The sequence below is a fragment of the Parambassis ranga genome, chromosome 15 (assembly GCF_900634625.1).
Source record: "Parambassis ranga chromosome 15, fParRan2.1, whole genome shotgun sequence".
NCBI lineage: Eukaryota > Metazoa > Chordata > Actinopteri > Ambassidae > Parambassis > Parambassis ranga.
Window position 1 is genome coordinate 8,079,499 of NC_041035.1, and position 576,716 is coordinate 8,656,214.

At 40.2% G+C, this 576,716-nt stretch overlaps 26 protein-coding genes, 1 long non-coding RNA gene and 1 pseudogene across 58 annotated transcripts; 14 read left to right on the forward strand and 14 right to left on the reverse strand.

The window, feature by feature from the left end:
• Nucleotides 1-10,158: 10,158 nt before the first annotated feature.
• On the forward strand, nucleotides 10,159-37,201 carry LOC114447336 (inactive phospholipase D5-like; annotated as a pseudogene).
• Nucleotides 37,202-41,295: 4,094 nt separating this feature from the next.
• Nucleotides 41,296-49,093, forward strand: cfap36 (cilia and flagella associated protein 36). 3 transcript variants are annotated; one of them, XM_028424251.1, is made up of 12 exons: nucleotides 41,296-41,639; nucleotides 42,028-42,092; nucleotides 42,225-42,326; nucleotides 44,490-44,604; nucleotides 44,746-44,833; nucleotides 45,975-46,134; nucleotides 46,365-46,454; nucleotides 46,899-46,992; nucleotides 47,144-47,292; nucleotides 47,411-47,575; nucleotides 47,736-47,837; nucleotides 48,123-49,093. In XM_028424251.1, exons 1-12 carry the CDS (start codon nucleotides 41,534-41,536, stop codon nucleotides 48,204-48,206), a joined length of 1,320 nt encoding a protein of 439 aa, XP_028280052.1. In that variant the 5' UTR covers nucleotides 41,296-41,533; the 3' UTR covers nucleotides 48,207-49,093. The 3 variants fall into 3 exon arrangements, with proteins under 3 accessions (XP_028280052.1, XP_028280054.1, XP_028280053.1); XM_028424253.1 differs by lacking the exon at nucleotides 47,736-47,837 and having other exon boundaries at nucleotides 48,123-49,092; XM_028424252.1 differs by lacking the exon at nucleotides 46,365-46,454 and having other exon boundaries at nucleotides 48,123-49,092.
• Nucleotides 49,094-49,378: 285 nt separating this feature from the next.
• On the reverse strand, nucleotides 49,379-57,163 carry ppp4r3b (protein phosphatase 4, regulatory subunit 3B). 2 transcript variants are annotated; one of them, XM_028422988.1, is made up of 16 exons: nucleotides 56,713-57,163; nucleotides 56,099-56,154; nucleotides 55,558-55,656; nucleotides 54,841-55,464; nucleotides 54,384-54,461; nucleotides 53,961-54,077; nucleotides 53,688-53,804; nucleotides 53,430-53,561; nucleotides 53,109-53,211; nucleotides 52,986-53,027; nucleotides 52,666-52,824; nucleotides 52,241-52,410; nucleotides 52,014-52,153; nucleotides 51,783-51,928; nucleotides 51,557-51,696; nucleotides 49,379-51,414 (listed from the first exon to the last, which is right to left on the reverse strand). In XM_028422988.1, exons 1-16 carry the CDS (start codon nucleotides 56,852-56,854, stop codon nucleotides 51,310-51,312), a joined length of 2,370 nt encoding a protein of 789 aa, XP_028278789.1. In that variant the 5' UTR covers nucleotides 56,855-57,163; the 3' UTR covers nucleotides 49,379-51,309. The 2 variants fall into 2 exon arrangements, with proteins under 2 accessions (XP_028278789.1, XP_028278788.1); XM_028422987.1 differs by having other exon boundaries at nucleotides 52,986-53,211.
• Nucleotides 57,164-57,488: 325 nt separating this feature from the next.
• On the reverse strand, nucleotides 57,489-63,982 carry pnpt1 (polyribonucleotide nucleotidyltransferase 1). The gene is made up of 28 exons (XM_028422990.1): nucleotides 63,864-63,982; nucleotides 63,611-63,671; nucleotides 63,095-63,169; nucleotides 62,873-62,978; nucleotides 62,741-62,790; nucleotides 62,585-62,648; nucleotides 62,456-62,503; nucleotides 62,205-62,318; nucleotides 61,849-62,035; nucleotides 61,680-61,731; nucleotides 61,447-61,504; nucleotides 61,255-61,351; nucleotides 61,061-61,163; nucleotides 60,875-60,945; nucleotides 60,631-60,667; nucleotides 60,473-60,539; nucleotides 60,305-60,394; nucleotides 60,144-60,197; nucleotides 59,786-59,895; nucleotides 59,574-59,645; nucleotides 59,286-59,349; nucleotides 59,116-59,199; nucleotides 58,957-59,040; nucleotides 58,743-58,849; nucleotides 58,521-58,576; nucleotides 58,284-58,362; nucleotides 58,143-58,190; nucleotides 57,489-58,066 (listed from the first exon to the last, which is right to left on the reverse strand). The coding sequence occupies exons 1-28, from the start codon at nucleotides 63,980-63,982 to the stop codon at nucleotides 57,911-57,913; spliced, it is 2,313 nt and encodes a 770-aa protein (XP_028278791.1). The 3' UTR covers nucleotides 57,489-57,910.
• A 5,040-nt stretch (nucleotides 63,983-69,022) lies between these two features.
• ccdc88ab (coiled-coil domain containing 88Ab) lies at nucleotides 69,023-117,188 on the forward strand. 6 transcript variants are annotated; one of them, XM_028422966.1, is made up of 39 exons: nucleotides 69,023-69,566; nucleotides 69,682-69,782; nucleotides 77,317-77,425; nucleotides 86,961-87,030; nucleotides 92,124-92,182; nucleotides 92,883-92,966; nucleotides 93,098-93,238; nucleotides 93,757-93,929; nucleotides 96,737-96,818; nucleotides 97,274-97,432; nucleotides 97,598-97,744; nucleotides 97,816-97,960; nucleotides 98,444-98,622; nucleotides 99,406-99,543; nucleotides 100,417-100,600; nucleotides 100,686-100,816; nucleotides 100,942-101,235; nucleotides 101,528-101,710; nucleotides 102,138-102,416; nucleotides 102,561-102,685; nucleotides 102,904-103,042; nucleotides 103,535-103,711; nucleotides 103,834-103,995; nucleotides 105,931-106,208; nucleotides 106,339-106,482; nucleotides 106,558-106,744; nucleotides 106,925-107,070; nucleotides 107,152-107,244; nucleotides 107,449-107,648; nucleotides 107,842-107,889; nucleotides 109,257-109,334; nucleotides 110,754-110,990; nucleotides 111,127-111,180; nucleotides 111,921-112,007; nucleotides 112,564-112,653; nucleotides 112,941-113,221; nucleotides 113,370-113,823; nucleotides 115,505-115,608; nucleotides 116,189-117,188. In XM_028422966.1, the coding sequence occupies exons 1-38, from the start codon at nucleotides 69,504-69,506 to the stop codon at nucleotides 115,558-115,560; spliced, it is 5,757 nt and encodes a 1,918-aa protein (XP_028278767.1). In that variant the 5' UTR covers nucleotides 69,023-69,503; the 3' UTR covers nucleotides 115,561-115,608; nucleotides 116,189-117,188. The 6 variants fall into 6 exon arrangements, with proteins under 6 accessions (XP_028278767.1, XP_028278766.1, XP_028278761.1 ...); XM_028422965.1 differs by having other exon boundaries at nucleotides 115,505-117,188; XM_028422960.1 differs by having other exon boundaries at nucleotides 113,370-117,188.
• A 4,004-nt stretch (nucleotides 117,189-121,192) lies between these two features.
• On the reverse strand, nucleotides 121,193-163,379 carry camk2g2 (calcium/calmodulin-dependent protein kinase (CaM kinase) II gamma 2). 16 transcript variants are annotated; one of them, XM_028423375.1, is made up of 23 exons: nucleotides 163,198-163,379; nucleotides 162,111-162,205; nucleotides 143,364-143,423; nucleotides 140,223-140,277; nucleotides 139,708-139,773; nucleotides 138,184-138,256; nucleotides 135,570-135,672; nucleotides 135,152-135,235; nucleotides 134,751-134,845; nucleotides 133,397-133,519; nucleotides 132,825-132,908; nucleotides 132,703-132,745; nucleotides 132,071-132,130; nucleotides 129,839-129,879; nucleotides 127,113-127,193; nucleotides 125,638-125,682; nucleotides 124,828-124,882; nucleotides 123,702-123,809; nucleotides 123,293-123,397; nucleotides 122,639-122,714; nucleotides 122,427-122,521; nucleotides 122,074-122,325; nucleotides 121,193-121,313 (listed from the first exon to the last, which is right to left on the reverse strand). In XM_028423375.1, the coding sequence occupies exons 1-22, from the start codon at nucleotides 163,260-163,262 to the stop codon at nucleotides 122,093-122,095; spliced, it is 1,845 nt and encodes a 614-aa protein (XP_028279176.1). In that variant the 5' UTR covers nucleotides 163,263-163,379; the 3' UTR covers nucleotides 121,193-121,313; nucleotides 122,074-122,092. The 16 variants fall into 16 exon arrangements, with proteins under 16 accessions (XP_028279176.1, XP_028279177.1, XP_028279178.1 ...); XM_028423376.1 differs by lacking the exon at nucleotides 132,071-132,130; XM_028423377.1 differs by lacking the exon at nucleotides 127,113-127,193.
• A 6,024-nt stretch (nucleotides 163,380-169,403) lies between these two features.
• LOC114447641 (arylsulfatase I) lies at nucleotides 169,404-177,562 on the reverse strand. The gene is made up of 4 exons (XM_028424029.1): nucleotides 177,486-177,562; nucleotides 171,834-172,184; nucleotides 171,105-171,437; nucleotides 169,404-171,021 (listed from the first exon to the last, which is right to left on the reverse strand). The coding sequence occupies exons 1-4, from the start codon at nucleotides 177,560-177,562 to the stop codon at nucleotides 169,947-169,949; spliced, it is 1,836 nt and encodes a 611-aa protein (XP_028279830.1). The 3' UTR covers nucleotides 169,404-169,946.
• Nucleotides 177,563-178,880: 1,318 nt separating this feature from the next.
• On the forward strand, nucleotides 178,881-187,658 carry synpo2la (synaptopodin 2-like a). 2 transcript variants are annotated; one of them, XM_028423338.1, is made up of 4 exons: nucleotides 178,881-179,310; nucleotides 181,509-181,660; nucleotides 181,866-182,584; nucleotides 183,989-187,658. In XM_028423338.1, exons 1-4 carry the CDS (start codon nucleotides 179,248-179,250, stop codon nucleotides 186,589-186,591), a joined length of 3,537 nt encoding a protein of 1,178 aa, XP_028279139.1. In that variant the 5' UTR covers nucleotides 178,881-179,247; the 3' UTR covers nucleotides 186,592-187,658. The 2 variants fall into 2 exon arrangements, with proteins under 2 accessions (XP_028279139.1, XP_028279138.1); XM_028423337.1 differs by having other exon boundaries at nucleotides 178,881-179,305.
• A 3,579-nt stretch (nucleotides 187,659-191,237) lies between these two features.
• Nucleotides 191,238-195,830, forward strand: myoz1a (myozenin 1a). 2 transcript variants are annotated; one of them, XM_028424255.1, is made up of 7 exons: nucleotides 191,238-191,515; nucleotides 192,645-192,868; nucleotides 193,095-193,181; nucleotides 193,566-193,753; nucleotides 194,019-194,286; nucleotides 194,788-194,953; nucleotides 195,034-195,830. In XM_028424255.1, exons 3-7 carry the CDS (start codon nucleotides 193,097-193,099, stop codon nucleotides 195,266-195,268), a joined length of 942 nt encoding a protein of 313 aa, XP_028280056.1. In that variant the 5' UTR covers nucleotides 191,238-191,515; nucleotides 192,645-192,868; nucleotides 193,095-193,096; the 3' UTR covers nucleotides 195,269-195,830. The 2 variants fall into 2 exon arrangements, with proteins under 2 accessions (XP_028280056.1, XP_028280055.1); XM_028424254.1 differs by lacking the exon at nucleotides 192,645-192,868 and having other exon boundaries at nucleotides 191,243-191,515.
• Nucleotides 195,831-196,199: 369 nt separating this feature from the next.
• Nucleotides 196,200-206,656, forward strand: hhat (hedgehog acyltransferase). Its single transcript, XM_028423479.1, has 12 exons — nucleotides 196,200-196,302; nucleotides 196,910-197,034; nucleotides 197,121-197,185; nucleotides 197,340-197,453; nucleotides 197,521-197,715; nucleotides 198,076-198,288; nucleotides 198,571-198,748; nucleotides 198,883-199,033; nucleotides 200,386-200,421; nucleotides 202,890-203,091; nucleotides 203,249-203,393; nucleotides 206,070-206,656. The coding sequence occupies exons 2-12, from the start codon at nucleotides 196,914-196,916 to the stop codon at nucleotides 206,153-206,155; spliced, it is 1,506 nt and encodes a 501-aa protein (XP_028279280.1). The 5' UTR covers nucleotides 196,200-196,302; nucleotides 196,910-196,913; the 3' UTR covers nucleotides 206,156-206,656.
• A 4,374-nt stretch (nucleotides 206,657-211,030) lies between these two features.
• Nucleotides 211,031-236,591, reverse strand: kcnh1a (potassium voltage-gated channel, subfamily H (eag-related), member 1a). Its single transcript, XM_028423205.1, has 12 exons — nucleotides 236,519-236,591; nucleotides 232,005-232,128; nucleotides 229,201-229,307; nucleotides 228,685-228,813; nucleotides 227,007-227,125; nucleotides 226,476-226,868; nucleotides 221,371-221,528; nucleotides 219,707-219,975; nucleotides 216,787-216,986; nucleotides 215,276-215,528; nucleotides 212,927-213,123; nucleotides 211,031-211,900 (listed from the first exon to the last, which is right to left on the reverse strand). Exons 1-12 carry the CDS (start codon nucleotides 236,589-236,591, stop codon nucleotides 211,031-211,033), a joined length of 2,892 nt encoding a protein of 963 aa, XP_028279006.1.
• Nucleotides 236,592-238,793: 2,202 nt separating this feature from the next.
• mrpl57 (mitochondrial ribosomal protein L57) lies at nucleotides 238,794-240,637 on the reverse strand. 2 transcript variants are annotated; one of them, XM_028423607.1, is made up of 2 exons: nucleotides 240,502-240,637; nucleotides 238,794-239,365 (listed from the first exon to the last, which is right to left on the reverse strand). In XM_028423607.1, the coding sequence occupies exon 2, from the start codon at nucleotides 239,348-239,350 to the stop codon at nucleotides 239,039-239,041; it is 312 nt and encodes a 103-aa protein (XP_028279408.1). In that variant the 5' UTR covers nucleotides 239,351-239,365; nucleotides 240,502-240,637; the 3' UTR covers nucleotides 238,794-239,038. The 2 variants fall into 2 exon arrangements, with proteins under 2 accessions (XP_028279408.1, XP_028279409.1); XM_028423608.1 differs by having other exon boundaries at nucleotides 240,497-240,618.
• A 249-nt stretch (nucleotides 240,638-240,886) lies between these two features.
• On the forward strand, nucleotides 240,887-244,840 carry LOC114446957 (cytochrome P450 3A40-like). The gene is made up of 13 exons (XM_028422869.1): nucleotides 240,887-241,043; nucleotides 241,131-241,224; nucleotides 241,407-241,459; nucleotides 241,644-241,743; nucleotides 241,991-242,107; nucleotides 242,655-242,740; nucleotides 242,834-242,976; nucleotides 243,069-243,193; nucleotides 243,501-243,585; nucleotides 243,676-243,836; nucleotides 243,955-244,181; nucleotides 244,258-244,420; nucleotides 244,497-244,840. The coding sequence occupies exons 1-13, from the start codon at nucleotides 240,976-240,978 to the stop codon at nucleotides 244,569-244,571; spliced, it is 1,497 nt and encodes a 498-aa protein (XP_028278670.1). The 5' UTR covers nucleotides 240,887-240,975; the 3' UTR covers nucleotides 244,572-244,840.
• A 106-nt stretch (nucleotides 244,841-244,946) lies between these two features.
• desi2 (desumoylating isopeptidase 2) lies at nucleotides 244,947-256,934 on the reverse strand. Its single transcript, XM_028422871.1, has 5 exons — nucleotides 256,366-256,934; nucleotides 250,878-250,950; nucleotides 250,626-250,719; nucleotides 249,661-249,802; nucleotides 244,947-247,592 (listed from the first exon to the last, which is right to left on the reverse strand). The coding sequence occupies exons 1-5, from the start codon at nucleotides 256,411-256,413 to the stop codon at nucleotides 247,314-247,316; spliced, it is 636 nt and encodes a 211-aa protein (XP_028278672.1). The 5' UTR covers nucleotides 256,414-256,934; the 3' UTR covers nucleotides 244,947-247,313.
• A 667-nt stretch (nucleotides 256,935-257,601) lies between these two features.
• On the reverse strand, nucleotides 257,602-261,277 carry mtrf1l (mitochondrial translational release factor 1-like). Its single transcript, XM_028423490.1, has 8 exons — nucleotides 260,371-261,277; nucleotides 260,154-260,233; nucleotides 259,959-260,063; nucleotides 259,708-259,786; nucleotides 258,953-259,116; nucleotides 258,742-258,859; nucleotides 258,297-258,433; nucleotides 257,602-258,120 (listed from the first exon to the last, which is right to left on the reverse strand). The coding sequence occupies exons 1-8, from the start codon at nucleotides 260,786-260,788 to the stop codon at nucleotides 257,908-257,910; spliced, it is 1,314 nt and encodes a 437-aa protein (XP_028279291.1). The 5' UTR covers nucleotides 260,789-261,277; the 3' UTR covers nucleotides 257,602-257,907.
• Nucleotides 261,278-262,274: 997 nt separating this feature from the next.
• On the forward strand, nucleotides 262,275-265,376 carry fbxo5 (F-box protein 5). Of its 2 annotated transcripts, none has more exons than XM_028423566.1 (6): nucleotides 262,275-262,417; nucleotides 263,099-263,712; nucleotides 263,893-264,063; nucleotides 264,224-264,314; nucleotides 264,663-264,872; nucleotides 264,990-265,376. In XM_028423566.1, the coding sequence occupies exons 2-6, from the start codon at nucleotides 263,141-263,143 to the stop codon at nucleotides 265,251-265,253; spliced, it is 1,308 nt and encodes a 435-aa protein (XP_028279367.1). In that variant the 5' UTR covers nucleotides 262,275-262,417; nucleotides 263,099-263,140; the 3' UTR covers nucleotides 265,254-265,376. The 2 variants fall into 2 exon arrangements, with proteins under 2 accessions (XP_028279367.1, XP_028279368.1); XM_028423567.1 differs by having other exon boundaries at nucleotides 262,275-262,412.
• Nucleotides 265,377-270,447: 5,071 nt separating this feature from the next.
• vip (vasoactive intestinal peptide) lies at nucleotides 270,448-274,742 on the reverse strand. Its single transcript, XM_028423424.1, has 6 exons — nucleotides 274,591-274,742; nucleotides 273,831-273,935; nucleotides 273,210-273,314; nucleotides 272,523-272,648; nucleotides 272,340-272,451; nucleotides 270,448-272,042 (listed from the first exon to the last, which is right to left on the reverse strand). Coding segments are annotated over exons 1-6 (459 nt in total). The 5' UTR covers nucleotides 274,593-274,742; the 3' UTR covers nucleotides 270,448-272,033.
• Nucleotides 274,743-281,332: 6,590 nt separating this feature from the next.
• On the forward strand, nucleotides 281,333-313,576 carry anapc1 (anaphase promoting complex subunit 1). 2 transcript variants are annotated; one of them, XM_028423412.1, is made up of 53 exons: nucleotides 281,333-281,506; nucleotides 282,120-282,359; nucleotides 282,522-282,686; nucleotides 282,854-282,896; nucleotides 282,986-283,083; nucleotides 284,105-284,187; nucleotides 284,377-284,450; nucleotides 284,556-284,701; nucleotides 284,776-284,933; nucleotides 285,124-285,255; nucleotides 285,349-285,567; nucleotides 285,993-286,088; nucleotides 286,215-286,305; nucleotides 287,041-287,106; nucleotides 287,220-287,357; nucleotides 287,674-287,817; nucleotides 288,694-288,754; nucleotides 290,415-290,470; nucleotides 290,859-290,990; nucleotides 291,172-291,246; nucleotides 292,608-292,730; nucleotides 293,265-293,434; nucleotides 294,403-294,494; nucleotides 294,734-294,882; nucleotides 295,799-295,877; nucleotides 296,548-296,584; nucleotides 296,784-296,857; nucleotides 297,250-297,428; nucleotides 297,864-297,950; nucleotides 298,067-298,206; nucleotides 298,364-298,482; nucleotides 298,585-298,715; nucleotides 298,844-298,984; nucleotides 300,466-300,618; nucleotides 300,711-300,792; nucleotides 301,215-301,306; nucleotides 301,664-301,798; nucleotides 301,875-301,957; nucleotides 302,368-302,446; nucleotides 302,543-302,617; nucleotides 303,179-303,231; nucleotides 303,318-303,465; nucleotides 303,571-303,764; nucleotides 305,366-305,452; nucleotides 305,700-305,817; nucleotides 306,278-306,355; nucleotides 306,482-306,549; nucleotides 306,725-306,863; nucleotides 307,614-307,700; nucleotides 310,072-310,167; nucleotides 310,590-310,785; nucleotides 312,330-312,464; nucleotides 312,942-313,576. In XM_028423412.1, the coding sequence occupies exons 2-53, from the start codon at nucleotides 282,144-282,146 to the stop codon at nucleotides 313,082-313,084; spliced, it is 5,955 nt and encodes a 1,984-aa protein (XP_028279213.1). In that variant the 5' UTR covers nucleotides 281,333-281,506; nucleotides 282,120-282,143; the 3' UTR covers nucleotides 313,085-313,576. The 2 variants fall into 2 exon arrangements, with proteins under 2 accessions (XP_028279213.1, XP_028279214.1); XM_028423413.1 differs by having other exon boundaries at nucleotides 310,590-310,779.
• A 4,459-nt stretch (nucleotides 313,577-318,035) lies between these two features.
• Nucleotides 318,036-364,103, forward strand: LOC114447209 (uncharacterized). Its single transcript, XR_003671819.1, has 4 exons — nucleotides 318,036-318,308; nucleotides 331,416-331,465; nucleotides 356,223-356,320; nucleotides 362,897-364,103. It is a non-coding gene; the product is annotated as an uncharacterized LOC114447209 (long non-coding RNA).
• A 17,911-nt stretch (nucleotides 364,104-382,014) lies between these two features.
• Nucleotides 382,015-398,746, reverse strand: bcl2l11 (BCL2 like 11). The gene is made up of 4 exons (XM_028423085.1): nucleotides 398,443-398,746; nucleotides 395,829-396,190; nucleotides 391,787-391,908; nucleotides 382,015-383,607 (listed from the first exon to the last, which is right to left on the reverse strand). The coding sequence occupies exons 1-4, from the start codon at nucleotides 398,457-398,459 to the stop codon at nucleotides 383,449-383,451; spliced, it is 660 nt and encodes a 219-aa protein (XP_028278886.1). The 5' UTR covers nucleotides 398,460-398,746; the 3' UTR covers nucleotides 382,015-383,448.
• A 16,944-nt stretch (nucleotides 398,747-415,690) lies between these two features.
• Nucleotides 415,691-421,386, reverse strand: LOC114447180 (monocarboxylate transporter 12-like). Of its 2 annotated transcripts, XM_028423300.1 has the most exons (9): nucleotides 421,256-421,386; nucleotides 419,671-419,863; nucleotides 418,243-418,346; nucleotides 418,025-418,168; nucleotides 417,774-417,869; nucleotides 417,432-417,588; nucleotides 416,584-417,306; nucleotides 416,254-416,513; nucleotides 415,691-416,163 (listed from the first exon to the last, which is right to left on the reverse strand). In XM_028423300.1, exons 2-9 carry the CDS (start codon nucleotides 419,805-419,807, stop codon nucleotides 415,982-415,984), a joined length of 1,803 nt encoding a protein of 600 aa, XP_028279101.1. In that variant the 5' UTR covers nucleotides 419,808-419,863; nucleotides 421,256-421,386; the 3' UTR covers nucleotides 415,691-415,981. The 2 variants fall into 2 exon arrangements, with proteins under 2 accessions (XP_028279101.1, XP_028279102.1); XM_028423301.1 differs by lacking the exon at nucleotides 417,774-417,869 and having other exon boundaries at nucleotides 417,432-417,656.
• Nucleotides 421,387-421,932: 546 nt separating this feature from the next.
• pank1a (pantothenate kinase 1a) lies at nucleotides 421,933-440,081 on the reverse strand. 2 transcript variants are annotated; one of them, XM_028423275.1, is made up of 8 exons: nucleotides 439,192-440,081; nucleotides 431,389-431,535; nucleotides 431,086-431,291; nucleotides 430,214-430,467; nucleotides 429,148-429,324; nucleotides 428,434-428,557; nucleotides 427,229-427,354; nucleotides 421,933-427,017 (listed from the first exon to the last, which is right to left on the reverse strand). In XM_028423275.1, exons 1-8 carry the CDS (start codon nucleotides 439,466-439,468, stop codon nucleotides 426,958-426,960), a joined length of 1,371 nt encoding a protein of 456 aa, XP_028279076.1. In that variant the 5' UTR covers nucleotides 439,469-440,081; the 3' UTR covers nucleotides 421,933-426,957. The 2 variants fall into 2 exon arrangements, with proteins under 2 accessions (XP_028279076.1, XP_028279077.1); XM_028423276.1 differs by lacking the exon at nucleotides 439,192-440,081 and adding an exon at nucleotides 438,513-438,725.
• Nucleotides 440,082-441,248: 1,167 nt separating this feature from the next.
• On the reverse strand, nucleotides 441,249-442,619 carry LOC114447317 (C-factor). 2 transcript variants are annotated; one of them, XM_028423524.1, is made up of 4 exons: nucleotides 442,285-442,619; nucleotides 441,877-442,054; nucleotides 441,681-441,775; nucleotides 441,249-441,610 (listed from the first exon to the last, which is right to left on the reverse strand). In XM_028423524.1, the coding sequence occupies exons 1-4, from the start codon at nucleotides 442,609-442,611 to the stop codon at nucleotides 441,419-441,421; spliced, it is 792 nt and encodes a 263-aa protein (XP_028279325.1). In that variant the 5' UTR covers nucleotides 442,612-442,619; the 3' UTR covers nucleotides 441,249-441,418. The 2 variants fall into 2 exon arrangements, with proteins under 2 accessions (XP_028279325.1, XP_028279326.1); XM_028423525.1 differs by having other exon boundaries at nucleotides 441,424-441,548; nucleotides 441,681-442,054.
• A 632-nt stretch (nucleotides 442,620-443,251) lies between these two features.
• nphp1 (nephronophthisis 1) lies at nucleotides 443,252-447,822 on the forward strand. Its single transcript, XM_028423515.1, has 20 exons — nucleotides 443,252-443,411; nucleotides 443,680-443,741; nucleotides 443,840-443,900; nucleotides 444,024-444,154; nucleotides 444,263-444,461; nucleotides 444,692-444,793; nucleotides 444,878-445,005; nucleotides 445,155-445,200; nucleotides 445,299-445,386; nucleotides 445,458-445,552; nucleotides 445,632-445,760; nucleotides 445,848-445,922; nucleotides 446,009-446,119; nucleotides 446,193-446,275; nucleotides 446,415-446,491; nucleotides 446,581-446,674; nucleotides 446,756-446,868; nucleotides 446,931-447,004; nucleotides 447,130-447,174; nucleotides 447,455-447,822. Exons 1-20 carry the CDS (start codon nucleotides 443,346-443,348, stop codon nucleotides 447,731-447,733), a joined length of 2,058 nt encoding a protein of 685 aa, XP_028279316.1. The 5' UTR covers nucleotides 443,252-443,345; the 3' UTR covers nucleotides 447,734-447,822.
• A 5,433-nt stretch (nucleotides 447,823-453,255) lies between these two features.
• On the forward strand, nucleotides 453,256-458,150 carry LOC114447224 (myelin and lymphocyte protein-like). The gene is made up of 4 exons (XM_028423364.1): nucleotides 453,256-453,444; nucleotides 456,326-456,490; nucleotides 456,678-456,833; nucleotides 456,943-458,150. Exons 1-4 carry the CDS (start codon nucleotides 453,358-453,360, stop codon nucleotides 457,015-457,017), a joined length of 483 nt encoding a protein of 160 aa, XP_028279165.1. The 5' UTR covers nucleotides 453,256-453,357; the 3' UTR covers nucleotides 457,018-458,150.
• Nucleotides 458,151-458,696: 546 nt separating this feature from the next.
• LOC114447240 (myelin and lymphocyte protein-like) lies at nucleotides 458,697-462,402 on the forward strand. Its single transcript, XM_028423399.1, has 4 exons — nucleotides 458,697-458,940; nucleotides 460,680-460,847; nucleotides 460,940-461,062; nucleotides 461,363-462,402. Exons 1-4 carry the CDS (start codon nucleotides 458,848-458,850, stop codon nucleotides 461,435-461,437), a joined length of 459 nt encoding a protein of 152 aa, XP_028279200.1. The 5' UTR covers nucleotides 458,697-458,847; the 3' UTR covers nucleotides 461,438-462,402.
• A 344-nt stretch (nucleotides 462,403-462,746) lies between these two features.
• On the reverse strand, nucleotides 462,747-476,850 carry mrps5 (mitochondrial ribosomal protein S5). Its single transcript, XM_028424009.1, has 12 exons — nucleotides 476,781-476,850; nucleotides 475,833-475,982; nucleotides 474,280-474,405; nucleotides 473,815-473,928; nucleotides 473,341-473,460; nucleotides 471,488-471,522; nucleotides 466,283-466,373; nucleotides 465,762-465,808; nucleotides 465,585-465,642; nucleotides 463,694-463,756; nucleotides 463,425-463,561; nucleotides 462,747-463,218 (listed from the first exon to the last, which is right to left on the reverse strand). Exons 1-12 carry the CDS (start codon nucleotides 476,827-476,829, stop codon nucleotides 462,994-462,996), a joined length of 1,215 nt encoding a protein of 404 aa, XP_028279810.1. The 5' UTR covers nucleotides 476,830-476,850; the 3' UTR covers nucleotides 462,747-462,993.
• Nucleotides 476,851-486,932: 10,082 nt separating this feature from the next.
• LOC114447451 (G-protein coupled receptor 4-like) lies at nucleotides 486,933-489,212 on the forward strand. Its single transcript, XM_028423720.1, has 4 exons — nucleotides 486,933-486,993; nucleotides 487,628-487,952; nucleotides 488,423-488,610; nucleotides 488,701-489,212. The coding sequence occupies exons 2-4, from the start codon at nucleotides 487,671-487,673 to the stop codon at nucleotides 489,209-489,211; spliced, it is 981 nt and encodes a 326-aa protein (XP_028279521.1). The 5' UTR covers nucleotides 486,933-486,993; nucleotides 487,628-487,670; the 3' UTR covers nucleotide 489,212.
• The last annotated feature ends 87,504 nt before the right edge of the window (nucleotides 489,213-576,716 follow it).

A 576,716-nucleotide genomic window follows, 5' to 3' on the forward strand; every position in this document is an offset into this window, starting at 1 on the left:
GTGAGGAAGCTGACAGGAATCAGTCTAATTAACTTCTGTACAGCTCTGTGGAGCAGAGAGGATGAGACAAAGCGAGAGGGGGAAAAAGTGAGACAGAGAGGAAGTAAATAATTAGTGAGGCAGTAAGCTGGAGGATCGCATTAGCAATCATCCAAGCTGTTCAGTTTGCACAGTTTTACAAGCATCACTGCATCAAAAGCTTCAAACAGAAATGCAAAAAACATTACAACAATCCCAATTACATGACCCGAGCTGCATTTTAAACAGTGTGTGAGTGCTGAGTGCTTTGGGTGATTGGTCACAAATAAGAAAGTGAGAGTGAATGGCAGAGTCTGCAGTCACAGTAGGCAAGAAAAAAACTGAGAGCCAGAGAGGGCAAGTATTAAAGACTTACTAGAGAACATGAGTTTATTCCCAGCTGACAGAGTGAGAGGAAGAGACTGAAACTGCAAGAAGGAACAGTCTGTAAAGGTTTCTGCTTTGGATTATTCTGGACACAACATAAATGATTATTTAGACAGAACAGAGAGTCCACTAACCTTTCGTTATCTAGGGTTAATGCAGGACTGACACAGGCAACTGTATTTAAAGGTCCTGGAATGAAACTCTGCATACCTTTGCAGTAGAAGAACCACTGGTCACACACTTCCCTGGATTGCAAGGAACAATGGAGGTAAGGTGCCTCTGATATTCAATGCTGGTGATGATTTAGGGGAGGGTTATTGATTTTGGCTGGGGCATATTTGGCTGACTAATCTTTGGACGCCTCTGTAAAGAAAAGGTCACCGAAGCTTACGGTGCAATCATTACAGTGGTGTGCTTTGGAGAATGTGTAATCACGTAGGAGCAGACAGTGGATTTATGTTTGGATTGTCAGCTCAAGTTTAGAAGTGCAGGGTAACGATCGATTTAAATGGCGTAAGGTGTTGAAGTGTTGAAGGCAGCTGTGAAATAATTCTAAAATTAATAATAATAAATAAGTTTTATAGCTAGTGGGAGTTCATCTTTTATTCAGCCTTTTATACTAAGAAGGGATTTGTATTAATATGCACATCAGTAATTGCAAGTGTTGTTGGTGCAGGATTTGGAGTAAGCTTTAAGCAATGGTTAAAAACTGACTCCCCAGACAAAAGGTTTGGAAATGTATCATTAAACCAAATGATCATTTTGGTTCCCCTCATGATGAGAGAAGATCCTGAAGATGTTCAAATGAGAGGTGATCACACACTGATCTCACAGCAGTCTCCTCTTTGATGTTTACTGGAGCATATAGATCACTTCTTTGCAGAAGAAACCTCCACGGGAAAACTTGTCATCATCATCACTGAAAAAAAACAGCTTGTCTTCTCATTTTAAATATCACACACAACACAATCTTATAGTCTAATCCCTTAGACTATGAGATTGTGATATTAAAAATCACATTCTGAATGACTACAGGAAGCCCGGTGTTATCCATTTTCTCAGACAGTGAAGGCGTTTAGAGTGTTTTGTTCTTTATTGTCTTACTTTTCGGTCTGGCTGCCCCTCAGGATGGTTTTTGATCCAGTTTAATGAAGTGAAAGTGTTTCATCAATCACCCCTTGTAGTGCGCCTGATAAACGTGATGCATTTCTCTGTGCTTTAGACATAAAAGCCTTTCGGCAGAGTGCAGTGTTTTTGTGGGCTAAGTTGGCCGGAGTTCAGTTAAGTTTCCTCGTTAACCTCAGTCTTTAGTATTCAGCCAGTGTTCGTGCTGATGGAAACCCGATACAGTGCGCTCTGCTAGGAGAGAGAATGTGACTGGAAAATAACATGGGTGAAAAAAGACGGGTAGGAGGATGGAGATGCTTCCTCATGAATGTGCATGAATCAGCATTGTTGGTGCCATCCAAGGAAGATGAGGACAAGCATTAAATTAATTGAAATATGGATTCCTCGTCTCATTAAACAGACGTCCCACATAGCTTCAGAGACAATTTTTCAGAAATTTGAGATATGAGATCACATTTTATGCAGAACATAGACGAGGAATTTTACAGTGGATGACTATGTGAGCTGAATATAAACTGTAGCTTCTCTGATGCCAGCAGACACTGAAAGGATCCTGCCATGAACTGTCTGCTTTTGAAGCTGTAACCCAAGTTAACCTGCGTGTGAAAAGCTGCATTCAGATTTATGCTGGAAACCCTTTTTAATATCTCAAATAGAGACGGCAGATTGAGTGAGTAGCATAATTTTTGCTGAACTATCTTCATGAGCCTAGTTCATCAAGTCCAAGTCAAAAAGTTAGCCTTTCTGTTAATGTGGCGGGTAGCAAGAACTGTATGGTTTCCACCAATAACAAGCACTAACAACACTGAATAGATTACTTTATTCAAGGCTTTAAAGCTAGAGTATTATTTATACCGCGGGTGATCAGAGGCTTATACTCACTTTGACAGCACTATGAATTCTGCACACGGGTTTATATTTTCTTTTCTTGTGTGCACTCTGCGTATGAGAAATTGCAGCCCAATTATGTTTTTCTTATAATAAGACGAGAATGTACTGTATATGTTCTTAGTTTATAATGAGCAACAGTAGCTGAGCGTCAAGCAAGGCAATTAAAATGATTGTTTCCGTTCAGTGAGTTAAGGTGCACAGCGTCTCTGCCACTAATGGTTTGAATGTTTACATCGTATGTGTGTATGACAGAGAGAGAGAGAGAGAGAGAGAGAGATAAGAGAAAACTTATATCACCAGTGTTGTGGGGACATAAATCTGTTTGTGAAGACTTGGTTCAGTGTTAGGTTTAGGTGTGTGCAGCTGGCATGAGTGTGCCAGATGCCAGTTATAAGCCAATTAAAGGTTTTAAGCTCTGTTGCCTCTCTGGCAAGGTAAGAGAGGTACTGCAGCTTCACTGCACCACTCTGCTGTGATGTGCCAAGGTGTGTGTCTGTGTCTAGTGTGTGCAGTCACAGCTAGGTATGTGTCATATAGGAAAGGAAGGAAAAACAAATGTATGAGTGGAAAAGTTGTAAATTTTATGTTAGGTGTGACAGAAGACAAAAAAAGAACATGCAAACAGGAGGGCTATGAAAGAGAGATATACTGGGGCATATTATACTGGTTAGGGAATAGGGAGTGTCCATTTACTTTTTGCATCATGGTCCTTTCCCTCTGTGACCTCCCTGATTCAGCATCACCACAACTGCCCCCTCTCTCTCTCTCTCTCTCTCTCCTTCTACCTTCTTCTCTGTGTCTCACCACCCCTCCCTTCTCCTCTCTCATCCCTTCGAACACATACACACCAACACTGGGGATGCCTGAACCAGTGGAAGTCCTGTCGGAGTCCCTGGTCTGCTGAGAGCTCAGTATATAACAGGTCAGTGCATGTGTGTCAGCAAATACTACAGATTGTATCTCTGCATTTATAATAAGACGCTTTCTGAAGACACAGTTGAAGAGGATTTCCTTCAGCCGGTGGACTAATGCCAACAGTGGTGAAGTCATGGATGCTTCAGCTTAATGAACACAGGTTTAGAATGACAGTAAATCAGTGATGCATTTGCATCGTGTCAACATTTGCAGCTGATAAGTGGATTTACTTCCTTCACGACGTGCAAATGAAGTAACAAGTGCAGTCAAGGAAGAAGTCCAGGATGTGAAGAGGAGACCGGGATGTGAATTGACTGTTTTTTACAAAGACTCAGTGACGGTTGTACCATGGAGCCACGAGGGAGCCGTGGAATAGTAGGTGGCCAGGACCTGAGGGGTCAGGGGTTAGGCTTTGGCTACACGGCCACTGCCATTCCAGCCAGCTCCATCATAACAGCAGTTCAGCAACAGGATTACTCAGCCAGCGTCTGGCTTCGCAGGAGGGATAAACTGGAACATGTAAGTTGTGAGTGCTGTTGCTGAGGTCTGAGAATCAGGAATGCGGAGAAAACATAAAATGTGTGTGTCTGTGTGTGTGTGTCTGTATCTATGTAGTATTTAAACAGCTGCTTAAAGTTAGAGGGACCCCAAAAATGTAAATGTTAAGCCTCTTTGCCATATTGCAGAGGGGGTATTCAGAACACACAGCTGATGGAAATTCAGTCAATTATTTTGATCCTTTCAGCAAATTTTCAAGCTGAAAAAGTCAATATTCATTCACTGGTGTTAGAATCACTCCTGTGAGGACGATCTACTCGTTTATGGCTTGTATCAAAGCAGTTTAACAATAGAACCACTGTCAAAGTCAATTTAGTGCTTCATTTTAGTTTTGACTACATTTATTTTACTTTATTTTATTTTGCCCATGCATGCTTCTTATTATTATATTATTATGTGTTACTTCCTTTATGTTCTTTGTATGCACCAAATCACTAAGGCAAATTCCTAGTAATGTGAAACCTCTTCACTTACATGGCAATAAATACAATTCTCAAAGCTTATATGTCTACAAATGTGCCCATGAGCATCAGAACCTGGCCATGGAGCAATGGAAGAAGCTACCATGTTTGAAGGATCACATTCTTTTTGTAGGGTCTGGTGTGTATGTGCATCATTTTTTATGGCGAGGAGGTAGCAGCAGGATGCACTGTGGGGAGAGGATGAGCTGCCAGAGGCCATGTGATGCTCTGGGCAATGTTCAGCAGGGAAGCCTTGTTGTGGCTGATCAGTGTGTTGAGTTGTGGCTGTTGGGCAAAAACAAGACAGTAGGAATGTAGAATATGTAGATATTGTAAAGAAAACATCTAAATGTATGAATTCACAGGGGCACCCTGACACTAAAGTTAAAAAATGAAATTTTATTGTAGTGCAGAAACATTAGAAAGTGAAGCAAATAGCGAATCTGTGGAACTTTAGACAGACACACATCCGTTTCTAAATGTTTCATATTGTGGGAGATGTGTGCTTTTGTAATATTTAACAGCCACTTTCATTTTCTATTGGAGGAGTTACAGTGATGTCAGGAGACTCGGTGCTCACAGGTAAACAGTATCAACATTCTACAGAGTTCTTCTAGGTGTTTAGTGTCAAGTAAAGGAGTGGAAAAGGTGTGTGTTGAATATTTGATACTGGAGGGGGAGCAGGGCCCCGATCAGAGAGCTGCTGCTTCTGAGTCAGCCTGCATAACCAACCAGGATGATAAAGCAGCTCTGTCTGCAGACCCACACATAGCAGTTCACAGAGCCACACATACTGTAGTGTGAGTGTACAGACAGGCACACACACACACAGTCGAGCAATTTCTCAGGTAAGCCTGAGCAGTGACAGCTTATAAGAAAAACAATCTATGCACTTTAATGCCACACTAAACACAGATCATAGAGAACAATTGCACAAAAGCTAAATCCTACATATAGCTGAATGACCATGTAACATTTAGCCATTACATAATGGACTATCCCCCATCAGGTGCAGCTTAGGCAGCTGACCGTGGTGCTAAGGGGAAGTAACTAGGAAGCTGACACAGCATGAACTCAGGCACATTGAGTGCTGGTGTCACAGCAGTGATTCAAGTCGCAAGTTTAGTGTCAACTTGTCAAACTTTGACTCACTTATAACACAGTCCAAGTGAAAGTCAAAACTGATTACCACGTCTAACCTCAGCCCTCAGACGCCAGTCAAACATGCTGTTATTATCCAGCCTCTACTTCCTGTTGCTGAGATGTATTTGCAGTGTGGCTGCTGTGGGTGCTTTTAGTGCCATTAGATGTTAGTGGTTAATGGCATTGTCCAGTAATCTAATCTCTAATTAAAGCTTTTATTTCATGTGCTTCAGAAAAAAAACATTAAACTAGCATTTAAAATGTGTGTGTGTGTGTGTGTGTGTGTGTTTAATACAGGCAGTTAAGATGGTGCTAAAGAGGGTGAATCAGCAGCCGACAGCTAGGCAGACTAACTGAATGAAATGCAGAGAAATCTCCCTGAAGATTTTGGAGCTGGTGCCCCATGCTGATTGCCTTCTCAATTTCATGGTGCTGATGTATAGACCCTGATCTGAGGTGAAATTGGTAAAACTAGAGTTCTCTGGCTAGAAAGTGGCCGGGGAGCATTGTGTGTTTTCTCTTAGCTTTAAAGCTTGAGCATCATAGCATGAGACTGTTACTCTGTTCAAACTGAAGACAAAGGAATTCATTTTTGCTGTGGATTGTTATTGTATGGTTAGCATATGAATCTAAAATGTTGCCTAATAACATGACAAGCAACAGTTTTCATACAATAACTGATAAAGATATTTACAGATTCACAAAGGAGCAGTGTGGTCCTCTGCTTCCTTTAAACTATCTTTAGAGGTTTCCTGTTATCACATCTAAACCTGACAAATCTCAGACAAAGGCTGGGTATCTGCTCCGTGCAGAAACCAGAGCCAGGTAATGCAGCTGTCTTTAACAGGTATTTTCTACAAGCTGAACAAAGCTCAGCACTTCATCTCCATTATTTTGGTGAAGGCCTTGGGTTTTGTCTCCCTCTTCCTCTGAATACTGTTAGGTGGCTTTGATCTAAAAGGATCGTCAGCTTACTGTCAGGCAGTTACTGTATGTGTCAGAGTAAAAAGGTTTCTGTGAAGACAGTGATTGGTTAATTAAAGTTGTCTTCTTGTACCAAGCTGTCATTGTGTGATAGGTGGAACAGAGCAGGTGAAGAGAAGCCAGTAAAACAAAAGTGGTCTGTGAGGGATGATAAGTCTATCTGAGATTTCACATGTAAGAGTTGCTTTCCTATGGAGATTCTAGGGCAGAGAGGCAAAGAGAAAGATGATGGTGTTTCTTGAGCATGTGCAGTCAGTATTTATAGTCAGAAATAATTTAGATGGAATAATGTAGATGGCTTTGGCCAGGGGCTTCCCATCATCAATCACCTACTCTCATGCCCGGGGTATTTGGCAGCACGTTCGACAGCTTGGCACAAATTCAGCTTCACTTCACTTCAGTAATAGCAGAAGCTTGACTTCGGCTTCCAGCGTTAATTAAGTTTTCCTCACACAGTGCTATGGCTAAAAATATGTGATATGAATATAAATATAAATATACAATATGTGTAAAATGATGATTAACTCGGTGTCCAACAGTTGGATCAACATAATGCTCAAATGCAGGCACAAGATTTGGGTTTCGTTTTCAGTTTAAAGGATCTTTAAAGTGAGTTGACTTTTTATTTTGTGTATTATTGCTAGGACTAGTACTAACTATATAATACTACTATATTGTAGTATTATAACAAGCTTTGTTATCCATACTTGCTCCCAGTGTTGGGATGACTTACAGGCTGTATAAGGATGCTGAGATATACCAAGACTTCAATGCTAGGATTGATTATTATGTATATATGTAAACTGGTATAGTAAACGTATTATTTCAAACTGTACAGTAGAGGGAGCTATTGGCCAATAGGAAGATCTTTAAAAAAAACATGTTAAGCGTGTCCCATCTGAAGTGACATCTGAAGTGACATCTGACTGTGTGTGTGTGTGTGTGTTGTATTCAATCAGTTCCATAACAGAACATAACATTTTCATTTTTTCTTTGATGAGTCTGTTTTGTGTGTAGCATCTCAGACATGTCTTCATTTATACACACACGCCCACATGCTGAGACAGATTAATGGAAGAAATTCTCTGGAAGCTGTGGCCATTTGTTTCCAAAAGCTAATTAGGCAATTAGCTGAAAGTCATTAGACACTCTGTGTGCTTAAAGAAAAAAAAATACTAGAAAAGTGTTAGATGAGTGTGATCACAGAAATTTAATTGGAAACTTTCAGAATCAAATTTAATATTCCCATTACCCCATGCTAATATCTTTACTTGTATATGTTTCATGTTATATTCAACAGATGAAAAATCTGCAGCTCATTCTTTGTTGAAACATAAATCTTAATCTTATCTCATGCTTCAGAAAGAAAAATCAATAAAGCAAAAGGGAGCCTGCTAACAGCTCATGTAACCAAGTGTGATATCTTTGCATGTGCTCTTAGGGATTATTTGATGGTTTATTGTGTGATGTCTCCTCTATACCATCCTGTCCTTTCAAAGTGTGCACTGGCTGTGTGATGATTTATGCAAAGATTCATCCAGACAGAATCCATTTTACATCACATATAAATAATATGTTTTTAATATAATTAAAAACTGAATGTTTAACATCCTGAAAACAACTTTAAAACAGCTAGCTCATTGATTTAAAGTCTGTCAGACTTTAATATAACATAACTTATCAATTCTTAGGGGATAGTCCTGATGGTTTTTCCACCTTTCAGGCTGTATGTCTCACTCATTAAATTGTTCCAATCCATGAGCAGCTGATTCTTGGAGCAACTTTGCAAGATGTGTCTGTCCCATCACTCCAATTAGTGTCTGTATCTCATCTTCACACCCAGGAGATCCTGCTCTAAAAAAAAATGAGAAACCCCCCCCCTCCCAAAAATGGTTGTTTTATAGGACGCTTACCAGCACATTCTGACAGCAAACCTCTTCTGTACAATGACACATTTATTTAACATGTCAGTCATATCAATTATATTGAAAATATATTTCAATAAACATTAAACACAAACATTAAAGTTGATTAATCATGTAATAACCACACTCAGCAGCCCACTGCTTTGTGCCCAGCAGTAGTAGCTGACACTGACCAGAGAGAGGCAGTCTAACACTTCATCAGCATCTACTCTGATGGCGCCCCACCAGCTCCCAGAGACACCGGCAGACTGGCTGTGAAATGATGTGAAACACACCAGACTCAGTACACAATATGAGACAGAATCAAACAAGGTCTCTTATATTTATTTATTTATTGTCACATTTAATAGAAACTCTCAGTTAAACAAAAACTAATACTAATACTTCCTCTGCAATGACAAATACATCAGCTGTTTGGTTGTATGTAAAGAAAATGACACATTTCTCTACACAGTGTGTGTGTTAAATGCTACTGTACTGATCGGCCTCAGGGGTTAAGACGTCACTGATGCGGAGCACACTGTGAGGTTAGGCAGTTCAAGCTGGTAGAAATGCTCATTAACAAATCATACACTCTGACACCAATAATGAATCAGCCTCTGAAGAGCAATCGACAACTGAACTTGTTAAACACTATACACACAGATATAGAATAGATCAGCACAGATCAGAGATGAATGCATTTACACTGTGGCTGATGAGGCTTTAAGCAGAGCCAGTGAGCTGGCTGTGGTGATTCGAGTGCTGAAGGAAGGTTGACACAGCTTCCATATAATCCATATAATAATTCCAATTTTATATTGTTCAATTTATATTCCCAGCACCAAACAGTGGGAATAGGTGATGATGTGTGCAAGTATAGCACTGTTATAAAATGGTTGTGTAGTCTTGCCATTGACTTGTCTGAGTAATGGTGTCTGTTTATGAGCTCTTATTGCCAGGGCTGTAAAGCTGCTGTAACAGACGGGCTGTAAAGTTCTGTGATGTTTTCTCTGCCCCTGTTTAACCTGCATTATGTTCATCAGTTACTTACACATAAGATGATATCTGAATTTATTCTTCCTCATGTCATGCCATCTCCTCCTTGCTGTTATGATGTCGTGTACGAGCACCCTCTGTTGGTACTTCCCTGTCTGCACAGAGCTGCAGGGCAGACAGACTTTAAAAGATTTACTATCCATACTCTGTATCCGAACAGGAGCTGCTCTGCATTTCAATGTGCTGCCAACAGTGCCATCGTATGCTAAGAGCTATGAAGTTGAGCTCCAGGAATTACTCTGACTTCAGTGACTCTATCTGTCACTGAAGTCACTCACACTGAGACTCACTCTTAGCATCTCTTTGTTGTTTGTTCCCTGTTCTGCCTCTTTATTAGCAACAATGATTTTCATCTGAAGCAAATAAACAACAACAGTTGTACAGAATGAGTGCTGTAATCACTAATGATTAATGAAGCTGGAAAAGGAGCTCACTATCATGCACAGTAAGGTGAGAGGAGACAGCGAGGACAGGGGAGGGGATGGACAATGAAAAAAGAGGAAAGAGAGACCAGCTATTTATTCCCTATTCCCTCCCTCTTTCTGGGTCTATGAGGGAGAACAGAGAAATGTGAGCTTTCTATTAGAGGGAGAGGGTGGTGAGAGAGAAGAAGGGAGGGAGAGGGAGAGTTAGAAGGAGGTGGATGAACATGCGATACGGTGAGATGAGAGGAGAGGAGAAAAGTGAGACAGAGAAGAGAAGGAAGGAGAAGAAGGAGCACTGGAAATATGAAGATGATGGAGAGAGTGTGAGAAATAGATAGATAGATAGATAGATAGATAGATAGATAGATAGATAGATAGATAGATAGATAGATAGATAGATAGATAGATAGATAGATAGATAGATAGATAGATAGATAGATAGATAGATCAGGATTTAGGTGTGCCCTTTTTTTGTTTTCATTCATATAGTAAAAGCTAGGAGGAGCAGCACTCTCTAACATACACACACACGTGCATTTACAAACACATACATTTTGCTGCTGAGAGGGATGGACTCAGGCAGCCAGGGGTAGAGGCAGATTTTTCAGCTCACTCACACACACCCAGGCTCTCTTTTCTGTTTCCTTTATCACAAACACTTAGAACAACATGTGTTCCAGAGTGGACTAAAGGGATGCAACATGAAGGTAAGCTGTATTATGAATATCTATCTATCTATCTATCTATCTATCTATCTATCTATCTATCTATCTATCTATCTATCTATCTATCTATCTATCTATCTATCTATCTATCTATCTTCTCACAATTGCTCTGTGAATAATGTTCTGTTCTTGACCTGTGTGCAGCTGTAGTTCAGAAGGAGGTGTAAGGTGCTCTGGCTGTTCTTTGGCAGTTTTTCACCGTGTGTGTGAGTGTGTGTTGAGAGGGAGTCTTGAGTGTAGTGTTTAAGTACTGAGCATGCTCTAGGGTGTCACACGCTGTTCCTAGGAAACATAATGAGTTGTATGAATGGGCAAAGTTTTGCATTTCGGTCACTTCTCATAAAGAATGCAAAACTGTCTTGACATATCTGCCTGTATGAGTTTTTTGTGTCTTTACATCTGGAAGATAGTGTAATGACTTGTGCATGTTTCATTCAGTTGCTATGTGAGATAAGACAACAGTAAGGCCAGTGAATTAGACACTGGATATATTATTGTGTAATGCATGCAGGATGATGATTAGCCTGAAACATTTAGCTGTAAAAGCAGAATGGAAAGTCTATGGTTTCATATAACTACTCGACCCAAGGTGGAGAAATACTTTGCTTCTTTTTCTTGCACATAATTGGAATTTAAAAAAAAATCTTTGCTGACATTTGCTTACAGCTCTAATTGCGTTTTTGGGCGTTTCAATGCTGCATTACTTATTTATTTTAAAGAGAGTGTGAGAGTCTGCTTCATCATAACACAAATCAAAGAATGCTGCAGGAAAGCCAGGCTCACCTCACTGTGAACCGGGCACCTCCCACTGGCTGTTTTACAATGAACCATTGATCAGTGCGCAATACACGACTCAGACCCATGCAGATATCCATCAGTAATCTATTACTGCAACTTTTATCCAATGAGTGCAATTGGAAAATCTTCAGTGACTGAGATTCTCTCGAGCCAGACTTCCCTTTTCCATTACTCCCTGTTTTCCTCTGTCATTGTCTCTGATCCCTCCTCTCCATCTCCGTCTCCTGCTGCCATCATTCTTTCAGCCTGGATGCACAGCCTGACAAGTGGGCTGCTGGACCAAAACGGCTGGCAAAGTCTGACCCGCTACAATCAGACTGTGGGGAGTAAGAAAAAGATGAGAGATGGTAGTGATGGCAAAGGAGAGGAGTCAGGGAGGGGAGAGGAGGATGTGGCAGAGAGAGGATTGCAGGGAGAAATGTGTCATGGCAGAGAGAAAAGAGTTTTGTAATTCTGCTCACACAGAGCATCAGTATGTTGGGTACACACAGTCCCACGTCCACATGCACACACACACAGGCTTCTGCAAGGACACACAAACAGATCGAGAAGCCATCAGACCATGGCGCAAAGCAGTAGCAGACAGTAGAGCCCAGTACACCTGAAATGGTATCCATGGCAACCAAACTACTGGCTCCTGCGTGATAGTCCAAAACACTGGGACAGAGATCAGTTGCTGTGTGTGACACTTCTTTAAAGGCGGGTCACTCCAGCCAGATCTCACTTCTAGAGGGAGAATGTCTACTCTGAAGGTCAGAGATTCTATTAGCTGGACTTAAAGCAGTCTGACCCAGTGCATGTTGTCTGCAGGGACGGCTGTATGTATGTATGTATGCTCCCCTCTGCTTCTCCTCTCAGTCATTCTCTGTGAAAAGAGAAGGTGCACATTAGTAATCAACATGATTTTAGAGCTGTGTATGAAAGTTAACAAATTACTCTATGGCAGCACCAAATATTTGTATAAACATTTGAAATATTGAACTTAAAATGGAAGATAATGCTACTATATGTTGTGAAATGATGAACAAATGTATTATGAGCATGTGAGGATTATTCAGCGAGGTCTGGGAAGCTTGATGTCTATTCCTTAGGCTGCTACCTTACGGTAACGCCTGTTTTCAAAGTTTGTTTGGAAGGAATAAAAAACTGAAATGAAAATGCATTATGCATGGGTTGATGGTTCATACTGTCTTCGCTGTTGCTCTGACAGCTGTCCAAAATTTGATATTCTGCAGTCTGATGCAGAACTGTATGATAACTCTGCAATAAAACATCATTGAGCTCCATATGTCTATATGCATCCACACTTATAGAAGTCTATGCTATCAAGTAATATATTTATTTAATGTATTACAGCAGTATTGTGGTATAAATACAGGATGCAGTGTATGTTAACCATTACAAACAGTCAAAGTAAAAAGAACAGATAAGAAAACAAAATCATAAAACAATATGATAAATGTTAATAAATGTTATAATTTTACATTTTTTGGTTGCCTTACTCATAGAGCTCTCTTCTATCACCAAGACACTGAAAGGGATCTTTGAGCTGAGCAGCAAACACCTGATATCTTATACACTATATCAAGTAAATAAATTGATGCAAGCACCTGTTTACCGGCTTTAGTTCAGTCTTGCGTGTAAATCATTCACAGAGGTGTGAAACTTTAAATACAGATGATACATTGTCCACTTTACCCCAGGAAGCCACATAGACACATTATCCATCATCCTGTGCTAACAAGGGTTTAACCAGGCACAACAAATGACACGTCTCTGAACATCGCACAATCTAAGCAGAGAACACACACTCTGATTTATCAAAGCATTAATTATGGATGGGCCTGGAGAGGAGAGGAGAGGAGAGGAGAGGAGAGTTTTCTTCAGTGACTTTTGTTTCCTGTGTACTGATGCATGTTAATCCTTGATTCACATCTTAGATTTTGTGTAACAGTGCGACAGCTTCCCTCTGCATCAGTTCTGATTAAGCCCCTGTCACTGTTGAATTAAGAGCTACTTTAATTTCCCTTCAAAGGGATGATCAATTTGTCAAAAAGCATTTGTTATTGTCTTGAAAAAAAAATCATTAATGGAAACAGTGGTACTATGTTTTAGACCTTTGAGCAGCTACTACCACTACTACTACAACTATCATGAGGGAAAGCATACAATTAAAGCATCTGCAGTGAAAGGCCCTTTGTTCCTCATACTATTAATTATTGATATACCATTTGTTTTTTTTTTACTGTAGTGTCTTTCATTCACACAGGTAAACTAAAATGCTTTATAGCCAGCCAGTGAATAAACACACACTAGTGTCTACTCAATGCCATTGTGTCTGCTGCTTCATGTTAAATTAAAGGACTACAGCTTCACTCTTTGAGAAAGGATTGCAGAAAGTTTGTAAAGTCAGTATGTTGTATAACTTCTGTCTAGGCAAATGGCAAGTCAGAGAGGTCTTCTGCCTGTTTAGCTAAACACGAGGAACACTCTTCCACCAAGCTCCACAGGAGTGATGGCTGCCAACCAGAAATGTGGATTTGAACTGATTTTGACCGCTGTGTGTAGATGTAGGAGGGGACCGTCTTGAAAAATATATGTGCTGGGTTTCTAAAATTGCCTCCTTCTTCCTTGGTCCACAAATCAGCCACCCCATAAAAAAAGAATGATTTCACCTGTATGTACCCACGGGCAGGACGGTTTAATGACATGCTGTTAAATGGCCACATCTGTGTGTGTTGCAGTTTTTGTGACAGTGTTATCATCCGTGTGGGGAAAAAAAGTCTGGACTCAGTGGTTTTAAAGTTAGCTGCTTGTCCTGAAGTTAACTCTGCCACTAAACTTTTGAGCTAACTCATTACTGTGAGCATCAGCATCCCTGGAGCTTGCATGAGAGCTAGAAGGCCAGAAACACAAAAGGCTGACAGACTGTCAGGGCCATACACTCAATAACCTTCCTGTCATGCATTCTGCACCGAGTAAAATGTGCTGTCGACTGTATGAATGTCAAACAGTATCACTTGTCCTACAGTAAAAGATGGACAACTCTGTCTTTATTTGTTTATTTTATGGAGACAGTTCGATTACAGCCGGTTTTGAGGCTGTAAATAAGTGCATGTTTTTAATGTAAATGCTGCTGTCAGTGGGACACACACACTCTAACCTTTTAGCACTTAACATGGCTGGCAATGTGTACATGTAGACAGATGTGATTGTATTGTGTAACTGATTGTAATTGCACAAATATAGAAGAGAGCACACATTTAGAAAGTGCTACACTGTGTGAAGCTGTTTTGTGAAGAGGCAACAGGTTTATTAAAAAGGTCATGACGAAGAGTTGTTGCTCAGCTGTATTTTAGCTGCACTGCAGATTTTATCCTGAAGGCCCTTCTGGAGAACAGTTTGTCTCTCTCTGTCCCCAAGGTGACAACTTTATTTCGGCCATAAAAAAAAGGAAAAAGAAAAAAAAAGAATTTGATGCAAGGAAAAGGTTCAGGTTATAAATTAAGTTGGAGTATGTTATGGAAATTCAGTGATCAGTGACTCTGCATTTCAAAGCTGTGTCAAAAGTGCAGATAATTTAAACAGGGCTCTTATTCTGAATCAATTCATGACCGCCTCCCTCACTCGCTTCCTGTCTTTGTTCCCTGCTGTTGTCGTAATTTAGACCAGGCCTGTGGCTTGTCAAGGGATCAAGAGCAAGCAGATCTACTGGCAGAGCTTTAATGAAACACTTTTGGCTCACAGCATGTGCGTGCTTGAGTGGATATACAGTATGTGTGTGTACGGGTACTCGGTAAACCATCCTCTCTGTCTATATACACCAGCTGAGCTAGTGTAATTGAACATCCTGCTGATTCCACCACAAACTCAGTCACACACACACAAGCAGTGAAGTGTAGTGATGTGACCAGTGGCAATAGGATACTGTGGCTCCTATAGACATGCAGAGAAGAGCAGTGGCAGGAAATGCCATCGGATGGTCGGAAGTGTGGAGAAAACTGCAGGGGTCTGCAAAAACATATACTTTATGGTAAGCTGAGAAGACATGGGTAGATATAGTACTGTAGTCAACAAAAGCACCAATCTCATGTATCGCTACACCAGCAAAAGCTTATTGTTACAGTGATATTATGGTTTTATTATTGGTAGCTAGATTGAATATCTTTGACAAATCTGGTTTGGGCTTATGTGTGAAGATTGTAGAGGAGTAAAAAAAAAAGAAGAAAGAAAAACAGATCAACAAAGAGCAGATGCTACGTGGATTTACTGGAACCAAATCTGAACCTAAAACAAACGTGATAAAATCCCGATACACACATTTTTATTGCTCAATCAGCAAAACATGTCAAAACCAACTCAGTGCTGTAAAAGTGTCTAAATATTTACAGTATTACCCCGACAGGTGCTGTATGTGTGTGTGTTACACATCTGACCTGACAAAGAGGAACGCTGGAGAAGATGACTGGATACAGAGACAGAGGGCTGGGTTGAGTGGACTCATCATGGTCAGCAGGCTTCTCATGTCATTTTAATGGGACGATAATTGACGTATTGACTGTGAGAGCACAGCTGGGATCAATGGGCACAGCTGCTTTGCAAATAGGAGGAGACAAAGAAGAGACAGATGACATGAGAGCAGCTGAGAAGTGACGATACAGCAAACGTTTTATCATCAATATATAACATGATATGTGTATATTCTGTATATGGTATCAAACTGTTGCTGCACAAGTTGAAAGAAACACGTGCTTTACCCAGCAGAGATCTGAGATGATTATCTCCACCTAAATTCAGTGGAGGTGTAAAAACATTCAGTGATGCTGCATCAGTACTTGTCAGAACTTGTTCATCAATATCATTAAAAAAACACACTCCTCTTACATCGCTTTACTCCTCTTGCTTCGTCGACCTCTTCTGTCGAGCTATAATGTTTCTTACAGTAAAATGTAAAAAACAAAAATCTGCTCTTTGTTTGAAGTGAAGCAAGCCAACCCACAGATGCATTTTAGAGAGACTGAAATGACTTATTGTTGGCATTATTACAGCGGTTTGTGAAACTTTGAATGAGGTTTTGTTATTTCTGGAACATAATCAGGGATAATAAGGATGCCAAGAAGTATTTAGTCAGGCTCAATTTTTATTTCTTTGGCGCTTGATATGAAATGCAAACACTGTTTCTAGTTTTTATATTGCGATAATCGTAATCAGTGACTGTGAGTCATGACAGGAGTAAAAGAAGATCTAAATGAAAAAATTTACAAAAAGTTTACAAAATAAATAAGATAGTCAAACCATGACTTTTAAAGTGTGTTGTGCCAAATTATAACTGAGAGCAACAGAACAATGGAGTCACGTCTACATATGTGTTTCTGTCTTGACTAATTGACACTGAAAGCTTGAAAGAAGTAAAACAATTTATTTTCACATGTGGCCCCTTTCAGCTCAGACTCTGTAAAATGATAATGTGAAATCTGCAGCCCTCATCACTGCAATTTTATTTTTTGTGGTGTCCTAGAAGTGTCCAAGAAAAAGGTTGATAGAAAGCATGTCTGGTACCTGCTCATGAGGCGGCGATTTGTCCTGATGGCACCCGAAAATGACATTTAGAAACTGTCTATTCACCAACCCCTTTACCCCGTTTTTAATGCCTAAGCTTTAACCAATAACCTTTTACTGCTAAAGCCAGCTGTGGCAATAAACAAAACTTAACTGTGTGTAAACAAAACTAAAGAAATGAGGAGGGAGCAGTGGGAGTCGATCCTGGGACTACTAGTGAAAGTCCTCTGCTTTGATGTTAGCAAACAACATAACCATGAGTCGTATCTGGTGGGTGTATTATCGACCAAATGTGGCATTTTTGTGTGAGGATGCATTGACTCGTAAGCATGACCCGCAAATCACTGAATAAAATCACAACCATCTGCTAATATAACCAGTCCAGATAAGATAGAACCAGATTTGTTCTCACAAGATCACAGAATCTAATCAGCTGAAGTGTTCTCTGGACAGCCACAGTCCCTCAGGCCTCAATTCCTCTCCAAACTGACTGTCAGTCTGGATATACTTTGCAACCAGTGTACTGCAATTGAACTCATAAATTACAGCTGCATAAAGTTTTGGATACACAAATCACACACACACAAACACACACACACACACACACACACACACTTTAGCACACCCTCTGTATCTCATGACACACTGGATTAAACCTGGTGATGGATAATTTCAACAAGATTTTGTGCAACCTTCAGCCTCCCTGAGTGGGAATCGGGGAATAGATCCAGAGATGAAGGGTGCGAATGGAGACATGGAGCGAACGAAATTGAGAGTTCCCAGCTGAACTGGAATTGATGAGGTTTTTCCAGCATGTAGGTGTGAGGGTGCAGTACTGTCAGAGTAAATCTGTGTGGGGGGATTGGAGCCTTGAGAAGTGATGGATGACCTTAAGTTAAATACACAGAAGCAATCCAGTTTTTATCAGCTTTATTTATAAGCCTCATAGGTACAACAACACAGGGATTCAAAGCAGAAGAATAAGTCACAGAAATTAAATCTAGAGACACAAACCACATTAAAAAAAAACAATGTGTCAACCTGAAGACAGAAGATGACTGTGTGTGTGTGTGTGTGTGTGTGTATAAACGTCTGCATGTGTGCTGCATATGAATTTGTGTCAACTGAATGGTTTGCACTTGTGATGCGCAGTGTGAAGCAGCTCAAATCAGCAAATCTGAGTCTATGGTTTCCTGCTGGGAAAGGACGGCAGCTCCCTCCAAGGGGATGAGGGAGTGTCAGAGGCCATGAGGTGGGATGATGGGGCCACTGACCCAGAGTTTAAGTAACTGGCACCCAGTTATGGTGACATGATTATAGTGCATGTCAAATGTGTTACTCTTCACCATGGTAACCAAAAAAATAGTGGAAAAGTTTGTTGCCATTGTAGAAATATTGCATTAAATGATTTCAAAGGGTCAGTTCGAACTTAAGCCCCAATGGATTAAGGTTGTTGTAGAAGATTGTTACACATGAGCCCAAGCCTGATTTGTCTGGCGGTTCTGGCAATCTGGCTAAACATGACTGTGTGTCATTTTTGGAGTGGGTGGAAATTGACCCATTGTGACGTGTGTGTGTGTGTGTGTGAGGACATGTTGTTCTCAGCAGGCAGATGATTCAGCAAGATGCATTCTCCAAGACATGAAGCTGGAATGAATGTAAATGTTGTTCTGTATCTGCTGTGAACAACCAACCTTTCTGCATGTGATTTAGTCTGTTTCATCTGGCTGTTGTGTTTACTGCTTGTTGTACAGGGTGCTATAAAACCTTTTATTGCAGGCTTAAGACTGAGGTATTGCCAAGACAAATTAAATTTATAGATGATATGTTTGTGCTTCTGCTTTTCTTTCCAAAGACCTTCAACTGTCAATGAAAGCACAGCAGTTTACTCAGATTCATCTCAGTGGTGTTAGCCGAGAGCAGCAGCTGGATGTGCTGTGTTAATGCACCGTACCAGAGAGCAATGCAGATTTACACCTTTTTATTGGCACATTCAAATCATTGAATGTCACATTTGGGAAAAAAGAAAAGAACAACATCTTATTTCTGCTGAAGACTTTAAATATATATGAAGCTTTGTCTTAATCCCAATGACACTTCAAGATGTGAGCTATTCCCTTTAAAGTGTAGGGGAATATGTGTGCACATGTAGCTGTGTGGAGGCCGAAAAGTGAAGAAAAGCAAATAATATTTTTTTTTATAGTCTTATATTTGCTCAAGAGAAACTGTAACCAACATCACAGCGTACACAGAAATCTTCTTAAGAAAGGAGAAAAAGGAAGAAACATCCAATCATCCATTTTTCATGCCGTATAAGCAGAAGGCCATCTGGACCCTTGGGTGCATCGCAGTGTTTTTAATCACATCTGAGCATGCAAGTTCAAAAGCATCAAAATGCTACGACACACTGTGTAATTACCATAAAGCAAAGCCGAGCAATAATAGAGCCACAAAGAAGGGATGTGCGATATGTAAGTGTCAAACACTTCTACAGAGAGTGTGTGGTAAAATGTCATCTTTTGGGTTAAAAACCACATACACAAAAAACTTAGGCAAAGCTGTATAGGTACTCATCACTGCATGTGATCATCGTCAGGCTACAGAATGAATGTGAGACTGATGTCTTCCTGCCATCATTACAAAAAATCTAAACATCCTAAGCGCCCTGGCACAGGTCTGTATATGCATGGCTTACATCTGGCAGGTTAAATGAATTAAGGCAACGAAGTTTTCGAGTAACAGTTCCTGCTCCACAGTCATCAACAAAAGAGAGAGCGCGTCCATAAATGCACAAGACTTGACAGAGCTGTCAAACAGACTGATAGTGGAAAATCTTCAAAGACATGCAGCTCTGGGATTCCAGCCATCACAAACCTGGTCATCCATTCCTTTCTTTGATTTGACCAGTGGTGTCAAGCAGCGGTGATCACTAGTCTGCTTTTTAAAATTAAGCAGAGATGGAAAAAGGGCCCCCAGCCAAACAGCTACTGCACTCTATGATTCAAAGGTAACTCAGTTTACTTTGTAGTCATGAAGATATTTCCTACGCATCCACAAGATTTTATCATCATCTGTAGTGCTATCTGTAACTCTCAGGCTTTTCACAGCATGGCCAGTTGTATTTATCTCACTCAAAGGAAGAGGAGCTGTGTAAAGCTTTTGTGCTCCAGTCTAAGGGCAGAGCCGTGCACAGGTTCACTCGGGAGACCCCTTACAGACAGTCTGAGATCTACTAAGAGCACACCCTGTCTCTGGAGAGGTGCACTGTATGTCACTTTTCATGCAGTACGAACAGACAGTGGCTCAGAGGTGACAAGCTGTGACAGCATGAGTGGAGCAGCACACTGTCATTTTTTTTAGAAATATAGAAAGAGCCAGATAATTTGTTTTGCTGATCTGTTCTGCTCCCCTGTAGCTCATTCAAAGTGAAATATAGTGCTGTCTGTAATGACGCTGACTAATCTTGGTTAACAAAAGCCTTTGAGAAAAATCAATTTGAACAACAGCGGTCTCCTCGGTCTCACGTGGAGCAAGATAGAGAGCAAGTGACTGCATATGACCATCCTGCTCCCTGTGGGAAACACACTAATGATGGAGAGAAAATATTGTATCAAAGGAAAGTATATTTACCAGTTAAGGTAAAATGGTTAACCATCGACTATCTCTTCAACATCCTGCCGTTGAGCTTTGATGAATTTTCAGGGGACCATAGTCTGAAAAAATAAAAAATACTTGTGACAGGGTGATCAGCGTCCTTACAATCAAACTTCACATCATAAAGATTTGAACAGAATCTTTTCGTATGATGACCGGTAACAGCAAACACAGGTTTATAACTGGCTAAAGAACACAACTTTTACTACAGACATCTATACCACTTAAAGGAAGACAAAAATAGCTGTGCCAGGACACAGACACTAACTCTGACAGTAAACATAATGATTAGCATGAATGCAAGAAACCTGGCTTATCTCAGCACTCAGAGCTGAAGAGAAACGGTGAGTGAGAGAGCAGCCTGACATCGTTTTGGAAACTACATTCCCAGCACACACACACACACACACACACAGACACACAAAGAAACCTGCCTCTTCAGCACTTACTTGGGGAGCATGACAATACACTGTCTGATATTGCACTCTTACTGTCAGTCATGCTGCACCTCTGGCATTCAAAAGCTACGATCCATAAATATACACATAGACACACAAACACACTGACTTGCTGTATGTGTGTCGAGATAGAAATCCTGGGTTCACAGAGCTGTGATATTCACAAATCACTTCCAACCAAGTGTGGGTATTGTTGTTATTTTACAGTTTAAAAAACAAGCTTCTCCTCTATTTTCTTGGTTACATTAACGGCTCCACTGCTGCTGCTGTCTTCTGGTTGAGTTTGGGCTGCAGTGTTTTTTTCATCGTTTGACGTTTGGATTGTAAGGCACAAGAAACATGGGGCAATATGAAAGTATGTTCCCAGGACACAGAATATATTGCAGCACGTTGCACAAAGTACACTGTGGCTCAGCAGCCTTATTAAAAATACAACATTGCTTTATTGCAAATGTGAGTTTTGTTTAGATTTAGTGAACTTTGTATCTCTGCCTCCAGAGATACATCTCTGCTAAAAAAAAAACAAGAAAATACAAAGGTGCTGTTGGTCTTCAAACTCATGAACTGACATTGAAGTTTGATCTGCTGCTCAACAAAAACTCAAAAAAAAACCAATGTGACAGTTTTGCAGGGTCTATTCAAGTGTGCAGTATCGTTGGCTTCCCAGCATGTGTAGAAGAACAAATAAGGCAGTAATTTACATTTAAAATACACAGTTTAGCCTCCAGTAATCCAGTACAGTATTTATGTATCATACTGTACAAATAGGCACCTGCATGTTTTTGTCCCAGCATGATGACACCTTGCATATGACACAATCGTCACCTTCATAGTACAGGTCGTAACATAGTTCATACCTATCAACACAGTGTAAAAGTAAAACAAATCCCACATATGTGTGACTACAGCATTGTGTCATAAGTTGTTGTCACATTTCCAGCAGCTGTGTGACCATCTGTTTTTTGCCTAAAGCAGAGCAGCAGGTGTGTTTTTTTTTCTCCACCGAGGACACTATGCTCATCTCTGATGTGATTAAACATGTGATGGATGGTGCAAAGCTGAGGAAACGGCAGCAGAGAGAGTGATAAAAAGGTGACAAAAAAAGTCATCAGCAGTCACACTGGAGGATAGCAATAAATCTGTGTATGAGAACCTGTCCCACTCCAGGTGTCACCCTCTGTAGCTGAGAAATGAATCCAATTGTGGCATCCAAAAAAATCCACCTCTTCGAGTTGAGGCTGACTCTAAAAGAAAGTCAAACCCCAAAGACCTCCGTGTAAAAATGCCTAACTTTAGAGCAAAAATAAGCATCCTGACAGCCATGTGAACAAGTGCATATAAGGATCGGTAGCTAAAAAAATGGCAGAGAAGGTTGTTACAGATCTGGGTCTATTTTAACACTTTCAGATGCCATCAGATTAATGAGAAGCATTTCAGGATCAACAATTGATTGAATAAAACAAAAACAAAAACTTTGACTTTGACTGACAATTCAATGGTTGTGGTTGTCCATCCTTCCATATATTGGGCAGCTATAAATCAGTGTTTGATCAGCAGCTTGTCTCAACCCATCTTGACTCATCCAAAATATTCTCTAAATCTCTCTGCATTCATGTATAGAAACTTAGCTGCACTTGGCTTGAAACATTTACATGAAACTTCTTACATTCACACAACATCCGCTGCAGCGGCTCATTATATATGAATATGTTGTTTATGGGCATGGGCAAACTGCCCGTGTTTCTGTTGGTGCTGGTGTGATGTAACCCTTTCATGAGCAGGACGGCTCCTTGCCGTCACCATCCCCTAGTAAAGAGGAAACACTCATAAGAGGATAATTAGGCCCCTGACATCTTTCAGCTATGAGGAGAAATTCTTTCTGCTCCTCTGTAGACTTCAAGATTTCCTTAAATGTGCTTCCAAAGCTGCAGGGGCCATTTGCTGTCTGCATCATCTTCATAAACCATCTGCAATATTTTTAGTGTCTATCTGCTTTACATCACGGAGTGCTATATGGTGACATGGCAGCACAAAACAAAGGAGGACATGTAAAAACGAGCCTACTTTACACACTGTTAGAAAGTGAAAGCAAAGTCTTCATCTCACTTGTAGATGAGTAGAGACAGAGAAGGGCAGACTCAAAGAGTTGGCAGTGAGAAGGGAAGACAGCCTCTGTTTAAAACTTCTGTGTCTGATCTCAGCGTATAAACATCCACCTTCTGTGGCCTGGCCTTCACCTCTGTGTGTGTCCCTATGCAAAGAACACACAGCTGTAGTGTGTGTGTGTATACCTGGCACTGTGCCTAGCCACCTTGCACAGCCTTTTTTAGATGGACTCCTGGGAGCTTTTTAAAACAGCCAGCAAGCAATTTCACTAAATCACGTTATTTATGACTCTTTTTTGCAAGTCACTCACTCTTCTCTGTCTCTGATAGAATTTAGTTATTTGCATAATGATGCCACCAAAATGATCTGTAAATATAAACAACCAAAAATCCTATTGACAACAACAGAGAGCTGTTATATTGCCTTGTAGCCATGATAGTGGTTTTACTTGCTCTTCAGTGTCAGCAATTTTTGTTTCCAGATACAAAGGAGATGATTTAGAGAGTTCTTATTTTGAAAATTCAAAATCATCTAGGGTTTGGTTTGTCCAAGACCTCACATTGTTTGCAGTAGAGCGGTTAAAGCTGTTTGCAGTAAGTTCTGCCAAATTTGCACTGAAAACCATTGACAGATGTTATTGCAAGAACACAAAGGGAGTTTGCACAAATGTCATTCCTCTACATCATTTGGATTAAGCAGCAAAACAACCAGCAACAATACTGCTCTCAGTACAGAACACTGCAAAAATGGGAGTAAAACAGACAATTAAATGCTAAACTTAAAGACAGCTGGACTTAACAGTGGTCCTCAAAACTTACCAAAGAAGCAGCCATCGATAAACATTGAAGTGTGGCTAGGAATTGGGTGTCCTGACATTTATGTATTTCCTTCATACCAGGAAAATAACAACAAGTCTAAAGCCTCAAAACTAAATAAACACAGCACAGAGTCAGTCAGCATTTAACCAAAGATTTAACCTTCACATATATATCAGAACATATATTGGATATTCTGTGAATTGTAGCAACAAGCTTTTTGCCACTCAATGGCTGTAACCATAGTGACTTCTGTAACCCATGACGTCTATGTGAGTTTTTAGTGCTTTCAAGAGACTTTCATATTTTCAGGAGACTGGGCGTCATGTCTGCCCTTTTTTTGGCAATTAACCAGTACGTTGTATTGGCTGTAAATTTAACCTCTAAAGCTGAGAAATGGTGCCAACATGGATGTGACATTTGAGCAGCACAAATCTAGTGATTTAATATTTTTAAAGATGGGGCTGATAGTCAGTGACGCAGTACAGTAGATAAAGGATCTTCTGTGGACTTTGAGGTTGTCCTCACTCTTCCTTTGCTGCTGATGTGCTGCAGATTTGACCCAGTTACTGGGAAACGCCCCAGCTGTTTGTAAAACAATAACAAATGTAGCCTGATCCCTTTGAAACCAGCCAGAAGAGCCAAAAGTAATTATCCTTGAACACATCATTAGCACAGTCAGCTAAACTCATTATCCTCAGAGACAAATCTCATCTCACACACCATCGACCTCTGTGAGCCACTCATACACAAAGATTTAGTTTTTTTATTGTAGCTAAAGAGATTCATGCCCATAGGTCCTCATGTGGGAATTAAATGAATCTACTCTCCAATCAATGGACTGTCTTTAATGGCCCAAAGAGACACTAGAGGAGATTGCTTTCACAAACGTCTGTCTGAGCTGTTACTTGTTTCATACCTGCAACAACTCCCACTGCTCTGTACCACACTCAGAGTGGTGAGGGTGACACTGTAGAATAAAGGTTAGAGTGACCTCCTGACCACAGAGGTGCACATCTACTGACCTGACTGGAAAATAGCAGGTGAAGGAGAGAAAAAAAACATTCACTTCTGCACTTAACAAAAGCACACTCAGCACACACTCACAGGGTACCAGAGGTTAACTTAAACCTGTCATTCATCAGCTGAACCTTATATTACCGGACCACACTGCGATAAAAGCAATCATAGATGAATCATAGTCTCCAGGAGACTGTACACTTCTCACATTTCCAGTGTTTGTCTACAGTTCACATGTGGTTGGATGTGTATGTGCATAATGACATATATAAAGAGGTCAGAGTCAAAGTGTGCACTGGGGACGGTGTTATTTGACACTGGAGCGCGGCGTATAGGGATCAATACGCCTTCAATTACAGGAAGTAGTCTGCAACACAATAACTGGTTGGAAATAAAATGACTCTGTTTAAATGGTGAAGTAACTGAAGTAAAAAGTCATTCATCATATTTTAATATAATAATATGAATACAGCTTAGCATGTGTCTAGCACTAATGATATATAAAGGATGGTTGAGGACATGTTTTTGTGACTGTTTTACCAAACGTTCTGCTCACATGAAGTTCAATTTATTTAATTTCCAGGGAACAGCGATGGGAAAATGTGAAATAAACGCATAACGAAAGAGCATGTCAAATAAGTCTGTTTTATAGCTCTCACTGCATCAAATGCTGTATTTGTATTTTTACAGTATGAATGTTTAAAATGCAGCCAATGCAAAAAAAGCCTTTTGTTTCTGCTGTAGTATACAGTTAAGGCTTTTTAGTTAAACCTCTGCAGGCATATTTGTTTTATGAACACAATGCAACAGAGAACTTTGCCACCAGGTCCTCCAACAGTCAACATATCCCTTAGGAAATATTCTTAGTCCATGGAAACAGCAGTGTGTTTCTGCCTCCTGTCAACAATAATGGATAGTGTTCTTTTTTCACTGTAGTTTGCACCCAGGGGGGTTTTGTTTGGCTGATGAGTTCCAGATACTGTATTTTGTTTTTCATATAATTGGCTTCCGAAAGACAAGACAATAGCCAAAAGCCCATTGTAGAGCAGCACTATCAGTACTACGCAGGTTACACACAAAGAAAACAAAGACACCCCAGAATATTTCTCAGCTGAAGCTGCAAAGAGTTGAAGAGATCACACCTATTTATACAGATTTATATTTATACCACTCAAAGGGGCTGTATAAAGAGATCAAATGAATTCCGTCAAGTACATGTGTACAAAGAATTTGACAATAACATACGTGTCATAACACCACATATGTAAATGTGGAGTAACATCTGTAACTTCTTGATATCGTCACTGCCCTTACAGAGCACAGTCACCTCTACTTCCTTCTCAGACAAGTGGTATCATTTGGACTCAATGTTGATGGTTAAAAATAGCATCAAAGCCGAAATAAATTGTCTCCAGTCTTTTTGATCTCACTTCTTTAACATTCCTTCCTCCTCTCTTTTCTTTTCTGCATCATGCCTGTATGAACTTGTGAGGTCACACCTTCCACATGTTTGTGTTAAATTCTCCTCTATCATGTTATGACCTGCTGAGCTGTGCATTAAATCAGTTGTGTCGGGCTGCCTGCTAATGGGAGCCAAGGTTGGACAACTTTGGCCTTGTTTCTACAGTGCAGTGTTAAAGAGCAGAAAATATACCTCAGTAATCAATGCTGTTTCCCTTTCTCTTTCTTACAGTCTCAGCAGAAGTGTATTGTGATCTTTGCCTTGGTGTGCTGCTTCGCTGTTCTGGTGGCGTTGATTTTCTCAGCTGTGGACATCTGGGGTGAAGACGAAGACGGGATCACCGAGGAAAACTGCAGCAAGGAATGCAGGTGAGAACCACAAAACCACCACGTGCAGTGCTTTGTTACTGGTTTCCAGGAAATTCCAGGAAAAAAGTGTTTAAGAATTATGACTTTACTAAATATTTTAAAATTTTTTTTTGCATGGCAGTTCAGCCCTTCTTGTCTTTACATATACATTAAGTATTAGAGTTTAGATATTTTACCGTTTTATACTTATTGCTTATACCTGAATCTGAAGGAGTCTGTTCGTTTATAGAGAGTAACACCAGTACATAGATAGATTTTCCCTCCGCCTGGTCCAGTCTCCTTTACTGAAATGATTAAAATATTGTTCTAAAAGCATCTTTAACCCAGCAAGCTTCTGTTCAATTTTTTAGAGTAATGTAAAAGAGTCTGAAAAAAAACACTGCAGTGTGTTCTGGTGTTCCAGAGTAAAAATGGCTGATCAGCAAGCGTTGGGCTGATGCAGCAGTGCTGTTCTCCTGTTCCCCTCCACTTCCTACTGGTTCTTCTCCATTAGACTCTTATCATCCAATTTAACATTCAGCCTGGAATTACTTCCCTCTCTCTCTTTCATTATGTCCATGTCCATCCAATCTGCCTCGTCTTCCTCAAATCAGCTTTTTAACAACCTTTCAGAGAACTCTATCAGGCCTCCCTCTCAGGCTGAAAGTGTGATCCTGACTTGTAAAGCTGAATTGGACTCCTCTGCTGCTCTGAAGGACCCCTGAAGCTCAGGGGTAGAATGAGAGATAAATAAGAGGCTGTGGGTGAAGGATGATTGAGGCAGATGGAGAGAAGAAGAAGAAGAGGATATCATGGTAGATTTGTGGTTGTAACGAGTGAGAGATGAATAGATTCATCAGCTGTTATTGGCTTGACGTCCTCTTAGATCAAGACATGAAACAAATTACAGAGATGTGTGCTGTCAGATTTCCAGTGTGCACGAGCTATTTATAAGCATAAAGATGAACTGTAACATGCATCATATTAGAGCTAGTAGGTGTGTAATTAATGACTTCATAAAGTATTTTGCCTATAGCAACACAGAAGATGTGATAGATTGCTGTGGAACTGACACGTTTATAATGGGGGTGCAGCACAGCTTGCTCGTGCTCAATTCATTTTGTAAAGGTTCTTGTAATTCATCAAAGTAAAAGCACATAAAGCTCTTTTCAGTGCTGGTATTTCTGAAGGAAAACTATCCAGTGATTAGAACGACTCCTACTGAATAATCTAAACACAGCAGGCCGGCCTCCTTTGTGTGTTGTCATTACTGTCTTTTCACTAAAAAGAACTTTCTGAGCCTTTAAGCTGCAGCAGCTTTTTGTGTGTGATGCTATAATTCAGACATGTCAGCTGATTGTTTTGTTAAGTAGATTTCCTTTTACTGTGTTGTTAAATTGGAAGACCTGAGTCTGGTTCCTGCATAGATATAAAGTACATTAGCTTCATTCATCTGTCAGCAGCAGACATAATTAATCAGATTTATGCTTTTCCAACTGATGATAAACGATATAATTTATGAGTCCTCCTTGGTCCTCGTTTCCTCCGACAGGGTGTGAGGAGCAAAGTGTTTATATCCACTCATCTGATCGTATCCAAATGTCAGTCTGATGCACACGTGTAATTGCCTGGTGTCAGACAGCTCACAAGAAGGTTAGTATTGATCTACAGCAACTTTGTGAAAGGGCAGAAATGATGAACGGAGACTTGCCTCATCCCCAAAGCCCATGAGTAGTTGGTTACTTCAGGTCATGACATTTGAGTGCTTCTCGCAGTCTTTACTGAAGTCACATAGGGAAGTAGTGATCACGACTTTATAATTTTAAAATTTCATTATTTAAGAAGACAGTCATGGGAAGTTTACAGTCATTAGATTATTAACATGTGGTCATATTTGAAAACGTTACAGCAGTGAAATGGGATGCAGTCGTGAAGATGTGGTGTAGAGTCAGGGTTTAATACAGTCATTGTTATACAAAGCAATCAAACAGTTGTTTCTATGACAACAACACTATGATATATTCATTCACCAATGGCCAGTTCGTGGTTAATCTGCTCCCACAGTCAAGGTTTGTCTCTTTGTTTTGGTAATTTCAGTATTAAATATCATAGAACTCAGGATAGACAGAAACAACCAGAACAAGCTCCTCCTCCATGTTCTTGGATACCAGGGTGATAAGGTAATATGTACAGAACATCTATTATTAGTTTTTAACCCATGCTGTTACTAACCTCCCCAGCATCATGAAAGAAGTGTGTTGCATCAATCAGGCAGTTTCAGATCCTGGAATTTAGTTTTTGCCACTAAAACTTAATGCATGCAGTCCAACTTAATTCTTTGTAAACACCTGTTTTACAACCAGACTACGTTCCAGCTGCTGCTGTTTCCTACAGGGCTGAATCACTTTAATATCAGCCTTCAACAACTTCAAACAGAACATGTAAAGCTGCTGGTAGAATGAAGAAACTCAGCTTAATCGGTGAAAAGAATTACACAGCTAAACTTCATAAAACCATTTCAAAGATTCAGCACCGATCTGCAACAAGTAAGCATCAATATATTCACTTAAGAGGTCAGGCAATATTGATGAGACTTATCAATCAAAACAAACAACCAGCCATCCGTCAAAATGTTGTGTAACATCTGGAATGGCATGTGACAAAAGCAGCTTTGGTCTCCACTCAGCTGAACTAAACACGGGGCGTCATGGTGTATTGTAATATGCTTCAAGTGTGGTTGTACCTGATGAAAATATATTGAACAGGGCACAGGGAGCAGCAGCAGCTACTGTGATCCACATATTAATGTCCACGCTGCTGTTCAGCCAGAGCTCAGGGCAGCTTGTTCGAGGGGGATTATTTATATCAGATGTCAGACTGTGATTTTCAGTATGATCCGAGGTGTTAGCTTCACCTGGCACATTGTCTAAAGCTTTTGCATGTAGTCGGTATTATTACATAAATTCTGTTGTAATGTGACATTTCAGGCGTTTACTGTATGCTTTGAGTTCCTGACACCTCTGTGAAATGTGCTGCTATGTTTGAAAGACGTGGCAGAGGCATTCAGAGGGAGCAATTTAACATTCAGACACACACCCTGTCCCTGTATTTCACTGCATCATGTATGCACTCACACATCATGAAGTTTACACCACTTAGGTATTGGCTGCCAGGGCTGAATCACACTCATGAGTGCGCAGATGGGTTACAATGGTGAGCGGACAACACACACACTGCATAAATCGATTAATCCTCTGCAGGAAAAAGAAGCAACCACTGCCACTTCTCCACTTTTCATACAGAGATCAGTCTGGCTGTTTGAACAAGTCAGAATCACTATTCATCATACCTCACAGCCACTAGAGTGGACTAAGAGGATTTCTTTCAGAGTCCCCCCTCCTCCTGTTCTTACAGCTCTCCATCCATCCTTGTTTTCCTCTTTGTGTGGTGTTTACTGCAGCCGTCCTAGTTTCTGCTGTCTATTCTGAACAAAGAGCGATACTCTACCACACTGTGTAATCATAAATCTTCTCTATAATTGTATCGCTGCTCAGTACATTGGTTTCTTTGTGCCTTTTCATTTTACTCGAACTCTGTGACTGACGGATGGGAGAACGTCCACTGCACAATAAAACCCACCCCAGCAACATATCAGCAAGCTTTACCCGGGATTATCACAAACACACTGACTGTCATTTCCATGAGGAGATGCTAGCATGTTAGGATCACAGAGGGTGTGTGCATCCTACAGTCTGACCCTTGGACACTTTCCAAAATCTGACTTAGCTTTTACATCAGCCAGGAATACATTTTGAGGCTGGAAGCTGTCAACGGGCTCTCTGTGTGATACGACTACATTATCACCTGCAGCACATGCTCCCGCCACTGTGCCCCTGGAGCAAGCACTAGCTGGACCCTGAACAGTCACTCTTTGGCTGACCCTGCAAATGCTCAGACTCTTCTGACAGACAGAAATCTGAAAAACAGAAATGTTTAGAAAATGACTGATGAATGAACTACATAACACAGACAAAACAAAAGCACCCTACGCTGCTACACACGATCATTTTAAAAAGGCTGTAATTAATCATTTGACAAGAGCTGGAACTCAAGTTGCCTAAAATCAATTTATGCTAATTAAATTATTTTCATATTATTTTAAATTGTGTTATGCCTCATCGTTCAGCAGCCTTTAATCTAATTTGTCTGCATGCACTGACTATTGACTGCACAACCTTTTTCCGTTTTTATTAGACCATGCAATCATGATGCATCATTGTTTACACATGAATCGAATCAATGTGTGACCAAGCAGTAAATTTAAATATACACTCAATCATGACGGCATCCCATCCATGTCCGATTGCCATTAACGGGGCATTAGCATTGTAGTATTGTGCTTTTAATTCAAGGCTTACTACATATACTACAACATTCTTGTGAAGACTTATGTAGCCACATAGGTGCAACAGAATTTCTATACATTCTTCTCATTCTCACCCAACAGCTTCTACCTCCTTTTAAATTCTCCTAAAAATCCAATGGGCAGAAATCGATGTCAAAGCCAGATGCAGAGAGCACTGGAGCCTGATAATAGCCTGGTTCTGAGTGGCTGCAGATCTAGGCCTGCCACGGCTAATTCAATCTGTTGACTGCAGTGCTAATGGCCCTGTCATTTTCAAGCTTCCTGGTAAAATAGGAACTGGAGAGCACAGTGATGTATACAAAATACAAAATCACTGAGAACATTATCTCCCCCTGTTTAATTTTCATGGTATGGAGAAATAGAGAAATAGCACTGAATAACCACTGAGAGCCACATGCAAAGCAATGAATCTGACAGACAGTAGATTTATTTGTGCATGATTTCATTACAGGCTGCTTGCTGCAACACAATATCCTACTCCAGACTGCTGATGTTAAAGTGCACCATGTGATTGCATTGGAGAGTATGCATGTTAGAAACCAATCAGAATACAGCATATAAATGTCTTTTTTCCATGACTAGATGTAATTGAATCTACATTGTTGACTACTCTGCACATCAACCTTCAATTATTCCCTGCCACAGGCAAACTGTGCAAAGATTTAATGACACTCGATGGAATCTAAGGGCATGTGCGTTCTTGAAATCTTGATTCTCTCATTAAGCTAACAATCCAGAGAAAAATGAAGGATGAAGTTAGCTAATTTTTCACAGAGTAGTAAGAAGCACGGAACATAACCTCATTTCTCTGAAACCAGTGATCTCATAATAATTCTGCCAGGAACGCTAACAGGTAATTGCTTTGTGAAAGACCATAAACCTCACATTAATTTCTCCTGCAATCTTCCATTAGCAGGTCTCTACAGCAGAGCCTAATGATGCTTCTTTTTTTTCACTCAGTGAATACAAATGTATGGCATCCTCATCTTCTCCTTGTGGTTACTTTCTACAGAGTAGTGCTTGCAGAGAACATTCCAGAAGACGTCTCCTTTTCAGACAACAGCACATCCCACCTCCCTCTCTCAGACGGGTTATACAGCTTACTGGACCAAGCTATCCGGGCTGTAGAGATAGTCTCCCCGCTGTGGTTCCTCAATGCCTCTGAATATGAAACCAGCTTCCAGCCTGCTGCCAGACAGGTAAAATCAGAGCAAGCCAACAGAGACTCAACTCTATGAAAGTTGTAACTTCAATATACTTTTTGGGTCTATTTAACATTTTTCCTGCCTAAGAGTGAATGCCTCCTGTGCATAACAATCAGTGGTGTAAAAGTAGGCTACAGTTCAAGTATAACAGTGTAAAAAGTTCACTGTTAACAGAGTGGAGTTGTTACTCTTTGTTTTTATTGTGTTTGAAATGACAAAGTCGGACAGGTTAATTAAAAAAAATAATGTTTAGTGAAATGGTTTACAATAAAGTGCTGTGAGCAGATCATTACAACACATTTACTCAAAAAGGTTGGTCTTATCTTTGACTTATGATGTGCCTGCTTAGTAAATAATTCAAAAATTTTACTCAAACTATTGACTAGTAGCTGGTCCTGGCTCTATATTGCTTCAAATGGAAGACGTGAATCTCAGAACAGCAATAATATTGGAACATATTTATTTTTTTATTAACAGATCAATAAATGTACTTGTACCTAGTTCAAAAGGAAGTTTTTAAAAAAGGCTATCCAAATAACTTTTACCGTACATTTACTTCCAGTTTCCATTAGTGCAATGCATCATGTGTTATCTTCCTGCATCAGCATCACCACAGGATACAATAAAAAGCCACAAATGATGATAAATGATTACATCAGTATCAATGTCCATCCTTCCAGAGCCTAGTCCTTCTGTTTGGGCTATTTTCAAGTTGCTACTGCTACATATTTAATCTGGGTGTTTGTTATTGACCACCACCACCACCACACACACATACACAGTATGTCAGACATAATGACAGCCTGAGGCAGATAATCAGAAAGTAATAGCTTTTTTTAGAGTTCCCTGGCCAGAGTGGAGCTACAGGCCCCCTTAGCCTGCAGCAATCTAAATTTAATATACAGTGTATTAAATATTAAATTTAACTGTGAAAAACACTGTGAAAAACACTGTGAAAAAAACAGGTTGTGATCATCAGCTCTGCTACATTAAAATGATAAACATTATTATCCTTGGTTTTGTGTTTTGTGATGTTTATTGAAAAATTCTATATCTTTACAGTGAATGTCATGTGACAGCCTTGGTGTGTTTCACAGGGCAGGGCTCTGCTGTCCAGGCTGCAGGGGCTGAATGCCAAAGGAATCCAGCTGAAGATCACAAGTGGGATGACTGAATCGACTGAGCTGAGAACACTCACCAAACACAGTCAGCTCAGCTGTTTTATACAATTTACCTGTTTGTCCCTGCTCAGTTCTTTCAGTCTCTTTCCATCTTACCGCTCATCTGTCTTTCTGTTTCATTCTCCTGGCTGATCTATCTCGCTTCCCCCTGTGGTTAGATCTGCCGTCATCTTTCTCCCTGTCTCACTGTCTCCTTTATTTCTATATTTCTTTCCCATGCTGCCCTTTGTGTTTTCTTAAACTCTTTTCTCTTGCTCGCCATTTCTAGAAGCAGAAGTCCACTATGTAAACATGACAGCACTGACCAAAGGCAACCAGCAGTCCTCCTTTTGGGTGGTGGACAGGACACATTTCTACATCGGCAGTGCCAGCATGGACTGGAAATCTCTTGCCACAGTATTGTTTACATTATACTACATTTCATCACATGCACAAAGAAACACAAATACTTAATCAAGACCAGTCAGATGCCTCCCTGACCTGAAGTACCTAAAACATTGAGTTTATTACAGAACATCCTTGTTTGTTCTCTTTCTTATTTTTATGAATGACTGTGAAAAATGTACATGACAACACTGCAGGGACAAGTGTGTAGAGACAGAGACATAAATAGAAAGAAAGGGCAATTTATATAAAAATATATTGGAAAGAAGCTGAGAGGTTCTTCTTTGATATGAAAGAGCTGCAGAGAGCATGAAAAATGAGAACAGTGTGTTCATGCTGTTGCTGTGACGATGGGTGAACACTCATGATTAGATGAGACTTGTGGATGACATGGTCCGACAAGGTGTGTGTGTGTGTGTGTGTGTGTGGGTGTGTGTGTGTGTGTGTGTGTGTGTGGCGAGAGACTAGTAGACAGATTGTAGCTCTGAAAGGAATCATTGATGGAGATGATGGACAGCACTTTTGCTGACAAAGGTTAATGTAAGGAGTAAGGAAGACGGACAGTTATGAGTAAAGTTACATATATGCTGATGTAAATGTTGGCTGTCTGCACCATACTCTAAAAGGGTTTTGTTTTGTTCTCCAGAGGAAGGAGCTGGGTGTGTTGGTGTACAACTGCAGCTGTCTGGCTCTGGACCTCCACAGGGTGTTCAGCCTCTACAGTGGGCTCCAGAATAAGGAGTTCATCCCCTCCTTCTGGTCCAAACGTGTCTTTGCCCTTTACAACAGGGATACCCCACTGAATCTCAACTTTAACAGCACTAAAGCCGAGGCCTACTTCTCTGTAAGTGACAGCAAAATTGAAAAAAGTTATACAAAATTATGCATCGGTTGTCATGCTGTCTGCATGCAGCTACGGCACTGTGGAATTGTTAGCAGAATGTACCATAAGAGACAACTGATCTGGATAAAACACAGTCTTAATTAATGTTATCCTTTAGAATTATAGGTTTATGTGGTCTAATACAGGTTATCTAACAGAATGTTACAAATTACAATAAAGAAATGCATTAGGAGTTATCGGTTGGCAAATTTTTAATACGACCCTACCAATGCTGAAGGTATGAAGGTGACAGCATGGTCAAGAAGGACATTTTTCATACAGAGTGACTCTGCAGGAAGCTGTGTCATTTTTTTTTCTGATGAGTGATGGTGATGCCATCTTGCAGGCAGCAGGAAAGAAAACTTGATTTGGCCAGTCCATTTCCACAAGATTAATACTAAGCTCAAGAAAATCATTTTCACTACCTGTCAGCAAAAAAATGAAAAATGAAACTTTTCCAGACCCAGACGCAGGTTTCCTGTATTCACTATATTACTCATACTGCTTTTTGATTCACTCTGAAACAAGTAGTTTAATAAAAATCCATCAAGGTTATAGCTCCCATAATGTCTATTTCATCATATAATTAGTGTCTTTTCCTCTGCCAACAGAGCTCACCAGATGTTTTCATCCCCAAACATCGTAGCACTGATCTGGAAGCGATATCCAGGGTCATCCTGGGAGCCCACCATTTCATATATATCTCCATCACAGATTACCTGCCCCTCCTCAACAGCAGCAGACACAGGTCAGAGCCCCTCCTCTGCACTGTCTCTGGACAATGACTGGGTGTTTATCATCAAAGCCTGAATGCCTTGCTTTGATTTGAGTGATTAAACCCTATGCATGCCCCTGTATCCCTCTGGCTCTGTGCCCACTTTGGTATGTGTGTATCCGTGCCAAGGTACTGGTCTCGCATCGACGATCTCATAAGAGAGGCTCTGATCCTGAGAAAGGTGCGGGTGCGTCTGCTGATAAGTTGCAGGGAAAACACTCATCCACTTACTTTCAACTTCATCTGGTCCCTGAGGAGTCTGTGCATGGAGCAGGCCAACTGCTCCCTGGAAGCTGTAAGTTCAAGGCCGCTGTGTACTATTTTCAGCCATACAGAGACACTTTATCAATGGTCACTGCACCGTCTGTTTGTGCGTCCATGTGTGTATGTAGAAGTTCTTCAAACCCAGAGTGCTGAGAGATGGCAGTCTCCAGGGAATAAACCACAACAGGTTTATGGTTACAGACAAAGCCGTTTATTTGGGTGAGCTCATTGACTAGACTTCATGACTCTCTGTCCAGCATGTCTCTGCTCACCTCTGCCCACCTGATTAGAAAATCAATACTGGCTTTGTGGAAGGATCTAGCTTTTAAAATGCATTTGTGTCTCATTTGTGTAATCCTTTCACAAAGTAAAACAGGAAAATTAAAATTTCATTAAGAAACAAGACAGTTCAAATTACATTTGTTCAGATTCTGACATATGGATCTCTTATAGGTGAGCTCTAGAAATGTTGGTATTCTTGTGTGTTTTGTGTTCTCCTATTCACTATATTTTATTTCCTGACAGGTAACCTCGACTGGGTGGGGGAAGAGTTTACCTTCAATGCAGGAGTGGGCCTTGTGATCAGTCAGTCAGAGGGTGTGGAGGACAAGAACTCCACAGTGGTGGAGCAATTACAGGCTGTGTTCGAGCGGGACTGGTTTTCCAGTTACACCCTCAAGCTGCAGCCTAATAAAATTCCTGTTTGCAACAAACATCAGATCAACAGGTTGGTGCCTGACAAAGGCAGCCACCTAGACAACGGACCGGTGCCTATCAGAAGAGGCCCACATGATAAGGGACCTGCTCTACTGCGGAACCATCACAAAGTGAATGGGCAGACAATCAGACAAAACGAGACGTCATGACGACCGACTGGGCAAAATCAGTCACCAAGACATGGCCAATGGACTGGTGCCATTTCTGGACAGTTACCAAGAGAGGGGTCAAATAAAAAAGAGTCACAATGAGAACAGACATGCTCCTATCAAAGGTAATAACCACGACAATCCTGTGGATCTACACAGCCAGTCAGCTGAGAGCAGCGGGAACAGAGAGATCTCCAATGGGGGTCCACTGTGACCCTAAAGCTTGATGCGATTGTCTTCAGAGACCTGCTGTCCTTCCACGACAATGGACTGGATCTTTGTAGCATTTTATTACAGTCATTTTGTAAAAAACAAAAACACTTTAAAGATGTATGTACTATGTGGTTTGTTGATAGTATTGAAGAAAGAACTCAGGAAAGAAAGTAATGCTTCGCTGCAGTCTGGCACTTTGAAAGGAAGATTGAAACCAAAACATTTTGGTTGAGAAGAAATACTAATGATAATTATATCTTACAACATTGCTACTTACTTAATGTTTTTCTGTCCTTGTTGAAGACTTTGAAGAAAAAGAAACATATAAAGTTGCATTGATTGCCTGAATGTTGTGGCGGTCAGAATTTACCACCCTTTAAAAGGGATAAAGACATGTGCATGCATATGCAGAGACAGGGGGCTCTGCAGCATGTGTAGCTACAGTTGTGGGCATCTTAATGCCTCTGTTCTCAGACTGATAGTGTCGACGTGATCTGCCTGTCCTCACCAGGGAAATGTAACATGAGGTCGATATAGCTGTGCTTGAAAACAGAACATGTGTGTGTTTTCCAGCTGAATCTTTACATGTGACCAAATGTGGTGGTGACTCGTCTTGATGGTTGCCAAAAATGGCGACCGCAAAGGTGAATACCTTATTTTAATGTAAAAGCCATGAACTTGTGAGACAAATTCTGATCGTTACCAAACCCTTTACCTGTTGTTTAATACCTAACCTTAACCTGTAGTTTTTAACAGCTACCTTCAACCAAAAGTCAAAACAAAACAGCAGGTGAAAACCATAGACAGTTTACAACTATGGATTAAGCTTCTGTGAAATTACCAGTAGGTTCTGACTCTCACCATGCTGCGCCACAGTCCACCAAAGCTCTGAATACAGGCAAAGACATGGACGTGAGTGGTGCTGAGGCAGGCTGGCAGCTGTGGAAGAAGGCAGCTTGTGTTGTGATTTGCCACCATTATAAGACTATTATAATGTGCAATTTTTGGCCCTTTATAATTAGGCTAAAACAATGGGGTTTAAAAAATTATCTTCTTTACAGTTGTAATAAAAAGGATCAATAGAGACCCAAACAGTTCTTGTACCAGGCTGTAAACATGTTTATTTCTGCTGTAAAGCTGGACATTTTAATGCCTGATTACGATCTATGGGGATTGAATCACTTTTGGTCCTTTGAGGCTGTACTGGTCCCATGATTAGATGGCGTTGGCCAATATGATCATCTGTTCCTTTAGCATTAATGTAACCTTGTGTCAGTTTTTTTCATGAGGACGTATTACGTGGATGCTGATGTAAATACTTTTCCATTAAAATAATACTTAAACTGCAGCATTAAGGAGAAAAAAACTTTAAACCAATCAGAAACTGGTTTAAAGTTAATGAAATGAATGGAAAGAGACATCCTGACAGTTAATTCATTAAACTCTTCATTTCCATTCATCTTGTAATAGAAACAACCCCACAACTCATCTGAAGTACTGTCCTAAGATTAAGGAAGCATGGCTCGAAAGAAATTGATTAAATCATGTCCACCATGTTTTAATATCATTACAACACGTATAGGGAGCAGCTGCATAACCTAGGACATGATGCACTTCCACACCACAGGATATCAACGTCTTATTTTATGGAGACCGTGAATAAATTAGATGAAGCACGCTGTCGTACATAGTTAATCACAACTTAAAGTCAAAGGAAGGTGTTTACTCCCTGGATGGAGATGGGTTATTGATCCAGTCCTTCCAGATAATCATTACCATTTCCGCGCACAAATCTTTGCAGAAGAGGAGACCTTGAGTGGACATCCATAACATCCTTCCAAATGCAATGTTGAACAAATACTGAGTAGCAGTTAGAAGAAGGGGCTGGAGGGTCTCCGCTGTCAGCCCAATCAATACAATGAATTTTTAACAGAGCTCTACAGTTGCTGCAGTTTAACCTCGATTACGCAGTGGCCTGTAATGCCATGCCTGTGACTGAATATATATTCCCTTTACTGTGTGGGGCTTACACTATAGGACTGTTTATACTTGACTGTAAGCTTGTAGCAACTTTGATTTGCATTTTGAATGATTGCATGGCAGTTTACACACTCTTTAATGAGTGCAACCTGGAGCCCATGATGCCTGTTGGGTTCATAATAATGTTTTTAAACGTTCAAAGCCATTATTTGACAAATATGAACACTTAACTAAAAAGAGCTATACATGGTGAGGTCTTTACAACCTATTTACAGGCTGCTATGGTCAGTGTTTTACTGTAAGAGCAGCAGCATGTGTGTAATCATTGTGGCATCTGAATTCAGCCTTTGAAAATTGCAATTATCAAGCTACAGATAAGTCAGCCAAAAGGCTGATTTGTCTCTTCTGCTTGACAGATCATTAATTGACATCTTGTGATTATTGGTTAGTAATCAAAGTTATTTTAAAACAAGTATGCACCGGTTCAAAGCTGCTTCATTGCTGTTTTTTGGAGGTGGGTGAGGAGATTCAATGGATTCAGAAGTTTTCAGTGCATTTACATGTACAGTTTGCACATGCTCTGATTGTCACATCATATGTTTTATACAGACCTAATGTGTCAAACATCTATTGCCAAAAACACCGGTGGAGACACTCTTTATCATGGATAAATTCTGCCATCTAGAGGACGTCATCAGAAAGAACTTTCTTCTCACTAAATCTGTTGCAAAGAAATCAGCCTTAAACATACATTATACAGTGGTGTATTAAAGGTGGTTTCTGAAAGATTATAGCAAATATAACACATTAAAAATGAATGTTTTTTTGCTGCTGTGAGTGTTTCCACAAATTCATCACTAATTATTGATAACAGAAATAATGCAATTGTTTCTTGATACAGAGAGAGTGTATATTTGTACATGTAAAGCTACTGTGTGTCACCACACTGTATTATAATCTGACAGCCGGGAGTCAGGTTGTTCACACTGTTGATGTCTATGATTGTCATATGGGGAGGGAACCTTGTGTGTATTACTTGTTTACTTGTTTGCACACCATTTAAAAACAGTGACTGTTTTCCAATTATAGGAACGAGAAGTATAGCTTTAATTTTATGGGAGATTCTTTTGGCTTTAAAAACTGGGAACACAGATGTCAAGGTTTGAAATAAGCAATGGATTTCAAATCCAAGCCAAAAAAAAACAATCTCCATATTGTGTGTCTATTTGAACAATAGTGACTTTCAGTCAACACTAATGAAAATATTATTTATGAATGTAGAGCAACATAATAAAACAGATTGAAGCGAGGAGGTTCACTTTAAATACTTACTGTTAAGCTTTTTAATGTCGCCTACCTTTATTCTGTTGTTTCGGCATGACTGCTGCCTGCATGCCCTGCCTTTATGACCTGTGCACAGTAGCTATATGGGCCTTTTTAGAAATGATGCTATGATGAAAACTTATATACCTTTAAAGATACAGAAGGAATGTATATTTACTGATTATCCTTGTTAATGCACAATACTGATCACGCAATTTGTACTCTTAATAAAAAATATATATCTTAGTTCATTGTTTCTCTGTGTGCTCACATGTAGACAAGACTTTCCTCAACACAAAGGCTGTTAATTAAACCAAGGTGGCTCAGCTCAGAACTTAATCTTTAGTACATTACTAGACTATACCTGTCCTCTCACAATATTAGTGTGAGAGGACAGGCCTCAGTTAGCCAAACATACTCAAGAACATACCGAATTTGAGATTGAATAAAAATAATATCAACTTGTGTACATGTGTTTACTGTAAGGTTAAAGCAGCACTGGAAATAACATCAAACAGAAATATGATGCAGATTGGAATATAGCTATAGGGATCCCATTACAAACAGCTTCATACCCAAATAATCCACCAATTACAGCCGATCCAAGTTTAATATAGCTGCCTTACTACATTTTTGTAACACTAATTTTCATTACCAACATGATCAATGATGCATTCATATCCACCATGTCAACACATGCGCAAAAAGGAATGGCATGAAGGACAGATTGTTGTCAGGGCTGTTTATCAGTAAGAACACCAGGGAAGTGATGTTGATGCAAACTTTTACTAGATATCATATTAGCAAGTGTAGTAAATATGCTGACAGAATACAAAATTTGGTCTTGAAATGTGTATGAGTTGAGAGTTTTGGTTGCATGAATGTAGACAGCCAGCAGCAGCAGCAGTAGTCTTCCTGTGCCTACCTGTCTTCAGGAGCAGCGGAATGACGTAACGGTTACCCTAGCAACTGATTAGGCGTCACCACCCTTCTCGACTCTCAAATTCATGACTGCGCATTTCTCCTCGCAGACAGTCCCGTCTCGAGAAGTAACCACTCATGAGGACTAATTCATGACGGGCAGTAACCCAGATGTTTTTCTCCATCTGCTCGGGTTGTGTATGTTCGTGCTGTAGCGCAGCAGAAGGTGCCGAGCTGAACAACATCGCCGTGCCAGTGCTGTTGTTATTGCTAACGTTACCTAGCGGCGGCCAACATGGCTGAGGATGATAGTGAATGGGTTTTAGAGAGCATCGTTGGCTACCTGGGGAGTCCCGAATGGGTCATACCTGTCACGGACTTTATGGAAAACAGATGCACAGGTAAAACACAAGTTATCTGCCAGTTTTTCAGTCTTTGACTTCTGACAGCCTTTTTGGAGCAGGGTACAGTTAGCGCGGCGGCTAAGCTAACGCTCACTTGTGGCTGCGATGTGTTTATTTACGTAGCTGGTTGTATTTGTAATATGTAGTTCCACTGTCTGCGCTCCACTTTACATGTGTCTTTGTGGTGAGTTAGATAGAATATTACCTGGATTTCACTCCCTTTGTCCCAACACAGGTGAGGATAAAGGTGACAAGGCTGCTAGAAGGGAGCCAGATAGCTAACCTTAGCAACACAACATGAGTATCGAGTTTTGTTGTCTGAAGATGCTTCAGGAGGTGTCCATCATCTATCTACTGTCCTCTATTTGTAACTTTTATTTTTCAGTTTTCGACGATGAGGACGAAAATAAGTTATCATACACAGAAATCCACCAGCAGTATAAGAAACTGGTGAGTATAAACTAAGTTTTTATTTTTTCCACTGTTCTACTTTCATGCATTGCCTCATCAACATTACTCATTACTGGTTTTGTACTGCTGACTCGTCGGAGTGGCCTGCTGTAAGCTGCTTTGCTTTTGTAGGTGGAGAAGCTGTTGGAGAATTACATGCAGGAGGTTGGCATCAACGAGCAGCAGTTTCTGGATGCATGCTCCTCGCCTTTTGCCAAATCCAAAACTCTGCAGGTACTTTAATCTCTCCTGTTGGCTCACCACTGGCAGGCTGCCAGCTAACCTGCCTTTGGGGTATCAAGGATTGGATTCATTTACACAAGTCAGAAATAGTGCCGTCTTTCCAGCTCCAAACATACTTCTTTATTCTGCAGCTTTTGATTCCCACTTAGCCTTTAAGCACATTTGTCATTAAAGCTTTTTTATTTTCTGTCGGCTCTCTCTGTGTAATTAACAAGAGGGTTTTATCTAAAGCACAAGGGAATTCTCCAGTTCTTTTAAACTAAAGAAGGATCAGCAGTCTCTGGATCGGTTTATATCATTTATGATACTGTTTTAATTTAACATGATTTTTGGATCCATGCTAACACTGGATCCTCATCGTTTACTCAGTAGAGAGAATCTCACCTGCCCATGTTCTTATGTGAATAGATTTATTGCTAAGTTTTTTGTTTTGCTTTTTAAATGATATTGAGTGAATACAGATTAGTTAGTGTTTCAAGTTTTACAGTTTATCCACAAAATGTCATGCTGTGCCAGATTGGCAGAGATGAGGATCTGGATTTCACTTTGACTTTGATCCCATTACTTACATCTAAGATAAATAATGTTTGCAAAGAAAGTCAAACTCTACAAAACAACTACAAAAACAAATATTAAAAGTAGTAGAAGTTGATGTTTGCAGGTTACAGTCATTTAGTGTCTGTTCATGCAGAAATATGACTTCTTGCATTCCTATAGTGATGGATAGCTGGCCTCCTAGCTGCAGTACACACCTTGTGATCCATCAGACATCATGTTAAGTTCATTGCTGTACTGCAATGCAGCAGCACCACATGTAATACAGAACCTAGTTAATGTAGAGTACACACTTACATTGCTACTACATATAGAGCATGGGACCTACAAGATTGTTTTTTTTTGTGCGATAAATCTTCTTATGTTTTTAATAGCACACAAAAAAGTCATCACAAAATAGATATTTGGATATTTAAGCCTTTTGTTGAAACTGTTTTATCAAAAACTAATAGGAGGACTTGATTTTCAGTCCTAGACGACTAGGATACAGCAGCTTGACAAAAAGGGTTGTAGCTAACCTTTAGATAAAATAAATAAACTGTTTAACATGTAGGTACCGTAAACAAATGAAGTACGAAACACTGTCTAAGAGATGGAAGCACAGTATAGAGACTTGGAGACAGGTAACCCAGTTATATTACACTAACACTCATTAAAGCTTGGTCAGAGACCTACTTAACATAAGCCTAAAAGGGAGGCAGATCTTTGAATAGAGACAGGAAGCGAATGTGAAAGATTAGCTGTAGGTACCACTGTGTTTGCAAACTTACTTTTTTGAAGCTTGAGTTGATTCCTACTATGTTGAGGTACATCCTGTCCTGATCTATAGGGGTCCAAAGGGGAAATTCCACTGTTTATGGAAAGAAACTTCTGTGTTAGAGAACTTGTTACTACTTAAACTTCTCTTTAAATTTTATGTTTTTGTTGTAACAATATGATAAAGATCATCCGATTGTAATGGGTCTTACTATTATACAAATGCAGCTTCAGATTAACAACATAACACTTTTTTTACCGTGCCATTAAACCATTTTCAAAAAGACCTTCTTACTGCTTCCATAGACCATGCAGTGCTCAGACAATTACATAACAACCCAAGAGCTACATCTCAGAGCACGCAAGGCTGCATGGTGGTAAGGAGAAAGCCTCTCCTGTCTAAAAAGCACATAGAAGCACAAGCGAGGTTCACGAAACTGGATCTGAACAAATCTTCTGCCACTATGTCTTATATTACAGATGAGACCAAAGTAGAGTTGTTTGGCCTTAATGCTAACAGTCATGTCTGGTCAAAACATCAAACAGAAACAGAAACACCTCCTACCCACTGTCGGGCATGGTGGTGGAGGGGTAATGAAGACCAGGAAACCATTATGTTATTGCTGCTTAAGGCGGATCTACAAGCTGCCGAATCATAAATAGTGGCATGGTGAAAAAAGTTTTATGTTGTTTGTCTGCAGTTGTATTTGCCTAATACTAAGACCTACTACAATCAGAACGAACAAAACTAACATGACTGTAAAGCTAAATGGATTCCGTAGATTTTAAAATGTTTCAGTAAAATATTACTATGTGGTTGTACGTGATGTTTTTGTTGTTCAGGCGGTGTTCCGGCCAGTTTTGGCTACAGATGACTTTCAGATGTTTCGCTCACTGATGGTTCAGAAGAACATGGAGCTGCAACTTCAAGCCCTCAGGGTTATTAAAGAAAGGAACGGTAGGCTGAGTTAACATTCATATATCTGTCACAACACAGAGAGAGTGGCAGAAACCTTTATTAGTCCCCCATTGTGGGACTAATAAAGGTTTCTTAATCTTAATCTTAAGATAGTAGTAAAATGCCTGTTTGTTGTTGTAGGGGCCCTGCCAGAGTGTCTGACTGATGGTGTGGATGTGATGACGGAGCTGCAGCAGCAAGAGATGAAAATCCTGGAGGAGGTTCTAAAGTAAGTCTCTGCTGTGTTCTTACAATGTCTCACAAATTTAAACACAAAGCTGACTGTGCATATTTGTATTTTAAAGACTAAATACAAATAAATATAATTATTATCCAGTTATCCCGGTCTGTAGTTTCCACATTTTCTTTATGCATCCATTAGTTGTATTTGGCCTGCCTGCTTAAAGCGCCTATCCCTGCTTTCTAATGGGATTTTGCCTGGCCAAGTAGAACACACAGAGGCTAATGGGACAGCAGTTAAGCTTCTTAGGGTCCAGCTAATTTAGATTGGAGGGACTGACACTCATCAAGCAACTAAGAAATGCTGTGTTTTTATCCTGTTCGTCTTAACGGTATCATATCAGTACATGACCTAACAAAATCAACTTGGAGAGATTTTAGGGAGTCTACAAGATACAAAGATATATTTAATTTGTTTCCCATTGTCTTCTGAGATGCATTTCTAGGCTTCTTTGCAATCACCTGAATGCATCATAAAGGAAATGTTTTTGTTTCTGAGCTGCTGTTTACTGTGACTGATTTAAAGTTGCACTTCATGCATGTTATTTCTGCACTGACATGACATGGAGGCCAGTTGTTTGTGTTAAACCAAATAAACTGAAAGGTGCTTAGTTTGGTTTAAACATCATCTTGATGCATTTCTAAAGTACTGTAAACAGTACATTCATGATTTCAGGCTTGATTGGCCTTTTAAATATATTGCTGTCTATCACAGTGCTTCAAAACTCTTTGTGACCGGCACAAGTCCAGAAGCTACAGCTCTCTGCGTATCAGTACACCTACTGGTTATTGGTGTGTGGAAGTCTCCACTAAGGCAATTTAACATATTAAATAAATTCAATTAAAGGATCTACAGAGTGTGTGGTGCCCTGGTAATTTTAGGGCACAGAGTGGTTATCACACAGACGTCCCTGACATAGCTGGGTTATTCTAGTTTCTAGTAGTTGGCTAGTACTCTGTGCCAAGAGATAAATAGACAATAGAACTGGCTTACCTCTAGATTACACAGGCTCTTATAATGACTGAACTACTAAACATACTCTGAAACAGTCCAAATAGCTGATATAGGAAGACCAATTCAGAGGGAATGACTGATGTTGGGCTTTTTCTCTCTTGATATTTATCCTCAGAAAGTCTAAAGAGGAGTATGATGAGGAGATGTCCAGGAGGATGCTATTAGAGGAAGAGACCGGCTCCACCTCCAGTGGCTGCTCTGATAAGCCAATAGCTGAGAGTAGGGAAGCCCAGAACGTCTCATGTGCTGCCAGCCAACAGAGCAGCACTGCCAAGGTAAGATATGAGCTGTAGGAGCCAAGTAAGACTTGTGGACCAGCCAAACTGTGAAAACCTCAGATAAACCCTGTGGGACTTTTTGTGCAATACACAACGCCCCAAAGTTTTATAACTTCTTTTATGTGTAGTTCCCGATGCCATGAATACTAATTATGCACATTCCTCTTCACCTTAAAACCAAATCTTTCCTTTATAACTCTCAAACGTGCCATGTATTTCATGCTAAGGCCAAAGCCAAGGAGAAGGGTGACAACAGCAGCAGTAATGGTCACCACAATCCACTAACGAATGGAAACTCTACCACTGAATTTACTCTGGTAACTAGACCATCCACGCACCTTAGTCCTGCTAGTACTCACTCTTAAAGGATGCATTAATACCATGTTTGAGTGAAAATGGTGGTGAAATGTAAGCCTGAATAATTTGAATGTAGATGATTCTTAGATTCTGTTTTTAGTGACTTACTCCAACATGTGGTGCAGTAGTACTGGCATGATATTCAAAACCTAGGTATCAGTGCATCCTGAGGGCGCATAGTAAGCTTCGTAACTTGCATAGTAGTTTGGTTCACGCTGTAGCAGTGTAGACTGTAATTTGGGTTTGCTCAAACATTTGCTGGCAGCACTATAAAGTGCGCTTTTCTTGCTTTGAAGTAATAAACTGTGCTATTTAAATGTACATACACAACTATTCAGCCGTCCACAGACCGGTCAACTCCCTGACTAGTGAGTGTTTTAATGCCTGTGGCTTCCAACCTCCAGGTCAACGGCAACCCTGGGAGAAAAGAAGAAGCCAAGATGGCTGCCAAAGAGAAAAGCTCAGCTAAGAGCAGCTCCACTTCTAAACCCACACCAGGTAATTCAGAAACAAAGAAAACATGTTAATAAAAAATAACAAGGACAACAAGGGGATCATATGTTATTTACTAGCTCCAGTTAAACTTTGCTGGCTCCTATTTTTTGTTATTTAAGAGTTTTCACAGTGGTTTGAATGTGTGTGTGTGCAGATTGTGGCAGTAATGGTGTGGACATCAGAGTTCTTTCAGCAGTGAGAGCTCCAGCAAAGCTTCCTGAGACCTCCATCAGCAGCCAGACTGTAGCCGAAGCATGGCTGGCGGAGGCACACAGAGAGGCCGGCTTCTCCAAGCCTTATACTGTGAGTCTAAGCCTGAAACGCACTGTTTGTCATTACTGAGGCGACCATATAATTTCACTACATGACAAGTGAATACACAATACATGTTGCGCTTGCAGTCACTGCCATTTCCCTGCAGGAATTGTCAGCCTCACAGCAGGAGCAGCTCCAGCAGAGGGCAGCGTACCTGCGACAGCAGCGGGACAAGTTGCACGCTCTGAAAAAAGAACAGCAGAAAACCAAGCAGACGACCACACCAGAGGAGGCGCCCGCTTGTCCCATACCAGCATCCACCACCCCTCTGGTAAATACAGCCTCTTCCTACTCTCCTTTATTTACTTATTTATTTCAGTTTCTGTTCTGTTTTTTTATTTAAATTTTTTTTCCCTCCTGAATTTTCTTGCATTTTCTTATTATTTTGGTTGTCATGATTCATTTCACACGCCTGTATCTGGTCTGGTCAGGAGGCAGTGGGCCAGTCCCAGAGGAATGGGGCCTGTTCCCCTCCTCCTGCTCCTGCTCCTGCACCTCCAGCACAACATTCTACTAACACCACCAAACAGAAGGTGATCCATCAGTGCCCTCTGTCTGATGTGAAGACGTGCACTTTTTCACACCTTGTGTGGAGATCTAGTTTTATGTGTAATAGTTGCTCCTCTCTGTATACCCACAGAGTGCATGTTTTGATGCCACTTTGAAATAGTAGTATCACATTCCCCTCAGTAGCTGCTTTTGTTGCTTGTGCTTGATTGTATTCCACTAGTCATTTCTGCTGATTTCACACTCCCTCGATAGTTCATCTAATGCTTTCGATCCCTAACCTGCCTGCCTGGTTTGGCCTCTTTGCACAGGAGGTATCTGCTGAGGAGAAGAAGAAGCTCCAGAAGAGAAAACACCTGGCAGAAAAGCTGAAAGAGGAAGTGATCAAGAAGTGACTTTTCTTCCCTTCCAAATGCGATGGTGTTGTTTATATATCTCTGCTTTGGTAATCAGACTCATGGCTTCCTTTACACTGCCGCATAATTGACTTTAACACAGATAAGGGTTTTTTTCTCCAAAGAATTTTAAAAACCACAAGATCTTCCTTCTTCAGTGTATTTTGATTGCTGTCTACAGAGCAAAAAAGGTGTATCCCTGTCTTTAATACATGGTCTCTATTAATAACAAACCACAAAAGTATTGGAAGAGCTGTTTGGTAGTTACAGTACAGTTATTGAGTGAGTTCTGAAAATGTCGAGCAATCTGAAAAGCAGGGAGGCCATTGTTGCATTTTTATATCTTATAGACAAAACGAGAAAATAATCCTTGTTTTAAAAACATAGTGGTTTGTTGGCCTAAAATACTGTATGCATCACTGAAGATGTGAACATTACAATTATGCAACACTGCATCTGTGAGTTAGTGAGGCACAAAAAGGGTCAGCAAATACCATTATGTATGGAGGAGTGATTTTGGGCGGCACTGGTGGGTTTCTTGATAGACAGCAGGTAAAACAAAGAAATCATATATGGGTTGTGTGGTCAGTGAGAGTCTATCTTGAGGACAGATTTGGGGAGTATCGGGTACAAGCGAGGTTGGATCAAGCGCAGGCTTGTTTTCCATTGTTTTAACTATCCTGTTTTAATATCCTGGTATATCATTTCCACTGCACAGCTTGTGCTAATTAAGTGTTGTGAAAGTTGTCAAGATAAATACTATGATGTGTTTTCATAAAAGGGGCCAAGAGAACTGTGTTGCTTTCTGCGAGTGCAGTTTTTATCTTCAGCTGGGGAGTCTTCACATTAAGCAATCATGATGCACCAGTTTTTGTGTTATATTATTGTGTATGCTGATAAATAAATCAAGTTTTACAGAAACAACTTGGACTCCAGATTGAACATGCATAATGGGAGTGTTGACAGACGCATAGGGATCTGTGAGTGAGTCACCTAACACATTTTCCTGTCAATATGCTAAAATATTTAATAATGTCTCCAGCAACAATTACAGCAATGTAATGATAGAAAAGTCATATTTGCTGTATTAGACGTGCAGTCAAAAGACTCATCTTGCCAAGTATTTGTAGCTCATGTTGGCCAATCAATTAAAACAAGGATAGATCCAAAGGTTCAATGTCAGGGTCACATTTAATTTCAAAACTTATCAAATAAAATTCATACAAATGTTAAGAATGGATAGTGGTAGTAAATGCACTTGGTACAAATTCATCAAGGGTTAACAGAACAGTCATATTGTTTGGGTGATGGTGACAGGCAGGAAGAAAGACAATTCACTGCGCAGGTACTGCTGAACTCCTGAAAAGAATGTTTGGCAATAATAGTTCACTTTTGACCCTATCCTGTCACTGGTAGCAAGTCTAATTTTTATCAAGTTTTGATTCCCTTCATCAGCCTCAGTGTTTGTGGTGAGACCAACACACCTGAGATGATCTAACCTGACAGCCCTCTGATACTCACCTGTGTTGTATCAGAAATACTTCTCATGAACAACACTGACTTAAAAGCTGAATTGCATTAACTGGTTAAAGTCATGTTCATTCTGACTAACAACCATTATTTCAATTAACTATAAAAAATCCTTCAATTTAAGAGATTTTAATAGGCCAAAAAAACTTGAAATATGCCATGAATTGTTGGTCTAAGCAGATCCCAACTGATATGAACATTCTGGACCTTCAGCTCTGCAGAACCATTACCCATTCAGAAATAAATTAGACTTCACCAGCTAGCAGTGTTGCAGCGCACAGGTGAGGCGAGTGAGAAATGTTGTTTCTGCTGCAAAATAAAACTGCAAACCTGAGATCTGTCTGTGATGGGGATACTTGTGTGCACTAAATCAACCTGGAGCACACCAACAGCTCAGGTTCACTACCTAGCTGAAACCAAAACTGGACTGATGGAGATGTGCATCATAAGGAGGATGCTTAATTCTTTGATTAAAATACAAAACTCCAGACATCCTCAAAATGCTGCAAAAATGACTTTACTGCAGTGTTACGTTTTTTTAAAACCAGCATTTGCGACTTCTCTGCATTTTACATTGACTCAAATGAACTGGACTGAAAGGGTGAACAGTGACTCCCACCTTTTTGTGCAAACAACAAAAAAATACACAGGCAGGTAGGCATCTCTATCCCCTTTCAAAATCACAACAGGGGCAAATGATTAAAAAGAAAAAAAAACTGTACAGTACTTTTTAACAATTCATGAAATACAGGATTTCTGGCTAACGCAGTCCTGTGTGAGACGTGTGTGTTTTTTTGTGTGTGCCTTGACCAAACTGATGCCATGGCTTTTGAAGGTTTGAGTCCTGCTCCTCTGGATCTAAGAATTGTTTCTGTCATGTTTCCATCCCTTCCTTGTCTCTTCAACATTTATTGTTATTTGTATGTTGCCTAGATCCATCTATCCTCATCAAAAGTTAAGTTCCCTGGCAGGGCGGCACACATGGCTTCAGCCAGTCAAGCTTTCTATAACTATGATGGCTAGTCCTGCTAGCCTGACTGGCCTGCTGAACGGTTCGTACACTGGCTGGTTGTGTTCTGGCTTCCTCCATCTCTGGAGCTCATTGGTTTGGGTTTGAAAGGGTCAGATGGGAGAGCTCAAAAGGTGAAAAGGATCCCATGTTGCTGTAGTGCCACATCTTCCTTTGCTGCTGTTGCACCACAAGCTTGGCACTGATTTCCACTACAGCCTCTGTTGGTGGATTAGGACAGTGATGAGAGCATGGGGAGTTTACAAAGAGTTCTAAGGTTCTCCCCAGGAGGAAGATTAGAGATGTGGGTCCCCCCCAAGGAGAAGAGGAAAATTCTTCGGCCCAAAGGAACAGATGGATCCGTCTTTCCATCTCTTTCCACAAAAGAAGAAAGGAAGAGCAGAGATCAGGAGGAACTGAGTAAGGTGGGAGCTCGTCTTTGTCTGTCTTCTTAGAGAGACTGACAGGTGGCACTGACAGGCCAAGAACCAATGAGACAATCAGAGGAGGAGGGAACTGGAGGGACTCAGCATCCATCCACCATGACCATGAAGAAAATCACCCTTAAGAGCTCAAGCGGGGCCGCTTTCTTGGAGACTGCTCTTCCTCCTCATCTTCTTCCTCTTCATCCTCATCGTCAGGGTAGTCCACTAAACCAACTAGCGCCGTCTAAGAGACAGGGAGAGTACAACAAAAACATAAAAAACACATGGCAAGCACAAGCTTTGTAGTAAGTACACCTTAAAGTTTCTACACAAGCAGAAGGGGGGCTTCCTAAACACACTTTGATATAAAGTGATTTGGACTGTACCTTTACAACTGGTGTGGCAGGAAGAGTGACCGTTTTAACGGAGGAAGCAGAACTGTTGTTTGGAGTGACGGTTGGTGAGCCAGGTGGGATTGCGGCAGCTTTCCCGTTGTTACTGGCACCATTAGCTCCATTGGCAGCTCCTGTAGTAACAGAACATTGTAATGGTTCAATCTGTGGGGGGAAAAGTTTGCAAAAGATGTATTTAATGATACTGCGTGCAGGTTACCTTTTTTGGCTTCCATGTACTTGCCATAGCTATCGGGGAAGTCATCCTCCATCCTCTTCTCCACTGCCTCTGCATCATCATCTTCATCGTCATCATTGAACCACAGCTCCTCATCCTCATCTAATGACCGTGCGTCTCTGCGATATCTACAAGGAGGAATAAAGTTTCATTAAATGCAGTTTTCTACACCACCGTTTTCACTTGTATCTTGTATCTTATCAGGCTACTGACCTGTTGAGTCTCTGACTCTGCCGGTCTTTTTCCTGCTCATATCGGCCTTTCAGGCCCTTAAAGGTCTGCACATACTCAATGGATTCAAGTGCTTTATAGAAGTTGTCCACAATGTGAGCTATGAGAGATTTGATGTCCTCCTGGAAAAACATGGTATAAAAGCATGAGCTTTGTGCACAGAAATATGTCCTTTTTTGTTAAAAGTATAGTTTTATGTCTTTACACACCACTTTAATGAACTCAAAAAGTTCTATGATGGCTGAGTTGAGAAGGTTGTATCGGGTGCCGTTGTCCAGCAGGGCATTGATGACGGGCTCAAACAAGTTCCCTTTGATGATGTAGCGGTTGTAGTATTCATCTTTTAGACCAATAATCCTGCGCATGAAACGCAGGGCACCTGGAAAAAGATAAAAAACAAAGAAAGCTATTTGTTAGAAATGGTGGTGCATTTGTATCTAGTGGAAGTAAAACAAGGATGAATAAGCACGGGTGTTGATTGCTGCATATAGCATAGCCAGGGATCAGATATGGTTTACAATGTTTACAAATGGTTTACCCCAGATGCCAAGTTAAGAGTCTATCTATAAACCGCAGTAACCAGTAACTTGCCGAACACTATGAAAATATTAAACAAGATGTTTAGGTGACTTACAAAGAGCAAGAAATGTGTGTTTGGAGTTCATGAGCACCAGCACTCTCCTGAGCAGGTCTTTGTTCATGATGTAGGTCTTGATGTGATATGTGTGATGCTCCACACAGAACGTCAGGAGCTCCAGGATCAGCGCCAGCAACTGAGCTGTCTGGAAGTTGTCTAAAAAAAAAAAGAACAAAGTCCTGTTTAAAATGCAACATTTTTTTACAAGTACATTTAAGCTGTACAGTGCAGATACCAGTCCAGGCATTTTAAATCTAACATTTGCCATAATATATACTTCTGCGTGTTTAATGGTTGACATTAAATGTAACACCCACCTGGACAGACAGGGTTGATCTTTGTTGATCCCTCCTGCAGATCTGAAAGGCCAAGACAAGGAATAATGAGGGAAATTTGCATATTCTTAGTCTGAAATCCTCTGGTGCGTCTCTCAAGCTTACCTTTTGAGATCTTGTCATGTGCAGTGTTGGCCAGTAGTGGAGCAGTCAGAACGTGCATGCAGTACTTATAGAAGAAACTCAGAAATTCTGTCTTCTCAGTTTTCTAAAAAGAAAACACACAATGACACACTGATTGCCGTTTCTAACATCGGGGATATAGCACAGAAAGAGACTGTCCTCCTCTTTTTGCTGCTGTAACACTGGGTTTATCTTTTTTAACCTTTACTGTGTGTCCATTTACATGTGAAGTTTCAAAATAATAAGCTTAAATACAAGTTATTTTTTCAGCAATATCTACAATCTGTGTTGGTTTTTGCTTACATTGGTGGAAGCCAGCATGTTCTCAGGGTCAATGAGTGTCCTGAGCAGACCCATTAACTGGACAGCCCCTCCTAACTCTGGGTCGGAGTCACAAATCATCTGCTTGATTACGACATTTATTAGCAGAACATCCTGGAAAACAGACACAGGAAAGAAAGGTGGTGCTATCAGTTTGGGTCAATTGATGTATATAGATTAAATCTAACACTGGCATCTATGCAGTGCAATGATGCCTTATACTGATCTTTAGATGCTTACATCATCTGTCTGCTGTGGTTCCTGCATGACAAACTCCCTGACCATGGAGGGGCTGAATTCCACCAGGTAGGAGAAGATGTCAGTAGCTGCTGCCCTCACCTGCAGGTCATCCATTCCCTAAACAGCAACAACAAACAAAGACAATGTTTACAACAGAGACAACAATATATATCAGATAATATAAGTATCAGTAATTCAGAGTAATCAAAGAAGAATGTTAAACCAGTTATATTAACACAGCTTTGATATTATCGTGCAATACCGAAAACATACCATGACTATTTCAAGAGCAGGTAAAATGCCTAGATTTGCCAGCGTTTTGAAGAAAGCATCCCTGTTTTGTGGCTGCAACGTCTGTGAAAACGCACAGAATTCCTTCACAAAGTTCACCTGAAAAGGAGAGGGGAGAAAGCAGTCAATTTGAGTCTTGGCTTTTACCCCCATAATGCATGGACCCATAAAAGGTTTTTTTTCATTTTAAAGCTATAAAAAAAATCTCAGAAGTAGTCACAGAATATTTCACCAATAAGAAAAAAACCTGGCAGCACATTCGGCAAAATCAACTTGTATTATGTTATGATACTGATCAAATTTCACAGCAACAACAACAACAACCTTTTACCAAACTGCTTTTATTGAAACTGATTTTATTAACCACAACATCTGACCACAATATTTAATAAATTATGAACTTACAAGCTCTCTTCTTTTACTGTCCTCTGTGGCTTCATCTGTGAGCTGTGCGAAGACCTCGGTGAGGAACTTTTCATCTTCCTGTAGCACGATAATAATTAAAAAAAAAATTAAAACCAACCAAAAAAAGACTAGATAAATGAATCAGATATTAGATACATGGCATGGACATAATATTAGTGTTCATACTTACATAATTTCAGATTTTCGTCGTGTCCATGAAGTTTTTTTTTTAAACACATCACAGTCCTTATCCACCCAACCTTCTCAAACATTTCATTTCACCATTAACTTTTCACTTTTTCCCTCCCTGTTTTTCTGTCACCAAGATTCATCATCAAGTTAAGAAAGATTTAAAATAAAACAAACACTGCAACCCATTCAATTCACAATGTAATCTGGTCTAGGAAACCTCATGAGTGCCATAAGTCCAACTGTGTTGCCTGGTTAGGCTTCTTACCTGCAACATACTGACAATCTCCACTTTGTTGAAGAAGATGAAGGAGTTGAGTGTAGAGAGAAAGTTATCCTCGAAAAGTGATGGCGTAGGCAGGATGATGTCCTGGATGTACTGAACCCGGTAGGTCTGGTGGATTTTCTGCCGCAGTTCAGAGTCTGTTATAGGAATCACCTCCTTAAACTTTGCTGTCTTGGTCAAGAATTCCCGGTGTCGCTTAGGCTGAACCAGTGCTGGGTCATACTCAAGGCAACCCACCACATCCATGATACAGTCATCAGAGAACATCACCTCAAAGAGGGCAGCTTTATTGAGGAACAAAACACCCCGGACAATCTCATACAGGTGATGCAGGCCTTCCCTGTTGTCCAGATCTTCACATACTCTGAAGAGACCAAGGAGTTTCTTGATGTAGCCCTCGCTCATCAAAGCCAAGGCAAGTTTTTCCCTTCGGATTGGCGAAGACAGGACAGAGGTAACCAGATCAGCAATTTCCTCCAGCCTGCTTAGCTCGCATGGAGGAAGCTCCACCAGGTGGCTCGTCTCTGGAATCTCCTCAAAGCGCTCCTCTTCAGACTCATCGATTGGGTCCTGGGTAATGTCCAGAGCAGGGTCCTTGCCTTGAACCTAGGCAAACAATGGTTTATAGTTATTAGCTGAAAAAACTGGATATATCAGTGTTGTCCTTTGTGGAACTCTGGGTCACTGGCTTGAAAGTACCTGGCAAATCTTCTCCCAAATCTCATCGCAGCCTGCCTTTTCTTGAAAACTTAGGGCAAGGTCATAGTTATCTGTTTCAGACCAGACAATCAGTGTGTCCTGAGGAAAAGAAGGAAACATGAAACTTTATTCAAACACAAATTTAACAGGATGCAGTCGCATAGTTACATAATACACTAGTTGTATATTCAAAAAATGATTCACAAGAATAAGAGCTTATATATTTGATGTACAACCTTTGATTATCCCCAAGGGAAAATTTAGCCTCTTGCTGATCAAGCTACAGATGTGCATAACAAATAAAAGGGCACCCAGAGATAAACACATTCTATTGCTTTTATATAAGGCTACATAAGAGTCTTTCAGACAGATGAACACGATAACACTGCAAGTGGGAGACAATCGATTACTATTGTCTGCACTGCATCACTGTAGGGTTTCGACAGCAACAAGTGTTAACTCAACATTGAACTGATTTAATAAAAATGTATCATTTCAATAAGGCATGCTTTTAAATGGTAATGTGATGAGCATTACATACCTGTTGTTTCTGATATGCAGTGTTCGGGCTTATCTTCGACTCCAACAGTAGTGATCCTGAAACACACATAACGATAGCATTACTTTGACTGCAATGAGAATAATGAACACATTAATCTATAGATTCTTAGGAATAAAGCCAATTATTCCGTCTAAACGTAAATAGCTACGGCCAAACTGAAGTTTAATTAATCAAATAGCATAAATACAAAGTTACGTTTAACAACTTTGCGTACTACTCGCCTTTTCTACAGTTTTTAGATATGTGGAAATTAGATGGAAATGTAATTGTTCACTATAACAAGTTTGCACATTGTAGATTAGCCTTTTAGGGGGCCCCGTGCAACTGAGATCACGTCGTCTGTTATACTCACACGCATGCTAGCTCCAGCAAGTCAATAAATTACTTCTTAATTAGGGTCAAGAATAATGTTAACTCTTCCAAAAATGTGAGAATGTTGATTCACACTGCTACAGCAATTGCATAAATAAAAACCTAATAAGTTATCCATATATACAGTGGCCACTTAAAGCGTTCTGTTCGAACAACCAGGAGCTAGCATGCTTGTGTTAGCCAATGTAACGTTGTCGCCGCTATGCTAACGGGGAACTTACCGTCCGACTCGGCCCGAACCAACAAAGATATTCCCTTTAGCCGTTCAACAAATGTCGAAGAAACGTGTCCAGTACCCCGATCGTCCCACTGCCTGTCTTCATTCAGCGTATAGACTTTCACTCGCCGTCGAGTGTCCGACATGGTTAACTGAGTCGGAGCTAGCAGGCTAGCTGACTGCTAACAAGCTATCACCTCACCCCGTCTAGTGTTTTCTTCGACCTGTTAACTTTGTTTCCTTCTGCATGGTATAAAACATGCGCGTCTGAGTGAAATTCACAACAGCAGTAAAATCAATGGCGGCTATCTTATATCCACATAACGTTTACGCCGTAAATAAACTCAACAGGAGGCCTAATATCAAACAGTAAAATTCACAGAGAACACATCAACTCTAACGGCCTCCTTGCTAACGTCCACAGACCGCCATCTTGTAATCCGATCTTGTGTTCTTTTTCTTTTTCGACGTCAATCAAGCGCTAACTGCCGCGGGGTCTCCTCCTCCGGGCGGTATCATCCAATGGCAGACCTGCAGCGTCAGGAGGTCCAGCGCCACCGTGAGGCGGGAAAAGGTAACTGCTGCATGCAGAGGTAGTGGTCTGAGCTGTTTTTAGCTATAACACCACTGGACATACTATTGCATCGCTGCGATTTCACTACATTGCTTTGTATGGAAAATAATAAAATCGTTAATTAATTAATTTATGAATGGAAAATTAGGCATAAAGGTTTTTACTCTAAGCATTTTATAGCAGTTGTGAATTATTACATTATGAAGCACAGTGGTAATTGTTTTATTTTCAGATGGCTTATACTACATCTGTGACACAACATAAAGGAAAGAGAATATTAAGAAAACAACACTTCTCTTGTCCTCATTTTGCTTTCTTAATGTGCCAATATTTGAATCTTGGCAGACATACTGTTGTAGTGGATACACAATGTGCCACACAACAGCATTATCACACATGTAAATAACACAACCATTGTTGTGCAACCGCTGAACTTCTTGATGAAACAGTGAGCAGAAGAAACATGGTGTACACATTTATAAATGTTGGAAATGTCCTTCCTCCTTGTTATCATCAGTCTCTCAGTTTGTCCATACAAATACTCACAGCAGCTGAGTAACCTCCTTTCAGTACAGCACACTTAACACAGTTTTTAGAAAAATCTAATCCACTTGGTCATGGTAGTGTGTCATGAATCAGTATTTGTTGACTGGATGTTGTTTACACCCATGGAGATGCTCTGTTTGTCACTCAAAGTCTTGACAACTGTCGCAGCAGGAGACTGGAGCACCTTCCTCGAAAGCCGCATTCGTCCATCTGTGGGGTCCCTTCCGAAGTATTTGACCTGATGGCAGAATAGCAGTTAGAGACAGGCTGCCCAGAATGTAAACACATCAGGCAATTTAGAGGGTGAAACATACCTGTATCTGCTGCCCCACCTCTAAACCCAAAGCACTTGGATGTTTGATCTAAAGAGGAAAAATATAAAGCAGCAACTATTATGTAGTATTTGACTTTTGTCTTCTGTCTCCTTCTCAACAGATTTACAGAAGTTTACTGACCCGTTTGTGATCCAGCTGTGAGTTGTGCAGCAGGACAGCACTCATGTTGGGATAAAGTTTCACCATCACACCAATGTCCCTAAAACAGAGACCATTCTTTAAGACTACAAAAAGCTCTTCATTATAATTAGATTATTATGTTATTGATGAATAGTTTTCCCAATGTGGCTATGACTATATATACTATATAGTCTATATTCCTAATGATAAATAATGCACTGGATTACCGTAGTTTACCTTATTTCTGTGATGGTAGCAGTGTAGATGGCACCAAACTCCAGCTGCTGTTCTTGCTGTAAAACAAACAAATATACACACATATGTTTATGCACATAATGTGTATGTATCTAATAGCACTTAATTTCTATCATTTCATTCTGATATAAAGCACCTGCAGCAAAATGTACCTCCCGTTATACCACTACATTTCAAAAACAAATTGAAGAACTGTTTATTTACATCATCTTTGCAGATATCACCGATGAAGTCCTGGGCTTCATGCATGGCTCCAGGTGTTGGAGCGAACACAGAAAATGTTTCCTCATCCATCTGACTTATTGTCACACCTTAGTAAACAGAAGGGGGGGGGGGGAACAAGATACTTATATAGTAAAGCAGAGGTGCCTTTTTGATTCACTGAATTTTAATAAGTTGAACTAAACTTGAATATTACCTGTCTGAGCTTGGAGCCTGCGAAGGTTATAACCTCCTGGACCTACAAAGCGAGCTCGTCTGGACACAGGCACTTTCACATTTTCTGAGAACACAATGAAGCTCATAGTTTCAGTAACTCTGCCTTTAAAATATGCATTACTTGTGTGTATTCACCTACCAACAACAGGTCCATTCTCCTTCCTGCTTTGTCTGGGTTTTACTATGCACTTGTTCATGATGCCCAAGATTTCCCTCTTTGCCACTAAAACATGAGAATATTGAAACAATGGGCATCAAACCACCACAAACGTCCCTGATTTGTGTGAAATATTTAGCTTTGTACGTTACCTGTGGCCTGTTGGATCGCTTCCATGACGACCCGCAGAGGCAAACCGGGAATCTTCACGTCAGCCTGGAGGTTAAATCAAAGTAAAAAGGAAACTGAAATTAGAATAGATAAATAGGCCTAACAAACAATGCACATTCAGTATCATTGAGTGATCTTTGACCTTATAATCTAATCTAATCTCTAATACTTTACAAATCAAATCAAATTTACACCAACAGGTAATATAAAAAAAAGTTTTATTACCAGAATCAAAAATAAATCTTGTTATGGGTCATCAAATAAAGTACCTGTAAAGCAGTGATGCCTTTGTTTGTTCCAGCCACTTTAAAGTCCATGTCTCCAAGATAATCCTCTATTCCCTGTATTGAGAAATACTATTACTTACAGTATAAAATACATAATCATTATGTATAAGAATACATATTCAAACTGTCACAATTAAGCAGCAACATCAGCCAAAGACTGGATAATCGGACACCAACAGCTGCATTGTATGTACCAAAATATCTGTTAGCAATCTGTAGTCCTCTATATCAGCCGGTTTCTCTGGGTGGGGCTTAGAGATGAGGCCAATGGCTACACCTGCCACAGCAGAAGAAATGGGCACACCTGCCAACACAGATTTATACCGTAGATGAACATTTTAGTAAAATATATTATTATATCCCATCATGTAATTAGAACTAGTTAAGAAAATCCTATTTACTGGTAACCACCTCTAAAATAGTTGTGTCAATTTAGCTTTCACCTGCAGAAATGGCTAAATAAGTTTTTTTTTTTAAATTAAACAACTGTTAATCTGAAATAAAAAACCTAATATATATATAAAATATATTATATATTTCCCTTCTCTGTACCTGCATCCATAAGAGCAAGGCTGCCCCCACATGCTGAAGCCATGGAAGAGGATCCTAAGCAGGAGGTAAAAACATGGAAATAGACAGAGGTAGAAAAAAAGGAACACAACACAGTCAAATACTGGCAAGTGTCTGTGTGAGACTGCTGGCCAGTTCCTCACCATTTGACTCCAGCACCTCGGCTGTGACTCTGATTGTGAAAGGGAAGTCTTTAGGGATGACAGGTCTCAGAGCCTTCTCAGCCAGAGCTCCTGCAAAACACACACACGATAACACAAAAGGTTTTTATGGGAATGTGACTCTAGCAGATACTAAATATGTAAACACACCATGTCCGAGCTCTCTCCTGTTAAGGCCTCCCATCTTTCCAGTCTCATTGGTTGCATATGGAGGGAACTGAAATTAAAAGGAAAGGCAGATTTTAGGTTTATCTGATATTTAATAATATATGCAACCTTACAAATGTTTCACTCAGGATTTCACTCACTTCATAGTGAAGCATGAAGTTTTTGTCTTTGATTCCACTGCAGAAACAAATTAAGAGATCAGTGTAAATTGTCTTTAAATTTCTTTCAAATATGACAGAAGTACAGTTTCATGTTATCCTGTCTAATAACATGAAACTGCACTTCTCTGTCATAAATATCAGAACACCTGTGCAAAGACCAACAGCCTTTTGCATTGTACATTAATTAACAGTAATAATAAAAAGATGTGTGTGATCGTTCTACCTCAAGGCTGTAGTGATAATATCTGTTTTGATACTGGATTCAAGGGAGTCAAATGTGATGCTGCACAGCACCTACAAGAAGGAGGGGACAATGCGGACAATGTTACAACACTGTAACCTTATATACGACTTCTTTACGGCTATGACATTGATTGTCAGTTTTACAAAATTTTTTAGTGGTCTTCACCTGTGTCTGTCCTCTCTGAAACAAAGCTGAGCCATGGAGTGGTTTAAATAGGTCCACCTCGCAGGAAATGTTCCTTAAAGATGTCAGCTCCCGCCCATCACACCTGAAAACACAGACGAAAACTTTGTTTGCACCATTTTAAAAACTCAAATTGAGCATTGCAAGAATATACATTCACTACAGTCCATGCTTACCTCCTGTACTCATTGAGCACTAAATTGCGGAATATTTCTTTGCAGACAGTGTTGAAGGATTCAATAACCTCAAAGGGTTCAGCCTGAGGGAATGTTTCTAAACACAGAAGGCAACAATTGATAAGGTGATTGAATTCAAATGATAAAAAGTTAAATCTCTAATTAGTGAGTTAGCTAAGCTTGAAATCTTACCTTTCAAGTTTTCTTCAGCTTCTAGTCGAATTTTGTTGATTGCTTCATCTCTTGAAATCTTGAAAACAAGATAATGAGGTTTGATAATAAAGGTAAATGGTAATATCAATAAAAAATTAACGTGACAGAGGAAAAATGTAAATTCAACAACAGACAACAGATTAGATATGTTGACGATCACAGGACAGGAGAAAGCTAAGAAACAGTTAACTGTTTGTAAATATAACACACACCTTATCATGAGTGTAATCAGTGAAAACAGCATAGATCCTCTCAGAGGACAATCTAAAATAAAAATAACAAGGAAACAACCAGGTCATTATTCACATCCACCAAAATGCCCCTTATTTTTGAGAAGTAAAGCTGAGGTAGTAATAAAAAAAAAGTTCTCTCTGGTCTTACCTACGGACATGTTCCACCATGCCAGCCGGGGCAGAGAACATCTTGATTGGGGTGCGTTTGGTGACTTTGTGTTCTCGCACAAGTTGTTGGATGGCCAGTATGATCTGCTGGGTGTGTTTGACTCCCACCTTCACCGCATGACAGAAGTCTTGCTGCAGCACATTTTCAGCTGATGCCTCAATCATCACTGGAGGACACAGAGTTAAACAAGTCAGGCCAAATAGTAAAGTAATAGTAAAGTGATGCATTCTAAGAACAATTGTGGTGAACACATCAATGGCTTACAGCGTAACAGAGCTCTGCTCACTAGCTAATGATCCCATACGACACATTTGATAGTATGTTTGCCAACTTACCCACTTGACTGCTGGGAGCTCCTGCCACAACCAGGTTAAGAGTGCTGGAAGCCATTTCTGCCCTAGTGGGGTTAACCAGCATTTCTCCATCCACCATGCCCACACGGACAGCACCTGTTAAACATGCAAAAACACAGGTAGGCTGGAGGCAGGCAAATTATTTTTACAAAAATAACCCCAAAACAAACAGAAACTAAATAAACAAGTGATGAAGGGCCAATAACTCAAGTGTTATTATAAATATTCCTCACCGATGGGTCCATTCCAGGGGATGTCCGACAAGGCTAGAGCAGCAGAAGCTTTAGTGACAGAAAATAAGGTTTCAGGAAAACATCCAAAAACAGTATGCTCTGTGTAAACATGGATGACTGAGATTGTACCTGCATTGATTGCCAGCACATCTGGATCGTTGACACCATCAACTGCCAGCAGGTTACAAAGGACCTACCGGATGAAAAGAAGACAGGCTGAACACGTCTTCATTCCGAAAGGAAATGAATGATATTATGGTGAAAAGTGTGCCCAACTGAACTGACCTGAGTGTCATAAAAGTAACCAGCAGGAAAAAGCGGTCTTATCGATCGGTCTGAGAAAAAAGGAGAGAATTAGAGCGATAACAAAACAAAGATGTGTTACAAGTCAAGGATGACACGCTCTTATCAGCTCACCAATGAGTCTGCTGGTCAGGATCTCGTTGTCTGTGCTGCTCATCTCTCGCCTCAGATAGTTGGTGGGGATTCGACCTGCAGCGGCAGCTTTCTGTCTGTAGTCCACCTGTCAAAACATATGGATACTTATTCAAGAGAAACATTTCTCCTTGTCAGCTGACTCTAAAAGACCTATTTGGAAAGCACACAGATGTAACAAAACAAAAACGATGGAGAACATACCACGAGTGGCATGAACTGAGATGGAGAAGGTTTGGTTTTGCTCACAGCCGTCACCATCACAGAGGTATTTCCAAGCTACAGGCAGAGGAACAGATACAAGAAACAAGAAATACCAGCTTATTTCTTTTAATAGACATACAACAAGAGGTTTGCATTATTATCTAGTTTTCCTAGATGTTCTTTTTGGAGGTAAACATTGTAATTTATATTCCTAGAAAATCCACATGTAATGATGCTATCACAAATGTAGTTCTGGACTAATAATCTAAGAATGTTTACTAAAGAATTATAAACTATATATAAAGCACCAACAACAAACCCACAGTGACAGGAAAAACAGGTGTTGTACATAATATTACATTACTTAATATTTTTTACCTTTTGTTCTACCGAATACATTGCTATCTACATCATTTAGCAAAAAGGTTTGGTTTGATTTGAGAGAAAAGTAATATGACCAATAAGTGCAAAAATGTTAGTGACTCTCTGTTGATGAAATATTAGTATATATAGTACCTGTACTACAGCAGCTCCATCAGCAAATCTGGCAAACCTTCCTGTAGAGATTTCAAGTTTCCTACAACAAGAGCATTAACATTTCTGAGATTCATGCACACTAAAAATAGGACTGTGTTCCTTTACACTTGTCTGTTCCTAATTTACACAGATGAGAGTGTAAGCTTGTATTTTCACAGTGGACACTGAAACGTTTGCAATCATATACTCTCCCTTCACAGTTATGTGAATGGACAAGAGAAACGAAACTCACTTTTCTCCAAGGTCCACTCCAACTTTCCGTGCCTTTGCGTGGCTGCTGTAAACACTCTGGTGACATAAACGCACCTGTAGGCGGGCGAAAGAGCGCCCGAGCCGCAGCAAATACATCATATCTGAGGAACACGACCCAAACAAGAGAAATAACGGCGTACAGTCACAGTCCTCTACAGTTTAGACACACGCGTAAGGGGGCTTCCATGACAGTACGTCATACGTAAGGAATTACGTATTGAAGTCGCGCCCTCTGATTGGTCTGACAAGGGTAAGGTGCGTAACATTAAAAGCGTCCTACCAGTCGCTATTGAAACGTTCCTATTTTTGTATTCTAAAAATTATTCATCCGTGTCAGGAACTGTGGAGAAATGTTTAATAATTGAAACAAAGTATATGAATATATTCTGGGAAAATATTTATTTATTTTAGATATGGTATTTGTTTAAATTTGTTCTAATTTTTAAAAAATAATGTGAAAATGACTCTACTCTTTTTTCATATTATACATTTTCAATGATAAGTGTGCAGATGTTTAATTACAGTATCTTTATAGGTTTGTTTTAAAATTATTATACAATACAAATTTTCACCGCTAGATGTCAGAATTGCAAAGATAATGTTTGATTAGACAAACCAGACTGATCAATAGATGCCCTTTTGAGATTCTGAGAAAAAAATATTAATAGTTTGCTTGGCTCAATCATACAGGACAATTTGTCAGCATACAAACAGTTGTAACATAGTCTCATGTGTTTCACAGTGTGAGATATGCATAATGAAAAGTTGCCTTTGCTCATGCATGCCGTGTTGCTGTTGTTAACATTGAAATGTTACTAAAACACATCTGTCTCAAACATCTGTCAGTGATCTTGTGTGCAGATCAGACACTCAGTTTAGAAGTTAGTTTATCAGCAAACAGCCCCCCCAGTCACTCAGTAAGCCAGCTCCCTAACAGTGGGGCGGCAGCAGTTGTTATGGTAACAGATGAGCATTAACAGCATCTCTGACACTCTCTGGATTAGTTTCATCGCGCACACACACAGAGATACTCACACACACAGCAACTAATTGCAGGGGAGAATAGCAGTACCATTTACACTCACTGAAACATACAAGTACACATTCCCATTATCACCACTGTTTCTGCTATCGTCTTGTTTCCATGGCTCCAGGACACACTGAGCTCTCATTAATACCAAGCAGAGCTATGGACTATTAAGTTGTAATGGACCAGTCAGTGGTTTGTGCTGGACCAAAACCGCTCCATGGAGGATGCTGTGCTGCTTTGTAGGCTACTGATGAGACTTTACTCTTCTAAATGTAAATGTCCATTGACTGGCATAGAAATTGATTATTTGTCAATTGTCAATGTGCATCAATCCATTCCTTAACCTTCATGTTACAGAGGTCTCTGTGACCCTTTGAGCAATTTGAACTGTGCACTGTTAAGAAGCAAGACGACTATAGAATGTGGTTGTAGCTGACAATGCATGGGTGACATTAAAAAGGAATGCATGTGTGTCTCTGTTATTTCAGGACTCAAGAGGTATAAGGGATTTTGTGATTTTCATGTGGTGGTCTTTCAGGAGGCAAGATCTCTGCCACACACACACACACATGAACACACACATGTAGAATCCACAGGATTTTGTATGTGGGTGAGATCTGAGGGGTTTTTTTCTGGGTCTCTGTCAAACAGACAAGGGTTTAAAGGGAGATTATCCCTCATCCTAAATATCCAGTGACAGCTCCACTGAACAGAGCAGAGTTTTCTCTCATGTAAAACTGGAACCCATGTTTATTATAACACCTATTTGTATATTTGAATAAAAGTTTTCTTATTTAAATGCATTTAATTTCTTGACGTTAAACAAATCTCAGCATTTCTTTTTGTCAATAGGACACAAGTAATTGATCTGACTGACATGGATATGAAGAAAACACAGTTAGACAGGTGGAGACTTGAGCTGGTCAAGCACAATCTTCCTTGTCATAAGCATGATAATTACATTATGCCCCATGCAAGGCTCCTTGAACAAAGCAGGGCAGCAACAACCAGAGGCCTATCACAATGGTACATTGATAAAAAATATACAAATGTATAGCTGTAAATGTATTAGCTCAGGAATTGTTGTAGTTGAGGTGTTAAGATATACCTGCAACTAACTACTTAATTCAAAGAGTATACTTACAGCTCCTATGTCAACATGTAGAATCTTTACTACAATATTATGAAGGATTTTTGTACTAATGTGAAATTAAACCTTTGTTTGATCTCTGATCTGTGCATTCCTAAAATATTGACTCCCTGAAAAGCCTCAGTGATTTAAAGCCTGAGGTCTGGACTCTAGAGAGAGAATACCTAATGGTCTCAACCCTTTAATGCACATTAATTAGCCATTAAGTCTCATCTTGACAGTATCAGACTCTGCTGTACTCATGCTAAATGATCTGCATACAGCAACAAAAACAGACTACAACCAAATTCACCATCTTGGTAAACCGAGGGAAAATCATATCATAATGTATGCTGTATTTAGATGGGCACATCTTATCTTATTTCATCTTAGATTTATATTTTGCAGGAGATTTGCAGTGAGGTTTGGGACACATGCCTTTACTCCCCCCGCTAAGGTTCTGCTATTAGAGTTTGCTGGTACCACAGGGATCTTAATCATTTAAACTCGAGGCTTTGAGCATTGATTTCCCATGGCAGGAAACAAACAGAGACAGAGTGGACACTCAGGGTGACCTCCATTGTTGAGCCAGAGACCAGACTTTTAAATTGTTTTGGCAGGAGTGTTCAATGATTTGTGTGCTGTTGTTTTTTTTTTTGTCCCATTGAACAAATACTATTGTGTGTTCGATGGTCATATTTTCACGTTTGTGGCTTATTTAAATCTGAATGTTCATCAAAAATACTTAATTTTAAATACATTTCATTATAGAATCTTCAGTTACCTGGTCTCATTTATAGCAAAATATTTCAACGACTACAGATCAACTAGTCATTCATTACCCACCAAGCCTGCTGACTTGATAAATAATTAATCACAGAAATAAACAACGCTTAGGTTATCTTTTACACAACATGTGTGGCCTGTTGTTCACTCAACTCAACTCAACTGTCTTTTATCCTGTTGAATTAGTCACATTACATTTGGGGGAGGTCATTGGAGGTTATATGTTACTTGAATAGAGAGAGAATTCTGTGCAGCATTAGTCAGCTCACAGTCAATGCTTTTATGGCTGCATTACATGAGCAGCCGTCCAAATCAAAATGTTTGTGGTGACTGGTAAATTCCTGTGAAATAACTAACAGGAAACTGCAGCCATCTTAGAGACTGCTGTCTCATAGTCAGTGAATATTTTAATCCAAAATTCCAACTGCACACCGTATCCTCTGTCACTCAGCATTTCAATGTATTTGTTGGGTTTCCGCTTTGTAATCTTGCCTCTTTCATTAGTGGCTGTATTGCTGCTCTGGTTCTGAGTCATCCAGTGGATGTGGAGGGCTCATATGTAACAACAAAAAACAACAACAACAACAAAAATTCTTCAAAGCATCATGAATAATAGATACTTTTTAATACATTCCAGCTTAACGAATCCCACACAAATGCAAATAAATGCTAACACACAATTACAAACCAGCTGAGCTATAGAAAATGACATGATGTCTACTCCTCCATAATAAGTGAGCAGTATGTGTTTAGGCTGCTGTGCGGGGAAGCAGGCGCTACACGAGTATCAAAAGGTTTTCATTATCTGCGTCAGGGTTTGCTGTTTGTCTGCTGAGGTGACAGGGTTAGTAGAAATGTGTGTGGGTCGCCTCACAAAAAGATCTGAAGACGTTTGCGTGGAGCAAAATCCCTCTTCTCACATAACCAATACCGATAAGATAAAGGAAGTTGAGTTGTCAATTTGAGCTTTGTGATCAAAGGGAGGAGGACAGTTCCAATCAAATGTGGTTAGTTTCTGTTTGTTTACATAAGAGATTTAAATGTATTTGTTCACATAAAGGCTGTTTTCACTTGTTTTGAGGAAGCTGTTGTATTGCAGGTACAGTTACATATAGAAAACAAACAGTTGATATCATTAGGCTACCACTGAATGACAGAATTGGATAAAGCTGTGATGGTTTACAGTCTACATTTTATTTTCAAGAAGCTGCTCTCCTTGGTTTAACCATCTGATGTGCACTCACCTGGCTCATATCCCAAAAACATGTTTTGCTTGAAACAAGACACGGCAGGTCTAGTCAGGATCCATGTCATTATTCCAAATGTGAACATTTCCTCTAAAACATGCGCCTTATACATTTTAGGAGAACATAGATAATCTATTCATTCTTGCTGGGTTCCTGAGAGGTGAGGCAGGTCCCCAGTTCCCAAATCACTGATTGTATTTTAATTGTCTATTTGGCCTGCTCCCTATTCACAGCGTCAGAGCCATTCATCAAATGTTGATTAGGTGTCTCTGACCACTACGGTAAATGAATGTAGGTCCGGGCTTATCTTTCATTAGCTTGCTGCTGATGTAGTAAAAAAACACTGTGTGTGTAGAATAACTGGTGAAATGCTCAGAGCTGTTTGATTTAATACATCAGCAAGTTATTATCACTGTTATATTTTGGCTTAGAAACCACACAACCACATGACTATTCCATTGTTTTTATGCATTAAATATGTGTGTTGTTCTGCTTAGATAAATCATCCCGAGTGTGACCCCTGTACACAATACTGTGCATTTACATTAGTCTCTTTGTGTACCCAGCAGGTGTCAGTAGCCTACATGATTTGACATATGTGTGCTTTACGTGTATAAAGAATGTGCATCAATCATTAGTTGCTTTTAACCTGTCATTAATTTGAACTAGAAGCAATATTCAATATGCATATAGAATAATTAAAACAACAAAGTATTGTAGTTTCATTATTTATTTTTTTCCCAGAATGTTATTCTTGTAATTTAAACTGCACTGCATAATTAAATGTTTCCAAGAAACATTCCCGAAGAACTGCGGTCAGAAAAGGATGCTCTGGTTAATGCCCTACTTTTCCTTCAGAGGAGAGGAGGCGGAGGGAGATGCAGCGGAGAGGGAGGCGGTGCTATGTGTCCTCCAGTCACTCCTGTGCTCAGTAGTGTGCGGCTTTTGAAAGGAGCCAAGCACCGGGAGAGGAGTCACCGACATGAAATGACTTTTTTTTTTAAATGTGAGGCGTCAGCCATCCCTTTCATAACCAGGATTTAAAGCTCTGGATTTTTTTTATATTGGATATTTTCGTTTATTTTTCGGATTTTTTCCATAAACCGTACCTGGCACAGTTCTCATGTAGTCTCGGTTTTGCAGACAGAAAGCCCAGCTGAATTACAGACTACAATCTAAGTAAGTGTCTTTAGCAGAAGATGTGATTTCCCGGCCTTGCTGTGAAGCCAGGCCCCGTCGTTGGCATCTGAAACAGCTGGCTCGTGTCGAGAAGAAGAAGACTGTGGATTAACGTCTCCTTTCCCCCTCTCGGACGTCCTTTAATGGTCAACATGAGCGTCGATTTAATTGTATTGGAGTCTTAAACAACACATATAGTCATTTTGATATTGTTTCCATATCTGCGGAAATAAACGGCGCCGGGGAAATATGGAAAGCGAGGTTTTCACCCCTTTGCTGGAGCAGTTCATGCTCACGCCTCTGGTCTGCTGGGTAAGATCCCTAATTAACTATTCAAATGTGTCACTAATCAATCACCCCATGCTCTTCTTTGAAGTGTGCATTGATTATCTTAACACCTATTTTACATTGTTCTATTCATTTTCAGGTGAAGACAGTCGGCCAGAAGACCGTGAGTGACGGCACCAAATTATCGGAATACATTGAATTAGTGGATGGGATTTACCTGAACGAGATGATGCTGGAGATGTGAGTGATTTCACACATTTAGAAATCTATGTCTCCCCCTGCTGCTTTGGCAACTATATTGTAAAAAGATCAGACAAATGAGGGCATAGGAACCGTACAGTATCCATGCAATGTGCTCAGTGTACAGTGTATAGGTGTGGAGGAGGGTGATACTCAGCCTGGGGCTTTTTGTGGGGTCATCCCCACATGAGCAAATTAAGCAACTGCAGCCTCTGTCCAGCACTTGAAATTGTCTGCTGAAGTGAATGTAGGCTACGCACAAAGGGACTTTGTATTGGGGGCAGTGACTGGTTGCACTGTCATATATCTCTGCAGACAGTTATTGTTAAGAATAGTCTCTTTGAGTTGTGCAGATTAGCTGCAGTCATCCTAGGCGCATGGGTGCAGCATACTCCACCGTTACTTCCAGTTGCTCTTGTTTTGTTTCCAGTACACTGTCATCTGCAGCAGACTGGAAGAAGAACACCCCGCCCCTGGAAGCTGCAGCACGTTTTCCTGCTGTGCCGTAGATTAAACTAGAAATAGAAGCCTTAAAGCTTTGCAGCACTGAATCTGGATGTGAATTTAGCAGCAGTGCACACATTCACATTTTGTTGTCTTCCTGACCTCTTGATGCTGAAAGATATTGGAGGAGGCAGAGGCAATACATGTCAAAACGTCCTGTCTTTCCAGTCACCTACAAATATATATATATATATAGCATGGCAGGAGACAGCTTTCCATTCCTTTGTCTGGCTCCAGGGTGTTACTTCCCGCTTGCGGGACAATTTTTCACATTTTCCGCTAATGCTATACTTCACACTGTCAGCATGTATCCTACTGCTTGTCTGCATCTCAACAGTTAGCTTGAAAGACTTGTGTGGATCAGTGGAAACTGGTCTTCCATGCAGATCTATCAGTGCAGATTTTATTTTAGGTAACCCGTGTGAGTTGTTTTAGAAGGATTACAGAGAAGCTGCATTGCATGAGGAGCTGCTTAATCAGACTGTTTCTTCTTCTGTCCTTGACCTCTTACTGCTCTATCAGTCCTAGCTGACTGTCTTTCCCATGCTTGTTTCCCTCTTCCTGATCCTCCAGGATGTTTCTACTGAAAGCTGTGCTGTAGGTTCAGTTGAACAGGGCTGTCCTTCCTTTTAGACACATAGGCTCTTTGAAATAGTCAGCATTATTTTCAGTGCATTTTCCCCTGTGGGACACAATATAGTGGAAGGTAGACTGGAAGGATATGAGGGGTAAGGGTTGGAGGATGAAGAGACTGAAGTGTATTTGCCACAAATCATAAAATTACAAATCTTGACATGATAGATGCAAAGACACGGCAACTGTGTTACACCTTTTTGAATCATGTGATGTTCCTCATCCATACATTTTAAGATGTAGGTGTTTGGCTGCTCAGTGGGATTTATGTCTGCAAATAAATGGAATGAGTTGGAATGGGAATGTTGTGTAGCTGCTGTGCAGTGCTCCTGTAGAGAGCAGCCTGCGTTGAGCTAAAATGAACTGTGACTGGCTTAGTGATCGCCTGACAGGATGTCAGGGATTGCCAGTCACAGCCAGCTCTGTGTGTTTTTATGTTTATGTGTGTGCGTTTTCTGCAGGGCTTCTGTGCCTGTGTGGGTCTGTGTGTGTGTGTAACTGTGGATGCTTTTTTTGTTGTTGGTACGTTTGGTTTTTGGACTGAGGCAGCTGTTGGTAGTCATCTTGTTCAGCCAGCCTCCCACACAAAAGGGCTACAGTGTTGGTCAGATCTAATGTTTCTAAGACTACTCTTTGTCTGCTTGTCTGCTTTACCAGCAATGTGTTCTTGCTGCTGCATAAACCTATGAATGGTGCCGTTGATCAAACATTGACTTGAGTTTATTCAGTGTCAGAAAATCAGGGAAAATTAGTTGAAACGGCACATGGCTGCTTAGTAACGCTTCCCTCCCCTCTCAGTGTTTCCCCTACCACTATATTAGGGGGGCACCCCCAAGAAGGTCAAGTCAATTTTATTTCATTTTATTTTCTATATAGTGACCAATCACAACTAGCGACTGCTGTTTAGATGAAAAAAAAAACACACAGGAGTAGAAGGAAGCAGATGTAGAAAGGGGAATTCATCAAATGGGCTGCAATTATGTCCTGTGCACATACCTGCAGTGGTAATATGTAGATTCAAAGAAACTTGACCTTTTTTATAGTTTAACTGGTAATATCAGCAGCTGCTATAAAAGCTGTAGTGTTTTTCTGTCTTTGAATGTCTCTATCCAGCACAAAGCTACAGGCATGGCAGCAGTTGTCGTCAGGGCAGCATGTGAGAGCGAGAGAGAGAGAGACCGACCCCAGGATTATCTAACGGTTTGCTGACAGACACCCAGATGGCACTACGCCCCCTCCCCCTGCCCTCCTCTGACTGACATTACCTAGCCAATTAGATTGACTCCATAGAGCTGTCAAACCAATTAGTTTCCCGCTCAGCAAGAAGGCGCCAATTAAATTTTTGTCAGAGTGACAACTGTCCAGTTGAATGTCTACTTTTCTGCCAGTTTTTGTAGACCCATACCAGCTCATGCCAGCCCGTTTGTCCTCTGCTGCCTGCTGGGATACAGTAAAGTGAAGGACACATTATTTACTAATTTTGTTGAAGAAAGTGTGAGGTAGTGAAATGCCTGTGGATCATGAAAAGAATGTGGTTACGCATGTTTAACAGGTTCATGTTTCTGTTGGTTTGAATATTCTGACAAATCCATGCATGCCTGTAAATCAGTCGGAATCATTGCACACGTTAGGATGAGAGCAGGAATACAGTGAACATGCCAACGTTTTCATGCAAAGGTATACCTGTGAGATTAGGCCTGTTTGTACTGAATGCAGATTTAAAAACACGATTCTATTCAGGCTCTCATACAGAGGATGTTAGCATCACTACAGCTGCCATTGGTTAATGACAGAATTGGCTTTTCAACACATCCTGCAAACACAAACACACAAGAAAACTGGACCCATCTGCTCAGTGAAAGCTTTTCTAAAACACTGAATGATGGTTTCAGCTGTTGACTGTTATTGAACACTACCATCTTTTATTATTGACTGTCAAATGCTTTATTTGATTTATACCACCATATGGAGTCTACATTCTGTTTATTATTTGAAAGTCTTTGTTGCTCTGTAGTAGCTTTATTCTGAGGTTAGACAACCATCTTGCAGTGTTTTATTACCACCAGTAGAATCTAAAAAAGACCACATTTAAAGAAGCACATGAGTTAGATCTTATTTATTTTAATGTTATTCATCTTCATAATGATTTTAAATTGTATAGAACTGCTATGGATGATAATGGATGATAATGAGCCAATGAGTGGCATATACATTTAGCACAACTTAAAAGACTAAATAAAAGTAGGATGAAAATAATTTTAATGCAGCCTCAGATTGGGGCTACACTTGTTCGTTAACTTTAATCTAATTTCTCTCTCTTCACTGAGTCATGTCCCATAACCTACTGCGGTTCTCTCCCTCCCATCCTTCCTCCTGCTGATGTCTTCATCATCTCTGTGTATCCTATGCCACACTCTCCTGCTCCGTCTCTCCATTCTCTGTTCTGTTTTCTTTTGAGCGGCCCGGTAAATCCTTTGTTGGCTTTCTCAGAGGCTAGTTACAGCAGACATTGCTGGGATTCCAGCTGGAATCTACTGCTGGCCTGTCAGTCTGTCCGTTGGTTGCCCCCACTGCTTCTTCTGCCAGGACTGTGGGGGTCTAGCTTTTTTGCATCAAAGTGTGAAACTGGACGTTAATCTCTCAACTCTCATAATCATCTTTGTGTCACACCAGTCCTTTTATGTCAGTCTGGCAGGAGGATGTGTGTCATGTTAGACAGGAAATGGCAGATGTGACCTTGAGAGGACAAAAACTTTTAACAAGGCTGTGTTAATGTGAGGCTCTCAAACCTCAGAACCAAGGACATGCTTAAACCTCCAGGGACCATTTATAGATTTTTCTCAGGTGTAAAAAATGCAGAGCCACTCTGATTTGCAGTAGATTACTTTTAAAGCAATATTTCTCAATTTTGCATCCAGCGACCAACCAGTTACCCAGTCAGTGGTGAATTTTATTGCTACTTTATATTTGGTTACATTCAATCATTTGTATCTGATCAGCCCCTTCCTCCATCTGTTTCACATTTTAGCCTTCACTGGCTCATGGGACATACAGTAATCCCTTCTGTTCCCTGGAAGACTTGTTATGGAACATCTGCAGGAAGGGGTGATTTTTATTCAGTAGCTTAAAGTTAAGAATTAACAGCAAAGTGGAATTAATTATTTACCAGGTTCTGTCCAAGGGAGGAACTCTGAGACTTACATATAGTAAGTCAGTGAACAAGGCACGATTATGTTTTTTATGCATTTTTTGAAACACTTGATGTGATAAAGTGCAAAGTACTCATCAGGTCACATCATGCTTGACAGCAGTGAGTTTGGCTGCAGTTCCTATGGATACAGTGGCAAAGGAGAGGAATGGGAAGAGGCCCAGTGGGAACAGAAAGACAAAGACAGGAGAGAAATGCAAGGAAATGGGTTGATGAGAACTACACACCAGTGGTCCCACCCTCGCTGGCCTGTTTGTGTACTAACAGTTCCCATGCGAAAAGCACAGTGGGTGAGAAAAAGGGGATGCAGTCCTTGACCATTACAACAGATTTCTGTTGTAAAAAATAATGCTGGAAAACAATGTTAACATTATGTCTTTGTGTCTGAGCATCGATGCTCAGATTTCCTTTCTGCCCCTGTATATATGTGGCCTTAGCTCACATGGAGGCACACATAATTCCCTTCGCTGTGTTTGGACAGCACGCTCATAAGCTCCATCTCCAACACGTGGCAAACTGTAGCTAGCCTGCATTTTCTCTTTGTGTGTCTGCATTTTTGTGTGTGTGCATGTGTATGGGCATGTGCCTGGCTGCCCATGCTGACTGTGATGTAGCCTGTCATATATAGGTTACCACTACTCCCTAACCTATCTAGCCAATCAAAGCCAAGAGATGAGAGGAGAATGCCCAGTGGCCCCGGGCTCTACATAAGGCTGCAGAGCCTATCGACAGCACTGACGGACCGGCTTATTGACTGGCCGTCTGGCTGACTCGCTGGCTATTTGTCTGCATTGCTAGCTGTTGAGCTGGCTTTGGTTGTCTATCCCTAATCTATTTGCCTAGTTAAAGACTTAGGTTTACTGTATCAGCAGGAACAGGGAGGGGGGAGGTAATACAAAGGAGGATTTTTACCACTGTTACTGTTTTAAGTCGTCGTATTCATTCACTTGCTGATCCTGCACATATGCAAGCAGAGATCGGGTAAATGAGGATGGTTGATATGGATGTTGTTGTCGTCACCATGTGCTCAGCAGACGATGCTGATGATGGAATTAGAAACTTATTCCTTGCTGTTTTTCTCACACCTCATTTAGGACCTCACCCTCCTCGCTCTGACAGGATTACAATCTCCTTTGTGCTTTTTAATTAATAGGTTAAATAGACCCCCGCCCACCATGGGGCTCGAAAGGGGCTGTGTGTGGGTGAAGGGGGAGATGGGGAGATCACATGACTGTTCATTCAGACCAGTATTAAAAAGAGCCCTCTGTCCTTCCTATTAGCATAAGTGTGTGTGTCTCTCTGGGCGGAGGCTGATCAAAAGGCCAATTAACACATCCGCACTGCAGCCGGTTGACCTTAGATTTGGGCTTTTCATTTAACCAGAAATTCTACCCCTTTTTCTTGTGTAACATCAAACTTGTCTTGCTTTATTTAATTGATATATTTAGGGTTCAAATTGGTTTATGTGAAAAGTAGAAACATAGTAGTAGCAGTGATTAGGAAGATACAAATCAACCACAAGTTTCCCTCCAGCAGAAAGGCTTGAATATGTTTTTGTAGCAAATCTGGATTAAGTCCTTGTTGAGCTGTGCAGACATGGTTGTGCTGTTCTGTGTAGAGATGCAGTCATTCATGCACATGGATGACTACACATGTGCAACAGACTACTTGCATGCATACATTTATGAGCAGCCTGCACTCTCCTCCCCCCTCCTTACGTCCCGTTGACCCTCATACTGTATATAGGTCATGAAATGTACATGTCTTTGAAGTGTGAAGTGTGTGCACCATATTCTGTGTCTATAAAACCTCTTAAAATCTCAAGCACATGAATAGTGTGTTTTTCTTAGAATATTCCAATTCTGAACAAATATGTCTGGGACGGTGATTCACAACTAATATGGTTACTGAGAGACAGTTACCATCCTCCATGTGCAGTAAGCTAACTTAAAAGATAAAACATTGCGTTATTTCTTTGTGTTATGGCAGGCCCAGCAGAGGAAAAAATGCCAACCAGAACACCTAAGAGGCAGCGTAGACTGAAGCCAAAAAATGACAGCATGTATCCCTCGGCAGTAGGGTTTTGTCATCAGCTTTTTATGCGAGTCAAGGGAATTTCCTTGAGGGCATAAGCAGATATTACATTATTTCCACAGGTCTTGCATAGTATTTAACATTTGAACCTTTAACTTTCCATTTCATCAAGCCTTTTATCAGGAGCACACACTCTGTCACAGAACTTTAGAGTTAAAACACAAGAAAGTCATTAGCTGTTAAGAGGGATTCCTGACAGATAGTCGGCATGTCAAGCATTCCAAAGAAAGGCAAAGACACAAACTGCTGTAAAGTAGTCACCTTTAGTCAGTTACCACATCGGTCTTGTCAGCCAATGTAACGTGAGGAAAGGCATTTGATAAAATTGAGTTTGATATTCTGAAGGTAATTTCCATAGATGTGCATCTACTATGGTATTTTATGTTATTGTTGATGTGAGTTTAGGGAGGAGGTATTTAGTGTTTATTGAGGAATGTCTGACGTTCAGTAAAACGTGTTGAAACCTGCGATAGCATCATTTGTCATGCATGTTCCTTTTAACATCCCTTGGGCAAGAGTCAACCAGATAATCATGCAGCCTCTGTATTCTGCAAGAAGCCTCCTATCTATTTTAGACAGATGAGAAGAACTAAAGATTGTGAACTTATCGGCATACATCACTTCCTGAGTGCCTTTTTCTGAGCTGGGGCAGAGCCCGTTTGTGCATTTTAAGAACTGGTTGTCTCAAGAGGTTCGAGAACCAAAGGTCATGCAGAGTTACATAGTGGTGGGTGTAATTTCCATGGGAAGATAATCATGGTGGGCCAAATGAATCTGGTTTGCTTATGTTTTGTAAATTTGTATCCATACACCCACAGGCCACTGCTAGAGCCAACTCTGTCTGGAAGTCTGGTGCCAGCAGCATTTTTATGCATCTCTCTTTAGCATGGTTATGGCACTGAGCCTACTTGAACAAGGGTTTGTCACTGTCCTGCTAATGTTTTTAGCCAAACACACACCTGGTCAGTCACATAAAGCAACATGGTGTCAAGTTGATACATACTGTAGGTGTTTCAAACTGTCCATGCTCCAGTTAACAAAGGCTTTAGCCAATATTTCTCTTTATAAACAACACTATTTCTTTGTCATCTACAGAAATCCAAAGACCACGGTGCAGAGGACCAACAAGAAAGTGAACAATGACCCAACACTGCGCATCCAGAACCTTTCTATTCTCACCAGGCAGATTAAAGCGTTCTATCAGGTAAGGCTTTCCTTTTGAACTTAATAGAATGTAAATAGTTAAGAGCTGTTTGTTGCATTTGTAAAGAGAAAGAAGATCAACAAATGCACATATCGTTGTACACTGGAACACTGGTTCCATATACTCTTATGACTTTGCTGACACCGAATGTCTTTATTCAAATGATGGGTTAGGTAGCCATACTTAGGTATCACTTTGCTGTAGAAAAATATCAGGCTACACACCCCACCACTGATGTGGTATCATGAGCCCTGTCCAGATGTCAGAAGGCACAGTCAGAAATGTAAAATGCACTAGCGTGGTTATGCATCTACTAGGTATTCTGATGAATGTCTTGTATTCATTCTAGCTTTAGTTACTTATTTACCTAAAGAAAGTATAGGTACCTTTTGCACAGATTCCCTCTTGGACAGGGATTCTGTTATAAAAGGTCAGATCAGAGGTGCCACAAAGTGAATAACATTGGAAGTGGCTCACAGCATAACATTAATTCCAAGACAGACTTAGAGCTCTAGTCAAAGATATGAATGTGATACAAGTACGCATGTAGTGAAGTTTTATCTCGTGTTCAGTATCAGCTAATCAGGCTGCATGTCAGTTTCTGTTCTCACCACAGTTACTCATTACAAAAAGAAATAATTAAAACTTCCCTTCTCATCGAATGAGCCCAAGAAGAGCAGAGGATTAAAAGATGACAGGATTGATTCCTTGATATCAGAAAGGCCAAAACCTCTCACATACAGAATTCCAATGCATATTTGATGATCTGAAGAAAAGCTGTAATCATCTCTGTAACTGGGTACATTGTTGTCTTCTTGGATGTTTAAACTCAACATTCAAGCTGTCAACATGACTGGAGATCCTGAACCCTAACTGACCACTCCACATCCCTGGAAATGATATAACAAAGCCTGGCTGGCCCGATAGCACCTCCCAGCACTTCAGTCTGCTCCCATACAGCATTGCCTAAATACACTGTGTCAGCTTCTTACTGTGTGCAACTGTTATGCCAAGTGTGAAACTAGCAAGCTTAGCAAAATCAAACATTCCAGGAGAATATGATTCTCTACAGTGCATCAACTGTGTTTATGAAAACCAGGAGCTGGGTGTGATCCAACATGCTGCTGTGACAGTGCAGCGGGTTGAGGAATGCTGTCATGACAGAGCGACACTGACACACACACAATATCCACACTCATGGCCTGTATCCTCGTGGGGCTGTGGTAATTATTACCTACAGTGTAGCACCTAAAAAAGCATGAATTTATTTCTCTGTATTTGCCCCTGGGCAGTCCTTAAGATTCTTAGTTTTGAGCATGTGACACTGAATGGTTAATTACTTTGTTAGTAGGGCGTTGCTTTGTTTCTGATCATCTCGTTAATCACACCAGGGTCATCTTATTTAAACAGTCAGCCTATTGTGTAGACTTTGGCATTATAAGCCTACAAAAGCTCCACTAGGCAGCTTGAAATGGCTATAATTATCTGTCACAGTGTTGGTAGTTAGGTCAGTGGCCACTAAGGGTTAAGTAGTGACCATTAGAGTCTGTGGATGATGAGATGACGGGAAAGGTTAAGGACATTACCTGGGTGTGACTCTGTTAGCAACCTGACATGCTCTGCTGTTACTGTCTTACCTTGTTTCATTTGATCAATTACTGCTGTAAAGAATTATTTGGAAAATGTGAGCTTGTAAAATAAGATAATGGCTCACATTTATTTGAGACACTGGGATTAGCTGTCTGACTACTGGGAGATGAGTGGCATTTAAGAAAACAGCAGACATAATGTGGGGAAACTGGTGCTGTTTTGTGTTCATGCCACTGTGTAATCTGCATGGTTTTAGCTTTAGGAGGGTATTGTTGGCCAACAATGAAACTCTTGTTCGTCCGCTGCTTTTGATTAATCGTACCTTTTTGTCTGGTGGTTGAACTCTTTGTCACACTATTGTGCAGCCATTTGTGTCAGGCTCAGACTCACAGACCACCTACAGGTTTAAATCCTTCACAGTTCTCCTTTGTCCTTGCTTTGTGTCCGATTGTCCCAAGATGACCTTTCAGGGACTGAACCCATCCACTGAGAGGTTCATATTAAGATACACTTGGTTAATTAAGAGGCCATTTCAGTCCATGAGTAAACAAAAAAACTGTGATACATTACCGTCAAGGATGCTGTTGTATGTGCTGTAAATATGTATTAATGTGGTCTTGGTCTGCCAGGTTTACAGTATAGTCATACTTTACTTTGGTTGTGTACTCTAGCTCAATACATTTTAAATAATATTAGAGACTGTGCTTTCCACAGTTTAAGAGGTTGTTTCTGAATATCCATGATCAGACAGATCATAAAAAGTTTTGGATATTTGTTTCTGTGGTCGTTTCCTGTGGCTGTTTTCGGGCTTACTGGCTTCACATTTCCCGAGCCATATGGATGACAACAGGACCATTCAGGTCTTAGGCTGATGGATTTAGCAGGTTTTAAATTTACTGTACCACTTTAAAAGAGGTAAGTGGAAGTCTTGTATGGTTGGCTGCCTTTTGTGATTCAGTAGATTGATCTCACTCTTCGAACTCATTATTTTGATTAAATTATTTGCAGTGGTGTTTGATGCAGAATCCAGATTAGGAGAAAAAAGACAAAAAAGCAAGCGTTTAGTGTTAATTAGAGCATAAGAAGAAAAGCCCAATATAAAAAAAAAACAGAACTCAAGGCTTCTGTGTGCTCCACAGATGTGTTAAAGCTTTATATTCTGTGTCTAGAGGGAAAAAAGGAGAGGGCTTTATTAAGTTTGAGCCCTTGCTGACTTGCCAAAAGATAATTGTGGTGTCAAGAGAAAACTAATTCATTAACCTTAATAAACCATTAAAGGCAGACAGCGAGAAACTCTCCCGGTCCCTCTCCTTCCCCTTCCCTTACCCCTTTTCTTCTCGAGAAGGTGTAATCCTGGAAGCAAATGTTGTGGAAGTTGTGAAAAATGTCAAGTTAAACAAGACATTCAATAATAATGGTTTCCATTTCATAGGATGAGCTCTCTTGAGCTGAGCTTGGTGTGTCTGCCTTGCTGTATTGTGTGTGTTTCTCTTACTGTTCTGGTAAAGTAGATGGTGTAGGAGGAGGTCAGTGTCTAGACAGGCTTCAGACTTTGATTTCAGAATCTGGTAAACGGATCAAGGCTGAACTGCTGTAAGCATGTGTGTGCCTGTCCGATTGAACGCGGCATGCATTTTAAATGTTGCACCGACATAACAGCATGCGAGGGGGAATTTGAATGCTGGCATATTACTGCATTGCAGCTGAGTGGGATATTAACTTTGTACACAGCAGATTTCACTGGTGGTTCCATTGCTCTGGTGGTCAGTCCAAATATATGCAGGGCCTCTTTTTAATTTAGTGGTCTTGGTTTGGCATTCTAAAGCGGGCTGTATGACGGAGCCTTGGCCAGCTGAACTAAATTCTTTGTGCCTTTACTGGCTTTTCTTAAAGCTTGCTAAGTGAATCCCTTTATCCTGGTTTATGAAAATCAGGCTCGGAGAGCATCTGGTGTCATTCAGTGTCACAGCTAATCATTCAAAGACAGGGGACGGGTTAGGAAAATATGCTTTGTAGTAGTTTTTGCAAATTGTTGTGAGCACCAGTGGATGTGATTAAATGTTTGCTGTTTTTATATAGTCTGACATTTATTCTCTGCTTCTATCCTTAAGGCATTACTTGAGGAAATAAGAGCACTTCTGTCCTCTCGTTGCCACTGCTTTGGTTTGGGGTGTGGCGTAAAGGCTGGAGCTCTGTTTTGACTGTTAAAAGTGTAACAGAGGCCACCATTCATGCAGAGGGTGCCTGGCCCCAACTGGTCTTCGGTATGGTTCAGATCATCCGGCCCTCCTATGTGTTTTATTGGTTATCATCCTAAGGCGAGAGACCAGCCAGAGAATATTTTCATACAACAGGACAAGACACTCTGATACAGACAAACCCTGACTATCAGTCATGTACACACATGATCCCTGTCTGCTGTGATTATAGCTAATGTAGGTTGTTTTTTTTTATTGACTTCATCAGAAATGGAAAGATCCACCCTTGTTATTACAGGTTTTGCCTGAAGGTGGTGGTTATTTTTTTATTGGCTTCTGCAGATCAGTCAAATTATACAGAAATATCCATTTTTATAAGTCTGGAATTCCCCCTTTCTTTTCAGCATCCTTCATGAGCAGATTAGTTTATTAGAGCATGTGCTGGTAGCTGCCGGCCAAATGTGTGTGCTCATGCAGACTCATACTTGTCTGAATGTCCTGACGCTGTTGGCTTACTGGATAGAATTTCAACAATCGCACAGGTAGTTAGCAGTTGGACGTCACTTCAGGGACTCTAATTCACTTTAGAGGAAGCCTAATTTCCTTTTTTATCATCTTTCTAAAACTGTTTCTGGGTTTAGGTTTGAGTTACATTTGAAACTGACAACTTATAGAGTGAATCTTTTTTAACTTTTTTAACACCAGGCATTGAGTGGGATGTGAACTTTACCTCACTAAAATAACATCTCATAAACATGTTGTTGTAGTTATTTGTGTGGCTGTATGACAGCCCAGTGAGGACATAGTACATGTGAAGGGAAATTTGTATCAGTTATGATATAGAGTAGGTTCCCATATGCGAGGAGCTGGTTTAGGTAAAGGGGAAGTTAGAAACTTTGTTCCTCTTTTCCATCAGAGCCTGTGGATTATGTCTGCTGGAGTCTGTGCTCTGTGGAAAGACAGAGCATCATTACAAAAACATTATTGCAACTCCATTTGTCATTTGTCATTTGGATCAATAAAAACAGAGGTGCAATAAGGGCATTGACCTAAATGGTGTGTATGATCCTGTGAACTTTTCAGCCAGTTTGAAGCTCAACCCTGAGGTGATAGGGTGGAGGGTGGTGGAGGGGGTCGGGCTGTTTCCAGCCCACCTGCCTCCACCTTTGAGAATGAGCAGCAGGATCAACCCGTCCACTCGTTCTGCCTCAGGGCTCTATTGTAAAAAGCACTCTAGATGACAGATAACAGAGAAAGAAACAAAGGAACACCGTACTAACGACACGTTCCCTCCTCCTCCTCATGTAAGAGATGATCTGTCCATCTGGCCGGCAGCAGACCCAGACTGCTGTTCTTTTCACTGCTGTTTTTATTACCAAGAACAACTGTTGATAATTAACTAGACAGTGTTGTTGTTTATTTGTTAAATTTTCATTAATATTTTACATAAAGATAGAAAACATTCTGCTTTATAAACCTTTGCGTTACCATTTGTGGATTGAATCATAATTTTGCTGCATATAGCCAGCTGGCATCTCACACAGTCTCTCTGTGGGATCACTGTTAGTTTCTACCGGAGTGTTTGTTTCTTGAACTGCAGTGCGCAAACCCCTTTTTGTGGTCCTACGGGCCTATTAGAGCACTGCACAGCAGGAAAAGCTTTCTTTGCATTGATTAACTACAGGGGGATGTAGTGTGATCTGCTGTTAAGTGCTTTCTGTGTGTGTGTGCTTGTGATGTGAGGAAAAGAGGAAGCATGCTCCTTCCCATCGTTGGTGGTAATAACCTTTTCAAGTTCATAAGCTCTGCAGTTTTTCAGCAGGAGGGAAGTCCGCAGAGGGTAGGAGAACGCGTGTGTGTGTGTGTGTGTGTGTGCGCTCTCGAACACTTTACTGTACCACGTTCATCAGGGAGGATAAACCCATCTCCTCGTTTCTATGGCAACACACCATGTCTGCAGAATGGGTGTGAATAAGGCTTTCAGGGTTCAGGCAGCATGTGTGTATGGACACACGCACATCTCATCACGCTCGTCAACACATACGCAGTTGCAGCACAATTAGCCTCCTGTTAAAGCTGGGGTGGTAGCGGAACTTGAGTGGAGAGGTGGGAAAGGGAGGTGCATGTGTTGCAGAGGGCCAGTTTAATAGACAGAGCTCCTGTAAGACGGAAACACAGCAGCCTTATAACCTTTCTGCTTACACTACTTTAGCACAACCATGTCCACATACACACTTACCAGCTGTAACAGTTATTGTGCTGCAACCTTTGCAGTGTATTAGATTTGTGTGTGTGTATGAGCATCAGCAGATTTTTATTTCTATTGTCAGCAGACATCCATTCACCCACGTCTAGCTTAGACAATAGAGGAGATGCAGAGCTCAGAGTTATTTAGGTGCGATATGCTTGCCTGTAATTCCTTCTTAAATGTGTTGTTTCGGGTGACTTGAGGTATATTTTTTGACGGGGAGCTGCTCTTAACAGACCTGCAGAGTAACTTTGAAGATTGTTTTGCAGACAAAACATATTCGGTGAGTAAATTTAGTTGTGGACAAGCACTTCATTCTATCAGTCTGTCTAAATGTCTCTGTGGGATGGAAGAGGAGCCGGCATTGAGGAAGTGTGAATCCAGCTGGAATCAATAATAAAGCCATATAGTATCAGGATAGGGGGATGGTGAGGGAAGAGGAAAGCTGAGAAGAGAAGAAGAAGCAGTTCAGCCCTGTGTGCCTGGAGTGAGGAGTGATAAAATCAAAGCTGCATCTCTCTCATTTTCTGCCATTTCTCCCTATATTTATCCATTTTCTCTCTCATCTCCCAGTCGCCCATTTCTGTCTGAAAATTGGCTCCTTTGAAAGTTTAAATGACTGGCTACTTCACATTCTCTGTGTGTGACATGAAAATGATTAGATGTATGAAATATTGGAAACTGTCAATTTGACTCAGCCAAGGACTTTTCTGCTGTCACAGCTACATTAAAGCAGTGAAAGCTTTTCATTTGAAAAGTGCGTGCGTGCACGTGTGTTCACATGCATGCCTCACAGTGTTCGTAACACATCGCCATGACATGCTCGGTGTGGATGCTTTTCTCGCTCCTGCAGTGTCCATCATGATTTATGTATGAGAGCTAAGCCTTTGCCAGCTAATCCAAGAGGCGTATTAGGCTACTGTAGTTTAGCTTTGTTATTAGCCTCCAGCTAATCCTCAAAGCATGTTATTACCCACATCCCTGAAAATGCAGTCCACATGACAAGCAGCATATTGAAGGTGCATTATCAATGTTATCAACATGGCACAGAAAAGTTGGTAGAACCTGACCTATAGGGAAAACCAGGTGAACCCAACCATTTTGGGTTGGAAGAACAAACCTGTGTGTTATGTCCTTAAACTAAACCCTGTTTTCCTTTGTTAGGAGTTCTCTGAAAGACACTCTGTGTATAACACTGAGTTGTTTTTTTGGATGGTATGAAAGTAGTCTGTCAGAAAGTGCAGCTTAACATGTCATGCTTGCACAGCAAACACATGCAGCCATTGAAGGTGACAGGCGTGAGTGTGAATTGACAGGGACCAGCAGTCAGGAGTGGGACAGGTGGTTGTAGGGCGAGGAGAGTTGTGAGTGTCAAAACAGTGATCCATTATTTCTCCACAGCCATTTGTCTTTAAAAGGTATTGTATGTTGTTAACAAGTCTCTGGATAACTATCTACAACACTATATGACTTTTCCCATGACTGATCATTATGTATTGGATGAAATAATAAAGTAATTGAACTGATGTTTCTTTTTCTCTCTGAAGAGGCCAGGAAACCTAATCTTACATCTTTTTTTGGTCTCCTCCTCTTCACTATTCAAAGTCTGGTTTTGCCTAAAGCTGCTGTCATGAGACCTGCATGGTGAATTAGCCATCATGCACGCCAAATGCTTCTCTGTAAGACACCAACTGGGGCTGTTTAAGCGACGCTGCTTATTCTTAGTGACACTTCTTGAGTCAATCTGTTTGATCATCTTAGTCCAGAACTCCCTCATTAGTCATCATTATTTCTCTCTATCAATAGTATTTTGTTGCTGTCAGCAGATTTTTCACTATGTTTTTTATGTCTCTACACTCTCCCTCTATGCTTCATACCCTAGTGTTGACTGAAAGATAGACAGATAGGCCAAGTGGGGTCAGTGGTCTTATCACCACCAAGGGGAAACCATGGCAACCATGCTCTTAACCTAATAACCATGACTGTCCATACTCTGACCTTCACCTCAGGTCATAGAAGGCTGTCTGTGTGTGTAAATGATGGATGAAGTGCAGATCTATTGGCTAAACTATTGTATTTGTGTGTGTCCAAATATATTAGTGGTTATTATAACATGTTCAGTTGATTGTGGCATTGTGTGTGTATACAACATATAATATAATACATATAATAAAAGAGTGTGACATCTTGTCCGTCTGTTGGACGGTGCACTTATCTTTTTCAAACCAGATGTGAGTAATGCACAGGAAATCTGCCATCCTATTGCACCACATCTTCCTCTGTACACCGCTGGTTTTCTGTTTCTGCATTAAATCAAAAATCCAGCAAAGGTTCACCACAGACTCAGTGGCCTCGGCTGCAAGATTCTGATAAGACAAATATGTGAAGTTGGGTTTAAAACTTGATGGATAAACATTCCTTGATGAACCGTACATGTTCTTTGTGCCACAAATTTAGATTAAACTTTTTAACCAGTCAAAACCAATGACTGATGTCAGATTACCTACCATCAACCCCCATCACCTCCACAGTGAGGTAATGCAATATGTATAGGGCAGATGGTTACAGCAGGAGGGAACTTTGTCCAAACCCCTGCTTATATAAGCCTCTTTGTCATGACTTCAGCAGTAACCTGCATAGAAGAGTTGAACCGTCGGGTCAAATGAGTTCAAGCTGCTCTCTGCCATCAGGCAGACATAAAATATTCAAATTTCCTGACCTTCATGTCCTTTCTGCTTAAAGAAACCAGCCTTCCTTTTCAACACAAATGCGGTTTGGAGTTGGTTTATACTGTGCTAAAGGTTACAACTGTAAAAATATTTTGGCAGGCAGTTGACTCATATGGTACAATTTATAATGCAACAACCCACCAAGTGGCTCCATTTGTCATCAGTTGTGACACACAGGCAGAGACTAAGCACTGTAATCATTTAAAGATCTGTTGTTGTTGCCAGCTTGTTTACCCATAATTTGACATAAATGAATGAACTAAAACCAGAACATCTCCACATAGTCATACCCTGCCAATCTCCACATGTTTAGTGTCAGTGTGGTAGTATTGGTGCATGTGCCTACATGATGCTAGTAAATTGCAGTTCATGGTTTCATTTTGGTTTCCATGATTGACATGTGAACAGAGGGGGCCCTGCAGCATAATCCACACCAGCAATTTAACCCACATAAATGCTGCTGTCACTAGCATCGTCTCTCTCTCTGTCTCTCTCTCATACACACAATTCCCACCAATGTGTAAGACCATCACCTTGGCTGTCTACTGTATGCAACTTACTTTTGATGTTAACACCCCAGCCCATAGTTATGCCTCAGACCTGCCACCTATTAAATTGAAGATATTACAGTCTGATAGATATCTCCTCACTTTCAAAGAGCCCAAAGGATTATATTTGGATACATACTGTAATGCTTACAGGACTACTGACACAATCTGATGTCTGTTATATTCCCGACCACTCTCATGAAATTTTTCTCTGTTAAACAGGAGACTCTGCAGCAGCTGGTGATGATGCCTTTACCAAATGTGCTGCTCCTTGGCCGAAACCCGCTCTCTGGTAAGTGTCGGTGTACTAAACCACTCATTCACTACTGTGGAAGATTTCCTGTTGTGCTTCAAGGCCCCTCAAGCTAAGTGACGTGGGCGGCGAGTGTGCTGACAGCCGCAAAAAGAACACATGCAATTCTGCAGAGCTTTTGGCACTTTTATCAGAATGCAGCAGTAGACCTGCTTTAATTAACCAGTGCGGACAACATAACAGAAATATTTTTATTGTTGAGGTGATTGTTGGTGTTAAGACCACAGAGATGTCGGGGGGGCTAAAAGTGTAGTGTTTCTATTTCCCAAAGTGTTAAACTCATTAAACCGATTTGCAGCAAAGCTTTGACCTTGAAAGTCTTGGATGTGATATCTGATATGTCTCAGTGGCGTAAAAGCAACAGTGATGCAGAGTCAAGTTTGAAAAAATGTTTTTGAGCAGCTTGACCTATGCAGCCCTAAGTGCTACTTGATATTCCAAGGGGGCCTTGATGGAGCTGCTGAGGAGAATGTCACTAGTAGCAGGTTACAAGTGGTGCAAAAAGGCTTCTTACCAGTACCTCAGATAAAACCTTTGTCAAAACCAGTACAAGGTTAATGCTTTTCGTGGTCACACTAAGGTGTTCATAGCTTCTGTGTACATCTCTGCAACTATAATCACCAGCTCTTACAGTTAATTCAGCTCACAGACTGCACTGAAAGATACCTCTACCTTCTTAAACATATTAAATTCCCTGTCCTCCCTCTACCACCTTTGTCATACTTTCACCACAGCCACTGCTGTTTATTTTTCAGTTTTCATCACTTTTTATTGGTCATAGTCACCTCTTGTAATATTCCACAACCCCCACCAGCACGAAAAGGTAAATAAATGCACAATAAGAGGCTTCAGGGAGTACACACTCATCATCTGCACCATCCCTTTCTGTGCCGCTTCCCATAATAACTCAAGTCTAGTCAATGTGAAACCAAGAGGGACTCTACTAAAACAGAACTCCCAAAATAACGTCTACTGTCCGAATATGTCACAGCCAGTTTCACAGAAGCACATTTCTGAAGATCTATTATGAACAAAGACAATTGTCTAGATCTGCAGTGTTTCAAGTGAATATTAAGTGAATACCAAAGTCAGACAAGACTGCAGGGAAGCTCCAGGGAAGTGGACCAAAGCAGGCAAAAAGCATTAGAATGCATTCCTCAAAGTCTCTTCTGCCCTTTACCCTGTAGCTTGTCAGATAATCAGTCAGCAAGCCAGTCAGTCAGGCCAGTGGTGGCTGTGGAGTCTGCCTCTCTGGTTCAGCAGCCGCCAGCTGAAAGTCATTGGCCATGTGGCTTTTATTATGCTCCCATTAGGGGGCAGGGGCGACGCTGCATGTGTGTGAGTGCATGCACGTGTGTTAGTTGCTTGGATGGGGGAAGGGTGTCTTCACGACAGTGAACAGTGGTTATGCACTGTAGTACCCCCACAATCCCCGGGCTCTGACTTACCCCAGTCCGCCTGCATAAACACGCAGTTAGATGCACAGACACACTCCCTTGTGCATGCAAGTAGTGTTTAGCCTGTACGGTTGTATGCACATGTCAGAACACACACATACAGAGCGCCTCTTTTGTTTAGTCTGTCTCATAGCCTGTGAATTATCAGTAGTGATCTGGTTTGAGCTTCTAAAAATGTGCTCCACAATGTGTGGAGATTCTTGATGTATCTAAAGCTACTTAAGCCATTTCAAGGGTTTTTATTAGGCCATACACACTATAGTAATGAGCCACAAACATAATCCTCTCTCTATATACTTCCTACTGTTGGAGATTTACACTCCATATTCTATTAATAAATATGCCAAACATATGGCTGACCCAAGGCTAAACATGGTTTAGGAGAAGTACATCTCAATGGGCAGAAATCCCTTTGATAGCAGCAACAACAGGAAGGGCAACTGTTGGCAACTGACAGCTGACAGAAGATGTAAACTCAAAAAGTGGTGTTTGTGTGAAGCCTTCAGAAAAGTGTTCAGAAAAGAAAAGAGAAAGGAGATTTTCTTTTATTGTGGTAAGAGCAGAATACATACAGTACAATAAGATTTATATTATTATTTCAGATCAAAAACGCATTAGGTTATTAGCAGCATTAGCATTAGCTCAGTAAAAATGAAACGTGTAATTTTTGGCAGCAGCAGTAATATATAAGAAAAATGTTGCAAAAATAAACAATAAATCAAGCTAGAGAAATCTAGAAGTGTGACCAATAATATTTCATGGTAACTTTCACCTCAGCCTGTGCTGCCTGTGACAGCGACCTCAGCTCTGGGCTGTTTTTGATGACGCTCTATCTTGTCACATAAAGTACAAATGCCCTGAAATAATCCGAAGCCATGCTTCAAACAGCTCTGTCCTCTGGTTTGCAGTTCGAGGGTTGAATGCACTCTGGCATGCTGTCAACGTAACATCAGCTTGTGTGCACCAGTTTTTTAATTGATGTGCGATTCGTCAGGCCATGAGCAGATCTATTTGTCATGGCAGGAGAGGGGAGTAGTAGTTGCACATGCACACATTTCTTTTTTCTTCCTATTTACTCATATCCTCACACACACACACATTAACAATGGCAGTGCAGGAAGAAGGGTTAGTCACTGTCCCTCTGACCTCTTGTTTCCTGACAGGAGGATAAAACGGGAAGGGAGGAAAGGAGGTGAAAAGGAAGCTTAGATGAGGAGCAACAATGTTAAAGGAAGGAAGGAAGGAAGGATGGGTGGATGTGTGTTGCAGAGAATAAATGGATGGATGAAGTGGGTGTATAAGAAAGGAGGAAGAGGACGATGAGGCTGGTACAGAGATGGGTCGCACCTCCTTGAAGCCTCCTTGCTGCTGCTGGAGGGAAATTTCCTTTTTCTATTTTCATCCCTGCCTCTTTGCTGTCCTCCTGCACCCTCTCTCTCCCTAGTTGCTCTATTTCTGCATTCTTCCCCAGTGTTTGTGTTGCTTGTGCTCCGTTGGTGCTCTCCCTCTATTGTCTCTTCTGCTTTCATCTCTCCCTCTCACCGTCTCTCCCTCTTGTTCTCCCTCTCTTGCCATATAAATTATTTATCCTATGAGGTCCCTTATCTTTCCTACATTGCTCTAGTAGATTTGCTGAGCTAAATCCCTTTCCTGACTAGAATAGGTTCCTATGGCTCAGACACAGTATTGTTAAGCTCTGCAGCTATGGAATTAAAGTTTTATCTGGTGTCACCCTTCTAGACCCAAATTTGCTTAAACTTCTCTTTTCTTAATATTTCTTTTTATTTCATGAAGTCGTGTTGTGAATGATGAATTGTGACTGTCAACTCACAAGAAAAGCACACCTTCATAAACCTGAAGACCTTGGTTGACTTGAAAAATAAATACATTGATCAGCCTTAATATAATTTTACCACCTGCCTAATATTCTTTGCAGGTCTCTGCTAGTAAAACACGTTTGATCCATTAGGTCATAGAGACAGGACCACTGGGTGTGTACTACAGTGTCTGGTACCAGGATGCTTAAACAGATCCTTTGGGTATTGGCGGTACAGGATGGGGCCTCAGATTTGTTTTGGCACATCCTGCAGATGCTCAATTAGATTTGTTCCTCCCTGGGAGAGGTGGCTACTGTTGCCATGGTGAGAGGTGCATCAGGTCTGTAACAATTTTTATTGTTGGTTCCTTGGCTGCTATAACACATATACTTTGATTTTCTGTACTGTGTGTGAAACGATCAATGTTCAACATGATCAAAATGATCCCAGTTAATATTTTCTTTTACAGCTGTGAACACCTGGTATGGGCTTGCCATGGGTTTAATATTGGATTTCCACTTTAAAAATGCTAATTCAACCTGTCACATTATAACCACATGGACGTCTCAGCTGGTCAATACCACATTGACTTGTGTGCTCTTATTGATTCAAGAGGAATGTGAGGAAGGAAATTGATTTAATTTAGTGGAGGATTCTGTAAAATAGATGAATGGCCTCTGTCAACTGATTCTGTTTTGGTATTTTAAGGAAGCCAGTGAGTCTGTTGGAATCTAAATTGTTGCTTTACTCATACTGTCATACTGCTTTTGTCCAGCAGTGTTGTTCTATAATTTGCAAGGAAGTGCTTTTAATCATCCGAATTGTTTCTCATTTATGATCATTTGGAAAACCCCAAAAAGAATACAGTCATGAATCAGAAGTGTTGTTCTTTGTGTCTGCCATTTAGCTGCTCCTGCTGTGACGACTGGCCCATTAAACTGAGACAAACAGGCCACCCTACGCAGAAATTATGCTGTTGCTAATCTGGATTTATTATCATTAGAGCCGGACAGTGTTAACGCTTGTTACCCCCTGGGCCACATGATGAGCTGGCTTATCACACAAACACACACACACACACTGCTGCAAAAGAAAAACACACACTCCCAACACAGACAGACAAAGATTCACGCAACTTGCTATACCATTCAGTCTGTGTACTGTGACACACATTCACCACCTGGTTTAGCGTTATTCAGCCCCAAATCCCACAGATGAGCTCAGGCCTGTTGAGCAGGCAAGCAGCTGTTTGTGGGCTTCAGCCGTTTCTGACAATATGTCCTGACATGTGGGAGCATACTGGAAGTTCATTCTGCCAGCTTACGTACACCATGGAAAACATTGTGGCACTGTAACTAGAGGAAGGCAGTTTTATAAGGGGAAATTGTAACAACCTAAGAATTTAGCTAATTGGAAGTAAATGTGGGAAGAATAGAGGATGTATTCTTCCCTTTACCATGACATACTGATTCTTTACAGATTTGAGCAGGAAACACATCCCATCTGGACAGGATACACCACCATAACCTGCATCATTCTTTAATTCTAAATGAAAAAATGACAAAGCAAGGCTTCATCGCAAATGAGTCAACTCTTTATTTCACCAGCTTCTAACATGTAATACAACGTTTACTACAAAACCTATACACCAGCCTTTCATGTATAAATGTTAAGGCTGACTGAGACACATTTAGATGGTTAAAAGACCATCTGCTGTTTGTCTTTGTTCTTTATGCAGACATGTTTTAAGTACTTTGTTGTATTAAGTCTCTGTTTTCTTTGTGTCTTTTTTCTTCAGAGCAAGGCCTGGATGAGATGAAAAAACTGTTGCTGCTGCTGCTAGGCTGTGCGGTCCAAGTAAGAGTTCACACCTAGACGTTTTACATATGTCACAGTTATCAATACTATGAATCATATTTCATGATGAATGTATTTTATAAAAAAAAAAAATTAACAGCAATTCCATTTCCGTGCCACAGCATTAGTTGTATAACACAAGTCCCTGTTTCCGCCTTCTTTAATAGCAGCTGTTTGTTCTCTTTGTTGGATGAATTAGCTCGATCATACAGCTAACTCTGCATAATGAATGTCATCACACACCATTTCCTGTCTTGTTACAAAGCCCCCCATTCAGCCCCTACTTCTGCATTTCAGAGACAACTCACCGACTCTTTTGTTTTACTTAAACAGCTCCCCAGTTGCATTCATTAACTCTGGCTTCTTTTAGTAATGTTCCCACATCAAAGCTTCTTTAACTACAGCCACACTGAGAAGTCAGTGAAACTTCAGTGTGTATCTCATGGTCTGCCAGCACTTGAGGAAATTTATCTTGTTCTGATCCAGAAGATTGAGTCTTGCGCTTTTGAAGACTGCATTCCTCAATGCAAAAAGTTCTGTAAACGTTTCATATCAGATCTGCTTTATGTTCACAGTGTCGATCTACTAACCTCCACTTGACCCCATGTTCACCTACAGTTTTAACACATTTTCACCACTCTCTCTTTTGGAGAGTATTAGATTTACCTTTACCCTTGCCTCTTCCTCCCTCTGTTTACAGTGCGAGAAGAAGGAAGAGTACATTGAACGTATCCAGACTCTGGACTTTGACTCCAAAGCTGCCATAGCAGCGCACATCCAAGAGGTATTTCTCCTCCACAGTAAACTAAACTGATAAACTTGGCTCAGTGTTTCCTGCCTCCATTACATGATGTGTGCTGTAACTTATGGACATGAGATGTGACTTTATGGATGATATAATGCTGTTTATTTTAGGTGACTCACAACCAGGAGAATGTAGTGGACCTGCAGTGGTTGGAAGGTGGGGAAATGCCTCCTGATGACTTGGACAGCCTCTGCAGAAACCTGGCCTTCCATCTCAAACGTGTGGTGGATGAAAGGGACACACAACTGGAGGTATTACTGTTTATATAGTGTGTGTTAGTATTTTAATGTGGTGCATTTGTGTTTGCTAATGAAAATTGCTGGCTGTTTCTTGCTGGGTTATGTGGAAACTTTTCTTTTTTTGCCACAAATAGAAACCTCAGGAAGGAAGGGTTGGAGCTGTTAACTGTCTCACTGATGCAGGGTGTGTGTGTGTGTTTTTACTTAGACTATATGCGTCATTAATTGACTTTTCCAACTCATGGGGTGTAGATCCCCTTGACTGATAGATAGATGAGAGAGTGTGTGTGTCAGGGGTTCTAATAGCCTCCAGATTATCACTGTGTAGTCCAGCCGGTCTCAATTAAAATCCCATTTCCTGTCAAGGGTCCTACATCAAAATAGGCTGTGTGCGGGACCCTAGTTTAGGGGTGGTATTGATCTACTATCCTTTTGGTTTTTAGTCACATTGTTAAACCACAGCCTGATTTAATTTAAGTCTTTTGCTGGCTTTCATTTATCCTGCACCTCACCTGCCCTCCTCTTTTCAGACTATAGTGGAGCTTACCCAGGAGAGGGACTGCATGCAGCTGTCTCCCTTGGCTCCCTGTCCGACCCAGTCTCCTGGTGACTCTCCCAGTATGAGAAGGACTGAAAGCAGACAGCACCTCTCTGTGGAGTTGGCTGATGCCAAGGCCAGGATCAGACGTCTTCGCCAAGAACTGTGAGTGTCCCAACCTTATCAGCTACAAAAGAAGAGATTCACATATTCATATGAACATACATCTGTTCCTTGCTGTTCCTTCAGTGGTCAAGTATTGTATTAATTAAGGATTATCTGATAACACTATGTGAGATAAACATCATGAAAGAACAACAGTGCTGAGGAAGAGTCCGCAGTCCATTTCCTCTCTCCTTTATTATTCACATGAGACGTTATTGTTGCATGTGTCACGCTGATCTACACAAACACACACAAGACTAAACTGGCTCTCACAAACCTTAAAGAGGCTTTTTAAAGTCGACTATGAATAATGGAGCTTCCTCTTTAAAGTGCTATAATCTCTTGTCAGACAAAGGGCTAATGGCCAGTGCATATCAGTCAGGAAAGGAGGAGGCCCTTCTGACATTTGGAGAAGTGTTTCAATGTGGCACAAACATGGTGCATAGACCGGCTCTTGTGTTGTCTTGTTGTATTGAATGCTAAGACAGGAATAGTTTGTTCTAATGTTCTGATGATCAATCTAGTATATAAAAAACCATGAATTGGTATTTATTGGTGGTCTGTGTTGTCAAAAATTGTGCTGTTCTTACTTCAAGACAAAAGGCTAGAAGCTAAACCTGTTCCCAAAGGGTAGAAGTATTTTTGTGTATTTTCTGTTTATAAAGCTTGGGTAGTATTTTGTCCTGTACATTGCTCCATCATTCAGCCACCCTGTATTTAGCAAACAATGTTGTTTTGTGTCTTTTGTCAAGACAATGTTTTGTTCAAGGGCCAACTGTAGGTCTAAATTATGTTTTTTCTTTTCTTCTTTTTAACATTTGGCTGTAACTCTAAATGGAGTGCAGGCCACCCTGTGCTTGGTCACATGTTGCTGTGGTTTTGTTTACTTGTTGCTTTGGTGTCTGTGATAGAACAGTATTGTCATGTGATGAGCAGGACAAGGAACAAAAAAGCCGTGCTGATGTAGTCTGGTCACATGATTGTTCTCTAAGGCAGAGGAAGAGTGTGTTTGTTGGTTAGGGCACATGCACAAACTGTGTGTCTGAATACTAATGTGGATGTGTGTGTTCACTGTGTGGTGTGTGTGTGTCTGAAGGAGACCAGGTCAGAGCCGGGGGGTATGGTTCACTGTTCCCACAGCGGTCTGTTTGCTAATGTTTCTGTTGGAGCTACTGCAGCTGGCTTGGCTGAGAAGCTCAGACTTACTAACTTGTTTTCCTTCAACACACTCTTAAAATTATGTGTAGTGTGTAATTGCATTTATCAGGTCTTGGAATGTAAAATATCACAATAACAAACAAAAAACAAATGTACTTGGCAACAGGTAAATTGTTAAACAGAAAGTGTTAGTTATAATAATAGTAAATCATTGTCCATCATTTCAGTAACCTACAGGAAAGGCAGGGTTGTTAATTTTATGTGCACATTTAGCTTGCCAAATGTTCCACTACCACCTGTAGTTTAATGCCATAAACTCGGGACATGGTGTGATTATTGCAGAAAGGTCAGTAGTGTTTATTTTTAGTCTACATTTGAACGTTTTTTTTCTTTTTGTCAGGACAGTGGATAAAAGTTGCTTTTGTGTTTTGACTTTTTAAATATAAGTGTTTATGTCTGCCCTTGCACAGATCCTAACCATGTAAAACCATTAACAGAGCCAGCTGCACCCATAATATGAACCCAGAGCTAATCTGCCACACTGGAGTTGACAGGTGTTTGTGATTTTGGATGGGTGGAGGTTTTCAGGGGGAGGATGGGTGAAAAGAAAACAGAAATGTATGAAGGAATATCTCTGTCTGAATACTGACTTCCTTTATAGCTGTAGCTTTGGGAGGAAGGAGTAGGAAAAAAAAGGGGAAAACAAGAAGCAAGGATGCCTTTCCTTATTGAGATGCACTCCAAGACTCCAGAGAGCTGTAATCAAATAGGCCATCAGATGTTCAGTAGAGCAGTTTCATGCAAACACGCGCAGACACGGAACAGCATCTCAGAAATGCAGTTGTTTTCCTTCAAAGTAGTGTGACACATTTTTCCCTCTGTGGCTGGAGCCCAGTGAATGTGCACACACACACACACACAGACAGTTACACAGACCACAAATGTCAAGCTGCCCTACTTCATTCCTGTACATGAAGCATGTTCAATAGTAAGACTGTGCAGTTGAAGGTGGAGGATTTTCTCTGTTGCAGTTGTTTCCTTAGGGTACAGGAAGATGAAGGGGTCAAGCCTCAGGGGAAGATTTGCATGCACTGACCCCTGAAGCTGTCGTGGGGTTCTGTCTGTTTTTCAGTTGTTTGTTTTCTTCTGCGTGATGTCCTGCAGCATTGTTGTTCAGCAGCCAAATGCAGGACAAAACACTTTACTAACTGTGTCCCGACTGAAAGAGCTCATACACATCGACAGTCGGCTATTTTTACCCAGAAACTGGGTTAGTAGGTTTACTGATATCTTTAAATCATCCGTTTTTTCCTACATGTCCCTGCTGTGTGTCAATGCACACAGTAAGGACCATGAATGAATCCAGCACATGAAACCCTAAAGCAGTTGATTGAGTCTAGTGGCAGCCCTATTCAAATCCTGTAAAATATATCATTTTGCAATTAATAGGTTGTCACCATTAGATGACCTAGCTGAAAGCTTTGAAATGGAAACAGCCCTAAAGGAATGTCCCTGTTAGTTCCTGATAGACACTCAGAAACCCGGCACATCATTTTTTATTGTAGGGCTTCATGGCAGAGACTTAAAACCTACATGTTTTGCCATTTTATGCAATAAAGTTACTTTGACATCTTTTATTTCTTTTTCAGAGAAGAGAAGAGTGAGCAGCTTTTGGACACCAGGCAGGAGCTGGAGAACATGGAGGCGGAGCTCAAGAGACTTCAGCAAGAGGTAATGCTGCCTGTCACACACCTACATGCACACAGCAACACACAAACATCCATATGACTTCATCCCCCCTCCACAAGTACTTTGTTTCTGCAATGCTGCCAGGCTTTAATCAGCTAGCTAGTGACTTAGCTCATTAGGGGCTATTAGAGGTATTTTTAGTCTGGCAGCGGCCTGGCATGGCTTTTGATTTGGTGTGGGCGGCTATCAGGTGAACTGCTGTAAACAAGATGGATGAGTTCAGGACATGGAGGACAGTGTGTTTCTGTGGAGATGTGTGTTTGTGATAATAGTATGAAGAGATTGTTCTCCTCTTATGTAACACCTACCACTGTTAGTCATCCATAAATAACCTGCTGGGCACACAAGGTGTCACAGTCTCAGTAAACCCAGCTGATTTATGATTTTACATTGTTGTGTGATACCGTGTTTAAAATAATGGCGTGCTATGTCCACAGAGCTATCAGCTGCTGTCAGATGCTCGTTCAGCTCGGGCCTACCGCGATGAGCTGGACGCGCTCAGAGAGAAAGCCATACGTGTGGACAAACTGGAGAGCGAACTGAGTCGTTACAGGGAGAGACTTCACGACATTGAGTTTTACAAGGCCAGAGTCGAGGTACACAACTGCACAAACAGCTCGGTCCTAATCATAAATAGTTCAAATATGCCATGTTTTGAATGCACACAAATAACATGAACCAATAAGAGAGACACTTATTCAGCACCAGAAGTCATATGAGTATATTTGAAACATAAAAAATATACATTGTGTTTTCTGTAGGAGCTGAAAGAGGACAATCAAATTCTGCTGGAGACCAAGACCATGCTGGAGGAGCAGCTGGATACAAGCAGGACCCGCTCTGACAAGCTACATCTCCTGGAGAAGGAGAACCTGCAGCTCAAATCCAAGATGCATGACCTGGAGATGGTAAGATGGTGGTTTCAATATTGTTACAGCATCCGTCTTGGTACACTGTTCAATTCCTCTGCTATCTCCAGGAGCGTGACTTGGACCGGAAGCGTATGGAGGAGCTGTTGGAGGAGAACCTTGTGCTGGAGATGGCCCAGAAACAGAGCATGGATGAGTCCCTGCACCTTGGCTGGGAGCTAGAGCAACTATCCAAGACACCAGAACTGACAGAAGGTAAGAGAAAATCATCTAAATGGTAGCAAAGAAAACAGGTAGCTGGTTCAAATGTTTTGTCCTGATCGGGCTTAAGGCTTCAGATGGCCGGCAGACCACACTTTGGTCATTGGCTCTTGATCCTGGCGTCATCCCCACGGTCTGTCTGCAACCAGCCTCCACTGGGGTTTCTTTCCACTCAGTTAAGACCTGTAATTAATATTTAGTGGCTCCTGGAAGATAAGCTGTGCGTTTGGAGTGTAAGAGCTGTTAAGAGGTTTAAGTAGCCAGGGATCTGGATAAAGATTTTGTGCACGGGTTTGTTTGGTAAAAGCTTAATGACCACTGAAGTTAGTCCAGTGGGCTTGATATTAATTTTGTTAACTTCTTGTAATCTCATTACATTTGGCACTTCTATAGTTATTGGTGTCTTTCAGTGTTGAAGCACAGCGTTGTGATGTTAAGTTTTATTTGCTAAAATACATGACCACATGTTGTTGTCAGCCCCTCAGAAGTCTCTGGGCGAGGAGGTGAATGAGCTGACCTCGAGTCGCCTGCTGAAGCTGGAGAAGGACAACCAGACCCTGCTGAAGACAGTGGAGGAGCTTAGAGGAACAACCAGTCAGGATACAATGGCAAAACTGTCCAAAGCCAACCAGGAAAACCAGAAATTGAACAAAAAAGTGAGCAATGATTGTGTTTTCTGTGGGTCTGATGCAAATTTTTCAAATAATTGACTGTTAACCAAGCGGTACAGCATGAGAGACATATCTTGCCTACATTCCTACAATAACCCAAAAAATGTTTTGTTTACAATCATGCTTTTAATAGATTTATTATGCTGCATCTCTTTTGAGACTCTTCTGGTTTTATGTGCCTCATCAGGGTTGCCACCAAGATTAGCATATTGCACCAGGCCTGTTCCACAATATATCACCCTAACACTTGGCTGTAGATCTTTTCACACACACACACAGAAATAAAAGGGCAGAATGGAGGAAGGCTGCATAGAGAGGGGTGGATAGGAGGATGAAAGCAAAGCTGTAAATCCAGGCAGCCCTGCACTGCCTTTTCTTTTCCAGTCTGTGACACTTGAGCACCCCTCGCTAAGAGAAGTCTCTCAGCTATTTTCAGAAACATAAGCCTCTCTATGTGCCCTCCCAATAAGACCATGAAATTGTGTTCGCCTCTAACAAAGAGGGAGAAATGTATTTTCTGAGTGACTTGAGGTCAGCAGCCAAAACACATTAAAATGTGAATGAAGCTGCTGGCAGACTGGAACCTCAGAAGTAGTCTCATGTATCTGTCTGTGTCTGTGAGAATGGCAGCTTGAGAATAAGGTGATGTGTTCTGTGTTTGTATTATGGATTAATGACTGTATCCGCTTCTATGAGCCATTGGTCACACAGGTCACTGTTACTGTTTTTTTTAACATTTTAAAATGTAACTTTTATCATTATTTCCAGTTGGAGCAGCTGGAGGGTGAACTGACAGCTGACAGGGAGGCGCTCCGCAGCGCAGAGTCACTCAGTACTGACCTGATGAAGGAAAAGGCTTTACTGGAGAAGACTCTGGAAACACTCAGAGAAAACTCAGAGAGACAGGTACACACACAGGATTATTCTTTTGTACATATGCAGTATACACCGCTTCATATGTAATTAGTAGAATTTATGCTGATTTAATATCCTTCTAAACACACTTTGTGACTCTCTGTGCTTGAGATAGGAGGACATTATTTGAATATGATATACAAAAAATTATGAAAAACAATCACAACATGGATTTATTAATCTGGATACTGTGCGGTCACATCCTCCAACTCATTCAGACAAACACTGCTCGGACAATCTGCTCTCCCCACAACAAACATCTTTAACTTTCACAGCGTGACCAAGCTGTGGAATTTGCTAAAGTCTTTACTGAGCTTTCTTGGGAACAATCTTTGTGCAATTGATTTGCTCCAAATAACACTGTGGTATTTAGAGGAAGTACCACTAATGTGTTATTGACCGCACAGATTTCTGGCTCTCTCTGGCCCCGTTGCAGCTGCTCTATGTCTGTCTGCAGGGACTTTATAGCTGTTAGACCCAAATCTGACACCTTTGATTAGTTTAACCGACTGATTTGTCAAATCCGCCTTTGATGAGCTACAGAGGAAAAAAAACACAGCGCACTGCAGTAACAGATTCAAGTGAGCAACTCTATCCAATTTGTTGTAAACATAATGAGATGTAACTAATGCAGTGCCGCCCCTAAAGACATGATGTCCTTGATGAACTGCAGTTTTGCTGATGAGCTTTTTTTCATTAGTTCTCTTCCCAGATGTCTTTTGAATTTTTATGAGTCTGCTGGAGAAGTTTTTAATTAGACTAAGTGGAAATCTCCATCATTGCTCCATGCAGTTCGCACAGAATTCACAAGTAAATCACTTAACTCATGACACCATCATTAAAGGTTTGATGTCTGCTTTCCAGATAAAGGGTCTGGAGCAGGAGAACAAGCATCTGAGCCAAACTGTGTCGTCATTGCGACAGCGCTGCCAGGTCGGTGCCGAGGCCCGGGTCAAGGACGTAGAGAAAGAGAATCGGATTCTCCATGAGTCCATCTGCGAGACCACTGCCAAACTGAACAAGATGGAGTTTGAAAGAAAGCAGATACGTGAGTGACATTTTATTTGATTCATATGGTTCATTGCAGTGACGTTTTGGTTATAAAATCTTGTGTCATGTGTTTTTTAATGCAGGTAAGGAGCTTGAAGTGATGAAGGAGAAAGGGGAGAGAGCAGAGGAGTTGGAGATTCAGATGCAGAAGCTAGAGAGGGACAAGGAGAGCCTGCAGAAGAAAGTCGCCAGTCTTGGGATCACTTGTGAAAAGGTCTGTTTTACCTGCACACCTATCAGTCAAATAATTTATGTAAATGTATGAATAACACACAGGCATATTTAAATAATCTAAACATGTTGTTGGTCTTGTTGTCTTTATTAACTACTTATATGTAGGTCTCCTCTTTGGAGAAAGAAAACACTGAGTTGGAGATAGAGGGTCGTCGTCTGAAGAAGAAGCTAGATGCTTTGAAAAACATGACGTTTCAGCTGGAGGTCATGGAAAAGGAGAATTCCCAACTGGAACAAGAGAACCTGGAGCTTCGGCGCTCAGCTGAAAACCACCGGTCAGCTGGTGCTAAGGCTGCTCAGCTGGAAGCCGAGAACAGGGAGCTGGAGAGTGAGAAGAGCCAACTCAAGCGCAGCCTGGAACTGCTCAAAGCCTCGTCTAAGAAGACGGAGAGATTAGAGGTAATACCAGACAGACAGAAGGTAGGTCTGTGATGGAAGACACAGCCATGTGTAGCAATAAGCTTTATTTGAGGAATAAAAGCAGATATATGCCAGTTGAATTATTATAGTGCGACATGGTCCTGAACCTGTCTTTATACAAGATTGTGAAGCCATAGAGTTAAACTTCGTAATTATCACCTCTAAATATTGGCAGGTGAGTTGCAGGGGATCCAGCATTTAATGGCACCAGGGAGTGAACAACTAGTTCATGGATGATTTTAATTTCCTAATCTAGCTGTTCCTTTCCCAGATGAGCTACCAGGGCCTAGATACAGAGAATCAGCGGCTACAGAAAGCTTTAGAGAACAGCAGCAAGAAGATCCAGCAGTTGGAGGCAGAACTGCAGGAGGTGGAGTCTGAGAATCAAACCCTCCAACGTAACCTGGAGGAGCTCAAGATCTCCAGTAAACGCCTGGAGCAGCTGGAGCAGGAGGTAGGCAGTGACAACAATCACATGCTGAAAAGTGGGAGTTTAAATTGAATAAGTGTTTGGGAGCTTCACACTTCTGGTACGTTTTTTTGGGATGAACTGGTTCCGCCTGGCAGATCAAGGCCAGTCAAAGTGGACCAAAAAATTGTAATTGAGGCAGACTGATGGGAAGTTTGTGATACAGCAGTTTAGAAGATATTAAATAATTACACTGCCAGTCAAGTTCATTTGAGTTTGTTCAGATAGAATTACAGCATGCTTCCCTGCAGAGTTGGATTATCCCTGATTATTTGTCAAACAGGTTTTTGGCCACTGGACTAAATATTTATCTACTTTTAGCCAAACATCTATTTACTATTTAGGCTAGATGTGATTCCATCAAATGACGTTTTAGCTGCTTACACCTCATGATGTTTTACTTCCAACGCAGAACAAGTCTCTGGAGCAGGAAAGCTCCCAGCTGGAGAAGGACAAGAAGCTTCTGGAGAAGGAGAACAAGCGGTTGAGACAGCAGGCCGAGATCCGCGACTCCAAGCTAGATGACAACAACCAGCGCATTACCGCCCTGGAGAAAGAAAATCGGACCATGGGCAAGGAGATGATCTTCTTCAGGGACTCCTGCACCAGAGTGAAGGATCTGGAGAGAGAGAACAAGGAGCTAGTCAAACAGTCCACTATTGATAAGAAGACCCTGGTTACGCTCAGAGAGGTCAGATGGAAATATTATTCCCCAACACCATGAGTTTCAGCAGCATGTTAGAGACATGAAACATGTTTCTAGACAAATAAATGAAAGGTTTCTGGTCATCTGATTAAAATTAGTGGAACTAAATGTGTGTTGTTGTGTTTTCAGGAGCTTGTGAGTGAGAAGCTCCGGACTCAGCAGATGAATAATGATCTAGAGAAACTGACCCATGAGTTGGAGAAAATTGGCCTCAACAAAGAGAGGCTTCTGCATGATGAGAGCTCTGATGACAGGTATCATCTTACAAGTTCACAACTATAAAACAAGAGGCAGTATTTGTTGTTCTATAATGCCTTTTTTATCTGGAAACTCAAAAAAATACCTTCTGACAGAAGTGATTTGTGTTGAATCAACTCTAGAAGTTAGGGGACTTTGCTCTGCTGTACCTAAGCTAAAATGCACTCTACACACACAAAGACACACACACAGCTAACTGAGCCTTTATCCTTAGGTTTAAGCTCCTGGAAACCAAACTGGAGTCAACTCTGAAATCATCTTTGGAGATTAAAGAGGAGAAAATTGCTGCTTTGGAGGCCAGACTGCAGGAGTCCTCCAACCTCAACCAGCAACTCCGCCAGGAGCTGAAGACGGTCAGTGACAAAGAAATCCATACTTGATAATATTGAAATAAATAAAAAATATACAGTATTAGTGAAACGGCAACATGTCAATGTTTGCGAACAGTATGTCCCAAAACCTCTCCAGCAGTTAGAAACACTAGAAACACAAAAACATGATGGGATTCTCAAGGCCAATACATTATTTATTCATCTGCTTTCCACTTCTATCTGCAGTTTATCTATTTATGAGGCAGCAGGGCTCTGTGAAAGAGGTGGAGTGGAGTGGAGGATGCCTGCCTTCCTTGTGGAAGATGGCTGTGTTTTGAACTTGCAGACACAAATTCAACCCAAAGCTTAAACATAGGGGGGAAATGTGAGGCCTGAACCTTAGGGTTGTAACAGATCCTGTGTTAGTTTTTCCAGTCAAAGGAGCCAGCCATCTTGGATTTCCATATTTATGTTGGAATCTGCACATATAACCCAAAGTAATTTTGGTGTGTTGACATATTTGTTTCTCCACAGGTGAAGAAAAACTATGAAGCACTGCGTCAGAGAGAGGAGGAGGAGAAGATGGTGCAGAGCTCACCCTCTAAAGGAGGGGAGGACGCTCAGTGTGTCAGTAAATGGGAGAAGGAGAGCCATGAGGCAACCAGGGAGCTGCTAAAAGTCAAGGACAGACTCATTGAAGTGGAGAGGAATGTGAGTAAAGCAGCCATTGGACACACCATGTGGGGCTTTTGTGTGTGAATTATAGGCATGCATATTTTAGCTGTGCACCTCTCAATCGGATTTTTTTTGTGATATGTGCCGTCTTTTCCCAGAATGCCACTCTGCAAGCGGAGAAGGTTGCCCTGAGGAGCCAGCTCAAACAGCTGGAAACTCAAAGCTCCAACCTGCAGGCTCAGATTGTGGCCCTGCAGAGACAGACCGCATCCTTACAAGAGAACAATACAACATTACAGACACAGAATGCCAAGCTACAGGTGATCCCCTTACACATAATACTCAGTGCAGTGTCCAGTGACAGAGAAATAGGTTATTGGTACATTACAGTAAAGCAGGTTATCAATAAAAGCAGTGGGAAACAGACTACAGCAAACGGTGAGAAACAGATAAAGCTGTTGTTTTCTTCATTAGAAGATGAAATATACCTGTTTTCAGAGAAATGTGGGTGCTGAATGTGGTGTATAAAAGTAGAATCAACAATCCTAAATAAAAGTCTTACTTTTAAAATTCACTTAAAGTATTAAAAGTAGAAGTACTCATGTAATGAGTCGTCTCTCAGTATCTAGGTGGTACCATGCCGATAAAGAAAGCCGATATAGCTCCTGGTAAAACTTCTGTCTGTACAGATGTCACTACTAGTGAATCCCTGCCAGCAGCTCTTTTCTTTGACACAGAATGCACCTTTTATATCCACCAGTTGTTTTCGGGCCCTCTAAATTCAAACATATGAATGTTGTTGAATGTTTGGTGGTTCAGTAACAACTCTGACTCTGGATCTAGGTTCAATGGTAAGCTGCAAAGGACAGGAGGCCAGTGACAGTCTACTGCTGTACTGCTGCCAAACACGAGCTCTGCTATCACTGGAGCTCATAGAGCCACCTGATTGGTTTAAACTTCAGAGAGAGAGCAACACAGCACAGCCTATTTTTGTTTAGATAGAGGCAACATTTTGGCAAAAATGTCATGAAATGTAACGAATAACAGCAGACTTTGTAGAAAGTATAGAGATTAGCCACAAAATGTAATGGAGTAAAATACTTTACATTACATTCCACAACTGCCCTTAAGTCTCCTACAGAGCGGCTTTTAAAGCTCAGTGGTGTGGTGGCTCTGAGCAGTGCCACCTTGGCAGTGCCTGACTCCACCTAACACCCAGCTAATCCAAAACTGGGCAAATAGCTGGAGCGTGAGTGTAGCTCAGGCAGATGGGTGACACGGTGGCTGGCAGTAAGAAAGTCAAGTCAAGAATGCCACACCACTAATTGTAGCCAACATGAACATGGACATTATCTAAAGAGACCAATAAGTATGTTTATTTCTGCTGTAAATAGTTGATATAACATGGTGTTCTTTAGTCATTGGCTCACTGTCACCCACTTTACTCTTTAATCCTTTTGAGCTGTGATAAAATTTCAGATTTCTCTGATCTGTCTCTCTTGTCATCTTTAGTTAATGCTCGACTTTGGAAATGACCGTTGTCACAAATCAAGGTCTGGAGCTTCCTATCACATTACATGGTCTTCATCAGGAGACAGGACAGCAGCCTAATTAAAACCAAATTCTGTCCTGAAAGACACCAGATATAATACAATGCTACATAAGAAGGTGACACCAAATGCAGGGCCTTTCCTTTATGTGGCTCTGTTTGTACAACCACCCTGCCAGGCTGCTTAGTTCCTGGTATGGATTTAGACTTGTACTCCCTATTTGGCAGTAGTTCAAACCCTTCTTATGGGCGGGTGGCAGGATTTACACTGACCATACAGAAGCTGCTGTGAGTGTTAGTGTATGTTGCTTTCTGTTTAAAGTGGGGTGCTTGTCAGGGATTAGTGTGTAGACAGGTGTGTGCATGTGTACTGCTGTTATTCTTCAAAGGTGTCAAAGTGTGGTGGCACCTGGGTACTGTGTTTGTGTGTGTGTGTTAGAATGTGAATAAACACACATCATTATTGCAAAAGGGATTTGAGTGGAGGAAACCGCTGTGACCATAAAGGAAGCTCGAAAAGAAACAGCTTCCCTACTGGTGTGTTGAAGATGGAGCTTATGGCAGAGCAGCAAAGCCAAATGAATAGCAGCACAGTGCCCCCTATAGACCAAAAATAGCAACACGTTCCTCTTCTGTGAGCTCCTTTCCACTCTTCCACCTTTTCTCACCAGTTTCTGTCTTCCCTTGTCTCTGTCCTTTTATGTAGGTGGAGAACTCCACCCTAAGTTCACAGGGTGCATCCCTTATGGCCCAGAATGCCCAGCTGCAGAGCCAGCAGAGTAGTGTGGAGGGAGAGCGCGAGGGTGCACTAAGAGATAAAGAGGAGCTGAGGTCCACCTATGAGATGCTGCTCCGCGATCACGAGAAGCTGGCGGCGCTCCATGAGAGGCAGGCTGCAGAGTATGAGGCCCTGATTGGAAAGCACGGCAGCCTTAAGACCTCCCATAAGAGCCTGGAGCAGCAGCACCGGGACTTGGAGGACAAGTGAGACACATTGCATTGTCTCATTAGGACATTGTCATAAAAGCAACTATGCTGAGTAACTAGAGGGCCCAGTGGTGTTGTTGGTTCTACCTCATGAACATGTTTAATGTAGTGTAATGTGTGTGTACAGGTACAAGCAGCTCCTGCAGAAGAAGGGGGATCTGGAGGAGCTGGAGAAAAACCTGAAGGAGCAGCAGGAGAAGATGGCACTAGAGAACCAGACCCACCAAGCCACAGCTGACCAGTGCAAACTGCTCAAAGAGGAACATGACAAGTCAGATCAATACTTATATATTAATAATACTCTAACAAAGACTCTATATATTGACCCCCTTTGCTGTCTCCTCAGACTTAATACGACCTATCGTCAGCTGATGAAGGACAATGAGAATCTTCAACTGGAACACAAGAACATAAAGACTCAGCTGAACAGCGCAAAGCTGGATCAGACCAAGCTGGAGGCCGAGTTCTCAAAACTGAAGGAGCAGTACCAGCAGCTGGACATCACCTCCACTAAGCTCACCAACCAGTGCGAGGTGATGAGAGACTTCTCTTTATTTAGGGGGTTTCCCAGGCTCTGTGTTTATCCACTGTGTCATAGTTAGAGACACAACATCTGAAGGCCGGCTGTGGTTTTGTTGGTTTATCGCTTTGATTGTTCATCTCTGTAGTTGAGCCAGGTGTCTGAGACTCTCTTTAATATGTGTGTGTTCTAGTTGTTGAGCCAGCTGAAAGGAAACCTGGAGGAGGAGAACCGTCACCTGTTGGACCAGATTCAGACTCTGATGCTCCAGAACCGCACCCTGCTGGAGCAGACCATGGAGAGCAAGGACCTGTTCCACGTGGAGCAAAGACAATACATGTAAACGCCTGATACTAAACAGGATTAAGTTAAATTAATCTGGATTGAATGCTTGATTTTCTTTGCTTTGCAATCCTTCAGAGACAAACTGAATGAGCTGAGGAGACAGAAGGAGAAGCTGGAGGAGAAGATCATGGATCAGTACAAGTTTTATGACCCTTCACCTCCACGCAGGTAATATGTTGACACATATTTTGTTGCCATGAACTGGTTTGTTGTTATATCATAATCTCTCACATGCAGAATGTTAAAACTGCCTCACAGATCTGGAGGCTGAAATCATGCAAGCATGCAACACATCATTTAAATACATCCACTCTTCTTACCTGTTTTCTTTTGCCTCTCTCTCTTTTGTCTCACTCTTCGCTGGACTTGCAGGCGTGGCAACTGGATCACTCTGAAGATGAGGAAGCTGATCAAGCCAAAGAGAGAGAGAATGCGCTCTCTCACACTGACTCCATCTCGTTCAGAGTCTGGCGATGGGTTCCTGTCGTTTCCCCCGGACAGCCAGGACAGCTCATCCATTGGCTCCGGCTCCAATTCTCTAGATGACACACTGACACAAAAGAGGAGCAGCAGTGAGTACAAAGAAAAAAAACATAAGCATGTATATAAAGAGTTTCTGGCAAGCTCATGTTTGATGCTTTCCTCCCCAAAAGTGTAAAATCTACTACAGGGTTTTGTGAATGCCTGAGTGGGTGAATGATGAATGGGTGTCTTTTCCCCTAACTGCTCCTTTGCTTTTTTATTTCTCTCTCTTTCTCTGCAAAGGGAAGAGAGGGCAGCAGTCCCATGCCCAAGGGCAGGGTTCGTCCAATGGTATGCTGCGGATGGGGAGGGTGGGCGGGTTTTCTGACCCGACTGTCGCGTCTTTCAGGGCATGTTTTCGTGAGTCCATTGTCAGTGTCACACAGCTGTCTTAGAGGTTTACTGATGAGCTGCTCAGTGCCAGGAGTTTGACAGTGTACTTCAGACCTGGTTAAGAATGTATTATGTTTGAAACAACATGTGATGTGCTTGATTTCATTTATGGCTTTTGCTTATGGAAGCTACCAAGACTGTTATATATATATCTCAGCTTTAAAGGGGAATTATAAAGAGTCTTGGTAATAACTTTCTGATATCACTTTTTTAAATGAGGAGTTGGACTGTGTCTTAGCTGCTTCACCCTTCCTGCATTAAGTGTGATGAAGTACTCTCAGTGGTCAGGAGTCCATTTGAATCAAGTGCACTCTCATGTGATTCAAATTTTGATAGGTTTACTAACTTCAACCTGTGCAGCTCAGCTGTAAACGAGGAAGAATCGCCCTCGCTCATAGCATCAACAATATTAAAAGGTGCAATACAAGTTCATGACTTCCAGTCATCAGGTTGTACTTTCTTTAACTGGTTATCTTTTAAAACAGTCAGTTTAGTCTGTACACTAGAAAACAAACAAAAGCCTTTGTACATTACACTGTAGCTTATTATTCTTTGAAGTGTCTGTAAAGGAACAATCATTCAGCCGCCCCCCCGTTACTCTCCTAATTGCACCCTTTAATACTCTCCACCTTCTGTGTCTTCTGACAGTCATCTAGCTGTGGTAGTGTGTAATGTTTGGAACCTTGTTGGTGTCATTGTGTTGACAGGACCATTAACATGAGAGTGTGTGTTGTGTAAGAGTAGAAGGTGTGTGAGGTGTTTCTGTTTTGTTTACATGATGTGTTTTTGTAGTCTGCCCTTATTACAAATTATATTTCAAGTTTCTATACTCCACGACAAACCTTCCATCACAGTCAGAAAGTACTTTTGATAAGTTTTTACAACTTCCAAACAAGTTATCATTTACTGAGCATGTAAACCTCACCAGAGCTGAATATAAATCTCTAACAGTCTACTGAGATTTCTTTCAGCTTCAATATTTGTATTGCTATAGTATTTGTAATGGTATTTGTTTATACAGGCCTTACATGTGTGTGATCCACCTGTTTTTAAGTTAAAACTGTTGCGTTAATTGCATTGTTGTCTGTCGTCCAGTTGAGTGTGCAGGGGCTCAGCTTTCTCTCTGCATCTCTCCCCTGGTTCCTTGTGTGAAAATGTTAACCTCATCCTTCTGTTCTTCCCTCCTTTTTTGTTGCTTTCCTTCCACGGCTTTTTCTTTCTCCTCTGTCTGTCTGTCCGTCTGTCTCTGGCCTGCGCTTTGACAGCTATAAAAAGGCTGCCTTTCATGAGGAACAGATCCAAGGACAAAGACAAGGCCAAGGCCATCTACCGGCGATCCATGTGTAAGACCTCCGTTAGCCGCCATGCTAAGCCTCCTTGTTGTCCTGTCATGCTAGGAGAAACAAAGAAGGAGCTGTCTCTGATGATTAGAGAGGATGCAGTGTGGGGCATTACAGCTCTTTTTAATATTTTATTATCTGACATCATTCAAATGTCTACACAAGCCAATGATTCAGGTTTTTCTTCTTAGTCACCTCTCCCCCATGCTGCATCTGCTGACATCATTGACTTTTCCTATTATTTCTTCCTAGTCATCCCCACCTGTCTGTCACCACCTCCGCCAATATGTCTGCCGCCTCCACTCTCTCCTGTAGAGTATCATTACTAGACTAACCTAGCTTTCACCACTTTGTTCTCAGTACTTCATAATAACGAGTAACACAGACAAACAGAAACCGATCATAGTGAAATGTAGGAGATTCCTCTTTCTGTCTCTTGTTGTTGTGTGATCTTTCAGTTTCATCACAACATGAATCACTCTGTGTCGAATGACGTATCGGGCAGCTTTGTCATGTGCTCTATGATTTCATTTTTTTGTGTGTTCACAGAATGAAAGGCTGTGTGTGTGTGTGTGTTCGGGTGAGATTGTGAGAGACTGCGGGTTTGCCTTTCATGTGTTTTTGCTGCCGTCTTTGGTTTCAGCATGACTTAAATAAAAACTAAAACCAGCACCCGCCTGATCGACGCTCACACGCACCATGGAGGACCTGAAATGGAGCCTGTATTCTCTCTTTCTCTCCCTCTCTTTCTTCCTGTCAGCGTGCTGCATTTCAGATCTTATTTTGCTGACATGGACTCTCTCTGATCCGCTGCTGCTGCTCAGAGCAGCTTTGCATGCTTTCATGCTTCTCAATCATCGGCTCAGTAAACAAAGTGCATGGAGACAGTCAGTGATGTTCAAAAGTATCTCGCTAGGACAGGGTGTGATTAATCCGAATGACCATCTTTATGCACTTTGGATGACATACTTCAATAAAACTGTATGCCTGCATGTGTCCTAAGACGTTACTTTGTGTGCTATAAGATAAATACATAAATACATACACATTATAATGATTTTATCACATATTTCACCTCACTTAACTGTCACAGTTTGCAGTGCGATTTGAGTAGCCCTGTGAGGCGGCTGAAATGTGAGATTGTAACATTACAAACGCACACAAATCCATCTAGCTTCAGGCCTCTGCAGGGGTGTATGGGCACATTTTTAGGCATGATGGCAATTGGGGGTTATTTCTCACTAATTTGACAGACATGCTTATTGTTGGGTTTCAAAGATTAGGAGCCAGTAAGAAAGAACTACTTTTAGATCCCCTGAGACATGAGAGGAAGATGAGAGTTTCTTGTATAGGCCATAACTCCTGAGGAATGATTTGATTTCTGAATCTAATAGCCATCCCTCCTTCACTGCATTCATTCAGCCATGAACGACCTGCTGCAGACCATGGCAGTTGCAGGTGGTCCTGGGGCTCCGTGGGCTGGAAGCTCAGAGAACCTGGACGGGCCTGAAGCCCGAGACAGCAGCATGACGGGCAGCAGCAAGCGCAGTGGACAGCGCATGAAGGAGCTCGCCTTTTCCACCAACGCCATCGACTGTGCCGCCCTCACCCTGCCCTCTGCAGGCCACAGCAGAGCCAAGCACCGGCTGCAGGTCAAAGGTCAGGAACATAGTTCCACTATTTAGATGACTTGTGTTCTATTGTCTAGATATTATATTCATATTTTAGGCATTTAACAGACTAGCATAGAAAGCTGTTGCATCACTTTTTGAATCTTTTTTTTGTATGTCAACAGATAATGCATCCTGTGAGGACGTCGCTGGCTCTTCAGATGACCCCAAGAGTCAGGGTAAGACCAGGAAAAAAAAGTGGAATCCTAAATGAGGAATGAGAAAAGGTTGAACAGACCCCACAAAAGGAGGTCACGTCCCCAGCAGGCCCACTGCTTATCTTTGGGCAGCCTTTCCCCACTTTGATTAAGGCTGATCTACAGAGGGTAAAGCAATTTGAGCAGAGGAGGGAGATCAGCCTCCTCTGAAAGTAGGATTGACTGTAATTCAGGCGTTAGGATGTTTTCCAGGGACGTTAAGCTGCAGCCAGGCAGCTATTCATTAGTTCTGTGCTGCTTTAATATGGATGACCCAGTTGTTAAATAGCCACCAAACTACCGACACACATTCCTCACATTTAGACCCTAAGGCCCAGCGGTTTGCAAACCGATGCACAGAATACCAAACATGTAGTAAAGCTGAGTCATTACTGCAGGATGATGGCACAGCATTAGTCTGGATGCTCATGAGTTCCCAGAACGCACTGATAAAAAATGAAATAGATTACCGTAAAATCCATTTCCCAGTTCATCCCTGTAATGGTTGAAGGAAATGGACATCCAGTCTCACAGACACACAATACCTTTAATGTATCAGCCATTAGGTGTGTTACTGTGTGGACAGTCATTAGGGATTTTTTTCCATGTGTTTGTATGGTGGTTCCTGTGTTGTGCTAAGTGGTGCAACTGTTAGAAATGTGTTGTCCTTTCCTAAATGTCACTTATCTGTGTGTGTGTGTGTATTGTGTGTGTGTTATCAGGCCTGCAGGTGTATAGCAGTGCTCTGCCTTTGTGTCCCTCTCCTGTTGAGCTGAGCGCTACGTGCAGAGTGCACTGTAGCATCTGTAGTAAGTGACAATTACTTGGCACTGAAGATCACTCTGGGCTGGTTTCCTAGATGGGTTAACAAGTCTGATACCAACCGGGGATGGAAAGACTGATTTAAAATTCTAATTTGGTGTCAACCATGAATACCAGTTTGATTTCACAGTCACTGGTTTCCAGGTGTGAACACGGGGAAGAGCAGGGTCACGGTGTCCTTTCTTTGTTTTCCTTCTTGTCCTCCTACTCTCACTCCCATTTCTTGGATCACTAATTCACTCACTCTGTTGTCCTCTGTTACGTCTCTTTTGAAGTGGATTGATTGGGCCTAGTGTTTAGATGTCCCTGCTCTCTCTTTTGGCAGTTCCTTTCTTTGTTTAAAGGACATATTGGGGTGCAGCCTGGCACTAAGCCACCCTTCCTGTCCCTCTGCCTGGCATGTGCCATCTGCTCCCCCAGCAGGAGTCGCTCTGTTAGAGTCTGTGTGTTAGTGCATGTTAGTGTGGGTACATGTACGGTTATATAAATCCTAACTGTGAATGCGTGTGTATGTGTGCGTCTTCCCTCTTGTCCCTTTCCCAGCCTCCAGACCCACCAGTCTCCATAGCAACAGGACCACAAGTAGCAATAGTAACAATAACTCCCACCTCACTTCTCCTCTGGAGGGCAAAGGTATGCCTTCCTTCTTGTAACCCTCTTCCTCCTCCTCCTCCTTCTACCCTTCTTCTTCCTCTCTTATCCATTAATGTCTCTTTTGCCCCAAATGTCTGCAGTGGTAAAGTCTAGTGTTGCAAAATCAGATAGCTGAGTGAAAAACATTGTGTTGCGATACAATTACCTTTTTTAAATGGATATACAATATGTTCTGAAACTTTCAGGCAGGTTTGATCAATACTAATTCAGTTCCCCAGCAGATTTGTGCATCATCAAATCACTGCCTCCTCCTCCTCCCCTCTCAGGCACTGTGAACGGCAGCCTCAGCAGGCCTCACAGTGAGAGCAGTGGCGAGTTTAGCCTCAGTCTAGACCAGGAGGTTTGGTCCAGCAGTGGCAGCAGCCCCGTCCAGCAACCCAGCTCCTCGCGCTCCTCCCACCAAAGCCCCCTGCAGCTGCGCAGGTCCCTTGACCCGTCCAGCGCGGTGGGAAGCCCTGGACAGACACAGATCAGGAAGACGGGATCCCCTGGCAATGAGGTGCTGTCCCTGCAGCAGTTCCTGGATGAGGGTATTGATCCTGCAGAGGTGAGGTCTCAGATGTTTGTATAGGTGATGGAAACAATTTATGAATATATAGTTTCCAGATGATGAGTCCATACATAGTTATGATGAAAGACATTAAAAAATGAAGACACTTGTTTTCTTGACATTGTTTGTTTGCTGTCCTCTGTAGTCTGGCAGTCAGGAGAACCTCACTGTAGACTCTCCTCGCCTCTCCACCTCCTCTGAGCATGTGCAAAAAGAACGCACTTCCACAAAGGGCCGGGGCATTCTACGCTCATCCAGCGGGAAAGCAGCGCCTGTAAGCTCCGACCGGCCACCGAGGTCCTCTGGACAGCCAGGGCGCCCTACACTACGGAAGGCTGAGAGCACCCGTGTGAAAGGCTCCGCCCCCATGCGCTCCAGCCTGTCCTCGCAGGGTAAAGCCACGTCCGTCTCCGAGCGCCTGGATTCGACTTCCTCCACGCTTCCCCGGGCCAGCAGCGTTATCTCCACCGCTGAAGGTACCACACGGCGCACCAGCATCCACGACCTCCTGTCCAAGGACAGCCGGCAGCCTGTGTCTGTAGATGCTTCTCCTCCTGTTGCTTCCACAAAGGCTGGGGTACGCTCCCAGCCAACAGCCAGTGAGTACCACCCCAACAGCACCAACCTAAAGGGATCCTTTACCACCACCACCACCACCACCCCCATGCCCAAGTCACTCAGCTTACCCTGCCATAGCTTGGAGGACCCCGACCTCTCCACCCTCGAATCTTTCCTGGGCCCGTCTTTCACCGTAGAGTCTGTGTTCATGGACTCCATCTTTAGTGAGTCAGCAGGCAAAAACCTCCCCTACCTGTCAATAAACCCCACCTTAGTCAGCAACATCAGTGGGCCTCCTGTTACAAATAAAACACACCCGATCCCGACCTCTCACAGCCAGACCAACGGGCAGATGAGATCCAGCTCAGACAGCCTTAAAGAGTTTAGCGAAGGTGTTGATAACAGTGGTGTGAATAATTCTGACCCGTCACTGAGCCCAGAGGACAACCAGTCTCTGTGGTATGAGTACGGCTGTGTGTGAGCCACAGGGAGGTTTCTGGTTTGCTGAACTCAATACTAAAAAAAAAAAAGCTGAGACTAAAAGGACGGAGCCTTCATCTTTGCATGTATTTATCAGAGCACTATCTATCTCTGTGCTGTGTTTTTTTCTGTTTGGTGCTGATTCCTGTTCTGTGAGGTGGGACTGTTCCTCTGTCCAGCTGCCTTTGACATTTGTTTTGTTCATCAGACCTGTTTCATTGGCTAACACTACACTATTATCGCTGCGGGGGGTTTAAACGGCACTGTAAAACTGACAAAGAGATTCAAGAATTGAATTTGACACGAGCCAAAGCAGCGTCTGACAGTGTCACCAGAATCCATGAAAAGCTGCAGAAACGCTGTTTCTGATGGCGCACTTCATTCACATCAAAGTCATGTCAGATAATAGGTCTTCACTGTCTATGGTGATGTTTCGAAAGAGTGTTTTTATATTAACTTTCTGCATGGCTTTGTTTTGTCTGTTTTTTAAACACTCATTTTGATTGCAGTGATCAAAATGGATATCATGTTTATTTTGTGTTCTTTTCATGGTGTGTTTTGTGTTTGATATCTCTACTGTATTATTTTATATTAACTGGCTGTTGTTTCTGTGGATGACCTGGTGAACCCTGACTGACTTCTAAGGTGACAAAATGATGACGCTTCATTCCCAAAATGATCAGAAATGTTTTTAGTCAGGTCAGTGAAGGTAGGATAAAGTCTGAACATGCTGCGTAATACATTTAGGCAATTGATGTTGAGGATGTTGATGGAGTAATGGAGGAGTTATTGTAAGTGTAGACTGTAAAGAGTGTGGGTGACTCCTTCTGCCTATCTCCTGGTTAATCCAAATATAGACAAAGAGGTACAGACGAGGTGCAGGGATCGATCAAAATCCAGAGAAACTGAAGTTTTCATGGAGCCTTTGCCCCTCAGCCCATGAAGCTACTGCTTGGTTGTTAGATTGTTTTGTGAATGAAGCTGACATCATTTGATTTGGTGTTTGGGAACTCTTTATTTACTTCCTGACGTACCACAACAAGAGACTGGATGACAGACTATATCAGTTAAGTTATAATCAAAGACGAGCACTATTTGCAGTGCCAGTACTAGTAGACCTGCATCTAGATTCTTATTTATTACTGCTTTTGTAGTTGCTGCTTTGTTGTATTTATCTATATGCAGAAATGAAGTCAATGTTGTCACTCTGCAGATAACATAAACGTTGCCTTTGTCCTACAGATGTGGAGGGCAGAAAGTCTAAAAGCAGGAGCGGGGAGCCGCAGCAAAGCTGCTAAACCCCGCCCCCCACCCTCGTCTGTCTGCTATCATGCCGTGAGCGCGTGGTGAGTGAGCGCTGCTCGAGCGCGAGGAAAAAAAAAACAGGGGATGAGGGAGGGATGGTGGGGGCCAATCTTGTATCCATGGGAACCTAAAACATGGTGTAACAGATGTCGTCCATCCTGCCATGCACTTGCTTCCCCTGCTTCTCTAAGCTGTCCCCCTCCTCCCTGTCCTGTCCGTCCCCTCACTGTCCCTGTGGTGCCAGACGCCTGTTCACAGAGCCTGATGGGACCTGGTCTGCATGGCATATGGGCCATTTTTTGCCTGCATTGTGTCCCCAATTCCTTCAACTAGAGGAGTTTTGTGGCTCCGGTGGCTCCTTCCTTCCTTCATGATGTGTTGGTGTTTTGACCGCTGAGGTGTTTTACTGGTGAACACATCAGCCCTTTGCTGCATGGCTTCTGGTGTAGCACTGAAATCCTTCCCTCCTCCCTTTGCATGTAGTTCCAGGCTGGCTGCTTCCCTCTGTTTCCCCCTTGTTACATCATTGTCTTAACTGATACAGTTTCTGACTTCTTCTTCTGTTTTTATTCTGCCTTCTGTTCTTCTGCTCTTTCCACTCTTTGCTTGCTTGGGACTCAGAGAGAAAGGTGGCCTTGGAGCTGTGTGTCTGAAGCCTAGTAGAGTTAATCTGCTGAGACGGTCTACAGTGAGAAACGATTGTATATCCCCCTTTTGTTTTTTGTTTTTTTTATTTAAACCAGAACACTTGAGTAGAGAAAAGTGGCTTCCTTCTCTGTTTTGTTTTTCTTCCTTGAATCAAGGAAACCAGATAAGAAATACTAAAAAATGTTGCATTGACAGGTTTTTTTTTTTTTTGGAAAAAGACTGCTGTGGCAGATTGTACTGCCATGTGTGATGTGCACTAGTCTCTGTGGACTAAGATTAAAGTGCCAATGTTCACACAACAGCCAAAAAGGGCGATCTTAAGCCAGACAGATGACTCCGTTTTGGACCTTCCTCTGCCCGACGCCATGGACTTTTAAAAAAAAACAAAAAGGTGAACTGGCAGAACGCACAAGCTACAACATCATAACGCATGTCAGCACACACACATACATTACTGGCTACTGAATCACAATCTGCATGAAGCAATCAATCAGCCAATCATCCCACTTCCTTTATCCAATCAAAAGAGGAGGACGGTGTTCAATGGGAGTTTTTACGTTTCAGGATACCAAATGGACTTTGGACAGGAAGCCATGACAGCTCAGTGATTGGTCTCTGTCGCCTGCCAATCATGTGTGAAGGTTGTGCGTTCTAAGAGAAAGAAAGAAGGAGAGTTCCAGGTCACCTATAAGACAGCTACACGGCTCATCCTCTCATTATTCTCATTAGAAACATGTTTCATCTCCTGTAAGGTTTCCCATCCTGCTCTGATAAGGAAAATAAAAGCACACATCGCAGCATTGTGTATCCACCTTGTGCTTATAAATCTGCCTGCAGTATAGGTGACCTGTGACCTGCCTGTTACATTCAGAACATAAGATTTGTGTTGTGTTGAACATGATGAGACCCAGTGTTTTCCTCCTTTTCCACTTTTACATGAATCCATTTGATGTAATTAAAAAATCATCAACTAGTTCTGGTGTGGTTTTATTTTTAAAATTTACTTTTTGTGCGTAAACGGATCATTTTGTGGTTCTACCTTGTAGTGCCAAATGATGTCATAATTACTACATTTTGGTTAGCATTAGTTTCATAGCCAATTACAATATAAAAGACTGTTTACAGAATTATTCATCAGCATCAATTATCTAAATGTCTAATGTGACCTTCAGGACACAGTGCTGTCTCCTCCTGTCACCTGTTGGTTTTTAATGTGGGACCTGCTCTAATCATCACAAGTGCAGACACTTGGAGGTGAAGGTTTGCTGGGGCTCTAGCAAAAGATAATGACCTTTCAGTTGCAGACAAAGAAATCATTTTCTCTGAACATCAAGACCTGGAAGTCCTGCCTGGTTCTGATCCACCACAGAGCTGCCTGAGTGATGGAGGACTGACAGCACCACCTTCTTAGGTATGAAAACACCAGCTTTTCTCATTTAACAGACAAACTTTAAGTGCTTTCCAGTAATCTGTACCTATACTGCTGGCAGTGCTTTAGATTATTTGGTGTTTGATGCCCTCTTGAGGCTACACATAGTACTGCACTGAACAAATGTGTTTCCTAAAAGTGGCTCTGTAGATGGGACACTTACTGCTACAGGACTTAAGCACATTTCTGTATGAAGCTAGAGGTCTTCCAGTTCTACCAGTTACATTAACATTTTATTAAAATCTTATTAACTACTGATTTAGGCTTAGAAATACCACAAACTTCTCTGCCAAACCACTCTTGTTTAAACGAGTGGTGTATGTACAGGTTCACAATTGAGTAAGTCTGCGTTTCAGTGATTGATCACTTCATGTGATTTTAGTTAAAATTTTAGTTAAAATTAAGAGAAATAATGAAAAGCATATTACTGTACTTACAAAAAAAGTTATTAATCACACTAGACGGTGTGAAAGAAATCATTCTGCTGCAACAACAGACACAGACAGATATTGAAATGCTATTTTTATTAAGTACTTTCCAATAATAGCAAAGCTATGAAGAACAACCATCCAAACAAACTTTTTAATGTATGATTTTTATTAACTGTATGGTCATGCAAAAATCCAGCATCCAATTGAAGTATAGACATATGTAGCCCCTTTTTATTGTAAGGTTACAATTCAAATAAATTTACTTTCAAAGGGGCACATCCAAGCTAAGGCTTTTGCTAATCTTTTAATGCGAGATAACATCACTGGATCTGGATTTCTCAGCCAGTTCATAACCTTGAGGATGCAAATAACATAGATTTCCATTTCTTTATCAAGTAAACAGTGAAAAATTACCAGAAAGTAGACATGCATATTTGTTCCATTTGTAAAACTGCATATATAGTGTTGCTGTCAAAGATTGTGGTTTTTAAATTCCTTTTATATCATCTGTTTACGATCATATCAACAATCCGTTCGGCCCTGTATTACAGCCCAGTATGGTTTAAATGAATATCACACATTTGCCAAAGTATTTGCACAGGAGTGTTCCACTTCTTTTTATGCAGGGAAACTGTGATATAGTGCTGCTAAGCTGCACAGGATAACTTTAATACAGGTTGGAAATCTTTTTTCAGGGTCGTTTTAGCTTTTAGACCCTTGAAATATGAATTAAGTCAAACGACCTGGGAGGTAAAAATGTCTTCTCGATGGCCCTGCACGTCGATTTATGTGTCTCATTTTACTAACTGGCCAGATTCAAAAATCCAAATCAAATTTCAACAGCCAATTATTGGACAATTATTGTGACTGAGGACAGATATAAGTACCAGCATTAATGATGGTTCTGTCCAGAGCAGAGAGGAGCACTGGCAGCCTGGATGGGAGTCTGTTCAGATACTTTGGCAAACTGTTGTACCTCCATTTTAAAACTACCTGTGAACTTTTCCCATTTAAACATCCAATGACTGTGTGGACACACACACACACTCACACATACGATGAAAGAAAAGCATCTGGTCACATTGGTGACATCAACCGGGCCGACACCCACAGCACAAACAGATTTACTTAGAACCATAAAAAACACCACATAAATTTACAACGTGTCGTCATGGTGCAAAACGTGTGTGCGGTGAGGAGGGGGAGGGGGGGGGGCACAGTTTTCATGGCATGTTAGATATGTCACAGCACAGGCAGTTGGTACAAGAGGGTCACGTATGATTCACAACAAGTCAGTACGTACAGCAGATGTGATATGTGATGATCTGAAGGATAATTCTGCTTTTAGGCGACCACCAGCAACAGCCTACATAGTGCATGAGTTACTATGGAGCAGAGCAGCACGGAGACGGACGGACGGCGAGCTTCACTCCTCCGCTGGTACAAAGTCACACACGTTTCTACAATATGGTGAGAACACAGCCACTGACACACAGATATGATCTGTTCTCTTTAAAGGGAGTGTCCCATGTGCTTGGATTTTGATATAATTTTAGGATCAGGTGTGTGTGTTAAGAAGGGTTGTGGCAGTCTCAACCTCATTTCAACTCTCTGATATTCATTTCTGCCTAAAACAACGGATAAAAATATCAACATCAAAACACTGACAGCTACAACATTTTACAACAGAATTGGGACCAAATATATTGATTGCCATCAGCAATGGTCCCACAGCCCTCTAAGCCGACATAGCCCTCTTCCCATCATGCCTTTTTTAGTCCAATCCCTCAGCTGCATTCCCTTTTTCTCATGCTTTTCATAGTGCCAGGACTTCACACAGAAGTACAGCAAGCCAAGACGGACAATATACAAACACAATCAGAACAAGAGACAGGCGCAAGGGTGACATCATCATCATCACACAGTGGTGTGCTACTAAGACAGTGATGGGGCTGTGAAGGTCACAACAATAGATGTAGAGAGGAATGGTGGAAGTAAAGGAGGGGGACTTTTGGCAAGCATAACCTGAAGTTGCAGAAGGTTCACTCCTGCAGAGAGTAAACGCAACAGCATCGAGTCATAAGTGTCTGTGTGTGAAAACAGTACAGGCCATTAGATAGTTAAGATAAATCATGCTTCACGTCAAAACACACAAAAACACAATTTTAAAAAAGAAAGGAATGGAGTGAGTGTCCGTGCTTTCAGGTTAGGTAGTTCACACATGTGAGGAGCTTTAGACTTTTGACTGATGGCACCAACATCCAAGCACCGCGCTTTTGGCCTTCTGCAACTTCAGGATGAGCTGGCCTGGATGTTGTCTAAAGCTCAAGAGCGAGGCTCGACCCCACAGGCTGCAGCACAGGGACCTCGTGTGTGTGAGTGTGTGTGTGTGTGTGTGTGTGTGTTTATTTACACCTAAGGACCTCAAACCAGGAAAAAACCACCATGAAACCATGAAAACAAATCATATTCCCAATATCTCCTTTATAAATATCTATTTATACACACTTCTATTAAATAAAATCCCCCTTTTGATTAAAAATGTCAACAAAAATACTTTACCCCAAAGTGAGGAGATAAACCATAATACAAAAAGACAAAAAAATAAAGGTCCCTTCATATCACAACCTCTAAAACATCGTGCAGATATTCTGATATTTGTTCCCATAAACCTCACCCACATTTAACCTAACTGTAAAATAAACGATACTTTATGCCGCTCCATCAAGCAAATAGAAGATCACATGTTTCCTGATAATCCTGCTGCCCCAGTGTGTGTGTGAAGTGTACAGTGTTTGTTTTTTCGGTTGTTATACATTATTTTTTAACACGTTTAATACTTTTTTCACACGGCAGACATAACAAAGATGGAGAGAGAGGGAGGGGGGAGATAAAGGCCATGGGAGAAAAGGACCAGCATCACCCCTGTGTTTGCCACCAGAAGCATGCACCAACAGCAAGAAGGGGCTGACAGCAGCCAGGCCCCCACCATCCTCTAGCTAGGGTTGGACTGGATTGGTGTTGGTCGGTGTGGTCGGTCATTCAGTCAAGCTTTTGAGATATGATTTTTCTTTTTTATTTGTTTTTTTTTTTTTGATGTGTGTGTGTTTTTTTTTAAACTGCTAGATTATTTTTCCCACTTTTGTGTTTTCCAAGCAGCCCCTTCCTGGCATGGATCCAGGCACCACTCCGACCATGGAGGATAAATGCTCCAAATAGCTTTAGAGTTCAGGCAAAGCTGGAGAAAGGAGAACACAACTGTTAGGAGGTGAGTTGTCTTCAAGGTTCAGAGCGCAGAGGGTATTATATATTCAAGTCCTGAAGTGTCTTTGCAGACACAGAGTATGAGTTAAGCTGCAAGTTTGTCTTATCAGAGCTGCTTGTTGGATATGTTTGATACTCAGTCTGGCTAATGATGAAGTGATGAGGTGAAGGAGGAAACTGCTGTAGAAGAGGGGTGGGAAAAACAGAGGATGTAGTGGAACAGGATGCTGACCAAAAAGCAGGAGGTGAAGGCAGAAGAGCAGAACAAGACAAAGAAGGAAGAAGAAAAAACATGGAGAAGGAGAGGAACTGAGGAAGAATGAAAAAGTCATATGAGAGGATGGGGGAAATGCAAAAGGAGGTGATGAGGAGAGGTAGCAAAATAAGACAAGAAGGAAGAAAACATGCTGTAGGGGAGGGGTGGGGAAAAAGGAGGATGTGGTAGAGGAGGAAGGAAAAAGAAGAGAGCAGGAGGTGAAGAAGGGGGAGAAATGGAGGAGGGAGAGGTTTAGCTTTCCCTCATCTGTTTCCTGTAAACCTGAGTGAGAGCTGCCCGTGGCTTCAGTGTAGTTGGACACATGCATTCTGCTTCTTGAAGGCGTCTTTATATTGTAAAGTGCTGCACAGTAAAAACCTCTGAAGAGCCAAATAACCTGCAGAGGTGTTTTACAGTTGGCTATAATGTTTTACTGCCCCCTTTAGACCATCACCATGGCACTGTGACAACACCTCACCTGGGCCCGGGCTGTCAGATCACTGCAGGGGTGCAGCTGGTGCTCCTGAGCAGTGGAAGTGCACATTGAGCCATTTAGCGTCACGGCGATGCCACACACGAGTCTCCTCCGACTGGCAGGAGCGCGGCCGTCCCTGGCTGTCAATGTACTGCGTCAGGCGAATGTAGGCGATGCAGGCGGCGTCTTCCCCGATCAGATGGACATGTGGGTTGAGGATGGTGGTGTGCACTGGTTTGCTGTTTTTACTGAGAACTGTTGGGATGGAAATGGACAAATTAGCTGTAAATGTTGGCAGCAAAAGCTGCCTGTAGATGTGATATGAAGTGTTACAAATCAATCAAAAAACATCTTACGATTCTCAAAGTAGAACTTATGGAAGTCCATTCCCTCCACAAGGTTACCGAGGGCCTCAGGTTCAAAAGAGGTCAGTCCAGGGTCACAGATTCTCCTGTAAATTCAAGCACAGGTAATCCTGTGTGAGCGGCGTATAGTTTAAAACAAAAATGAATTATATAATTCAACTTATAATAACCTTCGCAAAAAATATACGTAGCTCCAAACTTACGTATAAGCCTCAAAATCCCCATTGTTAATGGCTTCAATCAGCTGCTCTGTCATCTTTATTATCTCCTGTTTCCGAGCTGAAACAGAGAAGTAGTAGGACAACCGGACGAGGTTACAGACCATCAGCAATCATCTGCAGGCTGAGCATGCACATCTCACACTCCATGTATTCCCTCAACTTACTGCCTGACATTTGAAATAAATTCCTCGCATGGGCACTCCCTCAGGTTAAAAAACAACAGTGACATTTGAAGTCACCCTGAACAAAAAACACCACACTCCACACTCACATTAAGAGGAATGGATGCTAAAGAGAATCCTGAAATATCTCCGAACAAAAGTGCAAGCTAACACAGCTTCTGCCATATTTAGAGCTCTGCAGGAAACGGAACATCATTCTGTATGAAACTACTGTGAGTAAATCACATCAGAAAATCACAGACTCCATGGACACACTAAGAACAGAACACAGCAGCAGAGATAAGCACATACCAGGCTTCATGGTTGTTTGTATGTAATAAATTATGTCAACAAACATGTAGCCGCTGAGCCAGAAAAGCCAGCTCCACCTGTATGTAGACTTTGCCCAACAAACCACATGAACACTGCTTTAGAAGCCTTAGGGCAAGCACTGCACAACCTGCCTGACACTTACTCGGCTGCAGGTTGCTGTTGCCTGCAGGGGGCAACAGAGCAGACTCTGGTTCAGGTGTACAGGAGCTCTGAGCTACGGGGACAGCTGCCTCCTGCAGGGGAGCAGCTGCAGGCAGGTACAGTCACATGAGTAAAATGTTATATACATGGCTTCTCAGCTTTACTACATACTTACACACAAAAGTCAAATGTTGATTATAGGAAGGTAGACTCAAAAGGGGGAGCAGTAAACTGTACTTGTGTCAGGGTGCCAGTAGATGGCAGCACAGGAGGGCAAAGGGGAATCAAAGGGTAAAGAGTAGATCAGACTGTCGTCTTTAAAGGAAGCTTTTTACCTGAAGAATATATTGGTACGAGGACAGAAAAGGTCAAAGCTAAGAGCTAAATCAGGTCAACAGCGGCCAACTTACAGGTGGCTGCTGGGCAGTGTAGAGGAGATGGAGTCTGGGCCTGTTCCTCTGCAGTGCTGCACTGTCTTAACCCTGCACTGTCTGTGCCTGTGCACTCACTGGCAGCCACTGCCCTCATAACAAGACAAACAAACACAGCCACACTGACATGGAGCTTTATTCAAAGTTAATCCATTAATCATCTGTAATTCATTAATAGTTAGGATGCACAGTGGTATAATCACAAAGTTTTCAAAGCCCAGTGACCTAAAGACAGCAACAACAGCCTCTGAACTGCAAGTCCGTGATGATTCTCTGGAGCATCAAATGCTGGTTAAACAGAATGCCGTCGTCAGTAACAAGATTACCTCTGTTCTTTGAAAGCTGAAAGTAGCCTGTCTTTTTTCATTCACCTGAAGCCCTTCAAGGGTCATCCTGTAGCTGGAGATGGTTCATTATAGGCTTAAGTTGTGCGTAATGCTGGCATGCAGACACTCACACAAACTGTCAATTACAATGTGGAAAAGGTACCCACATGTGGTACAATTAGTACAACTGCTAACTCAACCTATGGATCCTAATTTCCAGTGCAAAAAGTGACTGTGCAAAACAGCCTTTTTAAAGTCATAATATGATGAGAAAATCTTTAGAAGCTGTGATGGGCATGTACAATATTCGCTCTCAGCTCCTGTGCTCACGTCATATTTGTGGGCAGAGGGCATAACAGCGTCCATCAAAGTTAGCTTTACATAGAATAGGTTGTTTATGCTGCAGTATTATTGGAATGTTTAGGCCACTCTTGACACTCCAATGACACTAAAATACCACTCGTCTCTCAGGCTAACAATGTTCTGCATATTCATGTGCTATCACCGACAGCTGCAGCTGTGAACTTTTGGCATTCGTGCCTAAAAAGTACTTAAACTACCAATCAAAATTATAGCTGTCTGACTTACTGTCAAGTGACTAACTGGATTATGAAGCTTAGTGAAGTTCAGTCTAGAGGCCCATTCAGAAAAAGTCTGGTCTTCCACTGACGTTCTTTCTTGGATTCTTCTACCCAATATTACATGCACTCTGTCTGATCTGGATGTGATATAAAGTGAGTTAAATAAGCATGCAGAGTAGGTGAAAGTTGGACAAGTACCTTTCCTACCTTTCATCTCCTCCTCTTCTGTGTTATTGCAGCTCTCCGTGGATCCCTGTCAAACAGAACAGGTCGACACAGACAGAGAGAAGAGGAGGAGTGGGTGGAAAAGAGAAGAAATCGGATAAAAGGAGAGGGGGATAGCAAGAAAATAGATATTGTTAATTTATGTGAGACAGAGTAGGAGACACTTTGGACACTTGCTTATAAAGACACAGAGAGAACATGACAGACAGGTGGGCGGGTGGGCAACTTCCTCCCAGGAGCACAAACCAGCCAGGACAGCAGTGAGGGGAAGCGCAGAGCCACATGTAACAAATAACACTGTGTGTGTGTGAGGACACAAAGATTGTGTTGCTCATATTAACAGGAAGGTGAGAGTGCATGTGTAAACACTCCTCAAAACGGAAGCATGTGAAATAAGTGTCCGCAAAGAGAAAGAAGTGCAGAAGCAACGACATTTGAAGATCTAGTGAACTATTTCCTCAGCTATACTCCACCATGACAAAGTGTAAGCTGTGGCAGCCGGGTCCTATTTTAGTAGAACAACTGCTTTTATCATGTATGTGCTGCTACTAAAAACAGAACATGTAGGATTTTCTCTTTCAGTAACGTATCAATACTTGACCAGAGAAGCACAATGCATGTCGGGGGAAAAAGGCGCTATATACTGGTTTTAGTTGAATTAGAAAACTGGAGAAATTACATTAGATTGGAGAGAGAAAATGGAGATATATTTAGAGAAAATCCTCCACGAGTGATCTACTGGTGTTAGTAGTGGCCGGTGGCTTGGCGCTAGGAGCGGCTTACCTTGGTGCCGTCAGCTGGGATGTGTACAACAGTTGTCTGGGCTTCCTGGGGGGAGGCAGGAGACACTTTACCATGCAGGGAGGGGATGAATAAATGAAAGAGGATTGTCAGGGAATATCAATATATTCCCTGACCACAGACATACAGACACAGACAGCATGTGGCGCACACCAAAAACACAGGCACAGGAGCTACAGTATAGAGGCTGTGGAGCATGGTGATTAAATACATGACTGTAGATGTCAAAGAGTTCCCCATTCGCCAGCACTGTGACCTACAGGATCTTTATAGATCTCCAAAATGCATGAATACAGCCATGGACACAGCTGAACACATATACACCAGCCAGGGCCACGACTGAGGAGGACGGCTCAGCAGCATGATCGTGAACATCTGTTGTTATCAGATGTTATGCTGAGTAACCTGGAGGTATTTCCACTCAGGACACATACATGTGCAACAAGTTACAACTTGGCCACTGTATTAATGTTCATGTATGTCTGAGAAACCACTCCTCATCCTCAACCTTGACCCTGCCATTAAAACATCCAGCACAAAGCAATTGAGGAGCTCCAAGTACTGCATAGCTTGGAAAACAAACCCACAGTGTACAAGTTTAGTCAGTGAGTCACTCACACTCTCCTGATCACGACCAACACTGGACCCAACCTTAGGAGCATGCAGCCGCCTGTTAATCACATTATGGGATATTTCAAGGAAAATTTAGAGGTTTTTACTACAAGCAGTGGAGAGATGGAGAACTGTCTATGTCTATGGATACTCTGCTTTATCAGGCTTAATTAGTTTTATAGATGTAACCAGAAATTATTTCATTCGTTATCCTTGTTCAACATCTCAATCCCAGCACATGACCACTTGGGCTGCATGCTCGTGCACTTGTAATCTGTCCGTCACTGGTTCACTCAAGCTCCTGTTTTACCCAGAAGTCCTCACAATTACTTTGTAAAAGGCCATATTTTGATGTAGTAGAGAGTAGAGATGTAGAGAGTTCAGGTGTAATAACCTCTACAAAAGGCAAACCTCAGGTGACACAATTGAACTCACAAAGGAGTCACCAGGATGAGGACGAGCAGAATGTGATTGAAGTGTCTACTGTTGTACCACAAAATGAAAGTCATTTGTCTGGCTGTCAGGTGCTGTGCACTGTGTAAATATACCAACTGTCCACAGGAGGAATGGGTAAAACAAAAGCCAGGAGAGAGACCCTCAATGCCACAGAGCAGTCGTTCAATTTTAAAGTCGTCAAATTCACCGCCAACATCACGATTTGTGTTGAAAACAGAAGCAGAGAGGCAGAGAATGATAGACGAGACGAAGGACGGAGTACAGAAAAGATTTTACTCAACAGGGTGTGACAAAGGAAGAGGGGACAGAACTAAACATTAAGAAGATGGAAACAATGAAATGATGCCATAAAAAAGCAAAGTGGGAGAAACCAAAGAGAGATGAGGTACCATTGGTGCTGAAGATGACATGCTGCTGTCTTTGGTGCTGCTGCTGCTTACTACACTGTTTTTACTGTTGGTTCCCTGCGACTGGGGCAAAGAAACACAACACAGAGTGACTCCCACTGGGGCTACAACACAAACCCTCCTATGGGAGTCACAGTTGAAAAACAGGAGTGGAGCCATTACCCAGAAAGTAAGGATATTCCAGAGCAGGGCACATTCTGGTAGTGGGACATACTGTATAGATTATTCTGAATATCTGGATCAGGCTTCTGCATTGTCTTTTATCTTCAATCCCTAATGTCAACCTGCTATTAGTCATCAGGAAAAGATACATCTTGGCCTAACTACCTAATATTTAAATGACAGGACCGCTTTAGTTATTTTTTTTGTATTTTATCAAAACTGTAATCCTGCATGTCCGCTTTCAAAGTTTGCAGACATAGTACAAGAGAATAATAAAAGTAAAGAAGAATACAGAACAGTTAGTCAGCACATGCATTTTAAAACAATATACATCGCAGGTGTTTTGCATTTAATACGTGGGTAATTGTCACTTCCTTAAGAATGAACAGAAATCATACTATTCATCTAAAAACTAGACGATAGTGCCAGCAGTTGGTTGCTCATTTCTGGCAGCAACAAATCCAAATGTGATATAAATAGTAACCAGTTCAGGTCTGTGCATGCAGTGAAAGGCCTCGGTGAAAGGTTTTATTTAATGTGTGTGTGCAGGTATGGAGGTTTGAGTGTACATTGTTATTATGCTCCATGCTTATGCCAAAAAAATACTAAAGTCGATTTTATTTATAAACCCTCCAATGTTCAGTTATCCTGCACCTGCATGTTATGCAAAGAGCTTCCTGAGTAATTTGATTACAGTATAGTTTTCTGAATTAACATTTCTATTAAACCTGATTTAAACTAAAAATTGGAGACAGATCTTTCTGCCAGAGTGGCATAAATGTTTTGTGTGGTAAATAAAATCCCAATTAACGAAACTGATCAAAAATTGCTTGGTTGATAATCTGGTATTAAACAGATTGCATTATGGAGAATGTGGCATTTTGGAGACTAAAAGTCGGGATATTCTAACCTGTGGATGACCTCAGGTTGTTTTCTAATTGCATGGAAGAGAGGATGGTGTTTTGTTGGAGCTTACAGCTACAGTAGAGTTTGTTGGACTCCCCTTCAGCCTTAGGCTAACTGCAGGGGAAATATTCCCAGGGGAAAGTTAAGAGGTGTGGACGAGTGGATTACATCAGTGAAAGGTTTAGAGCAAAGTGCTGAGGGGGCTCAGCTGTCACTCTGAAATGAGCAAATACCCTATGGTGACAGTCTCTACAAGACCCATGTAATAACTGCAACAACAACTAATGTTGCTGTGGACACAGTTCTGATCACTGTGACCAATCTGCAAAAAGATGTTGAGTAAATTAATTTTGCATCATCATAATCAATTTTACATTTAAATAGTGCTCGGCTTTAATGGACAATTTGTCAATATTAACCCCTGTTTAACATTTAACTTGTGTTTATTTTTGTGTGTGTTTAACATTTAAAAAGTTTGGCTTGATTTGTTGAAAAAAAGTGCAGTAAAAGTGTGACTTACCAAGAAGATCTGTAGACCATTGTCCAATATGGAATGCTTCTAATTTGATTACATAATAAACAACCTGAACTATCTTTAGTTCAGTGGTGGAGGTTTTAAAACTAACCAAGACAGCTGTTTTATTTGAAGGAAAAAAGGGGAATAAGAATTCCCTGAAATGAAAATAATGTGGGTAAAATAAGTATGCAAAAACTGAAAAAAAGGAAATGGTTATTCATCAATGTTTGATCAAAATGTTCCTGTCACACATTTTCAGTGAGCCAGACATCAGAGGAGGATAACTGGATGGGAGTGAGCGTGTTATTTAGCCAGAGTTGCATCTATGGTAGGAGGAGATGCAGGGATGTTGGATGAACGACTCTTAAAGCATCTCTGCCCAAAGAAGCAAAAAAAACAAAAAAACAACAAAAAAACAAAAACAAAGCGAAGGACCAGAGGGGAAAAAGACTTGAAAAGAGGAGAGACAAGGACTGAAAAACAAAAACGACAGAGCCGATCTCACCATCAAACAAACACTTGAGCTGGACTTCCTTTTCTGACAGACAGCAATGGAAAGGAGGAGGAAAAAAATAAGGGGTCATCGGGAAACAAGAAACTAATCAAAATAGTAAAAAAGTGAAGCTGCCAGACTGATCCCAGAAAGAGAAAATGGACACAGACAAGGAGTTCAGAACTGAAAGAGTTAAATCGCTGGTTGAGCAGATATTTGTAGATGTTTGAGGTTTTTGAGGGTTTATTTATTATTTAAGTTACTCTATTTAATGGGATTTTTGTTTTGGCCCCTGTCCATCATGGCGCTTCACTGCATGCATTGACGCTGACTGTTAATCAAAATCAAAATCGCTGAGTCAAAGACAAAATAAAACGTATTTATAATGTAATCTCAAATCTGCTAAATCTAATCTGCATAATCAAAACCCTTCTTTAAGGTCAATCCTTCCCTCTTTAAACTACATTTAACAGTCCTACATACGGGGCACCAGAGCACAACGTAAACAACATTCTCTTTATATCACAGATACATCAGACAGTAAATAGGGTGACAGACCAGAGGGGAGGTCACAGAAAAAGGAGAAGTAAGACCAACAGCAGAAAAACCCTCATGGGTCAGAGAACTTACCTTAACGCCGTCCGACTTTTTGTTTAGTAAGGTTTTGCATGCTGAAATAAAATGAGAAAAACAATGAGGATGCAGTTATCAACAACAAACTAAAAATGGTACAACAAAGGTTTATCTGTGCTGATGTCTACCAGCAGACCTGCTGTATGACAACACTTAAGAAGATCAAGCTAAATAAAGGGACAGTTAAAGGGAGTAATTGCTACTCATGCTAGAGAAAAAAAAACAGAAATAGCACAATGAGCCTGAGGGGAAAAGCGAAAAAATAATAAAATAATTTCCACAGCATAAAATAGATATTTACTGGGCTGAGTAAAGAATTAGTAAATAAATTGAAATTATAACTTTCTCTTTGCTCCAAAACCATTCATGGCAGTTTCAGCTCAGTGTGCACACAATGAGTGTGATGTGTAATTCTTCCCTTTAAATGCTTTATATATGAGAAATGAATAAATAAGATAATAAATGCAGTGAATGAGTGAATTCCATGTTTACCTTCAATACTCTGTGTAAGTGAAATATGTAAGCCTAACCACAGTTATATGCAGATGTTCACTGACACAACGCCAAAAACGCATCACAGAAAATGTAAAACCAAAAAAAAAGACAAAACATACATGGCATCAACACTTATGTTCCAATGATCCACCCTTACCTTCCATTTATAAAGAAGGAAGGAGGGCAATGAAGGAGGCAAGAAAACAGTAATGTGTTTAATATCTGCACCTTGACATGTAGACCGAAGATGATGCCTGTCAGGCATTTACTATTGAATGTTAAAAGGCATTCAATGAGGCGTCTTCACACAGGTGATGGGTTCATGCGGTGAAGGTGACCTGTTAACATGTCTGACATGCAGCATCCCTGTCACGTGTCTGAGATCCAGCTGTCACATATTCAGTATGCTTCAAACAAACTAGTCCATACAACAAAGACCACACAAGCCCAACGTAATTCCAGCTGCCCCAATGAAGGGGGAAGCACTGAAAGCAAAGTAAAGGCAATATTCCTTAACTATTACACTCACATGAATGAGACAGGAGGACAAACAATTCTGATAAAGGCCAAATCTTGACAGCAACAAGACTGGGTCACAGTATCTCTAAAATGGCAGGGCAAAGGGAGGATAACGTGTTAAACCAGTGGCAGGGCTGCACGCTCAGAGCTCAGTGGAGACGTGGACAGTGAAGATGTTTCTATTCACAAATGAACCGCCATCACACAAATAATAACCTAGTCAGTTACTCTTTTTCTTTACATAATCAATATAATATATACAGCTATGCATGTACATTGTTTACTTGAGGTAGCAGAAGGCCCTACAGAATGGAGGCAAAATGGCAGAAGCAAGTCTCTGTTGGTGTATGTGTATGATGTTGACCCTGCTGAAGGCCACAAGCTAGAACCAACAGTTTCAACAGCAAGGCTACCAGTTGGTATAAGTTTCAGTTTGGGTCACTGAGGTTTCAGACACTGTTTGAAGCACGCTGACACCTTCAGATTTTTGTGTTCACACAAAAAACGAAAAAACAGGCAGGAAAGAGTAGTCAAAGAAAATGAGTTAATACAGTGCATTCTGTTTATCCAGGGTCCCATGCAGGTTGGCATACTGAACTGTACACTCATACACATGCTCGGCTGGCTGTTGGTGCCAGAGCCATGCGGAGGGGGAGGTTGCAGCGAGCACAGGCGGGCATCGACTGGGCATCAGTACTGTGGATACAAACCGAACCAAAAGAGGCAGAAACTGGGAGTGATAGTGAAGTTTAATATCAGCCTGCCCATTTACAAGTGTAGCATAAAACTGCTGAAGAGGAAGGGGCCTGCAATAGTGTCTATGCAGAGATGTATAACCGAAGCTTTGCTAGGTAGCAGCTGCAGTAGTTGGAAAGAGGTCAGAGGTCATGCTGGGTGTCAGTTAAATGGCTGTTGTGTTCGACACAGGAACTTAAATAGCCAGTCCTGGAGATGATGGCTGTTTATTAAAGCATTAAGAAGCACAGCGGTACTGAAGGGTCAAAAGCTGAGCTTCATCTCTTGTGTCCATTTATATGTTTGTATTTGTGTAAGATGGCCCAGTGCAATGTTGATCATTTAAAGAGTGGTCCATCAGTGTGCAGGCAGCAGGCAGCAGGTGGTGGTGGAGGGGTTCAAGCAGCCAAGGCCACATGCCAATAGCCTGAGCACGAAGTTGGCAGTGCCTGACTCCAACACCCCCTTGAGTAAACGTACCTTCCTGTGCCATTGCGGCTGTGCTGGTGGTAGCGGCAGGGCTGGTATGCTGCCGTCCCACTATTGGACAGAGAGGGATTCAGTGTGGCGCTGAAGGTCGGACAAGAGCCTCACTACGGCCTGGCGGTCTTCTATCCCCCCCTCCCCCTTTTTTTAATTAACACACATTTAAATAAGAGGACCAAAAGAGCTGCTACCAGTGTTTTCACTTTTTAAACAAACTAACTCTTATTTGTTCAGATGAAGCAACTGATGGGAAATATCTGCCCAGAAGTATTGATTAGAGATATTTACAAAGCAGTTGAGAAGTCTAGGCCGCCTACTTCCTTCAGTCTAGATCAGTCTTGACCTGTATAGAGGAGTTGGCTGCAATCCACGGCTGCTTTGCTTACATGAAAGCGTACAGGGCCATTAACAATGATGCATTAGATTGCCAGGCCATTATCCAGCCACAATTCGGGCGTTAAAAAGTGCGCTCTGTTTTTTATCAGACTGCTTACGAGGATGAAATTCAAGCCGATTCCCTTAAGTGTAAAATGTGTGGTTACAAGTAAGTAGATCACAGACAGGAAGTACAGCAGCATTAACAACACAGATATGCAGTATTTGGCCTCTAGGTGTAGAAAGCTCACCTGAAAAGTTCCTGGAAACCAGCATTGTTGTGAGTATAGCTCCCTAAACAAAAGAAACATGTAATTTAATTTTATATCAATAAAAGGATTAACATGTGCATTTTAATGGTGTTCACACTCACTTTAAGTTTCCTCCTGGCGTTGAACTTGCGCAAACATTCCACAGTCTCTTGGCGGTGCATCATGGAGGCTACAGTGGAGCGTTGCTGCACATAGAAAGCAAACACCAGATATAGATAAACACTATCAGGGTGTAGGTGAAATGGCTTTCAGTGTCGCAGCACTTGATTCAAAATGACAGGCTCTGATGAATGCAGGAGAGAGGAAATTTTAGGATGTAATAAAAATGTGCATGCACATGCATAGAATGTGTGTCATTCTAATAAATAAAGGCCTGATTATATAATGTAGGTTTGATAACCGGGCAATCAGAACAAGTGGTGTTCTTGTTGTCAAAAAAGAATTGCTTTTACAGTGTAACTCTGTGTGCATATGTTTGAGCTCTGCTGCTCATTGTGTCCTGCCAAGTTATTCCAACATCGAGTTAAGTGTCTGACTGCTTAATAAGGCAGACAGAGAAAAGAACGTGACATAAATTGTCTAAAGCTGGCACGAACAGATATATCAGTATTTTACATGCTGGGGAAGATTTCTTTTGATGTGAGAACCAAAGGGAAAGACAAGTGTGACTTACGCAGACCCAGGGATGCTTGAGGGCCTGGTCGGCAGTTATTCTTTTGGCAGGGTTAATCGTTAACATCTGATTGATCAGATTCTTGGCCTCGGGGGTCACTGTGTCCCACTCTGGAGAAGGAAACTGAAGGAGGAAGATAAGGAGGAAGATGTGAAGAATGCACATATGTCACATTTGCTGAAAAAACTGCTTCAACACACATGAACTTAGTATTATTCTTAGAGAGGAGCCTTGCAGTCAACATTTTGCACACCGTGAGCTCATTTTTTACCAGCCTGTTCCTCTATGGAAACAGCAGGAGATTATATGTACAACATGTTTTTGTTTTTTTCTTTGTCCCCTCTCTACTTTGTCTTTCAGATCAACACCAAGCTCATTAAATGTTTCTGCTGTGACTGCTGGCTGTAGGAGATCATAGCTTCCTAAAAATGCTGTATTTGCGATTCTAAGCCTAAATGAGTGATGAATGATGGATTTGAGAATCACTAGAAAGTGTTAGTCTTTCTGTTTCAACAGACATCATGAGAGGATGGACCAGACACACCTGCTACTCTCACTCCTTCATCCATATCTCAAATGTTTACTCTAACAAAATCAAATCAAAGTACCAACAGACAGTTAAGTATCAGTTACTAACAAAGGAAAAACAGGAAAGTCAAGGTATCTGCATGACAGTGATGATATTCAAGAAGTGCACATTATTACAAGTGTTTGTCGCAGTCACTTCATATCACTGCTCATATTATGCACATTTATTAGATGTGGTTGCTTCCAATTATGGAAATTAATACGGGTAATAAATTCCTATCTCCCACAGGACTCTGACAAGATCTGATAAAAAAGCTTGTTGCTCTCATAGTGTTTCATTTTTTTATACAGCCAAATAAAAATTATACAATAACAAGCAGCAAGCAATTAAAAAGTAAAATTAAATTTTTAAATTACTTGCATGGCAGAATTCACAGTGAGCTACTTGACAAGATTTGAAGTGAAAGAGTCATGAGGCGATGGGATTGTTTTTCACCACTCGAAAACTTCACTTAAGATTCAAGTTTTATAAACAAAGGTGGAGCTAACATTAGTTACGGTCAGCTTAGATAAGCCAATCAATATGGGCTCCATTTAGTTTCGCTAATCAATATTTTGTATATTAATGATAAAAAATTATTAAATTTATCATATGGGGTATACGTTTCAGGAGATATGAACCCGCTCACTCTGTTCCCAGCCTTTTTCAGTTAAAAACATGTGTGACAGTATACCAACATGAAAGATGTTAGTAAAAAATGGTATAAAAGATGTTGCTCCATGACCACCTCGCTTGACCGCACTAAAGAAGAGGACGGTAACTTACGTCATATGCACCAGCTTTGATTTGCTGATACAGTTTGTGTTGGTCCTCATCCCAGAAAGGAGGGTAGCCCACCAACAAGATGTACAGGATCACACCTGACAAACAGAAAAGACAGCTAAATTCTCTTACAGGTAGTTCAGAAAGTGACGCAAACATGTGTCTGTGGTTTATGTACGGCCCAAACGCTCCTCTCCTTTCATGTGTTTTTAATAAGCAGACTCAAGAATCTGACTTAATTCATGATTCTATCTTATTTTAAGATAACTTTAGAGAATTAGTAATTGCAGTAGTGCCACATAAGGTTAGGGAAACAAAAGGAAATAGATTTCTTTCTTCAAGTTTAAATAACATGTTCTTTTAGTGATGTCAGACATGACACTTCAAGTGTCTGTATAACTGACCACATGCCCAGATGTCCACTGGCTTGCCATACGGGTCCTTTCTCAACACCTCTGGGGACAGATACCCTGGAGTTCCTGCGAAACCTGCATTAATAAAAAACATATTTTAATTAGTATTTGGAGAGCCTATTCCCTCTGTTTACCATGTTTAGCTTGACGTTAGTGTGATCACTCATTTTAATCACTATATCAAAATTAGAATGTGTGTTTTATACAGACAAATAAGGACACTGGCTTTAACTCATGTTCCAGAGTTTCACCACTGTTTGAAATGCAACAAATTGGCACAAATGAAAAAGTCAAATATTGATGATATATAAACTTTAGCTCTTCTTCCCCAATACAATACCAACAATAATACATGTCTTTATCATAATTAGCTTGGCTGGCTGGCTGGCTGGCCGGGTGGATAACTCACCAAACCATGCCTGTTGGTCCCCTTGCACCTCGATGGCCAGACCAAAATCTGCAAGCTTCACCGCTGCTCCCTTCATCTTACTGGCCAGGAGCAGGTTCTCTGGCTGAATGAGACACAAAATGAGACACATAATGACACATTTTTACTCACATTTAGACTGCTACTGGTTTCAAACTTCCTCCGTTTGAGAAAGTGTAAGTAAAAACTGTCCTTGACAAAACCCTTGAGTGAACCTTTGCTAACACAGCACAATTCAACAAAATTATGAACAACAACATGGAAAAAAATAATTAAGGGGAGAACAGATGAGCATGTACCCTTCTTCAAGAAATGCTCTGTTTGCTTGTGTGCATGACTGGATGAGCTGCAGGAGCACGATGACATCTACAGTAGTAATGAGGCATGATGTGGTCAAACTGCCTGTAAAGGCTTCCCCAAAAGGAAAGACCTTTCAGTCAGCTGTCACAAGATTTAACAGAGCGTTTTGACTCTGTCCTTATGATCACACAATCATGAAAAAATGTCAGGACTTTGCAGAGATTAAGGACATTTTATCTGTGTGTGTGTGTTGCTTTCTTGCTTTCAGCATTTGAATTTGCTTCTTACATCATAGATTGTCTCGCATAAGAATAGGAAGAAAACACATTTTTAATGATTTTAGGACCGAACAGGTAATGCCAGTCTAGTGAGCAGGGGTACCACAAAGATGCCGGTAGCTGCCTTCATCCATCAGATGACACTTCTATTAAGAGTATTTATTTAATTCTTAGGCTTCACAATGACATGCAAATAACGTAATAACACCAGGTGTCATCGACTGGTGACCCTGAACAGGATTAACAGTTTAAATTTGATGTCTTTCTTCGACAGTGTTGTGGACCGAAACAACTGTGTGTGTGTGTGCATCTGTCTTGGGGACGATTGTTTTCATAGTGGTTCTCTGTCCTCATGAGGCAATGATCTTTGCGCTTTCGTTTGTCTGTCAGTCTCCTTTTTCCCACCTTGCTATCACCATTTACATTTTCCCCTTTTAACAGCCAGAGCTGAACAATAGGAGACAACAGGGAATAAGAGGAGGACGGAGAGCTGGAGTGAAAGCAACAGAAGAACAGAGAGACAGACAGACAGAGATAGATAGATGGGAGGTGGCATAATGAGTCCCTACGCTGGTGCTGCAGCAGCCGGGTGACCTCACCCTATAGTTACCATGGCAACCCAGCCTGCCACCAGCCAACAGCACTCAACTCTTTCTGTCTAATTCTTGTTTTCCCTTTAGCAAGTGGCCCTCCCAAGATGACAGGCAGGCAAAAAATATGACGCAGTTGTATGTGAGGTCAAACCTCTCCATGGCACACTTTGATGGCTTTATTAGTGTATTTTATGGCTCCACCACAGATGCCGTTTTTATCTGTTTTTGTTTCTGTCTAATGATTGGGGGGCTTTTTACCACAAGCAGCATTAACTGTATTTTTTAGGCCAATAGGAGGCAGCAGAAAAGGAACAATATATTGAGTAAACTTTTTAGCGAAGAGCTAACAGATACAGAAATAATCCAAGTGTGCAAAAATTATTCTCAGCTCTGCTTTGATAAATACTGCAGTCCGTTCACTGGTTACTACGTAACTTTATCTGTCTGCCCTTAATTCCTGGGCAGATCATGTTAAGTCAGAGAACCAGGTTCTGAAATTTGACAAGTGAAGTGTGACTGTAACTGAATATTCTTAGATGCTTCATAGCAGCCCCCACCATTAATTTTAATTTGGTCAAAATTGTCTACAAGCCAACTGTCCAGCACCTGCTCAGCAACAAAAACACAATTAAGAGGCAGGTCAATAGTTTAAATAGCTAAGTTTAAAACTAAAGTAGTGTTTACAGTAATGGTGCAGCATTGATGTTTAGATTAATGAAAAGACATTAACAGTTATGGCTACAGTGCATTAACAACAACTTAATGTAATACATTTCTCTCTACTGCCCTCATCATCTATCATTATTTGGAAAACTTCCCTCGCCAAGATCATTTGATACCAACATCCATATAAAGTCTAAAAATCGATGGAAAGAAACACAAGTCAATTTACTTCACTCGCACAAAAACCAATAGTTTACCGCCTCCTTGAGTAATGGCTTAATTTTACATTTTCACATAAAAATAATAGACCCAATTGTTAAGTAAACCCTTTAAAGTTTGAACTCTGCATGCTGCAGGGGGAATCGTCACTGGCCGTCATCTCACCCACCGACCTGCTATTAATAGCAGCTGGTCTGCTTTCGTCAATCCTCGCCAGTGAGTGCAGGAGAGAGGGAGGGAGGAGGTGGGAGGGTACAGAGAGTAGGGGGATGGAGAGGGATGAGGGGAACAGATGAAAAAGAGGAGGGGTACCAACATGCTGTGGGGAGGAGAATGGATAAATAAGGAGACCTAAAGCCGGTGAGGAGAGGGATGACGCTCACCCCATAAGTTGTTCTTAACGTCACTGCATGACGTCTGTTTGAGCGTCTGCATGTGTGCACTGACCTGTTGTGAACCTCCAAACATTTCCTTTCATCTTTATTCCCAACACAGTGCTATTCAGTATTTATCAGATATTCACCACTGGACATGATGGCTCACCTTGAGATCCCTGTGGACAATATCATGCTGGTGGATGTGGCTGACACTCTCCAGGATCTGATTAATGCAGTGGCTGGAAGAAAAAGAGAAGTATGAGAAACAGACTACATTTGTTAATTCACAACAGGTGTATGGCAAGAGCCACTCCATGAAGCCAATGCATGGCCACGGTGAGGTGTGGGGGGGTCCCACTGTTAGACAAAACTTTGATATACAGACACCCAATCCAACAAGAAAAAGGTGGGGAGGCAATGGTGGGCTGTTTCTGATGTTATCCCACTATCCAGCATGCAGTGTGGATGAAACCCAGCTAAGATTCAAGATTCAAAGTGTTTATTGTCATATGCACAGTAAGGAAATTAGCTTCCATGAATGAAATTCTTACTTTGCTGTCCACACTAAAAGGTTTCAGGTAAAATAACAAAAAATAGAATATTTTACAAAATGCGCTATTGATGCCTGTCAGGAGGCTTGTATAAAATGTGTGCCATACCAGCAGATTGCCTTTTTTGTTCTGTTCAGAACATTATAAACATTTTTTTGAGTGACCGACAACAAATCCATGCAACCAGGATGAGTTTTACTTGATTTGCAACATTAGATAATTTTCTATTTTGACACAACAACAACTGGTGTTTATGACAAATGCACTGTGAGACTTGTAAATTCACCTGCTTTCTCTGAGCAACAATAATTGTAGACAATATAAGTGCTGTTTGCAGCAGAAGATTTTGGTGCATTTATATGTGAGCGAATGTGAGGATGAAGTGGAGTGTGTGGAGTTGGGGGTATCTTATGTAAGCATGTCCTAAGCTTGCACTTTTGCTGGTGTGATGTGCTGTTAAAGTTGTTATTATGTCTTTTAAAATAAATTGAGCTTGACATTAGAAAAAGGTGAAGTCGGGTCAGCAGCAGGAGGTAGAGACACAGAGATTTTGAGAGAGTACTATCCTCATTTTGCAGGAAGAAGGCAGCTGGTGCTGTGTCTAAATTAGGCTAAAACAGGTCTCTGAACTTTTTAGCACATCTCTAAATCCCTCCCCAACTTCCCCAGCCGCCACATACATACACTTTATGCACATGTCAAAGTGTTACTAAGCCTGTTTTTTCTCTTTTGCTTGCAGCAAATCTACTGTCCATCTTACTGAGAACATACTCACCTTATCACCATACAACTTTAACTACTTTTACTTTACCTCTTGGCACTGTCACACAGAAATTAACTAAAATCTGCAACCCATTATACACCAGGCAGGCCATGTTCTGCAGTGCAAAAAACTTGCAACGTCTGACAACAGACAGAAATAGAGTTTCAACACTTAGGACAGCTTTGTCATTATTTATTAACAACATTAAATTTAAAAGGCCTGAGTCACTTGGTCAAAAATAAAGTGGTACAGCTTCTGTAACTATAGCACAAGTACATTAACACAGCTTAAAACAGCAAAAACATTTTGTGCTTTCATAACCCAACAGCCAGCTTCCAAAAACCTAATATTCAGGAAAACTGTCAACATACTGTACCTGGCATCTGCCTCGCTGTAATACTCTCTAGCAACAATGTCCTCAAACAGCTCTCCTCCAGTGACACTGCAGACAGACACGCAGACAAAGCAGACATTTTGTTATTTTATTTCTGTCTATTTCTTTCCTACAAAAAAAATCCTTCCCCAAGCCTGACAACATACAGAGATACAGACCTACTTGCTTTTCAGATTTATGTGACATATTCATGTGCAACATGAACTGCTTTAACTGGCTGCTATCAATACAAGCCTCTGCATGACTAACTTCATCTGTTTCTCACATGTAACACTGACTGTATCAACCAATGGCCATAAGCTTTCAGCAACATGTTAAAATACCATTTTTGATGATTTGCTTAATGTTACCTAAGACAGTCTAACACAAACAGGTGAAGCACAAGGTATACTAATGTAAGGTGGTTGAAACTATGCGAAAACTTTCTTTGGAAATCTCTTGAGTAAGTGATAACTAGTAGTAACTAGTAACTTTGTGTGTTAATGCTGGTTACTTACAGGTCAAAGACAAGGTAATGGAAGCCCTCCTCTGAGATGCTGTCATGGAGTCGTACTGGTGAGGGACAAAGAAACAAACAAAAAATTAGATTAGATTAGACAATGTTCATGTGAATAATATGAAAATAGAACCATCACCTTGACACAAGTTTCTCTGTGTGAATGTCAGGGCAGTAGTGATTAAAAATATAAAGCTGCACCACTTTGACATTTGGGCGTCAACTTAGCGAGTAGAGATGGTGGGCTAATTACACTGGTGGTGGGTGGAGGCGCCACAAAAAAAGAGGAGAATTCCTGGTATTTTCAGAGATATAGTCGTTGCAGCTGGATTGTTAATGTGTGTGTTCACTTGATATCTTTAAGCCACAACTATAATGAATGACAAAATAACACAGTTAGTCTAATCTAATATGAAAATGAGAGCAGAGTTATGCTTCATTGTTCAAATGTTGTTTTTGTTGAGAAACAGTAGAAGGTAGGTTTACAACTTATATAATAAGCTTTAGGGGTGATATTATTATAGTAATAATACTTATTAATCACTGGGCAATGGGAACAAATGATGTCATTACAGTGCAGTATGCTCATTCATTATTCTACAACACAATCAAGTGATGAATGGTGCTCTGAGGAGTTTTTGTCTGAAATCATCATACGGTAAGTTTCTAAAGCCTGAGGGCCACCTGGCCAGTTGGCAATGAGGAACAAGCTTTTGGACACAAATGCTGACATGACTGTAAGCATATTTGAAGCATTTAGAATTTATGTGATACTGATAAATCCTTTTTGGCCTTCTCTCTTTCAAAACACACACACACACAGAAACAGACACAAACACAGCCAGACAGAAAACACAGAGAAGGGAAGTTCATGAGGAGCTGCAGCTACTGGGTTTTCCCTGTCTGATTAAAAACCTACTCATCTCAAGGTGGGTAAAAGTGCTTCATATTCTGAATTGAGCCTAAAAATGTGTTGTTTAACTCTCTTGGGAGCAGGATAACAAAAGAAAGAAAGAAAGAAAGAGAAGAAGAAAGAAAGGAAGCATAGGGTGATGAAAGAGCAGAAATCAGATGGGGCAAGGAGAGCCCAAGGAAACCAGGCCTATTATGTTATCATTATCTTCACGCATGTGTACGTGTGTGTGTGTGTGTGTGTGTGTGTGTGTGCACGCATCATGTAACTTGCACTGGACGGCACTCTATGATAAGACACTTGGCGGTTATGTCTCAAACCTTTATACTTTGCCATTTTCTTCCTTTCCAAGGGACCACAGCCTTTTGTCTGGATTTTACACACACAGAGACACACAGAGCTGGTCTAAGACTGTGTTGTGATGAATTCCAAGCAGAATGAGATTTTCACAACATTCAAAGACACTTATAGGCCCAGTAATCTCTCTGCCAGCCTGATAGTTTACTACTACAGGGACTAAACAGAGCCGTGTGGCTCTTCAGGACAAATGTGCTTCCATTGAGTATTTTCCTAGGTGTGTGAGAGGGATGGTGTCAGGAATGTGAAACATAGATCTGATTATAGATAGTTTTTTTTCTAAAGGTCAAAAGAAGAACCGCTTATCAGAGTGACAATCTGTTACACAAAAAGTTCTGTGTTTACTTTACGTTATATGAGGGATGCTGGTGATTTTGAGGGGAATATCTAGCAAACATCTAGGTTCACACACATGCACACACAGAACACAAAGTAAACACGGTGCTGATCGTATTAGTGCGACTGGCTGACTGGGCATGTGTTGGTGTTCAGACTTGCTTCGGCTCTTTGGCTGCCATCCAGCTGCACCATGCAAATGTCCCACACAGTGACAGATCAGGTAACTGGCTGTTTTGACTATCATATACAACATGATATATACAACATAATATACAACACATACAACATAATACAACACACATATACAACACAAACAATAGAGTTCACTTGATTAGATTAGAAATGACACAGCAACCACAGGGCTTTAGCTTAAAGACAAGCTGAGAATAAACATCTAAGATCAGCAGCAGCATGGCACATTGAAGGCAAAAAGTCCCCGAAGAATATGGCTGGCAGAGCATCACCTGAGCATCAGGTGTCATCCAGCGCCTTTTGTACCTTTTCTACAGTAGAAGTGTAAAAAAAAGTTCTCTAGTCTGTTATGTTTGACTTAAGCTAATGGGAGAAATCAGAATGGAGACTAATGAGAAAGTTAAAGTGGTGGCTTATTTTTATATATCCTACTTCAGTGTCTTCAATTGTAAATTGCAGCCTGAAGAATGTTCAAAAGTTGTTTAGAACAGAGACGGATAGGGTCTGTAGTTTAGATAAAAAAGACTTGCAGGAGTTACAGACAAAAGTGCCCCTGAGAAGAGGGTGGAAATTAGTATGTCCTCCCATTTGTGATGTTTACATTACTAATGATCAGAGCTTGGGTGACCTGGAATGGATGCAGACTGTATCCTTAACAACTGAAGACCAAATCAAGATGGGATTTTGGTGAAGCATGTAATGGACTTCATTTAGCCCATCTTATTTGAAATGAAAGTGCATGGACAGTATCATATCAAGCATTCGTCAATAGAGTCCAATGCAGTTGACAATCTTCTAAAACCTCTCCAGAACTGTTTCTCAAAACTGAAAATTATAGTCTCTATGAAAACAGGATTTATCATACAAGTCATGTAACTGGCTGCATTACTTCAAACGGTTAAAGACTGCCAGCAGCAAATAAAATAACTGAGTGATGAAGTGTTCCGTCTGTTTAGAGTCTGTTTTAATACAAAGGAACGATTTGTGTTGACAGGAGTTTTTATGCAGCCATAAACCATCCTGATACCCGGCACCTCTTCCAGGATTTATGTTACTAGAGCTTTGTCAGACAGAGAGGTTTACCCCTGTGGTCTTAACCTGTCACTAATACAAGTAAGTTAAATGATATATTCATAGATACCCTGTCTACACTTTCAAATATTAGGTTTTATCAGAGTCAGAAGGAAAGGAAAGGACTCATTTTAAAGTCACTGTTACAATGTTAAGACAAACAGTAATGTGGTTTGTGGTTCCTTCATGATGGCACTGACATTTTTATTTTTGAATATTTTTTCATGATTTGTTAGATAATCCAGCGGTTGGCTCTCAAACGAGACTCACCTATGTTTGGATGTTTCAGCAGACGACAGATCCGAGCCTCTCTCTCTAGTTTCTGGTGATCTGTTGACAGAAAAGAACAACAAGAGGAAACAGTGAGGACACAAAATCACTACCAGGAAGAGACACAATAAAGATGTATTAATTTTTGACTAGAGCACCAGCAAATAGGGGAATACTTCTTGGAAACCCATTGAGGTAGAGGACCCAGGAGAACGCTGTCTAGTACACAACAAGGCAACATTAACATTCTATTAAATCTGACTGTCCACCAGACAGACACTGGAAAATGGCTTTCTGTGTACATGACATGTTTGTAAAATGTAATTTGTTCAGCTTTTTCTAAAGCAAATATTTTTGCAACCATTCAGACTGGAATGATTTTAAAATTGCCTGCACTACTATTATTATTTACCGTTACTAATGTTCATCTGTAACAGAAAAACACAAACACGTCTCTTAGATAATACTGCATTGTGCTGGCTACAACACAGACTATCAATAAACAGGAATTGGCACAAGCTGTCAGATATACTGTGTGTACAGTATCCTGTATGTCTGTACAGATACATACTGTTTCAAGATTTTTGCACTTAGTGAAATGAGTCTTGTGAGTCCAGCCTTAATGTAATCAGTGTCCAGTGTTAGTGATTCTAATGGAAAGATGGGATGTCCATCCATGTGTTTGTGCAGCTGCATGTTTTGGAAAGACAGATTGGTCATATGATACAAATACAGAAGATGGATACAGTGGGCCACATCTCTGCTGCCGGCTGTCAGAGGTCAAGTTCGTGCTGGGCTTTCCTGCCACCAACCAGCTGCTGGTCTCAGGGGACAGATGGGCTGCTTATGTGTTTTTTGGTGTATGTGCGTGACAGAGAGGGACACTGGACATCCCTAATCCCCCATCCTATCCAAGGTTTTGGGCACTGTCAGGGCGTCTACATCATTGAAATCATTAATGTGATGACCATTTGGAAAAATACATTTTTGCTGTTTATTTTCTTGATTAATCTGAAAGCGTTGGCCCTCGTTCTGCTTACTTCTTCTTTTTTCTTCCTCACTTTGGCACCACTGCACCGGAAAGTTCAAAACAAAACTGTATTACTTGGTCACAGTGTTGTAGAACACACGCCTCACTACAAAAGCAGCAACTAAAGCCTGCGTTCTGTGCCTGATGTGATACACTGCTGCAAAGATGAATGATCATTGTTGCATGTTGTATCCACTTTTATCCTCGACTAATTAAAACACCACAGATACAAGTGAATCACAGAAGACAAATTAATGTGTTAAACTCTCTAAAATGGAAAACAGCAAAGAGTTGCCAAAGTGTATGTCTAATCTTGTCATGTGACACAAACATATTCTAAAAACAGCACCTGATAGAAACACTCTAATTTACATTTAATTCCAATTAATTCTTAGGAATGACAGAAGTAGCTAAGAGAGGAGGAGGGGGAAAAGGAGAAGAAGATGTTTACTATACATAGTTTCAGGAGAAGGTATGTTTGTATAATTGCTGTTTATTGATTTGGAGGGTTTCATGTAATTAGCAGTCAACTAGCTATAGCTATATAGCTTTCGCAGAAAATGCACACACTTTAAACTTAAAAGGAAAGTAATCAGGTTGTATGTGTGGTGGTCACACAGAGGTTAGATAGCTTTAGTTCATTCATACCTCACAGACAGACTGGAAAAACACTGGCAGGAAAAGTGAATAGGAAATACTTCCTTCCTCCACTACAAACACTGAGGGGTCTGTAGTGGCAATGGAAAATCAGTTCATGTAAATATGTAATTTGTAGTCTTGTGTTAATACAAAATATTATGACAATTAAATTATACTTCTGTGATTTACTTGGGCAGCAATACACAACAGAAGGCAGTGATATCATTACTTATACTGTAGTCACCACATAAACCTACTATTACTGACATTAGTCAGTTTATTGAGAGGTAAAAAAAAAGATCATCAATATTAATCTCCATCTATCATGAATGGTTTTAAACTTTCCTGATAATTTATAGCACAAACAATCTATGAAAAATGTATGTAAATGTGCTCTCCCCGGAATAATAAATTGATAGGTATAACCCATTGTCAAACTATTGCAGATTTAAAGGTGTGGCCTGTGTCACTCGCTTGTTTAGCAGCATCAAGGTCTGTGATTTCCTTCTAAATCTGCTTGGAAACCACAGTGACGGATAAAACAGTATCCCGCATTTGACCCCAAACCTCTGACCCATTAAGCCAATCAGCTGCAGCTTTTCCTCTGCATGTCTCTGCACAGCATGCAGACCTGTCTACATGTTAACCATGTTCTTTTCAATAGCCATGATTTTGTTTAGACCCCTCTCTCTCTCTTTCACACACACACACTCACACTGTAGACATTCTGATCAGAGCAATGTGTTTAGAGGATGAAAATCAAAGCAGTCTGCAGACATTCCACAACCTTCTTCTCACAGCCATAATGGGCTATTTTGGCTGCTTGTATTCTTAGAAGTTGGCTCTGCCTGCAAAAATAGGACTATTTTTCAATCCTGGGCTGAGATGACGGCTTTATTATGCTTGTGATGGTAGACAGTCTTGGCAGCTGGCTGCTAAGAAACACTAGAAACTTGCTGAGGAGTTTCAGCAAAACAATGAGAGAACACGTATTAAAACAAGGACAAAAATATAGAAACTAATAAAAGCAAGACTGCAGCTTAACAAAAACTGATCAGTGTCAATGATGGACAATGATGATAACTGCAGGCTCTTACTACAAGAAGATTGTTTTGACACTCAAACCTCAATTTTAAGCAGGCAGCATGTTCTTATTGCGAAAGAGGTTTACTAATGCTGTCAAACTATCGGGGGCAACTCTGAATGTCAACAGAGAGAAGAAGAGGTGAAACCGGAACTTTTTGCTTTTGTTATTTAAGTAGGAAAATCTCATTCAAAATGTTGACATATATACATATGTACTAATAACCAAAAAGCAGGGGCTTCTTTTGTACACTTTAAAAATCAACAGAAGAAGAAACCCCAAGAGCAAGTGTTGGGGGAGGGCAGCTAACTGTGAGTTTTTAGAAAGCAGATATTATAAAGTAAAGTTTAAAAGAAGAGTTGGATGTGTTAAACCATATATTGGGTGGGACTTGTATTAAATGACTTGTATTCCCCACGTCCCACACAGCTATAAAAACAGAATGGTGGGATTTGAGAACTGCTGTCTTTATTTACAATGTGTTTTCAAATCGATGAAGCCAGGCTTTAGCTGCAGGATAGGCACAAAATAACATAATAAAGAAACCTATTTAAAGAAACACATGCCTTACCAAAAGCAAGAAACCAAACTACAGCATCGTACATACTAACAACAAAGCCATCCTTATAACAAGAACTACTGGTGGCCATGCTGGATATAAGTAACCCCAGTATTTACCTAAAAATGGTGTTGGTTTTATAGTGTTAGGTTAAACACACATGGAGGAAGAAGTAGGATCTGAACTAATGTTAACAAGAAAATACTTGTTTGAGTTTATTATCTCCACCCTTTTACAAATACACAAAGACACACCATTGAATGGCTTTCTGAAGAGATGCTGTGATATTATAGTGTCTGCTCCGGAGAGAAGAACACACAGCACTTAGCCCAATTGAACAGAGTGATGGCCGATGGCTTGGCACATCATCATATTCATTTATCCACCCAGCCCTCCGCCTATTACTCTCTCATCTAGATGCTCTGAACAGACTGAGGCTGTGGATGAACAGATGAATGAATGAATGAATGGAAGGCTTCTTTCTGCCAACATGTACTGTTTGAAAAATGATCCAAAAGCCCTCTCCAATGTACATCAATTAATCTCTGCCCACATGAAGGGAGACAGACACATTAAAACAAACAGTACCAGCAGTAAACACCAAGACCACCTGCAGTTGATGGCCCAATGAATCTGTCATGAATGTATCCAAACATTATTTACAGTATTATGTCATGGGATTGACCAGGATTATATAAGTCACTACCAGCCTTTACATATTCAGTAGATCAGTCTGCAGTTCCTCTGGGACCAAACCGCCTGAGTCAACAAAGATCATGGTTGCCATGTGCTGTTTTTCATCTGCCAACTGAGGCCAACCTGGCAACCGGCTCCCTAAGCATAGCTAGATATTGGCATCATTAGCCACTGATTAGACACAACAGCACACATACAGGAGCTTCTTCAAGTCGATGGTTGCAAAAGATTCAGATTTAATGACTGGCTGCTGCACAACACTGTTGTCACATGCTCTGTTCTGTGCACATGCTAAATGTCTGTAGAGATTAGCTGTCATCCTCTAATGCTGTTAGGATTAAAGAGTCTGAGGTAAGAAAGAAGTTAGGGAAGGGGGGGGGGGATTCAGATAAATTTTGCTTTTATTCAACAATGCCATTAAATCGCCCGGCAAGTTCATTTCCAGCCTTTAGTGAAGTTGCATGGAAACAGCACTGTGAGCACAACTAAAAGCATGACTCTCAGCCTTCTTGTCTCACTGTAATGCAAAAACAACCAAAAAACACACAGACCACTTTTGAAGCACACTGGATGGTTCTGGGTGTGTCCTTCACCAGAGCACATTTTTCAGCCTAAATTGCCAGAAAAGATCCGATTCACTTATATTGGCAGCTATATAGTTTCAATAACTTTACTAAATGGCCTTTTCTTTGGATGTTATGTCATACCATTGTCATGTTTTGTGTGGAAAACGAACAAAATATAATAAACCAACTAGGTTAACTGGTAAGATTAACTTGTGCCCTTGAATTATTTAATGACATTTTTTTAAATAAATAGCAAAATCATAAATTAAGTTAATTATCAACTATTAAAGAAGTGTTAGGATTATGTTTATCTTTTAACTTTTTGACTGTTAAGTAAATTAGGTACAAAAGAAGTCATGACTGATTCAAGTATCTTGAGACTAGAATTTATCTGTATGTTAAAAAGGTAATTGGTGAGAAAAGCAATTAAAACTTGAAAAAGACATTTCTGGTTGATAAACAGACAATAATTTTAGACATAATAAAAAAAGGTGAGCAATTACTTCAGCAGTTTATCAATCAAACAATTAAAGATTCTGAGGTCACAAGAATGTGTGTTGTTTTTCTCCTCATTTATTATGATTGTGTTTTAAATACCTCTGAGCTGACTGTTAACCAGACAAAGTTGTGCCCAAGTATTTCATGACAGGCATTTGTCAACATTTTGATTAATAGGGAAATTGACCCTAATCTACTTTATGCTCTTTGGAACAACATCTAATGAGTATTTGATAAGTATGGTGTCTTAAAGTCACTACTGACACAGAGAATCAGCTGGAGGGTAACATCTTCCTACCTGAAAGCAAGAAGGATAAAACTGATGATGAGCTAAATGAATGGCACACTGACAGATAGCAACAGACGGCAAGAAAACACAGACTTTGGGTCAGTGTGGCCCAGAGCAGACAAGACTATATATAGATCCAATCCTCCTCCTACGGCTTACAGCCCTGAATCACACTGACCTGACCTGCCCTGCATCACCAAGCAGAGACACAGAAATACAATGAGACATAAAGTGAGAGACAGAGAAACAGAGAAGGAGGCAGGCTGACAGATGGAGACCTGCGGAGAAATGAGAAAGGAGGAGGAGGGTTTCTAACACGGATTTTGTAAGATCTCTCTTTTAGCTTCCTTCATCAGTAAGTGACTCCAGTCAGGCGGCCCGTCGCTGTGAGAGGTCAAGGCTGTGCCACTAGGTCAGTGCCGCAGATCATGTTGCCTACCTAAAGTCAACCGCATAATGACACAAGTTTCAACAAGAAACAGTCATATAGATGCTAAGGGGGAATAAGTCAGAACTAACACCCTATCTTCAAAAACCCTCACCTTCTCCACCTTTAATCAGCCACTTTTTGCATCTGTCCTCTGCAGCAGGCTAATTAGACAGAGACAGACCAGGTCTGCTCTACTGGTCCCCAGAGACAGTGGTACACTACTCCAACCCAGCTGAAGACAAGTGAGTCTACAGCCAGGTCAGCATCTCTGTGAGGTTGCACTCATGAAGGCTTATTTGTGATAAGGGCAAATTAATGGTGCTACGTTTTTTTTTTTTATAAATACAATTATTTCTATTCTATCCAAAAGATTTGGAAACAGCATGCCACATTTTACTTCCAATCAGAAAAAGGTCTAAAACACTGTAGCAGGACAGTAAATTCTCTGACAGTCGAGTAGCTACATGGACAGTAACTGACCACACCTCTTCACTAATGGGCAATAACAAACAATTAGCAAGCTCTTTAGTCACAGACAGTAAGAGACAGTGAGCTCTACAGGACAGGGACAGAGGAAACCCTTCTTTATTGAACAACAGAAAGATTTCTGTGAAAGGTTTCTCCTTTTCATTTTTAGTAGAGCCATTTAATGTATTTTTTTTGAAGTTGAAGAAACCTTTGTGTAAATGCTGTGACACAGGAAGCTTTTAGATAAAGGTGAGAACCCCAAAACTCATTAACTGGGTAGTGGTAATGTATCCACCCTTCTTTCTGTGGTATTTAATATTCCAGCCTTTGGGATCATAAAGAAGAGTCTCATCCCTCTTCTGCCAGGTCTCCACATGAGAAAGTGTAAAGGAGGTAAATTGTGGTCATATTTGTTATCCTGTTGGTCAGACAGAAGTTTTCCCAACTAAACGCTGCAAGAGGTCCTGGCAGGGAGACACAGGCTCCAGTCACAGCACTGCACAGCAACCTGATGTTAATGGTCTCTCCCAGCAGGTCAACTGAGGTCTGTTTAAGCTTTATTTAATGGCTCACCTTAACACAACCTGTAAGCCACACACACTGACTGAGGAGTTCTGTTTTGCATGCAAACCATAACAGAACAAAGAACCTACCGCAAAAACAAAGGATACTCAACATGTTGAGCTACCCTGATACCTCTCAGACTCCAACACACACAAACATACATACAGCTGTACTGTTGTTTTTCATCCAACTGCCTAAAATACTTACACTGTGGATTATCCAAATATCTTTAGCAGACATCCTTTCAGTTGATTAGCAGATTAATCACTGCAGCTCTAACCGATACAATTAGTAAATTTATATTGGGAGTCTTAACTCAGTCCAGTACAGAGTTGCAGAGTTACTCTGCAATGTTTCACTGTCTAGGCTTCAAATGTTTCACATGGTTCAGGTTTCACATGACCTCCACCTGTTTATAATCTGAGGCAAACAATGGTTGAACGTGCTTTTGTGAAGTCATTCCATCACATTTTTTTGGGTTTTATCAAATGAACCCTTTCATATGGAGTCCTGTTATCATGCTTCCAGAGAGCTAACACCACCCAACCAAAGACAGAGGTTGATTAAATAATGGTTTTCTGGACCTTTTTAACCTTCATTTTTCACTGAATTTAAACTGACAAAATCCCAGGCATTAGTGCTGCATCATCATCTCATCATTTTTGTCCAGTGACCCCAAACTAATGTTCTTACTTCAACAGGTCTTTTAAAATAATGGATCACAGCCGAAAGCACTCCAGCATGTAAAACTTACAGTCTAGATATAAACAGCATAGTTTCTGACGTTGCACGACTCGTGTTTTTTCCTTGTTAACAGCAGCGTGCTGCACGCTAAGCAAATGTAACAAAAGATTAAAGGTAAATTAGATTTATCTGTGCCAGCACACTGTGCTATGTTATTAAAAACATACAGATCACCATTATGACCCTGCTGCTAGTTTAAACTGAGTGCAGTGAGGTTAAGCAAATGTTATTATGCACCTTTGACAAATTAAAGGGTAAAGTGTACAAATATCCAACTTTACACTGATTTTTTTTCTTTGGTCTATTGTCAAGGATAACAAATCTGGGGTCAAATTAGATTGTGGGAAATGTAGGAACTAGTGAAGTAAAATACATTAAATAAAACAAATTACCTCCTAATTAAGAGGAACATTATTAAAAGGGATGTCTCCATCCTGTCAATAGTTTCTTTTATTAATAACCATCATACCAGCTTGCAGCACGTACATTTTGCAACGCTGACTTGAGTTGAGTTTAAAAATGTGTTACAGTAACACACAAATCACTAAGAATAGATTCAGAGGAAATATTGGCACATTTATTCCAACGATAAAAGGGACACTTGCCCGACAATAACCACTCACTGATGAGCACTTATTTAAACCAGCTCTCAGTGCCGATCTCTACAAAGAATTATGGCACACATTAACACACAAAGACCATGTACCTGTATGCTTTAATAAATAATGAATGATTTTCAATTACTAAGCAAGCACTGGGGTGTTAAGTTTCATGGAAGAGGTCGAGTTTGTTTTTTATGGACAGACCTGCCAACACATACAACTGGACAGCACATGGGCCTGACCTGACACAGTCCAGACTTCGAACACTTGGTAACAGCAATGAGCTGTGTGTTGTTGTGGCTGTTCCCTCTAAGGACTGCGTGTTTTTACTAACCTCAAAGGTTTAGTAGTGCATTCTTATGCTTGTTTACACTGAATATAACTGTCATTTACAAGCAAACTCCTGTGTTTTAATCTAAAATGATACATTTTGTTGCACAATTAGAAAAAGGGCTAACAGCAAACCTGTCTGATTTTGTGGCAGTTCACTTTATAATAATAATCCACAGCCTTTTACAAAACCTGCATCGTTCACACAAAAGTGACAGGGTAGCAGGCCCCAAATTGGACTTTCATTGTGAGCAGACTTTTATTATGAAAGGCTGTTATGATTGTAACCTTGGAGGCAGACACAAACGCACCAACTGTGCTGGTGGCGTGCCAGTCAACAGGAGCACACACACTTCAGCCAAACGACGCAGTCCTGCACTTGACTCCACTGAGCAAATTTATTGGAGTACTACAAACTGCTGCTAGAGCTACAGAGCAGATTTAAAGTGGGGATTATCAAATGATTTTAACTTGGCCAAGAGCCTGGAGACAGGTGTCATTTGTTTCTATTAAACAGACATCACTGAGAACAGAGATGCACAGAAAAAAGGACGATGAAGTGTGTGTATATGTGTGTGTATGTGTGTGTATGTTTGACTGTGGGTGGGTGTCATTGGTCAAACATCCTCCTCTTGTGAAAATAGCAGCCTTGTGCAAAGAACCCTTAGTGTAAATGGAGATAATGACAACAAAGGGTGAACAAATATTTACACAGCTCACCATGTTATGTGTCCATGTGTGTGTGTGTGTGTGTGCGTTTCTTTACATTTAAAAGCCAAATTGGGATGTCAGTGTGGTGCCCTGGTTACGCCCAGTTTGCATTTTATAAAACGGACAGTCAAAACCAATAAAACCAATATAATCACATATGCAAAGTGACATGTTCGAGATGGAACCGTCTGTGCATGGGTAAAAGCAGATTAGTGAGTAAAATGAGACCCAGTGAGGGATGTAGTGAAGCAAGGCAGAAAGAGCAGCGTTTAGAAATATGCAACTCATAACAAAGTATAATGTGGCAGTATCAAAACAAATGAAACATGAAGGCCACCATAACTGGTAAAAGTATTCAAAACCTCCTCTCTGTTATCCCTGAAATAGTTTCAACTTACTATTTGCTATCTTTAACTGCACTGGCTTTCCATGAAATCACAGGGCATTTTTAACACAACTAAGAATAGGTCACATTTTCTATGTTAAGATTCATCTTGTGGGTGATGTGAGAATCTAAAAAGATGTGTTATGGACTGCGTTTGTTGAATGTTCTTTAGAAGAACATAAACACACACATGGTCGGAAATTGTGCAGCATATTTTACTTTTTTTTTTAAACATCATTTACTGTTTGACAGCTGTGTGTTCTCAATGTCCTAACATTTGAGGAGCTGAGACATGCATTGTAAGTGTTGACTGTGCTGCACTGTGTTAGTATTCACTGTATATGACAACCTGTGAATACAGTGACCCAGATTACGTAAGGTTGGCTGTCATGTGTGAAGGATTGCATGAAATGTAAGCTAGCTGTTGCCACGGTGACAATCTGCTTGATGGACAGCATGACAGGGAGTGTGTGTATGATCAGGAATGGATTATCCCCTAAGAGATGTGGACGCATATGTATACAGACATGTACACAAACACACACAGACGCTTTCACAAACATGATCCTCTGCTGAACAAATCAACATCTAATCATTTTGAATATTTATTTTACAGGATGACCTTGTTTACTAAAAAAATGTTATGCACAACAGCAAAAAATATAACACGAACGTTCACACAGGTAAAGGTACAGCTATAAAATCTCCAATAGTGTGAAATATCAGAATGTATAAGATAGGATATAGGACGGAAAAAAACATCTTGCACCCAGATCCTAGAGCTGTTACTTTTCTCAAAAACCAACAATTATTTTTGCTACTGAAACTTCATTAAAAAATAGATCAAATAGATAATTTGCAGAATCCTAATCCTCAATTTGAAAATACATAATTTGGAGACTGACATTTTATGCCTAGATTTTTGCTTAAATCTCACATAAAATCAAGGATGAGGCTGCTTTGACAGCAGTGTAGGAAGACATGGATAGAGGACAAAAGCACCTGTTCAGCTTAAACAGTGTAGGGATTACTCATGAGGGTTGAAGCCAAAAATGGCGAAAATGTGAAAGCCCTTGTGAACTGGAATGCTTCGCAGCATTTACAAATGTTAGCATGTTATGTTAGAACAGCTCATAAAACATGATAGGGATATAAGAAAAGCAAGAGAAGAGCAACAACCAATAAAGACATAAAGAGTAAAATACCTGCATGTAACCTGCATCATGCTTGCCCACATGATATGATCCCATTCACACACACACACACACACACACACATTATTACATTATGCCTCTCCCACTTGTGTCTGCTGCTTTATAGCCTTCCCAGTCTTCCAACTGTTGCAATAAATAATCTCAATAAAAAAAACCTCTCTATTTAGGGAACAGTATCATTCACTTGCTGGTTACTTATTTGCCTGTAAAGTTTAATATGAGTCTGAACTGCATTCAATTCCAATGCTGTGCCTCCACAAGAAGGTTCTCAATATATCCATTAACAATCCGCCTGCAAATTACAGTCCAATGTGACATAAACATATAGATTCCATCATTATCTCATCATGTTTTACAACGAATGACAAAACTCTTGAACATTCTATATCTCATTCATATAACAGCCTACCACATAGTCCACTCTGTATGATATTTCAGTCAAGAACCTTCTCCAGGCTCCATGTATGAACGGATTTGCTGCCACTGTCCCTACAAACTGGACTTCGCTCATGACTCACACACACTGACATGACAGCAACCGACAAGGAAGTGTACGCATAGACATACACTTAAATGGACACACATGCACACACCTGAGATTCTCTGATGTAATGTAATCCAATGAAGTGTTGGCAGACAGCCTTCTCTCTGAGACAAGCAGAGGTGATGACCACTGACAGAAGACGTCCAAACATTGTAGCACTAAAACCAGCTTTTGTTTTCACACCATTGATGCACACCTTAGACTTTCTCCCCATCTATGTTTCTGAATTTAAGGTAAAATCCACAAAACTATAAACTGTAAATAAAGCCATCGTAAATCTCCTGAAAAACTGGAGCAAAAAATATCTCAAACATCACCAGTGCAAGATGTCAACACATGCTTCTGTGGAATTTTAGCTTCACTTTCCCACAATGGGAGGAAATGACCAGTAATCTTTGTAAACGATCTATGTTGGATGTCCTATCAAGCAAACCATGCAATTAAAAGACTTGGTCTATATGGGCAGTTTAAGAAGAAGATAACATTATCAAGCTCCTGTCACATATACACGTGATTAAACTCTTTCAGTGATGATGTAGAAACATTAAAACTACTATAGCACCCACCATTTGTTTAATCATGAATAATTTGCAGTCTGAGTGACCAGATTCACTTTCTAGTAACTAATCCACCTCCTCAAAAGTAACAATCCCATCCTCATTTCCAGTTTGTGTTCAGTACTGTAAAGCAAATAAAAATTTTATTCAAGTTGGCTCCCACATGACGCCATATGCCTTTCGGACAGGGGGGATAACGATGAGCACAAGAGAGGGAAAAAAGAGGGCAACATGAATATGACAGAAGGAGAGTCTTGGAAAAACACACTGAACCCTGGGACACACACAACACTTGTGTCAAAGCCTTGATAAGAAAAGAGGAAGGGCTGCAGGAAGACCAAAACTATGAACTATTTGTGTGATGGAACATGTAACCCTGACAGTCTCACCATCTTTTTCCATATCTACATCCTTCTCTTTCCATATATTACTCTATCACTCTCTCTTTCTCATCAAATATTCACAGTTGGTACCATTAAACATTCACTGCGTAGCACTGCTACGTTTATCTGCCCCTCCGCCAATCAGCCTGCAGCACGCACACATGAAGCCTACCAAAACCCTAAAAAACTACAACACACACACACATCGTGTGCCTGCGATGCGGCAGCTTTGCAGAGAAGGGGGAGACTAAAGGAGGAGAAAAGGAAGGGAATTGTGGCCACAGCAGAAATGAAACAAATCAGGAAAGGAAGCAGAGAAAATAAGTCTGAGGGTCCACTCTTCAGTTCTTGTCCGTGTTCAGTAAGAACAGAGCAGCCATGCACCTCAATAATTCAATAGCAGGATGAGTGCCGCCAGCCTCTCTCTTTCTCTTTCCCTGACATCACAAGGCCTTACCTAACAGTGTAAAAATACACTCACTTCACAGTTGAACCTAATATGTGACACATAATTGTAGCTAAAAATATCATAAAACATTGTTGAGGTAGATTACACTCTGAACAGAGTTTACTTTGGTCATTTCAGTACATCTACAAAGAAAACATTTTATTGACACAAAATGTGTACTTCCAGAGTGCAATGGTAGAGTGGCACTCTACCATTGCACTCAATAAGCTATCAGAGGATCTCAGGAACATAGTTCCTCGTGGTAAGAGTCAGGACATATAAACGGGCATTTCCATTCTCAAACAACCGTTTAAAATATGTGAAAGTTTCACAGATAATGAACGTATTTCCTTCCTTAAATGGAAAGAAGCTTGGATGGACATTAGCATTGTGTAAAAAAAAAACAACATAAACAACTGAACCAGGCTCCACTCTTAAATGCAAAAGCATTATGCAAAAATAGACTGCATGAGTCAATTAAATACACATCAGTACACACTCCTGGTAGATTCTTCAGAATGTGAACAAGCCAATTCTACTGTTTACCTCACACATGCTGCCAGAGGAAATAAAACAACAGCCGCTGAGATAAATATCCAGACCTATAAACCCTGTCACACAAACCTATAAACTACAGTTCAGTGGTATCATACATGCATTAATCAAACTGGCCTCCCTGCCTTAAATTCTATCTTCACCCTGCCACCTGAAGAAACATTTCAGTGCCCTCCATCTCTAGGTAAAACATTCGACACAAATGTCAGCAGTTTTTCAGTTGATAAAAGATCTTGAAAATGTAAACTAGATACCTGCTTTTATGCCAATGACCAAAAACGGATTTCTCAACCATGTACTAAACTGCAGCTCCCTTCACCAGGTGGAGTCCAGGTCAGGTTTAAATACAGCTGCTGTATTTTATATGGCATCAGCCAACTATATATAATTTTAAAGCACAACGTTTTGTGTTTTAAATGGTAAAAACCCAAGATACCAATACCACAGCAATTACATGAGGATGAACTTTGAGGGGTTACATCTGGCCATACTCTCCCTGCATAATGTATATTACTAATTAAATACCAGCCACCATGTGACATTTTAAAAATATTTACTCATCAAGTTGACTCATGGGTTAAGACAATGCTCAACAGATTGTTGGTGCTTTGCATCTGTCTATAAGCTGAGTGTAAATTTATTTTTGGATCAAACCTGGCATTTATACAGGAAGCTCAACCCAATTTCTTATAGGTACTCTTTTTTACAAGCACATTACTTTATTAATTTAATCCTATTACAGACCGCATGAATTGCCTGTTTTATGACATGAGTACACAAACCCACCCTGATGTCCTGTCTGCCCTCATACAGTACATCAATTGAGAACAGTCTGCAGATGTTATTCAGGCCAACCTTGTATGTTTGCAGTTCAATGTAAGTGTGACTGTCACTGTGACTATGTAAAGACTAGACTTAACAGATGCATGTCTCATATCTAACTGAATAACTTTACTGCAGACTAGTGACTGTCAGCTCTGTAAATGGAGTTACCATCAAAGTGGCTGACTTCCTCTGACAGTATGTGCACATATGTGTTTGGTTTTCACACAGTGAGATGACCTACTGTATTGAAGCTTCGGTCAAAAAAGGAGATATGAAAGCATCTTATAAGTGTTCCTCTTTTTTGGATTTTTAAACTGTAACCACAGACTTCTGGCACTTTATCTCAGAGCAAAATAAATTCAAGGCTCTATGTGCAAAGTCATAGCTCATTACAAAGCCAAAGGAACTCTATCTCACCTTCTCATTAGATTACATACAAAAGCATGTGGGAGCCCTCCACCTCTAAAGTACAAGTAACAGCAGCATAAGCACACTTCCCTTCTTAGCTTCTGCTTCCTATGATTTTTATCAGCCAGTCACTGTAGCCTCAGGCTAACAGTAATCGTGGTTATCTACTTCTGTAAACGGATGCTTAAGTCATCACTGCTTATCATGTATGTATGTATGAAATACAGTATTAGCAGCCTGAACTATCAGCAGCAGTTTTCACAAGACGTTCATAAAATATAGACATTTTGTACTGTCACAAAGAACAACTTTCAGATTCAGATCTTTCTGAATCAATTAAGACTTAATTAATTAACTTTCACCATGTAGTGGTTTGTGTAGTCATGCTAGTGAAGTCAATCCAACTATGTTTCTGCACTCTGGTAAAGTTAAGTTGCTAATAAAGCCTCACTTCAACTACATTGATAGTAGCATTTACTAAAAGCACGCTGCTAGTTTGCAATTTGGAAGCTTTTAATGTGAAACATTATGAATAGTGAGACATAAGATAGATATGCATCCGTAAACTACAATAGGACTGACCCCTGAAATAGGAACATGGAAGTAAACCTCCCAAACACAGAGGTATGTGCAAGCTGCACATTGGGTTTCTATACATAGTCCTGTACAGACACGCAATTTAAACAGGCACAGACAGGAGAAACATAAATACCATCAGGTACCACAGCCACGTGTGAAACCGTAGTCAAAATGCATGTCATTGCGGGTTGGTTGACATCATCTGGTACCAGTGGAGTGACCCAGGTTAATGAACAAATCCTTAAAGGCCAAATACAGGGCAAGAAAATCCACCTACCAGCACCTCTAAACTCACTAATTAACACATATCTCATCTGTTCGCTTGAGCACATGCATGTGCAGCCACATGACCCATCCATAATCGTTGACCTCGCTACCAATGTGTTCTGCCTGAGCCACAGAGAAAAGGGCTTAATCCCGCCTACGCACGCACACACATTCACTCACCCAACTATACCCACACACCCCCACACATCAACAGACAATACTCCAAACGCAGGCATTAAACCATCGATGCCTATGTTATTGTACATGCATATGGCATACACTGTATGCACTGTATGTAAGTGTGTCTGTTTTCTAGCAAGGAACTCCAGCTGCTGCAGCACTGCTGGTATCAGTACTGCACATGTGCTGGGCAGCACTGACATAAACATTAGGTGTTCTGAATGTTTTAAATGTTGGCAGTCTTGCTGCATGTTTTTTTGGCTTTGGTCTCAATTCATAGTTACACTGAACCAAACGTAACTGCAGATAAAGGTATTCTGTATTCTAATTTTGAGCAGAGACATTCTATAGCAAAGAGTATTTCCTAGTATTTATGTCTCATTATTATAAATGGTGGTACATTCCCTTTACCCATAACATATTATTGCCACAGCAAAGTGATGATAAATATGCAAATTTAGTGAAATTTAGTAGCACATTTCTGTGAATTCTGTTAAGAAGGCAACTTTATTTTTGTAACTAATCTATCACTGCAGGACAAAGCGGGTTCAGATGATGGATGCTACTCTTATACGGCTGTGTGTGTAAAAGACACTAAAGTCTGTAAACTCTGTAAAACATGTAGAACCATTGTAGTTGAGTAATAACGTTTATCTTTCTTTTCCATTTAAAATCCATTTGGCTGGCATGGAGGATTGTTTACAAGCTATCAGATCATCTCGACTGCTCATCTGTCCAGCTTCTACTTAGCTCCATTCCTAGATCTCTGTAATTAATTTAGTGAGCAAAATTTTACAATAATATAAAGAATTATCCTTTAAAATGAGGGCTTCTTATCTCAATGACACTTACACAGTGAGTGTGAGGTTGAGGCACACACCCCATGCTTCTCATGTTCATGAAAAAACACAGTGGCAGCACATTTCAGCTCTGATTAAGGGCAATGTGCACTGAAGGAGAGACTATTGTGTACTTGCATTTCAGCATGTGAAACTATATACCAACAGGGTCTAAGTGTATGCACTGTGTGTATAAAAACCACTAAGTAGGTGAGAAAAAAAAGTGCAACTGTGTTTGTGTTGTGAGAAAAAAAAACAGTCATCTATATGTGTGTGTGCTTGTGTGATAATTGTAACCACGACCAGCATGCACACACACACACACAGAAATCGGTCTCTGCCAGACAGCCTATGGGATGAAGAGTTTCACCCCTGCTGTTGCCGGGTTACTAGCTCCAGACCACTGCCAAGACAGCCATCCACACAACACACACACAGCCGATGAAATCGGCTGGTGAAAAGGGTTTTTAAGATCTTTGCGTAAATCAATCTTTTGTTTACAGAGAAGGGAGGGGACGAAAGAAAAAACATTAAAAGAAAGGGAAATGACATGGGCAGGGTGTCTGAGAACCATGGAGGGGGGAGACAGAGCAATTGAGCAGCTATCCTCTGGGAAAAGAGCAGCCCAATCAGTCCTGGACTGGCCCTGATCTGTGTCTCACATCATCGCTCAACCTTCAGTGGACCGGTCTGACGTCTACTTGGACAAACATGCAGCACACACACTGTCTGTCACACACACACCAGCCAAGACAAAATGAGATACAGTGGAATACATGTGCAAACACAAACACATGTGGTAACCAAAACAGCCCATAGACATGATGCTTAACTACGACCCCGTACAGACTGGGGAAAGTCAATCCAGCTGAGTGGGATAGCTTTAAGGCTGGATACGTTCAGACCGGCTATTGCACACATGTGTTAATCCGGCTCTATCCGGTGTCTATGCTGTCCTCCAAACCTCTAGGTGTCACATTGTAAAATCCAGACCCCGTTAAGACCGGGGTAGGATCAGGTGTGTGCATGCGTTGTGCTTTGTTTCATTCATTCTTTTGGGTCCAAAACGCAGTTTATTCATTTCTAGTTATGTTAAAAAATAAACCCCGGCAAAGCTTTCGTAGTTTGACGGATGTTTACACATGGCTTTTGTACGCGACATGGATATTGTCTCCGTGCACCAGGAAGTTGCTAACTGGATTCGCTAGCCACATTTGCGTTCAGACTTTAGCCTGATTTCAGCGGATTGAAATCAATCCGGTTTTAAAGGTAGGGTAGAAGATTTTGAAAACTCAGTGAGAGTCAGCCAGATTTCTAAAGTAAACACACGCCCCTTTCTCTCTGAGTTCACCCCGAAGCCACACCTCCCAACCAGTCTGTGACTTCGGCCATCATGCACGTACCTCTCTGGTGCGCGCAGAGCAGGAAGAGAGTGACAACCAGCCAACTATACGTGCAGGTGCGCCTCGTAGGATTGGCTGATGTTTTTAGCGTTTTATAGCTTCTACAGATGATTCATATTCTTCGTTTTGAAGCGAAACTGCCGAACTAATCGGTTGCTATCGGATTCTAAAGAGAAGTTACACTAATTTAACAAAAAGTGCATCAGAAGGAAATCTCCTACCCTACCTTTAACTGGATATGAGCTGCTCAGATTGAGAAAAAAAAATCCACGTCTGAACGGGGGTCTACATGGCAGATACAATGCACACACACACACAAAACAGTGGCAAACTACCAGACAGACATTTGATCTGACAAAAAATAAAAGCTTAGCTCTACAAGTTGAACAAACAGAGAGCTAATTAAAACACTGTGAGAACATACAAAAAGCTGAACGCTAAACCAGACAACCTGGGGATTCTTCTTAAACCTGTTAGGTCTGTCTGCTCACATATCTCACGGTTTTCTCTAATTCTGTAAGATGACAATATTGTCATGAGCGAAAGAAGCCTAAACTACTCAAATAAACCAGAACTGTCCTCTATCTCATCCTGAGAGGCTGCTAACAGTTGAAGATATTTCAGGCTTGAGCTGGTGCACATGCAATCCTCTGTTACAGACCAACAGCAACTATAACAAACCAAAAAAGGTTACAGACAACTGCCAAAGCCCACTGAACCTCTCTGTACGACTTAAACCGCAGCAGCCCTGCTCTGCCAAGTGGCCTCTAGCTTTTCAGGAATCTCTACTGACAAGGACAGATCGCCTGGCTCTCTGCTCTTAAGGAAACAAACTGACTTCACTGAGCTGCCACAGCAGCCCACTGTTGTCAGCTTTCAGTCTGCATACATTCTTGTTGCTAGTTGACTGTAATGCTGGCCTACACAGTATATATCTGGCTAAGACTTACCTCTGGCCGAGAGCTTTTTTGTGTTAATAATTTTAGCAGCATACTCCTGGCCAGTGGACTTTTTGACGCATCGGCGCACGACGGAGAAGGCACCCCTGGAGCAGAAGAGAGATCACAGATGACGGATCAGTGAAACATTGTGTGTCACAGGGAAAAGTGCATAGCTGTGCTCTGAACTTATCACACACACACAGACACACACACGGAGGGCATGCATGAATCACATACACCTAAAGAGAGGGGAAAGAATGGAAGACATCACATGTATAATTAATACAGTCTGATTTTCTGAGTATGAGAAGAGGTCCTGGTTACTAGTGCGTGACAAGGGAGGGCTCACTGTGAAGGGACCCGGTCATTAGCTGGCAGGGAGAAAGGTGAGCAGGGCTGCAGGAGAATGAAGCCACTGAGAGGTAGAATTAACACGTATACTCTCGGCTTCGCTGCATTTTTACACAGACGCCTTCTTTAAAGGCTGTGTTGGTAGGCGGAGCAGCTCTATTTGCCACACTCAGATTAAATGTTACAAAGTGGCTTCGCGGTTAGCGCGCACACTATAGCCCATGTTCCATTTCGTGTTAAAATATGCAGCCTCTTCTCCTTCTTCTTCTTCTTCTTCCTGATTTTTGCCCCTGCAGTCTGCTTAGAAATGCACACAAACAGAGCTGAACGGGACCCCGGAGATGCCACCAGGCAACGGGTGAATGCAAACGACTTTTATGCGTGCTACCTGCAGACAAATTAACACACAACTTGGACCTATAGGCGGATGTTTCGCACCTTTACGTTTACAAAGACGCACAACCGTGTGTACACCTTTAAAAACACACAGTCAGGATTAAACACACGGACCTGCCGACAGCTTATTGTTGCGCATGGTGAGGCTGCAGAGCCTTCCCTATCCTTTCTTTTTTTGACAGCTATTCTCCTGTCTTGTCAACACTGAAGTAATTACGCACAATAGCAGCAGCAGCAGAGGAGAAAAACGTGCTAACACACACACACACACACACACACACACACACACGCATACAGACTGAATGCAACAAGAGCAGCAGCAGCAGCAGCACTGGTGACGGTCGCTTACTTTCCGAGTTCCTCATACAGCTGATATTCGTCTGTGAATCTGGTCGAGGTTACAACTGTAGCCATGTTGACTGAAGTGAAGGGGAGAGGGGGGAAATCGCCTCGCGCTCCAGTGGTCGCCTCGCGCAGGTTTCGGGAGGAGAACAAGTGAAGCACAGAGGGGGAAGAGAGAGGCTCGAGCTCAGAGAGAGGAGCAGGGAGTAGGAGGGGAGAGAGGAGAGGGAGGGAGGGAGGAGAGAGAGGGGTAACTGTAGTAACGAAGATCTTCTATGGAGAAGATGAGTCACTCTGTGCTGGGAATGAAAAAAGACAAACCCAAAATGGGCGTTACCGCACAAGCGCTTTGTGCATTTCTTTTTTTTTCATTTGATCCATTATATATTTTATTTTGAAATTAGTTTAATACAACATTTACCTGGATGCGATGATAAACGCACTGGCTTTTCCAAAACATGTGCTCAAGTCTCAGAGGAAATGAAAGTCACAAACTTTAACTTTACCCCACAGAGGACAGTTTTCAGCTGATTTCCAAAATTAAGAAGTGAAATTAAACCGTGATACAAGTTTTGTATTAATGTTTAAAAATAAGAGTATCAATAAAGTCGTTCTTCCTTCTAAGTAGGACTACTGTCCAAATAATGCAGTTGGCTGTGTGTGGTTCTTCTTGCCATTTGAAAATCAGCACACTAATCTAGTCTGGAATGTTTTTTGTTTGTTTGTTTGTTTGTTTGTCTGTTATCTATCATGGCTAAATCCAAGTAAAAATGTATGGTTGAAGTCCTCACGTTCTCCTCCTGTATTACACTCCTCGACTCGTGGATTTCTCAGACCAGAAATAAGCGCAGAGTGAGACCTCAGTCTACTGTTTCCTCTCTGGCAGCAGCAGTGGTAGAGGTGGGATGCAAGCCACGCGAGATCTTTTTCTTTTCAGTTTTGCCATCTCTCCCCGCTCCATCTCCAGTTTGTATGCACAGAGGTAAAGCTGACACCAGAGCAGCTAAAAGAATCAGCACTGTTCAAGTCATGCACTGAGATGTGGCGCCGCAATATTTTAATGCTGGCACAGAGCAATGAAGCTGCATGCCCATAAACTGTTGGTTTCCATGTCAGAAAAAAGAGAGCATCAGTCACGGTTTGGACTGTGTCACCAGGAGACAATAGTTTCCCATTTTATGCCGTCATCAAAAAATAATATTCACTTATTTTTTTGTTTTATTTTCCCTCAAATTTCTGTTTGTCAGTTTTTTCATGAGGAGCATCTTGAAGATAGATGTGAAGGCCATACCTACAGCTTAAAAGCACCTAAATCATTTGCTATTCACCTTTACTGTTCAGTCACTGTGGCACAACAATTGACCTTCCCCTTCACAGCTTAATGCACAGGCCTTGCTGTGCTCCATAGTACTCACACAGCTTCTCCAATGCAGTGATTGATGTCTTCATTATAATGTTTACATTATTTTTGGACACAAAATCTTTTATGAGAAATGTGCAAATAGAGACATCTTCCAATTGGGTGTCACATGACACTGAGTAGATACAGCTGTATGATAATAATTTATACCCCTTATACCACCTCATTCTTCCTGTTGCAGTTTTCCATTGACTCCACCACACACATACTTTTAATGTCTTTAACTGTATTACTGTGATGTCTCATGTTGTAAACTATTTCCTCTGGACTGACAGCTATGAGCCCAAATGGAATGATCATAAAACACCCACTACACTTACTATGATAAATACACTGTGAGCAAGAGAAAAATTAGCTTATTTGCAGTTTTATGGATTTTAACTGTAAGCTAGAGCACCCCTGTATAAGAGATTGGGAATTATATGAGTTATGTAATGGCCTGCTGTGTTGTAAAGGTTTATCTGAGCTTCCATGAATATCTCATGAAGGGTATTAATATATTCTCTTGGCACCATGTTCAAGTGTGTATGTGATTAAAGCTGCGCACAGTGCAGTGAGGTGGTGTGAGGAGCTCATGTAGAAAAATGATTTGTGTTTGATGTAGATTACTAATAAATGACTGATCCACATTTAATAGCCAAACATTGTTTCTGAAGCTTTTGTTCCTATCATATGATCTTCATCAGCAGATTGACATCTGCAGTTGCATATATTTGTATCAGCAGGAAACCTTGTATCCTAATATCTAACCTTTGTTTTTAAAATTGAAATATCCCCATTTTTATTATAGTAAAATAAAATATGGTTGTGCATATTCCCTCTTCTCATTCTTTCTGTGCCTTGTCTTGAAACAGTGATTCACACAGTGTTTAGAGAGCATTGCCAGCTATTAATGAGTGTTTGCAGTGAGCACAGGAGCAATGCTACCACTTTCTGCCATAATTACAGGGAGCTGCTCTGATATGAAAGCATAATTAGTGAGGGTGCAGAGGTACTGTCCTATTAATTGCTGAATAGCTGTGTTTCTCTGTGATGTGCCTGTCAGATGAGCCTCGGACAGGCTGTGCAGTGGCAGGTTGAAGGGTGGGCGGTAATGGTGGAGTGCAGTTCAGCAAATCTCAATATTCAGGCTCGTGGCCTCTTCAAATGACGCTATTTCTCTTCTTCTCTCTTTGAGTTTCAAGATTATTATTTTTTCAAAAAATAGTTTCCCCTCTAATTGTGTTATTTGAGTAGGTGATTGATAGAGGCCCTGGATATGGAAAAAAATGCACTACTAGATCAGAAGGGAATAAAGATGTCATTTAATAAAAGGCATAAAAATGTGAATCAGCTATGGGCATTTTTCTTTTGTTGATTGTCAGATTTTCTTTTAAGAAGCACATTAGGTTGTCTCAGCTTCACATGCTCTAAAAGTCATTGGTGTTGTAACTGCAGTCTCGTGGAGTCATGAAGGCCAAAGGGGAATGACTCATTCAACAAGAATGTCTTCAGCTTTGGCTCATGGCTGCTGTACATATCTCTCACCCCTTATGCTGCAATATCACAGGTCTCTTGTGGTTTTGAGGTGTTTATGTGTTGACAAACACCCTGGGGTCAAGCCCTCTTGTTTTCCTGCTGAGCTGTGCAGAGGCTGCTCACTGGCCACCAATCAGGTTTTAACCTTTACAGTTTCCCTGGGATCTCCCTGTCATGGACAGTACATTATAGTGGATCTATTACCTTTCTTTGTCAATTACCAAATCATTACATTGTCCAAAGTAAGCATTTAACAGTACATCAGGGTGATTGTGGTGCTTAATGGGCTGCAAGTTACAGTGCCAGAGACACTATTCAGCGTCTCCCTATCGAGTCATTTGTATCACACCACTCTCTCTGATTGACTGCATGGAAAAACCTGCATTTCCTTCCAGGCACATCTAGAATACAGTGTCACTCACAAGACAACAACAATATCAGTGAAAAACAGAACCAGGAGTCTTCACCTCAACAAAGATCTGAAGTCAGTCTCACCTTCAACTGATTATCCAACAGTGGATGTGACAGCTCCCTCCTACATACTGGGGAGCGTTGCGTGTTCATACATGCATGTTTGTGTGTGAGCGTGTGTTGGCGTGACACCTCCTCTGTGATTTATATCCTCTGACAGAGACTTATTTCTGCAGGCCTTTGTGGTTTTCTGGGAATCAGATGTGTGGGCATCTAACAATTGTTATCACCAGTGCCTCACATTCATATGGCTCATCAAAAATATCCTTATGTGTGTGTGTGTGTGTGTGTGTGTGTGAGAGAGAGTGTGTGTGTACCTTCAGCTTCAAGGTTCCTTGGAATGGTGTCATACCAGTGATAAAGTCTGTGCACATATAGATTCTTAAGAATGTGTTTGTTTGCTTGACTTCTAGTAGCTCCATAAAAATGGAGGTGAAAGAAAAATGTTTGTACTAGTGTTTGCAGGCTACTCTTCTTAAATTACTCAAGCATGTTCATAATCATATATAATATGATCACTGACTTGTAACCCTGCAGATTTTTTTCTTTTTTTTGAAGACTTTTCAGGTTTGGGAAGTTTTTACCACACCTGTTACTGTGCCCTTTATTTTGACTACTGGCTACACCAGCGATGAGGGAAATGATAAGCAGTATGACATGATAAACATTATAAACAGTATAAAGTTTTAGCTAAATTATCTCAAACAGCCAGTCCTTCAAACTTTGCAGAGGACTCTCTGTTGCTTTTTTTTGTAAAACCACTTCCTGTATGTTTTCTCGCCTTCTTGTTGTTGAAAAAATGAAGAGGCCAAAGCAGCTCTAAAGTTGAATCAATGCAAATGCACAGCTAACCTAACCTGATCTGGGACTCCTCCTCTCATCCTTGAATAAAATGCAGAAACACAAAGGCATAATTATACAATACACATTAAGCTATAAAAAGGTTCATAACACTCTGGTCACTATAGTCACTGTCATTACACCATTAACATGAATATCACAATGGTATCTTGGCACAGAGCAGGTTCTTTCAAGACCTTCAAAGAAGGGGTCAAACCGTTTGTTGAAAAGTAAATGTTTTCGGACTATTTCTATATTTTGTGGGAACCAGTGATCTTGGGGTTGAGAGCCAAAGACAGCGTGGGGAGGTCAGAATCACTATGTCACCGTTAACAAAATATAAAATATGTGCAGCCTTATCCTTTCACTGTATATATGTGTATGCAAACTAAACAAGACTTTTTAATCTGATCTACAAGCATTTCAGACACGACGACAGCCCCCTGCAGCCTCCGAGGAACTCTCTTCCCTCCTCCCACTCTTTTCATTTCACTGTACGCCACAGAGCTCGGCTAATACTTCTAACTCGATCTTCTAAATGAGCACGAACAACTGAGTAGGATGAGAAGCAAAAAAAAGAAAGACAAGGAGTGTGGTTTGCAGAGAGAAAGAGAAGAAAGAGCAGAGAGCTTAGGGATAAAAGGAAGAGGGAGAGATGGTGACAGAGGGAAGAGGAGGAGGAGGGGGAGGCGAGTGTGAGGGTTGACCAGAGGGGGAAGAGATGGTGGAGAAGGACAGTTGAATATTCATTATCAGGCCACTGGGGAGAATCTAAAGCACTGTTGCTACTGTGTGTGGGATCGCAACTGACACTCGAGCCCAGAAACTCTATACACATAAACGCAAGCACACACACACGCATGCACGCACACACCCATACGCACATCCACATCAAATCTGAACCTTAAATGTCTTTTTTTTCAACACTTACATAAAAACCAGGTCGATTATCAAAGGGTCCCAAAATGACATGTACAACTGCCTGCAGTAGTCTAAAGGGCCATTTGGGGCCATTTTTCTTTATCAGCCTGCTTTGATTTCCCGTTGCTGTTTGGTTGGACGTAGGCAACAAACATTGTTTTTGTTTGGAATTAAGCAAAATATTTGGGTTAAAACCTTTCTCAGTTAAATATGTGTTACAAGGCGAACCTCTCCCATGATGTGTAACAACCTTCCCTGACATTTGCTTTGCTATGATGGTGAGTCTTGCCCCACCTGGGAGATTTGTTACTCCTGTGCTATTATGCAAGGAGCAGCAAATGTAAATGACTCATCTTTGGTCTGGAGCAATAGAAGATTCATTACTTATACGCAGTAATATTTACCAAGAACTGCAAAGACCTTTATATACAAACTCAGTGCTCATTTAACCCTTAACACCAAATTCATGCTGAAAAAAGTCCTGTACTTTGAATGGCATTGGCCTGTTTTTACATTATTGGAAAGCTCATAATTAAGCTTGCAAAGTGTCATAATTAACTGTGTAAATCATTTCAAAACATGAATCCTACAACAAAAGTCTTTTACTTTCAGTTGGCAGCTAACCATTCTTTTTCTGACATTTTCTGTTATCTATGGGGTCCAAATGTTTTCTCTAGGAATCTATTTTCTGACAATTGCTCCAGTAAGTATATACCACATTGTATGTGGAGGCAACTCCAAAATAATCTCTTTCTGTAGAGATTATAGTAATGACTCATTAACACTGTTTCTTTTCCTTTATGATTTTATTTAGATTCATTTTGCAGCATTTTTATAACAGTAGACAAATTAAGTAATTTGTTGTTCAGTAAAGACTAATCTGACCTATTGAGGCTTTGTTGAATAGTCACTACTGCAGCACTGGACATTGTGTGGTGGTCAGAGGTTTTCAAAGGACAACAAAGAACAAAAGATTAAGGTGACATTTGTTAAAAACAACCCCTGTGGGTGTCTTTGTGTCATCCTTAAAGGGTCCTCTTGGATGCTTAAGAGATGAGACATCGAGAGGTCACTACAGACCTCACTTCCACATGCACCCACTCTATATCTTTCTGTATTAATCAAACTAGTCATGAATACATGCACAGTGACACACACATTGCTCTCTATTCTGTCCAGCGACAGCCCACAGTCTCCCTGCTGCAGCCTGGCCGCAGGACAGTGAGTGAGTCAGCTTGCTCAGCCAGCCGCACAGCCCTGTCTGCTTTGTCTATCAGGCTGCCTGTTTATCTGCCGACCTTCAGTATTTGATTGTGCCTCTATCTTGCCTATCTGACCTGGATGTCTTTTTCTGCTGGTTTGTGTTGTTGTTTGTCTGTGTTCTTTCTAGTTCACTTCCTCATATTTAAAGTGTCACTTAGCATATTGTTTGAGATTCTACCTGATGGCTGACTGCAGCTATGTGTTTTATTTAATACATTTGTCACTTGTGTTTTTGATGGCAAGCATTTTGCCCACCTTTGTATTTCCAAGCTCATTTAAAGCATACCAAGTCCTTCAGTCTAATTAGGGATACTTGAAGGTATTCAGAACAAGGTGTTTCTCTGCAGGCGTGACCCCACCTTCTTGAAGAGGGCTTTTAGTTTGCATAATTTGCAGTGCTTAATCTTCATCATCCTTTCTCTCCTGCCATCATCCTCTTCAGTATCCCCCTCCAGACCCAACCAAGGCGTCCACACGCCTCCATGGAGCTCTGGGTCAGCCATAGGATCATCTGGTGGATTCCTGGCCATCACAGCTGTCTGGTTATACTCTGCCAGCCTGGTCAACAGGTGTTTCACTACCTCTGGACGAGCTTCTGCCAAGTCAGTTCTCTCATAAGGGTCAGAGCTGACATTAAACAGCCACACAGACTTTCCTAGCTCATTGCGCCGCTTCTCCAGTTTCTGCCACCGATCTGGCCCACCAGGGAGAGCCTGTGGTGGAATCCAGTCCCCATCGCCTACATTTCCTGTCAGTAGCTTCCAGTCACCAGCCCGTAATGCGGCCCTGACAGCTGTGTCCCAGATCCCAAAGCCATTGAGTACCATCGCCTTGTGGTATGGCTCCCCAGGCTTTCTGGACACTGGGTCAATGTTGAAAAGGATTTCAGTGCGAGGACAGGGCAGACCCTCGCTGATGCTGCCCCACACATTGTGACCATCAAGACCAATGTGGGTCCGCAGGGTCCCAGCAAGCCCCAGTAATGTGGGATACCAGTCAGAGACATGGATCAGTGCTCTGCTTACAACACCCTTTCTCTTCAGTAGGGGGCTGTGGACAAAGCCCACAGCCCGAATGCCACCTTCCCAGTATGTTCCTTTGCCACCTCTTAGTGGCCAGTTACTCCCGCCAAAAAGTGGCTGTCCACCATTATCAGAAGAGTAGATCAGTATGGAGTTTTGATAGAACCCACTAGACTTCAGTTGCTGGACTACTTGTCCAATCGAATTGTCCAGGCAATTTAGCATGCCTGCATAGTGGCGCCTGAGGCGATTGCTTTGGAAATCATTGTGGTTGAGAAAATGGTCTGGAACCTGCAGAGGGGTATGGGCAGCCTGAAGGGAGAGATAGAGGAAGAGAGGTGTATGGGGGTCATGGCTCTGCAGTATCTGTTTCACTCTAGTGGGATTAAAAGAAAAAATATTTGGATTAAAAAATGGGAATATTGCATTTTACCTTTTTGGTTTTAGCTTGGTTCTCACCTCTCTATGTAAAGCAGTGTAGAATAGTTCCCAGTCATCTCCCAGGCAGGCCTTTCTCCATCATGCAGGTCAAATCCACAAGCTTCAGCCCCGTCACAGCTCTGATAGGAGAAGTGGTCTCCACTGCCAGTTAGTGTGCCAAGGAAACTCTGAAATCCACGTCCAGTGGGCAGGCAGCTTGGCCTGCAGAAGCCTAGATGCCATTTACCCACCATGTGTGTGGTATATCCAGCTTCAACAAGAAGCTCGGGTAGGGTGGGGATGTCTGAGGGCAGGCAGAGGGGTTGACGTGGTCGGATGATTGAATGCTGGAGTCCTGTGTGAATTTGGTAGCTGACAGGGCAGAGTATGGGAGAGAGTGGTATTTTAGTATCATTACACACAATCAAACCCAGGTATTGAATCATCTTCAATTAATTATTCTGTCAAATAAGAGACAAATATTTTTTGTTGTATACTGTGTATGTTTTGTGTCAGCCTGCAAAATGCCACTAAACGTTGATTTGCCCTGAAAATAAGACAGCTGGGAAGTAACACGCAGTCTTTGCTGCTTCATATATTATACAGTATGATACTGTACATGGTTATTTTTCTGGCCTTGTTTGTTCTACTTTGCCCCATAAATATGACACAGAACAAAAGCCTATTAGTGCTGCACTTGACATAATCTGAGAACAGATGCTGCAAAAACAAATACCAACTGAATTACAATGTAATGATGAAACTTACCGCCCGGTCATGAGCTGACTGCGAGAGGGTGAGCAGATAGGCTGGACATAATAATTTTCAAGTTTGACCCCCTCTGCTGCAAGCTGGTCCAACACAGGAGTGTGGATGTCGGAGCCATGGTAGCCAATATCTCCAAAGCCCTGATCATCCACCATGATAAAGATAAGATGAGGCTGCCTTGGCCTTTCCACCTCTTCTGTATGCACACCATCATCCTTGGACTTGTGCGTGCCCAAGCATCCGAGGCCACAGAGCAAGGTCACACCAATCACAAGGATAAACACAGAGCAGATTCTTTCCCTCATCTCCAGCAACGCTCTGCAGCTAATGTCTACTGATGTCTGATTTTGTCTGCAGTCAGTAAATTTCAATCTGAATCACGTCTGCAGGATTGGGCAGAGATGTAGTTCCCAGAGGCTCGCCTAAAAAGGTCTTATCTGTCCATTAAGAAGGAGATCTCGTCGTTTCTGGAGCTTATTCTTGGTTTTGTGAGCTGAGCTGGTGCCAGCTGCTGTGGTGGGTGGAGAGAAACTGCTGTCTCTCTGTCAGTTGGCAGAGGTGAGTGTGAAGCAGTTTTTGCAGGACCTTGCTACATTCCTCTGTAGGTGCTGGCGCCTCGTAAGATGGCTGGGAAACTGAAACAATTCAGTATCCAGCCTATCATCAAGAGGAAAAACTATTGTTTGCAACAGAAGAAGAAGAATGGCAAAGAATTACAACTGTTACATGATGAAATAAAAGAGCTAAAGAGAACACATTTTGCAACCTGTTAAAAAACAAGACTATCTCATGTCTACTAAATCAATCTGTATTATCATAATTACTATTACTGCCAGTGATATTAAAGTCCTTTTGACCATTTAACATCACTGTTATTGCTTGTACTGCATATTTTAAAGTATACTATAAATCATTAATGAAAATCAAATAACATTTTTCTTTCATTGCTCTATACGGCTCAATTAATAGAGCAATCTGATGACATTACCACCTGTGCTGGGGCATTGAAACCTGAGTACAGAGAAATATCCGGCATGTTGTGATGTGAATGTGTATCGACCGTGCAGCTCTTAGCCTTCACCTCACTGCCATCTCCTTCCCATAATGCTGAGAGGAAATCAATGCCTCAGATACGAGTCCATTTCCTACGTTGTAGAAGCAAACTCATGTTGCCTCACCCTGTGGGAAATTTCACAGGCCTTTTGCTTACGGTAAGTGTGTGGTGTGTGTTGGGGACTGAGGAAGATGATGCTGAGGTAAGAATGATGCTGGCAAAGACAAGGCAATGAAAGGGAAATATAAACTAATGCAGGAAGGGAGAAAAGCAGTAGGGGATGAGAAAGCTTCACTGTCTAAGAGGAGCAAGTTCAACATAAACAAAGTGGCATAAAAGGAGCAGTCACTTTGTCTTGCTGTGTATTTATGTTGGGGTCTCTGGGTGTAGCCATCAGATTGCCTCCGGGAAATGCAGGGAGACATGAACTCTGTTTTACTGCTGAGAAGGGGAGGACATGGAGGTGGGCTGTAAAAATGCAAAGTGACAAATGTCTTCTTGAGAGAGAGAGGGAGCATGGGATTGTACTTTTCCTTCAACTGTCTGAGGGGATGTAAAGTGATGGTACTAGATAAAAGGCGCGTTAAAGATTCTGTTGTAAATACTGTGGTCTGCAGAAGTATATTTCACAGACCTACAATGATAAAAAGTAGGTGCCAAAAATAGAATAAAGATTAAAAAATAATGTAAAGTGGGCTCAGTTTTTAAGTGGAATTTTTCTACAACAACGTAGAAGAGTGTTATCAATTTTAATGCCAAAAATACAAATAATAATGCACAACAAATAGGAAGTTGAAATGTGGGTAAAAGGAGCTAAAAAACACAACACCGGTCTGTTTACATGTTAATGTGTGTGTGAGTCTGTGTGCGGCTGTGTTTTGGAAAAGGCAAAAAGGCAGTGGTGCAGAGTAGAAGGGATGGGGGTGGGTGTGATTTATTCATGAAGACAAATAAGTGACTCACTCAATTTGGAGTCACTCTGTTAGAGCTAGTTTTAAGGTGTGTGTGTGTGGTAAATTTAGTACTTCAAATTTAAATCTCTTTATATGCACTGATTTATGTGTGGATTAGGCAGATCCCTCAGGGGATCAACTACAAGTTACTGGGCTCTCTGTATCTTGACCAATTAACAGTTAACTTACAACTAACTTAAGCTGACCTCTTATGTTAGTAGTTATGGTGAAGAAAAAAAACATATTAATATTGATGAACTGCTAAGTTCAAACAAACAAACAAAAACACAAGATCCATTTCATGTAAATATAGAAAAACAAACAAACGAACTAATAGAAATGTGGTTCCAGGTAAGAGCAAGATTGTCATATGGGTATCAGCTAAAATGATAATAATGTGGCAAGCTGATCCTAACCTGATCATGACAACAGTCATTCAAATGATTTCATGTTATTGTGATGCAGTACAGATGTGGTCTTCAGCTGGCTTAGCTGCCTGTGCCAGGCTTTCTGCTACATTTAGAAATATTTCCTGCGATAAGGAAAAAGTATGCTCTGCTGGCGCTTGTGGAAAAGTCAGGGGGTCACTTGTGTCATGGGTTCAATGCTTGGGCACCATGAATATCTGTGCCAACTGGCAATCCATATATTATACGATTGATGATATTTCAGTAAATGCCATCATTGTCAGTCTGCCAGACAAAAAGTCAGGGGATCACAACCGTCAATAGGCTTCATCCTCCAATTGTCTCAGTCTGGACCAGTGGTTCAAATAACCAACTGTAATACCAGCTGATAATCCTGACTGTGTGTGTGTTTTAACACATTTAGGTAAATGGATACGCAATTGCTGATTCTATCAACAAAGTCCAGACATCTGAGTCTGAGACATGACACAAATATGTCAGTGCCTAGAGCCCAAAAGGTTGACACTCAAAGAGATCCTGGTTGCACTGCTCCTCAAATACTCAAGGATCATCTTCCAGCCTGATATTCCATCCACTCCCTTTTCCCCTCCTTCTGTGATGGATTGACAAGATGAGGCTGAGGTGATGGGGTCCACACAGGGCCATCACATCAAACAAACCACCCACACAGAGGATACTGGTGGCCTTTCTGGTGTCAAATTCACAAACTAAAGTTAACTTTTCTTCCGCGTCTTCCTCCTCTTTAAAGTACTTCCTCAGCCAGGCTGCTGCATCCTATCAGTCATTTCCCCCTAGGAGAGTGAATGCTGGTTTTGACTCATCAAAATTAAAAGGGGTTATACAAGCTCACTGTGTGCACATACACATATGTATGAGATACAGCCAGCAAGAGAGTGCCACCATGAGGATTTTAGGAGTAATCATTCAGAGGGCAGGAAGTGGAAACAACAAATTAGTAACTAACAAAATCATAGTCAGGCAAAACCGTTAGTGATTTCTTCATTGTTCGTCCAGCACCATCAACAGAGTGATATTTTTCCACTTTTTTTCCCCGGAGGGATCTGTCTGTCTGTCAACAAGAATGTTCCTGGTTCAAATCTGGCTAGGGCCTGTCTTTGTGGAGTTTGCATGTTTTCTCCCACATTCCAAAGACTGGGGATTCTAAACTGGCTATAGGGGGAGTGCGAGTGTGACTTGTTAGCCCTGTGATAGACTGGCGCCTTGTCCAGACTGTACTCTTGCTCACTAATAGCTGGAACAGGCTCCAGCACCCCTCTGACCCTAGACAGGACAAAGTGGATTAGAAAATGGATGGATGGGTGATTAGGGAGCAGTTGTGTAATGGGTAAAATGCCTTAAGCGGTCTTAGAGTACATATAAAAAAATGTAATATATAAACACAGTGCTACACCAACTGCACAGTGCTTATGCACTGGTTGGTGTAGCACAGTAGGGAGGAACAGGTTATGACCAGCATAGCAACATGTTAAGGGAACTGTTACCTTGACTGTGTCTTCTGGGTTTATTTAGAAAGGCCTGTTGAATAACATATTTTTTAGACAGATGGTCTACACCGTTGTTTTGTATGTATTCAGAGGTGTGTGTCTATGTTTGTGTGGGTGACTCACTGGTGACAGGACACAGAGGTTATGAAGGGCCACCTGGCGTAACATCGCATCTATGTCATGAGGCAGATGCCACAGGACTCATCTCTCCCAAAACAGTGGGAGTCCTATGAGAGATCACAAACTGAGGTCAGGAGTTCAGCACATGAGGGGGAAATAGAGGTTGAAGACCAAGACAAAAAGTCAGTCAGTGAGAGCAATAATAATAATGTCTTAATCTCACAGATTAAATTAAAAGGACACCTCCCATTAATTTAAATACAATTTACATAAACATTAAACTGTGTGATCACTGAATACTCGTCATTATTGAACTAGTAAAGAAAGAAAGAAATTTCAACTATATCATTAGGACAGAATTTAAATTTTAACAATTTAAACAAAGTTGATTAAATAGTCAAATCAATTCTGTACAGAATATAAAATTACAGACCTCCTAATTTTCTTGTAAAATGTCAAAATTAGACCTTCAAAGGGAAAACTCAGCTTTTAACTTGACATTTTAAAATGTTAAACTCTTCAGGGTCATATAAAACGTGTTTCCCAAAAGGTTAAAATACAATGTTCAGAACAATATGTCCTTAAAGCTACTCTGTGAAAATAAAGTTCATCTTCGAATACATTTCTAATATGCACAGGTTGAAAGCTGCATGCATTTGGAAGCAAGTTTTAATGTTTGCATTTTAAAATACCTACTACCCCCTTCAATTACTGCCTAGAGTTACATACATGTTTAGAATAATCTCTGTCCTCACTTGGTGCATTGCTAACTGAAAGCCCAGTTTACGTCATGTTTATTAGTATGACAGTCTCATTTTCACCTCATTTGAGCCAGGGGGCAGGGCTGGCAGAAGTGTGTTGGCAGTATCTGCCATCCTGGCACAGAAGCCACAGTTAAAGGGCACAGAGTCTGTGCCTGCTGCTGCTCAACAAATATGTCTGTCAAAGTCTTCATGGGAAGGCAAGTTGGCCCAACAGAGGAGCCATTAGATAGAAAAATGAGAACAGGAGAACAGAGAAAATGTCTAACACATTTTGCTCTGTGTAAAGACATGAAAGAAAAACAACTATAAAGGAGAGACACAAATTAATTATCGGTAGAGGAACATGAGAGGGGCAAAGCTGTCACCCCACTTAAAGGTCCTCCCATGTCCTCAGAGAAAAAAGGCACACAGTTCTTCTGTTGCCTGGGTTATAATGCTACAATCCTCATATGCTTGCTTCACTATCTCACATCATTTTAAACTATTTTGCTACACACAGCATATGGAATACAAAACCATGCAGAGCCACAGGATAAGTAAAAAAGACAGCCTCTTCCTGTCTTTTAAGGGCCTAAGGCAAAACTACAGTGCTGTGTATTGTTCAACAATCAACCTACTTTTAACCACTAGGTGGAGTAATTGGTACAACTGATCAATTACTCTTCAAGCACTGTATATTTAAATACTTTATTGGCTTGTGTAAAAACAAACAAATATTGGAATTGTAGTATCAGTGTGATTTAAATTTGTCTCAACTGCAGTGTTTGTTTGATCTGACTCTGTCGCCTGGAAGAGCGGGTGACGTTTTTTTTTTTCTGAGTGTCTGACCCAGGACTGATCTTGGTTACTATCCTGAGGTCTGGAGACAGCTGCAGAGTATGGCTGCCAAAGGGAGCAGCTATCATTGGTAACCTCCTGCTGCATTGATTGTAGCGGTGTTGCCTTTCTAGCATGGGGATCATTCAGTCTCTATCAACAGGTTTAAAGGCCAGTGTGCCAAAGGAAATACAATTAGCTTAGACAAGTTGACATCCACTGAGACTTTCTGTGTTTGTCATTTTTCAATTTTTTTCCCCAGTGCTCAATGTAGCTTGACATTAGATGAAGTCTTAGGGAACTTGAAAAGCGAGGAGAATGAAGGAAACAATGTGGAGAAATTGAAGTCTAACTGATTATTCAATTATAATCATTTATTTCCTTGACAGAGCAACTATATGTGTTCTCAGTTAGCAATAAAACTTGTGTGGATGTTTTCTGACATTTGATGACATCTATCTCTCAAAAGAAATCCAAAGTGCCCCTAAAATGTCTAAAAATATGCACTTGATCTTTGTAATTATTTTTAATTAGGAGCTGCACGTCAACACCCTGAAGTGACATGGACAAAATGAACATTCCAACTTGCTGATTAGTTAATATGTTTGTTAATGAGTTAACATCACTGCTGCGTAAGTACAGCTTCACAGAGCTGCTGTGGAGGGCTGTAGACTCTTCATCTGGTTTCTGTGTGTCTTTGTTCTGCCTCTCCAGATCTGTCAACACACTCAAAGGTTTTTAGGTGTAAAAATGTTGGATGTAATTGTTACAGAATCTGAGCTTGGATCCATTGATGCATTCCAAAATGTTATATAAATGACATTTGGTTTTCTATTACTTTCACGTCTGTTCAAACAGCATTTGACATTCAATAAACACTGGAAATTGTTGTTAAGACATATTTTAGTGCAGTTTGCACAAGTATTCCATATGCTTTATGATGACAGCCTGGAATGTCTCCAGCTTAAGAGCAGCATCAGTAGTAAACCATTTACCAGCACCAGCACTCAGCTGCTCGTTGTCTACATGTTGATTTTAATCAGAAACTGTCAGAGTAAATCACAGTGGATTTGAAAGTAATTAGTGGAGTGGTGTGTCCTATCATGGTGAGTCTTAGCCATGAGATCTGAGTCTGGCTGTGACCCTACTAAAGGTTACTAATGACCTCAATTCCAGATATGACATACTGCCATTTGGGTGTTCTGAATGTTAACTTTGTCTGGGTCTGCAGAGAAGTAGGCAAAGCAGTGAAGGTGATGGCCCCACCATGTGTCCTATTTTTGGAGGGCTATCAGCAACCCAGTGGCACAGGTCTGAGTGACAGGGCAAGTGTTGCGCTGGACCCTCCCCTCGTTCTGTTGGTGCAGGCATTCCTCAGTGTAAGCAGACACAGACCCCCCTCCCACCATATTTCTCTCTCCTTCTCCCTCTCTCTGGCAATGAAGCTTGACCCACTCTGGGTATGGGTGGATAGACAGAAGTGTGTGTGTACATGTGTGTGTTCAGGTGTAAGTGTCAGCCTCAGAGATCAGAAGGAAGTTAGTGCCCGGACAGTGTGGTAGGAGAAGAGCAGGTCAGAGCTCTCTGAAGGGGGCCTGACTGCTGACCATGGGGCCAACACACTGAGGGGGTCTCCCTGAGTGAATTAAAAAAAAACGAAACAAAAAGAAGAACGGATTTAGCCACAAAAAAAGAAGAAACGTTAAAAAAAGAAGACAGACATCAAAAAAATGGTTGCAGAGGAAGTCATAATTACATTGTCCGGAGGAGGACCATGGGGGTTTCGTCTTCAGGGAGGCATCGAACATCAGAAACCACTCCAGGTGGCCAAGGTAAGGTGGGTCATTCAGCAGTTGGGACAGGAACCAGTGTTTCATAAATGTACTGGAAAGTAAAGAACTGTGTTAAATGTTGTGAACAAAGTTTAAAGTAATTTCTGGCTGCAGTGCAGGTTGGTTTGGAGTCTTTATTTTGTTCATGAAAGAGTTTCATGCAGAGATTTAGTGATGAATGTTTTTTCATATGAAGCCACCCAGTTTGTTTAAAAATTTTGGAGCGTGTATGTCCAAATTTTACACCTTACAAGAAACTTGGATCAACTTTTTTTATTTTGTAATTTTCTTACAGAGAAATTGGACTTTTGGATGTGATAGTTCAGTTTAGTACATTTGAACATACATTACATACATTCATACATTTTCACACAGAACCCACAAACCCATGAATGCACACACCCTTTCAATAATTGTCGACTGTGCAAAAGTACTTTTTTAAGGTGGCTATTTATAGTTGAGAAGCCGCAGGTCACGAGGTCAGCCAAAGGTGTGTGTTTCAGCTCAGTACTCAAAGATTAAACTCATTAACCATCCTAAAACCAACTTTTATATTGCATGTACTTTCTGATCAGGTACCACATGACTTGTTTATTAGTGACCATGTGATAGAAACCAGCAAAATGTATTCTGTTATTAAACTCAGCCAATTAATATAATTCACATAATAAAAAATATTATGTGAACAAATACAAATGGGAAATGGGTTTGAAAAACTTTGCACAAGAGAAAGAACCGTGCACCTATTTACTGCATACTGCATCATGAATACATATATGCATAATACACAAATAAATACACAATAGAAGTCATGTTTTACAGTCACTTTGTCCTAAAAATAAGTAATCAACACCTCCTCTTGGAGACGTTGGCTACATAATTGATTAATGTAGAATAGTTGTATGGGAATTTTGAAGAAAGCCGTTTCTGTCTGACCATCGAAAACAGTGTGCTCCTTTACCCTTGAGAGAAGCAAGGCATAATCCTGTCAGGTCTTGTTCTATATTGTCCATAACAGGTGGAGCCATGTTAGGCTTCCATGAAAGAGCCGGTGTGCCTGCATGTTCATGTTAATGTGTTTATTTATATGACTGTGCATTTTTGAATGAGTACATGCAGTGTATACGTATGCGAGTATGTAAGGATGCTTCAGCTATTATGATTTGCTACCACAAGGTGGCTTAATGAATGTCTAGCTGACATCCTGTGCAGTAGGCAGGCACAGACCACTTTGAAAGGCTTAGCTAAATGGGGACATGGGATTTCATTACAGGCAAGCCAGAATAGCTAAAAAGAAAACTAATTAAGGACCCCAAAGTAACAGTTCCCTATCCCTGTATTCTAACATTCAGCATTCGTTTAATACATGCCTTCAGCCTTCATTGAGTATGATCAACACAGCAGTCTCGTCTTTGAGAAGTTTCAAACACCTGCTGTGAATTTATTATGCAACGTGTTGACATGGCTTGTGGAGACCTGAGGCAATTTAGTGTGGGCAAAACGCCACAGTCCTGACAGACCTCAGGCACAAATAGCAAAGCACCAAATGAAGATGGCTGCTGGCTGGCATTTCCCTGTTAAAGTGTGTAAGAGTGCTCCACTCAAGCTGTAATATGTGGCATATGTCCGCAGCAAGATCAGCCTGTCAGGACAAAATCTGCTCCCTGTCTCTGTCAGTCACTATCACAAACTAGGATAGCAGTACAGCCCTGTCAGGTTTTTATTTTCTATCTGTCATTAGAAAGAGTAAACACACAATTCTAGGAAAATGCTAGAGCAGAGAAGAAAGACAAAAAATACTACTGGCATCCTCTTTTAGTACTGTACAACCAAACCAATGCTGTAGACTTGTCCTTGAGTTATATTTGATGTGGTCCCAATAAAACTATAAAAAACAAATGGAAATTTCCAGGCAGGCACAACTGTATACCTTAAATACAACTGATAGTCTTCAACAGGGATATATATAAAAAAGTATTAAAAAAATATGAATGCCTGACAGAAACATGGTGGCAAATGTCTCTGACTTCATTGGAACTTGAGGCATTTGTGAGACCAGGATGTCTCCGGAAGGACCTTAAAATTTTTAGGATTTGCCCCAAAATACTTAAAAACAGAACATATATTTTTGATTTAACCTATCAAATTTGTATAACTTGTCTGTGCATGAGTTTTGAAATATTATCTTTCTTTACTTGTACAGGTGCGTAAACGCAGTAAGGCCTGCAGAGCTGGATTGCGGGAAGCTGATGAGTTGGTGTCCATCAATGATCAGCCATGTGGAACACTCTCCCATGCCCAGGCCATGAACCTTATCGATAGCTGCCCTGGCATATTACACATCCGGGTCAAAAGGTCAGATGAACAACAAACTTGCAAGAACAATCTATGTATTCAAATGGATCAAGAAAACAAACATCTTATTATTAGTTCAGAGTGTATTTACAGTATGTTGGACAAGCAGTATAACCAAATGCTATGCTTGTGCTGATCCAAGCCAGATCTAGAAATCCACATCCCCATTTGTCTGCAATATAGTAAACTCTTTACTTATTTTCAGGACGCCTGCTGGTTTTCAGTCTGTGGTGCTTATGACACGTGCCCCATCTCCCCGCATAGACAAAGAGTACCGTGCCGCTCTGCGAGCCATGTCTCCCACCCATCCCCACCATGCACCTGTCCGTGAGGTCCACCATAGTCGCTCTTCACTAACCAGTGGGCTAACATCTCCGCCTGGTAGTGAGGCTTACTATGGTGAGACTGACAGTGATGCCGACGTGGCAGGCTATGAGAGGCAGCGTCGGCAGAAACGCCGCAGCCCTAGCAACTCCAATCCAGGAAAACCAACAGGACGAACCTCTCCTGAGGGTGGGGAGACATCAGAGATGAGTGGCTACGACAGTGCCCCAGATGCACATGTCTATCCACGTTTGTTAGATGGCCGTGGGGGAGATGGGGATGGAGGAGGTGGACTACCTGGAGTGGCACGAAGAGAGGTGATTTACCAACCTCCTGGTCAAGGAATGTGGTCCTCTCAGACATCCACAGAGACTTCCTCTATCATCTCCTCAGCAGATGACCAAGGGCCACGGGATGTAGGGCAAGAGGAAGATTGTGACTTTCTAGAGCCAGCCAATGTGCCACTGGTATCCCCTGAGAGGGCAAAGGAGGCTCTGATGCTGGGCTCCCGCAACCAGCTTGTGCCCATGGTGGGTCCTGTGAATAAACCCATTGATGAAGAGCTTACAACAACCTACATGGAAAAGGCCAAGCAAGCCAGTAAGTACAGATGAAGAAGACTATTTCTTGATGAAGACTGTAGGTTAGTTGACGATTCAAATAATATAAGCTGTAAGGTCTGAAAACAGATAAAACAATTACTTTGCCTTTAGATCATTTCAATGTGCCATTTATCTTGCAGCACAGAAATATGTCACTGAAGTAAAAAGAAAATCCAATCAACTGACCAACCAGCTTAAACAGGTCCCTGAATAAAACAATATTGTGTGTCTATGTGCCACTGATGCCAGAAAAATTCAAATGACCACATTTAAAGCATAGTACAGCAGTGATTAAGGATTGTGTCTTTATCTTGATATGGTTCTTCAACAACACAACTGTCTCCTTAACAAAGTAAATTAGCACGATGAACCAAAAGTCATTAAGCATACTTGAGGTTGGTTGTTGACAGTGGGTGTCAAAATAACAGAGCATGGTCAGTATGGTTTTCTATATTTACTCCTACTTATGTGTGTACAAACCCCAGCGATCAATCTGTGAGCACTGAAAAGAATTCGCAGCTGCTTTTAGGTATCAAGTAGCAAAGCAAAATTACTCCAATTTTCTCAGCTCCCCTCTCTCCTTCTATTCCCACTCTATCCATTTCTCTTCCTGTCCTTTTTATTTATATTTACATATTTGTTACCAGCTACATTAAAGTTTACAGGTTTGTGGATGATAATATTAAAAAACCTAAAATCGAACAGAAGAATGATTGCCACTTTGACCACTTTGACTTACATCAGCTAAAGTGGTATTCTCGCCTACAACCTGTCATCCTGTCCATCAGCCATAAAAAGCCTAGCAAGAGGACAGAGGTGAGCTATTTATAGTCCTCAGGCTGTTTTAAGAACTTTAATAAATTTACTCCTGTAAATCCCCCCTGCCATCACAGAGTGCAGGTTTAACATTCTAATGTCCTACTTAGGGACCCTGTCTTGGACAAATTAAGAGCTCCCTTCATGTGGCAGTCCATATTAGGGTAACAAAATTAGGCTGCCTGTGATAATCTCCTTAATACCATAACAAGTTACAGGATATAATATGGCTGCTGTGCAAAGTTCTCCTTCCAGTCACCTACAACATGCTACTTTCCACTAGCTTGCACATATTTTTATTTAGGTTAGCTATCAAGGTACATAAGCCTAATAATGTGCAAATTTATCCTTCACCCCAGCTAATGTGAGAAGCTGAAGGCTTGCCAGGAATGTTCCCAGAAGTGCTTCTGTGGCAAGTTAAGAGATGGATGCCTGCTAAAGGCATGGTGGTCACAGGACAGGTTTAGATGCTCATGTCAGCATCAGTTCTTGGTTAAAACCTTTATTTTGTACATCTCTGACTGTAGCATTTATGTTACAATACTGTGCAGAATTTTCTAATAGCTATGACTTTCATCCCCTGCAGAACTGAACCGAGGGGATAACCTGCAGGACAAGCATGTGAAGGAAGCCAAAAGCAAGTGTCGAACAATCGCATCTCTGTTGACAGATGCCCCCAACCCTCACTCTAAAGGGGTGCTAATGTTTAAAAAGAGAAGACAGCGCTCAAAGAAGTACACTCTCACCAGCTTTGGTAGCGTTGATGAGGACATGTGCGAAGACTCACGAGATGAAGATGGGGCATTTCCTGGCAGTGAATCTGAGTTTGATGAGGATGGATTCTCAGCAGTTCCTGACCCAACTTGGGATAGTGACTACCTGGATATGCTGGAGAAGAGGGCAACTGCAGGCACTGAAGGTCGTGGGGATGGAGCAGAAGATGCTCCAAGTCCAGGTCTAAGTGACACTGCAGGCAAGGGTGCCCAGTTATTTGAGCAGCAGAGAAAGAGAGTTGCTGAACATGCCAAGAAGGTGGAAGCTGCCCAACCCCAGGCACCTCCGTATGTCCAGGAGCAACCGCAGATGTGTCAGTTGTACCCTGAAATGCAACCACAAAGGCAACCTCAGCAGACTATACCACCAAGCCCTGCATCCACACAGCCAATATTATCTCAAACATCAAGTCCAGCTGGTGGTGCAGCTAATGCAATGTCTAATGACAATCTACCCTACTCTGCAGTTAGCACAGCAAGCATGGTGATGTCACCTCCGCCTGTGGCACCCAAACCAGCCACTGCCTCAGTGACTGTTTTGATGAGCCCTGCAGAACCAGCTGAAACACCATTACCAGAACTACCTACGAGTAATGTTCTCAATAGAACCGCACGTCCATTCACCCCTGGATTTATCAGCATTCGAGCTGCTACTGCCCCTGTAACGTTCCGGCCATCAGTCACAAAGACATCTCAACGCCCTGCTTCAGCAGCTGTTGTGCCACCACCATTCTCCACTGCCTCCGAAATAGGCAGTACAACATTACCTTACCAGCTACCCCCTGGTCCTAAACCAGTGTTCTCCCCACCATCCTCCACAATTCCAGGTGTCTTGGCCCTGACAGCAGAAGCTCCAGTTACCTCCCACCCTCCAGCCCATTATACCTCTGTAGAGACAATGCAATCATCACCACCAACTATTGTTCATCAGGCTCCATTTGCAACAGTTGCACCTTTGTCTGTACCTGCAATACTGCCTGCCCAACAAACACAAGGGGTTCCAACCCCTGTTCCTCCTGTATCTCAGATCTCTGGCTCAGTTGACCTAGTTTCACAAATCACCCCCCTCCAACCGCCAGTTGCTCAGGCAGTGCCATCACAATTTGCCTCAGCACCTGTGGCTCAAGTGTCTGTGGTTTCCCAGCCTGAGGCAGTAGCTGCAACTCCAGTTCCTGGTCCAACAGGACGTACAGGAATCTTACTTGAGGCTCGACGTCGCAGTGGCAAAGTCAAACCTATGTTCAATGTTCCTGATGTCAAAAAGAACTCCCCAAATCCTGAGTTGTTGTCTATGGTGCAGAACCTAGATGACAGATCCACCCGATATAAATATGGCCAACCACCCAATGAGGTTATCTATGATGGCGCAGAAGAAGAGAGAAGTGGGGAGACTGGAACAGGGCGGATGCCTCCTCCAGTGGCACCCAAGCCTCGGGTCATCCAAGAGACCCCACAGTTTCTTCAGGCAGGTGGTAAGGGAGCCCAACTCTTTGCCCGAAGGCAGAGCCGCATGGGTATGTATGTAGTGGAGAACCCATCTGAGACCTCTTACCAACAGGAAGTGGCTACATATAGTGCAGCCCAACCACATGACCCCTCCCTCAATTCCTCTCATCCCTCTCAATGGAAATACTCACCAAATGTCCGTGCACCTCCGCCCATTGGATACAATCCACTCTTGGCCCCCTCTATTCCTACAGGGCCTCAAAGAGATCCAAACAAGGCAAACAAGGGTAGAGGGGGCTCCCAAAGAGAGGGCATCAAAGCTCTAGATTTCATGAGAAGGCAACCCTATCAGCTCAACTCTGCCATGTTCAACTATGGAGGCAGTGCGGCTAATCTATCAGCCATGCCTTCTTACCAGATGCAGCAGGGTGACTACACTATGGTTGGCAGCTCATTAACATCACCGAGACAGATCCCTATGAAAACGGCTCGTGTCTATGAGATCAAGCGATTCTCAACACCTACACCCATGTCAGCTCCTACTCTGTCTCCGAAAGTCATTGCACCTCGCTCAGCCACAACCCTTGGAGAACGTTTGACTCATTCTGGCATGACATCTCCACCTCCTGTTCCTTTCACTCCAGCTTCAGCCCCTGTTTTCACAGCACCACCAGCCAGTGCTCCGACTCCAGCTTCACCTGCCTCACACCCAGTTGGACTGCCCAGCCTCCCAAAATTTGCCGCCACTCCAATTCCTAACCTAGTACCCCCAGCAGCCCCAACACCTTACACTCCACTATCATACTCTACTGGGCTTCAGACAGCCAAGCAGTTCCAGAGTGCTCCTGAACTCAGTATCCTTGCCTCTTTGCCACCACTTAAGTCTAACCCAGTTCAGGCACCCAAACCACGTTTTGTTGCCACTAAGGGAGGCGTCCAGCCCCGTGTCTGGAGGCCAGGGGCAATCTGATCTGCAATGAATCAGTCAGTATCAAACACACACGTGCACTTTTCAGGATATGATGCGATAACTAGAGAAGATTGAAGCAAGGTGTCTGGACTTGTAGAGTTTTCTAGAAGACGTTTCACTGCTCATCCAAGCAGCTCATCCAAGCAGCTTCATCAGTTCGGAATCCAGAACTGATGAAGCTGCTTGGATGGTGGTTTTTGAGGAATGTCGTCAGGTATAAAATAGTTGGTTGAAGATATTATGCTTTTGGAAAATATGATGGCAATTCTCGTATCCAATTATTAATAATCAAAAAAGAATAATTGACTTGTTAAATTAGGTGATGAAGAACAAAAACCCCAAAAAAGACATACAAGACAGAAATACCTACAGAGCTAGCTATTCATAATGCGCTTATTACATTCATTTTGCTGTCAGTACATGTAACAGAGTGACAAAAACAATGAGGTATATTAGCATAAATTGTGTCTTGTATAGTCTACCATATGCCTGTCCTGGGGGAGGTTTGTGTAAGGCTTCTGGAGATCTCTTCTACCTGCTTAGCAGAACAAAATCTAAACAGAGCCTGTACTGAAATATTCTTTGAAACTTGAATAGCTATTGGATAAATTCAATGAAGATGTATATCGTGTGATGCTGACAAGAGAGGGGCTGATAAAGACTTTTATCTTGGAACGTCTAGCTGTCATTACCTGTCCTACTAAATTATGTGTACAAAGTGTTTTTTTACCCACTGTTTATAGCCTTATCAATGGGAATCTATGGTGATCTAATGTTCTCATCTGACAGTTTAAATGATGCATGACCATGCAATTAAAAGTGGTTTTAAACACCTTAGCTCACTGTCAAAAAAACAAGGTTTCCTCTTGCAAAGTGTTTTTGAGGTTGTGCCAAATTCCTCAGCTCACTATAGCCTGAGAGAAATGCCACTTTTTTTAGTGCAAGTAACATTCAACAAGCGCCCAGGCTGTTACTGAATGTACACTTGTCACTGGATATCACAGCTAGTTGTCACTTTGGCACACCAAAGTTTATGTACATTTTATTAAACAAATAAGACACATGAAGTAATGTGTATTTTTTTCTGTTTAATTGTTATTTGATCTAAAGGGATACAAGGGTAAGTTGATGAATGGAGAGGCACCAGCATTTAAAAAAGGTTCAAGGAATGAGTGTGGCTGTGTAGGGATATCTATCTATCTATCTATCTATCTATCTATCTATCTATCTATCTATCTATCTATCTATCTATCTATCTATCTATCTGAAATGTCATGAATCATGATTACAAAATGGGGCTCAAGTTTCCCACAAATAGTCATGATTAAAAGTAACAAAACTAATGCTTCTGATTGATTTAACAGCCTGTAGAAATGAAAGGAGAGTGGGCAGGGAAGTTTGATCTGTAAAGTTTGTACGTGAAGCTAAGAAGCTCGTGAGAACAAGCACAGATATGTAGCTGGTGTCTTTTGTTTCACAATGATTGAGTACTTAATGGATTAATACATTGGAAGTTTGGGTATATTAAAAGAAACAAGTAAGAAACAAAGAAATGTTGTTTTCAGCTATGGAATTCTTGAGAGATGCTTTTGTTGTTTGTTTTTTTTCTACCATATTTCTCTTTAAGCTTTTTCTTGTTATATATCATGGCTCCAAAATCTAGGCTGATGTGGATATACTTATGTTGATATGTAGGATATATATGTTTCTGAATGTAGCTGGATAAAATAATAAGTGTGAAATGTTTGTCATTTTTGCTGAGTAGAAGTTTATACTCAGGGTCAAGACATTTCTAGAGGAATAAAATTAGATCTGAAAGTTCTTCAGTTGTCTGGCATGGGTGATTTTACACTGCCCTCTGTTGTTCAGAGTGTGATCCTGCTCTTTTCTTCCTCATACACTGGCCACATTCTTTTACCGAAGGCACAGAAATACATATATTAATATCACTCAGCTGTCACCTTAGTGCACGTAAGTATCAATGTAGGCCTATAGAAAAATGCAAATTATGTTGGGTCTTACCTACCTACCTACCTATCTTCATTCTTGAAGTGACAAGTCTTTTTAAAATACAAAACAGTTAAAGTATTTGTGAGATTTTAAATCTGGGAAGCCTACTAACTCTATTATATTTACAGCTGAGTCTTTAAGTGTTCAATTTAGGATCACTCCAGTTCTGAAACTTTGAAATCATCAGTCTGCAAGGACCACTACAAGTTTCAGCTTCTATTTACAGAGACAGGTTTGGTTTTGCATTTGTTGCAAGCAGATGTGTTTTTATCAAACATTGTTCCTAGTTGTGGACATCTTCCTCATAACTGACTTTTATTAATGACATTTCAAACTGAAAAATTATGCGTTAGAAGCTTGCCAACATCTTTTTATAGCCATCCTATTGCTTCGTAGGCATCAATTAGCTTTACTATGTGACATTTAGTAACTTTCCAAGTGGAGTTAAGTCATTAAGTCTAGCCACATGTTTTGATGAGCCTGTGAATTCATATAAGCTCTGCAGGTGCTAAACATTTGCACACCACTGTTCGTTGAAGTATTCATTTAGTTTCCTGTCGTCATTTGCCACTGGGTGGTGCTATGACACTGTGCTGTGGTTAAAATCAGAAGGGCATTTTGTTGCCAGCTTCCCATCTTACAGGGTACCTATAAATAGGATTGTTCAAATATATGGCTATTTATGTAAAATGAAAATTACTTTTGCCACTACTGTAATTAAGAAACAGCTCTTAATATAACGACTAAAAGCAGATCAAGTAAAAATAAAACAAAACTGTCTTCTAGCCTTTGGGAAGCTTCTATTTCAAGATGTACTGTAGTTTCCATGGGGCTAATGCTCCAGTAACATAAACATTGTCTTAACACCTTTTTCAGTCATGAATATTAATACGTTTCATTGACATGGACAGGGAAAAGTGTTTGAATCACAAAATTAATTTATAAGAATAATCAATTATACAAGACCCACTTGGTTCAGAAACACGCTTTTAAATATTTAACTTGGTATTGGAGTCTGAAAAAGATTTTAGAATGACTGAGAGCTGATGAGTCAAAATCTGTTATTGTGAGACAAGGCTGGAAATAGTATGCTTAAAATAAGGCAGAACAATGTTAAATGCAAGTGAACTATATGACCCAGATGTCAGCAGAAATGCAAAACTGCACATCATTTCACAATTTTGCATTGAAATAAAATCTTTTTCCACAGAGGTTTTGCCAGAGATGCACATGTAATGAAGTCTTACATGAAAACACTCTGAGAACTATTCAAAACAATATCTGCAGTTTTACTTTAAGTAAAAATTATTTGTAGTCATTGGGATTTATGCTGACAATTAATGATCATGTTCCAAAAAAGCATGAGAATCATCCACCCAATACAGTCCTTTTCTGAACTGAAATTCTTCCACAACCACAAGATGATTTCCCATGAATAATTCTGTATTATTTGAGGCTCAGAAGATGAATTCTAAAAATGTCTTTACTATTTCTTCCAGCAGTCAGGAGTTTATGTGTTATGCGTGCATTGGCATTGCCTGCAGAAATACACAAACCCCAGACAATGAATCCTGACCTACCTGACCTTTTCTCTGGCAACAATTTGAGACTTACTTTGCAAGGTGGAGTGGTGAAGTACTGTATGCTTAAGGAAATTAGATCCATGGGTTCAGCATTTCCAAACGTAGTAGGTAGACTAACTACTAACTATCTAACTAACTAAACCAATCATCATTTTCATTAGAATTTTCTATTGAATATTTTCTATGAATTGGGTTGTATTAAAGAGAAGATGCCATCATTATAAAGGCCAACATTCTCCTACATGCCTGGGAAAGAAAAGGTTCAGTTGGATGCACTTAACATAACATAACATATTATATATCACTAAATCCCACACAAAGGACATTAAAAATCAGCCAATGTATTACAGACACCTTGTAATGTGGTTAATGTTGTATGTTATTTAACCCATCCCTCTAAATATAGCCCAGTATTTTGGTGCCAAACAGTGGCTGGAACATAAAAGTAAAGTGAAAAAGTAGCTCCTTACAAACTCAAGTGTCTTTGGTGAATGTCTGGTGTTCGGTTAATACTATACATATCCACAATCAACCTATTACATCATGTATGTGTGAAGTTTTCCTATACTTTAACTGGGCCTTTGGATGCTCTCCACCTTGTTTACATATGATATGTTTGCAAAAGTTGTTCTAGTCCTACAAACATTGCCTGAATATCTGACAGCTCTGTCTTCAAGTTTCCATCAGTCCCAGTCCATCAGATGCTTCAAAGGAACTGAAAATGTGACAATCTAGTGTCAGGTTAGAGTACGGTTGAGAGTGAATGAGCTACCTATCACTTTGAAACACAAACTGTCCCTAATATACACATATGTACTTAACCTTCAACTTGTAGTTGCACACTCTACTATCGGTCTCTCCCTGTTTCTTTGCATACCCCAACACACCCCACAGTCCTCTGAGGTTATCTTATAGCTGAGTTCTGTTACTCTCGTTCTTTGGAAACTAAATATAGGCTTCTGAGCCATCTGTGAGAATGATTTTGTTCCCTTAATATCACCATCAGCACTTTTAGCTGGCCAACAGAGACTTCACCCGCCTTAACGTGCCCCCTCCCCAATCCCAATTCATGCTCCTAACCTCAACCTCCTCCTCCTCTCGTCTTGACACCAACACTGCTGCCCACACCCCATCCCTCTGAGAGATCTGCCATCTAAGTGTTGGGTGGGTTTTGCACTCCCTGGGACCTGGGTCCAGCCATACGTAGGGTCGGAGCACTGAGGGATTTGTAAACGTGTGATCAAGACCACCAGCATTGAGCCCTGGGTCTCCTCTTCACTGTTTGGTATTTATAGGTCTGTCTCTCCTCCCAGGATTACAACAGAAACCCGGTGAGTGGACCTACATCCCCTCAGTGTGCTTTGTTCTGGTAAATGGGCAACCGCTAGGATTTGGATTTTGGATACTACAAACATTAAGAGAAGAATTTAAAGATGCATTATATTCCCTCTCATAATTTCTACAGGTTGTGCAGTTGATCTTGGAAAAACAAATGCATAAGAACATATTTACTACAGTTCTACCAAAGAACTAAAAAAGGTTTATTAAGGTAAATTGGCTCTGCAGGTCACTTTGCTGATTTTCTCTGTACATCTAAAAAAAATGACCAAAGCAATGTGTGAATGTGCTGACCATCCCTCTCGGTGGGCGTTGCAAATCATTTATATGGTGTTACTGAGCCCTTAGAGGGGGTTGGTGAATTTGAGTGGAGAGTTCTCTAAGCTTGTAATCATTTGAGAAAACTAACCGATGTCAAAAAACTTCCTTATTAACATCATCGACTACTCCGGTTTTCAGTCCTATTTTGAGAGAACCTTATATGCTTTGAACTGTTTTCTAGAGGTGTGCATTGTGTCCTTAAGAGTAGTGTCAGGCCCATTTGATAGTCGAATGACGCCATTACACGTCGCTAAAATGTCTTGGCTGGAAATGGTTTTTAAAAATAGCAGCAGTGGGTTGAGTTACAGTCAGTAGATGTGATGTGATGTTTTGCCACTTGACTGGGCCTTAAAGAAACTGTCAAGAGTTGAAAGCACTGATATCCGTGTAGGAAGAAAAAGTGTGTAGCATAACAGTATATATGTTGTAACTAGATGCATATGCCAGTCAACAAAGCTACTAAAGATTGCTAACTTAGGATATGTTTTAAAAATTGTTGTTAATGTGTTTTTTTTAGCATTGAGTGATACTTCGACATGTGAGACAGATGTGGAAAGTAATACTCTCATGTTTGCCCACCTGCATGTTCTCCATGCAGCAGTTTGGGGAATAAGATCATGTAATATGAATAATGCAAATGCTATTTAATGATCCCATGGCTGACTTTAACTACAGTAGAATAATATTGGTATTAGTCAATACCAATTTCTCAAAGCATGCTTCTGTTTACATTTGACTTAGCGTGTGTGCAGAACTTGTGTCACCAAACAAAACTGAAACACTGAGCTATATGTTTCCTAGGGGTCAGACATCTGTTTCACTAGAGGAATCTTGGGAATCCAAGGGCACTGACATCCCGCTTGAACTTGAAAAATGAGGAGGGCATGTGCAGTCTGACTGCCTGATACATTAAGGTCCTGTGGATTCACTTTCGGGGTTGTTAGTGGCTGGAAGTGTTGACGGTGAAGACTGGTTTTGAGGAGGGGCAATAGAAGTGAAAAGTGATACAAAAACAGTCCCATGATGTATGTGAAACCATTTTTTATTATTATTTTATTTATTATTATAATAATATTTATAAATACTTTCAAAAGTATACATCAAAGCTTTAACATCACTTACTGGTTATGTCAAGAGACAAATTCTGTTCCTTTAACACTTGCTGAATTAGTTTTAAATGTACTTCTGAATGTTCTTTATTCTTTTCTCAGTCTTTTATTAATATGTTTTTGTTCTTTTCTGGCCCTCCAGTCATGCCTCTGGGAACACCTGCCCCATTAAACAAGCGGAAAAAGCCCTCCAAGATTATAACTGACCTATCACATATCGCTCAGGATGGTAAGGCTGACATGAAATGATATTACTCAGAGCAGCTCCTTCATATACACCTACTATACAGAAATAGATGGTTGATAAGTGAGAGGTGCTGTAGGTAGAATATAAGATTTATCTGTACAATTATGAGCGAATACATTAAATCAGATTTAGTCTTATGACTGAGGCAACTTTAGGTGGACTTTGCTTTTAAAACAGTGTGGTTTTGTGTCATTTTGACATAAAAAATGTAAATGCTGTAGGCATACTTAAACAAGCTTTAAATGTTTGAAGAATGATATATGTCAATAACCAAACCTATTAGTGAGTGATATTTTTTGTAAGTCTTTCACATTTTCATAACCCTTTATAATAATAAGAAATGTTGTTTAAAATCTCTTTACCTAGAATATGAGTCAGAGCCAGAGGCCTCAGAGTTCGATCTGGGAACAAAGATCCGGACTCCTAAAGACATCATGCTGGAAGAGCTCTCCCTGATGAAGAACCGTGGCTCCAAGATGTTTAGGATGAGACAGCAGAGGGTGGAGAAGTTCATCTACGAGAACAACCCTGACATCTTCAGCAGTGAGTCAATGGTGAGAATCTGGAAAACAAAGGCCAATCACTATTCTGTCATTTAAAACACTCAAGAACTATTAATACATTAAAATCCCTTTATTTCATGCTGGAATGGCTAGATGATTTAAATGTTGAGTCACCTGTAACAATGATAGAAACATCTGGCCTTAAGATTACTACAGTAGTGTTTGTTAGAGTTTTGTAGTAGCTTAAAAAAAACGTATAAATGACAATCAGAACTCAAAGTGGCATAGTCAGTTAAGTTGACTGTATTTTTTTCAGGACAACCTCCAGAAGTTTGTTCCATCTCTGGGAGGTCAGATGGGAAGTCAGATGATAAATGTCGGTGGGCATTATGTGAGCAAACTGGCTGGACATCAGTATATTGGAGGGACACTTGGAGGAGGGGCTCCCATGCCTCCTCCAAAGCCAGGAAGCAAAGGTGCAGGAGCAGGAGGAGCAGGAGGAGCAGGAGGTGCAGGAGGAGCAGGGGGACTGGGTTGGGGTGGTAAAGGTGGAGAAGAAGGCACTGGATGGACTCCCCTAAAAGGTTAGTATTTTTTGTGTTGGAGTATGATTCTGGGATGCATTTACGGTACTTTTTTCTGAGATTTAGAAGACAGATGCAACTGTAATGTCTGTTCAGTAAACATGAAACTAGCTTTAGCACGCTTTCGAAAGAGAAGAAATTGTGTTTGTATGCAATACAATCTACCTCCCAGAACCTCAAAAATCACAACTTAGACATGGACAATGTACAAAAGCCAAAGTGTAATAACACTCCTGTTAGGTCTTCCTGTGTGATTTCTAAGGAACCAGCAACACAATAAGTGTGTTGTTTTTATACTTTTCTTTGTATGAATTTAATCAGATTTAAAGTATCAGTTTAATAATTTCATAACTAATGGTAGGCAGAATTGTACCTTTAAAGAGAGCTATGCTAACAATTTCCTCTAGTATACAGTATTCTGGATTAGGCTTCCTACCAACATACAAAACAACAGGTAAACCACAAACAGCATATCCTCTGATGTGGATGTTTCCTTTACAGGAGGTGGAAAAGATGACCTAACCAAGAAGCACTTTCATGTGAAGACGTATGTGTCACCCTGGGAGAGAGCCATGAAAGGTGATGAGAATCTGTTAGCAACTCTGAAAACATCCATGCCTGTTCCAGCTGATCAAAAAGAATTGCCCAAGTACAGGTCCTTCAACAGGTAGTTCCCTCAAGCTCTGACTTTGTAGGTGTTTTGTAAAAAGCTGGAGCTTTGATTGATCTCAAATCCTGCTTTGCTAGGTTTGCCATGCCCTACGGTGGCTTCGAAAAGGCCAAGCAGTTCATGAAATTCCAGCTGCCAGACACGGAGGCGACCAAACAGGAGCCTGAACCTGCAGTGGTGTACCAACATGACATTGGCTGTCGGCCTTCCTTCAACCGCACTCCTATTGGCTGGGTGGGCAGCAACGAGCCCAGCACCATTCATATGGAGTCGGATGCTGTGCCTTTTGATGGAGAGACAGACGAGCTGTGAAAACATATTCTTACTGTGATTACATACACACACACGCAAGCAAGCATGACAGCAAATTTACATACATGTGCGATAGATAAGCTTACAATTGAATGTTAAATCAATGAATTTGACTCTCTCACTGTGGATAACTGAAAGTATACCTGGTATGTGGTCATGTTCTAACCTTGCTATGTATTTGGTTGTAAAGCAAAGAAACAAGCTGTAGCGGTTATGGGGAATGAAATAACAAACCTTTATTTGTTAAGTTTATAAACACTCCTTGAAGTTGTCAGAATGTGTTGTTGTACTACGTAAGAAGTTGGAAGATTTTGTCCACGAGGAAAGAATGAATCATGTATGAAGAATAGACTTATACTGTTGTGCACGCTGTCTTTATGTCACCTTGTTACCATCACTGTTTTCCCGTTGCCTTTTTTTGTTGTTGTTAAGATTCTTATCATTTTTTTCTGCTATACATCCTACAAACTCATCTAATTCAGAATGCATGCATTGAGTCTGTTGCTGATACCTTATCTCACTGAACCACTGCAGTTTCGCCACAATAAATGGTAACACTCCACTAGTAGAGTGATTAAAATGATCAAGGGGAATCATTTTTTGTGTATATGAATATGAATATTTTTAATGTGTAATATTTAGTTAGAAACTTGTCAGAGTTTAGCTTGTTGAGGTGGCTAACTGCTATGCAACACTGGATACACCATAGAAATATAAGTACAACTTGGTACAAGTGCATAAATATCTAGATGAGATTAAATAAATCAAATCAAGATGCCAAACAAAAGCGGCAGTATAATTAATAAGAAGCTTAAAGTATGCTACACAGACCACTTCTGGCTAAGCCACTCTCCCCGGCGACAGCTGGGGGCAGCCACGCTCTAAAATGTTGTTAGCCACAGTACAACACGGAAAGAGAAGAAGAAGAATACAGTACCTTTGAATGTTGGATACCGGGCTCTGCTGTCCAGACACTGTACAGTGTTGTCTGGTCCTTTAGAGAAACACCACAGACGCCAGGCCAATGTTAAAAGGTAACAATACTAACTTCCTAAAATTACTAGCTAGGTTAGCTAATGTTAGCTTACTGCATTTGGAAAGGATAGGTTACGAAAGTTTCCTGGAAACGTAGCAAAGGGGGGATAAAGAAAAACACCAGCACTAAAACGTACACACACCGACACCGACCTGGCGTCAGTGGAATCGTTATATACCGTAATATAAAGTAACGTGAACTGGTTTAGTAGCAGGAGGCGGCACCAGTAGATAGCCTATTTTCTTGGTCCTTCTTCTACGTCACAGCCATCCACTAAAGAACGGTGTTACCTAGCAACGACAGTGCCGCCAACTTGTTTGAGGATGGTGAAAGAAGGATGCACATCTGTCGGGAACTGTAAAAATCCTTACAAGTAAAAGTCTTGCATGAAACATCTAGTTTAAGTGATGGTACTTCTGGGTATAACGGATTCATCTATGTGTAATCAGTAGATGAAAGGAAGAGGTGGGAAGGAAACAGTGTTCTGATTTGCAGATCTGTTTTTATGAAACCCTGTGAGCAGTGTAGAGAAAAAAGCCTTATTCGGAGCAGCTCTTACACATCTGACATGTGAGTCACTATGCTTGTCACTTGTTTTCTTTTAGCCTGATGACCCCTAAATCCAAGAGCCAGCTGCCCCCCCTGCCACAGATAGAGATCCTCCTATATTGGGTCCTGTCCTTTGCCTCTCATCTGTATTCTTTCTACCAATTGCACAGATTCTCCAAAGGTAAGATAGTTAGACAACAGTTCAGCATGAAATGAAGAGAAAAGATGAAGAAAAATGAAGCAGGCATTTCTTGTTTTGTACAACAGAGCATGAATCAGGGTTAGCGAGAGAATTCCAGCTGGAAAAGGGTCTTCATAAAGGATTTAAAAGAGTAAGTTCAATGCTGAGATTGCTGATTTAAAGCACATTTGACTCTTTCTTAATGGTGCATCTCACTGAATGTGACAACAACAAAAAGCTCGTTTTGATTTCTAAGCATCCGGTGTGTTACACATACCTGTATTGAAGTCTGTTTTGTTGTTTAGGACTCATCAGACTTTGAGTGGAATTTCTGGACTGAATGGGCCAAGAGGTCATTACTGTGGACCCTGATCGGTCATGGAGTGATATCGAGATTGACCAGGATTTTTTTTCCCAAGGTAGGAAGTCTCTGCTACAGTACACTGGAATACAGCTATTATACATTTGCTTATGTTTCTCCAACAGTGTAGGGTGCCAGCTCTGGTGATATATGGCCTCGTAGCAGCCAGCAGTGTGCTTGGGATCAAAGGTGTGGGTGTCCTGCTGCTGCATCTGGGTCTGTCCTTTGCAGTTGCCCAGCTGCAAAAACCCACTTTGTCATGGGCATGTAACCTGCTACTGCTCTCCACCCTTCACATCCAGGCACTTCAAGACATCCAGGTGGATCAGATCAGCCTGTATATGCTGATAGGTTTAGATTAACATTGCTTCATGAGTGAAAGAATTCTGTTTCATTTTTTGTAATGTTTACTAAATGTCATAATTGCAAAGAACACAAGGGGGTGCTAGATACTAATGTGATGAACAGCATCTCTTTCTATGCTCATAACACTATATAAAATTATATAAACTATAACCGTATTAAATGATATTTATTAGTGGCATAGGCAACAAGCAGGTGATTGCTTGAGGATTTCATCTCATGGTTTTCCTCGACTGAAATATTTAACTTCTTTAAAGATAGACTTAACATTTTTACAAAAAGACCCCTAAATTAATTGTCCTCCCCACTGTGCACAGAGAAGCTGGTATAACACCGAGGAGGAGTACTATCTGCTTCTCTTCAGTGTTGCTGTTTCTGGTCTGCGCTTCATCAGCTTCAGCCTGGATCACTGCTGGAGCCCTTCAGACCGCAGCAGAGTTATGCAGCTTGGTTGGTTGTTGTCATACACCTTTTATCATCCCTTTTTCTACAATGGACCCATTATCACATACAGAGAGTACACTAAGCAGGTAAGAGCCAGCAACAGCAGCTCCTGATGTAAACTAATTTATTCTAAGATTGCCTCTTTTGTTTTCTGAGGAGGAGGCTGATTGCTGGTGCAAAGTACAGGTGTTGTTTTTACAAAATCATAGTAAACAACATATTGACTTGAATTTCTCGGATTTAAAGAGCAATAGCTATCTTTTTTTTATCTGATGACATGTACAACTTTTATTTCTATGCAGCTAGAAAACATCACTGGCATTTTTTAAAGAACCTTAACAACATGCTGCCTTGCTCCCTCCCTGCAGATGCAGAGGTCTGCTGAGGGAAGCGACAGGGAAGAATCAACACTTTGTTATTTGCTGCTCAGATCAGTGCGGATTGTACTGTGGTGGTGCCTCGCAGAATATATGATCCACGTTATGTACATGCACTCCATCCAGTCTAATGAGACCTACATAGAAATACTTCCTCCTTGGGCCTTGGGTAAGTACAAGCAAACACTGAACATGTCTTTGTTAACCCCTTGGATTTAGTTGGTCATAAAACAGATGCAGGTTACTCATTTGCCCGTCCCTGATTCATAATCCATGCATTTCCCCCTTCACCTCCTGCTGCAGGTGGCCTGGCCCTGGCCCTTGTTCAGTTCTTCTATGTGAAGTATCTGGTATTGTTTGGCCTTCCATCCATGCTTGCTACTTTGGATAACCTGGTTCCTCCAAAACTTCCTCAGTGTGTCAGCATCATGTACAGTTTCACAGGGATGTGGAGGTAAGATGATCCTCACATAATGCATTATTATCCCTCGCAGAATTCCCGAACACTTCAGTGGCTTGAACAGCCAGTGTCCCAGGTATCCTTGAGAAGAAGGTAAATTTAATGTCAAGTGTTTTAAGTGCTCACTGTGTCTTAGCAATCAGATTCAGACTGGTCACAAGAAATTGTCTCATCTTGTGTCATTACTGGCAATCAGCACAATAGGTCACCTCAGTACCAGGGACATTATATCAAGACTCACACTGGAATAATTAGTTCACAGTTATCAATTCTGTATTTGAAGGCCACAAGTTACAAAAATAATATAAAAAATTTGTTACAGCTATCTTCAGGCAAAAAAGTAAACAATGAAACTAAAAGGTACAACTGTGTGCACATTTTAAAGGGCTTAATGACATAATAATGACAGGAGATGCCTTCTGGATCAGTATTGGTTTAGTATTATGGGCCTATACACACACTTTACATTAAGTTATTTATGTGACACACAAAAAATAAGTGTGATGAAGAGGCTGCATTTATTAAGCAGAGGACTGTAATTTAAAAGGGTTATGCTTAATTAATACTGAAGAGGTCAGAATTGCAGCGCTTCTTACATACAGTAGATAAAACCACCATATTCATCAAATAAAAAATGGCAGAACACAATATTTCCAAACATTTAATTTCGTTTATTAAATTAAGGTTGTAGTGTGTAATTATTTGCCATTTAACTGTTAACCAATTCAATTTATAGTTTATTATTATTATACTGACAAGGATTGCTGTTATTTTGTCTATTTATTAGGGCAGGCAAAAGTAACACCACTCTGTATAAAATATATTATAGCACTGCCAATAATACCCTCCAAAATAATAATCATAATAATAATAAACTTGTAGTGTTGAGCACTATAAAGCACTTTAGGTTACTTTCTCATAACACACTCCTGTTTCTAAATGTAATTAACAATGACAAATGCTGCTTTCATTTACAGCACATAAAGTTGAAATGGAAGCCTGCATGTTTGAGTTTTTTTTTTTGCAGTAAAACAAACTGCACAGGCTGTAGACTGGACCGCCCAATGTGCTGACACTGATGCACTCCAATCCGGCCTGTGTGTGCTGAGCTGGCCGATGTTGACAACATTGATGGAATGCATAAAGCTGTCCACTGACATCATTGACAAAGCAGCTCAAGTTTATAGACAGCGCTGAATCTTCCTAATGACAAAGAGGAAGCACACACACGTGCATCGTACATGTTGCACAGTTTAAATGAAGCCCAGTGCTCAGGTGTTTGTTCTCTGTTTGTGCTATATTATTATGTAAATTTGTGACTCAAATATCTATTTTTTCACTCACAGGCACTTTGATGCGGGGCTGTATCGATGGCTCATCAGGTGAGAGGCACTACATACGCATTCGACAGACATGAGATAAGATGTGAAATGCCATCAAAATCAACTAACAGCTAATATTAGGATAACAATCTGGCTGTATATCTCTGTCTACATATATACCTTATACCTCAATCTCCTATTTATCTATGTACCTGGCTGTTTCCACATCTATCTATCTATCTATCTATCTATCTATCTATCTATCTATCTATCTATCTATCTATCTATCTATCTATCTATCTATCTATCTATCTATCTATCTATCTATCTATCTATCTATCAGACAGTCAGTTCCTTATATTTAGAATGCTGTAGCTGCTCTTTATTGTGCACCTAAAGACTGAACTTGTCAGCTGAATAACCTTAAACAAAGTGCCATTCTCCAGCTGCCTGCCCGCATGTTTCATCATTCATAATGGACAAGGATGCTGCATTTGCATTTCGGCTTTCTCATGATTATGAGGCTGCATGTTGTTGGTGAGCAGTTCTTCTGTTGTGCTACTGCTCTTGCACCCTGGAGAAATGCCTCCTAGTTTAATATGTGCATATGTAATGGCAGCATTATGTGTTTGCTCACTTGTACTTTGGACATTGCACATTATTAGTTCGTTTGTTTTTAATGATGCACACTCGGCTGAATGCAGTCTATCGGGACTTTATGGTCTGCTTGGTAGACGCAGGTTACCACATGAAGGCAGCACTACAGCTGCATGGTTGTCAGAGAACACTGATATTCTGTGAAAATGTTCCCCGCGTTGGTTATTATTTGCTAATTAGCATTTGTGTTGACAGGTACTCTTCTTTGGCTGTTTAACATGTACAGTCGTATGGTGTAGATGTACATCTGCTGTTAAGATAATAGGAAAGAATGCATAAGACACTCAAAGTGGCTCCGGTTAATTTGTTAAGATACCAAAATTTAAATTGCAAATGCAAGTTTCCATTTTAATCCGTGTCCACTGGAAATTGTTTCCCCCCTGCTTAATGGCATCACTTGCAATTATCCATACAGCAGATGCAAAATGATACCCGTGACACAATGCCCAGGCATTTCTTCTTGCAAAATAGCTTTTAAAGAGGTTTTAATGCAGTTCTGAAATTCTGTTTAAATTGTCTGAAGAGCGCTAGATGAGTGCGTAGGTGTTAAATGATGTGCTCTACATGACTCACAGACACCCTGTCTCCCTGGGCAGCTAAGTGGCTCATTCTTAGCCATTCCATTACGCTTTCCCCTCCGCTCTGTGTCTCAGGTTCTCTGTTTCACTCCTATTCAGTTATCGGCCAACAAAAAGCTCTTACAGAGAGAGTGATCGAGTTATTGTAGATACATATGAGAGGGTGTGATCCTACTCCCTGGGAAATATTATGTGTAAATATTTAAGTGTGGGATATTTAAGTTGGTAGGATGTCAGCATTTATCTTGATTAGTCAAATCAAGTTTACTGTATATCTGATAAGAGCTGAGGAATCAACAATATTTACTAGTCTTTTTAATTCAGTATGTAAAGCCTATCAGCATGCTGTTTGCACCATCTGCTTGAGATGTTGCATAACACATTGATTACTGTGGTGTTAATGTATATCTCAAAATTATCATATTTTTATTACCATCTGTTTTGGCTCATTTACATCTAAATAATTTATATACATGGATGGATGCTGGGTATGTTCAGTCTGCTCTGGCTCCAGCACTCCACTACCTCTCCATCTGTCTCTGCACCTTCTTTCATCCTCCAATATGGCCGAGCTGGCCACTCTATTTAAGGCTCAGAAAATGCTGGCTCATCTTTCAGGGACATTGATTAGCCACAGGGTGTCTGAGATAATTAGTTCCCAACTCAGCGGCACAACACAATGTTTGTTACGTGTGTTGGAGTGATGTAGCATGTTCAGACTTTGTCAGTACCTTCGGGACAAACGAGGTCCTCGCAGAATTCGAGGCCATTTCTTCTTCACAACATTTGCCAGTGATTGGTGCAGTGTTATTTACATCAGGTGGGCTACCACATGAATATACAGCTGCTATTCTTATACCGCACACAATTTAATCTCATTTAAACCATTAAAGAATTACATGCACAGGTTCTGCTAGATATTTACTGCTTGTAATAATGTAACACTTAGTCTAATGTACAGCCTCACCTGTACCTTTGACACACAAAGTGGATTAATACTGTGCCTAGGGTTTGGTGGTAACTGTATACAGCACTTTATAATCATCACCCCAGCTGCAGTGTTCTTAACAGCATGGCAGGATTGTTACTCTGAGTGCTTCTAGTTTTGCAAGTGGACATCAGTGCCATGGGTTATGGGATGAAAAACAATCATGATCACGTCTGTGACAACTGTTCTTGACATTTCATCTGCACTCCTCTCTGTATACACTAACATAAGAGAAACATGATGTTTTTTTACTGTTATAACATTTTATTTATCACAGTGGCCTTCATTTTGTGCTCATGTTTCAGATACATCTATGTGCCGTTGGGAGGTTCACGGTATGGACCTTTTTACAAAATGTTATCCACTGGCCTTGCATTTGGATTTGTCTGCCTCTGGCATGGCGGCCATGACTACTTACAGTACTGGGCCCTGATGAATTGGGCTGGAATTCTGGTGGAAAATGGACTGAAATCTCTTTTTGCATCTTCTTTTGTTCACTCCATAGTTGTAAGTTTGAAATGCAAGCTTCTCTGGCCTCATAAAAATATTAAAGTCTGATGGCACACTGTTTAATCCTCTACTGCTGCCAGGTGCTTCTTCTGCATTCTTTCTGTTGGAGGATTTACAGTATATATTTCTTTCTCTTTATTTCCTGATTTCCCAGGAGCAGACTTTCTCTGCTGTGATGCAAAGGCGTTGCATTGCGCTTCTCTCTGCCTTCTCCACTGCCATGCTTATCCTCTCTAATCTGATATTCCTCGGTGGGATACATGTTGGCAGAATCTTCTGGAAGCGTGTCTTCATTCAAGGTAAACTACCTTTCACAACACCCAGTGTGCTTTAATTTACCAGGATTGTTACAGCTGCCTTTTACACATTTTTAGTCATGTGATCTTTTTGACAGATATATTTCCCTATAGTGATATTTCTGTATACAGGAGCACTAGCTGTTATGTTCGGGAAAATAACATATGAAAAATGCTGCTTCAGTAGGTCTGTGTGTTTAGTAGCTTTTCAGTTGTTGGCAAGGCTGTTTTATGCATCTGCATGGTTAAACTCTCCCAAATAGAGAGACATCTGCTTCATGCTTGTGCCAGTCCCTGTTTTACTCCCTGCGTGTCTTTATTTGGCTCATTTGGTACCTAAAGCAAGATGGCAGGCCCTCCTGAAGCCTGTCTGCTTATGATAAGCAGCCTGCACTCGCCGCTGGGCTGGGACCAGAGTCAGTGCCACAAGTTCTCTGTACAACATCACCGTATAATCAATATGATAAAATATTGACAGAAACTGATATTTGATCAATTGTAAGTATTTTACAAGTGCCTAAAATGAGAATAAAATATCATTTTGAACCTGTCTAAACCACGAGATGTTACCACACAGATGTTCAGCAGTAGAGTCAACTCCCCCTATGAACCACGGTCCATTTTTTTTAATCATGCCCAAAGGCCCTTTATAAGTCAGGAAAATCACTGCTACTGATGTGAATAGGTTGTGCTGATCAGATGAACTGTGAGTCCATCAAATGTAAAATCTGCCTTTCAGCTTCAGGACAATGATACTTTTTGTTTTGCCTCTTTCTTTATCAACATATTTCACTTCTGGCTATGTGACACAGTCGACCAGTCTGAAAAAGGTCATATTCCAGTCAGCAGTAATACTTTTATTGTGACGGTGAAAATTTGTTAAAAAGCCTGGCAGGCTTACAGCAAATGGTGCGTAACATTATGCTTCTTGTAGCACTCCTGACCTCCTTCCCACGCACACACACACAATACTATAGACTAGGCGTAAATAAATGAAGAGAAACCTAAAAATAAGAACAGGGTGTTTGGAAATACAATTTCTGCTGTAAATTATTCAGACCAAGAGAAGGTTAGCTCAGAATCTCAGCTTGTTTTTTAAGAGATTTCGATTCATATTAAAATGCAAAGACATTTGAAACAGTCATTTAAAAAAATAATCTGCTTTCACTGATGTCTTGTGTTTTGTACTCTAAATGGAGATATAATTGGATGAAGCAGAAATGCCTGAGGCCATTTCTTGTGCCTGTACAGTAAAGCACTGAGGGGGAGCTGTGGTTTCATTAACAATGGATCAATGCTCTTAAATCAACCTGTCTGGGGTTTTAAGTGGTGCAGGCAGTAGTGTAATTGCTCTCTGACCTCTCTGATGAATTGTACGAAAACAAATTCTTAATCAGACTGAGTGTCGGTAGTTTTATATGTTCACTGAGGATGTTTAGTCTGTGTCTGTCAAGTGTCTGCTTGAGTTACATCTGTGCGTGTTGCCTTTGCTGTCAACTGAACATGTACAAATACAGATGCCTACAAACTTCGGCTGAAGTTTTAACATCATACCACGAGACACACAAGACTTTTCAGGTTTTTCCAAATCCATCCACATATATGATATGTGTGTGAAAATGTGTTGCTGAAGAAAGGTCAGACAGTGGATTTATTCTTGGGGTATGTCTGCACACAACCCTTTTAATGTGTTCTTTTTCTTTTTATGTATTTCTCTCTGTCTCCTCATTCTTTCTGTCTAATCCATTGTTCTGATCGCCAATCAGCTGTACTGTATGTTTAGTTTGAAATTGCCTGCCAACAGCTGTTCCTATCAGAGAAGCACTCTGTTAATCAAGTGGCAAAAGAAGCTGTTGTGTAATTACAGCACTGGCTGATTGGAGTCATATACAGCTGAAGGAAATAGGTTATTCATTTATTTTCTCCGTGCCAGGGTTTAGTAAGTCAGCTGTGATCCATAAATTGGAAGCAGATCCAACAGACCTCTGAGTTGTGGCCAGAAGTTTTCAGTTAGCTTTAGTCAGCAGCAGCAGAGGCTGGATATATTTCACACTGAGGGTATTAATGAAACATTCATACCTGCAAAGAGTAAACACTGCGATGTCTTGGCTCCTGATGCTCTCAGGACCCCCAGTCATAAGGCTTTGAATGATAAAAATGAATATGTAATAAACACATAATATGAGAATATTCTCAAAGAAAATGTAGTGAAATAATCATTAATATTCAGTGGACTGTAAAATGTGTCTCTCCAAACCACTAGAACATGTAACCTTTGTCTTTGGGAGACAGGAAACTGACAGTACAGCTGTGCATTAAGCAGCCAGCGTGTATGTGAATTAGATGTTCACATGAATAGAAAAGAATAGACCATTGAGGAGCATTGTGGGTGCAGGTGCAGGTTACGGAGATAATCTGGAGGCAGGCCAGTCGGGGAGGAGGTGCAGACAGCTGTCCTTACCTGCCTACTCGACCCTCGAAGAAGAAGCTATAAATAGAAACAGAGAAAACCTGTAATAGAACACATTGTGGCAACAAGAAATGACAGTACCATTACTCCAAAGAAGCCTCTGTCACTTTCAGTATTTAGAAATGAAACCTGATTCAGGATTAGAAGGACCAAATATACAACAAATTAACGGAATAATCTTGTGTTTATTGTTTTCCTTTTTATTTCAGGCTGGTCCACCATTGCACCACCAGTGATAGGTTTCCTCTACTGCTTCGCTCAGATTGGTCTTGAGTGGACCTCTCACCCACCATGAGTCACCTTGACTTTGTATGGGAGTGAGAATTCCCGCCACCAGACGACCTTCACAACCTGCTGACTCCAGCGCCTTGTAACCCACCAGCCTCGGCCTCTGTGGCGAATTTGGCTCAGAACCCACTCCAGTCCTGGCTGAAGTGCAGCTGAGCAGACACACTGACTAACTGAGAGAAGAATTCCAGTGCTTTGTAGAAAATGTGAATACACACAAGCTGTGATAAAATACCAGGAAGTGCCTTATAGCAGCCTTGGAGGCATGTTTCCTGCACAGTAAGCTACATTTGAATCACTGTTATTCTAAGAAACTGTAAAAAGAAAGTGTGGATGCTGAATCTGTTCTTTTATGTTTCCCTGATAAGGTAATGCTCAGTGAAGCAGTACACTGGAGAATTGTCATATTTACTGTCCTGTTTATGCCACCACAGAAAGCATTCAGCTGTATGGAGACCATACAGCAGCAGGACACTATTTCCACTACAGATGGTAGTTTGGATAAAGCAGAAAGACACTAATATCAGTAGAGGTGGTCATATGTTAAGCTAAAGAAACCAATAAAAAAACATTTACTTACCAACAACTGAAGATCTCTGTCCCTTTTGTTAACATAATTAACAAGCCTTTTGCTATAGAGTCGGTCAATAAAGGCTTTAAAATGAGTATTGGCCTTAAAATGAACATTGACTGGCAGATCCTGATCCTGGGAGGCCAGCTGTGTATCATATGGGTATCTGTGTGTGTTTAAGCTTTTTAAGTATGATAATTACATTACACAGGAGATTTGATGCAATCTATGAAAGAGGATTAGAGCCACTGTGAAAATATTTTAGTGTGGATATTTTTCTTTAAATTCTGAGCTTAAAGTCAGTTTTTCCCTAAATGGGATAGTGGTAGTTCTCCATCTTGAGAATGTTTGCATTCACACTTTACACCACAACAACTGTTCATAAGTCACAGAGTCCTGTATACAGTTCTATAAACTAGTGAACAAACAAGCTATTCCGTCAGTGAGTAAAGAAAATACAATGTAATCCAGACTTCCATTAGTTGATTTCTGTCTTGAGGATTAGCACATCTGTGACACTAAGTAGGATCAGTCAGTGAGGAATCCTCTTAAATGAGCACAAAACTGTCAGGTTGATCTGATGTAAGAAGATCAGCAGAAGAAGAAGAATACACCTGCTGAGCTACACCTCTGGGACTCGTCCTTACACCCGGCCCGAGGAGCCATAAGCCATAAGACTCACACGCAGACAGGCTGCTGTATGTATAAAATATTTATTCCGAACAGCACAATATGTCACAGTTTGTAACAAAGAGTTCCCATTGTGCTTGGAATAGTTACATTTCTCATCACGTGACGTGTGAACATAGAGGCATGTGCATATTACATCAACCATAAATTCAAACTTTGCTCTCTCTGAAGAATCTAAACATTGCAGAACAACTTGTGCATATATATATATATATATATTTATATCTATATCTATGTGTTGGGTTTATAACTAGGCAGCTTTGGAGAGCTGACCACAAAAATAGATCTGTGTTCAAATAGTTTCAAAGGTGCAGTTTGGGTATTATTTCTCTCTGCAGGCCTGGAGGAGGGGGAGGAGGGTGAGGAGGAGGAGCATGGGGCAATATTACGAAGGCACAGTGTTGCATGCTTTTCAGTAGCAATCAAAGGTAATGACTTTAATAATGCGAGGGTTTAATGTAATGTGGTGCAGTATAAACCGTCCCTTGCACACAGTAGCTGAGGGTTTTTTGTATTTGTGGATCTTTGTTCATAAATGTTACAACACAGGACCACATATTGCTTTCAAGGATCTCTGAATTTTAGAGTGCGCCTCCTTCCTTTTTTTAGTCGTGTGTATTTATGGCCTCGGCGATGAGTTAAAGTACTTGCGTAATGACACGAAATCTGATTTTCATCTGGTACAGAGTTTATAGTCCTACAGATTTTTTGATTAAAATAATCCCACCAGGTTCTCGTCCTCTTGTACAGTAATTAAAAGAATGATAACTTATCACATAATACATAAAGTACAGTACCTCTGACACAAAAGATCAAACTTACTACAGTCATATTTCACCATTTAAAAATAAAAGTTTCTGTCACTGACAAATGATAGAAATAACAGGATAAACTGCCGGCACCTCTTTATGTTACATTGGTAGCTTTGCTGTGGTATTATGATTATTATAATGCACATGCACATGTTTATTTCACGTAAACTTTCTCAAATCCAAACCCTCAACTTACTCCACTTTAAAGCAGCTGATTAAAACACATTTCTTTACATGTTTGTAAAGCTTTAAAAACATTATTCTCCAAAATTCCTCTGCGTTGTTGTCTGACCTCCTTTCCCTTCCCTTTGATTTGTGAAGTCTTCACGTTATGAATTATCTGTGATGAAGAGGCCATTGCAAAGCGATTTTTGTTGCTCTTTTCTCTTCTGAGATCTCAATTCTTTGTGTGAGCGGACCCATAAAGACACAAACACTGGCTCTAAATCAAATGAGTTCTCACTTCTCTGATGACATGCCCATTTATTTTTAGTGAGCTGAATTTTTGATGGAAAAGTGTTGGAGTAAAAACCTCAGCATCTTTTTCCTCTTACATGCGTCCATTTCAGCCTGTCCTTTGTCTTGATGAGAGAGAGAAACCATGCAGGGAGCATAAATTATCCATATGAATAATGAATAATATAGAGTAATGGTTTTTTTTTTTTGTCGTGTAAAGAATGCATTTACTGTATGCTAAAGATAGATTGAGTAAAGCCGAGGTAAAACCAAAGCCACAGAGTTGAAATTCAGGCCCACAATAATTGGTTTTACAAAAACAAAGAGTTAATATCAGCGATAGATTGCAGTTTTTCTGCTGATTGCAATCAATTTATTCTGGACGTCATTACCTGCAATCTGCAAAAACAGCCTGATTGTTTCAAAAAATGAAACACACTTGGTGAATATGATTAAACTTTCTTACATTATTCAGTGCGTTTTTAGGGGACTCATGGTTTTAACACACTTTAACAAGCCATCACTTTTGTTTGGGTGCATGGCTCCACTCTTTCAGAAATTACAAAATTGCACAATTCTCCTTGTGCACCATGTCCTGGACTGAACATAAAATGTCAGTCAATTTAAGTCCAATCAGTACCGGACTGGTGGCCACACTTGACCGTATCTGTAAACGAAGCGGTCCTTGCTGACCTTTTTCCTTCTGAAAACAGTAAGCGATTTCACGAAGACATGCTGCGACGTGTGTTCTGCTACATGTGCTGAAGACAGTGCTGTGAGAAATTATACAGCTCATTCAAATACCTAAAAATCACACCAAGCTTTTTTTTCCTGCAAAATCCTAACTGTGCCCAACATATACACACACGGATACTTATATATGTCTGATAGGCCAACATCAACCTGTGACATCATTTATCATCATAGAGATAAATGATTCATGCCTTTGCATTTAGTAGCATACTATGGCACTGTGATATTTACATTAGAAAGTTAATAAGCATGTAGTAGAAGCATGTAATGTAATGCAGTCAATGGGAAATAGCAACTGCTTCACTTTTTGTATAACACGACATGTTTGTTTTTCTCCTTTTTTCCCTTTTATCTAAGATGTGTGTCATCCATGTGTTAGCTGTAACTTGCTGGTGCTCAGGGTCCGTCTCAGTTTAAAGGTGCATTAAGGGTTAAGGTTTTACAAATCTGAAATAAAGTTAACGATTGGCCTCAGTTAAAGCAATCAGAGCACACAGCTGTCAAAAAGACCTTTACGCTTCTCATCTTAGCCTCTTATTTTTCAAGTGAACGCGAAGACAGAAACATTAAATCATGCAGTGTTTGAAATGTAAAAAGTACATCGTTAAATCCCTCACCGCTGTATAAACAGGTACCAGAGACTATTTTTTTTGGTTTTTATTTTTACATAAATAAATGTGATTTTAAAACTATTATCCAAAAAAAGGACATTCCTTACTTTGTTCATGACAGTTTTAAAATAAAGCAAGGGGCACAGCCATGATCGGTTCACTCTGCATTACCCAATTACTGTGCACATCAACCAAGGCTTAAAAGAAACTACATTTCAAGAAAGATGGATAACTTGCTGCAGCACTAGTTAACATTTCATTCCACTTTTCATCAAGCACATCTATCTGTGGTTTATGGAAATTATAATCTCTGCTCAAACATGTTTTTGAAAATCAGATTTCCTGGCCAGAGTTATCTGATGTATAATTCATAATGATCCTGGCAGCTGATATAATAAGAGAGCTGTTTGAGGAAATTACTCTGAGATTGTTTCAACATCTGCAAAGGCCATCCTCTTTCACTGTCCATGTGGAATAATGCAAACCACTTGCCGTGCAGCCTCAATTAATCTAACGTGCACCGTCTGCGGCTTGAGGCACATGTCTATTTAATGTGACATGCAAAGAATCTCATACAATAACGAACGGTGGGTCATGCTGCCTCCATTGGAGACTTCCAACAGAGACACTTCTACAGTAGGTTCTTCTCTTAAAACTTGCAAAATCTGAACAGATTTTGGATTAAAACAGACTATTTTTCCATCAGAGTGCAGTGGAAAAATAAATCAAACTTATGTACAAACATTGAGCTGTCAGTTTCCGTGTACCCTCTAAGTGTTCAGAGGCTACGACATCAGAATCTGGGCTACAAACCTCAACCTCGTTAACCAGCAGGTACAGGTATGAAGGGGGCTGGTGCATCTTATAGATAACACTGAACCCGGATCTTAATGATGGCCCAGTGTGTCCACAGCTATCCCAGTGATCTGGAAATTACTGGACTCCAGCTGAGTTCATGCTTCACTATCACCTGAGGATCCTTCAATGATTCAGGAGAAGATGTCCTCTTTTTCCAGCTCTGGTGAAACAGGTCTAGAAATGTCAAAAAGAGGCTGTGGAGAGCCTGTGCTCAATTTCCTGGTTTTGAGGAGTTGAAGCGCTTCTGTCAGTTGCGCCTCCAGGCCAGACATTCGGACATTTAGGTTCTTGAGGTCGTCCTTCAGCTCCAGCTTGAGCTCCTGAAGTGAGGCCTGTAGTGTCTGCTCTGGGATGGGGTAGAAGGCGTGCCTGGTTTCTGGAGGCTGGGCCGGACTGCGGTCCTGAGGAGTCAGACGGAATTCACCTACTTTGTCGAGGCGCAGGTCACTTTTGGTGATACCGCTGTCACACGAGTCTGTCTTCTTCAGAGACATCTGTGATGTTTCATGCACCTTGGTCCGTTCGGGTAAAGTCTCCATGGATTCGGCTTTAGTGACTTTGTTCCAATTGTCCGCTTTGGCCAAGGACTCCTTGAAGCGGCCCCAGCCCTTGACTTTGACTGGCTCAGCAGCCCGGCAACCCACTAGAGACAAGGGCGTTGGCACCTGCAGCTTCACCTTGTCTGATGGAATGCAGTTAGGAGTTGTTGATGATGAAGGCGATGAAGATGAGGGTGTTGCTGGACTCTCTGTTACTGTCACAATACTGGTAGTTGTAATGGCTGCTTTACCCAAGGGGACTTCCACGTAGACCGGGCCTTTCTCAATATCTTCGTCGATTACTGGTTTCTCGGTCGCCATGCGGGCTTCTTTCTGTTGTCGAAACCTCTGAAAAAGTTTTCGTACAGGGTGATCTGGTGGCAGGTTCAGAGGTGCTTCATTTTTACGTCTCTGTCGCTCTTCCTCCTCCCGTTTCACATCACTGATTTTTCGGAAGACGATCTACAAGAGAATTTACATAGTAAGAACCACAAAGAAGATCTCAATGACGACAAAAGAAACCACAGAAGCATAATGCCACCGTGAGTCAATTTAGTCTGTCACAACAAATACAATAATGGTATAAAACCAGATGAACATGTTCTTTTGGTTATGCAGTTTGTGTGAGGAAGATTCAAAATATGTGCTCTGTGTAAATGTCACCTTAAAGAGGCTATTCCCCCGACACACAGGGAAAGTTCACATCCAGCCTCTAGCTTCAGTGGGTGAAGAAACAGTGTTAGCTTACTAGCCAGCTGCTGTTCATGTATCTAAAGCTACGCTAAAAAACCTGCATGGTGGTATGGTAGCCTCACATTTCTTTAACTGAGGGAGTAACAAAATTCTGCTTTCATGTTTGTCTATGTAAAAATACACTTCAAGTTTCTGAAGCTGCTTTAACTGTCTCTATGATAATTCAGTGTCTGGTCATTGTGCTTATCTTTTATTTTTTGGTATGTTCAGCTTCCTTGCTGCCAGGAGAATGAAATGTGTTCCTTCCTGCAGCAACACTGTCCTCACAATTCAGACCACTTGAATTCATAACATCTGCAGAATTTCCCCAGTCAGAGACACACTCTCTCAGCAGCTCCATTTGAAGGCAGCGTTGAGCTTCTCATCCAATCCATCTCTGGATTTCCCTGCAGTATACATCCAGGAAGTATGGGACCCTTGTGAATAGTGACTTTAATGCAGCAGATGAGATTGCCTCTTCATATGCAGGCAATTCAATCTCACATGCACTCTCCTGGGCAGGCTACCCTTATTATGAATGAAATAATGATTGGTAGCTACACTTGTGTTGTTGATCACAGCTGTTCGTCTCTGAATGAAGGATGTGAGAGTGGCTTTAATATATGGTGACTAATGGAAGTGCATTACATCTTGTTTACCTGTTACATGTATGAAGAAGCCACAATGCAATACATTTGTGGCTCTAAATGTCAATCAAAAACTCTCACTTAAGTCAAAGAGTCCAGAGTCACTCACCCTCTTTCGCAGGTTGTAAGTAAGCAGCAGGTTTCTGGAGAAATGGTTGGCAAAGGCTGTGTAGAACTCCAGAACTTTCTGCAGAGCGTCCCGTTTAATGACGTGGAGGTCGCAGTAGGTCAGAGCTCGGACGTTGGCGCAGGCCTGAGCCAGAGTCACCTCTTTCCAGAAAACGTCGCCAAATACATCTCCCTTACCTGCAGAGACACCACACAGTAAACCATCAACTCGCCCGCACACATCTGCTCTTCAAAGTAAATTTAACCTCTAAAACTTCCATGTACTAAAGGGCTCATAAAAATGGCTTGAGTAGAATATATGGTGATAGTGGCCTATATTGATAAATGACTGCTAATGAAGATAAAAATGTATAAAATGCACTATATTAGAGCCCTTCAGAGCGCTCATTTTGCACTCACCATGACTCGTGTATGGAACTATTCAAATCGATATTTAAACTATAAGTTCAGTCTCAGTGTGACTATATGACAGCTGTACTGAGCAACAATACAAAGTCTGATTCAGTAATTTGACAGCAAATGTCTTCGTCTTCTTTATCTAATGAACAGTCTGTAAAAATAAAGAGCATTAACCAAACCAGCACTGATCCAGCACATATTTGTAGAGGATCAGTAGTAGATTTTAGTAGATTAGAAGAGTTGTTAATTCTTGTATGCAGATGTACTTTACATGTTGTTACGACAGTGCTATTAGGCTAATGTGAATCTGATTAATAGCAACCATATCGCTTCAGGCTGCATTACAGTCTTCCTCCAGGTCAATGGTATCATCACCCTGACAGTAAATGGATCCAGGAAAGGGGCAGACCAATACCAGTTTATTGACGAAAAAAAAGAGAAAATGTCCAAGCTGTTATTGTGCCTGCCTGGGTACGCCATCTATTATTCAGTTAATCAATCATTAGGCAATTTAAAGGTGAAAGGTTTAAAAACAAAATACACCAGTGGGATTTAATTTAGCCAACAAAGAAACAGAATTTGTTTAGGTCAATAAGATCAAATCTGCGCGCAATTAAAAGAAAAACCTGGGAGGTGTCAAGGTAGTTAGCAGCCATTTCAATCCTCATCTAATCGATATTTATTAGGGGTGGAACCCTGCAGTTGGTCAGGCAGAGCCCTTACTGTGCTCAGTATCATCACGTCGAGTGAGTCTCATTTACTACTCAGGTCAATATATTTGAATGGATCTCTGAATCTGCATTTGTAAAAAAACACATTCATGCAATTACACAAAAAGTTATTTTTTAGCATAAATATTTTTAAAACTAAACCTGCCATATCTTTTTTGTCCAGTTGATTTGAACAAAAACAGACTTTAAATTGACCTCTTTTCACCTTGATGTATTGACCTTGTTAGTGTATTGCTGCCTCAGCAGTTACGGAGCATCATTGCCATTTATTTAGTTCACCCTCTTTTAGCTCAGGTGGTCTCTATCAGCTCTGCAGGGAAATATGTGCCTCATTAACAGCTTAATGAGCTGGTCACTGTGTCTGTCTGCTATTGGCACTGATCAGTTAAACAACGAGCTGATGGTTAGAAAGTCACCAACTTCTGATAAAGGTGCATATTTAGAAGAAAAAAACATTTCTCGGAGGAAAGGAGAGTGGCAAACTTGACTCTGGCTCCACAGTACAGGAACTGACTCACAGGGATCAGGGGAAATACCAGACTGTATCAGTGACAAACAAAATCTAGTCCAAATCCTGAATCCATCACTCAGCAGAACACGATCTCCAAACCACTCGGCTTTCACTGCAGTTTTGTGAAGTGCTCCTCCACAGCAAGAAAAAAATGAGGATTCCAAGTAAATTATTTTCTTGCTTGCAAATGTTTTGTTCCACTGATGCTGGAGGCCATTTTTGACTGATAGTCGTATCTGCTGTCATCACTGCCGGTTCTTTCTTTGGTGTGCCTCTTAATAAATTCACACACCAGGCACAGCTGTAGTTGAATATCTGCATCTCAGAGATTCATTTCTGTGTCAAACCCATAACTTTATATTTTGAGACACTTGAGCAGATCTGGGGCAGGTCCTCTGACAGTTAGGCAAATGCCTTGATCACATGTTTCATGAAATAAACATATGTAAGCGGTGGATTTCTTTATTAACTATGTATTAACTGGCGAACAGCCATAAAGAATTGTTAAAATTAATACAAAGTTCTTAACACCTTTGTTTCACCACATTTTTAAAATTTATTATAAAACAATTATTCTGCTCCTGATTAGCTTTAAATGTAGGAAAAATGTCCCTGTATTAGTGATGTAGTAACCTGAGAAAACACATATACATTTTTAAAGTTTCGATGGTAAAAATGGTCATCTCACCTAAAATGGCCACCACCTCATCATCCTGAATAACCTCCAGGGAACCCGACACCACAAAGCAGAGGCTGTCCACGCTCTCCCCAGCGTGGTAGATCAGGTCGCCTGGAGCACAGTGGATGGTCTGAAACTCCATGGCAAGCGCTCTGAGACAACCATCGCTGGCCAGCCGGAAAGCCGGGTGCTCTTTGAAAACCTTGCGGTTGAGATGAACGCAGATATCTGCTCTCATGTCCTTTGGACAAATCTGCAACACCTGGAAGAGAAAACAAAAGTAGAGACGGTTAAATGATCCATTTTAATAATCTGTTGTTAAATTGTTCCTGTGATTGACCACAACCATAGCCTTCTTTAACGCTGTGTGGAGTCGACTGGTTTCACACATTAAAGTGCACATGAACCACTTTGATTGCCCCTATGTGATAAAGTGGATTTGTGTGTGGGCTTACAGACAGCAGAGCTGAGTAAGTGGCTACAGGTCCACAGAAATTAAATATAACTCAGAACCAGCTGTGCACAGCTTCTATGACGTCTTATATTAACGCAAAGAACTGAAGTGACTTTTCTCCCTAGAGGCTTGTTGTTACTTTATGGGGGGTACTTACAGCCAGGTAGGAGCAGCTCCCTTATAGACTGCGCTGTATACTACATAAAGATGTCTCCAGTTTTGGCTATATTTAGGTATAGTTATAAGGTAAAGTGCTCCTTCAACAGAGGCCTATGTACTGTAGCACTGAACTCTGCCCTGCAATCAATCTGTCAAAGTTATTAACTTTTCCTGAGCCTAGAACAGCATTCTATGTGTTTATTATATGCAAGGCAGGCACACTTATCGCTCTTTCTTTAAAAAAAAAAACATAGTTTTATTCAAGTTTGATGGGACTGAACATGTCCACTGTGAACCACAGCTCAGAGTCCAGACGACCCTCCGCTGAGTGTCACTGAGCACCGGCTCGTTGTTCAAGTAAAACTAATCAACAGGATGCCAGGCCGTGGCAGGGCTCTGCCTTTAAAACAAGTCTCTTTGAAGATGAATGTCATGCAGAGAGGGATTATGTGCCATTTTTAGAGCCTTTAGTGTGGCCAGGAGCCAGACAAATAAATTATACATATTTGTAGTACGAGTTTAATACTGAAAGAGGACACAATAAATATGATTTTTGATTATAGAAGAACAGAAGTGTTCCTGGTGATAAAAATCATTGAGTTATTATGCTTCAATTTAGAGGGAAATAATAAAATGATTGGATTTGGACTAAAATGGGATGTAGGCACATAAATGCTTCCAGGCTTCAAATCAACCAGAGTGGCACCAGTTCAATCAACAGTTTTCAGCTTTAAATGCTTCATTTTTCACACACTCACATCATTTTAGCGTCATCTGAATTCAGCAGGATGGCTGCTAGTCGATTACTAGATAATGAACTCAGCACTACTGTCTGTTTTTGATATTAGGCTTCAGCATGAGAAAAAAAAAGAATACTAGAAAAAATGAAGTAACAGCCAGCAGTTACCTTTTCAGTGTCTATCCCTCGTGACATGGACCAGGTGGAGGCAATGTAGTCCAGAACTCTTTCACTTAAGCCCTTGGGCACCTGGTAGAGCTTGAGGAAGTCTCGGACGCTGTTAAGCATCTCGTGATAACGGTTTGTGTTGGCGTACATTTGCTGGAAGATCGTCGTAACGTTACCAAAGATGGTGGCGTAAAGGAGTGCTGAGGAGAAGGTGGAACATAAACTGGATTTTAAAGACAAAAAAAAACAAACCATAGCTTCACCAAACACATTCTCACAACTATCGTGTCAAATATAGACACTTGGTCAGGTCACCTCATCAAGTCAGTGTATATATCTTTTTGGTTGGAGATAGGCAGGAAAAATATTCAGTTAACTTTGGAAAGATTATCATAATTTAGGTCTTTGGATCTACTTTCTGGCTTTGCTGCCAGAAAACACTATTGCAGAGCCATGGCAATCAAAGCACTATGGAGGTCTATTAGACGCCTGTTTGTGTTACAAACTGACACCTAAGTGCTTTTTAAGTGTGATAATGTAACACCGTGCATCCACAGGTAAAAAATTAGGAGTGTAAAATATGATTTCAAAATACAGGCAAAGAATAAAAAGCTATAAATTTCCAATATTTATGAAGTTCAAAGCTTTCCTATAATGAGCACTCCTCACACTGCCAGGCTTTATATAGTAAATTTCGTGATGTATCAAATGTGCCTTAAGACTTAATATTATTTTATGTGTTGAATGTTTTAATCAATCACGTGGGAAATTAACAATTACTACCCACCATTACCTCCAAATATCATCAACAAAATGGGTGCCAAAAGGGAAAAACAATAATTACAGCTTCATCATGTGAGTGTGTGTGTGTGTGTGTGTGTGCGTGTGTGTGAGACCAACCCATCCCTGTGCAACTACATCCCACTAAACAAGGATATTTTTCCTGTATTGTGATGGAAGAATTAAATGAAAAGGAACAGAAAAAGCAGAAGCGAGGATCTCTGAGGTGGTTGAACTGGTGCAACAGCTGGCGTGTGTGTGTGGATCAAAGCCATCAGATGTCTGCTCTGTGTGTGCCGTGTTCTCCTGGCAATGGAGCCCTAATTAGCCCTGCTAGAAGGGACGGAGAGGAAACATGCCAGCCACACATTTCAATTATCCTCAGATGACAACACTAACCTGTGTGCGTGCTTGTGTGTATGTGTGTTTGTTTATTTCACAGCGTACAATCAAAGTGTTGAAAAAGCGTGCAGGGAATAATGCTAATTAAAAAGTGCTCAAAACTCCTTAAGGGGCAAGGATAATCACAACTTCCATCCTTTCATCACCATCTCTCAGCAAGTGCTGCATTGTATAGTGTGATATTCTTTAAAAAAAAACAAAAACACACAAGAAAATGTTTTTGTCTGACACATATGTCGTTCATTTGAGTGACCAGATTTGGAGGGTGCCAAAGTTTAGGGGTTGAGCACAGATGGCAGTGCTCACTTCTCTGACAAGCAAAAAAAAAAATGCTGAAACAATGGAAATGCAATCGGTCCCTGCAGGACAGAGCTTCATCCAGTCTCCAGCCTCGCTCTTTACTTGCTGACGTACACAACTTCACCGCTCACTCTCGAACAGCTGGCTTGTTTGATGCTAGTTAAAAGACAGTTGTCAGAAAACTCAAGCCCTATACGTCCTGTTGCTATAGAAACAGGACATATGTACAGTGCCCCCTCCCTTCTTTTTTTTTTTCCTTCTACCCAATGTCACCCAGCAATCCCCCCCATCACACCGTGATCGTCTCCTGCCAGCACCGATCCAGTGCTGTTGGTAAAAATAGAACAGTATCAGGGCATCCATATTTAATAGAGAACAGCTACGGACTACACTAGATTGCATCTACAAGCAAATCCTCCGGAGGCTGTTGTTTTTTTCCCAGATATTTAAGACAATTTATATCCCACAATAAAAAATGTAGACAAAGACAAGTCTGAAGATGAGTTTTTGTCAGCTCCCCTGAGAGCTTATTCATAAACCTGAACATCCAAAAGGTAGAGCAGGGGAGGTGAAGGGGGGGGGGGCACCAATGTCCTCCCTTCTCAGGGTTTTTGAGATTGTGGCTGAAAAAAGTACAGCAGTGATTGCGGAGGGATCGGAGGGAGCTTGCTGTGCTAAATTGATCTGGCAGTGTCAGTTATTGCTCCGAGGTGTTGCTCTGCGTGCAGTAACACATAATGGCAGTGTGCTGTACACTGTTTAATGAGCCACACAGGCAGGAGACGTCTTGGAAAATATTGAAATGTGAAAAAGAAGGGCATGCTGTGAAAATCTGCCTTCTTCTCAGCAGATTAGAGGTTTTGTTAAATAGATTCACACTTAATTTTAATCCAGCCGTTCATGCTTGTTTGCAGAATTAAAGCACATTAAGTCACAGGCATTCTTCTTGCTGTTAATATATGGCCTGTAAATCTACCAGTATGACACAAAAACTCCTGTCTCCGCTGTGTATTGTTTTTCCAGGCATTCCATAAATATCACCTCAATAAATCTCAATAATTCAGCACAATATCACAGACTGAGGTAATGAGTCTAAAGCAGGCAGGAGTGACATTGTGCAGCAGTAAATTGGACTAACTGGAGTTGACAGCAGCGCTGATGAGATTGAAAGGAAACTCGTTATTGCCTTCTTAATTTTACATCCTGTGAATGTCACGTACATAATAATATAGTGTTTGTTGAGTTTTATGTATACAAGAAGCTTATATATATATGACTTTACAGCGATGCAGTAACTCCTTTCAAACCTGCCCACATCTGGGATCTTCAGTAATTCACTGATACCAGGGCCAATCTGAGCTTTGATGGACTCTATAATGTGGGAAAACTCATATATCATGATATGTGACATTAGAGGAAAGACATCACCCATACTCACATCCAATCATCATCATGGCCACAGCAAAGATTTTCTCTCCATCTGTTGTCGGGGCGATGTTGCCAAAGCCGATGCTTGTGAGGCTGGTCATGGTAAAGTACAAGGAAGTGATGTAGACGGAGTGCTTGTTCGGACCACCCTCCCACTTCCCTGTGCTGGCATTGAAGTTGTACGGTGTGCCCACGGTCTCAGCCAGGATGTAGAGCCAGCTGTCCATGCGCACAATGTTGGTTTCCTCATCGATAACCTCGTAATCACCAATGCTGTACCTGTAGTGTGAGCAAGCAATTCAAAAAATTCAAATAAAAAGTAGGATTTTTTTATATCCATTAAATTTAAATGATGCAAGTTGCACCAAATCCCCCCCCCCCCCCCCCCCATCAGGACCAGGAACCTGACAGTTTCCTGTAGATAATTGCATGGAAACATTCCCTGGAGGCACTCTGCTCTGGGCCAGTACTCCACTGTGTGATTCGTCCATCTGTCAAGATCATGTTATGGATCTAATGTCTTTGTGTATGGTGGTGATGACTGCTGGTCCAGTCAGTGAGCCATCTTCCAAGCTCTTTCTGCCATGTGTGAAGTTTCTTCACTGTAAGAATCATTTCCTTCTACTGAAGGTCACAAACTTATCAGTCACCACAGCAAATTATTAGGATGTGCCAAATTTCCTTTAGTCTAAAGGTTTTAGAGTCGTTTTACTGGAGCTAACAATTATCAGCCTCGTGGTTCAAAGGAACATCAAAGTCAGCGGGATTCGAGCAAGTAAATCTCAACAGCGTTTCTATTGTGTAACAGGATTATGATTTCCTCATTTAATCCCTGGTGTTCCTCTACAGCTGCAGCTACCTCCATTCTTTCCTGACAGTGGCACAGAGAGGGAGAGGGAGAGAGGCTGCTGCTGTTGCTGCTGTCATCTGAGTGGTTTAACTTTTCTCAACTCGGCGTCGCAGCTCAGCGTGTGACCATGGCAACCACAGACACCACACTGAGGGAAACCATACAGGAGCTATTTTTACTTGTATCATAGTCTGGTTTTGAAGCAATATAAGTATTCAGTCATTCAAGACTGATTACACTGTCTGGACCAAGGCCAGTGTTTCATTGTGTTAGATTGTATGTGATTTTAAATAATGGTGTGAAAATGTGCGAAGAAGTGTTAAAATGAAATCAAAAAATGTCCTCAGCTCTGTGCATGTGACACAAAGTTGCGGCAGCCTGAGCGTGGTTTGTGTGTGTTTAGTCATTCTCATAAACATAATAAATCAAGCACAATACATGATGGAAAGTTAATGCTCTCACAACACTCGCCCCCTGTAGGCTAGATGATCTGATTAGACTTTGGAGGTCTCTGCTCCATAAATTTGCATGTTAATGAGGAAAAAAACTCCTGAAACCACAATAACTCCTTCTTGCCTTAAGGCATGGGGAAAAAAAGCATTTTAATATGTCAAAAAAAGCATGTTGACAAAAAAGTACAGTTAATTAATGCACTAATTAGCGTAATCAACGGCCTCATTTATATTAATTAGCTGTACTATTAATGCATCACAGTGATGGCACAACATGGCAGTCAACCAGAGTGTGTTATGTAATATGTACGAGTGTAGTAACTGCAACCTAAAGGGTAAAATAGTGTGAATATGTAGAATGGCCAAACATACCAAATGCAGGCCAACCAGTGGGCGGCCAGTCCAAAAACACACACCAGCAGCACCAGAACAGCCGCCCCATACTCAATGTAGTGATCCAGTTTACGAGCAACCCGACCCAGGCGGAGAAGCCGGACCACCTTAAGTGAGCTGAAAAGACTGCTGATCCCCTGAAAGAGGAATGAAAGAGAAACAAAGAAGACAGGAATAAAAGATAAATAATTAACAAAGAAAGGAGTCATAGATATTAAATGACGCTGCCATTGTGAACAAATCCTGCACAGAGCACCTTCTTAGCACTATTTTGCTCAACATACATCGACCATCAAAATCTGTGATAGCGTGAAAATAGAAACTAAATAAAGATTAGCTAAAAGCTAAGCTTGAGACATCAAAAATAAATCTAACCAGATTGATTTCATGTTTTTGTCAGTTCAGCAAGATAAAACTATTCCGACTCAACCCGAGAACCACGTGATGTCAAATTGAAACCCATGAGACATGTTAAAAGACTCAAAAGTGTAAAATAGTGCATAAATCATAACAGCAAACACAGAACACACAAACAGGACAGTAAAAAAAACACAGAGCTAAAAACATCCCTATGCAATGTGATGAAATTTTACAACTTCTTGCCGTTACATAAGCAGCAGCTAAATGTCTACTCAGCTTAAGTGTTCAGTTAAACACCCACTCAATGCTTCACACAGACAATTGCAATTCTCATCAGCACAGAGCTGGTGGTATTCTGTGTGTATGTATGTGTGTGTATGTGTGTGTGTGGGGGGGGGCATTGATTTTGCTAATGTGCTGTGGTCTGCAATGCGAGTACAACTGCAGCGCTTACTGTCACTTGATCTGATCAAGCTGCCTGCCAGACACCTCAGCTTCAGCTTCTCTGAAATCACTTTACAGCACTGAGCTCGGATACAACTCAGTTACCACTGCCATCTCTAGAAATCTAGAAATCCAAAGTTAGAAGTTGGAAACAGAGGGTTACTCTTGGGTTGAAAGAAAAAAAGTATTTGTGGCTTTATTGTGGAGACGCTTGGATTAACACTGCCTCCTTGAAATATAACAGGATGGTGTTGATGAAGAAACTCCATGTGGACTGCCAAGCTGCTGTTTATATAATGCAACTTGACCACCACTGAATTGCCCTAAAGCTCCTTAAGTTAAATAAACAAATATACATTTACTCTATTGTTTTAAAAGAAGTTACAAGCATAGGCGTTTACACCACTGCTAATCATCTTACAGCTAAATTAGGCTGGGCCGAGGGATGGGGATGAACTGGAGGGATGTTATTCTTATCTTCCTTTCATGCTGAGAGTTAATTAAAAAGGTAGCTAAGAAGATCAACAACACTTTCATCTCGGTCATTTAGTGTAGGCTTATAGAGCCCGGGGTCTAACCTAGCATAAAGTGTGAGGCAGAGACAGATAGATAACCTGACTCTTAAAGATCAAAAATACACAAGCTCAGTAATTAACACCATTCATGTCTGTTTGTTTTATTTGCACATAAACAACTTGAGGTTTCATGAAGAGTTAGGCACATGTTAAATAATGTAAGCTAGGGTCCCAAAATATTAAAAGTTCTTTATTAGTAAAGGTATAAATTCAAAAGTGTTCACAGTCAGATGAACACGTCAGTTATCACAATTACTATAAAATAAGCCCAGATTGCCAATCAAAAGCAGAAGATGGCGCCATGTTCAGATCTCCCTATATTAAAGCATATTTTTTAGTGCCAGCATGTGTTTTCTTTTCAGTGTTTACCTGTAATCCCTTTGTCATGACTGACAGTTTAGTGCTGCTGTGTGGACTGAACCCACTCTCTGCAGCCTTAATGGTGCTGTTGTTCATTTTCAAATATTGTAGAAGACAATTCTGGCAATCAAAAAACAAGCAGCTCATATCTCAACTTGCTCTCCCTGACATTTATTTCATGCGTTGATGCGTCCGCTGCCGTGCACTCGTGTTGGAGCACTCTACTATAATGTTTGTGTGGGAATAAATGTCAGGGGAAATATGGAGAGCGTGCTGCGACTATTGTTGATGATATGGCCTGATGGAGAGTTTATGTAACATGTTTGTCAGGTGCGATCTACAAGTAAAATTTAAAAAAAAAAAAAAAAAACAAACACACAAAAGTGTTCATTATCATATTCTAATCAAACTGAAGCCTACTTGAGTGACAGCTCGGTGGTTCCAATTCTTCCCATCACGTCCCATGCATGAACACAGGCAGAGGTGGAAGGGAGGGGGGGGCCATGCAAACAGAACGGAGGGATGAAAAAGAAGAACAAAAATGAAGCACAAGTAAGTGAAAAGACACTCAGTCATTAGTAAGCGGTGAATAAACACATGAGAAAATTAATTATCAAATAAAAAGAAACATAAAGGAGCAACTTTATCTGTGCATTAAAGTGGGTACAGTATGACGAAGCGTGCACTTGAGTGGGTCTGTCTGTGGGTACGAGTCTTTCTCAGTGCTTTAAGACCCCCCCCCCTTAATGATCTGCCCCTCCCTATCTGGAAACCTGTTGGGGGGAAAACAGCCATCAAAGTTATTCATGACAGTCGTTAAGGTCTATAGCAGCAGCACGATGTTTCGCTGCTGGTTTAATAACAGAGGCCATTGTTTACTCGCTCTCATTTACCCCTGCCATGGATTGCCTCAAAGCAATTTGGAACAAATTGGAGTCAGTGAGTTGTTGCAGAGACACGCTGGAAGATGATCCTAGAAGAGGAGCTGCAGCTTTGATGGAGGTTTCACAGCCATCCATAACCTCATCACATTGAGTCCGCACACACAGTGCGTATGCAGCTATACTGTACTACTGTAGTAGTTTTAGGGCTATAATATGAATTAAAAATTAAATAAAAAATTAGGCTTTCTACTGGACTGCTTGAATCTTACATCCTACAAAGCATCAATCATCTCCTTGCATCATTTATGCAGGCTTTATTTGATCTATGCTTTAAATTGCCCTCCATTATCACCTGATCCATCACCTGCATGGCTTGCAAGAACAAAGGCATCCACATTAAATGTACTTCTTTCATTTCATGTAATGATCTATAATTTACATTTCTGGTATTTGGTTTTACTTTCTGCATTATGTTCAGTTAGTTTTACGTCCACAACCCTGCTAATAATGGACACTAAACCAAACAATGTGCAAATATTCACAATTTCAAGCCCTAATTGTGGTCGCAGTTGCCCTGTTGCCTAAATAATAAAGAAACCTGTAAATAGACGGAAAGTACAAGGGTACTTTTAGACTTCATAGAGTCTTGGTGTGTCATAATAACAGAACTATTCCCTAAATGTGCTTTGGGTTTGGCAGATTCTGTAAGACAAAAACCACAAGCAGCTGAGACAGGATCTAATAACACCATCGTCACACAAATGTTGTTTCCCCTCCAGCTGACCACTGCCTGCTTCTGCTCTGGACACTTCAACTTGTCAGCATCTAGTTTGCTGAAGCATTGTAAGACTAGAAAGGGCCAGAGTGCTGGACCTGCAGATGCAGCTCACAGACAAGCGTTACAACTGTATTTCACATTACACTGTACTGTGTGTGCCTGCCATCCCCACACAGCCAACATACGTCGTATGTGACACAGCACGCTCTAAAATGCTACCGCAGCATTTTACGCTGTGATAAGAAAACACACATACACGTGACGTGACACATTTAAGCACACACAATGATGCATTGACATAATCAACACTGGAGTGCAGAACCCAGAGGCTCCATTTAATCAATGAGTGTGTTCGCCTCAAGGAAAAACAATGATCTCCATCAGCCGAACGACACGTACAATACTTTAACATAAGAGCGCTCTGTAGTTATACCCCTTTGATGAAATACAGAGTGTTCACCTCAGTAGTGTTGTGTTACAAGTGAACAACAATAACAACCTGTTTTCTTCAACCGCCCGCTACAGAACAAAGGACCAACAAAGCAAAACTTCATCCCATCCCATGATTCAGTACTTCTGTCAGCTGTCATGAGGTGTTAATGGTTTTGGGGCACAGAACAGTACCGGAGAATGCTCCAGTTTAGCAACGCAACGCTCCTTCGTCCAATTAAAATGTGCCAATTATCTCAAGATCCTGTGATGGCTCTCCAGCAAACACTCACTGCTATGGTAGAACATTTATAAATTCACAAACAAGCATATTATTATTCTGTTCATTCAAACTTGTTTTTCCCCCCACTGTCTCTACACAAAATAACAACCAGTGAATGGCTCTGATACACAGTGCTTATTAAAATGTGTGCTTGGAAAGTTAATCATCTGTCAATCACCACAGAAATGGTCACTCTCATGATTTTAGCTTTGTCCTAAACTAGAGGCAACACCAGCCATTATTTGCTTTTGTATTGTTCTTTCTCTCATCCTCGCACATGAATGACAGAATATGCTGATTGCCAGTGCAGGCCACTGGTTTTTTTTCCACTTGTAGTTCAGCTAGACATCAAAAATGTTAGAAAAATTTCATTGTTTGGTTAAAGCTGACCATTTTTACATCCGCAGCAAACTTCCTCACAACACATCCTCACGAAACAACGCAACACAATTAATATACCTGCCATGCTAACTGTACAGAACAGAACATATGATTGCATGGCCCAATGTCATTTGAACAGTCAGTAAAGAGCATGGAGGCAAGTTGGGGGTGGTGTGGGTTACATGCAAACATTTAAAGTTTGAGTTCCTGCTGTTTCACTTTGCTCGTATTTGGTCACCGCTGAATTTGCCATAAAAACTGCTGGTTAGGGTTAGGCCTTAAAAACAGGGTGAGGGGATGAGTAAAGATCACCTTAAAACAAACAAGTCCCTAACATTAAGTGCATTTTATAAGGACAACTGCTCCTACTGCACGATTACCATCAGGATGAGTCCCCTGCCTCCATGAACAGGTAAATATGCTGATTGTCTGATTGCTACAGACATCCTCAATTCATATACACAAAAATAAAAAAAAATCAATAAAAGGACGATCTTTAGTGTAAAGGTAACAGCCAATAATAACTGAATTTCAGCAATAAAAACATTTTTTGACATGAAGGGTAAAAAGATGCAGAATGCTACCCTCACCTCATCTACGTTCTCAAAGGCATTGATGACGTCGTACGGCAGGCAGGACAGCAGGTCGATAACAAACCAGGTCTTAAGGTAGTTCATCCGAATCAGTTTGGGATCAGAGATGACCTCACCAGCGGGCCCGACGAACGTGGTGTGAAAGTTCAGAACAATGTCCACCAAGAAGATGACATCCACAATGCTGTCCACCACTAGCCACGTCACATTGTTCTGCTTTGTCTTGAAGGAGACGTTGTAGGGCACCATGATGGCGGTGTAGAATGTGAGGATGAGGATGACCCAGTCCCATGTTGTCTTGAAGAGGCAGTAGTGCAGGATGATGTGAGGAGGGGTTTTAGGTGTCTCCTGTTTGTACTGAGGTAGGATGTCTGAGCCCAGCTGCAGGACCTGCAGGAAGACATGAACAATGATCTCAGTTTCACTAAAAAGTACACTTCTACACCTCAAACCAGTCATTTGTGCAGGATGTGCCTCTTATTTATTTTTATTTTATTTATTGAATAAAATTACACAAGGAGCCATTACCTCTGCTAGGCGGGAGTGCTTGTGGACATTCTCTCCTTTGTGGACTGTGGGCTGGAGCTGCTGTAAGACTCCTCTGCTGCTTGTTAGAGCTCGAGTCAGTCGGGCAAACTTTCCCCAACCTGAGAATCATATACAAAGTTCAATATTACCTTTAGCATAGTGGTTTTCCTGGTACTGTATGGTTCCTGGAGTTTATGGGGTTAAGGTTAGTATTGTGCATACTTGCTAATTAACTGTATCAAATCTTGATTATCGCTCCAGCATCAGAGGCTTTAACAAGCTGGTGAGCCTCCAGCTTGTGTTTGGATAACTTTACATATCTGACTGAATTTAATCTGGAAAATACGGATAAGTCATTAAGAAGAACATGTTTTAGGTGGTTGAGTTTGAGAAATCTATTTTTAACTCTGATACTCCTCTATTACTGAATCAGTAATACATATTACTGATCCACAGAGAAATAAAACTGGTAATCAAGTAACACCGTCAATCTCACAACACAGTTCAGTCACAGATTAGGGAGTTTAATCCTGGTAGCAACTAGTTTACCAGACAATATCTGAAGTGATTTTGTCTGAGGGGATGTATCAGATACAGAAATACCTCATATGAGGATTTTTGCTGTTTCTACTGTATGGCTAAGGTGCTATTATGGCATCCCACAGCTTTATGTGCTCACTCTCATTGATGCCATTTTTTGGCTCATAGGATTGAGGATGAAAATCAATGAATATAATGGAGTGAATATTAGACCTGGCTTACAAAGGCAGATTCATAAATTTGTGGTCTGAAATACAAAGAATTGCTTCGCTCAGCATAGCCCCCTCCTGCATCTTGTACAGCAGCTATGAGGCATACACATGCCTTCTTTGCTGACATTGTGGACTATCAGAAAGTGATCCACAGTCAATGATGGTCACAGTCCAAATAGCAACCATGGTTGCACTGAAGTCCTTCTCTTGTGGGGGGAAGGTGTTACTTTTTGCTAATTTTTCTGAATACTCACTCAAATGTCATTAAACTAACCCTGTGTGTAACAAGAGCTGTTTTATTACCCTCTGCTTTAGGCCAATCATTTATCAGTCAGTATCAGGACTTGCATGTATGTAACAGCATCTTTTTGTTATTTTTTATATTCTCCTCTCTCCTTTCAGGCAGCTTGTTAACTGTTGCCTGCAGGCGAAGCTGCGCCTCTGCACTGAAGCCTTTATTGGAGTCCTACCTGTTGATGCTAGAGCCTTATAATCTCAGTTTCCTGGTTCTGTTTTTGTGTGTGTTGCTTGTTTGCTGTTGCTCTATTGCACTAATCCATGTTCTATTCTGGCTGTCTGTAAAAATGATACAGTCCAGTAAGTAATTTTTGTGTAATGTGCAGATAACTCAGAATGGGGAGGGGGGTTGTATGTTTGACTGACTGGGTACTTGTTAGAGCAGATGCACAAAGCCTTGGGTCACGTGGCAGATTAATTTAACTTCTGCCATGAACACTTGTAGCTCCCACATGTGTGCTGTGCACTGTGAGAGAATGTAACTGGATTTCACCCAGCAGATTATCGTCTGATGCTCAAGGTTGGGCTGTACTGTAAATTAGTTTTTCCTATTTTAATTACTGTGAAAGAGGCCCGCTGTGTTTCTGTCAAAAGCACAAAAAGTTGAACAAATGACATGTGCTTGTAACCTTTGGACGAATCATCTTCAATGGGCTGTTTAAAGGCTGTGATGTCGCTGAACGTGCAAAGGAACAGGACCACTTTTTCTTGTTCGTTTCGTATAGGAGCAATCTTCACAAAAAACCAAACAGGCGTTCCTGAAAGCACAAAAACGACAACAACAACAAACACATATTCAGCTGCATCACCTGCCTATTTTTAGAGGAAATGACACACAGAGTACAGAACGTACAGAACAAATCTTGATTGCACGGTGGAAACTGAAATGTTCTGGACTTTTTAGAACTTTCCTGTGTTTTGCCTGCACAGGTGCAGGCACAGGAAAAGGTTACACCTGGAAAACAAACAAACACCGCTACGTTTCTGTGAGGAAGGCTTCTCTGGTCTGGCTCTGGCTCCCTCGCTTTACCAATTAGCACATTTCTACAGAGGCAGAAATGTTCTGGGCTGCCTTTGAACTCTTATGTTACACAGACTCTGAATACATTTGCATGAGAAGAGAGCGAACCTTTTTCCTCACTTACTGTTTTTCTTGTACATCAGTATCTCAAATGAGTTCATCTCATAATTCTCAAATGTTAGTCGCACTTTTTCCGTCGTGTCCTTGTCTGTGAGCTCTCCGTACATGAAGCTGGAAAACAAAAATGGGAAAATAACCAATTTCAATTATTGATAAAGACAACGCTGCACACATTCCTGCAGGAAGGCTTGAAAAGTGTGAATTTATCATCATCAATGAGTTACATGTTACAATGCATCAAATATGAGGTAGATTAAAACACACTGAAACCATCAGAAAGATAAATGTGACCCTGAGTTTAATTGGCCAAATGCAAAGTACCTCTGAAAAACAAATTAAACCTGAAGACGGGTCAAGCAACCGTGAACACGTTTAAGTGCACTGCAGAGACATTCATCTCACTTTACCGCCACCCTCAGTAGCAGCCTGTTCCAGCGTGATCTAAATATAACTCGGAGTTTGTTATGAAATACAAAAGGAAGGCTAAATTTAATGAGACTACGTTCTGACTGCTGCAGAGGCTGCTGCTCGATGCAACATCACTGATGAATGTCCTCTGAGCTGGGAGGAGTTTGACTTTACTCCAAAGAAAAAAAACATTTTCACGAATCACGCTCTCATCATGCGTGAAAATTCCCACAGGTTTGTTGTCACTGTATGTTTACAGCAACAGAAACTAACATACATAATTGAAGAGACACAGAAGGAGCAGTTAAGATAGAAAACAGCATCTTTGATCCGCACACATATATATACAGCAAAGAGACGTTCAGATATTAACACTCCGGGGAACTGACTGTACGTTTTTATGACCAAGTTCTCCTCAAATACATCAAACATCCACACTGTGTGAATGTTTTATGGCCTCATATCCAGATTCATGAAGATATTTTCTGACAGTAAGTTAAAAAAAGAGACACCGTGATGATTAAAGGTATAGGGAAATGTTTGAAGGCTAATGAAAGGGGGGGTAGTGATGAACTAGTACTATGTAGTACTAGTAGTAGTACTAGTAGTAGTACTACTATAGAGCTATGAGGAACCAACTAATATCATCTTTAAAACGGAACCAGAAGCATCAAACGTGATTGATTCTCAAACGCTGTCGTGGTCAAGAAGACGAGAGAGAAACTGCTAAAGAATCCCGAGTAGTTTAAATGTATGTAATGTAAATGTACGGGTGGAGATCCATTCTCCTGTGTGAGGGTTCTGGTGCTTTTTTATAGGACGTCCTTTATAGCAGTGAAGCTATATTAGCTTACACTTGGCATATGATGGGCCACACAGAGGAGGTGTTTTTTGGACACATTTGAAGAAGCCTTGAGTAAGTAACAAATAATTAGTGATGATATCATAACCTGCAGTCTGTTCTCTTTGTAAGTACAATATGTTCCTCTGTCCTTCTGTGCAGTGTAAAACATAATGCTTCCACAGTCAGATTTCTGGTTTGTTTTCCCTTCTCCTCTCAAAACACAAGACTTCACTCCATGTCGCCTCCCTGAAAATAAACCTAAAACAAGTCATCACACATTCGCTTCAATATTTGTACTGGCAAGTGTTCTGAAGCTTATGTTTAGGGACCCGAGGGTCTAAATCAGTAATAGCCGCGGTGCTGGCTGTGACAACCACAATCTCCCACAACAGATGAAATCTCCCACGGATTTTGAATCTGGCAGCACCAACTGTTTCACTGGGAGCCTATTAATGTGTCGGGTACTGACATGCTTATTACAGGCACAATAAACACTCTAGAAACTCCAGAAATTGTCCATTGGAATCGTAATAATCCTGGTTTGTATTTATGTTTTGGAGGACCCAGAGGAGACGGTCTGTTAACAGGTTTACAGTAGCGTTACAGTCAGTGGTGTGGAAGCAGCTTCAGCTCTTACTACCTGATTACATCACAGGTTTTTAGCTCCTACCTCTGCTGAACCACTGTTAACTATGAGAACATATCCATTCTTGCTGAGTGTGTTCTTAGTCATAGCAGGATAGTTGTGATATTATCTTCCTCTGCTGAGAAGCTTTACTGGTGGGAATTGGGATTTGTAGATCCTGGGTTTCATTTATAATGTGGCACATAGCTGAGCTCAACATGCTGTTACTATTGACTGTGATCCCAATGATTTCGGTGTCATTAAAATGTGCCTTTGTCTCACTCGCTGCTTACTAGCTGTAAATTCTACCACAGCTCCCGTTAGGCTATATGATCCAATCATGCAGATTAAGACAGATGTGTTTAAATCGCTCAAAACACAGCACACAGTCTGGCACATAAAGCACGCCACCCTGCTCCTCTTTAGTTTAGTTTACAACACAAGCATGTTCTGCTGCCTTGTAGCAAGTGTAAAAGCAGATATATTCAGGCTGAGATTTTACTGTGACAACAAAAAAAGTCAAGTGTATTTGCAGATTAAACATGTCAGCCCACAAAACACTCCTAAGTACCCCCGCGCTGTGTAGGGATCAGTTAACGTTTTACATCTTCTTTTGATTAAAACAAACCATATGAATAATAAATGTATCGTCTCATTTATAGCAGTCTAACAGTGTGATTATCCGAGCATCGCCAGCTAAGATGAAACTTATCCAGATTAACAAGACAGCTACATCCATAACAAGTTCTTGCTATGTCACAAGATAATCTTCAAATGCTGGAAAACATATGTCAAAGAATTCAACTAATTGCTGCTTAAACAGAGCTACATCTGTGGGGAGTAAAAAAAACACACAAAGGTGAACATGTTTGTAAAGTTTCTCATAAAACACTGTGATGCAGTCACGAGGCACTCAGCTTCTCTTGCCTACCTGCAGGTGCTGCTTTTCTGCATCACTTCTGCCCTGTGGTACCCGGATAACTTGCAGAATCCATCATTGCTGTAAACGATGGGCCAGTCCACAATCTGAGCGTTTCCCAGGACAAAATTGGTATCTATTGCAGAGCAAAGAGAAAGTGAAGGGGCAAATAACTTACAGGATGTCATTTTCCACCTAAAACAGAAACATATAAATACTTAAACTCTCTAGCTCAGGTTGGGAAGATGTTATGGCCTAAACCATTTAGTGGAACTGCAACAGAAAGAAGTGACAGTTATTCCAAGACAGACAGGATACAACTGCACAATGTAGAGCCAAAACGCACTTTAAATCAAATATTTAATATTCATATTTTATCCTGAGGTAGTAATCAATGGTGTATTGACAAATATAGTAAGTTATGGCCACTCGATTAATACTTTCTGAAACAAATGTGTCGTTTAGTCCTGTAATGTTTCCCCTGTCATTAAAAAGATCGAGTAATGCTGCCTTTAAGTGCTAAAATACAATTAAAAGGTTTTCATTAGTGTCCATAATGGTCTACGGCCCATTACACCCTCCACACAGGGGAAGCATGCACAAACACACACTCTCTCTTTGTTTATACAGAAAGCATCCTAATATCTGCTACAGGGGAAGGGTGGTGTCTGTTGTCGTTCTGTGTCTTCCCCGGTTAGGCCCACAGAGCAGTTAAACATGGTGTTTGAGTTATTGTGTTTGTGTTTAGAATAATTACTATGACATTATCAGCAAACACAGTTGACAAATATTAACTACGTTTTATGGAAAACAGGGAGAATTCATTCTCATATGGCATTTTTGTGTATTTATCGTTGGCCACAGAGCTGTGTCTGAGTCTCATGCACATTTTAATGGTTTGTTTTGCTTATATTGCATTTTGTAATCATGAGTGGCATAATGTAGTCATGCTAGTACCCAGTATCATTATTTAAATTCATGTAATTATACATGAATTAAATGATAGTCTTAGCATTTTTCCTTTAAACTCGGATCAATAAGTATAACATGCAAATATCTGCGCTGCGTCTTATTTGTCTTTTGAGTCTACGAAAGTAATTCTCCAAAAAATTCCTCCTCTAGGAATGGCTTTTCAAATTCTCAACAAATGATATTTGAAGCAAATACATGAATTATAGTTGAGGCGATTTATAGATAATTACTAATGAGAAGTTAGCATTTAATACCCACAATCCTGTTTCTCTGACAGGCATGCTAAGACTTCATTGACAAATGAAACTAAAAACTTAAATATATGTGCATGCATCAAAAACAAGTAATGTTTCTGTTTGCTTTTTTTTTAAATTACTATTTTAAAAAGTAAAACTATCTAAAATTCCATTGCAGAATTTGGCAAAATGCAAGAAGGACATATAACAGCTTTAAAATGGGACAAGAGAATCAATAATAATAATTAAAAAATCAAGTTAAAACTTAAAACATCCCAAATCTGCATACACACATACACATATACTACAACAGCGTGACGACACAGGGGTGAAAGACCTGACCACAGAACAGACAGACAGACATGGTACCACAAATGAAGACACATCAGAAAACACATCTTTGATCACAACAAAATAAAACAGATGGAAATGACAGCTAAAAGCATGAGTACACTGACAGAATACAAAGCGTTCCATGCCAATGTGTTATTTTACAAACATCAAATGAATGTCAATCTTGAGTCCAAAGTTTTCTGATTGTTAGCCCTGGATCTGTTTAACTTACTACTGTGTGTGTGTGTCAGCAAATGTTTCAGAAAATTCAGATTCAGAAATTCAAAAGAAAAAATCTCAAGTGCTCTGTAAATTAACAGCATTTGGTATAGAACATTACAAAGAGATAGATAAGCAGCACGCCAAATTAAATTTCATAGTACCTGTCTGTCTATGTGACAGTGTCCAAACTGAAATTTTTGAAAAGAAAAGAGGGTTAACAGATTACAATGACAAACATCTGCTGAATGTCAGACAAAGAAGATGGATCACACCAACCGAGAGAGACAGCTTCCAAGTGTATAAAACACACCTTGAGAGGGTCGTCTCAAACATAAAGGTGATTAAAGTTTTTCATCTTACCATTTAGAATTGTATGTTTGTGTACAATGAGACAAAAACAGAAGCTGACTGATGCACAGCTGGCACCTTCATAGTTGTCCTAATGTAGCACTTGATTAGCATACAGTGTCCAAGAGACATAAACTGTTGTCTTATCTTATTTTTTTCTTTCTGTATCTGTGCTGTTGCGATAACACAATTTCTCCATTGTGGGACAAATAAAGGTTTTCTTAATCTTAATCTTAATCTATCTTAATCTCTACCTTAATATATATTTATTATTAGTTAGCTAACTTCAGTTATTAAATTTACTACCTTTCACTTTCAACAAAAGTTTTTTTATATATGCATGCAGTTACTTTTAATTAAAAAGCAGTTAGGAAGCAGAAATCCACGCTAAGCTAGCAACAACCCTTGGCCTTTTCTAATAGTCCTGCTCTCCAGAGGCAACACTTTTTCTTTCTTGTTGACTTCCCTGTCTTGTGGTACAAAGTGATATTACATGGGTAACTGGCATCTATTTGTTTATTTTCAAATGTTGGAAACATTTTATTTTAGTGGCCTAGTATTTTATTTCAGTTACTTAATCTTAATCTTAAATTTTACCTTTGGATCAAAGAGCAGAGTTAGCAGCTATAGAGGGTAAACATAGAATTAAGCAGCTGATGAGCCAGGAGACCTATAATATGCCAGCATGCTTACCATTGTAATGGATTTTATACCAGTATAAGTATATTAAATATAGTAATTATATTTATATTTATAGTAATATTCATATAGTAATAATATAGTATAATAAAGTAAGTAATTGTCCCATTTAGCATCATTTTGGTACAAAGCTATGTTGGGTAAATGTTGTTTATTGCACTTGTTTATTTCCTGCTACGATAAGTGAACATGTCTGCTGAGAAATTACAAGGAGGAACATGAAGGCAGACGAGTTGCAAATAACAACAGCATGTTATTTCTGGTTATATATCAGTGGTAAACTACACAAAGTCAAAAAGTCTTGAACACTGTCATCAAAATGAAGCGCAGAGCTGGTTATTTAACAATGACTGACGGCTACATAAAAGGAACGGCTCATTGTTTGTGAGTGCCCACCCACCTCTGCGTCTCAGTGGCATCCTGCAGATTACTGTCTCGGCTCTTTTGTTTCTAGCTTTGGAGAGATTTACTGCTCACTAATCCACAAATCGACCAAGGTCATAAGAAAAACTATGCATGTGCTTTTGTGTTTTAAATGGTGGATTATCCTTTTTTTAAAGTATGGAGATCCAAATATGACAGTGTAAGGAACACCTCTGGAGAGTCACCCTTTCTGAACAGCCTGATCCTTTTTTTGTCATAACACATTTTAATATAGAAATGTGCAGCAGGGGCAGCGTGACAGTGAGAGTGCAAGATGTTTTAACACTTTTGGAGGCACAAGGATAGAAGTAACTTTAACCGAACCCCATTACGAAAACATGTGATCATGGCACAAGTCAAATTAATGGTACAGTATGTTTGCCCTGAGATGTAGCTCATGACAAACACACACACTACTGCTTCTACTTCACAGCTATCTGTCAGGTGTCATAACTCTCCAGTCGGTCCTGTCACCTCCTGTTACACCATATAACAAGGCCAGCCGAAGGAAATGTGACATCGGTGGTGATATTCAGTTTTAAAACGTCTCTCCATGTTTGGATGTGAGTGCTCCACGGATAAATGAATTCCATTTGTCTTAGTGATACTGTGGGTTTATCTATAATTGAATAAAAAAAAATCCAACTGTCTAATTATTTGATTGGTAATCCTGTTTTTAAAGCTTCTAACCATGAAATTACAAATGAATAAAAATGTATCTTACTTTGAGTTTTTGTATGTGTGCTTACATTATGTGACATATGGAAAAAAAAGGAACAGTTCAATTATAAACAGATGCTGCTTGAAGATGGGCTGCAGCTAGTTTGCACCCTTTGTTATAGACTTAACTCCTTGAACTAGACATTTCCAGTCCATATAACCTCTCATACTTGCAGTGGTCTTATGTAATCAGGATTAAATGTAATGATTATAATGACCTGCTGTCATCTTCCCTCTCCATATAATGCAGGGACTCCCTAATGGGAACTGGAGCTTTAAGAGATAAATTATGCTGGAAATTAATAGACCTAATTGAATTAATTAGATCTATCCCATAATAAGATTTAGAAGAAAAATATTTAACAGTTTTATTCTATTGTGACACAAAGCGTGAACTTTTTCCTGCTCATAAAGGTGAGGGTTCTTTCTAATCAGCCTCCTTCATCTTTTACATGTCCTTAGTTGATTGGTCTCTGTCTCTGGGTAATATACCTTGTTTCTAAGACAGGTTCGGATTCGTTTTAATAATTGAATTTCCGCAGTTAAATGTATCATAGTAAATGTCATCCTTACCGTTAGACCGTCTTACAATATTTTCCAAAAAAGTATTCTGAGGGGCCACAAGTCCCCTCCGACCCCCCGCCATCCTGCCGCTGCACTCAGGCGTCTGCAGGTGACTCTTTACGCCTCGATGTGCCTCTTGTCTTCATGTTGTCCCCGGCTCTGAGGCGCTGCGTGGATTTCTTGGACAGGGACTGTCTCGTCTGCTCATTAGCTACCTCCTCAGCCCGGTGCGTTGGCGCCTCTTTACGCACCTCATCATCCAGGAGAGGAAAACAACGCCGGGGCGCAGAGCACAGGAGGGGCAGTGGCTCTCCTCCTCCGCTGCTATACATAACTGAAAGGATCCGGAGCGCCATCTGCCGGACGCACTGACAGACCTCACAATGGTTCCTGCTCAAAAAAAAAACTCCAGTGGTGGAACTAAGTACATTTACTTAAGTCATAGAAGGATTACCGAAAGAGCCGAATAAGCACAGGTCCAGGGGCCAAAAGGAGGGAGGCCCCATGGGCCAGAGCTTTGAAGTGACTGTTAATATTTCTCATTGGAAATTCAATCGATTGACCACAAAGAGGCTGAGGCGACTACAAAGGATTCAAAACGACTACAAAAAGATGCAAAACTACACACAACATACAAACTGAGCAGAGTTACAGAGAGAGCACAGAGGGACCAAAACACTGAGACAAAACCCACAAAGACAAAACTGACACCTCCCAAAAAACACAGAACAACCGAGGAGAACAGAACTGACTACAAACAAAACAACCGCAAGAAGCTACAGTGGCAGAACCATTACAGACTCTAAAATAGTACAAAGGCCTGCAAAACCTACAGAGCATGAACCACAATAAGATATAAAGAAAGAGATGCAAACTGCCTAACTTTGCTACACAGGGCCTGTTATCTGACACCCCTTCATGAGTACATTTTGAGTAATTACTTGAGTAATTCTCCACTTCTACTTCCTCTAGTATACAGTATAGTTATTGATTTATTTGATTAACCCTTTCTTCCTCTCATTTCTTCTAGTCATCATCACAACCCTTCAGATTTTGTGTTCTGACACTTGATTATTCTTGATTCTGTCAGTACGATCATCACTACTGTCCTGGTGGTAGGATTTAAACTGAACTGGGTTTAAAAGCTTCTTTCAGTTTGTAGTGTATCAGCAAACAGGGAAAACAGCTTCCTGCAGTCCACCAAGGAGGATTGTGGTATGTTCATTTTTCATGGATTAACTACAGTCAGTCGTAAGCAGCAGTAATGCAGTACCACGTGGAAGGTGCCTCTTTGATTCCCGCCCTGGAATTGTTCCTTTCAAACGCAGCATTTTCCCATGCACCACCTCATTAATCCTGTTCAATTATTTTGGACCCTGCAGTGCCTAAACTGAGACAGAGCTCAGAGAATGCTCCTGGTGACAACGTTTCCATCAAAATTACACAGAACAAAAACAAAGAAAAATGTCACTAAAGGTTTCCTTAACACCTGCAAGCCTCGCAGTTTTGGATTCACCTGTTGTTGCTGGAATAACTCAGACTAGGTGGCTACTATGGAAACCAGCTGGGCAAAGCAGCACTGGGTTGAACTGAACCATTACAGCTTCAGGCGAGTGCACACTGGTTTCTCAACAGAGAAACCACAGCATTCATGTCTTAAAAGAACTTTGACTTACATATTATCATGTATAGTTTAGTGTGTGTACTCAGCACTGCATATTAATAAATATATCAATACACTATAAACCAATTACGAAATGGTTACTACTTCTAAATTTGAATGACTTCTTTGCCAATTATGAGGGCAGATGACCTATGACTTTGTTTTGCTTTGCTTTATAGTGCACCGCTTCCCTCAGTGCATCCTTAAAAGGATAAACTGGCTGCATATTTGAGTGCTGCTATGTATGTAATAGGGAATATAATGGCAATAACTGTTATCAGACAAATCATTGAGTTGACATAACTTGACTAATGCAGAAGGTCAAACTTCATAACAATGACAATCAATGAGTCATCACTGATTGTTTTATAATGCACGTCCTAATACATAAAGTACAGTCGACGGTCCATACCTAGTGTTTTTTAATAATCCATTCCTCCATGTAAGAGAGAAAAGAAGTTTAAATTACATAACCTTCCCCTGCCTCCAAAGACAATCCATGTCATTCCTCCAGCGTTCTTATGGAATGCAGTTCCATAGTTTACATCACCATACCACAAAGGAAACTGCTCATCAGCCTACTTTAGTGATACATTTATAAATAAGGACCCAGAAATCAGATAGAGAGTATTTTAACAGTTTTTATCTTAAGAAGCTGCTCTAAAGATCTGGATGCAATAAACAATTTGTTTTTTACAGACCGAGGGAGTTTCAACTGTGTTTTGTGGACACTTCATGGTAACTATTCAGCCCACAGACCAACAACACATACAGAAACATGAGTCAACAGGTGTTCGTGCAGGCATTAACATGTTGTAGTATTGCATGTTAAAGAGAGTCTTTTTCCTTTCATTTCATTGCTCATGTTAGCTCTTCCATGACCGGCTGATGTTCAGATGACTCAGGTGATCTGTTATGTTCTTATGTTCAGGAAAATTTGCAAATTTGGCCTCCTTTATATTGAGCCAGTTCTGAGCTCTGCGCTCCGCAGCATGAGAGTGCTCCTGCTCTGGGGTCATGTAGGGCCGACTGATCCAGTATTCGTTCTCAGCCTCACGCTCCAGATGCTTCACCATGTTGCGTTTCATCTGCCACGTCACCGGCCGTGAGCGCCGATACTTTCCGATCCACTGCTTTCCTGGAATACCTTTGCGCAGCAAGGTGAGTGTGAGGAACATGGTGGCAAATTATATCTAGAAATGCAAAATTATGATTAGTGACTGCAAAAGTAACAATCCATAACAGAAATAGGTCTTCAGTTCAGAGGAATGTCAAATATGATAACACACAAAAAATTAAAAGTGACTAAACTCAACAAGAGATGAACCTTAAAAGTGCAGGTGGTTATTGTGCCTTGTGTTGGTCCAGAGTAGCTGGCCATTAGATCCACCAACAAACAACAAACCTTTCAAGGTACCAACATTCCCATACTAGTAACAGAACTACTGCAAATAATTTCAGCAGGCAGAGAAAACAACTGCAAAAATCAGGACCCAATCTGAGGCAGCACCATTTTGGGTAATGCTTCCTGTCTGATGGTGCATTAATAAAATATATAAGAAGAAAAACAAATAAAGTCTGTCCTTCAGTTTTATTTTTATTGTCCTTCTAAGACACATTAAAAAGGCCCCTTTAAAACACCTAAAGGGTGAGCCCAGTGTCAAATGTGATTATAAAGCCGAAATTGTTTGCAGTAAGTGACCATTCAGAGCATTACCTAAAAACAAAAAAGGGAACAAGAAATAACTTGAAAATAGAAGAAAAACTTATTGTTAGACCCAGATGAATCCCTTCTATGAAAAAGTGACTCACATTACCAGTGTTTATCAGTTTACTAGTCTGACCCTTTGCCACACTAATAACGTGACTAAGACAACTTTACAGCATTACAACTGCAATAACATCACACTAACGTTATCTCTGCTGGTGTATCAGGGAAAAGGTCAGAAGTAAACTGAGGCTATTAAGCACACACAAGTGCTGAAGTTTCATATAAACCTAAGACCCAGAATAAGTATTCAAATTGGAACCATAGTCTAATGATTACAGAATATGACAGGCATATGCAGGTGGCAGCAGAGTAAAGACACGAAAGATGATATATTTGCGACGAAGACTGCAATGAATACTATAAAGAAAGCATTAATAACATGTAAAAATGAGTAATCGGTGTGCAGGGAGTTATGTATGCTACCATTAGCCGAGTTCTGGTACAATGTGATGCTAGCTAAGCTGTAGCCTACAGACCAAGGACAGCTCGTATAAAGGACATCTGACACGCCCCACAGACATAAGCTTATATTTCCTGTATTGTTTTAGCTTACCCCACCTTCTAAAAACAGTTAAATGTCCGTCGGCAAGACCAAAAATGACCAAAAGTCCTTCAAAAACACGGCAAGTTAACGGCGGAAATGTGACACACAGCTAACCATGGGGTTATTGATCGCATTTCCGGGTTATGTACGGTGCGGCAGAAGGCTCAAACATGCTAAAACAATTGGAACTCGTGAAAACAACATAGGCTACATCTTTAAATATTAATTTGATGTCAACGCGGAAATAGTTACAAACAGAATATAAATAGTTGTGTACTTTTTAATGTTCACATTTAGAAGGCGCTGTAAACCTTTGCCATTCAGTTTGTGTGCCTGTAATTTCAGTGTATTACACACAGATTTCATGGTGTTGCATAAACACTGTTCAGTGGACTCCGCCTCCTGCAGCGAGGCTTTAAGGCTACCTGTTTACAACACACTTCCTTATTTCTCCATGTCCACTTCCCTCTTGTCGGATCATCACCAAAATGTTTTTCACAGTGTTTTCAGCCACCACTTGGACCTTAGTGGCTCTGTTTGTCACTCTGTTATTACTGTGAGTATATTCCGAACCTGTTTATGTGACTGTTAACTTGGCTGTTTTACTGTAATCTGTTTTTTATTTTGTTTTATTTTTTCGTAGTTATGGAATTTGGCCATATAAGCATTTCAGAAATCTGGGCATACCAGGACCAATACCGCTGCCTTTTGTTGGCACAATGCTGTACTTCACAAAGGTATGTACCAAACAAAGAAAATCAAAACTCAAAAATCATTGGCTATCAGGTAATGGGTACATTAATCTGATGACATTTATGTCCTCATAATGTGTATGATATGCACCAATGATGTGCACTTCCTTATTCCCAGCAGGTGGTCTGGGTGAATGAATTTAACCTTTTCTTGTCATTTTTTGCAGGGAGTGCTTTCTTTTGACCGTGAGTGTCATGCCAAGTATGGAAGTGTCTGGGCGTGAGTTTCTTTAATTTATTTATACACAAATATATAAAAGCTGAATTTTTACTCTTAATACTTATAATTATACCAATTATTAAGTATTAAGAATGTCACTAAGATATGACTTTATGAGCAGTACTTATTTATTTATGCTGTTTCCAAGTTTTATCTTATCTTATCTTTTTTTTGTTTTTTGCAGGTTGTTTGATGGACGAGCACCAATGTTGATGGTGACAGACCCTGAGATGATTAAAAGTGTCCTGGTGAAAGACTGCTACAGCGTGTTTACCAACCGCAGGGTGAGAAGCTACTGTTTTATTATACACCATAGTGTATAATATGTTCACTCCCCTATTGTTGTGTTACAACAAGTCAACTAGAAACAACTGATAAGGTGAGCTGGATCTGTGGTTATAATGGAAATGTATGAGCCAGGCATGATCCTGGTAAAAATCTCTGATGAATGTCGTAGTTTGTTTAGTGACCCGAGTCATGAGTCATGTTGTGGAACTGCTGCCTGATCACTCAGTGTTTCTCTGTTAACAGGAAGTCAAAGGAGTGCAAGGACCTATGGATGATGCAGTTACTGCCGTAAAAGATGAAAGATGGAAACGGATCCGGAACACCATCTCTCCGTGTTTCACCAGTGGAAGACTGAAACAGGTCTGACCCTCAACCACTTGAGAAACACACATTTGACTCATTCACACTTTCATCCATTTTTTGAGACCTTCTTCAGTGGATTTATGAGCTTAATAGGTGAAATCAAAGCAACTCTAAACCATGTCTGTCACTGTGCCTTACAATTTACTACTGACCTGTTATTACTGAAATGATAGAAACGGCTACAATATGTCAGTTTACCTGTTGGCACAGCTGCAATTAACAAATTACCTTCATACTTAACTGAACTTAAAGCCTTTGCAGCTCTATATTTAAATCTGAATTGTTAAATTTAACCAATTAAATCTCTTCCTGCTGTCTGTACTGTAGACAGTTACACCCATAGGTGCTAGACATTCATACAGAAATATGTGGCTTCAATCCTAAATCCATGTTTAGGGCGATCACACATTGGGCCTGCTGTCCAATATTTAGATTTTTTTAGATTAAAATTGTCTGTGAGATTAACTGAAGACAACAGTCTGTGTGAAATTGACACATTACCAACAAAATCCAACCTTCTTCTCATGTCTCCACTGCTGTGAAGGTCTTTCCTATCATTGCGCTCTATGCAGACCGACTTAATGAAAAACTTGGACGAACAAACTTGGATGAGCCCATCGACGTTAAACAGTATGTTTGATATGTCTTATATCATCACATTGCATATCATAAAAAATAAACATGTTAGCTCCTAATCCCAACTCTTTTTCTTCCATCATGTAGGTTAATGGCACCTTACAGTTTGGATGTGGTCACCAGTGCGTCCTTCAGCGTGGAGACCGACTCCATGAACAATCCAGACGACCCCGTTAAACTTCATCTCCAGAAGATTATGAACTTCAGATTTTTGCCATTTTTTTTAATATGTATGTCTTTCTCTTGTAAGGTTGAGGTCATTTGATCACATGGTGTTTCTACTATGTAAATATTGTTCAGCTACTCTATGGTCTCTTTTCAGTATTATTTCCCTTTGGCGGTCGTCTGCTGCAACTCCTCAAAGTTGATTTATTTCCCCGAGCCAGCATTGATTTCTTCTACAACATCATCAAGAAATTTAAAGACCAGCATCATGCGGGGGAATCTGTAAGAATCTAATCTGTGGAAAGTGAGAAAAAGAGGAATAACTCAACGTTTTAGAAGATGCACCATTTTCTTTAATCCACTTTTATAATGAATAGCTGTTAAACAATAGCAGTAATGACTTTTTAATGCTAAACTCAGCTTAAGAAGGCATTTACTGAAGAGTCAAACTCCTTGTCCCAGGAAGAATGGATATTTTCCCAAATATCTGGGAATCCTATTGTCTTGTGTTTTCTTCTGCTGTTTATTCAAATCCTATAAAAGCAATTTTTAATTTATTACCACTTTTTGTCAAATTGTGTTGATCTAGAGTCGAAGAGACTTCCTGCAGGTGTTGATTCAGAATGAGATTCCAGAAACTGAGATAAAGAGTGAAACACAACAGCCAAGTAAAGGTATGTTTTCTTTATCCCCTATATATCACTAAAGATACATATAATGTATGAGGAGGGAGGTTTTTTTTTAAATGTTGTATTTTGTTATAGGTTTGACAGAACATGAGATCCTCTCCCAGGCCTTCATCTTCATCTTTGGCGGCTTTGAGACCACCAGCACCACTCTGACTTACATCCTTTACAATCTGGCCACCAACCCTGACGTGATGCAGACGCTGCACAAAGAACTCGATGCCCGTCTGAAGAAAGATGTACAGTAATTTTGCATGTCTGTTACACCAGCTGCCACTTTGTTTATTGTTTTTACTCTTCTTCTTCTTCTTCTTCTTCTTCTTCTTCTTCTTCTTCTTTTGATATCTACTGTCTCAGGCTTCCATCTCATATGAGGACCTGAATGGACTGGATTACCTGGATCAGGTCATCTGTGAGTCTATGCGTTTGATTCCCACTGCACCTCGACTGGAGAGAGTGTGCAAAAAAACGGTGCAGGTCAATGGCCTTACCATCCCTGAGGGGACGCTGGTTGGTGTTCCTACACACATTTTACACAAGGACCCACGCTTTTGGAGCTCCCCTGAACATTTCAGACCAGAGAGGTAAATTTATGCCATTATAAATGTAGATACTCAAATTTAACTACTGACTGACAAACATGTAATCTGGTCCACGCAGGTTCAGCAAGGACAGCGGGGAGGAGGTGAACACCTATGCATACATGCCGTTTGGCCTCGGCCCTCGTAACTGTGTTGGGATGCGCTACGCTGTCCTCGTCATGAAGATGGTTCTGGCCCGCCTCCTACAGAATTACACTTTGGAAACATGCAAAGACACAGTGGTAAGATCAAAACCCTGCCACATTCAGATCCTGATGCTGTCTGGTTCCTGACTGTACATTCATTTCTTTTCTTCAGATTCCGCTGCAGTTTGACTGGAAGCTTCAGCCAAAGACGCCTATAAAACTCAAGTTTGTAGCCAGGCAGCAGTAGAGGAAAGGTCTAGCAAAATATCTACATGCAAACTTCTTTTAAAATTTTCTGTTAGTTTTATCGAAACAACAAATATCACTTTTAATGTGATAAATCCATAATGCTCGCTTCTGTTGTCTGTATTTAACTAAAACATGTAAGAGGGACATCATGTAACTCTCAACTCAGGAATCAGGCCAGTCTATCAACTGTTAAAAGTGACATTGAGCTTTTTGTTATGAAACTAAATGTGCCATAATCAATAAAACTATTTATCATGTCAATGAGGACACAGGAGTCAAAGGTTCTGTATCTTTTTTTATTAACTCCATCAGGGTACAGATGTGTTCAGCTCCAGTTAGAGTCAGTTTGTCTGGAGTTTGAATAACTGAGGCTTCCTGGTCTCATTTCATAGCTCACACAGGTGGTGCAGACGTCTCAGAAGTGTCATTTTTAAGGATATTTACTATTATAATAAAAGAAAAATGTACACAAAGAATGAGGGTGATGGTCATTCACAGGAAGTATATTAAAAAAATAAAAAATATAGAGCTATCTTTGATCATTTAAATGTGGCAATATTGTTTTTATTATTATGAACTCATATTTGAATTGTGGTAAGACAGTGTGTGTTTCTTAGTGGCCAGAAATGATTGTTTAATGGCAGAAAACCACCTGAAACTATGGAGGATACAAAACAACACAGTTGTAGTTCAAATAACAGACAGCAGAGGGCGCTGTTATCAACAGTACCCCTCTGTGTGTTTGTGCATTACAAATAAATTTCACTTAATAAAACAAAAAAAGCAACATTTTAAATTGAACTGATGTTGCAACAGACATTATTCCTTCACTCAATATCAGATAAATATGCTGGTTTCAAGAGTAATGTCTCCCCTTTAACACTGCTTCCGTGTGTTTACGACAGAACAGACAAATTTTACCAGTAGATTCAAAACAATTGTTTGTAAAATGTTTACAAATAATAAACCTTAAATAGTGCTACATTTTTGTCGCAGAATATCTGTTTGTGTGTGTGTGATGTGGGAAAATTTGGCCCAGTTGTCAGCGCATTGATACTTAACTGTTTATAATACAACACACACACACACACACTCAGGCATTCATATATAGATAAGAAAACAGAAGCAGCACAGACTCATAAACAAACATACAGGTCGTAAAGAAAAGCTTTTTTTCTTTTAAATCGAGTATAAAACTGCACCGTGTGAGTGCAAAGCTTTATGGAGTGACTACTGCATTAGAAAAAGCAACAACAATGATAAACTCAATAAAAAAGTTTAAAGGATTACATTACAAAGCCTTTTAGAGTCCTGAGTTTATCAAACTTAAACTAAACAGACAAAAAGGCCAGAGTCTTTACATTATTGAAATACAAAAGGATAAAGATTTGACTGTCCTCAGACTTCCATCATAAAGTTTTCAACACATCCATGGCTCTTGTTTGGGACAATGCACATTATGCAGCATACAGGTTGTTTGTAACAGCATTTAAGGTGTTTTCAAAGAGGTGCTCATTGTCTAAGAAAAAGCAGCATCCCTCCCAAGAAGTTGTAACAAAATGAAGTAACTGATCAAAATAAAACATGATTTAAAATGCTCTGAATCAGCACCAATGTGAGTCATCCCCCCCAACCGGACACAGGTGTGAGGAAAAGGACTGTGAGGAGTGTGGGATGACAGCAGGTCAGGTACAGTGGAGATTCCCTTCATTTACTTCGTTAGACACATTTGTGAATATTATCAACTTATTATCGACTGACGTGATGTCCTCAGTGTGAACCTCAGTTAGTACCTTGCTCAAAGGCACCTTGGTAGCTGCTACTCTGGGTAAAATATATGACATAATTTGTTGGAAAATAAACGTGAATAAATAATTGTTGCTACTTAGATCATTTGTTTGTGATGTGATTATTCTATTATGTGAAGGAGGACCTGAGCAGCTAACACAGGTCTGACATCAGAGATGAAGAATGCAGGGATTGCTCCTGACTCTGGATGAGTGCATCTGTGCGCACAAGGCTGAGTGTAGTTCTAGTTCCAGCTAATCATACAGTACAGACTTCCAGCCTGTTGTGTCAGTGAAGACTCTCATTCATTCAGGTCACATTATATCCAAGAGTGTAAAATTGAGGCTATGCTATGTGTCCAGCTGACCTGATTTAACTCTTGGATATTCCAGCCTGCTCTGATAGAAAAACAGAAAAGGCTGATGTTGTCCTGATGCACACACGACTAAGTGTAAAATGAAGGTTTTAGCAGCCAAAGGTTTCAGGACATCTGAACATTTACCAGCCACAGATCAGATTATACATTGGCTTTTGTGAACATTAAAAAAAATGACGCTGAAAGGTTCCAGCCTAGAAATGTTTACAGAAAGCAGCACTTTTACTATAAGCTGCTGAAAACTGGATGTGGCTGGTAAATTCTTTAAACACCCACTTCAGACAACATTGTCTGTGTTTCAGCAAATTAAATAAACATAATGGTCATGAGGGAAAACAGTTTGGATAAAATGAAAGTAAGTTTCCTGCCTTTGTGACCAACAACAGGTGCATTCCTCTGCAAGCGAGAACAAATGTGGATCGTTGCAGAGGTTCAGCCAACACTCTAACCCAGACAGCAGTCCAGTTCCTAACTTCAGGGCCATCTGACAGGGCTTCTGGCTGCATCGCTGGACCCATCAGCTGGTGCAGGTATTATGTTATCTGACTGTCTGTAATCACAAATGACTTGCAGCCTCTACCGGCGGGGCTGGTGCCTAGAATGACGAGGCAAGGAGGAGGAGGGGCTGGAGGAGGATGAAGGAGAGCAGGGCGACATGGACGCCAGGGAGGCTGTGGCCGCAGCATCCTCCGCCTCCTCCAGATCTCCATTTCCATGCAGTTCCTGGCTCACGCTGGACTGTAAGGCAGCCGGGGTCAGCCACTCTTTGGGCAGGCAGCTCTGAAGGAATGGCACGCAGGAGCTGAAGTAGGCCAGGCGGTTAACCCAGCGGGGGATTTCTCTGCCACACAGGATCTAAGGAGAAAGGAGAAATGATTGGTGGCTAATAATCCAACTGCTTGCAGATCTCCTGGTCTGCATTTGAGTCTCTTGCAGATTTCTCTCGGTCTCTGGTGGATTTTTCTTTTCAGCACAGACTAGCGTGTCAGCACAGGCAGCAGCACGATCTGTGTGAGGGCTAATTATCATCACACAGCCCCAGCAGTGCTATATTACATCATTATGGGACAAGTGGCTTCTGAGAAAAAAGTGTTTTCCCAGTCGAAGGACTTAATTAGGCTTTTATCAGAATAGCTACTGAAGCTGCTGATAGGATGCTTTTTAGGATGTAATTTCTTCAACCACAAAAATGTCTTGCCAAGAAGCTGTTTGTGAATGTTATCATACACAGTCAACAGATGATGCTAATTGCAGAGTTTGTGCTGCAGTCACAGGATTCTTCTTCGGAAATAGCGCTGCCTTCCCTGTATCATGACAACACACATTCACTCAGCCTCAGCGAGGACGTATTGCTGACGCATACTAACTACAGCAATTCACAGTGCTCTATATATATTTGTACTCACACAACAAGCTTTCATGTCACCCACCAGAACTGCTCATAGCAGATTATCAGAGTTGTTTCTGGTAACAGAAACTAAGATAAACAGGAGGAGACAGGCAAAGAGAAAAGAAGCTTCCTCAAACCAGCGTTCATTGATTTTTTTTTTTTTACATTCGTAGGCAGTGCAAGAAGCTGTACCTGCGGTGCAGTATTACCACTTTACTAGATGTATAGCGCTGTAACTGTACTGTAATTGTTATTCTTCACCAGTCCAGCTGCCTATAAACCTAAATTATGATTTTGCTTTCTACAGACTTTGTGTATTATATCTTGACTTAATGCGTGACAACATCTTACTCAATGTGTTGTGTGTGTCTGAGTCTATTTTCAGCAGACTGATGTGGATTCAAATCTGGCTAAAAACCTGACTTTAGCATACACATGGGAATAGTTTATAAACTATTGATTAGAGCAGATTAAGGAAGTGGGGCAGCTAATGACAGGTGATCAATATTATTATTATTATTATTATTTATTGATTTTATTTAATCACTGGCACTAGTTTTGGTATTTGTATTACTCAGTACGACCACTTCTAACTCTTTATATGAACTTTATATTATATGAACAGAATGCACACACAACAAAGGCAAAAACTGACCCAATTAGACTTGGACTAATGGTGAAAATGGTGGACTAATTTTCTGCATTCAAATGTTCCTCTCTCCTGGGTTTGGTTTTGTGTCCTCCTGTCTGTCTCTCAGGCAAACAACAGTGCACAGATGTGTACAGATAATAGACTGGCATAATGAGATGGAGGCAAAGTGCTAGCAGGGCACAGTGTGTTAATTTGCCTTTCAAAAAGAGTCACACACACATCAGATGTTCTTTTCGGAGAATCGATTGTTATGCTCGATTTTTCAAAGCTGCAACAACTGTCAAAGTATCCGAAACATTTTCTCCTCACTTCTTCTCTGAGTCAACCTAATATGTTAAAGAGGTCACAGTAAACATGAGATTGCCTCACTCTGGTAACTGTGTGCTTCATTATTCTCCAGTGTATATGTGTGTTTATTTCATGCCATGCATGTGCGATAGTGTGTATTTTAAGCATTGCAATATCTCTGTATGTTGTATGCACTCATGCTATACTGTATATGTTTCATCAGTGTGTTTTCTGTGTGTGTGTGTGTTTGCCAGCTGGCTCTGCATGTCTGGGCTTGTATCAGTGTCCTAATCCCTCATCTCAGCGCTCGATGCTAACTGTAAGACTCCCTGCTCATTAGTCACACCAGGATAAGCTGATTGAAAACACACAGACAGACACACAGACACACACACACACTAAGTCAAGCACTTGCGCTCAGAACAAGAGAAACAGGTTAAACACTATGGAGTTTTTTCCTGTAACACAGATATGTATGTTAGAGACATACATCTCTTTCTCAAGTCACATACAGACTTTAACGTCATTACCATTTAGATTCAGTTTACAGTAAAGGGGAACTACATGATGTTCGTACGTTTATAAGTACCCACCTCTGAGAGTGCTGAGGAGAAGTGGTTGCAGTTCTTGTGCATGAGGTGGTAGGCGTTGCCTTTGTACTCCTTCCCCATCTCCTCCACGATCCGCTCCACATCCTCTTCTGTGAAGTCTGTGCTGCCCAGTACTATGGCTTCTCTATGGAGACAAGTAGGAAAACAACAATATTACTCACTGAACAAAAATCTAGAGAGACCTGTAAGTGTTTTTGTGTCAGGCTCTTTTGCACAATCAATGGATCAAAAGCAAGCATGGCTTAAGCAAACAGATCTGTCTTTCTTCTGTTTCTTCTTCTGTTGTTTCTTGTGAGGGATTTTAAGATTTGAGGCTTTCTGTAATTTCACTGTACCTCTGAGACACTTTAAAACCAAAACAATTGATTAAAACTATTTCATTGTCAATATGCAATATTGTTTCTTGAATATTTGCTGACTTGCAACTGCATTACTTTACAGGTCTACACCACATAATGAAAATGAAAAATGACTTCAGTCTGACAGGGTGTTTGATTCTGTTGGCTAGCCACAGTAGATGATATGTAGGCATTTGTCTCCATTGATCCATACTTATCTAGCAGCTTGCATGGAGACACTGTGTGTGTTTGTGTGTGTGTGTGACAGATAGAGTGTCTAAAGCCACAGGGCAGATCAACTAGAGCAGAAGTAATACACAGCAGCAGAGTAGCTCTAGCAGACTGACACACTCCTAAACCTATTGAACAGACTGTTTTATCGACACCCAATTCTCCTGCAGTGTAAAAACAAAAAACAGAACGGCATCACCACATATTGCCCTCTACTGCACATCTAACTGACTGACCAGGTACACAGATTATGTATATTCATAGTTAAGTGTATACAAGCCAATATATCAGCATTTCCTGGGAAAAACGCAGCTGCAGTTTCTGTCTGATTTCCTACTCTTCGATGAAGGTATCCCTGCACAAATATCCCCCACTCACTTGAACTTAAAGGTCTCGCCGAGTTCGGTTGCATCACCTGGTGTAATCTCAAAGATCCCTGAGAATGGGTATGGATGTCCGCCATAAGCAAACTCTAAATACACACAAAACAAGAAAAGAAGACATTTTTAGACACATATACTGAGAAGGACACACAGTAGTTTTATCTTATTCAGAGCTATAAAAAAATCTTTTCTGAAACACCATCCTCAGGCCTGATGTAGGTGGTGTCATATTTCAGGGTAACCTTACCTCTTCCATAGATCTCAATTCCTGAGTGAAAGACTCCGATGCCCAGAGAGCTGGTGAACTCATTGATCCAGTACTAAAGACAGAAAGTAACAGAAGGTGAACCTGTACGCACTCAATACTACAATTTAACTGACATTCTGTGTTTTCCTACAAAGGAGAGAAAAGGTCAGGTGGAAGCAATGTATCCATGTTATGTTATGAGATATTCCAGAATAAAATCCTGTATTATTCTTCTTCTTCAATATTCACATAAATGACATAACAGGTAATTATATTCACAACCTTAACTGACAGAATTGATAGTCAGATAATGCCATAGGATGAAAATTAGATCCTGTTTACACACAGACAATAAAAGACAACACTCAAAATCAATAATTGCAGCATCACTACTCTCTGACATTACCATCCCTCGTTTCTCACATCCTTGTAGCTATGACGTGATTGGGCAGGCTGTTGCTAGGCAGAGTTCATTTGAGTGAAAAAGATATTATATCACAGAGGATGGAGCATGGGAACATCTAATATATCTTAACTGCAGTTCAAACATCACTCTCTCAAACAATATTTCTCATCACAGAAGCTGCAAATGAATTAAAAACCTATTTTTTATCCAAACACAACCAGGATGTGAACCATAAAAACTAAAAACTGCCCAACTATTTGTTGCATAGTGATACAAAACAAAAAAAGGCCGCAAATACTCAAATAGCTTCTTAAAAGTGTAAACTTTCATTAAGTCCAAACTGATATGACTGTGCGCCAAATTAGCTATTAGCTTTTCCTATGAGATTGATCTGACACTGGAAAAATGCTTTGCCTTTGATTGGATTTGTCCTATTGGCAGACATTTGATGTTTTATTCCATTAGTTAACAAAGGTCATTGGCAAACATTTCCCTTTGAGTAACGATTCAACAAATTAGTTTATCTTTTTAGTGCTATAGAGAGAAGATTGGTAGACGGTCATGTTCTCACAGCTGCTGCTGACAAATGACATGTAGTGCAGGAGCACTCTGTGAAGTGCCAAACATATTTATCTGGTCCTCACAACCACAACCCACTACTGAAAAAAACTACACTTCCTGTCTAATGTTATGTAGATACACTATGTAGCTGCACACATCAGTGGTGGCACAGCTGACATTTGTCTGCATTACAACATCTACAATTCAAACTGATTTTTCAGATTTTTTTTTTTTTTTTTTTACAGAAGTGGCTGTTGCTGTACTGACTGTAGGTGACGCTGGACAGAAGTGTCACCTTTCTGACCTCTGCAGAAACATGAGATGTGCATTGTGAAGGTCTGAGCAGCGAGAAGAGTGAAAGAAACTAAATGCACTAAACTGTTTATCGTCCACATGATCAACTGCTGAGTCAAGATGTTGTTTCTTGTGCAACACAGCAGAGCATGTTTGCTTCCTGACCTACATAAATGTTGAGATGTTGCACAATATTTCTCCTGCAAGCATCAGTGAGTGGCTTTATTTTAAGATCGGCTTAATTATACTTCAAAACCATTTGCAGCTGTTTAAGAATGCAAAGCCGCTAGTTGTCAGTTCAGAGTGTATACCCGGTGCTGTGTCTCTATAGAGAGCTGTTTATTTATGAGTCGCTGCATTTATCAGCTCAAAGAGAATTCATGCAAAAACTAATATTGCACAGCATCCGAATTTGTTATTTCTGACACAGCCACTGGCAGGGTTTTTCCACTGCAGACATTTTCCTCACATCAGCTGATCCCGTAAGATACAAAATCTTGTTCATATAATTTGTGCGGCTGTTTCGGTTCATGTATAACAGGACTTGCATCTACAGCGGCTGGTCCTCACAGAGTGACACAATGTGCTGGGTTTGAGCAGTCTTTCTGGAAGCTCAGTGTTTCAGCTTTTCTTTGGTGCTTTGACCCTCTCTGCTGGCTTTTCAGTAAGAAATAAGAGAAGTACAAGAAAAACCACAGCTAATTCCAGAAGCCTTCACATGCTTCTGCAGTGTGGATACTTCTTCTTTTGCCATGTACTGTAGGAATTTTGTGCGACAAGGGATATATTTAGGAAACTAATCTGCAAGAAAATGATGCCTCCCTATGTGTTCACATGAGTATCAAAGAAAGACTGTAGTAACGCTCTTCCTCCTCCTCCCACTCAGGAGTAAAATAAGACTCTTATCTTAGCCCTCATTACTTCAAAGCTCGTTAAAACCTGCGCCCTGCAGAGCACAGAGAACAGGCTGAGTGTTTATGAATGAAGAGACAATGGGCAGAAGGGAATTACAGAGACATGGATGAAGCATGAGAAAGTGTATATCAATGATGGCTGTGCGCAGCTGTCATTCTCTTGTTGGTAGCTTTTGCATGTAATGGATAGATAGATATTGATCTCACAGGAGGAAATTGTTATGTTACAGCAGCAGCAAGAATGCAACAGAATAGGATTACTCAAAATATAACAAGTCAATGTATGTGTGCTTCAAAACTGTAGCTGAAACAAACAAACTGAAACCAAACTAAACACATACATTCAGAGAAGGAAACAGTTGCTAGCCACAAGCCAAATACTGAGAATTCTTTGCTGCACCTGATGGCTCTTATACAGGTTTGAAATGTATTAGACCAGCTAAGAGACTATGATAAAGATGTCTGCTTAAAGTCCAGGAAAAAGAGTTAATAAAATAGAAATGTACCGATTTCAGTGAATGTTATGAAAGTAGTATGGTAATATTGGCAGAGCTATATTTGAATGATGCAAAATTCCCATCCGTTGTTTGGAATTGTAACAATGAGCATGTTTTCATGGACATGATGATCACATTTTTGGGATATGGCATTTACACTGAACATAATTTTTAAAGACAGACAAAAAAATAACAACCCAGTTTTCTGAGTGTTATGCAAGACCAGAGATGTGGTTAATGAAGCGATCTCACATAAAACTGTAATTTTATCTTGACTCAATTCAAACAATATCCCAAAAATATTTCTTTCTTGCCTTTCGCCGTTAGGCAGAAAAGGCAGGACTTTGTCTCTCTTTTAACAATCCATGACCTTTGTATGCTAGCAGTGGGTTCTGTGGAGGTGCAGACACAGTCCAAACATATTGCTGTTATCTTTATACAGGCTCCTTTGTAAAGCACACAGTACAAAGGAAGAATACGTATCATGACTGCTGCATGTCTCTAATTGATCCCGATCAGCAGCCACACCATGCCTGAGCAGCCAACACAGAGTAACATAACCTTACACTGTTAAACCTAATATCCTAACACGTTCTCTCACAGATAAAGCAGCATGTGTAGCTGGCTGGCAGGCAGACAGGTGGTGTGTAGATAATGCTGTCTCATTAGAGCGGCACACTGAAGCACTCAGAGCTGGTCAGGAAATCCACTTAACAGAGATGGGAGGACTACAGGGAGGACGCGGCAGGAACTGTGGGAGTACTCATGTCTGCACATACTATAACTGAAAGTCACATGACACTATTGATCCTCAAATGGAAAGGGGACTTTTTTGTAGATGCTCACACGCTGCACAAAATGACTCCACAATGGAACTCACTGCCAATGTATATGAAACACTGTCAACTTAACACATGAGATCATCAGTCTGTGATGTCACTGTCCTGACCTATGCCCTTACCTAATATTTAGTAATATATCTGATTACTATTTCTATTCACTGATTCTGCGGATAAAATAAGAGACACAAGTGAAAAGGGCCACTCAAAAATTCAAGTCAACCAAGCTAAGTTTGTTTTGTTTTACCAACAGTCAAACATCTGATGGTGTCTGTGTGCCAAGTGTGATGCTATGAGAAGATGATTAGCTTAGCTGGCAGCAACTCTGGCACTTATGAACATTTGAAAAGCTTGATTACTGACGTGTAATACTATAATGAGCACAACCTCTCAGTCTGTCAGCCTGCAAACTGTGAGTCACATTACAAACTGTCACCCTGCCACATCCACTGAGGTTGTGTGTATCTCTAATGTTTCAAATGTAACGTGATCGCAACGTAACACACATAGTCGATCAGTGAGCATGCAGAGTAGTTGGTCACCTCTCCCAGAGTGCTCCGCTCTGAACATCCAGAGTGCAGAAGACCTTTAAATAGCACTGGTATGAATGAATGGGCCACAGCCACATCTTATTGTTTGTCACTGTGAACGAGCCAAAATCTTGTTCCCACAGTAGCCCACCAATAAATACAAACAAAGGCTAAAAAAATGAGTGGGTGTGAGTTGATGTACATGCACAAAAACAAAGCACAACATTCCTTCAATACATACCAGAAATGTTAGAAATGCAACAGTAGCCTTTGTATGGCTTTGCTTGTCAAAGTGCAACAAGGCCCCTGCAGCTGTTTACATAAATGGAAGTGAAGGGGAGGATGGAAGCTCTTCAAGAAACTAATGTAGACGCCAAGTCAAGTGAAAAAGCAAGAGGGAGGGAAGAAAAGAGGGGGAGGAGAAACAATAAAGAAAGTCAGAGGAAGGATGGGAGGACATGGTATAAATCAATGCTGTGAGGTTTTATTCCACAATCCAAGGTGTGTAGTCAGTGTAAGAGCTAATCCATTTACAGATCTCTGATGATGTATTGATCTTCAGCTCGAAGTGGAGAGTGACAAGCAGTTGGGATGCACAGAACTCATCTGAATGCAACTTTAAATGTAGAAGCCAAACACAACTGGATGTAAAGTGAGAAACAAACACATAGAATCCACACACATTATTCCAAAAATGCTGCCTAGCCTGTTTTATAACCCCTAACAAGACAATACCCATTTAGGTGTAATGTGTTCACCACAGGGAATCCATATTAATCAATGATTCATCAACAGATCAATTTCCTGCTCCCCCTCCCCACTGACTCACCCCTACATGGTGACACCATAGTGACTCAAATATAACCTCTCCCTTATTCTGTAACAGACACGTTTCTTCTCCGACAGGAACTGACATGCTCATCCTCTTATAACTTAACACTACAGTTTGACTAAAGATTAACTCCTGAAGTGACTGAATGCACATTTCACTGGCACCACTACTCTGTTTCAGCAACAGCAGCTTCAAGAGACAACTAACCCAAATGGGAAAATCAACCACTGTCAAAACACTGAAGTACTGCACACATGTAGCAAGACGTCAGCTGAGTTTCTAGTATTTATTTCTTAAAAGCACTCCCACTTTCAAAACCTGAGGTGAGTTTTACTTGCACTCAATGCCTTCATGTTGTTGTGTTTTTATTGTATTTTTTCCTCATTAAGAGACACAACAATAAACTGTGGTAAACGAGGAGTGTATTGGTTTTGTGTATTGTAAGTATTTCGAATAGAAGGGGTTTCCTTCTATCATGCTGGATCTAATTATAACCATCTCAGCATTAAAATCACCCCTCCTATAGTAATAGTAAATAGGTGACCTAGGTGCAGTTTATAAGATGATGTCCCAAAATGTCTGATCCGTGTTACTGTGTCTGTTTTCGTTTCTTACCATATCATACACGTTAAGGATGATCGGCTCGTTTGCCATCACTGGCATCAGGGTTTTATCCCCTTACGTCCCTTCTTCTCTGCGGGTCTTCTCTCCCCTTCCTACGGTGCGAGATCCACACTCTCGCAGCCCTCCCTCTCCTTGTCACTGGCACTTTCACGGTAGATGATCAGCTCGACTATTTAATTTTACAAACAGTGGAAAAAACGTGGGAGTTCCGAGGATGTTTTTACCGTCCAACATCGGACTGCCTTTGTCCGAATCTCCTCCTGACGGAGCGGCAGCAGCAGCCGCGGACAGATGAGGCTATCGCTTGCCAAAACGAACTGACTTGCTAAACCCGTTCGGCTATGGACGACGAAGTGAAAAAAGCAGACTTTACAGAGGGAATTCTGGCGTCCAGGGAGAGTGTAGGCGCGAGAAAAAACAAGTTCATTTTTACAACCGAACTGATCATTATATTAACATCATAATGCGATAAGTAAACATAATTTCCTTGGTAAACACGACTCCCTTATTAGCTAGCTAACGGTAGCGCTGGAACTGCAGACAGGATGCGCCTGCTAGGAGAAAATTGGACGGTGAACGGAGCGATGAGTCCACACTCGATTAATCAACCTGTATATGTATTATGGGTAATGTAGTTCATCAATTGAAACAGAGTAAACAGCTGTCTAAGCTTGAAAAAAACAATACAAAAAGCTATTTGTACAAAAAGGCAGAATGTCACTTTTTGCAGAATGACTTCAAATAATGATAACCCTGTCTACTATTAATCTTTATTTATCAATTTATTATTAATTAGTTTGATTGCCATTGCTAGGCATTGACCGATTTCAGCCATTCAACTGTCAAAATGTTCATCTCACAGAGGACATTCCAGGTCAACTTTTTTCAAAACGTCACGTTTTTTTCAAAAACTTATAATTGTTCAAATATTAAGCAATTTCAGTGTCATTTTAAAATGGGAGTCTATGAGAGAGCCCCTCAACGAGGGTCATATGCCAAATGTATTTCCTCCTACAAATTTCAAGCTACAGATTCCATTTTAGTCTTAAAACGCTCATTAGATGCTGCTCTATCAAACGTCTATTCAGAATTTTCTAATTCCGAATCATTTCCACACGCCAAGCTCTCAAAGTTGGAGTGGTTGGAGAGGCATACAAAGCTCTGAATTGCTCTGATTCTCCAGCAATTCAGAGCAATCCTTCACATCAGCATTCAAAGCAATGCTTTAGCTGCAGCAATCAAACCTGCATTTTCTTCAGGAAATGCCCTTTTCTAGTTATTATTATCCTTATTGTCAATGTACTATTAATTTTCTGTTACAGAAAACCTTAATAATCCATAATGATTTTATTAGAACTCCAATCTCATTTTTATCATGCGCCTCTTGTCACTGCTGTATATGTGTATGCAAGTGTTACGAGCAAAACTGTAGTCTTGTCCAGCTTTTAGTGGTCTTTTTTCCTTAGTGTTCCCAGCAGAATTTAAAGCAGAGGAAAAATTATGTTTCAATATTCCACTCTGTCACTGCTAAATTCATGAGCCATGCTGACTATCTTCTCCCAGCAGTTCCATGAGTGTCTCCTGGTTGGAAAACTCTTGCAACGAGGAGTTCATCTTCTCCAGCAAATCCTCCCCAAGCAAAAAGCTCTTGACATCATGTACTGTCATGCCAATGCGGTGGTCTGTTATGCGGTCCTGGGCAAAGTTGTAGGTCCGGATCTTCTCTGATCTGCCTCTGGTTCCTACCTGAAAGAGGAAATAAGAAACATGGTCAGTTTTCATGAATTCTTACGTCTGGAGCCTTGTTAGGCTGGTTAATTGGCATTTATCTTAACAGTAATCAGTCAAATTCAACATACCACACCTATACTCAATAGTACATGTCTTCACCTTAAGTCATCATTTAACAGTGTATATCTCACCTGTACTTTCCGTTGGTTGTAGCGTTTGCTAGTCTCCTCCTCCAGCTTCATGCTATACAGTTTTGCTCTCAGAGCCTTCATAGCTTTCTCCTTGTTCTTCAGCTGAGATCGTTCCTGTTGGCACTCTGCAACCACACCTATCAAACACATAGGTGAGACAGACTTTCATGAGGGCTTACTATTAATTTGTACACATGACTTCAGACAAGCTTGATGGTTTAGAGGGGTTTGTGTACACAAGGCACACTTCCAGCATCTACTTCGAAACATAATACATACACAAAGGCCATTATTTAGGTCCTTGTCATTCACAAAACATCATAGAAGGGGGAGTAGTAGAGTTTTTAGGGCTGGGGAGGTTAAATTTCTGATACAAGTGGCTTCACACTTTTTTTTTGAATTTTTAAGTAGCCAAAGCCACTTTTTTATGTGTTTTTGCAGTTACCTGTTGGAAGATGGACTATTCTGACAGCACTGTCTGTGGTGTTGACGTGTTGACCTCCAGCTCCACTCGCCCTCTTAGTTTCTATCTTGAGGTCCTTCAGGTTGATTGTGAAAGAGATCTAACAAGAACACACAAACACACTATAAATGGTGTACTTACAATAAGAGCATCAGTCCTGCTTTGTCCACCCATGTAATATGTGCTGACGTACCTCAGTGGGTTGGGGCAGTACAGCCACAGTCATGGTGCTGGTGTGCATCCGGCCCTGTTTTTCAGTCTTGGGAACCCTCTGAACTCGATGAACTCCGGCCTCAAACTTCATCTTCTTGTAGCTCTGAAAGCCGCTGATACTGACTGAAGCATGACGAAGTCCACCTGGTTACAGGTGAGCAGTAGCTACCATCAGTGACTTATAATACAGTTATAATTCAGATTTGAATAGAATTGCAAGTAAATGTTCCACATATGGCGCCAGTTTAAGACTTAAGAATGTTGATATCCTAATACAAATTCCTTGAGGGACCCCAAAGGGATTAATAAAGTATATTCTATTCTATTCTATTCTATTCTATAATGGAAATTAAAACTTAAATGAAATATAAAAGAATATTGTTTGTCATCCTTGGCTATATTCAACCTTTAATAATGCAATGATCAATGGATTTTCTTTGCTCAAGCACTTATTTTTCTCCTTATTGAGTAAAAATCCGATTAAAGAGCTCCTCCTTGTGTTTAAAGTCAGTTATTGCAATGATGGCAGAAATGAAAAAACAAAAAATATCTTTGCAATATTTGTTCAGATATAGTTTTACAAAGGTTGCTGCAGGTACAAAAGCCACAAATTATTTTCAAGTTTTATTTGCCAAGGTTTCAAGACATCAGCTGCTATCAGCATAAAAAGAAAATTGTTTGTTATTCTTTGAGTAATCCAAGCTTTTTATCTGCCTTTAATAAGTAACCACTAACCTATTTCACTGGTCATGTGCTCCAGGGTGTCGAAGGTCCAGCCATGGTGCTGAGCGAATCCCTGGTACATGTCAAACACCTTCAAAGAGAAGATGATATACAGCTGGCTATAGAAATACATGGGAATAATATTTTTCCCCCCGTATGAATCCCTCTCTTCTGCCCTCATCTTAACGCCTTGTGCTTTTGCAACTAAAGGTACAGAGCTATTTGAAATACAAACTGATCAATGTAAGTAATTACTTTCTGACCTCAGCAGTGAACAGCATTGCCTCCTGACCCCCAACACCAGCTGTTACTTCCAAAATAAGGTCACTCAGATCCTCCTCCTCCTCTGGGATCAACAGATCTAGGATCTAAGGAAAAGTATAGGACCAAAAACAGCACATGAAAAAACAGTCAGCTTTGGTGTTTTATGCTTTTGCAAAAGTGAAATGTCACTTCACCTTTTGTCTAAGATCGTGAATGTCTTGCAAACAGGTTTCTCTCTCCAGCTCTGCCAGTTCTCGCAGGCCTGGGTCTTCATCTTGGGAAAAATAAACACATACAGTAAATATGATGATAAAATATTTTTACTACTACATCTATTACTAATGATCTGCATTTGTTCTGATTCAGGACAATGCTGAATTTTTACATTACAGCCATGTACCATGTTCTCACCTTTCAGGAGCATCTCTGTCTCTGTCATGTCTTTTTCTTTGTTGCCTAGCTCTGTGATGCTCTGGATGAGAGGAGACAGCAGGGACACTTTTGTCCTCTTAGCTCTCAGTTCTTCACTGCACTGCTCCTCTGTCACACTGCCACTGACCGCTTTTAAACATTCGCTGTACTCTGTCTCCATCTTCCTCAGGTGGTCCTGCAGAGCCCTCTTGGCAAAAAGCTCTTCCACAGACAGCAATTTCATCAGCAGTGGAATGGTGGTGTGTAGAGTTCTTTTGCTGTAGAGACTATAGGCATACCCATGGAGACTGACAGACTGGCTGATAACACCTCGGGTTTTTGAAAAATATGGTATCCACAGACTGAACGCAAACTCCTTTCCTCTTGGAAAAAGGTTTGCAACTTTTCTGTAGGCCATTGTATGAGCAGAGGTGGTTGTAAGTTATTTACTGTGTGCAAGTGTAGCAGACACACTCTGACATGATTCGTCTTTGGCACACACTCAGAATTCGGGACTCAGACTCGAATTTCGGGAGCATATGATACGAAAGAGTTTTCTTGTCCACAGCTACAATGTTTGGTAAAGCAATGCAGCCAACGCAACCCAAACACAAAATACATCAGAACGGCCTCGGTCTTGAAGCCTAAATTGTTATAACAATCCCAGGACCTCAGTTTACCGAATAGCAACATTCGAGAAAGTTGACAATTCATTGAAGGTTTTCTGGTGCTTAACGTATAATTTTTTTATCAAATAACAAACATCCTTTGGCTTTTCCTGTTATTGGAAACATTTACATGATCATAACAAAACGGGTTTCAGTCATAAAGTATCTAAAGACTATCTAATAACGGACTAACAGTGCTTATTATAAGAATACCTTCTTTACCACCTCGCTGAAGGGCGCAGACATATTTGACATGACACGCATGCGCATTGAGAACAAATCTTCTTCCGCCAAAATTAAAGGAAACGAGTCTTTCACCTCCAGAGACCCGACGAGAAACAAGAAAAGGATAAATCATTGTATACTGTATTCATTAGCCCGTATCACACTTGACAACATTGTGTTTTTTTCCCACAATTAGATTCACATAACAGTCATTTCAGTCGTTTGGTTTTTCAATAGGCACTTTGTGTTTCTGTGTGATATCTGTTGACCCCATAGGGGTCACTCTACAGACCAAACCCAGGGCAGGGCTGAGCATTCCGCGCTGAAATTTTGTTTTTCAAAAATAAATGGCATGCAGTAAATTTGTATTACAGCAAAATGGCTACAGATATGTTTAAATAACAAAGACGAACAAGACTGTGAGCTGGATTGTCGTTTAATTAACATAAATGCACTTCAGTAGTCTATGCAAAAGCCCCCTCCCCCTGGAACCGAATGGAAGTGACTATTTTCTTTCTCTGGCGGTTGTTCCACACGAATCCTGTCTGGTTTCAATGAAAGAGCCACACATTCCAAGTAGGGGTGTGAACTAAGTGAACCCTGTGTGAATCCTTTTTTCAGTCAGGATTCTGGCGGAATTGATAGATACAGAAGAGATAGAGAATTTAATTCTTCCCCCTCATATATTTTGTTTGCCAAAAAAGGTGACACCAAACTGTTTCTAATGACAGATTTTGATGCAAAGTGAAAACGGGTCACTAGTAAAATGTGGTGTCAGGATTTCCTCACATACCTCAGTGAGTAAGATATAACTTTATTTATGCAGGGAATATCCACTGCAACAGTACAGAGATCATTTTTTTCTAGTGTTTCCTGTCGGGTGACAAAACCAGTGGGACCACGTCGATAGCGTGCTGACGTAACTACATTTAAATTCAGTTCTCATTGGTTGAGGGTTTAAAGGGGGAAAACCCGCTTCGCTGTTATTGGACTCTGCAGTTTGCGCACGGATTTCAAATAAGGAGGAACAACTGGCGGATTTTCATTCGTGGAGCATTTAACTTTGGTCGAGCTGGCTTTAGCAGAGACTTAGCACAGCGGCTAAACTTAGGGAAGAAAGAGTTTAATTTGGATAGTAATTTTATAAATGTAAGGTAAGGGTTTTTGCATAATGTATTTTCATTGGCAAACGTGTAGATTTAGCTCATTGCTAAGTGGTAGTATCCTATTGCACCGTTAGCCAGCAGCAATACTAGCAGGGATACTAGCTAGCTGGTCTGGGGAATATAAAGTTAGCTTACTATCTATACCAACATACAGTGAATAACAATATGCTGGTCGCCGATAGTTTGTAGTAGAGTTGGGTAGTTGCACGTAAACCAGTTCTCAGTTACACAGTTGCTCAGACTACTTCCCCTCAGACGTAACAGTACGCGCGCAAATAGATCGTCAATGTAATGTGAAGTTAACACTGATTATAGACCCGTTAACCCTCAGATCGTATCCCAGCTGCACTTTTACCGAGAAACACTAACTTAACATTTGCCTCTAAAATATGCAAACGTCATCGCTACCTTTCCGCCAAATCTCCATCGCGCCAAAATCAATTATTTGCTTTACAGATATATGCTTGCGTTTTAACTCTGTTTAGTGTATAGGTAAGGAGATTAATGTTTATATAGTCGCGTGTTATTGATTTCTTTTCAGTCAAGAAACATACTTAGTTGACGTTGATGTTAGACGTAGCCTGGTTAGCTTGCATGAGAGAAGCCATGCTGCTTGTAACTCTTCAGTCACATTGAAAACTTAACACCCTCTACTCCGTGTCCTTGCAGAAATCCACATACTGCACATTGTTTTATTGCAAGAGTGGTATCATGAAGGCCCCACGCTACGAGGCTACGAAGGACAGCAAAATTGAGAAAAGCTGTGTAGCTGTAATCAAGTGTGATGAAGAAACCACGGCGCGTTGCCATAAGGCCTCTCCGGTGAAAGAGCCCTCCCCCCTCAAACCTGCATGTCCACCTAAAGAAGTGACCCCAGCGTTTTCTGTAAAGAGTGACACCAGTGCAGTCCACAACAAAGAAAACAGCAGGGAACATGACAGGACTCAGGAGGAAGGCTTTGAAGATAGCGGCTATCTATCGCTGCACAACAGTCACATTGATCTCATACATGGGGACGAAGAGGATAACCACCACACGGGAAAACCCACAGCAGTACTGACCCGTGCTGCTGCACAAAAGACGCCAAATAACTCTCCTTCCAAATGTACCAGTGCAAGCCGTCCAGAGTGGCTGGTAGTTTCCACTCCTGTGGACTGTCCGAAAAGACCAGCATCATGCTCCCTGTCCTCTACCCCCTATGACCACCACAGTGACCTGCCTTTACTAAAGTTCCAGCAGTCTGTGTGTGAAAAGCTTGCCGAGAGCTATCGGAAGAACAAGAGGTAAGATAAGTGTTATGTTTTCAGGCAGAACAACAAGTGTTCTCAATATATACGTCCATCCTTTATTTATTTATATATATATATATATATATATACACACACACACACACACACACACACACTTGGAGTTGGTTCAGCCTGGCTGTAAATGTTTAATTAAAATTGTTACTTGTGCTTTAGGTATGACTGGAGCATTGTCTCAAAGATAGCAGAGGATCATCTTCTGGATCGAGTGATTGGGGGTCACATGGGCCTGGAGTACATCGATATCTTCACATCTCTGCTGTCTCTCAACATGAAAAGCATCCTGGCCAACATTCTGGCTCTGTTGGGTGACATGGACCTCCTCAGGTAAACCACCAATCCTTTTTTAGCCGCAGTACCTCTTTCCATAGAGAAAGAATACTTGTAAGAAAATGGAATGTAGAAAAATTGTCAGGAATTCAACAAATACTTAAAAATGTTTATCATCAATATTTACCATAGTGTGTTCATGTTTCTCACATCACAGCTGTAAGAAAGTGAGCAGATCATGGCGGAAGATCATCTCTGAGGATTCAGCAGCTGTCAGCAGGTGTCAGCGTGCTGAGCATGCACTCAGGGTGAGAAAACAAAACACACAAATGTACTCCAAAACTGGGATTTGGATGCCTTTAGCCACTGGTTGCAGTATTGCCAAGTATTCTAACCCACAACTGACAATGTGTGACAGTGTTACAGCTATACATCCCATGTATGATATGTATTATCTGAAATCCGTTTGCAAGACGGTGATATACAAAAGGATTCTGTCTCGGCACAATGAATAAGGCATGAGGAAGGGTCACAAAATGGGGGTGGGGGATAGCAAGGCTGTTTGCTGACACTTGGTTAAATGGTTTTAAAATACAGCACGTTTTACTGGAACCTGTTTCTTTCCGATTCTAATATCGCTTTTGCTTAATTTTCAGGAGTCAAGAAATTCTCTGAGACATAGGGGTTCCGGTCTTACAAGAGATGTGGCCATGTCCCGAGCGGTGCTGTCCTGCATGCAGACCCTTGCTTCTTCGAAGTCCTCCTCTTCTTTGTCCACAACAAGCTGCAGAACCACCAGACAAACTGTTTCTAAGAAGGGTAGCATGCCCAGCTTCCCAAGTGCACGTTTCAACGAATACATCCAGGTGAGCTTTATGTTTATTGAATGCTTTGTATTTTGTTTTTTGTTTCAGTCTGTATGGGGGAAATGCATTTAGAATGCTATACATGTATTTATGTGTATGTTTTGGTCTTCTTTCCAGGCTGCCAACAATCTGAAGCAACACGAGTCTCTGCGTCGCTGCAAACATTGTGGCTCACCAGCTACTCATCAGCCTGAGGTTCAGAGGGCCACATGCACTCGCGCCAGCTGCCTTTTTGACTTCTGCACCCACTGTCAGGAATCTTTCCACGGCTCGACCCCCTGTCGAACAGTGCAGCCCAGATCTAACTTATCCACCTCCTTCGACACGACCCCAGTCATACTGGGGAGTGCTCGCAGCAAGAGAAGTGTCAGGCGCCTGTGATGGAGGTTTTAAACTTACTGTTTTAATTGGGCAGCTCATTTTTTGTGCTGGCGGTGCTCCGAGTACCTCCACACAAACGGACAGTGGTGAAAGATTTTAAACAAGCTCAGCACTTAAAGCGCTACTGGGACAATCAACCAGGAAGTGTAATCATGTTGGAAGTATTGTTGCCTGTTAGCAACAAAAAGGTTATAAATCCAAAAAAGAAAATAGACTTTAAATTGTATACTTGTGTTTTTAAAATGAAATTAATGTAAATATGTCCCTTTTTAAATAGTTTTGTATTTTTAAATAAATGTTGTCTTTTAAATGTTCATTTACTGTATTTCCTGTAAATACATTTCTCATAATAACTACCTTCTGTGTTTTGTGGGGTTTTTTTTGACACAATCTTTTGCTCATCTCTAAGGGAAATCATAAATGTGTTTTTCTGTCACTAGGGGGCAGCATTGCTCCCTGTTCTCATCTACAGTTTACTCAATCCCACAACCTTTTCTTTCCATGCATTAGAGATAATCATTTTGATGTTATGCCCTAAAGGATCATAACCAACGTTTGTGGATTTGTTGCCTGCTAATATTGTGTGCATACATTTCTGTTGCTGTGTGGTCTTGGACCTTCTGTGCATCAATCATTTTCATGCTGCAAAATGTTTTTACATACAGTCTCTGATCTGTAGGATATAAAAAAATAGCTACTGCAGTTCCCCTGCAAAAAGTAAGCTTAGTTGAATGAGTCATCACTTGTTTAAAATAGTTCTGAAGCTGCAAATTACATCACTGACATTTGCAACCTATTAGTCTCTCTTCTGACCAACTTACATTGTGTTTTGTTGCGATGATGCAAACATCAGACAACTTTTATTCAGCTAAAATATAGAAACTTTCTGAGATTTCCTGTGATGTGGGGGGAAAAATCACTTAATTTCTGTGTTAACTGATACATGTGTCACATGACACTTATTGTATATTTGCGATTATGGTCTGTTCTTTTACTATTTGCTTTGTATTTTCCTGCGTTATTTGTCCACAAAACATAGTCTTATCTTTTCAAAGGACTGATCATTCATAAGGAATTGATTGATATTTTTGGAAAGATCATTGGATGAGTTTATTAGTTACTCTCACATCTGATCCAGATGAACACAGTGGTTCAGCTAGCCAGCCTACACAGCAGTTAAATAAAAATATTAATTAATATAAAAGAAGTAAAAGTGACACTTTAATGGACACTATGGGTTTTTGGCCTGGCTGTGCAGGCAGTGATATATCTGACATGTCCTCACAAATAAAAACCATAAGGAGTCTGTTTTCACCCACTCCAATACTATATAGGAAGTTCAATGTTCTTTATCAAATGCATGCAAGGGATCATCATGAAGTAAGTTGAAATTTAACATCAATATTGTATAAACCCAAAAAACAGATTTTTGCTCCATATTTTGTTGCCACTGTTGTGTTGAGAGAAGAGCAGCAGCTGTGCCTAACATAAGAAAAAAATCAGGATGATGGAGCCAAATGGACGATTTTTAAAACGTCAGAGCTGCTGATGGAGCTGTGGCAGCAGCGGCGGCGGCTGATTAATCTGTGCTGTGGCCTTTTGCTCCCTCAGTGACTCAGGATCATTTATCTGGCAGATTTATTGATTGGCTGCTGCACAGAGACACAATCAGACCTGCTGCTAATTGTAAAAGTCATTAAAGCCGACCACCACATCTGTGAGTGCGTGTGTTACTAAACAGGTATTTATCAGGCACTGTGCTTGCTAAAACACAGTCTAATATCTTGAGAAATCCATGTTTCTATATCTCCTTCTATCTTCTTTTCTGTTTCTATTTTTGTCTGTTAAACCACTCCTCTTTTGAAGTTCACCTCCCCCTCTCCCAATTTTTTAGTATGAATAGCTCATTTCGCCCGAGGAAGGAGGAAGAAAGGGCCGATGTATAATAAGACAACATCCGGAGCGTAAGAGCTGTTTTTCAGGTTGATGATCCTGATGTGCAGTGACTTCCACAGGTCAATTGGCCATATGTCACCAAAGCTGAACTGTAAATGCATTGATGCGAAGCTGTCACTCAAATGCCTCAAGCAAAACAAGAATAAGGCAGGAAGTGAGTCGCGAACAAAACACAACAAACAAGGAGAGTTCACAGATATGCAGTGAGGAGGCTTGTAGTTTAAAGCAGTGCATTTTTTTTAATTAACAGTGCAGATAAATGTGTAGCTTTAGATGTACAATTAGCTCGGATTCAATTTTTTAAATGTCTGTTATCAGTTGACGCTTCAATTAAGGCAAATATTGTGGCAGAATAACCAAAAAATAAACAATAAAAGAAAAGGTAAGATAAAGGTATCATTGAGCAGGTATATATAAGGATGTAGGTACATGTATGAATGTAGAAGTGTGTACTGTGTGATGAAGAGCTCAGCTAAAGCGAGCTCACAGACACACACACAGACATACGCTGCAGCTCTTTCTCTCTATGTCTATTTTTACTCTGTTTGGTCCATTAAGATCAGCAGTGATGATAGTTAATGAGTGAAGCCTCTCCACAAAGCAGGCAGTAATCACAAATGTCCTGGTAAGTGGACACACACACACACACACACACATGCACAGTGTGTTTAAAACCGAAACACATACAAAAGTTAATGTAAACAATGGAAAAGACAGAATAAATACATTGTCTATGCTTTTTACATTACTAAAATATGGAGGCAGGTCCTATTCAGAACAGCATAAAAGTTTCGTATCTCATATAAGCCTGAAAGAGATGCTGCTGTTGTCAAACCCACGAACAATGAATCATCCCTGAAAACGTAAGGGGGGGGGGGGGGGATTAAGCCAGTGCCATGCGCTCCGAGTACCTGGTTGATGCAGGTGATGCAGAGCTAATTAGCCAATGTTAGTAATGGGAATGTGCTCAACATAGTGAACATTTTACACTAAAATAAGAGTTCATTTAAGTCAGTCATTCACACTGAATGACACTTTATGTTATTATAAGATCATCGGCTGTGGGTCTAGCCCTGTAGAACATTGCTTATGACATTTATGAGTCAAAAAATCTGGTGAAAAAACAAAGTGAGTCACAACCGAGAGTGAGCAATCACATTTCGTCTTCTTGTAGGTTTAAAAGAATTATAATTGTTGTTGTTTTAAACATGTTTTCATCAGCTTAGAATGAGCTCTTTAACTGTACAAAAGATTTTATATTCATGTCAGCCACTATATGTACTCCCAAGCACATTAAAAAGTAGGGTATTCAGTTGAATGCAATGTCTTCCCTCACCAGCAGATGTCACCAAATCATACACACTGGTCCTTTATTCAAAAATATTATTACAGATTTTATTGTCATCATTGTGCCACTTGTTTTTATTTGTTGAGCAGGTTTGCATGTGTTGAACTGATGTCTGACTTCAAATCAGACAGTTACAGATAAGGTTTACGTTAAAATGTTTAATCCAGGACTTTTAAATCATGCAAAACTAGCAGCTAGCACAGTCAGAAGGAATTCTGCACGTCTTTCATTACCCTGCTTAGAAACCTGTCTTGAAACAGCATGGGGCCATTACTAATGCTGTGAATCAAGGATCAAGAATCTTTATTGTCACTATGCAAGGCACAATGAAATTTTGTTCAGCAGCTCTTGGCTTAAAGCACACAGGTAGACACATGGAATGAAAAAAAAGGCAAAATATATCTAAATAAATATAAAATAGAATAAAGAATAAAAATAGTAAAACTAACAGTGCAAATTAACTTTTTAAAGTGACCAGTATGAATATATTGTACAAAATGCAGCATATTAATGTTCAAAAGTACAGTCTGTCTGTGTACATAGCGTGACAACATGAGTACTTTTAAACCTTTACCTGACCCTTCAGACATGACATAATATCTTGCAGTGTGACCTACAAAAGCTGTGAAGGAAAAGAAAAGGTGTGATATTACACTGATTCTGAAGGCCATGTACATCCATGTCATTAAACACAGCCAACACAGATGTTATGTTGCTACCAATTGGAATGCAGACTGACAACATCTATTTTTTGAATAAGCCTTCCGGTTGTTAGTATTTATGTTAGTGGCCATGAAGGACTGTGTGATGAAATGTCATCATCTGCTCAGGTTTGTATGCAGCTCTTTCTGTGTGCACTCCAACAGTTAAGACTACATGGATCAGATCACCGCAGTGTAACAAAGTTTTTAAGTAAGCTGGACTTTAATGTTTTCTCATTAATCAGTTGCACTCTTTTTCTTCCGGACCTTATGTATTACAGTATTTTTCTGACTTGAACACATTCTGGTATTAGACAGAAACTGTACAGCCATCCAGCTGTCGCTGTCCGTGGTGCTGAAGTTATTCTGTTCACAGAGTCAGAACAGTTCAAATTTGTTGCCAATGTGCACCACTAAAAGAGACACTATATTAAATCTCACATACAAAGGGTTCATCCAAACATGACCTTTATATCATCTATGCTAAAAATGTATGCTGTAGTATCTGTTTTATCAAACAGCTTCAGCTCGTTTTTTTTTAAATAATAAACAATCTGACTAGTCTAAGCCATCGTAATTTTCTTGCATTTGTGAAAGAAAAATATGATTTAATAATGAAAATATATTGTAAGCTGTAATAGCTGTACCAGTTTCTCTATTTTAGTACATTTTGAACTGATCCTTGCACAAAAACATGCACATGCTTTTTTATGTCAGTGTCATTGAACTTTGTGTCAATCAGTTGACTGCCTTGGGGGAAAAAAGAAAAGGCCAATTGGTGCTTTGTACTAACACATGTCAACATCTTGTCATCTACTAAGTCGTGACTGATTAATTGACCTGGGGTATAGGGTTTAAATCTAATAAAATTGTGATTGTTTTTTTAAAGACACAAGCCAAATATTCTTCCTTTCTTACAAAATGGGATAATACATTCTGTGTCAAATAGTTGCTAAATACAATGGCCCACATGCAGCTGGTGATCCATAAATGTGTAATATTTTTTTTGAAAACACTCAATGCAGATTTTAAAGGGAAGTTATTAAATGGTTTGTCTTTAAAAGGCAAACAGAACAAACTTAGACCCTAAAATGTGTATCTTGAAGTTGCTAATCAAATCATCAAACAGACAAAATGACTCAGCTTTGAAAAATAAACCAGCATCTTTTATTTAGTGAGCGGTGTCCATCACTATTATCACTAAAGTCGGGTCTATGCACAGTTATAACTTCTTTGCTCTACATATTGAAAATAAAGTGATTATATGCAAATGCGTCCACTCAAAATGTGTTGTCCTCAACTTGCCCTCATTTCATCAACAAATCAGTCTACACTCAGACCATGATTGCGCCACTGAAAATTGGGACAAATATTTGTTTTGAACTTAAAGCAACAATTTATTTTATTTTATTTTTATTATTTTTAGATACTTTAGTAATCCCAGAGGGAAATTGTTTAAGGCTGCTGCCAAGCAGTGTCATACAATGACTAGCCACTGCTGTCCCCTGTGTAACAGTACAATCAATCTATTTAAATGAACATCAGTGAAGAACATAACCAATCAAATGTTTTGTTGTAAATCTATGTAATTCTATTAACCAGTGATATCACTGAAAGCCAATAGTGCTTTAGTCAGCAGAATATATCATACGGTTGTTTCTATTGGAAGTTGTCTTGTTTCACAAGAAGTTAGTTGGATAGTAAATGCACTAATATAAGTTCAGAAATTATGTTGTTCCATTGACATTCAACATAGTTTTAAACAATGTAAATGGAAATATGTCCACAATGGTTATTAAAATACACATATTGCTGGCAGCTTCACTGAACACTAATGGTGTAATGGAAACACATTAGTTCTATGTTAGTTAGACACAACATCAACCAAAGCGAGAACAGAGTAGAAGCCAGCATTCAGCGATAAGGTTACTCAATTGGAAGTGCATGGTATTCCATTCACATTCAGTTGGTATAATGCTTGAATGTTAATGGGACAAAGACATAAGACAAATTGATTCCACTGAAAGACTGATCAGATATATTGAATATATCACAAAATAAAAAACAAACATTCCATTGAATTCAAATTTATTCAAGTATTGTGCTTAACAGGGCCATTGTTGAAGCGGAGGTTAATAGCACAATTTGTGCCATTTAAATTTCTACAGTGCAGAAATTCTACTAAAAGCCAATAGAGCTGGCTATCCATTGAAGATTTGTTGAACATGTTTTCTGTGGAAGTTATGGAACTTTTCTGAATGTGACTTCTTGAAAATTCAATCAGCATTATGCCATTTAATGTTACAACTTGGCCACGTATGCTACTTAATAGTATGGTAAATAGGTGAGTCCTCTTAATTTTCAATGGGTAAAATATTCAACTGAAGGTTTTTGGGACACATTTCTATTAAACATTCCAAAAATATTGTTTAGTTGAAGGTCAATGAAACAACAGTAACCTTGGAAAGAAAAAAGTAAATAATACTTCTGCTCATATTTACTGTCCCTAGTGTCCGATCAACCAAAACTTCACAAAGATACGCATGTTACTCAGTGTGGCCCCAAGAGTCTTTAGTGATTAGTATTGTGTATATATACGGTATATATACAGTGTAAACATGTACTATGTGGATGGATAGATAGATAACCACATTGGAGAACACATCACCATCATTGGTTGACTTTTGAATGTCCTTTGGATTAATACTGTTGTTTTTTGGAATGAGCGATTTCATGTAGATGACTTGAGGTATTGATTTGAGCACAGGCCCCGCCTCAAAGTGGCTGCAATAAAAAGAGAAAAGGAAAGTTATTCTTCTACATTTGCTGAATCTAGACCTACTGTTACAGTGACATAACCAAAAACACAAGTCTCATAGAGGTCATAATAACCTTGCTGTGTGTAGTGTATCTGCCATAATGTTCATAAACATTTTGTGGGTTTTTTTTTTGATGGCGCACAATCTCGTCTGACCAGTTCACTGGTGTAAATGTTACATCATAAACATTGGTCCATTCTCACCCTTAAATGTGAGACTAAAAGGTTTGTGAACACAACACTAGAAACATCTGTGTACCCACCAGTTGAAAGTTGTTTAGGAGCTGGTCTACGTTGATGTCATCATAGCTCTCCTGGAAGGTGTTGGGTTCATCCCTGGACTCCTCTGCCTCGCTGGCTCCAGGATCTTCTAGGCTGTGAGGGTAGAAAATCATCAGTCTGATTTCAAATTTTCTATGACAAGTTAATACAAGGACTGTTCCCACCTCCTTTTTCCTGTTAAAACTGAGTTCAGGTACTTCTTGACAGCCATCTGTTTGCGGAAGCGGCTGTAGTTGTCTGTGAAGATGGCATCTGAGTGGCGCTTCACTGGCTCATCCATCAGTTCATCACTGGACAGAAGAGACAATAATGTGGCAACACACATTTCAGTGCAGTCTGTGGTTCATAGTGTCTTCTCTTTGTGTGTGTGTGTCTAAGCATTAAATGCATAAATTAACCTTTGAAATGTGCAGCCAATTGGCCTCATGCTAATAAGTCTTGAGGTATCACATATCACATTTTCTGCTTAAAACTTAAAGCACTATTGCTCTTCAGATTCTTTTTCCCTTTTACTTGATTTCACTTGAGCCAATGACTAAAGAAAAGTTAGTGACACATCATCATCTACATGTTATCCTATATATTTGTGTCATTTCTTCTTTTTTTCAGTGTGTGAATCAAACGAGACATTTTAACTTCATGTTTTTCTTTTAATTATTTTTAATTCTGTCCATAAATACCTGTAAGCAGTTTACAGTTGTAAAGAAGAAGGGGACAGATTTTGGATTCAGTTGTCCCTGTCATTACTTACAAATTTTTCTGTGGTTTATAGGTTTCTATAGAATTTCAAGTCGAATTTAAATGAACACTACGTTATCTGTGTCTCCAGTCTGGACGCAGTGGTCACCTACCTGACCCGCTTTCCAATCAGAGACTCCAGGTACCTTCGCGCTGATAGCTGTCCCAGGAGTTTGCTGTATCCGCTGGTGAACAGACCATCTGCGTGTCTAGTCGGTCTGCACAGCATGACAGGACAGTTGCTTTAAAACTTGCTTATATCTTCCATGTCAAGCAAATAGAGGCTTCAACCCTGCTTAGAATTGTTTCGATTATGGTCTGAAGATTAGCTGAATTTGCCAAAGGAAAAAAAAACAATTTTGGTGTCATTCCTGAAAGGTAGCCTATTCCTGTAATAAACACTACTAATTTTGATGTTACTGTAAAATGCATATATATTGTGTGTGGGACATAAGACGCTTTATCAAAACACGATGACAAAGAATAAATTAATAAGTTAAGTTAAATCATTTCTTTCAAAGAGAGTTTTTTTTTCTTCTGCAGCATATCCATTCATGTGGTCGCTGATCAACTATTCCGGTGCGCATTGCCAATCAGTAAAAAACGCATTATGACCATGACACTATTTGTTGCCAATTTTTTTTTTACTTCAGTCAAAGTCTACTGCGCTAAATTGATTGACTTTTTTAAACATCTCTACAGCTTTTGTTTAAAATATACGGATTTCCTCTCACCTCATGGATGTGTATGGCAGACTCAGAGTCCGGGAGTACAACACACTGCACACGGCTATTAGGAGAAGCAGGTGGGGACCGGTACGTTGTAACATCGCTTTACACCTGAGGATGAAAACGGTAAGGGGATTTATTCTTCCTTCAAACTGAACAAAATGAACATACCTGGTGGTTTAAACAGAGAGCGGAAAATGCAGTTTACTTTTCTTCTAGAATTACGCACAACATTGCGATTAAATTCTCGAAGCAAATACGAGAAACAAAGGTGTAGCTTGATCAATAAGAGCCTTTGAGGACATTGAAACATGTCGTTTACTATTGTTTTTATTGTTTGTTTTTAACTTGTTTATTTTATACAGACAGAAGACAAACGCAGACACAATCCAATGCGTAATTGCGCACGGCATAAGATTCTGCTCCCAAACACCATGGGTATGAAGTAAGTCACTAGAGCCTATTACTCTCAAAATGAGCAGCTGATATAATGATTAAATTTCTCTTTAACTACTCAGAATCTACCACAAGACGTGTTCAGTTGATACCATAGTGTCAACTTGAAAAAAAAAAACAAAAGCTGAAGTTCTCAGCTACGAGGGGCTCCTGGGATTTTTTTTATCTTCTCAGGTAACGGTTGAATTTTTAGTATTAAAGAAGTTATTTGGAGAAATTTAGCCATATGGCCCGAAACGAGGCAGACCATCGATAGGGCACAATCACAAAGACATTATATCTGATATCTATGCAAATGTAAAAATCTTACATGTGTTCTGGAGAAAGTTGTCTGTTCTGGCTCTGCGCTGTCCAAGGTTCTCACGTTCAGTCTCTCCTGTATGTCCACACTGCTGATCCGATGTCTCTTTACTCTGTTTCTCTGTGTGTCTTTCTGTTTGCCTCCAGTTCTGCTCCCGTTTTATACACCTGGACTTTTCTCACAGAGCAGGAGGGGACATCAGATTCATCACAGCATTGAGACGTCAGCAGGTCACTGCTTCCGTCATTGGTCTTGCTCACAGTCGGAACCAAAGAGGCCTATGGTGGAATTAGTGAAGAGTTTTGCTCTGTTTCTTCTAATTAATCGCAGAAATAACTACATTATATGTCGTGGTTGATAGTGTGGACTCATCTGATCACTTTCCCCATGGACTCCTCACAGTGCAGGTCAGCTGCTGTGGGAATGGTGATACTGGAAAATGGACAGGAAATCACTGAAGAGCTCTGGGAGTATGTTAAAGTCCGAGAGACGAGTTTGAACGCATTTGTTTTTGTTACACAAGAAGAAGACTAATGGCAAAGTCTCCACAAATCTACAAACCAGCTTTGATTCCATATTATTGCATTAATTCTACTGGAAGCCTCCATTCTTCAGATATGTTTGGTGCCAAAAATGTAAACAAAGATATCATCAATCATCATTTTACTGGCTGACATTAAACTGCTAAATAGCACATAGCTTATTAAACAATCATCACACCTACTGTCCAGCCTGCAATATAAAACCTTCCTGCTGAAGAATCAGGTTAGCAAAGCTCTCATCAGATGGCCATGTTTTATACTTTTACTAGACATACCAAATGTACCAATCATAGGCCAGCTTTAGTCTGAGGACCCGACTTTGAATGGCCCTCAGTGTTTTATGTAATCTATAGAAATGTTTCCATTCTGTTCTTTTGATATCTCGTGCATTGTCCTGTCATGACACAAATACCTGACTCCATAACAATGCTCTCACAATCCTGCTTCTGCCAATTATAGCCACAGAAACAATCTCTGAGCACCAGATTACCATATTTTAAATACATTAAACAAAACAAATATTTTGCAGGTTGTTAACAATAAATTTAATTTTAGATTTATTTGTACAAAAAGAACTCCACACAGCAGCAAAGTGTTTTCTGAATCCACCCACAGCTTCCTTGATGAGTCTCATTTGCTCTGCTGGAATGGTGCAGTGAAATGGCTGTGATGTTCCATCCACCCTTCCATCTATGCATCCATCCAAATGAGTGTGAATCATCAGTATCACTGGAGATGATCAGTGCAGATACAATGCAATATATAGTAATGCAATACACACAAATTTACAAAATCTTGTCATATAGAGTTGTAATTTTTTTGAGATTTGTCAGATTGGCCATTTGTCTTGATCTACGGCTGCTGTTTGTTAAAATATTACCTAACTCAATTTAATAAGGTCATAAAATGTTAATGTTGTGTTAGAGTATAGATTTTAAAATGCTTTTATGACAGCATTCTTTATGTAATTTGAAATCATTTTACTCTACTTAGTGAAATGCCACTGTTTAATGCCATTATCAGTGGCTACTTGTCAAATCTAATGAGCCGGTGCCCTGACAGGAGATTCATGCAAAATGTTGCACAACTTATCACAAGCTGCCCAAAAACCTTTAACCTGTCAAAGCAAATCAAAAATGTAATGTTTTGTCCATTAGAGCATAAATCATCTTGGTTTTAGTTCTTGTTTTCAAGGCTATAGAAATAAAATGATGAAAACAAATCTTAACATTTTTAGAGTCAGGAGTAAGAATAGGTTTTATTTTTGTGGTTGTGTACCTGATGATTTTATCTTTATAACTGCAGTGTCTCTGGCTTTCCTACCCTCCCACCTCTCCTCATCCTCCCTCTTCTCAGCCATGATGGCACTATGTGAACCTTAATGTGATCAGTCCAGAGAGAAAGTAGATTATGCAGAAGTCCATGGGAGAAGGGGCAGGTCTAATTGACAGCAGTGATTGGAGACAGATCCCAGCAGGAAGAGGAAGCTGATGGAGGAAACATCAACATTATTACATTGATTTTGATGGAATGTACAGAAGGAAACGTTCCTATAGACGAAGCTGATTCATCGCAATATGGAGGATAACGTTGAGAGGACTGAGACCCATGAGAATCTATTTATTTTTTCTATATTAGTAATTTACCTCACTCTGTAATTCTAATCCTATGCACAATTGTGCTATAGCAGATATAGTTCTGTAACGTGAAATGATGGGTCACCATCATCACGGCAAAAAATGAGCCCTGGACCCCGACTAATTTCTCATTACTTCTGCATCATGTAGTGTGCACAGAGCAGATGACACAGACGTCAAACTTACTGGCTAACGGCACGATGTGAGTCAGATCAGTGTTTGGTCATTTGATTTAAGAAATGTGTTTAAATAGAATATCCACCAAGCAATAAAAGCACATGAACAATGACAGGTGCCAGCCTTAAAATTAGAATCTGAAGTCTTTTTTAATGGACAAAAATGTCTGCATTGCATATGTGGAGAACACCACCAGTGGAATCCACTTTAAGGTCCAAATGGTGGATGTCTTTGTAATCAGACTTCAGCATCACGACTCTCCCCATGGCCGGTGTGATGAGGGGAATCCCCTAGCTTGCTGAGTGCCTCCTCTGCACCACATTATCCAATTAGCAAACCTCAGAGTGACCAGTCTGATGGCAGATTACTGTTGGCAGCCTGTCGGGACTTTCTGTTGCTCTGTCTCTCTCTCTCTCTCTCTCTCCCTGCTGTGAGCAGACAGCAGCATAAACGTACTGAAAGAAGACAGAGATAGATGAAGATATAGAATGTGCAAAGGACTCTATCAAAGACAGAAGATAACACAGAGAAGAATCTGTGACAGAAATGGAAAATATTTGATGGGCGTCTGTAAATGATGGTTATAAAATTCGTGATAACTAAAATAAATAAAAAAAGCTACTTAGAGACAGGCATAAAACAAGTCTCTGTGTGGTTACCCTGCTTCTCACCACAGTGATGACAATATCAAGACACCCCTCTGCAGACAAATGACAGGCCTTTTTACTCATCAGAAATGTCGTCACAGGTGCCAGTATCAAACTGATTTCCGTCTCCCTTGTGGGAAGACTCTTCTCTTCCTGGCTGAACCCAGTTGGATTCAATGATGGATTGTCATTCCCAACCAGAGGAGATTAGTCTGATGAATTACAGCTAAACTCCCATGATGGTTGAACCTGGTTTACTGCAGCTGGACACAGGCTGTGTTCAGAGCTGAAAATGAAGACAATAGGTCAGTGCTGCCGGATGAAATCTGGGAAATGAGCTGCATTAATGCTATAAAGCAAATGTCATGTTAATGACACAAATGGTATGCTCCAACTTCCCACTGAAGGGCTGGATAATAGCATTTAGTAGGTATGCACACTGTTGTTGGACAAGCAAGTCTTGGCGCAAACAGAGCTAAAGTCACACTGTGGTAGCTTGTGATTAAGAGTATTTTAGTAAGAGAGTAAGAGATTAAGAGTAAGAGCTTAAGAGGTCATTAAATGTGAATAACCATGACGTCTTTTGTACCTGTACCTCTGTTTGGTTAAATTTAGGCACAACAACCATATGTTACTATGGTAACTGTCACAAGATGTTTGAGTACAAGCTGTCACAAGTTTGTACTCAAAGTTATGGTCAAAACTCTTTTTTGTTTTTTTGCACCTTCTTTTGATTGTGGGCATAAATGCACACCTGGCAGTACTCATCACCATGGAAACAGCATGGAAAGAAAAAATAAAGGAGAAGCCTGCTGCTGATAAAAGAATTTGCCCCATAAAATATGGTATATTTTGAAAGGGTCTGTCTCATTTACTTAAACAGCAAGTTTAACTGCAGTGATTGTACCTGGAAGTCGACCCTACAGCTCGAGAAGCTGCATAGAAGTCATAAAAATGTCCCTGTACCACACTGCCAATTGTACCTGCTCTATTATTAGGGCCCGAGCACCGAATGGTGCAAGAGCCCTATTGAAACCTTAGGAATTATTATTATTTCCCCCCCCCCCCCCTGAGATCGCATTTTTGGGGGCCTTAACATGCCCCAAAACTCACCAAACTTGGTAGAAAAATTCATTCGCCCGAAATTTTTTTTGCAAAGAAACACTGTATTTTCTGCAGTACCACCAACATACCGTACTTCATTCAATGACAAAATCTTACAGTACTGCTGTGGACCCGAGTCTGAACAAATATATATGCTAATATGATGACACGGTCATAGCCCCACCTACTGGCAGCAGGAAATTTCTCTTTTAAACATGTTTTTGTTCTACGTCTCTGGAAATGAGAGGAGAGAAGAGCATAGGACAGGAGAGTATGGGACAGGAAACTGTGATGGCCCTGCGGATTGCAAGGTGCGCGAGGGCCGGCAATGCTGCTTGCAGCTTTAATACCATTATTTTTGCTTCTTCCCACTATCTTGTCTTCTTTACACAACAATGTACACAGAACTCACCTTATTTTCAAAGATCTGTTTGCATTTCTCTTTATTGTACATACACAAGAGACACACACTTCACAGACATGTCAGTGTCCCTGCAGGCCCCCATAATATATGCCTTGTTTTTGGTGTGGGGCCTCCTGTACAGATCAATTAGATCCACCAGAGCTCTTCATTGCATCCTAAATTAACTAAATACATAAATACATTTGGCCTGGATTCAGCCCCATGGCAGACATTACGTACAGCAATGCCATCTCGAGACTGTAATTGGTGCAACACACACTCATGCGCACGCACACACATTTTCATCATTAGCTCTCATTAACCAGCAAAACCCTACCCATGATGCACCTGGGTCTGGCTCTCAGAGGGACCAGTCAGATTACATTACTTTGCTTTGTTTGGGAAACTATTTAATCAGACATCCTATCTATCTATCTATCTATCTATCTATCTATCTATCTATCTATCTATCTATCTATCTATCTATCTATCTATCTATCTATCTATCTATCTATCTATCTATCTATCTATCTATCTATCTATCTATCTATCACAGAATGTGGCTTGTCCCTGCTCAGTTGGTGTTTCAACACAGACATGATTTGCTCATGGATGCTTTCGCTGTAATGAAATCTATCTGAGCACCCGTTATGGCAGGATGACCTCACTGCAGACAGCCAACATGCTGCAGCTGAATGAGAGTTATGAGGTGTCTGTCAGGGTTGTATGGGAGTTAGCTGTTGAGCAATGATGGCTCATAGTAAAGCAGCATAACAAATGACAATTTTACACAACATAATCACTGCTTGGCCAGTAATTATATTTCAGGACTTGCTGTTTCTCACTGTGGATTTATTATTATTATTATTAATTGCACAGGTTTTTACTCTCTGCTGTTTTTTGTTTTGTTTTATAGAACTGTTATTGCTTATGTTGTTTTCCCAAGGTCAAATAAGATGTTATATTAAAAAATGTAAATACATCTCATGAAAATAAATACATCTCATCTACATTCTCATGAAAAAAATGTGGGAAGAAATGTGAGAGGAAATAATTATCAGTGTCAGACAAACCGGTGAAGACACTTTCTGTTTGTGTGTTGTCCTTCCAGTTTACTTTAATTTAATAGCCTAGATAAAGAATTATCTCACTTTATTTATTTCTCTTTCCCTCCTTGACAGTCACACCACACAGGGAGCTGTGCTGATATTGTCTGGGAGAGTTAACTCAGTCAGATTCTACCTTGTTGTTTTGTGACATCCATCACATCAAGAGGCACCACACCTTGCAGACTCCTGATTTCCACCACCAACATAATATCTCATGACCACGTTGTACAGAATTTGATTTTTTTTAATGCAGATAGAGTTACACTGTCATATATGACACTACACTCTTTGCTGTCACCTAACATTTGTTGCCTATTAAAATAACATAAAACTACCAAGTTTATTATAATTTGCAATTATTGCTGTCAATAACTCCAATCACTACCAAATGAAAACCAATATAAATAAATTAATAGATTAAGCCAACCCCCCAACTTCCCCCCAAAACATCTTATAGCACAAGGCAAGACAAAATTGTTATCTAGGTGTAAAGCTTGGTGTGACTTTACACATATTATGGTGATTACTCGCTACTTCCTCATATAAATATCAGCCCATTAATTCTTAATTGGGGTTACAGTAAAAACTTAGCTAATATCCTCCACATTTAACTATGTTATCAAGTCTGAAAATCAAGTACCCAAAAAATGTGCACTGTCTTCGTGCCCACATCAAGTTAGGATTCATCCATTTTCTGAGCCTGCTTTGTCCTGTAGTACAGGGTCACGGGCGGCTAGAGCTTATCCCAGCCATCTACTGGTGAGTTTTTCCAGTTTAGCTATAACTGATACTCAGACAGACCACATGTCAGAATCTGAACTGCTACATCTTCCTTAACAATTGTTATTTTTCACTTGAACATAATTTTAGCTTTGTAAATAATATATTTTTATAATTTTTATATAATTGTCTATAGCTATCAATACTTTTTGTCAGTGGTAAATCTACAATCTGTTGGGGCCCTATGAAAAAAGTCACAGTGGCCCCTTTGCAAAAAATGTTTTTAATTTCAAAATAAAAGCAGCAGAGGCGAGGTATGAATGTTTTCATTGTAGTTCTGTGGCCGGAGTCCTTTTTTCGTGAGCTCACCTCCTCCTCGCTGCTGATTGGCTGACTCTTGGAGGAAGAGGATGTCGGGACAACAAACATGTCCGCGCTCATTTGAAAACCTGCTGTAGTCCACTGTTTGGCACTTGATCCGAGTTCTTTTTATGCTTGCACGGTGACGACGTTGTGCTCAAGGAAGACTCACAGGAAGGATACACAAGGACTCCACGACAAGAGCCAGACTATTCCTTATTATCAGGTTAGCGGCTAAATGTCTCCCTGCAAATTTAAAGCTAGCCGAGGCTAACATTAGCAAGCGTTAGCGTTAGCTTCCTAATGCTGGAGTACAGCTTCTCAAACACAGCAGACAACTTGTTCATGTGTATCTGTCTCGGCATCTTCTTGGCTTTCAAGTATTTAGGATTGTGTATGGGTATTTTTTGGTTGTAAACTTCAAGCTTGTCGCTAGCATGTGACGTCAGTTAGAAAGAACAGCAACACGAAACCGTTGAACTATTAATTGAAATGTCTTTGGTCTAATTGTTCATACCTCACTGCCGTGATTCCTAATTGTAATATCAATTGTTGATCTGGTTAAGGCTACATCAGCTCATGAGTGCTTGGGTCTGTTTCTTCTAAACGAACAAGATATATAAAGCCACATGCTCAGCTAACTGTAAAGTCGTATTTCATGTCGTAATTCATGCTGATGTGTTAAAAAAATCTTCATATAGAAATAAACACTACTGTAATTTCACACACTTTCAACAGTTGCATAACTTGATTTTAACAAATGCAGGTACCTTTTGTTGACATAAGACACCTTTTTAGTAACAAAAATCCCTGCTATATTAACTTCTCATTCTTCACAGAAATAATGCTGATATCTGGAACTCATGTCGGAAGTCGTGTATGAAGAGACAGCCACGATGATTGCCGCAGGGGAATTGCAGTCGTTTGTCCCGTTTGGCCGCGAGCACTGTAGGAACCATCCAAATGCCTTCAACCTGCAGCTCCGAGAGCTCCAACCTGCCTCCGAGCTGTGGTCATCAGATGGTGCCGCAGGCCTGGTAGGCTCCTTGCAGGAAGTCAGCCTGCAGGAGAGAGAGAGGGTGAGATTCTGTGGCACTGCATGACTTGTAGTTGTCTATTGCAAGTGTACCAATTATGTCAGCTATAAAGGGTGTACTGTCTGTAGGTGTCCTATGATAACTAGTTTTCTTATCCCTTCTTGTTGATATGATGGGTGTGATTTTGTGTTTTCTGATCAGCAGGAATGCTGGCAGCTTAGGAAGGGCTGCATGAGAGTCAAAGAAGAAGAAGTGGAGTTTGAAGAAGAACTGTATACTGCAGGAAATGTGGTTGTTTGGAGCCAGGGCAGCAGGACTCAAGCCTCCAGTGTGTACAAGGCATTTACAGTCGACAGCCCAGTGCAGCAGGTCGGACACTGAGACCATGTGGATTACTATTCTGAAAATAGTTTTAGCTTGTTTCTGTCTTACAATATTTTATTTTTAAAGTTTTGATTGCAATTAAGCTGTCAGTCTGCTGTCAAGTGATTTCAAAACAATTAATTAAGAAGTACATTGTGTCTTGATATCCGCAGGCCTTGTGGTGCAACTTTTCTGTTCCTCAAAACAAGAAAGATGGTACTGTATCACTGAACACTTTTAGTTGTTCTGAGGTAATTTGAGTTTTCCTTTGTAAGAAAATCACATAAATCTTCCATGTTTTGCAGAGGAAGAAGTGGAGCATACAGTGTGTATTATACAGAGTAGCTGTGTCAATGTTCACACTGTGAGTGGGAAGGATTTCATATCGCCTCTGCCCTTCCAGGTAAGAAAGAGAGACACTGGTAGGAAATCTTCTTCTATGCATTCCTATCACGTGACAGGCAAATTTGGTTGGATCCAATGCGTGAAATTATTTTTTTCTCTGTAAACACTGGATGTTTTGTGTTTTAACTGTCAGTGAGATTAGTAATATTCCCCAAGGTTGAACCATAGTCAGACTAACCAATAATAATGGAAAATTTGGATCACTGACAGTTGGAATGAACCTTGATCATCTCGATGTGTGTTTATATGTGTACCTTTTGTATGAGTTATTGTGGCTTGCATTTGTGTCTACACTAAACTAGAATGTGTGGCATGTATGGTTTACCATGTGCACCTATGTTTTTGGAAGTGTGGACATATTTGTCTATATAATGCATAACCATGTGTAGGTCTCGTGACCCTTTTGCACAGCAACAAAAACTGTTATTAGATTTCGGAAAGTTCTTTTACAATTAAGTTGCAGACCAGCATTTAATGGCTGCTCAATGAAAATCAAAGTTTTCTTGTATATTTTTTATTTAATTTTTTTGGATATTTACTAGCGGAATAGTTTGACACCCACTCGTTAAATGATTGAAAGGCCTGCCAAAGAGCCAGGCAGGCCATGAGTAGTTGCTGCAAACTGAGTAATAACCTCCTTGTGAGAGCTTTTGTAGCGGAAAACTTCCCCCACTGCTAAACCTTCAGTTCCCCTTTGAAATGACAAAGACCAATCATCTCCTTATTCAATCAAAAATATTAAAAGAAAAAAAATATTTGTATTGGACTGCAGGTGTCATTATTTTCATTGTCAAATAATCAGATTGTTTTCTATATTCAACAACTATAGTAACAGTTTGATTTGCAGAAAGTCAGAACATGGTGAAAATTGGCCATGAATTAAAGCCAGAGTGCTTGAAATTGCCTAAATTGCAGTAAATTTCACTTTACTATTGTTTAAGCTTAAGGGAATCAGAACTTGAGAGGCTGCGGTGGTTTCTGTGAATAACCATTAAAAATGTTTGTCATGTTTTTACCAGGTCTCAAATGTCTGGGCAACCAAGTTTGGGCTATTGTTGGAACGGAAAAACACTGGGAATGATGCACAGCTCAGCCCCCCTGGGTACATGTTAAACTACACACTGATAAGCGCAAGGCAAAAAAAAGCTACACATTTGGATATAGCTGACACTTGTGTCACCCAAGTGATCATCAAAGCTCAAAACTTAATCAAATGCATCAACAAAGCAACAAAAACAAACACAAATGTTTGTACTGCATGTGACAGGTTACAATGCTGCTTTCTTTACAGGGAACCTCTGCCCACAGTGTTCAGCATGCTGCATCCTCTAGATGAGATTGCACCTGTTGTGTGTAAACCTACAGGTATTGACACTTAAACTCTGCCTCTGTCTGTTGTCTTTCTTTGAGAATGAGCAGTTCCCACATGTTTACCTGAACCTGTGTGTGTGTGTGTGTGTGTTCTCCCAGGCTTGTTTGAAGGCTCCCGTATGCAGTACGTTTCTGACTCCACCTTGAAGATAGCGTTTACATGCTGCCAGCCCTCCATAGTTGTATCATATGACACTGTACAGGGAATACATTCTGTCTGGGCCCTGCGCAAAGTCACCCAGGATGTAAGTGGTCACACATACATAAACACACGCATACACATTGTCTTTTTCAAACTTGATTCTCTCACTTCAATCAGGAGCGTTCTACAGTCCTGCGTTGTCCAGCAGAGCCAGTTGGCACACCACTGGGTCTGAAGGGGTCGGGTTTCCTAACCTCTCATTTGCGTAATACTTCCCGTATTGACTCCCCTGGTGGCAGTGGGGCACCAGGGCTTGTTCCTGGAACTGCAGCAAGGTACTGAAAGTGAAAGTGATGAAAATGTATAAATCTTCCAGAAAATGTTTTTGAGGATTGGACCGACAATTAGTGTTTTTAAAAATGCAATTGTCTTTTTTCCTTACGTCTCATGTTGCTCCTTGTTACCTTTAAAACATCTCTGTAACCCTGCTGTTGTGTGACCCTGTCATTGGTTTTCTACCTCCAGTTGTGCTGTTGGGACCAGCTCTCCTCTTCACTACAGCGCTCTGCATGGTCATCAGAGCAGAATCATGACATCCTCACCAGGATTACACTCTCGAGTTCATTCCCCAAGTATTTCCAACATGGCTGCCCTCAGGTGAGATAATTGAAAAAGCTAACTAGTAGAAATAAACGTAAGCATAAACAACCTTGCGCACAAACACTCTCCTGGTTCATCTGTGTATTCCAGCCGTGCCCACTCTCCAGGAATGGCAGCTCCATCCTTCTCAGGTGCGGCTCGCTTCAACACATCTTTCCACACCCCATCTCCCAGGGGGCATCATGGCTTGTTGACTTCTCCTAACTCCACTTTAAATGAGACAATGCTTGTGCCGGAGATGGAGCCCATTGTTCCCGACCTCTGCATGGAGCAACTGTGGAGTGAGGCGGTCACTGCTAGCTGTCACAGGTAAATAACAGAAATAAATTCTACTCCTAATAAAGGTAGAGTCTCTATAGGGCCAGGATTTATTCACAGCAATAAGAGCAAAATTATGGAGGCTCAATTACTAGTTGTTCTTTTGTGATGTAATTTCCTCTGGATAGCCTTTATTTTCTGAGGTGGTCAGTTATATACAGACTTTCATGTCTAAAAAAACGCGTTAATGCGAACAATTCTGTCATAAAATCAAATTGGTGTAAAAAATGAAGACAAAAGGAAGGGTCTTTGAGCAGTGAAAGTTTTGTTGGTGCACCAGCATCATGTTTTTTTTGTATTGAATTTTGTAAGAGATACTATAGTTGATTTAGTATACGTTTTACTTTTAGATTTCTTGGTCGGTGCTGTTCTAGCTAAGTGCTGTTAATCAATCTTTTTTTTTTTTTTTTCTGCAGGGAGATGAGCAGCCAGGCGTCTAAAGTATTCTTGACTTCTGACCTCTGTGAGAACCACTACTTGTGTTTCCTGGTGGAGTCTCACCAGCAGCTCAGGTCACCAAATCATGCACTGAACACATCACAAACATAAAACTTTTAATTATTCCAAAGTATCTCATCTTTATCTAGGATGTAGCAAACTGCCAAACTGAACATTAGTTTTTTTTATTGTTGCCACAGGTGTGTGAAGTTTATTGAGAGCAACGACACATCTCAGCTCATCTTCCCCTCTGTAACAACGATCCCTGCCCAAGATGCAGAGCCTCTGCAGGTACATTACAATATTCATATGAAGACCACATGTAAAAATAATGTTTTAGGTTACTAATAGTGTCTTGATACTTATACGATACTTACTCGTATTAGTAGTAAAAAAAGTTTAATAGTACGCTCAGTGTTACCTCTGTGTAGTGCACACTGCTGCAATGAGCAGGATTGTATTATACTTCACAGAAGTGTTTTACCCTTGTTTATGAAAAAAGGGACAAGCAACCTGGCTTTGTTCACAGGGTTTCATGTGTATTAGTCATAGCTGCATTTTTTAGTCATCAGCAATCCATTTAGCCAGGGATACATGACATGTTCTTTAAAGATTGCAATTTTCTGTATTTACAGACAGGTGTATTTCTTGATATACGTAAGTTTTATTGTTGGTCTTTAAACATGCCTCAGAGGAGTTTGTTGAACTGCGTTATTAGATTAACACAGCAGCACTATTGATGTGACTCCATTGATTTCCATGTGAAATTGTTAACTAAGAGCTACAGAGAAATTATATTTTATGATTGGTTTTTGTTTTAGATCACGGATCTCAGCTGGTAGACAGCATGTAACAGCAGCTGGAAAGAATTAGTATGATAGATTTTTGTAAATGAAAACTTCAGGTGTTGCTATTTTGCGTATAGAATATTGAAAATTATGATGGCAGTTTTTTCCTGACATTTTATAGATTGAAGTCTCTCACTTACTTCACAAAATAATGATTCATTAATACTTTGCTTCTCAGAATATTGATGCCATGCTGGTTCTGGAGGCCTGTGGCAGTCTGGTCCTCTACACGGGAATCACCAGGGTAAGTATGAGGGCCACTTCAAATCTTTCTAGCACATAAAAATGGACTCATATTTCTGATGGTGGAAGTGTTGTGACTGGTTGCTGAAGCCGGCATTGTTTGTGTTCCTGTAGGTCAGTAGGGTGTTTGTTCCTGGTCTCTTGTCACCCAATTTCAGCTTGACTAACCACCTTCCTCACATCAGCACACCGGTGGAGAATGTTAGCACACCGGCTAACGCTGGCACTAGGCACCTCCATAGGCTCAATGAGGTATAGTCTTGTATTGAAAATGCATTTCTTTGATTGTTAATCTGTTTTCTTCAGTGCTGCCATTCAGTGTAGTATTGTCTTGAGAGATCATTTCCTCTGTAGATCCTCTGTAATCTGTCATAGTACAGTTTCTTTTTTTTCAATTCTTTTTTTAAATGTATTTTATTTAGCGAATTGTATAGAATCCGAAAAAAAAAAAATTTTTCAGACAGTGTTTCTGTATTTAGCATTACAATTTAACATTCTCTCATTTAGTACTTGGTTAACTGCTTTTACATTTTTATTTTACCTGTCTACTCTGCTACCTCTTCATCAGGACATAATGCCTTCACCAGTGTCAGAGGTGAGGGTTCCAATCATTAAACACCATGAAGCTTCATTTTTGGATGATTACGCCTTTCAACAAGCTACGCCCTTCATTCATGCTTTGCGAGATCCGGTCTGCAACCGAGTCACTTTGGTAGGTTTTTGCGTTTCATGATGCACATTTTATATTTTATAACCTTTACAGTAATAACATAGGACCTTCAGTGCAATTTAGGGTAGAAGTGAATCAAGGGCACAAACACTGAATACAGCACATTTCACCTCAAGGGTCTCTTTCTACTAAGTGATGTGTGTTAGTGTGGCTAATGACGCTTACAAAGAAAGCTGGCTGTGTGGTTTCAAACAGTGCCATTGGGCTGTTTTTCTTTATCCTCTCCACTACCTTTGTGTTGGATATGTCAGTCTGAATACTAATTGTTGCCAATGCCCCATGCAGCTGGAGTTTTCAAAATGCTGCCTGTTCTTGGTGTGTTGTTGATTTGATGGTTTAATTTTCACAACAGGGTTTCCTTTTCTTTTCTCTAACCTGACATTGGTCAATGTTCTATGACCTAACAATACAGGCTAAATGAAATAATCTACATCTATGTTGAAATGAAACGGTGAAAAAAATTGTAATCCCATACAGACGTTTACAGCAGAACTCTTTAATCTGAAATTCCTGGTGTGTGTGTGTCTGGCATACTTAGGAAACAATGACTCATCACCCAGCAATTTATTTTTCTGTAATGCAAAAAGTTTTCTTCTCTGATGTGTTATTTCCTTTTGGAAGGTACCGGTACTATGTTTTTCCAAATAAAATATTTTACCTGTTACAGTTTTGAAAAGAAGTCATGACAGTGCAAACTATTATCTCTACTGTCATGGCTTCCTGGTACAGTACTGCCATACTGCAGTTTAGCTGTTTGCTATCACTACCATGATGACATATAGGCACTTGTATTGCACAGATATTAAATTAAACTGAAAAGTGTATAATCTAAATTGTCTATTTTATTTTTATCTCTAGGAACTTAACAGTGGCACAATGATGAGGATCTCTATCCCTGAGATTGCTACTTCGGAGCTGGGTGAGACACAAGCAAAAAAGCAAACATATTGTACACACAGAACATTAAAGAATAGGTTGCTGTTGGTCAGTATTTGCTGTCTATTGTTAAAACGTACATTTTAAGCGAGACCACACGCAAGCATGCACGCTCAGATGGCTGAGTCAGAGCTGTTAGGTCAATGAAATTAGATTTGAGAGCTGCTCTACATTGTTACACAGTGACGTACAATCTTGATATACTGAGGATGCCATTACAAAGGAGACAGACACACACACTAATAATTAATCCACAGGTTTTTCTGAGTAGCCCTCAGAGACAGGCTTAATGCACATTTTCATACATTTTATTTGATAAATCGCTATTCCTTTAATCTTTTTTTTAAAGAACCAATGATAATAATCTACAGCAAACCCTTTATTTACAGGTAATAAATATAAATCAAATAAATGTGAATTCAGATCTTTTTTTAACTCTAATTAGAAGGCTATGTTTAAATTAACTACTTTGGAAATTAGATTGGATTATGTCACTTATAAGCATTAACCCACAACCTGCTTGATCTCAGTCAATTTAAGATCTTAAAAGACATAGACTCCTTTAGCCAGAGTGAATTGAAAAGATAACGCTTCATTCCAGATATGCAACTGGAGCACAAACATGTTGCACATGTGGTCTGATGTGACACAAGCTTTACGCTGGGGCTACAAATAAGATGACGGTCAGGTCGGGCGGTTTTAATTAATGTTGGAAGAATGTCTATGGGCCCAGCTGCAGTGGTTGTCTTTGAGGGAGATTGAGGCCATTCAGCTTAGTGAAGAGAAGGGAAACAGAACTGACGAAGCAAGCAACTGATGCAGACAAGAAGGCAAGCACAGAGGGCTCTTTTGTTGCCATAAATGGGAATAAATAATGTTAAAATGTATTTTTGGAAGTTATATTGGAAGGAAACTATAATAATATCTTGTAAAATGACATTTTGACACTTCCCTAAAAGTAAAAGCTAGGTGACGAGGAAGTACTTTGGAATAATTAATGAATTATATTATAATGGATTTTCTCTTTTAGCCAATTAAATTGGAGGTCAGCTGGTTTATCTTCTGTTGTTTAGACTAATAAGTCCCAGGGTCTGTTTAGTTCTAACTCCTGCATTCACCCTGAGTCTTCAAGTTTCCTAATCTCCTGTGGGTTTTGTTAAAGCTCCGCTTTTGTCGTTTATTATGTTTTTATATAAAGCCTTGAGTGTCACTGTTTGGTGTGTCTGCCTTGTGTTCCTTTATGTCTTCTCTATGCATTTCTCCCCATTATTTAGTAATCGATCTTACAGACAAGGCTTTCTTCCTCTAATGAAATGGCATTTATCCACCTCTTCTTTGACCTTTCCCACTCTGGATGTTCTATTAAGATAGCCTAGTGACGTTGATTAGGAATCTGATTGGTCAAAGTTGTTAGGAGACACAGCACTAATTACTGCTGATTATTTTTTAATTTCCTTTTTTGTTTTCGGGAGCTGAGGAGATAAGGAGAAAAAATATTCTAACAGGATGAGATCATGAAAAAACAGAAATGAAAAATGTATATATGGATACTAAACCTTACCTCAGTCTTATCCATACCAAATATCCAAGTCTTTACTGTGAAGTTGAATGATTTGTCTGTTGTCACCTTTTGCCCCTGTCAGTAAGGAAGTGCCTCCAGGCCATTCGTTTCATCCTGCCTAAGGAAGCTGCTATGAAGGTTAGTAAAAGCTAATCTAAAAGGAAAAAACATATCTTCATGCTGTGTACCGTAGTACATTCCCAACAACACACATGCAGCCATGCCATTATATTAATTTCATTTTTATATAGCAAGGACATTCTTAACTCTTCATGTTAAAATGTACAAATATTTTGTCTGTTACAAGATTTAATTCATGCCAGCATATTTCTTCATTAACAAATAAATTGAATATAGAAAATGTGTCTTACATCTCAAGTATTCCTGACAAGATAAACAACAAAGCTACTTAAGAGAATTATTGTTTATCCAGGGATTTACTACAGAAGCTCTTAAAAGATGTTTTCATAGTCTTTGAAACAGCTCAAACTTTTTAACTTACGGTAATTCTGTAAAACATTTGCAGGTTTTGGTGAAGTGGTACAACATCTACAATGCCCCTGGTGGCACCAGCGCTCATGCTGAGTGGAACCTCTTTGTCACCTGTTTTATGACATTGATGGGCTACAGCACTGAACGCCTGACCTGGACTCGGAATGTAAGTCTGCATTTGAAGAGTTTGTATTTTTTATGGGCAGTTTTAAGCAGTGCTGTTGTAACAAATCTTTGATTTATCATGTACCTGCAATACTTCTCTAAAAAGCCTGCTGTTAAGTGTTAATCTGGAAAACCCTATCTTGTCTTGACCTTGGTCTCTGACCCCCACCTGCTTTCCCCAGCTTCATTTTGAAGTGCCTCTCTCTCCGGTGATTGCAGCCAAGAAGGCTCGTCCCTCTGATGGAGGCTGTGATGAGGTGTGTGACTAAAGTAAATAAGTGAATACTCTAAATTGACAGCAAGGTAAAATGTTTGGATTTTACTTTGTCATTCTTTATTTTTTTTTATAATAGCAGTAAGTTTTGTTTCCATTTAGTATCTGCATTTGTATGCATACTTTATTTCTGAAGTGTTTGGCAACACCAAGGAAATCGGTGTATACTTGTAACAGTAACATATTAGTGCTAACAACACAACTTGAAGATGTAATTCATTGAGGAGGAATAATACAAATTAAACTTCTTTATAGCATAAGGTTGGCAGTTCGAGCCTATGCCCTGCATGCTGATGTGTCCATGGGCAAGGGGAAAAACTATTTAACTATATAATTATACAGCTCAATTTTTCAATTCCAAACAAACACCAAAACAAAAAACCTACACCACCAAAAATGGACGCCAGAGTAGGCAGGGAAACCCCCCTAATATAGTACGGGTTTAGTGCTTCTAAAATAACCTGTGCTTTGTCGTACAGCCCTAAACACACACTTACATCAGTGAGAGTCCTCAAAAAGACAATCATGAGTTCCCCAGCCATTTAATGAAACCCTGACCATCCTACAATCAAACCTAAATCCTTAAGCAGAGCCGTGTCCCCCACACAGCCAGGTGAAGGTGTTCTTAAAATACTCCTGATTGATGGTGGAGGGTTCTTAAGTAATTTGTGCAGTTGTGTTGTTTTCTTATTAGAGCAAAACATGACTGGCAAATGTCAAACTGCTGGAGGCTTAGACTGTGCTGGGTAGTTCTCTGTGTGTATGTTTGGCCTGAAGAAATACATGAGTCAGATTAAACTGAAGCATGCTGTTGACACTGTCAGCTCGTTACTGCTTTGTGTCTTGAGATGGTTTTGTCTTTGTGCTGCCCACGTAAGGCCCCTCCTGCCATCTTCAGGTTGCTAGCTGAAAATAGTCTTGAAAGACATAAGACGGTGGGATTCAATATGCATATGGGGCAGATATTTTGTTTTACCATTGTTTTTAATCATGGTAAAAGATGTCAATACTACATGCTGGATGCCTCACAAGTTAGCCTGTGTCAATATCTCTACCCTCTCTCATGTGTGACTGCATCTGCAACACAGGTTTGAACAGAAGGCAGTCAGAATCATACACTGGGTGTCCCTTGCACATCCCTAATGACATCAGAGAGACAGGAAGACATGATTCGTTGTCACAGACCAACATACAGTGTCTGTCTTGGCCAGTCATCAAAAATATAATAAATAGTGTGACCAGGCAAAACATATGCAACAATATGACTGAGATTATTTTTCAGTTTTGGTTATTTTGTTTTTACACATGCTTGTGGTGTCTGTTCTCATTCTTCTCTGTTTGTAGGACTGGGACTACTTGTTGGGATCTCATTACCACCGTCAGATAAATTCCCAGCCTGTCTGTGGTTCAGTGGACTCAAGTGGCACCAATAACACCCGTTATACAGAACTGGAGGTCCCACCCTCTGTATGTAACCTACTGAATGAATTTACATGCAAATTGTTGTTTGGAATAATGTTGCATTGACTCTGAAGCATGTGGTTCGATGCCTGTCTTTATCTACTCCTCAATCACCGGTTTCTTTTTCATTTCCTCCTGATGTTGGGGTCTTGTTGTATGACACTAGTGTTTATCAATTTATGAGGCTTCAGAAATTACCAATATAATTATACATACAAACTGCCATGAAATTGTTGTAGATTTGGAATTGATGGGATAATTGTTTTACATTTTGGTTTGGCTGAATGGTATTGTATTAAACTGAGAGGACGATTCATATTAATAGTGAAGACTAAATTATTAAAGCTACTGTCACCATAAATTGCAGCTTTCAAATGAGCAGAAAAAACAGTGTACCGGTAAACATAACCAAAGTGTTGTATTATTGTTGTATTGATTTGCATTTGTTTTAAGTAGTAGTACTTTCATAAATGTGTAGATGGTACAGGAATAGTAGTTGCCACACATTTTATTGTAAGATGTCCTCCTTCTGTGTTGTAGGTGTCTTCCCCCGCCAGTCTGTCTCTGAAGTTGGACAGTTCAGCTCTTCTTTTCCCTCACATCCCTGCCCTTTTCTATGTTCTACATCTGCTCTACCAGGAGCTGCAGCTGGATGAGCTCCAGATAGCGAGAGCCTCATCACTGGTCTGTCTGCTGCAACAACTGGCCAGGTAACCACCACTGTACATGTGTATGTGTTTGTGGGGTCTTTATGTTTCTATTTGTGGCTGGGGGGGGCTGGTGAATTTGACCCATATTAGCCGACTATTTGTTCATTTGTATAAATGTGTGTAAAGAAATGCTGTAACAGAACAGGATGTAGGTATTAAAATAGGATGGATTGACATGTAGGAATAAAAATAACTTGGGCTAATTTTCCAGCAAATACACCAGACTGTCACTATGAGAAGAGGTGGTGAGCACACCTTATTGTTTTCTGTGGAAGCTTGTGTTGTGTTCAAGGCTCTTTAGTGATGTGTACCGAGAAACAAACATTAACAGGTTGTCAAGTGACCGTTGTGATTAGTGACAATGACAGTAGCAGAATAGGTGGAGTGGGAGGGTGAAGCGCTCTTCAGGGTAATTGGCCTGTGGTGTTCGTATGTAGGTTGTTAAGTGTGGTGCAAATTTTTACACTCTTTACTGTCTTACCCAAATAAGCCTAAAAGGTTAATTGTATGATGAGTTATCTATGTGAGTTATGTGAATACATTTTTAATTTACCCCAAATGTGGAAAAAATTGCCATTTTTTAAAATTAAATGTAACATAGCTGGGTTTAAAAAATATTTAGCCTTAAGAAAAAGAGATTTGTGCAGATTTGTATATTTATGTAGTAGGGTTAGTAGTAACTAAACACTTATTATGTTTCAGTGTATCATACACATACACACAGCTGGAAATTTTCAGTTTGGGACTAAAAATCTATTGATTGTCTGATATTAATCTGAGTTGCCATGACTCATGGCTGTTACTACTCATTACTTTTTTCTTTGTGTTTAATTACTGCCCTAAAGAAGTGAAATGTCACAGATGAGACATTTGTGACTGTGCAGCCTTTTCTGAATTTCTTAATGACCTTCAGCAATTTAGTGTCCATCTGTGCAGAAATAAAGACTTGGATGTATTTGTGTTTGCAGAGATCTCCAGCTGGAAGAGTATGTGGATCTATACTGGAGAGATTACCCTTCTCTAGTTAGTAGCTTCACTGAGAGCTGCTTCATTGACCAGGGTGAGGGTCTTTTATTAATTAAATGAAATTCCTTTTGCAGTCACTTGGAGTCTTTTGAGAGTATTAAAAAAATATGTTTTTAAATAATGGTTATTTACTTTGTAAAATGGGCACCTGCATGGACAAATGCAAGTTGTTTCTGTTAATTCTTCCACATGTGCATGCTGGTATTGAACTTTTAGGCTGTCTGGCTGGTTAAAGATGAAATGATGTAAACACTCCTTCTCCTCTCTTGCCAGCTCTGATTGGTCAGATGCAGCGACCATCCTTCCTGAGGCCTGAGCCTCCCTGTGTGTTTAGCTGGCTCAGTAGCTGCCTGAGAGGGGAGAAAATCCCACCTTTCCCCTACCTGCCCGGCATCTGTCAGAGGACCAGGCTGCTAGTTCTGGTACAAGCAACAAATTCTTTGTATTTTTTTTAAGTATTGTCTTTGTTTCTATGTTATGCAGCCATAAAAGGCAACATCTTTCCTTGTTTTTTTTTTCAACTTTTGAGAAGGTACTGATCTGTTTCAGAAGAGGTTCTCTTTGTTTAAACTTTCAAATGAGTGTGTGTTTGTTTGTGTGTGTATGGGAGTATAGGGAGGGGAACAAACAGAGAGAGAGAGAGAGAGAGAGAGAGGGCAATGAGTTCAGCTAGTGCTTGAGTCAGATATTCTATTTGTGGATTATGTCTGTGATTCTTTTTCTGGATATGAAGAGCAATTATGCCATGGTATGGATAGAGAAATGTACATGTGCATGCAGTGCTGATGGATTTAACCTTCCTTTACAGGAAGGACACATGTCACTTTTCTAGCTGTCTTTGTCTGGAGAGATGCAGACATGTTAAAGAAACAGACTGATACATACAGTACATCTACTCTAACTTATGGCATTAATAGCCCTTAAATGCAGACAGGAAGTTCTGTCTGCTCAGTGACATAAGTAGAGTCAGGGGGCTACAGTTCATGCCTAACAAATCTCATTGTGTTCTTGGAGACTTGGTATTACAGATGTGTGCACACAAATTTAGCCTTTGTTTTGACTGTCATACAGTTTCTCATAGCACTGTACTGGTTCATGTTGTAAAGGGGTAATTTTGTTTGCCTGGATCTGGAGTAAGTAATACTATTATGTCTCTGTTTCACCTCTCTGATATTCTAAATGCCTATAGAGTTAATAATTTCTTAGTTTCAGTTTCAAATATAACTAAAAGTGAAAATATTAAAAAATAATTTAAAGAAAAAATATTACTCATTGTTGTAATTGGTTTCTAAAAGGTAGTACACTGTACAAATGATTCCTCTGTTTCTTTTTCCTCAGAGTTATGTTCTCTATATCATTGGAGATGAAAATGCTACTTCAACTGATGCATCAAAGTACCTGCTCAAGCTTTCGGCAGGTGTGTTTTTATCTTTCCACATCTGTTTATTCCTTTCCGGACTGTTTGTGCCTCTTTTTGTGTGTGTGCGCGTTTACTGACAACCGGCCATTATTACCTGCCAGTCCGACGGTTTCCTGCTTCAGGGCCCAGCGACACAAAAAGAAAGGCGAGTGACGCACATTTGTGTGTCACCTTATTTCCTCTGTTTCTGCTATGACAAAAACCCAATACAGCACAAAGGAGACAACAGTTCCTGCAGGTATTTGATCAGCTCTTTTCCCACCAACACAGAATTGGGCATTGACTTGGTGGGTGATGTGAGAGCATCCAGAGAGACTGTTTTTTTTGTCCTCTGCAGTATTTTGTTTTTTTTTTTTTAGTCACAAAACAAAACCAGACAACAAAAGCCATCCCACGTAAGCACTCATCAGGAGTGACCTGATCGTTTTAGTGCCTGTTCTTTTTGTTGACAAATGTTAACAGCCAATCAGTGCAGGTTTGAAAATGCTTTAATACAGTCAAGAGCTGCATAGTTTCCTTCAGAGTTTGTGCTAAGCATTATGAGCAGGATTTTAAGTCTCACAAATAAAAATGCAACTACCGTAAGTAAAACTGTTAACTGTCCATGTACTATAGGCCTTTCATAGGCCTTTCTTATGATTCAGTGTCTCTTTCTCATCTATTTTAGGCCAGAAGTCCTGTGCCAGTGAACTGCACTTCAGAAGGTAAAAAGTGGAAGGAACAAAATCTTTAGAATTAATTAAGTTCATAGGTTTTAAAGCTGTTAATGGTACTCCTGTACAGTGACAGTAAAACATGTAAAGCATGGAGCTATGCTTCGAACATTTTTCAGTGTTTCTATTTTTCATCAGGTAAAATAATGAATCATCTGTCTCACTTTTTTTCCTGTGTATTTATTTCCAGGCAGAGCAGTGTGAAGGTTCGGTTTTCTACTGAGAGTTTGGCTGAACAGCTTGTGGTCTGGCTCACCTCACAAGGTAAGAAAAAATACATTTTTTCCTGTATTTTTCTGCACAAAGGAAGATGTATTAGAGCCATATCCTCCTTTTTTGCACCACACTAGTTCACATTATTGCAAATTTACACATTCACACCTGTGAAGTAGAACCACAGTCTGTAAAGTCGCTTTCTCACAAACAGGGAAAGGGTTTAGGTCTGGGCTTTTGTCTTCTCAAGGTACCCAAACCTCAATATACAACATATGAAATGCGTAAAACTAATTTGCTAATGTTGCATTGTATAGTCGTTAAAAACTTGCCTTACCTGACACATTTCCTTTGTTAACAAGTGAAAAAGGAGTCTGTGGTGTGTGGACACAGCTTCTTGTGTAAACTGTAAACGACTCATTTTAGTCGTTTTACTGGTTTAGGTTTCACCCTGAAGGACCTGGAATCAGTTCCGTTTGGTGTAGCTTTGCCCATCAGAGAGGCCATCTATCGGTGCCGGGAGCAGCCATGTTCTGATTGGTCAGAGGAGGTCTGTCTGCTGATTGGTCGACAGGACCTGACCAAACAAGCTCACAAGATGACTCTGGCCAAAAGCAAAGCTGTAAGTGTGAAATAAATTAAAACTTTGAAAATCTGACAATTTTTTATTTTATCTTTCTTCCATGGAGCCAGTCAGATAACTGCAAAATTAAGCTCTATTTGTCCTTAAGTCAAATATAAAGATTATATCAAAATTCTTGAACAATTCCATACATGGATCTTTTCACATGAATCTTCTTTTCTCCCTGACCTTTAGCAGCCTTTATTCTAATAATAAATTATTCTGTATACATTTTTATAATTAGATTGAGGATGTAGTTGCCATTTTATCCCCCTCAAATCAAATTCCCCTTTGAAATTCATCTTTAAAACCCATAATTTTGTTAAATAAACCTCAGTTACTCAGCTTCAAAGTATAGGAATTCTACGTCATATGATTTGTCTGCTGTCACCGTGACTTTATGGTGATATGCGTGTAATTTGGATGCCTCTCCAGTCTGTAGGCTCAGGGCTGTCCTTGGAGCCTCCTACAACCACAGAAGCAGATGAGGAGGAAGATGGAATGTCAGACATTATTCAAGAGGTATAACAATCAATATTTACCTGGATTTACCATTTTAATTTTACATATTGTTTAAGCTTCTTCTAACCTAACCTGACTGCACGGGCATACCTAATAATGCTCTCTCCTCTCACCAGGTCACAGGACTGATCTGGAGCCAGGATCTGAGGGTTCAGGAAGTCAGGAGGCTTCTGCAGAGCTCAAGGCCTGTCCGGGTCAGTGTTGTCCAGCTACCAGAGGTTTCTGATCATGAGTACATTGAGGAGAAAGAGAACAAGTGAGTACATGTAGACCACAAAACAACAGTTTCAAAATCTATGTATGTGGTGTGGTCTGTGTCACAGTTTTAAAATGATTGGCCTTGATTTAGTATGTCTATGCATTTGCTAGGTTTTAATCTCCTGCTTTTGTCCTTGTCTTTGCATCTTGCTCAGACTCTTGCAGCTGTGCCAAAGGACCATGGCTCTTCCTGTTGGCAGAGGCCTCTTTACTCTTTTCTCTTATCAGCCTGTACCCACTGAGCCGTTACCCGTCCCAAAACTAAACCTCACAGGTAATGTGATGTTGCTGACATGTGAACCTTCTGGCCCTGATTATGTCTATTTCTTTGTGAGAAAATCAATATATTTTATGTTTTTCCACATTTCTACCCCAGGGCGTGCCCCTCCAAGGAACACAATGGTGGACCTGAACAGCGGGAATATTGATGTTCCCCCTAACATGACCAGCTGGCCCAGTTTCCATAATGGAGTGGCTGCTGGACTTAAAATTGCTCCTGCTTCACAGGTCAGCGTCAGAATAAAAATTAAAAAAATAGTTTTAATAAATGTATAAATGTTAAAATATATTTACCAAATTGACACAAAATGCAGCTTACTCTGCCGCACTAAACAAACTTTCCTTTTTTTTTCAAGGTGGACTCAGCTTGGATTGCCTACAACAAACCAAAGAGCCCTGAACTGGCCAATGAGTATGCAGGCTTTCTTATGGCTCTGGGACTCAATGGACACCTAACCAAACTGGCCACACTCAACATACACGACTACCTTACAAAGGTGCTCACATATCCACACAAAGACATACATGCATAGTAATACTGTCAAAGTATTTAGCAGCAAGAAGAAGGTGGACTTGAAATATCTGTTCTGTATAACCTTACAGGCATTGATATAATCTGAGCTAATCTGAGCAAAAATGTCAGAAAACAAACATGAACTAAGTTACAACTTATAAAAAGATACACCCATATACACATGCACGCCTTTCTCTAAATGAGTGTAATTGAGAGAACTCAACTTGCATCTGAGCCAGGCAACCTGTCATAACAAAACTCTGCCTTCTGAGAACTTTGAAATGAGACCATCCCACTTTCAGGTGAGAAAAACAACAGGATGCTGCAAGCCAAATCTTATTTTTGCTCAATGAGAAGGTCGGGGGTAGACAAAGAGAAGCCTCTGCATCACATCCTAACAGATTATCCACACCAAAGTTTAACTTCGATTCATTTTTGGTTTCCCTTTTTGATAAGGAGATTTCAAGCAGCAGCTGATAACAATCAAAGTCCTTTCCCACTGAGTCATTTCTGTAAATGAAATGTTATCATACAGATTTTAATGTGCCTTAAATTGAGAGAAAAATAATTTAATTATAAATGGATTCTTCCATATGATTTATTGTTTGTGTAATGTATATATATATATATATATATATATATATAATGATATGCTTTCAAAAACCATAATTCTTTAAATGATCCAGGAAGAGGATAAATCAGCATGTCAGTGTGCTGATTCTGAATTGTTAAGCAGACTGTACAGGCCTAACGTTATAGCATGTTAGGCTATTGCTTGTAAGTGAAAACTTCCAGTCTGAATAAAAAGCAACGTTCTTGTGCCTGACAGTGAAGCTTATTTGTAGCTGGTGGCTTTCAGTCTTTCTATTCTCGCTGAAAAAAATTACACTGAGATACATAGTTTCATCAGACTTTGCATGGTTGTGGTTTTAGATTCAGTGGTGGAGGTGTGTGTATGTTTCCCTCACCAACCAACGCATCCCAGTATGATCAACCTGTTTCTGCTGAAACAAAACTCTCCAACCATTACACTGGGAGTGGAATATGTAGCCTTCGCTAATATGTTTTCAGGGCTTATTGTCTGCATGTAAATCAAAGTCACTTCAAGAAAACGGTGGTATAAAACATGTACTGCAGGTGGTCTGTTTTTCTGATTGTTAAGCACACAGGCGTCTAATGAAAGCCGTCAGTCATGGAAAGCTCTTTTGAAAGGTGATTATGCTCATCAGATATAGGAGTCACTGTGGGAATCATTATTCTGCTGCTGCATGTGTTTCGTACACAGGAACATACGTGAATCATCGGCTGATGTAAACTGATTGACATTATACTCAAATTATTTGCTTTTTTTAAAATCCAGAAATATTTAACCTACACAATATGGAATATAAATCATTTAATTGTTTTTGTTATTTACACTGTTGTTTTTATTCTAAACAGTCTGTCTCTTCCTGTCTCTGTCAGGGCCATGAGATGACCAGCATCGGGCTCCTGCTGGGCGTGTCTTCTGCCAAATTAGGCACCATGGATGTGTCGATCACCCGCCTGCTTAGTATACACATTCCTGCTCTTCTTCCACCCACCTCCACTGAACTAGACGTACCACACAATGTTCAGGTGAACCAGCTATTATAAATATCTACAAAAATTGTAAAAATGCTACACAAATACACACAAATCACAATTTCCTGTTCTTTTTTTGTTTGCAGGTTGCTGCTGTTATTGGCATTGGACTGGTGTACCAGGGAACAGGACACAGACACAATGCAGAGGTCTTGCTGTCTGAGATAGGTGTGTGTTTGTGGGGCAGACTGATCACACAGTGAGGCATTTTCAAAAAAGACATTTATGTTTTGGCTTATCTATCCAATTTGAGTAAGATTGAAGCTAAATCCTGTTTTTCTAAATATCTATCTATCTTGATGGATAGATATGTGTACATTTATGTATATTATAGACATATATATGTACATATAACACAGCATATTTTTAACTCTTCAGTCACTTAGTAATTAGAATAAGTTGTCAGTATCAAATGTTTGCCCTGTTTTCTTCTGTCTTTGCTCTGTAAGGTGTCTTTTACTACCACGTTGATTGCATATCTGAACACTGATATAAAGACAACATAGAAGAAACATATCTCTGATCTCCACTGTGTTTCTAGAATTTGTCATATATAGATGGTAAAACTCATTTTGTTTGTGTGCCTCTAGGCCGGCCACCTGGACCAGAGATGGAGTACTGCACGGACAGAGAATCCTATTCGCTAGCTGCTGGACTCGCCCTGGGCATGGTCTGTCTGGGGGTAAGTCTCAGACAAAAAAAACACTATGTTAGTCAGACAAATTGTTCAGTAGTTCCTGGAATTCTGTAAACATGATATAAAGGTATTGTTAATTGTCATTCACTGTGACGCTAGTGATGTTTTGTATTCATGCCCACTGAGAAAGGGAAAAAAAAATTCTCAAGTTAACAATGATTTCATCTTTTTTTTTTTTTTCTTTGACCTTTTGGTTTCTTTCTTTCTTGTTTCATGTGCTTTTTTCTATGCATTGTGTTGTTGCATCTCTCCTATCATTCTTTACTCTCACCCTCTCTTTTCCCATTCATTCTCACATCTCTCACCTCCTGTGTGTCCTCCCTCCTGTTTTTCTACTTCCAGCATGGCAGCAACTTAATTGGGATGACAGACCTAAATGTGCCTGAGCAGTTGTATCAGTACATGGTTGGAGGCCACCGCAGAGCTCAGGCCGGGGCCAACCGGGAGAGACACAAATCCCCTAGCTACCAAATCAAGGTAGACTGGCAACAAAACCTTTTTTTAAATTATTTTTTCTAGTTTTTGTTAATTAATTGCCTAACTGTTGTTTCAGGAGGGTGACACTATAAATGTTGATGTGACATGTCCGGGGGCGACGCTGGCTCTTGCAATGATCTACCTCAAAACTAACAACAGGTGTGAAAATATCATGTTTTTCTGCCTATTATGTGCTCACAGTGAGATCACTACTGTCTGGATACTGTCAGTATTGTTGCACATTTATTTATACTATACAACACCAACAGTCATTCCACCATGACTTCTGTAACCCTGATGCTCACGTCCTTGATCTGATAAAGTGAGCTGCATTCAATTTAAAAAAAAGAAAAAAAAAAAAAAAAAATTCTGATCCATGTGAACGTTGAGCAGAGCATCATAACCTTATCTGATGAAGAGTTGTCACATTACACTACTCCTCTAGTTCCCATTGGTCAAGAGGTTCCTGTCTTTTTCAGGACTCATCTGAGGCTGGCTGTCTGTTGGTTGAGAGGGTGTTAAAGAAAGGTATTAACACCCCCTTTTTTCATCATGGTTCTGTCCACTAGGTCCATCGCTGATTGGCTCAAACCTCCAGACACTTGGTTCCTCCTGGACTTCATCAAGCCAGAGTTTCTGCTGCTCAGGGTTTGTGTGGCTGTTACTGTGTGTATGTGTGTAAGCCAGATCATTTCCCCACCTTTTCTTAATCTGGTATTCTTCTTCTTGCCTCTATATCTGCAGACTCTTGCTCGCTGTATTATCATGTGGGACGAAATCCTGCCTAACACAGAGTGGGTCAAGAGTAACATACCCCAGGTGAGAAATTTCACACACATACATACCCACAGCATTATTAAGAGGACATATTTGGAGCTCTGATGCCCCCCAATCCCCAACTTTAAAGTTAAAGTCAGTAACCTAGCCAATTTCAGTTGTTGATTATTTCAAGAAGGTACAAAGATTGTCTGCTGCAACCGGGGATAGTTTATATGAGCAAAAATAGCCTCACTGTATAAACAAGAAAAGTGGTACTTCCAAAGCAGACAGGTTATCTGAACTATTGCAGGAGTGAGACAGTAAACCGCAAACTGCTCCAGTTAGTCTGCTATGAAGGTTAAGACTTTAAGGCTGACCAAGATACAGATATACAAGTTCATAACACAATTAAACCATACACAAAATAACCCAAAATACAACTAATCATAGTCCACCTAAGCTGTTGGAATTTCTCTCACTATGTATTCATGTGTATCTTTAATATAATTACATTAAATTACATCTACATAGTTGATTGTTTTTTCATAATAGGAGACTTTTATGTTAAGTTTAAAATGCTTACTTTTGTATTTTTTTTCATCATCTATCTTTTGTTTGCAGATTATGAGGGGGACATTTGACCCTTCAGAGGACATTAACATGGAGACAATGACGTGAGTATTTGAACCTGAAATTAGAAATTCATTTTTCTACATGGTGAATATTTCCTACTGAGTGTTTAATTATGTTCTTTTGTCAGCCAAGCCCAAGACTACATCACAGCCGGTGCCTGTATGGCAGTGGGCTTACGTTTTGCAGGCTCTGCTAACTCCGATGCCTTTGACTGCCTGTACAAGTTTGCCAGGACCTTCATGAAGATTATGTCCTTTGCTGGAACAGCTGGTGTGGTAAGTGTTTTTTTTTGTCTTTGATAATTTTTTATAGTATATTTAATGATAAGGATTACTTACGTTTCATCTATCTGTCTCGCATTGGTCGTGATCTCCCTGCAGACGGGTTATTACAACATGCAGACTTGTCTATCTATGATCCTGCTGGCTATGTCCATGGTGATGGCTGGCACCGGGAACCTGAAGGTCCTTCAGCTCTGTCGCTTCTTTCACAAGAGAACTGGTGGCGAGATGAACTACGGCTTCCACATGGCTCATCACATGGCACTGGGTCTGCTTTTCCTGGGAGGGGGCAGGTGAAAGACACATTCTTATGCATTTCAGAATGCTATTAGTCTGTCTGTGGCACTCGACTCCAGTATTTCTTATTTGTTTCACCTGCAGGTGAATACAACTTGCTGCAATGAGTACTTATTGCAGCAAAACAGATCATTTTAAAACCTTTAAATTTATAACTGCAGCCTCTGTATAAGGCACCAAGCACTGAGGCTTGTGTTGCAAAATCCTCCATAGTTTGGCTTTTGGTTCATGATTGTTTGATGAGGACACTGAGGTTAATTATATTCTGCGTGTAAGGATGTCATCTGACACCTGAATTGCTGGATGTCAGCGATTGCGCACACAAAACAAAAACACTCCCATCACATTTGGGATTGCTGTTTCAGGGGTTAGCCACACAAATGCACACAAGTCTGTTTTTTGAGTAGTGTGTTATACATAATGAATGACATTGATACACACCCGAACCAGGTTCCTCAAACCACTGACCCTGGCCTGTGTATTTTCAAGAGAAACAACAGATCCAACTCTCTCATTACATGTTGCAAATGTCTCTCCACCTACAGCCATAATCAGATGGACCTTTTGATTTTATTCAGGTTACTCTTTATTTTAGACCAGCCAGCTGAAAGCCCACACGGCTGCAGGAATAGCAGGCTTGAATGTCATGCACCAACGTGTGCATATCATGAATGGGTTACTGTGGGTCTGTGAGGTTGTAGGTCAGACTGGAGAGCACAGTCATGCCATGTCATTGTCACATTTCCTATCATTCACTCTCCAGTCTGTCCGTATTGAATTGTTTTTCAATATTTTTTTTCTTCACATAGTTCACTGTTATCATTACATCACATTCATTCACTTATTCTCATTTATCTTCTCACGTCTATTTTCTCTTTAATTCTGGCGCTTGAGTTATGTTGGTTTTGGTCACCTTCAACTTTTTTTGTTTGCACAGTTAGTTTCTCTTCCCATTTGTTCAGTTTTTAGCAGCAACCTGAAGTGAAAGTCTAGTTTTTCCAATGAAGCCACACTTTCAAGCAGCACTGCCTAATGCATGCTGTATATCTGTAGCAGTTTGTACCGAAGACTGACTGGGTCCCTTTGTGGAGCTTGTAACATATTTTGTGTTTGCATGCTGAAGTATTACATTTTTTTCTCACGTTTTCCTGAAAAGTTTTAATGTTCTTTACAGACTGTTTTATCATGTGTTTGAATTGTAAACCCTTAAAAATAATGTAATTATACATGGCACAAACAGTCATTAAATAAAGAGCAAAATCCTTTACTTAGTTGACTTTTAAAAGTGCTCTCATAAGTAACCTCCCAGACCTAAGCAGCCCTTATTGTGTGACCCAATGTTGCTGTAATGACCCCATTGTCTAAGTACACACTCAACTGACAGCCATTATATTTAAGAGGCACGGTTGTGATGGTGTTAACTAGATTCCAACACACACCTGGGTTAACCTTGTTCATAAAAAATGTATAATTTAGAGTACACATTACAATGTCCCTTTTTTTATGTATTTATTTTATTGATTATATTGGCAGTTGTTGTGTCCATGCAAGGGGAAAAAAGATTTTTTACTATTTGTGTGATGCTTTCCCATGTTAGGTACACCCTGAGCACCTCCAATTCAGCCATCGCTGCTCTTCTGTGCGCGCTGTACCCTCACTTCCCTGCTCACAGCACTGACAACCGGTGAGATAAAACACACATGCCAGTTTTCCTTTTTAATTCCAAAAGTTTCTATGTCCAACTATGTCAAGATGGATAGAGTAGTAATAGTAGTCAGAGGGTTTGGTTAAACATAAAAAAATGTTATCAACAAAACCATGACATGGCTGATTATCTGTCTTTATATAACTTTACATTATATATGATATAATGAATATTTCTGCCCTGCTTATATACTGCTGCATTAAAACTGCTGTGTTTGCTGCCGCAGCTACCACCTGCAGGCCCTGCGGCATCTGGCTGTGCTGGCCGCAGAGCCTCGCCTGCTGGTTCCCGTGGATGTGGACTCCCTGAAGCCCTGCTATGCCCTGATGGAAGTCACCTACAAGGTCAGTACACATGGCACATACAGCCCCAGTCAGTAAATAAATGAGAAACTTTTCCTTGCTGATTTTGTCGTGTGTAGTGTGTAGTAACCCTCTCACCACAGGTTGACAATCCTTACTATTATCCTATGCTTTCCTCTTGTCACTATTCAGTTATAGAACACAATTAACCGTAATAAACATTAGGTGCCGGCCAGTGTGTATTTTTACTGCCCCCAACCACATGCTGAGTCTCGGCTGCAACTACTTGAGAAATTATCCTTCATTGTGCTTCATCTTGACAAACTGCTGCTACATGCAGGCTTGAATGTTCACATGCTAACAGAAATGTACAACTTGTATTGGTTTTGTTCATTTTGAGGCATTAGAAAAATGGGCCTTGCCACCAAACCTCCATGTTCTGCATTTCATCTGCTAGACTGCTTGTTCCAGTGTAATGTTTTTGTGTATGTTGTAATTCCAGGAGACGCAGTGGTATGAAGAGACAACTGTAGAATTGATGGCTCCCACCCTGCTTCCTGAGCTGCACCTTCTCAAACGGGTAAATGCAGACAGCATTCACTGTATTAGCAGCATGGATTCCTAATGCAAACCATCCAAGTTCCTGTCAGAGGAATGAAGCTGGTTAACCCATTAATCCCAATTATTTTCTGATGTGTAATTGCAGGTAAAAGTGAAGGGGCCTCGTTACTGGGAACTGACAGTGGACCTCAGCAAAGAAACACAGCATCTAAAGTGAGTGTAGATGGAACCAGAAAATGTATTTAAAACTTAGAGGTGAAGCAGCAGTCATGTAAAGGAAAATACTCAATGCGCAGTGTGACATTTTTCCTGTAGATTGATGACCAGAATCCAAAGGAAGGCAATTTCTGGTAATTGATTGGTTTCAATGATAATGTGTCTCCCTCAGGTCCATCCTGTCCAGAGATGGGGTGTTGTATGTGAAACTGCGGGCAGGCCAGCTACCCTACAAAGATGACCCCCAGGGATGGAAGAGCCTGCTGGCCACTACTGTCAACCACCGCAACTCTGGAGTCAGAGCCTTTAAGGTAAATACCAGAAGATATCCATTTCATCTTTTTACATTGGTGTGATTTCTAAGCCAAGGCTTTTAATATTATATATAGGCTGAGTGCATAGAATTGCAGATTAGACACAGTGTACGGAATCCTGAAAAAAATGTCTACGGCTTACCAGGGTTTTTATTACAATTTTAAATAAGAGATTTATGAAAATGTGTGTTGCCATTTTTTTATTCACCTGTTGTATTTGGCCTTACAACAGACATGTTGTGCAGTTTTTTTTGATCATTAAAATAATTTTATCTGGTCAAACCTGTTTCTTGAGGAAAAGAAATTCAAAACACACTGTGAAACTTTGAGTGTTTTACTTTTTATTTTATTTTTTTGTAACAACCTTAACTGGATTTGAAACAGACGAGTACATGAATGGAGTCGAGTGGAATTGAATTGACCTCCTCCCCAGTGAATGGTTGTATCCAGTCTTGACAGGTTGTCACTAAAGGTTCAGCAGGCAGCTGTGTGGCTGACAGACTATTACTGGTTTCCTGATGGCCTCAGCATACGCTGTCAATATACCTGCTGATCCAGAGGGGGGAAACACACATTATTTATTCCAGCTGTCCTCACTGTCCTTGCTGCCCCTTCTTCCTTTCTTTCTTTTTCTCCTGATTATATCTCTTGAATCTTTCCTTTGTTTCCACTCCTTCAAAAGTCTTTTGTATCCATACAAATATTTATACAAGTACCTTAGAATAACTTTGTGTTTTTTTTCTGCAGCCTGAAGCCATCTCTATGTTCACCTCTGAGCCTGCACTCATTTCCTTTGCCGAGTTCTTCTGCAAGGCATCTGAAGGAATGAAACACGTGAGTTTTTTTCCACAAATAGGCACCTAAACCAGGTTTGGACCTTACTGGGATCTTGTTTGATGTTGATGATGATGTTACTGCTATGGGTGGCCATGAAAGACTCCAACAATCGTGTTGTTTAATTTTCATCATTCAACCTGAATATGTTCCTAAATAACAGGTGACAGTGCACCTCTTAATACATTATAACCAGAAGTACCCTTGTGAGTGGTTTCCAGGTAGGGTTATTCCAGACAGAAAATATACTGGAGAGTTTGGTGAATTTTGTACCGGGGAACTAATGGGGGATTTTAAGCATAGCATATATGTAACACCATCACAGTTGGCACGGTTGGTTCAGCCTAGAGAGAAAACAAAAACACATTGAGTAACTTAACTGCAATTTTGTGTCAGTATGTCTTTCTGCTCTGCTGAAACACGGCTGCAATTTGTTTTCTCACAGACTGCAGGGAAAATACCCAGACAGGTCTGTCTTTACCTCAATCCAAGATAAACATATTTCCATGCACTCTGCATTCCTGCGAATACTGTGTATCCTGATTTAAGGAAAGTGTGTCCTTAAATTCTTAAATATAGTCACAGATCGGCGAAGAAGTGACTGCTTTGAATAACAAAGTAAACAAATTGTAGAAGGAAATGCAATAAACACAAAGATGAATTGAATGCCTCATCATTCAAATACTTTGAAAACACAGTGGAGATTACACAAGGTGTTTCCTGTACAGAAGATGCATCTTTCAGTAGTTTTGAGGCCCAGTATCACTGTTGAGATGGCTACAGGATGGTCAGGAGTTCACCACACCATTTTAGTTTATTAAAAAGATTCAAACTAGACTTATTAAAAAGACTCTAAAACAAGTGGACACTTGGAGATTCAGTGCTACAACATGACAAGATTTTCTCCACCTCAAGCAACTTGTGTAATTTTAAGTTTTAAAATAGTCATGAGCAATGCTCAATCTGCTTATTAAATACTTGACTCCTATTTTCTGACTAAAGGGCCTGCTTCACTATAGCATCAGGTTAATTGCTTAGGTTGTACAGATGTCACTGGTTTCAGTATGCACATAGAAATGGAATGGGAAAAATCATTTTGCAGCATAACAACCTGTAATTGAATTTAATAAGAGGGACATCCCTTTTTTATCAGTCCAATCATACCAATGATGCCTCTGCTGTGTCTTCTGCTTGTCATTAGAAACACAGTATTTTTATTTAAATTAAAAACTTTGTGTTTTCTAGCAAATAATTGCAGGATTATTTGCAGTCTAATCTTTTAAATCTAGTGTGAAATAGCTCAATGTCTGGATCAGATGGCCTTATGAAGGGGAAGGCAATTATTTTTTTACATTGACTTCCATAAAGAAAGCAGCAAAGGGCCACTGGTTTTTCTTATTTTTCTATTATTTTTGAAATAAATGCTTATTCTTCCCTTAAAAATACTCTCATTACACTATCATCATGTGTAATGTCCTTTGGTGTCATTTACTACTCTTTTCTTTTCTCTCCCTGCACTTTGCACATGTGCATTGATTTCTGATTGTCTCCACACACAGGCAGTCAAGTGAAGATAACTAAAGTGCAGAATATTAGTATTAAAACTAATGAAACATGAAAAACCAAATCCTATATGTAGATATCTGAAAGCCAGGCTAGAAATGTGTGTTTTAGGAAGCACAAACTGGATACACACCAGACAACAGCAGAGGGGGAAAAAAGAGAGCCTTGTATTGATTTTTGGTTGGTGGTTTTGTTGTCCTTTATGGGCCTCATTGAAAGAAAACGGGTGGCTCATTCTGTGGGACTTATATTGCCCATGTCTGCCTTAAAATACTGTACTATAATACTATTTTGTAATCAATATACAATGTCTAAATAAACCAATACATGTTAGTGCTTTCTGCTGGAAAACCCTGATATCCCTGGTTACTATCACTAACAGTAACTCAGAGGTTGGTCCTATCTGTAAGTCCTACATTGTGCTACTTTGTGTCAAGCAACTGTGTTTAGAACAAACACAAGTATAGTAACAGGTTGTACACTAACAAGATGGGGATTTTTATTTTGGAGTAAATGCCAAAGGTAATATGTAATAGGAACTTATACGCATTGATTAAAGCAGAATGATTGAATGCAAATTTATCGGAAAGGTCTTGGTCTGACTAGGACAATAATTTGTTCTTAAATGGAGAAGTGCTAAATATTTCAAAATGTCATCGTAAATCCAGAACATGAACAAAAACACAGGCCAAATAAACCCAAATGAATCTGGTGTAAGGAAACAGCCACTTAGAAGCTTAGTGCAATGTTCAAATATTGTCAGAATCTCGTGTTAAGCTTAAATTATATGTATCGTGTGTTTTTGCAGAGACAGGATACCCAAGTTTTGTTCTCAGCCATGCTGTATGAATGTGTGACACAGGAGTGTCCAGAGATGCTGCCCACTTACATCGCCATTGAGCAGGTAACACAAACACACACAACGCACACACACAAAGCGTGATTGGGTTATAATCAGCAATAAACGAAGAAACAGTACTGTAAAATAGACTACTGATGCAACTTAGCATGTTTTCTCTGAGCATGATTACACGGTAAACCAGATTCAGCTGAACCCATCACAACCAGATACATTTTATAATTATAAATCATTGTAAATGAGTAGACTATAGTGGTTTTGAGCAACATTCATTTTGTCACTGTTACACTCTCAAACTTTTTGTATACCACTCAGAAATGAGTAAATAATGTACTAAATAGCAGAACCAACCACTAGCTAATGTGCCCATCCAGTTTTCAAAGCACCTAATACTGACAGTCCTAATGTCCTTTCTTCTGATTGTTTGAAGAAACAGTAACCAGAATGTCTTTGCCTGTGTCTCTCAGGCAGTAGCAGCTCTTCGTCGAGGTGACCTAATGCAGACCTTCCCACTGTGGCAGCTGCGTCTGGTGGTGGAGCTGTGGGACAGCAGGATGCTGCGAGGTCCTGCTAACTGCCATGACACCCTGCTCACCTCAGAGTTCCTGCCTGTCATGAAGAATGCAGTGGATGTAGCACTGGACAGCTGGCTCAAAGGTGAGGGTAGGTGAATTAAAAGCATTAACATAAGTTTCATGATATGAAGAGTTAAAGGTATGTTTCAATAAAAGACACACTTTTATCAGATTTTACATTACTCTTTGTCACTGCATCTGTGCTGCTTGTGTTTGCTTTTACAAGTTTTTGATGTGGTAATTGATCAAGGTGACAAGATGAAAGCAAAACCATCATACTGCAAACATTCTGCTCATGTGCCTTACAGTAAAGAAGAAATGTAAATAGTCTCTCCAGTCATGTATTTTGCCACATCAATTTACTGTTTCCCATTTCTTCACTTAAAATTAGTAGCAGGACCCCTAACTCAGACAGTGTGGCAGGTTTTATGGAGACGGCACAAAACCACATACCAGCCTGAGTAAAGTCAGCTGTTAGACATGCGCTCGCATGAACAGACCTGATATTAGCTGGATGTTTCTTTTCATTTTTTACCTTAAATGCAAGCAACAAGAAGTAAATTTAGTCTCTGCTGAGCAGTCACTGAATCTCACTGGCTGGATGTGTTTCAGCTTGTTTTCCTTGTACTGGGTGTAGCTCATTAATGTCATAGTTTAGAAGCTGTGTATACACTCAAACAAGCTCACATTCCATCTGTGAACCTCTACACACACCTGCACAAAACAGAGTAATACATCACGAGGCGTGGGAAACAGGTGAAGTGGTTGGACTAGACTCAGATCAGTTCATGTCTGCACTTTCATATTCCATGAAACGTCTCTGTTCAAGCAGTTGAAAAGGAAACTCAAACTAACTTGACCTCAAACATCAGGAATGTTACTGTTTTCTGGAACTCACCCATGAATGAAATATGTCTGCGTCTTCTTGGTATTTTTTTCTGATACTTCTTTCTACTTTTCTCAGTCTCGGCAGTCAGAACTGTTTTTGTTTGTTCATGAAAAGGACATTTTAGTCTCGAATAGATATGAAAGTGTGGGTAAAACTTGCAAACAGAAGATGGCCATTAAGTACACCGTCTCTTCCATGTGGCCTTGGGCACATTCGTTGCAAGAAAATGTGGCCACATGTGGCCCAGACCACCTCCAAATGTGGTCTTAACAGCTGTTCACATGTGATCGGATCAGCCAAACACATGATGCAGATGATGATTGCAGTAATACAGCCTTTTTATAGGATTCAATCAGGTCTGTTTAGCCACACGTGGGCATTACCAGAGAATCTGCATTCCAGTGTATTATTTTTCTCTGGAAAATCACAAGCCTGCAAAACTGTGATGCATTTTCCATCCACAGTCTGCTGCAGTTTGAGCTTTAAAGTCTGCTCTGAAGCTGCTCTCTGCAAAACCATCCCTATCCCTCTGAACCAATAGGCAGGTATCCTCTCTGGCATTAGAAACATTTTCCACTCATTACTTTTGTGACTCCTGCAGTTTTTAGGAACAAAAACAACCAAATATGTTCATATGAACCTCAAAAAAAACTTTGTTTTTGCCCATCTGACATGCACATGTTTCTCCAAAAGTATATGCTCACATGTTCCACTGTTTGTGGGCTCATTTTACTCTCTCCTAGACAACAGCTCACTCTTGAAATCCTACATGAGGGGCGAGGTCCTCTCCAAGGATGCCGCCAACTCTGTCCTGTTGGCCTGCTTTGTGGTGTACCGCTCCATCCCCTGCCTGAGGAACACACACACACAGCTGGAGGGTAAATCAAACACTACCTCAAACTACATTTTTACACTTATATTTTGTATACACTACATGTAACTGTCGTTTTTTGTGCATAAATAAGTGTGTCTTATCTATATGTACTTATATTTTATGTATATAGACAAGGCTGTGTAAACCTTAAACATACTGTTTTCAGCAGCATGTGACTCAACAGGGGAATACTTATTCTGCTATATAACAAATTTTATTTATTTCAAATATAAATATTAAATTAGTTATCACTAATTTCAATCTGCAGTGATTTTAAAGTTTTCAGGCAAAAAGAATTAAATCCTTAAAAATGTTTTAGTCCAAACTGTTTGTAGCTTTTGAGCCCTTAAAGTCTGATGTAACTGAAACATATACTTTTATGTTTAATATTTAGATTTGGTCTGAAATACCAGTTGTGATGTCATATAGTGAACGTTTTGTTCCGCAGCACAGTCTAAGGCCGTCTCCTCTCTTTGTACAGGCTGCAGCTCTCTCGGGGATTTACTGTCGCGTAGCAGCCGGCTGGGCGTACCACTCAGAGACCTGCTGAGGCTGCTGCCCGTCCTGCTAGGTTCTGCATCTGCACCACAGACACTGCTAGGCTTACCTGTGCAAGCATTCTGATCCTGATGCTCGGGACTAGTCAACAGGCAACCTTCTCTCCACTGTGAGGACAGGTGTGTGCAGCAAGTAGGACAAAATGTTACCATACAACACCTCAGGTCTTACCACAGAATGGCTCGCCTGATGTGCCTGCTTTTGAGATGAACTGTTTGGGAAAGCCACCAGTAAAAATGAAATCTTAGCGCTTTGTAATATATTTCTATTTAGTCTTTTTTTATACAGTATAAGGAGCGACTAGGCTGCAGTAATCATGCAGCACCAGTGCCAGATTTGTGAGCCAACCAATCCACACTGACAGTGTTTTGATGGACTGCTGAAAAGTCCAACAGGACTTTTCTTCTGCTTAAACAGAAAGGACTGAGCATTAGAACATAAAAAAAAAAGTCACCTATCATGGTACTGATGTCCATGATGCCTGCGAGAGCACAGGCCACTGTGTTGGATGGACATGAAGACCAAGGAAAGACAATAAAACATATAATAATACCCACACTATGAATACTGTGGTCTATTCCGCATCATAAAATTTACCCGAAAGCTCATTCAGGGAGGTTTCAAAGGTTTCATAGTCAAGACATCAGCTGCCTTATTTCATTCCTCCTTTTTGTCTTGTGCTTAAAATGTCCACCACTTAAAAGGCGCAGCAGACAGAGCCTGCCTTTATTGTTTTGTGCTGTTGTCATATTGTCCATCACATCTTGTTTTTATTTAGCTCGGAGCTCATTCTTGTGGTGTCAGAGTTGCATCCCTGTGGTCGAGATAAAGGTTCTTTTGAAGTAAGTCGAAGATCAAAACTGACCAGATTGTTTTGGGAGGTTCCCATAGGTTGCTGTGCTGATTTTCACAAGGTCACGTGTCACTGTTGTGTTTAGTCAACAAACTTGAAACCCAAGACTGTGGGAATTTCCTACTCAAGCATGAATGCAGCATGAAACTATGTTATAGTTGTCTGAAAATGCCTGAAATGTAAGCAACCAATATTTAGCTGGTGTGTATCTGTCCAAATTAGTTGACCAGGCCTTGGCCCAGTTCAAGACTCAGGAGTTCCATGGATGTTTTTCTTCAGTTTCCAGCCTAAGAATTATCATGTTTTCTTCAGTATCATTGAAGTTCAGGACATGTCTTCATATTCATGGACACATTATAAATAAAATGCTCCCACCACACAACAGCTGCCCACAGCTAATTTATTAAACCAGTTTACGAGCCCTAACAAATTATGGGAACTGTATGTATATATATACAAATCAAACCTTAACTATCAATACTTTCACATAGCTGAGGCCCACTGTGTGTGCTGTGTTTACAGTCACTGACTAGTCCTATGTTTTCATGGAACTCCTAATGGCATGTAGATGGTGTGTGGGAGGATATGCAGTGTGTGTGTTCTGCTATGTGTCTCACATAATTTCTAACCAGCAACATTCCAGAGCAAATGGAAAACATCCGAACAAACAAGTGGTCCACACCCTCCTCAGAGAGGAGCTGCAACACACAGAGCACTCACATCAAAGTCTCCAGTGAGCAAAATGTGCTTGTTTCTTCAGGTCTTTTGTTAGAAGAGATGAACTGTTGTCTAAAGGCTCATTCTCCTAACCCAGAGCTGAAGTGAACCTGCCAACAAATGCTGTTAAATAATTTAACCTTTAGTAATGCAATCGGTAATTAGCGGTACGAAGGGTATTAAAGGAATGCACTGTGTCCTTTCTGTCTGTTGGAAGTCTGTTGGAAGTCTGTTGGAAGTCTGTTCTCTCTTTCTCTCATACTGAGGCTAATTCCCCTGGTTTAGTATTTGAATCGGCTGGTCCGCCCACATTTAAAGAGCATTGTGTTTCCTGTTGCACAGAGCATTAAACTGACTTCTTCTCAGTGTTTTAACCTTGAAACAAATCCCTAAATGGCAACCAGACATGACTCACATATTTTTTATGGATGAAATGAAACATTTAGGCCCACAACTGTGTGGACGTTTAGTTTACCACGAGGAGACATTTGTGGTTTTGTTCTGTTATATCTTTTTTGGTGTGTTTCCTAGCTTTTATCCTCACACAGAGATGTTTGGGTGTCGGTGCTCTTTGCTCCACCTAAACACAAATACATCATTTCCTCTTCCACAATGAATGAGTTCAAAGATTTCAAAGTAACGAGCTACATATTGTCATGGAAGAAGCAGCGTGTGCTGTTCATTTAGAAAATGTATTAATGTGTTTTCTTCATTACAATGCTTTCATCGTAGTTAAGAAAACACTTAACAGTTTTGGACTTGTTTGTTGGCCAAAGGTTTCAACCCAAAGTCCTGTACTTTATTTGGAAACTAAAGCCTTCCTTGTGTTATATTTTCATATTAACAACACAGAAAATATGCGATTTAACAGAAAAGCTGAGTAGCTAGGGTTTGTTTTGAGCCCAGCATGGACTTAAAGTCATGATTTCTATGCTGTTGCAGTCTGCCAATGGTAGATGCAGACACTGGATGTGATGTAGAGATTAAACAAAGTCAGGCTAAGAAACAATGTAAGCCCAGAAAAGACAAAAAGTTGCATGTTTGTTGCTAAAAACGATAAGAAATACCAACCATAAAATCTGTTTTACACACCCTCTATACTTTGGAGTTGAGGTTTGATAAAATATTGACTTCAGTGTCTTAACATTGCACGCAGCGTTATGTTTTGCTAGTCATCTTGTATCGTGCTTTAATCTGTAAGATAACAAGGCTTCACATGTTCAGTTGGCTGACAATGTGCATGCTGTTTCTTTGGAACACGTGCTGCTTCAGTCAACACGTCTCAACAAACATTCCGAGGAAATTTCATATGACATTCATCAGTAAACTGAGAGCCAACAGGAACTAGGATGGCCTGTGGCTGGCTTTCAGAGGATCAAAGTCGGGTGGTTTTAAAAGTCCTGGAGCCTCCACTGATGACCATTTAAACGACTGTTTTACTGAACTTCTATGAGCTCCTTGTGTCCCTGGTGTTGTGATGCCGCGGGGGCACGTGTTCAAAGTAAGACAGAAAAAGCATTGCACATAATCTAGCTAAGAAATGTGACATACAGACAAAACATAACATTAGCCAGAGCAGTACAACGTGTGATGGCGACAAAGCGAAACTTAACGTCAGTCTACGTTATCTGGTTATTTTCTAAATTAATACCAGTTTTACAGGACTTGTCATTATGGTAGCAAATAAAATGGCAGAGAAGCTTGTCTAGAATCAGAGGAAGGTGTTCATGTGTTTTTTTATTATTAAACTTGACAAAAATGACTGGCCAGGCTACATCATTGCTAGTGTGGACCACTTGCTGGAGGGCTAACATGCTGAAGAAGAGAATCTATATGCTGTGTGTAAATGTTTGAGGGACTGAAATAAAGCTTTTACCTTAGGCCATGAACTATACTGAACTTCTGTTTTTTTTTTTTTTGTAAGTCATGCTGTTGCGCATGAATGTGAGATTGTGTAACAATGAAGGAGTCGTCCTGTCCTTGACTAAACAGACAGACAGCCTTGACTGAGTCCACTGTGTTTGACACGGCTCTGTCTTACTGAGCCTGTGGGAAAAGAAGCACAGCCTACAGGAGACAGGGGAGAAAAAATCCTTTTGTGTTTGTTTTCACAATAAACCAATCTAAGTATGTCACAGTGAACACACCCTCCAACTCTGGAAGTTTACTCCACGCACAGGAACACAGAGCATTTTGTTTTAACCCTCGTGTAAACAGCTCTTTCAAAGACTGAGATCTTAATTGTAAAACCACAGTCAGTGACTGAGGACCACCAAAGTTTCAAAGGAGAGAATTCTAAAGTGTTAACAGGAGGAGTCTCCATCATGACTCCTCTTTAACAACTGCTTTTCTGCTGTCAATGTGACAAGTATCTATCAGTTAGCAAGGAGAAATGATTTAACCCCAACAGGAAATTTCTCACTCAGCCTTTGCAGAAGTAAAAAAAAAAACCAGAAGTGTGTCCACATGAGGATGTCCTCATCACACTGTGGCCTGAGTCAGACCAACTGCTGACAGAGGTCGCCACTTCCCTACAAGAGGAACGTTAAGGACTCCCTCTGGTCATGGCCACTGCTGAGCAACACCTTAACAGCTAAAACGAAACAAGCTTCAGGGAAGTCACCTCAGCTTTCACCAAACTTCTGCTTTTACTTCCTTTAGATGTGCGCTTATGAAAACATACTGGATTTCCCTGTGTGATTATGCATGACAGGTTTTAATATGTCTGCACACTGTGAAGCAAGGGAAGACGTAGAATGTGGGCTGGCACTGTTTTTATCTTTGGATCGTATTGATAGCGTTATCAGTGTTTAAGAGTCTAGATGCATGCTGAAACACAGAACAAGAAGTTAGGCCTCACCTCCTCTCTTTGTCCGGATCTGATCTTTGTCCCCCTGGGTGGTGCCTCCCTTTAGAGATCTTCCAGGCACTCCCAGGTGGGTGGAGGCCCCGGGGCCAAACCCAGGACTTAATTGTAGCTGTAGTCCAATATCCATACTTCTACATTTTACTACATGCAGTCCATAAAGACTTTGCAGAATCTGCAGAGCTGTGTTATTGTTACTTTCTAATGCTGTCATTTTCTTGCTGGAGACACTGAGGCCTGGCAGCCATGATGGACCAAAGGAGAATGAGTGATGGAGCATTCTAAAACTAAGAGGGCATTACACCTGCTACACACATTGCTGTTGTCACAATGGAGCACAAAAATATTGCCAGCAGCTTCCAGCATGATTGTAGACACTATGTGACAAACTGAATGCTAGGATGAATAAAGTGAGCTGTGTACACTGTGGACCATTGTTAGTATAGTTTCTGTATGTGTCTGTGATCCATTTTAACCCTGCTGTCTCCATTCATGGCCAGGCTTCCTCGGAGGGCCGGGCTGAGGGAGGGTGGGTGTGTCCAACAAATACGAAAATGTATAACAGTGACAAGCCCCTTCAGTATGAATGGTGGACCTACAGAGGATCAGTCTGGTGCAGCAATTAGCAGAGTTTATAGTGAGAGGAGGCAGAAAGAGTTAACAAAAAAAAAACGCGCACATGCCCGCTGTTGTGTTCAGGATGACTTTTAATCCGCGCTGCAAAAGTTTAAAAGTGAAAGAAAGCGTGACAGTTCACACTGCTGCAGATTCGCGCCTCGAAAATGTTGGCTGAGTTTAAAAAAAGAAAGAATAAAAGACGCGCAAAGTTTACGCCTGGCCGCCAGTAAAGAGGGGTAAGTGTCAGTTTATTTTATCCTATGAATTAAACTCAGGAAAGTTCTTCACTTTGCAGCTGTGCTCCGTTCAAAGACCACACGAGGAAGCAGCTGAAGTGACTTTCATTAACCCCTGCAATGAATAAAGTTGTCTTTTTGTGAGTATTTCCACAGTTTAAGCACAGAGCAGAGATGTTACAGTTTGGGGAGAGGGTCGTGCAGCGCTCACTCATGCGTAATGGGCGGTTTGTGCAAACATTAAAGGAAGTAGGCTATGCGGTGTCAGACAGAGATAGTAACCCGGTCTTCCTCTTCCTTTGTATTTTTTTAAACAAATTTTGTTGAATGACTTGAGCTGAAACGTGTCAGATTTACTTTATGGCACCACAGCTGTCCATATTTTGTGTCTTTTCCATGTTGCCAAGTGTTACACTTTTGCATTGACGGAAACTATCCCTACTGTCTCTTGTGTGAACTTTACGTTTCTTTTTTTAGAGCTCTGTATCAGCAGGAGAAGTTTTGTTGGCGAGCGTCACCTCCTGGAAAATGTTTAAACCAGGGCGCAGGGGGCGTCACTTAAGTTACATTGTGAACCAAACGGCCGTGATAGGAAAGGAACTTGGACATGCTGCGTTGAAGGACTGTAGGAAACAAGTACGACTGGCTGGATGTGCTCATATCTCAGACTTCAGACATCAAACACGGGATCGATAGTGCATTTCTTATAAGTGATGACACAACAAACAGACACATGTTTTGTTGTTTAGAATAAACACAGTTTGTGCTATAGCACCAGGATGTTTATGATAAAATGAGCCAGCTAACTGAAGGTCACATACTCTGTCTTACCCCCCCCCCCCCCCCCCCCAAAAAAAAGGTCAACTTTATTCACAACTTAGTAACTGTTCAGGTGCACATTGTTTAGAATTGAATTGTAAAAAGTCCTAAAATCAAAATAACCTATTTCTTACCTATGCTGTTAACATCCACGGTTATGTATAGTCAGAGTGAAACTTCCTTAAACCCTTATGACCTGTGGCTACAGGTGCTGTAGGTTTTGTCATCAGATTTGTTGAGGCCAGTTACAAAGGCAGCAGTGTGTTAACAGGGCTGCTGGGCAAGTGACCTGGACCCGGTCAGAAGGAGCAAGCCTGGATTTTGTAGGTTGAGGTTAGTACTCGTCGATTGTTGAACTACTCCACCCAGTGGACTACAGGTGGATGAGATGAGTGTCGTACTGTTGCAGTTGTCTACATGACATGTTGTCACTACATATTTTTGTGTCGGTTGAGGTTTTGCACATCAAGCGTATGAGGTGCACTGAGATGACATTGGTTTTCTGCTGACGGGGACAAAATGCTGAAAGTGAATTCTTCGGCCCTAAAGGGGGCGCTACAGTAACAACTTAAGAAGAAGATATAAGAAGTCATTTGTTGAATGAAATTTTCATCAAACTTTCTCGAAACATTGTTTTAGCATTAAATACATCATTACACTGGAATGAGTGGATGTCCTAACAAACCCATTGCCGATGTCAGTACCTCATGTCTGACATGTTTAGACTGGAGGTTGGACTGAAGGTGCGTTTTGGTGTAAAGTGTGTGAGTTTCATTATGAGGGACGTGGGGTTTCCCTGTCCCTGTTTCCTTCATTCATGTGGCTGGAGTCTAAAAAGTAGCGCGCTGTCTTTCCGGATATGAGCTGAATATTGAGTGAGTGTGTGGAGAGGAAGAGAAACTATATGTGAGAGTGAGCATGAGTGCATGTGTGTGAGAGAGGAAGACAATTGGGACAATAGAGGGAGTGTGTTTGCATATTTTACTTGTACAACCTTTATTGAAAAAGGCTTTTTCTTTGTGATCCATTATTGTGATCCCCATGCTTGTTTGTGTATGTTATACAGGCACACATTAATGCATTTCCTCATTGTGTTGCTTAGTGACCTCTGCAGAACAAACTTCCTCTTCTCACTTGCACCATTTTGCATCCCCTGTAACTCAGATGGATGTTGAGCAGGAGGAAGTAGCAGAAAACACACTTGTACACTTTGTCTGATGCTAACTGATACCATGTCATGTAAGCAGGACAAGATTACAAGTGCAGTACTTGTTCCTGTCACATACAGGCTGATAACAGATATAGTTGTGAATTCCCAGAACACACACCAATTTAAACTGTATATAAAGAAGGACAATGTGGCTCAGTCTCCACCTAAAGTAAAACAGTGAGGCTTATGGATGCTGCCATGTTGGAATAAAGACGTCATATTGCAACCTGAGTCTGTGCAGTGTAGAGATTAAAAGGTGGAGCTGCATGGTTGCCCAAACCTTAACAGGCTAGAACCAGTTAACAGGCTTTAGACCAGCTATAATTTAATGTGAGGAGTACTTTTAGTGTTTAGTTGTGTCTGTGTACCATTCTCTAACTTGGGAGGAGGTGGGGTTTATGACGAGCAAACACACAACCAGGGCCCATGAAGGTGAAGAAGCTTAATAGGATGCAGCCATAATTCATGTTGTTTATTTACACCAGAGGGTTTCCTGCACAGAAGATCACCAAAGTTTCCCACGTGAAAACCTTACTGTACGCCTTTGTTCCTATCCCAGCTGTCAATGGGTGAGAGGCGGGGCACACCCAGACAGGTTAACCAGTCTTATCACAGGGCCACACAGACACCATCAGCTATTCACACTCGCACTTAAAAAACACTTATTTAACCAAAAATATTCCCCATTAGTATCTTAAGTTCAAATAATTATTTGACTCAGCAAAGTTAACTATTAGTTGACTCATCTATGTTGCCATACGACCTCTGAAGGGACTCATTTACCATGGTGAGGCTCTTTGTAGCCATGATCACAGTAAAGAAAACCAACACAACAGTGGTATGCAGGATTTGTGTTGTTAGTAAGCATGGAAATGAAGGCAAAGCAGGAACTGCCTGACTACAGCCTACTGCTTGTTCTTTGCATCTGTATAGACAAATTAGGGGAAATGTATATGAGATGTTGCTATGGAAAGGCAGGCGCAAACAAGAGAAAGGTGAGAGTTGTGTAGGTCATTTCAAGTTCAGCTTCACCCTGTCTGTGTCAGGAGGGGGAAAAATAAATCAACAAAGCGTTACAAATTCAGACATTTAGAAGATGACGAGAATTCACCACATGCTTCCTATTTAAAAATTTGGATGATAGCACAGTGTTTCAAAACTTGAACCAAATTCACACTTCAGAAAAGAAAGGTTAAACAGACCTTACTTCCACCTGCCTGTCAGATCCTGAATGGCCACACCTCATCATGACATCATTGTCTGTGGCACAGCAAAGTTACAGGTGGAAAATCAAAACAAGCTGAAAGACAGTAAAAAGCTTCATAATGTGAAGTGCAGAGACAGGTTTGAATATTGTTTTTTTTAATAAATATTATGTATTTAGGACATGGCAGGCCAGCTTAGTTAGCTCAAGTGAACCGGCAGCCACAGCTCAGACCGAGCTGCAGCCGTCGGATTGCTTCACTCAGTCAGCAGATGTCTTCAGAGGCTACTTCTGCTTTCTTTGTTGCAAAGAGAGATACAAACCACAGATAGCTCATTCAAATGAAAGTAAACCTTGTGTGTATTTGTGCACTATACTCAATACAAATGAGTAGGCAGCTTTATACATGAGACACAGACTGAAATTTCACTCCAGTCATCTCGCTGTCTGATAGTTTGCAGGCTCCCATTCAGTCGAACGAATCAGTTTGCCTGATCTTTCCATTTGTCAATCAGTCCTAACAATAGCTATGACCCAAGTTCTAGCTTTTAACTTCCAAGTGCACCATAGTTACAGATTTAATTAGGAAATTAGCCTAGCTTAGCATAAAAAAACACGGCTCCATACTCCTTATATGTTTTGAAAAAACCCACTTTGGCTTCGGGGACATGAAATGTACTGAACTACCATAAAGATCAACTTTTAAAGTATGTGTGCTATAAAAACTAAGGAGCCCCAGGAGTCAGCAGTGTCATGGGTATCGCCTGTGACGTACTGACTGACGCACTCTTCACAGGAGTACAGTAGAATACAGTTAGTGTGCACTTTGTAGCTCACCACTGTGCCATTTAATGCAAGCATATGCATCACTCACAGTCCAGAAACAGTTTTACTTCCGTTTCATTGTTAAACTTTTTTTCCTTACATAATTCTCTGGTCTGCCTCGACAAATTGTTTCGCTAACATCTCAGCTTTTGAGGAACTTTTAGCATCACCCTTGTTTGTGGTTGGCAAGGCGTTGTGCTGCACATTTCTGATGAGCCAATCAGCTTTGAGCCTGAGGCTTGTGAGAAATTAGATCTTTCTGCACAGGATCAAACATAAAAACCACAAAATTTGTTTCATCTGACTTTCACATGGCGCGGTTCTGTGAGGATTTTGCATAACTGGAGTTTAGAGGAATGGTGAAAGTTGATCATTGGTGTATAAAGGGTGCAGTGTGTGTGCATACCTGGTGCTCCTGTGGCAGTTTTGTCCTTGTAGGTAAAAGTGAAAGTACAGCTGGTTTAGAGAATGATCAGCATAACAAATGAGCAGCATTCCTATCTTATCAGCTGAGAACTTGCAGAGCAAAGTTTACTGTAGCTGTCTTGCTACTGGTGTGTTGGTGCACTTCCACCAGAAGTGAGAGGCTGCACTGCAGGAAATCACCTCAGAATTATGATAATCACATGTAGTATTTTGACGAACGTCATCTTAAGAGCCTAAAACAGTTGGAAACATTTATTTCTGCTATAAAGTAGGAGTCATGGAGGTCTGTGGGTATTGACTCGCTTTTGGAGCCAGCCTCTAGTGGCCTTTTGAGAGACAGCGTTTTTTTTTTTTGGTGGATTTGGAGGGTGCTGCTGGGGCCTGGGTTGTGGGACAATGGTTTCTGAGAAGCAAAAGTACAAACCTGTGTAAATATCCATCTCTTTTTTGTGGAAAGCTGCAGTGGGCATTGATGGAGTGACATGCATGTATGGATATGAATCTTGATAGAAGCATAATTGTCGTTTTATCTGTTGGAAACCTTCAGGCCTGTGCGGTAGCTGGACCACCTTTAACTTCATTAAAATAAACACATAGAAGGAAACTCTCATGTCTGATATCAGTTGATAGTGGTACTGGTTTCCAGTAAGGTGCTGCCTTGCAGTGCAGCTATAGGGCGATGGGGGATGTGCGACAGTTCTTATGTAGATGCCACTGAGGGGTTAACTTTCTTACTCTGTGCAGGTTATTGGTAACTAACGGCTGCCACAGCTACACTGTACACTACTACAGTGGTGTTTTTAGTCAGAGCTACTGGTTTCCAGTAAAGACCTGCACCCAGTGGCTTCACAGCAGAGGATGTGGTGGTGGTGCAGCCTGAAACTGTTCAGAAAAAAAGATGTTTTCTTGTATCAATCTCTTATCTTTTCGTGTGTGTGTGTGTTATTTTTTGCTTCACACTCACATGCATTTACCTGCAGATGTGTTTCTTTTTTTTTAATTTCATTGAGCTGATGTTTCAGCTTCCTGCAAGCACACACATAGTGAAAGCAGGTGTTCAAGGTACAGCATGCTGCTACAAAAAAGACAAATATTGATCAGCCTTATAGTCTTACACCTCTGGCTCTGTGTAATTTCATCTTAAAACAGAGATGATGGGTACAAAATCTGTCATAAAAAGTGTGTTTGACAGTAAACCAGTCAGATTTGTTTGTTAAGACTTAAATACAATAATAATACGACAAAGAATATAATATAAAATTTAATAAGCTTTGATTTTCTACAGTAATTTAAAGACTACATTTCACTGTCTGAATGCAGAGGTGATGCCAATGTGACTGCTTGTCTGTACATAGGCTTATGCCGCCACCTTATGGACAAGCCAAGCAAGTGCCGCTATATTTGATTTTAAAATCTATTAATTGTGTAAGAAAAAACACTTCCAGTTTCTTAGTCATGGGGTTTAATTATATTTTTTTTATTTGATACAATAAAAACAATAAAGGCTTTTCTCTGGAAGGTTTTTCTACATGAATATTTAACCACTAGGATCTGCCAGACTTCTGCAGAAACACTCTGCCTCCACCTGCTGTCTGAGAGTGAAAGCTGCTTCATTTCAGTGCTGACTTCACACTTCACATATTTTTGTTATCAATGGTCTGTGTTTCTATCTGTTTTTTTTTCTGTATTATTTATTTATTTTTTTCTTGAATTTTTCTTTTTTCACACTTGACCAGAAAGACATGTATTTATATGTACCAGCAGGAGAACCATCATTATTAGTTTAGGTTTATGTTTATAGAAGTCTACAAACTTCCTGATCCAGATGACCCAAAAAAGATTGACACACAGAAGTCATCCATAAACTGCACAACAGTTTGATTAGTTTTTTGTTGTATTTGTTTAAAGGAATAATAGCGGGCATGAAGAGTTTCTGGCATGCAAAAGTATGACTGTTGCTTCAGAATTTCATACAAATACAAATATATATTTCAACAAAAGGGTATCTTTTTTTTAATAATGTTTCTTTCTGATTACAACAAAAGTAAAAAAGATAACATGCTCACCAGTCTACAGACAAAAATGGCACTTGTCCTTAGAGTAGGTCCTGGATGTCACCAGTGGAGGGCGCTGTTTCCCACATCATCCCCATCAGCTCAGTGTCTCTGTGATGGACTTGAGGCTTGGTGTGTTTGTGTCCTCTGGTACACAATCAGTGGATGCTTTCGACCCCTGTCGTTTCCAGAGGATGAACAGTTGAAACCCCTTTCCTGCTGAGGAATTAGAAGTATTGATTGGTTGGCGGGTGTCAGCTGGCAGTATTGATTGACATACTTGAAGACAACAATGGAGGACAGCAGTGAGAAGCAGTCAGGGTTTGGTTCACACAGTAGATCAACTCAGTGAAGGCAGCTGTGGCAATGCATTAGGCTAATTCTGTGAGTGAGTATTGACTGGACTGCATTTCAAGTACCGGTATTTCTGTACGGGACAAAGAGAAAGCCGTTTTTATCTTAAATGTGAACAGAGACGTGTCACATGTTGATGAAGCTTTTTGTTCACACAAGAGAATCTTTAAGGAGCAGGGCTCTAGACTAACTTTTTGCACTGGTTGCACTGGTGTGCCTAACTTTCTTTCTTAGGTGCACCAGCACAAAATTTAGGTGCACCGCATCACACTTAATCCATATATTTTTGTACGCATCAGTACATTTTGTACATATGAACAGGCTGTGAAAGTGAAAGGGCCATATGGGGAGTTGTACACACACGTTTAAAAACGTATAAAAAGGCCGGGCCGAAATGAACTTTGTTCTTGTACTCGTCACCTCGGGTAACAGATTTCTCTGTTCTCATGGAGTATGGAACAAGCTTTAGCACACAGCATCAGCTCTGCGCAGCATATGTCCGTGTTCTTCTTCTTCTGGATTTTCGGCAGACGATCTCGGCTGACCGCAGCAGACACGTTTTCAAAGATACACGCGCGGGGTCCAGCCCTTCACCGTCTCTGATTGGTTCAGACCACGATATGAGCCTGATGTGTGTCTGTTGTTGGACCACAGGGAGACTTTTAAGAGTCGCGGAGAATGTATCTCCCTCTAACAGCTGGTCGTACCAGTGCGACCTCTGATATTTTTTGGTTGCACCATTGAGAAATTAGGTCGCATGTGCGACCAAATTGGTCGCACTCTAGAGCCCTGAGGAGGTAGGACATGGAAGCAGACATTAACTGAAATCATAGGGGCCAACGCGACGAGACTAGAGGTTAATGTGAAAGACCCCAAAAACTGCAGTTCCTCAAGTGGCCACTTGAGGTCACTCAAAGAGGAATATATGGACCTCTGAGTTCCAAATCAATTTTTGTTTAAACATGGTTAATGGTCAGCACTGGTGCCTGTCCCTCACTATGGGATTTTAAGTTTTTAATTTCAGAGACTGAGTCATTTATGGACCCTCTAGTGTGGACAAAGAAGTGGTCTCTCTCAGGCTCTCTTAATCATAGGAACACACACATTTTTTCCTCTTTCTCCCATGCACACAAACCACTGGACCACACATGCTGTAATTCTAAGAATACACACATTACCTCCCTCACTGATATCCAGACACTGGGAACACCACGCAGACACATGACCCAGTGTTTCTGTGGGGATTCTCTCCTCGCTCCCCCTGTCCATGTGTCTTAGCTGGCTAATCAGAAGCACAATGGCACCTCAGTCTTACCACCTGGAAACTAATAGTGTTTAGACTCACGAGGAGGTGAGTCACATCCTCTGCTCCCTTTGAGTCATGACTTTCAGACAGATTCTCCCAGACTGGATGGAGAAGGAGGACAAAGCAAAGGCGGAGGAGGAAAGGGGGGGGTGAGGCAGTATGTATGGTATGTACACCAAGCAACACCAAGATTGAATGTCAATATTTTCCACTGCAAATGTGTAAGAACTGGCTTGGTAGATACTCTTTCAGCCATAGTGTATCATGTCGCAGATTCCTCTTTTATAAAGTGGGTCACCATTTTAAATTGTTACAGACAATGGTGCTACTAAAGAAGCCTGCACCCAGGAGTCAGTCAGATGGTGGATTTTACTACAAATCATGATAAAGTTACATGCTAACTTAAAATGATGACTTAATTTTGATTCACTTAAACTTCATATGACTCATTTATAACAGTGATTTGCAGTAGTGAGCTGAGGGGGCAACACAAGCTAAAAAGAATGTCATAGTGCCCTACTTACTACTACTACTTACTACTATATATTCATTATGTAGACATGTGCTATGGCAAAATGATAAGATGTGAGGTGCAGTTAATGGATGTGTGGGTGCAGGCCTATTCCCACTTGTAAAATCATTTAGTCCTTCTGCTCAACATGCTGCAGTTTCCATGGTATAACTCAGCCAGACAGATTGTTCCACCTACGCCAACAGAAACAGCAGCAACCAGAAGACTAATGGCAAAATCATAGCTTAGAGGACAGAGGGTGGGAGTGTTGCTTTGAATGATGGAAAGGTTCTGGTAGAAAGTTGACGTGATGGAAAAGTTCTGCTAATGAAATGTCTTAACAGAGAATACTTGTAACATCAGCACATTGTGCCAGTTCTTTGCCCTCAGTAGGCGGACAGCAAGATGATGATCTGATGGTTGCCTAAATATGCAGCTGCTAGATTCATGCTGTTTTATGCAGTTATGCAGCATGTGTATAGCACAAACATAGGAACATGCTGTAACATTTAAACAATCTGCCCCCCCAACGACAGCAGACTGACAGGGACCTGCAGATGCTGACGGACTTCCAACCAGAACAAGTAATGACTGGTAGGAAAAGTAATTATATGTTATTTTAAGGAGGAAAATCCTGCTCAGTGGCTTGAAACTGAATGTTTCTATATAGAGAACAGCTGAATTCTTGTTCATGTTTTTGATATTTATTTTAGACCATCACGTGACACTAACTGGTTGATTTGCGGTAAGAAAAGCAGTGACTGCCACTGTGTAAGTGAAATCACACATTCTCTTGCAGAATTTTCAGATTTTAACGAACCAATGATTGTCATTTGTGTGTGTTTCAAGTCATTAAACCATCATGCATGTCCTGCAGTATTTAGATATGTGGACATACTGTATATCCCAGAGTAACAGTGCAGCAAGTGTTGGTTTGATTCCCACACGGACACTAAAGATAGACTGCTGTGCCATTCATTCTGATATTATGTGTAATGGCTCTCTTTGACTCATCAGTAGACTCAATCTCCCACAATCCTCCCACAATGAGCACTTTGCTGAGCCAGCATTTTCTTTCTCTGTGTGCACTATGCATGTGTGTCAGTGACACAAACAGGCTGTGACACATCTAATAATAGATTTCTGTGTTTACAGTTGTTACTTACACACTTGGAATGAATTCAGAATCCGTTTCTATGTTGCTGCGAATATAATTCAAGCAGGTTTATGAAGACCTCCTTTTATTATTTTTATTTATTTTTTTGTCATTAAATGTGCAGCTATATATTGAGATCTCTTGCAAAGCCACATGAGCTGTACTCACTGTGATGTGTTCTTGATAAAGCAGATAGGGTTTCACTTTTAGTGCTGCAGTCTTTGCATGTTTATCTATGGCAGCTGCTCACACAGACCGCTGCAACATGCTGACATTTTCTTTTTTTAATAAACAACAGAATCCTTTTATTAACATCAGTTTACTGTGTGTATAAAATTTATTTTTTTTGACATCATTGTCACACAGGGATGCACAATGACACCACTTAGCAATAGGTACTCCTCCATTTTTTAACATGCAGACTTGTCACAAAGTGATACATGAAGCTGATGAGTGTTGCTATAGAGGTGCTGGCTTGCTATCATTACAAGGCCTTTTCAGACTGCCATGCAGGGTCACGTTTGTTTTTTATGTGCCCCTTAATTACACTTTCAAACATATGAGATAAGAGCATGTAACCAAGCAATGGTCCAAGCAATGAACTATGACTTGAAATATATTTCACCAAAAACAAAGTGATAATGAAAAAAACAGCTTCTCTTTCCTATAAACGTAGAACATGTGAATAATAAATGATCATGTGGTTGAATGACAATGTGATCTAGATGGTCTTCTATCAGAAATTTGCATAGAGAGTCTGCAGTGCTGCACCCCTGCAGAACTGTCATATCCTGTTCATAGGCAATATACTGTATCACTATCAGAGCAACATGTGCCGATGGTTAATGTGCCTCGCCCCTTCACATTGCTTGTATGTCCTTGTATGCACGGTTATGTTTGGGTGTGTAATGTGTGTGTGTTGTGACAAGTGTGGGAACTGCAGAGGAGGATGTGTGTATTTATGAAGTTGGCTCAGAATTCCCATGATTTCCTCCGGATAGGAAACTAGGCTGGATGGGGTGGGAATTTGTCTGTATCACAATAAGCCCAGAGGCAGGCCGATTAATACTCTGAGTGCAAACCAGCAGAATACGAGGGGTTAAGTTTAGGTGTGACTGTAGAGCCTTGGATATCACACTCTCAGGATGATACAGTAATTGTGTTTTCTGTCTCACAGTGTCAGTATGTATAATGTTGGGCAAGATGACAAGTTCCTAAATGTCACTGAAACTGCTGGTCCGGTTGAGGGTGTAGGGTTTCAAGTGCAATTATTTCAAGTGCAATACAGACAAAAAAAAATGACAGAAGATGAAACCACCAGCCGAGTGATTTATAAGAAGCTCTGGTGGACCGAGTCTCATTACTGTAGGTTGAGATAATCTGCACTTTCTCTCACAGAATTATTTCTGGTCTTAATCTCAGCACTAAACCCAATGCCTGAATTACAGAACATTCCTTTAAATCAAAAACACATTGCTCCCAGATGTGCAGCAGCAAGGCCTTGGCCTGTTAAGATGGTCTTAATCAGAAACATTTTTGGGGTTGTTTGTGTGATAAATATGGATGTTAGTGTTAGAAAGTATAAAGCTAGCTTTTAATTTTACATGTTTTAACAAATGCATTGCAACTTTAAAGAGTTACACAAGGGGTGGAACTATTTCTTTGTGAGCCTGCGGCGGCCTCGTGACAACGTCTCTCGGTGACTTGTCACTTGTCAGCTAATGCCGGAACAAAAGTCTAATTAACGTAACGTGTCTTCAGTGTTTACTGTCTGTCACAAAACATTAATAGACAAGTTAATGTTATAGTCTGTTTTTTGCACTGAAATCTATCTATCCTGCCGTTTATGTCGGGGGGATGTGTTGTCCTTGTTCCTTTACTACAGCCAAAACCAAAAGTGAAACCAATATCAGGCCACCTGAGTTTAAGCCTGCTCAGAAAATAATCTGCTGTTTCATTCCAAAACTCTCATTTAAAAAAAACTCCCCTTTTTATTGTGGTGTTTCTGTTTAGGTGCACAGTACAGTGTTTTAACTGTGATCTTTCATGGACACAGATCTTCTGTAGAGCTCTGTATATACACTGCAGTGGAAGTATGGAACTTTGATTAAAACTCTGGCATCACAGTGTTCTCTTTGGGGTCACCTGTGACCTGTACATACGTGTGTGTGTTTTGAATGTTGCAATGCATGACGTGTGTGGAAGTAAGTGCCTGTATATTGCTGCTGCAATAGCGTAATTTCCCAGCTTGGGATGAATAAAGTATTTCTATTCTATTCTATTCTATTACGACAAAACCCGATTGCATATTGTGACTGCACAATAGGTTCAGTCTGTGTATCTCTCTGATGATCGTTTATATTTTAATTGTTGAATCATTGAAGAACCTTGAAGAACAGTGCTGAGTTCTTATTCGTCCATTGTTTGGTCTGTGAATCTGACTGTACAGCAGCTAAGAGATCATACCCCTGGGAATTATGGGAAAAACAGAGAAGTTGTTTATTTATGAATGTAGCAGTAGATTGTGCTCTTTCTCATGACACACACACAGTGAGGTCAGATCCTGAATCGCCTTCCCAAGCTGTCTCTGAAACACACATCCACATGTGTGTTCTTCTATCATTGTAAGGACATTATGTAATCCACAGTCCCTTAAGTACAATAACTAAATTTACCCTCACAAGTACAGACCTATAAATACATACGTACTGTATCTGCTTTGGGGAAAAAGAGAGTTTAAGCGGTTTGAATCTGACTAAGGAAGGAAGAGTGCAGATGAAGCAGGAGATTCTTGTGTGTGTGTGTGTTTGCCTCAGAACTTGGCCAGTCATTAGTAGAGCTCTGTGAGAGCGTTTGGAGGAAGTAGTGGTAGTTACAGATGACTCAGCCAAGCCATGCATTTCATTCTCTCTCTCTCTCTCTCTCTCTCTCTCTGAGCTCCCCTCCCTCTGTCATCTGCTTCTACATTCTATTCATTCTTCTCTCTTCTGGATCTTTTTTCATTCTGTCATTTTTGAATGTTCCTCACATCTTTTCTTTCATCTCTTGATTCATCTTGAACTTTGTGTGTGTTCCGGTGTCTGTGTGTGTGTGTGTGTGTGTTCCTGTGTCTGTGTGTGTTCCTGTGTGTGTTTGTATGACTTGGATACTCAGCAATGTGAGTGGGACGATGACTGGCTTGCTTCAGAGTGATTAAAACATTCCTTCTCTTCTTTTTTCCTCTCTCTGTCTGCTTTTCTTAGTTTTCACTGAAGACTCTGTGATGAAGAGGAGGATGAAGTGCGACACACTAGTAAGTACAACCAAGCTGGACATTACCTTTTTTAAAAAAAATAAAACAACGAGCACTGTCGTATTAATTAAGCAAAGAAGAAACTCAGCTGCTGTAAATCCCCTGCTTTCATGTTTTCGTTTTTTCTGTTAAGATGTTTGAACGAATTAATCATTACCTTGTGTCTTTGGTAGTGTGCAGAAACTCTTACGCTAATGACTAAAGCACTAGGTTAAGAATATTTTAGGAGATTTGCTAACTTTGTTAAGTGGACTCTCGGGTGCTGCATGGTTGTTTTAAGTTCTTTTCCCCCCCTTAGGTCTTTAAGAAGCTGTAGAAATCTTCAGACTTTTTCTCTAAATAGATCACAGTGAGTCATTTTCCTACAGCAACAACTAACTGCTTCTGCACCTTCTGCAGCAAAAGGATAGAAATAGGCAACGTGGTGTAAAATAATAATATAAAGCGGCGGTGAATAACTGTTTTCGATTTGTTGTTGCGGCTAATATTGGATATATTCGTCACTTGACGTGTAATTTGCTGCTCCAAACTTAGTCATGTAATCACAGCGTGACACGCTGACCGCACCTCTGCAGGGCTGAAGTGAAAGTGGTGGTGTTGCATCTCCTGGTGACATTGTGGCAGCTGTTTTCATATGGACAAAGGAGATGATCTAACCTCTCAGGAGCACTGTAATCACCTCCATCAATTCTGTGTACAGGAATGAGTGCCACAGTGACGTTAGCAGGAGTTTCACAATCTGCACTGACTAACATTATAGAGGCTGTTTATCAGCGTACAGACACACAAACACCACATTCTGAGTTCACATTTTGAATCAACAGAGAGGTTTTTTTTCAGTGGGCTAGCTTAGAGATGACTCTTTTTTTATACTTTTGACTTGTAAATTAGCACTTGGGAGATGAGCATCCAAGTCTTTTTTTAAATCAAAGCCGTACAGATTTCTGCCTTGGTCCCTTTGGTGGCAGAGGCACTGCATCACTATATTTATCTGAGTAGAATATCTTACTGTTATGAGCCCTTTGGCTGCCATATTGGAGCTGAGCTGTTGCATGTGCAAACATGTGACGGGGCATAAGAAGATCTATTAATGGATAGTGATGATTTAAACCAGCTCATTAGTGTGACTTCCTGTTACTTTGAGCTAAAAATCTGACATGAATAGTAAAAATCTTTTAAGACCTCTTGTTGGTCTTAGTGCTGATGGCTGCTTCTTCCTTACTAGCCTGATTTGCTAATTTAGACTATTGAGCAGTTGTCCAGCTAAATGTTTGGGTTGTTGTGTCATATTAGACATGTATTTATAATATTATCACCACTTAACTTTGCTGGGGTTTACTGTTAACCTGTGGAGCTTTGTAGAAGTGCCAAACACTAACCCTTTAGTGGCCACTTGAGGGTGGCTTTAAGGAGTACGGTAAGTCAATCCCCACATCTGCAGATATCAACATGTTTACAGTGGTACATGTTTTACCCTTTTAATCTCTATAGATCAACTGCAAATTGTAACACGCTGCATTTCTTTATTTTCGTACGCAGACATGCTGAGTCGGCAAACTTGCAGGAATGTGCAGTCTGTAGATGTGGAGGTATATGGCCCATTCTCTGCTCATGTTTCGGATCCCTGTGGTTCCATGAATGTGGAAAGTATAATTTGGGTTGAAAAAGTTACAAACGTGTCATTCTTGTCTGGGAGCATTTTGTTTTTTTAGATGCAGCAAAATGGTTCACTTGGATCAGTCACTGCACTTTTACCACATCCGTCCATCTTCTGAACCCGCTTTGTCCCATAGTACAGGGTCACGGGGCACTTTAATACAAGTCAAACTGATAGAAAAGGCAGTTACATCCCCACACAGTGTAATTAAAGAACAAGAAGTTTTGAATGTGGCACTTCTGGCATAAAATTAGAGTGGGAACTACAATTTAAGCCAGTCTCCAGGCCTAAAACACACCAGCAGAACCTTTTTTGTGTGTGCAGTACTGGAATTATTGTTTTTAACTTTCCATCCATCCATCTTTAAACTGTGTAGCCGGGGCCAGGTTGCATTTTTAACTTTGTCTTTCCTAAATGTCAGCCCAACACACACAGACACACTCTTTCACTCTCCTTGTTTCTTGCTGCTCTTTCAGTCACTCCTCTCAGTTTACACACTTTTGGTAATGTTACATGAGTGGTATCACTTTCCATAGGTTCACACATACACACACACACACACACACACACCTAACACCCACTTATGCCAGCCCCGATCCATCAAGGCAACCCCCCCACCCCCCCAACTCGTTTACCGTAAACGTGTGTTTTTGTCATCTGTGGGCCTGGATGAAGTGATGCAGTTAGTTTTGGTATCATGTCCGTGGCCGTGCATCTCCACCACTGAGAGAGATCAAGAGCAGTGCAGTGTGGGTAGGCGTGGGAGGGCTGCGACAGAGATGACTCAGCTCTCGGTTGCCGGGTAGAGAAGCAACAAACACTCTCCCACCCCCAGTGTATTCAAAAAATACTGTATATGATGTAGCTGTCATTCATGGCTCAGTCAACACTCGTATCACAGGAGCTGATAGCTTAAAGATCAATCAGCTTAAAAATCACATATAGACTGTAAGATAGACAGCAACAAATAAGCACCGACTAAAGCAAGGTGACCCCTAAACACAGAATAACCAGATGTTAGGGGTGAAGTCCTCATACTAAAAACAAGTTGTTACCCTGACCCTGTGCCCCAAAGGACCTTTAGGTATGACTGCAGATGTGTTTTAATGGAAACCTAACAGATTAATTTAACACAATGGAAAAAGTTCTGATTTGTCAACATTACTTAAAACTGAACCGTCCTGAATAGCAGTGCGATGCGGGTGAATCCTGATAGATGAGTGTTAAATTGACCTAAATTCAGCACTATGATGTTGAAAGAGTTGGTTTCATTGGCCGGGAGTGATCCATGAATGTGTTGGATAAATGTAGCTGCTGAAAAATCATGCTGTGTGTCATCCACAAAGTTAAATGACTTCACGCCACATGGAGGTTGGTCAGACGAGTTCTCATTCTGATAGATGCTATTTTACATTTTTGTGACAATGATCCACAGGAATAGCAGAAATCTATACATAAAAATATAAATTATAACAAAGTGTTTCCTTTCATCATGGAGTAGGTGCACTGCAAGGAAACTCTCATGCATGTAAAACTTCAAGTTAATTTCTGATTTGTGGTAAAGCATTCATCAAATGTATAGTTTTATTTTCATCCAATTTTTAGCATCATCGGACAGATCCCTGCTGGATCCTCTTCTGATGTAACGGAGGCTCAAAGCTGTAGTAACAAAAATCAGCAGAGTTTTGACTCAGCTTCACTAGAAACGAGCAGAGTCAGATGTATTTTTATCCTGTCAGAGCTTTACAGTAAATGCAGAACAGTCGAAAACAAGCAGCAAGAAAAACAACAAAAGGTAGAAAATCAGGGCAGAAATGCTCTTATGTAAGCTCAGTGTTGGGTTGAATCAAACTGGTTTTGGTTTGTGTGGACATGAAACCATGACATTGTCCTGAAAAGGCCTTTCAAATGTAGAAATTCTTGAGTCAGTGAAGTTTCTCAGCTGTGGGGTCAGTGTGAGATTTCTGTGTCGCTAAATGACAGTCAAACACTCTGGATAACTGTGTGTGTGTGTGTGTGTGTGCGTCAGACATCAGGTTTAATAAATGTTAAGTGAATATCCTGTCATGGTGAAAACAGTAGTAGGTCACTAGTTTGTGGGCGTGTGTGGGCATGTGTGTTCTGTTGCACCTTTACTCATGAATTACGCTCCGAGGTACAGTAAATGAGTAAGAAGGCCACAAACATCGCTCTGCTCTTTACTCAGAGTTTGTAAGAAAAGTCACAAATGACAAAGATGTTTTTCAGAAGCTCATATTTGGTTCTCAGCAGGTCTCGCTGTTAGGCTCGTTTCCTGACGCAGGTTTGTGAAGTAAGGAGGTCACGGAGTTCAAGTTAATATAAAGTTTTAATCTGCAGCTCTGTGATCCATCTCATGACTCAAATAAAAGAGCAGTTCATGTTCACTGAGGGAGCTGTCAGCCTCTAGTGGCTCATGTGCTGCATTGTTTGTGGCTGTAGCCTGGCAGTGAGGACTGCAGTCACATCGTGTCACATTGATTTCTATGGATCATCACAGATCTCAGTGATACTTGTATTAAACTGGAAAACTAAGAAGACTCCAGCTGCCAGCAGTGGTTCTCTTACCTCAAAATGGCATTTAGCTGGTAGACTCACAGCTAGTAGGTTTACATTTTGATTGATAACTCTCGCCATCCAGTACCGCCCGTTTCCAGCCACACAGTTTCAGCTTTATGTCAGTGGTGCCTTCTGCAAGACAGACAGAGGAAGAGGAGGAGCAGGGTGAGTACACAAGACAGCAGATCAATAGCAGAAACAATTCCACAACTTGGAGGAAATCAGTCTTCTCCACAAGGAGTCATTTGTCTGTGAAAATGTCGAGGGGTCTGCACACACGTAGCTGACTTTTCTCTATTTAGCTTTGAGATGTTTCTAAGATTTTGTCCGTCTTCTTTACAGAATACACTTTTTTTGCCGAATGTAGTTTATATTACACATCAGTGCACTTATTCCTAGCACAGCTTCACAGTAGAGATACACATATTATACTGTAAATAACTGATCAATCTATACAGGTAGTACAGAAGACAGAGCAAAGCGGATAGAGAAGAAGAAGAAGAGTTTTTGTTTGTTTGTTTGTGCTTAAAAAAAAAAACAGTACAACCTCCATCAGTCCCAACCCTAATCAGAAATAGTTGCTGTAACAGAAGTTTAAATCCAGCTTTCTCATACAGCGGCTTTCAGTAAAAAGTAAATGAAATATTCCCTGAACTTTAGCCAGGATGCTTCACTCCTTGGTCACCTTTGCTTTCCAGGAAATCAGTGATCGATCGTGTTTGTGCGTCTTCATCACAGCATCAATAAGTCATCATGAGTGGAGCGTTTATCTGGTTCTGTGTGAAACTGAAACCAGGTCAGGTATCTGTCAGAAATGTGAGGTCATGATAGCTAAATGTCTCTGTGTGGGAGTCTATGAGGAACATAAGTGAGCAGAGACGTTGTAGTTTAATTTTCTGTCCACTAGAGGGCGACTCCTCCTCACAGATGACAGCCTGCTGCTCAGCAGGGTTTTTCTCCCCTTTCTTTCCTCCGTTTTAAAATTCTTTTCAGTGAATTCAAAACATAATTGTTGACTTTTGTCTGTGAAATTTCGATTTAACACCAACTTAAGTCAAAGCCAGGCTTTTTAAAAAGCAGTTTAAACATGAACTGTTTGTTACTGAAGGTGTCTGATCCGCTCAGTCTGTCTGCAGCGGCTATCGGGAAAAAAACGACACATTTAATCTAAATAATCACCGAAAAAAGCCAATAATACTTTTAAAAGCTGTGAATAATGTAGCTGTGCGCCTCAGAACGGAGTTTAAAATAATCTATTATCGAATTATATTGTGCAAAGGTTTTATTTTACAGATTAATCCCGGATTAATTGCTGTTTTGACTCCACGCTTTTCTTTAATTTCTCCTTTTTAAAGGCTGCTAAAAATCATATAATCTTCATTAAGTTTGCATGAACTGCCTTGTCCTCTATAACTTGCAATATTTTACATAAAATGCGCTCATTTTTTTAGTCCGGCACGTTTTAAAATCTTATTTTTACCAAAAGGAAAAAAAGTATGTTCCCAACATGTTCCACATTTTCCTTTCAGACATACCTGGTAATTCATAACCAAATTAGACTATGAAATGTTTTTAGTGCGTATGATGACTCTGCATTATTTTGTAGTGTAGTATTTGTAGTGTTGGTGTTATTTCTGCCATTTTTGAAACAAATACTTGTTCATCACAAGGATCCTCTCAGGAATAAAGGCAGGTCTTTGTTATAAATCTCACTGTAAAGGCGCAGCTGTAAAAGGGTTTCCACAATGGAAATGAATATCTAAAGTGCAAGATCAGAATACTGTAGATGGTGAATCTGCATTCATGTTTTTTCTTTTAATTCTCTGGGTCACGTATTATGTTTGGACCGTCAGAGACCCGGTGGCATCTCCAGAAACAAATAACTGCGCTTTGCTGCTTTCACGCTCTCTGAGTGAGGAAACGGGATTAAATGCAGTCTGAAGGTGACACAATGTTCGGTTAATTCGATGTTTAAATGTGGGCGCAGTGGAGGTGGCGCGGCGCGTCCGTGCGCTTTAGCGCACCGATTTGAACCTTAAATGCTTTAATTAATCTCTAACTTAAAGTACTTATATTTCTCGAAAAAAATAATTTTATTCGCCTTTAAATAATAAAAAAAGCTCAAATTGAAGGAGCACTTATTACACCTTACAACAAAATAACAACGGTTTGGCACATTTTCTTTTACAGTAGTCTGAATTAGAATATCGGTCTCTATATATTGTTGAATACATATTATGACTCTGTAAATAACGAAAACAGTGAGCACCGATAATCAAAATGTCACAGCCTGATAAGCTTCCTGTGCGATGAGCAGGCACACGTTTGACATTTTAGTTTGTTTTTCCTTTTCATACTTTCTCTCTCTCTCACACACACACACACAAACACACACACACACACACTCTCCCACAACCTGAAATTAACGTTGAGACTGTTTTTTTATGTGTGTATATTGCACTACATAAATCTAACAGTAAAATTCTATTGTATGTTCCAAATGTATTTTGTCAGAATTTGTCAGAATTATTAATTACACATGAATGATCCATTTTTGTCTTATTTTCAGTTTGACTGAAAATAGTGACACAACACAACAACATTAAAAAAAACCTTCATCAGATTAGTATGAGATTAAAAAGAGCGCTCAGCTGTGAAATCAATAGTTTGAATTTCATTCTCTTTGAACTAAGAATATATAAAGTTTCAAGTCTTTATTCTGGTGTGAGAGTGTTTGTGAGTCACTTGCGGTTGTGAGGAAGATGATATCCACCCCACTGGTGTCTCTCGCTTTAAGTCAGAGTAAAATGGATATTCTAAAGATGCTGGAGGCCGGGTGAATGCAGGGCACTGTGGAGATGTGTAGGAGGAGGTTTCTGTTGTTTCAGGTTGTAGCTCTAAAGTCTGAACTAACAGCTGCTTAAACAAATAAAGGAGGGGGAATAAAACGGTTAATTATGTAGTATAATTTTAGAACTGTGTGGAAACAAACAGACTACAGTTTCTATGAGTGCAACAGCATGTTGTGAATTTACAGCGTAATTTATTTGCTTTATTAAAAATGTAGTTTGCTAAATATCACAGTTCAGTCAAGTGAAAAGTTACTCAAGCAGCTGCTCAGGTCTTACAGATGTTGCTGCAGTGGAACTTTAGGTAAGACATGATTAATGTCTGCAAAGAAAAGGCTCTGTAGGATTTGTGTGTTTCTCTTTTTACACTGATCATGCTGGAGCTGGAGCTACAAAATGCTGCAGCACATTGATCAATATGTAGAATTATAAAAATATAAAAACACTGAAGTAAATGTGACTGGATTTCCTGTTTTGTAGGTTTTTTAAACTGTGGGATGCTGTTTTTGTTTTTTGTTTTTTATTGGTGGAGGATTTGTAACCTCAAAACTGAGCCTTTAGCTGTGCCTACAACTTTATTGTGAAACACCTGTATTTTGCATTCTGATTATTGTTAGTGTGTAATATTTTATTCAGCCTGAGTTGCTCTGAATATCATAACATATCCATCTTATGTTTTAAAGATATAATTTGTGTCTATATCTACACATAAGAAAATACTTTTTGTTTCAACGGTTGGACTGCCGTGCATGACATGTCTGTTCCTCTTGTCAGTGTGTTTGAGGTTTCCGCTGCACACTTAACGTTGCATTTTGGACCACAGTGTAGGTTTTACGATTTTGTAATCATTGTCATCACAAAATCCTGCTTGTGGACAGTTAACACATGTGTGAGACAAACAGCCCAGTTATCATGCTGCAGCACGTTTGATTGGGGAGAAAGATTAACTTTACAATATCAGGTGCTGCTCTTAGCATCCAGGAAAGCAGTCAGCAGATATCAGTTCTAATGAAGCTGACACATCCTCCTATTATGGGCAGTTTGGTAGTAGTAAGTTCTGTAGAAGTCACTGTAAAGTTGCAGACTCAGCTTAGTGCATGTTGTTTTATCATAGTGTCTGTTTGCTTATTGAATGAACAGAGTGGGATTCAGTACATAAGCACTTCTAATTAAAGCTGTCGGGTTTATTTTATAACGATTGCTCTGCAGAACTGACACGTTAGGAGGTTATGTAAGGCCTCCATGGGAGATGATGTTGAATCAATAACACATCGCCGTCCCTGTATTTACACCTGTCAGAGAAGTCCTAAAAATTTTAAGTCACCGACTTAAGTACAGCAGATTTGCAGCAGGTATTTTTTCAAAAGATCATGTGATGTCAGGTCAGTTAGGTGGAAGTTTCGGTGTTTTGTAATGTGGACTGAAACCTAATGTTTGTGTCTACTGGAGCTTCATAAGGAAATCAGGAAGGGATTCCGGCCGTGAAGCAGGGCCAGCTAGGGAAATGAGAGATTCTAATCATGAAGTCATCCTGTTCTGTACACACCCATTGCTGCTGATGCCCTCATACTGTGGCACGCAGGTAAACACTCACCTCGTCTCTGGCTCGGCACACTCGTTACACACACATCTTGTAATAATGTTTAAGAACATAAAGAGCCTTTGGCACAGCAGCAGCTTCGTGGGTCACCTTGACAGATAACTGTTAAATGTACTGTGTGTGCTGAGCTTTAGCTCTTCATCACCTGATGAAACCATACCCCCTCTAATTCAGGATTCTTTAAACATTAACTTATGCAAAGCCTGCTGTAAATCAAAATTTAACTCAGCTACTTTATTTTTTTTTTGATTGCCAACTTTGTGGTAGAATGCTCATCACAACTTACACATATTGACTCAACCTTGTTGAGTTGGAACAGCTTTAGCATCATGTGTTAGCAGCATGCAGGCACCCTGCACATTCTGCAGCAGCTGATTCAGTCGAGCTGTCCTGGTCTTACTGGAGTTAGCTTTGATTTAATGAAGTTGATCTTAATACACAGCCATGTGGATACTCAATTCTGATTGGTCGATCAGACTGTGATAGATTGTGACTGCATTAATTTCAGTCTAAACCAATATTTTGTTTAATTTGGCACTATATCAGATATTATAAAATATTGTAAATAACAGAATGCAGCACAGAGAAGTCTTTGAATAAGCATAGAACTTCACCTCGAGGAATTAGCCCTCATTTTATGGCCCTGTAATTACTAATCTGTGTAATTTGTGGTAATTGCAGGGGAAAGTACACCAAGCGCTGATAGTAATGTTTAGTTTAGGTCTTAATTTTCAGTGTTATTTACAGTTTTATCTGAATAAAAAGTCTGATGCATGAAGGAAGATTATGCCTGTTGTAGGCATGAAAACATTCACAGCTAAAGGCTGCAGCATCCCAACACTGATCTGAACTCACTATACACTATTATTAAAAAAATCTACAAAACAGGAAATCAGCTCACTTTTACTTCAATGTTTTTATATTTTTTAATTCCGCATGACTATCAATGTGCTGCAGCATTTTTTAGCTCCAACTCATGATCTGTGTAAAGTTAACAAAGAGAAACACACAAATCATGCTGAGGTGCCTTTTCTTTGCAGGCATTAACAATGTCTTACCTAAAGCTCCAATGCAGCAACAGCTGTAAGTGTGAGTGTTTTTTTTTTTTTTTTGTTTTGCTTTGTTTTTGCCAGTCACGCTGTAAATGGAGTAAAATATTAACCACCTGGCTGAACTCCTCTTTCAGAAATGTCACTTTGTGTGTGCAGATTGGTGCATTTCCTGATGTTCCACGTGTTGTTTTCGGCATGGCATTTAGAGCAGATGAGCATGACCTTTGAACGTTAACATTAAGAGGAAAAACTCATTTGAATCTTGCACACAGCTGTAAATAGCAGGTACATCACCCTGTGACTGTGTGTGCCCTAGTGTGTAAAAATATGCAGGAGTGAGTGACTCCACTCACAGAAAACAATTTACAGAAGTGTGTGTGTGTGTGTGTTCTGTGAACTTTATTATGTGCTAAAAACTTGCTACCATCTTTGATGTGTGCACAACAAACAATGGAAATCTGTTAGATTTATGGGAAAAATCTAACAGACAAACAAACCTACACAAAAGTGTAGGTTTTAATTATTAAAGTAAACAAGCAGGTGCCTCTTCTTATTTACATCACTGTGTGTACGGATGCCTGAGCCTCTCAGATTGCAATCATATATACCTCCAGGGGTGACAATGGCTTCTTACTGATGCATGGCAGAGAGGATGGAACGGTCCAAAGTGTGGCTTCATTTCATGAGAAAAGATGTGCCTTTGATATTATCATTTATACATCAGAGATTTTAAATTAATATATATAGTAAATTCTGTTTATATGTTATTTTTAATAATCAGCAGATTATCAGATAAATAGTGAAGAAACTCCTGAATGCCTGCTGCAGCATTTAAATGTGCAGACAAAGAAAGAGAGTGAAAATAGAGATGTGTCACTAAGTGTTGAGAGTTCAGGTGAGAGGAGTGTGTGTGGGCTTTATTTGGTGCTACAGATGGCACACACACACACACACACACACAATAACCAACACAAACACACAGAAAATGTTAAATGTCAACATCTCCTTGAATAGTAAAGTCTTGTCTGAAACCCACAAACCTTTTCTCAGTTTTGTTTTTCAGATGTTGGCAACATAAAAAAAATGTTGCTTCATCCTGAAGCTGACTACATATGTTTTGAGCTGAGGTATAGTCACGTTCTTGAAACGTGTGATGGATCCCCACCACGAGTATATCAGAAACTGCTAGTTTGTGATGGACTCCCCCCGTCATGGCTCTGCCTATTAGTGTTGTTGTGCAAGAAAACGATTAGAATGCAGAATTGAGGTAGAGAGATCACACAACTTTCTGTTTGTCTTATCTGATCTCTGTTGTTATTATTGTCGTCATAAAGCAGAAATCTGACTCATCTGCCCCAAGTCAGCTTTTCTATTATTCTTCATCCATTCTGGACAAACACCTCTGTATCTGTGTGAGCATGTGAGGATTTTAAGGATTTATTGCACCATTGTTGTGTTAGTTTGCATTTTTAAATATGCTGCAGCTATGGTCTATGTCCTCTCATTCAGCAGTAGAAGACGTGTGTTTTTAAGATGGGCTGCACATCAGATCTTTGTGCAGCAAGAGAACAACAAAAAAACTTTCAGTTGGACCTGTCATCTTAATTTATTGTTGCACTGCTTTAATTGCAGAGAAAGCTGCCAGCTGGCTGAAGTAGAAGTGTAGCAGTGACCAAGATGGTCTCAACAAGGTCTTTTTTTTATTGTTGTTGCCCCTTTTTACTGCCCTGACTCATGGATGGGTTTCCTTTTAGGATTCTCCTGGCAGGACTACAGAGAAGTTGCATGTGGTGAAGTAAATCTAGGTTGTTATCTTTGCTTGTTTTAAAAGGGTCGGCCCAGATAATTGCCCTGTTGTTCATGTCTGAAGACCCAAAAAGCCCTCGCTGTTTTGATTTTTCTCTTTCGATTTGGTGAAGGATGGATTAAGAAGAGTCTATGGCCTTAAAGAAAAAATAAATCTCTTTCAGAAAGCCACTGGTTGTCATCACAACATGCTATTGGATCAAAGTTGAAAAGCTTATTAAAATTCTCTGATTATATCAGTGCCTGTCTGACACACACCTAAGTGCTGAAGAAGGTGGAATTATGGCCAAACTATTGTGGCGTGTGGAGCAGCTCACAGTGAATCTTATGTCTGTACCATGAAGCTACAGCATTATTGGTTTATTATCTTCAGCTGATAGTCAGACAGAAAAATGAGTGGCTGCCTGACAGTTAACACATTTTTGTTATATAACTGGAAAATAGAAGTCCCCTGGGTGAAGATTACATATGTTATTTGATTAACATCACATCAGATGTCTCCACATCACCTCTGGCAGTTCAAGTGTGGAGACATCCAAGCTGATTGTTCTTGTAGCATGATTTTCTGGAAATTGATTAGAAAGTGTGCTCGGTACATGGCCTCAGGCCTCTGACAGCTGCACCTAGTTCTAGAGGACAAAGTCATTTCAGGAGACAGAGTGGCACGATACACTGTACACGATGACCAGTGTGGACAGGCTGACAGGTTTGATAAACACACTGAATGTGGGGAGAGCAGAGTGCCTGTTGCCTGGGCTGGAACATGCTAAGATAAGCACACAGGATATGTCAGCCTCTCTGTTACCCCGTGTGTGATGAGGCATTACATTACACATTACATTTGGTACTTTTTTGGCTCTAGAGTATATTTGCCAGAGTTGGTCCATTGCTTTGTCTTAAATATTGATCACAATGTATGTGGCATTGGGGATTTTTCATCACACACTTTGCACAAAGCTGTACTTGTAATTTTGATTTGCCTAAAACCCCACAAAAATTTTCGGCTTCAAACTTCCCACCTAATCATGCTCATGTTTAAAGCTTGTTGATGTGCATATCTCTGGGCCCAGAACCAGGCATTAAAAATCCTGCGAAATGCAGCCTGAGTGTTAAGAATTCATATTTATTGTATTTATCTAAGATAGAACCTGAAAAATGCTGTTCAAAACTACACAACATAAGCACACAACAGACGTTGTCTTATAACAGATAAGAACAGATGTGCTTGTTTGTTGAAAACTGCATGAAATCATCTTGAGTGGACATGCAGACAACATTTGACACAACAGTGTGTCTCTCTCTGTGTGTGTTTGTGAGATCTTTCCCTTTTGTGGTTGTCTCCTAGACCGTAGGAGGCCTGCAGTCTTTCACATCAGGACAGCCAGACGTCTGCATGCCACCAACACACACACACACACACACACACACTGCTAGAGATAAGAAGATAAGAAAAAAAGTGCTAAGTTGTAGAGCACACTGTGAGCCAGTCACTTTTCCTCCCACCTGTCCACTCAAATTGGCTTCTGTAACTTTCTGTTTCATAGATGCATTTTGCACTATGTATTTATACTGAGCTTTGCATGATGAGTGCAGTGAAGGAGGTGAGTCGTCCATTGTTTGTTAAAAATATATTAACTGGCATTCAAGGTTGAAGGTTGACACTTCTTATACATTGTTTACTGTCCTGGATGAGGCAGCTGCTGAACCTACTGTTTATATGGAAGCTGTCTGCCTGTCTGCTGCAGGTGATCCTGAGGCAGATGTTAAAACTAAATTCTTTGAGCCGGCAGCCTCATTGTTTCAGGATCCTCACACTTTGCATATAGGAAGAGAGTGGGAGTCAGTGGTGCATTGTTTTGGTAAGCTTGACTGCACCCTGGTTTTGTTTTCTTGGATTGTGATATTTCATTGCATCTCAGTTTGTGGCGATAATAGATTTGAGTCCGAGCATGTCTTCCTTAGTTTGTCATGCTTCACTACAAAGAAAACCTTTCACACCTGCTACAGACCTCTCACCTTCTCTGACGGTCTCTCAGTCCAGCTGAACCAGCGTGTCCTCCTGTGTGAAGTGGACACGACTTCAGTGTTGGCCAGAGAGTTAATAGTTAAACTTTGGATGGCTTTCCTGTCTTTCAAGCTCATTTCCAGCCATTTGACTGAAAGACAAGACCACTACATACCAGAGGATGTATTGAACCTCCACCTACGGCCATAAGCCCTGTTTTAGTTACTCTAGCTTTATTAAAGCATAACAATGTTGGAATTTTAATTTCAAATCATGGTGTTTTTTTATCAGCTCTGATCTGTGTGTATCAGGTTCGTGAGAATCTCCTTTATCAAAGTCACTTTCTTTTATGAACTGGCACGCTCTGATCACATGACCAGTGCACATTTGAATAGAGCTTTGTTGTGTCTAATTGTTGCCCGTTGCTGGGGAGCACTGCCCAACAAAATGACCCGTGGTGTGGAAATCACTCCTGAGCTACGGACTGCGCAGTCATTTCCTGTCACCACTTTTTATGGTCTTTGCATTTTCTTCATAGTTGTGTCGACTTCTTCTCATTCACTTCCCCTTCAGGGATGCAGGATGCTTAGGTGATGTTTCACAGCTCGAATGGATGTTGTCTGCGACACTGACTCATCAGTGAGCAGTGATGTGATCATTGATCTGACATCATTTTATTGATGCATGAAAAATACTGTGGCGACAGTAAACTGCAATAAACTTTAAACAGTCCTCATACCTCATGCATCACTTTGTTTGAGTATACATTACTAATTTATACAGCTTTAAGGTGTGTGTTAGCATAAATCCTCTGCTGTAGTTAGACTAGGTCTGAGACCCAGAGGGGAAGCAAGGGACATATTGGCATGCCTGTTCATATACTGACGCTGTGAGAAGAAGGATTTGTGTTAAAGGAGTGAATACGTCTTCATGAGAGTCCACCAGGTGTTGTGTAGTGTGAAATTTATCATTACACAATGTGCACAAGGCGCTTCATTGTCCCTACCTGTTATGACTGCACATACACACGTTCATGGTGCTGCTGTGTAGGATGATTAAAATGAAGCATAGTATATGAACAAGAAGATGTCGAGCATGTCCACAGCTGTCCATGTCCACAGAGAAGTATCGTCTTGTTCTTGACATTTTTGCCATTTTTAGCCCTCTTGAGTATTTTTGACCATCTATTGTTGTTTTATTTCATCTTAGCGACTCAGTCATGCACAAAAAGTCTCATAAATAATGTGTGTATTCATGAAGGGGGAAGTTAGAATCAGTTAGTGTGGAGGTGTTTGAGGCCGAGTCGTAGTTGGTTGTTACCAACAGATGGTGGTGTCGTTTTCACATCTCACTCTAAAATGGAGACGTCTGTTTTTAGGCCACAGGTTTCCCAGGGACTTTTGTTCTTTGCAAACCTCCCACATGTCCCTGCTCTGTCAACTGAGAGGCACACGCACCACAATTTAACCAACATGTCTTTGTCTCACTTTTCTCTCTCTTTTTTTCAGCCTTTCATACCTTTTTGGTTTCTGTCTTTTATATGCCTCTGAGAGAAAAGTCGATTTTTTTTTTCTGTTTCTTTTCTCTGCAGTGAATCAAAAAGAGAACTGCTTTGATCGATGAGGCATTAAAGGTGACATGATTCAGAGCAAAACCCTGTTTTAGAAACTCATGCTTCATAGTGAAATTATGACTAGTGAATACAATTCAGAATTTGTGACAAATGTTTTTGATTTGTCAAGAGCTTGCCACATTTCCTTCCTGTATAATTTTAAATGTCTTTTGTTTCCTTTAATTTCAGTTTCTTTTTACCATAAAATGCCAAAAATGAAGAGTAGTAAATGTGAGCTTAGTGTCTCAAGCTGTGATCATGTTTGTGTTTGAATCATTTGAAGCAGAAATTTATTAGATTTCTTTCTGTGTTCTTATTTATGGAAGCTCTTCATTTTGCACTGGGCTAATTATTTATGTCTTTTCTTGGTTTTTTTTTCTTCTCTTCTCTTTCACTTAAAAATATCAGCGGCAGAGAAAGAGGAAAAGCACATTTCAGCTACTCCCACCGTCTCATCCTCTCAGCTTCCTTTTCACTTTTTGAAACGCGCCTGATCGCATCAAAGCCCCAGCCTCAACGTCTTCTCTTTTGCTCTCTGACTAATTTTGATAGTAAAAGATGCCGAGTAAAGCCGATGTGTCTACACTTTATATTTTTAGGTGACACAGTCATGCTGGATTATGTCATGTTTTTCAGGTGTGTTTTTTTGTGAATAAAAAAGGTCGGCGGGACGATCGTCCCCAGTGACTGCTGTTTACATCCCACAGAAACAAACCCGGTCTCTGCTGTCTGGGGAAAAATTGTCCTCCTCATTTGTGATTCCACTTTGTGTTCGCTGTCTTTATCTGAAGCTAGAAAATTGTAGTCGGTGGTTAGCTGGTGTGTTTGTTTTTTTTTTTTTGTCACAGGCCCTTGAACATTACTCTTGATGCCTGAAGTGTGACAGATGAAGTCGAACAGTTAAAAAGTAATTGTGTGAAGCTGGACAGAGTGCGGTTTGTCTGCTTTAGGTTTTTGTTTTTTAATAAATAAAACTACCAGTAATAGTGAAACCGTGAATCAGAATGAGAAATACTTTGATCGCCGATCCTTTAAAGGTGACATATAAAGCTTTGAGCTGTGGGTGGAGTGGTGTTAAATGTTTGCAAACGGTTATTCTATTTTCTGTTGTGCTGCATCAGAGTCTGACACTTATAAACAGAGGCTGAAACTTTGTTTTAGAATATTTAATTTCACTCTGACATTCACATATTATATATCCACACCACCAGCACTCGAACTGTACCTCTAACTCTAAAACAACGGCTCATATTGAAAGTGCCGCACATACTGAAACACTAACATGACATTTATTTGTGTCAAATTTGTTTTTTTTCGTGTGTATCAGGTCGAAAACATGCTGTTCAAACTGACATGCGAGGTCTAACTTTGCGACGGCGCATCGTGTTAATTGGTGTCAGGCTTGTTTTCTTCTTATAAATAAATCCATAAGTCATTCTGAAACTGCGATGCTTTGGAGTGATAATATTACCAGAGCATCAGGGGAAATTTGCCTTGTGAAATGTTCGGTTCACTGTCAACCCACTCAAGTTTCGACTGGAAAAAAAAAAAATCTTTTAACCTTTTCAGCAACAACAAATGCATGAAAAAGAAGAGGAAAAGAAAAAAATGTGGCTGAATATTGTCAGGTTGTTGCTGTTGACAGCAGTAAAAATGCAGCTGCTGGGTGATCGGTTATGTGATCATATAAATTCACAGTTTGACTCAACTAGTGTTTTTTTTTTTTTTTTTAAACCGGAGTTTATATTGTTTTAGACCTTTCTCTTTTTGTCTCACGTGTCTGATATTTTCTTACTAGTATATGACTGAGATGAGCAGTTTCAATTCAGTATATTTAATTTTGCTGTGGTCCCAGCTGTAATTACTGCAGCTACAGTTCAGCTCTCCTTGTCTTTAATTTCTCTGCAGATGTTGATCATTATTACTGCTGCTGAGGACTAAATGTGGACCAATATTTCTTATAATTCCTAGGTTAGCTTTAAAAATAAAAAGTTATGTATATTTACTTTTATTGGTAATTTTGGACTCCTCTTATTACCCTGTAATCTCTGGCCTCGGGGAACGCTCTGAACATGCTTGCACACAGTGGTTAGTTGAGGATATTAAATGTCAGACACTGTATGTTCAGTCTCCCTGATCTAAAACCAGACAATCAGTAAATATAAACATGTTTATGGTTTCAGACAGGCAGTGTTGCGTGCTCAGGAGTCCGTGGGTGGCATCACTTTGTTGCCATCAGCGGCTGTTTGACTAATCACCTCTCCAACTTGTTCCGTGTGTGTATGAGTCTGCTTCTGAATCTGTATACACACCACTACTTTTATGTATTGACAACTAATCAGCTGATGATAACGGAACAGTGTGTTTACAGGCAGTACACTGTGCTCTTTTCTCCACGTGTGTGTGTGTGTTGTGCTTTTGTAGTTGTATATTTCTTGCTGATTTTGGGGATCTGTGAGTTGTTTTTTTGTTTATGTTTTACTATATTTTAAGTGTGTGTTGTGTCATATGTAATACAATCACTAGTCCCCATACTACTAGTGTGTGTGTGTGTGTGTGTGTGTGTGTGTACTTGTGTATGCATCTGAATTAGTAGTGTAAGTGTGTACCTATAGTATTTACTCTCGTTTATCTGCACAATGTGCACTGTTAATATTACTCCACGTATGTGAAAGTGTGTTTGTGGTTCTGTGTGTATGCCTCCAGCTGAATACGGGTGTATGTGCTTTATTGATGTACCGGTACATATATTTGTCAGTGTGTGCGAGCTGACATGTTTCTATCTGACTGTGCATGTGCATTTATGTAGGCTTATGACTCACTGTGAATAGTCCTCTTTGAGTGGGTGACATACAGTGTGTTATGACCCTATGTGACTTTTTGTTAGTGTGTATAGTGTGTGTGCCACACGTGTTGTATGTCTTACTTGTGATAATATCACCTCTACTAGAACATCACTAGTAGAGGTCTGCTACAGTATGACTGTATAAACTTCTGTTTTGGTGTGTGTGTGTATTTGTTGGTCTTAAATTAAATTGATGGACACAATAAGTGAGAGTAGCACAGATGCATATTCCTACTACCAGGTCTGACCTGCTGCTTTTTTTTTATTTAAATATTTGGTTATTTAGCTAAACTTTTTCAAAATGAAGTTCTCACACAGCAATATTTATATAACTTGTTACACCATTTATATAAATGTGAAATTGCTATTCTGGTTTAAAGTGAGTTAGTGGGTTATAATTGTTAACAATCATGCTAAATGCATTCTTTTAGTTTTTGATATGTGTTGTAATGTGTGTGTGTGTGTACAGCACTGTGTACTGTTTTGCATGCACATGGATGTGTGAAAGCTCTTGTTCCTTCTTCTCACTGCTCTTCGTCAACCCTGGCTGACATTTGCACATTCAAATCGGACACTGTTTATCGTTGTTTGAGGCACATGGTAAGATTTCATGCTTTGTTTAAGATAATCAGTGGCATCACAGCACCTACTGTAAAGACTCAGTGTCTTACTGTAACACAGGTGTTGAGGTCACTTTAAAAGCCTCACATTTCCCAGAAGTCAACTTTTCAGGAACTAAGTGATGCAGGCCTGTTTTTTTTTTTTTACTTCACCAGCATGTTGTTTACTCTGTATTTTAAGTATCAGATTTTAATTTATGTTCAGTGAAATGTGACTTCATATTACCCTCTGCTGCAGCAGCTCAGAAAGCATACATGCTTTTGAACTATGTCTCAGAAGTCTGCTGCTCATTTCCATATTATCACCTTCATACAATGTGATGTCTGTGGCAGAGGGAGGGCTTACCACTTTTCTGTGTATTTGGCTGTGATAAAGTCAGACACACAGGCAGCACAGACACAAGGGTGCTACACCGGACCCCACAAAAGCAGGAAATGATAATGTCAACAAAGCACAGGGGTGGCACAGCTGCTGGGAATAAAACATGGCATTTTTATATTATATACATTTAGATTGTATTATTGTCTTGATCTTGTTTGCTTTCTGGCACTTCAAAAATATTGTATATATATATTTGTATAAAATTTTAGGTGCAGAAACTATCCCAATCTAACTGTAGTTAAAATAGTAAAGATTAGAAAGTACAGGCTCCTAAATAGTCTTACAGTTTAACTCCTTATAGCCCTGGATCAGTAGTGTGACCTGACTGAACCCAGGGGTCAGACTGACGAATCGTTTTTTGTATGACACTGCTTGGCAGCAGCCTTAAACAATTTCCCTCTGGGATTACTAAAGTATCTAAAATAAAAAAATAAATAAATGGTAGCTTGTTTGACATCACGCCCACCTAACAACACCTTACAGGCTGATCTGCAGTCAGCTGACAGTTTGTCAAGCATAGATTCAACTAAACTACAACTACTTTGTGTAGTTGTGTAACCAATTACCCTTTATGCAACCCATGTTGTTTTGTATAACAGCATCTATTATAGTTCCCTGTCTTCATAATGTTTTCAGCCAGCAAAGTGTGACAGAAATAAATTGTGAAAAAAAGTTTTATTTATGCTCCTGTTTTTGCACTTCACATCCGAAGAAAAACACTGCATTAGTGTTGATACAGACAACACTCTCTGATCTCCTGTTTATAATTTAATTAAAATTTCTTTCTTTGTAAAGTATAAATATGTCAGGGGCGTTGGAATATCTGTGTCAAACGATGACAGTGTTTTTGGACAAGATCAGTTTCTTGAAAATGAGAATTCAAATGACACACATGCAGATTTTTATCATGTTGTTGTATCTGGATTTCACCTCTTGTTTACAATATTAGAATCCGACCATGCATGCTCAGTCTTGCAGTTTCCACTTGTTAGTCCGATGTTCACATGCTTTTTTCAGAGGAACTGTACTGATATGAAAACTACAGCAGCCCGTTGTTCTGCCTGTCAAAGCTCAGTGGACATCGGAGCCTCGTTTTGACTCGTGACTTTGGGTTTGGTTCAGTCTGTTGCAGCAGCATGGTGTTTGTGTATCAGAAAATAAGCCGCGAGTCATTGTGATTTGTTATATATATATATATTGTTTTATTCACATGAAGTCTCACTACACTCACTGCCCGATTATATGCTACCTGTTGGGTAAAACATACACATGCTTCCATACATTTCATACATTTGCTGTTTTTTTCTCTCTTCCTGGTGTGAGATCTTACATCTCTGAAATTCCTTACATCTGTTCAATATTTCCCATAATTAGGTCAATATTCTTCTCTCTTTTTATGCATTTACATTAAACTAAGTATAATGACAGGATCTAATATTTATATTTAAACTGCCTGTTTAAATTGGTTCTCTAACGTGTCATTTCCACTTTTCTATTTATAGTATGATGGTGGAAATACATTGAATTTCAAAGTGTTAAAGCTCTGTGTCCCTCCTGCAGGGTTGTGTGCTGTGTTTGTGCTGTAGGACGTAACTATGATGATTCCCTGTGTGCTGCCATTGCAAGCAGCACTCTGTCTCTGCATTCATATTGACATCACTGAGCCAAACCTTCACGCAGCATTTGATTTTGTCCTCCTCTGCTAGGGGCACAGCAAAATCTCCCACTCTGCCGCCTCAGATGCAGAACAGTGAGGCACATTAAAGTCTGTGGAACAGGCAGGACGATCACTGACACAAATAAATAAGAAAACGGTGTCGGTAAACAGCAGCATGGTGACCTGCTCTGTAACAGTAATTGCTTTTTTATCTGTTCCAGTGCTTCGTTAATTTATGAGGTTGAACCTCTTTATGCATCAGCATCACAAGGGACTAGACTTTAGACATTACTGCTGTGATTATAGCTATCTACTGAAGTCATTTGACCCAAGTATGAATGTTGATTTTATTGTTGTTCTCAGTTGGATCTCTGTCCAGTATGAGAGGTGCAGTTTTGTCCTTATAAAGTACCAGCGTTTTTTGACATGCCGACATACACCAAAGACACTGAAAGCTCATGGTGTCAGATCAGCTTCTATATGTTGACACATATATCTTACATAATTTGCTGCTGCACTATTTTGCCCGTGTGTTCAGTTTATTCTGTGTGATCAGCTTTTTTGATGTTTCCATTTGGGTCCAGAGTTCAGTAAAGATAATATTGTTGGCAGCAGCAGGTGTAAACAAAGACATTATCAGCTCAGAGATGGTCCAGTTTCCCTGGAATCTTTGACTGTGCTCATCACTGCTCACTCTCCATTGAAGGTCTTTGTTTGTAGGAATCATTGCTGTGACCTGTACAGGCACCTCAGCTGAAATGTAAATATACTTCTGACTGTAAATTGCATACTGAGAACTGAAGTATATTGATTCTGGATTTTCCCTGTACTCCTCGCCTCAGCCACTCACTGATATTAAACCTCTCACTTCCTTTTTGAAGCCGCTTTGTTTACCAGCCAGCATGCTATTTTTACAGGAGGCTTCAGCACACACACATAAACACAGACGCACAATGTACCTTAGAAAAAGTTCTATCAAAGCATGTGTCTAGATTAGAACCACTCATCACATCACTGACTGTGCATCTTGGGGGTTTGGAGTATATGCATTTCTTGTATAATCTTGAGTTTCATGGATGAGATTAGATTAGGATTACAGGATGAACTAAAGGGAAACATATCATGGTTAATAAAGGATTCATTTGTAGGACAGCAAATTTTAATTATCTAAAATTATCAATCTAAAAGCAGGTTTAACTCAGCTCTGTTTTAACCAGCTCTGACGTGACGTTTATGGTACATGTTTAATTAACAGTAAGTCCCAAAGGAAGCATTCTTTGTGTAGTGTGACATTTGATGTTTATTGTGTGCATGGAAATATCTCCACAAACAGCTATTTATACAATCAGAAATAAAAGGACATTTATTCTTTTATTTACATGATTATATAACAACAAGCGGGAAAGGCCTGGAAATATGAAGCTTGTGTGCATTGTATTGTATTTATTTGATATTAGTATTAGTCGATACTAGCCCAGAAATGACAGAATGTCCAGATATTGTCAGATGGCCAGATAACACACGTGTTGCTGAGTCTGGTCATAAGTCTAGTGAACAGTGCATGCACATAAAGCAGATGTTTCCCAGGAGGCTGGTTTGGTCCCTCACTGGAAATGTTACTTTTTTAAAGCACTTCATGACCTGTCACAAACGGCACTTCACTTTCATTTTCACATTGATTGTTTTCATGTGAGAGCTTGTTTTTTAATTATTAAACTCTTACTGCATATTTTACACGCCATATTCTTCTGTGAACAACACATTTGTGACACACCATAGTCTCTGTAGCCTCTGTGTACAGTGGCAGGGACACAGAGCTGACACTAACGTACCATCAATTATCCTGTGTCTGTATTTAAACTGCTTTCAGTCTGTATGGTTAGCCCTGGCTCAACACTCCGGCCGTGGTTTAACCTGTTGGTTCACCTTCCATGTGAAGAGTGGAGATGAGAATTCTGGTGTTGCTTTAGCTCTCGGTTAAACCACAGTGACATTTGTGTAATACAGAAGATTTTACATGTGGGTGTGGAGAGCATGAGCATGAAGAGTTTCAGCTTAAAGGCATCTTTTTACTATGTGAAAATATTTGTAATACCATTTAAAAATGTACATCTTAAGGGCACATATACACTGAACACAAGTAACCGTGAGCTATGTGCATTGACAGTTTTAGCAAAAGAACCAATAAGTCCTGATTTGTATAATTTGTATTTCTGTCGTCTTGAGATCGATACAGTGTAATGACTTGGGATGTGTGACATGCAGCCGGGTGTGTGTGCACAATAGATGTTTTATTACCTGACAGTCTGTTTGCAACAGCATGGCACAAAAACCAATGGGAGAGAGTGAGTATATAAGACAGGAAGAACACTGGGTTTTTTTTCTTCTGTGCTAAAAAATAAACATGCAGAGGAGACACGTAATAAACAGGAAGGTGGATTTTACTGCTACAAGAACATACAAGATTTAATGGGGACGACAACATGCACAGACATATTTTGAATATGTTTTATTTTGCAGCAATGTAATTTTTTGATCAATACAGCATTAGTTTTAGTATGAATCCTTAAAGAAAAACTGCAGCCGCACAAGAATCAAGGTGCACGCTGGAAACAGAGGAGGAAAAGTTAATTATAACACTGACAGGAATTTAAATAAGTTTTTAAAAATAAGATGAGGGAGATTAAAAGTTGACCACCCACAACAGATCTTTTACCTTCTCTCTATTTCACACACACACACACACACACAGACATTCATGTTTAGTCAAAACTCTGCCCACACGAAAGGCTCTTTGCATCTGTCTGCTGTGTGTGGGATGCTTTTCAGACATTGCCTCATGTTTCAAAAACACATGTGGATGATGAGTGAGAAAATCTGAGCACTTGGTGACCCTGACTCTAAAACCAGAGTTCATGACTGTAAAGCATATTTAAAAGCAAGGAGGTTAAATTAAATGTGAACCATTTTACACAGTAAATGCTTTATGATAGCAGTCCACAGTAATTGACACCTGATCATGTAGTGTCTGTCGGCTGCTGAACAGTTTCCATAGTGGGTTGTTGTTGTTAACGGTCTACTTGAGGCCCTCACTGACATGGATGCCCAGGAACTTAAAGCTGGAAACCTCTCCACTTCCTCTCACCCTATTTCAGGCATCTGGAGCTTCTTCTAGTTTATAATGAGCTCCTTTGTCTTTTTGATGATCAGCTGTTATTAGCACACCACCACACAGTCAGTCAGTCACTGCGCTTCATCTCTTTAGGCAGTTTTGTCGCCATTTGAGATGAGTCCCACCTTGTGCTGCTCCTGTCATAGTGGAGGAGATGTGGGAGCCCAGTGAGAGTGTTCATACAGCAATAGTCTGTTTATTTGGATACATGTTCTGTTGAAAATCACAGATTTAATGGATCGGTGTAGTTGAACAAAGGGATGCTCCATAAAACATGTGTGTTACATATGATCATACAACAAGTTGTAAGCCCACTCATCCAGCATCCTTCAGTGGTTAACATGTGAGAAAGTTGGCCTCTCTGTACAAACAGAATATTTAATGCAGTCGAAGGATCAGATTCGTTTTCCCAGAGAAAGTGTGTATGTAAATGTTTTTAGCCGGAGTGTTTTGTTATTTTTAGCAGCGGTTCGTGCACACGTGAACGATGAATGCAGCTCTTTCCGAACAGAAACGGATATTTCACAGTAACCGGGTGCTGCATGTGCCTCCACACGTTGCACCATTCATAGAGAGACATTTATGAGTCACCCGAAAGGAGTGTGATATCATATAATATAGTAAATTGTAGCACTAAATAAAGAGTTCTTATCGATCTTTTATTTGAAACCATTAGAAATGTCAGTATTCACTCCAGGGTTTTCAGTTTCCTGGATAAATTTTGTTTATTTTAAAACAAAAGGCAGCTGTGGAATGACACCTACAGTATGTGCTGAATGATACAATATGATCAGCGTGACTGAGGCAATATTTGCGACACTTTATCTGCCTCTATTTATCTGCTTGTTTTGAAACATTACATTTTCAGGACTCTGATTTTGTTTGTGGTTTTTAAAATGGGGATTTTTTTCTTTGTTTTGCAGGGCACAGGAATCAGAAAGCATCGCAGCGCAGGACTATCAGGCTGGTTTCCACCACATCCACCCTTCCTAATGAGCGGTGGGGAAATCACCTCTGCAAAGTAGGAGTTTATATGTACTGTACTGTCTGATCAGTGGATTGTTGTTGCTGTCTTCACAGGGATAGGATTATGCTGCTGTCATTCAGACTTGTACGTATGTGTAAAAGTTGTTCTTAGGCCTGTCTCACACCTTATTTTACTGAAAGCTGATAATTTCCCTTCAAATTTCTCCCATATATTTTTCCAACATCATTTTGAGTCTCATTTAGCTATAATGCATTGTAATGAAAATTACTAGTTGCATTTACAGATATATTTTGCATCTTATGGTCACCTTATTGCATCTAAAATGGACCCATTGCAGCTTTGTGTCATCATGCAATTTTGGATCACTTAAGTCCTTTCTTGTGATTAACTGAATATATGTATGTGAAATTTTAAGAAATTTCCTCCAGGTGATCTTATGATGCTACTTTCAAAAGGATGAGAAAGACCTACAATACTAAACCAAACGGGACTTCTTGTCAACATTGTCACCAGTGCAGAGACATTAAAAGTCCCCCAACAAAGTCAGACGTGTGCAGAGACTGATACAGACGCACAGTGTTTCTGTGTTTCTGACAAACTAGAGCAACTGCAGCGTAGATCAGATATATGACATTAGAAAATTAAGAATTGGAGCATGAACATCTCTTCCTGCACACTGTATCACCTGGTCTCTGATCAGTCCTATTACTAATCTATATTCTCATCAGAACCATGAACTCAGCCCTGCAAACAAACAATCCAAACATCTCACTGCAGCGTATTTTTCTAATGCTGCTTGACAGATGGCAAGTGCCGCAGCTGCAGCTCAGATTAATTAGCTGAAGTGGAGTCCTTCCATTTATCAAAGGCCAATTGATCAATGTTGTAAATGTCATGGCGTCAGATGGTGTGAAAATGTCTCGCCATGGAAGTTTGTACATTATAGTGCTGAGAGTATGAGTGGGAGTGCAGACTTTGGAGCTTCATAGGTGCATTTATATCTTGTAAATATCAAGACAAATAATCCAATACATGCAGTTTTATGTGTGGATGGTGCAACTTGATGTCTCCTAAATCTGATTATCTCTCTGTTTTTTGGCTGACCAGTAAGTGTCTAACAGGTCTCATGCTTATTTAAGTCTGCTCAAGTTGTTCAACAGTTTGTGTGTCTGTCTGTGAAGACACTTGCTGGAGCACCTAGTCAAATGTAATAGGCTCATTGTCTTTTACTTTCAGGTTAAATTTACTGGGGGTTCAGCAGCCATGGTGTCGCTGTGGCCGTGTAAATAAAGCCACTGAATGATCGGCTTGAGCTGCAGACAGCCAGCTGGAGACACTGGTGCTGCTGCTGCTGTTTTGTGATTGTAAATGTGACACAGGAGACTGTTTGCTGATGACCGTGTTGATGCGTTCTGACTGGCAGATTTTTCATGCCCTTTATTTACACAGCCACACGAGGGCGCATAGTTATGACGCATTTCTCTTCCTGATGAGGATGGGCTAATATATTTCCGTATTAGTGTTGATCTGTTTTTAATTAGTAGTAGTGTTTCCTTCTGCTACTCTTGACACTCTCATAATTGTCTACAAGAGTCACAACAGAAAAGATTACATTTGTCATTGTTTGCAGGTTTTTGTGTGTAATAACAATACTTAATAATGATGTAATGGGGGTTTTAGTGGGGTGCAGACCCCTGGGGTTTGGTTGCTACTGTGGTTTTACCCCTTTAAATTGAAAACTGACTGCTGACCTTTGTTTTGTCTGACAACCTCATAATTTAATGAACTGACTGTTTGCAGTGGAGGTGCGTGACAGCAGTTGCAGCCTGGTTGTGTGTGTGTGTGTGTGTGTGTGTGTGTGTGTGTGTGTGTGTGTGTGTGTGTGTGTGAAAAAGAGAGAATGTGAGTGGAAACAGTTATGTTTCCATCACTTAAGAGGGCATTACATTGTCTTACACTCACTTCCTGGAGGTTTTACCACAATGTGCCCCCCCCCTCACTCTGACTTTCAACTCGTTGATCTTCACTCTGAAATTAGTGAATTTATCTTTTTTCAGGAATTTACTTCTCTCCTCAAAGGATAATGTCTGCAACATTACTCTTAAGCAGCACATGGTAACCGTCTTTGTCTAAAGTCTTGTGCAGTTTCTGGACTTGTTTTGACAGCTGTGTGTGTGTACGTGCTAAAGCAGATGACAATTTGTGGTAAATGTCCACACTCTTCCTCTGTTTTGGTCTCTCTTTGCCTGAGCCATCTTATCTCTATGTCCATCTCTGCCGTCAGCAACTCCTGTTGTGTAATAAAAGAGCAGATAGAGAAGTCTAGCAGAAAATAAATCAATCACTCTGACTCCACCTCAGTATAGTGTAGCTGCATTCATTTACAGACTCTGAATTAGGACTTTTCCTGCTCCAAACTTTTTCTGATTAACATGAGGAATATGCGACTCGAGATTACAACACCCACCCTCCTGCCTGTTCACTGTCAGCAATCAACAGCACTTACATGTTGAGAGATGACATAGTTTTTAAATTTTTTTTAACTGCCCACAGCCTTATGTCTTTTTAATTACAGTTTGTCAACAATGAAAAATAAGCTTTTAGAAATGAGTCGTTGTTTTCAAAGCTCTGAACACACAGTGTTAAGTGTGGTTTGTCTGTGCTGCTGTAGACGGCTCTTTCTTCATTTGATCGCAATAGTTCAGTAAGTCAACTTTAATGTTGATTTGTTTTGATGTGCATGTTATTAAGATGGGCTTCTGTAAGCTCTGAAAGCGTATCTGCAAAAAAAAGAAAGAAAAATTGTAAATGCTTGTCCAGTGAAGATATTTCAAGTCATGCTGGCATGGATTGTGGATTATGGACATTAAATTATGGTTAATAAATCATATGTAAATTGTGATAAATTCACTTTCTGTTTATAAAAACAGGCATGAATCCTTTACAGTTTCTCCTGTCATTAACTGGCCTTCAATAAGAAAAAGTGAAGTAATATGTTTGATTATTTATTTATTATTTTGCTAAAGAACTGTTTGCGTTGAACCACAGATTTATTGCCAGCCACAGACTGAAGGTAGTGTTGTGTCAGGGGGATGATTTATCCATCACAGATGTCCCTCATCATCACCTTTGATCTTCAGCCAATACATACAGCTGCTGTTAAGTTGTCTTAAACCTGCTCAACACTGATGCAGGTTTCCACTCCATCAAAAAGGACAACGAGACAATACACAGGCTAATCCATCAAAGTGGTCCCTCTCCTTTCACCAGTAATGAATAGACTGATTCAGGAGAGAAATCCCATGGCATAACCCCTGATCTTTACCCAGTCTGCAATTTGTACCAGCACTCACTGGTGCATGTAATAAATGAGCAAAAAGGAGCTGTTACACAATTAGATTATCATGAGATGAGGAGAATTACTAATTCCATTAGTAAGTAATGTCATGCATTATTATTATTGTTACACATTTGTTGTTTTGCAGTGTCATTTCATACCTTGTATGACGTAAGTGTCTTTACGTCTAATCATCCTTAATCTCATAAAGACATAAATGCACTCTGACAGTTGTTTATCACTCCTCTGTCACACTGGCCTAATTTTGTTTTTTTTTTGTTTGTTCACTTACAAACATAAAACACTAGAGGCACAGCTATATTTTCCCTTAGATCAACCTTACTCTTTTTTTTACATGGAGCAGACACATGCAGAGATGAGATGCTGTGAAACATCTAAACCGAGTCCTGCTCAGTTTTCCAGCTTTGAGAGAGCTAAATGCAGATCCACTTTATCAAAGAGGGAAGATGAAGCAAAGTCATCCATCAGACTGGTTAATCTGGTCCTGTCCATTCAGTAAATTATTCATTATAGTCATACGTCATTGTCCAGGGAGTATAGATGACTGTAGTGAATGGGCTTTCACATCATTTTATCTTGTTTTTCATGGCACTGTTTACTTTGGGGAAACTCATTGTGTTGCTGTGATTGTTGAAGCTCAGCATAGATCAGCAGACATACTTGACCTCATTTTGGTGCTTGTTGACCATAATATTAGCACTGAAAAGCCACTCATAGCGGAATCGAAACATATTATTACAGTGATATTGAGTCTGAAACTAAGTGGTGCTCCACTTAAAAAGGCCAGCCAGCTAATTTATCTCCTTAGCTCTTGAATGATTAACAGCCTCACCGAAGCTGAGAAATTTCAAGCTGTCCGACCTGTGCTTGGTGTAAAAGGTGTGAGGAGAGAGGCTGGGTTATAAATGGAAGACTGTAATTTGTCTTGTTGCACTTCTTACAAGCTCTTTAATCACAGTATCCACCTGTGGTACTTTAAGATGCCTAAAGACATCCATCTATGGAGAGAGCTGTCTTACTGATGGGTGTGTACAATGTATGTGTGTGTTCATGTGTTACTGTCTCGTCAACTAATCAGGTTTTGTCTGTTTTTGACCCATTGAAATCCAAATTGTGACTTGTAATGTGAACGCAGCCTTTTTGCAGTCTTCTCCCTGGACTGTACGCAAAGATGCACAAACCCATTATGATCTCACTCCCAGGTTTACAACTAACCTTCTAAAAATAAAACTTAATTGTGCATAATTATGAATTCCCTTTACTTATGCGTAATGTATTAGTATCTGGCTGTAAATGTGTTTATTTCTGCTGTAAATAACATGGAAGTCACTTTTGGAGGCAGCCTTATGGGTCTTATTTCTCACCCTGTAGGTTGCTGCTTGTTTTCTCTTTAGTTTTGAATAGTTCATTTTATTTAGTCATAGTTATTACAAGCTGTGCTGGAAAGTAACCACAATCTCAAATAAAATCTGCATTTTAAATGCTACAGTGTTTGCAGGAAAGTGAAGGCACATGGTCACCATTTATACATAGAATGAACATTATTACCATTATTCTGTTACCACGATGGAGTTAATAATAAACATTTCATGAAGTGTAAATGTCTGACCTGACTTTCATCTTTCCCACTGATGCACTAAGCTCAGGCGAGGAGGTCCTGCTGTCTGTAGTGCTGCCAAAACTGTACAAAACTTTTCTGTCCTACCACCAAGACAGAGCCCATACTTTACTTTAATCTGTTTAGACTGAGCAGACGGGGTCCAGCATGACTAAGCAAAGTGTGGTCAAATCAAAGAGACCCTAAGTTTCGGGAACTTTAATGGAGCCTGGCCCTGTTTAACCTTACTCTAATAATAGCACACACGTATTTATTTTGGCAGCTCTAAAATCAAAATCATGACAATTAGTGAAAAATACAAAAAGGAGTTTACAGGGCTGAAACATTTCACTGCATCCAGAGCAAACTATTATTTAGAATAACTATCATGATAGTGAAGTGTTTCATGTGTGTGTGGTGTAGAGAAAAAAAAACAGTTAATGCAGCTTTAAGAAATGAAAACATGTTTAAGGAGAAATAGAAAGAACACACTGAGTTAATAAGAGCGAGAAGATGATCTCTGGATTGAAACTTAGTGTGTATTTTTAGTCAAAATCACAGCCTGATGTTTCCTTTGTTTTCGTCAGTGTGTGTGTGTGTTTGTGTGTGTGTGTGTGTGTCCTGTCAGTCTGCAGCAGAGAGCGTCCACAGCATCTGGAATGAGAGCAGGAGGCAGCAGTGACGTCTGGAGAGAAATAACATACCTACATTTGCCCAGTTGCTTTTTGTCTAGACTTGTATTTCTGTTTGTAAAGGCAGTAATTATGCACTGTATGTGCACTGAAGTGTATTACAATTAGAAAAAAGTTGAGTCTCCTAAACTAAAGGCACTTCATGCAACAAAAACTGTGGGGCAAAAAAGCACCATGAGGACTGATATTTTGAATATTTGGCAGGTGTTATTTTATCATATTTATATGATCTGATCTGAACTTTTGTCAGACTTTATAATAAATCCATGAAGTAATGTACTACTATCACTCTCTCTCTCTCTCTATTATATACCTTGAAAAATAGGTCTCTGCTGTTGTTTCTAGAAGGGAGTGCCCATAAAGCGTGCACCTCCACCCTGCAGGCCTTCCTCTCAGACTTTACCCCTTCACCAGAAAAGTGCAGAGCAGAGTGCAGCCCCGTGAGACAGAAAACTGGGTCTCTGTGTCTTATACAAGCTCAACACACTGTGCTGAACTGTCAGATGGGTTTGTCCGCATTTTATCAGCTCTGAGTATTAAAGTGCAGAGGACATGTTCTCACCTCTGTCTCCAGAGGAAATACATGCTGATTCATTTACAGAAAAATTCCCCAAGGTTATTAGAAAAGAAGCAGAACTCTTAAGCCAACAGGCATGTATCTGACAAAGTGTCAAACTGATAACATGCTCCAGATTTTGATACATGACATGAACACATCTCGACTGAGCATTACCTCACGCAGGAAATCACTTCTTTGTATCTACGCTGTTATGTTTCCATTTTTAAATAGTAATGCACATGGGCACATTTATAACTATGAACAATTAAAGGTTATATTTTGTCGTCATCAGGTCTATTAATGCATTCAGTGTCATATCGTCATTTTTGTAAAGGTAAAGGTAAAGGTAAGTGGTTTTATGCTGTTTCCTGCATCCTAACGTTTTTGTCTGGTTCTGTTCCAGCTGAAATGTTGCTGAGTCATGACATCACCATCAGGAGGCGGGCAGCCCGGTGACCACAGGCACTGATGGGGAGAGGTATGTGGTTCTGTGGTCTGCAGCTGCTGATTCTTGGAGTTGCTTTGGGGAATAATTTGCTTGAATGTTGAAAGGAAGAACTAATTCCAGAAGTTTGAAGGGCCTGCTAGTAATATTTATTGTTACATGGCACCAGATGTCCATAAATCACCTGCAGGAAGTTTGAAATGGCCGTTGATTGTCCAGGTGTTGAGGTTTTTTGGGTTTGATTTCCTGCTTGAGGGATGTTTTGTCCCCACCCAATAAAGTCATGCAGTTGATGTTGAAATCCTGACTTGTGGTGGACACAGCTGGTAAAACACCAGTAAAACCATCCCACTGGAGTTAGTTGTATTGCACCTTTTATATACATAATTAACAACAAAACTAGCAGTGGAAACAGTCTTCAAATGGGCAACAGTGATGATTGACTCCCTGTGTCATTTATTTGACGATATATTTACACGGACTGTACCCAAAAAGTCTTCTTTACATTTATTATATTTGCATGAAAATCCACTGATTATGTCTGTTTAGGGTTAGTTTCAGCATTAGAGAGCAGGAGGCAATGCCACATCATTATTCCTACTGCACAGGCTGGTGCTGTATAACAACTGCAGCTGCCATGTTTAAAATAAGTTTGCTTTACTTTTTTGGGTCAGCCTTGTAGTGTCACAGTGCTCTGTACTTCATGAGCTCACGTTTTGTGAGTGAGTTTTGTGTTAGAAATATAAAGTGGTCAGGTGACAGCTGATCTGATGTAAGAGAGAAAACTTTGTGTTATTCAGGGGAAAATGTAAATCAGCACCTTGGATATGAGGGAGAGGTTTTTATATGTAACTGAGCAGAGATCAAGAGGAGAGGAAAAAGATGCTGAAATAAAGGCAGACTCTCTCTCTCTCTCTCTCTCTCTCTCTCTCTCTGTGTGTGTGTGTAGTTGAAAGACAGCGTGTGAACCAGCAGGACAAAGACTGAACAGGAAAGAGTGCGTGTGAAAGAGAGCAAGACAGAGTGACTCAGGGAGAGAGAGAAGGGGAGGGCAGATAATACTCGGTGCCTATAAAGCTTAGCAGGCTTCTTTTTTGGGACTTTAGCAGAAGTGAATCCTTTCTGTAAAATATGACAATCCACCAATAAAACCTCTTTAAACTGAGAAGGTGTCTGCTTGGTGTTTGTATGTTTGAAGGAGAAGACAGTTTGTGTTTAGATTGACATCTTTGCCGTTCACTGTCATGGATTCATATCATGATTCAACACTGTTTAGACAACAGTTATTTTTCCATATTATGCATTTATTTTCCATTAAAGTAACTAAACAGCTGCTTTAAACTTTACTTTTTTTTTTGGCCGGTGGATATTTCACCTTTTACCTTTTAGTGGATTGGTGGCCGGGGGTGCAGATGGTGCATTGTGAGATGAAATCACAACCTGAAAAGTTTATGACCATGTGTTGATATTGGATAATTACACATGTTAATCAGACACTGTGATTGAAGAGGGTCAAAGCAGAGGCGAGATAACAGTGTGTATGCTGTGTAATTCAGTGTGGTTTTATGTCTTGAAAATACAATGTCGTCACATATGTGGTTAATCAGCTGAAATTAATGCGTCTAAACTGTAAAGAGAATACTTTAAATATTAGCTCCTAAAGGAAAACGTCTGTAAATTGGTCCAGAGTTTGGTCTAGAGATTTTTTGTGATCAGAAGTTATTAAAATACAAAAGTACATCAAAGAAATAAAAGTTTCATCAGCCCAGGTAAATACAGATGACTATCAGATACCCACAAATGCCATTAAATGAGTCAGACTGTGCAGCCCGGTGCTGTTGTGTAGTTCTGCCACGGCCTGTGTTTGATCTGGTGATCTAAAACAAGATTACAGTCGATGTGTGTGTGTCAGTTGTAGAAACCAGGAAAGGTGGGTTAAATTTTGACATTTTGAACAGGTCAGGCCACACACCAGCAGCTGCATAAATGTCATCGCACGTCGTCAGTTTATTCCAGTCCAGCAAACAGTTGAAGAAGATCTCCAGCTGAAAGATGTGTTACTGATCCACTGATCTATTACACAATAAACTATAGGAAGGGTTAATGTGCACGTAAATATGAGTAACTGTGTTTAGTTACATGTAATTATGGGTAATCAGAATTATTTTTCTGCTTCCTCTCAGTTTAAAACTAACAGAAGCATAGTTGACACTGCTATTTATTATGTTAACTGAATTGCTTGCTGACTACACATGAACAGCTAGCCTGTTTACATAAGGGAAAAAAATGCAATTATTCCCATCCAACAAAGACAGATATCAAAATGAGTGGAAACATTTAAGAGTAAACCTGACTGAGAACCGCCACCTCTGTTTAAGTATGAGTGGCCGTACAAGACATAAGTCATTGGTTAACATATCCATTGTGTGAGAGTGAGGATATATGTGTGTGAGAGTGAGGATATATGTGTGAGAGAGTGAGGATATGTGTGTGTGTGTGAGTGAGGATGTGTGTGTGTGAGAGTGAGGATATATGTGTGTGAGTGAGTGAGGATATGTGTGTGTGTGAGTGAGGATATATGTGTGTGAGAGTGAGGATATATGTGTGAGAGAGTGAGGATATGTGTGTGTGTGTGAGTGAGGATATATGTGTGAGAGAGTGAGGATATGTGTGTGTGTGAGTGAGGATATGTGTGTGTGTGTGAGGATATATGTGTGAGAGAGTGAGGATATGTGTGTGAGAGTGAGGATATGTGTGTGAGAGTCTTGAAGAGGTGCTTCCTGTGCTCTGTGGCACCTGGATGTCTCAGAGTGGAACTGTTTTTCTTTGTCGGGCTGATTCACACGTGTCAGTTCCACCCTTTCCATGATCTCTCTCAATCTAAATGATTTAACACCTTTTTTTTTACATTTGTATAGTTGTTAGTTGACCTGTTGTGTACCGTAACTATTTTTTGATTAATGTATGCACATTGAAATAAAAGGCGTTATTTAGGGATTTTCTGTCACTGAAATGTTTCCCATTTTATTGTTGATTAAAATCTAAGTTTTGCTTTTATCTGTAACTGGGTGGACTATTTATAAAAAGTTTGTAAAGTAACTGTGACAAAGTCTGGTCTTGTTTGGCACATTACAGGTACCAGACTGTTCATCACCAGAACTCTGTTACATAAAAAAAGCAGCAATGGTATAAGAAACCTTGCAGAGTAGTAAAATTAAATGTTTCACAATTCATAACAACTCTGTTTCCTTTCCCTGCATGGTTTGTCTTTCTGCATTCATCCTTCATGATATAAACACCACAGGCTGGCTTACAGTGTGTGCAGCTCCGTCACTTTACTGCCTGAGGCCTCTCTGTTGTGCTGACTGAGAATACGCCTAGACATGTCCAAGAGTGACCTTACCACACACACACACACCCAAAACCGAACACACAATCACATTATATCTACATGCTGAGAGATACACACTCTTAGTGAGAATATACATGCTTCCATAAAGACACACACACAGTAATGAAGTGTGGTTAAAACCAGCTGCTCAGCTGCTTTACAGCTCAGATAAGACAGTCAGCCATGGACTCACTGTGTCCTCCGTGACACCCTGTGATGATAACTCCTGTGAGTTTCCACTTACACGTTCTTCCACAAATAATCTTTAAGGGTTGTTTCTACCAAGTGACAAGAACAAATCAAAACAATGCCATCTTTCATTCCCAGTGGTACCTCGCCAAGCTGATGGTTTTCCAGATAACCACTTCAGGTTCTGTAGGGAGCTACAGAAGACATACCGTTCCAATAACAACACCTTTACTTTAAAGTTTCACATGGATATCTAACTGGAAAATGAAACCAAAATTTCACAGTTCATTAGAGGTACCTGCACTCCAGTGCATTTTGCTATCAGGTTTGGTTTGTTTGTTTGGTCTGGCCCAAAAAAAAAGTCAGGTACAGGCCAAACAACGAAGATCTGGTGCTCCAGGTATCTGATTTTACTATTCTGGGTTTATCAGGTCTGTGTTTCAGTGTTTTTGGTTGAGTGTAAATGTACATGCCGTGTAATTTAGGTAAATCCTGGTGAAACCAAGCAATACATTTACTCCCGTACAAGCTGTATTACAGAAAATCGATAGTGTGGTCAGAGCTGCCAACATGTAACTCAAGAGGAATCATGTAAAAGGGAAGTACCAGGAAAAGAAAAAGAGAAATAAGGTTAAAAAGTGGAACATGTATGTATTTCCATTTACTTTCCTCGTGTGTGCTCTTATCTAGAATGTGCAAGCGAAAGAAAGACGAAGATCAGCACCTGGTTCATATATAAAGTCCTATTATAAAAAAATGACATTCACATATTAAATCAGAAAAGAGGAAAAAACATCAAGTATTACCATCAGCTCAAAGGCCTAAATGAGTGACCTCTTGTGGTTGTGACAATGATGACAGTGCTGATGTAGAATTAGGCTGGTGATTGTGCGAGAAAAAGAGTTTAGAAGGGAAGTCTGTGCATGACATACCGTCTTCTTTCAGCTTATTTTTAATTTTTTTTTGGTAGTCATATTTTCCTTTGACCCTTGTGGACACGAAAGACAGTGAATAAAGATGACTGAAGAGCAGTGTAGAGCTCAGTGTGGTAATTAATGCCAGGAAATGCACTGATAAACACAGTAATGTGCTGCAAGGCTCATAAAACTGACCAGCAGACATTCAGAAACAATTTGAGTGACTCATAGTTCCACTCAGATGATCCATTTCTCAAGAGGTGCACTGGTGGTGGTGACACAAAGATACAACCCTTACTGTAGAATGTAGTTCAAATGACCAGTGAAGACAAAAGGCAGGACAGGAAAAACGCTTCTTTCCAGATGCTGAGACTGTGATGGAAACATTTCTGCCCTAAATGTTTTGGTTTGGATTCTTTCTCTGCTTACCTACATTAATTGAAAACACTGCTGAGCTGTCAACGTCACACAAAGAGGACACCTGCCTGGCTCCTCACACACAGCGGAAGGAAAACAACACAGCAGTGCTTCATCAACTGAGGACATTCAGAAATTGTTTGGTTGGACTTAAAACCCTGTCATCATATTCGTCATACATATGTCCTCCTACAGAAGAAAGTATATGCTTGCATCCATGTGTGCACACAGAATGTGAATCAGATTTAAGGAAAGATGGTGGTCTGACTTCACTGAAACAAGTGCCTTTAAGTGCCTTTCTTTCCTAAACCTAACCACAAATGGGACTCATGCACTTTGTCACTGTCATCCACCGCAGCCACCTCATGTCAGCCCTGATTTACTTCAAATATGGCAGGAACAGTTGCTACAGTGGGACATGATTAGAATGGCTATGAAGGTCCTGCCAAGATGGCCGTCCACGCTGAACTCTAATACAGCTGAAGTAGTTAAAGTATATCTCTTTACCTTCACAACAAACAACCAGCATAGACACTGGTTGAATTTTTAGGCATGTAAAATCTGGCTGAGGTGGGAATCGTCGCCATGGTAATCAAGATAATGGCAGAGAAGCTTGTTTGAGTATTTATTTGTGCTTTATAAGGACATTAGCCACCACCTGTAATTATCCTTAAATGGCTGTAAAATCTGTATATCGATCAGGTTTACGTTGGGGACTAATACTAATCCAGCCTGATTTCTGCAGACCTTCTCTTATGCCTGTTGACGCAGTGGTTTGATGAAACATGTTGTGGAAGAGTTAGGGCACAGAGTAACCACTGGAAGTGTTTGCATGAAAGGAAAACAGCTTTTGACCACAGGGGTTTGTAACGCCAGATCGTCCACTTTTCTTTTCTTTTTTTTTTTACAGTTTCGCCCTACCAGCTGGATTTTTCTTTTTTTTCTCTGGTATCATGCTGCTCACTGCCAAAGAAGCTGTTGAATCATGCAGTAAATATAAGTGAGTTTAACTCAGCATGAAAGAAACTGATGTCTACTCATGGACAATTTTCCAGTGGTGAACACCTGACATCACTGTTATATTGTTACAAATAATTGAGCTAGTAGTGACAGTCCTTATATGTAAGACCACACACACACACACACGTGAGACAAAGTGTTCATTTTTAAAGCAGAAGATCAGATTTGTTATTGCTTCACACACAGAAAAAGACTTTTGTGACTAATTTGCAACTGACTACTGTCAGGCAGACATGGTGATACTGCTCTGTGTGTGTATGTATTATATGAAATAAAGATACAAAACATACCTTAGGTTTAACAGTTGTTAAGATATTTTTGCTTCTTAAGGGACTAAAAAGTCACATTAGTGACTATTTCAAATAAACACCACTAGATTTATTAGATTAATTTTGTGTTATGTGTGGATTTATAATCTTTGATCATTAATACAAGGTGTAAAATATCATAATTAGACCTGATCCAAGTGGGGTTAACCCAAAACAGAACTGAAAAAAAATCAATCTTATCATGTACTATACATAAAATAGTAAGTCATCTTTCTTCATTATTAGAAATAATAGATCTTTATAGCTACCAATCATTTAAAAAAAAGACCTGTTACACCATTATAATTTTATAATTCTGACCTGCAGATGACAACCTATTGACTGTCTTGTGTAAGCTCAGGTTCAACATATACTCACCACCTCTCTAAAGTACATCCAGAAAATCTGGGGAGTTTATATATCTGTACCAGAATAGCTCAGCCAATCAGAGCTCTGACAGGTACACTGAATCATGAATCACATTACCACCAAGAAGATGAGTCATGGTGAATAAAGAAGAGCCACTGAGCTGATTGGCCAGAAGTGTACTGAGTCACCAGGCAACAGTTCCTCATTGGTGGATATGTTAACCAATGACATGTTTAGCACTCAATGTGAGAACTTAAGTTAATGTGAGAACTAATTTAGGAAGGAGGAAAAATCAAATGAAGGACTTGCACTTAAGGGGGGCAGCAGCAGGCATATATGAGTTCTCAGTGTAGAATAACAGAAAATATTTGTACATGCTTATTAAATAATGACAGCTCTCAGATTTAAAGACAACCTTTACACACATTTACACTCAACTGTCACATTTCAGACACAGCACACTGCCTTTGTTAGTGAATAACAATCAGTGAAACATGCAGCTCAGAAACGTCCATCCTTCCATTCAAAACAGAAAATTTAGGTCATGATGACATCACTGCTGCTGTATGATACAGACTTAAATAAAGAATGGATCCATTTCTTCATGACTTCCAAACTTTAATGTGGGAGGGCACAGGCTTGGACTTTTTTTTTTTACATTAGGAGCAATCAGCCACCCTCAAAACAAATGCAGCAAACAACTAATCTTGGTTTTCAATTAGATGTATCAGATATCTATATGAGAAGTGGCTGCCATTGTCTAATCCAGAGATAAGTGCAAGTCAAACTGCAGCATCTCCATTCATGGTTATATGAAGCTAACCAGGTATTAAGGCACCACATATTGTCTGTTCTCAGCCAGCCTCCAGCTGTAGCTCTCCACATGTAGAAGCACTTTCAAATCACTGACTGCATCTGCATTATAAGTATGGGACGCACATGTGGAGAGGAGCAGTGCAGGCAGACAGGTGCTTAAAAGAGATGATCTGTTTAAACTCACAGTGCAGGTTTGTGCATGTTTTAGACCAGGCAGTTTCTGAAAGTGAAAAAGTGAATCCAAAGTTTCCAGGTACTTTCTTGCTGCCTGGAGAAATTTCCCATGCTGCCACAACCCTGCAAGCTGAATGAATAAATTCCATAGAAACAGGCATTAGTCATATGTAATATGTGTTTCAAAGGGTGAAGAAAAATGGGCCTAACAATGAACTAATGATGTTAAGAGAACATAAGGAACTGCACGGTATGACTCAGCACACACAAAGACCATTGCCTTGAATGAGTTCAGGTCAACATTTCACATAGTTCATGGTTTTCATGAACGGAAAAGGTCTACTGACGTAAACCAGGCTCATGATAACAGTTACCTTACTGAGTCACCCACATGTTGACTGCTGCTGGTGGTATTTGTGTAGTATGACTGATGATCCATGGCATTCATCACTGAATAAAATATGGGGACAGCATGTGAAATAAAACTGTTTGCACACACGCGTTAGTCTCACCAAATAACTACAGTACAATCATTTGAAGTTCAGGAGAATATTGGTGGTCCTTCATAAAATGGCTTATAGATTAGAATCGATTCAATTTTATGCATGTTTTAGAGAGGTTAGAAAGTTGCCAGGTACTTTCACTTGAAACAGGAAATTACCCAGAAGAAATTGACTACTGAGCATGCAAATATATTATAAAATGCTGTATGATGTGAATTTAAAACCCTCCATGACGAGGTCTTGTCGAATCAAAAACCTCAGAGTTGTAGATTGAAAATACCAATATTGAAAAAGGAATTTGGAATTAGTAATATTCATTCATGCAAATGTTTGCCTGATTGTTCAGAGTCAGAGTTTGCTTAAATAACCCCTGATAATCAAAAGGAACAACCACACGACCATCCTCCAGTCCACAGAGAGATCACTGATTAACCTCAGGCTATGAGGCAAACAATGCTCTGACTGGCTCTTTGAGAAATGGAGGCGGGGCGTTTAGTGTCGGGTGATTACCAGTAACTGGGAACAATCCATATGGAAAGTACCTGAAGATTTTAGGCCGAACCACAAAGGGCCAAGTTTACTCAACTGAGGAATGTAAATGAACTTTATGTTCTCTGAATGAGAGAAAGGTGTGTGTGTTCAAATCAAAAAATAAATACATTTTAATTATTATTTAATTTTTATTCCATAACCCATTCATTTTGAAAATGTTGAATATTTGAATGAATGAATATTTTAAAAGAGGCCAACTTATGCATGATTATTATTTTCTATTCTTTTCTTTTTCAGGACATCCAGTGTGTTGAAACTGACAAAATTAGACGTAGAGAAAACAGAGGGAAAGAGGCAGGCAACAAACACAAACACTCTCCTCCTGTTAGCGCACTCACACTGTACATTGTTTGCCTTGGTTTGGTTCGGTGACACATGTTTTCCGTGACCCTCCAGGAGGCCTTCAGATGTGGCTGCCTGGACAGTAAGACGGCTCCATGACCGCATCAAAAACAACTTCCAAATGACACAATCACATGTGCCATGATGGTAAAAAAAAGCAGCTGTTGTTGGGCTTGAATGTATTTTTTTTACATAATAAGGCATACAGAATGGGGAAACAGATCAACATTAACACCTTTTTTGGTAAAAATCAACTCTGGTTGGGGACTTGGAATGTAGCAGCCACTCCCTTAGCAGTAGTCAGTTCAGAGTCACTGAACAAACCATGTTGTAACAGAGGAATCAGTCAGCGGTCATCTGCTGATTTCACAGTCTGTTTGCCTGTCACTGTAACACTGCGCAGCTGCAGTTTTTTCTTATGTCTACAATATTTATTACTGAGCGGCTGTCCAGTAATGCTGATCAACAATTGCTGTTCATCTGGTCAACTCATTACAAATAAATAAATAAATAAATGTTAAAATGGGTTTACTGTAGAAATGTTAACAAGTAGGTGGGGAAAAATGTTTTTGGTCTCTTTCAGTAATTATTTGTTCTAAATTATAATTTAATATTGGCTATATTTAGGAAAACTCATGAGTCACATGTTGTGCTACATATATAGCTATTGTGTCAAACACACGTTTCCTGTTTACTGAAGCTTGTGTTACCACCTCACATTTCTAATGTGAGCATCAGAATAGACTACACATAGTACATGTGCTCGATCATCGGAAGGATGAACCCTATGATGATGGTTGAACATGAAACTGTGGTTGGCAGTTGTGCTGTTATGTTGTCTTTACTAGACATCGCTACATTCCCAGAAACATTCACACAAGCTGTTACTTCGGTGGAACTGTGGCTGAGCATGACTCATTTGCCTGATTTTGATGTATGTGAACATGACAGTTTACAACATGATAAACACTACTTCCTCATCTTTGTCTCCATTTCTGGGAACTGAAGATAGCAAATTCAGGCATCACTTTGTCCACGTGTGCCTGGACTGCTTTTGATGTTCACTATGTGTATTAGGAAGTAATAATTTCACTTACTGTACAAATCAGTCTAATGTACTTAAAGAGTAAAAGCTGAGGATGTGCAGATTGTATATTAATAGATTCACACACAGTTCCAGACTCAAATTTATATAAATACACAAACTTAAGGAATGTTGCTGAGATATTAGATCATTTCATTTTATTTAAAGCAAAGCCATAAATAACCATAGACTGCAGTGTTGGTTTCAGGGTACAATGGTCTGTCAATAAAAAAAGAACACAAAACGCAACACAATGCAACACACAGACCCTCAAAGCAACGCTTGTATATCTAAAATAAATAAAAGCAGTAAATGAAAACTCCTATCAAAGATGTTGCACAAGCCTTTCAACTTTTCACTTTAGTCAGGTGCAGCTCGCACCATTTCCCCAGAGTTCAGCCTGAAACATCCACCTGTTTCAGGGAGCGTGCTGCTGTTCAGTGGCCCGAGGTGATGGAGCAGCTTTGATACCTTTGTTTTTGAAGATGAGAAACCTTTTGATTCTGAAACCTGTGGTAGAGTTACTGCAACAACACATGATTTTTTTTTATTTTATTTTTTTTTACCCTAAGTGGGGTTTAAAAGGTCTTTCACCAGCGCTTACAGAGATTAAACCTGTTTGTCTGCAGGTTTGCTTTACAGGCTTACAGTGAGTCAACTGGGTGATGAAATATTAGAGTGTAATGAAGTAAATAGCAGGTGTGTGTTCTATGGTTTTTAACATCTTTTGGTGTTGATATTTAATGATTTACGAAAAACCTTTTCTTTTAACATCATTCTCTGCCTATAAGAGCAACAAAGCTAACAGCATATTAGCATTTTATTGCTAAATCTGAAGTAAAATGATATTTTAGCTCATCTCTAGACTGTGTGAAACTACAACATTCAATATGAAAACAATATTAAAGTAGACAGAAAATCTAAAAATACTGGAATTTGCCCCTAAATTAACCAGTATGTGCAAGATTTTAATTGCATGGTGCTCAAACCACCAGATTTTAAAGGGGGGAAAAAATCCCACAACATGACCTCAGAGTCTACAAAAAGTTGACGCCTTGTGAGGTGAAACGGAACAACTGCAAACATGATCGGATGTTGTGCATCACTCCTGACATTCCCTTTGTAGATATAATTGAATTCAGCTTTACATCCCAAAGCAGATTATGTTTGGGGAAAAAAACACTGTTAAGTGTCTGATATGATTCATTTCTAAGCTTCTTTTGTATAACAAGGAATATATGTAAGTCTTACTGTGAGTCAGTGAATGATGTGTTTGCTCTGCTAACCACCCGCGATTATACGTTGTGTGAGACAAACCTGTCATTAACCCTGGGGGCAGCACAGGCTGAGCACCAAACTTCCCCTCAAATAAGGTCAACACTGTTAATCTGCACCAATATTATATAAAATGTTCAGGTGACATCAACATGTAAAAATACATATTGCTTTCTGAATGGCTGGGAACAGTAATAAGTTACTTCTTGCAACTTTTGCCCTTTTGCAACTAACTAGCATGACATCTGACACACTTCTATGTCACATTTCCTGAGAAAGTGGCACAAGACATGTGCTAAGAAAAGAAACCCAAGAGGATGTAGTCGTGACTGTATTAAGCAACTGACCTAGCATCCAAAATGCAAAGATTGAAAATAATTATGCTTCGTAACCATGAACTTTTTTTTTCTGAAGCATGACTGATCACACATACAAACAGGAAGCCTGTCGGATGTCTTTTGTCATCTTCTACTTTCTGCAGTTGAAAACCCTTTTTGCAGCTACAGACAAACATGATCTAATGATGTAAAAAAAAGCATTATAAATTCCCCATGTGGTGTTCAGTGGAAGCAGAAGGATGTGTGCTTCGGCATTCACACATTGTGTAACACTGTGGGCTTGAAAGTCCATTGATTATTCACTCAGGTTTCTACACATAGCTTATTAAATATGATATATTTGACTTATATTTTCTGTTTAGCCAGTGTATTTTACCTTGTTTATTTTAATTGCATGCTCACACTAACAAAGGAGAGAAACACTATTTTGTTTTTTCACACATATGGTGAAATTGACAATTAAAGAAAAAATCTTTGCTGGTCACCTTTGACACACACACACACACACACAACAACAGTGTAACTTCCACACTCGTCACAGGCTTCACAGTAAAGCAGAAATGAGATTACAATAGTCACTCACTCGCACTCAGCTGGCTGCAGGTTTTGAGCCTGAGTGGAGGCCTGTGTGAAGCATTTCCTAAGTAAGAGGAGCAAGGGTTTGTGGGATGCTGGAGCTGTAAACAGGAAGTTCAGCTGAGCTTGAGAGTCAGTACAGGAAGTGCATCTGTCAGAAACAATTTATCATTTCCAATAACTCACTTCAGTTTTACAGTAAGCTACAACTAGACAGACACAAATAATCCCCTCTAGCAGCGAGCATAGAAACTATTGTTTCCATTTAATTATGAACTTCCTGAGTTTTTTCTTCTTTTACTTTCTGATGAATTTAGGTATATTCTTCTTCTCTATAGGCTCTTACAGTCTGCAGCCCTGCCCCCCTTAACAAATAGTGAAGCTTTAACGATCACATTTAAATAGGAACTTACCCTAATTAACCTGTAATCACCTGTAAACCTGTACTCCAACCTTATGTGACGTAGTTTGAGGCGCCACCTGGTATGGTCATGTCCAAAGCAGTGATAATGTTGACGTTGGCCCTTGAATGGGATCAGTGTTTTCTCAGGGAAACAACGTCATGCCTAGTGCGCTGCTCAGCACCTAGGAATGTGTAGTGTGAGTCTGCTGTTTTTGGATGAGCTCATTACGCATCTCTGACTGGCTGCATGGCAGCAGTGACCATGGCTCATTATGTGTCGTAGGTGTGTAAAAACTACATACAGACACTATGCTGAAAGAAACACAGCATAAACCAGAGCACTGTGCAGGTTTGAAGCGGTAAGAGGCTTTGTATCATCAACCAAACAGGATAATGTGGCTGGTTAGTTTGACTGGCTGATGTAGTTGTTTTTACCAGTTGATTAGCTCGGGTGGTGTTTGATGACTTGCTTTGGTTTATTCTGACATGTTTTGTCCTGCCCTAATGTAATTGAGACTCCGAGGTCTCAGAGAAGCCTCTCAAACCTGGTTTTAACCTTTCACCCTTCTCATTTGCTGTGGCTTGCTTAAGCTGGTTTTTATTTCCTTTCTTTTGCTTCAGTTGTGGTATGGCCCATCTTTATCGTGGATTTGTTAGGTTGACTCTCCAGATATGCTCCAGAGCTGCATATCTGCCTCCATGTGGCTGATGTAACACTGAGCCAAAGAGATGTAACACTGACACTGCAGTGCTGCAGCTATAGACGTGCTTTGATAGCAGACCAAACACAGGCTCACATACTGTATGAGAATAGGCACAAACACAGATTCTCTCAGAAAGCCACATCCTTCAGAAGAGAGAAGTCTTTTTGTCACACTCATCAAAGGGGCATCACATAATAGGAAGCGCTGTATGTTTTAATGAGGAGACGTGAATAAAATCCAGGGTCACATGATGTAAGCTTCTTTGCAAACGTCTATAACCAGCTGCCCTACATCTACACAGAACATATTTTGTAACTGTGGGCCACATTCTTCTCTGCACTGTATGTATGTATATGTATTGTACTGTGGAGTATTTCCACTATACAGAAGGTCTGTTGAAGAAAGCCAGTAGGTCCTTAAAGTGGACACACTCTGCCTTATCCGGACACTGATAATGTTTCTCTTGCTTTTGTTTTGTCAAGCAGTGTAGCTGTGTATTCCCACGTTCTAATTATCTGAATAATGTATCACTACAAAACTGCTGCCAACTCTGATTATGATTCAGGTGTGATGTCAATATCAGATATGGCTCTATTTCCCTAAATTCTAACTTTGCATGTGAACCAAAACCAACCATGTATTTGCATCTCCTTAAGTCCTCTTTTTTTTTTTTTTTTCGACTGTGTCTGTTGTCAACACTTAGAAACAGGTGTGCTCTGATAACTCAGCTGGCTAATCCCTGCTGAGCCCGCGAGGTTTGTGTACAGCTACCTTCTCATATAAAGCACTGCAGGAGATATTATCTCATGTGACTAAGTCGGCTAAGTCGTGTGTCAGACTGTAAATGTGCGAGGCACAAGGAAGTGAGAAGGGTTGTTATGGTGAGGAGCAGCCAGCAGGTCTTACTGGACACGTTTGTTACATTCTGTTCCAAGGTGGCTGTCTTATATAAGTTTGTCGCAATAATGGAAAAAAGGAAGTGGGTCTAAATGGAAAGTTTTCAGCCTTACCAGGGTTTCTAACATTCCTGCTGTTCTCTGTACTTGCAGAGAGATATTGTACTTTTTACATCACTACATTTACCTGACAGCAGTAATAATAGGCTTAATTTGCATTCTTTCAATATACTTAATGTATAAATACAGTTCATTAAACCATTCATATTACAGTGTCTACTTTTTTCTCACACACTGAGTACGCACAGCACTCAATAAAGGAAAAGATTAGACTGGGGGTCTCTGACCACAGCATCCTGAATACGTCTCCTTTTGGCCTGAACAGGGCAAACATGCCACAGTCTGCTGTTTCACTGCTATGTGTGTGTTTGTGTGTGTGAGAGAGAGAAAGACGGCAAGAGTGAAAGGTAACAGCAGGGAAACTATGTGCACACCTGGTTCCTGCTGTGCTGCAGTGGTAGTTTGGAGGAGACAGATGTTGGCTCCGATCAAACCATTGAAAACCACAAAGTGTTTCAAAATACTTCCTATGTAATCATAGCCAGCATCAGTGCTGCTGTTGCCAAACGATCATCCTCCAAATAAATTCTAAATGTAGTGTTACATTTTTACTGCTAAATGGCCCAGGTCATGGTGTTTAAATGATGGCATACATTTATATATGATATAATTATGAGCAGTCGAGTGGGAAAATAAAAACATATTTACATCAGTGTGTTCAGAGATTGAGACATCAGGAATTTACTGTTAACTACAGACAGCCCTGTTTCCTGAAGAGCTGTGTTGATATTCATATAGGTGGCTTTGGTTGCCACCATCACAGCCACATGCTGCATGTGCAACTTGAGCATGTTAACGTGGAGGTCTGTGAGGTTTTACTCATTATTATAGTCAGCCTCAAGTGGCCACTCAAGTTTTTGGAACTTCCTCGTTGACTTCATATTGGTTTCTGTTAAGCGTTGCATGTTACTTCCCTGTTGATACATATGAAAACAGCAATCATGTGTAAAGGTTATTAAAGTGACAATAATCTAGTCTCCTCTCCTTGAGAAGATCTATTTAGTAAAGATTGACACATGTACAATGAATCAGGGGCCAGTTCAGACCTTGCTGACATACAGGCCTACAGTACAGATGATTGAGACTAGCAAAGACAGAACAAAGCCCAGCCATTATTCATCCGAGCTGACATATCTACTAACTGTTCCACAGCTGATGGCTGAGAGGCTGTCTGTCCTGCAAACAGTTTGTTTGGCCTCTCACATGCAAAACACCTGGTGTCCCTGTCGTGAGATAAGGCCTTAAGTTTATTTATGCAATGATGTGAATGTAGCATTGTGGCCTGCAGGCTGTGACGGGTGATTTACTGATTGTGTTCATGGCGTAAGGTTGTGGCCTAACATGAATCTCACCTCAGTGGGGAGTGGCAGACCTTGGGTGGAGCTTTGATGTGCTTCCAGCAGCAGAGGCAGAAACTAGCAGCATATAAGGGGCAGTGGAAAAGATAACAGCTTAACGTAGAACTCTTTTTATGTTTGACCAATTAGAGATGCCCAATGACAGATATTAAGAGTGATTTTAGCATTAAATAATTCTTAATATAATCACAAAAAACAAAACTGAAGTGTGAAAGTAAAAGTTTGCCACTTTTTGTTCCTTTACCTTGAAACCACAAAGGGTTAAAACTGATACTTCTCTCTCTGCAGATGTAGAGATCCACCCTGCTGGACTGCTGACTCACACACACGTGTGTTAGTGTGCGTCTGTGCACGACAGCCATGTGAATGAGTGTGTATGTGTGTGTGTGTGTGTGTGTGTGTGTGCAAGACATATAATTATCTGAGCATGTGTTTGTGCCAAGTTGTGGAAGGCACCGTACTTTCCGTGTCCTGCAGATGAACACACACACACACACACACACACACACACACACAAAGAAGACAAGAAAGAAAAAAAGTGGAAAGGTCCCTCACAGAATGAACCTTAATAAACCAACAAAGTGCTCTAAACTAAAATCATTACATGTATCAAGAACATTTAGTTTATGGTGTATAAATGTGCCATATTTTATTTACGCTAGGCAGTGTAATTATTCTTTCATATCCAACCATAAAGATGAGGTTTAAAATCAGTTTTGCTGACAAATAATCACATTACACAGTTTCATTTTTTTATTTTAATGTAAAAATGATTAAAAAATGTATTTACAAACAGTAAAAGCATCTTGAACCATTTCAAAATGTATAATTACAATATTTTCAGTGTAAAATACAATATAAAAGACACATGTTGCTACAGTTGTACTGGGTCATTTGGAGTTGTCTGGATTTTTTGTTTCAGTATCTTTTACAAACAGACTCCAACAGTTGCATTTCTGTACAGCGTTTGCAGCAAAAGCACAACACTCCACAGTGTGTCTGACTCCCCCTACACAGTGTGTGTTTTATTTAGTTAATAAATGATTTTGGCTTTCCTGAAGTTGTGTGAGATAAGTAATGACAGGTGGATTTTGAACAACCAACTATTTGACCTTCATTAAAACAGTCCCTGCAGATAAAGATGAACAAGATAAAATTAACTTACATTCAACAAAAAACAAACTGATGACTGACTCTGATATGAACTCTAAGTCTTACAGAAAAAAGCTGTAGATACTTTTAATATGGCGAGAGGTTTAAAGCACGATGTGACAAAAAAACATCTGCAAGAAAAGACCTGCCAGTTTTCTCAGGACCCAGCAAATCCAGCCAAGAAAGAGAGCCAAAGGGAGGTCTTAAAGAACCCCTGAGTTTCATCACTGTATCTGCAGGTGACTCTCTTGAGGTCAAATGTGTTTACAATCTGATTACACAAATTCGACCTGTATGAGTAGTCTTTGCTGCAGGCTTTTTTTCAATAAGTAGACAGTCGAACCAAAGAGTTGTTTGGCCACAGTAACAGCATGTATGTATGTTTTCAGGAGAGGAACCCCCTCCCCACTGTAAGTGTAATGAAGTGTTCTAGTTAAGGGTTGCTTTGCTGCCTGAGGGACAGAGTGTGTGAAAAAATGAAATGTCAGATTTGAATCCACCTTTACATGTATGCACTGTCTCACAGAGAAACAAACTGATCAAACTTTACTCATCCAAATTAACTTTGTTCACTGAATTAAAATAGGCAGCTCCTGCAGTGTTGATGCCAGTCAGTAAAACTCCCAATGTCACACAAGTGTTTCTGTGCTTTAACACCTACATCTGTCATGCGAATAATCTGCACATTACCAGGTTTCCATATCAGTTTCAGAAGGCGTTAATTCATCTTTCGGTTTCCTTCCTGCCATACTCTCCTCGCTCACTCCTGCTATAATACAGTACTTCAAAATGAGGTTGTAGGTTTCACATGGTACAATCTCAGAAATCAGCATGCAGTCACAGCGCTGTCAGTGTCACAGCGGAGGAAAAGCAAAGCAACCAATAGGACACTTGTTCAATTAAGACACTCTGTTTCACTGACATGAAGAGCGATGAGCAAACACAACAGGAAAGAGAAAATAGTGTAATCGGGATGAAATATGGACGTGTTAACTTAAGTCTTTATCGTATCTTTATTTCCATTGCGTCATGATTTATATGAGGTGGATCATTCAGGGATTTCTGAACAAAAACATATAAGCCCTCATATCTTTATATTTTGCCAACATTAACAAAAGTCAACCATCGAATACTGAACTTAACATTTAAATATAAAACTATGTGGCTGAACAGCTACTTCAACACAAGATTACACAGATGACAGAGAAGCTAAAATGCTTATCAACAAGCGATGAATGCCAGAATACCACTTAAATCTGTAGTGTGTGTGGTGTTGACACAACTGTGCAAACATCCCAGCACACTGACACACACTTGATTATTGATTTTTGTACTTTTGTACTTGTCTGGTTAACCTCACAGGGAGTGTGTTGTGCTTCCCTTTCAGACTTCCAGTGAAGAGGAACAACTTAATCCTGAACTTCAGCTCTTGTTCAAATAAATTCCAGTCATGCTGACTTGTGATTACTGGTACCAATAAAAGACAACATAGTAAGGCTCATAATTTGGAAACATATCATCACATGTACCATCCAAACCAACAGAGAACACACAAGAGCTGTGCACACTGGTCAATGTTCACACTGCGTCCACGGACATTTGAAATACAGTGTTTTATGTTAACTACTGTGTGGCTCAATGAGCAAAAAGGACACCCAAACCAGTCATCCACTCTTTGGAATGCTTCAACAGAAACGCTTCAACGGGAGGAAGTAGCTGTGCACTGCTCCTTAAAGGAAGGGAGGAAGTTTACACAAAAGCTGAAAAGTACATTTTAAAAAGTGTATTTGTGCCTTTTGTGTGTGTGAAGTACAATCATATTGAACACACTATGGCTAAACAAAAGGACAGTAAGAACCACAGTTATTGCTCCAAACCTGGACAACATTATTTGGTTTAACTTATACACAGCTGATAAACTTCCACACTCCCAATAATTTCAAGCACAGACAGTTGATTCCCTAGACTTTCCTAGCAGAAGCGTCATTCATGCACTGCTGTATAAAGTGCTTTTGTCAAATCTTTTCTTTCACAACACCACCACAGAATATTTAAATAACTTTCTTCACAATTAACACAATTTATGTTAAACTGCATCATCCAAATCAGGAGAAATCCAAATATTTGTGCAAACATCAGCATATTATAATTCACAAAGGACTCGGCTCTTTATCATTTTGTCATTGTAGTTCAGTTTTAATCAGGTTTAAGTGGTAACATGTAATGAACCAGGAGCTAAAAATAGAAAACAAAAAGACATGGTTATACTTTTGGAATTCACTTTTGTGTATTCACACGACAACACATCGGACACAAGTGTTCAATGATAAGAACAAACGGGGTCTAATCTGAAGTCTGTATCAGCACTGTTTGCTGCGTTCCTCTGTTTTATTCAGTGTTTTGGTTGCTGTCCAGAAGTCTCTCTGAGTGTTTAATGACCTGGCAGGCGCGAGGAGACTTGGCTGGGTCTGAATCACTGCGCTAATAAATGGATAACATGACCTTGTCAACAAAGCAGCTACACTGACTCTGGCTGCTAATGGAAAAACCAAAAGGCTGAGACACAGAAAACGGTGCAAGACAGTAAGCAAGCATTAAAAGAAATGACACATATTTGCTGGTTTTAAATGACTGACTTTGTTCATCTGCTAATTGGGCAACTTGGTAAGAATCACTCAGATTTTATTATCGCAGTAACAAGTGAATTTATCAGATCCAGCTTTTGGTTAATAATGTGTAAAATCTTTGTTTTAATGCTGCAAAACAACATAAACAAAGAGGAAAGACTGCTAATGCATTCTTTAGCAACAAAGTGGTATAATATTAGTTTTCAATTCATCCAAAACAGGGAATTTCTGCAGTTCAAATGATAGGGATCTGTAGGTTTAGTGCATCCAGTTGAAGTACCTTTGAAGGGGTAATAATCCATCTCATAAGAATATTATTTTGAGACTAAATTTGGACTTTATTTGTGAAACCCAAGTGATGAGAAGATCTCAAATTATCAGGAAGCCATTCTCTTTTGTGTCTAAAAACACTGTTTGCAGTTCATTCTCATGACAACAACATGTTAAAATGACACAGTAGTACAGGAACACTGTGATAAAAAAATGGAGACAACGAAGAAATCTGTGGTCCAGTTGGTTCTCAAGCAGGTTGGGAGTCAGTTGCGTGCAATCCGGAACTATCCGAACGATGAGCGATAGTTGGGAAATTTTGCAGTCAGGACCTCAACTCTTTAACAACCCTGGGTCTGCAGAGTTGGTCACCCAATGAATTCATAATTTCTGTACAATGAAAATTGTTCTTCAAAGAAGTTAAAAAAGTAAACAAGCAATTGTACAAGGCACATTGAATTTCCACGGGTCCATCTTTGCGGAGACATTTTTGGACGATTCAACCATTTCTGCAAAAGAAAGGAGTGCAAAATCTTGCCTCTTTGGTTGAATCACAAAGGCTCAGAGGACATAAAGTGGACAGTGGTGCAAAGACAAAAATCCAAGCCCAAAGTCAAAGGTAACGGGTCCCCCAAAAACAAAAACAGAGGTCAAGATATGATAAATCCAACACTCAAAAAAATGCTACTTCTGCTGGGTTTTCCAAAAGCTAAACCTGAGAGTGATCCTGGCTGCTCATGCTGTCTTGCATCAGCCGTCCAACCAGCAGGAGCAGAAGGCCCATACAAAGCAGGGCGGTGGGCTCCTGGTAGATGTGTGGCAGCAGGTTTGGAAGGATCACCACCGGTCTAGGTCCACCTGCCTCCCTCTGAAACAGAAAGGACAAAAACATAATTATATGGGACGCTTTATTTGTCTACACTCAACATAAAATTGACCACTCATCTCAGAGGACAGCATGTCATGTCCACATAAATGAAGTACATTTGTGTTTCCATAGTGTGCTTTGCAAATGAGTCAGCTATGGTGTTAGCTATGGTGCTCAGGTGTTCATGCTGGGATCTCTTGATGTTTTACAATCAACGCAATACACAGCCATATACTGGATGTTTACATCCACAGGAACCTACTAAGTATAGTTCTCAACATCCGGCAGCAGCTCTACTTTCACTCTCCCCAGGTGTGAGGGCACGTGTGTGCAACGTGATCTCAGCTCATATTGTGCTCTTCCGGCCTGGTCAGCCTTAGCCATTTTATCTAAAACGGGGCATGCTTTATGCGGCGACTTGCTGCTTGTCTTGTTCTGAAATACACCACCTTGGATTTTCACGTTTTAGAGCAAAGAACCTGCTCCACTGAACGTGGTTTTTGTTGATGGTAGTGTGGCTGTCGCTCTGCTGGCGTCACATAGTTTGTTTCTCTAATGGGCTCTATGCTCTATGAAACAGCGATCAATAGAGAGATAGTGACTATCCCTGCCAATTTTGACATCATCCCCACACTCATGAGACAGAAATTTCAAGCCTAAACCCGATGACATCATCAGGGTTATCGGACATGCTCTCCAAATTGAAAGTGAAACAAAGATGGAGTACCCTTTCCGGGAATTACTGGATTGCCTAATGAGTTATGATAAAAAAGAGAAGTGACACTGGCTCTGCATTCATAAACTATCACAATGGATCACATCAGTCTGATCAATACATGCAAAAGAAAGCTCAAAAATGCTCATACTGAAGGCCTGTGCCAGATTATTTTCATATGTGCTCAGAGTTCCAGTTCCAAGGCAGAAAAATGCAGGTTTAACTGAGAAATAGGTGCTGCTAGGTGTGAAAGGGAAGCCCCTACTGCTCTACTGAATAAACTTAAGTATTCACAAGGTCAACTATGGTTCCTATTTATATGAGCAGGAACTGTTTTTTTTACTCCGAGATGGACATCCTGTTTTGGCATTAAACCCTTCAAATACCGCTCAGCCGGATGGACTGTACAATACCATCCAGGCATTGACTGGCACAGAATAAGCCTTCTGCCCCAGGGCAAGATTGTGCTCTGAAAAACAGGATCTCTATGGACGACAGCGAGAGAGGAATATCAAAGCGGTGTGGTTTGATTCAAAAAGTGAGCCAAAACCACAGAAACCCCTAATGCCAGAGGAGGAAACAGGTGAGGGGAAGACTAGTTAACCCTGTAATGAATCACAGCCTGCCTCTAATTCTGCTTCTGAATCCGACCAAACAAATGTCAGAGATGACACCAATTTGAAAATAATATCACCCGACCATAGTGCCAAGACCAGATGGTGTTCTGACCCCATGTTGACCTATACAGACCAACATACTGGGTTTAATTCATTATGAGTTAGACCTGCAATAACAAAAAAGCCAGCCAATGACTGAATGAACAAACAGTTATATATGTATATATATAGTCACAGAACACATATGGTTCCACCTCCTTCCCCATGCTGCTATAGTGTTTCTATGCTCAAAACTATTACTAACATTGCTAACTTCAATAGTGTAAATGGATCATAGAGCAGAGAATGTAACATAAATCTATGAAAAGGGTGCATCTGGAAAAACACAGATTCTGACAGGAGATGTGATACTTTCTTTTCTTTCTCGTCACCTTATGAACTTTCTAACAGTGAATATTTGAGGAGACATCAGTGGAGGAAACAGCTGATCAGGGAGAGAGAGAGAGAGAGAGAGGCTAAATTTCCCTGAATGTCATGACAGGACTGTTGTGTTTGGCAGTGAGCTGCCAAGTGAAACTCCAAGTTTTTAGGTTTTTTTTTTCCTATTTGGCAATTCCATCTGCCATCATCACATATCAAGATCGCACCAAGTTAGCACCCATTAACTCAGCTTTTCTTTGCACATTCAAACTCCTTTGTTCTAAGCAGAAGATTACTCTGGATTTCATCCTGAATAGCAACTTTTGTGAGAGCATTAAAACGTTGCAATTTTCCTTCAGTTAATTATTTTCTCAGGTTACACCATTTTTGGCATTTAGACATGTTATCATACTTTCCTGTTGTGGAAACACTGACATTATTGTTATTAATGTTAATTTGCTTGCAGTGACGTTCATCATATTACACATTAGAGACCTGTCTCTCCTCAAAGCAGCTTTGGGAAGACAGACATAAGGGGTTGTGGTTTAGAGTTGGCAGAGTCTCTGCACTCTTCCCTCACCTCATCAACCGCTGTAATGATTTGATTGTCAAGATGGGTCTCCAACTTGCAGGATGGGGGAGGAGAACATGAAGGCAGATTTATGAGCCTCATGACATGAAACGAAGTTACTGAGAGTTTGTTTCAATATTACATGTCGTATTTGCTGATCTGTTGATGTCTACATACATGTAGGTATTTAAATAATCTGCTGCTTCAGCAGATTTGTGATTCATGCTACCCACTAGGACTAAAATCCGGTATTTGCTAACTTAATATACCAGACGGTAGCTTATCGAGTATCAGAAGCAAGTTTCACACACGATTCGTGCTCTGCTCTGATTTGAACATCCGCCTCTGCACCTTTAATACAGAATGGTGGAGCCAAAACATCTCATCAGTCAATCAGTTTTAATATCGTCATAATCATGCCATTGTGCCCTAAAAGTACATGATGTACAAAAACGCTCAGGCCTAACGGTATCTGGAGGGCTTCTCTGAGCCCTGTGCCCTGTTTTATGCTAACTGCTATTAGCTTAGCTTAGCTTAGCATAAAGACTGAATGGTGTGTAAAAAGATGTAGATGTTGTTTTAATTATTACAATAAATTAATAATACCTAAGATTAAAAACACAATGTAGATAATAAAGTTCTGTCATCTGTCTGATTAGTCATATTTCACAGTCTGGATGAAAGGTTTGATTTATAGTGCAATCAGAAGCAGATGTGTTCCTCTGCTGACAAACTGCCAGGCTAAGATTCTAAATGAAGCCAGACCCAGTTTCACCAAACACTCCAGATTTTCAACTTTATACCTCAGCGAAGGAAATACATACACACATGCACGCCCAGACTTACACTGGTAATCCTCTAATAGTTTCCTTATTTGGACTCTTCCCTCAAATAACCCCCCTCTTCATCACTTAGAATAGAAAATAAGCCACTGCATCTCTGCAGATTTTTCTTGCAGCGTACAGCACATGTTGCACATGTATCCATGCAATACTGCTAGTGTGATGCAATGGAGGGACAGAGTGATAAACATGCAAAACTTCCACAAAATGAGACGCAAACCTAACAGGCATATGAGATAATCAGTCAACCAAACATTCTGACAGTAAGTCAGTGAAGTAACCACACAATCATCCATTCACTATCAAGCAGGGTGACACAACCACTATTAAGTGACCCGAAGAGTTGCTATAGCTACAGCACTAAAACCGGAAGTTGAAATAGTGAGAAACATGGATGAGTGCATTAAGAAAATTCACTCAAATCCATTCAAAACGTTTTGCAAAACAGCAGCATATCAAAAAATAGTGATCATTGTGAAAAAAAAAACATTAAATTGGGAACTGATACATTTTTCAGTTCAGACATTGTTCACCCAGCTCTAAACCGGTGAAAGACACACTCAGATTTTGAATTTCTCTTCTTCTTGTCTCTTTTTTTTTCACAGTGGAAACATTGAGTCAGTCCGTTCCAAAAAGCTCATGTGATTTTATTTGGTTACCACAACTTACTATGCTGCCTCTCAAAAATAGCTCTCAAAACAAGGCTGCACTTGCAAGCACACACACACACACACACACTGCAAACTAGACTGCCACAACGCATTTAATCTCATCATACAGTACAATGCTAAAAAGCGTCCTCGTTTATCTGTCTACAATCACACAACACAGATGCTGCTGTATTAATGATGTTGTGGTACTGAAGATCATTCTTGATTGCACACCTTCCCTGTTATTAGCTCCTGGTACCATTTATCTGTTTTTCTCAGACATTTGTGCTCAAGCTGTAGCTGCAAAAAAAAAATACTCTGGCACATGATGATCTGTGTTTGTCCGGTAGAGGTGTCATAACACTTCATTGAACATCTTCTTAAATTCACCTTCAGTTTTCACACTAAAACGTCACCCCTTACATGCTTATTTACAGTGTTGCTGTTGTCTGTATTTACAGGTTTCATATTGTGACTCAGGATCTAAAGACTGTGTATTTGTGTATGTTGCAGAAACCATCAAAGATAAGGAGGAGGTGCAGTGCACTGTTAGAGTCAGAGTTCCTCCTCCATTTGTTGACAGCAGAAATCTGTGCTTCAACTGTGATTAAATCACTTCATCCACAACAAACACTCGGCACAACATTCCTTCAGCTACAGCGAATTGGTGTTTTTTAATGCTGCATTCCACCAATAGAAACACAGAAAGAAACTGTCTTTGTCCCTCTTTGTCTTTCACACACACACAAACAAAGTATATGGCCAGCAAGTGATACCCGACTGGTCCACAGTGTTCCTCTGAGATATTTCTGTCTCCAGGACAAAGGCCCTTACCTCTGACTGAAAGATTATGAGTGTGTGTTGGAGTTAGTGTGACTATGTTTGAATTCGTGTGTGTTTGTGTGTGTCTGTGTGTTTTGGCAGGATAATTAGACCTTGTGCTTTGCTCCCTGAGAGTTCTTTAACCACAGGTTTGAGCCATAATGAGTCTACACTGTCACGGACACACACACACACACACACACACACACACACAGCTTGGACACTGAGCATGTTCATGATGTTTGAAAACAAACACACACATTATCACGCATACTGTATAAATGTTTAACAGAGAGAGAGAGAGAGAGAGAGAGAGAGAGAGAGGGAGAGAGAGGCTAGATTAAATGAGGACACGAGAGAGAGAGAGAGAGAGAGAGAGAGAGAGAGAGTGACTGAACAGATGGAAGATTAATGTCAACAAAATAAAAATACTCATTATTAAATGTTTTCCAAGTCAACACTCATTCACCACGTGGTATTTATGTAAAAGTATTTTTTACTTGTACTTGGCTAATTTTTCAGGCAGTAATGTGAAGTGAACCGAGAGGACGCACCTGTGTGTTTGTGCGTTCTCAGATGATGTGAGTTATTTCGAAGCCTTCACAGTCTGAAGTAATGTGGCTCTGCCTCTCTGCCTTCAGGCATCGAAGCTGCACGGAGCCCTTCTGTCAACAGCAGCTCAGGATTCAGTGAACAGAATTATAATGAAGCGCTGGCATTAACAGTGGCAGTGGAGCATCCCTTAGTCAAACTACAACGTGATGACACAATAGGATCACTGTGGCACCTTTTGTGTTCAAAGGTTACAACCCTTATGAAACGATATCAGGGCAGGTTTATCAAAACCAGAATGACTGATCTGATTTAACTTGATTTATGTCCTGTCTGCTGGAGTTTCTCTTACCTAAAGGTTTTATTACACCTCAAATGTTGACTTGATGACTTGATGGTGGCCTTGATTTAAAAATTAAATGTAGCCTAAGGTTGTCATGGAGATCTGTATAGATTGGTGCTTAATCAGTTATTATCAGGCACTGCAGGGAACATGTTCACCGTGGTCTTTAGAATGAATTCTCTGGGCACCATGAATTTGGATATTTCCTGTTTTTTTTTTCTTTTTGTGAACTTTGCCTATAAAACACATCAAAAATAATGCACTAAGAGACAAGATAAGATTTCATCTAAACCAGACCAGTTCATGACGGTTCTTGGTAATGCTGAGGACGTTCAGTGTCGCCTCAGAGGCACACTGGCTAATGCCTGGAGTCAGAACACGACAAACTATAAGAAAGTCATAAGAAAGATTAAAGTGTCAGAGACTGCTCTCAACTAAATGTTCACAAACGTCTTGTGATTCTGATATCATGTGTAACCACACATGAGTGCTTGTCCACACCTGGTGAGAGAACAGGGAACAAGTCTGCACGTTCCGCTTTTCTCTGCCTCTTCATTGTTCTCACAGAAAGAACAACCACACATGCACACACACACACAGGATAAATCTGCAAACCCAGTTCATTAAACGTCTGCCACTAAGACACACACAGACCATACTGTGACTGAGTGTTGAGTCACAGCCTTAACTCATTACATTTATCCAGCCTCTGGCTGAATCACAGCTGTGTGAGCACGCATATGCTACATGACTCTTATCACACCCCAGCTTGTGGGATCCCTCACATATGGAGTACGGTAAATCAAATTCCTACTGATGCCCTCAGTGGTGATGCTGTTATATGTTAATATCCTGAATTTAAGTTTATTTTGCTCAACTTTGAATCTCCAGAGATGTTTACACACACATCATAATGGTAGACAAAGCCATGTCGTCATGATAACATGATGGTGTAGCACCTGGGTTACCAGTTTAGTGCAGAGCAGCATTTTCTTTCACACAGGATGGCTTTGTTGATGTTGGCTCCTAAAATAAAGAAGCCCTGGGGCCACTGGAGTTGAGGAATCAGTTTTTGTATGAGTCACATATGTGTCATGTGTTCTTAAAAGCAAAACTGCAAGTGAATGAAGAAGCTATCTCAGACAACAACAGCTCTGAACAGGGGAAGAGTCACAGAGTCTCAGAAAAGGGAGGACTGATGAGTGTGTCTCATTTTGTTATTTTGATGTAAATACACATCGTCTTCCATGAGCATGTTTAAACTTGGGAAGATCTGGTCATGACTAAGACAAGAAGAGAGATCCACAACAGTGACAATACCTGAAGTGTATTACCCTTCTTTTCAAAATGTGGGTTTGTTCAGTGTTGCAGAAACATAATGGTTACATAAAGTTTTTCTTGGCTTTAAATGCATGTCTGTTGCTTTGGAGAGGGTTAACTGTCTGCATGTTTGCTGCTCATTAGTGATCAGAGCAGTAAAACTACAGGGAGAAGCACATTACTGACATATCAAACTGCTCAGTAGGAGACTTTTGACACAGTGGAGTGGAGAATTTTAAGCACTTTCCTAGCATATAATCATCCTGTCATGGATTTTGCTGCTTTTATTTTCTGACCCAGTTTTTTTCTGTGTTGAGATTAAAGTGAATTCAAACTAGTTCACATTTCCTTTCCTCTTCCTCCCTCGTCTTCCCGAAGCTCTAGTCAGCTCTTAAAAATAAAACTGTGATGATGCAACATGCAGAAATGTTGCCAAGAAAACAGAAGCCAAGAGGAAATTAGGTCTTATTGCAGCTAAACAACTTTACAACTCCACCAACTCAGGGGATTTATTCTGCCCATGATAATGCGATTGCCTCTTCAGTGATACAACAGTCAGACTACAGAGTCTGCAATTACATGATCAGTAAATGAGGCTGGATGACTGGGTCTGTGAGTCAAAATATTGTATTTTGTTTAACATAACAGTAAATTTTTTATTTTGTTCTAAAATGTTTGCTACAACATGAAATGTAAAAATCACAAAGATTCCAACATTGGCCAGCTAAGGAACACGCTTAGCTAAACAGTCAGTGAACTTCTCTGGGACTCACCGCATTTAAACACCCAATTTGTACCACTAAGTTGTGTTTTTGTTTCTTTTTCCACAGCTGAAAACTGGCGGCTTTGCAGAAGAAAATGGAGCTGCTTCTCTGCACTCTACAAGTCCTCCTCCTCTACTGTTTTGTATCATAAGACTGTTTTCTTGTTAGTGTTTTTCGGCTACAGTGGTTAGTGCAGCATCTGGATTTTCTGCAGCTCCAGGCTGTCTGCTTGGTTATTTTCTGATCAAAGGCCATTTCGTTTTTTCTCACCCTGAGCGAAGTGGAAATTACCAGCTGGTCACAGGCTCTTCTCAGATCACACACACAACAGCATTTAGAGGCATTTTGTCCTGCCAACCTTCCATTTTTTGTTGGACTGCTTTAACATTAAACAAGCTACACTAACTCACCACAGTAATGACAAAACACGCAAAGCAGCTGTGTTATATAACCACTCCCTCAGTCTCCCAATTTAACACGTGTCAACTGGTGATTGCTGTCAGTACCCATATCCCAACTCACACCCCCCCCCACACACACACAGAGCATGTGAGGACACTAACCCTTTGCATCAGAAGTCTGTCATACTGGTCTCCAATACGCCGGAGCTCTTGTCCGAATGCCACCGCCGTCATGTCCTCAGCTGTGTGCTGATGCCGTGTGCTAAAGGGGTTTGGTGAGTCCCCTGCAAGACAAAGAAAAAAATAAACTTTGCTAAGATAAACACGAATGTCAAAATATTTTCATGTTTATGGCCTCTCTGGTGACACATTGTTCATCAGTGCTGCCTGTAGGCTGCCCTCAAGTCACCACACAGCATCTCCAGGCCAGCTGATCAGACTGCTGTCCTGTGAGCTGGACAAATGTTGATCCTGATTTTGACAAATGGTGAAGATGTGTGTCAGAATGAAAGGCAACACTTACACACAAAGCTTCATGTGTGACTTTTTTTTAGAGCTTTCCATATGATGAGCACATCCTGCTTTGAAATAACACCTGCGGCATTTACAAGAAGACACAAATCACCAGCCAAGTTCTATGGTAGCATTCTGCTAGCCAGACAAGCATTTAGTTGTTAGCTTTGACCCTTCTGGGTTTATTTTATGCTATACTAACATCAAAGACATCAATCAAGCTGGATAAAAACAATGAAAGCACACAAAGTCATGCTTATAATTTTAATGTTTTCTGTGACAAACCTCTTTGTTAATTCACAGAAGACTAGATTATGGACATATTTGAATTACACTGGCATTATGACAAAGACTGAACCAGCTGACCGGATAAGCAAATGCTTTTGTGTGTGTGTGTGTGTGTTGTTTCCGTGGTTAATCTGTTATATTTTCATTCTGAACTACAGTATGACTATGAAAGGCCCTGACCTCTTACCGATCTCCGCTTATGACTCATGCACGCCTTTATGAAACCCAGACTTAATATTTCTCACATCCTCCAATATTGAAGAGACCAATACAGCAATCAAATCATCACACTTTTTCTTCACACGATTTTAACGAAAGCACCGGCAGTGCAACCCAGAAGCCTTTCTGGCAGCTTAAAGCCGGTTCTTCATCCATTACACTGTGCTGCTCTATTTGTCCATTAGTCATGAAGGTGCGTGTAAAGGCAGGCGGTATTTGATTGCTGCAGGCACTAAAAAATGAAACTAAATGTCAGAATTTTCCTTATCTCTCATCTCAGTTATTTCATAATTGGTATGAATACGAAACAAAGTCTCAAATGAACCAGCCTTTTTTAGGTTACTTGTTATTGTTTCAAGGATATTATCTACTCACTGACATACAGTCTTCTTTGTACAAGTAGTTTCTGAAGCTCCAACAAGCTGTCTGATGTGCTGAACCCTGCTGACAAATGATAATGACTCACAGTGAGGAGAGCTAAGAGTCCTCGCTGAAACTGAAGAAACCAGACTGCGCCATGAGAGCAGTTTTCCTGCTGCACAAGGAAGTGCTGTGATACAGCAACGAGACGATAAACTGATCCTCCTTAAGCTCCTGCGCTCTATCTTACCCTCTAACACACAAGCAGGCAGGCAAATCTTGATAACTGAGACTTGAGGACAATGGATGACATGTTGCACGAGTGTAAGTCTCCTATCTCAAGGATGTATCGCACTCACTGAGATGCAAACGGTTTCTGTCTGCATCTTACAAAAGGCCTACAGGCCTATTTTGACTGCTAAACACACACGCTGAGTCTTTTTTTTGATTGGCACACTTAATGACTGACACACGCTCTGGTCTGTTTTGACTGCTATCTTGTCTGTGGCAAAGGAGAATAAAAGATACACAAGACAATCAGTGAAGCTAATCACTCCTATTGTAAAAAGCAGAGCTGCCATTGTGTTGAGGAAGTTGCAGTTGAGCCTGTGGAGATTACTTTTTTACTCAAAAACAACATGCGTGCACAAATATGTTGGTTAAAGCAGAGAGTTGAATTTAACACAGTTAAAACATTCTTATCATTATCACATAGTGGATACATTTGTCATCCAAGGCACAGTGAGGGGACACTCTGGCAGTTGTTGTTTTTTTTTTTTTTTTAATCTCAGCCCCAGCACAGTTTGTTTGTTACTAAGCAACCAGATAAGCAAGTTAAGCCGATAGCACGATAGCTAAAAGCAGGAGTTATTTATTTTAAGTTATGTTGATGTAAACAAGCCCAATCGAGTGCTATTTTAGACAACTGTAGCTGGAGGTCACAGACACAGTGCTTGTTTCTCTTCTTGGCCTAAAGATCCAGGCTGAAAAAAACAAGATGAGATCCTGACAAACACATGCTTGATCCCACAAAACATAACTTTACACTGAGACATCTGAACTGAATATGTCAGGCTGAATTATATGGACTGGGATAACATAATGATAAATTGATGCTTAACAGTGTCATCATGATACAAACAAATATGTTGAATAAATGTTTCATTTGTGACCTTCGGGAACAGTCTGTGTAATGAAACAGACAAAAACGAGGCAAACAAACAGGGAAATGGACTTTCATCACTTCCTGTACATTGACACCTTTTTCTACTGAACAACTTTCATCTGAAACTATTTCCTATATAACAAGCCCTGCCCCTCTGTATTAGTGGCACGTCCTGATCATCCTATCGACTTCAATGAGAGAAGTGAACTTCAGCACTTCTGCAAGATCTAGCAGCCAAGTTTTGGCACACGCAATATGAGCATTGACTCATACATTCAGCTGCATCATATGCGCTACTTTCATCCTTACATTCAGCCCACCTGGAGACAGGAAGTGTTATATTACACCATCTTTTATGTTTATCTTTAATGTGACACAGTGACTGGCATGACGTGATGCAACTGCCAAGTGATGTCACTCGAGCTGGCGTCAGCTGGTGTGAAACACCAAGCATAACGCATCTGGAATTGGCCTCACTGCATTATGGGTAATGTGGCAGATTCTGATGCAGGGAGGTTTGATATACTATACATCATCTTCATATGTTTACATTGGATTATGGTGTTTTTTTCCACACACACATATTTGTGTGCAGTTTCAAACAGATGCCTGGACCTTCCTTTCTTCCTCTAAATCTGACTCAGCAGGATTCTTTGAATCTGCAAATCCAAGGCAACAATCCAGCATGAGTGATGTGACAAATCAAACAGACACCTGAGCCAAACTCATCCTCAGTGTAGGTGATACAGGATAACTACTCTACAACATGTCATTATGTGTTTATCTCCAACAGAGGAGCATGTCTTCACACAGAAAGTGGAAAAAAGCATCCATGGTCGACACGGATTAGGACTTGGAAGTATAATTACTGTTGGCTGTGTTTGTTTAGCTGAGGTTTCACTTATTTTATGTCAAATAAATCATGCAGTTGAATGCTACATCTTTAAATTTGTCTGTATTTGAGAAGGTTTCACACGCTCAAAAGAGCAACATTACTCAATAGGAAGCATAGTGCGAGTAAAATTATGGGCAACATCAGCAGAAGTGGGTTTGGCAGCATGGAGGAGTCGTTAGTGTGTTTAACATCTGCATGTTTCTGCCTGAATCTGATGGCCTGGAGTGTTCAGTGTATTAGTCAGTAAATCAGCATTCTACTCATCTGGGAGAAAAATCAGGCATGAGTAAGGTCTCCAAGGAAAAGGAAAATATCCTGCACAAGTTTTTCTTCATGTTTTTACTATCACTGCTAACACTCAACACCGCCTCCGGCCCATACCTCTGAATCGATGATAAAGGAAGCTTCAGGGAGCTTGTTTCAGGCTCCTGGTTTCATATATTTTGCTGCACACCTACACAACAACAGCAGCAGCAGAAGCCACATTTCATTGTGAAAACATTCAGAGTACGTTACATTACTGAACAAGTCATTTCTGTAACTTTCATAACAGCCACATTCATGTATTTAGCGTGTATTTAACAAACATCAGTGTTGGTGTAATTATGTAAAGCATCATTGGGACCACTGATGTTTGTAATCATTCTAAGATGGCAACAGCAACAAGAGGAGGACCTCTTACAAGAGGCTGTTCAACCTGCGTGCACTCAGAGGAGCCTGCAGGTTCTATTCATCATTCATGCATGCAGTGTGCCGGTGCTCACCGTGCGTCTCACTCATGCGCCGAAGGGCGTGTTGCACCACCTGGCCAGTGAGGCTCGGAGTCTGCGTGGCTGCGTCAGCTGTCGTTGGTGTCGGGGAGAGCGGGGAGCTCGGCAGCGAGTCGCTGTCGAGTGAGGAATATCCACTGGATACGCGACGAAATGCTGATCTGATCTGTGACACAATTGGCCTGCCTTGGGTTCTGCAACGGGTTGGCGAGTCTGACTCTCCTCCTCCGGTGAACCTGGTTTGGCTGAGTCGCTCAAGCTGGTGCTCGGTGTTTGCCCCGGCGACAGTCGGTGGATCTCCTTCGCTGCCCTCTTTTGTGGTCACTGTGGTCGAGCCATCGGGCGGATTTGGTGGTCTGTTGGATGAACAGAGCGGCACCGTCAGTCTGGGCTTTCTCCCTGCCCGAACAGCCTACAGCCCCGCGCCTCTGCTGCATCTGGCGCGGCATGTTGCAGCTCACTGCTGCGTCAGGGTTAGATTTCAGGTTTCCCTTCAAACTGCGAGGTTTCCGCAATTAGTACCTGATTAATTTGACACTTTGCCTACTTTTAATTACAGCTAAAGTCGACGTTCCAACAATTACTGGTTTAAGGCTTACTATGTTGTCGCCTACTTCTCACAGCAGCGCACGGACGTCTGTTGGAGCACTTTTCTGTACGCTGAGCGTGTTCCTGCCCAGGCGGTAGCTGCGCCGGGTTTCCTGTCCAAACTGGCCGCCGTGTGTTTCTCCATTGTTTGACAGAAATTGCTGATTCTAACAGATCTTTGTTTGACTTATGGGAAAACATAATCCGGCGTGAAGGAAACGGCTGGAGTAACTTTAAACTGCGTCACAGCCTGAAAGACGTTTTAACAGCCAGGAAATTAGATTATTTAAAAAAAAAGAAAAATCACTCATCTTTAAATTTAAGAGAATGTCTACATATAAGCACTTAACGACTGATTTATGAACCTAGGTTATCTGTATTATACGTTGTGTAGTGATTTTATTTGAAGTGATTTGGACAAATAAACGTGATGTTTTCTGTTTTAATCAGCAAAACTCTGAATGCGACGCTCTTACAGAGGAATCACTGAAATTATAGGAGCACTTCCTGTTTGTCCAGACTACATGACAGTGTCATCGGCGCGCAGGATTCCCAGCGGGTATGACCTATTTGTGTGTCAACAGAAGAAAAAAGAATCTCCCCAGCAGATTTTAGTAACAAGTCCCAATTTAGCTGGAAACACACTTTTCCTACCTCCTATACAAATCTTCGTCATTTTGCATTTTACGCATTTTTACGCACGGCAGAACAGCGACAACATCCGCATGCAAACTGGACACGACGACTGTCTCTCGGATATACAGAGTCGTAAACTTTTCCTGCAGCTTTCGGTAAAGGATCCGAGCGCCAAGAGAACAGCGTGTAGGCTCCACACAGAGAATAGCACAGGCGGCCACTTTGCCAAAGAGCAAAAGAGGAAAGGAAAGGAAACCGGCGAAGCCAGTGCCCGGACACTGACAAACGTCGCACTCGATAAAAAGTGTCATCCAACAAAATCCGTCCAGCTGCACGGCCAGTGATGGTGATCACTGTATTAAAACGCAGAGGGAGGTTAGTTTCTGAATCCGTGGGCGACGACGGAACAGCCTCGGCAGATAAAAAAGGTGACATTTCAGTTTACGCGATGTGGTTTCGATTTACTATTAGGACTAAAAATATTAAAATATTTCAGCGGCTGTCACAGGGAAGGTGCTTGCCAGCTGGATGATAGTTTGTAGCTTCATCCAAAACCAAGTGGTGTGTGTGCGCCTCCCGCAGGTAAGCGCGCACAGACTCTCCAGAGTCTTCTAACAAAATTGCAAATTCACTCACGGCAGGTCCAGTATCCTAATTACCTGCTAATATGAAAGCCGATAACAAAGCTACAGGTGAGGTAGGCGAGATGAACCATAAAATCTCACACCAACAACCTGACGTCAACTGGTACACTTGAAACGAACCCTGTGACCTGGATTACAACAAGACACTTACTCATTTGTAAACACAAATCAGCTCGTGTTGAAAAAGTATTATGGTCTTCAGATTATTGGCGAAGATCTGACAAAAACCTACACACACTGTATTCAGCACGTAAAATCTAAGATTATGTTCTGCATCCCTGGAGACAAAGCGACGTACAAGCGGCGTTCACAGATTGTAATTTCTCAATCCCGGGTGAAACGCGACCTGCGGGTTCTGGTGTTTATAACAGGGACTGAAGCCGGCGCGCTACTACTACAAGTACCGGCGAGGTGCCAAAAACGCACAACTAAATCAGTCTAAAGCTGACAGGATAAATCCAAAGTCCGGCGTCACTTTACCGGGATAGCACAGCAAACTTTACTGCCTTCAAACTTTAAGACACTTAAAGGCGAATACTCGTCAAAACTCACATTTCACAATACAGCAATTTATACAACGTAAATAAGAGGTTATCTTCTCCATGTCTGTTAAAACGGTGTCAACGCATTCAGACATCAGAGTGACAGCTGACATTCAGGTAAAAACTGACCTTATGTAAAGTAATTGTGTAGAAAAACAACAGCACACACCCTTCTCCCCCGTGCGTCCACACTCTCACCTGGACGGATGATGCATATCAGTGGCGGGACATCATCGCCTGCTCCTAGAATAACTCGATGGCAAGCTGGCTTTTAAAATCAAAACAATATTATCAGTGCAGGTCCAAATGGACACAAGTATAAATCTCCAAAAGTTTAAAAAAATGAAAATAATCCCATAGTTAGAGGATGGCGGAATGGTTTAATAGTCTGCCGCGTTTGACCGGGAGCTGCAGCACAAACTCCAACAAACAAGCTCCTTTGTCTGCTCTGAAGTTTCCTTCCTCTCTCCTTCTCTCTCTCTGTTACACTATAGAAGGTACTCGCTGTGCTCAGGCTGATAATGATCACCCTGTGGGTGTGGTTTTCTTCTCCTTCACTCCCCTGCTCTCTGAGTTCAGAAAAATGAACAGTCTCTAGCGCCCCCTTTCAGTCTTTCACGCAGCGTTGTCTCTTATCACAATAGGCTTCATTGGCAGAATCTCATGCAAGAATGGCAACAACTGCAGAGACTACAGCCAAATTTACACTGCACTCATTCAGTCGCACAGTGTCCTGTCCGACCCATTCATATAGCATCACAGTGGACATACAAATGTTGAGCACATTTTGCAGATGCACTGTGTGATGCTCAGAGAACAGTGACTCAGATCATGTTGTAATTCAGTACATCTATTTCATGAATTCCCTCATCAGTAGAGTCAATCTTCCTTGATAACATGGCAGATGATATTACTGAATTGGATTTTTTTCCTGTAAATTAAGCAATATTCTTCCTAGAGCATGCGGTTGCTGCATTAAGGATCACATCTCGTATCCGGGGCTCTGGCTGACATAGAGATGAGATGAATGGTCCCTGCCTGAAGCATTGAGCCTTATTTCAGCTTCGGCTGCTCATAAACAACACAAAGGTTTAATGTACATTTCTCTGACAGCTGCAGAGGACACACACACACACATACACCCACAATTAATACAGACAGACAAGGGCTGAGACTGTCAATACCATTTACATGTAATCAATAGCAATCAATGGCTTAAAAGTGTGGGAAACTGATCAGAACTGCACTACCATCGTAGAGGAGGCAGTGTTTCCACACACTGTGTGTGTCCCAACTCTTTTGGTACTTAAGATTTAATCTCTTAGATATTAATGAATGAAATAAAGTGCTCAAATCAGGTTCCTCTGGTCTCTGTATGACTCGCTTTTGCCTTCTAGGTACCTGAATCATCTTAGGTCTTCGTCATGTTATCACTTATCATCTGCCACATAAGTTTACAGAGAAAAACAAGATAATAAAGAGAGGGGCTTTTCTGCACCATTGATTTCATGCCAGAGCATGAAAATATTTCCCGCTTTACAGTGATATTCATAGTAAACCTGGCGTCACGTCAGCAAATTTGTTTAAACAGGCAAATAATTCTTGGAGCTGGAAATCACCAGGGAAGCGGAACATATGAGTTATATGGTATTATTCAGCTACCTGAAGGGAATAGAACCAGTAACCAGAGCCGTCGCAACACGGTAGGCAAACTAGGCAATTGCCTAAGGCCCGAAGCTTGAGAGGGGTCCAATATGTAAACAAACAGTTTACACCATTCCACCATTCAGCTACAGCTATTTTGGCACAGCGCAATGACACATTCAGGCATATACACTCTTCACGTCTTAAGACAAGACGGCAAAAGATAGAAGCAGCACAAACAAAAGCAGGAGAGTAGTAGGTAGACATAGTTTCTGTCTATGTTGTGTCATATTGTATCACTTACAGCACATTTAGAGACATAGAACCTTATGTTCACGACAAGGTCCCCTTTCATTCTGCATAAAAGCATCTGCTAAATGAATAAACGTAAATATAATGAATGTGACTTGTTAGCTCAATGAAGCAACAGTGCATAGCTGCTATACTAATGATACTTTAGCTTGTCTTGTCTCGTTCACAGGATTTGGCATTAAGTGGTGCTGTTACAACTTACTGTTAGAGTTCATTAGGTGCTTTGCTTAAACACCTGTCTGTGTCTCCTCAGGAAGATGCCACAACCTCCAGAGATGAAGGTCTGCATTATGTCAAATTTGGATTATTTACATTGTCAATTATTATGCTGAATATTATGGTCTTATACAACATAGGTCATTGGGGAGTCCTGTGAGAAAACTCAAGGGGACATCCCATGACCATAAAAAGCTGTAAATTAGGTTATGAAACTGAACAAACAAGGTGATGGTCAGAGGTCATTTGTATGAAGATTGCACTCTTCTTCCCAATTTGTCCATGAAATCAGTTTTATAGACGCACCACTAGAAATGAGTTCCCTGTTGAGAAACATGAGCTGAAACATGACTACCTCTGGAGAAGATTGATTTCAGTTTGTGATCCAGCTGAGCCAATGAAGCATTGGCTCAAACATGGTTTACTTAAGAGCGACACCTGCACATGAGTGTTAAAGAGATATATGATATTTAACACCTTAAAGCCAGAATCAATGATGTTAATCACAGTAACAGGAGTGCATTCCCATGGTGGGAGGCCCTGGTCACACTTCATTGAGTTTTATTATTATCCAGTTTTAAAGTGAATTACACATAAAGTTGCCAGCTGTCCTTCCAGCATTGGACAGCAGGTGTATTTACCTGAATCATGTGTCTAACATGCAGTTTGCACTTCGGTTTTTAAATATTGTCCATATGTGACTGGTCATTTAGTGATACTTTTATGAAGAGGGAGAAAAGATGATAAGCTCATTACTGCCACCTTCTGCTTCAACACACAATAAATATAACATCTAATTTTACATAATATCTCAATTATTTTCTGAGAAAGGATGCATGGACAATTCTATGGATGGGATGAACCGCCATGCTGGAAAGAAGAATTAATGGCTCAGCATCATGTTGTAACCTGAAAACCTTTTTTATGCAATATATTTTCATGTTATAATGACGTGTTTCCATATTATCGCAATATATACTTATTATGTTATTACATAAAGCGTTTCTTGTTATAACGATATACAATTTATCATGTTATAACACAAAATATTTTATGTTGAAAATCATTTGTAGTAATATAATGTGTTTAATGTTTTAATGTGATAATTGTTATAACAAGAGAAAAATTAAAAAAAATTACAACAATAATATACTAGTGGTGAGATTGCAGACTGTAAACCAACCTGGTCAAATGCATAAAGAATTACTTGCATTTCCTGAAGAAAATGCAAGTTTGGTTGCCACAGCAAGTTTGTTTTTACCAAAAAACAAACTCTGCTGTCACCATGGTAACAGCAGAAATGGTTTCTCTATCTTGTAATTTGTAGGAGGAGTAGCATTTTGCAGAAGACATGGAAAATGTTTAATATCTTTAATATTATAATATTTGCAATTATTATTGACGGTTTCCCCAAATGTCCTGAATGAGCTGAATCTTTTTGGATGCATGGCAACATCATGTAACATCAAGTAGCATCAGTCTGTCACCATGGTAACAGAAGAAGAGACCTCAAAAGTCCCCGGTCATTTGAATATTTGCAATTATTATTGACGGTTTGTCCTGAATGAGCTGAATCTTTTGATGTTTGAATGGTTTGAATCGGCCCATGCATTCTGAAGATATGCTGAGCCAACCGAAGACATGGAAAATGTTTAATTTAATATTATAATGTTTGCAGTTATTATTGACGGTTTCCACACATGTTCTGAATGAGCTGAATCTTTTGATGTTTGAATGGTTTGAATTGACCCATGCATTCTGAAGATATGCTGAGCCAAAAAAGTACAGAAAAATAATAATAATAATAATAATAATAATAATAAAGAAAAGAAGAACAAGAGTTTGGTTGCTGGGCAACCAAACTAACAAGATGTGTTTGTTGTAATAACATTAAGTTTATATGTTGTTATAACATAAAAACATGTAAGCAGAACCTGTTCATGTTATGAGGTAATAATACAGTTTTCTTTCTAGCATGGCAGTTCAGCACTTCAATACATTTCTAAAGTTGGAAACATGATTTTCTTCTATTATAATAAACAGAGCTTTGCTGGTTATTTGGTTCAATTAATTATTTTGGTGCATAATCTAATAAATAAACAAAATATACATTATAGACTTTTAAATGATCATCTGCAAATTAAATTGATTGAATAAACATTTAATTAAACCTGTGTTTAAAAGTGCGCGCACGTGTGTGTGTGTGTGTGTGTGTGTGTTTAACAAGTATTGACTACTTGCTATTGAGTGCTAATGGAAAGCCAATCAGTTCCCATGCATTGAAGCATGACACACACTCCTCCCCCAATAAGACAATAATACTGACCACCTGGACCAATTGTGTGTACATATACTGTGTGTGTGTGTGTGTATAATATTGACTGGGTGTAATGCGAGAGGTCAGGACACAATAGCACTGTGACTCTGAAGACCTGACACCATGCTGAGAGAGGTCACAGCTATGTGTCAAACAGACCTACACACACACACACAGTGGACACTTGGTGACTGTGTGTTTCTTGGTCATTTGTGGGATGTATTTAGACCTTTTTAGTCATAAAATGCTCACATGTGGCTTGGGGTGGCTCCAGTTAGACTGAGATCAATATGTGCAGTACTTTCTGTGCACAATGAAAAAAAAACCTTTATGTATCACTGCTGCCAGCGAGTCAGTCAGGACGTGGGCGTACATGTTTCCTCATCAACACCCATGGCTGCATCACATCAGCTCAGAGGTTTCAGCTCGAGATGCACAAACATAAAAAACTTCTGCTGTAGAGCTACATGTTAGAGACCAATGATACGACAATCAGTCACCTTTAAATGATGGAAGTGTGCAGAAAAAGAACACTGTATGACTCCAAGAAAACATGTCTACAGCCCTTTTTTCAGTCAACAAATCCAACAAAAGAGCAGACTTACACAGTGTTTTTATTTCTTCTGGTCTCCTGCCCTTTTGCAGACTGAAACACACTGCTGTGTGTACTCTGTGTGTTGACCAGCTTCAGCAGTCCGGTAGTACAGTTGTTCTCACTTTGCTGTGATCAAACAGTAGTGACAGACACACACACTTGAGCACACAAACACACCTTAAGTCAGGCATTGTGATGTTTACATTTTTTTACTACTTGGAACCCATTCAGGGTCTGACTGACATGCTGAACAAATACAAAAGACCGGTATTATGTCAAATCTAAACTGATACTGTGACTTACAGCACACATTTCAGGCAGAATTGTCACAGGCCTTGCGACAATCCAGGTGCTCATGTGACAACTTCATGCCACAACCCCCCACAAAACCAACCCAGAAAGTTGTATACTTTAAGGGTATTTCCTCTGTTTTACACTCACATGTGGACAAGCTGTAACAACGCGTATACACAGAGACATATGGTGAGCATGCAAGCATAGTGGGAGCAGCAGCAGCAGCAGCATTGGACCACAGTCTGAGTTCACACACTGAGGTCAGGCCCAATACTGATGGTAGGTCATCTACATTTTGGTCATCTGCACATGGTAGTCACACATGTAGAAAGATGCTAGGTATGTGTGGATACATTACACAACATGGACAAGAGTGTTACCACTGGAAACTGAATTACAGTTACATTTTAGATGTTGAAACCTAAATATATATTCTATTAGTCCTTATAGTGTGCAGAAAATATCAGCTTTTACATTGCTAAATTAAGCTTTAAAACACATATCTAATACAGTTACTTTTTTAAGAGCATGTGTAAGAAATCTAGAACATTTTTGTTTTGTTTCTAGCTGGTGTCCACTCGTCTGTTGCATCTAGATCCTGTCTTTGCTGTCTCTCTCTTCTCACAGCTTTTGTGAAATGGTTTACATTAAAGATAGTTCACCAAAAACAGCAACACAACAAGCGGCATTAAAAAGTGCATTTATTAAAAATGTTCAGGTGAACGGCGTACATGCATAATGTCACACCAACAGAGGTGTTTTGAAGAGATGCACTGGGCCATGTTATGTGAGAATAAAGTCGAGTTGGTTATTGGAAAAGAAAAGCATGTGGTTAGTGAGCTAGCTCAGGGGCTCGGTGTGACCTGAGAGGAAATGGAAAAATAGACACGGGTCTAATAGATTGTCTGTACAATGTTTGTCTTAGCTGCCACATGAGGTCAAATCAAAGAATGGAAAAACACACACAGAGAGGTGCACACACACACACACACACCTTTGTACTGGTATCACTTCTGAGTCAATGATTGGAGGAAAATCTAAAAGCTGATGTGCAACTGTATGTTACGCTGTATTGTCCTCAGCACCAAATTAATTGATTAAAACATACTTTGCAGCCACAGATGCCTCATACAAGCGTAGCCTTATAAAAAACTTGTGGGCACAAATTTCTAGCATTTCTTGTGGTGTTACACACATCATGTCGTAACTATACGCCACACCAAACATCTGTCTAAGGGCATTTTGTCTTGAGAAAAGCATTGGTATCAACCCAAAGTTCAGACCGTGACAGAGGTTTGTGTCTTATTGGCTGCTTTAGGATAAGATCAATACACATCTATCTGCAAAAAACTTCTTCCTCATTTCCTTTCTTATGATTTCGACCATTTCAGGTCCAACCTGAAGAATTTACACACAGCTACTCACCAGACCCAGGGGGGCGTACAGCACCAGACCCTGTGGAGGGTCTGGTGCATCTTTAGTCACACATAAAGGTTCAAAACAAAAATCTTACCTGCAAACAATGTGTTTGTGGATACTCTCGTTCATCCAGGTGCAGTTGCCTCGATTTAAACTCTTGGGCCTGCTAACAATGTAAAATAACTATGTGGATGTCTATAGACCACACACATATATATATATATATATATATAGTTCTATCTTAAATGTACAGCATGTGTCACACTAAAACAAAGAACCTGCTGCCTGGTTTATTACATCACGTACAGGAAGTGAAACTAAAATGCAGAGGATTATGGGTAGAGGGAGACAGCTGACAGTCCTAATGCATGGAAACAATGTTTACATTTACAGAGCAATGTGAATTAAATAGGACCTGCAGTCTCCCTAAATGCAGCGTCCCCCAGCTTTATATCAGGCCATGTGATAGCCTGTACATCAAGCTGATGGAAGGTTACACAGACTCAGCTTTAGGTTACTGAACCTGCTACAGTATGATGTAAATGACATAAGTGAACAAGCCTCATTTTGCTTGCAAATAAACAACATGCAAAAAAACAAGTCAATATCATCGCCTCTTCAGTATACACATGTATAGCTTTTATTACTAACAGGCTTGACAGATACTGATAGTATTTCCAGCATGTGTGTTTGTCTGTGTGTGATAGTGTGTGAAGTTTCCACACAGAACAGTGGGCTGACTAAAAATGAGAACTAAGGTTTCCTCTACAAGTCTGAGAGACAGAAGACGAGTGGAAAACTGGTTTCACACAAACACACAATATTCTAACATATTCAACCATGTTGGCATGAACACGCAAAGAACAAAGAGCGTGTGCTGAAAAAAAGAAACATGTACAACACTGTCAATGACAACATACTGTACCCACACACACATGTACACACGCACAGACACACACCTACTTACAGATTTTGTTAAGAAGGTGTGGTCCACTTTATGGAGGCCAAAGCAAACTGCTTCAGAATGATGACTGCAAAGTTCAAAAGGTGAAATTACAATGTGTAGAAATTAATTTTACATATATTTAGACTATCAAATTTAATCTATGGGAGGAGAGGGACGTGGTTGGTTCAACTACAACTTTAGGGCATTTACAATAACCCTGTTGACCACAGAGAGAGCAGTCATGCTATGTTTGATGTATTAGAACAATAAAAAAACAATAGTGATTAAATAATATATAGTAAAGAAATAAATGTAGTGTAGTTCTAGAAGTCCCTGAGGGTTCCCCTTTGGCGTAAGGAGAGAAAACATGCCTCAGTGTATGTGTTTGGTATCATTCATACAGTTATTGTTACAACCAAAACTCTTGTGGTGAACATAAAACAGCAGGTGAGAAAAGGCAGCCTGCAAGACAAAGGAATCGGCCACAACAAAGCTGCGCACCTTTAACTTTTCTTTTTGTTTTTCATCTTGCTGTTTCTCGCTCGCTGTAAGGTTTTAATATTTAAACATAAATCTCCCCGACAGAGTGAAGCTGCCCTAGATCCAGCTCATCTTTGTGTGATACGTTGCCCCATCGCAGTAATGAGCCAATAACCAATGTTTCTGACTCTCTCCTGATTCTTTATTTTCTTTTATTTGCTTTGTTTCTTCTCTCTTAGCCTCTAAAACAACTTGTGTGTACACAAACTTTTGTACACAAAGGTGTGTGTGTGTGTGTGTGTGTGTGTGTGTGGGAGGGAGGGTGGGGAAAAGGCGACTGAAAAGGTTATGGTCTTAAGGTGTGAAAAAGTATGTGGTTTTCTTCACCTCGACTGGCTTTAACAATCTGTAGGAAACCCGAAAAAAACAAAAAATGATAACATACAGCAACATACATCACAGAAAAAAAACACAGATCACACAATGCAAAACTGAGCGTAGGAAAGCAAAGACACACAGGTTTGTTTCGCTGCACACCATCAGTCTCTGTGTCTCCTGCACTTGTGTACTGTGCATGAAGAGGGTTTAAAGTGAAGTGGTTAATGGGAAATCTCAGTCAGTTATTGGTGTATGTGGGGTCATTGTATAATGTTATGATGTGTATTCTAACACAGTCCTGATTTTACAAGCGTCACATTTAATGATGCACCAGTTGCCTGAGATGATCCTTTGTGAATGAATTTACGCGTTACGCTAAAATAAATCCTCTGTCGACCAATTTATCACCCCATTACCCTTTGTGTGTGTGTTTATGGTGGCACAACTACTTTTGAATTTCATAACAGTGGGACATGACCTTTGTTTGTAACATCAAGGCCTGGGAACAAGGTAGACAAACAAGGCAATTGCCTAGGGCCCCAAGCGTGAGAGGGGACCTAATGACGGATGATCAGTTACCTCCACCAGTCGGCTACAGCTGTTTTGGCCCAAAGCTAGAGTTTTTAGGGCCATGTCAGCAAACTGGACAGAAAGCTGCATGCTGCGGGCGACAGAGAGGACAGTGAAATCGGACTGATGGGGTTCAGAGTCTGAGAAGTGAAGCTTTGCATTTTAATGCTTCTCAATCATGAAAGAATCTGCCAAAAACTGATTTCTGTTGCAGGAGCACTCACAGAGCATCAAAGCTACAATCGCCAAGTGTAGCGTGCACTGCAGCTGTTTTATCTCATCTATGCAAGGCATACATACCCGTACCTCCATGTCTACGGTTATAGCAGACGAATTAATTTGTGAAATAATAAAGTTTGTGAAACAGAAATGGTCCAATTGTCCAGGAAAGGTTACAGCCTGTCATGCTGGTAGGCTTTTGTTTGTAAGATTTCTGAGGCTGCTGTGTTTAATAAATGTTTATATTTTGCATCAAAGAGGCTGTTAATGATAATATTCGCTCATGTGGTTATGAATAAAGGGGGGAAATTTACTGTGGTTGGTCTTACTTTCCTCCATTTAAATACATGTTGTAGTTTTATTATCCAACCAGCCCACCTGTGCCTGTTAAAAAACTTTAAAGGGTCAATACACCTCATGAACTGAGAGTTATACAAACGTATTTGCAGGTGTGTTAACAGGTACATGAGGACATCCCAGCCAGCAGTCAAACCACTGCGAACACTCCACTTCTTAATAGCTCCTAGTGCCCCAATGGTCCCTTCTTACCTAGGGCCCCTATAGAGGGCAAGGTGAAGCATTTATGTCAATGAATGACTTCACAAAGAGTGAATGTTTGTGTTGGACGGGGACAGCAGACTTGATTACTGAAACTAGCACAGCGCTGTCATAATGTGTACAGTTAAACATTTGTGTGGGCAAACAGACATGTGTACTGTATCCAGTTTGTGTTCAGCAGACCTCTGATATTATGAACAAGTGCAGCATTGTGTCACTCCTTTGTGTTCTTTATATAGAAAAACAGGTGGCACAGAAGAGGCATCTTTTCCAAGCATTATAACTTAATTTCAGAAAGAAGATTTTGTTTGTGTAGAGTTTGCATCTCCTGCAAATGAATCATCATGTCTAATAAACACTTGTACCAAATTAAAAAAACAACAATCTAATAGTTATTAGGATGTCAAACTTCCATATAACATGCACAAATAAGAACATCTTTGTCTTGAATGCTGCTTTTACACCACATGTGATCATGAGCACTCCTCCTTGCTCCTTGTCCTTGACCTGGTTTGGAAGAGACTATCCAGGGAGATGTGGTGTTTTCCAGCATAAACAACATGCGTCCTCATGCTGCCCTGGCTTGGCCTGAAGTTGTGATTTATGTGCCTCTCATGACTGTTTTTATTGAGATGTACTGAGTGATGCGTTAACCTAATTACAACACTATATCTCCACAAGTGTTGTGAACTCAGCCACCACAGTGCATGCCTGCTGATTCTCCCGCCTGTCTACAATGCAAGAAAAATCGGATTTGCCCGTATCAGGAGTGGTCACTTAGTGTGTTCTGGCTTCTTTTCTTTTGACAAAAGTTGCTTTCAAGTGTAAAGGGAAGCAAAGTCTTGTGATTGAATGTGAAGACTGCTATGAGGACAAAGAGTTCAGTTTAGGATGAGAGTCATAGGCCTGTACCGCTCGTAGTTTTAACCCAAACAGTCGCTCATTCAGTGGGTGATGCATCACCAGTCTGATGATTAGCTCTCTTAGCTTTTCAAACAAGCTGCCTCAGACTATATCTAATCAGTATCAGCCAAAAGAGACATGCGTCTGTAAAATATCTACATATAGGTACTCTGAGTTTAGGGACAAACACGTAGTGCTCACTTTACACCCATAATGCACTGGGCTTCTTTCCTCTTCAGCTCATTGCTTCTACAACTACCAGCATTAAAAGCAAGAATGAACACAAATGGGCACAGAGTGGACAAGATAAAAAGTGGACTGCATGTTTCCATGCTGTAACATTACCAGTACCAAAAAAAATGCTATTGCTCGGACCATATGCTGCATCCACTGCAGTCCATTGGCTTTGGTTATTTATTCCTATTTCTTACACAGCTAATCTTCACCAGGAAAGTGTCACATGAGGTTGATATTTCTGGCATTTCCCTGCTGCAGCTCCTTGTGTTCATAGGGGGAGGGGACTACAAATGATGGTAGTCAAAAATGGTGACCACAGAAGCAAATGGTATCCCCTATGTAAGATGTTTAATGTTATGAATTTGAGTGTTTTAAGATGATCTTTACCTAACCCCTCACTCTATTTTTTTATTACCTAACTCCAACTGCGATTAGAAGTGAAACAGGCACAGGCGGAAAGAAAACTTAACAATGAGTGACTCAAAACAAGTAGCAGCATCAGGCAAAGACCACGAGCTGGACCCCGGACTCTGAGTGAAAGTCTGCCAGAGTGCCTGTACGACAAACGTGCTGAACCTGCCTGCTTCCTAACCGCCTAACATGGACTTTTGCGACCATATGGGTTCTGCGATCAGATGATGTCAGGCAGTCCATATGTTTAGCTAGCATTAATGTAACCATGAGTCAAGGGATGTATTATTGTCCAAATGTGACATTTCTTCTGTGAGGATGATGTCTGCGGCACAAAGAATGCAGAAGTACAGTTTGTAGTTTGAGCAACTCTATTTGTAGTTTAGCAGAATTTTGCTGGTAATTACATGGAGAGCTGCAGGCAGTCCTTATAGAGGGTTAGTGTGTGTTTACTTGTAGACACGGCCCATGTTGTCATGACAACAAGATGGTAAAGCTGTAAGCCTGGAAGTTGTCCTGAGCGTCCTGCAGACCCTGTCCTCATATTCCCTCTGCTCCTGGATACAGACAGCTTCTCTTTCATTGAAGTCTCTGTCCATGTCGGTCAACAGCCTGCACAGTTCCCTTCAGCTGATGGTTTGCCCGTCTGTTAACTGACTGACTGCCTGCTTGCTGTTCTTTCAGACTGCTGTTGACACGTGTTACTACAGCTGACCTAGTTGGCTGTCTATGGCAACTTTCACAAAACCACGACGAGGCTGCTCATTAAGACATGAAGCAGATTATGAAGAAAAAGAAAATTAGAACGATCCATCATTAAAGTGAAGATATACTGTATTTTAAAAAACCTGTGAACTCCAAATATATGTTTTCATTTTCATTTCTGTCATCTTTCGCTTAACCACAACAGCACAACTCTTTCATTATCAGTCTGTGCATCTGTGAGGGTGTAACACTTTTCAGAGCGCAGCAGCTCAGCGTTGACCTTCAGTACACAGTAGTGTGCAGTAGTGCATTGCTGATTCTTAACACATGACTTAAAATTACTCGGAACATAAAGAAACCATTATCACTAATGAAATAATTATAAAAACAGACTAACGATTCATAAACATGGAGGCATTGCATGAAATAAGGACAGGCTGTATTTTCTTATCTTTTCAAGGCAACAATGTTATATGCTGCAAATCTAATTACTCATACATCTGACAGTGCAGCGGGGTGAAGGTCAGTTCAGTAAAAGAATAAAGCTAAAAGACTTTCTTGTCTGTTTTGGGACATGGATCTCCTTTTTTAAAATTCAAAACACCCTTATATTCCTAATAACTTAATAGCTTTTTCCCCTAAAGAGCATTTGGATTTGTATCATTTATGTTCTCACTGAGACAAATATAAGGTGTTGTGTTGACACTGGCTCAGAGTACTAACTGTTCTGGGTCTGGTCCTAGAAGGTCTCATTCAGCAGCTGTTTCCTTCAAGCTGCTGCTCTTTGCCAAACCAATCAGGTTCTCCTCAGTATGAGCTCATTACTTTTGTACACTTGATAAAGAATAAATCTCAGACTTTTATTCCTGCAGTTAAAGTTCATTCACTTTTGGAGCCTGCCTTATTTTTTGTACCTCTAAGTTGACTTTTTTATTACACCGCATGGTTAACACCTTAATAAATTTGAATACGTTCAAATAAAAACCCAAAGCCTGTTTCCAAAATTATGAAGGAAGATATAAAACAGGCACAGTGCACAGATATGCAGTAGAAACTCCACTTTATACACAGCATAAAAGCAGCTGTGAGATTTCAGATCATAAAGAGAAATAAGATAAAAACATAATAAGAGACTACACAGTATCTGTCTCTGTGTACGTGGAAGTGTCTACATGTGTCCTTTTCATCTGCGTTTCCTCAGGAGTATTTTGTATTCTGTATATTGTATTTGACTTCCCACAGCACAGTGTGTGTGTGTGATGTGGTAAAACACACACATATGCATACACACGCACACATATGCACCTGGAAGCAGCATGACAAAAGTTTATCAGAGAATGAATCTAGTGTAAACCAACAACGCAGGTGTCTCGTGTGTGTGTGTGTGTGTGTGTGTGTGTGTGTGTGTGAGAGAGAGAGAGAGAGAGAGAGAGAGAGACCAGCAGTGCTGTAGTTTACCAGTGATGGCCAAAAAGCACAAAGTTAAAATACATGTCATGTAGCTTTGTGGGCTGAAACAACAGGTGTTATAATAATGGAGAACTAAACCAATTACATCTTTTTTATTGTTGGTTCAGAATGTGTTTGAAGTCTCTGCTTAAGCATCAGTTTAGCTTTGCCTCCCCCATGTGGATGACTATGTAAATAACCTCTTTAACCTCATAGAAAACCAAGGATGTTAAACAGTGTGCAATATGCAGACAGAGACTGTATAGAGACCGAAAGACTGAATCTAATCACATTCAATAAGAGTGTGCAGTCACAACAAAATGTCATATTATGACACGAGAAAAGGCCTCTTCAAGAGCATGAAATATTGACAACCCTGCCGCCTTTAAAGTGTATGTAATAAGTCAAATTATATCAAGCGTGAACGTCTGACAGACGTTCGTGTGTGTGTCTGTGAGAGAGAGAGAGAGAGAGAGACCGAGAGAGAGAGATTTCAGGGGGAAGTCCTTTTTTCTGTGTTTGGGGATGCCAACCTCAGAGGAAACCCTCCCCCCCTCTGCCTGCCTCCCACGCATCCACCTACGCAGTGGAAACTTCGGTCTGAAACACACACACACACACACATATATACACATTTTGATCACACAGGCCACCTGTAGAGGCTTTCAGGTGACGTATGAACCTACCCATATTTGGCTCAAAAATGATTTTTTTAAAAAGTCTTTTTAAATAAGGTTAGTTTGTATTAAAACATGTGAATCCTGCACAGGTGCTTGGTTGTCGCATATTCTTTTAAACACAGATGCCTAATAGTGAATACACAGACGTCCACAGAGGCCTGAGAGCACCAAGAGTCAGGACCCTTCATCTAAATGTCATCTCACTAGTGTGGAACAAAAATTACAATATGTGTCTGAAACAAACTGTTATTTTTAATTTCAGACAATTTGGGCAATGTATTAACATATACAACCTTATTTTTTACTGCAAACACTTCTAAGCGTGCAGTAGGAGGTTCTCGTCTTATTTGACTTCATCTAGTGATTTTTCCAAATGTATGTGTGTTGTTCTGGCTCTGATGTGGATGACAAACACCCAAAACTGTTTACTGGAAACACAACTACCTTATCAGATTTCTCACCTTCATAGAGACAGACCACAACAAACTGCGTTAAGTAGCTCTCCTTTTCTAAACTGGCTGCCACTGATCCGTTCTTACAACACACTGACACATGCACCAGACGTCTGTGATGTCGCCACCATCAAGGCCTACAAAAACAAATGAAACAACACAAACTTTGATGACAGTAAAAAAAAACTTTCTGCTTTCACTTTTACCTAAATCTATAGTGTTGACAAAAAGTACTTTGAGGAACTGAAAGCAGTTTTTTCTGTGTAATTTCTATAAGATGACTAATTTCTGGGAGTTGATAAATAAATTAAACTACACAATAAACCATCAACAACACAACAAGACTGTACAGACACAAGGATGCTGATATATAGAATGAATCCTAACACATGTGTGATGGGTACACACACACACACACACGTGACACTGTCACTGCTGAGGATGCAGAGAAAACACACAACAGTGGTTGCAATAGCGGAACAATGCAGGGCTCCCCGTGTGTGGGCGGATACACACAGAACGGGATGTTCTCTTTGGTGAATGCACACAGTATACAAACGCTTGTACAGGCAGACTCTTCTGATGGGGCAACACAACAAATACCCAGTTCACCTACATAACATGCACCACACAACACACATACTGCAGTGTGCCACAAAACCTTTCTGGGCTTTTGTTAATAGTTTTCCTGTATATATATGATGGCTCACAAGACTGTTTTGTTTAGTTGTCATAAACATCTTTTGTTTCATTCTTTCCATTTTGAAAATCAAATATTACTCCAGCAAAGACATTAAGACCATGATGTATATGTATATACATCATATGCATACATATACATTGTATGTATATGTATGCATACAATGGATGTACATAAAAAACACACACACAAAGTGTGTAGGACGACTATAAAAAACATTTAAGAATTTCTGGTTGTAGACTTTCACTTATTGTGTTCTTCTTTTGGTTTTCTTAGGCAGCATTTTCACTTCCTCGCAGTCCAGTGGCTTTCTCATTATAGAACATCTGTTTATGAACAAACTTTACAAGATTTTTTTTAAAGTATGAAACTAAATGACAAAATAAGTGAAGGAGTGAAGTTGCACATGAGCATCCAATGCCCCCTAGTGGCTGAAAAACATACAACCTTCATGACAGAAGTGACAAAATTGTATCAAATAAATAGGTCAAAGGTCAAACCTTGACCTCTAAGGATACTAAAAGTTACCATCAGCCATCCAACTGTTTAATATATAATCTCTCCCTGATTTTTATCAGTTGTTGACCAAAAAGAAACCCAAAAATGTTCCCTTCAAACTCTGCACCACTTTAAACAGATGAGCTGCTTTCATGGTGTTCTGTGCGACCTGGCCCACAAACCCTCCAATGCAGCAATATAATTACTTTTAAGATTAAGATTTGTTTTCATTAAAATATATAAAGTTATTAGTAATTGATTGCTACAGATATCGCAGCAGTGTAAAATGCTGCTGTATTTAGCACTGTATAATGATGACTGAGGTAAAGCATCGAGCCAGCCAGCTGTTAAAATCACATCCTTTAAATCACGTCAGCCATCACATCGAACACAGTGCTTAGATCACTGTTTAACACAAATTCTGTGAATGACACAAAAGTATTTAATTCATGCTTAACTTGATTTGGCCTGATGAGCTTTTGTGATCTTGAGTGACTTTCCCATGATTTCCACTGTAACTGAGCTGATACAGAAAAATCCATAAGTCTGAGATCCAGCATGCACTGTGACCCTGTTCTAGGAACCTTCTGTTCAGAAGATAAGGGATATGCGCTTTCACTCGAAATTTGTCCATGATCAAAGTTCATATTTATTACGCAGACAGATTCAACACACCACATGCTGTTCAACTGCTTTCCACAGACAAATCCATGAAGGTGCAAAACAAACAATTACACGCTGACCGACCTTGACCTGAGTGTTGGCTCTCAATTACCACAAAGCACAAAGGCACCATGTGTGGATAAGGAAGAACAATTACATAACAGTTAGTGATGTAAGGTTTTAATTGCTTTCCAGATTTCCATAATTTCCATAAATTTGTTGCAAATACTATAAAAATACTATAAAAATATATTATTCTCATGTATGTGCATCCTTGTTTCACTGCTGAGCTGTCTGGGTATTACTCTGTGGAGACGTGTTCCATTTATCAACCTTTCACAGGCACACTGAAGCAGTGAGATTATTACTAGTTTTTTATTTATTAATTAATGAGACCATTGTTATTTATTTATTTTTATCATGGATTATACCTTCACTGTGGATAAAGAAAAACCTACATAGCAACAGACTGTCATCCTTGTGTGTATGTTCCTTATGGAAATATTATTCTAAAGGAACATAGGCACTTGTTTTAAATACTTGTCCACTCTGCTGTTTAACAGACAGTAGTTTAATGTTATATATATACATATAGGACTAAACACCAGAAATACTTGTGTTTGGCACAACTTTGCTGTCATACTAACTTACTTCTCCAACATAATCTGGACAAGTAGGTTTGTTTTATACTTTCACAAAACTAAAGTGAGAATCTGTAGTTTTGGGGTTTCATATTGACTGGTTCCACTACTGGTGTATAATGGGCCAATTCCGTGTTTAAGTGACACAAGAAAATACCATATTTCTGAAAATGTATTTATTATTGTTGTTGTTGTTGTTTCCATTGAATTTTCAGCCAACAAAAAAATTCGGACAATTTGGAGAATTCTGTATGAAAAATAGATGCAGCCCACGACCCCTGCTGTAATTGGTGTGGACAATAATAACAATAAAGCCTTTGAATATGTTTGAGTTAAAATAAAAAAATGAAAACACAACTTTCCAAACTTATTTGAAACTGAAAGTTTGGTACCCTCTGTTTACTGTCCAGCAGTATCACCCACATGAAGAGCAGTGTCCAGGTCGACTGGTCATATGATGTCCTGTTGAGCTGCAGCAGCAGTGTCAGTGCGGTTTAAGCGTACGGCTGAGTTACACTTCCGAGAGTGTCTGACTAATAAATAAACTGCCAGGATCACAGAGCTGAAGATGAAGGAAGCCCCGCTAAGGAAGAAGGTTGCTGCATAGCTTCCTGTCTGGTCCACTAACCAACCTGAGAACAGAAGGGGAGGGAAATCTCAGTGACACAAATGGTTCTAAGACTGTATTTCACTTACTTTAACATTCACAGTTTAACATTTACCTCCAATTGGTGGGCTGACTAGGTAGGGGACAGCATGCAGGAAGTAGACTACACCCAGAGCAGATGTGAGATAGTCTGAGCCCACTGTGTCAGAAGTCACCACTGGTATTAGTGCCACATACGCCCCGTCAAAGTAACCGTAAAGTGCACAGAATGGCACCAGCAGGGAGAAGGAGTGAAGGAAGGGCACAGACATACAGCAGAGGCCCTCTAGGGTTACAGCCACAGCGTAGCTCAGTATGCGATACCTCCTCAGACACCTAGAGGACAGTAGATTTATCAGCATCCGGCTTTCATGCAAACAAAAACACACCTCCAGCCCCTACTTACTGTCTATCTGTGATCCATCCAAAGCTGATATTACCCACAATGCCGCTGACTCCAAATATGGACATAAGAAATGCAGCGTGCCGGTGCTCCACCCCCACACTAAGGGCGTATGGAACGAGGTAAACTACTGGAGCACTGCAGCCATACGCCAGAAACAGGAAGCTCACAGACAGAATCAGGAAGTTGGAACTCATAAGGAAGCCAAATTCCTGCCTGGATTTAAGACAGAAACATTCACCTCCTGATGTAGTGTGTTTATTGACGAAGGTCTGTGGAGAAGGACTGATAGTTTTATCTGTTGGTGTGGCTTCACAGAACCTTAAGTCTTCAATCTGTGCAAACATGTCTGCCTCCTCATTGTTAAACTTCATGCTTTCCACCACTTTCAGCTCCTCAGTCATGCTGCTGTTGGAGAGCTGATCTGAGAATTCGATCTCTCCAAGCACTGTTTCTGTTAGCTTGTTGCTAAATAAAATGCACTCAGCAATCTTCAGTCCTCGATCAGACAGCCTTGGGTTCGGTAGCAGAGTGACGTTTCCTTGACTGAGTATGTTGTTTCCAAAGTTTTTAAATGTTTCATTGGCTAGGCAAAGGCCTTGAGTTTCCTTCATGTTGTTTAATCCCAGCTGCTTTGGCTCCACCTGGCTGCAGTCAGGAGAAACAGGTTTGGAATCCAGTACAGTCACCTTGTGTGCTGGATTTGTCACATTGTACTCCAGTGTCCTTTAAATAAAGCACGAGAAAATAATTATTAGATTAATTACTAGATAATTATTAGATCAAAGTGATACCCACAATTTTCTAACATTCGGATGACACTGTTAAACGAAGAGAAGCTGAAGACTTACCTTCCTTCTGCTCTCGTTACCAGCGGCCTCATCAAAGCACCGCAAACCAACAAATTGGAAACAAATCCTCCAAGGATGAGCAGAGCTCCTCTCCAGGAGTAATGCTCTATAATCAGCTGAACTGCAGGAGCCAGGAGAAAGGTCCCAATGCCACTGCCTGAAGATGAGGTGAAATTGGCTTTGATGGGATAAAATAAGACAGAAGGAGAAAGATGGGGAAAAGAACTGAAGAGTAGGACAGTAGCAACAAGGAAAAGTAGTAAAAATAGAAAAAATAAAGAGAGGAGAGGATGGAATAAATGACAAGAGAAGAAAATAGCAGGTAAGTAATGAGGTCACTACCAGACAGGGCGATGCCATAGGCCAGAGCTTTCCTCTCATTGAAGTACCTCCCAACCATCGCTATGGCTGGTGTGTAGCTGAGAGCAAAGCCAAGACCTGCAGAGGATGAATAAAGTGGTTTGGAGTTTGGCAATATGCCAACTGAGCCAAATCTTGGGTGGTTCAAATATACAAACGAGACAATGTTTTTATCAGGATGCATGTTCAGGTCTATGAAATATATATTCATGATAAAATGGACATATATGTACCTGTGAGGATGCCCATAGAAATGTACAGATACTCCAGACTGGAGGCGAATGAGCTGAGGATCAGACCAGTGCAAGACAGCAGACCTCCCAGCATCACCGTGGCTCTGCAGGATAGCTGGTTCCCAAGGAAACTGCCCAGAGGAGCTGGAAACAGAGGTTGTTTGGGTCGCTTGTGTTTACACAAGTACACCATTCTGTACTGTAGATGCTGGTCTTACCACATAGCATTGTGGTAGAGTCGATCAGACTGTGGATCCAGGCGGTGGTGGAGTAATCTTTCTCAAAGTGCATCTGGAACTCCAGAAAGAACATGGAAACACATCTGGGTACAGAGAGCAGAGGGGAGGGGGGGGGGGATATAGTGGAAGATAACTTACAATGTCATGAACAGCAGCCTCTAAACACAATGTCACTTTAAGTGATGCAATAAGATAGGATAAGATAAGATAATCCTTTATTAGTCCCCCCACAGGGGACAGGGGAAATTCACAATACATAACACAGTATCACTAGATCAAGTTAGAAACTGATTGACCCCACTCAGGAACTCATTAAAGAATAGAGAAAGTGTTTATAACAGTGGATAAAAGATAACCAGTGAGTCTGCAGGTCACCGTATCACATTCTAATGACTTTACACTGTCGGGAAGTTTTAATCTTCAGATTCGTTAGGTATTTGGGTGCCAGTTTGATGTCAGAGCAGACATCCTAGAGCTGAGTAAATGGTTTATTAGTTTATGGCTGTCATCCATATCCAGCAATCAGACTGCTCAGTACTCTGACCTGTTTTTTATGATTCTCATTATCCATTGTATAACAGCAGAGAGCACCCCTTGGTCTCAAGGCTGGACCAGAGTGGGACTATGACCAGATTACAGAACAAAAATAGCACTCCCTATATATATATATATATATATATATATATATATATATATATATATATATAATCCTATAAATAAGCCTAGCAATGAATGGAGTCTATTTCTCTGTCTTCATGCTAATTTTTATTTAGACTAAGTGTCTGCGACAAAGTGAAACAAGAAGCTGTTCTGAGGTTTTAGATTTGAACATCAAACATCATGTCAAGTGTTATGACAGGGATTTATGAGGGCAAATAGGATTATATGAGCATCCTGTTTGGAAAGCATCCAAAAAGAACATCATGCAGCAGCAGATAACTTGGAGAGTGAGATAGACAACTGTGCAGGTGCAGATCATGTTCCTGCAGTACATGAAAACACATGTATTTTAATTCCAATGCAAGGTGTCAGCTGGGCTGTGGGGGCAATGTGCTACCTGCATGTGCTCATTTGGAAACATGGAAACATCTCAGCAGGTTTTCAAAGCCTCAGTGGAAAAAAGTGTGTGCTCACACAGGCCTGTGGCTTAAAACTTTGGAATGGAACAAGAAAAATTGTTAACAACCAACACTAAGCACCTAAAGCCTCACTAGGAACAGCTATATGGCAGCAGGACTGTATGCTGCATACTGTTAAATCCAGGAGGTAAAAATCAGTTTGTAAACATGTGGAGTCATGTTCTATATGGAACAGAGGAATTTAATAATAATCTCACTGCTCTTCAAAATCAAATGTGTGTCCCTTACAGTCATCACCTCACTCACAAACACAGACACACACTCTTACCTGGTCACTGCTCGGATGCAGATAGTTGCAAGGAAGCAACCAATGACGATCATCCAACCCCAGCCACCTTCCGGTGGTGTCAGAGACTGACCTCCGCGGAGCCTGTCCTTCTTGGTAACCGCCATCACTTCAGCCATTTAAGAATCTTCTTTCCTTTTTTGTGCCACTTCCTCCACTTTGTCTTCATCAGCCACTGATAAAACACAAATCACAACCAAGAAATCAACACTTTTACTGAAAGTTTAAAAGCAGAATGCTCTCTTTGATCAAACAGCCGTCTGCTTCTTATTTCCATTTCTGTTCCAAGAGCAGCCAACTTGAAACAGCCAAGTCATGGTTGCATGCCGTGGGACAGTTTAAACAAATGCCACAAAGAAAGAGGAGATGATTGCTCCACAATGACATCATAAAATGTTTCTTAATCTGCCTATCAAGATTTACTGTACAACTGTCAAACCAGTAAATTTCCATGACACAGGTGGCAGAGGGCTGACTATTTCATGCACAACATAAAAACAGAGAGCAGGGTTCATTGATAATGTGTAGTACCAAACAGTATGATTTGTGATGTGCTTCCTTTCTTCATTGTTTCATTTTTTTATATTTCTTGCCTTGTTTTTAATCCTAACAGCATCCATGTGATCTTTGGTGCGTTATATGGCTCCCAGAAGGTTCAAACACCAGACCTGAGGACAGGGACCTGGTCACGTTTTCCCCAGGGCTGATGTGGTTTACAGTTTGTGGTTAAATAATTCAGCGCTACCTGCTAGACCTTGGTTGTTTGCATTTGATTATGTAAGACTCCACCCTCTTTGTAAACCAGAAGAAGCACTGCATTTCCATTTCTATGTCTGTTTCCATCTGAAAAGCTTTTCCTTCACACCAGCTGAGATGATTTTACATTCCTGGTTTGTGGTATAGAGCTGTGTTGGTGTAAGGTTAGTTCAATGACAGGACGCTTTCAGAAACAGTTCATAAAACCACTGACAGTTTTATTGAAAACACAAAAGAGTAAATATGAAGTGCTGTCTCGTTAAAACTGTCATCTATCAGTTCAAAGGTTTCTGCAGCCTCGTTTGTTCTTTGTCATCTGTAGTTTGGAGAGGTTATCTACAAACCCGGTAAAGTTTTAGTGTGTGTGTGTGTTGACTAACAGCATGTGTACATCACCAACAGAGAGCTGCTGAGTTTACATAGACTCAGCTTAAAACACAGCCACAGAACATAGTTTCACTTCATTTTATGTAAACTTAATTTGGCACTGTATGTTAACTAAAAAATTATGGCATGTGTAAACATGTCTCCAAAATATATTGTATACATATATATACACACACAGCTGATGTCATCTGCCTGCAGCTGAATTTTAAAAATGTTTACTCTTTACTTTGCTGTTCTGGTGGAGAGGTTTACATGTAGTTGAAAACACTTTAATTAAACATTTTGCCTGAAAAATAAATATGTAAATACACAAAGAGAACAACAGGCATTATAAACAGGACAAGCATCCTAATCTAAAAGAAAAGGGTCTAATATAAGTAATAATAAAACTGTAGTAAAGACAGGAAAACAAGGGTTTACTTACATCAGTCATGTGTTATTTTCTGCTCCTCTGTCACTATACTTCATAGGACAAGTGTCATAACATTACACACAATTATTATTATTATTTTTTAAAGTCTTCCTGGATCTCCTGCAAACACTTTGATAGTGCTCTGCAACTGAAGTCTGCAGCCTGGAGCTATATAAGAGTGAGGAGGGGAGGAGGAAATGGGGGAGGAGGAGGAGAAGGAAGAGGAGGAGGATGATGAGGTGTAAATATTCCCACAGACATGTCAAGTGTGTGTCTCACAACAGGCTTTATGGACGGAATGAACTTGTAGTTTTCCTTTGGCTCGTTTTATGGTGTTTGACTTTATGATGATTTATACTGCTATATTTTATAACAATCTTATAACAGACCCTGCACAGCCTGGTACGAGAGAATGTGTAAAATAAAGATTAGAATATTTAAATCTTTTATCTACTGTAGTCAATATGTTTACTACAGTAGATAAATGATTTAAAGATTGTAATCTTTACACATGCTGTGTAGTCTGTAGCTTTATGTTCCATCAGCTACAGAAGCCATTAAAGCCCTTAAAATATTGATTTTACTCAAATGCTAAGGTGTTATTAGCCTGTTATCTCTACCATTTCTCTACCATTTCCTCCATCCTTTCTTTTTCTTATATGAAGGTGGAAAAAAAACAACACAACACATTTCCCATCCTGTTATAGTTTAATTCCTTTTTAGAAAAAAAATCTCTTCACTTCAGTACATACACATTGCACAAGGCATTGAGCCATTTTTTAATCATCTTATTTTCCTTTTTAACCTTTACTTTTTTTTTTCAAACCGGAGTTAAAAGCAGCAGCAGAACTGACGCCAACAACCAGCACTGGGTTTCCCAAAAATAATCCCAGACCCAGATCAAAGAGGAGCCGTGGTGAACAACCGGCACTGGAATCCAGCAGACAGATAAACAGGCAGCACGACTGTGGCCACAAAGAGCATCTGATTCAAATACTGCTCTGACTCAGCATTCAGAGTCAAGCATGATCTATTTAGTATGGTTAAATATGAAATTCAAAAGGATTTAAATGGTTTAAACACTAAATTAAATGGATAGCTAGTCCTATGGAAGAATATAACCACGACATACTACTAGTAGGTTAAAATACAGAGAAGTGGCTTGTCTTGATGCATCATCACCTGTTGGCATTTGGATTATATCTTAAGTGCCGAGTCGTGCTTGGGAAACCTGGCCCTGAACAGTTAACTATTTCAACAGACAGATTGCTGGTGTAGAATATATTATTTACAAAAATCTCTGTACAATCAAATATACAAGGGAGAAAAGGTCTGTCCTGCCCATCAAGCATTCCAGAGGATACTTTATAGGATGGATGTTTTTGCAACAGGATGTTTGACCAGGTTAGGAACCTCTCTTAGAAAAAGGTCAGCAGAAACAGGTGAAAAATATTAAGTTGCTATGTCACAGTGACAGAAAAAATGCCAAAGACACCCAGAGAAACGGTCTCGTTTAAAGGATGTTTAAAACATTTTCAAAAGTAAGATCATATTTATTTATCCAACAACGTGCAGTGTTTAGAAGAGAGAAAAACATCTTACTCTATGTGACACAGGCCTTAACTGTACCAGAGCACATGCATATTTTGCATGACGGAGTCCCACTGACAAAAACAACATGCCTGTTTTAACTTTTTCTCTGGTGCATAACTTGGTCTAGAACATCGGGTTACGAGCATCCACCTTAAATAGTGTTACATCAGCAGGACAGAAACTATAGGAGGACAAACGCTCTCCGTCGAGATGGGATGAGGAGTTACTGCATAGCTTGTTGATTAGATTTCACCATGGATGACTTAATGTTAGCCCCCAATGTTAGCTCCTTACAGTACCGAGAACATAACATACTGAACCGAGTACAGGTGGTCCCAGGAGGAAAACGAACCCCAGCAATAATCACAGTCAGACTGCTATTAAAGACAGGCTGATGACGAGAGAACTGCTTAAAACGACAATTCTTGCTTCACATTGTTTCTCTGATGCAAAAAAAAAACCTTTTCACAGATATGATACTGTTTTGTCTGAAGGGATTTGTCAGCATTTTCAGAACTGGAGTCTAAAATACTGAAGCTGCAACAGCACAACAGTTATATTGAAAAACACTGAGTGAACTCTTGATATTGACACAAAAATCTGCAACATTGGCTTAAACAGTTATCGGATCATTGCAGTACAAAGATAAAACTTGACTATACTTTAAAATTGAGAAAACACAGTATCATTAATATTCTGCAGTGTTTTAAAATGTTTCCAACAAAAGATTACACCAAGCTTCAGGCAAATGCTGAACAAAACAAAAGATACAACCAGCTGGGATTTGCAGGGTTGTGATGTCATGTGTTCAAGGGGCTACAGCTTACAGTGAGACTCATCAACTGTTACAACTATTCTGCAGTTTGAAAGACTACAAGAGTAAGGACTTGCATTTCTGGACAAACAATCACACTGGTTCTGTTGTGCCAAAAAAAAAAAAAAAAAAGCAATCAAAACACTAATTATTACTGGCCACACAAAGGACGTACCTTAAAAAAAAGTTTCCACACTCATAAACACAAATTTACAACCAAACTACTGCAGTATTAGTGATGCATTTGAGTCCGCTCTGGACACATAGATAATCAGACTGTATTCTGTGTTATACTACAAAAAAACACTAAAGCAAGGAGTTAAAAACCTGAACAATAAAGAAAGGTCATACACTGAGATTACACAGGAGGCTGAAGGGCACGGACATGGTGTAACCAGGCTAAGACACAGTGAAGGCAACTGATTTGGGTTTTTGTAGTTAAAGAAAGGTAGGGTGGCACAAAACAACCAACACCAGCCTGATTCTAAGGCGGAGCGGCACCAGATGGGTTGAGGTCACTGATGATGATCCAAACGTGAGTTGGAACAAGGCAAAAAAAAAAAAAAAACAGTGTGTGTCACAGTTTGCAGTAGCATCACAGCAGGATTGAACACACTGATGATTCATTGGTTCAAAAATACTACAACTCAAACAGTATTTCATCACAGTCTCAACACTACAAGTGGTAATATGTGGACTGTTTCCGCCAATAGGTAATTAATGAGCTGTTGTATTCAGCAGACAAGAACACTTTCAGTGACTCACAGAAGGTCCAACAGTGAGTTGTTAAAACACAAACCAGTGTTTTGATTCTGTTCAAGCTGTGATTGGCAAACACTGATGCATATTTCACTGAAAAACAAAGTTAGTGGCCTATAACCCAAATGTGTGTTTTTACGTTAACTTAAATCAACAAACAGCACAGCAGCAAACATGTTAGTCAGGGTCAAAGTATAGTCTATGTGTATGTTAGATGGTGAGGTGAAGATAACGGCAATCGTTCAATTTTGCCAATGAGAACTTCAGGAAGCTACGTAGATAACCTCAAACTAGCTTAAATAGAACAGACCCAATAGATTTCTAAGTTCTAGCAAACGGTGACGATGGATTACATAAACAGTGTTACAAATCTGGACAAAGAGCACAGTTCCTTTTGCTGTAAAGCCAAGGCATGCAGACAGGTAATTACACGAAGCAGCAGATGTCAAAGAAGACTGAGCTGTCCAAGAGATGAAGGCTGTGGGGGGGTGACACTATAGGAAGAAATACACTTGTGGTCCAAGGTTCTCCAAAACCACCATAATTCTAGTAATTCCCTGACGATGCCCCGAAAAGTTACTGAAGATTCCCCTATACAACTAGAAATACCATGCACTACACATTGCAAACAAGCCTTTCCTTTGAAGTGTACATATCATTTACAATGTCACTGCCATTAAAAAAAGGCCAAGGCTTCACTAAAACACCAGCTGATCCAAGTGTTTGATAAATACATGAAATTTTGTAGTTCAGTTTTTTTACTCTAAATTGCACATGCTAGTGTGGATGACAAACAGGCAGCACACAAGTTGTCCTGCCTCTGGTGAGGCATGTAACCACCTGAATCATAAATTACTGTAAGCCATTTACCTATTCAAGCCAGAGCTGCAGCTTGCTTTGCATAAGTGTGGTTACTTCTGACCAACTGGATTTTAACACAAGTTTAGTCGCCATGGACCTGGACACCATTCAGGTTTCACGGTTGGTTGAAATAAAGCAGAATATCTAGAAAATATTGTGTAGCCTGGGAATGTCTGAAAGCTACTTCAATGCATCTTTCCACAAGCGTATAGAATTTGAGATGGGCAGCAGGGAGAGGTAAACCTTCGAAACTCAGAGAACCATCAACATCAGGGCTAACCTGCAATACATGAACAGATTCTGCATCGGGGTGACTCAGCCAAAAGTATTTGGTCCCCATTAGGCGTTTTTCCACTGCAGGATATAAGGAATCACTTGATGGGGCGGTATTTAGCAACCAGCCCTCAAGAACTAAGTGCCAAAGATCAATTAGTTAAACTCTCGTCTGTTTTAATTAAACTGACTGATAAGACAATGAAGGTTTGTTGGTTTACTATGCACCAGAGAGATGATTTATCATAACATTGTGAGTCAAGTTGATCCCACACTACAATGGAAACAAAACAGGTTGAACGGGTAAACAATAGTGCCACCTTGTGCCTGCTCGAGGTCCTGCAGTGGAAAAACATCTATTGACTCCAAAGAGCTGAAGTAAATCCCAGCCTGAACACCTCATTAAATTACACTGCAACATCCAATCAAGGCAGCGGGGTGGTGGAGAAATCAAGAGGGAAAGGAAAGAGGCATCCGAGCAAGAGTGTCCTCAGGCTAGACACTCACAGACAGGTGAAGAGGAAAAGGAAAGACGAGATAGCAAAGTGTTTCACACATCCCAAACCTGTAGTGATGTGGTGATGCCACTCAACAGAAACTAACGATGCATTTCATCAGTTGGAAGACAATATCTTGGTCCCGTCATCTAATGTTTAACTCATCAGGTTGGGTGGGCATGCATGGCAATACGGTTGTGTTTACACATAGGCAGACGGAGGATAGACAAAAAAAGGAAAGGCAAAGTGTAGTAGAGGAAAAGAAAGACGTTTTTCGGTTGTTATATGAATCTCAACAAGGATTTGGCTTCAGTGCACTGCTTAAAAGACTGTAGCATGGTGGGCAACATTTTGTGCAACACACAGGCCACCAAGACCTGCCTCCTAAGATGTCTTTGTAGTGGCAGAAAAGATTGAAGGTTTTCTGTGCATACATCTGATCCTACAGGGCTGTTGCACAAATAATCACTCGGCCACTAGTCAGGTCTCAGGACATTATGCTACAGTAGTTATTCACACAAACACACAGTAACAACAAAACACTAAAATACTTTGAGTCTCTGTGCTCCCTGACACAGGGCTGATCAAAGGAATCAACAGACCTGATTACAGGAAACCATAAATTATAGATACAATATTAAAACCTCTATGATAGGGGGACTCTGGGAAATTTAAGAGATGGATGTTAGAGGTTATCACTATTTACAAGTGTTGTTAATTAAAATGGCTTTTCTCAGTTCCTGTGTCTGTCTCGCTCTTTTTATCTCTCTCTCTCAGTGTTCCTTTTAGTGGCCTCTGAGAGTGGGACCTTGCAGCAGCGTCAAACGTAGATGATGTCACAGCATTGAGTCAATCACATCACGGCTCTCAGGTGACATCGTCTTCTTGAGAGTCAATGATGTTGTCACAGGATTTCCTTAGGGGTCCTCTGTTGTCTTAAGCAGCTCCATAAGTGCTCCAACCGCCCCGAAATAACCCTGCAGCAAACGCAAATGCATAAACAAGCTGTTCTCACAGATGCACAATCCATCATGAGTTTTTATCTGAATTGTGCTGATAAAAAAAGGCAAAGTATGCTGCAGGTTTATGAAATCTATGCTAAGGTACATTTTAATTTGGGCTTCATTAGTTATAATTTGTCAAGTGTGACATGACTTTGATCCTATAATCTATTTGGCAAACATTTACCTCATGTTCTAAGAAGAGGGCTCTCAGTTGTCCTTTAGACCAGAAGTCCATGGCATAGGCTAGCAGTTTTGTGGACACTGTGTTGATGCGAAGGAAGTTCCCAACAAACACCACACGCTCGATTTTCTAAAATTAAGAGAAAAACACAAAAAAATAAAGAAATTAAACCCCATCATGTGAACAGCAACAACACTGGGACCCAAAAGCAAAATCAACAGGACGAAAAAAAAATCTAGAAAAGAGTGACATGTTTGTAAGCACAATATTCCAAAAATGTAACACCCCTTCCAACCACATGGTTGTGCTGGAGAGCTTATAAACTTGTGACCACTACGTAACCTCAGTGTCTCTGTGACATTAGCAGAGGGTTGGGAGTTTCAAATAGATAACATGATGTGACTGTGACAGAGGTTGGAGGTAAGCTTCAAAAGACAAATGGCCTTGTGCAATATTCTCACACTCATGTACACTATAGAAGGGAAACTGAGTTTCTGGTTGTACATGTTTCCACAGGTAGGCTGTACATCTCTGCTGCAGCTCTGCATGCAGTGATAGCCCTGTACAATGCTGCTTGATCGCCAACTTACAAGGCAACACTGTAAAGAAGCTCGCTGCACACAGAAAGACTCCGACTGACACATTTTAGTTGCCCAACTTTTATTGATGTAAAAGACACTATAGTAAACTGTTGTGTTGTTTATGCTATATAGAGCCAATTAGCACAGTAATCCCTAAATTGATTATTTAGGCCCCGTTATAACTCATAGTTAAGCTTAAACATTTTTTTATCAGCATTTAAATCACAAATATTATACATAATTAAAAACAACAAATCACACAAAACAACAAATTAAGCATTTTTAAATCCTCTGAAGAACTAGAGATGATAGGAAGTTGTAAAATATAAATTAAATGTTCCTTAAGCAAGAAATGTAACATTTAGCAATTAGTTCACCTTATGTAGTGACATCAGCTAGATGCTTAGGTGTGTATGGATTACTGGCATGCTGACTAGCTGAACTGTATTCCAAAGTATTTCAACACTCATGTACAGTAAGCTAAAGCTTCATGTCACTTATGAGAGCAGCTACAATCAATCATGGGATGGTATTACATAACCTATAGATGTCTGTTATGGTTGGCTGAATATGCTGTGGGCCTACTTAAAAATGCAAAGGGTTCTGTGTGTGTACGTGTGTATGTACCTCATTGACAGCACACATGCGTGCAATGGATCCTATGTTATTGGTTATGGTGACCAGCGTGGCTCTCGCCAAATCTTCCTTACTGATGCTGTCTCGCTTCTCTTTGCTCATCATGTGACCAAAACTGTAAAACAGACGTGACAAACAGACAACAAACTTTTCTTTCGGGTTCTATTGATGTTTGATAACCTTTCAAAGGTAAATAAAAAAAAGGTCTGACACAGAACATGAGTCTCTGCAAATGTCATGCTAAGCTTCACAAACAAGGGTAAACAGGCATTTGTCACTGTGTGTGTTTTGTTTCAGTAAATGACAGAAGGGACACCATAACAAGAAACACTGATTGCACTCTGATCAAATCTGTTTCTAACTTTGCTTTATGGATCAACCTTTGACTCCACTGCTGCAGGTTTACTGTACACACACTAAACCCAGATTAGCAATGAGTTTGTGTGCATGTGTTGTGTGTGTGATGTTTACAATTACCAGTCAGGTGTTATTTCAGACACCATGGCATGGTGCAAGTTTGTACTTTTCTTACTATTTTCAAAAACATCGTATCATATATAAAAAAGTGTACATCTTGTTCATAGTTCAGTAGCACGTGTCCTGACTTGCTCATTCTTTGTAATTGTGTACTAAAGGGCCCAGAAGTTACAGGTACAGTCACAAGCTTTTCATTAATGGCCATTGTTGGCCTGATATTACACTCACCTGGATGCCACAGCAGAGCCCTGTAGACCAAACCGCTCATAGTCTCCTCCATAAATATCTTTTACTAGTTTGTCTACATTTGTAGAGTCACCCTTGCTGGCCATTTCCAACGCTTCTTCAAATGTCTCACAGCCTGTCAGTAGACAGCAAAGGCCCAGGAATGTACCACCTCCCAGACTGAAAGAGAGCAGGGATACAAACTGTGTAAAAGGAGTTTGAAAAATGTAGAGAAACAACACTATTTAACATGTAATTGTTGGCAATCAGCAGCTACACCCTTGTGCTCAGCCCTAAATATCTACAGAAAGTTTGAACCTCCAATGTTTGAACAAGCTTCAGTTCCTGGATCATAAATTGTTCCAAGAAAAAGGCATTTTTCATATAGTCAGGTTCATTTATTCATGTTTTCCTCTTCCTGGAAACTCAAACTTGCCTTTTCCACAACAAGGAAAAGAAAAAAAATGACAAAAGGTGTAGTATCACAACATGAACACACACAAAGAGTTAGTGTGTTTCTGAACAAAGTCTGAACACCGTAGCTGGCTGGACAAGTTGTACAGCTAAACTAAGATGTTACATCTACTCTTCACTATCTTATCACACTAGACTCGGGCAAATCTTTCAGATCTCCTAAAGCTATAAAGAGCCACCTTCACCTTTGTTACAGATTTGTTCATGCACAACAACCTGAAGTTCAAAACTCCTGGATTTATGGTTTAAGATGGTACTGTTTTTGGAGTTCTAAATTTAGGCAGAAATAAGGGTCAACCTTTGGCAAAGTTGGAAATCATTTTTCCTCCTTTCTCACCAGCTTGTTTCCCAACAATGACACTTTTGGTGTAATTACTTTCCATCCAGTGTTTCAATAAGAAAATCATTTAGGTTTTATTTGTTAAAAGGAGGTAAAACATATATATGTTTTCATAATCAGAAGAAGGAGCATGTTAACCTGTAAGGTTCTTCAGCAGATGGTAGATTCCAAGTGACTGAAGGATGAATGTGATTCCACTGCTAAATGTTGTGTGTGTGTGTGTGTGTGTGTGTGTGTGACCGTCATCCTTCTCACCTGGTTCCAGTCACCCGTTTGTAGTTGTTCTCTGAATACACAGTTAGTATGGACACACCGGAGCCAATGTTGACCAGAAGCATGGGGAATGGGTTGTCCAGGGTGCAGGGCTTCTTCACACAGCTCTGGGTGTCTGATGGGTTCTGGAAGTAGTAGCACTCTGGGTGTCCATTAAAGCCGACCCGGTCAACATAAAGCAGGCCACGAATCAGGCAGTCCAGTTCATCCAGCTTCAGCAGCTCCAAGTCAGCCATCTGAAAATATTCAGAATACACTATTTTAGTTGCTGACTGCTAACAATTTGAACTGTAATAGATTTAAATAGTTTCTAATAATGTGAAATGATTTTCACAGCACTTTGTGTTCAGCCTTATTCATGCTGCCGTGCTCACTATTTCATTGATCCTACTGCACTGCAGACAAGGTCAATGAACTCAGGTAACTCAGGTGTGTGCCGACAGCAGCAGTGAATGTAAAGACAGAACTGACATGCCGCTGTGCAGATAAGATAAATAACATAAGGCTATTTAGTTTGTTTAATAAAACAACAAGAACAAGGCATAGGCCTGTTTTATAGGAAAGATATGTTTATTTAGCCTACTTAACATCAGCAAAAACTGATGGTTGCAAAGGTATCTAGCATTAATTAAATCAATTATATGTTGATAGTTTAGTGTGTAGAATTAAAAAACATGTAAAAAGGTAAAAAAAATTGAAAGAGGCAAATTTAGGAAGCTTAGGAAGGAATGTTTATAATACAATTTGTTTTGCTATTAACAATCTGTCTAGACTGAGATTAAGAGGGACAAATATATAATGACGCCATTTTATAAATAACCCTAAAGTGACATTTTCACTGATCACCCGCTCACCGTTCTGAAGTCATTCTCAAACTTGTACGCTCCACCTCCAGTGGCGCAGAGTGTTGTGTGCAGGCTGGAAAAGTTCTTGTCACGCCCCATTTGAATAAATCGTGGCATTGCCTGTGTTGGGAAGCGGATGAAGTGCAGGTTCCCCGTCCTGCCAAACATGGTCAGATTTCTTAGCTCTAGATGCACATCACGAACGCCTGTTTTACCTGAGGGAGAGAGAAACCGTTTTAAATGTGGCTTGACGTTGAGTTGCAGTCAACCTCTTATGACCTAAAATAAAAACTCAGGAGCGTACTGACATACCATAAGCCACATTTGAGGTGAGGTAGCGGCGGATGGACTTGAGGTTTTCCACTTCTTCTTGTTCTTCCTCTGCAGTTATATCGACTGGCTCAAAGTACACAAGCTTGACCAAGGTTCCACCGATGTCCATTCCAAACCAGGGGAAGGCTGCAAAGCAAAAAAAAACGCATTTTCAGCTTACACACATCTAACCTTAAAATGACAAAACCACCTTTATATTTGGCCAAACTAAACAATTTGCACTATACAGATTCTGTAAAAAATAAATACTCAGTGTGACTATGAAGCCATTCAATAAGCATTTGGCCAATCTGCAGTCTACTACAGTTCCACTATAGCTGTGAAAAAGCAAACATTTGAAAAAACAAAATCATAATCCTTCCCATTACTTTGTGCAATTTATGGCTCTAAAATTAATTATTAATGAGCAGGAGTTCTGTATGGAAGGCTATAGAGACAAGCTAAGAAGGAAATTCCGTCTGGTTTAATAGTTAGTTGGATAATACATTGACTTCAGCAGGAAATAAAAAAAAAGTAAAATCTTCTAGCAGAACTGTCATAAAAACTCCACTCCAACAAGAGCCAAGGTTGCCATGGAAACAGATACCCTCCTCCCATCATCTCCCGTTTTCTCTCACACTCTTCAGCCTCTTATTTTCTCTTTCTGTTTCTCCACTCGATCCTGCAGCCTCTATCTTCATCTCATACACCATCCATCTTTGCTCTCTGTCTACAGCAACTGCAGTACACTCTGTCATATGGATTTTCCTACTTTTGCTAATTACTCACCAGTTTAACGGCTGCATTTTTCTAATTTTGTTATCCTATATTTTTCCCCCATTTTAAGTCTCCCCTGCTCTTCTCGCTGTCCTTTGCTTGAGGATCAATTAATTTAATGCAATTAAAGTAAGATTTACTGGAATGAAGGGAAGAGAACTGATACTGCAGAATGCTTTTACTGCCCTGCAAAGAAGTGACTATACTTAACTTAAATGCACACTTGCCTTTCTAAATTTTTAAGGTCTGTTAGCGGCACACACACACAAAAAACATACTATCGATCTTCTAGCTGTGAATACTTTGTTATTTTTAGAAACCACCTGCAATCATACACTTTTATTTGCGCAAGGAGTTCAAAAACACCAAAGTACTGGTTGATCACTTGCATACTGTAAGGAACATGGCGTGATAACAGTTGTGACACAGTGATGCTACAGTGGGAGGAATGAGAGAGGGCCTCCAGCATTCCTCTAGCCTTTAAAACATTAATGTTTTACATCTGCTGCTCAGTACAGAGTTGAGAGGGGAATGACAAGGAAGCACATCAATATAAGCCAATCAGTCTGTCTCCAGTTTGTAACACAATATGACACGTGCTCACCTAGACATGTGTTGTTGTGGAAAGCAGCAGCATTTAACAAAAGAATGTGTTGAATGCATCCATTTTGTGCATGATTATACACCAGAACACAGAGCCACTAAGACCGTGCAGACCGCAGTCCTTCACAAATAAACAAACATGATCACAATTCAAAAAATGACCAAAACAACTGAAGCATGTCCTGCCTCTAGCTGAGTAACTGTTTCATGTAAAAATAAAAAGAGTGTAGACATTTGAACTGGAGGCTCTGGTGAGATGACCAACAGAGTATTCATTAAAAGAGAACAGTAAGAGAGGCTCCAGAATACCCAGAGGACCTTCCTGGTCCTCCCTGTGCCAGCAGGGCAGCCTGACAATCTAGGACTATTTCACAACAGACTGTTAAACAGAACAGGGTGAGTCTGTACAGCTTACTGAGGCAATTTCAGATTTGTGCCAACAAAATTTAGCATGGGATTCAGGTGGAAAAAAAAATCACCTGTAAACATGTGGTGTGTTTTATGTTTTCTTGAGCTTCCCTGCAGTGCAAGCAATAGGAGCATATGCAAACTTATTATGTATCTGCTGTCCAAACAAAGACAGTGTTAAAATGTGTTGACTGGGACAGTCTTTAATGACATGTATGATTAGCAAGTATTTGACTGACTGAGGTTCAACAATCCTTAATATTGTGTTTATTGTAAATCAAATTTAATGATGATACTGGGCTGAAATGTTGCTACAATCTGTGGAGGTGAAGCCAATTGTGTGACTTGCATGTTAAGATGTACAACTACAATGTGTGCTCCCAGACTGAAGTTACCTGCTGAAGCAACAGCTACTACCTCTACACCTACTCCACTGTAGTGGTTGGTGTTTGGTTTCTTTCAGTAGAGTCACCTATCACCTCCTTTTACTGTTTGGTTGACTTTTTGTCATCATCCCCTCTTACCTACTGACCTGCTCTCTAAACAACGAAATTATACATATAACATTGACCACTCTTGTTCACCTGCTCCATCTCTTCGTAAATATAGATGTCAGACAAGCAATAAAGCTGAAAAACCTGGTAAAAATTCCCAACCCTGTCCTCACCCCTGCTATGAAATACATGTACTCTGATATAATGTAAGGCAAGGTTTAGCAAAAGGTACGTGATGGAGTCTGCCTCAAGTGACAACCACATTTTGTTCCACAGCCTCAGCCAAAAACACAACACATGGCAGCACATGGCAGGGCTAAAATTCATGAGGTACAAATCTATCTGAACACATAGACAACACTGATGAAAAATATTGTCAGTGCCTTGACATGATCAAAGGTACAGGAAAAAACCATACCCTTTGATTTCCTTTGTTAAATATTCTGAAGACCTTCTTGACTCATGACAAGTCAACATTGGTTAAGCCAAAGTTTCCACTTCATAAAAAATGCATCTCCCTACTAATGTGTCATTGTTTTGTCCATGGTGTTGTCAACAGTTTCTCCACCCTAAAGAAGATGCTCCTCTAGGAGAAATGACCTTATTAATGTAAGCCTGTAAACCCAATTCACTGCAGAGCAACGATGGGGACCACAGTAATGAGAAAGTTATCAGCCTATGTCATTATCCTATTTGACTTTTATTGATTGCCTTTCTTCTATAAATACCCTGTGCTAAAACAACAAACAAAATAAAAACAATTGTTGCTCTGCTATCACCTGCTATCAGGTGTCTTGTTAATTTACTCACTGACTGTTCTCCCATTAGGTTTACATTAGAAACAATAATTCAGTAGTTCAGGAACTCCAGTCAACCTTTGTTTATGCCAGTCATAAAAATGTTAATGCCTGGAACAAAAACTGCTGGGTGACACATGTCCCTCAACCCTGGAACTTCCTACACAGTGTTTCCTCTAAAATGAATATTTCAATATAGATCATAACAGAAGTCATTTAAGGTTACCTTTCCTATAGAACAGGTCTATAACTTGTTGTCTTTTCTTAACCAAACTCTTATTTGCATTGCGGCATGTCGTTTCTGCCTCTATATTGTAACCGCTACTGTCTGCACACAGTGGCCTGATGCGCGTACACACACAGACACGTGTGCTTGCATAAAGATGAGCACACTCCCACCGCGCGTGTTGTTTTGTTTTGTTCACCATTGCCCATGACATGCTAGTTGGAGTCACTTAACTCCTGTGACTACACTAAACTAAGCTAAGCTAAAAACGTGAAACAGCATCAGATTTCTCTCCCTCACGTGTGTCCTGTAGTTCTCAATGGTTTCTATTTAAAACATACATGAACACACTGAGCATGGTCGAAGGTCAGCGCGACAAGGAAGAGCATTGGGGGGTGAGGAGTGATTTGGGACCTTGTAGGTGAAAGGTCTCTGGTCCCTGTATTGCACTACATATCAACATGGCAAATACAGTGTGTATATACACAACCTGATTGGAATTACCGTTTAGAAGATCTCAAGAGTACATTTAAAAACATACTTCCAATACAAATAACCCACATTTACCAAAAGCATTTTTAGCATCGACCACTTTCCGTTACTTGACCTTTAAGGCCTAAAAAAGGCCTAAAAGGCTTTGTGTATAGACCACATTATGAAAAGGGAACAGGACAAGAGCAACATAAGTGTTCCACAGTCAAATACATCCTGTTCTTACTCAGTGATAAGACAAGAAAATACAGCCATTATAGTTGGGCACTGTTTATATAGTGAATACATCAATAATAAAAGGACAACATAACAGGACGTTTTGTCCCAAGGTGTCTTTATGTTTGTGCAACTGCAATTACTAGCCTCACCACTACTGCCATCAGCTTCACTGCTACTGCTGGTAATTCACCACTATATATTGTTGTGCTAGTGTGCTAATCACTATTACTTTACAGTTCATAACAAACAATAAATCTGCACTTATGTCATTAGCTTCTGACTCAATACTTCTACTGCATGTCTGCAATTAATCCAAAGATTGTTTTTGACCATGCCACATATTTGGTTTTGCTTTGACCAACAAACATTCCTAAATTCAAGCAAATTTAACTTAAGATTCTCAAAAAATACAACAACTCCAATTATTTAAGAGGCTGGAACACAATAGTTAATAGCTTGTTTTTTATCTGGGTTAACTAGACTCGGTTTCCATTTTAAAATAATTGTTTTAATACATTAAATAATTTTCATCAGTTAATAATAAAACAATGATATTGTCTCCTATAGACAATTTTCAGCGTTTTCATGATAAATATTACATACCAGGTTTACCTACTATGTAATGAGAATTTATCTGAATAATATATCAGTCTACAAACATCAGACAAATGCTTTATTGGCTTTAGCTGGGAATTTTATATGTGCCAGATATAATTCAGCTGTAAACATCTCCGTCTATTTGGTCTATTAAAATCAGATTAAAGAGTGAAAACATGGGGATACAAGTGCTTTAGACATACTAAAAACATGTGGGACTGCAAAGTTTCGGGCAGAATGTAAGGTTTCTGTTTAAACAGGTCCCCACTTCCCCAGATTGCCTCCACCTGTAGTGAAACTTGCACACCCTGTTCATGAACTATAAAAACAGACAGCAGTAGAACATTGACCTGTGGCAGATCTTCATGACAAACCTGTATCTTTTAATGGGAGTAACTGTGTTACTAACATACTTTCTTTGGCCACTAGCAGGGAACTGGGTGTGTCATACCTATTTATATGGTACTCTCTTTAGTATGAAACACATGATTTAACCCAGAACCATCAAAGGAGTTTCAGTTGTGCACCTCATTTGAATTTGAGGTCCGACTACCAACATTCTTTTTTTTCTAGGAACACTGCCAGTTAAACTTCCCATTCAGCCTCACCCCACAGAAACCGCCCTGGTATTACCAGCCATTCCAACTGTGTCACTAGTATATGTCTGGGAATATTAGTTCCTAGAATCTTTTTAATTCCTTCCATCGTATCACCCTGTTATCTGTAACCGAGTCAAAATTCTGAGAAAAAAGAAATGAAGAAAAAGACCAAACACTGGATTGTGAGTATTATACTTTCTAGAAACAGTCAGCCAAAATCCAAAGGTGGCCTTGCAAAAAAAAAACAAAAAAACGTAGTTTCCCATTTTGTGGCCAAATAGTTCATAATATAATACTCCTCACAATCTGTGGCGACCTACTGGTGGTGTCCTGGAGAGGCTAAAATATCAAATAGAGCTCAATTTCCATCTGTAGTGCACCCCACTCTTCCACTAACAATGCTTACCTTGCACTGCTTTAAAGCAGCTTGAAATACTATATACTGATAATTATTTAAACCAACATTGCTCAAGTTTATTTGCATTTTGAGGTGACCCCACACAGATGTGATGGTGCAATACTGCTCCTTCAAAGCCATGTGTCCCATTCACACATGCACACATAAGCAGTGGTCTGCACCACTTGTTCACGACATAAAAACTACAGGCACACTGAAAGGGCAGTTGCTGGACTGAAAGAGATTTCTGGGGTGACTTCAACTTTTGACATAAGATGTTTAATGAGTGATTAAAACATCTAACAAAATTTAATGAGACAGTTTGGAGAAAAAGTACTATAAAGAATTAAAACACAAACGTAACCCCCGTCAGTCCATGAGAGAGCCAATAAAACCTCCTGCCAGGCCACTTCTGATGCAAATAAGGGACACTACAGCCAGTGTTACTCCACAAACTACAACTTCAAGCCAAGAGCAGGGGAAAAAAACTGAGAACAAAAGTGAAAAATCACATCCCCAAGGGGAATACATTCCACGGTCAGCCCTCAGTGGCGAAAAGCTTAAAGGGTTATCCGGGTTTATCAGGACGACTGGCCTTTATCCAAGGATAACTCTGCCATAAAGCAAGGGAGCTCTCTGACTGGACATTTCAAAGTTTACTGATGAAATGTCTCATTAGTTACATAATCTAGGACAATTCTGTAATAGGCCTCTTCCATCTTACCACTACAGCAAAGAATCAATACATCATGATCTGCCTACAGATAACAACGTCACCTGTAATCTGACCATCCACTATGACAAAAGTTAACCTGATATCAAGTTGCACAAAAATAATACCCTTCATGTTTCTGTTGGCTGGTTATCTGCAGTGGCATATATAATGGTATAGTCTTAGTCACTAAAACAAGGGATTCTGGTCTAAGATGTACATAAACATCGAACAGCACCAAAAATAAATCTGAAACTGTGTGCTTGTGATCATGAGTAGGTGATACACAAGATTTCTCAGTTTTATGCAGGCTTCTCACATTCCACACACACACACACATACACACACACACATATCTTAGTCAGTCAACCAAAGATGATGCTGTGTCCTTCCTTCCTCTCCCAGTGTGTTTGTAACACAAATACTAAATAAGCATAAGGCTCTTCAATGTGTAGCTGGTCACTCTCCAGACATCTACACACAAAACAGACAGGTTTTACCATGACAGCTAAAACCAGCCCTGTAGCTTTGCCTGCGCAGTTGCCATGGACAGCAATCAGCTGTCTGGGTAAAGCATGACTTTATACAGCACATGCTGCGATTAACAAGCTTGTTATGGTTCATGTTGTTGAACATATTGCGTCCAATGTGCAACACACTCATTAACAGCCTGGCTGAAACATAATGAACTTGACAAAACAAGTAACTTCACAAATAAGACTTAATCTCACTGAAAGGAAATGAGATTAAAATTCTAAGAACGCTTTCTGGCTGTAATTAAACATAAACCATCTCACACTTACCGGGTTTCTTTTCACTTATAAGCTTCATCGCGAGGAACAATGAGTTTACAGGTATAAAAAAAACAACTTGGAACAAACAATAAACTTTCAAAAGAAACTTGAGACAAGCCTGTCAGACAAAAACGTACAAAGCCTCACTCAGCCTTGTGTGTCAGAAAAGAGTTTTAATCATTCTGCGCTAAAACTGCAAACTTTACGAGCGTGAACCGCACATCATCCGAAATACTCGGTAAATAAGGGGGCGGGGTTCCGGTCCATTCACCCTTCCTCCTGTAGACAACAGTCCGGTGCTGATTGGCTAAGACAAGCCAAGCCCACTTATCAGGAGCTTTTTCACCACCTGAAACCGACCAATCACAGCGTTCCAAATGCAACCGAGGGTTCATAAAAACAAAAGAGGGTCTTCCTGACGACTGGAGGCGTGAAGCTCGGGCAGGCTGAGGCAGAGACAATTAAAGAAATGAAAAGTGTCATGATTGTTATTAAAACACAAATTATATCAGTCAATAAAACAAACGCCAGATGAGAATGTACGCCTAGTGTCAGAGGTTGCTTATCTGTCACTGCGGTCGGTTGTGCAAACCCCGGCTGTTTGGTGTTGCACAGTGTCTTGGTACACCGCCATTTACATTTTTTGCAATGACAGTGGCTGAACGTCACTGAAAACCTCTTTACTTACGAGGTCTGTTCCGTCTGACAGACTCTGTCCTCCTCCGTAGCCTGCACCTCTTAGCCGGGGACCCGTTGCACTCCGCGTCGTCCCCGCGGTGCAGGTGGTGCATGTTTTCAAAGGTGCTGCTGCCGGTGGGTCCGGTGCCGAAAGCATTGCCGCTGCAGCAGCTGCCGTTAGCAGCCACAACGACGGGTCCGTGAAAGCCTCTCTGGTTCTGCCCGTTGTTGACATGAAAAGACCCCGACGCTCCTTTCTTGTCCACCATTGACTTGGCTTTATCCATGGCAACTAGCCTAGCCTAGCTTAGCTTAGCATCTGCAGGGAAACAAATTGTAAAAGCCCGACCGCCTAGCGATGAGTAACCGGGCTACTTTAGCTTAGCTGGCTAATATCAGACCCGATTTCAAAGGCAGTGTAGCAACAGCGCGACCTGGTAATGTCCAAATAACCCGTTTTTACTCTAAAACGTCACGGTTGACGTTGGGATACATTTTGCTACAATTACGTTTTAAATAAAAATACAAACAGTCGTTAAAATACAGTGTTTCTTTTGAGGTCACTCGCGGTCATTTCCCCACATTGAGATCCTGGCAGGCGCAGCCTCAGCCGGTGTATGTCTGTGTGTGTGTGACTGCTACGTCACACCAGCTCCTCCAGCCGAGGCCCGAACCCGTTCACCTCCTCCGACCGGTTTTTCTCTTCACTCCGCAGCAGATCTACACCGTAATTCTACATTTGAGCATAAAGACGTACAAGGACGGGTCCGTTCCAGCGTCGCCTTCAGCGCAACAATGAACGCGGCTCCCCGCAGGAATACTAAACAGAGTGGGACGGTGACAGTCCGTGCAGCTGTGGGCGCTTTATTTATAAGCGCCACTGTTCGCTGTCATCCTCATTCCCCGCAGTCCTCTCCACGCGTGATGTGCGCACAAAGCTGCCAGTCAATATATCAGTCATTACAATGAACTGTAGTAACCCTGCGAAAACCCTTTGTCTTCTGTCGTCCTGCAAAGCGTTGTAATTTTACTTTAATTTAATATAATCTGGAGGTTCAATTAATGGCAATTGCAATAGGGGGAATAAATAAAAAGTAAAGCTTTATTTTGGCAAATATAGATTATTGCCTCACATAAATGGAATTTAATTTACTGTGATTCTTAATAGGAGAAGAAACAACTGATCTTCAAACAGATCGTTAGATAACCATTCAGAAAAGAACAAAGGTCATTCGCTCAACATTCTCAGCTTGATAAAGCAAAAACAATAAGTAGAACAATTAAAACCTTAGATACCATAGTCTGAGTCGAGTTTGTCGAATAGTAAGAGTACAATAAAAACATTTAAGATTAATAATGTTGCATAGCGTCACATGTTCACTGTGACAGCTGATGTCACAGATTTATATATTGTTCTGGTGAAAATGTTAAGGCATAGTCACAATCACGTAAAGATTATTGATCCTGGTTGAGCCTGATGCTGCCATCTCCTGGTGAATTAGTGCTGTGTTGGCGCGTGAAGGGCAGAAATATTTTTACTTTAAATCATTTGAATGAAAAGTGTAGTTAAAGTCAGTGAGTCTCCTTTGATTTAACTAGGTTATTTACTGTTGTCATAGACTAACCCAGTAGCCAAACTCTGTAAGAATCAGGTCAACATTGTGTAAAAATCCCTTAACAGGATTGAGTTCAGTCATTACCCAGCCTAGTCACAGCCCACTATAACTTCACTACGTGGTTCTCACAAATACAACACAGATGCCGTTCACCAGAGAGGGCTGGATTTCTGGAGCAGAAAGATACAAACTCATTGGCTTGTTGATAGTTTATGGTCTGTAAGGTATAATGAGTTGAGTTATACAGCTCTCATCACAATACCTCCATGTGCAGTTTAACTCTTTTAACTACCCACACAGACAGTTCTTGCAGATGATAACATTTGGGCATTGTTGATTTGGGTAATTTAAAACTGCACATCTACATCATTGCCTGCAAATCCATACTGGTGATTGCTGCCATCCAGGAATGCAGATTTAAACTTACTTGATATACACACTTGTGAGCCAGTTTTGAAGCATTCATACTCTTTTTATATAGTCACACTGTGCAATATTACATCCAAAGAATAAACAAGTTAAGGTCATCTATGGCAAGGTTTAGCAAAGTACTGTACATGTCAGAGGAGGCAGTGAAAAGAGATGGTGAAGACAACTACTTTCATTGTCAGTTTGTTGATTCTACCACGGAAGTTCGGTCCCGTCCCAGCTGTACGCCTTCCCAGTCTTTTCCATACTCAGTGTATCTATGATGCTCATCAGGCAGTACACCGAGTATTCACTGCTGAACAACTTTTCTTTTGGCACATTCCTGTGATAAGGCCGGGACAGGTCAGTGTTTACTGTTCCTGGATGTAAGGACACACACACCACCTGGAAAAATAATAAATCACATACGACAATGGCCACAGGATTAACATGAATGATAAGTCAGATTTCCCACCTTGGGTCGACTGCGGCCCAGCTCTATAGACAAATTCCTGGTTGCCATGTTGAGAGCTGCTTTAGACATTCTATAGCTGTACCACCCACCAAGACCTGTGAGAGGAGGTTGTAGAAAAGCAGGGCAGTATTTGTGCATTCACTTGCATATGCGAACAGACAAGGTTTCAGAACAATTATCAACACAATAGATATACCGTTATCTCCAATGGACCCCACTTTGGCTGTGATGTTGACAACAATGCCGCTGTGCTGCTTGGCTGTTTCTGCAGGCTGCTGTCCAAAACCACCGCCACCTTTTTGTAGGAGAGGGACAAAATACTTGGCCATGACCAGGGGACCCACTGTGTTGGTTGTCAGGGTGGAAATAATGCCCTACAACAGATGTCACTCAGTTTAGATTATCCAATCAGTAATCGATGGCCATCTGAAAAATGTATATTGTGATCATTTTATGAGGCTTCAGACATCAGACAGGATCAATAAGTGATGAAAGCCACGAATTGTGGGAGGACTGACTACATCATGACCCACCAGGCAGACTGCTGCTTCCTCTCTGAATTACATTTCCTATATTCCCTATATTCCAAGAAAAAGTGCCTTGCCTGTGCAGAAACATCTCGCAGGCTGGTCTCTCCTTTCCCAGAGGGGTGAAGCATCGCTGATGAGTTTACGATTAAATCTAACCGACCGAAACTCTCCTTAACCCGCTCCGCAGCCCCACGGATGTCCTCCTCCTGGTCCACGTCCAGTTTCAGGACGGTAAGTCTACCCGGGTGTTGGTCAGCCAGACCCCGCAACTCAGTCGCTCCGTCCGGATTTCGACATGTCGCTATCACACCAGCTAGACTTTTATTTTTTAATATATGCCTGCAGAATTCAAGCCCCAGTCCTCTGCTGGCCCCTTGGATTAAAGCGATGGGGGCTGCCATGACAGCTGAATGACATAACAACAAGTAGCGTTGCTGCTTTTGCTTTCACTCAAAGGATTGTAATGTGGAGACTTCATTGTATTATCTCGTACGGACATTTACCAACGAGTGCTTTTATAAAATGTATAAGGACAAAAATAAATATTTGTAAAGTGCATTACTAAAACTGTAATGTTTTGTTTTTAAATTCTAAATTTGAAGTTCACAAGATGAGCTACCGAGTGGTACCTGAAGGTAACACGTTTCACAACAAACAAAACACGCCCCCCTGTGGCTGATGCTACAGACACTTACACAAGCTTGCATTATGTTAAATAGTCAATGTCAATAGTGTCAATAATAATAATGCATTATACAGGTCGCAGGCCACATGTAGAGCGGTTTAGTTAAAAAATATCTTTCTTAAGACGTCAACTATACAGAAGAGATTTTTCCACCGCTTTATCCTCCCATTCAGTAGGGGGCGATACGGGCCCAATGTGATTGCGATAAAAATCAGGTCAGCTCTCTCTATTAATGTATTATTGTATAATGTCAGCTATTAATATTATATAATATCTTATAATAATATTATATATTATAACAGCTAAACACCCAACACATAAACGAATGATATAACAAATGAAATAATAAACCAGAAGTCGGTTGCCTAGCGACCAGTGGAAGTGAGGCGTCAGCTAGCAAGCATAGCAGCGAGCTAACGCATCGAGTATGTGACTCAAAACAGCCCATAAATGCCACCAAAAAGGAGGGGACCTCTGCAGCTTGCCCAAAGAGAGGTGGACGAACTCAAAAAACAGGTTTGTGAAAGAATAACGGGTGCATGTAAGGTTTAAAGGGCGACCGAGCGAACAGTTTAGATTTTTTGAATGAATTGTAGTAGTTTCAGTAGTATCATTAACTGACCACTCTCTAAATTAAGTGAATTTATGTTTTTGCTAGCATAAATATCTTCGTTTGTACTCATTGTGATACCTGTCTTTCATTGAACTAACGATGTGTAGATTTAGCAGAGCCCTTTGTATGTGTGCATTCAGCGTCAGTACCGTTTTCTCTGATCTACTGTAGGTTGACAGTCTGGTGAAGGATGTGCATAGTCATGTTGAATCCCCTGAAGAGGCGTTTAGAAGGTAAACAGCTCTGCTTCATAAACTTGTCTTGTCACTTTCAGCCAAAACTACTTGTTTCAATCAAATTTAAAATCTGTTTTATGTCTTCCTCACAACAGATGTCAGGACTTGCAGATGTCAGCAGAAAAGACACAAAGGACGCTAAATACACTAACAAAGGTTTGTATTATACAGTCAAAACAAAAACCTGCAAGCAATCATTACAACTTAATGTCACTTTTGCATAAAAATCTTTAATGACTTAATGGAATGGGCAGTTGTGATGGGCTCTCTATTTTCCAGGCTGATGAGCTGGCTCCAGTGGGAAACTACAATCAGAGGAAACAGGAAGAGGAGAGACGAATACAAGATATCTTGGAACGTCTAAACACACTTTCTCTGGAGCTTTCACCACCAGGACCCAGCACCACAGGGTCAGTACCTGTCCTGTTATGTTTAGGGGCCTTTTATGATTGCATGTTCTTTCAATTTTTTAGGTTGTAGCAGAAAATGTCTGAAAATATCTATGTTCTGATCTCCAGCAATGTTTCAAAAGATGATAGTGAGGACGATGAAGATGATGAAGATGATGACAGTGACAGTGACAATGATGATGATGAAGATGATGATGATGACAAAGATGAGAGGAAAGTTGTAAGACTGCCACATCAGTCAGACCCTCGCATTTACACTGTCCTCAGTAACTTCAAAGGAGAGCAGGATGGAGATTTGTCTGTTCAGGTATAGTGCTAGCCTTCGTGCATTTTTTTTCTAAAGTTGAACAAATGGCAAATTCAAGCTTAAATCAGAGGACAATTGAAGGGATTGAGGGTATCTAAAGGTCAATAGTGCAAGCCACTTTTTGCCGGTCTAATTTTCATATCACTTCATATCCATATTTGTGCATATTTTCATAATGCACAAATTGCGTTTTGTGAAGTAGCATTTTGTACCTTTGCCTGCTTTTTTAGAGGGGAGAGGTGTTGCAGATTATTAGGAAGTCAGCAGATGGATGGTGGATGGCTCAGGACACTAAAGGCAAGAGAGGAGTGGTTCCAAAAACCTACCTGAAGGTACAAAAGCTGAATCACTGTCCTAAACCCTGACTTGAAAAATGACCTTAAAATTAACACTATGTATTGATGTGCCTTTGTTAGATTGGCTCTGGTGTTGATGATGAGGATGAAGAAGATGATGATGATGATGATGATGATGATGATGATGATGATGGAACTGAGAAGTCTGAGGAGGAAGAAGATGAACTGAATGATGACAGAGACAAAAGGTTCATAGTTTTATTCTTTAGCTTTAATGATCTTAGATCTATTTGTCATTCTGATTTTTAGGAGAGTTTTTTAAATGTACTGAGATGACCAGCAACTAACAAATATCAATCTCTTACATCATTATTCTGCTCTTTATTTCTGATGACAGTGCCTCCCACTCTAACTGGTCTACTGTCCGAAAGGCTCTTACTGAGGTAAAGCAGTTTTTGCTCCTTTATTTTATTTATCAGAACTGCTGTTAGTCAGTAATTAGTGATATTATTTCCATTATGTGTGTATGTGTGTGTGACAGATTGATGCAACAGATGTGTTGTCTGCCATGGGGGCTATACCTTCAGGATTTAGACCATCAACTCTAAATAGACTGCTGACAGAGGAAGGTAATCATGCAGCTAGTTAGAGAGAGAAAACCAAAAAAGGCAAAGCTGTAATCTTGTGTTTCTTTTCCTAGGTGTAACATACAGAGGAAGTCACTATATTCAGCCTGAGCTCAGCCAATCACAGCTTTCATTTAAGGACCTTTTCCTGGACCCGGATAGTGGGAGGGTGAGAGTCTTTTAGTGTTATTGGCACCATTTTAACATAAAATTTCATATTTTTCTATTTTGAATTTACTCTTGTGCAGGTTCGAGCTCGTCAGGTCAGGACCTGTGTTTGTTTCACACTGTGGGGCTGCAGGATGATTCCTACTCCTGGCGTCGGTGTTCAGGTCCTCAGCAGACACATTCGCATCTGTGCCTTTGATGGAACTCAGGTAACTCTGTTTTATATATTAGTCTTTTGTCTTCCTCTTCATCGGTCTCTGTATCCAGTTTCCTTTTTTGTATGAACTGTGTTCCAGGTCTTGAGTAACATCCACACAGTGAGGGCAGTCTACAACTCCAAGAGCCCCAAGACCTGGAACTTCTCTCCGAGGGTATGTAAATAGCTGGGCTTCAATGGATTTACTGAGCTGCAGTGCTATGCTTGGTGAGAATCTGATATCCTGTGTGTGTGTTCCAGATGTCAGGTATCCTGCCCACCCTGCTGGATGGAGACTGCTTCATACGCTGCAACTCGGCATCTCCTGACCTGGGCATCCTCTTTGAGCTTGGAGTCACTTTCATACGAAATGTAAGGGCACACACACAGATGCATATATGACACTGAGGAGACACACGTCTGATTTTGTGCATCTGTATTCCAGTCTACGGGTGAGAAAGGAGATCTGAGCTGTGGCTGGGCTTTTCTCAAACTGACTGATGACACTGGAAATCCACTCCCAAACAAGTACACACACAAACATGTTTTTATTGTAATTATTAATGCTTGATGTGACAAAATGAACCATACAACAGCTACATACAGTATGAGAAAAGAGTACAGAAATAGACTATTTAATTGTGCATTTTTAATTGAATTTGTATAGGACCTATGAGCTGCCAGTGAACGGAGGTACTCCCTATGAGAAGGATGTAGAAGTGGAGGTGTCTGTCACTAAAGCATGTAAGAGAATACAGCAGATGTGATACATTAAAGATCTTTATGTTAGTTTAAAAATATTACCTGAGTTATTGTGTTTCCTCTCCCTTCAGCTGGGGTTTTCCAGCAGATGCTCCAGGCCAGGCGGCAGCCCAAACTCATTGTGAAGCTGAAATCAGCCAACAGCCGGACTAGAATGCAGCTCAGGTGGGAGGATGAGTTTCAGTACGTGGTATATGCATTTGCTGCATGCATACTGTGTTAGTGACATGTATGTTTTCTCTTCAGTCTCCTTCCAGATTGTCTACTGTACTGTTTGAACTGCGTCCACTTGCTGGCTCTGTACAGGCAGCTGCTTGCAGACACTCTACTGATGGACAGGCCTACCATGCAGAATGCAGGTACACCCACACATTAAGCTGTTAAAAAAAGAGCCATGTTTTATTATTTCCTTCTGTTTCAGATCTGATATGCAGTCCTGTACTTTCAACCTTTCCTGTGCTGATGGATCAGACTGACCTGCTGGACGCTCTCAGGGTCAGGACAGAGGGCAGCATAGTCCCACTTGTGTCTTTCTAAAGAAATAGATTTGATCATATATTTTCATATTTTCAAGTTTGTATACAAAACACCAGTCACTGAGTGTATGTGTTTTCTTCTAGGGTGCCTGGCTGTATGCTGACACCGGCATGAGCAGAGCGCAGAAGGTTTGTGTGTGTGGTTGTTTGTTGTATACATGCATATGTGTTGTTGTATCTTGTGGGTTCATATATTTGTGTAGTGGCTTTGGGTTATGGTAAGTCTCCAGTAAATAAATGTTATGTTTTCTGACCTGATGGAATCACAATATTGTGTGTGTAGTAGCTATACAGACCTGTAGAGGGGGCTGTCAGTATAAGAGATTAGATGGCTATTCTCTGCTTTGTCTCAAATGTGGGAACACTGTTGATTTGATGTATTACTTGTTGCTTTCTCTTGCATTTGCAGAGAGATTTGCCCTATCTAAAGCAGGAGTTTGTCAAAGTCTACATGTCATCTGTGTACTTCCTGCTCCACTCACCCTCCCTGCCCTGTCATCGCTGGGCTGACCCGGCCTCAGAGGAGCAGCGGGCCAGAGTCATCTATACCATCCTGGATGTTCTCAAACACCTTCAGCACACTGCCGGCCAAATGGGAGGTCCAGAGGTGTTTTTTGACACCACGCACCAGCACCTTGCTTTTGATATCACAGAGTTGACCTTTGACCTCCTTCATGTGGCTAGGTAGAGAAAGAAATGTGCCATGAAAACACTTTAAAGGAGTAAAGAGCAATATTAGCAATATACTGTTAGAAAAGACACATGTATAGCACACACAAGATCATATTTGTGCAGCTTGTGCTTGCAGAGAATGACTGACGATTGCCTTAATAGCTGTGAAATAAAGTGTTTATTTATTATAACACTGTGCCTACTTTGCTTCTCATTAACTAGTAACAAAGTAGTATTAGTTGTTGATTGATTTTTTTTTTACAAACTGGCTTACATGCTGGCTGCTTTTTCAGCCCTGTCATCTGACGAGTCACTGAGCTGCTCCAGTCACCTCCACCCATTAGTTCAACATTAATCCTGCTGCGTGTGTCTTTGTGTGAGTGTGTAGTGTAGAGTTACATGACATCAGCACAGCATTCAGAGTAAATAATTAGCCCTCTGTCGTCTTTTAATAGCCTGGTATAAAAGAAGAGGAGCAGTGGGAGGTCGGATCAGTCCGCGCGCAGACAGTTGCAGTTTCACATCTCAGCAGACTCACTGAAACTTCAAACAAACAGCCAAGGTGTTCATGGTCATGGCTCAGGCTTTTAAAAGCACTAAGGTGCACATTCTCAGATAAATATAAAAATGTGAATTTTGTTTAAGAAAAGACATAAAGCTGGCTGGAAATGTTGCTTTAAGTTCAGTGTTTGTATGGAGGGTCAAAACATTTGTGAGAAGAGGTGCAAGTTGGTGCACACTTGGTTACACACCCATATTTGTAGTATTCTGTGGACATATTAACATAATGTATCCCCAAAACTCAAATTAACACACATTAAAACCACAGCTTCAAAGAACGCCTCGCACAACTAAAGCTCCATGTCTTAAACCCTAAGTGGTCTTTATGAGTGTGTACAAACACACACACACACACACACACTGAGAGCCTTTCTTCTGCACAATGTTTGCAGGAGAATCATATTCCACATCCTGTACTTCCACATTCCTACACTGTTGCTGTGGTGACTGCATGCTGCATACAGTGGCTGGAGAGCATGTGAAAAAAACTGAATTAGCATTGGAGTGATAGATGTATGACACTTAAAATCAAAACGATTAGAAAGTGTTTTGTTTTGTGATTTATTTTTTTTATTATTCAGCCTCTGCTTGTTTGCCAAGATTGATCAATAGTCATGGCAAATTATTTTATCTGTCATCTTAAAATATGTGGCTCAGGTGAGAGAGCAGTTCTCTACTCAACCATAAGGTTGGTCGTTTGATGCCAACACCCTAAGTTGTTTGAGATACAAGCACTTAGAGTAGTGCTACATAAGTATACAGCTGTCTTATCTTAAAATATATACAAACATGAATAAAATAGTTTCAAAAAGATCAGCATTGTCATCACCAGCCATTGTATAAGCCTGGTGGAAGATGTGTCTCCTGATTACGGGATGCCTGAGTTACGTGATGCCTCTTTTAATAGGTGAAGAATGTGGATGAAATGTTTATTGTTAGCTAATTAAATTTCACCAATAACCATGTGTGCTAAAAATGATGAAAGATTATTGACTTAAAGTTTTTGAAGGTGACCCCTCCGCAGCAACCGTTATTAGAGAAGATCAGTGCAGAGAATTCTTATTGTGGACATGACTATTATGACCTGGAAACATCGAGACGATCTCACCCAGATCTTTTTGTGCCCCCGGAGCACCATTGTGTCTGAGGAGGAAGGAGGAGAGGGAGCAAGTTCAGCAGAAAAGGGAGTTTTCAGTGAATAGTAGCAGATGATCCAGGAAGCAAAGAGATGTAATTTTCTCCCTAAGTGAATGAGTTGGCATCTATTCATTACAAAGAACAGTACAAAGGGAAGAATGTTGAGAGGCTGTTAGAGGTAAATAGACATTTGAAATGTTCAGTTTCAAATTAAAACTGGTGAAATGTGACAAATAGTCAAATATGTGACAAATAATAACTACATGTGTGTCAAAAAATGCAGTTTAACTAAGACTGCTGCAAAGACGTCAATCTGGGCTTCAAGGGCACTCTTCAAAAGAATTTGTGGAGAAACCTTTAATGACATCATTGAAGGTTCATCCACTTTTTTATTTGCAAATAGAATGAAGGTGATTTCAGAATGTGCATCCATCCTCACACAGAGTGAGCAGAGCTCACAGAGCAGATATGTGCAAACACAAAGGGTTTGCTCCCACAGACTGAGACGTCCATCGACTAGAATACCCCATTTATCTGAGTCCTAAGACATGTTTCTCTTTTTTTTTGAACCAATGCAAACGGGGTTTGTTGGTGAAGCTGCAAAACACAATGCATTCTTCATCATACATACTACACCTTACACCGAAAAATATCTATTGTTTTTTTTGACAGAGCTGGCAGGGGTTCCCATGGAGGTGTGTGTGTGTGTGTGTGTAGCTTGAAACTAGATCCATAACGAAAGAGTAAGTCCAAGGTGTGTCTCTATTAACACTGCCTGTTTTGTTTTCTGGTGGCTAAGACGAGCTTAAGACTGTTTTACATTTCATTATGGAGCAAAGCTCAAATAAATCATTAAACATTCCTCCAGTGAATCTACAAGCTTTTAAAGCAGAGCTGTTGGTGAACTTTGTCACAAAATAATCTTATTAAAGTGCAGGGAGAGGAAAGAGATGTAGGAAGTTGTTAAAATGTGCTTTTAACCTGATCAGCATCTGCCTCTATTATTATCTTATTATTATATTATTATTATTATTATTATTATTATTATTATTATTATTATTATTATTATTATTATTATTATTATTATTATTATTATTATTATTATTATATTACCTTATTTACAATAATGTGATGCCTTTCAGCTTTTTGTTTTGGTTTTACAGACCACAGAAGTATACCACCAAGCACGTTTGACAGAGCCAGGTTTTCTTTGAGTAAGTCATCTTAACAAAGCCGAAGCTCTCCATCAAAGATAATTATATTGCTATCACAGCATTTGTTATTAACTGTCTGTATCAATTCAGGCTTACACATTCCAAAGATGTCCGTTTATGTTAGCCCTGTGATAGACTGTTGACCTGTCCAATGCCTCTTACCCATTGACAGCTGAGACATGCTACAGCCCCACTGTGACCTTGTGACCCTGTACAGGACAAGCAGGTTCAGAAAATGACTGGATGGATTGATAATTCGGAGGATTACTGGGTGCTAGACTTTATCCAGGAAGAAGAGGTGGGTATTATAAAGAGATTTGGAGAATTAACAACTATCATGATGATAAAAAGCATCATTGCTACAACAAATTAGATTGCTGATGTGATATTGAACAATTGTTAATTCATTTTACCAGTCAACAACATTGTATTCCATGTGAGACATGAGATGTACAATGAAAAATGACGTTTTTCATTGAAAACAAAGCCATTAAAAACGTACATACATCTGCTTTTTCTCAATATACTACATGTGCTGATATACTGTTTTCTTATGTTTACTGTTTACCTATGCCTCTTTTGTTGTTACTGCCAACGTGGACAAAATGTATCACTGTAGTGCCCCTCTCTGCAGGTGCCTCTGTTTGAATGGATGACATCATCAAAACAACCATTTACACTCTGACCTTAGTCTTTGTAGCAACAGAGGAAGGTCTCCAAACACACTTCAGTGACCATAGTGGAGGCTTCACAGATGAACAGGTTGACTCAGGGTGTGTCAGCATCTGCAGAACAAAGCGGGTTCCTCCTACTGAAAGAGACATTTGGACTGCATAAGAGCTACAGAATGATTTACAACAATAAAAACGGCACTTCAAAGAATATTTGGACAAACACTGAAACATGTATTTCACAAACTTTGCACCCAGGTCACATTTCTTGTGTGTCCTTAAGTTACATATAAAAATGTCTAAAACGATTCCAGAGAAAAATTACAACACAATCAATGTTTCAACTGAAACAGCACACACACACAACAGCACAACAGTGTGGTTGCCAGTCCTAAAGCAAAATAGAAAGTGATTCTCTTGTACGGCTCTATAATTAGTCATCTTATTCACATGTAGCAACAGAGATAGGGACTTTAATATATTAGTTGCCTGTTGTTATTTATTTTGTGGCAACAAAGCAGGCGGAGTGAACTGAGACATAGATAAAAAGGTTGTAAGATGTCATATCACACAATAGGTTTTGTGTATTGTGTGAGTTTTAATCCGTCATCCTGGAAACCATCACGCTGTGTTTGGCAGTCCGACAGCTCAGACACACAATAACACAGTAAAGTGTTCTCACTCAGAGTTTAGATTGTGCAAATATTCAGAATGTACATGACATGTTCAGTAAACATGAAGCATACATGAACATATAATACAGTGAGGTTTTGGATAAATATAGCCATATATACCGTATAATACCGTCATATATGGAAAACTGGGGTGTAGCAGGTGCTAAATAAACTCCCAGTTAGTCCCAGATCTTTATGTTTCACCGTTTGCTCTCATGTTTCATTCTAAACCCTTCATATACATATGTGTGTGAGCCTGTTTGTCCTTTTCCCTCTCATCCTCTTGTTGAACTGATGCCTTGTTCTTTCATGTTTAGCCACTTAAACAAACAAAACGGCCCTTCCCTCTATTTTTTTCCACGTTTCTGCTTCAGTGGAAAGCTCACAAAGGGCGTCAGTTTAGCAGGAATGCACATGGATCTTGTGTAAACACATGCAAATTCAAACATGAAGTCTTCCATTGTGCTGTTTATGGGTTAAAAGGTCAGGTCTTGGAAGACCTGAAATGAATGAATAAAATGAATAAAAAGCACTGCATCTCAGCTCCATGAGTATGAGGACTCTCTTTATCTAACCCCAACAAACAACTGGAGACTGGATACTGGCATCAGATCAGAGCTGTAGTACAATGTCTACACAATGTTCACTGTCAACAATCAGAAGATGACATCTCTATGACAACTAGCTTACATCATTGCCACCTGTGTTTTTTCCAGTCTTGTTGGTTGGTTTCTTTCTTTCATTTTTTTAAGCTAAGACCTCTGTTTTTGCCCTTATTTGCACTGTTCCAGGAGACTTGTCCCTGGCACCTTCTGCCTGTTGACAACACACAAGATGGCAAGCCAGGACCTGTGTCAGCAAACATTTAAAAACTAAAACATGAAGAAAAACTTGCAAATTGATGTGAAGAGTGAAGATAACACCATTTAAAAATAAAATAAATATAACAGCTATATAAAAAATGAACTGCAATGACTGAATGGCCTTTAGCTCTTTCTTATATACCACATTACAGCAGCATTAGTCGCCTCACAATCATCATTTTTTCTGTGTGCATGTAAACGGGGATGAGACACAAACCCATGAGGGCATGCAGATAAAAGCTACACTTAAAGACACACACACAAACACACACATACACACGCACATACACATACACATCCTCCTGCTGCACAAACAAAGCCAATGAGCACCTGTCAAACTGGTAGTTTTGGCCAGAGGAATGATGGGTAGGTGGAGTGGGAGAGAGGTAGAGGGAGGTGCAGCATGACAGAGAGAAGAGGGGAGAGGACCTTTAAAAAGCAGATTATACCAGGCTGCACATCTCATTCTACAGGAACACATACACACAAATACAAACACACATACTGAGTTTTTTGGACTATGGCCACTACCACCTCAGGCGATGTTTTGCCCAAGGGCGCAAGGATCTTCACCACCGTTCCTGACCTGTTCTTCCTCCCTGAGTTTGTGAGTTTATTTTGTTGGATTTCACATGTTCCTCTGTTTTTTTATTCTCCCTGTCCTTTACCCTCCTGACATCCCCTTTTTCTTGTCTGTTTCCTTCTAACAAATCTTCTATCATTCTTTTAGATCAGCATCATCTGGACTCTGATCTTGTTTCCTTTCTTCTCTGTCTGCCTCCTCATCACTGCTCTGCTGAGGCGAGTCTCCGTTCAGATAAGAATCTGTCCTGCCTTGTTATGTTGGTCAGCAGGTATCAGTGTTTGATCAGCAGAGCAGAGCAGAGCAGAGAAGAGAAGAGCCAGCTAACCAGCTGTGAAGATGTAAAGGAGTTGATAGGACTGAATTTACAAAGCTGAACTGATGAAACTGATTTCCTACAGCTGCTCTTGTGCTTCTCTGTTTGTTATTGATCACTGGCAGAAAAATGTCAACGTCACTCATGCTGGACGCTGTCCCTGTAGGTGGAAAACTTTTGTTTCCATAGCAATGAGCAATTAGCAACCACATCCAGCTTAAACTAAATATTAAAAAACATTCCCCTGATTAATATACACAACTCCCTGAGAGTGTACTTCTTTGGTAATGCCTGTGCCACCCATCAGCAGCTCTAAATTCTATTGAAATGAAACTGATACCTTTTTGGTTGACAGAATCTACTCCATACAAAAATATACTGCTTTGTTTTGCTCATTTAAAAATGCTGCAAGTTTGGAATAATAAAATACTTAGTCAACCTTTACCCATCTCTGTAAAGCTATAAATACCAAACTATCTTTTCCCTGTACTGGAAACTTGTGAGATTATATCTGTGTGACACAGGTGGAATAACAGCTGTGTCACACAGATTTAGTTGCAGATTGAGGTGTAAATCTAAACCAGCCATCAGCTCGCAGTTTGTTTTTTTTTCCTCTCTGGCCAGCACCTTTTCATAGAATAATCCCCAGGAACGGAAATATAAAGTTTACTGCTGTAGCCAGAGATGAATTTAAACCGTCGCAGGAAGACAAATGGCCCAGGGTAGAATTTTTTTGGCAACATTTTCATAAAGTGAAACTTAATGTTGACAAAGAAAAGAGAGAGAAACCTCCCAGCACTGGTTGTAGTCAACATTAAAAAAAGAAAAAACTCCCTCCTTAGATCTGTCTGCTTTATATTACATGCCAGCTTTAACCAGCTCTCTTCTTGCTACTTTATAAAAAACATAAAACTAACGTGATCGCACAAAACTCAAAAACATGCCTCTGTCCATCTGCAGTTGTGTGAATGTGTGTAAACTTATCACCATGGTAACCAAGAAAAAGATAAGAAGGGTGTTGCGGTTAAAAAAAGTTTGCATGTTTAAAGTGGGTCTGTTAAAACCCAAATCATGATCCTTTTGAAGTCTAAACAAGGAGTCTCCAAGGTGAAAGTCTGGTTATTGTTTGCGGAAGTGTTGCCATAGGAAGGGCTTGTTTTGAAGCTGTGAATAGGTGAAATATAATGGGATCCTAAATAATTCCCCTTCACCTGGAATGGAATTGATATAAATGTAAATGTGATGTAAAGCAATGGTGATAAGGGTTGTGTAATATTTGCTGAAACCACTACATGTCAGCTCAAAGTAATGTGCTGAACATGACTTTAACGCAGCGTTTCCACAGTGCTGTTCCTCTGAGTGTTTGCTCACCTCTTTATCGGATGCTTTGAGATTGTTTCAGGTTTCATCATTGTCAGATGTTACATTAATGTGGCTTTCACCATCAAAGGATTGAATTTAGAAACGGATATGAATACACTGTCAGACAACAATGGAAGCCCAATGTAAATATCATCAATATCAATGATATAATGTGTCATAGTTTCTCTTCTGCATGTCATTTTTCTTTATTGCACATGGTCATCCAGGCGGGGAAAAAAACTTCCCCACTGATGTCATGAGTGCATTAAGCTATGTGCTGGTGTATTGTTTAGTTCAGAGCATGGCACACTCCTTATGCTCAGAATGAATGTTGTTATCATGAAAAATGCATATATGTCAGTCTCAGTTTCATTCTACTTAGTTACAGTTGAACTAATGGTTGGATATCAGCTAGATAAAGTGACTGTAAAAAAAAAACCTTAAACTTGTGTCTAAAGAATAAAGTCAGGTAAAATAAATTATTACCCTAAAAACCTTGAAAACCACTTTTTGGTTAAATATATTATTCACATAAGCCATTACTTCACTCAAGATTTTATTTTTTTTTGCCTAAATTTAGTTTGAATTAGATTTGATTCGAATGTGCCCGTGCAGGTGTTTGTCCTGGCTGCACACCTGATACTAGAGAGCTTACAGCTGATTGGCTGATGAGGAGAACCAGTGTGAGGCCCTTAATGAACACCTTCTCCGCAGCTGAAAAAAATTTGAATTGCACAATAAAGATTAAAAGACAATAAAGGGAAAAAATTACATGTTTTACCAGCACATAGTATCTACAGTAAAACATTTCAAAGGACCTCTTATCAAGGAAGAAATGCAGGTTCATGCTCTACCTGATACCAAACACAATGTTTGTCAAAGGAGTGAAACAATACACCCTAAAGTACAGCAGCACTCACAAAACTGTGTGAGTGTGTGTGTGTTGAACCAAACCTTGTTTAAGAGGGCACCTCATCAGTTTTACACATGAAGCTGTGGAGAGCCTAACTAATATATCATATGTAATGATACAAGTTGGGAGTGTGGACATGTCTCAGTAATAAAATGATGTTGGAAATACATTATGGGAAATGTAGATCATTTTTTCCAATATATTTTCAAATATTTAAAAAAATAAAATATTGTTAAAATATTGTTAAAAAAATACTTTTTTAAATGAATATTTCCAAATCCACCCCTCTCACCAGTGTGTGCTCCCTCATGCAGGTGTTCGGAGGCTTGGTCTGGATCTTGGTGGCATCGACCCGAATCTTTCCGGAAAACCCTTTGGGCTGGGTGATGTTTGTGTCCATCTTCTGCTTCATTGGGACAACGCTCTGGTTCTTCATCTTCCTCTGTGGAGGCAATCAGAGCAGCATCTGGCCCGCTTTGGTAAGACACTTGGAAATTATTTCCTCCGTTCTTTTAGAGGATTCTGAACCTTGCCAAAGGCTGCAGGCATTGTTTGATTGACTATGAGTAAAGATGGATGGTTTTCTGAAGTATGCATCATGTTAAATATCTGCCTCTCCTATTATTCCATCAAATGTCCGCCCTTCATCAACCTCTCTCATTGTAGGATGTGGGCTATCACTTTGTGTCTGCGGTGTTCTACCTCAGTGCGTCGGTGGAACTGGCCTACATCACCCTTGCTAATGGTACCTTAGCTAATAGTGTCATTGGTCAGGTTTTATCTGAATATCTCAAAATTTATCGACTGGACATCGCTGCAGTGGTAAGTCAAATACAAACAAATCATTTCAATTAGCCTTTGCAAAAATGACAGATTCATATTCACCTATTTTAAGAAAACTAGAGCTCATCTGTTTCTGTGTGTGTTTCAGGTGATGTCTTACGTGGCCACTCTGCTGTACTTCCTACATGCCATTTTCTCTGCCATTCGATGGAAGAGATCCTAAAACAAAACACCACCACAACAATGAAGAACAAGAAGATTAAAAAAAGACAGACACAAAACTAAGATCACAAAACAGATTTTGTTGGCTTTTACCATTTTTATTTCAAACTTATGTAAAGTAACCAGATCATACGTTTCCAATGATGTCACTTGATGACTTTGACTATAGGTCCCCCTGCACAGCTAACCCCCAGACCCCTCAGAGTCTGTAACATCTTAAATTTGTCATGTCCAAGTTCAAATTGAGTTAGACCTCATAGTGACATCATCAGGGTCAGATGATAGGTCAAATATAATCAATAATTTCGATTTTTGGTGTATTTGACACCACAACACTAGAAACAGCATTTACAACCAGCTTTGGTAAATAAACATAAGCATCCTCACCAGCAGGATGTGGCAGGATGCTCCACCTCTTTAGACTTCCATGCCAACCTGCTCATACACTTCCCACACTATACAAACAGTAAGCAGAAAGCTCCTTGACATAGAGGTTTTAGCTGACAGAGAGAATTACAGAATCTCCGCGGGGGATGGATGGCACTGATGGTGTCATGTGTTACATTAACCACAAAAAAACCTATGTTCACAGTGCTTTATTAATTTTGTGACTGAGTAATGACAAGCTCCACACAACTGCTGTTATTTCACTGTGTCTTTCATTGTGTTACTTGCACTGTGGAGGAGACAACAAATGGGTCTCAACTAGCTGCACTCAGCCAGAAACATCATAAAGCAACAACATAGTTCCTTCAGTCATAATTTGTGACCCTTTAAAATATTCCACTAAGTTAAATGTGATAAAAATCACTGAGCAAAACTTCAGAGCACTTGGTCACTTGGTACTAAAGAGTATAAGTTGTCATGGATCAGTGATTACTGTACATGTAAAATGACCAATGACCCAAAACCACCAAAGATAAGGCAATCTTTATAGGATCAGTAGTCAGAAGCAACAAGGAGAAATTTCAGCTCATAGACCATTGAGTTCATTACAACTGATTGCATGTTTTCCTTCTTCTCATAGTGTCCTTTTTGTTGTTTTTGTCCTGTTTTTATATACTGTATGGATGGATGTAAATATATGATGATAATTTCACTTTATATTTGGAATCTATAATGTGAAATAAATCAAGTGGACATTCAAACGTGTTCTTTCATTCTGTCAAGAGAGTCGACATATGAAGGGAACATACGCCCATAATGTGGTCACACACATTTATATACTGTATATGATCAGCTGCTGACCTGTCTTTCCATAAGTAATGGTGCAATGGTTTTAAATATGTAAAGAACTGAACTGACGATAGATTTCTTACTAATCTGTCACAGTGAAGTGGAATTTTTTCATTCACACTGGTAATACAGGACAATATTTTGAAAAGAAACTACTCCCCGTGTGTAATACAAACAGAGGCTGCAGGCACTAAAGACTGCAGCTGACACAAAATTAGGGGCCACAGTAACGTTAGTATCACATAAAAACCCACTGAGCTGTTTATTTACTCAACAGCAACAATTTCAGCGGGACTCACCACAGCCTGAGACCACACGTTTTCAGCTGGGCTTATTTCAAAACCTTTACACAGGTCCCCAGGTCACATGAAACACCAGCCATCCTGGCTGCTGGATCATGAAGGGTGTGTCTGCTTTGAAGCAGTACAAGGAGCTGTTGTGGGAAGGGATCTCTCACCCACAATAGCAGAACGGGTTTGTCTGCTAACCTGGCTTTCTTATAAGGGTCAGTAACACCTGTTAGCGCTCTGTTAGCTCAGAGGAGAGGGAAGGTTGCTCAATTTTGACTTGGCACTGGGAGAAGGAACAGGCAGAGATGGCTGCAACTACTGCTCAGCCTATGGGGAGCCTGCCCAGTGGACTGGGGATATGCACCACGGCACCAGATATATTTTATCTGCCTGAGCTGGTGAGTGGGACAAAGATTCTTATTTCATTTCATTTTTGTTTTTACTACACTAGTGGGATATAATACATGTAACAAATTATACTGCTTAGCCCAACAAGTGATTTAAAAGATCAACAAGTCATTCATGCTTGCTCAATTATGAAAATGATGCATTGAAATAAATTGAATTATAGGCATTTACAGTATTGCCGATGCAGTATAGACATTTTAACACTTATTATGAGCTTTGGCTGCACAATTTAGAGCTAAAAATGACAAAATATATAAGTTCTTTACACCAAAGTACAAAAATCTAAATTCTGCTCAAATTAGCTGTTTTAGTAATGACAATTAATAAAAAGACACTATTAAAAAAGTTGTATCTTAGTGAAAATATTGACATTGAAACATGTTCCTCGTGTGGAGGGAGCACATTCATCTTTTCACATCTCACATTTGACTTTTTTTTTATTGTGCTGTTAATCGACAGAAGAATGCGGCTAACTCTTCTTCTGCCTGCATGAAAACAATAACAATACACATAAAACAATTTGTATCTAATGTGTTCACTTCAATTTCTACCTGGACGAAAACAGACAAACAAATCTGCACATATTTGAATAGTCTAAGTTCGTATTTATCACAATGAACAGAAGCAGGACGTTTTTTCTGCATTGGTTATTTGTTTCATATACATATATCAAAACTGACTTAGTGGTTACATTGTGCTGATTAATGTAATTGCTCATTATTATCAGAAGCGATCTTGTGCAGTGCTATATGAATTGGACCCATGCCTCACACATAACTGCTAAAAAATGGACATTTGTTCTCATATTTGCCAGATTACTAATCTGATAGTAATCAGCACTGAAGCGTGACATTGTCTGTCGTTCAAATCCAGCCAATATTTTTATGTCCAAAACATAATTAAAAAACAATTTCATGAGATGCACTTAGTTTTAATTATTTGAAGTATTGAATTATTATTATATGGGACCATATAATATAATAATATAATAAATTCCAAAGCCTCAAAACAAATGTGCTTCACACTTTACCTAGCAAACTAAACACCGCCCACATACAAAGTAAAGAGAGGTGTTTGTTTAGTCAACATTCAGGCAGATATGGCCTCTTATGATGTGTCGAATTGATCTCTTTTTTTCTGCCTTTAATCCTTTGCTGTGGGTACACAGTGAACTTTTTGCTCAGATTAACAGTAAATAAAAATCCTGTGACGTGCATCGTCAAATGTGTTTGATCCTTGCGTGGATGCGTAACACAATGATGTTCTATTCTAATCGAAATATTGGCAATGAACAGAACAAGCATCACAATACGAGGAAAGTCAGACACATTAGTTAAACTGAGAACTGAGAAAAATAATAAGCATGGACAGACTACAGGTGGGATTGAGGGGACAGTGCCTAAGGAGCAGGAAGTAGGAGTATCAAGATACGTGTGTACAGCAGGTAGGATTTCATGCAGGGAGGTGGTTATTGATTTGCTGTAGTCACAAAATGAAAAGAAAAACACGGTTTTCATGAGGGTTTGCTTAAATTTGTGTCCAGAAATAATAAACCTAAAACCTGAAGTGGTGATATTTCACACATGTGATAAGACCTTCGGTTAGATTACAGGATTTCAGTGATGCTCTTCCTAAGAACAGTTTGTAGGACCTTGCAGTGTGTCTTTGTCTGGTTTTGTACAGGAGAGCCAAACATGCCTCATCATAACATACCGCCCTGTCCCTGCAGGTGTTTGGTGGTTTGGTGTGGATCCTGGTGGCGTCGACCCACGTGGACCCACCAAACCCTCTGGGCTGGGTGATGTTCGTCTCTGTCTTCTGCTTCGTCATGACTTTCCTCTGGATGATCATCTTCGCTGCTGGGTGTCATAAGAACAGTTCGGGCTGGGCTGCTGCTGTAAGAGAGAAACAAGACAACAAGATGAGAATTAAATCCAAGCTGCGGACACGTAGCGATATTATTTAATATGTGTGTGTTTGTGTGTGCAGGACTTTGTTTATCATGGCCTGGCGGTGTTCTTCTACCTCAGTGCAGGTGTGGATCTGGCTTACATCACCTTCCAGAAGAAAGACAAGGAGTTTAAAAACTACCAGATTGACATTGCTGCTGTGGTGAGAATATTAACTTTCATTATAATAATAGTTTTCCTTAATCCACTGAGGGAAAAATACAGGTTCAACAGAGTTTATTGGAATGAGCTGCTTTAACATCTTGCCTTTATTTACATAAGAATATTGATTCCACAGAGCCAACCATCCTCCTCTGTTCACCAAGCTATGTTAAGATAAGCTAACTGAGGTCTTACTTCATCAAATCTGGCAAAATGAAACTATTTCAATTAAAGCAAATTCATATAAAATAAGTAGCTTTAAATATTGCTTCCTGCTCACGTGTGTGTGTGTTTATTTTAGGTATTTGCCTTTGTTGCCACACTCCTCTACTTCATCCACGTGATCCTCTCTGCCATCCGATGGAAGCATTTCTGAGAGACTCTGCAGGATGTTTGTCTCTTCTGCACATATGTGTGATAATGTTCTCGAGTGTGTGTGTGTGTGTGTGTGTGTGTGTGTGTGTGTGTGTGTGTGTGTGTGTGTGTGTGTGTGTGTGTGTGTGTGTGGAGTCACCCACAAGCTTTACTTGCCTGGTCAGATTTGACAGTATATTGACTGGATGTTTGGCTGTTTGTCCTTAAATGCTTTAACCTCCCACACATTCATCAGAATAAATCCCAGATTATTGAGCAACATCCTGGGATTAGACTGGGAAATCCCATGTTCCCTTTACTCACACCCTCCTGGCAAACATTTGTTTCTATAAAATGACTTTTTTTTAATACTGTTTTATTTTCTTTATAAAATATGAGTTATTGCCAACAGATCACATCATGGATCATGGATGTATAGTTTTCACATTTTTTTTAAATTCTCATGATTAAATCAAAAAACAAATGTTGGCCATACCTACAAATATATAATATTTACCTTGTTCTTTTCAGTTCACTCTGACTTTGTGAAGAGTGATGGTGCAGACATTAGTGATGTTAGTGGTGTTTGGTTGGTACTTATTTTAAGATGAACTCCATACTCCCACATTTAAATTGTTTGTCCACAAGAAGTATCTCTGCTTTAAGTCAAAAACTAAACGCAGAGCTGTGATTTTTTTCATGGGGAACACTGACACAAAGGTGCATTGTTGACTGAATTCTGGACCATTTCAATCCATGTAGGAGTGAAATATTTTCCACCATCTTAATGCTCACATTTTTCCACTAACAAATGAGGCCTTACTAAAGACCGCTGCAGCAATATCCTGCATCTGTTGTCAAGGCTGTGATGGATTGAGTTACCGGTACACTGAAACTTGGTAAAGGTGAGAGCCTGTTTCTCTTATGTCAACACTCAGTATCAGCTTGTAACTCTTGCGATTATTAAAAGTAAACATACAACATAAACATGTTTTGGTGTTATGTGCTAGAGCAGCTTTTCTTAAACATACCACATACTCACAAAGAATGTAAGTATAAGAGGGTGAGAGTTGGAGCCTCACTTGGAGCAACTCTTTACGACATCAGAAATATTATGTACCAGTATAACAACAGTAAACATATGCTTAACACATGACCTCTCCACTCTCAATACACCTGCACATCTTACTGTGTAAATGGCACCACCAGCACAAGATGGCAGCACAGTCTGCAATGTTGATGCTTTTGTACAGTGGAGGAATTTAAACATCTAATTTTTATTGAGATATAATATACAATGTTTATATAAGAACAAACAGGTAAACATCAAATTCTGTTGTACAGATTTATATTTTATTATATTTGTAGATACAGTGTATTTTTCAACATTTCTTCCTCTGAGAGCAGAGGATTTGTGTCATATTAGGCTTTGTGTATCTGGAAAGTGATGCTGTGAAAAGCAACACACAAAACAAAACACACATTTACAAACTGACTCAACCAGGTATGGATCCTCCATCTGACACTCCTACTTTACATCAGTCCGGGGTCTGATCGAAGTATCTGTTCACTCCTGCACTACCAGATGGTGCGCTTGACACCGGCCCAGATTGAGCGTTTGTTTCCCTGTGCAGCTCGGACGTCGTCCCAGTGCAGCCGCTTGTCTGGGATCTCGTCCTCGGGCTCTGGGTTGTGTTGTGCTCCGTCTTTAGGACTTGCCACCACAGTGGGCAGCGGCCCTCGCTGCAACTGAAACTCCACAACATGGAGATGCTTTTTATCCGCCACTGTTTGGTGAGTTTCCTGAAAGGTGGAAGAAAAAGAGGGTGATGTTAGAGATAAATGAGGGTAAGGAAAAAGGAAGTGTAACGTCTCAGCAGGACACTGTGAAGAAAGGAAGGTAAATTAATCAAGGTGATTTTCATTGACAGTGCCAGGAAGCACTGATGTGCCAGGTTTGAAGTTTATGAACACAACACACAACTCTCTCTACACAAACATGTCCCCACCTGGTTGGCTAGTCCAGTAAAGAGGGCTCTGGTGATGTTGAGGAGATTCACAGACCCCTCTACTTTGCAGTACATGTCTTTTATGCCGATGAGTTTGCACAGAGTGATAACAGCTCGGTGACAGTGCAGACCATAACCTGCAGACACACACAGAGAGAACATGATGCACACACTATAGAGATCACCAGATATACAAAAAAATGTAAAACACAGGAAAGAAAATTGAAAGAAAATGTAATATGCAAGTAAATCAGTAAAGCCATTTGTACCTTCGTTTTGTTTCTTCATGCATAGCGTCGTCTTCTTGAACTTGGATTGAATGTCATGATAAACTGTTGGGAAAGGAAAACAACAGCTGCATTCACTCTCCTGTTGCCAACAGCCAACAATAAGCAGACAAAATTATTCCACAAAGTCTAATTATCTTCATGTTTTCTTCCATTTCCAAATTGAAGCATTTGTGTTTTGTTGTGCGTATCTTTTCTTCTGTTCCTCCCTCAGGCCTCGTGTTTCTCTACCTGCCCACCAGATGTCCTTCCACATGCCAGCGCCTCCCGCTCACTGCAGCAGCTGTGGCGTATTAGTTATTCAGACACACGCATCCCCTGAGCAGGAGCTGTACTGCTGCCACCGCTGCTGGAGCCAGTTCTGTAGCTGCAGGTTAAACTCTATAGTTTTTTAGATTTGTCACAGCACTTTAAAACACCTCCATGGCTGCTGTCTCTGCATGCTCTACGCATCCATTTGGAATTACACACACCAAATAAATTAGGTTTTCAACTTGGATGGTGCGGCAGCACAGAGGAAGAAGTTTGAGATGAGGAGGATGAACAGAGCAGACGGATGAGAATAGAACAACGTTAAGTACAGGATGCATCCTGCTGGGTGAAAGAATCTAAAATGTAAAACTAAATGTCAAACACACACACTCAGAGGGAGCTGATCATTTGCTGTGACTGCAGGAGGTCCAGCTTCATCTGGCAAGGCGACAGAGCAGAAGCAAAGTCCTCTGTGACAAATGGTCCAGTAATTAGGACATTCAAATAAGTCTGTCCCTCAAGTCTATGTAAGTCTAACCTGAGTTTTGTCTCCTACACCACAAAAACTCAAATTGGTGATGTTTTCACTTAAACCTGCTCACAAAGTGCCCCCTGACCTGAAAAAGTGCCAACAACAAACACAACAACTAGAAGGTCAGCAGAGCTCTGAAAGTCTGTCAGGAAGTGAACATCTACAGACCTGCTGTATCCCTAATGTGTGCTGTTTGTTTGTCTGTTATTTCTACAGCTGAGCAACACGTTCAGTGCTCAACTCACAGACACCCAGATGGTTCTGACCAACACAGGAGAATTTTTAGCCACATCGTAGATAAAAGAAAGAAAAATATAAACTAGCAGAGCTCCAATGTACGTGTGATATTTAGACCAAAAAAAACAAATAACAACCCATCATACAGACAGGTTGCAGATGGTCACACAGAGAGAGCTGACATGTGGTGGCATTTTCTTTCAATGAACCTGCAAAAATTAAATGCAGCATGGCTGTGAATTCAAGCTGGGTGGAAACACAGAACTGCACGCGCCTCACGTCTGGTTTGGGGCCAAAGCAGGAAGTTAACTTTCTCCTCCGGTGGGCGCAGTGGAGTGCAGATGACTCACGCACATTAATCTCTCCCCGGCTCTGCTCTCCAGCAGCAGTAGCAGCAGCAGCACAAGTAGCCAAATGAAGTTTTACAATAAGAAAGTACAAGCGGTGCATTTTACCCTTCTTCACAAATCTATTTTTAGATTATGTTGCTTGTAAGAAGAGGAGGAGGAGTCAAAGACATGAGGAGAAGATGGAGGCAGAAGCAGGGATGTGGAGGAAAATGTTGTGGAGCTGGATAAGAAGTAAAGTCTTGTTTATTTTCACCTCTTGTGTGGACACAGAGTTTATAAGTTCTGTATAAACAGTACAATCCTTTAACTCTTTGAAAACATACACACAGCCCCTACGTGTCTGTTATTAACTTTAACATGTTGATAAGTTACAGCAATTTGTGCCAGTCCCATCATCAATACGCAAATGTATGCAGCAAGGTGCCCCAAATGTATTCAGATTGTGCATTCCCTGAAGCATGACATTTGTTTAAAAAGGAAGTCAGAAGAGAAAGTGACTCACTGGTATGGTTGTTGAATCGCTCTATATAGTACAAGTAGTGCATGGCTCTGTTCTTTGCCTGCAGATGAAAATGAAATAAAAAAATTATAAAATGTGTATTAACTACTATAGAATAAAACATAAAGAAGAGTTACACAGTAAAAGGTATCAGAAACAGTACGAACTTTGTGGTCTTACCTTTCTCAGAGCTGTGTTTCTGTCTGTTGCTTTACCCAATGCAAAGCCTGAAAGAAGGTAGGAGTGTTTAAAAACACCTCTGAGAGCAGTGAAAGTACACTTTATATTTTATATGTTAATAACCGAACTGTAATCATCCCGATTGTAACAACCACGAGCAGAAATCACAGCTTGTAACATATTCAGTAAAACACTGGATCCTGAGACATCGAGCTAATGACTTCTGATGAGGTTTAAGTAAAGCAGTCCTGACACACTCTGTAATGACAGGCTGAAGGCAGTTGAGCCTCAGGAGTGAATAAAGTGCTTCCTCAGCACTTTCTCCTGTACTGCCGCTCACTTCTGAAGAGCAAGGAAAACTGTCAAAATCATTTCCTGCACCTCTCCAAACCTACTGACACCGATTCATAAAGAATGCTGTTTTTTAGTAAATGTACTGAAGCTGTCAGATTTTTAATGTCTAATTATTTTAAGTTAAGTTTTTTGCAGAGTCAATGTTTAGATTTTTGAGAAATTCAAACCTGCAGCTCCATTGCCGTTTCCCACGGCAACCAAACAGCTGATGGACCTCTTCCTGCCCTCCTTGGCCGTCATGTTGAACACACTCTTCACCTACAAAACAGCAGAAACAACCCTTAGACACCATCTGTATGTATCCGTGAGATAAACATGACTGCATTAAACTTCAACAGATAAATAAGGAATGTCTGTGTGTGTGTATTGCTCAATTCCAAACGCCTGTCATGATTTAAGTAGCATTCATTGATCTGTTGGTCTGCTGGCTCTCTCTTAGTCACACTCTCACACACACAGTTCACTAGTGTTTGACCGCACAGGCCAGCATGACTTTAAACACCAGGGGGCAGCATAGATGCATCAAAGAGACAAGAAGAAAAGCAAGGGCAGAGGTAATAGGAGCTGATCAGATTAGTGATGGGGAAGAGGAAAAGAAGATTTAATGCTACTTTAAACATTAAACACATTAAAGGAGAAGCAATGAATCTGATCCGGAGAACAAATGAGGTGTAGAATAAGAAGAAGAAACAACAACAAGAGCAGGGAAAGTTCTAACCAGGAAAAGCAAAAAAACACCCCAAAAATGGGAGGAGGAGACTAAAAGGTCAGTTTGTTGGGATCATCAATAGTAAACTTCAAAACAAATGTGTGTGTGTGGGTAAAAAACTGAACATCCAATTAAGTGCTGTGTGTGTGTATGCAAAAATACATGATGAAAAAGAGATGCTGAGTGTCCTACTGAGGGGTGTGAGAAGAGTGCCTGAGCCAACTGCTGACTCCCCAAAACTCTTCTTAAAAAAGCGCACAGACACACACAGCATGAAGAGATGAAAGCATCTGCCACTAAAATATACAGTAACTTCATCACAAAACTGAAAACTTGGAGTGGAGCTGCTAAATGACCCACAAAACACACTAAGATTATGAGCAGCAGCAATTAGGTTAATTTAAGCACTGATTAAAAAATATTTTACAGATTACTAAAAACAAAGCACAGACATAAAGTTCAGAAGTTGTGGCTAAAAAATTGCTGACTCTTTGAGTTTCTTGAAGAAATAAAAATAGCCCAAAGACATTATTTTAAATTGACCTGAACACACCAGAAAAAACTAAACAAACAAAATGGCCATTTGATCTAAATGTTCTTTCTGTCAGTTTGTATCTAATGCCGTGTGTGTGGGTTTTTGTGTTTTGTTTTTTTTTTCTACAAGCAGCTCATACACAGACCACCAGCAGCATTTCAGGGGACTTATCTGGGCCAAAAAACACAGTTCACCTCGACGCTTTCATCCCTGCCAGTGAGCGCAAATGACAGAGAGGAGCGCCGAATTTCGGCTGAGGGAACTTCAAAGTCAAGATCTGCCTTCAGCTTCTCTGCTTACATAACACACAGTTCAGTAAAGGGTTTATAATTTGACTGCAGGGCCACAGCAGAAGGATTGAGGTCAGGGTAGTAGCAAAACACTGCAAACACAACCCTGCAGGACACACACACACACAGCACCAACACATCCTAACTTGTTGTCAAATGTGTAGCTAAGGATCAGGAAACTTGTCTGACCCTGCTGAGATTCTAAGCAGATGGCATCTGAAACACTGCGATTGTAAACCCAACAAGTTATTAATTCTCATCTTTCCGTATGGCTCGAGGCTCAGTGCAGCTAGTTTCCATTAGAAGTGTGTGCCGGCGTCTCCAGCAGTGTGGAGCTCTGTGCTTTAAAATTTGTCAGTGTAGGTGAAGATGCAGTAGTTTTGGCGGAGCGTTCGCAGCAGAGCAGATGGGCAGACTTTTTCCCTCTGCCGGATGAGCGACAGCATGGCAGTGGGAGGAAGCTTCTAGCTCGCTCTCGGTTGTGTTTCATCTCTTATTTTCTCAATCTGGTGCTGCATGTCTGCCTATGCGTCTCCCTCTATATGCTGCAGTGCAGGGGAGGAGTTCTCACCACATGGAGCCAGAAGGCAGTGTGAGAGCACGAAACTCTGCCAACACCAAACACTTCTCTGACACACTGCTGCACAGCTACACATCTCTTTTCCCACTTGGATTTAAGATGACGTCTTGACTCTGGAGACAAACTGAACAGAGTTTATTTACTCGTGCAAAGCTGGAAGATGACAACCTCTTTGTAGGATGGATACATATGTCACAGCTTGTTACAATGACATACACGGATATTTGTCTGCATTGTTTTCACTGCTGATTATTAATGTTTACATCTTACAGCATTCCACCTTCTCCTTAACACATTAGAAATGTGTTGCAGAAATGATCTGAAACCTGTCAGCTGTCAGGGCTGTTTCACTTTTTTGGCAACTGTCATGTGTGAAATAGACTAATTTGAAGGATGGCTCTCCTTAATCAGAAGTGTTAGTTTTGATGTGGCACACTACTTAAAGTCAGGCTGCACTTAATGTTGAAATTTCCACTAAGACTTCAGATGCAAATGATGAGGTTTAGATTAAAAAAACATAAGTGACCCACACCCATAATAAAGCATCACAAATCTTGGAACAAAGGTTACTCACATATAATTTGTTGCTGTTTTTTTTTGGAAATTTAAGCAAAAAAAATGCTTAGTAGAATTGTGTTATCTGTATGCAATCTAGCATCAATACTTAAAATGAAAATTTCACTTTGGATATTAACTTGTGTGTGTGCCTCCACTTGGCCATCTAATCCAATTGAAAGTTCCTCATCCAGCCCGTTTGCTTTCATCAAAACTTTCAAGGTTGTTGACTTCAAGAAGGCGGAAAAGAGAAACAGAAAAAAAGATAAAACCCCTGCACAGACACTGACAACGTTCCATCTCTGTTAATGAAATCCCCTGAGCTCTGTCCAAGTGGCTGCCGTACCTGGAGAGAGGCCATGAACATCACTTCTGTGTGTCTCCGACTCTCCCTCCTTTCTTTACTGCTGCCTCGGCTCTTTGTTATCGCTCCCGTCTTTTCTATTGCACTACCTAGTGAGAGGTGTCATTTACCATGATAGGGACATCTGAGACTGTAGTTTATATTGTTATTTTATTGGATTGCATGTTTTCAATTTAAGATTTTCCATCGCTTATAATCACTGGATGGTGACAATGGCAACAAAAAGCATAGTAAATGCATTTTAAAATGTGCAGTTCCACAAATGGCCACAGGAGGGAAGATCCAAAAGCACAACAATTTCTATAAACTATCTATAGTCCTCATGTCTGAAGCAATGCTTGAGGTTGTGGACTGACAAACCAAAACAAAGCACCCTTAGGATTATAACTGTACAATGAATTTTTTCCCTCACCATCAATGTAATCCATGCCTCTGTTTGTGCTAATGAAATCATGACATTTTCTAAATGACTTGAATTTAGCAGCACCGTTGGCTCAAGAGGAAGTCATAATCAAAGGTATAAAAACAAGCCTGTTATATGTATTTGCTAAATTTATGAATAACTAGATTTCACTGAACATATAAATGAATGAACATTTTCTACAGTAAGTATTTATGGCGCAAAATCTTGTATGAATCATCCATTCCTGTTTACCTTCTTCTCACCTTCTGACTTCCAACTTTTTCCTATCTCTCCCTCTCTTCCCCTCCTCTTCCTCTTCCTCCTGCCCTTTCTTCCCCATCTCTTCTGCCTCCCCTCCTGCTGGATGTGTTCACTAATGGCATGCCAGCATCATCGTCCTTGGGAGACAAGCCTTTTATTCCAGTAAGCCTCTTTCATTTCATTAAGCTTGAATTTATAGTGGTGCACGCACAAATGCGCACACACACAGGGTATATTTATAGAAGGCGATAGAAGGCACCATAAAAGCGTCCAATGGTTTCCAGGGGGAAGCCTAATGTTTGTGACACCACTTTTATTTATGCAGGCAGGAGAGCTGGGGAAGACTATCAATGTGACACACATACATCTCACAGTGTGCGTGTGTGAGAACGTGTTGAAACGGGCACAGTCAAGAATGATACACACAAATATGTATGTAAGACGCATGCTGTTCATCTAGTGTACAGGTTACTGCTAGACTTTGATTTCTTTGCAAGATAATGTGTGTAGAGACGGGCCGCACACACATTTAGGTTGTCCTGAGTGTGTGTTTGACCTTCTGGTATTACTACCATTAGTTTAGTAGGGTCCATTAGTGCTAATTGAATTAAGGTAAGATACAGCAGGACAGAGGGAATCTAAATGAAGTGTCCAGACACTGCAGCATTTGACTTTTTCCTCACACACACAGCAGCTCTGTGCTTAATCACCTTCAGTGACACGTGGCAGTTAGACAGTTGCAGGTTTAAGTAAATGGCCACAGTGCCGTGTTTAAAGTAGATCTGTTTCAAGGTATTCTATATTTTGTGGAGGACTGGGCAGCAGCATCGGGCTATGAATGAGATTCACTCAACAGTTACTTCTCTTGAACTGAGGGACAATTATTAGACTTATTTTGATTGTTTCAATACAGCTGTTCTCAGTTTATATGACATTAATCAGTCTCCTGCTGCAAAAGGATTCCTCTTATTAGAAGCCTCAGGCACACATTTATTTTCAGGATTGTTGTCATTAAAAGCCATGCTGTTTTGATCACCAGCAACAGCATCACTGTGTTACTGTGACAGTTAGCACTGTTGATGAATGTGGAACAGAGATAATCACAGAACCGTGAGACTGCCGTGTGAACGGGAGGGTCGGCGCACACCTCACTGACCACTAACTCCGCCTGCTATCTGCTATTTTGTTGTGTTTGCAACTACATTTTAAGGAACTAATCTGAGGAATGGTGAATGCATTAAAGGGTCAAACTCCTGATTTCAGTCTTACAAAGTCAAATTTTGTAATAAACGCCTCTGTGCAAACGGAGATGCAAACGTGACCTTCTATAAATCCTGGGGTGCTTAAGCAGTACAACTTAAATTTATTGCTTACACGCAGACATCCTTGCTCAGCAGATTTGCCCCCAACAACCTCCATGTGTACACGCCACACTGGACCGTTACGCTATTTGGAGGTTTCTGAAAACAGTTCTCCCCCTCTAAGGCAGCATTAATGTGTACAGTCAGATTTTGTTAAAGGACAGATCATAAAATGCAGAATAAGCTGGAGGTTCCTGCTGTGATTTTGTTTTACTGAATCATCAACTGCAAAGAAAATATACTGCAGCTATGACAAAGAAAAGTTTGAATGTTTATGTAAAATTTATTTAGTTAGTAGAAAAATAGACGCTTACCTCAATGACACGAGAATCAAAGTCGTTATATGTTTCTGTGGACAGAGAGGAAAAGAAAGAAAGTTTAGACACAAACACACTCAGGCACACACACACACACACACACTAAACAGATTAAACCAGGCTCCTGCTAGCGTAACAAATACCCAGAAGCCCTTGCAGCAGCGTAACGAGTCTGCACTTTCCATTGTCAGTGACCTCTGAAGGATGTTACCCTCCCAATAGCATCGTGTTCACTTCTAACCAATTAACAACAAACAAAGGAGCACCGACTCAAAGGGTCCAAGGTAAAACCACACACATACACATACATACACACATACACATGCATACATTTATATCAGTGGCGACATTTGCCTACCATCCGTAAGACACCAAACCTGATCAAGGAAGAGCAACCTAGTTACAGCTCTCTGCACATCACATTCAGCAGGGCCCAAGTGTATTTGTGTGTGTGTGAGTGAGAACGGCAGCCAGAGTATGTGAGAAAGAAAGTGTTTGTGCATGTTGGAAAGAGAGTGTATTTCATGGTGTCAGAGAGCTTGTTAGCACGGTGAACAAGAGTGGAAATATCGGGAGGAAATGAAAAAGAAAACTCAGGAGGACGTGAAAGCCTGAATACAACAAGAGGGAGCGAGAGGAGAAGTGACTGCTGAGCACCATCTCTCATCTGTCAGACGCTTGAGGTAAACAAGCTCAACTCAATTCAGTTTGAACATGTAATGAGGCTGGAAACAGGATGCTAGCAGCTCCATCAGTGAATCAGCGGGAATTAGCCAGCAGTGGTCCTGCGGGTTTGTAATGAAGAGGAACTGCAGCACCAGTGAGACTTAGAGACAGTATTACACTCAACCTTTAAAGAGAAAGTGCTGACAAGGCAGGACATTAACACAGTATACAGCTAAAATAAAAGGCCCCAGTTCTGTATAAAGATATTTATACAATAAATATCTATTACACCTAATGTGTTGATTTACTAACAACTGAACAGCTGAAACACTGCGTTATCACGCTAATCTCTGCTGCTTACTTAACACAAAGCTCTAATTGGACTAATAGGAGGCCAAGGTTATCATTTAATAATTATAAAGACTCTGTGTTTGGACAATGTTCTCCCCGCATCATGCATTAGCCTACAAATGTCACATGACATGGAACAAATATGACCATTTAGACCAGAGGAAAAAATGTTAGAATGCATGGGAGGAAAGGGATGAACACATGAGGTGAGATTAAATGGTCTGAAAGAAAAGAGCAAGCTCAGTGACAAAAACAGATGAGACAGAGACCTAAAAGATGAACGCAGAGAGAGAGATGTCGTTCTAAATTAGGAAATCGTCCAACTTGACACATTGTCGAATCCTGATGTTCATCAGTCCTAATGGGCCTCCACACTGACCTGTCACTCTCTCTTTATCACACACACCAGCAGCAGACACTTTATTACTCCCCTATTGCTTCACTACCTCTTCAATCATCATCACTGTATGTCCTCCTGTGCTTTTCACTGTGTACGTTTGTCCCTATAAGAGCTGATAAATCATCATTGTTTTCCAGGTCGGGCAGAAGCCAGATAATATTTCACACTAACGTGTGGTGGAGATGTTTGTCCACTGATTATCAGCTGTGGTTGGTTAGCTCAGACATGTAAACAACAACTAAAAGAAAGATGTGGTAATGTCTTCTTTTAACTTAAGCACAGACATTGATTTAGATCGGTCTAATGTATTTTTAGAAAGCTCTCGGGTTGATTTAAAGGGCCATTACCAATAAAAAAAAATCTTTGTCAAATGACTGCATGACTTACACAATTCTGTTTAATAGGATTTTACATTTTCCTCTGTGCAATTTACCTCCATTAGGTCCAGGGTCTGGGGGGCCCAGGCTGATTCCTCCCCAGGAGTTTCCAGTCCACCCCCTCTCCCTCTTCACCTTCATCTTTTTCCTCCTCTCCCATTCATCCCTCTGGCGCACTGCAGAAACACATCAACTTATACACAGCTGAACAATCACCACAGCTCCTATTTGTCATTGCCAAATTAACTGTGTAATTACTGTTAAAAATGAGATCACCGTGGAGACAAATTGTCTCACACCACAGATGGTTCCGTTTCACAAAATTAAGACCTTGTTCCCCCGACATTTCTTTAAAGCTAGTTTATGAAAACACAATTCCTTTTCCAGTAAAACGGTGTTTCCTTAGCAATGAGCATTTTTCCACTGCACTTGAATATAAGCTAATTTGTGATCTCAGCAACTGAGATAAAATCCGTTTTTATTCTATTTCTGCATGTCCAGATGAAGTGTGTTTGTTTCTGTGTGTTTACATAGTTCAGCTTGAACTTCCTGCTGCTCCATCTGTCCTCTTTGACTCATCTTCAGCACAGCACCATCTTTCCATATTGGAACATTCAGACCAGGCCAGAGAAAACCACCACGACCTGTTAAAGACAGAGAAAAAACAAGATTGACTTGATTTAACTGAGTACAGAAGATGAGAGGTAGGCTGACAAGACTGGAGAGGTGACACTGAAACCCAAAGAAAAACATCACTTGCTCAAAAACACTCACACAGGGACAGATGTGTATAATCCATCTCCCTAGTGGAGCAGTCATAAATGAATCAACAAAAAGTATCTATTATTCTAATCATGTCATGATCATCAGCTGTGTGTTAGCATCTTTCAAGTAAGTCTGTGCAGCAGCAACCAGGTTTGCACTCAAGTCACCCAATGATTCAAAATAATCACAGTTTGTAGACTGTGAATAAAGACAAAAAGATGATGTTTTACCTTCTCCGATGGACTGTCCTCGGTTCAAGTCTCGCTTAAATTTACGCTTGGTCCGCTTCCCTCTGCCTTTTCTGCCTCCGGCCCCTGTGTCTGCCAACACACCTTTCCACAATTCCTCTGCTGTCACTGTGAAAACACACACACACACACACACACACAGAAAATAAAGGTCAGACATCTGACCAAAACCCAAGCTTTACTGAACAAACAGAGCCAGCAAATAAAATTAAATACAGGGACTTCATCAGCAAACAGTGCTGGGCTGTTCTCTCATTTAAATCCAGATCTGTGCGAAAGACAAACTGCAGCAGCAGTGCAGAACAAGCTTTTTTAATGTGTGATTAAAAAAAATACTAACAACTTTTCACCTGCTACACCTTCACAGCAGAGTTGTCTCTAATTCAATAATTCAACAGTACAGACCTTTGGGGCATTGCAAGCCAGAAATAAAGGTGTCTAAGAAAAGAGTTGTGGGAGTGGCAAGGAACTGTAATGAAAATACAATACAGGCACATCTGATATAGATACGCAGTGCTGCAGATCCATTCCGAAGACCCTTCTGAAAAAATGTAAATGTTCAATAACTTAACCAAAGCTCTCCTGAGAGTAAATATTTAAAGAGCCTTCTTAAAGAGGTATGAGCACAGAGAGTCAATGTACCATGACAGGATGTTGTTTTTTTTGTGTGTGTTTTCCTTTGCTTATCAACATCGAGCGAGACATGTTGACAGGCATAAAATATTTAATTGTCTGAGAACTGCTAAAGCAGCTACAGTAAACATCTCACACTTGAAGAGCAGTTAGAGAGCTGGAAGAACCGAGACAGAAAATAACAGATAAAAACATGTTTTGACAGCTTCATATATGCCCATTTATAATCTGTTGTATTGTCTTAACAGGCTCTGCTAACACACACCTACATTCACTGATGGGAAGTACACAACATACACTACCACATACTACTAACACATACTACCAGCAAAATGTGTGCAGATGCTTGAACATTATACTGACAAGTGTTACACATTAATCTGCTGTATGCTTCTGTCAACCTCTATAAACTGTAATCACAGATTCCAACTCATACAAATCCAAACACATCAGCTCTTTCTGTAAACTGATTATATCACGTGTTGTTGGTTAAAAAAAAACACACACACACACAACAAAAAAAGAAACAAAATAAAAACATTTAATAAAAAGGGTGTAATAATGTTCGATTTCTGTTCTTTTCGTCTCCTTTTTGTTTAGTTTAGTTTGTGTATTCTGTAAAATTTTATATATATAGACACTGGAAATTTTGTTTTGTTAAAGAATGTTTTGTTTTATGTTTCAATTTAGCTTTTTCTAGCTTTTGTTAACAATAGAAATGTGTGTATTTTTGTTTTTGTATAGGCAAAGTTAAGGTATTTATTCTAATGTGAGCTGATACTGGAATGACATAAGCTGCATTCCAGTAAAAAAAGCAAAACAATAAACTGAATGGAAATTTTTTTTTCGTTTGGCCAGAAAGTGATTTTTTTTTTTTTTTTTTTTTTTTTTTACAAACTTACACTTGTTGAAGAAGCTGCCATGCCTGGTTTGCTGCCATACTGTTGGAGGGAACAGCGGAACTGCAGAGTGTGTTTGGAGAGGAGCTGCAGAGGCTCGCCTCACTAAGTGGGACACCTGAACGGGTCCCCCTGCACGGAGTGGTGCTGCACCTGGAAGAGAGGAACATCCACCAAAAGAAAGGTAAGTGTATCAAACCTACACTCTGTATACGAACAAACAGTTTAATCATTTAGAGACAAGAATACAGATCACAAGGCTTGGGCCAAACTGAACTGGACTGGACTGTTAAATCACATTCCAAATTAATATGGACTCAAAAAATAGAAGATAAGCAAAATAACCTTCCCAGTTTCTCTCTATCCATTTCCACTTATTTTCTTCTTGTTGACATATAATACAGCAGGAGGACTGTAAGAGCAGTAAGTCCTGATAAAGGTTAATTTAATGGAAGTAGTTAATTATGGGCTTGTGCCCTGTTGTTTTTTGTTAATGAAGGAGAGATGTCTCTTTTTACCGACAGGCAGTATGACTTAGAAACATTTATGAATAGAGTTTGGTTATAGAAACGTGTTTATGAAGATATTGACCACTGGTTATCTCGTGGTTAAATTAGACCATACAGACAGCACCGCTGTGACAACTGTGAGAGAACACCATCACAGTCACCATCAAACAATTCCTGAGTATTTTATGTGTCCTGAAACACAATTTAGGGAAAGAATACAACTACTGCATACAACAAATAATTCTGAATTCTGCACAGAATTAAAACTCGTTTGCCGGACGTGTTCATGACAGCTCTGCAGCAATGACATCCTCCTCCCGGGTCAGTTAACAGTAACCGAACAGTTACACTTTAAAACATGAACATATTTCAACAAACTTCGGCGTAAACAATGAGCTGTTGTAAACAGAGGTGTGGATTAGAGAAAAGAGAAAAAACTAACCTCCTATAGCGACGCGGAGGGCACAGCACACCCGTATGGTCGCCGCCATGTTGAAATGCTGAAGGGTCCTTCGGAGGATAACAAGGCGCCTGAACTGTGCCTGCTGAAAAAAAGGAAAAAAAAATACATCGATTTTTGTTTCTTTCTTAAAACACAAATCAATGAATGTTGTGAACAAAGTAGATTGATAACATATTAATTAAATCTATTAATACTTCTTTTGTCATGACATTAATTATAAGTTGGGGAGAGCAAACAAGACATTTACAATGAGGAGAACGAGATGGAACTGTGAAAACCTTAGAGGGTGAGAGAGTGAGTGTATTTACAGAAAAAGAAAAGAAGTACATGTTGATGATGCACACAGCATGACGCAGAATTTTGCTGGGAGGAAATGCATAGAAATTTATTGTGAAAGTTAGAAAATATCCATCCATGGGTAGAAAATTGGTCCAGGTGGTGGAAAGTCAGCAGTGCGTTATTTAGATGTATATGTTTATATATTGTATATTATTCTATATTCTGTGTTTCTTGTTTATTGAATGTTAGTGCATATATTTTTACTGCACCTAGAAGGGGTGAACAGCGGTGCTCCATGAAAACATCCAACATGTTATTTGTATGCATGAAAACAGTGAATAAACACACACACACACAAATACACATCTGAGTGCGTGCAGCAGGTCTCCAATCAGTCTCCCCAACCTCTGGACATGATTGCTAGCACAGAGAAGTGACTGGTAATTATCCACTGTATGCATCTCAATTTCACCTTATTCAAGATCATTTCCTCAATATTACAGCCCTTTTTCCCTGCACAGCAATCAAAGTACTGCTGAAGAAAGGACAGCCGCCCAGCTGTGTGACAGCAGGAGGTGGGAGTTGCTGCTGAAACCAATGTCTTTTGTACAGTAAGTTTTCTCTAAAATAATTGGCTTGTAATGACAGCTTCAACCAGAGCTTTATGTAAAAGAGTGAGTCACTTTTCTCAACTTTGTATAGTGGAAAGTGGAGGAGTGAAGAGTGGGAAAATATTTTTTTTGAGAAACATAATGCTGTTCAGTGCAACAAAAGTGAGAAAGTAAGAGTGAGTTTAATGATGCAGGTTGGTGTCTGCCTTTCTGACTGAGTTGTCTCTGGGGGAGTTGGGTGGTTTGAATAGTTCATTTGGTTCACAGGGGATGAGGAGGTTTTTCTACCTGTGTATTGATGACTTGAAGACTTCGCCTGTTCTGCATCCAGAACAGGCGAGGTACCATGTGGTAGTGTCACTGTAGGTTTTTAACAACTATATTGTATGCTACTACTAAACAAAAAAATAAGTTGTTGGTAAAAGTTGTCCCAATGTACCAGACGTTGTTTAGTCTGACAGTCCTCTCTCCCTTCCTCTTCATGCTCTAAACCTCTGATTCAGCTACCAGACAGAGACATGCCACCTTCAGAAGTTTCCCGATGACTCTGCCATAGTTGGATGTATCAGCAAGAGTGGAGAGTCTGAGTACAGGACTGTGGTGGACAGCTTTGTCACGTGGTGTGAGCAGAACCATCTGCTGCTCAATGTGGCAAAGACAAGAGAGAGCTGGTTGTGGACCTGAGGAGGACCAAGGCACATGTGGCTCCAGTTTCCATCGGTGGGCAGAGTGTGGACATTGTGGAGGATTATAAATGCGTGGGAGTGGTTTTGGACAATAAACTTGACTGGACTAAGAACACTGAAGCCCTCCACAGAGCCGCCTCTATTTTCTGAGGAGGCTCCAGTCCTTTAACATCTGTCGGACCATGCTGAGCAGACTACGAGCAGCGGACACAAACAGACTCAATAAACTCATCAGAAGGGCCGGTGATGTTGTCGGGGTGGAGCTGGACTCTGACAGCAGTGTCAGACAGAAGGATGCTGTCTAAGCTGCAGGGGATCCTGGAGAACAGCTTCCATCCTCTCCACCACGTGCTGCTGAGGTGCAGGAGTACTTTCAGTGCAAGACTGATCCCTCCTAAATGCACCACTGAGCACCACAGGAGGTCATTCCTTCCTGTGGCCATCAAACTGTACAACTCCTCCCTCTGAGATCAGACAATCTGATCTAACACATTGTCTTGTTAATTATACCCATAATGGATTTATTGTAGCACTGTCAGATTTTACTGCACACAGTATTCAGGTTGTATTATATATGACTACCAGTTCTGACTTTTTTATTGGATTTAACTAGAATGTTTATTGTTAAGAATTGTATTTTAAATAACCACTTGCTATTATATCTTATTTTATATTTCTAACCTGTTTTCTTATTATGTATGGAGCACCTGGAATGTAAGCAAATTCCCCCTGGGATTAATAAAGTATTTCTGATTCTACAGTCTGTATTTAATTTGCTTTTGGATAAAAAAAAAAACATTCCCACTGATTTAAAAAAAAAAAAGGTCCTACTTTGATATTGTACTTGAACTTCAACTACACATTTTCATCAGTCTGAAATCTCCAGGCTTGTCAAGAGACCTGTTTTCACCCCTGCCTGCTAAATCATAATCTTATACTCTGCTCCTCTCTTATCTGGATCTTAAACACCACCTCACCCCTCGCCTCAGCTCTTATTGCTTTTTGTGAGAACTTTTCTCACAAGAGTAATCCAGCTTCATGAGATTACATGATATGATTGTCTTTAAAACAACTCCGACCCTTGACTACAAAGATTGTTTGTACTATTGTTTTTGTAATGTACTCAGTATGACAGCCTGCTGTATATTCTTGTCCATGTTTCTAAACCATATGAATAAGTCTATAGAAAGGCACAGGAGAAATACAATTAATAGGATTTTTATTATTATATATCCTGAACAAGATAAATAATTATGTTAAATGCCTGCATTATATTTCATAGTAACACATTCAGCAGTTCCTAATAAAGGCAGAGAGCAAACACTGATGTAGAGGAAAAGGGGTTTTAAAGACTGTTTAGAAATGAACAAAATAGACTATACTACAACTATTTGACACGGTTACAAACAAGTTATTAAAGAAGGAGCAAGTCAGAGACAGACAGTGAAAGACAGAAAATCAGAAACAGTCCTTCAATCCTCACTTCTCCAGGTGGCTTTAGAGATTAGACATCCATCACAGTCCCTGCCAAAGACTCCATCACTTTTGAGGCAGGGAGTCAAACGTGTGTGTGTGTGTGTGTGTGCGCTCAGACAATGCCATGGATCCTCAGCAGCAATAAAATAACACAATGCAGAACACAGAGAGGCAGAGCCGCACATCGTCTATCTGTTCAAGTAGTTTTAAAAGCTTTTTAAAGTGAATCACTGACTCATGTGACCTGAGGAGGAGGCGGCTCCATCACGCTGTGGCTAGAACAGTTAAAGCTTTGTTTTAATCCTTCACCGCAGAACATTTAACAACTGTTGACCTGCAGATCGACACTAAAGTTTAAAAGATCAGAAATATATGGAAGTAAGTGGGAGAATAAATAGTATGATGAGACCCAGACATGTGCTAATTTTAAAATTCTTGCTCTGCTTCACAAGAGGTCACCTGTCTGTCAAAAAAAGAAAAAAAAATTATCTTTCTCAGATTTTTTTGCAAGTCAAACACATGTATATCCAGACAGGATACAGTGTGTAGGTGAGTCATTATAGCAAATGTGACAAGCAGGATTGGGATGGCCATCAAACTCTGATGTAAAGACCACAGAGATCTAGAGGTTACATGGGGTTAAAGGAATTTATGGTGAAGAAGGACAATTTGGAGTGAGCAGGGATTATATGTTCTTATCTCAGCTGAAGGCATACTAGGCCTTACACTTCGAAAAAGGAGGAAAAACACATTTATATGCTGGTCCGAGTGCCACCAGATATATTCAATCTAAGCAGGAGCCAGAACAAAACCTTGTGGAACACCATGCAACAGAAGTGCAGAGGAAAACAGATGTTTACTGAATTTATGAGCTGAAAAGGAGAAGAAAGAATTGGGGAATTAGTGTTTCAAGATAGGGAATTTGCAAATAAATCTGTTCAGTGCCTTGAATTCACTTGAAGTGGCACACTTGGCACAAAGAGGGGAAACAGATACTTAGAGATACTAAGAGAGCAAGTTGAAAGCTTCTCCCATCGGAGCAGTCTGTAGGTCATCGTAACCTGACGTGGATCGATACTGCAACCCCCTGCTGTCCCTTGTTTGACACCTCCTCTTCCTCACCTCCGGCTCCTCCTTTCCTCTCGCAGACAGAAGGTGCGGGGAGGTGACAGGTTATCAGTCGCAACTGAAAAAGCAAATCCTTCTCATCTCCACTGTAGGAAACATCTCTCACACAACTTTTCTCAGTCTGTTTTAATGTGTGTCTATGTCTATAGAGTCTGTTGTATCGAGTAAAGTTTAATGTGCTTTGGTTTGGAGCATTTTCAGTTCCCTTTTTAGGTGACAGAATTTGTTTTTCACTGAAAAACTGGGTGGTCCTGCTGTTTTTGTGCTCAGTCTAGAATCGTTTGATTTAATTGGCTTTCAGAATGGGCAGTAATTTGATGACCCCTGATGGAAACTGTGTTGGCAGGAAAGCAGAAAAACACAGCTCTCAGGTAGCTGCACTGAGATGAGCAGAGGGGTGGCGCTCTAACCTATGATTTGTTTAGCATTTTTACCTGTAAATATATATATGTGTGTGTGTCTATAGCTAAAAGCAATAGTTGTGAATCCATCTCCTCCTCTAAAACACACACATCCCTCATTCCTCTTTTTCATGTCTTTATAATTTACCAAAAAAATCACAGTTTTTCACACGGATTGTGAATTATGCAGCCACTTGAGTGTCAGATGAAAAATTTAGCATGTGAAGTATTATGTAATATTAATTGTTATAGAAGTCATAAGGGGAAAGTGCAGCCTCATCTGTGCATAGAGAAAAGGTGGAGGAATGTGACAAGAGAATCAGAGGCAAAGGAAAATGTGGAGATGATGAAAATGAAAAAAAGCTGCACACCCATAACTCAGATGTGTTGCTGTAAGACTTCAGCACTCAGACTGCCTTCTGCAAGATGCCTTTGCTCTCATTGTGTGTTTTTAATTGAGAATCACTTTGAATCGAAGGCATACTTTGAACAGTATCTTTCACAATCTTTCTTTCATCACCAGAAAAATAAACGTCTGCCAGTTTTTTTTCTTATCTTGCTTGCTGACATTCACAGTGCAGCAAAAGAAAAGTTAAACCCAAAGGGAGCTGAAGCTAATCCATGACATCTAGTGACCACTGTGCATGTGTGTGTTCTTCATTTCAACTTTTACAACAGCTCGTTCCATTTTATCTTTGTCTTTTTAAAAAAAATCAAAATATAAGTGTTGGAGCCTTTACTTGGTAAATCTGCCTGCTGTGAGTCTAAATGTTGTGTCATATATGTATGGCGCAACAAATGTATTACCATTTCACTGCAAAGTTACTATAATAACCCTAAATTATTCTCATATGTAAAGACATTATGAGAAATTGAGGCAATCACCAGGAGGGAGGGTCTCATTCTAAAGTAAATGGAGGAAACATTTTTAGCCAATAAGCTTGACTGCTTATCTGTTAAAGCTAGATGGAGTAGGGGTGGTGTGTACATTACTGTTGCCAGGAGGCAGAGGAGTAGAAAGAATTAAGAAAAAGCGAGGAAGCGGGGGAGGAGATGAATCTGATGAAATGCAGGTGTACATAAAGAGAGGTGAGGGAGAGGAAAAGGCAAAGGTAAGTGAAGGAGGGAGGCTTGAACAGGAAAAGAGCTGCAGAGAGAGAAAAAAGCAAAGCGCAAAATGAAAATATGCAGCAAATGGAAAGTCAGCAAGAGAGAGGTGAGAGGCGAGAAAGAGGGAGAGGAGAGGTGGGAGGGAAATTAATGGAAGCACAAAAGGGAGGGGAAGAGTGAGAGAGATGTGAGGTATGTAAAGGAAAGGGAAGCATGAAATGTAATGCAGAGGAAGGAATGGCGAAAAGAGGGGATGAAATTGTGGGTGACGTTAAAAGGAATTGCATAGAAATGGAGGGAGGAGATGAAAAAATGAAAAGCTGCAGAGCAGTCAGAGGGAAATACAAGGAAAGGAAGAGGGTGGAGCAAAGGATGGAAGTGAGGGTGACTAAGGAAGAATGCTGGAAGAGTGTGTGTGTGTGTGGGGGGGGGGGTGATGAAGATTAATAATTTTACAAAATGAGAATATAGAAAAAAAGAAGAAATAAAGGAATTAAGATGCAACAGAGGAGGCAGGAGTGAGGGAGAAAACCTGGGACTTCTACGCACATGAGTGTTAGTCTGAGAGGCAGAGCTGTTGATAGCCTGCAGGATCACAGCTGAACATAAGAAATACATGAAAAGAAAGTCAGACAAGCAGAAACCCAAAACGTGTGTACATGTCAGTCAGCAAAAAAGTCAGTTAATGAGCCATAAAGAATGAAAACGGAATATATAGGCTAAGCAAAGTTAACTACCCTGCAAAAAAGACAACATCAAGCATTATATTTGAAATATTTTTCAATGAAACATGATGAAAACTTTTGGTTTTCAGTACATTTTTATTAAAGTGTCACCCCTGATAAATGTTCAGTGCCTTGTGTTTTCTTACATCGATTCACCCCTTTTATGAATGAGAGATGTGGGAGACGCCTTGCTTGCTTTAACAGTATTTCTCATTTTCCCTTTTCAAGGCAGATCAATGCTTCCATCTAACTGAAGTGTTTTGAGTCTTTGCACTATTACCTTGGAGCTATGCTAACACACTAGTACAATAAACAGAATAGGTGGGTTGTCAATAAATCCCATAATGGCATGTATGGTCCTTTCTGATGTCTGGTAACAGAAATCACTTCAGCATAGATTGGTACCGTTTTTATTTTCTTCCCAAGTGCTGAACTGCTGATGTCATCCAGATCTTGGTTTGAAAGGTTTGACAGACTTGACATTTTACTTTGGTGTACCCCGTGTTGGCTGAAGATTCCTCCTAGTTCAAATATGCAACATTTATTTACGCTGTCTTTCAAATAAATTCAACATTTAACCTCACTTGAACTTCAGTTGCCTACCTTCCTCCAGGACACCATCAAAATATTTGTCTCCCTCTGCCAACTTGTCTTAATGTCACAAATATTGTGTCATCTCCCACAGTGGAGCCGGGCCAAACGGCCAAAGCTGAGGACTGCATCACATTTTCACCTGCAGTGATGATGAGTTGGCCTCGCCCAGGATTATTCATGATTACTCACACTATCTGACACTGCAATGACACTGTGAAGCACTGTTTGAGCTTAGCTGAAAGGTCTTACTTGTTAGAGTTGTTCAGTTTACTGGGCACACTGAGGTTTTTCATTTTTCTTTCTTAACTCCTGATGCATTTAGTGAAATCCACTTATCATGAGTGACAGATCTTTTGTCCAATCAGCATTATTAATTATGTCCTTTGATTTGTTGTCAAAATTATACTGATTTAGCAGTTTCAGTCGATCAATTCTGCTGTTAGCCTGATGTGAAAGATGGTGTAACCATATGGAAAATATCTTTTGTTTAAAAAGGGCACACTTTGAAAAATACTTCCAATTATAAATGCTAGATATGGCAGATAATTCCTTAGTAGCTTCATATCCAGCATTTACGCATATAACGGGCTACTTTAAATTAGGCATTATTAATTGTTTGCAAGGCAGCTGGATTTGCATGAGATTTGACATCACAACAATCCACTTCTCCAGGCTGAACTCAGGGACATTGCACTCAGGGACATTGACTGTGAAAAAATATGGACGAACCATCTGTGGTTTCAACCACTAAAGAGACATTTAAATCCCTGTCACCCACAGTGGAGTATCAGAGTTCGCCCAAAGTTCACCTAGCAAAGAGGCAAGGCTGAGGAATGTGGGTAGCCACACAAGCAGGAAGCTGGGAGTCTGCACCGGCTCATCCCTCGGAACAGACACACGCCCCTAATTATGCAAAATTTTAAGTCTTAATTTGATCAATATGGGTCATACAAAAATGATAGAGCCCAAAACTGTTTGTACCAGGCAACACGTTTATTTCTGCTGATAATCTGAACATGTTACCATGGCAGTGTAGGTGGATTGACTCACTTTTGGAACCAGTCCAGGAAGCTGCAGGGGGAGCTGCAGTTTTTGACACTTTCACATGGCCTTCATTTTTTTTTTAGCCCCAGCGGATGGTGCCAGGTGAAGAACTAATGGCAGCTATAGAGGTTCAGTTTAGGTTTAAGATGATGAACTCAGAAAGGGATCTGATGGTTCAAATAATGTTTCCAATGAGGACTTCCCAGGTGAACTGTGGAACAAACCATCTGTGCTATTCAGTTATAAATGCATGTAGAGCAAAATGCCCTTTAGGTAACTGTGTGTACGTGTAGCCAGGGAAAGAAAAAGTGTAATGTTGCCATGTTGGCTCCTCTGTGGTGGAAATCTGGTGTGAATGGGTACAGCAGGTATCCTGGTTCCCAGTTTTCTCCAAGGTTAAAAGAATTATTTGGCAATCGCACAGAAACAGTACATATCCAGGTAATACTCAATGCAAACAAATGGTGGCTAAACAAAAAAAAAAAAAAAAAAAAAAAAAACATTCAGCTCTCCTCTGGAGGGCCCTGAAGTGATGCAAACGTAAGTACCTTTAATCTGAGACAAGTTGTTATAAAATGATTTCCATTCCGTTATTCATTTAACCAATATTTTGCACTTATTGCACTTGTTGAATAATGTAAGCTGATGAATAATTTACTATGAGATAAAAATGGCTCTGCTAGCTCACAATTATCTGAAAGTAAGAGAAGAATGCACACACAGAGGGATTAACTTGAAAATGAGCAAGTATAACAGGTTTTAACAATGAAAAATAATACACTGAACGCTTTGCTTACAGGGCAATGCTGTGAGACAATGCCTCACTCCTGATGCTGTGTGTAATGCTCATGTATCTGATAATTATTGCAGTTAATGATAATGTGACAGTGGAGGTGAGTTTTAACTTAAAGGTAGGGTAGGAGATTTTGAAAACTCAGTGAGAGTCAGCCAGATTTTGAAAGTAAAGACACACCCCTTTCTCTTGAAGCTCACACCGAAGCCACGCCTCCCAACCAGTCTGGGACTTCAGCCATCATGCACGTACCTCTCTGGTGCGCGCAGAGCAGGAAGAGAGTGACAACCAGCCAATACTCCGCGCAGGGGCGCCTCGCAGGATTGGCTGATGTTTTTTGCATTTTAAAGCTTCCACAGATGATTCATATTCTTCGTTATACAATCGGATTTTGAAGAGAAGTTACACTAATTAAAAAAACAAGCATTAATCAATATCTGACATATAACCTTCTTAAAGGACCCTTGTAGATGTCTGTCAGGTTTATCCTGTGTATGTGTGAAGCTAATCTAATCTTGAACTTATATGCAAACTTATTACCTCCAGACATGAAGTAAGTTTGAATGATGGTTATTTAAAGGCAGCATTTTTTCCATTGAATTAATTTGCAACATCTGCCTATTTATATACACTGTGTGAACGTACAGATAAAATGTAAATGTCTACTCAGTTAATGGATCTGTGCTGGCTGAAAACAACAAAAGAAAATAAGTGGCAAAACAGTGTGATATGTTGTTGTAAAGAAACTATTGAAAAATGTTTCATAATTTAATTTTATTTCACATTCTGACACAATTGTCCATGTAAAAAAAAATCATACTTCTAACATGTTCTAGTACATTCTAATCCAGCATAAATTGAAAGGAGTGGGGATAACCACAAATGAAAAAGTCTTTAAATGTAAATAATGTTCAGGCTGGAACCCTGAAATAAAATAGGATGGAAATATATATAAGATATAAGATACAAGATATAAAAATAAAAGCTAAGCTTAACAGGACATCTGTTCTGGTTACCTGGAAGGTAAACTGTGTTTTCTACTTTACATACTTATGTCTGAGAAGTAGATTTAAGAAAAAATAAAAACTCTATATAATCTATATAACTTTCTTATTGTGTAACTTAAATGAAATGTGAGATATAAAATTTAAAGGTGAAGAAACCTGGAATATCCAGCATTATTCTTGGAAAGTGTATTTATTTAGTTTACATATGTATGCCCGAGATTAAGGAGGAGATCAGATCAGAGACACGTCAACCTCATGTCATCAAACCGTATTTACTGTTTGCATGCAGAGGACAACACTTCAGCACAGGAGAAGGTGTGAACCTGCATCATTTAGAGGTATGTTTTTAACATTATTTTTGTGTTATGTCTAAATTCATGAATTTTAAAGAACAGCATAAAAATATGTATAAGCATGACACAACTAAAAATAACAATTGAACTATAAACATCTTTTTAAGTTAATTTAAGGTGAATGATGAATGAAAAAGCACATTTCTTGTATTTATTGTATGTTCTGAAAGAACATTGATACATGCATAGCAGTGTGTGCATTTTTCCAGGTAAGGAAAACAACAGAGATGTAAAGGGAAGTGTATGGATAAGATTATATAATGCTGATATTTATGACCAATATGTGACAGTTGTGGGCAAGTGTCATGAAGAATGATCTACCATGACATCATCATATGTATACTATAACTTAATACAGCTATGTTGTTGCCTTAAGCCTGACATGGACATGTTGTCTGTGTCATATTCCTGCTTTGGCCAAAACAACATACAGTTAGTTCTGTCTTGATTTTGTGTCACATCAATTCAACTGAAGACTTTGGTGTAACCGGCAGTGTAACCGACACCAAGAGTAGTGCAGTGTTAATTCAGAAGGTTGACGCAAGACCTTTATTGGCCAGTATATCTACCATAATACCTACCATAATCTCTATATTTACCATAATCTCTATCTCTACAGGTTTCTCTCTGAAGCACGAAGAAACAACATTTACAGCAACGCAATGGGGAAAGACTATAATAGCAGCATCACCTGCTTTAATGAGAACTTCACCTATGCCTGTTGTGATAGTGAGAACTTCACCTATGACTGTTGTTCTTATGGGAACTACAGCTCTTATTACTGTAATAATGGGGACTTCATCTATGACTGCTGTAATGGTTGGGTCTTCGTCTTTGACTGCAACTTTGAGCAAGCTGATTTTGCCACATTCGTGTTGACATGTATCATCATCTGTATCGGCCTTCCCTTGACCCTGGTGTCCATCTACTCTGTTTATTTTACAGTACGTAGTTCTTTTCTTGTTTTGGATTTTTGCCATTATATCTATATTGTTGCAGCTCAGTTTGGGTGGTAAAGAGCAGCTTGGTGCTTTTGGCTGTTTTCAAGAATTCAGTTAATTTGCTGTTATCAGAAGAGCCTCTGTATCATTTATAGTTAGACGCCCCCTGCTGGAGACATCTTGTCTTAACCCTGTTTTGTTCTTGTCTTTTCATGCTCATTATGACATTTTATAATGTTACCACTGAGCAGATCAGTGTCTTTAACATCAGTCAGTATCTAATAAGTCAGTTGTTTTGACATTTTGGCTTAGAAAACATTTAACACTGAGTTGTAATGATTTTTTGCATTAGTGAGTCTGTTTCTTTAGTGACCATCATTTAGCATATAGCACTGTCAGATGTTATGCTAACCTAAGACACAGTTCAGTCTCCTGATCGTCATGTGTTTTCTTTTATCTATGATTTCCTGCAGGTGCGAAAAGATAACATTGCTCCGATCTACGTCATCAACCTTTTCATTTCTGACCTCATTCAGCTCTGCTCTATGATCGTTTGGGTGGCAGAACCCAAGGATTGGAAAATCTATGAAATATTCTTTTATATTTATTATTTGGGTGTGATGGCCAGTGTTGGCTTCATGGTGTGTGTTGCCCTGGAAAGGTAAATATATCTAGTGTGTGTCTAAATCCATTTTATGTTCGACCATCTTGTTACTAAGTCATTTTGATGCTCTTGTATTTTGCATTACAGGTATTTGGTCATAGCCTGGCCTCTGTGGTACCACAATAGAAAAACCATCAAGAGTTCTTTGGTCGTCTGCATCGTGGTCTGGTCACTTCCTGTCATCTATCTTGTTCTACCTTTGTGTTTCTGGGTTTCTTATGCAGTTGCAGACACCATGTTTGCTGCCTTCCTCCTCATCCCCTTCCCTTTGTTCATATTCTTCCTGGTTGGGACTCTTAGAGCTCTGTCCTCAGCCCGCAGTGTCCCCTCTGATGAGAAAAGAAGAATTGTAGCTATCTTGGTGGTTGCGCTGCTTATTTACACACTGCTCTTCCTGCCTTCCATCATTTGGTCCCTGGCAGAAGAAGCCAGCTATAACTGTGTTTTTAGTCATCTGACTTTCATTCTTCTTCAGCTGAGTCCTCTTGCAGATTTGATTATGTATGTTTTCATCAGGAAAGGTGCCATAGACAAACTTTTGACTTCACTCTGTTGCTCCAAAGTGAACAGTGATGAGATCACCAGAACAACAGCTTGAATAAAACTTAAGAAGAAAACTGCATAAACAGCTAAATGTTCTGTTGTCATAAAACAAAGGTTTTATTTATGTCATCATAACCAACAATTTCCTACTACAACATCTTATAACTAAATCCTTGTTTTTTATGTGCACACACACACATACAGTATGTGTGTGTGTGTGTGTGTGTGTGTGTGTGTGTGTGTGCGTGTGTGTGTAAGTAACATACTATAAACATCTTTTTAAGTTAATTTAAGGTGAAGGATGATATGATACTACTATTACTACTATTACTACTTATGGACTGAAGATAGATATCCATTATAATCAATGTTTCATCTTGCTTGTCATGTTTGCTCTGTACTGTATCATGTTTACTGCATTTTGCAGTTTTGCAGTTTGCTCCTCTCTCTCTCTCCTTAGGTAGGGAGGATCAGCTACATGGAAACTATTTTTAATTTTTTGCTTCTACTTGTCAGGCTTCCGCTCCTGTGCCAGATTAATTTATATTCTCCTTGTTTTATTTTGAAATCATGTGTCTCCCACCTCTCGCTGATTACGTGCCCCGCCCTAATGCCCCTAGTGTCTCACCTGTGTATTATTGTTTCCCCTGCCCTTGTGCCCTTTCCTGGTTTTTGTCTTTGCCTTATAGCTGTTGTGCACCTATAGTGTCAGACTGTCATTGAACAATAAAAGATTTATGGTATTCATTATAGCGATTTAACATGGCGTGTGATCCCTGCAGCAGTCTCCTCACACAGGGAAGAAACTACTCTTACATAAACTGAGATACTTTGTGTAGGCTGTCAAAACACAAAAGGAGGATGTGCACATTTTGAAAACACCACCGGGTTCACATCCTCTATAGCTTAGGAAGCATATCAATGTCACAACACACAACTTTAGACACAGGCTTTTTGTTTATGTATAGTATAGTACATAGTATAATATATATGGTTTTGCATGCTCTTCTCTAAATTGCCTATTTTGTTAAATTATTCTATTTTTAATATATCTTAAACCTTCATAGCATTCAGAGTGGACAGCAAAGTAAGAATTTCATTGCACAGGGGAACCTATTTCCTTACTGTGCACATGACAATAAACGCTTTGAATCTTGAATGTTTTTCTTTGCATTTATCACATAGGTTTATCATCATAAATCTTGTGTTTTATTTAGTTTGTTTTATTTATTTTACCTTCTGTACTATATTATATATTATGATGTTTGAATGGTTTGAATCGGCCCATGCATTCTGAAAATATGCTGAGCCAAAAAACGTACAGAATAATAATAATAATAATAAGACGGTTTCCACACATGTCCTGAATGAGCTGAATCTTTTGATGTTTGAATGGTTTGAATCGGCCCATGCATTCTGAAAATATGCTGAGCCAAAAAACGTACAGAATAATAATAATACTTGCATTTCCTGAAGAAAATGCAAGTTTGGTTGCCACAGCAAGTTTGTTTTTACCAAAAAACAAACTGTCATGCATCCATGACAACCTGAACCTGAGCAGTCTACTCAGAGGAGATTTTGGATGCATGGCAACCATGCATACATGAGCAACCATGCATCCATGGCAACCTGAACCTATGAGCCGCCATTTGAAAACGGAGCTGAAAGTAGCATCAGTCTGTCACCATGGTAACAGAAGAGGAGACCTCAAAAGTCCCTGGCCATTTGAAGACGGGGCTGAATTTCCAAATTCTGTATGCAAGTTTTAAAGACCAAGATGTTGGAAGTATTTTAAGCTTCGAATGGTTTCTCCATCTTGTAATTTGTAGGAGGAGTAGCATTTTGCAGAAGACATGGAAAATGTTTAATATCTTTAATATTATAATAAGACGGTTTCCACACATGTCCTGAATGAGCTGAATCTTTTGATGTTTGAATGGTTTGAATCGGCCCATGCATTCTGAAAATATGCTGAGCCAAATAACGTACAGAATAATAATTGCTGGGCAACCAAACATAATAATAAAGACGTAGAAGAACAAGAGTTTGGTTGCTGGGCAACCAAACTAATAACAAAAAGTGCATCAGAATGAAATCTCCTACCCTACCTTTAATGTTATAAACCTCTTTGTATTGTTTTGACAGCTCATAAACATAAAACGGATGATCTAACGCTCTAACTAGCCTTCATGGCCTTTAAACACATCACATGAGATAGTCCCATAGAAGAGAACAACAGTAAAACAAGCAGAGAAAAACTCACAATTTACCTGCATACTAAAATGCTCATAACAACACTGAGATCCAAGTGATATTTTTAATCTGGCCAGAGCTAAAACCAAATCAATATTCAGTGAGGACACATCATGCTTCCATCCATCCATCCAGAGTGACTCATGCAGCAAGCAGCGTCCTTTTTAAGCATCCTGTTCGTAGTGCGTGGCTTAAATCCAACAGTTAATAGGCGCTGTGCTGCTGGGAAGAATGTTTTACAGCAGTCATAATTTCAGAAACACTTTCCACGTCCAATAGAAGTGTTTTGTCCTCTGAAGACAAACTGTGTCCTTATTACAGTCACATCAGTTAAAGTACGATGTTTTCCTCGAATCACAACATTTTAAGCTGTCTAAAAGTGCAAATCTACAAGAAGAGTGGTGTGCAAGTTTTTTCATTGCAATCATTCTCTGTGATATCACAGGTTGTATATAACCCCTCCTTTAATACGCGCGTGCCCTGTGTTTCTCAACACCCTTTTCCATTATAGGAGCAATAATCCCTGAACTCATCACTACTGCAGGTACATTGTATATGGTGAATATCTTTTTTAGCATATAGCTCAGAGCACAGCAGATGAGTAGAAAAGCCTCAGGTTTGAAGTTATAAATAACCCCATCATGGCTACAAGTTGTTTATTGTCTTCAGGCAATGTCAGTGCTGTGGGAATTTCATCATATTTGTCTCAGCTTCATCTAAACAGCACTTTGAACTGAACTGACGCCTCACCCGGCAAATCATCCCTTCCTCGCTGCAGCAGAAGGGCAACCCTCAATGGCTTGTAATGTCAGAAAGGATATCATACACACACACACTCACACACACACACACACACACACATACACACCTCTAGCATAGCTATTGGGATAACTTTATGGGAACACTGTACTTGTGATGTCACGTTTCATAAACTCCCCCCATCCCCCCCACCCTTCATTTTTTTTCTCCTCTTCAGCTTGACTGCTTTTAACCCCTAAGCAGCAGCACACATCTGGCTGTTATACCAAAAACAAAAATGTAGGCGTGTACTTCCTGCAAATCAAGATAACAAGATAATGTTCTTTCTTCTAAATGCACCATTGTGAATCGGATGCATGCTGTGGATTCTACAGACAAAGGTGAGGAAATCTTGGCAGCAATGTCAAGGTTTGCTTAAAGAAGTGTTAAAGATTTGACCTCACTGCACACAATCCTGACATTGTCATGTTCTGTGAGTGCAATTATCCTGTGATAACTGAATGCAGAGGTTGTCCCCAGATAACACTCCTCTATACAGAGAAGAGAAGAGATGAGGTGAAGGGAGGTCAGGAATGATGAGAAACAAAAGGATGAACACACAAGGCTTTTTCACTATGAACTACATTACATGTTCAAATGAAGCTGAAGACCTTGAGATTCATAAACCCACTAATATTACCAAAGGATGATGTTGTTGTAGTAATAAGATGCCTCTACTGTTATCTATGCTTTGGTCTTCATTAGAGCTATAGATGCTAAATGCTGCAATCAACCACCTTTATTCTTATTTACATTACATACATTGTGCCTCTCCAATAATAAACAGGTGAGAGGTCAGTGCTATGCTCAGAGGCACCTGTGCATTACACAATGTTTTCCAACTATGTTTAGCCATAGTAAACAAAATAATGAGTAAGCAGTGGCCTGCAGTGAAGAGAGTTAGCATACAAAGTGGAGCCATGCGGCACTGAGGGCGTCACAAACCAACATTAAAGTTACTTTGAACTCCTGTAACTTTAATTTTCATTGACATGGAGAGATGTAGCTGTAAGCTAGATGATGTACATTACAATTAAGATCAGTGAACCGCATCCACCATAAAATAATCCTGTTTTTCTCTCTATGTCCCTCTGTCTGTCTGCTAGCCTGGCTGGGAGCGCTCATTTCTCCCACTCAGGGTCAGGGACAGTGAAGGGTCATGGACCTCCAGCAACATTGTACAGACAATGAAGCCCAGTGCTCTCACAAAAAGGAAAATTATATCACATTTGTTTATGTGATACAAATTATGGAAAAACTGCACATCTTAGCAGAAACACCTCTGTGCTGCAAATTTACAAAAGCGCTGAGTGCTTATATCACTTTTTTTATCCTACAGTCATATCAGTACATATGTCTGGCTTTGAATATGAGTGTGTGTGTGTGTGTGTGTTTTATGAGAAAAGCCTCTCAGTGAGAAAAAAAAAAGGCTGACTGAACACGTTTAGTCTTTTCACTCTCAGCCTGACTTATATTCACAGAGATTCAGTGTTTAGATTTGATCAGATTAACCAAGTGGAAACAACACATGACAAAAATAATTCATGCACATTTGGCTGTAGATACCCATGGACAGTGTTACTTAATACCCGGACTTCAGCCCTCATCTGAAATGACAGCTTTATGACAAAAAACTGGGTCTTCATTCTTTTTGCTAGAGAAAATCACCACCAGAAAGACACACACAGTACAACAATAACAATGTGAGACCATGCTGAAGTATTTCAAGGGTTTATTAAAATACTTGATTGATTTAAAATCATCTATGCACAGCACACGCTTTTACCCAAATAACAGTTCTCTTTCTGCCTTTTCATTTTGGGTTCTATTTCTTTCTTCTTAAATGACAAGCGTTGTAATTACAGTCATGTTGTGTCTCCATCGGTGCTTTCACAGAGGAGCTCTGACAGCTGAGACGGACTTTGACACTCCCTCGGCACTAATGCTTCACAGCCTATCATTAAAACAGACTCCAGGGTGGGAACAAAATGGGCCGAAGCGGGCTTCATGTAACCGATGACACTATGATTTGGATATTTGGCTGGTAGTGATATTTCCATTATAAACCAATATTTATCAGCAGGACACGCATTTCATAGCACTGTGAAGTTCAGTGCCTTGCTCAATATGGCTGATGATTTAACAGCAATCATATTTGAAGTTAACACTAAGGGTCAGGACTACTAGCCTCAGTATTATGTCCTACTATGTATTATTACTATGCATTTTGTGTTTTTGGCGTTATGCAGCCAGAAACGTGCAAATAGTGTTGCTGTTTAAACTGGGACCAATGTGCCACTTTATTAGGAATAAACACCAGGAAAACCAAATATTAATCAATCCAGTGCTTTTATTCTTGCAAGAAGGAGCAGTCACATACACAGACAGAGGTCTATGAAGGAATGCTTAAAGTCTCCTCTGAGCAGCTCTTTTCTTATAGGCTACTCTTCATGTCTGACAGACACTTTGTTCTCTGACACTCACTCACAAGCCATAATAGAGCCATACATAATGGTAACAGAATGGCACAGGCACAGTTAGTCTTTCCTTTAGGATAAGGTCAAAAGGTCATGTATCATATATGAGGACATTATACTTGAGCACATAAGGGAGTACGCTGCATAATTCCCAGACAAAGGCCTTCATGGAGAACACACACAGGACTCAATAGAGCACATGTATAGGAGTTTAGAATTCTTCCAGACATCCCTCCTGTTTATACCAAGTATAATATTATGCACTGTGTTTAAAAAGGTTTTTTTTTATCACAAACTCAGTATAACAAACACAGTATATAGCTATACAAACATTCAGTAGCTTTTTCTGAAATGCTGCTGCTGTTCTGCTGATGAGGATGGGCTGACATGTCCACATCAATCATGTTACATTACATAATTTAAATCAGTCACATTGACGAGGACAGACTTGCACACGTTTAAAATGATTGATGGAGATTTGAATTTGAGTGCTGATGTTTCCTTTTACATTTTAAAGCTGCCCAATATGACACGTCTTCTCTGGGAGATCAGGTGTATTTTGATGGATCTAAGCTCCCTCTGCATCCCCTGTAATTCGAACTCTGCCTCTTCATCTGTCCTAAACCAGGATACGCCTCAGCACTGGATTCAACGTCTTTCTGAATTAAACCTGCTGCTTTGCATAAAGCAGTTCTAATTCCACTCTCAGAGGCACTGAACTGTAGCTTTGGTGTCAAGGAAACAGTCTGTGTCGACTTTACTCAACATTTTATATGAGGCTTATTGTCCACCTAAAGACATAATGCAGAAAGAAAATCTGAGAGCAGCTTTAATCCAGTAAAAAAACAGTTTCACTGCTTAGTCTATAAAGGGGCAGGTTTGGCCATAAGAAATTTTACTTTACTATATTCATGTATGCCTCATCTGTTTATTTTAGGAAGAACAACCAACACAATATAAGACACACTGTCCATGCAGTTTCATTGTTGTATTAGGGAGACAGATCTGGATGTTCTTGACTATCTCAGGGTAAATGATGTCATGATGCTGAAACAGTGCCCAGGAGCTCATTCACTTAAGTGAACAAATACACACACGCACACACAGAGACAGACACGCACAGATATGCAACATCACTGTTACTCATTTAGTGTCTGAGCTACAGGAGAGAACAGCAAACAGCATACTGTGGGGAAGCAGCCATCACGCCATCTGCTAAAGCTCTATAGAGGCCATAACATATCTAAAACTAACATTAAGGTGATAAACCCTCCACACCCACACACACACACACACATGCTCCAGTGCACACAAGAACAGCTATTCCCATTTCTTATTATTTTCAAATGGAACTAATTTGACCTTTGAGCCATTTTGAGCTCTGCCACAGTTCAGTGTAGCATGATAATAGCAAGATGTCCTTTACTCCAGCCAAAAACACACACACACACAGAACCTACACAATCGTGTTCACCCCAGCGTACTGATGGAAAGATTTAGTGGACCATATCACACACTGAAAGATGCACATACCTAATAATAATAATAATAATACACAGGTACATGTGCTACATGTAGCCACGCACCCCTTTAAATTCAAATTGCTTCATCTTGGAAACACATGCACGTTCACATGAACAGGCGCTCAGAATCACTCACCTGGTTCATTTCAGGTTGTAAAACCTTTGCTTATTGGATGGTATGTGTGCTCTCCCTGGTTTTATGGCTTGCATTGCCATCTCCAGCAGCTAGCCTGAGTGATCACACACATCCAGACCATCAACTGGGGCTGTGATTTAGGTCTACACACACACATATGTGTATGCACAGACACTTTGTATTTCAGGGACAGGCCAAAGCAGGTTGGATGAAGAGTAATGACACGGAAAATAAAATAAAAGCAAACATGGGCTCTGAAGGTGAAGCTCTTTCTTAGCAGGGAAAAGATGTGGGTGTGATACAGCAGATCCAACACCCACCATCTGTAGAAAATCTATCAATTGTTCGATTTGGCAACCAATGAGTGCCTTTTGATGTGTTAATCCTACAGTTTAGCAATCATTAACTGAACAGGGCTCGGAGCCAGGCTCCATGTCATTTCTTTTATTTACCTGTGTAATCTGATACAGACATCAGCTGATTGATTAATCATCCATCTGCCCTGTGTTTTCAGGTACAGCTGAAAATAATATCACACACATAAATATATTTGTCAGGACTCTATTAAATGTCAATCAATAACACTAGTTATGTAATGATGATAAACTAAGAATCACTTACTACTATTTATAAAAAAGTGTAGAAATTTAATAAAACAATAAACATTTTAAAGGCTGAGAAAAATGAATGTGTGCAAGCGTAAGTGGTGCAGCACACATTTGATACTTTCACCTTCACATTTCCAGTTTGCTGTTCTCCCACTGCATGAGTTTTTTTTTAAGTTAGGTAGAAATATGAAAACTGCTGCTCGACGTTTTGAAGCCTGCTGCTGATGCATGACTACATGACTAACTGCAGCCATTCCCACAGCGCCACTCTCCCTCAGCACTTTGTAATTAGCTTGATTGACACTCTGGATTCGCTCTGCTGAAATGTAAAGTCGTTAGGTTAAGTCTTGCTATATGCTGGTAATTATCTGCCTCTGTACTTTTGTAGTTATGTTTGCCATTGACACCTTCAGGAGAGAGGAAAGGACCTTTACCCGGCTGACTATCAGCAGAATGGTTCTCCTTCATGAGCCGGGTCCTGCTCAAGGTTTCTTCCTGTTAAAAGGGAGTTTTTCCTGACACTTCCTCTCTGCTTGCTCGGGGGTTCAGGCTCTGGGTTTCTGTAAAGCACCTGGAGACAATTTTGATTGTAAAGGTGCTACATAAATAAAACTGTTTGAATTGAATTAGCAACATTTAGCGAAGGTCAGCCCTATTTTTCATGTCATTTATCTGCTCAGAAGTGATGGCTGAGGCACTGTTACAGAATCCTTGTCAGGACTTTCTTTAATCCTCCGTGCAGTGTATCCATTGTCTGTAATCTTTGTGTAAAACTGGCTTTGAGCATTGACTGATGAAACAGATGACCATGACAGTCAATGCTGACCACACACTGTGCAGCAACAGTGCAAAAGGAATTTTAAAAACCAGCATGATTTTTTAAAAGTTTTTTTTTTAACGTTATTTAGACCTAGCTCTGAAATAGGTGCAAAAGTACACCCAAGGACAAATATTTGCAAACCCAGGACTTGCAATATAGCCTACGCCCTTTTGATTTTTTTAACTTAACTGGACGAACTAAGACAGATTATTTATTAATTAAGTGAAATTGGATATTTCCCACGGCACATAAACTGGCTGGGAAACACTGGCGTAGGTTAATCAGACAGGTGCAGTGGCATGATGCCGCTGGTAGATCATGCAAATGATCTCATTGTGTATGCAGAGTGTAGCCACAGGTAACACAGGTGGACAGGTGGACACATTGCGTAACGTAAACCGTTCTGTGTCTGCATGTGTGTGCAATGGTGTACCATTAAAACGGACCCAGTGTCGCAATATGTAAGCTAACTACGAACTAGCATGCTAGCGACGTTAGCACCTGTTGTGGTTGTGCGTTTTAAGATGAGCTAAAGCTAACTGAACTCGGCGTCAGGATGAAGAAGCATGTGAAGACCTTTAAGACATGGAAACTGGTGAAGAAACAGACGGAAACAGGCCGCCACATGTTGACTCAGCTGGCTGCACAGACTGGTGAGTGTCTAAACATTGTTTTGTTTTCTTGTTTTGCTATTTATAAACCTCTGTAGGCCTACTTTTAAGCATCAACATTTCTTCTAACCCTATCACTGCCTTAAGGTTCTGCATGAGCATTTGATTGTGTGAAATATGCTGAAGATAGTACTCAAACATTCCTCACTTGCTTTTCTCAAACAGTGTGTGCACATGTCGTGGCATCTGCACTGATTTGTGCGTAAAACTCCTTCTTGTAGCCACACATGAAGCCCAAAATCCTGACGTGGACGTGGTCTTTAAACTGTATTTACAACACTAGAAGTCAGCCATCAGTCATTAACATATTTTACACAGAATGTCTCCCTTGAGTTCCCAGGATGAATGACAAAACATAAACACACTGATTGTTTAATTGTTTTAATTAAGCACACACATTTAGATACAGCTGTGCAATGCATGCCATCATAGAGATGAAGCAAACTTCTCCCAGGAAACATCAGGTTAGATCTGCTCACAGGCATGCAGCATAAGAGTGAGTGGAGCACTGACAGCTTAAGTGCACCCGGTTGAAAGGGTGTGTGTTGGATGTGTGTTACAGTGAGACAGAATGCCAGCGCAGGAGGGGTGGAGCTGCCTGAAGTAGCTTTCAGGTTTTGCATCATTGTGCTGTTCACTCACTTTGCTGCTGTTTGTTATGCAGCTTTGTAGGTGTTGAGATGTGTTTCATTTTCCCTTTTTTCCCTTCTGTGCTGTTACCCGCTGGTGAGATGAAACCTATTGTCGTCTTTGCAGACAGTAGTTTCTACTCCTCTTTCTCTTCTGTTGTATAGCAGCAAATTCACAATGTTTAAAACTGAATGACTCAAGATTTATTCACACAGAAAGTGGATAATTGACTGAATCATTCATGCAAATCAAACAGCACCTGCAAGCTAGCAGGCAACAAATGCATCGACCAGACATGTGATCATGGTCAGTTTACCCCTGACTGAACTCAGAAAACTACTTTTTTTTTAATTTCCCTCCTGATAACCTGTGTTTCATCCTCTTGCCTGTTCTTTTCTGAAGCAGATTTATAAAGTTTGTGCATAACTTATTTTGGCAGTTTAATTTTTTTTAATATTCTGCAATATGGAACCATGCTATGTTGACAACAGCTGGGTTACCTGGCTAATTCACTCAAACACCTGTGCAAAGAGCAGCTGTCCATGCGCATCTCGAATAGGTTGTCAGGTTGGTGACAGAGGGGTTGTAAGTGTGGAGTGTGGCTGGACAGTGTTTAAGACGTTATCCTGTAACTCTGTATATCTACAGATGCCCAATGGAATCATCTTTGTGGTGTATTAACATGGCTCTTCTGTTTTTTGCTGTGGCTGTGTGGATGTTGGGAAGAAATCTGCAAACCAGGCGACTTTTTATTCTGTATAATTAGGCCTTAGGCTGGACTTAAAGGTCAAGAAAAGAATGAAACTTAATTTTACAGTTTGAAATTTCTCGTCTCTTAAAAGATTCTTAAAATCTCACAGGGTGATGTTTGACCAAAAAAAAGAGGTTTAGGTTTTATCACAAATTAAGTTTATAATTATGGTTTGGTATGTGATATTGTTCCTTAGCTATAAGACATAACATAACCATCAGAAACATTATGCAGTGGTTTACATTAGATGAAAACATTTTCGAAAGCAAACAAAACTGATTTTGTAAAGGTTTTAGCTGCAGGCTATGCTTGTGCTAGTCATTACCCCTGAATCATTGCCTTTGTTGGATGTATTATCCCATCGTGTTTGAGAACGAGGAGGGCAGGAGTTGTATAGTCGGAGAGAAATACATTTTAAGCCCTGAGTGTGTGGGAGCCATTAGCCATAGAGCCATGTTATTATGTGCCTGTCACCACAATGATAAGTGGAGCTATTGTGGGCAGCACCGCACAGCACGTGGCGTTTATACAGAACTGTTCGAGCACATGCAGAACATCTTATTTTTGAGCTTTGTATGATTAAAACCTGATCTTTTTATTGTAGGTATGAATGATGTCTGTGAGAGTGTTTTCTCTCTATAACAGTACAGCAGGTAACAGAACGGTAATCTGCTATTTTCTTTGGTGTGCAACAGGGTCTGATTCCTTTTGAAGTTGGATCTCTGATAGACAGCAGCTGACAGTAGATTATTTAGCAAGTAATCCCTCTCATCAGTAAAACTTTATACTTTGACAAGTTGGAAATTTTCCTTTTATTTCCAGCTATCACTACACCATGTTTTACATAGAACAATTTAAAAAGCTCTGTGAGTAGAATTCTGCCTCTCAAAATAGAATCTATTAAACCTTCAAAAAGTTGTTAATGCAGTGCTCTGTGTGCATGTTTAAACCTGTGTACCTGTGTTCTCCCATTAGTGAATGCTGCTGAGAGTCAGATCAGGAGAAAAGATGTGACATACAATTATACATACAAGCTGAAACGACTGTCAAGCTTCGGTGATGGTTAGAGATAATGATGACAGATGATAATGGAATAAGCATTGCACAAAAATAGAAAGACATAAAGAGGCTTCTGGGGCAAGGACAGTCAAACAGTGTTTAGTTAGGCAAACTCTAGACATGTATGGTCACAAGAGGAGAAGCTTCACAATGATTGATCACAAGTCCATCTTGCAGTATTAACATTGATGGCTTGTGGTGATACATGAGTGATTAGGACCATTCGGTATATTGATAGGATGTACTCACAATTATGGGTATGTTAAGATATGGCAATGACAGCGAGAAGCGACAGTTTGACCTTTGTGTGCTCACTACAGATGTGAGATTCTTGGTGGCAACAACATTGGGTATGACAACCTAAAAATCTAATCTGTGGAAATTAGCTTGTGATGATGCCAGAGGATGAACCCTTATAGCTTTGTTAGCTCCCTGATTTTCTTCTTTTGAGTTTGAGGTTGAATGTTTTAAGAACTACCTGGACTTACTAGACTGAATTTAGAATTGTGCAACTATATCCATCTTTTTTGTGATGTTAATTCATTAGACACTGTAATCAAACACAGCTGCACACAGTTTTGTGTTTTTCCTATACCAACTTTATTCAGTTATATTGTTATTCCTAGTTTCTGCTGTTCCAGGTCCAGCAGAGATGCCTGCAGGAGTGAAAATTTAATCTTGATATATTGTAGACATACACGCTTTGAAATATTCATTTTCTCCTTACACAATATTGCTTCACAGAGAAACATTGCAGAGGCAGAGATGAGGGTGGAACTCTGAATGGCAGCTTTTCCGCAGACTAGTCCATGTTTTTATAGCATTTTGCCTTTGCAAATAATACAGTAGATGTTCTAGGTGAAGCAGTCTTTTTTTTTTTGTACTGCTTTACGGCTCGTTAAAGCCATAAATTAGATGGATACCGTGTTACATTTTATGGTGACCCCTACTTCAATTAATCTAAACGACCATAAACATAACCCATAATGAAAATTACTGAGCTGTCAGAACACGGAGGGCGTCACAAACCCTGGCAGAAACTAATGTATGTGTGTAGGTGTTGTTCATGACAGGAAATTAACACACAATAGTAAAACTAGTTAAAAAAAACAGCATAAAGGGAATTACCTTTGTCCGCAAAGTGAGGCAGATCCCCACCAGACCTGAAGAATTTATATTGTCTTTTTCTCTGTAAATGTTGAGTCGCCACAAAAATAAAATCTGAGGATTAGGATTAGGTTGATCTTGGCTCAGTGCGTGGACTGCAGATTAACCGGGCAGGCACTAGTTTCATGCAGGGCAAGCTGATTCCAAAGCAGGGCGAGCTGATTCCAAAGCAGGGCATGCAGCAGCTCACAAACATGCTTAGACACAGTTACAAAGCTGAGAACGTTCACACTCATTCTTCTGACGGCACACCTGAAACCCATACTGTGCACACGGCTGATCTGTGGTCCGGGTTAAGCCAGTGTACTTTAAGAGGATTAGCATAATGGTAATTAGCATATGTATAATTAGCATAATGTGGTTTTTCTATGGTGACTGACATTCTTCTGACCCATCTGTTATATAATCTGCTGTTGGCTTCCTTTGTGCACAGCCAAGTTCTGTGGCAGGATAAAATGAAAACGTTGCCAGAATAAGATTTGTCAGAAGTGTCTTCACATACCATAAGAATTTAGAGATAATAATCTAAACAGTGATGAGATCCATTATACTGCTGATGTTCTTTCCAGAGCACCACCATGAAACTAAAGTCTTAACTTTCAGAACATTAACCTCATATGAAGCCTGTGTTGCACACATTTAACATTTATTTCTTTGTATTTTCTTGCCTACACTACATTAACATACTGTGCATTCATCTACTTCTGTTACTGTGTTAACAGGATAGTATGGGACATCTTGTCAATGTCATGCTGTAATGAACAAAGTAACAGAGCAGCAAAATTGCTCCAAGGTGTCATTGGTTCCATCCGCTAACAAGGAGCAACCAGGTTAGACCTGCAGAATTAATTGTTATAAAATCATGATCTTGATTCACCACTGTGTGTGATTCAGTTTTTAAATGACTTTGATTTTCATGTGAGTTTGATTTTTAAAAGCTAACATGTCGCTATTAGCATGTAGATTTATGCTTCTGTTGGTGGGTGCTCACTGTGCTCCCACGACTTGTTGCTATTTTGACACGCGCTCACATTCGTCTCACCGTAAAACACACATTTGATCAAGCAGCGGCCGCAATGAACACACACGTATGCTCCTCCAACACACGTATGCACACACACACGGCTCACAAACGCACACAATATATGTTGCATTGATAGGTAGCGCGGGAGTGGTCATTAGCAAATCAATGACAAGTGTAGGTTGGCACACATGGGTGCTCGGCAATCTCCGTGGGTGCTCTGACCTGAAGCAATTCAAGACAATGTGCTGCTATATGTACAAAATGATTCTGTTTCTGATACTGTACTGAAAACAACCAGTTGATGCCCCTCTAGACCCTGAAGCCTTAGAATGTGGAAAGACATTTCAATTAGTCGATTTAGAGCCATGTTCAGGCTTGTGTTTTTGGTGTTTTTGGTGTTTTTGGCATAGGCGCCAAAACAGATCTGTAACACCTGTGTCATGTACTGTGTAAAAGGAGGACCCAAATGCAGCTGAAGTTTAAAACTGAAGGCGAGCTTTATTCAGAAGCCAAGGTTACTCTTCACCTGAAGACTAGGAACTGAGATAAACTAAGACAAAGACTTGGACTATTGTACAAAATAAAACAAAGAAACAAACAAACCTAACCCTGAATTACCCAAAGGAGAGAAGGGAGGACAAAACAACAGGGAGGACGAAACAGGGAGGACGCGACGACAGGACAGCCACAACGCAGGACAGCAAACAATGATCCAACAAAGACAAGGGGAAACACAAGGCTTAAATAAGGAGGGTGAGACACAGGTGAACACAATCAGGGAGGAGCTGGTAATCAGGGTGGAGGACCAGAAGGAGAGAGGGAAGGACTGAGGAGGAGCAGGAAAAGAGGACAAACACTGAAAACTAAATAACAAAATAAACCATATAATAAAAGACAATGAGCCACGACCCTGGCTCATGACAACCTGAAGCATACACAGCCTCAGGTTTGGCATCAGCATCCAACAAAAACCGTCCAGCCTGTTGGGATTTTGGATGGTGTTTACTGGCTCTTTCAAGGCTAATGCAGCTGCAACTTCACTTATATCGTGTGCTATGCTACCTGAGGACAGTATAAAAAAACTTTATTGCAAGATGGATAAAAATCGAAACTGCTTAGAAGCCTACAAATTCTGTGCGACACTGTATGATCGAACAAAACATAGGATGGAAGCCTCAGTTACCTACATGAACTGAAACTTCTTACAGTTTCCTTAGTGATTTAAAGTTAAAACAGATTTTTGTCTTACATAGAGTAAAATGAAACTTATTTAGCTTTTCTGTAAGCCAAATAGCAGTTGTTGTTACATAAACAATTCTGCTGTTAACAGCTTGGTACGTGTACCAAGCTGTTAACAGCAGAACTGAAACACGTGTACGTGTTTCAGTTTGGGGCGCGTGTTCTGTTCGGTTCTGACGTGAGATCATTCTGCAGTCAGGCTACTGTCCTTGACAAGCAGCGACCGTGAGCTCCTCCCCCGCCTCAAAACACTCACAGACGGTCAGTCTCACTGTGGCTTCACGCAGCAGGTTCAGCTGCAGCAGAGCAGAGAGACCCACAACACTCTGCGTCCAATTGTGCGCAAAGCTGCCTAAGGTCTTGTCAATGCTTACAGAGCGGGATGTAAATAGCAATGGCAAATATAAAAATAAAACCACAGGCATCAGTACCGTTAGCATCGCATAGCTTTGCGTAGTCAGTCTTTCCAACTAGCACGTCGTTCTCTGTCTGACGGTGTGAGTATGTGCGCACACGTCTATGTTTGTGTGTCTGTGTGTGTGTTTGTCTGTGCATGTGTCTGTGTGTGTACACACATCGGGCCTCTGTGTGCAGACAGCAGCGCAGACAGAAATGACATGCGTGCAAATAAGATAAATAACATGAGCTGTTTAGTTTGTTTAATAAAGGAACAAGGTGTAGACCTGTTCTATAGGGAAGGTTATCTTAAATGGCTTCTGTTATGATCTGGTGCTATATAGAAATTAAAAAGAAATGAAATTGACTTGACCTGACCTGATATAATGATATGGGAAACACTGAACTGATTCTTAAATATGGTAAATGTTGGATAATTAGGATATATTTTGTGCTCATCTATGGTATTTCCAGAGTGTTAACAGTAGAAAAAACCTCAACAATGTAAACCGAACCGAACTGAAAACCGTGACCTCAGAACCGTGATACGAACCGAACCGTGGATTTAGTGAACCGCTACACCCCTACATAATGTGCTCAATAAATGCCTTCAATATGTTTTTTTTTATGTTAAAACTGATTCATCACCTTCTCATTCTGTCCTTTGACCTTGCCTTACTCTGGCTCTATTGTTCTTCTCTTCCCTGCAGGACAGTTTTCTCAATCTTACCACCCTCACTCCACCTTTGTTAGTGGCTTCCTAGCTTCCTGTATTATTTTTGCTCATTTATCATACTCCACCACCTCCTCATCACTTGTTTTCTTTTATTGACTCACTTCCCTTGTGTTCCATCTCACCATTGAGAACCTCCTGCTTTCCTCTCTACCTATTCTCTCCTTGCTCCTTCTGTCTCATTATCTCTCTTTCTGGTTTCCTCCTCTTTGGCTTTTTTCCCTGTATCCTTCTTTCCAAAGGTGTAAACTGACCCATCTATCAACTACCTGGTGGTTGCATATTAATGCAGGGATCTGGAATTTTGCATTTTGCAGTTTTTTCTTTCATCGTTTTTGCGGTCATTTGCCTGAAATGTTGACAGCTCAGACAGACCACTGGGAAATGGGCCTACTGTTTGCCTAATGACAGAGTCTAATATGTCTAATGTCCATGGTCTGCAATGCCAAATGATGACTTTAAGTGTCTGCGTGTTCAATTTGTGCAAGTGTGACAGCTTGGACAACAAAGGAAAAGTATAAAATAGACCAAAATAATGGGTGAAGCAAAAATGAGATATGCAGAATAATAGTGATTTGAGAAAACATGAAGTTTGTGTTATGCTGAATAACAAATAGATAAATGTAATTTAACTAAAAGCTGCCAATCTTGCAATAATTGTATGTGTCCTTTTTGTATGTGTTGTCAAATTTTTTTCCTGCCATCATAATCTTTAGGGGAAATTTCAAATGTAACAGACCAGTTTACAGAAACGGTGAAGAAGAAAGCTTAATACAGTACACACTAGGGGTGGAACGGTTCACTAAATCCACGGTTCGGTTCGTATCACGGCTCTGAGGTCACGGTTTTCAGTTCAGTTCGGTTTACATCGTTGAGGTTTTTCTACCTTCAACAGCCAACATTCAACACATTTAAGAATCAGTTTAGTGTTTCCCATATCATTATATCAGGTCAAGTCAATTTTATTTCTTTTTACCGTAATTTCTATATAGCACCAGATCATAACAGAAGCCATTTAAGATAACCTTTCCTATAGAGCAGGTCTACACCTTGTTCCTTTATTAAATAAACTAAACAGCTCATGTTATTTATCTTATTTGCATGGCAGCATGTCATTTCTCTCTGCGCTGCTGTCTGCACACAGAGGCCCGATGTGTGTACACACACAGACACATGCACAGACAAACACAGACACACACCGTCGGACAGAGAATGTGTGTTGCTTTGTCCACCGTTGCTCATGACATGCTAGGTTAAGCTAACGTTACTGATTTTTATTTTATTTTTGCCAATGAAATATGCTATTTACATCCCGCTCTCTAAGCCATGACAGGACCTTCAGCAGAGTGGTGTGGGTCTCTCTGCTCTGCTGCAGCTGAACCTGCTGCGTGAAGCTACAGAGAGACTGACCGTCTGTGAGTGTTTTGAGGCTGGGGAGGAGCTCACGGCCGCTGCTTGTCGACGACAGTAGCCTGACTGCAGAATGATTTCACGTCAGTCTCCAAAAGTCACCAGACAGTCACTAGTAGCTGGTGATATAAAAAGTTTTTAAAAGCCGCCAAAGCAGAGACAGCAAGTTGCCAACACTCATCTATATGCTATGGTAAAAGCGCCTCCCTTTATTATTTGATGCACATGTCCAGAACCGAACAGAACACGCGCCCCGAACCGAAACACGTGTACTGAACGGTTTGGATTTTTTTCCTGAACCGTCCCACCCCTAGTACACACAAGTGAAATAAACCTAGTGCTGAGGTTGTTGGGTTAAATTGTGATACTGTGTTTCTCTGATGTTCCCTTTATGTTCTTATTAATGTTTTCAGTCTGTAGATTCTGGATGGCAGGAACTCATCTGGCACTTACATATACAGTATGTGTGTGGTGCTGCTTAGGTCTTATTAAACATCTGTAGTGTCCCGGACTTGGTATATTTTGTACACATCTGTGTAGATCTAGGATAGCGTTTATTGTCACTTCAGATTCCTGGTTACAAATTTTATCTGTTTAGTAAAAACTTAATCTTGCCTCTGTTGTGTGGTGTCCTACTGGCAGCATGTTGATGAAGATTCTCAGTCATCCAGGTCATAATACGTAGAGAAGATTGAAGCAAGGCATCTGGACTTGTAGCGTTTTCTTTCTTTTACTGGCTGTACTGAGGATGTGTTGTGAAAATCAGCAGAGGGCAGAAGACAGCTATGGAACACACACACACACACACGCTTCCATAGTCCAAGTGCTGGTCTGATCCCCGCACACCCACACATACATCTTGCTCACAGTCTTCTCTGTTTCTGTTTCTCTGTCTCATGTTTACCATGTGACTTACAGGACAGGAAATGAAAAAGAGTCACTGCTTTCTTTGAGGCTTGTTGCTTTTTGCTGTGGCTGAATCATTTCATAGGTCAGTCCTTCGACTGTGTGTTTGGGTGAGATGTACAGGATCGCAGGGGTCATGGTAGGGTCATGTCACTGGTAAGATTGTTTAACTTTGATTTGAGCATTGTCATTGCAGAAGTTATTATCACTCACTATTATTAAGGGATCTTGGATATTGGTGTAGACCTATCATCCCTGTCCTGTTCTACCTCTACCTCCATTGACTAACCAGCCTTGCCTACTTGGCAAGCAGTAAAAAAAAAGTCAAGGACCCATGATTGAGCCTTGGGGAACTTGGGGAACTGCAGTGGATAGAGCACATACAGTGCATGTATTTACGCGAGGACCATTTTTGAGTTTTACTATTTAAAGTATTTAAGAGGCCACAGCATTTTTTTAACTTGCAACAGTGAGCTTGTTTACTTGTAAGATGTTACTGCTGTAAGTCTTACCGATGCCATGCAGGAGCTTTAAGAAGAGGTGATGACCTCTGATGTTGACAGCTTGTCATTTATTTTACTGTAAAGTGTAGGAAGCATCCCTTTTTATACATTTTATTTTTGGTTGTAGACCAAAGAAGTGTTGCCAATGAATAAACAGACATTAAATGGCATTGCTATAATTAAATGCATCTATTCTTTGAGATAGAAATGCAATTACCCATGCTGGTCATTTAATGTGATTTTCTGAAATGTTGTGTGTCATAAAAAACACTGATATTGTAACTTACATTTTTTATTTTATTCTGATTTAATACGCATCAACAGAAATATTCACAATAATATATGTTGTCAGAGGATTCACACTAGTAATGGAACGATGATTAGTTTAATTATTCCTGTCTGCTGATTTTCTCTGATTGCCACTTATCACCAGCAGATTTTAATCAACTAACAGGCGAAGGCCAAAGCAGAATGCTCAGAGAGGCATCAAATGAAGTAAAATTAATCCATCATTCCATCTCTGTGAAGATTAGAAAAACATGGGGGCAAAAATAGTCACACTTTCCCTCGAATGCAGAGTGAATCGACGAAACGAATCGCCTCTCGAGATTTAACACTGTTTGTGGGGATGTTTGCCTGCAAAATTAGATATTGATTTTCTTTGTTGCTCTTGATCTCTTGTGTTGGCTGTGTGTCATTCATTGGATTTCCCTCACCAACCTCTCATTCCCTCTCCTTTGCTCTTTTTTCACCCTCTTTTCCATCTTGCCTTAATGATCTATTTACTGAGCATGCAAAAAATTAAGTCTTGTCTGTACATTCCCCTCTGAACAGCACATACTCTAATTTACTTGCTGTACACAGCAACCATGTTTGATTTATACTTTCCAGGTGGGGTGTCCTACTTAGGAGAATATAGTCAGAGACAAACTAGACATTTTGTTTTCAATTTCTACTTTTGCTACTATTATTATTTTGTGGGGCTGCTGAGAGTCTGTGGATTTCCCCTACATACAAACAATAGATGAAATACATGAGCTATGGACAAGCTGCTGCCCCACTACTGAGCTTAGCACTGAAGCTCAAGGCGTTTTTTTTTTTCTTCTCCAGTCTTCCTCCCTTCCTCTAAATATTTCCTTTATATTCCTTCAATATTCACACACTCTTCCTGCACTAACAGTACAACATACATCTACATCTTCTATCTACTATGTTGTCTTCAGTTGTCTTCAAAATCTTTCTTTCAGCTATTAATGCATGAGCTGCCTGTCAGTTGTGTGTATGAATGTGTGTGTCAGAGAGTAGTAAATCAAAGAGTTGTGTGTTAAGCTCCTGCATATCAAACATGCTTTCTCATGCACACTAAGATGCACACATACACACGCACACACACACTGTTGCCTTGCTGGCAAGTGTATCTCAGTACATACATGTATATAAAGACTACTTTAATCTATCAGGCTGGTGTGACAGGCCTATTTCCTCCAAGTCAGGAGATGCTGATGGTTTAGGGGAATACAAAAGCAGCTTCAATTTGTCATGTCCACATTGGTCTCAAGCCTGCATCACAAAACCATTCCCATTGCTGCATATCCTCATTTTCTAGAACTTCAGCATCGCATATTACCACACTGTGCCTGCTATCTGTTTACATTTAGAAACAAGACTCATTAAAGCATGACAGCTGCTTTGAATAAATGCTGCTCTAAAAAAATCCAGTATTGAAACAGAAGCCTTATGACCTGAAATGAAAAATGAATTAGTAGGCTGCGCTTACCTCCAGCTATTTGGGCACGGCCTAACACTTGTCATCCTTCAGGGGCTGTTATGTAGTCTAAGGTTGACACAGAACATGAAAACTGTTGTTTGTACAATGTGACTAGAAACAGGAATTTTCTTCTTCCTAGGTGTTCACATGGTGCATCCCTTTACAGACAAAACTTACTGTAGGTGGTTTCCAGAAACTGTTTCCGATGATCTTGATAAAACAGTTTGCATTCAGAGGAAGACTGGTTAAAGTCTAAAACAAGAAAGTGATAGACAATTAGGACACATAGTGGGCATTTTTACAGTTTTACAGTTCTATTATTTAGGCAGTCAGTAGTAATAGTAGTAATCTAGTGCAGGGCGGTGTCTTCTATTGTTATCTTATGATAACTTATTTTCTTATGAGACATACAAGAACCACAGTTTATATATATATATATATATATATATATATATATATATACATATGTATATATGTGTGTGTGTGTGTGGTAGAAGTATATGTATATATATATATATATATATATATACGTGTTTATATTGGTATACCTTATATTGATGTGTTAATAATAAAAAAATATAAATTATAAAATAATTATACTGGTGGAGTCGTTTGCCCATTTGTCCTCTGTCTGTCCATCTGTCACAGTTTCACTCTGCTACGGTGAAGATTTCAAAGACAAAGAGAGTAACGCGCAACAGCTATACTATGTCATTAATGAGTTATTAAAATAAATGATCCCTGACAGAGCAATCGGGTTGTAAGACAAATCTTCACCTCAGACAGGTGAGCTGTCACACAGACACATTTCATCAGCTGCAGTTAAATCATGCGTTAACCTGCAGTCCTCAGAACTCTATCTGACCTGTCGCTATTATTAATAAATGTCAGATCTGTTTGCTATAAAGTACAATATTTCTTTTTCTATTAGCAGCAGGTTAATGACATTAATGTTTGGATGCAGCAAATGTGTTCATTTGCATATAAAGAGATGAGACAGGACTCACAGACAGACCAGCTCTTAATTATAGGTAACTGCTTCTCTGTTTAAGTTACATTTTGCATCTAAACGTAGCCTTAATCCAATTCTATCAGTCAAAATAGAGTCTTTGGATAAAATGACAGATGGATGACCCTCAGTCTGCCTCTTTGCTGTTCCACTCCTCCACAAACACAGTCACAACCTCCTGTCACATGCTGCTGCACATCATTCCTTTGTCTTATTACTTCTTTTTACAACTGATTTCCCCCCCCATCCTCTCATTCTCTTCATCTCTTCCTCACCATCAGGATCAACAAGAAGTTAAAATGAAGGCTCCCTCTGCTTCCTCAGAGGACAGATTCTTACAGCTGCTATCTCCGAGGCCAAACACATAAAACACTGACGGATAGTGACAAGCAATGTCCCGTGCCCTCAGAAATTGGATTTCCCTCCAACCTTCCCTCGGTTCTGTGTCTCTCTTTGGTTTATCCATCAATAGTGTCAACTACAATTCAGCTCCTTAAAATGCAGTGCATAATAGAGAACAACTTGCTGCTTATATATGTGGAGAAATATAGCCTGGTGGTGTTTATGCACAAACTGATGGATTAAACTGTTTCACAGGATGTCGTGACCCACAAAAGACAGGGACAGCAGAGCTCCACAAGAAAATAGAATACTTTATCATACATCTGTCAGAAAACAAATCATATTTTAAATATTCTGGATTCTCAATCTTTGCCTCTAAATTTAGCAGTCCTGTGTTTTCTTGTTTAAGTGCTGAGAGTGGATGTGTTCAGACATTTGATGTTTCAGTAATTTGGCCTAATGTTTGATTATACAAAGGTCTGGCGGTGTGGAGAGAGTCTGATAATCCAGGCAGAGATTAGATTGTGTTATCATGACTATGCTAACTGTGTAGAAATCTGCTGTCTCAGGCGTCCCTTCATGCTTACATGCACAACTCTGTGTAAATGTCTGTCAACATGGGCCTCCATAGGTATTTAATTACAGGTGTATATGCAAACATTTGTGAGACAGGCAGGTCCACTTAGTGGTCATCTTCCATCTACTTTTCATAAAACTCTGGCTCAGAGCTTCATTGTCAGTGTGTGTGTGTGTCATGTCAGCTCAGCTCTTTCCATCCCTTATCTTATATGTGTCACCTTTCATAATATGCCTGCAGAGACACTTTACAACAATGCTAATGTGTGCAAATGTCAGTAAAAGGTCGCCACATTGTCATGGAGTTTAGAATATGAGGGGAGAAAAACTTTCATGTGAAGCTGAGTGATCCTGATTTCACACTAAAGCTGGATCCATACTCTGCGAGACAAAGACATTTTCCCCCCCTGCAGACGTTACGCCCACAAAATGACGTCATTTTTTGTCTCTGACCGCCCGCTGATCCGCACTCCTGTGCACAGGGTCCGGGCCGAACTTTGTCTTTCAAGGCTGTGCGGCAACCATGCTGTGATTGGTCGGAATTTATTGTGGACGTGATGAAAGTGGAGAAGCGCAAGAGCCTCTCCAGGCCTCTCCAGGTATATCTTTGCTATTGTTACTTTTAATGTCGCATCTTCATAGCTCATCACCGGACAGTTTGAAGTATCGCAGGCATATTGGAACACAGTAGATGTGCAAATGTTGTCATAAAGGCACAAACACTGAATCTTTGCTATTGTTACTTTTAATGTCGCATTTTCACAACTCATCGCCAGTCATCTCACGCTGTTGCAGGCACCCTCTCTGTATAATGCCCTCTTGCCATGGCACAAGTCCTTGAGGTGTGTCAAAAAACTCAGTAAAGTCTTTCCTTATAGTTTAGTGGGCGGGCCGTATGAGGAGTTCTGCACACACGCGTCTCGCGGAGTATGGTACCTCAGTGCGGAAAAGACCTTTTTTTGTATCTCTTACCACCCGTGGAGTGCGTTCTCTGCTCTTTGTCTCGCGGAGTATGGAACAGCCTTAATGCTACCACACTTTGTCCGATTCACCATTTAGGTTTTGTCTTAAAGTGTCAGCAGATGAGAATGAACTGTACAAGGGCATTTCCTTGAAAAATGCAATTTACAACAAAACAGAAGGTACAATGATATGTAGTTTGATCAAAATTATTAAAAACATGCACCCTGTGTATCAGAATCCTACTAGCTTACTTTAGCTTGTACTTTCACAGTAATGCAAATAGTGTTATCTTTGAAACTCACTTTTTTAATCCCATTCTGACATCAGAAAGTACTCAAGAATCCTTAAACATGGACACACACACATAATGCACAAGACTATAGACTGTTAGACTCTCACTGAATTGAAAGGCCATGTAATCGATCCTTGTGCTTGTTGCTTGCCTCAGCAGATAGCTTCACTGACCTTTGACCGCAGTGATGAAATATGGATACCTGTCTTATGCTGGGTACACTGTGCGGAGAATCGAGGAGATATCTTTGGTTGTGGCTCTAAAATGGTGGTCTTACGTTGCACTCTGAGGCGTCTTTTCTTCAATTTATTTGTGAATTACTGTGTCAAATAACTATTTGATCACCAATCAGTCAGATTTCTGACCCTCAAAGTCTTGTTATTGTGCTTTTAAATAGTCCAGCTACATTCTGCTCATGATCGGTCGTTAGCTGTCATAAAGACACCTGTGCACCCCACAATCAGCCAAAGTCTTAGTAGCAACATGGACAAAACCAAAGAGCTGTCAAAAGACACAAGAGACAAAATTGTAGACCTTCACAAAGCTGGGGTATCAATGATGCTAAGAATGGCCGAGAACTACCCGGGAGGAGCTGGTCAATGCTGTGAAGAGAGCTGGGACCACCTTTTCCAAGGCTACTATCAGTAATACACTAAGACGTCATGGTTTAAAATCATGCATCACCTGGAAGGTTCCCCTGCTTAAGACAACCCATGTCCAGGCCTGTCTGAAGTTTGCCAGGGACCATCTGGATGATCCAGAGGAGTCATGGGAGAAAGTCCTGTGGTCAGATTAGACCAAAGCAGAACATTTTGGTCATTCCACTAACCGTGTTTGGAGAAAGAAGAATGATGAGTACCATCCCAAGAACACCATCCCTACTGTGAAGCATGGGGGTGGTAGCAATCATGCTCTGGGGGTGTTTTTCTGCACAGGGGGACAGGGCGACTAAACTGTATTAAGGTGAGGATGACTGGGGCCATGTATTATGAGATATTGGGCAAAAACTTCTATCCCTCAATTACAGCATTGAAGATGGGTCGTGGTTGGGTCTTCCAACATGACAAGCACACAGCCAGGAAAACCAAAGAGTGGCTCCGTAAGAAGCATATCAAGGTTCTGGAGTGGCCTAGCCAGTCTCCAGACCAAAATCCAATAGAAAATCTTTGGAGGGAGCTCAAACTCCGTGTTGCTCAGAGACAGCCCCAAAACCTGACAGATCTAGAGAAGATCTGTATAGAGGATTAGGCTAAAATCCCTGCTGCAGCATTTGCAAACCTGGTGAAAAACTACAGGAAATGTTTGACCTCTGTAATTGTTAACAAAGGCTTCTGTACCAAATATTAAAATGTTTTGACTCAAGTGATGAAATACTTATTTGACACATTAATTCACAAATGAATTGTTAAAAAAAATCATACAATGTGATTCTGTCTCTCACAGTAGAAATGCACCTATACTGAAAATCCTAGACTCCTCCATGATTTCTAAGTAGGAGAACTTGCAAAATCACAGGGTGATCAAATACTTATTGACCTCACTGTATTGATAAGCATGCCCCACCATCTCTTACTACATTTACACATCCACACACTTTCTTGGATTCTGTGGCCAGGGACATATCATGCAAATGAAGTTTGCATGATTTGTCCAAATTAAAGAACAACCAGAGGGGCAGTGTGGGCATCAGAGTTTCCAGGAGAAACCTGGCAGTAGTTAAAAGGACCCAGCAGGAATGCATGTTCTGAATTTAGTTGGTTTTCTATTATTTTCTATTACTTTCAGGTTAAAGAGACTGCCGACAAGAAAACATTGTTGTGCAACACTAGACAATTTATCTGAGCATTCATCCGTTTGTAGTGCTCAAGGCAGAACCAGGACCTCTGAGCAATGATGCTAAATGATTCATTACTTTTATGTAACATCCAAAAATATGTCTGATGCATGATGAGCATTTTTGGTTGATCTTGCATCATATTTTAGTCCAACTCTGTGTTTATTAATGTCTGGTCATCAAATGTAGCACTCTCCTACTCTGCTTCTTGGGACATACAGCCTTCATCAAGCTTGGAAGCAAAAAAGTGGGCAGCAGTGGCTCAGTGGTAGAGCAGGGTTGTCCAGTAACCGGAAGGTTGGTGGTTCCATCCCAACTCCTCCCTAGTCACTGTTGTGTGTCCTCGGGCAAGACACTTTACCTGCATACCCTCCAGTGTACTCACTGGTGTATGGCGCTATTTGCTGGGCTGCCTTAAGCAATTTTTGTGGGACTAATAAAGGTTTCAAATGTTGTGTCACTAAAGAATGTGTGGTGTCACCATCCAAACCCCTCCACACCTTCACAGCACGAAGTTGTCCATGGCTGTAATGATCATTCCTAATGTTACTTGACTCAAGCTTTCATATTGTTAGTGCTCTTTGCTGCAGTTTCACCACGACTCACAGTCGTTCCACCAGCTGATCTTGAGATGGGTCTTTTCCCCTGGGAAACATTGATCTGGCCACTTATTCACTGTGCTGTTAATTGTTGATTTCTGAGACTGGTAGCTTAAATAGTGATCTACTGGTTCTGTAACTAGTTAAACTGGCATTGTTGTTTTTCTCTCTCCTCTCTGTTCCATCAGGAGGGTACCAGCAGATTTACACTGTCAGCAGACTGGCTTTAGTCAAGGTCAAACAGTGGCTCATCAGTGTGCGTCTGTGTGTGATTTAAGCCTCCCGTGGGTGGGCACTTTAAGTATGGGTGGTTGAATTTGAGCTTCAATGTGACTGTGTGTGTGTGTGTGCACCCTTGTATATGTATGTGGCCTCTGGGCGAATGCCATTGTCATATTAACATGTGGAAAATTCACTTTCCCCACAGATAAATACAAGTGGCAGGATTTATGGCACAGCTCTATCAGCTGTTTCCATTTCTGCAGTTCAGAGATATAAGTGGCTAAAACATTAAAATATCATTCATCTTTTTCATCCTTACATTGATTTATACATTTAACAGCTCATAATTGTTTTGGTTTCAGTAATAAGGAGCATCCACTGGGATATAGACCATATCACATCCCCTTGCTAATGTATTATTATCATGATGATGATGATGATGATGATAATATACAGACAGTAAAGCACAAGAGACCTATTTAGTTTCATCCTCTTATTATCTCAAAGAACTGTGACAAGGTTTGGATATTATCTGGTTACAATGGCACCTGTCAAGGGGTGGCATAAATTAGGCAGCATGTGAACAGTCAGTTTTTGAAGGTAGTGTGTTTGGAGCAGGAACATGGACAGGTGTGAAGACCTGAATTATTTTCAAAATGGCCAAATGATGGCTAAAAACTGGCTAAGAGCATTCCCCAACACAATCGTTGGTGCCAAAGGCTAATTGATGAAGGAATGGACTCATGGTTTGGCCTTAAATGTACAGTGCTTTTCTTTAGCAAAGCATATTATGGTGTTCAGGGATGAGTTTGAACCAGTACACTACAGCTGCCATGTGTTAGTATCTTCAGTCTCTCTCAGTTTCACTTGTCAGTCAGATTCCTCCAGTTCTCACATCTAAATGACAGCTGCAGATATTTTGGATCTAATATGTAGATTTTACGGGTGTCATTTATCGCAGTTGGATGTTTTTTTCTGGGGGAGTTCATGTAATCCTACAGTGTGATGAGTATGACGATGACAGATGCGTTGCTATATTTGCATCGGCATGTCTCTTTAAACCACTGATATACATTCAAAAATAGATCCAGACACATTTTTGAATTGCTTCATCAGGATATCAGTGAAAAGTACAATCTTTAGGAGACAGAGCTGCTACTTTATTTTTATCTGATGTATGTCCACTGATTTGCAGAGAGCTTTGCAGGAAACCGTGTGGTGTGTAAAAACAGTTACACCTCTGATTATATTCTTCACTGTCATTATGGGCAATTTAGTGATGCTGAATCTACAAGGTGCAGCCACTGCTACTTTTTTTTGCTTCTAATTACAGTTTGTTTGGTGAATGCTGCTTGCTGCTACTGTTGCCATGATGAAAGACATCAAATGGAGAAAAACAGGTTTAGCTTAAATGATTTAATCATCTTGTGTACTTTGTACTTATTGATTGAAAAAAATAAGCAGCTGGCCTCTGCTGATGAGTATAAACTGAAGCAAAGGACATACTTCAGACAGCCTTGGATGAAATTCTTCTGATACACATGCATAGTTACCAATAATGCCACAAATCTTCACAATTATCATCATATATTATTTTGAAATAAAGTGATAGATGTTTTCAGGTTGTATAGCTTAGCGTTGACGAGTATCTTGACTCCAAAAATATACTTCATTCACATGTAATTAATCAAAAAGTTGTATTTCTTACCCAAGTTGTTGTGTGTGTCATGCAAACAGATAACGATACAGATATGAAGGCAGCTAATGTGCAATGCTGTCTACAGGACAACTGTCGTGCAAGCAGTGGGGAAAAAAAATAATTAAATAAAACAGTGGGCTATTTCCATTTTAGTTGTAAATCTTGCTAAATGGCCATTCTGGCTATATGCTGTGTAAATTGCTACTAGCAGCTCCTTCACTAACTGCAGCTCATTCTTAATTCATATGAACTTATTACTGCCCCAGGTGAGGCCTTTCAGGGCTGACTGTCAACAACAGCTGGCCCATTCCAAATTCTAAATTTTAAGTGTGCACTGCAGTGGTGTTGCCAGTTTCAGACCCAATTGTGTTACTGCACAGAAAGCAGTACAGGATTTATTTATTTTATTTTAACTGGCAGAGCTACACTACTGGTGTCCCACACTAAAGAAGTCCTGAAAACCACAACATGTCTCTGTAAAGTATGCAGCACATTACGATGAAGAGTAAAAAAGGAGTCAGCAGCCCATTGTTAGTGGAGTGTGGTGTGGTTATGATTTCCTTAGTTGAGATAGAAACCACATAATGGTCACATTTCCTGGGATTCCCTGCTGATCATGCATACTGTACACGCAGTGGGGCTCAGTGAAGCCTGCTTTAACAAGTGGGGGGATGGTAGGTGGTTAAATTAGCGATTTCTTTCTCTCATATAAAGCTCAAATTAGGCCACAGTCTTGCCGTCCACTTAAACCCTGTAGAACTGTCAACTGTGCTTTTTGCAAAGTGATTTCTTTATTTTTAATGAAGGCAGTAGGAGGACTAATGTTTACTGATTCACTCAAACATTCTTGGCTGTAGTTGTTAACAGGAAGGTTGTATTTAATAGTTTTGCTCTTTTTAAATGAAGGGAATTATTCCCAGTCAGTTGTGATGCTAAGAAATAAACACATTCCAGTAATTAGTCTGTGTTGATTTGGCTGACTGTGTAAATGATCATCATCAGCACTGATTAAATTTAATCTCACTAGACATCTGCAGTATTATCTGATTGTGAGAGGTGTGAAACTTCTCTTCTGCTTTTCTAACAGTATGATCACTTCCTCGACTATCTAAACTATTACATGGAGTATATCATTAATCTGAATCAGAAATACTTTATTAATCCTGGAGGGAAATTGTTTACATTACAATAATGTTTTAGCATTATTGATTTAATAATCTCTTTGGATTTACCCAGGGATTAATTCAATTAATCCATTCATCAGCAGGATGTTTTTTTTCTGATCTCCCAAATGTTATTTATGAAGCTGATGATACAGTTGCCAAATCCTCCAAAACTATTGGTTTAATCAAGATGAGGTATATAATAGAGTATGTGTCCTGCTGGTTTGTCTGCATATTTGGGTGGCTGCTAAATCACTAAGCATTGCTAAAATTGTTTAAATCTTGTTTTCTACATAATTGTAATATGAACACCTCTGCACATCGATACCTGAACAGGTTAAAGTTAGGTATGATATCAGCTCAGCATGAGTCTGAAGTGTTCAGTCTTTTCTCTGAGGGATGCTGAGCTTAAATAGAGCCTAACAGAAATAACTGTGACTTCATTAAAGTGACATGAAAACAAGCATTTCTGTACGGATTAGTCATGTTTGTTTTGTTTCTATTTTTGTTGTTCATTAGTAAACTGTGAGATTAAATTAAATGTGGCTGAGCAGAGAGTAGATGATTTAGAGTCCAGGAAGATATTGTAGTATGTATCTTGTTGCCTGATATTTTAACTGAACACAGTGGGACAAGCACATTTTGCTGTGTTTGTGTGGATGTCTTTGACTATACCCCACTGTGAGTACAGTACATTATTTTAATTTATCTCTGGGGTGTGAGTACCTCTGCATGTGGAAGCTGTGTCTCAGTGAGTGGTCCCAATTGTTTGATATTTAAAAAATTGACTTAATCTGACTTGGAGAAAAAAGGAAACACACACACACATTGTAAGGTGTGTTCTTACACACATCGGGCAAAGTTATCAGCAGGAATTTATCCATCTGTCCATCCATTTTACACTGCAGATATCACACACACACACACACACAGTCTCTCTTTCTGAATCAATTACTAATCCTCCTAATCACTGCCTTGTGATTGTTATTTAAAAACCTAGTCAATATTTTATGTAATTTGATGCCCCAACTGCAACTCTCCAAGACATTTCAAATGTAAAGTGCATTATTATTATTATGATGATGATGATGATTTCAGCAAGAGAAGAAGAAGAGAAGAGATTTATTCCCAACCACCACCATCTTTTTATCACCAATGGGAGGACAAAGTTTCAAAGAAAGAAAGAAAAAAATAAAAACATGTTTTTGTTTTTAGAAACCAGAACAGATTGTATTTAAACTGTGTTTTTAAAATCTTGATTTAATAAAGTAAATCAAGCAATTTGATCCCTTTAGTTCATCCATATCTGACCGCTGCCTCCATCTAGCTTTAATTAGCTGAGCCCTCTGCTCTCTGCTTTGTTGCTGACCAGCCTAATATTACATTACACACAACAATGATGTTGTTTGTAAAATGCTTTGCAAATATATGCCAGGTTTACCTGTTACCACACAAGCACAATAAATTAATCCTACTGTCGAATGACCACAATAAAGCTCTGTATTCTTCACTTCCCAAAGCCAGTCACAAAGCTACATTAGCTATTTTGCTTGCTAATAAGAGGAGATGACATTAATGAGTTGTGCTTTGTTCGGTAGTAATAACACTAATGACTTGAATATGTAAAATGAGGCACTTAAAGTTCAGGGTAGCAATTCTCAGTATATTACGTTCTGCCTGAAATCACCCCATACTCACTACACAGTGCTGATACAGTGCGTTCGCCATTTTTTAGTACTGTTCAAATGCATGGTGAAAACCATTAAACCCCTTATATACACTTAACGTATCCCATAATGCATCATGGGTCTCTCACCACATGCATTGTGCTTAATATTAATTTAGCTGGAGGCAATGTTTTAATAATGCATTGTAGTGTCTGAAATATTTGTAATTTTTCAGATTTACTCACTATGCATTGAGTACGGAGTGAGGCGCGGTATACAGCTTATACCACAAGCTGGGTGTAATGTACGGTGTTAGGAATAAACACAGGAAATCCAACTGTTAATCATTCCAGTGCTTTTATTCTTTCCAGAAGGAGCAGATCAGCTCACCATACCATTCGTTATCTACATATAATTTGCTCTTGGACAGTAATGAGCAAGTCATAATGGAGCCATACATGAGGGTCACAGAAGCATAGGCACCATTACCGGAGCCGTCCCTTCAGGATACGGTCAAAAATGTAAACATGACACTTCACTCAGGCAGAACACTTCAGCAGAAGTTCTAGTAAAGGAGACTCATCAACCTACACTCTCTCAATCCCTGTTTCTCAGTAATAACTCGCACAGCAGCATCAAAGTTGCTCTTGTAATCTTTCAAGCACACAGAAGAAAGGCCAAAGGTTAGTGGAGTCCCAGATGACAGCGTTCCATTTCCTTCACACTGGAAACATGGTGTTTATCAACTGCTAATGCTCAGCCTTTGGCCTTTGGTATTTCTGCTGCAGAGCCACAGTAAAAACTGAACAAGGAGTGTGTCATTCCGGCAACCTTCCGGTAAGTACATGTAGAATAACATTGATGTGTCTCAATGATTTTTGTCAGAAAAAAATTAAAAGAATAAAATCAAAAGCTTCAATTTTACAATGGAAACGAAATCTGACATAAGAAAATAACAAAATGCTAGTGAGTTGGCAATCATTTAATCTGGTGTCACTGCATTCACAAATATCTACCTCACTATTAGAACTGTTTACAGAGAAGCTTGTTGTTTGCAGTTTGAACACAGTCGTAACTTTTTCACTTTGCAGCCAAATGTTTCAGTTAATATCAGCAATTGAAATGATCCAGAAATACTCAAATTCATACTATGCGTGCTGCTGTAGAGCTGGTGTGCTGTGTCACTAGAAGAGGTGGTGATGGTAGGGGGAACTCTGTGATCTTACCAGCCTTTTTTCTCTCCAAACCTTCTTTCATCTTTCCGCATTCTTTTTTTGCGATTTAGTGAATTACAGCAAACTCGGAACAGCCCCAGGCTATGCAAAAATGAGGCAAGTTAACTGAATTAACACATTGCACACACTTTCTGTGATGTGACAGGATGGGTGCAGCTGTATCTTGTGTTTGCCGAGTCACCCAATGACCCAGACCACATAATTTTTATTTTTAATTCTTTTAACACAGGCTTTACTTTTTCTCTTTCTTTGTTAGGTTCTTCACCATATTCTATCACTGACATCTCATCATCTTATCTTGACATTTGATAATTTGTGTAATAACCTCCAATATACTTGCCCTAGCTTTACATTTTTATGCTTTTGTCCTTGCAGTAATTCCTTTTTATGTACCATTTTAAGCTCAGCAACTTCTTACACCCTTCATATCTTCATCATTTAGTTCCAGTTCCATACTCTTTCTTTTATCATTCAACACTGAATATGTGGAGATGTATATGTTTTTTTATTTATTAAATGGCCCTTCTTATCCTGAAACTGCATCTTTCTTACTTCTAAACAATTTTGTGTCACTGTGAGTTATGAGAGGTCAATAATCTTTAGGCTTATGAATAGTGCATGATGAGGTTTATGTGCCTGACTGGCACCAGGGGATGAAAAGGCAGCTCAGTTAGTTGAATAATTCATGGTGTCAATGATCATTCATCTACATCAGTGATTACTGGGAAACATGTCGGCTCTCTTTAAGTGTCCTCACTACAAAGCTGTCCTTTTTTTTATTTATTTATTTTTATTTAAGGCAATGAGTACACTCTATAGGCATGATTCTATCTAGTCTAATACTGCAGAGGCAAGGTTTGTTTTGACATTAATGGTCACCAGAACTTCTCCTGCAGGAGCACTTTCAGTGTAATTTTCCGGGAAGAAACGAGTACCGCAGTGTGTTGACTTTTTGCCTGTCCTCTCTGTATTTGGAGCATATCATTTATATGTACTTTTTGTCTTAAAATGCAGCAGGAATAAATATTTGCAAAGTGTCTCTGCCTTTCTTAACTGTCAAATCAATTCAGTTTGCCACAGTTGGACTCCAGTCTAGTTCTAGACACCACTCAAGGATAATTAAAGCAAAGTATTTGTGCATAAAGTGGAGTGCTGTTCAAAATTAAATAGTTAATGAGACAGCGGCATAGTGGTGCAACTCTGTCGACTCACAGCAAGAAAGTTTGGATCTGGCTGGGGCCTTTCTGTGTGGAGTTTCCACATTCAGTTTGCATTATTAATTAGGGACTCTAAATTGGCTGTGTGTGTGTGAGTGGTTGCTCTTTAGACCTGCTCTGTTAGACCTGCGATAGACAGGCAACCTATATAGGGTGTACCCCACCTCTCACGTGGGATAGGCTCCACCACCTCCTGTACTCCTGTAGTACAAGACAAAGAACCTGGATGGATAAGACTGACTGCTTAAAGTGAATCTAAGACGCTTTATTGAGAAATTTCAAATGTTAACAAAATAAAAGCTGAAACTGGGCCCTAGGGTGTACACTTAATGACATTCTGAGCCAGATGGTGCTTTGCCTTATCCACTGTATAATGGTTCTTGCAATATCATTGACTTATTGATTTCCACTTTTCATGCATCTTCTTTGAGGACCTGCTTTTATTCTTGGAGGAAGTATTAGATGAGTGGCCTCTAGTATGAACGTTTGGTAGCTTTATGATTTCTTTCAGATGGGCTGTTATTGCACAGTGTCAGCATTGATAAGAGGTATACTAAATACAAGTAGTAACATTTTTATATTAATGTTCTAGAGTAGCTCCACTTTGTCACTGGAGTATGCTGCCAGACTTTGGTAGTATACTCCCCTGTTTTTGTTATTACTCTTAAGACAAAAGAAAAAAACTGTCACCACAAGTGGAAAATTGTTCCATGACCAGTGGCAGAGGGGATGTCTTTTCTGACCACTCCTTTGAAATACATGATATTACATCTATTCCTGCCACTCGGGGTGTTTCTAGCTCAAACGGCACAACCCATTTCACCGTGTATTGCTGCTGAACATCGGTGTCTCCAAAAAGAACATGTTACTCTTTGATCCTATAGAACTGACAGCACAAAGTCATTGATGTTTAAATAGCAAAACATCATATTAAAATGCAGAAATATCTTGACACGTGTGTCAAGTGTTTGCTTTCTTGTGTCTGTATGTCAACCTGAATGCTTTTTTTAAACTTTTTTTGCAGAAAGTCTTGCAGTGTGTATGTACAAGAGAGAAGCAGTCAAATCCTCCCTCTAGGCGGATACAATGTTTCACACATTTAATACAAGCACACACACACACACACACACACACACACAGATTATACCAGAGTGTATAAACAAAATGATAACCACCCAGTGTTTCCCACTGATTACAAAGATTGTGCTGGTACATCATGGTCTGATTTACCCTGCCACAGTCTCATATTATACTAATGATATAAATTCTTTTAACCATCCATCTCTCTCTCCAAACATAATGCACTCCCTCTTTATTGACCCTCCTCTTCACACACCCCAAAGCAATTGCTGCTAAATATTTGACTAACATTGGTCTGGAATTTATAACTTTACTAACATGTAACCTCAATATCGTGTCCCACTTGTGTCCTAGATTTGTCATGGTTGTTTCCACCACTTGATAAGCTGGGCTAACAAACTGAATCTTTGAACAGAGCAGGGCTAAGACACAAACATTCAAAGCGAGGTTACAAACCAATCAGTCAGAGCTGAATTATAAAAAACAAACAACTTTTTTCCTTTCAAGTTTTTGGATTATAATGCAGACTGCTGCACAGCAATGTTTTGTGGGGGTTTTTTTAAATTCATCTGCAGCATTATGAGTCATGGGGTTCTTCAGCTTTCTTGTGTCCATCCTCATGAGTCCCATTCTCCCTACCCTGAATCACTCTCCATCCCCTCCTTCTTTCCTCACTTGGCTCTGTTTTATTATTGTGTACACTGACTACAAGTAGGTAATCTGATGCAGAAAATGTCTGCCATACTGTGTGGCAGTGCATTTAAGGATGTGTGTCCTTACATGTATGTGCATGCCTGCGTGTGTGTTTGTAATTGAAAGGACTGTGTGAATGTGTGCTATAGCAGTGTGCTGGCAGTATGTTGAAGTTGCGCTGAATGGCTACAAAAAGGCAATTCGTCTTCTGCTGGAATCCATTAAGTCTCCACCTTATTTGCCTGCATTGCGTGTGTGTTCATTCATGTCTTTCTTTGTGTGTTTTCTGACAAATGCAGTTTATGGCTGCAAAGGTAGGAGGGCATTTGAACTGAAGGGTGCATTTGTTTATGTGGTGTGTGTGTGGTGTGTAAATGCACTCAGACAGGTGTGTGTGCATGTGTATGTTCCTTCCAGTGCACTGAGGTGTGTTTTATGAATGTATTTTTAGGGGGCAGAATCTAGAACCCTCTGTTCCTTTCAATATTACTTTAAGCACAAACAACATGGAATCCCAACGTTTTTTCATACAACAATCGCATTTAGAAAACATAAAGATTCAACACAGGTTACGTTTAATCTGAAAAACATGTTTTCATACATAAAAGAAATGGCTGCTTCCCTGCTTCTTTCTCCTTTGGTGGCAAATTAACATAGATTTGTGAGACCTGTGAGACCTTCTGTCTGTAAGTTTATCATGTGCTGCTTCTGTGCAGATAAGCAGAGAGGTCCTTGAAGAGAAAAAAAGAAAATCATCACGTTTGCTGGACCATAGGGAGTTATCAGTATACAGGTGTGATCTTGTTAAAACTAATAACGAAATATGCCTGGTATTACAGAGAGGCTGATAACAGCCCAGTGACAGAAAGAAACAAAGGTGTCACTTCAAATAAGGGTTAGATACATAAAACCCCAAGCCTGGTGCCAGCTTTACAGGAACTGCTTTCGGACCTTTCAGTGTGTATGTTTTATTTTGGATATTGATAAGACTAGCAGTTTAGGTCAAGTGTATAATACACAGCGTTACAGTTATTTTTATTTTTTAAACCTCAAACACCATGCACAGATTGAAATAATGTTTACTAAGTAAGTATCTATTTTCTGGACTATAGTTCGCACCAGAGTATACGCCGCACCAGCCAAAAAATGCTTAATGAAGAAGAAAAAACCATAGATAAGTCGCACCGAACTAATAATTACACCAGCGGGTCAGCGTAAATCACTATGTTTTTAGCGTAACATTGCCTGTTGAATTCCTCTTAACTTAAGTGGTATGGCTGCAAGGCATTGAGTGAGACACACGCATTTCAACAACTCCTCACACGGAGAAATGATTAGCTTCCCTGCACAGAAACTCTTATAAACATCCTGTAAATTAGCAAAAGGCAGACTACTGTGCGTGCGTATAGCTGTCTGGAATTAGCGACCTGTCGGCCTATCGGCTCAGCTGCAAGCACACGTATCATGAACGTGCGCGTCACCTATGCTCCAAATGCAAAGTGTGGACAAGCTGGAGGTGGGAGAGAACCGTCAGGAGAGGGACAGAACAGATGCCATTATATTTGTAATGGGACATCAGGACACACGGCTAACTAATTGTATATTTTTTCATATATAAGTCGCACATGAGTATAAGTCGCATACCCAGCCAAAGGATGAAAAAAAAGTGCGACTTATAGTCTGGAAAATATGGTATTAAAACCATTACAAATAATGAAGGTAAAGCTTGTTTTATGGCTGATAATGGCAGTTAGAAGTTTCTGTTATATTTGGGCTGCACATCTCTGCTGGTTAGATTTCTCCTGCCTTAGCAGATTGTGCACTCTTACAGTTTTCCACTTGCCAAACTGAGAATTAGTCTCATGCACTGTGACTGCATTAAGCTCCAGTCTTCGGCTGAAGAGGCTCAGAGGTTGTTTCAGCCTAAGGCTTTTAAATCACAGTACCCTCCTGAGTCTCACATTGACTAAATAAGATGCTGCAGATTTCCTCTGTTAAGTGAAGTTCTGGTTTGAACACACGCAGGCAAAAGTCCCAGATATTTCAGCTTAAGTATTAAACACAAATGGTCAGGTCAGACACATGGTTCAATCTGCTAGACCTCTTCCACCCATTGATGTGCTCATAAATATTAAAATCCATGAATTAAGTCCTTAACATAAAAAAAGTTAGTAGTTACATAGAAGTGAGTTATTGTCATAGCTCAACTCATGCTACGTTTCCCCAGCAAAATACAAGGACACACACATGCACAAACACACAAAAACTCTGTCTGAATGCATTTGCACATGTGGACAAACAAATAAATGCCTTACTCAGACCAGGTGCCCTCTTATTTTCCTGAAAGCAAAGTCTTTTTGTCAGACCACAACAAAAAAATGACACACAGAATTCCTACCAGTGACAGGCCTTGAACCAAAGAAGAGCTCTGCCTGTTTTGTGTCTCTTCTGGTTTATCTGATATGATGAACAGTTAGATGACAGTTACACGGCGGCAGACGTAATCAAAAGTAAAACAGGGGGGCTTTGAGTGTGTGTGTGTGTGAGAGAGAGAGAGATAGAGAAAGAGAGAGAGTGAGAGAGTATATTTATGCCTGCAGACACTGTTTTCTTGTGCATGAGTGTGTTCGCTTGCGTGACTTTCAACCATCAATCTTGGATCACCATGTAGTTCTCTATGAATGTGAAACATAAGCTTTGCATAAAGTGCAAGAACATGCTGGAATTGAAATAGCATTTATATGTCTATAAGGAAAAAAGAGAGTTTAAAACAGTTCTGAATGGCTACACTTGAAACTGGAGCCTCTCTGTACCAAAAAAAGCTTAAATAAAAATAAAGCTTTAAATAGCAAACGACAAAAACTGCATTTCAAACCTGCTTCTGTTGTTTTTGATTACTCAGGATTTTAAAGTGTGTATTGCCTGCAGACATGAAATAAGTGTTAGGGGGTTTGGAACCATTCACCTTGGCAGGACTGACAGTCAAGAACAGCTGCAGGACTCAACATAATCAATGTCCACCAGACCCACTGACCTGAGGCAACTGGCTGACAGCCGCCTGTGTAAATAATAATTGGCATCCCTGCTTTCTTGAGTACTAACAAACATTTGTGTAAGCACAACCAAGTAATTAAAACGTACTATTATTCATGCTGGTTAATGCAGGCGGCAGGGAAGCTTTAGATTCTGGCTCTCATGTGGACCACCTACACCCCTTCATTACATTAGGCAGGTGGCTTTACTGTTGTAGCTGGCAGAAAGTGTGAAGAGCACAGCGGACATGTTCATGACATGTCAGTGACTCTTTGCGACCTTTTCTGTTTAAAACACAACTAATGCTACTAATGTTAGTGTTTTATGTATGTTTTTGTATATGTAAATGTTTATTGTGTGTTTGTGTAAGTCTGTGTTGTCCTGTAAAAATGTGCCTCTGTTTGTGTGTAGTCAGAGTTGTAGACCAGTGAATGGGAAGATGGATTATCGATTGTCATCTCCCACCAAGCGGAGAAAAAAGAGAAACCAAAAGGTCCATCCTCATTTAGCCCGAACAGACACTCGCTAGTAAAACACACAAGACACAGAGTCAGTAGAGCCAGTAGCTTTTCTGTGTCAACATGCTGTCAGCGAGCCATGATGATTCGCAAAGAGAAGGGTGAACAGAGGAGACGGATGTCAGAAGTAATGTTTTAAATAGCAGTCTTGTCAGATTCTGTGCTTTAGTACAGTAACTCTCTGTTGAGCAATCCTTTATGGGAAAAGATTAAATACAGACATTCACTGCCCACTCTGCCTCTTCAGCTGCTTTATCCACCTGTCTCATTACTTTTCAGGCCAGACTCCACTTTTACCTTTCTCATTTTCCTTATTGCAGAGACAGCAATTCTGCAATTTTATTTTGCTTGTGGCCACCTCTCCCGTCCATCCCTCCCCCTGTGCAACCCAGCATGAATTCATTTTTCTGCTTCAATCTCTCACTTTCATGTTTTTTTTCCTGCTTATATTATCTCTCTGCCCCCGTTTTGTTTCCTCCTTCCCATTCACTCCCATCTTTCTATCAATAATTCCCCCCCCCTCCTCCAATTTAGGGAGGAAAAGCTAATTCTTCCTCAAACTGCACTGCCAATGTTTTTTTTTTTTAAAAAAAAAACATCCTAGCATGTCCTCCTTCTCTGCTTTCCATTTATAACTGCTCTTTTGCTTCACTCGCTCCCTTTGTACAGTAGATTATCTTGCTTCTTATTCCTGCTTCCCCTCTATGGACATTTAATAAAAACATTTCCAATACTGTAAATCATTCCCATATTAAATAATGTAGCTTATAGAAAGATAACTGTTTTTATTCTACAGCTAGGAGCTCTGTGATCATGTGATGCATCAGAAGATGCAGCGTTTCTGTCCAATCACATCTACAGGTGGACTTCCAATCTAACACCCCAAACGGTATGAATGCTTTTAAATAATTTTCCATTTTTATTCTGTGTAAACAACAAAAAACACAGCAACTCTGCACAAGGCTGACACCTTTGTGTTTTTGTCTTTGGCTATTTGAGGATGATGCTAAACTTTGGTTAGCTAGCTAACCAAACAACGACTGGTATCATTATGTAAACATTTATGTCAATTTTCTCTGAAGTTAACCAGCAGACAGGAGCTGCAAGTCATAGGTTGTGTATTAGAGGATTACACTAATCTGATCACAAAATGAATGCTATAGGATTTCCGTATTGTAATTATATTTAGCAGATACAGGGCACAGCAGTTTACCTGTGTGTGTGTGGCAGCAGGATTAAAACAAAAAAAAAAAAAAACCTGTATGATAGTATAACTGAAAGAATATATCCAATTTTGAATAATGTGTTACATTATACATTTGCAATGCATAAGGTATGTTTATTTTACAGGTTTCTATGAGCTAAAAGCTTTTTTTCCACAATCGCAAATTAAAGAAATTCATGCCAAGAAACTTGGCATGAATTTGGCATATGCACTGCACAGTTTTTTTTTTAACAAATTGTTCATTTATGTAATAAAGGAATTACTAAAAACCATTCATAAATATAAGTCATAAGCCAACAAGACATGGACAATTCATTATTAAACGAAAAAAAAAAACTGCAGTTAATGAATACACTAAGGTGTCCTTGCTTTTCCACACAAACCCGGCATGCATGATCAGAGTTGCTCCAAATGTATGTGACAACGCTAACACAACATAACACATCTGATCGCATGAGCAGTAACTCAGCATGACGGTGTGTTTCAACCGTGACCTGCTCCTTATATTACATTAAAAGGACATCTCTGTGTGATGGTCTTATGGAGTATGACAAGGAGATAACCGAATCCCTCATGCGCTTCCCATTCTTCGCCTGGGAAACATTGATACAAAAAAAAAATCTGAGTTTGTCACGGTTTCAGGCGTCTATTTATTGTCATTAAGTGGGCTTTGAAGTATAAAAGACATCAAATAAAGTTATAGGGAGCTTGTATAGGGGTGAAGTTCTACTTTTCCTTGGTCAGAATGAAGTCAGTTCAGTGCAGGTGTTCTCCAGACTAATCCCAGCATCACTGCTTCTCTCTATCTCAAGTGTTTTAGACACACTTCTCATCCTGACACTGAGGGGTGTGAGTGAGTGTTTTGTTCTTTATTCATCAAATTCTGATCTCTGTGAACAGAGCTTGATGTATTGATTGTTAGCTCACTTACTTTGGTCTTCTTTAAGGATGCTTTGAATTGAAAGCTCCTCTTTGCTCAGAATATCAATTTGACTTCAGACAGTTCAGACACTTAGTTCTAATGCCACATTTTAAACTACAACAGTGCTCTGCTGGAAACCTGAGGCTGCTAATTCATTCACTTAAATGCTCCAGTTCCGACTACAGCTTGTGGTGGTCAAAACTAGGCAAATCTCTCAGGCATTGATCCAATACTTATTCAAATCATATCCATCAAGTAAATAAGTACATAATGCATCTTTAAATATGAATAATATATTTGAAAGGAAAAGTTGCATTACAGTTGCTGACATGTTTATCATCGTAACAAACCACACAGACACAAAGCTACAGCCAAGGTCACCTTTTAAATGTACTAACACCCACAGACTGTGACCAATGACAGCTGCACTGGGAGAGCATGTGACCTCTTTGTCTTTGTTTCCTGCGCTCTCTGTCGGTCTTGTTTGACCTCCCTCATTTACATATTGTCCGATGCCTCTCTTTCCCTCCCTCTCCCACTTTCATTTTGGGAGGCTGTCTTCAAGGCTGTGCGCGTCAGGCTCTACTAAGCGGGCTGCCACCAAGCAGTGCTCCCTTGTCACTGGAGCTTACCATGATGAATGAGAGAGATACAGAAGGGAGAGGGGGAGAGGGAGAAAGAAGGACAACGGAGGCAGGGGGGGTCGTTGCTGGAAAAAAAAAAAAGAGAGGCAAAGCTAAGAGAGCAACACATCAGGGTGAGAGGCAGATGTAACTGGAATGGTGCAAATGGAAGGATGAATGAAACTCACACATTCACAAACATACGTTTAGCAGGCTACATGTTTTCCATTAGGGGGAGCTGTTAGCAACTACTTGACTTCCCCAGCATAGTACATTATTCACAACGACATTAGTGTTAACAAATAGCACAACTGCAGTGATTTGGGACTATACAAATACATTTCTCTTTGAGCACATCAGCAAAAACCACAGAACTAACAAAAAAAAGTTTAAAAAAAGTCAGTTAACAGTTGAAATTACATGCACAATGACACAACACAAATGACACATGATTACACAAACTTAGCATCACTCGGTCTGACCCTCAAAGTTGGTGAAGTGACTATTGTTCAAAAGAACACACGCACATCATGAATGGCCAGGAAAACGATAATCAGAATGTAAATGGAATGAAAATTAACAGATAATGGGAAAATTTAATGAGTTCCTCCAAACTATGTTTAATACTGTGCACACATGGACAAACACACATACAAGGTCTCATACATTCTTCATTCTTTTCATTACACACACAGAATCAGTTTTGTACAAACACACAGACACCTTCACCTATACTACACATAGATATTTACAATATTATAAACAGTTCAATACAACCTTGGATCACATTTTCTGTTATAGGAACCACAGACTCATCTTAATGCTCGTTAAAAACATCATTTTACATTTTTAACATTACTTAATGAATAAATTATGGGCTTGTGCAGCTATATATAGAAACAGATACTGGATTGATTCAGGGCCAACAAAAGGCATGCATGATAATGACTAGAATGCATTATGCATGGTAATGATTGTCTGTAGAGGGGCATGGTTTAATTATTATTTTATGTATACATTCTTAGACCTCTTCCAATGCATCTCAGTCGTATAAATAGATGAGGGCATTGTTTGCCTTTGCTTGAGGATGACATATTGGAATCTGCTGATGTCTCGCCAAATATAGTATGCACTAATGAGTGTAGTGAATGTACGATATGTTTGATATGGCATCCCAGGCAGCAGCAGGCATTCCAAACAGTTTTACATTTTTTATTGGCTTAAAATCATCTAAAAAAATGGCTTTTGATGACTTCAGTTTTGTCACCAAGAACTGACTTCTGACTTCTGACTGACTTCCATCTTGACTTTGATTTAATGACACTCAAGGTGACTGTCAATGGTCAAAATATTGCACCTGATTGATTCTTTCCAGTGTGAACACAGCCAGTCGTTCACTGGTTTTCCTGTCCATAGCAGACAAACCATAGGTGACCGCATTGTAAGGTTTACACATGCATGTGGAAAGGACAGGCTTCACACAAAAAGCTGTAATGGACTCTTTCGCTCTATTATGTTTCTGTCACAGTTGGAGAGAGGAACTGATTCATTAAAAACACACTCCAACAAATATAATTGGCTTCCTTCCAGTCTGACCTCATCACCAAAGCCTCCATTTGGAACGCACCCACAGCCTGTCGTCCTCATCAATCACTCTACCTGATCTTCCCTGTCTTTACACACCAGCTTGTTTTTCTAAGTATGAACTAAACCATTAGAGCACTTGGATGTGATTCAGTTGGCATTGGCAAAAACATTAGATGAGTTGAGAATCAGACAAATGTATTTATTGGCACAGGTGAAAGATAGGAGTCAATCCTTTAAGCCAGTCAGGCACTTATGGGGCTGAAAAATTTAATATGGAAGTGCCAAAAATTCCTTGAGTAGCCACTTGAGGGTGGCTGGAAAGTGATTTAATCCCTATAGAAGTCCAAGTATGCACATACAGCCAAGAGCTGTCTGCTCACATGTGCACCTGCCCACCTCAACTCCTCTGCTTTACCAACTTTGAATTAGCCGGGTTGTTACACGGGCTGAAAATATGCCGAGCTGAGCTTTTAAACCACTCTGTCTTATGGGTGATGTCATGAAATGTTTGCCAATTTTTTTTATAGTCTGTGGTTGAAACTTTGTAGTGTCATTATCATCATTCCTTCTCCCCTGGACGGAACCTGACATAATGTTTTGTTGTGTGTTTTTGTGGGCATTGTTCCTCTGTACGGTTGTTTTATTGCTGATTGTTGTGATGTTTATTTCCTCTTCAGGGTAATACAGTACTACAGTACAACACAAATGGAGGAGTCACACATGCAGACACAGAATGACACACACACACAAACTGCTCCATTCTGGAGTAGTAAACCTACTGTTGTAGCGCTAATTATAGAAAGTTTTAATTGCTTTGACTTTATTGCCAATCCCTCTGTTTCTGGCCATTGTTTCACAGCTACAAAGCTAAGCCAAGAGTTGTGTGTGTTTACCCTATTTGGGTATATGGGTTGGTGTGAATTGTGATGGTGAAGTTTTTGCTTTGTTTTATGCCTTGCTGTCTTGCCAATGCTTCACCCAATTGTCCTTTCTTTCTGTCTTCTGCTACAACCTGTATTTTCCTACATCCTTCTCAGCAATGCCCATTTCCCTTCCAAACTTTCATTTGCTTTCGCTCTTACTTTTCTCTCTTTGTTGTCCTCCTCTCTCTCCCAATTTGGCTTCCCATCTATTTCTATCTGTTTGTCTCTCTGGGGGACAACAGGAGGAAACTGCAACATATGGGATTCTGGCAAACAGATGAGGGTTCAGAATCAGATGGGGCATGCAGACAATTTAGGGGCTCCCAATCTCTCTTTTGTAGCTGTCATTGTTCAACACCACCAACTAATAAAATGAATCATATGGCTTGGCTGTATACTGTGTAAATTGTGTTGTTCATTTGTTGTTTGTCATAGGATGTGTGAAATTGTTGCCCTCAAACACAGCATGTAATCAACACAAAACCCCCCTGTTTGGAAATATCTGCATGTTTAGGTTTTGCTACAAATGTATTCAGATTTCAGCTTAACAACTCTGCCGCTTCTCCAATTTCCAACTGTACTCTTTCCAACACAAAATGTCCCAAAACTGTCCTACTTTATTACTTATTCTAAACAGGCCAAATTCTGATCAAAGCCAATTTGATGTCTCAAATAAATTCAATTACTGCTTCTGGATCGATGGAGTAAGCCTCACCAAATGGATCTCCCCCCAAAATGTAATCCCTATCAATTTATCTCTAAGGGCTTTACTGAAGCAAAGTAAACGGTAAAGGGCTTTAATTAGAAAGCTTTTAGGCTGTAATGGACATGCTCAGGACCAAATTAAAATTTATTTGTTTTTGTGACATTAAAAAAAATGGTTTTGTAGGCTGGCGGAATATAGTATATCTAACTCCTCTGAATAGCTTACATGTGAGATGTCAGGAAGTCTGTCAAAGCTGTAAAAAGGGTGATTGATAATTCATAATCAGTGGCAAAGTTGGTCTTCCAGAGGCTGATCCACAGCAGTGATGATAGGTGGTAGTGTGCAGGTGCTGAATTGTGAATAAGGCAGGTGTTGGAAAAGTTCAAATCCACCTTCCTGGCTGACAGCCGGTGGACTTGTTGGCTAGAGTGTTGTCATGGTGGAAAGGTGTTCCTCTTGTTAGAGTTCTACCTTTGCATCACCTTGCCTGCTGGGATCACTGATTAGTCTTTCAGGGAGCTGCAGACTCTGGGTGTTTCCACATTTTTACCAGCCACATGCCCATTCTCCCACTAAAAGCACTAGGCCTATGTTTAAGCAGTATGTGGCAATACATGGAACTTAACAATTTATATTAAATTGTTCTAAATAACTTTTTAATTGTCTTAAAAGCAAATGGCTACTTAGGCAGAAAATGGATTCTTGTCTGTGTGTGTGTGTGTGTGTGACAGCTTTTGTGGGCTCATTAACCACAGACAGGAAAATTGTATGGCTGTGGATTGTGTGATTAAAAACAAAAATAACTTTTCATTTGGTCATTGTTGTAAAGAAAGAAAAAAACAATAGTGAAATGACAGTGATGTGTTTAAGATATTAATGTTTTTAAATATGACTTTCTGTTCAGATTATTACTTTAAGTTGGCAGACCTTAACCTAATGGTTAAAGTTGATTAATAACCGACAGACCCCAGAATGCTGTGATCAGATTGGAGCATTTAACACAGTCGTGTAATAGAACGATGTGACTGTATGAGCAATAGAGATGTTAAAGTCAGAGCTTTGTTGGGCTTTTCAGGAGATCATGATGGCAAAGTGTGTGTGTTTCTTATTTTAAAGTAAATGGCTGACACTGCACAATGCTGTAATGGTTTCTCTTAGCATCTGTGCTTTTAGTTTAAGTCAGTGAGACACAAAAAGCAAGTGTAAAGGAGCGGGAGAGTGAGAGTTAGAAGGAGTAATGAGCTGAGGGGAACCGATGCAGCATACAAAGGCAGAGACCTAGACTCAAAAGAAGACTGTGACATAGAAACACCGAGGGACGGACGCACACATCTTTGTAAACACAGATCTGAGTTCAGTATACTGTAGTGGTAAAGGCTGGGTTTGACAATAATTACATGGTTGATGCGACACATTGTGGCATTTTGAAATGTCAATGTGGCTGTCAGCTTGATTGGCAGCCATCCTGATGTGGCATTTTACTTTATTACATTATTCAGCATGAAAATGACAAGTGCAGACTTCTTGTAACTCCAGAACAGAGGGGATTCATTATTGAACAGGAGCTTCTGACTCTGCATTTTCACCATGGAAGAGGCACTTCTGGCACCACAGCATTGAATAAGTCATTGCTTTTATTCAACAGCTTGATTAGTATGGAGAGGGGCGTGGTGTATCAGCATCCTCACAGCTGCTGCTTGTTAAATGATTGTGGCACGGCATTAAAAGGACTGCACATTTTATGTCACCTGCACTGGAGGAAATCATAAAATATACGTAGTTACAATTTTTATATGAAAATTTAAAAAGTGTGATTCAAAATGTGTCTGTAATCCTCAGCAGAAGTACCATTACTGCCAGCATGTTTTCTCTGAATGGAGGTAATGAGTCTGCAGATGCTCATCTGATCAGGACAGTTTGAACATGGAGGAATAAGCTGCATAATGAGGCAGAATGGTGCTAGTTTCTTTCTCATCACATCTCCTAGAAAGGTTTCAGTGCTCTTTGATCTCCCGTACAGATGTCCTTGTCTTCTGCATTAGAGGGATTCATCACGTTTGATCACCGTTCACTATTTACAGTGGCAGTTTTTGCTTTTCTGACCTGTGAGAGACACATTTGAATGTTTGACTCGGCAATGTGGTCTGCAGTAACACTGCAATAGTACCTACCTGTCACTCACACCAGCCATGCCTTATGCATAATTAATACTTCACATTTAAATGCATTTTAACATGGAGGTCTGTGGGGATTGACTCGGTTTTGGAGCCAGATTCAATGGGCATGCTGCAGTTTCACTGTATGTTATATACAAGTCAATGAGACATGTCAGGCACGTTCAACATATGATGGCAGGGCTTCATCACTAGTCAGTCGCAAATCAATGCAAATGACTGGTGTCCACAACAGTTATAATACTGTTACACAGAATAGATCCTTTAGGTGGGATTTCACAAATGTCAGATGTGCACACATGGCTGGCTGGGGAGTAAGGATTAGTAGGATTTTACCTAAAAAAATATAAAAAAGATACTATAATAATAATATAAATAAGTGTGTGTAATGTTATTTGTTAAAGTCTCACTTGCTGGTTGTAGGTGTGTGTGTGTGTTTGTGTCTCTGCTCATTTGCTAGTAATCTGTATTCTTCTCCTTCCGCCTTGTTAAGCTTTAGATAAGAAAGCAGCATCCAGCCAGCAGCACTTAGTGGAATTGGATCTTTTAGAGCTCACGCATATGTTTGTACCTATACACACACACACCAGCCTCTACTGCTCCCCACCTTTAATCTATGTATTTATCTCGTTCTCTATGCAGATAATCAATTTTTTCAGCTTTTAACACATAATCAGACCAAATGTTTTTTTTTTTTTTACAAAATGGGTTACTGAAGCTTGATGATGTAGTCCTCGCTACTTGCCATTCATGTAGCAGCTACTGTTGGTTGAAGAAAACATTCTTATGCAGGTGTTTTACTTACTGCTATTTACTTTGTTCTTAGCAGTCCTAATGATTCCCTCTATGCCTCTATCACACACTCTATTACACTGACCCATCAGTGCAATACTTGGAATAGCCTCAGCAGATGAGGTCTGCCAAGTGAGTAAGGCTAATTAAAGACAGGATGAGAGGAGAGAGTGACATGCAGACTAAACTAGTGACAATACTGAACATCTCTTTGAATCATAGAGGTCTGTGTGCTGTGATGCTAGTAGCTGTGCTGTCTGGGGCTTGGGAAAGCCTAACAACAAAACCTCACCCTGTAGAGAAGATCTCTTTCCAGGAGGCCAAGGTAATTGTAGCCAGGGGCAGGGGGCGGTTTTATCTCCTTGTTTGGTGGAGTCTCAGATCAGCAGAACATCCTGCTGGATAAATAGAAAGCTGCTGGTAGAGTCTGATTTGAGCAATGCTCCTGATAATGCAAGTTGATCTACTGATGACTTTTAGATTGTCTGACATATGTTGGAACACTTGATTTCAGTTTTTTATTAGCTCTCATTTAATACCATCATCATCCCACCTTGTTTCTTCTAAAGGTTAAACATGCATTTTCCCCCAGTGAGTTTTAATCAAACGCGCTACTTTACAGCTGCCATTATCAATTTTACTGTCATTACACTAGACAAGGTAGGAGAGTTTTATAGTTAAAATATTCACTTTAAGCTTTCACTTTTTCGGGCTGACAAATTGCTGCAAAATGGCTGGATTCTAAATGAACTGAAACGAGCTGCGCTGGGCTAAGTCACAACAGGTTAGAGATGTGATTAGATGATGTAAAACATTCATATGCTGTAAATGTAGGAGTGGGAAATGAAAGGTGTGCCTACCGTTTTTCTACAGTAAAAAAAAAGTGCTGCGTGTGCCAAATGTCTACTGCTGAAAGGCTAGAAAGAATTTTTTTCTCTCTAGCCTTTCAGCAGTAGACATGAAGGAAGCTTCAATACTAAAAAGACTGTAAATGCAAGGAAAGGAAAGGGTGCGCAAAAGATAAGATTAACAATTGTAACAAGACAAGAAGAGTTTTAACGCAGCACAGCTCAATGCGTTTCTGAAATCAGATCGTGTGGCTCTTTAAGGTGGGGAAGACAAGTCCGTGGTTGACACATTAACTTTGTGTTGCTGGCACAGTATCTTCCATGTAATCCATTAATCAATTGATTATTATCATCACGACTGGAGGCAGGAATCAATACTCTGATGGAAAAAAGGGTGTAATGTTGAGACAAGGATAGATGACAAAAGCCAAGGTTTTATTTCATGACACCAAAACACTCTCTTTTCCCACAAAGCCACATATCCAGATTGCTCACTTTTGATCCTTTTATGCATGTTTAACCTCGCTTCTTCCAGTAAAGGCTGACTCAGCAACTGTATGCTATCCAGTACCAGGAAGCAGAGATGTTAAAGTCTACATTTTACTATACACAATCTAATATCTCTTTTTCCATTCCCATCACAGTATAATCACAACTAGAAGTCCCTGCAAAAAAAGTAATGTATTCTGAAGTGATGCAGACACGAGTGTGCATGGTCCCCCCCAACACCGCCTGAAAAAACAAAACAAAAGAGCACTTTAATGACTTTTTTAAATGTTACAGGCTGAAAGTTATCATTGCAGTCTTCCCTCATTCACTAAAATGCCTTCCAGCTAATACTATTTCCCATCTCCCATTATCTAATAATGTTGCCCAACATTAATCCTTCATCAACAGAAAAGCTTTAAAAGACAGCAAAACACATTATGTGTGCACATTCAGCCCAAAGAGTCAATTAAAATTTTTTTTTTCACAGGATTACAGAATTATTAATTTAACACTCAGCATCAAGAGTAATGAAATGGCAAGTGTTACTGTTGACTGCACAGTTCATGACAATTGATTTAATTTTCCTACAGATAAACAGCGTACCTGCACAGTTATGCAAAATACCCTAAAAACATCAGGACACACTTTGAAGAAAGACTGCAGCATTAATGTATCAGTTGACAGTTTACAGTTGGTCTGTCAGGTCTTTCTTTGCTGGGTACTTTTTCTGCCATATTGGCATACAGAGGGTTAAATGGCAACATCTCATCACCTAGTGAAATACTGGTGGCGTCACAGCCATGGTCAGCAGACACATCAACACAGAGATGCATCAAGGGTATTCTGTGTTTAATGTGCTGGAGCTGGTGGTGCTTCTAAATGAAGGTTTAGTACTTTGTTGGCTGATGGGTGGGTTCCTTGTTAAGAGAAGTGGCATCAGCTGTGCCAAGTCTTAAAAGCCAAGTTTTCCCTGTGTACCTGGATCATTTTGCTGTCAGTTGTTTTAGGTGCCACACTCAGCCTTGCTTTGTTATATGCGTGTGTGGACTGTAAAAGCTTTTTCGTTTTGTCTCAATTTAAAATTGGCTTCTTCAGTTCACTTTAATTGCTTTTGTGGCAGTTTGTGATGCAGGTCAGTGTTTTTACTCCTTAGAGGAGTTTTTGAGTTTTTCACCTGTTTCAAAATAGTAAGTGGTTTCAAAAATATTTAAACTCAGATCCTTGCTGAATATGTTTGATGGCAATTTAACACATCTTAGACAGATGTTATTGACCCCCCTTTCATTCTGAGCCATACTGTTTTTTTAACCACTTATGTTAATAGCCCCTACTGTTTAACAGATGGACCATTTTTTTAATTCATTAATACATGAACCATATTAGCTATGTATATATGTGATTAAAAAGTAGAGGATATTCATTTTAATTTTTTTCCTGCCATAATCCTTTTTTTAAAATTTTATATATATATGCTCTAGCCTCTTAGCAGAGGCACGAGTTGCAACCAGATTGTCCTCTTGAACCCTTAAATTTGGGAACTTATAGAGCTTGCTAACAACCAGTTTGAATAATAACAGTTAAGCTTTTTTAGAAATTGGATGAGAGCTTGGCTCAGCTGCTAACCTCATTACATTGAATCACACACACACAGGAGGCAGAGGGAGCATAGGTGGACAGACAGAATTACACAGAAGGAAATGGACAGATGGAGGAAACAGATCAGATGGAGCAGAGGCATATAATTACACAGGGACAGAATAAAATTAGATAAATGCAGGGGGAGACAGAAAGAAAACAAGGTGAATACATGTTATTGGCTTCTCCATACAGGGAAGTTGTCCACATTTTGTTTCCTGTAAAATAAAAAAAAACATCTACTCCTACAAGATTCTCAGTATTCTGAGAGCTGTCCTCTGAAAAGTGAATCATCTGGTGGCTAGATGATTCACTTTTCATTCTCCAGCAAAGCATGTGTGCATGCATGATGGCATCAAACAATTATTATTAGTAGAAACCCGATTAGAAAGAATAGAATAGAAACTCCTCTGTGGCAATAAAAAAAATAGATAACACCATTATGTTATCTGTATGTTCTTCCTCTTAAAGCAAGCACATTAAATTTGCTGCCTGAACCATACAATACAAAAGGATTTGACGATGCAGCAAATTCTTGATTTGAAAGGGAAAGAAAGCAGTGGCCATGTTGACAATATACATAAATCCCCCTATAGTTTGTGCTGTTGTGCACAGCACACTGTTATCGGGTATTAAATACAAATATTTTCTTGAGTGTCAGTGACAGTGCCAAGGAAAATTGTAACACTAATACATACTCAGTCACAGTTATGAAAAAGGCTTTACACGGGTCATCAGTAATGTCGACCTGTCATTCTAAACCCAAAAAAGGATGTTTCGCATTCTGCAACTGCATCAGTTGTGAGTGGTATATTTGTATGCTTTGTATGCAGTAACAATAAATCAAGCATTGCTTGGACACTGCTATCCCTTAGAGCTAGAAAAGTTCAGCAACAGATTAATACACATGACAGCAATAGATTAATGCAGTTTACACTACATGATTTAGCCTGGGTTTTGCAGGAACTCTTTCCTGTGACGTGCTATTACAAACGTATCCACGTTATATATAACCTGCAGTCCAGCCACTGATCATTCCAATGATTATTGCCTGCACTGGTCTCCGTTGTTCATCGTTGATTTAATTATTATTATTTATTTACTGATCATATTTGTTCTCTGTAATATATGATGTTTGTGCATGTTTGTTCCTCTCTCTCTCTCTCTCTCTCTCTCTCTCTCTCTCTCCTTCATCCTCTCTGTTCTGTCCACCTCTTCTTCTCCTCCTCTACCTGGCAGGCTATCAGCAGGAAGGTTCTTCTTTATGAGTTGGGACCTGCTCACCGTTTCTTCCTGTTAAAGGGAGTTTTTCCTTGCCACTCTTGCTCTTCAGGCTCTGGGTTTCTGTAAAGCACCTTGAGACAGTAAAAAGCACTACATACTTAAAATTGAATTGAATTGAATTATTATTGGCTCTGACTTCCAACACATTTATAGCTCCTGAGTCTAACCTCTGGTCAATCAGAATATGAAAAATAAGTAGTAAAAATACTGCACGCTGCTGTTAATGTTTTCATTTTAACATGGAGGTCTATGGAGGCCTTGTAAGGACTGCATGGCATGAGGTACATCAATGAAGGAAATCAAAATGCGATACAGTGAATATGATCTCAACTGTGCCTTACCACATGAGCTCATACAACTCGTCATATGAAAGGTTATAAATGGCGCATGTATTTACAAGCTTTCTACAGAGAGCCTTTAAGCTGATGAGATAACAGTGTTTTGAGTCTGAGTGCAGAGTTTTATTCACCTCTACTTGCACCAAGATGCTATCAGGGCTGAATCTCATTACTAAACCTCTAACACCATGGGAAAGCTATTACTTTGTGTTTTTGGGTGTTGTCTGTGTGAGCTCGTTTGTGTACTACTTTGCATCACAAAAATATCCTATATGCCTATGCAGCACTGAGTGTGTGTTTACACTCAAAACAGTGAAAACAGCCTCACTCTTACTGTGTCTGCGGATCTCACACCATCCCTCTGGCTGAACTCTGCTGTTCTCTTTGCATCCCGGGAAATAAGTCCTTCAACATTAATAGCCTATTCATTTGTATGAGCCACACACACACACACACACACACACACACACACTCATACAGCTTGGAGATAATCATGAGACAATGTTTCCATCAATATATTCATTAATTTCAGCCTTTCCATGGAGCACTCAAAGGCTAAGTGGCAGGAGGATATCCGTGCAGTTTTTTTTCTATAGTGTCCAGTTGCTGTCCTTTCTTCATCACTGCCAGCCACTAATCAGATATATGTATTTAATAAATATTTAATATATATCAAACTTTTAAATTAGGAGCAAGGTACATGAGATATTTGTAAAGAATCCAGAATGGGATTTACAAACAGTTATTTGTACCACTATTATAAAGTGGCTGAATCAAAACCTGGCCCCTCTTTTGACCATCTACGGCAGCTCCTTCCTTACTTGAGGTTTTAATGTTGTTTATAGTGTTGTTATTCTGTCAAGAAATATTATGTTATTATATTGCATTGAGCAAAGATACCAGTGTAGCTAACCAGAAAATATGAAATCATTGCCAATACAGAGACACATTCATAAAAGCACTACACACTCAGAAATGCTGGTCAATTTCCATGGCAACTCTTGATGTGTTTGAATCCACTCTCATACTGCATTTCATCCCCACATTGATGATGTCACTGTTACACTCAAAACCACCTTTTTTGTTATAGTAATTTAATGGTGCTTCATCCCCTTAAAATGCCCAGAATGTTCTGAGAAAATATCCTTACTCTGAAGGTCATACAAAACATGTCATCACACTCGCACACACTCGCTCATCCTAATAAAGCCCATGTAATATAGGTGAGGAAGTGTAGCTGTCAGTTCATTGTGGCTTCAGGGCAGCAAATTCTGAGCTTACCCACAATCTTTATTTTGGCAGCTTCTAATATGAGAAGGATATGTTGAAAATTCTGTGACTGTACTCAAAGCACCCCTATATGTTGGTTGCTGTTTTATTAGGAACCAGAGTCACAGGCTACATTTACATTAAGTTTTAAATAGAGCACATAAATGAGAACATCCTTAGTAAATAAGACAGTTGAACTGTTACATCTGTCATTGTCCAGTCGCATAGAAACTAAAGTGTCTTTAATGGCTGAAGAGCAAAACCTGTAGGGACAGAAGTAGCAGAAACAAGGTTGCCTTTGCTCGAAGGGGAAGAATGAAATAAATATGGCCTATTTTTATACTTTAACCACTCATGAGGACAATTGGTGAGAAGAGATTTCTTATCTGCAAATTTCAGTCTCTTTGTCTATCACTTTGTCAAACTGGGCCAGCTCAACAGCAGCGAAAGCCCCCTGAGGAGGTCCTCCAGGCTCATTTTCCTGTGCAGTATAGTTGTATTAGGGATTCTTAGTTCTGGAAAGGTTTTCACCCACAGTACCTGCAGCACTGGCTCCTCTTTCCTTTACCGTCTCATTGTTTATGAGCACGGATGAAGTAGTTACAGTAATCACAGCTCTGCTGCTCTTATGTTTGCTCACCAGAGTTTTAAAATCTGCCTTCGCATCATTGGTAGAGGTGTTGGCTGTTGCCTGGAAACTGCAAGCTTTTGCACATCCTTGTTCAGAGTCTGAAGCAAAACATGCAGATGAACGTAAAGAATTAATGTGCACCTGCAGAGATGACATTAAATTCAGCATTATGCTAAAAATGCAATGACGCTGAATGGAGACATGGTTGTGTGCTCTCTGTGCAACAGTAGACAAACTACATGTTTAGTTTGCACACTAGTTGCATGGTTTGATGGGTGTAACTTCTCTATTTATCAACCCATGTGACTTTTTTGCGGTGTGTTACTTTGTGCATTTGTGACATTGCAGTTGTAGTCAAGGTTGGAAGTGAACGTTCTTTATACCTGGGCATTCATCATGTCTGCCATGTCCCTGTTTGGTACCCTCCCACACACAAACTGTCTCACATCCTGTGTGGCCTTGGCCGTGAACACGACATACCACTATTGTCTTTCTGTTCGGTAGAGCAAAGACATGCATTATAAAATGCAAAGCTTTTTGGCCTCTGTGGCATCTGGCCTGTTTTCTCTTTTAGTAAACACATATTGGTTAGAGTTATATTGGATTTAATAAAGACACTTTAATAACACTATGATATAAAAGGGGGCAAGATATATTAGAGAGGCAAGAAAACTATGGTAAAGTAACAAGAAAAGAGAAGAAAATGTAGATCAGCAAAATAAAAATGAACACCCAGTCCCTAAATGCACACATGGGAGGTATTACTGAGATCTTTTTATGTGCTGGGTTAATGTCCTTAGTTATTTACATTTACAGAGTCACGCTGTGGGGACACATAGGTTTTTTTTAGAGGCAAAACGCAAGTACTCCTTAAAATTTATGGTCACAAAACAACTTTAAAGCGAGGGCCGTGTTTGAATTAAAGTTAAAATGAGGGCCGGGTTGGTGCAAGTGATAAATCTTCAGGAAATGTGTGTAAGTCAATGTAATGTGTGTGTTTACAAGAGAGCTAGAGATGTAACTTTAGAATTGGGAGTGAGGGGCCTTACGAGTATTCCACTATTGGTGCAACAGATCTTAGTGCATGTATGATCATGTTGCATGTATGACAACAGTTAGCCCTGTTTAATTACACTTGTACTCCTGAGAGGGGAGTCTCAGTTAGGTTTGCCAGATTGACTATAAATACATAAATACATGAGATGATTTAACAGCATACCAGAATTTATCAGATTTAACCAGCTCAGTATGAACTGAATTTATCAGTAAACTATACCTTTATACGTGCATGTGTATATTTCCACTCTCTGTGTCTTGTATCTTAAGCTCTGTGAATGTGTGTTACTGCTTCTTTGTCACAGCCTTCACATCCTGATGCTGCTACATTCACCATCATCCTCAACAACCTTCTGCATCTGACAGCTTAAACATTAGCCTCCTTCTCCTTCCAACTTCCAAAACAAAATCATCCCACAAAAATAAAAACATCTGAACACTACAGCGAGGGATAAGTACTTTTTTTTTTGTCCCAGGAAATGTTGCTCGCTGAATTAAACATTTTTCCGCCATCCAGCAGGGTGCAAAATGTAATTTACAGCTTCCACATGAGGGTTGAATTTATCTCGAACTTGAAGCCAAGTGGAAATGTTGAGTCACAAACATTTTAATGTAATCACTTTCAGGTGAGGTGTAATTGTTAAGATGCAAAACACAAACAGCATTTTACCTATAAATCAGTAGTTTGTATGTGAGTTTACAGCTAAGAATCTTTTTTTAATACATATTTCAGTTTATGTATCAGTGGCTGTGCTATAGTATTCTTTATTTCTTTTATGAGTCAAGAACTCTACCAACTGTAGTTTCAGCCAGTACTTAATATATATATATAACTTATTTCAGATGTGGAGAGCATTGATTATACTTGAATGTATGAACATGTTACACACTACACATTACGCTGCCTGTCATTGTTTCTTCTATCTGTTATGATGCATGCTTTGCACATGTAAACACAAATTTCGTGTCTTAGAATGTAAATTTCTCCGTACAAACAAAATCGAATTTAGTTCACCTGCAAATGAAATTGAAATACTCCCTCACTCTAGGCAGAATATGTACATGAACGGTACATACAGATCACAATAGACAATTGTGCTGCATAACGTACGCCGCTTCCCACATCAGGCATTGTCTGCACCATAAACACACTTTGAGTGTGGATCATAGAGGCCAATTTGTTGCTCACTTTGTGCAAGACAGAAAGACTGAACGCACAAACGTATATTTATTCTCACAGCTGACAGAATCCGTCTCCTTCTCATACATCACACAGCAACACTCAAACAGCCTGTCAGTGCCTGTGATCAACACATACACACCGGAAACACACAAGCCTTCTTACTGAAGATATATTCAGCTCATATTATGACACACACCCATGTTCAACACATACCTGTTTTTGGCAGCTCCATTAGCTGAGATGCAGCTTCTTTTGGATTAGCATATTAGTTCTAATGTGGTTTTGAGCTATGCTTCACAGGAGGGAGATGATATGTCTTTGTGTTTGACTCCCTAATCTTATGTGTTAACACATGTAAAGACATTTCATAACCTAATCCACACACTGTAAGTAGATTGACATTAAAACACAGCAACCACATGCTGCCAGAGATGTTACATTTGTATAAAACACTAGTGCCGAAAAAGATATGAGGGTAGCTAACTGCCCATGTCTTCATCTGCTTATTATAAATAAACAAACCAGAAAAATAAAACACATCACTTCCTCCATGACTGGCCAACAGATTTTAAGCCTAAGGCAATTTAGCCTCTGGCAGACACAGTCTGTCAAAATAATGTGGACTTTCTCTGCCTTTAGCCTGAGGCTGTCGTTACTCTTCTTAACAGTAGAATTAGCTGCCGCTTCGCGGGGTTAATGCTACAGTTGTATCATTTCACCCAGAGCTAAATGACTGTGATCATAAACCAGATAAAAATCTGAACCTACTGTCTTCGTACACACAATACACACATGAGAGGTAAAAAAGTATTTTTAGTGTGTTTTTTTAGTGTGTTTGTTTTTCAGACTTGTATCATAGTTTGAGGATTTAAAGAAAGTTTGTCTGAATTAAAGCTACTGTGCAGCATGTTTGTCTGCCCCTTGTGGCAGAGAGAACAACTTATTTTAATAATTTATTTCTGTTAAATTGTTTGTGCATCATATACAGGGTGAAGCAGCCCAGGAGTTAAGCAAACTGCATACTGTTGTGTGAATTCATTTGACAAAAGCTCCACTTGGAGGAGTTTAAACAGTTTTCTCGACCTAAACACTACACTACACCAAAAGAACTAAGTGAGCTGCCCAGTGTTTTGCTACTATAACAGGCTTAGGTTAATGTGACCAAAGGGCTGATGTGTGTGTGGGAGGTAGTAGCATATCAGCACTGAAACTTCGTTGCCTCCATCAGTTCAAACCCCTCTGCTACTGAATTAAGTCAGATTCATATTTACTGAGGTGTTGTCTGAGAATATTTGCCTGTGGCCTTTGCTCCCTCAAATATTTGTTTCTTGATATTAAATTCCTTCTGGGTAAAGGTTCTATAAACTGGAAGTCATTTTCACTGTTTGGAGGAGGTTGTGCAGTTATTTCAGTTTATTCCTTTCACCACATGCTTGCATTTATTTTTTGCCTTGTGTTTTTTTTGATAGTAGATTCATACATACTTTTAGTGGGTTTTCTTAATTTCCCACAACCACTGCAGATTCTTTTTTTTCGGCATGCTAAACTTGCTTTAAAGGTAAAGTTGACGGTAGAACAATAAATGAAATGCCACTCGATGAATGATGTGTCTTCTTCTTCCCAACGTGCTGTGATAAAATGCCATCAGCCTGCACATGTATCTGCATCAAAACCTCCGGAGCAACTTGTCATGTCAGCGTTACAACCTCATCACGCCAACATGTGTGGGATCTGTATGCATACACATCAATGTATATTATGCATGTGGGATGTCTTTTACTGCAAGGAAGTGAAATGATGAAGATAGAATGTGTGTGTGTGTGTGGTTAGACACTCCAGCCCGATCATCATCATCATCATCATCATCATCATCATCATCATCATCTCCTGTCAGGGTGGTTTTCTCCATATATACTGTGACATGATAAAGTTGATAGCTGTACACCGCACACACATATAAACACGCTCTTTGACACCATGGTAACACCACTAATGTACAACCTTTAGACTGTGTGTGAGTGTGAGCAGCTCTTTTTTTTTAGGCTAACAGCAACTGTGACAAGTCAAACCTAGTCAGCTCAAAACCCTAGCCTCCGTATGAGCTTGGGGAGGAGGGCTGTATGCAGGCATGCAGAGAATCAGGGAATCAGTCCATATTTTCTTGATTATTTCTCTTTGATCGCAATTTATTTTACTTTAAGTTTGTTAACTTACATATATACCCCCTTTTTTCAGGCCACCCTCCCTCTCCTTCCTTATCCCTTTCTTATTTCACCATCATCTCATCCACTACACACAGGCCACAAGGTCAAATGTGTAGCACTGTGATAGACACACACATACACTCCATAACCACATGCTTAACTGAGCCGTGAAGGAGGATTTATGGAATATTGGAGACATTACAGTAGACATGCCGCACAGAGCAAAAAACACTAAAAACAGACTTAGGAAGGTCAAGCGAGCAAGTAAAAAGAAACAGGCAGGTCAAAGGTCAGGCTTTGAAAAAGTTGTCTTTGCCTTCACGGCATGGAAAATGCCACTAAAAGTATTGGCTGCAGTGTTTGTTTACTGAAACATTGCTAAAACTGTCAGAAAAGGTCAATAAAATTCAAATATGTGATACATAATAACACAAAGTATGTAAGATAAAAAAGCAACAAACCAGGGCTGAGAAATAAACAAATGTTAATGCTGTTATTTTTTACATTTTCTTAGATAGTTCCTAGCAGGAATAATATTTTCAGACAGATATGTATATTATCTACTAATCTACTGAGGAAGCCTAAAACTCTCACACTTGCAGGTACCGACAGTTTGAAGCAGCGTCTTGTTGAGTTAAAACTAGGTGGTAATGAGAGAATAATGATTGGCTGTTACACCACATCTCATTAATCTGCTGCTGACAGGACACACAAACAGATGGCTTTTATGAGGATGGTTATTTCCCAAAGGTCTTGGTCATATTGACTGGAGTAGGATATGACATTCCTTTTATCACAGTCTTAATGTGTGTATTTGTGTGTGACATCTCTAGTGAAGGATAACTCATATTCCATCTCCCACCTACAGAGCGTCAGTTCTCTAAATGGGCCTGAACTAAAATGGAAAATGGATAGCTTCTCTAGCACTTTGTGGCACCTTTTCCTCTGAGAGTGAAACTTGAGAGAGGCTGTTCTTTGTTGTAATTGAAGATAAATAGGCCAATTCAACAGGTGTGTTCTGTAGTAGCATCTTCAAGGGGCGTTTGTAGCTACTAGCTAAATGACTTACTTTACTAAAAAGCATGTGGTAATGCCTCTGATTAACCTGCACTGTCCATTATTTAGACACATCTTTCGCCAGTCAGCTGTATTATTGGATTTATGTGCCTCCAGCCTCTAACAAGGATGCATTGAAACCTGGGATTTTTACGCTGCTCTGCTGTGACTTGTTTAGACAGCTCTGGCTGTTCTTAAAGCATCCGTATCTCTTTGGTTCTCCTCCATGCCTGTTGTGATGTTGCTCCAGCTGAGGATTTTCCAGAGAGGCCAGATCGTCCCAGAGGCACCCCTAGGCGCAGTGACGACAACTGGGCAGCTCTGCCAGCCAAAAGGCCCTCCTACTGGGACCCGAGGTGTACACACACACACACACACAAATGACACTGTAAGGGTTGATAACACACAGCTCACACAAAGAGCTTCGGCTGACATCCCCCTCACGGCAGTGTGACATGTTGAAGTGTCTCTCTCTGTGATCATTGCAGGCCATAAAGCACAGTAGGATAATTAAATCACATTCATTCAGTGCTTTGGTTCAGCGGAAGGAGGAACATATTTACTCTTACCACATTACACAATACATTTAAATTAATTTGAATGCATGTTTAAGTGTGCTGTGCTTTTGTTATCTTTGCGCAGATTATTGCTGTAATTGACTTAAGTCTGCATTAATAACTTGAGCAAATAACATATTTTATGCAACATATTTTTTCTGCACTAACTTAGTCATTATAACCAATATCAGGAAAGGGCAAATGAGTAAAAAGGCCATGTGTACACAGGTATCTACCAACAGAATGTGTAGAAATACTGGTGTATAAAATATTTTCTACAGCTTGCTGTATGTTTTTCTTTGATACAGTCTACACTCTTGTCAGATATGTAGTTAAATGGGAGGCTATAGATTGTTTGTGACTTAGCTTGGACCTCTTACCATGCTTCTGTTTCTTTATATCCCATTTCCAGCAGAACATCTAGCAGGTTACTTTGTTGATATGGTAGTGTCTGTTGACAGTGAACAAAAAAACTCACTCAAAAAACAATATCAGCCTAAAAAGTGAAAGATTAAAAAAACAACAAAACTGGTTACCATAGATGCTAGTGTTGTTGAATGAACTTTGTTTCCGAAACTGACCCTTGTTGTTATTTTTGCTACAATCCAAAGCAAATCAGACCCAAATGATGGGAGTGCCCCATAAAAATGTGTGCTAATCAATCAACTTTACAGTTTTAAGAAGCTCATCTGATAGTATATACACTTATAGTTACAACAAATACTTTTTATTCAAGAACTTGAAGTGGGGCATCTGGGCTTATAAGAGTTTCTTGAAGATGTTTCATCAGTTCAACGTGTTGATGTCTGAGGCCACATCCTCTGTTCCTCTTGATATAGATGGCTTCTTTGACCCCTCTCCCAAACCATCTGTTCTCTCTGTCTAAAATGTGTACTTTATTGTCCTCAGAGGTGTGTCCTTTGTCTTTATGTGTAGATGGAATGCAGAGTCCTGACCGGAGGAGCTGGCTCTCCTGTGCTCTGCCATGTGCTTATGTAGTGGGTGTTTAGTTTCTCCAGTGTACAAGTTGGTGCATTCGTCACTGCATCAAATAGCACACACCACTTTTCTTTGGTAGTTTTTTCATTGGGGACAGTTTTGCCTTAGTGTTGTCATGGAGCTTACCATTTCTGTGACCTCTACTTTGGGCCTCTTATGTGGCTCTTCATGACCTTGTGTGAAGGATATGTCCAACCAATGGTGTCAATAGTCTGGCTATATGTCTGGCCAGACTGTATGTGGCTAAACTGGTGCTCTGTCACTCTGTCACACTCTTGAAAGGTCCATACAGGCATAGAATGGCCTCTCCAGGGTAACACCAGAGGCAAGGGCAGCATTGAATTGTCCTGTAGAAATGGTAAAGTTGGCATGATTAAATCCGTCCTTTTGATTCTTTTGGAACTCATTTCCAAGCAGCAACTATTGAGAGAGTCAATTTTTTTCACAGCAATTTAAGTGGTATTAATTATGCTGTAATTTTCATTTTGACGTGTGGTTTTACAAAGATGAATAATAGGCTGTCAGGAAACAGTGTTCAACAGGGAAGGCTCTGACTGAGCTTTAGAGGATAATTTTGTTCACCTTGATAAACCTGACACCCTCAAAGAACTGCGAGAACTCATCCTGATGTGTCACCCATGCTGCGGACTTGTTCATGCCATGGTTTTCTCTTTCTCATACACTAAGCACATTCAGGCGTTCTGGGTGGATGACCTTGTAGCGTGCTTCTTTGTATTTTCATGTGTTTAAAGGGTGTCCAAGCATACAAATCTGTGAAGGGTAGTGGACCCGTATCAGTGCACCCTTCTGTGTGTGAACTGTAAACATGTGGGGGATGAGATCATTGTTTCCCATAATCTCTGGTGGCACATTTGGGCTGACCACACTTAAAAGTTTGCAGCACCAAAAATGAGCTCCTGTTTTTCAGATTAACAGGAGCAACTACAAGGATTTTGAAAGAAGGACAGAGGTCATACCCGCGTTATAAACGTGTGTTTTCCACTCTAATACCCTGCTGTTTGAAGTCTGGCTGTTGGTTTTGTTATCAACTGGATGCAAACAGAGCTACAAGGAGAAAATTGAAAGAGAAACTTCATATTGAGAGTGGCTGATCTCACAGTGAGAGCCAGGCTTTTCAAATCTGGTAGAACATGAAAACAACATCTTGGCAGCAGTTAATTACTAAAGCACACACGCATTTCAGAGTATTCCCTGTAGCTCTGGGTTGACAAAAGCTTTAGTGATTTTTGTCAAAAGCTGCAGGTGCTCCTCTTGATTTCAGCTCAGCCAAAAAAAGAAAAAAACATTTTATCTGTGATTTAATATTCGATCCTGTCCTGGCGAAAATGTTTCACAGTCCACAGAGACATTGACACAACACTAAAAATTTCACCCCATCAGAAATCAAACACTATGTTGTAATAAAAAGTCCCCTCCACCTTAACCTCATCTCTCCTTATTTCTCAACTGTTCTTGGCTTTTTTCTTGTACATGATATTTAGAGGGTCACAGGAATATTGTAAGAGCACTCTGACCCTTTACCCAAAAGAGTGAGAGATGGAGGACAGTTTTTTAACTTGCTCAGATTCCCGTGCTGTTTTGCTGCTTGGTAAGCATTAGTTGGTAATCTTGTCCATGCACACCTGATGACAGTGGCTAAAGTTAAAAATAACACTTGAACCCTCTAAAGGAAGGCACAGATGATTGAATCTGTATAGGACCAGCAGCTAAAATGACTACTAGCATGGAAAGACAGAGAGCAGCAATAAGTGATGTGGGGGACGTGACAGTATCTGCTCTAGTGTGTGACGCTGACTCATCAAGCAGATAAAGGGATCACTGGCAGTGACAGTGCTGAAGAATGGAAATGTGTTCACACACACACACAGAGCCAATGACCTTACATTTGCCAAAGGCGTGAACTCTGTCTGTATGACTGACTGACTGAGCTGAGCTGAAATTATGAGCAAGAGTATTGAAAGCAGTGTGATGTAAATAGGCAGATTTTCACTTCTTGTTTGACTCAAAACTTCTTTTTACTGTCACAGTTTCAGAGAGGATTAGATCTCAGGGTATAACAACAACAAGCTTCTGTCCCATTTTCTTGCTTACTATAGTAATGAGTCCCACTCCACATAAACACCAGTGATTTCAACCAACTCGAAAGCAATCGAATACTGAATGCTTTAGAAGGGTATTCAAAGGTAAAGATTTTTTGTTTTTTGTTTTGATGCAGACATGGTTTGGGATCATTTGGGGTATTTCAGTGCTTTTCTGTCTCTCTCTCTCTCTTTCTCTATTGACATTTAATATTTGCAGATTCTCAGAAATGCCTGCAGCCTCACTCGCTCCCACTTCTAAGCCTTTTTTGCTCCTTCCTTCTTTGTTGTGTTATTTCATGTTCTCAACAAAATACAGTTTGTCTGTTTTATAAGGTAGCTCTAATGCTAAAAAAATCAGTTCAGTTCCAGATATAAAAGCAGTAGCTCAGCGTAACACATCAGTACAATTTACATGTCACTTTTATGGTTTCCTTTCAGACTTGATTTCACCCTCATTTATTTACTTTCTTACTTTGGTTCTCTTTAGTTACTGGTAAGCAATGTGTTGTCACATACAGCCAAGCAAGAAGAGAGACACAACGTGATATAAAAGGAGAGATGAACACATGTGAGAATATAACTGAAAAAGATAAATAAGGGAAACAGAAGAAAAAGAAAAGGAGATTGATCCTTTTTTTCATAAAAGCAGAACTGCCTCTGGCTACAGACACTTTTTCTATTAACTAGCCTTCTCTCTAATCTTTTTTTCTTTTTCCTGTTCTCTGTAAAATCACCAGCATATGTCTCTTATCTCTTTCCTCTTTCTCCTGATGGAGCCACTGTGCTCACATGTACTCCCACGCTGTTTATGCTGTAGTGGCAGCCATTAAAGGAAAAAATGTCCTGCTCCTGTGTCTTTTCGGAAACTACAGCACCAGCTCCTACAGCCTTTTCTTACTCAGGTATTAAAGACACAGCTGATAGGCCATCAATCACAGCACCTTCCCCTCAGACCTTTTAGTTAAAATTCATCTTGTTCTGTCAATATTTTGTCCCACCACTCTTTATATGGCTAATGTGTAAAATGACACCAGGCTTCCTTTAGAAGAGCTTGCTGCTTTACTTGACCCAAGTCAAGCTGTTGTGAGGATGACCGGCTGCTGCCTGTAGTGTAGTGTTTCTGGTCTTTTTGTATTTCTATTAATTACTAGTAATACATGTCACTTTTGTATTAGCATGTATTACTCATCTTTCTTTGTCATTTTTAACTGTTTTTCAAGAAATACCCTGATCAAAATAGGCTTAGCTGCCCAGTCCAATCTGATGGTCTGCGGCTATCAGATAAGGGGGTTAAGTGTGTTGTCATTCCTACTATAATTTATCGTATTACTCAGAGAATCGAGCTGATTACCCTTCTTGCCTTGAGGTTTTCCTTCAGTCTCTACTCTACATACTGATGTCCTTAATGCTTTGATCTCCCATTGTGACAATAGAAGCAGGCCTTTAGTCTGTGAGTTGAAGTAAGATCAATATCTTACTGCTCACAACATTTTTTATTTCAGAAGGTTTATCAATACAGTTTAAAGAGATAGTGGAGAACTTTGTTGAATTCTGCAGGGTACAAGAAAAAGGATGATGATGGCAGAAAAGGATGAAAAGACACAAAAAAACAAAAACAACAACACATGCAGTATTGCTGTCTCATTCATCAATGACTTTACTTACAGGTATGTGTGTGTAGTGTGTGAATTTGAATGGGTACGTTTCAAATTAATTAGCAAGTTGCACACCCATCAGACATGACGTGTGAACAGGTGATTTACTGAGCTAATGCTAGCTCCAGACCATGCAGCAACCTCCAGGGCTGAGATATGTAGCACATGCAGAAGTGTTCTCAGTTCACTCAGCAGCCTCTAGGTCCTAAAGCAAGTGACTCCCCACAGACTCCTGTGTTAAAATGGCCAACCTAAACTGACCTAATAAACACAAAAGTGAAAAATCAACACTGTGTAGGCATGTGTAACTTGCCAGCTTCAGGTTTCTAAGCCATCATCAGATTATTGAGGTTGAGAAGTGTTTATTTTTCTGCAGCCTCTCAGGTATCACTCTGAAGCAGTATTATGGCCATCGTTCACCCCTCACCTAAATCTGTGAACCTTTGGTATCCTTATGTCCATGAGACATCTGGCAATCTGGCAAAAAAATGTGTCATTTTTGGAGAAGAGTATATTTAGATAAAGTAAGACCATGCATTAAAAAGGTGAACCGTTGTACTTTTTATACGCTGAGATTCACAGGCACACACGGCACTCGAGTGCTGAGCTGAGCAGATCTGCCTCCACTGTGCAGATCAATAGCTTTCAGAGCTGTACACCTCTCTGTTTTAATCTATTACTGACACCACTGACTGACATCAAACACTTTATACTAATGTCTATTGATAACGCAGCGCCGAGGAGAGAGAGATAGCATCTTGGAGGTGTTGAGGTTAAGGTTAGAAAATAAAATAAATGCTGTGGGAATTAGAGTCAGTAGAAGTAAGTGCTGGGTATAGAAGATGGAAGCAGTAAGGGAAGCAGAAATAACAGATACTGAGCAGCATGTCACATAGAAAGGCAGATAGAAAACCTCTGGGAAACTGCGGTCATGCAAATACAAGTCCAATGACACTTATGCGTTCTTATTTTTGACTTTTGCGACAGCTGCATGTCTCCCACAGTCTGCCTATTGCCAGTGTCTGATCTGATCATTACAGCCTGGTGTCTCTGGGTACCAACACTTGGACTGAAAATGTAATTTACTCTCTCAGAGCTGGATTTATCTGAATCTGTGCCCTTATTACTTTCCTTCCACCCCTTCTTCTTTCTCCCTTTGCACAGTTAATGCTCAATTTGACCGTCTGGCACATAGACTGTGTGTGTGTGTTGTATGCTGTACAAGGAGTATAACTAGGGAAGAATTCTGGAAATTCATTTTGGGTAAATAAATAACTCTTTAGAAATTGTTTACTCACAACACTGTTAATAGATACAGCAGAACAAATAAAGTAGCTGAAGACAGAATATTTAAAAATCAATATGCACCACACGCTAGATTGTTATTGATTTGTTTTGCCAATTTTAAGTCTTTGTAAGTTCGTTTACACTGAAAACAGAACAATTTCAGAACAATTCAAATCACCCCAAACTATAACATATTTAATAACAGACAGAAAAATACTTTTGCTTTTCAATCCTCAGATCCATTAAAAAAAACATGTTTACATTCTGAACACCCCTCATTCAAAGAGCAGCAGAAGGTCTCCATGCTCCTGAGAATTTACAGCTTATCCCCAAATGTGCTGCCCTTATATATATGTACAAAATATAAAATATGACTACAGGCAATAACAAGGAGCTGCTGAGCTGCTGATAGCTTTGTAGCAATATCAGATCTGGCTGAATGTATTTCATACACTCCCTTGTGATGTGCGCTGATGAGGTGATTTTAGGTGGAAACCTTAGTGATGTCTCTGATTCAGCCTACGCTGAGGTGGGAAAAAGAAACATCTGCGAGGAGGAAGAGTTATGAGGCAGAGGAGCTCAACATTATCAGTAATACGTTCAGTAATAAAGTCTCCCACTTCAACGAATAAACAGTGTGCTCTCAAAATGGCTGTCAAGCACCATCTGTGCTGCTGATCTCCTAAAATGCCAGCAGGTATAGCAGGTATTTCAATAAACCAACCAACCAACGCACAAAACATCAGACTCATTCCCTGTGCCCATCAATAACCCCTGTGCTCTTTATTCAGGTATACAACCTAAATAACCTTTAAGGAAAGACATCAGGGAAAAGATATGTTTTAGACTTGCAGTGCCAATGATTCAGTATTTGTTAAGAAACTCATATAGCATGTGGCACAAACAAATAGCATCCTCAAAACAAACAATGCTCATGTTTCTGCACTCTGATCAAGACATTCAGTGTTTATAGTGGTTCTTCTCTTCAGGAGTCACATTTTCAGGGACTCCACTGGACTGGAGAGCAAGAAAAGTGGAGTAATTTTCCTCCTGTCTCTTTTATTCTTCGAGATCACTACAGAATTGCAAAATTCACACACCTCTTATATTAAAGTGGTGTAATGAGCAATAATTTAACCGTTTCCTCACATCAACCAGGTAATAAATATTATGAATAGCTGATAAAATGACTTGACAAAGATGGGCGCACCTTTCCAATTTTCCAACTCCTTTGAGTTGCCTGTCGACACACACACACTCAACTTTTTCCTACAGTGACACTTTAATTGGTCCTGAGCTGCAGTGAGGAGGAGGGGCAACATGACACATTGGCTAATAACAGTCTGTCCTGTTCAGACACACACATATATGCACTAATGAGGAACATGAAACCTGTCAGAAGTTAGACACACAAAGATGATGAAAGCACTAAAGTTTCACTGAAAGGGGACTTTTGTTTTTATTCACATTAATAAAGTTGGCAGATGGGTGAGGGCATACAGAAAGACAGAGAGTGAGACAGAGTGGGACTGAGGGTAATACATGACATCATCAGAGGGTGTACGTGTCCCACCAGTCAAAACTCACTTCTCTACAGCTGTTGTGAAATAAAACAGGTATTGGACCAGGCATGTCTGAGGGGTTGATCATTTTAATATGGAGGTCTATTGGGGGTGACCCAACTTTGACTCACTTTTAACCTCAAGTGGCCATTTGAGGAAGTGCAGTTCAATGTTGGCTTCATTTGTCTGCAGGGTTGCTGCTTGGGTGTGGCGCTGTGAATCCACACGTTAAGAGCTTTTTTCTTTGTTTCCATATTCACACACTCCTGCTGCCGCTTAATCATGTGGAAGCTGTGTCTCTTCCAGTCCTTTCAGCCCAACCAACACCCAGTAGCAGCCAGAAGACTATAATCAATCATTGGATTTCTTCCCTATAGTCTCTTTTCTGTTCTCCATTGAATTTTTGTGGCTTCACTGCTTCCTGAGCTGCTTATTTCGTCCCTCTAGAGTACATTTTTCTTCTTTTCTTCTTCCCCCTCTCTCATTCCTTCTGTCTTTCTCTCTCAGGCTATACATATGTCTGAATTCATTCACTGTTCTTTCATGACTCACACCCTGCTAGTCGCATTTACTCCGCTCAGCAAGTGGGTGTGCATGGATGTGTGCGTTCATTCAGAAATCCTGTGCTTCTCCACTACGTGACTTTATTGCTGATTTGATGCACCTGACAGCAACTGCATCTCAATCAGAGGAATCACCTAGCCTCTGAGGATTTATGCTTACCTGTGCATTCTGTTTCTCTCTTCCATTGTCCCTTCTTCAGTAGCCTCTGCATTTGGACCAACATTTTTTTTTGCTTGCACCCTTCCTCCCCTCACTTTGCTAACTCACTGACAGTCATCCTCACTTTCTCTCTGTAGGATTCACACATTTGCCACAACATGTGTTTTCACCCACAAGGGGGTTATTTGCCTGAAACATGAGTGAGACTAAATCACCTCATTTTTTAATTTTAACAGCAGAGGTTAGTGAAGGACATCAACCTGCACCAGGCTCAGAGTTTAATAACATGCTTAGGGAAAGAAAAATTCAAAGTTTATGTTACACAGCAGGGGCAATATTCCAGGTATTTAATGTGAATATAAACGTTGAAACTAAATGTTACTGACAATATTCCAGTTTTTGTTTTGCTACAGTATCAGCTCCTATGATTAAATATTCTGTGTGGGCAGCAACTTGAAAAGGCTTATTGTCTGGTCATCCTTTCTTGGAATTGTGTCAGATTTGATACCAATATTCCAACATTAACACCTTCTTTACCAAATATTGGAGGGGGTGTGAAAATGAAAATGTTTTGAATATCTCTTTCAAGCTCTTTAATTCACACAAATATTTCTGCATCTAAAACTCTATCTTTTGAAGGACAATAAGAGACTTAAAGCTAGCCTGTCACCTTTCCAGTAACCATTACAAATAAATAACGAACTATATCTTGAACAGCCTTTGTTAAAGTCTGTCATAATTTACTTCTTTTGAATGTGAAAATTCAGAAAATCTTTTTTCTTTTACTTTTTGTGTTCCTCATCGGCACAGATGGTCATTTGGACTGAAGGATGATCTGGTTAAAGACTGGTACTCAAAGGTCAGAGATGAAGGTCATATTGATCGCATATCTGGCTACTTTTTTTAGAGGTCATATATCTGGAAGCTTAAATGGAACATGCCACTTTGGCCATATGTCCAGAAGTTTTTAATGAGTTCATACCAGACAGTTGAGAAAATGTACTCAAATGTGTATTTGGACACAAGGATACACTGATTTGACTTTCATGGCCAATGTTTAATGTGTGAACTTGCCAACCAGATATTTGTATTTTTTTTTTAAAAAAGCAAGAATTTCTTCAAATTTGTTTCTTCTTGAGCTGTTAACACAGCTCAAGAATTCATTATGCACACCACACAAAAAACAGTTTTTAACTATCAAGATCAGCCTTACTGTGGCTTGCTTACATTATGCAAAAATACACTCTTCAGTACATATATTGTAGCAGTCTGAAGGGATATATGTGTATACTGCATCAAAACAACCGTGAGGCAGCGATTGTAGTTCTTTCATATCTTATCTCTTCTCCTCCCTCTCAGCATAGCGTCTGCATGCTTGTGTCACACTGTGGCGGGTTAGCCAGTTCCTTGTCCTGACACTTGGGTTTATTCTTAGATATTTGGCTGCTGGAAGGTACAAGAACCTGCAGGGAGAGGACACGCACTCACTGGCAAAAAGACATGTACACACATGTACACACACGCACGCATACCCTCTATGACTTCAGTGCTGTCAGATCGCTGTCTGTTGTTGCGACAGAACTGCCTCTGTCAACCCCCGTCTCTTAACCCAAGGTCACTTCCAACAAACACACACATACATACACATAGAGTATGCACACAAGTTTAAATGAGGTCCAGTCTCCCTTTGACACTGATCATTTGCTGGTGCCTTTTCATTTCATTCATCATTAGCTCCACATCTTTCCCTCCTCTCATTGCATTTTGCATTTCATAAAATCAACATGGTTTTGTTTTTTTTTCTTTTGGCACCGACATGTTCCAACATGGCCAACATATCGCTATGCCATGGGGCCAAATTTGGATTTTGCTTCAGGGCAAGACAGGACCCATTTTAATTTGACAAGCCAAATCCCATTCCATTGCCGTCTTTGTGTTAGTCAGGATTACCATTCTGTGCCTCACAATTTATGTGCAATGCAGGAAGCAGTGAGCAGGAATCAAGTAGAACCTGACGTATTAGGACTTATTGTAAAATGGACCTGGCTATAAAGTCCTCTTTACACAGAAAAGGGATTTCTTTGCAATATTGCCAAAATATTTAAGGGACCCCGTCGTCTGACATGTACTCTGTCTATGAACAGGTCTTAGAATATACTGCATATATATGAAGAAAATAAATCTGACAATGCAATAGGAGCGCAATTTGAAATCAGTGGATTCCTTCTTACTTCCTTAACTCTAACTTTCTTTCCCCCCTTTTTCTCTGGTGTGATCAGTCATAAACAATGTGATTAGCAGGAATGGGGTAGCGGGGGGTGGGGATGTGACAGAAAGATGGAGAGGGACAGAGTGATAAAGACAGGAGGAGAAAAGGGAGTCGGAGAATGAGTGAAACCCATTACAGTAGCTCTGAGCAGAGATTTATGTTGGCCAGAACTTATTACAGGAGAACAGCGAATGAACAAAACGCTGGCGAGAGAGAGAGAGCTGGAACAAAGCCATGCATTATTCATTGGGTTCCTCACAGCTTTCACACTCCTCTCCACTCCTTAAACCTTTCCTTGATTTGTCTCTGCTCCTCTCCTTTTTTTGTTTTGCCTCTCCTCCTGTGTGTTTGCATTTTTTTTTTAATTTTCCATTTGTAACCTGTTTTTTTTGTCTTGGAATTATTTTTAAGGTCTTGGAACCCTTAATCCAGACATGACACACACACACAAACATGCAAGTGTCAGACAGTTCCTTGGGGAATTTAAAATGCAGCTATGATACAGATATCCTAAGGTCCTCCACACGGGAAATATCAGTGAGCATACAGCTCATCCTGGACATATGAGGACATTCTATTACGGTAGCTTAGTAATTTAATATCTGCTTAACACAAACGTCATCCTCATACCCTGAAGAAAAGCTCCACTCTGACTTTGAATATTTTGCAGAGATGTCTCAGAAAAAGCTCATAGATTCAGGCGTTTGCTTCGAGTTAGAAGAGTAAATTATTTAAAACATGCACCACACACTCACACAACGTACGGGCTTCGTCACTGGGTTTGTTACATGGCCGTCCACAGCCAAAGCGACACAGGGTAGATGACATCACCAGCCAGTCATCAGGGTGAGACGGGGTGTGTGAGCCTCAGAGCTAGCATTGCATAAGATGCTTTTTAATGAAAGACACTGCACTTTCTTTTGGATAGTTTGAGTTTGTAATGACAGAGCATTGCTTATGTGTTGAGGCGGTCAGTCAGTCATAGATTTTTTTTTCCTTTTTGCTGATGCTAAAACAGAGGAGTATTCGTGAGATTATGCAAGCAAAATACATTCCTGTTTAAGCATCATATTAGCATTACTAATGACTTCAGCCTCTGATCTGAGATCTTTAGAAATGTATGGTCTATGTATCCTCTCTGTTTTAGCTCAAATCTGGTGTTCACCAACATGGAAGAACGGACAGGGTTTGCATCATGCTGGCTGATGTTGATTGACTTTACTGTACAGAGGTGTGGCCTAGACATAAAGCAAGCAGTAGACATAAACAACAAAGTTACACATTTTAAAGTGATTTTTGAGGTTATTGCTGATAATATAACAGAGGTTGCTCTATGAAATGGATATGTGAGGAAACACATGAAGGAGAAGAGCAGGTTTCAGTTTTGGTTAGCCTGCATAAAGATGGCTGTAAGAGATTAATAAAATGATTATGATGATGGAAACCTGCAGGTTTTGTGTTGACAGTGGGGCATGTGGTGACTGTAATGGCATGATCAGGGTTGAATGTGACGTGATGAACTTTCCATCTGGGCCAAAGTTGAGGGGTGTTTGTGTGTTGAAAACTGCCTGTTTAAAACCAATTAACACAAGAATAGATTACTGCGGAAACAAAAATGTGATAGTGATTCCCAAGTCTGTAGTTATTACCTGCTTATTTCCTGGTTAAGAACGATTTCTTCTCTTTGCTGAATTCCTTGTGTTTCTAGTCAACCTGCCCCTTCAGATAATAAAGGTTTTTTTAAATGTTCTTGTGCAGATTAAACCCTTCCTGTCCTTTCAGTTTCTCTGCTGTTGATCCGCCTTGGCATTTCTCTGCAGGCGTTCATGTGGCCAGCTGTCACTGACAAACCACGGATCCTTCAGTTACAATATCCAGAGGAGACCGAAAAGGGTTGTTTCCACTCTTTCCCTTCTCTCAGTGTTACAGCATGTCTCTTTCAAGGTCACTCAAAGGTCATATCCTGTGGTTCTGTGGATTTTTTGAGCCAGAACATATTTATATGTGTTTTTGTAACATGTTGTTTTATTTTCAGACTTAAAAAACTGACAAAAACTGTTTATTTATTTTTACCTAACTTCGTTTTTACCTTCTTACAAAGAAAATGAATTCCACTGAATATTCAGACAACTCTTTATTCAGTAGTGTTGGGAGGCCATTCCTGAAATCATATTTTTAATGAATAATTGGCATTTCAAGGCCAAAGGTTCTCTCATTAACAGTCTGGGACTGAGGGATGTGTTTTGTCAAAACAAAGCTGGTTAGCTCACAATGTGCAAAACCAGCACATTATGTAGCCAAGCAGGCAGAGGTTATACATTATGGTGGTGAGTATGGCTGCTTGTCATAAGAAATTACTGCAGATCGATAGACGACGCTACATTAAAGATATAAAATGTATCTGCTGAGAACTTATTACAGTTAAATGTACAATGTTGTTGAGCCTTCTGTGATTGATTGGCCACCTGGCTCCTTTCTATTTGATTGAACTCAGGGCTGGTCGAATCATATGCAGGATCTGCCTCCTCATCATATCATTCAGTGTGTGTGTTTGCACGGCGGTGTTCACTGGGTTGATGTAATTAATCAACAAACCAAACTGAATATCTCTCAAACAGGAAGCCACAGTGTTATTGGCAAATCATCGTTATTGTCAGATATTGGCCTTAAATTTAAATATCTTCCAGTAGGTTGACACTGACTAATAACATTTCACCTGTGGGTGCATGTTAACCCTTTCCACCCTAAGCCTTTTTTTACGGCCTCAGCTTGAAAATGGCATAACAGGAAAGGCTTGATGTTCTTTGCAGTAGATTGAAAATGTTAAAAAAATTGAAAATGTATCAGTATCAGAAAAAGGAAAAACATTATATTGAGCATTAGAACATTATATATTAGCATTAGTATATGTAATACTTAATCTGTGGGTGTACAAAGCATGTATTTCTTTTTCTTCTCTTTAACTTTTTATTGATTCTTTAAAAAAAAAATCTGTCTTCTTCCTTTGTGGTGCTGTGCTTTGTCCTGGTTCTGCTTGGTTGCTGATCTCATGTTTTCTTCTTTTGTGTACCTCCATGCTCAATCAGAAAGAATGCTGTTAGAGTTTATCCAATCAGGATTACACTAAAAATGGCCCTGAAAGAGCTCCTGCAATGGAATTTTCATAATACACATTTCCATACATTTCAGATCACATACATGTGTCTTCATATGCAACGATATATTTACACAACCAACCAAATACACAAATCTGCAGATATGCCAATACACACACACACACACACACACACTCTCTTTCTCTCTCTCTCTCTCTCTCTCTCTCACACACACACGCACACTAACTGTGGATGTAAGCTGTAGTCCTGCTAATTTATTCGTCATTTTCACACTCTGAAGCTTCTTCCAATGAGAGGGTAGAGAGAGAGAGAGAGAGAGAGAGAGAGAGAAAGGGAGGGTGAGAGAACTACAAGAAGAAAAACATGACAAAATAAGAGTGTACAGTAATGCGTCTCTTCACAAGAGGGAAGCCTGAGGGCTAAAACTAAAACTAGAGATCTTATAGTGAGAGGGAATGTTATTCAAGTCATTACTACCAAAAGAAGGAAGTAAAGTAAGGTTATGTCAAAGTTCTGGGTCTGGGTGGATGGAGGAGTCCAGTAAAGACATGGAAGGCTGTCAGCTTCCATTTAGATTTGTCTGTCAGCTTGTCACCCTGCACCTCCACCTAGCTCCACCCATCATAACTGTTGGTCTTATGGCTGTTCTGTTCTGTATCAGAGCCCTTTGCTTCTGGTGCCCCATGAAAATGTGTGCTTTATTTGAAGCCTTCCATGTATGCAGGCGGAACTGCAAGCAGGTCCCAGATGTTCAAGTGAAATTGCTGAAAGGAAAGAACAATGTATGTCAACATGGGCTGTATGATCCTGTAGATGCAGATCAACCGTGCATGTATGTAGTAATACTAACAGCTGGCGCACATACACAATAAATGTGTGCATCAGATCAGAAAATATCTGCAGGATTTTTGTTTATTCACAAATAAATTGGAAATGTGATGTGTCCACAAACTGGGCGGGGGCAGTTGAATTATTATTGTGCTGCATGTATGTGAGATGATGATGATAGAAAGCGCCAAAACAGTCATTTATTTATATCAAAATGTTACACATTATCCCTTCGAGCAAATCACTGGCAGAGATGATAAGAGGACCCCCCCCTGTTAGACCGTCTGCCAGGGGGAAGGAAACTCAACTCTGCCATTAAGTAGACATTCCAAGTGAGGAAGAGTCTTATCTGCTCCTGAAACAGTGATGACTAAGCCCTCACACTCTTTTCACTTTTGTCCACATTTGCATCGACTCTCTTAATCAATCATTCAATAGAGCACAGACACACACCGATCCCTTTTTTGTCCCCCTGCTTTTGTGTCTGCGTCCGACTGTTGCAAACGCACAGGGTTTATCTCTCATATGAGACACTGCTTCAATCCCTGTGTTTCTGAAGTGATTGTGTAATAGCGCTGCAGAGGCAGCAGGGGGTTTGGGAGGTCTTGAGGATTAAGGAGGTTAGGGAGTTTTTTGTGGCTTGATTACAGTGTGTGTGGGAAAGCATTGTTTAATTTGGATCGTTTGCTGTTGACATCAATCATACTGTCCTGTCGTACTGAACCATCTAAGCTTTTTCAACTTCAACTCACTCATCAAATGCTGTTTCTATTGATTTCTTTACATGCATGGGTGAATTATTCATCCATCCCATTCATCAGTTTGCCCACTCATCCGTCCATCTCCTCATCCACCCATTAGTAAAAGAAGTCCTCATTTAGCAGCCTATTAACCCCACTTCCTCGGCCCGTTTCTGCCTTTCCATCTCCTATACTCTGAGATTTAAAACTTACCGATCTGTCGTTCTTAAATTTAACTTTAAGCATGACAGATTTCATTTCATCTCACATAAGTCCCGCCGTTGTCAACATAGTGGATGGAGCGTTATTGAGAGACCCAATGACAGACGCAAAGTCATTTTCACTTTCTTTATTGCCCCAGTTCTTTGATTTCTTTCTCCCCTTTCCTTCAACTTTCTTCCCTCCCACCATAAAATCTTTTAAAAATGTCAGCAGGGAGCGGGCACATATCCTTTGCCTTAAACCTTCTTATAAGACGGATACTGTATGTGACGTGTTGAGCCATAACCCAAATGGATACACAAAGAACGAAGGATTATAACAGAGAGAAAGGAAGTGAAGAGGAGTGGAGAATCATGGCTTGCATTTTTTATTTTGTGCCTCCAACAGAAATCTGTTTTGTTTATTGCCTAAAGCCTTTTATGTTCATAACCAAACTGAGTTATCTGCTGTGCCAGTTCTTTCCTACATGGTAATAATTCCTCCTGCCACTGACTGAACCATGTCAGGTTGGATGTGAAGCATACTTTGTCCAGTATTATGCTATTTCTGTCTCATCTGTCGGGTGCCTATAGACTATACATACAACTGACTGTATACAGTGTACAACTACCTGACCCAGCATGCACCTGTAAGATTTCATTCACATTGCATTCATCCTTGGTGGGTTATAGCACTATGAAGCAACTGTCTTTCAGTTCCAACTGTTCCACTTCCAACCTGCCCACACAGGTCTAAGTGTGTTCAGAAGACTGGGCTCCACATCAGGTAACATTTCAAGAACAGATTTGTTACCAGGCAAAATTAGAAAGTAGTACAAAGCGAACACAGTTTCCTGGAGAGTTGTGCGTTTGTGTGTCTCTAATTCTAGCATTTAAAACGGAAACAAAGCAGGAAAAGCCATTCACTTTACAGCGATAAACCTGCGCAAGTTCTTCTATCAAGTATTCTGTTTGAAGCTTTGCTGGAGTCCCTTAGATCATATTCTCATTTCAATGTATTCAACACTTAGCTTCCTTTGATTTTTTTTATTTTCGTTCCTGTGGGTGTGTAAAAAATACACCCATGCACAGTAAGCACACTAATAAATGTACACAGTAGATTTGAATTCCATTTAAACAAAGGCTGTTGCCGCTATTTGTGTTCATGGTCATGGACAGACACATAATCATAAATATGTATTACTTTAAATGCTTTGTAGCATTGTGTGACACACACGTTGTGCCTTGTTGTTGCAAATCTGTTTTGATGTCATGGTCACACACCCACACGCACACTGGTATACATACTCAGCAGTAGAAAAACGGTGTAGTGATGCAAACATATGCTTCCCTGTGGTGCTTTGGTATCATGAACAAGCACTCATACATTCATCTGGTGAATACATAATCAGTGCAGTTTATAATCCCACTGGTGCTGATCTGACTCGAGCAGAGTCAAACATGGGCAGTGTAATAATTGTGTAACATTTTTTCATAATTGGAACAGGCTTCTTCTGGCACTAATAGTGTGTGTGTGTGTGTGTGTGTGCTTCAACACCATACTAACAGTGATGCAAAGTACACACATAACTGAATAACATTTATTTTAATTTGCTACATTTAGGATATTTGCTGTAGTTGGTGAGTTCCAAACACACTCACTCGCTTTTGGCTTTAAGTCTGTGATTAGTATTTCATGCTGCACAACAGATGGATGCAAAGAAAACATTTTCTTTTTCCTTTGCTGCCTCATAATTTCCATGCCTATACTGAAATTGCCCAAACAGATTTTCTCTGTTAAGGTACACATGCACGAAGGTTGTTAGTGTAAAAATCCTCTCAGCTTCATTTAAAGCCAAGGTAAAAGCATCTCCCCCTGCATCCCCGCTCTCTTTCTCTCTCTCTCTCGTGGGATCTAATGGGACCAGTGACCTTGAATTTGTCCTGATGTTCCTCAGTAATCTTTTGTCGTCACCTCTTGTTGCCTCTCAGCATCTCACTGTTAAGCTTCTCTGTGTGTGTGTGTGTGTGTGTATTTTATTGATAAATAAAAAGGAAGCTGTATCTGTTTAAATGAGTGATATTTAGTGAATAGGGAAGTAGAAAAAACAAGAAAGAGGTGGTTTTGATGATCCTGTCCACTCATTGGTGCCATGGTAACTGTTACCGTGACAGCCATAGGATGGAAGCTTGGTGACTCCTGAAAGGATTGGAGAAATCCTCCTTCAAGTTATCTTTCTGTTTTTTGTCTCCTTGTTTCTTTCTCTAAGGGGAATAAATGTCTTTCCCTTATCCTCCCCTAGGGAGCCATTTTTAATGGGCAGTTACCAAGGTCACCAAATCTCCCATCCAATCAGGATAGCTCTGTGTTTCTTCGTCTTCTTCCTTGTTCTTCATAGATTGACCTCTGTATTGGTTAGGACAGCAGGGCTCACGGTGACTGTTGTGTGTATTCTTCAATGACAAGTCAGGTCATGGATTAAAATTGGTTGCTAAGGATAGGTCATGCACTTGATCCTAGGATGCTCCTCCATCTATCGGCATGCCACAAACAGATAATTGGAGATCACACACATTCACATCCAAAAAAATCACCCAGTCCTTACAGCACATAATGTGATCATATGTTATCAAATCCTCTCTAGAGACACAGATCTGGACAAATGCTTGGCAATTTTATCACCGTGCTCAGCTACATTGACACCAACATGTCAGATAATTATAGTGCATGCAACAAAGGTCACCATCAGATTTAACAGACTCAGGAATCCATTGATGCATTTCAAATGTCACACTTAGCTGACGCATACAAATAGCTTTGGCCAACACAAACATATGCAATTATAGTGTACAGTAATTAATGTCGCTTCTCTTTAAAAAAATAATAATAATAATGAAACTGTGACAGCTTAAAAAATCGACTAGGAATTATCCATCTTCAAGAAAAATCACAAAACACCTTACAGTAATGAACTGTCACAACTCTAGTGACAAGAAACAGTGGCAAAAAAAACACAATGTCTTATTATGATGTGTACAATAGTGTTTTCAGGAGTGTTTAAATCAGAAAAAGATAAAACACAGTGAACAACAAAGCTAAACATTTCTGAAAAACAGTTAAAAAATGAAAAATGAAATTTGAATTGAGCAACTGGATTCATGGTCATAAAGATAAATCTGGGAATATTATATACGCTCCTCGTAATCAAAAGAATTCACATAAACTGGACTGGTCCATTAATATATTTTACTGGTCTGTCACTTTTGATGGCTGGTGGTAGATTCAGCTCCAGGTATTCCCAGTTAGGATCCAGTGTTTGCCCTCTGGGATCTGAAGGTTCACCCCTTGTGATGCTTATCTTGATTGGATAAATACTGGTATTCTATTGGCTTTCCCACTGAACTCCTATGGTCAAAGGCTATCTAATAATGACCTGTCTTCTTCAGTGTGACTGATCAATACTACCAAATTTCTAAAGGGTATGAATGTCCAGCACTGCAGCATCTCAAAGTGAACCCCAAATGAGTGTTAAGGACCTTCTGGTTTTCTTTGAAGTTTTTAACATTTTCAAACAAGCCCAGAACTATTTTTTAAGGTCAATACAGCATGGAAAACAGAAAGATGGAGTGCTCTATCATCAAAGACCATAGGCCTGAATATAAACAATCTAAGGCAATCATCACTTTCTATATGAAAAGAAAGAAACATAATCTGTCCTTATGGTTCAAATAACGGGAAGAAAAATATCATAACAAAACCCAAATAATGTGCACAGAACAGAGGCTATTAATTTGCCCTCTGTAATGTCTCTGTTGATTACACTTCTGTTTCTTCGCCAACCAAACCAAGTGGATAATCTTTTACACATGAGTGCTTTAATTTAATTGCATTATTTCAGCATCTCCCTATTATGCTGTTGTATTAGGAGTGTATGATTGCATTCATTCATTCTCCTGGTCCTGCTCCCAAGTGGGAAAACACAAGCTTGACCTTGGAAGTGTGCACTCTGGTTCAGCAGATTAGGGCATGTTTCCTGTGCCTGTTTAAATGGGGAGATGAGCCATCACATGTCCCATTGTATGTGGGCTACCTTCCTCTATACACTGGCTAATACAGCACTAATTTGCTGCTAACAAATGATTCAGTTTCTTTGTTACCACTATTCTGTGATTTGAATCAACCTTACATTTCGCTGTATTTTCAGTATGTTGATGTCACGTTTGGGTGGATCCTGCCAAAATCGAGAATTTCGACGACCATTTAATTTATGTCTCATTGGAGCAGGTGACCCACTTACAGCATTCTTCATTAGTGTGGAGAGTAAGGGTTAACAGATACAAAAATAAAACTGTTTATCCCAAACACATGCTAATGCACAAATTTATAGTGTTGAGATGCCTTTGAATCCATTACATAAGAAACCTGAGGGATCAAATAGAGGCAAAATATCCAGAGACATAAACAAACACTCAGCAGATGTGTGTATTGTAGTGCTGCAGAAGCAGAAGGAAAACATTGTGAAATACATAGGCAGCAGTAGGTTTCCAGAGTGTGCACTGCTGTGCATACAAAGGAGAGTAGTTAGCACTGTCTAACTGTCAGACTGAAGGGGGATGGAGTGTGTGAGCTTACTTCTGTGCCCTAAGGTGAAATTGTCTACTTTCCTCTCCTGGTGAACAACCAGCAGCCATTGACACTCTTCCTTCACTGCTCTTAGCTGTTAACTTTAGTCCCCTGGGCTGGTTAGCCCCTGCAGCAGTCAAGCCAACAGCACCCTCAGTGTGTGGATTCTGGTTATTAACTTAAAGCAAAAACAATTCTGTAAATGACAGGATGGTTATCAGCCCGAAACCTGACTTAATGCTGCCAGAGATTACTGGAGACCACACTGAACAGAAGGAGCAGCATGTCAAGCGAGTCAAGGAAATGTTTGATGCTGCTCATTATGTTGTGTTAGAGTAGGTACAGTATGGAGTGTGAACAGTGGAAGGCACAGCACACAGTCACATTTAACTCTCTGTGTTATTTGTATCCTTTATCTTAATGGTAAATCCGATCCTCACTTAGGAGAAGGCTGCACCTCTCTGTTTCTGTATAATGAGCAAATCACACACACTCATTTTTCTCTCTCCTGTAGCAAATCTGTGAGAAATCCACTTTAAGCAGACACACTTACACACACGCACACACGCACACACCGCCTGTGATAATGAGCTACAAGTTCTCTCTTGTGGTGTTCGTTCATTTGTCACCACACAAGCCCTGTGAAATGTGTGTGCAGATGTGTGTCTCCTTCTCTTGCTTCTCTTTTCTTAAACTTATTGACTTCCAGATATTAAACGCTGAATCATCTAAGAGAGATAAGACCTTTGTTAGTGACATGTAGTGTACAGTCTTGTTAGTGAGGAAACAAATCTGATCAAGACAGTTTCCAATCAAGACTAGTGTATATACTGTAAAACCTGATTGCTACCACGATGTTGCATGAATTTCTTCTCTGACTGCGTCCCTTTTAGCTGTTGCTGTGGAGAAGTGGCCGGCCTCCCACACAGCATGAAACATCTCCTTCATTCCTGCTTGGCAGAGAAAATGCCATTCGGCCCTTTTCAGAAAAGTTCAACCTGCCAGAGTTTCTGAAAGCACTTTGCTTTGCTTCCCGGTGCTTTGCTTATTTGAGAGCGCCAGCCTTTTGTGTACCTCGTAGCAGCTTTCATGTTCGTTAAATTACTGTGGGAGGCTGCTTTGGAAACAAGCGAAGAAAAGTTAGACTGTGCAGGAAGGAAATAGTACTGCATATATTAGTTCATGGTGGAACAACCTGGCAGCTACAGTATGCAGTTGGTCCTGAAGCACCTTTTTTGATTGTTTCCCTCTTATTTTTCACACATTTTGAGACTTTACAATGGTTAGTTTACAGGATTTAAATACAGATTTACATTTTATAGTATTTTAAGGAGGAAAAAATACAGGGCATATATATAAATATGCTGTACATGTACAAAGATCTTGATTACACCCTTGTGTTTTAATCAGAAAATGGAAATGCCCTAAATAATTCTATCGTTACAACTACACATTTCCCGTCGTTGCAGACCAGGTGCTTCCCCGATCTCCCCACCTCCCTTCTCACCTTTGTCCACTTACATAATTGGTACTCTTGGTACTAATTCCACAGGTTCACGGGTGTTGGTCTTTGTGCTGCCTGCTGTATCGCCTTCTAGCATTTTATCATGCATTTGGGTCTTTCTGTGTGATGGCAGAGATCAAAGACAGAATAATGCAGTGAGAAATTGAAACACTGTGGAATAAAGAGCCTTTAATCCTTTGCAATATTATCAGCAAAGAGCAGAAAAATATGCCTGTACCCCTTTTTGTAGTTAACACTTTTTCACTTAATTTATGAAGTAAAGCTACGGCAAGCGGGGAGGGCAGACAGAACCGAGGCCAGCACTAAAGCTATCTGCCAAACAGAAATCAAACATGGCATGTCCGCACACCCAAGATGATGAGTTAGCATTAATACAATGACGTGATGCTTCCTCATAGCTTTTATTCAAAGCTCTTCAATACTGTAAGTTGACAAATGGTCAATCACATTATCATATAACTGCAAAGGAATACTACACTGACAAAGATGGACAACATTCTTAATTTACTGTAGACTTACTGTAAAGTGTATTTGTGAAAATCTCTCTTTTCCTTTTTGTGATGTCAACTTTCAGAAAACAATTTAACAATCACACCTATTTCACACAGCAACATGCCAAATACTAATAATAATAACTTTATTTATGTAGCACTTTTTTAAACACACAGTTTCAAAGTGCTGTAGGTGAGAAGATTGGCAAGGTGTGAACTTTCCTGTCTGCGTGTCCGCTGGCCTTGAGAAACAATCGAATGCCTGGTTGTTTGAATTAAAAGACTCGCCCTCTCTCTCTCTCTCTCTGCTGGATTGTAGATGTTTCTCTCCCTGCCTGTCGTCAACTGGCAACATTCGTTTGTGTTCTACCTGCCAATTTCTTCTTCGTGCCTGTCTGCCTACCTACCATCTGTCTTTCTCCCTGCTCTCTATTGGAGGAAGAAGAAATAACACAAGAAAACATGCCATTCCTGACATATTCTGTAATATAACATTTTTCTGTTCCATCTCTGATATTTCACATTGGTTTCATCCAAGTTTAGCCCAAGACTAAGGTAATGTTTAAAACAACTCCTTGCAAAATCTCCCACTTTACTGTGTATGACTTACCAAGGAAGATACAATTCTCGTTACCTTTACCCCATCACTCTCAGACTTCTGCTTTTGTGCACTTTCCAGAATGTACACTGTTCTGGAGTTCTGGAGGGCAGATTGTGCTTTCTGGTACCAGGAAAGAAAAAACCTTCTAGATCTGTTTTTCCAGCATTGTCAGTCCAAGCTTTTTATTAAGTATGAATGATGGTAGGCAACCAGTGAAACCAATCTCAATATTGAGCAGTGGGACTATGGCTCATGTGGGAATTAGCACTAAATTTCAGGATTGAAGGGTGAGGCAACTGTTTGCTCAAGTGGTAGAGCAATTATTTACTATCTGTAAGGTTGGCAGTTCAATATCCCGGTCTTACCGGTATGACTTGAGCAAATGTGAGGTTGCGCCATTGGTTTGTGTGAGTAAATGTGAAGCTGTGTTTAAGGGACATACAAATGCTTGGTGGTTGCCACATGATCCTAATAATAAAAGACATTTCTTAAACCACTGTTGCCTCGATAAAACACTTGTGAGCAGGTTGTGTTGATCCCTTTCCGTTGGCTGGTGGAGCAGCACCTTACGTGGCAGCTCAGCACCATTGGTGTGTGAATGTAGAAACAGAACGTAAAGATCTTTAAACTATATTAATGCAGGTCATTAATACAATGGCACCAGAATGGAAACAGAGAAAGAGTTCCAGATGTCTGACATGACTGCCACAGGAAGTATCTCTGTAACTCCATGTGCTCCTTGTGGCAGAGTGTCAGCTGGCCATGTCTGTGTAGATGGCAGCTAGATCATGAAGAGTATTTGGTGCTCTGCTCATAACCACATATTAAATCTTTTTACCAGCCTGTCTCATCTGATATCATCCTTTTCTCGATGTAATGACACTGAAAACGTTGTCATAAAGCAGCTCTGACTGGCAAATTAACACGTTGACATTTTAGATTGAACAGGCTAATCAAGCAGGAAAGGGTGTGATGATTATCCATGATAAGATGCTAAATGATATTAATAATAATATTCATTAATAGGTGAAAGGTCAAACAATTTTCTCAAAACCCAGGGGACGAGTAAAGTCCCAGCTGAAAAAAAAATCTCACATAAAGAAATGTGCAGTGCCTACAGATGGTGTGTGTGTGTGTGTGTGTGTGAGTGAATGAGGAGAGAGAATTCCTTTTTATTAATGAGTCTGTCCATGTGCACTGAAGCCGCTCAGTGTTGCTCTGAGTCAACATTGGTTTCTTGTGTTGAAGGAGCAACGACAGCAGTGTCACAACATGCCAGCTGAATTATGAATGGGTGTGTAATCCGCAGCAAATCATGTGCAGCTCACGTATGCAAGCAGGCGGACTCACATGAACACATATATGCAGGGAGCAGAGCACATCACTGACTGTTTGTGCACTGATGAGAAGAGAGCCAGACACAAGGCACAACACAACTGTACACTGTCTCCTGATGCTACCACATTGGAAATGGATTCCGGTTATGATGCAATGGTTGGACACACATATGGCCCTGGTTATATTCTTCCACCAAAGCACTTGTGTAAATTGTGCTTTTCAGATTAGTCTTTAAACACAGTTTGTGTCTGTATCAGTGGCTCAGGGAGGCATCATCTTGTCCCTTATCAGATGAATATGTCATCAATTTGCCAGTCACAAGTTCTCCTTATTATCGCTGGAAGTCATTAGTGTGGGGAAATGGAAATGACAGGCATAAACAATAATGAAATTAATGACTGAATTGTAGTGAGCTGTGTCAGTTCCTGAACTGTACATGCTAGCTCACCGTCACACTGCCTCATTCTCTTTAGAACAAGCCACTGGCCCAATTTCTAGTCTGACCTCTGCACCCTTGGGTACATTGAGTACTTTAAAAGCCCTCCAACTTATCATATCTGTATCAATACAGTTTTACTTACCAAACTTCCAAAGGCATTATTTGATTTTCTTTGTGTTGTTGTGCACATATGTAATGTTTGTCTGAGAAAGGCAATAGCTTTCTAAATCCTCCTGATATATTTATACTCTACCTCTTCATTAGGAGACCATGCACAGCAGTGATTCCACTGCATCAGGCTCTGTAAAGTAGTGGGAGGGTGTATAGGAGCCAGATTGGAACAAGGCCATTATTGATGGTATTGGTATCTTTGCTTTTCTGATAAAACAAAGCTGTAAGAAAAGGTCTGTTCTCTCTCTCTCTGCCCTGGAGCAGTCCCCAGCATTTCCCGGCTTCAATCATCACCTGTCACCTGAACCCTCTCAGCATACAGTATATGCATACCTTTTTTTCTCTCAGCTTCTTATCATTAATTCTTGTCTTTTTATCTTCTACTGCGTGTCTTGCCCTTTTTGCTTTGGATAGCTGGAATGATCATCCCTTAACATACCCACAGTGTTTATTTCTTTCATGAGTATAATTTATTCAATAGATATTTATAGATAGATAGATAATAGACGATACTTATTAATAAACATTAAATAGATAATAACTAAGCCCCAGTTCGAATTTCTATAGCGCTGTAGTCCTTGGGTGTTTCTACTATTCCATTATTCTTTCATTTGTGGTTGTAGATGGTGTAGCCAAGTCTTATCCATTGTGTTACATTATTAAAGATTGCTTGAGAAATCTTGCAGTATAATTCACCCCTTGTACAGTTATCCACAGAGACATATATACCTGTGAAATGTTTGGTTTGGTAATTATTTCTTTATAAATGAATCAAAACAAAAACCAACAATGGTAACTTGCACAGGGAGTAGCTGTTGTTTCTCTCCATTTCATGAAAGAAGAGTAAGATATGGATCAGAATGGGATATAAAAGGTGCATACAGACTGTGTGTGATCTATACAAACTCTAGTGGGACGAAGGACAGACAGAGGGAGAGTGAGACACAAGAAGAAAAAGCAGCTGCTATAAAGGCAGAAACCTGCATGACAGGGAAACCTACTGGGACTTCAACTGTCTTCAACCATGAGGAACAGGCACAAACACAACAGCTGGGCTAATCACTGCTCTCGTGTGTGTGTGTGTGTTAAAGCAGTGTCTGTGTCAGTTTTATTGCTGAAACTGCCTCATTTTGTATAGCTATCATATCAACTTTTTGTATGTAAATCTGCGCTCCCCTCACACTCGTGTGTGTAATTCCAGGATATGTTTAAATATTTTCCTGTTGTCATATAGCTTGCTTGTGTACAATTTTGTTAATGAACATACGGTCGGGTGGCAGCATATATGCCTATTCACCGGTGCAATGAATAATTATGCAGTACATATTATTGCCACACTTGTCAGGCTAATGACTCAAAATATTACATTTTTGTCAAGTGGTGACTTTGGAGGTTACAAAATTGCCAAAAACTGCAGGCTCTGTAATTGCTGCCCACTTGAGACTGTTTCCAAAGATGAGCCAGTCATACAAGGATATCCAACTTTTCAGCAGAACATGTCTGTTCGCTGAAGATCTTTTTAAGGTTAAATGATTGGATAAGGTGTCTTTCTGCTCCTGGTTTTTGGCCATGAAGTCCACATAGCAGACATAGGGATTATACTACAGTATGTTGTTGTGAAAGAAAGCGGAACTAATGCATGACAGGGTTCATATACTTACACTACCCCTAAGAGCTAAAAATAACACAGATGTGAGAGATGTGAATATCATGGTACACAGTTTTATAGGGACACATGATAGGGACACATGGCACCTGAGGGCACAGTAAAGCTTACTATCTTTATACAAATACTGTTTTTTATAGCTGCATTCATAATTAGTAATAATAAAGCAACTTTTAAATAAGCTATTTGGTGAAAATCTCACTCAATTTTTCTTAGTTTTTACGTCTACTTTCATAGCTGTCTTTCGAGGTGCAGGAGAGGCAAGTTTTAAGGGCTTGTAGCTTTAGTGGTTATGCAATGTAGTATCCTTCCTGCTGCCTGGGTCAAAGTAATTGTGGATTTATATTTGATTTATGCTTCCCTTTTTGCCCTATATGATTATTTTTTTAACAGCCCAACGGGAAAAAAAACATGTGCCTCTGTTGTTGAAAATATATAGATGAACTGCAAATATTAAACTGTCGCAGCTAGAGGAAGTAGTGTTTTATCCGCAGTAATGATTGTGGAGATGAATGTGCCCCATCACATCTGGCAGAGGCAGCACCATGATATCCTAGATGACACCTTTCACCTGCCTGAGATAAATATTCTAAGAATCTGTAATCTCCACGTCCCTTCGCCTCTGCTGATTTGAAAACATAGCTGCCTGCCGCCTTTTCTTTTACTGACCAATATGTTTCCCAGCTGCTGCTGCAGCCTCTTATCTCA

What these genes read in the sequence shown, in the direction of transcription:
- cfap36 (XM_028424251.1), top strand. Translation starts at nt 41,534, where the DNA reads ATGGCTGAGGATGATAGTGAATGGGTTTTAGAGAGCATCGTTGGCTAC. An exon ending in ACCAGCAGTATAAGAAACTG is followed by an intron (nt 42,093 to 42,224) that starts GTGAGTATAAAC and finishes TTGCTTTTGTAG; the next exon opens with GTGGAGAAGCTGTTGGAGAA. An exon ending in CCAAATCCAAAACTCTGCAG is followed by an intron (nt 42,327 to 44,489) that starts GTACTTTAATCT and finishes TTTGTTGTTCAG; the next exon opens with GCGGTGTTCCGGCCAGTTTT.
- ppp4r3b (XM_028422987.1), bottom strand. Translation starts at nt 56,854, where the DNA reads ATGTCGGACACTCGACGGCGAGTGAAAGTCTATACGCTGAATGAAGAC. An exon ending in AACCACAGCAGACAGATGAT is followed by an intron (nt 53,562 to 53,687) that starts GTAAGCATCTAA and finishes TCTGTTTTCCAG; the next exon opens with GATGTTCTGCTAATAAATGT. An exon ending in ACACACATTTCTTGCTCTTT is followed by an intron (nt 52,411 to 52,665) that starts GTAAGTCACCTA and finishes ATCTTTTTCCAG; the next exon opens with GTGCCCTGCGTTTCATGCGC.
- pnpt1 (XM_028422990.1), bottom strand. Translation starts at nt 63,982, where the DNA reads ATGATGTATTTGCTGCGGCTCGGGCGCTCTTTCGCCCGCCTACAGGTG. An exon ending in CTCAGTTCATGCCACTCGTG is followed by an intron (nt 62,979 to 63,094) that starts GTATGTTCTCCA and finishes ATGTTTTGACAG; the next exon opens with GTGGACTACAGACAGAAAGC. An exon ending in TGTGCTGGCAATCAATGCAG is followed by an intron (nt 62,504 to 62,584) that starts GTACAATCTCAG and finishes CTGTCACTAAAG; the next exon opens with CTTCTGCTGCTCTAGCCTTG.
- ccdc88ab (XM_028422960.1), top strand. Translation starts at nt 69,504, where the DNA reads ATGGAAAGCGAGGTTTTCACCCCTTTGCTGGAGCAGTTCATGCTCACG. An exon ending in TTTACAAGGCCAGAGTCGAG is followed by an intron (nt 97,433 to 97,597) that starts GTACACAACTGC and finishes TGTTTTCTGTAG; the next exon opens with GAGCTGAAAGAGGACAATCA. An exon ending in TCCGCCAGGAGCTGAAGACG is followed by an intron (nt 103,043 to 103,534) that starts GTCAGTGACAAA and finishes GTTTCTCCACAG; the next exon opens with GTGAAGAAAAACTATGAAGC.
- camk2g2 (XM_028423375.1), bottom strand. Translation starts at nt 163,262, where the DNA reads ATGGCTACAGTTGTAACCTCGACCAGATTCACAGACGAATATCAGCTG. An exon ending in GGACCAACAGGCATGGTTTG is followed by an intron (nt 135,236 to 135,569) that starts GTGAGTTATCCA and finishes TTATTAATGCAG; the next exon opens with GTTTCGCAGGAACTCCAGGG. An exon ending in GGGGATTTTGAGGCTTATAC is followed by an intron (nt 122,522 to 122,638) that starts GTAAGTTTGGAG and finishes TTGAATTTACAG; the next exon opens with GAGAATCTGTGACCCTGGAC.
- LOC114447641 (XM_028424029.1), bottom strand. Translation starts at nt 177,562, where the DNA reads ATGATAGCTGCTCCCTTTGGCAGCCATACTCTGCAGCTGTCTCCAGAC. An exon ending in GTAACCAAGATCAGTCCTGG is followed by an intron (nt 172,185 to 177,485) that starts GTCAGACACTCA and finishes TACTGACTGCAG; the next exon opens with ACAAAATCAGACATCAGTAG. An exon ending in AGTCAGCTCATGACCGGGCG is followed by an intron (nt 171,438 to 171,833) that starts GTAAGTTTCATC and finishes CTGCCCTGTCAG; the next exon opens with CTACCAAATTCACACAGGAC.
- synpo2la (XM_028423337.1), top strand. Translation starts at nt 179,204, where the DNA reads ATGGTTGCAGAGGAAGTCATAATTACATTGTCCGGAGGAGGACCATGG. An exon ending in AACCACTCCAGGTGGCCAAG is followed by an intron (nt 179,306 to 181,508) that starts GTAAGGTGGGTC and finishes TTACTTGTACAG; the next exon opens with GTGCGTAAACGCAGTAAGGC. An exon ending in TTACACATCCGGGTCAAAAG is followed by an intron (nt 181,661 to 181,865) that starts GTCAGATGAACA and finishes ACTTATTTTCAG; the next exon opens with GACGCCTGCTGGTTTTCAGT.
- myoz1a (XM_028424255.1), top strand. Translation starts at nt 193,097, where the DNA reads ATGCCTCTGGGAACACCTGCCCCATTAAACAAGCGGAAAAAGCCCTCC. An exon ending in ATCACATATCGCTCAGGATG is followed by an intron (nt 193,182 to 193,565) that starts GTAAGGCTGACA and finishes CTCTTTACCTAG; the next exon opens with AATATGAGTCAGAGCCAGAG. An exon ending in AAGTACAGGTCCTTCAACAG is followed by an intron (nt 194,954 to 195,033) that starts GTAGTTCCCTCA and finishes CTGCTTTGCTAG; the next exon opens with GTTTGCCATGCCCTACGGTG.
- hhat (XM_028423479.1), top strand. Translation starts at nt 196,914, where the DNA reads ATGACCCCTAAATCCAAGAGCCAGCTGCCCCCCCTGCCACAGATAGAG. An exon ending in AGTTTCACAGGGATGTGGAG is followed by an intron (nt 199,034 to 200,385) that starts GTAAGATGATCC and finishes TTTCACTCACAG; the next exon opens with GCACTTTGATGCGGGGCTGT. An exon ending in CTTTTGTTCACTCCATAGTT is followed by an intron (nt 203,092 to 203,248) that starts GTAAGTTTGAAA and finishes CTGATTTCCCAG; the next exon opens with GAGCAGACTTTCTCTGCTGT.
- kcnh1a (XM_028423205.1), bottom strand. Translation starts at nt 236,591, where the DNA reads ATGGCGGGGGGTCGGAGGGGACTTGTGGCCCCTCAGAATACTTTTTTG. An exon ending in ACTGATGTACAAGAAAAACA is followed by an intron (nt 228,814 to 229,200) that starts GTAAGTGAGGAA and finishes TTGTGCTTTCAG; the next exon opens with GAACGCCTGTTTGGTTTTTT. An exon ending in CACTGGTTGGCCTGCATTTG is followed by an intron (nt 219,976 to 221,370) that starts GTATGTTTGGCC and finishes CTCACACTACAG; the next exon opens with GTACAGCATTGGTGATTACG.
- mrpl57 (XM_028423607.1), bottom strand. Translation starts at nt 239,350, where the DNA reads ATGTTCCTCACACTCACCTTGCTGCGCAAAGGTATTCCAGGAAAGCAG.
- LOC114446957 (XM_028422869.1), top strand. Translation starts at nt 240,976, where the DNA reads ATGTTTTTCACAGTGTTTTCAGCCACCACTTGGACCTTAGTGGCTCTG. An exon ending in GCGTGTTTACCAACCGCAGG is followed by an intron (nt 241,744 to 241,990) that starts GTGAGAAGCTAC and finishes CTCTGTTAACAG; the next exon opens with GAAGTCAAAGGAGTGCAAGG. An exon ending in AGCATCATGCGGGGGAATCT is followed by an intron (nt 243,194 to 243,500) that starts GTAAGAATCTAA and finishes GTGTTGATCTAG; the next exon opens with AGTCGAAGAGACTTCCTGCA.
- desi2 (XM_028422871.1), bottom strand. Translation starts at nt 256,413, where the DNA reads ATGCCAGTGATGGCAAACGAGCCGATCATCCTTAACGTGTATGATATG. An exon ending in TCCTTAACGTGTATGATATG is followed by an intron (nt 250,951 to 256,365) that starts GTAAGAAACGAA and finishes TTCTGTCTTTAG; the next exon opens with TACTGGATCAATGAGTTCAC. An exon ending in AATTGAGATCTATGGAAGAG is followed by an intron (nt 250,720 to 250,877) that starts GTAAGGTTACCC and finishes GTGTGTATTTAG; the next exon opens with AGTTTGCTTATGGCGGACAT.
- mtrf1l (XM_028423490.1), bottom strand. Translation starts at nt 260,788, where the DNA reads ATGGCCTACAGAAAAGTTGCAAACCTTTTTCCAAGAGGAAAGGAGTTT. An exon ending in CAATGCTGTTCACTGCTGAG is followed by an intron (nt 259,787 to 259,958) that starts GTCAGAAAGTAA and finishes TTCTCTTTGAAG; the next exon opens with GTGTTTGACATGTACCAGGG. An exon ending in GCACATGACCAGTGAAATAG is followed by an intron (nt 259,117 to 259,707) that starts GTTAGTGGTTAC and finishes ACCTGTAACCAG; the next exon opens with GTGGACTTCGTCATGCTTCA.
- fbxo5 (XM_028423566.1), top strand. Translation starts at nt 263,141, where the DNA reads ATGAAGGCCCCACGCTACGAGGCTACGAAGGACAGCAAAATTGAGAAA. An exon ending in GTGCTGAGCATGCACTCAGG is followed by an intron (nt 264,315 to 264,662) that starts GTGAGAAAACAA and finishes CTTAATTTTCAG; the next exon opens with GAGTCAAGAAATTCTCTGAG. An exon ending in GTTTCAACGAATACATCCAG is followed by an intron (nt 264,873 to 264,989) that starts GTGAGCTTTATG and finishes TCTTCTTTCCAG; the next exon opens with GCTGCCAACAATCTGAAGCA.
- vip (XM_028423424.1), bottom strand. An exon ending in CTGCCATACACATCCATGAG is followed by an intron (nt 273,315 to 273,830) that starts GTGAGAGGAAAT and finishes CATGCTGTGCAG; the next exon opens with ACCGACTAGACACGCAGATG. An exon ending in GTTTTAACAGGAAAAAGGAG is followed by an intron (nt 272,452 to 272,522) that starts GTGGGAACAGTC and finishes CTACCCTCACAG; the next exon opens with CCTAGAAGATCCTGGAGCCA.
- anapc1 (XM_028423412.1), top strand. Translation starts at nt 282,144, where the DNA reads ATGTCGGAAGTCGTGTATGAAGAGACAGCCACGATGATTGCCGCAGGG. An exon ending in CTAAGGAAGCTGCTATGAAG is followed by an intron (nt 290,471 to 290,858) that starts GTTAGTAAAAGC and finishes AAACATTTGCAG; the next exon opens with GTTTTGGTGAAGTGGTACAA. An exon ending in CATCTGAAGGAATGAAACAC is followed by an intron (nt 307,701 to 310,071) that starts GTGAGTTTTTTT and finishes GTGTTTTTGCAG; the next exon opens with AGACAGGATACCCAAGTTTT.
- bcl2l11 (XM_028423085.1), bottom strand. An exon ending in GCGCATGAGTGAGACGCACG is followed by an intron (nt 391,909 to 395,828) that starts GTGAGCACCGGC and finishes TTTGTCTTGCAG; the next exon opens with GGGACTCACCAAACCCCTTT. An exon ending in ACAGACTTCTGATGCAAAGG is followed by an intron (nt 383,608 to 391,786) that starts GTTAGTGTCCTC and finishes TTTCTGTTTCAG; the next exon opens with AGGGAGGCAGGTGGACCTAG.
- LOC114447180 (XM_028423300.1), bottom strand. Translation starts at nt 419,807, where the DNA reads ATGGCTGAAGTGATGGCGGTTACCAAGAAGGACAGGCTCCGCGGAGGT. An exon ending in TGCATCCGAGCAGTGACCAG is followed by an intron (nt 418,347 to 419,670) that starts GTAAGAGTGTGT and finishes CTCTGTACCCAG; the next exon opens with ATGTGTTTCCATGTTCTTTC. An exon ending in GGATGGATCACAGATAGACA is followed by an intron (nt 416,514 to 416,583) that starts GTAAGTAGGGGC and finishes ACTGTCCTCTAG; the next exon opens with GTGTCTGAGGAGGTATCGCA.
- pank1a (XM_028423275.1), bottom strand. Translation starts at nt 439,468, where the DNA reads ATGGATAAAGCCAAGTCAATGGTGGACAAGAAAGGAGCGTCGGGGTCT. An exon ending in AAACGGGTGACTGGAACCAG is followed by an intron (nt 429,325 to 430,213) that starts GTGAGAAGGATG and finishes GCTCTCTTTCAG; the next exon opens with TCTGGGAGGTGGTACATTCC. An exon ending in CCCTCTTCTTAGAACATGAG is followed by an intron (nt 427,018 to 427,228) that starts GTAAATGTTTGC and finishes CGTTTGCTGCAG; the next exon opens with GGTTATTTCGGGGCGGTTGG.
- LOC114447317 (XM_028423524.1), bottom strand. Translation starts at nt 442,611, where the DNA reads ATGGCAGCCCCCATCGCTTTAATCCAAGGGGCCAGCAGAGGACTGGGG. An exon ending in TGCGAGATGTTTCTGCACAG is followed by an intron (nt 442,055 to 442,284) that starts GCAAGGCACTTT and finishes CATCTGTTGTAG; the next exon opens with GGCATTATTTCCACCCTGAC. An exon ending in GGGGTCCATTGGAGATAACG is followed by an intron (nt 441,776 to 441,876) that starts GTATATCTATTG and finishes CTCCTCTCACAG; the next exon opens with GTCTTGGTGGGTGGTACAGC.
- nphp1 (XM_028423515.1), top strand. Translation starts at nt 443,346, where the DNA reads ATGCCACCAAAAAGGAGGGGACCTCTGCAGCTTGCCCAAAGAGAGGTG. An exon ending in TGGACGAACTCAAAAAACAG is followed by an intron (nt 443,412 to 443,679) that starts GTTTGTGAAAGA and finishes GATCTACTGTAG; the next exon opens with GTTGACAGTCTGGTGAAGGA. An exon ending in CCTGAAGAGGCGTTTAGAAG is followed by an intron (nt 443,742 to 443,839) that starts GTAAACAGCTCT and finishes TCCTCACAACAG; the next exon opens with ATGTCAGGACTTGCAGATGT.
- LOC114447224 (XM_028423364.1), top strand. Translation starts at nt 453,358, where the DNA reads ATGGCCACTACCACCTCAGGCGATGTTTTGCCCAAGGGCGCAAGGATC. An exon ending in GCAGCATCTGGCCCGCTTTG is followed by an intron (nt 456,491 to 456,677) that starts GTAAGACACTTG and finishes CTCTCATTGTAG; the next exon opens with GATGTGGGCTATCACTTTGT. An exon ending in GACTGGACATCGCTGCAGTG is followed by an intron (nt 456,834 to 456,942) that starts GTAAGTCAAATA and finishes TGTGTGTTTCAG; the next exon opens with GTGATGTCTTACGTGGCCAC.
- LOC114447240 (XM_028423399.1), top strand. Translation starts at nt 458,848, where the DNA reads ATGGCTGCAACTACTGCTCAGCCTATGGGGAGCCTGCCCAGTGGACTG. An exon ending in GTTCGGGCTGGGCTGCTGCT is followed by an intron (nt 460,848 to 460,939) that starts GTAAGAGAGAAA and finishes TTGTGTGTGCAG; the next exon opens with GACTTTGTTTATCATGGCCT. An exon ending in AGATTGACATTGCTGCTGTG is followed by an intron (nt 461,063 to 461,362) that starts GTGAGAATATTA and finishes TGTTTATTTTAG; the next exon opens with GTATTTGCCTTTGTTGCCAC.
- mrps5 (XM_028424009.1), bottom strand. Translation starts at nt 476,829, where the DNA reads ATGGCGGCGACCATACGGGTGTGCTGTGCCCTCCGCGTCGCTATAGGA. An exon ending in AGGACAGTCCATCGGAGAAG is followed by an intron (nt 473,929 to 474,279) that starts GTAAAACATCAT and finishes TGTCTTTAACAG; the next exon opens with GTCGTGGTGGTTTTCTCTGG. An exon ending in TTACTGGACTAGCCAACCAG is followed by an intron (nt 463,219 to 463,424) that starts GTGGGGACATGT and finishes TCCACCTTTCAG; the next exon opens with GAAACTCACCAAACAGTGGC.
- LOC114447451 (XM_028423720.1), top strand. Translation starts at nt 487,671, where the DNA reads ATGGGGAAAGACTATAATAGCAGCATCACCTGCTTTAATGAGAACTTC. An exon ending in TCTACTCTGTTTATTTTACA is followed by an intron (nt 487,953 to 488,422) that starts GTACGTAGTTCT and finishes GATTTCCTGCAG; the next exon opens with GTGCGAAAAGATAACATTGC. An exon ending in GTGTGTGTTGCCCTGGAAAG is followed by an intron (nt 488,611 to 488,700) that starts GTAAATATATCT and finishes TTTGCATTACAG; the next exon opens with GTATTTGGTCATAGCCTGGC.